At 41.3% G+C, this 576,716-nt stretch overlaps 3 protein-coding genes and 2 long non-coding RNA genes across 15 annotated transcripts; 2 read left to right on the forward strand and 3 right to left on the reverse strand.

The window, feature by feature from the left end:
• Positions 1-24,051: 24,051 nt before the first annotated feature.
• On the reverse strand, positions 24,052-95,846 carry vrk1 (VRK serine/threonine kinase 1). Of its 10 annotated transcripts, XR_011351089.1 has the most exons (15): positions 95,761-95,843; positions 90,371-90,536; positions 86,413-86,572; positions 82,752-82,807; positions 77,746-77,815; positions 70,995-71,082; positions 62,303-62,411; positions 58,261-58,353; positions 52,993-53,125; positions 43,599-43,719; positions 40,666-40,724; positions 39,045-39,223; positions 27,706-27,799; positions 27,380-27,488; positions 24,052-24,399 (listed from the first exon to the last, which is right to left on the reverse strand). XR_011351089.1 is itself a non-coding variant. In XM_069916157.1 (14 exons), the coding sequence occupies exons 1-14, from the start codon at positions 95,826-95,828 to the stop codon at positions 27,454-27,456; spliced, it is 1,431 nt and encodes a 476-aa protein (XP_069772258.1). In that variant the 5' UTR covers positions 95,829-95,843; the 3' UTR covers positions 26,705-27,453. The 10 variants fall into 10 exon arrangements, 8 of the variants coding, with proteins under 8 accessions (XP_069772258.1, XP_069772259.1, XP_069772261.1 ...); XM_069916157.1 differs by lacking the exon at positions 24,052-24,399 and having other exon boundaries at positions 26,705-27,488; XM_069916158.1 differs by lacking the exons at positions 24,052-24,399; positions 95,761-95,843 and adding an exon at positions 93,528-93,607 and having other exon boundaries at positions 26,705-27,488.
• On the forward strand, positions 43,911-62,093 carry LOC138753304 (uncharacterized). Its single transcript, XR_011351092.1, has 3 exons — positions 43,911-44,122; positions 51,039-51,135; positions 61,913-62,093. It is a non-coding gene; the product is annotated as an uncharacterized lncRNA (long non-coding RNA).
• Positions 95,847-120,902: 25,056 nt separating the features above from the next.
• LOC138753305 (protein phosphatase 1 regulatory subunit 37) lies at positions 120,903-368,026 on the forward strand. The gene is made up of 11 exons (XM_069916166.1): positions 120,903-121,115; positions 147,193-147,290; positions 182,805-182,850; positions 188,904-189,004; positions 201,923-202,042; positions 203,459-203,609; positions 209,297-209,452; positions 212,176-212,288; positions 262,108-262,249; positions 264,544-264,710; positions 366,192-368,026. Exons 1-11 carry the CDS (start codon positions 120,911-120,913, stop codon positions 366,306-366,308), a joined length of 1,416 nt encoding a protein of 471 aa, XP_069772267.1. The 5' UTR covers positions 120,903-120,910; the 3' UTR covers positions 366,309-368,026.
• LOC138753306 (uncharacterized) lies at positions 188,802-269,918 on the reverse strand. Of its 2 annotated transcripts, none has more exons than XR_011351095.1 (7): positions 269,717-269,918; positions 264,469-264,696; positions 262,123-262,231; positions 241,830-241,890; positions 238,649-238,692; positions 201,388-201,473; positions 188,802-189,134 (listed from the first exon to the last, which is right to left on the reverse strand). It is a non-coding gene; the product is annotated as an uncharacterized lncRNA (long non-coding RNA). The 2 variants fall into 2 exon arrangements; XR_011351094.1 differs by having other exon boundaries at positions 269,235-269,918.
• Positions 368,027-466,510: 98,484 nt separating the features above from the next.
• Positions 466,511-503,484, reverse strand: sel1l (SEL1L adaptor subunit of SYVN1 ubiquitin ligase). The gene is made up of 21 exons (XM_069916167.1): positions 503,323-503,484; positions 489,340-489,374; positions 486,936-487,098; positions 484,408-484,566; positions 482,971-483,076; positions 480,972-481,134; positions 478,694-478,747; positions 478,552-478,611; positions 478,263-478,344; positions 476,634-476,788; positions 476,344-476,400; positions 475,926-475,994; positions 475,767-475,844; positions 474,432-474,494; positions 473,958-474,045; positions 472,963-473,111; positions 472,040-472,205; positions 471,093-471,167; positions 470,066-470,238; positions 469,032-469,160; positions 466,511-468,013 (listed from the first exon to the last, which is right to left on the reverse strand). The coding sequence occupies exons 1-21, from the start codon at positions 503,396-503,398 to the stop codon at positions 467,846-467,848; spliced, it is 2,268 nt and encodes a 755-aa protein (XP_069772268.1). The 5' UTR covers positions 503,399-503,484; the 3' UTR covers positions 466,511-467,845.
• Between the last annotated feature and the right edge of the window lie 73,232 nt (positions 503,485-576,716).

The raw sequence follows: 576,716 nt of genomic DNA on the forward strand, positions 1-576,716 counted from the left end.
ACTGGCGCAGGCTGCAACAATTCAGAGCTACGCAAGGTTAGAATTGTTAAAACTGCAATAATTAAAGAACGCATGCCAGAGGCATTCAGCGAGATTCTGCTGTGACTGTACAGGGTGCCAGTGAGGCTGTACCTGGAGCACTGCGTGCATTTCTGGCCTCCATCATCACAGAAGGATATACTGATTTGGAGATGATGCAGAGGAGGTCCAGCAGATTGACTCTGGAAATGAGGGGATTAGTTTATGAGGAGAGACCGAGTAGCCCGAGACAATACCCATTGGACTAAAAACTCAGAAATGCTGGAGGAACTCAGCCAGTCTGCAGTGGGTGCTGACACCAGGTCCGTGGCTTGCTGACCCACAGAATTCTTACACCAGAACGTGCCTTGCCGACCTGTTGAGTGTTTACACCAACCAGGCCCGTCTCTTGCTGATCTTAAAAAATAAGAAAGTGCAACAGGAGATTGGTAGTACAATTGACGATATCTAGCATATATGCGTGTGTAACAGTACAATTTTTAGGGTAATATTTAGGTCAACTATCACACACATGCTACTTTTGACCACAGTAAGCAGCTGCATCATTTAGGGTGCAGGGAGCCTAGATGGGTGGGACCTGGAGGTAAGCCCGCATTCAGGGTGTCGGGTGCTCGGATTGGCAGGTGATAGGGGCCTAAAATAGGGCAGCCGACTTTTAACATAACATAACAATTTACAGCACGGAAACAGGCCATTAGGCCCTTCTAGTCCGCACCGAACCAAACACCACTCTCTAGTCCCACCTCCCTGCACAATGCCCATAACCCTCCATCTTCTTCTCATCCATAGACCTGTCCAACCTTTTCTTAAATAATACAATTGACTCCGCCGCCACTATTTCTCCCGGAAGATCATTCCACACGGCTACCACTCTCTGAGTAAAGAAGTTCCCCCTCATGTTACCTCTAAACCTCTGCCCCTTAATTCTTAACTCATGTCCTCTTGTTTTAATCTTTCCTCCTCTTAACGGAAATAGTCTATCCACATCCACTCTGTCTATCCCTTTCATAATCTTAAATACTTCTATCAAATCCCCTCTCAACCTTCTACGCTCCAAAGAATAAAGACCTAATCTGTCCAATCTCTCCCTATACTCTAGAATATAACGTAACAATTACAGCACGGAAACAGGCCATTAGGCCCTTCTAGTCCGCACCGAACCAAACGCCCCTCTCTCGTCCTACCTCCCTGCACAATGCCCATAACCCTCCATCTTCTTCTCATCCATATACCTGTCCAACCTTTTCTTAAATAATACAATTGACTCCGCTGCCACTATTTCTCCCGGAAGCTCATTCCACACGGCTACCACTCTCTGAGTAAAGAAGTTCCCCCTCATGTTACCTCTAAACCTCTGCCCCTTAATTCTTAACTCATGTCCTCTTGTTTTAATCTTTCCTCCTCTTAACGGTTGATGCACACTATCAACTATTACTCACGTTCTTGGATGCAGAACAGGATTGTTCTGGAATAGATTTATTTTCCGTGAGTATGGGCCATTGCGCCAGTTCATTTAAGAAGGTGTCTTGGACTAAGTCTTCCAAACCTTTGCATCATGTACTCTCACAGATAGTTATAGCATTGGAGGAAGCCATGCCCCCAGTTTTAAACCTTGCTGGCCATGTCTCCAACACCCTTTCAACTGCAAATCTCCACACGGATTGAAATACCGAAAATGTTTTCTCACCTCCCTTATGATCATTTTATCAATGAACTTAAGTCAATGTCCTGTTGCTAATAATCACTCGATTGAAATCGATCAATTTTGTTCAATTAATTCTTATACAGCTCACCTAAATCACCCTTCCCTTGTTCCAGAGGAAATGAGTGGCCTGTTTGGAAAATTCAGAAGGCTTACATGATGGTCAATCCCACCTCATTGTTCACTGGTCACGAGTTAACTGTCCAGGATGATTGCCGATTTTCCACTAATTAGAATATCAAGACAGTTTATCAACTATAGTTTGGCATTTAACACCATCATCCTCTCAATGCTGATCAGCAAACTCCAAGACCTGGGACTCAACACCCAAAGATGTAATTGGATCATGGATTTGCTCACCTCCAGACTACAATCAGCGAAAATTGGTAAGAATATCTCTATCTGTACTGGAACACCACAAGGCTGTGTTCTTAGCTCCCTGCTCTACTCACTTTAGACTACGACTGGGTGGCCCGATATGACAATAACAACCATCTACAAATTTGCCAACGATACTGCAGTAGTGGGTTGTAGAAAGGATGGGAATGGGTCAGGATACAGGATGGAGATTGAAAACTTGGCAGAATCATGCACCATTAATAACCTTGCACTCAAAACTAAGGAGCTGATTAGTGACTTCAGGAAAGGAAAGCCAGAGGTGTACAATCCAGTGATCATTGGGGGATCAGAGGAGGAGAGGGGGAGCATATTTAAGTTCTTGGGAGTCACTATCTCAGAAGATCTTTCCTCGACCCAACACGCCAATGGCATCGTGAAGAAAGTATGTCAGTACCTCTAATTCCTCAGGAGTTTGCAGAGATTTGGGATGACATCAGAAACCCTGGCAAATTTCTAGAGGTGTGGTGGAAAGCGTGCTGACTGGCTGCGTTACGGTCTGGTACGGGAACACCAATACCCGAGCGTAAAGCCCTCCAAAACAGTGGACAGAGCCCAGGACATTACAGGCAAAACCATCCCCAATATGAAGTACATCTATAGGGAATGCTGTGGATAGAGGGTAGCAGCAATCATCAAAGACCCACACCACCCAGCACACACTCTGTTCTCGCTGCTGTCATCAAGAGGTGTAAGTGCCACAAGACTTGCACCACCAGGTTCAGGAACAGCTGCTACCCCTCCACCATCAGACTCCTCAACAACAAACTCAATCAGGGACTCATTTAAGGAACTCTTACCTGTGCACTTTATTGATTTCTTTGCTCTCTCTGTACTGCACAGTTTGTTTACATTTATTATGTTTACAATTCTTTTGATTGTTTATGTGTTCACGCTATGTGCATTTTTTGTGTACTACCAATTAGTCATAATTCTTGCATGTCCACAGGAAAAAGAATCTCAGGGTTGTATGTGATGTCATGCATGCACTCGGATAATAAATATGAAATCTAATTGGAAAATTTAGTCAAATAAGACACAGATGTATCTGTTGTGGAAAATGGAAGCGGTGGAGAATGATAGGATTTCAGAGTCTGGTCGAGCTAAACTTTGAAACAGCTAAGTGGAGCTTTATGTGAAAATTGCCCAGTTCTTCTTCCAAAATTAGGAACAAATGTACAGTATATTTTGTTCAGTAGTTGTACAACCCTATTGTTCTTTCACAAAATAACGCAACTACTGGACAGCTGAAAAAGAAACTGAAAAATTCTGGAAACAATCAGTGGAATAGGCAGTGTTGATGAAGAAAGAAAGTCAATGCTTCAAGTCATTGAATTCTCATTGGAGTAATCGTCATAAAGAGTGCAATTAATGAACAAATGCCGTACTGCATCACAAGTCAAAGACATGAGCCTCAGTGGGACTCGAGATGGCCTTGTCTTCTGTCAGAGCTCAAATGAGAAGCACCGTCAACAAAAAGGATGGAAGACCCCGACTTCAGATGCCCGTGCTTGGAGTTCTGGTGACCTCGTATCAGCATGCAAAAGCTGTGGACTTCTTGCCAGAAGTCTTTTTTTGCCAGAAGTCTTTTTTTTTGCAATACTTTGTTGACTAGACTAACATTCACTAGTCTTTACAGAATTCAGATGTAAAAGCACAAAGGAAATCCATTTGGATAGCAGTAATAGAAAGCACCACAAATGGTAGAAAACTCTGCAAAGGAGCATATCACATATGTTCGGGAAAGTCTCTTGGAATAGTTGGACAGTGCTCAGAGCGAATTTCGTATTTCAGGGAACTGTAAGCCATCCCTCATGGGTACAATGCTATAATTGGAAGTGTAAAAAAAAACCATCTCACGGTATAAATGCCCCTTACTTCATTGAACACACATGTGTAAAGAAACTCTAAGAATCAACAACTGGTTTAATGAAAATGTCTGAAATGCCCTGTGCATACCGTCGTCGAGAGATTGCTTTCTGCATATCATATATAGTCCCCAATCTGTTCATTGACTCCATTAATCCTCCATGTAGTTAATTTCCTTTGCAGCTTTTGAAGTATCCATACTTTCTATTATTACTGCTATCCCAAATGGATTTTCTTTGTGCTTTTCTGCCTGAATTTTGTCAAGACTAGTGAATCTTAGTCCAGTCAACAAAGTATTGCAAAAAATAATCATTTGCAATACTTGGTTTATTCAGAACATAAATTGTGAATTAAAAATGTTCTGAATAAACTAAGTATTGCAAATGATCTTTTTTTGCTGGAGAAATGGTTCAGCTGTTTTTAAAAGGTTAAACTCACTGCTTGCTTTCTGGATGACATGCTTGTGTTGCTTATTTGCTGCTTCAGACGAGTATCAGCGAGTTCCCCTGGGGTCTGAATGCATCAATCCATAGATCATCCATCCCTTTGCTTCCATCTCAGGCTGTATTTAGTTCTCTCAAAAAATGCACATTTTATAAGCAACAAAAGGATCAATCCAACAGCTCCTCAAGATCTGCAGTGCTATGATAAAAAATTGCCACTTCACAGGGAAAATACAAGATAACGTTCTCACTTTTATTGTTATTTAAAATATACTTCAGAAATATTCTGCCATAACGTAAAATTTAAAATATTCAACATTCATATTGATAGGGTAAAGTTTGTGATAAATTCTGCACAATACATTTTAGGAATGCTCTTTGGTTTCGAGTCCATTTGGATATTTACTAGTTTTGAGCACAGATGAACAAGTTCAGTGCTGACTATTCAACATGGTGACATTCACTCTGTATATACATTAACAGTGAATGTAAACCTGAAAGTAGGTAGACAATGGAGAGTGTAGGTACCCGAAATGGGAGCATTAAAAAAATGTGGAAAAACTCACTGGAATGAGCAGCATTCAATGAGAATTGACAGCATTTCGGGCCAGAACCCTTCATCAAGACTGATTTCTTCTCAATGGAGATTGGAGAATGCATTCTGTGGTTGACCTTGGCGACTGAAGGTTAAATCTGTCAGTTGATGCTCCGGATTACTGCTATTTTCCCGGCAGTGGACAGAAAGAGCCTCTGAACGGTTGCTCAACTTTCTTGATCATTCCAGTCTTCTGGTAACAAGTGGTTCCCTTAGTTATGGAATTGGAGCTGAATTCTAAAAGTTCCACCTCGATAAAGTCTAACTCATCCAAAATTTCTGCTCCCCTCCCCAACTTGGATCATGCATATGGAAAGCTTCCAACCCTGGTACGATTGAAAAATTTGCAACCTTGTTTTTAATAATCAGTAATATATTCCATCTCTAAAATACTCTCAGCTTTCAAAGCTCTCTGACCTTCCAGCTCTGGAAATAGGTTGCCCTTTGTTTCTCAGCATTTATGACATTTCTTACAGTTTACTAAGCTAATTACTGAGATCAAGAGTTCCCTGCCTCAATGTTTTTTTTCTTATCTGTCTCTCCTTCCACGAGAAGCTTTGAACAAGCCACTTCATATTTTGGTGTCATTTTGTGACACTCCCATAAAATGCCTTGGCATATTTGCTGCATTAGAATGTGTGAAGGCAGCTTGCCCGTGTATATTGGACCAGATCAGTGATGGCATGACACCTTCAGGAAAGAATTGGTATCAAGGAATTACTACAGAGATCAGCCATGATTGTATTGAATGGCAGAGCAGGCTCGATGGGCCATTTTTGGCCTACTCCTGTTCCTACTTCATATGAAATGGCAAGAAAATAAACAAAATTATACATTTTTGTTATGTCTTCATTACATCCATCTTTAACGTCACTTTACAGTGGCAGAGGGGAAATCAAACTGCTTGATAAATATCTAATCACCCACAGTAAAAGAGGTCCAGATAATTTTCCACATTTATACTTTATGGGAGAAAACGGCTCGGAAAACATAATCAGAGCATTTCAATTGCGAATTAAAATAGTTCAATGAATGAATAATTTTGAAAAATTTCGGAGGTGTTACTTGAGGCGGACTCCACTGTTACAACTTAAAAAAAAAATCAGGCTGCGTAAAGAGACACTTCGCACTTAATAGCTGTTTCATGAATAAACTGGAAAAAAATTGAGCCTGTCATTTTTGGACATGGTCTAGAAATGTTCGCACGGTCCCTGGAGGATTTAATTATAGTAACTTCGCAGTCAGTCCAATTTGATTGAACCAAAAAGGTCACTCAGCACAGTCCATTTCTGTTAAAGAGTAAAGAGTGACTGAACCTCGGTGCTCCATTTATCCTCCGCTCTCTGCCACCAAGAGATAAAACAATATAAAGTGATGTATCTGACAAGAGGGAGCCGGATTCCAGCATATGAGAATGTACTCAATGTTATCAGACTCAAGGTCACACAATTTTTCACCCTGCTTTCGAATTGCACTATCAAGATGTAATTTCATCAATATTCTTCCCAGTAAATTACCTCCGTCGACAGAACACTGCATAACTGCTTTTCTAAGTCTTCAATCCAACCAAATGGTTCGTGCACAACACATGGCTAGACTTCTGACAGAAGAAAAAAAAGAGATGATTCAGTCAACATGTCATTCAAGCAATAATAAATGAGAAACCATGGCTGATAAGCATGCATTCAATCAATAAAAAAATTCTATTAAACCATCCACAGATGATCAGAACTAAACACGGCCCAGGAAGTATATAAAAAACAGTGGACAGAGCAACACAACAGTCAAGCAGACTGTTTTAGAAACAGAGTAAATTACTGTGCTGCTCTACCTGACAAAGACAGTAACATACTGAGAATGAAGCTATTGCCTAATGGTGACATAATAGACAAACCCTGTATACAAGGGATTCTGGGCTTTTCCTGTTTGCATTGCAACATTCCAGTCATTCTTTACCTTTGAAATGTAGATTATTACCATTGCACTGCAATTTAATGCTAAAAAAATATCTGAAGCAACTAAACTCCAATCAGGAGTTCAGTGAACAAGAGACAGAAATTTATTTATGATGTATATAATAAACTGAGTCAAATAAGTTGTATTGTAGCAACATGCTACACAACTGCCAGTGTGTGCCTTGGCATCTAATGAGATCTATTATTTGACTTGGCCTTTCAAGATGGGTTTCTAAATTTCAGGAGCTGGTTCTTTCTTTCCAAGTCTCTTTCTTTGGCTTGGCTTCGCGGACGAAGATTTATGGAGCGGGTAAATGTCCACGTCAGCTGCAGGCTCGTTTGTGGCTGACACGTCCGATGCGGGACAGGCAGACACAGTTGCCGCGGTTGCAAGGGAAAATTGGTTGGTTGGGGTTGGGTGTTGGGTTTTTCCTCCTTTGTCTTTTGTCAGTGAGGTGGGCTCTGCGGTCTTCTTCAAAGGAGGTTGCTGCCCGCCAAACTGTGAGGCGCCAAGATGCACGGTTGGAGGCGATATCAGCCCACTGGCGGTGGTCAATGTGGCAGGCACCAAGAGATTTCTTTAGGCAGTCCTTGTACCTCTTCTTTGGTGCACCTCTGTCACGGTGGCCAGTGGAGAGCTCGCCATATAACACGATCTTGGGAAGGCGATGGTCCTCCATTCTGGAGACGTGACCTACCCAGCGCAGTTGGATCTTCAGCAGCGTGGATTCAATGCTGTCGGCCTCTGCCATCTCAAGTACTTCGATGTAAGGGATGAAGTCGCTCCAATGAATGCTGACGATGGAGTGGAGACAACGCTGGTGGAAGCGTTCTAGGAGCCGTAGGTGATGCCGGTAGAGGACCCATGATTCGGAGCCGAACAGGAGTGTGGGTATGACAACGGCTCTGTATACGCTTATCTTTGTGAGGTTTTTCAGTTGTTGTTTTTCCAGACTCTTTTGTGTAGTCTTCCAAAGGCGCTATTTGCCTTGGCAAGTCTGTTGTCTATCTCGTTGTCGATCCTTGCATCCGATGAAATGATGCAGCTGAGATAGGTAAAATGGTTGACCGTTTTGAGTTTTGTGTGCCCGATGGAGATGTGGGGGGGTAGTCATGGTGGGGAGCTGGCTGATGGAGGACCTCAGTTTTCTTCAGGCTGACTTCCAGGCCAAACATTTAGGCAGTTTCCGCAAAACAGAACGTCAAGCGCTGAAGAGCTGGCTCTGAATGGGCAACTAAAGCGGCATCGTCTGCAAAGAGTAGTTCACGGACAAGTTGCTCTTGTGTCTTGGTGTGAGCTTGCAGGTGCCTCAGATTGAAGAGACTACCATCCATGCGGTACCGGATGTAAACGGCGTCTTCATTGTTGAGGTCTTTCATGGCTTGGTTCAGCATCATGCTGAAGAAGATTGAAAAGAGGGTTCGTGCGAGAACGCAGCCTTGCTTCACGCCATTGTTAATGGAGAGAGGCTACATAATCAGCGTACCAGAATCACGCCTCACCTATTCCAGGCTCACACAGCTGTTAGATGGATATTCAAGGTATTCTGTTAATGTGTTCCAGCCCCCCTTCCAACCATGTCGAATCTCACTAGAACCACCCCCTTCAAAGATGGACAATGTGCAACCCAGCGTTGGAACCAATTCCTGCTCTGAGTTTGGAGATGGAATTGGCACAACTCCAGGATGGAAGAGGGTCACCTTTGAATAGAGAAGCGGAGGAATTTCTTTAGCGAGAGGGTGGCAAATCTGTGGAATTTATTGCCACAGGCAGTTGTGGAGGCCAAGTCTTTTGGTGCATTTAATGCAGAGATTGATAGGTTCTTGATTAGCCAGGTTATGATCAAAGGTTATGGTGAGAAGGCCAGGCAGAGGGGCCAAGTGGGAAAATGATTCACCTCCTATGTCTTGTGATAAAATGAAAACCGCGGAGTAAACTCCATGCATGAAATTGCCAAGGTTTCTGTGCCAGAGAAGACTGGCCTTAGTAAAAACTTATTGTTTAAAATCTCACTCCAGCAGGGCGTGGTACCCACCTGTTTCAAACAAGTATCAATCATAAAAGTGCCCAAAAGGAGTGCAGTAACCTGCCTGAATGACTATTGGCCAGTGATGAAGTGCTTTGAAAAACTGGTGTTGAAACACAGTCTGAGCGGTGACGTGGATACGTTCCAGTTTATCTACCGCATAGCAAAGGTCTAAGGCAGATCTCTCTCACTGGATCTATACGATGCCCTGGAACACCACTGTGTAATTGGATCATGGAATTCCTCACCTCCAGACTACTATCAGTGAGGATCGGCAAGAACATCTCCTCTACAATCTCCATCAGTAGCGGAGAACCACAGGGCTGCTCTACTCACTTTAGACCTACGACTGTGTGGCTTGGTATGACATTAGGCAGTTTCATGCAAGGCCTCCACCTGGAGGACGGCTATAAGCGCAGAGGGAAAACATAAACTTGCCTTTCATAGAGCAGTCCTACAAGGCTACACGTTGAGCGCCCTCTGGAGCCGAGGTGACTGGTGCAGTTGTATCCCCCGTCATAAATACGCAGCAGTGCATCGCCGTCTTCCCTACCCATAATCCCCCATGCAGCTGGATCCGCTGTAATTCGCAGAACTGTTCTAGCTGCGTGGGGGGTTATGGGTAGGGAAGATGGTCATTTCTCTGCCACTCTCCAAAGCCCGGAGAGGCCAGCGGGGCTGTCACAGCCCGTACCAGCTGCCCCCTGACGGCCTCTGCCCTGATGGTTCCTACCGGCAGCCCCTGCCTTGACGGCCCCCCTCCACCCCCGACCTGCCAACTCCCGCCAGCCTGAGGGGACGTGGAAAGAAAGGGGTGAGTGGGTGGGAGGAGTGGGGAGATGGGTCGCTAGCTGATGGCATCATCACAATTTCGTCAGCCTGCCCCTAACTAGCCGCTTGCAGTGGCTGTACCTTCATTTGAGGCGGTGGAGTGCAGCCCTCTGCCGATTATCTTTCTTTGAGAGGGACTGCAGTCGCCACCTTGGAGCCGGCCACGGCGCATTCCTAGAGGTAAGTCTCCCGATGCAAGGGCAGAGAATCTCCGCCTTTACAGTTGGGCTTTTTTTTACTGCATGAAAAGGCCTAACAACAAAAACTACGAATTTGATGATGATACCAGTCAAGGGTTGTATAAAGAAAAAACAAAGAGTCAGCATACTGAAGGAAGACTGAAAACTTAGTTGAATGGTGCATCAACCTTGTACTCAATGTCACCAACACTAAGGAGCTGATTGTTGACTTCAGGAAGGGAAAGCCAGAGGTATATAATCCAGTGATTATTGGGGGTTCAGAGGTGGAGAGGGTGAACAAATTTAAGTTTTTGTGTGTCATTATCTCAGAGGATCTTTCCTGGACCAAAAACATCAAAGTCATCCTATTTCCTTCGGAGCTTGTGGAGGTTTGGTTATGACACCAGAAACCCTGAAGTGTAACCATTCCCTTTATAATTGCTTGAGAACATGTTTTGACTTGTTAATGAATAAGTCTGTTCCAATAGCATTGAGATTTCCACTGTTTATTTGCACTATAAACGGCAAACTATACTTAATACAATTAATAAACGGACAATAAGATATTAATACATTCAAAAGTACACAGTCAAAGAAAAGTGTCTGTATTCTTGATTCTAACAGCACAAAAGCAAATTCAAAACTGTTAGGAATTAAAGTACCTTTAAAGAAATTGCTCGAGACAAAAATTGAGAACAAAGAACATTTATTACTACAACAATGCAAAGTTGGGTGCTTCCCCTTACCCTGGGAATACACACACACACTGGGGCTCACCCAACTTTTATACAGTTGATTTCAGTGTAGGAATACCCTCCCCCTTACATTCTTCTGCCTCCTGCTGGAGAGGTTTGGCATTAGGCAATCCTGCCTGCCTACGTGCAATTTCAGTATACTTGGAGAACCAGGGGGGGGTATCCTGTCGGTGTCCCTTCATGTCATTGTCCTTATTCACACCTTCCTGATTCTCGGGGCTACAGTCTCTTGATATGCAGAGTTGACTCATTCTATCTAGGGTTGGCTAATTTCATATGTATAAATCTGTGTATGGTTAGCTAATTAGAAATGTATGACTTGGTACTTCTGTCCAGGGCTAGGAGACCCTTATCTGATCCAGACTACCTCAACTTCCTACATTCTATTGTACCTTACCATTCCTTATCTTAGTCCTATGGTCTTGTCACAAAGACTAGAAGATTCTTATGTTAATCGTGCTGACTCTGCTTTCCTGCATCCTAAGCCCCAAGCTTATCCTGTTTGAACTGGTTACAGCCATTTTACTGATGAACTTTAGTTTCTTCCATGTTCATAATTTTAGGTCAATTTTCCCATCTCTCACAATCCTCACTTTTCTTTTAGATCAGTAATACTGATCTTTCACCATGATCAGTGTTACTGATCTTTGGTTACTAGTGTCAGTGTGACTGATCCCCCCCCCCCCCCCCCTCCTCACTTTTCTTTTAGATCAGTAACACTGATCTTTCAAGTGTAAGGTGTAGTTTTACCCAGCTGGTCAATAACCGAATTGTAATGTCTGTGTAAAGTCTTTAGGTAGGGGAGCACCATGAAGGTCAGGGTAGCGAGTCCAGCTGCTTATTAGGGTTGCGAGTATCAGGCTCCAGTTCTCAGTAAAGAGTCTAGTCCAGCCCACACGTTGAAACATTGAAGCAGTGTCTTTGAACCACCCGACTTTTGTAAGCGTTGTCCTGACAAAGTCTGTGAGAGACGCTGCCTTCAGCAGCGAACGAGTAGCAGTCTGTGAGAGACGCTGCCTTCAGCAGCGAACGAGTAGTCAGGCGGTTCCGTTGAATTGCGGCTAGTATCTGATGTCCTCTTCAGCCCCGAACCCTAGGGCCACCGATCTCCGAAGGCTGTTTGGAGCCTGATATTAAAGTGTCAAGCAGCTCACGTTGTTGGAAACTGGTGCTCCCCTTCACGGGGTGATGAAAAGAGACCAAGCTGGGGGGGGATTGTTTCTTGTGATTTAACTGTGTGTTGCAGCTTGTCTGCTAACATTAGCATATGTATCATTGAACTTGTGAGTTGCAGCCTGTCTGTGTACATTAGCATATGTATTAACTCTCTCTCTCTGTTACATGTACAATCCTGACTACCATTCTGTCTGTCTTTGTCCCACCATGTCCTTTGTGCTATCGCTTCAAAACTCCTGTCTTTAATACCTGTGTAGGCTATGATACAAATTAGATGTACTCCACTAAAGCTGTTTAATTCCCCTGGTCCGTATTGGGATCCCTTATATCCCATTATGACTATACATTAAATCTATGCCCTGTCTACATTCTAAAGGAGCACAATTGTAACCTCTGCTGCCCCTATTCCAGGGGGACTTAAAACATTAACGAACAATATTCCAAAGAAATTAGTAAACAACAATGAACAATACATGTAAAGCTCATTAAAAACAGCATTAAAATACAATAAGAACTGAATAAAGCACAATAAATGTAAAGCTCATTGAAAACTGCAATAAAATACAATAAGAACTGAATAAAACACAATAAATGTAAAGCTCATTGAAAACTGCAATAAAATACAATAAGAACTGAATAAAACCACAATAAATGTCAAGCTCATTGAAAACTGCAATAAAATACAACAATAACTGAATAATCAAAAGACAAGTAAAATACAACAATAACTGAATAAACCATTAAAGAAACGAAAAAAAATGTTAAATTACGGCACTTTGTAACAATCTGACTTTCCTTTGTGTTAGTGTAAAAATTGTAAAATGAAACACAAACCATATTTGCATGGGTTTTGAATATGTTAGACCTTATTAAAATGCAGTTGGAGCTGCTTGTCTGTATGGGGCACAACCCTCCAATTTGTTAGAGTGAGTACATAACAGACATTGCAGCACAAGAGCCCCTGCAAGAGAACTTGAAACATATTCAACCTTTAGTTCTGCCTTAAGTAAAATGCCTTGTGCCACAGCTCACAGGAGCTGGCCTTATTTAAAACAGTCTGTAAAACAGGCACCAAAAAAAAGTTAAAAGATGTTCTTATGAAGATTGCACACACAATAATTTAAGTACAGGCTAGTTTCTATTATATTCCACTTAAAAGTTCTGCTGCATGAATCCTGGAGCTTGTGGAGTCATTATTGAATCAAGAAATATTGGTACCATGCCAATCTCATTCTAACATGCCAATTTCTCCAGTCCTTAAGTCAAGATGTACTGAATAGCATCTGGTACAAGATCTGTGAGTTCTTAATGATATTATTATTCTTATGCACCCAATTGTTCTGAACTATGCCACCAATTTAAATCATATTCCACCTATTGCAGTACTCACACAGCACCATAGACCAGTTCGCAGGTTTATTTCTCCATTAAGCTGAATCCACTCGCGCAGGGTTTACCTCCGTGATCATTTACAATGTAACTTCCGCACTACCGGATTTAAATATAAACCTGATGAATGGGGAAAGTTATCATGAATTAAATAACAGCGGCAATACAGAGAAATTGTGCTGAGGCATTAATTTCACTCCGGAGGAAAATGCACCAGAGAAATGAATGATTAAACTTATAGGAATCCCCATAGGAATCCCCAGAGGTATCTTTATTCTCCAGAGGTGGGTGATCTTTAAACTCACGGACCTTGACTGCTGAATGTGTAGAAGAAATACCTCTAACTGCAAGACAAGAGCCTGAAGCCTCAATTTCAAGTGCCACAGTGCACTTAAAGGGACATGCACACTCCCCCTTCAACTGGCTGATCCAGCCACTTTACACATCAGATCCTTTCTTTATCTCACATACACTTAAAGTTAAGATGTATAGAACTCACCCTATTTGCGCAAACATTTCTCCCTGCAAATGTTATAACATCACTCAACTCTCAGGTACTCCCTGTGCACAATCACATTTGAATACAATTTATTTCATAAATTGGAATTAACTGGTAGTTAAATTCGCTAATTCTACAGTATTGAAAAACGATCATTTATGACATTTAATTTTTAGCATGAATTTTAATCAATATTGGTCAGTGACTGAAGTGGGAAGTCGTGATTTATGAAATTATCTCTGGTCTCTACTCTCCCACTCCCGACGCTTCTCCCAACATTCAGGAGCTGGCACACAGTCCCTGCCTTTTCCATGTTACTCATCTACTATTACTTTAACTGCTTGCATCAAAATGTTAGCCTTTGCTTTCTGCTTATCCTCAGATGTCTGGACAAATGCTTTTTGTGTGATCTGTAGAAGCCGGGTTATTCCCTGCTCATGCCAATTTTCTGTCTTTTGTAATTTTCTCCTAATGTCTGGGGCTGAGTTGGTAACAAAACCTGTTAGTACCAATTGTTCCCCTGCTGGGGATTCTATGTCGAGACCCCCATATTGTATATATATTTGGTCCCAAAAATTGGTCTAACTGTTCAGCACATCCCTGGGGATCTTCTATCAGGGAGGTCAGTTCTTTCTTAAAGTTACACACTTCAGTACTGGTCAGGGGCACATTTACGAAACCGAGACCCTCTCTCATGGGAACTTCCCGCAGTGGTCTCATCCAATTGGTTTCTGGCTTATTAGGTCTGGGTTCCTGCTCCCTGGGAAATGAATCAAAGGGTTCTGCCCTTTCTTCCTGAAGAGTCTCACGCTGTTCTGAATTAAAGTTACCTCTCTCTCCTGCCAACAGAGGTGGTAATCGAGTGCTTTGTGAGCAAGTTATCATACCACTCCTGCTCTCTTCTCTCTTCTCTAGTGGTGGGGGAGGTGGGGAAGGTGCAGAAGGGTAGGTCATAGGAGGGGAAGGAAAGATAGGAGCCGGCATAGGAGGAACATAGGGTGCAGGGAGGGAATGTAACACATCCCAACCCTGTGATTCAGGGACAAGAGGTTCCTCCTCTCTCTTATCCCTGGATTCTTTCTCATTCAAAACCAGCTGTTCAATGGATCCCTTGAGCCAGCAGGCTGCATATTCCCTGCTCTCAACATTGTCTGGCTGGTTTTGATAGAGCCATAAGTTCAAAGCTTCACACATCCATTCATCCTCGGATCCGAATTTTGGCCAGTACACGGAGCTCCCTTTAACCGGGTATCCCACCCATTCATTACAACAATACCTGACCGTCGTCAGTTTGTCTTTACCGCGGGTCTTTCCTGTGCCCCACTCAGATAACATCATCCCAAGCGGGCTGTACGTAGCTATCTGGTGGTCACGTCCTGTGTCAGGACTCTCATCTCTACTGCCCGCTATTCCCATACTTAGGAACAAGTAAAATACTCTTACCGAGTTCTGGCAGTACTGCTCTAGCGCGCGTCCTTCCGCCGTTTGTTCTCAATGCCTCTTCTCGGATATCACTCGCTTCTTCCACTGACCAGCCACCCGTCGCCCGTGAGTCCAGCTGAATCAGCCGGGGTGCACCTACTCTCGTCGTCGGGGTACTCTGTCAGTGGAGGGAGTGTGATCCCGGACGAGCCCCCATTTGTTAGGAATTAAAGTACCTTTAAAGAAATTGCTCGAGACAAAAATTGAGAACAAAGAACATTTATTACTACAACAATGCAAAGTTGGGTGCTTCCCCTTACCCTGGGAATACACACACACACTGGGGCTCACCCAACTTTTATACAGTTGATTTCAGTGTAGGAATACCCTCCCCCTTACATTCTTCTGCCTCCTGCTGGAGAGGTTTGGCATTAGGCAATCCTGCCTGCCTACGTGCAATTTCAGTATACTTGGAGAACCAGGGGGGGGTATCCTGTCGGTGTCCCTTCATGTCATTGTCCTTATTCACACCTTCCTGATTCTCGGGGCTACAGTCTCTTGATATGCAGAGTTGACTCATTCTATCTAGGGTTGGCTAATTTCATATGTATAAATCTGTGTATGGTTAGCTAATTAGAAATGTATGACTTGGTACTTCTGTCCAGGGCTAGGAGACCCTTATCTGATCCAGACTACCTCAACTTCCTACATTCTATTGTACCTTACCATTCCTTATCTTAGTCCTATGGTCTTGTCACAAAGACTAGAAGATTCTTATGTTAATCGTGCTGACTCTGCTTTCCTGCATCCTAAGCCCCAAGCTTATCCTGTTTGAACTGGTTACAGCCATTTTACTGATGAACTTTAGTTTCTTCCATGTTCATAATTTTAGGTCAATTTTCCCATCTCTCACAAAACCAACTTTTTTGTTTATCTAAGATGGTTCAAAGTGCAGGTTTTTAACCTTGACTGTAAGGCTGTACTATAGAAACACTCAATTCAACAAACTTCGTGCAGACTGTTAGAAATTTAAAAAAATAGTTCAAGACGTCTTAAGTCATTTTAACCCTTACTCCTGGCAAACCTCTGCAGATGTGTGCTGAATGGCTGCATCACGGTCTGGTTTGGGGGCACCAAATACGCCTGAGAGCAAAGCCCTCCAAAAAGTAGCGAACACCTCCCCACTATCGAGAACATCTACAGAGAACACTGCCGTTGGAGAGCAGCAGCAATCATCAAGGATCCACAGCACCCAGCACATGCTCTGTTCTCGCTGCTGCCATCAGGAAAGAGGTCTAGATGCCATAAGACTTGCACCACCAGGTTCAGGAACAGCTGCTGCCCCTCCACCATCAGACTCAACAACAACCTCAATCAGGGACTCATTTAAGGACTCTGACTTGTGTACACTATTGACTTTTTAAGAATTCTCTCTGTATTGCAGTTGGTTTGTTTACATTTGCTGTCTGTTTACAGTTTTTTGCTTACATGTATACACTGAGCACAGTTTCCCCCCCCCCCCCCCATTACCAATAAGTGGTAATTCTACCTGGCCCGCAGTAAAAGAATCTCAGGGTAGTATGTGACGTTACTATTGCATTTGACAATAAATCTGAAACCTGATTCTGAATCACTGGAAGATTATTGAGAATAAAATGGACAGGACTTGTCTTTAGGCCGAGTTCAGTTTGCAAGGAGTGTGCAAATGCAGAAACTTCATTGTGGCAGCAGCCAGTGAAACATCACATCTCCAAATTCAGCTGCGGAGCAGCGCATCCTAACACTGCAACATCTGACCAACTGCATTTAACTACCCATCCACCAGTCGCCTGAAGAGCTGCTGTAATGCCTGCTAACAAATTATTGCAAGCCCCATTAGCTACACCGTTATTCTGACAGCAAGTTATAGCCCACAAAAGTACCTTTTTTATTATTTTACAATGTAACTGAATATACTCCTGACTAAAAATTTATGGTTTAAAATTGTTCACATTTCCTGTGTAATTTTTCTGTCATACCTCTATGCTTTAAGCTGTGCCTGTTTATAATTCAAAGGTATAAAAATATAAATGATGCATGGAAGGGGTACAAGCAGCAGATAACATTGTCCCTCACGCATTTTGTACCATCCAGATCAATGTTTCATCCACTTTCCCCCCTGAATGCCAAAGGATCTATCAGTGGCCTTAAATTTATTTAAAGAATGAGCATCTGCAGCACCCTTGAGGTATGGAATTTGAAAGATAAACAATGCCCTAATCATCTTGGTTTCAAATAGCTGACTCTTTATCTGGAGAAACTGCCCAGTAAATCTAGATTCCTCACCAAAAACAAACAATCTTTCGTAATTGTGTGCATGCAGGTGCAAACTCACCCACACCCCCACCCCCAAACCAGGAATGTGATTGCCCACACTTTGAATTTGGCTGCTTCATGGACAACCCGTCTTCTTTAAACAGATCGCGAGGCTTTTTTAAAAAACAAACAGATAGAGAATGTACAATCACCACTGCAATACAGACAGTAGTAAAACACAAAGGTCTGCGGACACTGTGATAAAAACACAAAGCTGGAGAAACTCAGCAGGTCAAACAGTGTACTTTAAATAGAAAAGACAAGAACATAACCAATGCTTCAGGCTTGAGCCCTTCATGAAGGTCTGGACAAAATGTGAGCAGGTGCCTGCCTATATTTTGTCCACGCTTTGATGAAGGGCTCAAGCCTGAAACGTTGGTTATGTAGCAATACAGTCACACACACTCTAGGCAGGTGCTGAACAGCTGCAGCAGTGTTCCTTAAATAGAAAGTTAGCTTCCAACTTTAAAAAAAAGTAATAACTTACCATGGACCAGAAGTAAGAGCTTCTGTGCTGTTTTCTTCCATGTACAACAGATGCAATCTGCTTAAGATCAGAAGCCTCAGACATTATTGAATGCAGCTCAGAACACAACACAAACTTCCATCCCCCTCCATGGACTCCATCCGCATTTCCCATTGTCTAGAAAAAGTAACAAACGCATTGGAGGACCCACCATACCCTGCACGCACTCTCTTCTCCTTCCTCCCATCAGAGAAATCGAAAGAGTGAGAAAGCACACACCAACAAGTTTTAAGACCGATTAGTCAGGCTCCTGAATAAATTCCACGTGTTATAATGCTGCCCTTGCTCCTAAATGACCATTCTTCTTATTGCAATCCTATATTCTCATTGTGCTGCATGAAGGTTAGAGATAGCCTGTCAGTTTGCTCGCAGAAGAACTCATCTCACTTTATTAGTTATTTTGAGATAAATAAACTTAGGATATAAAAGCCTGAGTACAAAGACTTGAATTTATAAACGAACACAAATTAATCTGATCCAAGTGTGGCAACTCCTCGATTTATGAAAGGGTTGCATCCCTGAAAGGTGTGTTGTTTAGCAAAATGATGTCAACTGAAGATCGGCTGAAATGCAGCCCGAGTATGGAGGTGTAATTATTCCTGCAGGTGGAGATGGGTGTGCTGTTTGTTCAAGTTTTTTTTTAAAAAGTACATCAGAATGTATCCCCAAGAGCCAATGGTGCAACAGTACAAAAAAATGCATTTATTGAGGAAAGCCTGTGGTGAATAATGAGAAAATTCTATTAATAGATTCTTTCATATAAAGTATTTGGAAAAAAGGCAATGTTATGAAACAAGCAATTACTTTTAAAACATGGAGTCAATTTTTATTTGAGCAGTGATGCAAAAGTAGTGTAATCAGCTGCTTGCTTTACATGGTTTGAATCTTAGAATGGGTACATTCACTTTGTTGCCCATTTCATGCTACACCAAAGGTCAATTACACCTTAAATCATAGAACACTACAGCACAGGACATTCGATGTTGTGCCGACCCTTTACAAAAAAAGTACTAAACCCTCCCTAATCCATAACCCTCTATTTTTCTTCCATCCATGTGCCCATCTTGGAGTCTTTTAAATGCAGCCAATGTTTCAGCCTCCACAATCATCCCTGGCCAGGCATTCCAGAAACCCACAACTGTGTTCAAAAAAATAACTTACCCCTGATGTCTCCCCTAAACTTCCTTCCCTTCACTTTGTACAGAAGTCCTCTGGTGTTTGCTATTCATGCCCTGAGAAACAGGCGCTGGCTGTCTACCCAATCTATGCCTCTCATAATCTTGTAGATCTTGTTAGTCTCCGTTTAACCACATTAAAATAAAATATAATTGATACGTATCGATGAGCTGTAGCTTTTAACTTTTGCAGTTGCTCTCTTGCAGTTTTCTCTCTTGGGGATCAGCCAATCAGCAATTAAATTTGACTTTTTTTAAAAAATACTTGACATTGGACTTTTAGCTGACTTTTTCCCCCCAAGGCTGAACAACCCACCATCTGTCAAAGGCTGTTCCATTGCAAGCGCTCTCAGGCCAAATTTTATACCGCGTGGTCAGAGCTGGCAGGGAGACAGCAATTCTGTTTAATTAGGGACTCAGAAACCTATTATTTGATCCCTATCTAGCAGATGGCAGACTGCTATTCCATTCCCCTCTTTTAGCACAATCTGGTCAGTCAAGATGGGAAATGAGATACTCATCACACCACCTTTAACTCCGGCCAAATGGCTTACATTTCTGGTATTCATTAGGTCGATCGGATTGTGCAATAGAACGGTTTCATCTTTGCATCTATTGAGACATGGAATTACATGAGCAACACAAGGATTTTAAGCAAGTGCTCTCAATGGAAATATTATGATTTTTTTTGCCTTTTGTACCTTCATCAATCCAGCATTGTTATCTGCTGCCCTTAAAGCAACAGTTGTAATGACAGTACCCTTGTCGTCAAAAATCACAAGATCAAATCCATAGAGTAACTATCCTCCTTGATGTGTTTAAAAATAAACTGAAAAAAAAAACACGAAGTGCATGTATACGAAAGTAAAATTAGATCCTGAGAACTAATTTGAAAACTTGAGACACTTATCTGGCAAGTTCAGTCCAAAGACAACTTGGTAGTGATTATCTAAAAGGTGGAAAATTTGGCAAGTAGTTAATGAAATTCCCAACAGAAGTTGAACCAGTTTTTAAAAAAAAAAGTATTCTAATTAATGTAGTGCGAGAGCAAAATAGTACATTTAAACAAAATCAATTACATTAGCAACAGAAATTTGCCTTTCAAGCCCCAAGCCCTCTCAATTAATAAAAATGAACTTACAAAATGTGAACATCACTGATAAGGCCAGGCTTTATTACCCGTCTTTAACTGTGCAAGTTTGAATTATCTTCGTCTTTTTTGTGAAGATAATTCCAGTGATCTTCCAGAATTCCATGATTTAGATACAGTGGAGTAGTGGTATATTTTCAGAGCCAGGTAAGGTGCTTTTGCCATCAAGGCAAAGGTCAAGGATTGGGATATTCTTCTTTGGCTTGGCTTCGCAGACGAAGATTTATGGAGGGGTAATGTCCACGTCAGCTGTAGGCTCGTTGGTGGCTGACAAGTCCGATGCGGGACAGGCAGGCATGGTTGCAGCGGTTGCAAGGGAAAATTGGTGGGTTGGGTTTTTCCTCCTTTGTCTTTTGTCAGTGAGGTGGGCTCTGCGGTCTTCTTCAAAGGAGGTTGCTGCCCGCCGAACTGTGAGGCGCCAAGATGCATGGTTGGAGGCGAGATCAGCCCACTGGCAGTGGTCAATGTGGCAGGCACCAAGAGATTTCTTTAGGCAGTCCTTGTACCTCTTCTTTGGTGCACCTCTGTCACGGTGGCCAGTGGACATTATAGCTTTGCTAAGTAACTGCAGTGCATTTTGTAGATGGTACAACACATAAACTGAGTGCAATGTTCCGTGTGGCAGAAAAGGAGGCAAATAAGCAAAGCCCAGATTCTCTAGAAAGTTGTGTGCCCCATAAATATATTTGCAGCTGCAATTCTCCAACCAATTAAAAAGGTTCTAACTTGCACCACTGGGGTTTATCATCTCCACACAAGAAATATATTTTAACTGTAATCTCTCGATATTTAATGACAATCCTCCTTCTCCCGCTCCCACCCACTTTCTTCCTCTCATCTTTCTGAAGAGCCCAGAGGACTCCTAAATCCAGCAGAAATAGATATTCACCAAGACAAATGGTTACTTAAACAAAAGCTGCTTTTAATCATCTTTAAACATGAAAACAGAATCAAACTTTATCTTATTACTATTAACTTACTTAACCCCCTTCTTATTTAAAGCACACATGTATGCAAAGTTCTTTAATTCACAGTCCAATCTCACTTTTCATTCCTCCAAGTTCAGTGTGCACAGAATTTAACATTTATGAAGTTCACCAGGCTTTGGTGCTTGAAAGGTGAAGGTTCAGGAAGGTTCTTGTCAGTTTTCAGAGAGATTTGTTGTTTGCTGGACATTCTTCTAATCAGCTACGTCAGTGTCTTGCCGAAGAAACTTGCCACATCAGTGTTTTCCTGATGATAACCTTTTTAAGGTCACCACAGAATTACTTTTTGTTTCTCTCATTTCAAGTGAAACATTAGGCAGCCAGTCCTCTCCTCTTGTATGGACCACAAGGGCTTTGACCAGGCTGAACTAAGAACTCACAACCCATTTTCAAGATGGGTTTTTCCCCCCCTCAAGCTTGCTAGCTTGCCCTTTTCCAGTCCCAGCTGCTGCTCAGAGACATTCAGAGAAAAACCTGTTTGACTCTCTGCTTGCAAAATCACATGACCCTCTCAGAACAGCAAACTGCACACAGCCAGCCTGGGGCTCTGAACCTAATCTCCGCATTCTTCCATCAGTTTCTTTTCAAAACAACAATTCATTATAGTGAAGTCTCTTGGGCACATTTAAAAGGTTTTTGCAAAGGTGCTCGGAGCCGGGCCTATCTGGCTTGAGCAGATCTCCAATATTTTAAATGAGATCTATTTTGAAGTGTTTGTATGCGACCTACACTAAAAACCTGCCACAATGCATCTCCTTTAAAACATTACCATATACAATATAAAATACAACAATCTATCACACTTTTTCTCCTCCCTCTATCCATCCCTTCTGCCTTCTTTCTCTCAATACTCTCAAGCCTACCTCTGCCTCTAAAACTCCCGACCTCCTTGCTTCTCCCACAATAGTCTCTTCCTTCCTCCACCTGACCACACAACCGCTATCTACTTCTTCCCAGCCCCACTTCATTGCAGCAACATTGCCTAATCTTGAATGGCAACAAGGTTTTGATATATGTAGGAATAGTCTACTTCGAGAAATTCCAAATGGGACTGAGCGTGGGAATACTTGTCAATAATTACACCAACACTTTTTTCAAGACTCACTTTTGAGGTTGAAATGATGTCTGCACCAAAGTCAAAAGCAATGGTGCAGCTGGTAGACCTGGGTTAAATCCTGACCCCAGTACTGTGTGGAGCTTGCCCTCGTGCATTTCTTCCAGATGTGCGAGTTGGTTGGTTAACTGATCACTGCAAATTGCTCCACAATGTGGAGGTGAGTGGTTGAAAATGGAAGGAAAGAGGGGAGAAACAAGTCAATATAGGGAGAATAAAATGAGATTAGCATGGAACACTGCAAGGGGGGGTGGATTGATGAATGTTTAGTGGGAGAGTCTAGGACAAGAGGGCACAACTTCAGGACTGAAGGGTGTCTGCTTAGAAGAGATGCAGAACTTCTCCAAGCCTGCGGAATTGGTTGCCACAGGCAGTTATGAAGAGCAAGTCACTGGATATATTTAAGGCAGAGTTGATAAGTATTTGATTAGCCAGGACATCAAAGGTAATGGGAAGAAGGCTGAGCAGTGAATCAGAGTGGAAAAATGGATCAGCACATGATTAAATGGCAGGGTAGACTCAATGGGTTAAATAGACCATTTCTGCTCCTGTATCTTATAGTCTTTATGGTTGGCATGGACACTGGGCCAAAAGGCCCATTTCTATATTGACAGCTAGGATATTGTGTCTTGTCCCATGAATTGCTACTGTGTTATCTTTAGGTTGGAATGATTGATCAAAACTCAGCCAAAATCCATCAAACAGCACTAAAGAGAAAAGAGTAAATTCCAAGGAATCAACATTTCCAATGACCTGACTGGAGACATCATTTGGTCAAGAAACAACACCACTTGCTTTATTTTCAAATGCTCCTCTTGTCCTTTCATAAGTGCATGACCAAAAGCATACTCAGTGCATCTCAGCGTGGTGCAGGAGCCACATTGTTCAAGATCAGGAAAAAAAAAAGCAAAAGATAGTGAATGTAGCTCAGAACATCCATCCCCTCTGTGGACTCCATCTACACATCCCTCTGAAAGGCAGCCAATATATTGAAAGAACCATCACATCTCAGACACACCATCTTCTCCAACTGGAGAGGGCTCAAATGCATGACAACATGCACCAACAGGCTCAAAGTCAGTTTGTTCCCCAAAGCCATCGGGTTCAACGAATCCCACAATGCTAACATGCTGCCCTTGTTTGATGCTAATAGTCATTTCTCATTCATTGGAATTCCATGCACTGTAAATTGTTCTCTTTACATTGTTGTATGAATGTTAGAGAAAACTTATTATTGCTCACAGAAGAATGTTTTGCATGGTACAAGGTAACAATGTGACAAATATGAAAGAAAGGCACAACCTCAGTCTCAAGAGTGTTATCAACTCTTATTTCCATGACTCCTTGATGCTGCTGTCAAATGCTATATTGATGTCAAGGACAGTCATTCTTGTGTCAAAAGCCACGTGGTCCTGGTGAAATCCAAGCAAAGCATCAGCAAATTAAAGCAAATTAAGCAAAATAATAGTCCTGTTGACAACACCATTTTACTGATGACTGAGAGTAGACTGACGTAAAATTAACCAAAAGGGATTTGTCCTTCTGCCTGTGAACATACCTGGACATTATCCATTGTGAGGTAGGTGTATTGTATCTGCAATGGAATGCCTTGGTTTAGTTGCATCACAGCTGTGTTGATGTCTGATCTTAGAGTTTTTGCAATATAAAATTTTTTTTGGTGAAAGAGGGAATCAAATTAGCTCCGTCTGGCTATCAAAAGAGCTGCAGATGCTGTGATTGAAATAAAACAGCTGGGCTATTCAGCTTCTATAGGAGACAAGGTCAGCCTTGTATCTTCGGCCCTGAGCCCTTCTTCCTGGGGGGGAAATCAGAAAAGGCAGAAGTAGGATATATTAGAACAATGTGGGAGGAATCCAGACCAACAAAAGGCGTTAAATGGATGTGATGAGGGACGAGGTAGAATTTATCATGTCTACATGAAAGGAGACGGGATGGAGACGACGGGGAAAGCAGAGGGTGGTTTTAATGCCATCTGGTTGGAGGGAACCCAGATGTAAGATGAGGCGTTGTTCCTCCAATTTACGGGTAGTCTCAGTCTGACAGTAAATGAGACCATGGACAGACATATTGGCAAAGGAATGGGATGGAGAATTTAAATGAGTGGCCACTGGGAGATCCACGTTATTGCGGCAGACAGAGCCACGGTGCTCGACAAAGTTCAACCAAGGTATCGACAATCTACAACAGAGATGGAATGTGAATGATTTAAAGAGAAAACTAATAGCCCACTAATGAAACTAATTTTCCAAATTGATCAGATGAAATCACTGGGAGGTTTAATATATTTTAATTATTTTGTTCCAAAAAAGTACCCGAGGGAGACCGGTTCATTATATGTATTTATATATGGAGTTTATTGCATTACTGATTATATTTGCCTTCAAATGCATTGCCTGCAGTATCCAAATTCTGACTAAGCAAAGGACAACCACAGGACGTTCTAACTAAACTGGCTTCAAAAAATAGGACATTTACAGGTTAAACTCCATCACATCTTCACTCCATGAGTACTGGCACATCTGGAGATTAAAATAGCTGGTCAGTCAAATTGCATGTTTTAAATATGCACAAACTATTTTATTATACTGTAGACTAAGCAAAATGCACTGAGCTTATTAAAAAATCATAACTCATTCACATCTGTTTATGAAAAGGTTTGCAAGATTTTGTGCAAGTTTTAATCCCCTTTTCCCCCATCCTGGAAGCAGGGAAATAATGCGACAGGCCTGGCAAAAGTTTGTTGCAGTTGTGATTCACCAGTTTTTAAAATCTCAACTCACTTTGTCATCCTTGCTTGAAAGAGTTGGCAACCTTTTTTTTATATAAAAGTGTCTAGTTGAACTACTGAAGATCGATTTACAAAACTTTGTACCAACTTGTGTTAAAGTGGGATTTAAATAGGCTAAATTTGGCTAGCATGGATGTGATGGGTCAAATGGCAGCCTCCTGGGCCAAAAAATCAAGGTAACGACTGAAGGTTACCGAGAAGAGAACAAGATTTTCATCTGTGCTATCTGAAACAATGTTGTAACTTACACAAGAAAGCTTTATACGTGGGTCCTTCCAAAAAAGATATGGCGTTTAGGTATTCATCTTGAATTTTCCACTGTCAGCTATTTCTTCACTGAGAGACCCAGAGCTAAGTGCAGATGCTGGAAGCTGAAGCTTAACTAGACAACTTTATGCAGGAACTCAGCAGGTCAAAGCAGTATCAGTTGGAAGGGGGGGGGGGGGGGGGGGGGGGAATAAGAAAAGAGAAAAAACTAATCCTCGACATTTCAATACAAAAACCCTTCATCGAGCTTTGATAAAGGGTTTCAGCTGAAACATCGACCACTCTTTTCTCCCCACTTTGACCTGCTGAGTTCCTCCCATTAGAATGTGTTCATCAAAATTAGAAGGCTTGGTGAAATCCAGGTGTATATGACAGAGAGAGGTCGATAGAGATCCTGTTTAGAATGCATCTCCTGTGATAATATACAAAACATTATAGAAATGGTATTGGCATTCCATCTCCATTTCAGAGAGTGCACAGCATTTCCTCCAGGACCAGTTAAGACCAGATCCACATTCACAGCTCCATTCAGAAATATCTAGTTATTCATACTTCTGTTTCTAAATAATACACCCCCAAAGTGTCAAGGTAGACAGGTTACAATCAAGTATCCCAAGGTTAATATAGCTGTGAATTGGACTAGTCTAAATATACTGGAAATAATTACCACCCATTAATTTCTAGATACGGGAGAGCAGTGTTTAAAAAATATTAGCAATTTTGAAAGGCAGCTTTTCAGCTGTCTGTACTGATGTGGTACAAAGAGACAACGTTAATACTTGGGCTTACTTGCCATCTGCAAACAATGAATATTGCATAAAGACCTCCTCTCACTATTACAAGCCATTTTGGCGTGTAACTGCCAGGTTAACAACAAACTGCATCTCTATATATTTTGTGCTGAGACCCTTAGTATTAACAATGCAATCCATGTTGATGCCACAGCTGTAACTAAGAACTTAAGATGATGTGCAATGCAAGAAAATAAGCACAAGTGGAAAAAAAATCAAGTAAATTCAGTACATAATATAGTACATGGAGAAGGTTTTCATGGAAAATACTTTATTTTGTTGGGAACATATAACCAGTTAGTTTTGCAATAAACTTTAAAATTATGCTGTTCTTTCAAATGATCAAAAAAAAGTGCTGAGAAATTTGTGTCAAGCAAGCACAATTTTTTTTACAAAATTGTTAAGGTCTTGAATATTAAGTCTAAAATAGTAAGCGTCATTCTCTCCAGGTTAAAAGCAAAAGGGAACACAAATTCTTCTGGACATATACCCTGGTATTTGTGACATCACATACATAGCGTGGCAAGTCACGAGCATGTGACCATACAGCGCAAAGCATAAAATCCCCACACTCTCTGCTAGTTCAACAAGTCAGCCTTCCTCTTTCCCCTCAAAAGAGGGCATAACATTTCTCATAGCTTCCTGCCAGCTTACATGCTGTAACTTCATGATATTGCATTAATCATTAACTGAAGTAGCATAAAAACGCATTGTGTGAAAAACCAAAATTTCATTGTGTAATTTTTTTAAATTTTTACAACATAAAAAAAGCACAACGTATAAAATCCAGCATGAAAATGATAGGATTCCATTCTTTTTTTTAAACAATGAAAACAAAGTCCAGTGACTTCATTCAAAATTAGATTTGAACAAAACACAAGTAGCTAATAATAATAATAATCAAAAGGGTTTCTTTTTCTGCAAATTACCATTTATTGAGGTTTTTTTTTGCGTGGACTTGTCTTTACAAGCGGAGAAGTCAGAGTGCCTGTTTCCACTGTCACTACTTGAAATTCTTTTTTGTTGTTCGTTTCTTGGCTTAAAACACAAATATATTACACCATCATTAAGCAAATATACTTCAAGAAGAACAGTGTTTTACAGCTATGAAGAATCTTAGTTTATTAAATTAAAGCAATACCCTATTTGTTAATCGCACCACCCACTGACAAAAAGCCATTTTAGCTTTGAAGACGCACACTGTAGTTCTTTATGTGAAGTGGGATATGAGAGCGTATTTATAAAGGGTTCTTACCATTTGATGTTCTTTTTGGTTTCTTTTTGCTCTCCAACTCTGAACCCGAGTCATTGCCCTCAGAATCATCCTTTGGCTTAGAAATACGGCGTTTCTTTAAAAGAAGTGAAAAGGCATTGGTGAGTTCAATTACATTCAAGAATATTTTGGTCATCCTTAAAAGCAACCACTTATAGTTTAAAAGAATAGACCAAACAGCTTTAAAGACTGGGCAACTCCCAATCCTGGATTTTTTAAAGTAGGAAACCGGTTTTAATTTTGGATGGCACAACATGCGCTTGCAGAGTTGGTTTTAAGACTATTACAAACTCAGATTTTGACAAATTCATGCGATTTAAGGTTCCAAAGTTGTCCACAGTACACTGATTTGACAGTTCAACTCAACAGACAGTGAAGGTGGTTTCACAGCAAATTCCCAAAAGGATATTAACTGATAAGAGGAGCAATGGACAGAGATTTGAAGAGAATTTTTTTTTTTCTAGCTCTACACAAAGAAAGGTGTCGTGGATGCAGGCATTTAATCTACATTTTGAAGATTATATAGTACCCTGAAAGGTGCTGCAAAGGTATAGGATGGTAAGATTGCCTTCACAGACAGGGCACGGAGTACAAGAGTTGGATGTTATGCCACAACTATTCAAGATGTTACTGAGACTGCACCTGGAACATCGTGTGTCATTCTGAGTTCAGAGATGATTCACAAGGATGTGGTCAGAAGGGAGAGCTCGACTTTCAAGGAGAGACTGAATTGTTTAGGATTGGTTTTTCCTGGAGCAAAGTCAGCAAACCATGAACAGCTCAGATAAAGTGGACATCAGTCTTTTCTGAGTGCAACGGAGTCAAAAACTACAAAATATAGTTTTACGGTGAGAGGGGTGATGTGGAAAGGAAATATGAGGGGGAAGGTTTTTTTTTTTATTATATACAATTACAATATTTAAGAGACATTTAGCTTGGGAAGGTTTGGAGGAATATTGCCAAATGCAGGCTAACGGGACTAGGTCAGGAAGTTACCTAGGTCAGCATGGACAAGTTGAGCCAAAGGATCTATCTTCATGCTGTAAAAGTCTACAACTCTATGATCCTGTTGAAAGGTTGGAACATGTAGCCTCACTGGCCTCCTTGTTCCCATCTACTTGGTGTCATGAGCTCTGTTTCAACACCTAAGTGGGAACACATTAACCAATCACAAGCCCATTCAGCAGCAGGAAGCTTGGCCAATCTTCATTGGCTAGGCTTCATCAACATGCCACATGCTGACTTTCCAACCAAAAATCTGACAGGGATAGGAAGAGCAAAGATGTTTAAAAAAAATTCAGTAGGAAGCTGACACCAGGCACTCATGGGAACCATGCCAGACCAGTGCCCCAGGAGCACAAGGCAAGCAGGGCCCAACATTTTCTCTGGTGGCTTTCCTGGACCACTTGCCTCAATCGGATTTTCATTTAAAGTATAATTTTTAAACTTGTCCTTTAAATACTAAACAAAATGCAAAATTAAAAACATTTACTCATTTGAGATTAAAAAAAACTGAAATGAAAATACTTAAAAGATAATTGAGACGCTAATTCTACTAATCATCATATCTAAGTATTTTAAGTATTTTCTGTCTTGAATATTCAAATCGTCAGATTTAAAACATTACAGCCAGGAAGTTTGTGAAATAATGATGATGCTTTGGGAGAATTAAAAACTCTGTCCTTCTAAACAATGCACAGCATTTTCAGAGCATTTTACAGCAAGATTTGTTCGTAAATACTGATGTGCTTTGTCAATTGAATTAATTATCTTTTAATCCAGTTAAGGCCATCAATGAACATCAAGAGCAATGCCATTACCATCAAAATCTGGACATAAAGTTATACCAGCTCTAGATCTTTATAAGTAGAACACTATCCCCTAAGAAAGGGAACTACTGAACATGATAAACATTCTCCCTCGTTCCAATACAATTTGCAATCAGCCACATCACGGATATTTATTAAATCCATTTCAAGCAAAAGGAAATGTTTGCTGCAGTAACAATTTTGCTGCATTTTACTATGCAGGCGAAAAATGCATTGCGATAAATACAAAAATATATTTCCTTTAGAAAGTCTAAAGAAGCCTACTGCACAAAGAAACAGAATTTTCAAGATGGGATAAGAAAATGTCTTACATTGTTTGTATATATTTACTGGAGTCTTAAAATAAAATATTAAAGATTGAACTCTAGGTAATATGAACTATACTGATTTCTAATTGAAAAATCAAAAAGTGAAGCTGGAAACACTCAGCAGGTTCAACAATGAAAGGTTATATTTCAGGTGAACACTGGGAAAAGAAAAAAGTTGTTTTATATTTGCAGAGAAAAATGGGAGGAGGAAGGGGTGGATAACTCTAATAGAGTGAGGCCAGGCTTGGCATAGGGATAAATTGTACTCAGGATACCCCAGATGGTCAGCTATATGGGGATAGACAGAAAGACTAAGCTGCTATAGAATGAAGTGTAGTTCATGACCAAGTACGGTTGTGTTAATAGAAAGAGAAAAAGACCAAGCCAAAATTACAAGCATTCAGCCCAGTTCTGATTTAAGGAAATTGAATTAACACGTAGAATTTGATATTGATGCTGCAATGTCCCAAACAGAAAATGAGATGCTGTTCCTCAGGCATATATTTGGCCTTATTGGAGGAGTGAACAAGGCCCATAATCAGACAGATCAGAGAGGTACAATCAAAGCTCAGGCTTGTATGCACTTTAATTCTCTACTCCAATTTGCATTTTGCTTCTCTACTTCTTTGGCTCGGCTTCGCGGACGAAGATTTATGGAGGGGTATGTCCACGTCTGCTGCTGGCTTGTTGGTGACTGACAAGTCCGATGCGGGACAGGCAGGCACGGTTGCAGCAGTTGCAAGGGAAAATTGGTGGGTTGGGTGTTGGGTTTTTCCTCCTTTGTCTTTTGTCAGTGAGGTGGGCTCTGCGGTCTTCTTCAAAGGAGGTTGCTGCCGGCCGAACTGTGAGGCGCCAAGATGCATGGTTGGAGGCGATATCAGCCCACTGGCGGTGGTCAATGTGGCAGGCACCAAGAGATTTCTTTAAGCAGTCCTTGTACCTCTGACTGCTACAAGAGGTACAAGCTTCTCTCCTACTGGATGCTAGGAAGATATGACATCACACCTTTAACATTTGCATGGAAAATACTAAGGGGGAGGGAAATGATTGCTGAAGAAAGAGCGCACCAGGGATTTACATAGAAAGGGCCTTTTGAAATGCTGAAACAGAAAAGGAAGGCATGTGGGGTCAGTGAAATTGTCCTGAATGTGAAGGAAATACAATTTCTCCACCAGACACATCTTTCCTTTCCCATTCAACATTCTGAAGATCCTACCCTTCCAATAAATGAGAATAGTCCTCCATTTACACAGATCCGAGTGCATTTTTCAAGAGAAACATCAAAAGCTAAAATTTATCAAACATTTTATCAAACAGAATTATCTGTAGAGAGCTTTTATCTGAAACTATATTCAGAATTCATTATAAAGTAAATCAAGCACCTGGCCGAAACTTGGTGTAAACAGGAATAGCCATCTTCAGCAAAAGCAGAGAACAAGTGGAAGAACAATTTGAAATATCAGCATCTCTGGCTGTAGAAATACTGTTCTGGATTTTGAATGATGCATTTAATAGAGGCTTTTTTTTTGCTTCTGCTATACTTGGAAGGACTTGACACAATCCTGAAGAAAAATATCTCTTCTCTGCAATCTAACCTAGTTAAACATACAAACTTTTAAGCATTGTGTTGAATTACCAACATTCTGATACACTAGCTTGATGAAAGAATACTATTAAAGACCATCTTCAATTGCCCTGATCTGTTGAATTTTTCCAGCAAATCCTGATTTTATTTAGGATTTATAGTTAAGTTTATTTTGCAAGATCATGGACTCGTTATTGAGTAGTGTCAATAAAGGCACATTAGCTTCCGTTCCTTGATGACAGCAAGGGGACTTCATAATATTCTTTATTTGCTGGAAGGTGCTTTGGAATCTCCTTTATAAAGTCATAGAACATGACTTTGTGGGCCCAGTGGCCCACAATACTGTGCAAACTCATGTAAGCCGATGTCACAATTCCCTAAATCACACTCAAAATCCTCTATTTTTCTTTAAATGTTCCAGTGCACCAGCCTCCACTGCCATTTCTGGCAATGCATTCCAGGCATCCACCACTTTAAAAAAAAAACTCACATGCAAGTCAAAAAATTGGACTTTGTTTATTGCAAGAATAACTGGAAAAAAGTTTAATTTCATGGGCATGTAACAGAGATAAAGGAAAAAACTATTGTTACTGAAATGAACAGCAATTTCAAACAGTGGTCAAGTCAATTACGTCTGAAGTATGAATGCTTATTATCCCAAGACCAGCAAATATTGAGACTAAATTTTAGCCCCTCATCTGGAAGCTGACTATGTGATTCATCTGCAATCAAAGTTATAGTCCATTCAAGGAATCTTACAAATACTGCGGACAACCGATGCAATATTTACATCACTCTACAGCTGTTTGAAACTCATATTTTAATTCAACATACCAACTCTCGTGCTTTCACAGAAAGATGGCCCAATTCCATTATTACCAAGAGAAACACATTAAGTTATAAAAATCATGAAATTCGCATGTTTGACCTAACATCCAATTTAATGCTGCAGTTGATAGTCAATACCAAATTCTTGAAAAATGAGCGACTTGTTCTGTTCAATTTTTTTTTAATTAGACATATAGCAAGCACGGTAACAGGCTCTTCAGGCCCAAGATTTCACGCTGCCCAAATTGACACACAAACCTGCACATTTTGGAAGGGCGTGGGGAAGCTGGAGCACCTGGAGGAAACCCACACGGACAAGAGGAGAGCATACAAATTCCTTACCAACAGCGTCGGATTTAAGCACTGGTCACTGACGCTGTAATAGAATTGTGCTCACACTGCTGGGCGGTTTAAAATAAATATGCTGGAGAGATTTGGCCATTTATCACCTGGTGCTCATAGCAGTATGCACAAAGCTGCTTGGAAATGAGAAGCTTAATTTTCCAGCCTAGCCAACTACGAAAACTGAGTTTATGACCAATTCTTATCCCTTAGTGTGGTCTTCCTTGCACTCAAAAAGCATCTCATCCTAAACATCCCTGGAAATCTTCTCCAATGTCTCCAACTTTCTAAATAAACTGTTGAACACATCTTGAATGCCTAACTGAAAGCTCAAAGGCAACAGGACCGGAAACTGAAGTTTTAATTCCTGAAAGCCAGCAGATGGCTTCCTGACGTGCACGAATAGAAAACAAAATTTGAGATTTAGAATGTTAAATTCCCTTCTTATTTAAATCCTTTCATGGTTCTCTCCCTTCCTCCTTCAGTAGCCCTCCAACTTTATGATGGCACCTGACTTCAAAATCTTGTTCCTTGGACAACGAAAGCTCCAGCCACTGGAATTAAGCAATTTTCATTCTCTCAGCTTGTTTAATTCCCATCCGATACAAGCCTTAAAACATCAAATGAACCAACCCATTACTATTCTTGCCTTCTTCATCCTCACTCAGCATCAATTGTTATGGTATACACCTCTGAGAAACACTTCATGCTATTTCCTATATTTAATAGTACGACATTCAGAATAAACCAGCCTCGAGTACATCATAAAATTGTGATTTAATCACCACTGTTGGAAAACTATAATGGATGTGTCTTGGAGATACAGAATATAATTTATATAAAAACTGAATTCATATCATTTTTATAATTTATTTCAAAACAGCATGTTCAGCAATGCATTTCAAGTAATCAACAAATATTTAGTAACTGCCTGTAAGATAATAATTACTACTCATTTTAAGATAAAAAAATACCATAGAAACCATAATATGCAAAACACACATCTGAAGCAATGTCAATGCTTGTAGACACAGCCCAGACTGGAGTTTAATTTGCTGACGAGCATTATTACAAAATAATAAACATATGAATGTCAAGCGCAAATATATGCACATTTGAAATGTCTCCCTGTGTAAAATATTCTCAGGCATCAGAATAATTGCTCTCCAGAAGAAAAATCATATAAGTTTCCCATTTTAAGAACAGTTTTATATTTGCTTCAACAGCTTTGGACAGCAGCCGAGATAAGCAGACAATAGAGGGGATAAAATTGAGAATTAAACTGCAGTTAGTCAAATGCTATGGCAGGTCTTTGTTTAGCTAATTGTTTTCCCCATAGCCAAATGGCAAGCTTAGTCAAGGAATCAATGCAGAGAACACTGTTGGTATTGCCTGGCTCAGGACAAGAATACTGCTAATTCTCCTCCTCGTTTCAACCAATTTTTGAGATTCTACAATTCCATTTAAAGCCTTGGACCCTTTCCACGGCGTAGTGTATGATATTTTATCATTTTGTAATAACTCTAAGCAAATTTTTTTTTAAGTGGTTAGCAACAATTGGCTTAGACTCTAATCACTGTATTTATTTTCACATGCTGATTGCTGCTTAATACATTTCATTTCTGATGATGTAACATGCTTTCCAAGAGCTCAGGGGAAAAAATAAGGTTTTGTGCGGCCATTAGTGAAATTTGGCTTTTTTTCTCCTCCTTCCCCTTTAGAGAGCTTTATGGCACTGCTTTGTACACCACCACCTTGGCCAATAGCTGCTAGATGTAATCAACAGGCCACAATGGCTCATTGCTGGAATGGCTCGATTTACATTGAAAATGTAACAGCAGGTTGCTAAGAGTTTTCTTTTGGATGCACAGTAATAAATCAACAGCTACAATTCTTAGCTACCAATGAGTACCGCGCATCTTTTCCCTTCATCTCTGCCTCATCATTACCATCTGAACCCTGCTGCGCTGAACAGATTGGTTTGATAATTACACACAATAACTGCAGTGGGCACATAACCCTCAGCTGGCACAGGGCAGATCCTGAGCGGCAAGTTCCATATGTAAACTGCACTGATTAAGTGCATGAGGTACACCCTCCCCTGCCTGTCTGCAGCTCTGATTAGCAGCATTCAAGCATTTACATTACCATATGTCAAAAATCACGAGGTAGTGGGTCAGTAAAGAGTTACAAACATTTCAAAGCACCATTTAATCGATTGTTCTGTCCTACTTTAGAAATATTACAGTCATAATGCAGTCCTGGACTCAAAAAAAATGTACAATCTCAAGAGGTAAACCTTTAATCAGGATTTCACACCACTTTGGAGATTCTCATTTTCACTTGGTTGTCATGTTCTCTTCATTCTGGTGGAACTGTTACGACATGTCAGCAGGTCATTGCACCCCACTCAAATGGGCATCTATCAGTTTCATCCAAAGTAGCCAGTGCTGTGACAGATGAGTTACAAGCAGAACCTCCACCTTACTCAATGTACTTTTCAGAAGTTACATGAAAGCTTTCAGAAAAAGAAACTAGTTGATTTTTTTTCCTCCCCTGCACAAGCTGTCATCCACCAAAAGTGACAAAATTATATGTCTCTTTTCCTCAAGAATCCTAAACTTTTCATGCAAGACTCAATATTCAAGCATTGGGGCTTAAGGAACTCTACCAGGTTTTTTTTTTATTAAAAAGCAGATCCTTGCTGAGGCTGCCTTCACCAGGACCTCGACAATCTCTCTCCAAGGTCCACGTGGCATGCTCTGTCATGTCAATATCTTCTGTTCTGCATCATTAAACTTCCTGAAGTACATACAGCAATGCTGGAGAAGTCCCATTAAGGGCAGTAATCACGTTGGCTGGTTTGAGATGGATACGTAGTGCACTATTTACATTTAAAAGCAGTGTCCGTCACTTTAAAATCAATGCAATTTTCAAAAGTCAGCAACTATTGCAATGGAAATAGTAATTCAATTATTCATCATCGAACTTTTCTTGGGCTAAAAATGTTACACTTGCGAGCCAACCAACTGCATGCAGTTGTTCATTCTGCACTGTCAACCAGAAGTATAATGTATACTCCAGGGGGTCACTTTGTTTTTAGTAGTAGTCTTTTTTTTTTAAATATTTTATTTTCAATTTTCCAAGACTCCCACAAATCCAAAAACAATCTTTCTCAACAATGATGTACTTCATTCAGAATCCATTCTTCCCCCTGCCCACCCCTCACCCTTTCCTCCCATACTACAAGGAAAAGATCATGTAAATTAAACAAACACAAAGAACGAAAAATCTATGGAGTCACAGACTTTTAAAGGAACCAAATATAACCCCAAAGTAAAATGAGAAAGATATGAAACAAGAGCATGTCATCTGTGCCACGACCCACTTCATTTATTATCTCAATCGTTCCACTATTAGTATGGATTTTCTTTCTTTTCTTCTATTTAGGAGTATAACTTTATCTGCATCCCTAAATGTTGTAGATAAGGTGACCCATACCCTAATGAATGTGTCATATTTTCTCCATAAATTGCATGTTATTTTCTCAAGGGAAATACAACTCCATCTCAATATTCCATCGGGTAATGTTTAGCTGGGAGTCTGACTTTCACACGACTGCTATACACTTCCTGGCTACCAACAAGGCGATCTTCAATCTTGCCACTGCAAGTTCAATCTCCACTGCAAGCTTCTTGCAGTCCAGGCTAGTACTCTTAAGAACAATTTGACTTCAATTTTGTATTGTTGGGCACATAGAAGAGAGAGACTGCGACTCAATTGAAATTAGATATCATCTGCAGCAAAAAACAGAAAGCAACAAATGAATGTCCCAGTTTTATAAAGAAATTCCATCACATTAAAGCATAAATGTGTTGCCCCCAAATTCTTTTTAAGAAGCACAAATTTCCAGCTCTACAATACGCAAGCATCACTTTTCCACACTTGGCTACTTTCCACTGCAACCATTAGTTGATCAATAAACAAATCATGGTTGTGCACATTGTTATTGTTAAATTCATGAAGATTCTAGAATGTTACCTTTAAGAGTTCAGCAAGTGTTTCACTTGGTTTTGCCCTCTTTGTTTGGTTCATATATCTCTACCAGTTGTCACAAGGGAAATGTCTATAAAGAAGGTCAGATTGCAAATGCCACTTGAAAATAGTCTACTACTGGCCCTTTATCCCCACGACTGTCAATGTGATCATCTGTTGTAACTATATACTGCAAAATAGTGCATTCAAAGGATAGGCAAAATTAAGCCTGTTCATTTTAATATTGCTCAGTTCTCTTGACCAGATAAAGTGGGTGACAGGTTGATATTTCTATATAGAAGAATGAAGGTAAAGACAATTTGAGGAAATACCTTTAGAAATTGCAATAAGTTTACAATTCAAAACACTAAATGTAAGGATAGAGGAAACTAAATCTGGGCTACCAAAGGAAACAATAGTAATTTGCAGTAAAATAATGTGCAGGTCAATGGGGAAAAGAATGAGGGAATAGAACTGATTCAATTGGTCTAGAAATAGCTAACATAGACAATGAGTAATCTTGCATCTTTAAGCATGACCAGGAACAAAATGCATCACTTGCTACTGTTGTCAATTTGGTATTAATACACCACTTCCGTGATCTTACAGAAAGCGATCTGGTTAAATAAATGATAAAATAATTCATACTTTAACTGCAAGTTGATTTCAAATACATTGCCAGTTTATTTTGTGTAGAAGGTCCAACTGGCTTGGAGTGGTCAAAATAGCTCTTTCACCACGCAAAACCATTAAACCAGATTACAATTATGGCATAGAAATAGGCCAACTTAGCTCTTCTAATCCATGCTGGAAGCTTTCTCCCACCTAACCCCATCGACCTACATTCAACCCGTAATCCTCCATCCCTTTAAATCCTAATATCGAGCCTGCCTTCACCACTTCATCTGGAAGCTCGTTCCATGCACCCCACCACTCGTAGTAAAGAAGTCCCCCATCATGTTTCCTTTAAACTTTTGCCCCATAACTCTCAACTCGCGTCCTCTCATTTGCATCTCTCCCTTTCTTAATGAAACTATCTATACCCCTAATAATTTTAAATACCTCAATCAAATCCCTTCTCAACCTTCTCTTCTTCTTTGGCTTGGCTTCGCGGACGAAGATTTATGGAGGGGGTAAAAGTCCACGTCAGCTGCAGGCTCGTTTGTGGCTGACAAGTCCGATGCGGGACAGGCAGACACGGTTGCAGCGGCTGCAGGGGAAAATTGGTTGGTTGGGGTTGGGTTTTTCCTCCTTTGCCTTTTGTCAACCTTCTACTCTCCAAATAAAGACCTAACTTATTTAACCTTTCCCTATAACTTAGGCCCTGTAACCCTGGCAACATTTTAGTAAATCTTCTCTGCTCGCTCTCTCCAATTTGTTGACAGCTTTCCTTTTCTTTGGTGACCAAAACAGTACACAATACTCCAAGTTTGGCCTCAACAATGCCTTGTATAATTTTAACATAACATCACAACTCCTATACTCAATGCTCTGATTTATAAAGGCCAACATACCATAATCTTTCTTCACCACCCTACCCACATGTGACTTAACCTTCAGGGAACTATGTATCATTATTCCTAGATCCCTCTGTTCTGAACAATTTGATTCATGCCCATTATGAAAAACAATAAGTTTTATTTATTCTAAAAACTCCAACAAGAGAATTATTTATACATACCAAAGTCAATCTGAGTCACCGTTTTATACTCGTTTCAATTAGTTTATAACAGGACGAGACTGAAGCCTAACATCCTCCCAATATTGCAAAAGGGATTAAAAAAAAGCTTCAGCTCAACTTAAGAATGGGTTCCATAACACCAAGTAGAATCAAAGAAATAATTTCAAAATTAAGAGCTTAGAGAGAACACAAGCTGTTTCTGACTGGTTTTCCTTCAGTTGAACAAGAATGCGGAGTTTTTTCCTCAACAAGGTAAAGGTTTCATTATCGTCGTGTAATACTACATTTAGAATGTAAAATTCATGAAATTCCTCAACTTTTGCCTACTGTAAGGCAGAGAGAGTTGCCACTTGTCCAATGCCCCTCACAGAAACCTACAGCACCAGGTGTTCCTACGCAGTCTCCCCTACAAGTATTGACCAGGCCTGAGTCTGCTTAGCTTCCAAGATAAATTTCAGGCAAATTCAAGGCTCGACTGTGAATGAGTTTTTAACTATTATTCTCTTGCACTCAGTCTAACATGTAACCTCACCAATGTTGGAAATAGTCACACTCCATTGGCCCATTACTTTCATCGTTTTAAAAGCTTGTACATTTGCACCCCATAATCTGCATTACAGAAAAACTAATTTCTGTAAATCACTATTTTTCCTTCTGAATGGGATAAGGAAAAATAAAGGTCATTAATGAAATTGAGAGAACATAAATCGTACCCGTGCCTTGGATGTTGATGGAGCATCACCATTGGATGTTGTTCCTAAAACTAAAATACCATCATCTACACAGCCAATGGATTTAAGTCCTTGATTGAGGATTTCTCTTAGTCGCTGGTACCGGGGTCTTTCTTTGTACCCAAGCGATATCACATCTTCAAAATATTTTGATAATTCAACTGTATAAAAGAAAAAATTTCAGTCAGCAAAAAATCATTTGAGGTCAGTGGTGTGAAATGTTAAATTTGTTTCTCTCATATTTTTCATCATGTTCTTTCTTATTTAAAAAAAAGTCTCCTTGGAAAAGTGCTCATATGCCAAGATAGATTAATGACAAGGAGTTTATTGTCAATATTCATACTTGTTGCGAAACACAACTTTAAAAAAAAACTACAGTAGTATACTTAACTGAATTAAAGAGTGAAATAATTTAAAAAAACAATATTCACAGCTATCCTCGTGGAAACTAGTGTAGAAGTCCTCCTTTTGAAACTTGCCCTCCACCAGATATCATAGCTCATGTTTAAAGAGGGTGGCATGGTTGGCAGAGTGGTTAGTGCAATGCCTTTACAGCGCCAGTGATCAGGACCTGGCTTCAAATCCCACACTAGCTGCAAAAGGCTTGTTCCTCTTCCCTCTGTCTGCATGGGTTTTCCCCAAGGGCTCCGTTTTCCTCTCACCCTTTGAAATGTACTTGGGGTGCAAATTGGGCGGAATGGACTTATGGGCCGAAATGGCCTGTTACCGTGGTGTATTTCTAAATTTTTTTAAAATTAAATTTAGAAATAGTTGTGTATAAACTCAAAACAAATATTTCATTTTTGTAGGCCATTCCCATACGATACCAATTAAAGTTTCAATGGCTAAAACAGACTTCAGGGCTTCACTGATAAATAATAAAATCCAATGTATCACTGGATTGGATTTAGATCAAGGCATGTTCTTGCTTTATTTTTCTTTTAAAAAAAGTGTACTGGCCTAATTGTTAAGCGCCTAACAAAAATATGTTGAAATCATTGCGGCCTTTTTTTCCCCTTTAATCTTGCAAAATGATTGTACAAAACTAACTTATAAAAATAGGGGAAACACAAGAACTGCAGATATTGGAATCCTCAGCAATGAGGATCTGGAGAGATTCTATAGGGCAAGTAGCATCCATGGAGAAAAATGGACTCAATAATTTGAGTAGGAACCTTTTTTGAGACTATAGTGAAAAAGAGGGAAGTACCAAATAAAAAGGCCAAGAGATTAAAGAATACAAGATAAATGAAAAGTTGGTGTGGATAGACAGCAAGAGGAAGAGGCCATGGTAGAGGGGAGGGGAGCATAAGAAGTGGGAACAGGTTTAAAAAAAGATGAAAGCAGTGGAAACTAATAGGAGTGGGGGAATAAACAAATATAATTTGATAAAGAAGCCCAAGAGAGATAACTATGCTAGTTCCACCATCAAGGCTGACCCAAATTAATAAAATTCAAAAGAAAAATTTGGAATAGAATTTAAGACATAAAATTTTACTAATTATTCACAATTAAATTGAGCCGTCTCCTTAACCATTTTTCCTATCTTCAATATCCTTATAAGAAATAAGGAAACCTTGCATGGAAATTTAGAATTTCCCACCTGGCTTATTTTTGTAAGGAAAGCATTTCTCCATCAAACTTGGCAAGTTTTCTCTGTATCTGCAATGGAGAGAAAGAAAAAAAAATCAGAAAGACTTGATTTCACTGTCAATTATAACCAATGGGATTTGGGCATTGAAAGGAATAGAGCAAAAATCTTTATTTATTTTTGAATCACACAAAAAAATTGCAAAGCTAGAAATCTAAAATGAAAACCAAAAAAATGTTGCAAACAGTCCATTTCCTGCCTTTCAACCAACTCTATCCACGACTTGCTTATTACCCTCCCCACCTCACATTTTAGCAGTGCATAACCTCTTCTGCAAGTATTTCCTGAACCCTTCTGAAAGCTCAAAATCATCATCTTGACTGGTTCTCATCCATCTATAAATAGCACGGTTTCCCTTTTCATCTTTGAACCATATAGTCTCATCTGATTATCCTGCCGGCTTTCTTGCCTGTGAACTCTATCCAGGAACATTAAGTCCATGACCCCGATTCCCCCTTAAAACAATGTTTCAGGGTTAGGCAAAGTCTCATCCAATTATCTGTTCCTTCTTTACTAGTTTCATAGGTTTAAGTACAGTCACTCAGACCTAGTCTTTTTGTCTGCCCTTTGACAGCTCTGCCTTTTAAACTATCATCTACCTTCCATTTCTAGCTCTATATTCTCTCTTCTGAACTGAGGCGTTTTCTTTTGCAGTCAAGCAATTTTTATCCCTCCCTGAACGTTCCACTATATTGATCCTTGCCATTTTGATTTCACCTTCCATTTCCAACGAATACCTCAAGAAACTTCTGAAGACTTCAATACTAAAACACCTCTCAAATCATGCATTTATCTGTATGAACCTCCACTTACTGTATTTGCATGGAAGGAAAATGTAAGAATGGGGTTTAGGGAGTTTACCTTTGTTTTAAGAAAACCAAAATCAAAAACACTTTCCCGATTCATCACCAGAACCCTTTGTCTTTAATTCAAGGAGTAATCTCCTGTCCTCGTAATCATATTTTCAGTTTCAACTATTTCTAATGACAAAGGTTCTTGTGCTTCAATAATCAAGGAAAATACTCCTTCCACAGTTTCTAATCCATAGTCTAATGAACACAGTTTCCCCATCCTCAGAGTCAAGCACCACAAAATAGATTATTTGTGCCCATACAGGTCCACCATTGCCTCATTACATTTTATAGTCCAAGGCTCTTGTATCTTCTTTGCAACAGCAATTTAAGTTTTAAAGTATTCGTCCAAATGCTGTGTAGGTCTACATCTCACTGGTCCTCAGGCAATACATTCTAATTTTCATCCATCTTCTGAGTGGCGGGGGGAAAAAAAATACCAATCTTCCACAAGACCCTCAAACATCTCACCTACTCTGAATGGGAAAATGTCTCAGTATGCCTATTAATTGGGTTCAACTTAGGCAGTTCTCCATCTCCCATTGACTACTTGTAATGCTGAACCCCAAAGTAATTGCCCTTACAATTTCTATGCTCCATCTGGTCTCTTTTGAAGAGACCCCAATACCAGCTACCCACATGAAAATTTTATAGTTCTGAAAAAATAAGATGCCAGTCCTTCTCAGCTTTCAACTTCACCTCTGTGATATCAACAATATAATTTCCATAGGTTTAAGGCATTGGTGAGGCCAAGTTTGGAATATTGTGTGCAGTTCTAGTCTCCAAATTATAGTAAGGTTATCAATAAGGTAGAGAGGGTGCAGAGATTTACTAAAATGCTGCCTGGATTGCAGTATCTAGAATACGGAGAAAGATTGAGTAGTCTGGGTCTTTATTCATTGGAATGTAGAAGGTTGAGAGGGGATTGGATGGAGGTATATAAAATTATGAGGGGAATAGATTGAGTAGATGTGAATAGGTTCTTCTCCTTGAGGGTAGGGGAGATTGGAACGAGGGGTCACAAGTTAAGGGTTAGGGGGCAAAACTTGAGAAGTAACATCGAGGAAGCTTCTTCACTCAGAGAGTGGTGGCTGAGTGGAATGACCTTCTGGAAGAGGTGGTTGCGGCAGGGTCAATTCTGTCATTTAAGAGGAGATTGGATGTGAGGGGGTTGGAGGGTTATGGGGAGGGAGCAGGTGGGGGGACGAGTGGAGTTTCACTTAAATCAGTGTGGACGAGAAGGGCCGAGATGGCCTGTTTCCTCCCTGTAATTGCTGTCTGGTTATCACTGCCTTCAATTCATCAGCTTCGCTTGTCAGATCCCTTGCATCAAGTGCAATCCAGTTTATCATTCCTCTCATCTGCCTGGAGACATGACCTTTATCTTATATTTATTGTTTCCACAACCCCCTACTGTACTTCTATCTACCAATACAAATTGAGGCCCATCCTTCAGCACAACATATTGGACCCATTCCAGTTCACATGCAACTCATTCAACTCACATCTTCCGCTGAAAAATCTAAAGTCCTCTCTGCAAATTTCTTAAGCCAAACATTTACTCATCTCCTGATCCTCAACCTCGCTAGCAAACAGCCAGCTACATTTAGGAACTGCTTTGAAGAGGTACCCAAACCTATGTGCATGCTAGTTTTGGTGTAATGTGTCATATTAAAATATGACACAAGCTTCTCGGACTTGGTTTAGGGGCAGCACTTTGCCTTTAAGTCGGGAATTTGCAAGTTGTCACTTTGAATTGAATACTTAATTCTGGCCAATGCTCTTTCACAGCAGTGGGTATGGTGGTCTGTTAGACATGAAATTTATTGAAGCTGTTACAACATCAAATTTGCTCACTGATAGTCTGACGTTATTCACGATGGGACAGAATTGAACAGACCATTACAGCAATTAATTCATAGTTTAATTCAGGCTAGTTAATAGACAGCTGTTCCATCACGTCTAAAAGGAGAGGGGCAGGATAATCTTTCTTGTGAATTACATTATGAACAATGCATGCATCCATATTCTTACTTGAGTTTTTCATCTCTGACATAGTTTGCATCCTTTAGATTGTCATTCCAGGGCAATTTCCCTCTAAGCCACTGTAACATGCAATATCCCAGGTTTTCCAGGTCACCACGTCTGGAAGCAGCTGAGGGGAAGGAATATTAAATGTATTAAAACGCAATTTATATTTGAAATAAAAAGATTAAAATCCATGCACAAAAAAAACAGGCAAATTCAAAATTGCCAAAATGTATTTCATTTATTATGACAATTGACAACTGTGACATCACTACAAATAGAGAAAATATGTAATTCAATTGAAAAAAATTACAGATAAATTTGGGAAGAATATGTAGCATCTGATGCAGAGGAGTAAATAACTTCCGTAATCAGCCATGTCAATTGTGCTACATTATTCATTTAGATTGTGTCACTAATAGATGTTAATTAGAGGTCAGGTATTTTGCCAAAAGATGGAAGGGCAAAAGTAGTTTAACCTGCTGTCTTAAAGGATGACCAAATTGGAGCAGAAAGATGCAGGATACAAGGTCAGATACTCAGTACTAAATCATAATTTCCAAGTATAAAAATGGTGGTAAAATATACTATTGTATTATAATAATCCAGGCAGTAATTTCACTGATTACTGAAATGACAATTCGGACTAATGACCATTAATTCAAGAAAAAAAGACTTTTTTTTTGGTAAAACAAAAAACTCAATTGAAATACTTTGGACTTTGCATTCGTGCTATCAAAGCCCAATGATCCACATCAAAAATAGAAATCTGATTAAAGTACATTAGTGGAGAATTGGGTCTCTGCAGATCGACCAAGAGCTGCTACTCAGTGGGACAAGTTTAAACACTAATAATAGAAATTATTACAAGCATCATGTCATTTTAATCACACATGCAAAAAGGCAGCTGATGCATTCAGTTTGTAGAAAACAGAAACGCTGGAGGAACTCAGCAAGTCTCAGAGCCTATAGGAGGGAAAGATCATCACCAATGTTTCGGGCCTGGGCCCTTTGTCAGGAGAGCTGTAAATCAGGCAGATGCCAATAAAGCACATGCCAATTGGTAAGGGGTTGAAGTGAAAGCTGAGAAGCAATAGGGAGAGGGGGCAGAGGGCAAAGAAAGATAGCGCTCTGAAAGAAGGGAAGGTGGTAGGGAGCTGAAGGAAGTGCAATAGTCTCGAACAGTGGAATAGTCTAAAGCCCAAGGGCTTTCAACCTGAAGTATTAGGTCAACAAGATAATGCGCGACCTGCTGGGTTTCTCCAGTATTTGTGTGTACTGCAACATGTTAACCCTGTTTCTGGTTGTACAAACACAGCCTGGCTTGCCAACTGTTTCCAGCTTTTATTTTGCACATTTTCATTTCAGATTTTTCAGTATCTCCAATTTCTCAGGATACAAAGAAATACCTCGACACATTTAAAGTGGATACGATCTTGGAATCAATCACAAATGTGGCTAGACAGCTAGAAAATGCAATGTTTAGAATACAAGACGTGGGAGGAATTGGCCTTATGGCTCCTGCTCAGAGTTCCAATGACTATCCTTGGGTCTTTACCTGTCTATTTGAACTTGACATGTTCAATGATTTAACCTCTACAATTCCCTGCAGCAGAGAATTCCAGAAACTCAACTTTCAGAAGAAATTCTTCTCATCTCATTCTTAAAGGGAAATATCCCTTACTTTTAATTTTGTTTCCCCTTGATCTGGATTCCCCATAAGAGGCAAGATCCTTTTAGTATCATTTAAAATAGATTTTATAGTATTTTTCTCTGCATTTACGTAATCCAATAGAGGCATTCAAACATAATATAGTTGACAATGCCTAACAAACAGAAGTGCTAATGTTGTCAACAGAAATAGTGTAAATTCTTTAATCCAAGTCAATCAGCTGAGAAGAGATTAACTACTTCTATCGTTCACTCAGTTGCCTCAAAACAGTCTAATGGAGAGTTCAAATGAAAGGAATAGGGTTCTTTAAAGTTGGATCACTGCTGAGGACCATTTTAGAAATAATCTAACTGACTGAAATCAATTTCATCCTGATCATTTTTCTTCTAAAAGTGATTTAAATCTCTATTATAATAATCTATGGTGCTTCCTAACCAGAGGCAATACCCAAAAGGCCACTGGGTCAATTTGAAAATATGATATTCTCCTTTAAATTAATCAGTAGATACAGGAGTTTTAACTCTTTGGAAGAATATAGTGGGACTTTTAAATGAACAAGAAAACTGGTTATACTTTGAAGAGATGAATTTCTAAAAATAACAGTACGTAGAAATACCATGTTGGTAATACAATTTGGATTAGGAGTCTACTTGAAATATTATTTTACAAGACACACAAGCTGCATGAATCTAATGCTGCATTAACCAAAGCACACACATCTTCACATGATTAAAATGGCCAAAAGAGTAATTTTCCAGTCCATATAAAGACATGGGTAATTTGTTCCTTTTCAGTATAAACTAAAGGTTATAGTTTAATGCGATAAAGAGTTTAGTTAACTTGCTCACTAATGACTGAAATCAAACCTTGCGTGATAATGTTAAAGACTCCTACCAAGCTGTAGCAAAGGGCCAATTATTAATCAGCAGAATGTCATGTGAATGAGATTATCTTTAGATAAATTACAAGTTAGTTAAGGGTCACACAGCCTCTGGTGCAAGGTCGTTCTAGCATCTGACTAAATTCATTACAGTGACATTTACTCTCAGTGCGCAATTCACACTGCACGTTACAAATTATTCTACTAGTCAACTCTAGATAAATGCACATCTGGTCCAAACAACAAATTTTAATATTTCTTATTCAATCCTAGGATATAATTCTATAAAAAAAACACTTCAAATTCAATCTTGCTTTTCTAATATGGTATTGATTATACACTCATTCCCTTGAAGTTAAAGAAACAAAAACTATTTTACTTTGAATTGATAAGAACATGTCATTTTGATAAATATGAATGTGCAGAATGTTGAATTTGAACATGTCAAATATGAATGGTGATAATTTGAAACAAACCCCTATAATGCAATATCTCTACCATCTTCAGTGAATCTGTTGCTCGTGTATAATGAGCAATGAGGATATTAAAGTTGCGTTTTGTCCAAAAGCAGCAGCCAAAAAAACAGTCTTGTCCAGACCAGCACAAGTCAAAACTAGAGAACAGATTGCAGCCATTTTTGGAATTAACAGGATCTTGCAGTTAGGACTCTTTCCTCACACTTTTCATCATGTTCACAGCGACACAAGGATCCAAAAGCAAAAAGAGTCCGTTGCACACAAAAAATGCCAATAAATTGAAAAAAAAATTCAGCAAGAGGGGACACAAGATTAAAAATGAAATCCTTCAACTATTTTGTCAACGAAAGAAAGGGCTGCCCTACTTTCTTGTGTGGCTTTGCAATAAGACTAAATAATTTATCAAAGTGCCAGATAAATTAGATATGGACCTCAACAGAATGACAAATGCTTTCAAGGTTATCATATCACTTCGTGTTTTCATATATAATATCAAGATTTCAAACCTTAAAAGATTGAATCAATTTTGATGAATCTGACATACCTACTTTTACAAATCCAGCCTTTTAAAAATGGAACACAGATTCAATACAGAAGGGTGCACAATTATCTAAATGATGCAACACATTGAAGGGAAAGGAGGGGTGAAAAAGATTATTAACCCAATTCACAAGTTTCAAAAAAATTTTTCCCAATCATCCACAACTTCAAAAATATGTCCCAGTTCCTTAACCACCATTCCATTCAGTATTTGGGCTACTGCTAAAGGCATTGACTGCATACAGGTAACAGGAACAAATCACCTGATGGCACACTGCCCTCTAGCATTCTTTCAATGAATGCCATCATTTTACTTGACACAGAGGGCATCACACGAGATTCCTTCTGTCTTTGTTTGACATCACAATTCAGTCATTGTTCCTGAACAATAATCAAAATCCAGATAATTGCCCATTTTTCTCAATACCATGATTAGAGCAAAAGACTCATTAAAAAAAAAATAAGGGAATCAATTGCACCCCGAGGATTGATGCTGACCTTTGGTACTGACTGCATTGGGTTCATACCTCCCTGTGACCGGATGGGTTTTACCCTCACCCCTCGGGGTTACAAATTGAAATTAAATTTTGACACACCACGGTAAATCGGTGCGGACTAGAAGGGCCGATATGGCCCGTTTCCGTACTGTAATTGTTATATGGTTAATTCAAGAATAAACAGATTTTCATGTTAACAATCCAGTCCTTTACCACCACATCTTCAGGTGACAGCACCTGGTCAACTTTCAGGAACAGCTGTGGTCTCCTTTAAATTTCAATGTAATTGAAAAATCACTTGCATACATTTTTTATTCTCTTTAGCAACCCGCTGATACAAGTACAACTTGCTTCTATAACAGGGGTTGCCGTTACACAGCAGTTACGAGCGTGACTTGTTCCATGAGGTCCAAGTTATGTGGCACAAATTTCAATAGTCTTGCTTGTGCCCTTTTCCCTTCACATGCTCCCTTGTAGCCTGCTCCCTTCATCTGCTGATTATAGTAGTCCAGTTTCCAGATCCTGCTTTTCCTTCTTAAATTACCAGTTTATAATTCCAAACATGATTTTCTTCAGAAATTTCTTCTGAGTTCCACATATCTGAATTCAGAGCACCGTGGACGCTGAAACAGTGAGACGTGGATGTTGGAATAATGAGAGAGTAACCAATTTGGGGCAGCAAAGTTGAAGATCTTTTAACATCACGGAATAATTTAAAAAAAGAAAATTTAATATTACACCAATTTTTCTTCAGTTTGCTGTGAGTCGCCATTAGTATTGCCTAGTGCCCCTTACAGTAAGGGAAAGAGAAGCAAGAGTTACAGATTGTACATTGATTCACCTCCAGCAGCCAGAGGCTCCAGTCCATCCATTGACATCCCGAGCTCCAGATTCACAACTCCGATTCGATCAAGAAGCCAACAGTGCTTGAGGCCTTTTAGAAGCCCTTCTTTCTCTCAGCATCCTCTCAAATCCCAGTTTGATACCTGGCTCCCATGAGCCAATCTCCAGAAGTCTGTATTGGTCCTTTGACCACATCGCCAGCAGCCTGTGGGGGTCTTTCAGCTGCTGAGCTCCTTGGTGGTCCGCTGCCATAGTCACCAACTTGTAGAGTCAAATCTTATGCTTTTCCATGGGTTTTCCAATGCATTGAAGTTGCTTATAAGAGTTTTCCTTTGAACATCATGCCTCTGGAATAAGAAACATAGGAAGTAGGAACAGGAGTAGAGTAGGCCAAAAATGACCCATCGAGCCTGCTCCGCCATTCAATAAGATCATGGCTGATCTAATTTATGACCTAACTCCACCTACCCGCCTTCTCCCCATATTTCCCAATTCTTCTATCATGTAAAAATTTATCTAACCGAATTTTAAATATGTTTAATGAGGCAGCCTCAACCACTTCGCTGGATAGAGAATTCCAAACATTCACTACTCTCTGGGAAAAGCTATTTTTCCTCATCTCTGTCCTAAATCTACTCCCCTGAATCTTGAGACTGTCCTCTCGTTTTAGTTTCCCCGGCCAGCTCAAAAAACCTTCCTACATCTATCCTATCCATACCCTTCATAATCCTATATGTTTCTATAAGATCTCCTCTCATTCTTCTGAACTCGAGCGAATACAATCCTAGACAATTTAATCTTTCATCATAAGTCAACCCCTTCATCCCAGGGATCAACCTAGTAAACCTCCTCTGAACTGTCTCCAAAGCCAGTATATCTTTCCTCAAATATGGAGACCAGAACTGGACACAGTACTCCAGGTGTGGTCTCACCAGTACCTTATACAGTTGCAACATTACCTCCCTACTCCTGAATTCAATTCCTCTAGCGATGAAGGCCAACATTCCATTTGCCTTCTTAATAACCTGCTGCACCTGCAACCTAACTTTTTGCGATTCATGAACAAGCCCTCCCAAGTCCCTCTGCACAACAGCATGCTGTAGTTTTTCACCCTTTAAGTGATATTCAGCTCTTCTATTTTTCTTGCCAAAGTGGATAACCTCACACTTACTAACATTGTACTCCATCTGCCGGACCTTTGCCCACTCATCCAGCTTAACTATATGCCTCTGCAGACTCTCCACATCCTCATTACAATTTGCTCTTCCACTCAATTTGGTGTCCTCCGCAAACTTGGCTACACCACATTTTGTCCCCTCCTCCAGGTCATCAATGTAAATGATGAACAGTTGTGGGCCTAACACCGACCCCTGCGGCACCCCACTTACCACTCTCTGCCAACCAGAAAAACTCCCACTTATCCCGACTCTCTGCCTCCTGTCAGACTTCTTTGTCATCTCCTGCATATGAACACATTTGATTCACCAAGTCCAAACTTTTATTTTTTTTAAATCTCATTGTGTATACCACAGGGTTGCTAAATTCTAATTTGGTGTTTGAGAGATGATTTGATGTTTCGTCCAGATAACTGTAATCCTGGCCACGGTGCCTGGAAGGTGATAATATGGAGACGCATGGAAAGGCTGGGTGGTACCAGGTGATTAGTAGCATTCCTCAAACAATTTTAGTATGTCACAGAAATATGTGATTCTTTGAGAAAAGGTCCACAAGCTTTTTCTTTTCTTACTTGAATCATGATTGTAACATCCTACCTTATCCCTCTCCTGTGTTTTCCTAATCATTGCAAGTTAATGCAACTGAAAAGGAACATGAAACATTATAGCACAGTACAGACCCTTCAGCCCACAATGTTGTGGTGATCTATATAAACCTACTCAACTAACTAAACCTTCCCTACCTCACACTCATAAGTCTCCATATACCTTGCATCCATGTGCCTGTCTGAGAGTTTTTTTTAAATACCCCTATTGTATCAGCCTCCATAACCATCCCTACCAATATATTCCAGGCACCCACTACATTGTTAAAAAAAAAACTTAACCTGACATCTCCCCTAAACTTTCACCTTGTTCAGATGTCCTCTGGTGTTTGCGAGGAAGTAAAAGTTTGTGAGAAATTGGTATGAAGAGTAATGTAATTGTCTGGTGAAACTTCATATATAAAGCAGAGAGAGAGGGGAAAAAAACAGAATGAGGGATAGAACATTGCGCAAACAAAAACTAGAACCAATGCAGGTCACTTAGCCTCCAGTTTAGTCCATCATTTACAGTTAGAGTGGATCCAATTCGAACTCCATACAGTCAACTACCTCCAGCAACCTTGCATTAACTTGCTCATCGTAAAACTGTACCGATAATGAGTATTGAGTATTGCCTTGTACATTTTACAACGTACCAACATTCTTACTTGCTGCAGGTGACCAGGTACTTTGGAAAAAAAAACTACAAAAAAATAATTACAATAGAGCACAATTGAATTTAAAAAATAATTTTTTTTTAAATATTCACTATCCTCTAGAGCAAAAAAAAGTGACTACAATAGTGATCTTTCTGTGGTGTCAGAACAGTCACCAATTCATGTAACAAGCCAAGATTCAAGAGCCTGATTGCTGTTGGTAAGAAACTGTTCTTGTACTTGACGTGCTTGTCCTCGAGCTTCTTATCACTGCTACCTTTGGGCAGAGGGTTGAAAGGTTTCACCAGAGTGATGGGGCTTCACTGCTACCTTTGGGCAGAGGGTTGAAAGGTTTCACCAGAGTGATGGGGCTTCACTGCTACCTTTGGGCAGAGGGTTGAAAGGTTTCACCAGAGTGATGGGGCTTCACTGCTACCTTTGGGCAGAGGGTTGAAAGGTTTCACCAGAGTGATGGGGCTTCACTGCTACCTTTGGGCAGAGGGTTGAAAGGTTTCACCAGAGTGATGGGGCTTCTTTATGAGGTAAAACAAAGGATTCTGTTTACACTGTGGTTGTGAAAAAACACACAAGTGCTGGAGAAACTCAGCAGGTCAAACAGTGGCTTTATGTAGCAAAAGTGAAGATACATCACCAACGTTTTGGGCTTGAGCCCTTCATCGGGCTTCTTTATGGCGTTGGACGGGAGGTGGGAGCCGGCGTTGGACGGGAGGTGGGAGCCGGCGTTGGACGGGAGGTGGGAGCCGGCGTTGGACGGGAGGTGGGAGCCGGCGTTGGACGGGAGGTGGGAGCCGGCGTTGGACGGGAGGTGGGAGCCGGCGTTGGACGGGAGGTGGGAGCCGGCGTTGGACGGGAGGTGGGAGCCGGCGTTGGACGGGAGGTGGGAGCCGGCGTTGGACGGGAGGTGGGAGCCGGCGTTGGACGGGAGGTGGGAGCCGGCGTTGGACGGGAGGTGGGAGCCGGCGTTGGACGGGAGGTGGGAGCCGGCGTTGGACGGGAGGTGGGAGCCGGCGTTGGACGGGAGGTGGGAGCCGGCGTTGGACGGGAGGTGGGAGCCGGCGTTGGACGGGAGGTGGGAGCCGGCGTTGGACGGGAGGTGGGAGCCGGCGTTGGGTTTGGATGTGTTGCAAAAAGTGGAACCATCAACATCAACCTCTTATTGGTCAAGATACAGTGAAGGATGGCATTAAAAGGTGGGCTTCATGTTGAGAGTAGTTGCATAACTGCCTCCAGAAGAATCTATTTATTGCCATGAACAAGTCACATTTGTTGTTTTATTGCAGCATCACAGTACAACCATTCATATAAACCTGACAAAAATAAATAAAAATAGTGCCAAAGTCAAAGAAAGGCAGTGTCTTTGGTTTAATGATCCTTCAGGAAAATGATGGCAGCAGGGAAGAAGCTGTCCTTTGCCAATAAGTGATCATCTTCAGGCTCCTGTTGTTTTTAACCCCTGATGATAGCAGAGTGAAGAGGGGGGCATGGTCAGGGTGGTGGGGTCCTTGAAGATAGAGGCTGCTTTCTTAAGAGACCGCCTGTTGTAGATATCCTCGATGGCGCAAAGTCTGTTGTCCTTAAGGTCACAGGCCAAGTCAACAACCCTCTGGAGTTTTCTCTTGTCCTGAGAATTGGCACCTCCGTATCAGACAGTGAAAACTGAAAGCTTTAAGAAGGCCATCTGCCAAGGTATAATTTGCAGTATTCATGCCATGGAGAACATCTCTACTCAACTGATATTCGAGCTATTCAATTTCATTTTTCCATGATCCTATTATCAAATACTTACCCTCAGAGTTTGAATTATTGCACAGAATTCAAACTAGAAGTGCCACAGTATCCAAAAGCCATGAGAAATTTGGACAAAGTTAAAATTGTCCCTTTGAGGAAACAAAGTCACTGTAATCAGATAGTAGTTGTGAACATTTAGATGGGGAAGATGATATCCAACTATTTCCATAATAAAAGTTTATAAAAACTAGTTCAAAAAGACAAAACACAGTATTATAACATGATTAACAAAACAGCCACCGAACAATAATATGCTCCCCACACTTACCTACACCTTTATGTGCATCAATACTTGTGAACTCAAGAGTACCATCATGGCACCTCTTTGGATCTTCCTTGTATTCTTTATGTACTCCATCTGGACAATATCTATAGGCAAGGCCATAATCAACTAAATATACCTAGGAAAATTAAAATTATAATGCAAAAATCAGAACTGTGTGTGACAAAAATCATCCAATTTAACCATTCACAACCTGCTTTCATAGATAATCACAGCTTCCTCATGTCTGGTCAAAATAGTGGCAAACACAACAGGATTCACAATACAGATTTTTTTTATATAAAAGCAATTCAGCTTGAGCCTTTTCAAGCTACCTAACTGCAAGGACCTCATCCTCACCTCCAAAATATTTTCTTTTCAGTTTACATTTGCATGGTACTAAGTGGACTTGCCTCCATTATAACCACACACCTGCATTCCAAACCTCGTTATTAAAGTCACAGCCTCAACATCATTCTCAATGAGCAATGCACTTTGCACTCCAGGTCACTTTGCTTCTTGCCCTCCTTTGAGAATTAAACACTATTATTGGCTTGACTCATTCTTACGACTAAATTATACCATCTCGAATTTCTCAGCATTAAATATCATGTTACCTTTCTGCCCATTACATTTTGCCAAGCTATTTCTCAAGCCCCATGACTATTCTCCTAGACTTTCAACATGCTACCAAGTTTTGCGTCAACTTCTTTTCTTTGGCTTGGCTTCGGGGACGAAGATTTATGGAGGGGGTAAACTACAAATTGGGAAACTGTACACAACACATCCAAGACATTAACATGCATGAAAAGCAGCAGGAATTGCACTGTACTCCTCCCTCCAGGCTGAATTATAACCATTCATTATTGAACTTCGTTTCCCACTGCTGAGTCCATTTTTTTTGTGCACAGCCTTTTAATTCAATGGCATTCAAACTTGATCCAAACCTATCATGTAGCATTTTATCAGACAGATTTCCATTTCTGCCTTGAACAAATACATGCTGGAATTTTTTTTGCAATTTTCTTTAATTCAGTCCAATTATTTCTGAAGTAATTTTCCCCCCATCACTGAGTGACAGGTGTTTACTTACTGGGGCTGCCTTCACTTTTTTTGAATAAAGATACAAAAATCTGAGGCCCTCTTCCTGAATCTACAAGATGTTTAGAAGATTATGGTTTTGGCATCTTTAAATTACTTCCTTTCTTCTTCCCTCAGCAACTTCAAACACATCAGGTCTGAACCAGATGATTGTTAACATGAAGCACAGTGAATGCTTTAAGTATAATTCATAAGATTTTAGCCCAACCTGATTCTCAACCTTGTACCGACATCCTAGTAGCATTTATTCCCTGGTAAAATATGCATTTGAGTCCTGAAAACAACTTCAATTTGCTTCTCCTTCAGGGAGAAGGAAGTGGACATTTCAGAATCTTACCACTCCGAGGGGTGTTTGGAGATTTTGGAAAACAAAAAGGAAGAAAACACAAGCCGTTTTCTTATTTTCCTGGCTTCTATAAAGCTAATTGTTCCTTTCAATTTTGCAGGAGTAAATTCTCTTCCAAGGCAAACTCCAAATCCTTCAGGAAAATATGCAGTATGCAATGAGTTCTACTGGAAAACACCTTACTGCACAAGACAGAATAAAGCTCAACTGCATGTGTTGTAAAAGTTTAGGGATTTTAAAAAAAAAACAAGGTCCTTTCACCAGATGTTTACGCTGCTCTAGTAATGATCCAAAATGAGTGGTGGACTAGCCTCGCCAAACGAACCCAGCTCAGCGCGGACATTGGCGACTTCAGGGGTTTCTACGAGGCTCTAAAGGCTGTGTACGGCCCCTCACCCCAAGTCCAAGCCCGCTGCGCAGCTCAGACGGCAAAGTCCTCCTCAGCGACAAGATCTCCATCCTCAACCGATGGTCAGAACACTTCCAATCTCTTTTCAGTGCCAACCGCTCAGTCCAAGATTCCGCCCTGCTCCAGCTCCCTCAACAGCCCCTAAGGCTAGAGCTGGATGAGGTCTTCACCCTGGATGAGACATATAAGGCAATCGAACAACTGAAAAGTGGCAAAGCAGCAGGTATGGATGGAATCCCCCCAAAAGTCTGGAAGGCTGGCGGCAAAACTCTGCATGCCAAACTGCATGAGTTTTTCAAGCTTTGTTGGGACCAAGGAAAACTGCCTCAGGATCTTCGTGATGCCACCATCATCACCCTGTACAAAAACAAAGGCGAGAAATCAGACTGCTCAAACTACAGGGGAATCACGCTGCTCTCCATTACAGGCAAAATCTTCGCTAGGATTCTACTACATAGAATAATACCTAGTGTCGCCGAGAATATTCTCCCAGAATCACAGTGCGGCTTTCGCGCAAACAGAGGAACTACTGACATGGTCTTTGCCCTCAGACAGCTCCAAGAAAAGTGCAGAGAACAAAACAAAGGACTCTACATCACCTTTGTTGACCTCACCAAAGCCTTCGACACCGTGAGCAGGTAAGGGCTTTGGCAAATACTAGAGCGCATCGGATGTCCCCCAAAGTTCCTCAACATGATTATCCAACTGCACGAAAACCAACAAGGTCGGGTCAGATACAGCAATGAGCTCTCTGAACCCTTCTCCATTAACAATGGCGTGAAGCAAGGCTGTGTTCTCGCACCAACCCTCTTTTCAATCTTCTTCAGCATGATGCTGAACCAAGCCATGAAAGACCCCAACAATGAAGACGCTGTTTACATCCGGTACCGCACGGATGACAGTCTCTTCAATCTGAGGCGCCTGCAAGCTCACACCAAGACACAAGAGAAACTTGTCCGTGAACTACTCTTTGTAGACGATGCCGCTTTAGTAGCCAGCTCTTCAGCGCTTGACGTCCTGCTTTGCGGAAAATGCCAAAATGTTTGGCCTGGAAGTCAGCCTGAAGAAAACTGAGGTCCTCCATCAGCCAGCTCCCCACCATGACTACCAGCCCCCCCACATCTCCATCGGGCACACAAAACTCAAAACGGTCAACCAGTTTACCTATCTCGGCTGCACCATTTCATCAGATGCAAGGATCGACAATGAGATAGACAACAGACTCGCCAAGGCAAATAGCGCCTTTGGAAGACTACACAAAAGAGTCTGGAAAAACAACCAACTGAAAAACCTCACAAAGATAAGCGTATACAGAGCCGTTGTCATATCCACACTCCTGTTCGGCTCCGAATCATGGGTCCTCTACCGGCATCACCTACGGCTCCTAGAACGCTTCCACCAGCGTTGTCTCCGCTCCATCCTCAACATCCATTGGAGCGCTTTCATCCCTAACGTCGAAGTACTCGAGATGGCAGAGGTCGACAGCATCGAGTCCACGCTGCTGAAGATCCAGCTGCGCTGGGTGGGTCACGTCTCCAGAATGGAGGACCATCGCCTTCCCAAGATCGTGTTATATGGCGAGCTCTCCACTGGCCACCGTGACAGAGGTGCACCAAAGAAAAGGTACAAGAACTGCCTAAAGAAATCTCTTGGTGCCTGCCACATTGACCACCGCCAGTGGGCTGATATCGCCTCAAACCGTGCATCTTGGCGCCTCACAGTTTGGTGGGCAGCAACCTCCTTTGAAGAAGACCGCAGAGCCCACCTCACTGACAAAAGGCAAAGGAGGAAAAACCCAACACCCAACCCCAACCAACTAATTTTCCCCTGCAGCCACTGCAACCGTGTCTGCCTGTCCCGCATCGGACTTGTCAGCCACAAACGAGCCTGCAGCTGACGTGGACTTTTACCCCCTCCATTAATCTTCGTCCGCGAAGCCAAGCCAAAGAAGAATGCACTGAAATTATCTTGTTGCAGATGGATTATTCTGTACTCTTTTATAGTCTGTTTTTCTACGCTCCATCAGATGGATGTCACCCCAATATGTCCTAACAATCTCCTATTCACGTAATTGCTCGATTTTAAAATTCTCAATTTTTAATTCACTCATGCTCTTCCTTCCCCTAATCCTCTCCATCTCAACTTCCCTCCCCATTTTGGTCTTTTGAGAATCCCTGATTGTGACCACTCTGCCAACAGTAGCCACTTCTTTATTGCAAAGGTTCCAAACTCTGGAAATCCCTTCAAATCTTTCCACCTTTTCTCACATTGATCCTTAAACTATCCTTCCACATCAAGCTTTGGACACTTTCCGTAAAGATCATTAAGGCCTGGCATCAAATTTTGGATGGAGATAAAAATCAAAAATTTTTGATCAATATTTCTCCCATGAAATACCTTGGGCACTGCATCAAAGGAACTAAGAATAGCTTTTTTTTAAAAAAAATTAAGGGATGTGCACTTTGCAGGCTTGAACCAGTATTTAAATGGCTCGAGAAGATGATGACAGTACATCTCTTTGAACTGCTGCAGCCTTGAAGTGTGGGTATAGACAATCCTATTAGGGAGGGAATTCCAGGATATTGATCCAAAAAAATACAAGCTATTAAAAAGGCCAGTAAATCCAGAAACTCCCAGCTTTGTTTAGAAACTATATTTAATTAGAACTTCAATTTAGGCAATTTAAAAAGTTTATTTGAATTTCAATTTCAATGAGTGAAGTCCTTGGGGGGGAAGTTTCAATGGAGATTTACAAGGCATATTTTTTTTTTTAAGATGGTACTTTCCTCCAATGCATTGGCAGTGATGGCAGAAGGTAGTACAGCAGTGTGTATGAGGCATTTAGATAGGTACAGAACATGCAGGGTATGAAGGGAAATAGACTATGCTGAGATTGATGGGATTAATTTAAAATGGGATCATGGTTAGCATGTTCTGTACTGTTCTATAATGTCTTGGGTGCAAGAACAAGAGTGGAGAGCAGCTGCCCCTGCCCCTGGAAGTGGTAAAATTGATCAATGAGGTTCAGCAAGCAAGGCTGCCAAAGGCTGGAGTCCTCTTTTACATTAAAACGAAGCCATTTGATTATTGGTCAACATTTAAACACATAGGTCCTTTCCAAAACAAGAGATCAAGCAAAACAAGAAAGACCAGACACCAAATTTGCTGATGCTCATTTATAATTAAGACGAGTGAAAACATTTTAATTCCAAAGTCTGCAAACCCTTGGAATTTAGACAAGGAAGTTTCCATGCTGAGATTAATAATTTCTGAATCTTGAAATCAAGTGACAATGGGTAGCAAAACATATTAACCACAAATTGAAGAAACTAACTTGAAGATCCAAACCTTTTATCGACTTTTTGAATTCTCTATAAATAATTTATAATTGCTTTAAACAAAATGTAAAAGTAAAAACCTCATTAGGATTCTTGTAACTGAGAAGAAGATTGGAAGCTTTGATGTCCCCGTGCACATATTCATGGTCATGGATGTATTCTAGTATGTCAATCTATCAAAAAGAACAAGTGCAAGTTAAGCTAATTTAGCAAGGAGTCATCAGGATTTAGATCCTTCAGCAAGCGCTCTTACGTGGCAAAGTTTCATTCACAAAACAGCATTCAATGCACACATATATTCAAATAAGTATATTACTTGTGATCTTCTATCCTTCGATTTCCAATGAACTCCAAAAGTTGCACATTTAAACTCTATAGTGTGTGGGAATGCTTTTCAAATTAAAATAGAAACTAAGCATCAGCTCAAAAGACTGCAAATAAAGCTTTCCCACTTCGAAATCAGGTGGTTTATTTCAGTGCAGCTCCACAATCTACTCTCAAATCCAAAGCCTTGCCACAAGCTGAAATCTTGAAAACAATCGAAAGCAGAGAATACACTAGAAATACTGAATCTTTAATCTAATTTCCAATATGATCATACTTTTGTCAATGTGTTAATACTTTAAATATATCATTTCTGGGGACAATATTCTTCCATATTTAAAATCTCAATAAAAGATGCATGTTACTTGAATTCCTAACTTCTTCAAACATCAGCACACTGTTACATTGCTCAGGAAACAGGCGAATGATAGTTTTCTCAACTTTTGCATCAGATAATTCATCCTTGAAAAAGGCTTTGAAGCAGCAGGCAATGAGATTTTATAAAGAATTTACTGTTGGAGTTCACATGAACAGCCATTTCATATTTAGCCATTACTTTCAACACGATTTGTCATGCAATTGGACACAGATGGCCATCTGCAACACTTTCCTCATTTCCCTCAACTTTATCTCTGCCAACAATGAGGTGCATTTTGCTTTTACAGAAAACTCTTCAAGGATTAATTTAATCAGCAGTATGGTTATGGCTGCAATAATCTTGACCATACATTTAAAAAAATACATATTAGATTAGGTACCTTTGCTCATGCCGTTGTTTTTCTCAATATACATTTCCTATTTCAGCAAGATCTAATTTTAATCAAAAAATGTATGCAGTTTGTGTTAACGTCATTTTTGCCTGTGGGGTAAACTTCCATTTCACTGGCTGATGTGAACACACTGGTTCACAGTAATAATGATGGCGAATACAAATATGGTTCATAAAGCATTACCCATTTAAATTTGTACAATGAAAGAACTACACACTAGAGTTAATATATCAAATCCTCATCAATGAACAAGTGTTTTACAAGAGAAAAAAAGTAATGGCAACATCTACATGCCAAGAAAATCTTGATCGATTATAAACAAATAGAATGATTCACAAAAGCCATGCTCTGGTGATGGACTGAGTTCTGCTTTGCCCACATTACCCCAATACCCAACTCTTCCATTTTTGATCACATCACCAACCTTATACAGTATATACATCTCCTATTCACAGTAAGTGGTAGATGAGTGGGTCCTCTTTCTCTCCCCCCACCCCCCACAAAAAAATCAGGATCATTAACAATTTTTTAATCTCCTTATAACTTTCCTTCATCAACATCCCTGGAAGGTCTTAATTCATTAATCTCTATCTCAGATACACAGAGCAATTCAGCCTCTACAGTCCTCTCCAGTGGTGAATCCAGAGGATTCACCCTCTCAAAAAAGCTTCTTGTCATCCCAGACATCAACTGTCAATCCAATATTTTGACATGATTACCTCTGCTGCCAAATTGCACAAAAAAAAACTGAGATCGGCATTGGTTTCCATATTCAATAAGAAATAATTATGGCACTCATTATTGCCTGGAGTTTACTTTTTCACCATCTTCCGAACTCTTCACATATACATTCAGTTCTGCTATGTCCCCTTTCCTTCCACTTCAAAGGCATCTATTCCAAGTTTACAACCAATTCCATCTACACTTCATAAATCCATATTTAGGTGTTAAAAATATTGGACTTTGATAGATTTTTTTCCTGGAAATTGTATTTTCTGAACTACAAAACATGTCTGATATAATATGTCAAACCTCACTCAGTGAGGTCAGATTCCACTGTTACAAAGTAAATGTTCACAGAAAATTGTCCCAATTGCCATCGATTTTTTTTAAGTTTCCTCAAACAATTAGCCATTGAAGTGTGCTATTCTTTTCCTCTATGATTTCCCTTAATGTCTGAAACTATTGTGCAAAATAGCCATAGTTTATGACTACAGATGACAAATTATTGCAAAGCTATCTAACCATGTGCAACCAATGGTCACATGGAGAACGTGTTTACCACCTAGTTGGTTTTCTCTTTGCAGGTGCCTGCAAGCTCACACCAAGACACAAGAGCAACTTGTCCGTGAACTACTCTTTGCAGACGATGCCACTTTAGTTGCCCATTCAGAGCCAGCTCTTCAGCGCTTGACGTCCTGTTTTGCGGAAACTGCCAAAATGTTTGGCCTGGAAGTCAGCCTGAAGAAAACTGAGGTCCTCCATCAGCCCCCCCCCCCCCCCCCCCCCCCCCACATCTCCGTCAGGCACACTGTACTCAAAATGGTTTTCTCTTTCCTAACTGAAAGACCAATTGCTACACCCACTTCTGTTATCATTTCAACTAATGATCTCCAAGACTGTGTGGATTAGTGAATAATGAAATTATACAAGTGAAAATCATTTCAGCTGATATTCTGAGTGTATTTTTGGTGTTGAATGATCAAATAACTTGAACTTCAGGACTCCAGAAATTAAAATTTAGAACTCAAAACCAACACAAGATCCTTGTTCCTTAAATCAAAAAAGTACACTTGGGAAATAACTACTTTAAAAGCAGACAGCACAAATCATCACTACTGAGTGGGTAAATCATCAAACATCAAGGTGAAACTTTAAAATTCTTTCAATTGTAATAAATGTCTTAAAACAACTGAAAGGCAATTTCAGCACCCATCATCGTCTTTGTCCACTTTCAATCTGGTAAACCCTAGAGGGCTCGTGAGAATAAGAAACAAGACCAGATTGAAAAGACAATGATATGAATGGCTAATTACACTAAGTTTATAATAATTTAGATTGTTACAAATCCATTAATAGTCCGAATAACAATTCATCCAAATCAATTCACCAAGCCTGGGGAATCCAAGCTAATGCCCAGGAGCCACAGGTGGTACTTGAACCCTGGCCACACAGCCCATGAAGCGCCAGTGGAAGTTTATTTTTGCCATTACACATATTAATGTACAAGATGTCTTTAATTAGGCAAAATTAATTTTAAACTACAGTCTGCAACTTAGCTTGCAGGGAATGCTTTTATGCAAATTTAATTACCGCAAATTAGATTTTAATTTAGAATGTTGTTTGATGTTCTGTATTGCAATGATTCATACGAGGCCAGGAGGCTCCATAGATTGCAGCAAAGTGTTTCATGAATGTTCAGTATTCAATACATTTCCAGCCCAAAGATACAGTTTAAAAGTATTTCAAGCCCAAACTGCATGAGGTTACTCTATTCAAGAAATACTACAAAACCAACATAAAAATATAAAGTTTTGAATTCACTTAAACCGCAAACATTTAAAAATCATAATGTATACATAAAAATTAACTATCGTCAAAATTTATCCATAATCTTATACATTTCTTCATCTTGCAGATACATTTCTGAAGATTATGGGTGGTACTCAAAGATGAAATTGAGCACTGCAGCATCCATTTTACAGCAGAGGTTGACATCAGCACAGTCCAAGCATGAAATGGTACAAAAATGCAACAGTGGGATTGAGCATCTTTTGTTAAGTCACCACAGAAACAAATCAGATTGTGTTAATAAATGAATGAAGATTTTGACTTCACAACCTCTACAGGAAGACATTTTTATTCTGAGAAATATTGGCAGAGATTTGGGGCAGGCATATTAATTCATACTTTTCTCTAGCAACCATGGGACAGGTCAACATGTCACAACAAAAGCTTAGGAAGTTTTTTTTTTTAAAAATACAAAATTAACTAAATTGTTACCTCCAGATAAGGAACACAGACTTACCAATCGTAGACCTAACTGGAATACAAATTTCAGAGGGAAAATATTATGATTTTGCTCCAATATTTTCTGAAGGTCAGATCCAAATCGTTCCATAACCATAAATCTATAACTGAAGAATAAGAGTTTTTTTTTTAAGTCCTTCAACATTCCTTTAATATTCATATTCCAACAAAGCAAATTATTTGTAAGGGGGGGTGTATGTTGGCATTTAATCTAATTACTTCCTTGTTAGATTGCAACAAATTCTTAATGTCATACCATCTGTTTCAAAATTTCTCAAATGTGTATATTTGTCTGACATGTGAACAGAATAGAGTGAACCATGGTTTTTTTCCATTCTAGGAACTACAACCTCTGTCCTTTGAGTCTCCTCCAACCCAATGGCCCCTGCTGGGTCTTCACTATCCCCTCTGACCTCTCCCAGAGCCAGAATGCCCCATCATCCATCAGTAGAGGCCTTGCCTTCTTCCGCCTCTGCCACATCTTAAGGAGTTTTGCGCAAACTCTTCTTCTGCATCTCCAAGCCCTTCTACTTCAGCATGGACTCCCCATCACTTTGTCCACCTCAATCTTTCTTCCTGCTCTTGGACAATTCATCCTGGACTTCTTCCCTCTCTGGATCTTTTTATTTCTAAGTGCCGCTGAGACATCAACCATCTCAATTTCACCACTCAACTCTCCAATCCAATTTTACCCCCTCAGAATACAATGCCTTCTATTTTCCCATCACCAATCCAAACCTGAAGAAAATTATGCTATTGTAGCCCGATTTGTACCTTGCTGAAGTCAAACAACACCTCTCAAGAGCCCACCAATAAACATTAGGCCATTGTCTCCAACCCCATCATTGACCTCCACTTCCTTTCACTCTAATCTCTGGAGTTGGGGGGTGGGGAGGGGAAAAAAGAGAAGATGGAGAAGAAAAAAGCTTCTTGTGCACCTTCACTCCATCCGCTGCAACAGAAAGGACCTTCCAGTGGCCATCCACTTCAATTCCAAACCCCACTGGCACACTGACTTGTGTCCACTGCCAAGTTGAGGCCACTCAAATTGGAGGAGCAGAATCCAACTAGACAGCATCAATATTGAATTCTCCAATTTCTATTAATCCCCTCTCTCTCCATTCCTCCACCTACCCACCCCCTTCTATCAGAGAGCTATCTCTTTCAGAGCCTCCCCTTGTCAGCTCCCAGCTTCTTCCCTGTCCCCCTGCTCCTCCCCAACCTATCACCAGCTAGTCCATGCTTCTCCCCTTCCCACTCCCAGCCACCTTATTTGGTCAGTGGTCTGATTTTCAGCATTCCTGAAAAACCCAAGTCCAAAACATCAACTGCCTTTTACTTTCCATGGATGCTGTATGAGTTGTCTGGTATCTCCACATTCTTGTGTACTGCCTTTTATCCCCTGCATCTACAAACTTCTTTACTTCTCTTGGTGGTGCAGTGCTGACTTACCAACTGAAAAGAAATTTGCAAGCCATAAAATGAACGCACTTGTCTGCACTGCAAGTGTGCTGCAGCTAAATTTGGTAGAGCAGATGAAGGTGTCTAGGATCGGCACCTGATTCAGCATTAGGCAAAGGTGAAAAGATTAATTTGCTGCCAAAAATTACAGAAGGAGCAAGAAAATTTAGAGTGAATGTGTAACAAAGCAGGAGGATACAAAGTGATTTTTTTTTTAAATCAGCATTAATATTAATATAAAACAGGAGGAGCTTTGCAACCAATCTAAAGTTGCTGGTTTGGACCAATTTATAAATTCAGAATGACAGCTGACTTATATTAAAGATAGCGTGAAACAATTGGAAACATATGTTTTAATGACCTCCAATTCAATTAAAGCTTTCAGGTATATACAATATCCTGAGGACATTTTTTTTAATCTTATTTCAAAGTCACTTAATCCAATGTTTTTTAAATAGAACCTCGATTCATCAAAACTACACTGAAAATATTTTCCAGAGAAAGGTTGTCAAGGAAAAGTAACAAGACCATCTAAAAACAAATAATACTCCAGATTTCTGATGACATTTGTGGGAAGAGAAAGAGAGTTAATGCAATGTTTGTCAGAACCCTTTGTCAGAACTGAAAATGGAGATAAAAGCAACTTGTCAAGCTGCTGGAAGGGTGGGAAGGAGGAAGCCTTGCTGGAAGGGTGGGAAGGAGGAAGCCTTGCTGGAAGGGTGGGAAGGAGGAAGCCTTGCTGGAAGGGTGGGAAGGAGGAAGCCTTGCTGGAAGGGTGGGAAGGAGGAAGCCTTGCTGGAAGGGTGGGAAGGAGGAAGCCTTGCTGGAAGGGTGGGAAGGAGGAAGCCTTGCTGGAAGGGTGGGAAGGAGGAAGCCTTGCTGGAAGGGTGGGAAGGAGGAAGCCTTGCTGGAAGGGTGGGAAGGAGGAAGCCTTGCTGGAAGGGTGGGAAGGAGGAAGCCTTGCTGGAAGGGTGGGAAGGAGGAAGCCTTGCTGGAAGGGTGGGAAGGAGGAAGCCTTGCTGGAAGGGTGGGAAGGAGGAAGCCTTGCTGGAAGGGTGGGAAGGAGGAAGCCTTGCTGGAAGGGTGGGAAGGAGGAAGCCTTGCTGGAAGGGTGGGAAGGAGGAAGCCTTGCTGGAAGGGTGGGAAGGAGGAAGCCTTGCTGGAAGGGTGGGAAGGAGGAAGCCTTGCTGGAAGGGTGGGAAGGAGGAAGCCTTGCTGGAAGGGTGGGAAGGAGGAAGCCTTGCTGGAAGGGTGGGAAGGAGGAAGCCTTGCTGGAAGGGTGGGAAGGAGGAAGCCTTGCTGGAAGGGTGGGAAGGAGGAAGCCTTGCTGGAAGGGTGGGAAGGAGGAAGCCTTGCTGGAAGGGTGGGAAGGAGGAAGCCTTGCTGGAAGGGTGGGAAGGAGGAAGCCTTGCTGGAAGGGTGGGAAGGAGGAAGCCTTGCTGGAAGGGTGGGAAGGAGGAAGCCTTGCTGGAAGGGTGGGAAGGAGGAAGCCTTGCTGGAAGGGTGGGAAGGAGGAAGCCTTGCTGGAAGGGTGGGAAGGAGGAAGCCTTGCTGGAAGGGTGGGAAGGAGGAAGCCTTGCTGGAAGGGTGGGAAGGAGGAAGCCTTGCTGGAAGGGTGGGAAGGAGGAAGCCTTGCTGGAAGGGTGGGAAGGAGGAAGCCTTGCTGGAAGGGTGGGAAGGAGGAAGCCTTGCTGGAAGGGTGGGAAGGAGGAAGCCTTGCTGGAAGGGTGGGAAGGAGGAAGCCTTGCTGGAAGGGTGGGAAGGAGGAAGCCTTGCTGGAAGGGTGGGAAGGAGGAAGCCTTGCTGGAAGGGTGGGAAGGAGGAAGCCTTGCTGGAAGGGTGGGAAGGAGGAAGCCTTGCTGGAAGGGTGGGAAGGAGGAAGCCTTGCTGGAAGGGTGGGAAGGAGGAAGCCTTGCTGGAAGGGTGGGAAGGAGGAAGCCTTGCTGGAAGGGTGGGAAGGAGGAAGCCTTGCTGGAAGGGTGGGAAGGAGGAAGCCTTGCTGGAAGGGTGGGAAGGAGGAAGCCTTGCTGGAAGGGTGGGAAGGAGGAAGCCTTGCTGGAAGGGTGGGAAGGAGGAAGCCTTGCTGGAAGGGTGGGAAGGAGGAAGCCTTGCTGGAAGGGTGGGAAGGAGGAAGCCTTGCTGGAAGGGTGGGAAGGAGGAAGCCTTGCTGGAAGGGTGGGAAGGAGGAAGCCTTGCTGGAAGGGTGGGAAGGAGGAAGCCTTGCTGGAAGGGTGGGAAGGAGGAAGCCTTGCTGGAAGGGTGGGAAGGAGGAAGCCTTGCTGGAAGGGTGGGAAGGAGGAAGCCTTGCTGGAAGGGTGGGAAGGAGGAAGCCTTGCTGGAAGGGTGGGAAGGAGGAAGCCTTGCTGGAAGGGTGGGAAGGAGGAAGCCTTGCTGGAAGGGTGGGAAGGAGGAAGCCTTGCTGGAAGGGTGGGAAGGAGGAAGCCTTGCTGGAAGGGTGGGAAGGAGGAAGCCTTGCTGGAAGGGTGGGAAGGAGGAAGCCTTGCTGGAAGGGTGGGAAGGAGGAAGCCTTGCTGGAAGGGTGGGAAGGAGGAAGCCTTGCTGGAAGGGTGGGAAGGAGGAAGCCTTGCTGGAAGGGTGGGAAGGAGGAAGCCTTGCTGGAAGGGTGGGAAGGAGGAAGCCTTGCTGGAAGGGTGGGAAGGAGGAAGCCTTGCTGGAAGGGTGGGAAGGAGGAAGCCTTGCTGGAAGGGTGGGAAGGAGGAAGCCTTGCTGGAAGGGTGGGAAGGAGGAAGCCTTGCTGGAAGGGTGGGAAGGAGGAAGCCTTGCTGGAAGGGTGGGAAGGAGGAAGCCTTGCTGGAAGGGTGGGAAGGAGGAAGCCTTGCTGGAAGGGTGGGAAGGAGGAAGCCTTGCTGGAAGGGTGGGAAGGAGGAAGCCTTGCTGGAAGGGTGGGAAGGAGGAAGCCTTGCTGGAAGGGTGGGAAGGAGGAAGCCTTGCTGGAAGGGTGGGAAGGAGGAAGCCTTGCTGGAAGGGTGGGAAGGAGGAAGCCTTGCTGGAAGGGTGGGAAGGAGGAAGCCTTGCTGGAAGGGTGGGAAGGAGGAAGCCTTGCTGGAAGGGTGGGAAGGAGGAAGCCTTGCTGGAAGGGTGGGAAGGAGGAAGCCTTGCTGGAAGGGTGGGAAGGAGGAAGCCTTGCTGGAAGGGTGGGAAGGAGGAAGCCTTGCTGGAAGGGTGGGAAGGAGGAAGCCTTGCTGGAAGGGTGGGAAGGAGGAAGCCTTGCTGGAAGGGTGGGAAGGAGGAAGCCTTGCTGGAAGGGTGGGAAGGAGGAAGCCTTGCTGGAAGGGTGGGAAGGAGGAAGCCTTGCTGGAAGGGTGGGAAGGAGGAAGCCTTGCTGGAAGGGTGGGAAGGAGGAAGCCTTGCTGGAAGGGTGGGAAGGAGGAAGCCTTGCTGGAAGGGTGGGAAGGAGGAAGCCTTGCTGGAAGGGTGGGAAGGAGGAAGCCTTGCTGGAAGGGTGGGAAGGAGGAAGCCTTGCTGGAAGGGTGGGAAGGAGGAAGCCTTGCTGGAAGGGTGGGAAGGAGGAAGCCTTGCTGGAAGGGTGGGAAGGAGGAAGCCTTGCTGGAAGGGTGGGAAGGAGGAAGCCTTGCTGGAAGGGTGGGAAGGAGGAAGCCTTGCTGGAAGGGTGGGAAGGAGGAAGCCTTGCTGGAAGGGTGGGAAGGAGGAAGCCTTGCTGGAAGGGTGGGAAGGAGGAAGCCTTGCTGGAAGGGTGGGAAGGAGGAAGCCTTGCTGGAAGGGTGGGAAGGAGGAAGCCTTGCTGGAAGGGTGGGAAGGAGGAAGCCTTGCTGGAAGGGTGGGAAGGAGGAAGCCTTGCTGGAAGGGTGGGAAGGAGGAAGCCTTGCTGGAAGGGTGGGAAGGAGGAAGCCTTGCTGGAAGGGTGGGAAGGAGGAAGCCTTGCTGGAAGGGTGGGAAGGAGGAAGCCTTGCTGGAAGGGTGGGAAGGAGGAAGCCTTGCTGGAAGGGTGGGAAGGAGGAAGCCTTGCTGGAAGGGTGGGAAGGAGGAAGCCTTGCTGGAAGGGTGGGAAGGAGGAAGCCTTGCTGGAAGGGTGGGAAGGAGGAAGCCTTGCTGGAAGGGTGGGAAGGAGGAAGCCTTGCTGGAAGGGTGGGAAGGAGGAAGCCTTGCTGGAAGGGTGGGAAGGAGGAAGCCTTGCTGGAAGGGTGGGAAGGAGGAAGCCTTGCTGGAAGGGTGGGAAGGAGGAAGCCTTGCTGGAAGGGTGGGAAGGAGGAAGCCTTGCTGGAAGGGTGGGAAGGAGGAAGCCTTGCTGGAAGGGTGGGAAGGAGGAAGCCTTGCTGGAAGGGTGGGAAGGAGGAAGCCTTGCTGGAAGGGTGGGAAGGAGGAAGCCTTGCTGGAAGGGTGGGAAGGAGGAAGCCTTGCTGGAAGGGTGGGAAGGAGGAAGCCTTGCTGGAAGGGTGGGAAGGAGGAAGCCTTGCTGGAAGGGTGGGAAGGAGGAAGCCTTGCTGGAAGGGTGGGAAGGAGGAAGCCTTGCTGGAAGGGTGGGAAGGAGGAAGCCTTGCTGGAAGGGTGGGAAGGAGGAAGCCTTGCTGGAAGGGTGGGAAGGAGGAAGCCTTGCTGGAAGGGTGGGAAGGAGGAAGCCTTGCTGGAAGGGTGGGAAGGAGGAAGCCTTGCTGGAAGGGTGGGAAGGAGGAAGCCTTGCTGGAAGGGTGGGAAGGAGGAAGCCTTGCTGGAAGGGTGGGAAGGAGGAAGCCTTGCTGGAAGGGTGGGAAGGAGGAAGCCTTGCTGGAAGGGTGGGAAGGAGGAAGCCTTGCTGGAAGCGTGGGAAGGAGGAAGCCTTGCTGGAAGGGTGGGAAGGAGGAAGCCTTGTGAAACTGGCACGATTCTGGGGATATCTGGAAACATGGTAAGTTAATGGAAGCAGCTCGAGTAAGATTGCAGACAGAAAAAAACCTGGGCAACAGGAAGTGGAGGTTGTTAAGTACAAAGCCAGAAGACATATCCATCAGGTCAGGCTGGTCATGGGCTTAACTTAGAATAAAGAAAAACAAGTACAACGTGAGCCAATACAGTAAAACTCCCAGTATCTGGCACATATGGGGATTGGTAGATGCTAGATAACAGTATTTGTCAGATGCTGGATAAGTGTATTCGCATGTTGTGGGATTGCCGGACTGACCGCAAGAGGACACCAATTTTAATTTCCTTAATGTTTTTGCTGATTGATTGAGGCTGTCGATGGCTTGAATTCCAGATAACGGGGATTTTATTGTATTACAGATTGAGAGCTGCACAGTGTGATCAAGTTCTCAGATGTTGTAGAATTCAATACAGAGTCCAGAAGGTTGCAATGTGTCTAGCCTTAAAACAAAGTGCCCCAAAGCAGTGTTCATTATAGCCAAGGTCTTCAATAAAGCAAAGCTCAAGAGCGGGCTACCATAATTCAACCATCATCCATGCTTGCTTCCAACAGGAGGCTAGTGAGCCAGTGGTAAATGGAGTCCCTGTGCATGCCCATGAGCCTGCACAGACCGGTTGGTAGGTGTTTTCATAGACATCTCCGACCTCTCCCAATAGGCAGAAATATCGATTTCATTTAGGAAGGCCACGTTCATTTCAGTGGCGAAGGAAAAATGCAACTGGCTAAAGTGGGCAGCAGAGTTTGCATAGTGGATAGCACAATGCTATTACATAGCACCAGCAGTGTAGATTCAAACCCAGTCGCCGTTTAACGAGTTTTTACATTCTCCCGTGACCGGTGTTGGTTTCCTCCCACCTTCCAAAAGGTACAAGGTTGAATATATATTGGGTGTAATTGGGCAAATTTGGTTTAAATGGCCGGAATTGGCTTCTTTCATGTTGAAAGTAAATGAATAAATAAAATGAATCACTATTACCCAGTGATTCCGACTAGTGGCTTGGTTCCAGGACAACCTTTCCTTCAAATGCAGCAAGATTGGAGGTCTTGAAATTCCAGGAGACTCCCCTGTCTGCATCAACAGTGCTGAGGTGGATATTGCAGATAGCTTTTAGTTCCTGGTGGGTAAACATCTCCAATGACCTGCCCTGGCCCAATGTCGACACGATGGCTAAGAAACCATATTAATGCCTCTGATGCCTGAAGAAATTTGGCTTGTCATCTACATGCCTCATCAACTTTGACATGTGCACCATTGAAAAGATCGGGTCAAGATACCACTGCACAGTATGGGAACTACTCCACCCAAGACTGCAAGAAGCTGCAGAGTTGTGAACACAGCTCAGTCCAGAAGCCAAAACTCCCTCCATCAATTCTATCTGCACTTCCCACAGCCTTAGAAAAGCAGCCAAAATATTAAAAGGCTCATCACATCTTCTCCCTCCCCCAATTGGAAAGAAAATTCATTCATGAAATCACACATCATCAGGCTCAAGGAGTTTCCCATCAGAGTTCTGGACGAACTCGCATTTAAAAAGTGCTGTTATTTCTGCTAACTGATCTCTTTCCCCAAATCTGGACTGCTTTGATTGTTGTGCCATGTATAGGTTGATTTGCTGGATTAACAAAAATTAATTTTCTCATTATACACAACAGATTTGAACTTGAGAAGGAAAGTGAGTACTGCTCCTCAAGCTTGTGTAGCACCTCACTGTGATGTATAGTAAGCTACAGACTGATAGTTAAAAGTGGCCTGACACAGGAAGCTCAATTTCAGCCCCGACTGATCTATTTGCAGAAAACCTACATTCACACCAGGGGACAATACAGATTGCTCACTAACTGATCCATTCACTCATTAAACACATAATCTTGTTTATAGCTTATCGCCTTTGTCACCCATGTTTACCCTCTCCTCCCTCAAAACCCCGCAGCATGACAAGCTCCTTTTCAGCTCTAACCAAGGTCTCTGACCTGAATCACAGATGCTGCTCTTTTCACAGTTGTGGCCTGACCTGCTGAGTATTTCTGGCATTTTATTTTAAATTTCCAGCATTTTCAGGTTTTTTTAATTTAAAAAATAAAACAGCCAGGTTTTAACCTCTGTCCCCATATGACAAGCTAGGAGCCATCAATAATGCATCAAACTTAAATATTTTGCTTTGCCTGCAGCTAGATATGTATTTCCACCTCTGGCCTGAAAACTACAATTATGACAAAATTCAGTAAAAATCATTTAACAGCATTACCAGTCCTCCTCTTTTTGGTTAAATATTGATCCTTCACTTTTCTTTCTTCCCCTTTCAATAATCTGAGACAGCAAAATAATCTTTTGATAAGAATTAACATATACCTTTTTCCACCTTTATCATAGAGTCCTGACCCCCAGTACTTGGGTACACCAAGATAATTCAACTTTCGTGAGGACACCCAGCTTTGAACTGCAGGAAATAAGAAAATAACTTAGTTATCACAAGCAAAAGTTGCCCAGCAAGTCACGTAATACCTGTGGTCAGAAAAATAATTAGAATTCCAATGACCTTTCCTCAGAAATGGGAAAAACAAAGCAAGAAACAAGTTTAAAGTTCAAGAGAATGGGGGGAGGGGGGAAGAAAAAAGAGAGATAGGGGAGAAAGTAGAGAACAAAAACTATGTCGGTGTCAGAGTGGACCATGAAAGACTAAATGACTCAAAGTTATGGTGCCAACTTGTAGATGGTTGCAAAGGCTTGCTAACTGCAGCTGATTTGTCAGGTGAAGGTGTAAATGGATTGATTTAAATATGAGAGGGGGTTAAACAATAGGCCCTTTCATGCCAGGTCTCCACCTGGAAGATGGCTATAAGCGCAAAGGGAATACATAAACTCCTGTGTCGCATTCACGTTGAGCGGTACCTCATAGTGCCGTAGAGTTACAGTTCCAGCTGCGTGAGGGATTATGACAAGGGAAGATGGCCACTGTTCTGCCATACTTTGAGCTGCAGAGTGCCCCCCCCCCCCCCCAACAACTGTCACAGCCTGCACCAGCCAGCTCCTAACGGCCACCCCTGCCTTCGCCGTGAGGGGATCATAGGAGAGGGATGAATGGGTGATGGCATCATCACGACATCATCAGCCCACCCCTAACCAGCCGCTTGCAGCAGCTGTACATTCAGGTAGGCGGGGGAGTTCAGCTCTCTGCCAATTATCCTTCCACAAGAGGGATTGCAGTCAGCACCTTAGAGCCAGCCACAGTCTATTCATTGAGGTAAGTCTCCCAACATAAAGGCGAAGAATCTCCACCTTTACAGTCAGGGTTTTTCACTGCATGAAAGGGCCTAATGCCGAAACTATGAGATGTAAAATAATGCAGCTGTTGGAAATCTGAAGTGACAGAATGCTGGATAGATTTAGTTAGAATCAGTAATCTGGAATTAATGAATTCAGAAGAAAATGCAACATGATTAAATGCCTCCTTGAGCATTTGTTAGGCTTTGTAGAATACTAACAGGACAAAAGCAAATGCTTACTTGAGAGTGGGATGCAGAACTTGGTGCAACTAGAAGTGAGTAGGTAGGAGAAGGGAAGTGGATGCTTGATTGACCCAGGGAGTCAAAGAATGCTGAAGTGGAGGGAAAGCATCTCTGGTGGTGGTGGCATTACCTTGAAGGAGGAGGAAGTTGTACATTATTCATTGAATGTGTAAGCTGGCATGGTGGAAGGAAACCCTCTTTCCTCAGGGTGGTAATTATGGGAGTGGGGGGGTGGGAATGAGGGCAGTGGAGAAATGACATCGCAAACACTCAATTTTTCTCTCCATCACTCCTTTTCTGCAACTTAAAACAAATTTGATCTCTAACTTCTCCCAGTTTTAATGAATGGTCCAGGTGATACTTGCACTGGTATTCCAAGAATTGTTTTACATCCTCTATCATTGATTAAAATTCCATTTTTCATTAGAAATGATCATTTTTAAGCACACCTTTGAATATTAAAGGCAATTTTAGATTTAAAACAGGCACCATATCATTGCAAAGTTCAATTTTTTTTTGAAACACTGTTACATTTTTTTTTAAAGTTCATAAACATAACAATGATTGTTTAATTTCCCCCCCACCCAACCAAATTTGAACCATTTCATGAACTCAGCAAATCAAGCAGCATCAGTATGACAAAAAAAATGTTGGTTTCAGATCCGAGCCCTTCATCAAGTCTTAATGAAGGTCCTGTAGCCGCGTGCTATTCGAAGACACACACGGCTATAGCTCTGTCTTTTATCGGGGCTGAAGCCTGGCTTTTATAATGTTGTCATTCCTGCCGTTTGCCTCATCAGCTGACATCACTGCCTGCATAACAATAGCAGGTTTCCCATGCTTGGGCCCTCTCCTTGCATTATAATGCCTTCTTCCCTGTGTGCTATTCCCAAGCTGTGCAGCAGCGCGGACATTGGCGACTTCAGGGGTTTCTACGAGGCTCTAAAGGCTGTGTACGGCCCCTCACCCCAAGTCCAAATCCCGCTGCGCAGCTCAGACGGCAAAGTCCTCCTCAGCGACAAGATCTCCATCCTCAACCGATGGTCAGAACACTTCCAATCTCTTTTCAGTACCAACCGCTCAGTCCAAGATTCCGCCCTGCTCCAGCTCCCTCAACAGCCCCTAAGGCTAGAGCTGGATGAGGTTCCCACCCTGGATGAGACATATAAGGCAATCGAACAACTGAAAAGTGGCAAAGCAGCAGGTATGGATGGAATCCCCCCAGAAGTCTGGAAGGCTGGCGGCAAAACTCTGCATGCCAAACTGCATGAGTTTTTCAAGCTTTGTTGGGACCAAGGTAAACTGCCTCAGGATCTTCGTGATGCCACCATCATCACCCTGTACAAAAACAAAGGCGAGAAATCAGACTGCTCAAACTACAGGGGAATCACGTTGCTCTCCATTGCAGGCAAAATCTTCGCTAGGATTCTACTAAATAGAATAATACCTAGTGTCGCTGAGAATATTCTCCCAGAATCACAGTGCGGCTTTCGCGCAAACAGAGGAACCACTGACATGGTCTTTGCCCTCAGACAGCTCCAAGAAAAGTGCAGAGAACAAAACAAAGGACTCTACATCACCTTTGTTGACCTCACCAAAGCCTTCGACACCGTGAGCAGGAAAGGGCTTTGGCAAATACTAGAGCGCATCGGATGTCCCCCAAAGTTCCTCAACATGATTATCCAACTGCACGAAAACCAACAAGGTCGGGTCAGATACAGCAATGAGCTCTCTGAACCCTTCTCCATTAACAATGGCGTGAAGCAAGGCTGTGTTCTCGCACCAACCCTCTTTTCAATCTTCTTCAGCATGATGCTGAACCAAGCCATGAAAGACCCCAACAATGAAGACGCTGTTTACATCCGGTACCGCACGGATGGCAGTCTCTTCAATCTGAGGCGCCTGCAAGCTCACACCAAGACACAAGAGAAACTTGTCCGTGAACTACTCTTTGCAGATGATGCCGCTTTAGTTGCCCATTCAGAGCCAGCTCTTCAGCGCTTGACGTCCTGCTTTGCGGAAACTGCCAAAATGTTTGGCCTGGAAGTCAGCCTGAAGAAAACTGAGGTCCTCCATCAGCCAGCTCCCCACCATGACTACCAGCCCCCCCACATCTCCATCGGGCACACAAAACTCAAAACGGTCAACCAGTTTACCTATCTCGGCTGCACCATTTCATCAGATGCAAGGATCGACAATGAGATAGACAACAGACTCGCCAAGGCAAATAGCGCCTTTGGAAGACTACACAAAAGAGTCTGGAAAAACAACCAACTGAAAAACCTCACAAAGATAAGCGTATACAGAGCCGTTGTCATACCCACACTCCTGTTCGGCTCCGAATCATGGGTCCTCTACCGGCACCACCTACGGCTCCTAGAACGCTTCCACCAGCGTTGTCTCCGCTCCATCCTCAACATCCATTGGAGCGCTCACACCCCTAACGTCGAGGTACTCGAGATGGCAGAGGTCGACAGCATCGAGTCCACGCTGCTGAAGATCCAGCTGCGCTGGATGGGTCACGTCTCCAGAATGGAGGACCATCGCCTTCCCAAGATCGTATTATATGGCGAGCTCTCCACTGGCCACCGTGACAGAGGTGCACCAAAGAAAAGGTACAAGGACTGCCTAAAGAAATCTCTTGGTGCCTGCCACATTGACCACCGCCAGTGGGCTGATAACGCCTCAAACCGTGCATCTTGGCGCCTCACAGTTTGGCGGGCAGCAGCCTCCTTTGAAGAAGACCGCAGAGCCCACCTCACTGACAAAAGGCAAAGGAGGAAAAACCCAACACCCAACCCCAACCAACCAATTTTCCCTTGCAACCGCTGCAATCGTGTCTGCCTGTCCCGCATCGGACTGGTCAGCCACAAACGAGCCTGCAGCTGACGTGGACTTTTTACCCCCTCCATAAATCTTCGTCCACGAAGCCAAGCCAAAGAAAGAAGCAGAGGCCAGCACCATGTTGGGGATGTTGGCCCTTGCGCTGCCTTAGCTGTACGACCACCAGTTTGCTGCTGCATGGTCTGCTGGCTCCTGGTTGCACTCGCCACCCAGAGTGCTGGCCCAATTGCCACCGCGGCGTGCCGCTACAGTCCCAAGCCGAAACAGTGACCATTCCTTTTCTCCTCCTGATCCCACTTGCGCCACTGAGCCATGACATGGTATTTTGGTTCCAGCATCTGCAATCTTGCATCTCACGCACCGTTGCATGTTTATTTGCAAAATATGCACAAAAATTCCTATTTGATAAATTATAGTCAAAGTTTAATCTATAACTACCCCTTGAAAATGCCACATTTTGAAAGCACGCATTTTCTCCCTCAATAGCTATTTTTATTGTTCAAGAGATCTTGAATATAATACATATTAATTGAGTTATTTGATACTCATTTTGTTTAGCAGTGTTGGGCAACTTCTCCACACATCAGGTGATGAGCAAGTACTCCATTTATTTCTCCTGGTTATTTGTTTGCACTCTAAAGATCTATTTTACTCTGCTTTCTCTCACCTTTGATCCCACCAATTCAAGGTTTGTAATTTCACGTTACTATCACCTTCAGACCGATTAATAAGAGCAAAGGGAGGATTTCACCAAATCCTTCTCTTGCCCTGATAATCAGGAAATAAAAATTAACAGTCAAGCATCAAGCATCTGGGGACTAGCGAATGATCACTTTAGGGCATGATAAAACCTTAGAACTTGCATACATGTCAAAAAACATCTTAGTTGCTGCAGAATTAACTACAAGAAAGCGTTGCACATTCCATGCTGCCTCCTAAAGGGCTAATACTGTAAGTTTCAAATAATTATTTTAGGGAAGCAACCCAATAGAAGCTGAACTTGTACGTTTGCACAATCGTTAGCTTCTTAGCATTTACGACTGAAAATTGAATTGTATGATATTGTGGTATCAGTGAAAGTGCGATTTTACTAACAAATATCATCTTGTCAACCTTCAGTCACTTGGCTTGTTTGGGTTCAGCACCAGAGTTTTGGACGAGCACAAGTTTGTGGATACAATGCGAGGGAATGCCCATAAGAGAATTTGCAAGCTCCAGCTGTGGACAAGGGTATCAGCAGCGTTTGAGACCTGATAGAAATAAAGGAAATTGAGGTATTATTGGTGATGGCTCAGAGAGGTGGTCAAAACTAAAGGGTCAGGCTTTTGGTTCAGCCCCCCACAACTGCCAAAGAATGTTGTCAGTGGTAATGAAATGACATTTGTGGAAGGAATCAAAGCTGATGTCCTCAGTCTTCACAAACTATTGTAGGAAATTTCTGTTCATACAATACTAAATGTCAACCAAGTAATCTGACAATTGAGAGATTGCGGAGGGGTTGAGAGAGGTTGTGGTGTGCAGAATCCAGTCTTATGAAGTAGTTGGAAACTGATAACTTGTTTTTTGGATACCTCTCATCTTTATTTACTGTGAAGAACATGGAAGCTAGTTAATTTAGGGGAGGAATCAGTGAGGCTTCTGGAAGCTGGGGTTCGATCATCCAGATCAGAAGCTGCAAAGATAATACAGTGAATGAAGGAGGCAGGCTTAGATAGGAGGATAATCTATAAGGTCAGGTAGTGAGAAGTTGAGATGAAGGGCTCAAGCCCAAAACATCGGTTATGTATTTTTATCTTTCCCAATATAAAGGAGCTCTCCACTGGCCACCGAGACAGAGGTGCACCAAAGAAGAGGTACAAGGACTGCTTAAAGAAATCTCTTGGTGCCTGCCACATTGACCAACGCCAGTGAGCTGATCTCGCCTCCAACCGTGCATCTTGGCGCCTCAGTTCGGCGGGCAGCAACCTCCTTTGAAGAAGACCGCAGAGCCCACCTCACTGACAAAAGACAAAGGAGGAAAAACCCAACACCCAACCCCAACCCACCAATTTTCCCTTGCAACCATGCCTGCCTGTCCCGCATCGGACTTGTCAGTCCCCAACGAGCCTGCAGCAGACGTGGACACACCCCTCCATAAATCTTCATCCACGAAGCCAAGCCAAAGAAAGAAAGAATATAAAGGACACTGTTTGACCAGTTCAGGTTCTCCAGCATTGTGTTTTCATTTCAACCATGGTGTCTGCAGACTTTCATGTTTGACTCGAGAGAAGAGGTCGGCCTGGCTGAATGGAGAATGAAATTATAACAAAGAGTTGCCTGTTCCAGAGATTGAAGGCAACTTTGAGATGTTTTGCACCATCTGATGATCAGCCCCAAGCTCATTCATCTACAGTGAGTCACATTCCTTCTCCCCCGACACCCCCCCCCCCCCAAATTATTTCTTCACTCTTTATTGTTAAAAACACTTCCAAAATGTCTCTGTAATCCTCAATTTTACAACTTCAAATAACTCATTCTGAAGTGTGGCTGAGCTTTCAATTAATTGTCAACAGGACAAGCTCTGGAATTCCCTTTTTTAAACCTGCATGCTCTCTTCCCCTTCCATCATATTGCTTAATCCTTAAAATCCAGCTCTATCAATCACTGACAAGATGTTCCTAAAGTAGTTCAGTGTTAAAATTGACATAAAAATACTATAATAATGCACCACATTTCTTTGATTTTTCACACACACAGTATAATTAACTCACTTAGCTCTGGTTTTGCTGCTCTCATGTAGAACTTCAGCTCTGAAAACAATGGTCCATTGTCACTGGGTTCCTTGGATTGGAGGGGGGGGGGGAGAAAGGGAAAAAAGGCACACGGCTTATTTAATTGAGACACTAAGATTTTTTTTGGTAAAAACATCTACTTTCCTTAAATTTCAATACATTACTTGAATGCAGATATCATTGGTTCATGTAAATGTCGTGTCAAGATATTAAAGGCTCAACATTCAGCAGAAAATTCTAGGGCCTGAACTGGTGAAGTCATGTGTGATTCCTTTTGAAAAAGCTTTGATGGTATTACAAAGAAAGACAAATGCATTAGTCTTCCAGCAGAATTGCAAACTTGTACAATAAACTAATCATCACACGACCAACATATGTCTAAAGGCAGATTAAATGCACTGTTTAGGGCAGCAAGTAATTAAAAGAAAACATCAAGAACTAACAATCTCTACCCTGCTTTCACTAAAATAACTTCCACTTTCATTATCATTTGCCAACCAATCTGAACAAGACTACTTCAGGTATACTTCTTGGTTTTTGTGACGTGGAGACCAAGTTCAGGGGGTCAAAGATGTGACAAGCCTGAACACAGTCCAACCACAAACAAAGATCTTTATTTACATGCAATGGGGAAGTCACAACAGGGAATCACACTCACACTAAACACAACTCGTGTGCATCAGACGCAGCTAAACAACCAATATTTGCTACTCCTGATAGATCGTTACTAATCATGGTTCTCGGATACTTGATGCTTGACTGTTAATTTTTATTTCCTGATTATCAGGGCCAGAAAAGTGAGGACGAAATAAACAGTATCTGCTACCCCCTCACTCGCAGGCAAGGCAGCCCAATTAACAACAAAATGTAATTACACTGATAACAATGAATAAGTCACAACAGCCCTTCTCAGGTATGCAACAACAACTCCCAACCCTGTACCAGCACACACCTTCCAACTGGCTCGCCAGTGACACCCATGGAATGGAGCTAGGGTTCATTCCTAGGTGAAAAGAGAAAGAGCTGCTCCATGTGGTGGGCTTTATACTGCAGCTGGTTGGAAGGGCCAGCTCAGGTATGCCCAAATGAGGCAAGGTGCTCAAAAGAGCCATTCGCTAGGTGTCTGGGTGGACTTGGCCTCGATGGGTAGGCGAGGTGACTTCTGACTAGGCTCCCGTTGAAGATGTCACGAGTCCCTCACATGACAGTTCTGGATCCAAATCTACCATAAATCAGAATTTGATTAGGCAACCTTTTTTTTTAAAACTTTGGCAGAAATGACCTCCTCCTCTTATCAAAATGGATCTTAACTAGGATCTAAAGATGAAAGGACATCATACACTGCCAGGAATCTCACACTAAATGCCTGCCTATGTCCCAGATTATTTGGTAGTGATGTACATGGGGAGGGGTGAATTCCAAGTCTATCAGACACCAACGACTGTGCAAGATAAACCTGCAGTTACATATTCACTCAAAATAACAGAAAACACAGAATATGCTTATTGTTAATGGATCAGTTTAGGTACAAAAATAAATTAATTTGAAGTGTTATTTCAGCCATTACCTGTGATTGACCACATTTCAAATCCATCAAGATGCTTGTTTAATTAGACAAGCAAATTTTTACAAAATATTTTGCATATAATTTGGCACATCAGCTGTTGGATACTGCATTATAACTTCTTCCCAGACACAACTAATCAAACAGGCCAAAGCTATGGAGCAGCGCCGTTAATCAAAATTATTGTCTAAATGCTATTTCAACATGTTAGAAATCAATCCAGATGTTATCAGTGATGCCCAAGAGAAGCTTAATTAGATCAAATTAGCAACCGTCTTTTTCTCCCCCAATGAAAAATGGTTACAGCATTATAAAGTGTCAAAGGTAATATTAACATGCAGGAGAACGCTCTACCGTAATTGTTTAGATAACCATTTCAGTTCTCCTACCCACTATTAAATCTATTAATAATCTTAATCAGATTCTTAAAGGCACAACTAATTCTTCTAAACCACTGAAGCTGAGAAGGTGAGACACCAGCAGACCCAATGATTGCCTTTAACACATCAAATGTGCGTTTAAACGAACAGACTCTGCATTGATTTTAAAGTTTACATTCTTTTTTTTTAATTTTTTATTTTTCACACCATAAATCACATTAGCCATGATATACACTTTTTCTTTTTCACACATATACAGTGACTTTTTCTCCCCCCCCTCCCTCCTCCCAAGCCACCCCCCCACCCCCCTCCCTCTCATCCATTTTAGGTATACAATCTAGGTTGCATTAAACCAGTCAGACAATGTTGTCACTCAACAAAAATACACCAGAAATTCTACTGAGTCCATTCTTTTCTTTTCTTCTCCTTCCATCAACTTAGATAATGTTTGTCCCCGGTAGGTTTTCGCTATTGTATTTAATGTAAGGCTTTAACAGAGGTTGTGGGCACTATTCTTGGTGCTCACTTATTGCTGAGGAGCTAATAGCAAACCATACAATTAGCAGTCAAATCTGTACCAGCAGACATCCTGCCCACACTTCCCCTACTAAATGATCAACGTTAATATGTTAAGAGTACAGATAGACCCCGATTTACGAGGTTCTGACTTACAATATTACGATGATCAGAACCCGTTAAGTCAGGGTCTACTTGTATCAACATGGTTGCTTTTCCTTCTCTGAAGGAAAAGCCTCCGTCGAATCAGCGCACACAGATCGTTTCCCAATCGTCCTTTGTTGGTCCCAACACCTTTTTTGAAAAAGAAATTTGGAACATAGGTGCAGATTGGCGTTGCTGGGGAGGGAAAGAGAGAGAGACTGAAGGCAATCTGCACTTGTGTTCCAAATCACAACAGAGAATGCAAATTGATGCTGTTGCATCTCGTTACCAGGCACCATCTCAGCCTCCCGGAAGGAGCAGGGATGTCGGGTCAGCCTCCCGGCAGGAGGAGCGACTCACAAAGATACTTCTACAGATAGACCCCAACTTACGATAATTTTACCTTACGATGTGAGTCATGGAACCAAACCCCATCGCAAGGCGGGGTTTACCCGTGTACATTTCAACTGCAATTATACTGCAACTACAAAGACTTCAATGCATTCAATGTTTGTCACACTTGACAAACCAATGGTGATAACGATATATAAGGGCGATCACTTTACGTTGCTTGCACAACAGAAAAATAGCTCTTAAAAGTCCAAGAAAAATGGAAAGCACTTATATGGCAATACCAATGCAAGGTGCATAAGGGAGGAAGGGCACACCAGTAAACAAGGGGAGAGGGGGATGGCTCAGTGAATGCAGGGAAGGGGTGGAGAGCTGAAGGAAAGAAGTAGAGGGAAGGGGAAGAGGGAGAGCAGGGATTAGGTAAGCAGAAACAGGAGAGGTGAATATTAATGCCATTAGGTTGGAGAGTGCCCAGACAGAAAATTAGGTGTCGCTTCTCCAATTTATGGATGGTTTGGGTTTTGTCTCTACGAGGCAATGGATAGACATTTCCTAAAGAAAGAATGTATAGTCAGCCAGGAGAGCAAGAAAAGAGCACAGATAGTCAATACTAGAGATGTAGATCAGATATTCAGCAGGCAATAGGATGAGACAGGCAAAAGCCTTACAAAGATCTCAATGGGCAATGTTTAGTAATAGAACACACAGGGGGAAAGACACTCAGGTAGCACCCCACGATTGCAAATAATCTGGCTCAGTTTCACATCATAGTGTCCAGTCTATGTCGGGGACCAAAATGTAGTTGTGGGAAGTTTTGATCATTTAACATTTGAGAGAGTGGGTTTAAAAGGGCAAATGAGAATAAGAAGTTGGAGAGGGAGAGAGAAGTGTTATTAGTGTTTAAAAAAAACATGATCCATCCTTCAACAACATAGGAAAAAGATTGCCTATATTTAAAATGAAAGGGGGCCAAAGAAATATTACAAGAGAGCTAAATAAGAATTGAGGACAAGGTAGAGATTACGTCAAGTCTGAATAGAAGGACACGCAGGGATGCACTATGCGCATCACAACCGGCAGGATGCAAAACCCCTAGAGAACATGCAGAGGAGATTCAAAAGGACGTGGTCTGGGTTGGAACGTTTCAGTTATGAGGGGAGACTAGAGAAGCTGGCTCTGTTCTCCCTAGAACGAGAAGTTAAAAGATGTGACTGTGGTATATAAAATTGAGAGGTGCAGAGAGCATACACCACAGGAAACTTTTCCCAGATCAGAGGTAGACAAAAGACACTGATTTAGAACAAGGGGAAAAGAGACCTTTTTAACCTAGAGAATGTTACAGAACTACATGATCCTGTTGAAGGTGATAAGAATATAACAGCAAATGGAATAAATTCTAGAATATTAGGAGGCTGAGCTAATTCATTGAACAGTTGATGACAGTTTAAAAACTAAAGCAGATGAAGGATATTTAATTCAAGCTTGTGTGTTTTTCATTTACAGGTTTCAAAATTAAGTTATTGCAGAAAAAAGTCTAGTCCTGAAAGATTAGCCAGTGGAGGCCACCAGAGAAATGTGATGCAAATGTTGACAAATTTTATACAAATAGGTAAAATAGCATTATAACAAGTCCAGTTTTGTGATGAATCCACTGGTGAATGTTCTATTATCCATCATCTTCATTCAATTACACTTTTTTAACCGTTTATCTTACTTTCCTGTGTAACGTAAACCCAAATTACTGACATCTATGTCTCACTCCAGATTATAGCTTTCAATTGAGAATTGTACAAGTTATAAATCAAATTTGTCATTTTCAGACAACCTAAAACTAACCAGTTATTAAAGTATTCAAGTAACCAACATTTTCAGTACCATCTACAGTCCAGGTAACTCAAAACTACCTGGATTGTGATGGTTAACAAGTTGCAACTGTTCATTTAAAATGGAAGATATTAGCGTTAGCAGTAGAATTCAAGCAAATTTTTATAAAAATTTAACAGAGAATATCTAAATTTACTTTTACTTACCACTTTAATGACATACGAAGCATTAATCCCAACTGGTTTGGCTGAATTTTCATCAGCTAAAAGACAAAAATTAAAATACAAATCTAATGTCAGACAAGTATCATCTCTCCATACAACCATCAGAGAGTGTTTTCACCTGCCACTTACAATTAGGTACAGAAAGCATCTTTTTAATGGAAAAAAATAGATCCAGTTGGTCTTAGGTCATATGACTACGGCTGGGACGTTATTTCTGATATAAACTCAGGAATCTAACATTTGAGCCAAATTCCAAGAAGTTCGAAGTTCTAAACTGGGCAAACAATAGGAAGTTTAACAATATGTAGCATTAGCTACACAAAGTTCAGCAGTAACCTGACATCATGGGAATTTTCAAATGGAATGGACTGAATTTGGTCTCTTGCTCCTGTAAAGCCTTACATTAATTATCTAATGTCAATGAGCAAGCCGTGAAAGTGTGATATAAAAACAGAAATTCTATGCATGATCTATTAATATGATACAGGACTGACCAAAATAATTACTGAAGCATAGAATTCAAAACTCCAGGTTTACTTAAACAGATTTCTCCAGTGTAACTCAAACAATTTTAAAATATTTTTTCCTTATGATACAAGAAAATGGATCTTCATTAAACTCGTAGGGAATGCAATCGGATTTAATTTTTAAAAAATAAGCTACGATTTTGCCTTTGTGATCTAATAATACACCAATAATGTGTTGATTTACATTTGATCAGATACATCACAGGTTGGTGTGTCAATGTGTACATTCCTAAACGTGTCATTTCCAAAGAGAACCCTTTAAAACAGTCATTTTTCTGCTATTAACACAAGCTCAAAGTGAATTAATATAAAAAAAATATATATATATATGCAAGATACAGAAAAATGTCTGCAAAATAAAAAGAGCAAATTGAAAGCACAAAATATTAATGAATTTATTCAGAGCTATTTCAATGTAAATAATCAATAGCATTCTATCCAAATGATGTCAAAGATTTCATGGAACCAGTACACAAAGCTGTCCACAAAGAATACTAGCAGATGCAGTATAAATGACAACAGTTTAGAAAATATCAGGGTAAATCTTCCTGCTTTACAGGACCTTGAAGAACAGAACTCTGATTTGTCCTGCAAATTGGAGTACATAACTTTTTTTAAATCTAACATTACACATAGGTGAATGGAATTTGACAAAAATCACTGCACTGGCTCAAATTAAACTTAGTAATTATGTAAAGGGTGAAAAACTACAGCATGCTGTTTTGCAGAGGGACTTGGGAGTGCTTGTGCATGAATCGCTAAAAGTTAGGTTGCAGGTGCAGCAGGTTATTAAGAAGGCAAATGGAATGTTGGCCTTCATCGCTAGAGGAATTGAATTCAGGAGTAGGGAGGTAATGTTGCAACTGTATAAGGTACTGGTGAGACCGCACCTGGAGTACTGTGTCCAGTTCTGGTCTCCATATTTGAGGAAGGATATACTAGCTTTGGAGACGGTCCAGAGGAGGTTTACTAGGTTGATCCCTGGGATGAAGGGGTTGACTTATGATGAAAGATTAAATCGTCTAGGATTATATTCGCTCGAGTTCAGAAGAATGAGAGGAGATCTTATAGAAACATGTAGAATTATGAAGGGTGCGGATAGGATAGATGTAGGAAGGTTTTTTGAGCTGGCTGGGGAAACTAAAACGAGAGGACACAGACTCAAGATTCGGGGGAGTAGATTTAGGACAGAGATGAGGAAAAATAGTTTTTCCCAGAGAGTAGTGAATGTTTGGAATTCTCTAACCAGGGAAGTGGTTGAGGCTGCCTCATTAAACATATTTAAAATTCGGTTAGATAAATTTTTGCATGATAGAGGAATTAGGGGATATGGGGAGAAGGCAGGTAGGTGGAGTTAGGTCATAAATTAGATCAGCCATGATCGTATTGAATGGCGGAGCAGGCTCGATGGGCCATTTTTGGCCTACTCCTGTTCCTACTTCCTATGTTCCTATGTATAATCTAAACCCATGGACTTTCAAGAGTTCAATGATACATACATGTTTTTTTTCAGGCCTTGCACCAACACCAAACATCAGAAATACACTGAGAACTCAAACAGCACATAATTATTTGGTGAATTATTTTAACAAACAGTATTACTGGAATAAAGCACGGAAGTCTGCAGACACCGTGATTACAGCAAAAACACAAAAATGGTGAAGGAACTCAATAGGCCATATAGCATCCAAAGAAGGTAGTTATATAACCAATGTTTTAGGCCAGAGCCTCTCTACCAGATATGGATGCTTCATGACCTTCTAAGGAGGTTTCATGATCTGCTGTGTTCCTCCATCATTTTTCTGTTTTTACAGTATTACAGTATTTATTTCCCTTCTTAAACATGCATAGAGTGTTATAGTTCAAACAGTTCTCCAGTGTCCCATCCATAAAGGCCCACAGTAATGTTAATTTTCATTTCCAAGACACATCAATGAATGAAGCAAAAAGCATTCAGGAACAAACACATATCCCACAAAATATGCTTTAATAATATCTTGAGATAGTTGGTCACCATTCCAACCATGGTTAATTAGGATCACCAAGGTTCCACAAGGACATTGCCAGGATGGGAGTGAGTAACAAGGAGAGGGGTGACCTTCATGTAGTAAATCATGAAGGGCATAGATAAGGTGGAAGGTCAATGTTATATTCAGAAATGGAGAGTTCACTTGCTTAAAAGTAAACCAATCCATCCACACAATGGAAGGACTTCTTTCACAGCCACGTTACTTCTGCTTTTACATGACTAATTATCTTACAAGCCAAATACATTTTAAATTAGGAGCACAAGGCAAATTGGACAACTGACAGATCAAACTCATCCTTGCTTAATTTCATATGACTGAATAACATTTCAGATTAAAGGATGCAAAATCCATCCGTTTTTAAAAGTGCAAATTTCTCAAAAATAACTTTGAACTATGTCAATCCGATTCTTCCCAGCAACTCCTTCCCTTCCATTTCAATCTTAATTTCTCCATATTCAATTCTCTTCCTTCCCCTCCTCAAATTCCCTTAAATTTTCAACTACCATTCTCATATTTTCATAATTTCCTGTAGGGATTCAAACAAATTGACAAAAAAACCAGCAATACTCATTGGGCAGGAGAAAATAAAAGTGGATTAAAAACATCAACTCCAAGCTTTATAAGCAGGAATATCATGCATTCAGTCTCCAAAACTGTTCACATTTATTTGGAAACACCTGCATGCCCGAAATTAAGGAAAAGATAAGGAATGAAGGCATATGCCAACTTGCAACATTATTGCAGACTTATTATCTATGCCATAAAGATTAAAAACTGTACATTCCAGAAAAAAAACGTTGGCTAGCATATCCTTGCTCAGGAAGACAAAGTGAAATGTATACACCAACAAAAATAAAGTACTGATAGAATCCATGGCTTCACTGGCATAAGCAATAGAATCAACTACAGGAAAAACCTGAAGGTTGAAGTATTATTTCATCCGATTCACCAAAGTCACGTAACTATCATCCCCAAACTGGATTTTCTTGATCACTGAAATGATCTTCTATAATTAACAAATGCTAATGCACAATTAGTTTTCTGGCCATTGGATTATGACTTCTGCATCATTGTTCTTGTACTTACCAAGGTACAAGAGGCCAAATCCACCTTTTCCAATCGGGTTCCCAATTTTCCACTGCTTTTTTCCAGTGTCACTTACGACTTCTCCAGGCTTGAGCTCCTCTGCCATCTTTCTCTTGGGTGGAGCCCTTGCCCGGGCATTTGCAACACGCTTGGGAGGCATCTACAAATTCAGAAACAGACCACATGAAATGGACGCACTCCCAAACAAGTATATTCCAGAAAAGTAATCAATGCATTACCACTCAGAATAATTAGAGATGTGGAGAGTTAACACTGGAAAACACTTAATATGCAAGCCTTTTTAACAATACCTCAAGAATGATAAAAATGCAATTTTTTTGTCAATTATACATCAATTCTGGGCCAAGATGCAATTTATTTTACAGTACTTTCTTAAAACAGCCATGTCGATTGTCAACAGGCACAACATTAGCATCTTAGATCATATTTCTTGCTAATTACACCAACACAGAGAGGTTGGTCGACACTTCTTCCTCAAGCAGGAATCAAAGAAAAATGAACTTTTTAAGGAACTATGATGGGGAATTGATCCACAATGAAACAAAAAACCTTGCATTTATATATAAACTTCACCAGCCTCTGGTCACTTCAAAGGAAACACAACCAAACCATCTTTGAGGTATACGTTCACTGCTTAAACGTAAACCAATTTACACACATCAAGACCTAAAAAAAAAATAGCAAGTACGCTAGAAGAGAACTTACCAGGCAAACTAAAAATCAAACTGGAGATGCTGACAATTTGAAATAGAAACAAAGAAACATAGAAAATAGGTGTAGGAGTAGGCCATTTGGCCCTTCAAGCCTACACCACCATTCATTTTTATCATGGCTGATCTTCTACTCAGTACCTGCCTTCTCCCCATACCCCCTAATCCCCTTAGCCACAAGGGCCAGATCGAATTCCCTCTTAAATACAGATAAGGAACCTGCTTCAACTACTTCCTGTGGCAAAGAATTCCACAGATTCACCACTGAGAAAAAAACATTTTTCTCATCTCAGTCCTAAAAGTCTGATCCTTAATTGACACTATGTCATAATTATGCAGATGAAAAAGGAACTATTCAAGGAAAGACAGTTAGTTCCTTTGGTATTCTGACCAAGATTTAATCACAGCATTAGTATATAGCCCAGTTATTCGCTTCACCAAACATTTCCTTGAGCAAACTGACTACCATATCCCTGATCCTTAAACTATGACCTTTGGTTCTGGTTTTTTCCAACATCAGGAACGACCTTCCTGCATCTAGCCTGTCCAATCCTTTAAGAATTTTGTGTGTCTATAAGATCCCCCCCTCAATCTTCTAAATTCCAACGAGTATAAGACTCGAGTTGATCCAGCCTTTCTTCATATGCAAGTATCAATCTAGTGAACCTTCTTTGCACTCCCTCTACGGCAAGGATGTCTTTCCTCCGACAAGTAGTCCAAAACTGTACACAATTGTCTAGGTGTGGTCTCACCAAGGACCTGTACAGCTGCAGTAAAACCTCTCTACTCCTGTACTTGAATCCTCTTGCTATGAATGCCAACAAACCATTCACTTTCCTCACTGTCTGCTGTACCTGCATGCCCACTTTCAATGACTGGTGCACAGCAACAACCAGGTCTTGTTGCATCTCCCCTTTTTCCTAATCGGACACCATTTAGGTAATAATTTTCTCTCCTGTTCTTGCCACCAAAGTGGAAAACCTCATATTTATCCACATTATATTACATCTGCCATGCATTGGCCCATTTACTCAATTTGTCCAAGTCGCCCTGCATCCTCTTAGCATCTTCTACACAGCTAACCCTGCCACCCTGCTTTGTGTCGTCTGCAAACTTGGAGATGCTGCTTTCTATTCCCTCATCTAAGTCATTGATATATATTTTAAATAATTGTGGTCCTAGCATTGAGCCTTGCGGTACCCCACTAGTCACTGCCTGCCATTCAGAAAAGAACCCATTTATTCCTACTCTTTACTTCCTGTCTGTCAACCAAATCTCTAACAACCTCAATACCATACCTCCAATACCATGTGCTTTAAGTTTTTACACTATTCTCCTGTGCAGGACCTTATCAAAAGCCTTCTGAAAGTCCAGATATAACCACATCCACTGGTTCTCCCGGTTACAAGATCAAACCAGCAATGACAAAGAAGGCATATCACACAGGGGTAAAGATGAACAATTACTTTAACAAAAAATTCACCTTCAAACTTTAATTCAAAATCCCCCCTTTTATAACAATGCCCACTGGTTACTATGCAAATCTCTATAACAGTGTAAAACTAATAAACTTCCCAGCCTAAATATAACATATGTAATTAAAGGTTAAGTTATATTTCCAACCAGCCCACAGAAAAACTTAAGACACAAAACACACAAGACTCACAAAACTTTGATCTCATCCAAAGCAAGAATCATAAACAAAATTCAAAAATTCGTTGTCTTGAGTTGATTGCAGAGAGAGGAACCACTGACTTGGTCCGGATCCTTCTGGCTGCCTTTGGAATGTTCATCTTTATGAAATCCCAACATTCTAAACTGTCCTCCAGATCATGACTCATGCTCTGGGCCTCCTTCCACTCCACAGCACCACCCAGTGGTGGTTTATCATCCAAGTCTAAAATTTTTTAGATCATTTTCTGCACATGCTCAGTCTGTCTCCCACTCTCTCAGCAGCCCACCTTCACCTTGGCTCTCTCAAAGGCAAACTGACACTTTTTAACATAAAACCAAACACATAGGCCAATACACAACACAGAACTCTAACAGCACTCTACATCCTCAAAACATTCTATAAGATTCGTCAGACATGATTTTCCCTTCATAAAACCATGCTGACTCTGTCCGATGATATCAGTACTTTCCAAATGTGCTGCAATCGCATCTTTAATAACTAATCTAGCATTCTCCCCACTACCGATATCAGGCTGACTGGTCTATAATTTACCATTTTCTCTCTCCCTCCCTTCTTAAAAAGTAGGGTTACATTTTCCACCCTCCAATCCTCAGGAACTAATCCAGAATCAAAAGAGTTTTGAAAAATTATCACTAATGTATCTACTATTTCTTATGCTACTTCCTTAAGCACTCTGGGATGCAGACTATCCGGCCCTAGGGATTTATCTGCCTTTAATCCCTTCAGTTTACCTAACACAACCTCTCAATTTGCATTTATTTCCTTCAGTCCTTCCCTCACATTAAATCCTTGGTCCCCTACTATTTCTAGATTATTTATCTTTTCCTTAGTGAAGACAGAACTAAAGTAGTTATTCAATTGGTTTGCCAGGTCCTTGTCCCCCATGGACAATTCACCGGTTTCTGACTATAATGGACCCACATTTGTCTTAACTAATCTCTTTCTCTTTACATATCTATAAAAGCTTTTACAGTCATTCTTTATGTTCCCTGCAGCTTTCTCTCATAATTACTTTTACTTTTCCCATTTAATCCTTTTGTCCTCCTCTGTATTTCTCCCAGTCCTCAGGAATACTTTTTTCTGGCTAGTTTATATGCTGCTTCTTTGGATTTGATACTCTCCCTGATTTCACAGGCAATATTGTGGAAGCAGCCACAGTTAACATTTCAGATCAAAGACTCCTTCCACTCGTGTAATGATCTACTTTGTGGTATATTGTTGAATAAATGTTGTCCATTGAACAATTAAAACCTTCCTGCATTTTTCCCAAATGGCAATGCATGGTAGTGATAGCTCAGATTGTAGGACCATGTCTCTATATTAACAGGCTCAGACAATGCCAGTAAGCCATATCCACAATATTATAACCAAAGAAAAATCTTTATTGCATTAATTTTTTCTAATCAAAGATTAAAGTCATCAAATTCCTTTTGAATGAAATATTTGCCGAATTAACTAAGTAATTAAGGGTGCAAAATCATTATTATTAGAGCACTTAATGTATCAACCGAACTCCAATACGCGAACCCACCACGCAGGCGCCAACCGAAGACTCGCACATGCACAGAGGAATCAAGATGGCCGCGCCCAGCCTACAGACCCCAGGAGGCCGACTAACAAGGCAAGCATGGACCAGAATATGGATTCGCCAAGGTTGATCAGCAAATTCAGGAAGCTTTAAGTTGTTATTGTCAGATCTACAATGAAAAAAAAGATTTGATTAAAAAGCTTGCTTTAGGACTTCGGTAATCCACACACGGAGACAAAATTCCGACTAATATCCATTTCGTGACAAGACTGATCCATTGGTCCCAATTACGGTTTTGAAGCACCATTATCAGAAATGACTTTCTTCAATATTTTAAGCTTGGCCAATGTCCTGTTTCTTTAACTTGATTTAGATATGCAGTCCACGAGCTAGCGCCCCACCCCCAAATACACCAATTAGCCTTCAATCCCCATATGTTTCTGAAAGGTGGGAGGAACCATATTACCCGGAGAAAAGACCGACACACGGGGAGAAGGTACAAACTCGTTACAGACAGTGCCGGATTAGAAGCCGAGTTTCTGGCACTGTAGCAAAGTTGTGCTGACTGCTACACTAACCATCCCACCTCATGGAAATAAACATTCATATTTAACCACAGTTCCTCAATGAGCAAGTTAAATATAACCATCGCTTTTGCTTTCTCCAAATTCTGCAAATTTTAAGATGAAATTTATTTTTTTGAATTTTATAATGAAATGAAACCATTCAGCATTCACTGCACATCTCATCTTGCCAGCAAATCAAGTCTAAATTATTGAATCTGTCACGACCCAACATGACAAATGACTATTTTCCTTTCTTAATTCCAGCAATTCTTGCTTTAAAGTCAGAAGTTTCAAACTAACTGCAGAAACTTAAATAGTCCAGGCTGAATGGGGAATTCAGCATTGTTGCAGGTGCCTCCCTCACAATAAGGCCTTAAATTGACATTATGTCATAATTATGCAGATGAAAAAGGAACGATTCAAGGAAAGACAGTTAGTTCCTTCGGTATTCTGACCAAGATTTAATCACAGCATTAGTATATAGCCCAGTTACTCGCTTCACCAAACACTTCCTTGAGCAAACTGACTGCCATATTTGACATTGCCATAATGTCTGCACTTCAAAGTACAGTAATACCCATAGTATCTGACATCTATGGAGATTCGTAGATGCTGGATAAGTGTATTTTCTGGTTGCTTGAGACTTACTCTTACAATGCCCAACTAATATATCTGCATTAAGAATAAACAGTTCAAAAGACATACAATACAGTACTTATACTGAACTTCATTTGCATGAATATATAAATCTTAAAACATTTTACTTTCAGTCACATTCTTTGAAAACGTTTAACAATTGCCGCATGTGAAAGATCCTTCCCCACCTCTCCACGAAACCACCCAAAAGACGAACAATAACATTATAGATAATTAACCCCCCCCCCACCAACCAGGAATAAGGAGATATTTTAAGACAGTCACTTCAATTATGAGCAGCAACAACCCAACTCTTCATCCTGGTGACACCATTGCTGTTTTACACCTTATTCAAACTGCTGCTGCGAGCAAAGCACAAGCAAGGCACCCTGATGGCTGAATATATCCCATCTTTAAAGGTCTGTATTACTTCAGAGAACATTTAGTTTTACAATGTTGAACTTACGTATTTATTTGTTATCTATTACAAATCTCTTGGTGCCTGCCACATTGACCACCACCAGTGGGCTGATAACACCTCAAACCGTGCATCTTGGCGCCTCACAGTTTGGCGGGCGGCAACCTCCTTTGAAGAAGACCACAGAGCCCACCTCACTGACAAAAGGCAAAGGAGGAAAAACCCAACACCCAACCCCAACCAACCAATTTTCCCCTGCAACCGTGTCTGCCTGTCCCGCATCAGACTTGTCAGCCACAAACGAGCTTGCAGCTGACGTGGACTTTTTACCCCCTCCATAAATCTTCGTCCGTGAAGCCAAGCCAAAGAAGAAAGATTACAAGTATTTAATTCTATTAATTTATTTTCCTCCATTTTCTTTTCCCAGTTATTTGAATTTCAGATACCAGTGTTTTACTGTATTTAGTTTGAGGCATTGAGGTAATTAAAAAGCACAGCATAAATGTGTTTTTTTTTCCATCTTTTAGGTCTATCCTGTTGGTCAATGCATTATATTCACTAGATATTAAAAATACTTTTACGTCTACCTTCCTTCTTGTACCTCAAACAATTCACTAGATATTAAAAATACTTTTACATCTACCTTCCTTCTTGTACCTCAAATGAATGCCAAGGCTCAGTAGCAGCATTTTCCATCTCACTGTTGGAGTTCATGACTTCAAAGACTTGAACACAAAATTCTGGGTGACATACATCAGGTATGTCACCATCCTCCAAATGAGACATCAAATTCCCTGCCTACTTCAGTGGATGTAACATAATCCCATGGCACCATTTTGAAATAAAGCAGGGAGATTTAATGGCTTTGGGAAATATTTATTCCCCTCGATGTACATTTACACAAAGAGCTGACCTTGTCACAAATTCGTGGGAGCTCATTCACAAATTGTACCCTATATTGTAGCAGTGAATAAACTTGAAAGTAATCTTTGGTTTCAATGCACTTGTAGGGTGTCCTGAAAATTATTCAGGTGGCACCTCACAAATAAAAGTTAAGTTGAACCTTACCTAAAGGTTTTTTTTTTAATCTTGTTAATATATCAGCTAGAACAACAGTTCTTAGACAATATTGGAAGATGTTAATAGTAACAGAATTATATTAGTCAAATTATATCAACATACAAATTAGGATCAAACCATTCAGCCCCTCAAACTTGTGTTCATTTATTTAATGAGAACATGGCACATCTTGCTTTTCTCTCAAAATTCTTATTTCCTGCAAGCTCACCTCCCAAAAATGGCAGCCAACAACCCTGGTCTTTTAGTAGCTTAAGTCATTGTCTGGAGACTTTGGCATAGCATTTACACAAGATGCAGGAAGATAAAAGTTACAAAAGTCGAAAATCAAAATCCAAGTAACAAGATCACTTGTGCACTTTTAGAGTTCATGAAGTTATAAAAATTCAACTGCTTTTTCACCCTTGTAATATCATGTAACTAAAGTTAGACGACACATCATTACTTCAAATTGCACAGTTACATTGGGTTTTTTCTTGTCATCCCAAGTCCAAAAATTTCATTTGACCTGTGTGACAGTTCAACATACTTGGTCCAAATTTCACACAGGGTACTCACTGCACATGAACTGACATCACAACAGTGATGTCATAATGTTTATGATGTGTTGCACTTTTGTCTTCAAATCACAAATTAGGATAAAAATTCAGTTACAATAATAATGTCACAGATTTTGCAATTGACAATTATTCAGGAAGGAGACAATCCAAGATTTCAAGTTGGATTTTTTTTTAATTAAACCATTAGGGAAAACCAAAGCACACACACTATTATTTCCACTAGATCACCTGTGCTTCATTAGTTCTCCAATGAGCTCTCCAGCTGCAATCACCAAGGATCCACACTCCCCTCCACGACATGGTCAGGAAAGAGGTTGAGGTGCCTCTAGACTCATTCTACCAGGTTCAGGAACAGTCACTGCCCCTCTACCATCAGACTCCAACAAACTCAGAGACTCATTTAAGGACTCTCTCATTGCACATCATTTCACATTGAATATTTATTTTCTGTACTGCAGTTTGTTTATATTTCTCTCTTTTGAAAATGCAATTTTTATTAAGCAAGTAAAAATTATGCCTGGACTGCAAGAACAAGAATTTTCAGATTGATTGTATGCGATGGCATGCATGAATTTTGATAATAAATCAATTTGTAAGCATACCACAGAATCAGAATTTTACAACCTAGAAGACCATTCGTTATTTTTCCTTGATGACTCTTTGAAGCAGCTTTTCAATTTCTTTATCTTCTGCTTTCATCCTATTGCCTGAGAAATCCCCCCCCCCCCAAAAAAGATCCACCAATTTTGAATTTTACTAATGAAGCTTTCAACAGCTCCATCCAGTCCATAAGTATGACCAAGAAACTCCATTCATCTTTAAAAAAAATTACTCTTGGGTCAAATATTACTGATCATTTTCAACTTTCCACATTACTTTCTCTCAGTTAATTTTTTATTTTCACTTTTCATACTTCTAGCTTTCCACAGCATCCGGTGATCATCGGTTTATTGAAAATTCAATTTAAAACTATCCAAAATATGTCCCGAGTTGCAAAAAGAAATCACATTCACCATAAATGGAGATCTTAACAGGAGTTCCTTAAATTAAAGCAATGTGATTTAAGCTCCTCTGGACATGATGTGCAAAGTGTGACTGCAGCAAGCAGCTGGGCCCATGTTCCAACCCTCACTTCCTCCACTCTGCAGGAGGGGAGGGGAGACCAGGAGAGATCACATTAAATGCAACTACAACCACAAACCTAGGATTTGTTGTTGGTGTGGGAACATTTCAGTGCATCTGTACATGGCAGTTAATAATCATACTGGTCCAAAACCCTGTCTGCACCCCCCCCCCCCTCCACCAGTCCCCCCCCCTCCACCAGTCCCCCCCCCTCCACCAGTCCCCCCCCTCCACCAGTCCCCCCCCTCCACCAGTCCCCCCCCTCCACCAGTCCCCCCCTCCACCAGTCCCCCCCTCCACCAGTCCCCCCCCTCCACCAGTCCCCCCCCTCCACCAGTCCCCCCCCTCCACCAGTCCCCCCCCTCCACCAGTCCCCCCCCTCCACCAGTCCCCCCCCTCCACCAGTCCCCCCCCTCCACCAGTCCCCCCCTCCACCAGTCCCCCCCTCCACCAGTCCCCCCCCTCCACCAGTCCCCCCCCTCCACCAGTCCCCCCCCTCCACCAGTCCCCCCCCTCCACCAGTCCCCCCCCTCCACCAGTCCCCCCCCTCCACCAGTCCCCCCCCTCCACCAGTCCCCCCCTCCACCAGTCCCCCCCCTCCACCAGTCCCCCCCCTCCACCAGTCCCCCCCCTCCACCAGTCCCCCCCCTCCACCAGTCCCCCCCCTCCACCAGTCCCCCCCCTCCACCAGTCCCCCCCTCCACCAGTCCCCCCCCTCCACCAGTCCCCCCCCTCCACCAGTCCCCCCCCCTCCACCAGTCCCCCCCCCTCCACCAGCCCCCCCCCTCCACCAGCCCCCCCCCTCCACCAGTCCCCCCCCCTCCACCAGCCCCCCCCTCCACCAGCCCCCCCCCCTCCACCAGTCCCCCCCCCTCCACCACCCCCCCCCTCCACCAGCCCCAGCCCGATTGACGCCGGCGGAACTGCCTGACAAACCCCGCTCACCGAACGGCGGCCGGGAATTTGCGCCCCCGCATCGACCACCCCCACAACACAGACCCCTCTCCAGCTCACCTCCTCTTCGTCCAAATTTTGGCGCACAAACTCCGACCAACAAACCGAGCACTATCCGCGCTTCTCATTGGCCAGCTGCGCTTGAGTAACAGCGCTTTCCATTGCTCTCATGTGACTCCGCCCAGGAGCCGAGGGAGGAGGGGGCGGGACCAGCGACAACTGTCAATCAATTCATCTGCCAGGTCCCTGCTGGGTCCAGAATTGCAAATAACAGCAAAGAGTCCCTGAAAATGCTCAACAAATCCATGAAAAGTTGCTGAAAGAGAAAAAAAAGAAAAGCGAGCTAATAGTTCCAATATTTGTATGGCAATTGCAACACGTTTAAAAGTATTATTTTTATGGAGGGGTAAATGTCCACGTCAGCTGCAGGCTCATTGGTGATTGACGAGTCCGATGCGGGACAGGCAGACACAGTTGCAGCGGTTGCAGGGGAAAATTGGTGGGTTGGGTTTTTCCTCCTTTGTCTTTTTTCAGTGAGGTGGGCTCTGCGGTCTTCTTCAAAGGAGGTTGCTGCCCGCCGAACTGTGAGGCGCCAAGATGCACGGTTTGAGGCGATATCAGCCCACTGGCGGTGGTCAATGGGGCAGGCACCAGGTGCTTTTTTTACGCAGTCCTTGTACCTCTTCTTTGGTGTACCTCTGTCACAATGGCCAGTATTATTAAAGAGTATTATTACTGAAATATAATTATGCTAGATCACTTAAGAAGAAGCCTTCCTCTTCTCTGATTAATCTTGCAGGAGTAAGTTCACCAGGGCTTCAAGATTGGAGGAGAGAGGAGAGGTTTAGGGATGGAATTATAGATTGGCTAACGATAGACAAATGTCAGCATATTAGAGATCTATTGAGAGCGCCCTGGACTGCTGGATCACAGCGCAGTGTGGGTGCTGCAGAGAAATGGATCGGACGGTCAATCCACAGGGCCAGCGTTGTCCCCGCTCCATCCTCAACATTCATTGGAGCGCCTTCATCCCTAACGTCGAAGTACTCGAAATGCCAGAGGCTGACAGCATTGAATCCACGCTGCTGAAGATCCCGCTGCGCTGGGTGGTCACGTCTCCAGAATGGAGGACCATCGCCTTCCCAAGATCGTGTTATATGGCGAGCTCTCCACTGGCCACCGTGACAGAGGTGCACCAAAGGAGAGGTACAAGGACTGCCTAAAGAAATCTCTTGGTGCCTGCCACATTGACCACCGCCAGTGGGCTGATATCGCCTCAAACCGTGCATCTTGGCGCCTCACAGCTCGGCGGGCAGCAACCTCCTTTGAAGAAGACCGCAGAGCCCACCTCACTGACAAAAGACAAAGGAGGAAAAACCCAACACCCAACCCCAACCCACCAATTTTATCCTGCAACCGCTGCAACCGTGTCTGCCTGCCCCGCATCGGACTTGTCAGCCACAAACGAGCCTGCAGCTGACGTGGACATTTACCCCCCTCCATATATCTTCGTCCGTGAAGCCAAGCCAAAGAAGAAGAAAAAGAAGAGTGGCAGAGAAGATCACTAGGGTCTCCCTCTCCCACTCCCCACCCCCTCCCATCCCGGGATCGTTATCTGAAGAAATTGTGCAAAATCATTGAGGACCCCTTCCAACCCACACACACAGCATCTTTCAGATGCTCCCATCAGGAAAGCGATACAGGAGGATCAGACCCAGCACCACTAGGCTGAGGAACAGTTTCTTACCACGGGCAGTGAGATTGCTGAACGACCAAAGGAACGGTTCACACCAACCATCCGAGACTCGCACAGATACAAAACAATATTAATTTATTTATTTGTATGTACTGTCTCAATACTTATCCTGCAAATGCATTGGTTGTCTGTATGTGCTTTATGTCTGGTTCAGTGGTGCAATGTTAATTTTTGAGGAGCCGGAGCTCAGCAAAAACGGCGACAAGGAGGTGCTGGAGCCGCCCCATGAGGTGGCTCCAGTGAGCTCCAGCAGCCCTGGTCTGGTTCTGTGTTCGCATCATTGGAATCGAGGACAGGAGAACGCTATTTCGTCAGGTTGCCCTTGGCAATCAGGTGACAATAAACTTGACTTGGCTTGAAAATGAGTAACAAAAAACAGAGAAAGCTGGAAATTCAAGTGGACAATGAATGGCTGGAGCAACTCAGCTGAACCCTGGATCAGACCTGAAATGCTGAGTGACCATTTCTACCTATTGATGCTGTCCGACCTGCTGAATTCCTCCACCCATTCTTTGTCTCTTCTACATATTTACGTTACACAATGTATGTGATATCTTTATCATTATTATCACTCGATGAGTGGTGAAAGTTTAATTTCCAATATGGAAATTAGTAAAAGAGGTAAACATTAAATTACCACAATATTTTAAATGTTTACATTTTAATTTTATTTAAATGTAGACACATAGCACAGTTAATAGGCCCTTTCAGGCCACACGCCTATACCACCAAATTACACCAAATTGACCTAAACCCTCGGTATGATTTGAAGGGTGGGAGGAAACTGGAGCTCCCAGAGGAAAACCTCAGCAGATTTGGGGAGAACGTACAAACTCCTGACAGACAATGTGGAACTCAAACCCAATTGCAGGTCAATGACACTGTAACAGCATTGCGCTAATCACTACACAAACCATGCAGCTCTCCAAGATAGAAGAAAGATATAAAATATTGATATATAAATATTCGCAGAAGTTGTTAGTACAAAAAAATGGATGTTTCAATAGTGTAGATTGATCTTTAGTTGATCCCAGACTAGTTACAATTAAAGGTTAAATCATCAAAATCTGTAGACTCTGTGGTTGAAGTAAAACACAAAATGGTGGAGAAGCTCAACAGGTCAAACAGGGTCTTTTATGTAGCAGAGTTAAAAAATACTTAACCGACGTTTCGGGCTTGAGCCCTTCATCAAGGTACGGGAGAATACTGGCAGGCATCCAAACAAAAAGGTGGGTGGGGGAAAGGGGTTAACAAAGGCAGAAGATGAAAGATGGAGAAAGGAGAGAGGGAGAGCAGCAATGAGAGAGAAGCGGGATGGCTGGGTGGGGAAGGGGGAAAGGAGGGGAGAACTGGAAAGACAGGAATGGGGAGGGGAATAAAAGGTGAGCAAGTTAAGGAGAAAGCAGAGGTCAATATTAATGCCATCTGGCTGGAGAGTGCCCAGATGGAAAATAAGGTGTTGTTCCTCCAAACTGCAAGTGCTCAGAGTGGGTTAGTCATAAGGCCATGGACAGACATCTGAATCTGGGAGTGTGACTCAGATTTGAAATCGTTGGCTACTGGAAGGTTGCTGTTGTTGCGGACTGAGAGGAGGTGCTCATGAAGCAATCTCCCACTCTGCAGCCCCTTTCACACTGGATAACCAATAAATTGGCTGTTCAATTAACAGGTTAAAGAAGCCGTTTTTGCTGTTCACACTGGACCACAGTTAACCTGTTCTCTGCGTCCTTTCACACTCAGACCAGGCAAACCCGGGGTGGATCGACTATCCTCCACTGGAGATGCATTGAGCCCTCCTAGAATTCCACGTGGCAGAGAAACCGCTCCAAAATGCTCCGTGCATACAGCCCTTTCATTATGCCAAAGTACACTGGGACATCGGGGCTTTAAAGGAAAAGGCAGTTAGTTCCTTGCCTACCAGTGGTCACTCTCTCTCTCCCTTCCCTCTGTCTCTCACAGACATATCTATCTATCTATCTATCTATCTATCTATCCTTAATTGATGTATGTTCCCACTTCATTGTGTGTGTGTGTGTGTGTGTGTGTGTGTGTGTTTTCTGATACTGAGGTAGGTGTATATAGGTCGGCACAACAACATGGATTGTACATAAGACTTAATTATGTTTTAATTAGGCATAATTAATTTTGTTTAAATACAAGATCATAATAAATTGATCAGGATTTAGTAAATTGAATACAAAGTTTATATACCTTCTTTTTAATCTTTTGTTTCCTTCACATTTCTGTATGCACGTATGTACGTCATCAATGCGCCAATTTGACCTAGGATAGTCCATGTTTCCTTCACACTGGGCTAATTGGCACACAGGCATCTGATCGCCCCGAGGATGATACGCCCTACCTAGGTAGTCTGTCCCTAGGGTGATCTGATGTCTGCGTGCTGATTCACAAGAATTCACACTGACACATTAATCGGTAGATTGGCAGTTAATTACTGTGTGTAGTGGACGTCGAAAGAACCAAAGACTTGTTGATCCAAACCTAGGCTTTTATTAACTAAAAGACTGGAGCATATCCCAAGTAGGTCGACCAGTCCAGAATGACCTGGTCTAGCTAGGAGCAATCCTTTAAGACCTGCCAGTAGGTGTGTCTACACTCTCAGCCAATCACAGTCATCCTACACTACCATCTGTACCTATGTACATATACACATTGGTGATAGAATCTGTACAATCACACTGGGAAAGAGTGAAAAGGGCTTGTGACCGGTCTCTCAGATGTAGAGAAGGCCTGATGATATACAAATCAAGTGTTGCTTCACTTGAAAGGTCTGCTTGGGGCCGCAGACCGTGGTGAGGGAAGAGGTGTGGGAGCAAATGTTGCACCTCATGCGGCCAGAGGGAAAGGTGCTGGGGTGGGGTGGGGGGTGCAATAGGTGGGAGGAAGAAGTGCATGAGGGTGTCACAGAGGAGCAGTTGCTGCGGAAATGTGACTGGTGGTAGGATCCTGCATTAAGCTGGAAATTCCAGTGGATAATGTATTGGATGCAGAGGTTAGTAGGGTGGTAGGTAAGGATGAGGGGGGCCAGGACAGATGAGACAGAAATGGAGGAGATGCAGGTAAGGGCTGAGTTGATGGTGGTGGAGGGGAAGCCACGTTGGTGGAAGAAGGCAGACATTTCAGAAGCTCTGGACTGGAAGACCGCATCTTGGGAACAGATGCAGCAGAGACAGAGAAATTGAGAGAAGGGAATGGAATCTTTGCAGGGGACAGGGTGTGAGGAAGTGCAGTCAAGGCAGCTGTGTGAGTTTGAGGCTTTGTAGTATATGTCAGTGGAAAGCTTGTCTCCCAAGATGGAGACAGATATGTTTTTTTAACACAGCCGTTGTGTTCCAGGAAATTTTTCCCATTTTCCAGAATGCAGTCTGTGTAAAAAGAACTGAATGGGAATAAGGGACTCATTCCCATTCCTAGATTTTACCTCCTTGGATCGTAGCTATTTTCATAGATCCCCTGCAGACTAAACTGAACTGCAGGCGATCCATAAACAATGAATAGGAGCTCACTGACAATGTTGCCACTGTGGCGCTGTACATCGCACGTATGCTTTACGTCACGGTTCATGTCGATGCAGTGACGTCGTACATCCCATCTCTTTACATACCTTACTTTTGGTATTCTGTCTAAATTCTCAGACAGATATGGATATTTGAAATTTTGGTCATTCCTGTGTGAACGGCCACTGAGAGAAGATAGGGAGACACTTCCAAACTGAAAAATTACATAAGGTCTATGTAAAAAACATAAGAGAGATAGAGGAAGGGGAGAGTGTTATCGGAGGTGGACCAGGAGGAACAACTTATTTTCTGCCTGGGCACTCTCCAGCCAGGTGGCATTTTCATTGACCTTTCTGCTTTTTGCTAAATTTGCTCGTATCTTTCCCCTCCCCCTTTCCTGTCTTTCCAGTTCTCCCCTCCCTTCCCCCTTACCCACCCAGCCATCCCTCCTCCTGCTCATTTCTGCTGTCCTCTCCCTCTTTTCTCTACCTATCATCTCCTACCTTTGCCACCCCTCCCCTACCATTTTGTTTGGACGCCTGCCGGTGTTCTCTCATCCCTTAAGCCTGGAACGACAGTTCTGTATTTTTATCTTTTCTACATAAAGGACACAGTTTGACCTGCTGAGCTTCTCAAGCAGTTTATGTTTTCACAATTACAGTTAAGGCCAGAGTTAGCGTAGTTCAGAAAGTTTAGCTGCCCGATAGCTGTTGGATAAATATTGTTCTTAAACCTGCAGGTGCTGGACTTCAAGTTTCTGTACCTTCTGTCTGAAGGAAGCAGCAGCAAAAAAAAAAGGCTAAAACGAGATTCTGACCGAATGTTAGGATTCCTTTCTGATGTTAGCTTCCTTCATGAGGCAGCATCTCACATAGATGTCTCCAATGTTTGGAAGATTTCTGCACATAATGGATTTGATTAACTTTGCCACTTTGTGCAACCTTACGTGTTCATGGGCCCTTGATTTACAGGTTCCCAGTTGGCTACTGGGAGGTCGCTGTCGTTGCAGACAGAGAGGAGATGCTCAGCTAAACAATCTCCCAATCTGCAGCCGTTTTCACACTGGATAACCAGTAAATTGGCTGTTCAATGAACTGGTTAAAGAAATCATTTTTGCTCGACCACTGTTAACTGGTTCTCTGTGTCCTTTCACCACTCACTCGCCCTGGGGAGAGGGTCACCTATCCTCCACCGGAGTCGCTTCGAGTCATGGCGAACCTTCCCTCCCAGTCAATATACTTTCCACAGTACACCTAGAGAAGTTGATAGAATATTCAACAACAAACTAAATCTCTTCAGACTTCTCAGAAAGTAGGAGTTGCTGTGCCTTCTTCACTTGCTTTGATGTACAGACAGACCCCAGGTTGAAAACACCTGATTCACGAACAACTCATATTTACATACTGAGAAGCCAACCAGAAGTAGAAAGCTGTGAACTTCCGGGTTTGAACGTGGTTATGCATAGAATACTCTTGCGCGATGCCGCAGTCACCCAGCAGTGAGTGAAGGAGGGATGGAGGGGGAGAGCGAGCGAGTGAGCGAGCATGCAAGAGGGAGGTCTGGTGAGGCAAGGGAGGGGTGAGCGAGCAAGTGAAAGAGCAGGAGGGAAGGGGTGCGAGAGAAGGAGCCAAGTGCGGATCAGAAGGAACAAAGATGCTGGAGGGCCATGGGGTCGGGCTCCGAGGCACTGCCATCGCCAAGCATCATGAGAGAGTAGCCATCTCTCCATCATCTTCTCCTATGTTAACTTTAAATCATGATCTTATGAAATTCAGATTCAGATTTACATTTATTGTCAGAGTACATACATGACACCACATACAACCCTGAGATGCCTTTTCCCTGTGGTGGGAGCAAATTACCATTAATTGGTAATTCAAAAATTGAACTGTATACAGTGTAAACATCTGAACAAATAAAATAACTGTGAAGAGATAACAAATGCAAACAAACTGACTATTCAATGTAGAGAGAACAAAAGAAAATCAATGAAGTGCACAAGTACGAGTCCTTAAATGAGTCTCTGACTGAGTTTGTCATTGAGGAGTCTGACAGTGGAGGGTAGCAACTGTTCCTGAACCTGGTGGTGTGAGTCTTGTGGCACCTTGTGATAGTACAGATCTATCACCAATGTATATAGTGTATATAGCTACAATATCTAGACTGTGCTTACAGCGATTGGCTGAGAGCTAAGCCATGCCTACTGTCTGGGCCTTAAAGGGTTGTGTCCCTAGCCAGGTCGGATCATTCCGGACTGGTTGGCCACCTGTGAAGAGCTCCTGTCTTTTGCTAATAAAAGCCTTGGTTTGGATCAACGTCTTTGATTCTTTCGACGAGCTCTACACACCTATACCTCTTTCCTGATGGCAGTAGTGAGAACAGAGCATGTGCTGGGTGGTGTGGGTCTTTGATGATTGCTGTTGCCCTCCAAAGGCAGCGTTGTGGGTCAAGTTTTGCCTGTGATGTCCTGGGCTGTGTCCACTACCTTTAGGAAGGCTTTATGCTCAGGAGTTTGACTGTATGTAGTTACTTTTTTGTTATGTACTGTGTTGTTGTGTTTAAGATGTTTTAGTGTACAGGTACACGATCCATTATCCAGAACCCTTGGGGGACAGTATGTTCCGAATTTCGGATTTTTTCAGATTTCGGAAAGCCCACCTGGATTGTGCTGCCATATCCACCCCCACCCCCCTTCCAGTCGCATGGCTGTCTCCCCCAACCGCCTGTCCTTTGGCCGCCTCCCCCAAGTGCCGGGCACCTCTCTCCCCACTTACCGGATTTTGGAGCTTTCCAGATTTTAGAAGTCTGGATAAAGGATCGTGTACCTGTATTGGGAAGTGTTTTATATGTATATAAAGGTAAATATACTATATACTAAGATAATCATTTGACTAACTGACGCTAATTAAGGACTGTATGTACCCATTCTGACTGACAAGGCAGTGGAAGCCATTTTTAACCCAGGGACTGCCTGTACTGTCTCCAAGATTGACCTTTCAATATGTAAAATCCCAGTAACTAACCCTCTCGTTCCAATTTCGATGCTTATCTTATTCCAAATATTAATTAAATGATCCCCAGAGATGTTGACACCCAGGATTTTGAAGTTCTTGGCCCTATCCACTACTGAGCCCTCAGGAGGGAGATGAATCAGCTTGTTAAATGGTGTAACAACAACAACCTTGTGCTCAAAGTTAGCAAAGCCAAGGAGATGATTGTGAACTTCAGAAGGAAGTCAGGGGAACATGGCACAATCCTTGTCGAGGGCTCAATAGTGGATAGGGTCAAGAACTTCAAAATCCTGGGTGTCAACATCTCTGGGGACCATTTAATTAATATTTGGAATAAGATAAGCATCGATATTGGAACGAGGAGGGTTGTTTTGCCCTAAAATGCCTTTGATACAGAATCGATGTATTCCATTTTCAATGGATAATCAATTTTTAAAGATTTGGTCTTGGAAAGGAATTAGATATCGAGAAGATTGTTATGAAGGAAGGAACTTAATGTCATTTGAACAATTTAAAAATAATGGGATACAAAATAACACGTGTTTCTGTTATTATCAATTAAGGACTTATTTAAGAGATAAATTGGGTCCACCAATGTTATTACTGAAATGTGGAGATGTGGAAATGCTGATTAGCAATAGACATATAAAGAAATTTATTTCAGCTATACACACTTTATTGCAGAAGGGGACTCCCAAGCAGGGGATCCATAGATCCAGACAGTGATGGAAGATAGATTTAAATATTAACATTGGCGAGCAAAATTGGTCAGTTATGTTGAAAAACAAAATAAATGTTAGATTAGTTCAATATAATTTTTTACATCAATTATTTCTCAAGCCACAGAAGTTAAATAGATTGAAATCAGAGTTATCAGACCAGTAATTTAGATGTTGCTGTGAGGCTGAAGAACACACAGGCTATTGGTGACTCAAGTCGAGGAGCACACATAGGATGCAAGCTGCTGCTGAGTGCAGTCAAAGGACTCGCACTGGGCTGCGGACTATTGGAGACTGGCTGAAGGGGTACCAGCCATTGGAACCGAGATGTAAGAGAGTGGAGTAGGTGCCAGAATCTTTCAGATCATATCAAGGGTTTGCATCTGGAGCTCGAGTTGCTGATGTTTTGGATTGAAGGCTGTGTGACTGCAAAGGCTGCCGGATCCCTGGAGGCGAAGCCACGGACACTCAATGACAACGGGGGGACACTCTTTTACCTCTCTTTCTCTGGCCGTAAGGGGCGCTGGACTATTTCCGCTGATGGCAAATCTTCATCCATCTTATGGTAGACTAAGGAAATTTTGGGTCGTATCACATTTTATATTTTGATACATGATAATAGAATAATCTTGAATCTTGAGCCAAACTGAGATCTTGGCAATTTGTCAGTTTTGATGCAATTACAGAAACAGGAAGAGATTTATAAATTTTAAATTTAGACAAACAGCATGCAGTAACAGACCCTTTCAGCCATGAGCCTGTGCCACTCAATTACCAGTGCACCCAAATGACCTACAACCCTCAATACGTATTGAACGGTAGGAGGAAAGCGGAGCCCCCAATGAAAACATACGAAGACACAAGGAGAACGTACAAATTCCTTACAGAACTCGAACCCCGGTCCCGGTTGCTGGTGTCGCAACAGCGTGGCACTCACCGCTGTATTAACTGTAAAAAGATGAAGCCAGAGAGATGTTTAGATGGCACTTTCCCAAGAGTAATGAAAACAAATATTTGTAGATGCTGGAAATCTGAAACAAAAAGAAGAAACACTCAGCAACTCAGACAGCTTTGACCCACAAGTTAAGTCATTTCTCATCTCATAGACCAGGGGTTCCCAACCTTTTTGTTCCTCTGTACCTCTTGGGCATTTTTATAAGTTCCCGTGTAACCCTAAAAATTAAGGATTTAAAAAAACACAACATTGTGCAATCTGACTGCAGATTACACCACGTGTATTGTACAGTAGTGGTTATTCTCTCAGACCCAATGTACCCCCTGAAAAGTGCAAATGTACCACTGGGGGTACATGTACCCCAGGTTGGGAAACCCTGTCATCGATGCTGCCTGACCTGCTGAGTGTTTCCAGCATGTTCTGATTTTTTTTTCTTATTTATTCTAATATCCTCGGAATTTAAATTGGGTTTCACAACACTGAATGGCAAGATAACACTGAATAGTTTTGATACATGCAAAAATCTGAAAATTAAAATCTATCTTGTATATCACATTCCTCTGTGTATCACCCACATGCAGTAAAGGCGCACATGGGATCTGAAAAAATAAATATCTTAATGATACTTGAACACTCACTGCAAAATTATTTGCTTTAGTAGTTGGTAGTAATTTCAGTTTTAGGTCAACTCTCATTGTCGCCCTGTGAAATTAAAATAAGCATGGTATTATGTATAAAATTTTTCTTCAATTTATTTCTCCTCCTATCTTGGACCCCAAGGTGTTGGTAAAGTGCAAATGACTTGTTCCTGTTGCTGTGACTTTGAAGGAGTCGCAAGGAGACCAAAACTGTGGCTTCAACAAGCACAAGGAGATCTTCAGAGTGAGATCTGGTGAAAGAATCATCTGTAGAATCTCTCACTTCTTTGAGTCCCTTCGAATTCAAAGCCTATCAAGATTTTTATCATCGATACTTCTAAAAAAATATGAGTAGCTGATTCAATTACATAGTTTAGTTCAATTTCCTGAGTGTAGATGAACGGTTCCATAGAGTTATGTATTTACAAAGGAAACCCAACTGAACTGACAAGATTCAAAAGCCTGGAGCCTCCATGTCAATGCCATTACGAAGAAGGCTTGCCACCGGCTATACTTTGTAAAGAGTTTGAAGAGATTATGGATGTCACCAAAGACTCTTGAAAACTTCTACAAGTGTACCGTGGAGAGCATTCTAGCTGGCTCCATCACTGTCTGGTGCAGGGGTGCCAATGCTCAGGACAAGAAAAAACTCCAAAAGGTTGTCAACTCAGCCTGCGACATCACAAGCACTAGTTTTCACTCCATCAAGAGGCAGTGTCTTAAGAATGTAGCCTCTATCCATAAAGGCCCCGACCACTCAGACCATGCCCTCTCTGTTACCATTGGAGAAACGGTACAAGAACCTGAAGATGAGCACTCAGAGGCACAAAGACAATTCCTTCCAACTCTGCCATCTGATTCCTGATTGAACAATGGACCACAGACACTGCCGTACTTTGAATTTTTCTTATTCTTTCACTATTTTTATTTATTTTGCTGCCACAAAATGACGAATGTCGTGACATGTTCATGACAATAAATTCTGATTTTGATTCTGAAGATTCAAACACCTTTGTTGGGACAAAATACATTACATAGATGGTTTAAAAGCTTTTGAGCTCAAAAGTATGGACATTCAAACAATATTATTTTTATTACGGTATTGTGGGAGGGATGATTCTCTTCCTCATTTGAAGATTGTTTCCTATAATAGTTGCTACTTTATCTTACACTTTATACTTTCTGACTATGGCTGCCTCTCCATAACGCTTGAATTAAGCAAGCCCATGAACCTTGGTGGTCTAGGTACTGGTACAGAACATCAAAGCAGAGCACAGACATGCCTTTACTAGAGAGACCAAATGTTGTTTAACCTGTTACTGTTGCAGATAAATGAGTGCTAAACTGAATCCATTAATGTCCTTAGTTCCTACCAGCAAAGAAATCGGAAAGAAAGATATATAAAATACACATTTAATAGATTAATATTATAATCCTTAAAAAAAAAAGATAGATTCACAGGTCAATAGTTTTGGATAAAATTTCAGGGTCCTATTCACACTGGGAATCAATCTATAAAATTCAGTGCCATGGTCAATCATTCAACATGACTAGAATGGTCGATATAGAGCAGGGGTGTCAAACTCAAATTCACGGAGGGCCAAAATTAAAAACTTGGACTAAGTCGAGGGCCGAACTAAATATTTATTGAAAATTTTCAACAACATCTGCATGTTTTCTCTTCTTTCAACATACGTAATGTTAAACTTTTTCTTATTAAAATAAATGTTTAATAATAGTTTGGGATAAACTCTTTCATTGTCATTGTCATTGTCATTGGCCCATTTCCTTTGGAGCTCTGAAACCGTGCACATGACGAGTCAATGAGGGATGATTAAAGCAGTGGTCTTCAAACTTTTTGTTTCCACCCACAGACCACCTTAAGCAATCCCTTACTAATCACAGAGCACCAATGGCACAGGGACGCGAGTGGAAAGAAAAAGGTTGAGAACTGTTGTATTGTGGTAACTCCACATCTGATTAGGTTCATTGTTAGGCAAGTGGTCAGAGAAGGACCATCCCCCCACCCCAAGAAAGGCTTAAATCACAGAAACAAAATAAGCTTTCGTCTCACTGCTCCCAATCTTACACACAGTCCTGATGTGGAATGTGGGGTCGCAGCTCCACGTTCACCCGAGTTCAGGTGCTGTCTGTGTGGAGTTTGTACGCTCTCCCCTTGTCTTGGACCAACAGGTCAGTCACCCGAACCCCCCGTTGAAGCTCCGGCGTCCGGGGCGGTGGAGGAATTGGCTGAGAAGAGCGTGTTGCTCCCAACCCCCTCCCATGGTTGGAGAGGGATTAAACTGCAATCTCACGGCGCCGGGCTCGTCTCCAACAAAAGGAGCGGGAGGCAGGGTCCGTCACGCACGGAGCGAGGGGGAAGGCATCGCCAACGAGACGTTCGGTCAGGCGTCGCCGCTGAAGCGCAGACCCAGCGAGGATGGTCCCCAACTCCAGCCGCGTGTGTGTGTCCGGGAGCCGGGCGGGCTGAGTGCGGCGCTCCGATCCCCGGGATTCGGGACTCTAAGATCCCTCCACACCTCCGGCATCTTCATTTTCACCTTCAGTGTGCATGCACTATACTGGCGCGGCGGCCAGCGGGCCAACTCTAATATATATTTAATATGATCTTGCGGGCCAAATATAATTATATCGCGGGCCAAATTTGGCCCGCGGGCCAGAGTTTGACATGTGTGATATAGAGTGATTGACTATGTTGTTTGCATTAATTTTTATTCAAGAATGTGTGGTGAAACCACTATTGAACGCATTTGTTATATGTAAATGACATGACCTTTCTTGGTTGACCCTGCTCTCACTGGCTGGTTCGTAACTCCTCCTCTATCTTCCCCATTAAGGCTGTCATGCCATAAGCCTGCCCCTATGGAAAATATACTATTCATTATGTATTCATTAATCCATTACAATGTAACAATTTACTATGTACTTCAACTACACCGTTTATGGGAAATATTAATGTAATTAAGTAATAGCCACAGTATGCAGAAAAGTTGACTGATTATTCGATGTGTAGAATTTGCTGACTCCAAAGTCTGCTAACTTTAAAATACAAAGAGGGAAAATATTTTCATCCCCAAGGTTACACAAAACTGCTAACTTTAAAGCGCAAGTCTAGAGAGAAAACATTAAGGTCATACATGGGAGTAACAGGAGATCAGATAGGAGAAATTAGACAGCACGAGGTAGGGGGAACCAGAGCGGCGAAACAGGCCGGTTACAAGATAAGTGTAGCGCAAGGGGAAGTGATAAGAGGTCCATGACCGTGAACCAAACCCAAGATGAACTAATTGGTGCAAAACATCAATCAAAGTCGAACATTGATAAGTAACTGAAAATCTGTATTAAAAAAGGGCAGCGTCTCATAGCAACAGGCATTTCAGAGTCCAAGCTTTGATTTGTCTTAGCTTTTGTTTGCAAGTAAAGGCTTAAAGTTTTCTGAGGAATTCTCCGCGTTTCCTGACTCATTTTTGGGCATCAAATAAAAACACAATATCCTCAGTTAAATTCCAGGTCAGTGTATGCGAACAATACACAATACACTGTCCATATCTTGCAAATAAAAGGCTTCAGTTTTGATTAATTCAGTCTTTGTGCAATTGATTGTGCATCACCCTGTAATTTCCCCCAATGAAATACATTCAAACAGAATATGAACCTACAATATACACAATAAGAGCACAAGTAGGATATTGGAGTTGCAAGCCGGTACCACCATTTTATAAAATAATGGATGATCTGAGTGTAACCTCAACTCTGTGTTCCTGTTTGCTTCTGGTATAGATAGGATGCAGAGCTGGGCAGAAAAGTGGCAGATAGATTTCATTCCAAATAAGTGTGAGGTAGAGCATTTTGGAAGGTCTAACCAGAAGGCTGAGTAGAGGGTCAATGGTCGGTTACTTAAGAGTACGGATGAACAGCGGGACCTTGGGGTGAAAATCCATACATCCCTCCAAGCTACACAGATTGATAGGATAGTTAAGAAGGCCTATGAGATGCTGGGATTCAATAATAGGGGTATTGAATTCAGGAGTTATGTTACAACTCCAGAAATCTTTTGTATGATCACAAAGTATATTGTTCAGTTCCGGTCACCTCATTATAGGAAGGATGTGGAAGCGATGGAGAGGGTGCAGAGGAGATTTACCAGGATGTTGTCTGAATTGGGAAACAAGTCTGATGAGGCAAGGTTTTATTTGTTTTACTTTGGAGGGCAGAAGGACTTGATAGCAGTCTACAAGATTATGAGATACATAGAAAGGGTGGACAGCCAGCACCTGTTTCATCTGGTTGGATCAGCAAACACCAGAGGACATATGTACAAAATGAAGAGAGAGAAGTCTAGGGGAGACATCAGGGCTAAGTTTTTTACACAGAGAGTAGTGGGAGCCTGGAATGCCTTGCTGGGGATAGTGGTGGAAGCTGAAACATTGGTGTATTTAAGAGTCTCTTAGACGGACACGTGGATGAAAGATAAAAAATAGAGGGTTATGGGTTTGGGAGAGTTTAGTACTTTTTTTGGCAGGGGAATATATGGGTCGGCACAACATCAAGGGCCCAAGGGCCTGTACTGTGCTGTATGCTCACAACCTCGCTTATCAATTATTCAGTTTAAAATACTCAAAAACACCCTTTGAGGAAGAGAATTCCAAAAACGTTTAACCTGTAAATAAACAAAAATAATTTAATCTCTATCCTCAATGTTTTTAAAGAGGTACCCAGTGCAAAAGGAAGCATAATTTCCCTTTTACAAAACCACATTGGCTTTTTTTCTAACTCTTTTTATTCTTAGTTCCCTGCAGTAACAACTTTATTACCAGCTTCTAGCATGTTCCCTGACAGGTGCTAAGCTAAACTGGTCAGTGATTTCCTACTTTTGATCTCCCTTCCCTTTTGAATAATGAGTCATTTTAGAAGTTCAGTGAACCCCATATACCAGCAACAATAGAAATACACCAAAGCAAGGGTTCCTTAAACAAAATTAGTTTAATTCTCTGAGTATAGAACAAGATCAACGCTTAACTGACAACACAAAGTTATTTACACAATCCCTCCCCCCAACCTAATCTAAACGGAAGTGTGTGTAATGTGTTTTCAAGAAAGTCCTTTTTACTGGCCAATCTTCCACTTTCTACATTTCCAAGGCTACCGTTTCCAGTAATCTTCAATCCTGCACACAGAATCAAACAGTCGTTACATTCAAGCGAACTTCTTTACTGCTTTACCAGGCAGGAAAGTTGTGGAGGGTTAGAGAGAGATGGTTGTGGCTTGGACACCCAAACAGGTGTGTCTTCCGGAAGAAACTTGTCTTCTTTCCAGGTTCTGCTCACAGAGTTCTTCTCCTCTTGGCCACACCAGGAAGACGAGCCACCACTCCTGATTTTCCAGAGGGTACTGTCAGAAATAAAACTTCTCACACATGAGTCTCTTTAAAACTGATGACACGACAAGCTTTATTTACAAGTCTGCAGAGTTGGACTCAACTGGTTTCTCACCAGTTAAGCCCCGATACATACAGTGCATTGATTTTTATACCCTTATTATTTGCCCTTCCCCTTCTTATTAATACTGTTTTAATTGGTTAGTATTACAAAAACATTCTAAGTATAACTGCATTATTAATTATCACGTTCGTTACGTACGCTGTGAACTCTACATTCACTAAATTCTGTTTCTCACACTTCTTATCAATCCTTTGTCTCCTGCATGTCTCTTACTATGACCATGAAAAGATAGGTTTAAAAAAACATATTCAGCAGATCCTTCTGTCCTTGACTGCTAGTAAACTCTCTGTCCGTTCTGGCTTCCCTGTTTATGATTAATCATCACATTTTAATTTAAGTCTTTTTAACCTAAACTCTCTGTATAACAATCCACCCCTTTCTCTCTTTAAAATGTGTTGAATATATGTATAGATATGAATGGGGATTCTAAGCTAGGGAAGAGAAATGTTTTATGATACATTAATCTCACGCTGAAATAAAAGTCTTACAGGGTCTCCCATTCCCCCTGGTTGCATAGCTTGTTCGACCATGGAAATCACCAGGCTGCGTAGACAGGGAATAATACAGGGTAAAATAAGTAGGAGGAATAAAATACCTCCGATGACCCACAAGAAGGTACGCCACCAGGTTCCTCCAAACCATTTGTCCATCCAATTAAATTGTGGGAAAGGATGCCAGGTTTGAACCGGTACATGGGACAATGTACGAATATTATCAGCGATTTTACGAACGGCTTTTCCATTATCATCAATCTGTAAGCAGCAGTTAGTCAAATTAAGCTTGCCACATACACCTCCTTCCGTGGCTAGGAGATAGTCTAGGGCTAGACGGTTCTGATATATAGCAGAGCGCATTTGACCTTGCTGGGATGCAAGTAATTGCAGGGCTATAGCTGTTTGATTTGTAACAATTTCAAGGACTGCTTGTAAGCGAATTATACGATTTAACATATATATAGGAGTACGATAACCCCAGGATCCATCTTGAGCCCATGTAGCGGGACCATAATATTGAATTATGCGCTCTGGAGGCCAATCATCTCTCCATTCTCCCAAATGTACCGTGGTAGAGCGGGGTTGACGATGTAATGTATCAAAGACCTTCACGCCTAATTTATGACCGTGATCGTGGGGTAGAAGGAAAAATTCTGGGCGGATTATTCCTAGGAAACAAGTTCCACTCCACTGTGAGGGAAGACGAGTATAAGCTTTATTACCACATACCCAGAATAATCCATTTGGGGATACTCCATACCCCCTTTCCCAAACTCTTTTAAGAACGGGATTTGATTGGTATGGTCCTGTGATGGTGGAAGTGGTACAATTCCAAAACTGAATACTGCTATTAGACAGGGGTAGGCAATTAGTTTTAAAAACAGTGGATAAGAACCAAGTCTGAGGTTTAGGAAACCAAGTGAAAACACCAGGCGAAATGCGAATCCATACAGCCTTGAAGGGACTTTCTCCTACTGGGTATTTGCCGGCTCGTGAGAGACAATAAAAACCAGATGGGACGTTAGAGAGAGACCAGGTTTCTCTTGATCTCGTTCGGTTAGTTGTCCAAATCCGGGAAATCATGGTCAATGAATTGAGGGGTTCTCCCCACCAAGGCCATTGTTCTGACATCCGTGGACCCCCGCAGACCCAACAATTGGTTACATTAAAAGTTCCTGCAATTTTAGTTGCCAGATCTACAAAAAGGTTATCTCCCCCAATTGCATTACCGAAACTTACATGGTTATTTGGATGGACTCGAACTAAGTCCGGCTGTCTTAAAGGGACAGGCAATTTTAAGTGTGGAGTGTAACTTTTCATTGGAACAGTACATTGGTGTATGCAAAACCAGAGTCCATCAGGGCATGGTGGGCTTGAGTCACCTTTCCAACCGTTAAGAGGGAAAGGAGTGGTATTAGGAATCTGTATATAATGACCCATATTATTTCCTTCTTTTTCCACACAAGGGGTATATGGATGTTGGGTGGTATTTTCTGCCCAGCATTTCTCAGGAACTGAGGTATGGGAAATGAAATTACCTTCCTTTCTTCCCCAAATGTGGTCCTGAAACAGGACCACTGTATCTCTGCATTTCTTACATTTCACACCTGATAAAGACATAGGCAAACTAAGAAAAATCAAAGAACATAACAATAACATTGTGAATTAAGTCTTTTTGCGAAATCGTAAGGTAAGAGGTTTTTCTCCAGGAACACAAGTCCAATCTGAGTTCGTATCAGGGTCCTGAGGCGCCTCTACAGGTCCCTTAAATCTGGATGCGTGTGTCCACCCCTTCTCTCTTGTTCGTGCTGCAGCTTCTGTAGTTAAGAGAACTTGGTATGGACCTTCCCACTGGGGCTGGAGTTTTTCAGTCTTCCAGGTCTTGATGAGAATCCAGTCTCCTGGTTCCACTTTGTGTAAAGAAAAGTCTAGAGGCGGTGTTTGTGCCAATAGTCCTCTCTTTCGTAAATCTGTAAGAGAGCGTGACAGTGCCTGTAAATAGTTCCTAACAAATATATCCCCTTCCCCCAAGGTGGGACACCCCTCAACTGTACTCCAGAAGGGAAGCCCAAACATCATTTCATAAGGGGACAGCCCTACATCTTTTCGTGGGGCAGTACGAATTCTCAATAAGGCCAGGGGCAGACACTTTATCCAAGGCATTTTAGTTTCCACCATTAACTTTGTCAATTGGATTTTTAGTGTTCCATTCATACGTTCAACCTTCCCTGAGCTTTGTGGATGCCAAGGGGTATGTAATTTCCAAGAGACCTGTAATGCATTACAAATCAATTGCTGGATTTTTGAAGAAAAATGTGGACCCCTGTCTGAGTCTATAGAATCCATTATACCATATCTGGGAATTATCTGCTCTAGGAGGAGGCGAGCTACTGTAGAGGCTGTAGTATTTATTGTTGGGAAGGCTTCTACCCATCGGGTAAAGTGATCTATTATCACCAACAGATATTTCCATCTTTGAACTTGAGGTAACTCTGTGAAGTCGATCTGGATACGTTGAAAAGGGCGTATGGCTAATGGTTGACCTCCCATGGTCCCTGTCCTCATTATCTTCTTATTAATTTTTGTGCATAGGTAACAATTTTGCACCTCTTGTTGGGCCAAGGTGTAGATTCCCTTACACACATATTCTCGAAGCACTGTGTCACATAAGGCTTGGGTGCCCCAGTGGCTCTGATGATGCAGGTGTTTTAAAATATTGCGAGTTATTTCTTTATTTAGAACCATTCTTCCATCTGGTGTTTTCCATGTTCCATCAGGTAACTGGCTTGCGCCCAGCTGATCCATGTTCTTTTCTTCCTTAGCAGTGAAAATGGGAGCTGTCTTTATGCCTTGCCTTATTGGGATTAAAGTCAGCAAACGGACTTCTTGTTGCATGGCTGCTCTTTTGGCTTCTTCATCAGCCAGTCTGTTTCCAATTGCTGTCGGGTTATCTCCCCTTTGATCGCTTGGTATGTAGACCACTGCTATTTCTTGGGGTAATGTTAAGGCTTCTAAAGTCAGAGTAATCATCTGTTCGTGTACCAATTCCTTTCCTCTTGATGTAATTAGACCACGCTCCTTCCAGATCTTACCAAAGGTATGCACTACCCCGTATGCGTATTTGGAATCTGTGTAAATCGTTCCAATTTTCTTTGCCAGTATTCTGAGGGCTCTCTGCAAGGCATATAGTTCACAGGATTGTGCTGACCAGCTTCCGGGTAGTCTCGTGGATTCTACTACTTTCCAAGTATTTCCTTCTATTATAGCATACCCATTTCTTCTCATTCCGTCAACACATCTGGCGGAGCCGTCAATGTAGAATTCATATCCTTCTCCCAGCGGAGTATCGCAAAGGTCTTCTCGGGTCTTGGTCTGAAGATCTGTCAACTCGACACAGTCATGTTCCACCTCTTTCTCTGTTTCACTGCCGTATAAAAACTGAGCTGGGTTGCAGCTATTAATTTTTGCAAACTGTAAATCTTCTCCAACCATTAAAATGGTTTCATACTTTAATATGCGAGAATCAGTCAGCCATCGATGGGCAGTTTGTGTTAATAAAACACTCACAGAATGGGAGGTGTACACAGTCATCTTTCCTCCAAAAGTAAGTTTACGTGCTTCCTCTACCAACAGAGCAGCAGCCGCTACTCCCTGGATACACGTCGGCCATCCGCGAGACACTGGGTCCATCATTTTGGAAAGGAAAGCCACTGGGTGTCGCTGACCGCCTTTTTCCTGTGTTAAAACTCCCACAGCTGTTCCTTGGTTATGAGTGACAAATAGCTGGAAGGGCTGTTTTAAAGAGGGCAGAGTGAGTACTGGGGCTCGTGTTAGGCGATGTTTCAAGTCCTCGAACCATCCCTCCTCCTCCTGGGTCCATTTCAATGGATAGTCATTTTCATTTGTCAGTTTATCATACATAAACTTCACCAAAGCTGAGTAGTCCTCTATCCATAATCTACAGTATCCTAAGAGTCCCAGGAATTGTCTTATTTCCTTCTTATTACGGGGTAAAGGCATTCTAGTGATTCCCGCAATTCGTTCAGGGGTAATCCGTTTCTGTCCTTTACTTATCTGGTGTCCCAGATATATCACAGTTTTCTCAACAAACTGTAACTTGTTCCTGGACACCCGTAGACCCTTTTTCCCCAGATAATTCAAGAGTCTAATGGTCTCTCCCCTCATTTCTTGTTCCTTGGGTCCTGATAATAGTAAATCATCCACATACTGCATTAGTTGGGAATCATCAGATTGTGGATAGTCCATCAGGATTTGTTCTAGCATTTGTCCAAACAGGTTTGGAGATTCAGTGAACCCTTGGGGCAATACAGTCCACCGAAACTGTCTCCGTCTACCTGTCCATGGATTTTCCCATTCAAACGCAAACATATCTCTACTTTCCTCTTCTAACGGACAAGTCCAGAAGGCATCCTTCAAGTCGATAACACTAAACCACTCATGGTCTGGGGGAATCCGACTCATAATAGTATAGGGATTAGGCACCACTGGGTGGCGGGTCTGAACAATAGCATTCAAACTTCTTAGATCCTGAACTAGGCGATAGGATCCATCTGACTTTTTTACTGGGAGTATAGGGGTGTTATAAGGTGACATGCATTCTTCTAATAGTCCGTCTCGTATTAAAGTCTCAATTACCGGCTGTAGCCCTTTTCTCCCTTCCAAAGAAATAGGATACTGACGTTTCCTTACCGGCTGATGACCTGGTATTAATGTGACATGTAAAGGTGGGATGTCCAGACCTCCTCGATTTCCCTCCTTATACCAGACTCTCTCGTCAATCTGCCGTTCATCCTCTTCCTTTAAAGCGCAGAGGTGGACTCGCACTTCTCCGTCCACAGGGAGAGCACCCAAACCTAGGAGAGCCTGTAAGTCCCTTCCTAGGAGGTTAAATCCAGCCGAAGGTAATAACAAGAGGTCTTGTACCCCTTCTCTTTCTTCCAGTTTCACTGTTACTTGGGGAATTATTGATACCATTCTGGGAGCCCCTTCTATCCCAGAAATTGTCAAATTACTTTTTATAGGCTCAGTTCCGATTGGCACAGTTATTACACTACTTCGTTCCGCTCCTGTGTCCACCATAAACACCACCTCTTCTCCCTTGGGACCAATTTTTAGTTTTACCAGGGGTTCCCTCTTATATTTGGTCCCTAACATTTGGAACCCCTGACACCCCTAATCTTCTTCCATAAGTTCGAGGGCACGCAATTCCCTCTTGTATCGGGGGCATTCCCTCTTAAAGTGTCCTTCCTCATTGCAGTAATAGCACTTAACGAACCTCCGGGGTCTTCCCTCTCTTGGATATTTTGGATTGTTTAGAGGAAGGTTTTGTTTTCTTTCCCCTCTGGATTCAGCATTCATCTGTCGGATAGTCTGTACCATAACCTTTGTCGCCTTCTTTTGATCTTCTTCTTCTCTCTGCACATATACTTTTTGTGCCTTTTTTAACAGTTCACTTAGGGGTTTTTCACTCCAGTCCTCCTCCTTTTCTAGTTTCTTTCTAATGTCTTGCCATGATTTGGAAACAAATTCAATTCGAATAAGCTGTTCACCCATTGGTGTACTAGGGTCCACACCAGCATACTGTTGGACATTCTTTCTCACCCTCTCCAAAAAATCAGTAGGGGACTCGTCTTTCCCCTGGTGGTTCCCAAATGCCTTGGTAAAATTGTGACCCTTTGGCACAGCCTCCCGTATCCCTTTAATTGTCCATTCTCTATATTGTCTCATACTTGCCAATCCCTCGGGTGTTCGTTTGTCCCACCTGGGTTCATTTAAGGGATATTTTTGTTCATGGGGTCTAGGGTCCCCAGGTTGTTCATATTCCCACATGAGGAGGGCAGCCCGTCGAATCATCTGCCTCTCCTGGGGTGAAAATAATGTTCCCATTATTGCCTGCATCTCTTCCCACGTATATGTGTTTGGTCCCAAGAATTGGTCAAGCTGTTCAGCCAGTCCTATAGGATCTTCCAATAACTTTTTCATTTCTTTCTTAAATCCCCGCACCTCTGTACTAGTTAGGGGAACATTCACATATCCCGTTCCCCCTCCCGGTCCTCCCATAGGAACTTCTCTCAGGGGATTTAGGTTTATTGAAAACTTTGATGGTCCTGGACCAGTCTGGGATCTTGTCCAGGGTCGGTTTACCGGTGGAAGTTTAGGGTCCGACTCCCTTAATTCATCCTTTTTTTCCCGGCCCCCTTCGGGGCAATCAGATTCATCACCTTTCCCCTCCGGTAATAAGCTTTCCTCGGGCGCAGTAGGCACCGGGCGAATATAAGGAGGGGGAAGGTTGTCCAGAGGTTCCCATTTCTTTTCTCCTGCTACCCTCAATTTAAAACATTCTGTTAAGGATCCTGGCCAGGGAACCCAACAAAATGCATATGCTGACTCTTCTTGATTCACCTTTGGTCTCGAATTTACATATATGTTTAATGCTTGTCTAACCCAATCCTCATCAGATCCAAATTTCGGCCACCAGACCGAGGAACCTTTAATAGGTTGTTTTGACCAAAGGAGACAATATTGGACCATCTTTTTCTTGTTTTTGTCCCGATATCTTTTACTATCCCAATTTTCAAACATTCTCCCCAAAGGGCTGTCAAGGGGTACTCCCAGGAATTGTCCTGAATTTTCAGACGAGCCCTTAGATTTTGATCCTCCCATTTTCCCACCTAGATCTGTTTATCGTTGCTGAGGACCCTCTCGTTCTGGACCCTACTCCCTTCCTCTCAGACGCCTCGTCGGAGGTGCTGTCCCTCCTTCGGTTACCGCTGAGGTTTTCCTGGGGTTGACCCCTCTCTTCTCGGCACTTCGTCGGAGGTGCTGTCCCTCCTTCGGTTACCGCCGAGGTTTCCCTGGGGTCTATCCTAGAGTCCCGCGACAGGGTCCTCACACCACGACAAAAGATCTATACTTAATCTATTCCGTTAGGTTTTTATCCAAACAGGTGTATCCCGTTACACCTGTTACCCAATCCCCACACCACAATCGTAAGTCGTCACTTACCAGTGTCTTCCCGGGGATTGAACCGTCACCCTTCTCCTCTCCGTCTTGTCGTGTCACCCTGTCCGGATACCACTCGCTCAAGCCGCCCGAAGCGACGAGCAAGGGACTAGGAGCCGCTGAACTCAGCGGGGTGCACCGCCTCCAATGTCCCCCTTCTCGCCTCCCCTCACGGCCAGAGTGTAGATCCCGGACGAGCCCCCATTTGTCAGAAATAAAACTTCTCACACATGAGTCTCTTTAAAACTGATGACACGACAAGCTTTATTTACAAGTCTGCAGAGTTGGACTCAACTGGTTTCTCACCAGTTAAGCCCCGATACATACAGTGCATTGATTTTTATACCCTTATTATTTGCCCTTCCCCTTCTTATTAATACTGTTTTAATTGGTTAGTATTACAAAAACATTCTAAGTATAACTGCATTATTAATTATCACGTTCGTTACGTACGCTGTGAACTCTACATTCACTAAATTCTATTTCTCACACTTCTTATCAATCCTTTGTCTCCTGCATGTCTCTCACTATGACCATGAAAAGATAGGTTTAAAAAAACATATTCAGCAGATCCTTCTGTCCTTGACTGCTAGTAAACTCTCTGTCCGTTCTGGCTTCCCTGTTTATGATTAATCATCACATTTTAATTTAAGTCTTTTTAACCTAAACTCTCTATATAACAGGTACCATATTAGAACTCTACCCAGTCGTGAAAAAGGAGCCTTTTCAGCAGACTCTTCTTCTGTCCAGCCTTTTCTCAGACTTGTCCCCTGCTAACTACCTTCTCTCTCCTCTTCCCTGCCCCTCCTGATGTTCCAGGCACTGTTATTTTTTGTTTGGTTTCAGTTTGCTAATGTTACAATTTCCAGGCTTTACAAAAAACACATGGCCCCAACTCTCTACAAATGTTTCAGTTTCTGGGATGTGCTTGCACATGTTGCTAAAGCCCAGAACCTTCTGCTTGCACCAGCCCTCGGAACTTTGCAAGGCATTGTTCTGCCTGTAAAATGCATACAACCTAACTGCTAACCTAATTCTAATCCCTTTTATAAGCATATATTTAATGAACCCATTGCGTCACAGTCACATGTGCTGTTTTCCTGCCTAATGGCACTGTAGGGCACTACCAGTTACCACAAAGACTAGGCAGAGGGAACAATGGGCTTTAATGTATAGAAGTACCTTGCTGGCCTGGATCCCAGGATAGGAATGGTGGGAAGGGAGAGGTTGCTCAACCTTTATGGCCCAGGACCATGGGGTAGGAGTCATAGGGTATGTCATCAGTGGGTGGGCCAGCTCCATATATACAGTAGTCAATCATAACTATGTTCAATGGAAGAGACGCATCACCGCAGGCACCTTATCCAAATCTTGAGAATTTTGGAAGATCGTCTATTTCATGCCACTTCTATTGAGACCTTTGGATAAATTTCCACAAAATAAAGGAGGGATTCTGTACCTTCAAAAGGAAGTAGAATCACTTGCTTTAGAGGGATGTTAAATTATTTAACAGCAGTAAGGATATCATGTGGATAGTTCTGTGAAACTCGAGAATACAGCCTGTGAACAACAAAATGAGCACAACAGAGAATGTCTACACTGGAGCGCTGCAAGCCCCTGCACCTTTTAACAGTATAGGTGTCAAGGTTGACAGCTATGGACAGCAGGAGATAAGTCCAAATAGTAGGTGGAAAATTAAATCAAAAAAACGAGTTTCTTTCCCTTTGGAGGAGCAGATAGTCTCAGGGTCAGCAGAGCCCTGGAATCCATGGAAAGCTGGTAAGTGCAGCTCATTATCAATCGAAGTTTAAACATTCTTTCCTAAAACAGTCCTGATTATAGAAAAAGGAAATGTAATCCTCAACAACTTGCATTTTGCTAGTATATGTTATGTACCTGAGACACTTCGAAAGATCATCATTTTAAAATTGTTAACCATTCAGAATGGTTTATTGAATTCAGATTCTAGCTCTTCATGTCCAACTGGAGAAGCGAATGCAAGCTAACATTCTAGTGTAGTACTGAAGAAGTCCTGCACTGCTGAAGATGTTACCCAATGGTCGAGATGTTGAACCCCTAACTCGGGCGCCCTCTAAGATCCCATGACTTCTTGTAATGTACAGCCTTCTTCTTGCAAACCTGTCTGTATCTGGAAACTTGCTGGGCATAAATGATATCCACAACCAAAGACCAAGAGCACTAATTATCTGAGAAGCAGTTTCAGAGGGTGACCATGGAAAGTTTTATGCAATTGAACATTCTTTACCGATATTAGAAATGTATTCAAGAAAATAACGATTTTTTTTAAATGAAGCTTAAATCAACACTCCAAATTGCAAAAAATGTTGAAATCAAGACCCAGTCCAGTGTTTGTTCAATCTGAAATGTTAAACAGTTAATTAATTGAAAATTCATTATTTTCTTTTGTTTTAATTTTCAATTTTTTGAATTTTACAAAAAAAAGTTCAGTTCAATAAATGAAAAAATATATTTAAAAACCTGTAGCAATGTTAATTTAATACACTCATCAGTTTGATTGCTTTGGACATTTGGGATAGAACAGCTATTGTGATTACTTATCAGATAACATTTGAGAATTATACACCAAACACAAGTCAGAAAAAATAATATATAGTCATTCAGAAATGACATAATTACATTTCTGTTAAGTAACCTCTGTCACTAATGTTTAGCTTTTGGTTTTATGGTTGGTTTCATGCAAAAAATTATCACCTGCTTCAGAAACAACTAAATATTTCCTGCCAATAAATGACCTTTCTAAGCCTATGAGTTATTTGCCCTGATAAGAGTCTGAAGTGCAGCTTCTTTAATATTATCCTCAATTAATATGCTAGTATTTTAGATTAAATATATACCTTGGGGACCCATGCTATTTACTGTTGTACAATGGATAGCCAATTCAATATATTACAACCAACATCTAAGCCTCCTAATTGTAGTCAGCTTGCCCATCTCAGACAACACTGTAATTAGTTGTTCAATAGTTATTCAAGCCCATGGCATATGTACTAATTGTTTTGTAGCAGTCACCATAAGAGTTTGAGTTGGAATGCTTAGCTATCCCTGTCAACTCCAAAATCTCTGTCTCATCATGCAAACAACAAAGGACAGCTGTGGCAGGGCCTAAATGATGTCATCAGTGGGCGGGCCAGCTCCATATATACAGTAGTCAATCATAACTATGTTCAATGGAGGAGACACATCACCGCAGGCACCTTACCCAAATCTTGAGAATTTTGGAAGATCGTCTATTTCATGCCACTTCTATTGAGACCTTTGGATGAATTTCCACAAAATAAAGGAGGGATTCTGTACCTTCAAAAGGAAGTAGAATCACTTGCTTTAGAGGGATGTTAAATTATTTAACAGTAGTAAGGATATCATGTGGATAGTTCTGTGAAACTCGAGAATACAGTGCAGTAGGAGACAGCAAAGCTTAACTTCTAGATGAGCTCAATGCCTTCCATGCCTGATTTAATTTGACCACCGGTACAAGGAAGAACCCCTGTGTACCCCCACGTTCCATGATGATCCTCTAGTGTCAGTGTCCGAGATGAAGTGCAGGCTGCCTTCTGGAGAATGAATCCAAGGAAAGCATCCAGTCCGGATGGAATACCTGGCCAACCAACTGGCTAGTGTATTCATGGATATCTTCATTCTCTTACTCTAACAGGGCATGGTACTCACCTGTTTCAAACAGGTTTCAATTGTACCAGAACCCAGGAGGAGTGATGTAACCTGCCTGAATGGGACTCACACCCACCATGATGAAATGTTTTGAGATGCTGGTGTTGATGCGTATCAGAGTGAGACACGAAAGTTTGCAGATGCTGCGATTGTAATAAAAACATACCAAAATGCTGAAGGAACTCAGCCGATCTTTTCAGCGTCCATAGGAGACTAAGATTGTAATAAAAACATACCAAAATGCTGCTGGAGGAACTCAGCCGATCTTTTCAGCGTCCATAGGAGACTAAGATTGTAATGAAAACATACCAAAATGCTGGAGGAACTCAGGCAGTCTTTTCAGCGTCCATAGGAGACTAAAATTGTAATGAAAACATGCCAAAATGCTGGAGGAACTCAGCCGGTCTTTTCAGCGTCCATAGGAGACAAAGATTGTAATGAAAACATACCAAAATGCTGGAGGAACTCAGCCGGTCTTTTCAGCGACCATAGGAGACAAAGATTGTAATAAAAACATACCAAAATGCTGGAGGAATTCAGCCGGTCTTTTCAGTGACCATAGGAGACAAAGATTGTAATAAAAACATACCAAAATGCTGGAGGAACTCAGCCGGTCTTTTCAGTGACCATAGGACAAATATTTTAATAAAAACATACCAAAATGCTGGAGGAATTCAGCCGGTCTTTTCAGCGACCATAGGAGACAAAGATTGTAATAAAAACATACCAAAATGCTGGAGGAACTCAGCCGATCTTGTCAGTATCCATAGGAGACTAAGATATATCACGATTTTTCGGGCCCGAGCCCTTCTTCAAGGAATGAGCAGAATGAGCCAGAAGCAGAAAGTCTCAGAATTAAGACAAAATTTGTGGGGGAGGGAAATCCAGACCAGCAAAAGGTGTTAATTGGATATGATAAGGGACGAAGTAAGAATTTATCATGTTTATGAGAAAGGAGACGGAAGGGAGAGACAGAGGAAGAAGTGATGGGGGGGGGGGGGGGGTGGACGGTGGGTGCGGCTTTAACAAAAGCCTGAGAAGTCAATATTAATGTCATCTGGTTGGAGGTTTCCTGGACGGAAGGTGAGGTGTTGTTCCTCCGATTTGCAGGTGATCTCAGTCTAGGCATTGCATGGATAGACATGTCAACAAGGGAATGGGATGGGGAACTGAAATAAGTGGCCACTAAGAGATTCACACTATTGCGGTGGACAGAGGTGAGGTGCTCAACAAAGCGATCTCCCTGTCTGCGTCCAGTCTGATGTAGGGGATGTACCATAGGAGATGCTCCACTTGCTCCCACACTTCCTCCTTCAGTATCATTAGAACCTTCTGTGACTCCCTTGTCCACTCCTCATGCCCCACAAATCTTCCCCTTGTGAGAACAGCAGATATTCCACTTGTGCCCACACCTCCTCCCTCACCATCATTCGGGACCCCAAACAGTCCTTCCAACATTTCACTTGTGAATCTGCAGGGGTCATCTACTGCATCCAGTGCTCTCGCTGTGGTTCCTCTACATTGGAGAGACTGGGTGCAGATTGGGAGATCACTTTGTTGAGCACCTCACCTCTGTCCACTGCAATAGTGTGGATCTCCCAGTGGCCACCCATTTCAATTCCCCATCCCATTCCCTTGTTGACATGTCCATCTGTAGTCTCACGTACTGCCAGACTGCAATCACCTGTAAATTGGAGGAACAACACCTCATCTTCCACTGGGCACCCGCCAACCAGATGACCTTAATATCAACTTCTCTAGTTTTCGTTAAATGTCCCCTCCCCCCCCCCCCCACTTCTTCCTCCACCACCTTCCCGCAGCTCTGTCTCTCCCTTAGATCTCCCTTCACACAAACATGATAAATTCTTACCTTCTCCCTTATCATATACAATTAACGCCTTTTGTTGGTCTGGAGTCCTTCCCCAGCCGGCACTGTCTGAATTCTGAGACTTCCTGAGACTTCCTGTTTCTTGCTCATTCTGCTTCTTCCTGGGTGAAGGGCTTAGCCCTGAAATGTCAGCAATATATCTTTGTCTCTAAGGATGCTGAGAAAACCGGCTGTTCCTCCAGCATTTCGGTGGTTTTTTATTTGAAGCATATCAGCTCTTGTCTGAGCAGTGACATGGATCTGTTCCAATTTGCTGACCTCAGCAACAGATGTAGCTGGAGTGTTCTCTGGCATTTTCAATCCTTCATTGCTGCAAGTCAAAGGTTTCCACCTGCTTTAAAAGGACATTAATCATACCAGTGGCCAAGAAGAGAAGAATGAGCTGCATCAATGACTATCACTCAGTACCACTCACATCTACTGTGATGCAATACTTTGAGAGGTTGGTCAAAGCCAGAATTAGTTTGTACCCAAGTAAAGGTCTGGCCCCACTGCAATTTGCCTATTGCCACAGTCATTCCACAGCAGTTGCAATCTCACTGGCTCTCCACTCGGCCCTAGATCACCTAGACAACAGCAGCATGTACAGGAGGCTGCTTTTCATCGATTACAGCCCAGCTTTCAAACCATCAACCCCTGAAGTATTGGTCAGCAAGCTTCAAATCGTGGGCCTGCACCTTCCCCTGCAACTGGATCCTTGACTTCCTCATCAGAAGATCACAATCTCTGAGAATTGGTTGAAAAACATCTCCTCATTGATGATCAGCATAGATGCGCCTCAAAGATGCATGCTTAGCCCACTGCTCTACCCACTCTAGACCCATTGACTGTGTCGCTAAGCACAATTCAAATGTCAACTACATCTTTGCCATTGACACCACAGTCATCAGGAGAACCTTGTACTCAATGTCACCAAAACTAAAAATCTGATTATTGACTTAAGGAAGGGAAAGCCAGAGGTATACAATCCAGTGATCATTGGGAGATCAAAGGTTGACAAGGTGAGAAAATTTAAGTTCTTGGGAGTCACTATCTCAGAGCAAATTTTCTGGACTCAACACACTAATGGCATCATGAAGAAAGCACGTCAGTGCCTTTACTTCTTCAGGAGTTTGCGTAGGTTTGGTATGAGATCAGAAACCCTTGTAAATTTCTACAAATGTATAGTGGAAAGTTTACTGACCGGCTGCATCACAGTCTGGTATGGAGACGCCAATACCCCCAAGTGGAAAGCTCTGCAAAAGGTAATGGACACAGCCAGGACATCACAGATGCACACTCCCCATCACCATCAAGAACATCTACATGAAGCATTGCTGTTGGAAAGCAGCAGTAATCATCCTGGGTCTACACCACCCAGCACATGCTCTGTTCTCACAGCTACCACCAGGAAAGAGGCATAGTTGCCAAAGGACTCGCATCAGGTTCAGAAACAGCTGCTACCACTCCACTGTCAGACTCCTCAACAACAAACTCAATCTGAAACTTGTGTAAGGACTCTTACTTTTGCACTTTATTCATTTATTTTCTCTTGGTATTACACAGTCAGTTTGTTTACATTTCTTTATTTGTTTACACGTACATGAATCTTCTTGAGTACAGTGTTTTGCACTATCTAATAAGTGGTAATTCGGCCTCACCTGCAGGAAAAAAAAGAATCTCATGATTATAGGTGATGCTGTAGCATCTGCTATGGCAGTGCTATGGAATCAAGAGATGAAGGTGAACCAGTAACTGACTTTATTGTTTGAATTCCTCACGCTGCGTGCAGGGAAACACCTGCTTCCGGTGACGTGGGTGCTGGTTTCCGGAAGTGACATCAGCGTGCTGTGGCATCACTCCCTGACTGGTGATGCGCCACCTGGAAGTGGCGATGTCCCCTGGGCAAAACGTGTCATTAACCGTGGGTTTCTCCTCAGGGGTGAAGGGGAGCCATGCCATTTTGAGTCGGCCGACTGGAGTGGTGATTCGGCCTGTCTAACCGCACGGTTGCTCGGCCTGCTACAATGCCATATTTGTAATCTGACAATAAATCGGAATTTTGAGAATTACAGACAGCAATGAGTAGTCGTACAGGAGAACAACCGTGCACTCAACATTAACAAAACTAAGGAAGTAATTGTGGACATCAGGATGGGGAAACCAGGAGAATACCAACCAGTCCTCCTCGGGGGGAGCGGGGGGGATCAGCAGTGGAAGGTATAAAAAAACTTCAACCTCCTGAGTCTCAACATCTTTGAAGATCTACTGGGGTCTTCATGTTGATGCAATCATGATGAAGGCCCACCAGTGACTATACTTTGTTAGGTATTTGAGGGCATTTGATATGTCACCAAAAACTCTTGCAAATACCATAGAGAACATTCTGAATAGTTGCATCACTTTCTGGTATGGAGGTGCCAATGCACAGGATAGGAAAATGCTGCAGAGTTGTGAACTCGAATAGTGACATCAAGGCCAACAGTCTTCACTAAATTTCGGACATCGAAAAGAGGTGGTGTTTTAAGAAGGCAGCCTTTAGCTTCGAGTACCCTCACCTGCCAGGACGTGCCCTCTTCTGACTGCTATCAGGAAGGTGGCACAGGAGCCTGAAGAAACTCACTCCATGATACAAAAACAGCTTCTTCCCCTCTGCCATCAGATTTCTGAATGGACAATGAACCTCAATTCTTCTCTTCCTTTTCCACTAATTTCTTTAAAATGTAATTTTGAGCAATTTGTGCACCAATAACGTTGCCGCAAAACAATAAATTTCACGACACATGTTTGTGACAATAAATTCTCATTATGATTCTGAAAATATCTTAAACAAATCTTTCCAGAACCTTACCCATTTGTGTGTTGAAAATCTGTATTGTGTGTTACTGCCAATAATGTTCAAGAGAAGCTAACCTACGACATGAGATAAAGACATTCAGCAGGGAAGCCTAAACTACTTGAGGACCTGAGGGGATTTTCAGATATTCTGGGAAGTAGAATGGGGTGGGGGAGGGGGGGGATAGGCTATTTGAGAAGAAGGGGTAGTGCATGAAATGAAACACCACCGAAGCTCAAAGAGATATTTCAAATATAGGAATGGTTACAGAACTGAAACCTAGAGTTCAGACAGAAGAGTGCATTCTTCTTTTAAAACAAACATTCAATTTCATATTTTTTGTTAGAAATCTAGACCCAAAAATTTCCATTGAGAACCCAGGACTTTTACACAAAATATTCGCTTCTATCACTGACTGTGAGGAATTTTCCAGCTCCTGCACAAGTCTGAGCAAACGTGGAAGTCCAGAATTCACGCAGCTGTGATTGTCGCTGTGTCCTCGAGATGATCTTATCATGATGGGCTTTACATTTCCACACATTCCAGCTGTTCATTGAATTTGTCCCATGTCAGACCTGACACAGGCTGAGAGATTCCATTCATATTAATGGAGAAGAATAGTGCAAGGCAGAGAAGGATGTGAGAGGTAATTTGATTTTTAAAAAATGTCATTGTGTCGATTTAAATATATTTCAATGGTTTACGATTTTTCCAGTATTTTGTTTTATTTTGATACATATTTTGGCTATATTTTTAAAAAAAAGAATGTAAAAACACATTTATTGTAATGACCTTTGTTTCATTGTAAATGTTACAAACATTCGAACTGTTTGATTGTTTTATGAACTGGTTCAGCCTGGGATGTGGCTTCACCAGTTGTCAAAGCATTTTATGAACCGACAATCAACAAGCACTTTGCTGGTCAGCTCTTGTTGATCAAATTGAAGACAGCTTTTTTTAAAGAAGTTTGTTATTGCGAACCTACATAGGTTTATGGGCTGGGAAGCCAATAGGGGCAAGCTTGCAGCAGCTTTGCAGAAATTTTAGTCCTTTATCACAGATCAGAACCACGTTATATTTCTCAGCTCACTTAAGTGAGGAATTAGCAGAGAAGGTCTCTGCTATCTTGCGATCTTTCTTTGGCTTGGCTTCGCGGACGAAGATTTATGGAGGGGGTAAAAAGTCCACGTCAGCTGCAGGCTCGTTTGTGGCTGACAAGTCCGATGCGGGACAGGCAGACACGATTGCAGCGGTTGCAAGGGAAAATTGGTGGGTTGGGGTTGGGTGTTGGGTTTTTCCTCCTTTGCCTTTTGTCAGTGAGGTGGACTCTGCGGTCTTCTTCAAAGGAGGTTGCTGCCCGCCAAACTGTGAGGCGCCAAGATGCACGGTTTGAGGCGTTATCAGCCCACTGGCGGTGGTCAATGTGGCAGGCACTTACCATATTGCATGCTGCCTGTTTGTCTTTGACAACTACAGTTTAGGTTCTGCAACTAGCAAGGATTCTCATTTGTATATGTTATATATTACTGATTTGTAAATATGTATATATCCCTATACACTTTGAACGGATCTGCTTCTGGCCATGTTCAAGCCTTCTTCATAGGTCAGCACAACTTATTGGGCTGAATAGCCCACACTTTCCTCTACTGTTCTACCTTCTGTGTTCTCAATATACAAGCCACGCTTCCAAGTGACGGCAGTCAAAGGTACCCTGATTTTCCATTGATGATGGCCATTTTTTCACCCAAGATTTGGGCAGATTCCTAAACTTATCTCATACAGAAAGGATTGGTTGTTTTGATAAAAAATGAAAAGAAGTAATTCCACAGCTTTGTAGACCTTTGGAATTCTCCACATCAGTCATGAATTCTCAGTTGTTGAGTACATTCAAAGGTGAGATGGGTAGATTTGTGAACCTTGAAGGGAGACAGGGAAGAGGTGGGCGTGTGAATCTGAGATATTCCATGAGCCTTGATGGTATTGAATGGCAGAATCGGCTTGAGTGTCCTCTTTCCATTTCTAAGTCCTTACGCCAATACCTGGGATACCTCAACAAACCTCCACCACAAAACAAGTCCACAGCTATTGTGTACATCTCATCTTATAATATAATTCAAACTTGGAAAGTCAAAGTTCCTGATTAAGTCGCAGATGTTTTCTTCATAGCCCAAGGGAACATAATACAAATAAAATCACACCATCATTACACATCTAAATGCTAGTTCCAAAAAACTGTGTACCCATTGTGACAAGCAATGAATTATTTTCGTACAGCTAAATAAATTATATATATCCCATTAGAAGAACTTTAATTGTTTTTATTGTCAACTAACAACATATATTGACAGAATGTAAGCCTTACCTTTAGTAGTTATTTGCTTTACAAAACATAATTACCAAGTATTTAGACATATGGCAAAACAGTCATACGAGCTGTTGAAAAGCCACACTCCACTACACCGCCATGTAACACTGAAAAATTATGAAACACAATGATTTGAAAATGAAAATCTATCTTTTTGCATCAAGTTCTTCTGAGTATCACCAATATACACTAAACTCTCACTTGGGACATGATAAATAAATATGATAATGATGCTTGAATATTCGAAGAAAGTTTCTTTGCTTCGGCAGTTTGCAACAATTTAAGTTTTAGGTTCAAGTAAAGCAAAATAATTGGGGAAACTGCCACAATTGATTCAAAATCCACCCAAAGGATTTTGAATAAATTGAGAGGCATAGTGAGTTCACTAATTGTCCCTTTAGCTGCTACACCCTTCCAAAAAGTCAACACACTCAACGATCTCTGTTGGTTGCATGTTTCATTATTATGGAGGTGTCAGAGGTGAGTTTTTTTTTTGCTCAGAGTGGTGGGCACCTGGAATGCATTGCCCGGGGTGGTGATTGAGACTGGTAGAGTGGGGAAATTCAAAGGACCCTTAGATAAGCACGTGGATATGGGGCAAAAAAAGAGGGTTATGGGTGTAAGGCAGGGAAAAATTAAATTGGTGTGGAGTAAGTTTACATTGTGGGTTGAAGGGCCTAAATTAAACGTAAAGGTTCCATTATTGTCACGGAATACAAAATTTAGAATGTAGGATGCATGAAATTCTTTAATGCTGTCTGCCGTAAGGAAGGCAGAGAGTCGCCACTTTTTCCAGCGCACCTCACAGAAGTGAAGCCCCAGCGAGGATCAAACACGTGACCCCAGGATTATAAGACCAGCGCTCTAACCACTGAGCTATACATTATTTTCAGCTATTCCTTGCTTTCTGCTTTTGTCTTGGAGCAAAATATTCCTTCAAGGAGAGATGACCCTCAGCTATCTTTCACTGGTGGTTGTTTCTCATTACTGAGCCAAGATCGTAAGTTCCTGCAAGATATGAAAGTTGAGCAAGAACATGCCTTTCTCTTACCTCCGTGTATTTATTTCCAGAATGCGTCACTGGGTTGCCATCTTTTTTATTTTTTTATTTTTCACACTATGAACCATACTGACCAAAATACATACAGACATCTTTCTCTTGAATATACACAGTGTCATTTTCTCCCCTTTTCCCCCCCTCCCTTCCCTCCCTCCCTCCCCATTCATTCAACATTCAATCTATATGATACATTAAACCCATTAAACAACTTCGTCACATAATAAAAATAAACAAGAAATTTGTGTCTTCTACTTTTACATACTGGGTCAGTTCATTTCATTGTCTTCTCCTTCTGTCATTTTAGGTGATGGAGGTCCGTGGTAGAATTTCTCTATTGTGTTCCATGTATGGTTCCCATATTTGTTCGAATACTGTGATGTTATTTCTTAAATTATATGTTATTTTTTTCCAATGGAATACATTTATTCATTTCCATGTACCATTTCTGTATTCTCAGGTTATCTTCTAATTTCCATGTTGACATAATACATTTTTTTGCTACAGCTAAGGCTATCATAATAAATCTTTTTTGTGCTCCATCCAAATCGAGTCCAAGTTCTTTATTTCTTATATTACGTAGAAGGAAGATCTCTGGATTTTTTGGTAGGTTGCTTTTTGTGATTTTATTTAATACATGATTTAGATCTTCCCAAAACTTTTCCACTTTCTCACATGCCCAAATTACATGTTCCCGTTTCATTCTTACAGCGAAAACATCTATCTGATATTGTTGGGTCCCATTTATTTAACTTTTGGGGTGTGGTGTATAGCCTGTGTAACCAATTATATTATCTCATGCGTAACCTCATGTATATTGTATTTCTCATAGTTCCGGAGCATAGCTTTTCCCATGTTTCATTCTTTATCTTTATGTTTAGATCTTGTTCCCATTTTTGTTTAGGTTTACAGCTTGTTTCCTCATTCTCCCTTTCTTGCAGTTTGATGTACATGTTTGTTATAATTTTTTAAATTATCATTGTGTCTGTAATCACATATTCAAAATTGCTTCCTGTTATCAGCCCACATTCAAGGGAGAGTTAGGAAAACGGAATATAAAGCTAGATTGTTATCGGATAACTCACACCTATTATTGGCAATAGAGCTGGAGGACATCCCACCGAGAACGTATAGATGGAGATTAAACTCCATGCTACTTAAAAGACAGGATTTTAGAGAATTCATTGAGCGACAAATTAAAATATACTTTGAAATAAATACGGAATCAGTGAAAGATAAGTTTATACTATGGGACGCAATGAAAGCGTTCATCAGAGGGCAGATAATAAATTATGTAACTAAGATGAAGAAGGACTACAATCGGGAAATAGAACAGCTGGAAAGGGAAATAGCAAGTACAGAAAAAAAATTAGCAATAAGGGAAGATACAACTAAAAGAAGAGAATTGGCAGATAAAAAAATAAAATATGAAACACTACAAACACATAAGGTGGAGATGAATATAATGAAGTTAAAACAGAAGTATTATGAGCTAGGAGAAAAAAAAACACACAAAATACTAGTGTGGCAGCTTAAGACAGAACAAATTAAAAGAACAGTATTAGCATCAAGGAAAAAGGACAAACAAATTACATATAACTCAACGGAGAGCAACGAAAACTTCAGGGAATTCTACAAGCAACTATATCAAACTGAAAACGAAGGGAAAGAAGACAAAATAGATGAATTTCTAACTAAAATTGAACTACCAAAATTGCAAACAGAGGAGCAAAATAAATTAATAAAACCATTTGAAATAGAAGAAATACAGGAGATATTAAAAAAACTACCGAACAATAAAACGCCAGGAGAGGATAGACTCCCAATAGAATTCTATAAAACATTTAAAGACTTATTAATTCCTCCTCTCCTGGAAGTAATGAACCAGATTGAAAAAACACAAAACATTTCAGATTCATGTAAAACAGCAATAATTACAGTAATACCAAAGATGGGGAAAGATCCACTAACACCAGCATCGTATAGACCAATATCTCTACTTAACACAGATTATAAGATAATGGCTAAACTATTAGCAAACAGATTGGCTGACTGTGTACCAAAAATAGTAAAACTAGATCAAACTGGATTTATTAAAAAAAGACAAACAACGGACAATATCTGTAAATTCATTAACTTAATCCATGCAGTACAAGGAAACAAGACACCAACAGTGGCAGTTGCTTTAGACGCAGAGAAAGCCTTTGACAGAGTAGAATGGAATTATTTATTCAAAGTACTACAGAAATTCAACTTACCAGAGAAATATATTAATTGGATTAAAGCATTATATAAGGGACCATTGGTGAAGGTGACAGTAAATGGATATATATCAAACCAATTTAAATTAAGCAGATCAACAAGGCAGGGATGTCCACTATCTTCCTCACTGTTTGCGTTAGCTATAGAACCACTGGCAGAACTGATAAGAACAGAAAATAAAATAAGAGGGATAAAAATAAGAGAAGGAATATAAAATCAGTCTATTTTCAGATGATGTCATAGTATACTTAACAGAACCAGAAATATCAATAAAAGAATTACATAAGAAATTGAAGGAATATGGAGAAGTATTGGGGTGCAAGATCAACGCAAATAAAAGTGAAGCAATGGCAATGAATAATGCAGATTTCACAAAGTTTAAGAAAGAATCACCATTTAAATGGCAAACACAAGCAATTCAATAGCTAAGTATACAACTAGATAATAATCTCGGCCATCTATATAAACTAAATTATCAGCCATTAATGAAAAAATTACAAGACGACTTAGAGCACTGGAAAGACTAACCACTAACACTGATAGGAAGGGTAAACTATTAAAATGAACATCTTCCCAAGGATACAATACCTATTTCAATCATTACCAATTCACCTAACAGAGAAATTCTTCAAGGAGCTAAAGAAAATAATAAGGAAATTCTTATGGAAAGGTGGGAAACCGAGGATAGCACTAGATAAATTAACAGAATGGTACAAACAAGGGGGCTTACAGCTACCAAACTTTAAGAATTATTATAGAGCAGCACAATTAAGATACATATCAAATTTTTATCAAACAGGTGCAACATAGGAATTCATCAGTATTGCCCCATCTCCTCAACATTTGGAAGAAGATTCATGTAGAAAGGAATAAAATAAATTATCAACTACCAAAATTAATATTGACACAAAATCAACTAATCCCTTTCATAATAGATAACCTTTCCTTTAGAGAATGGGAGAGAAAAGAGATCAAAAGAATAGAAAATTGTTTTTCGTGAAATAAATTATTATCTTTTGAACAAATGAAGGACAAATATAGTATAATTCATCATACAATGTTTGCATACCACCAACTGAAAACCTACTTGAAGGACAAATTGGGAAACAGTCTGAGGTTACCAGAAGGAAGCAATTTTGAATATGTGATTACTGGGTTGCCATCTTGAGTAAGATGGTTGTCAATTTTAACCTGACCATCATAGGGCCATTCAGCAAGGAAAAGCCCATTCAACTCACCATGTCCATGTCAATCGTCAAGTACATAGCGATACTAATCCCATTTCCTCACACCTTATCTGTGGCCCTGTATTTATTGGCAATTCAAATACTTGTATAGATACTAATTAAATGTTGTCAAATTACTGTATCTACCAATCATTCGTGGAGGTCCAAATTCGTGGTGCCATCACCAGGTGTAGACAGCAGTAGCCAGGTTCATGACACTGTGGGTGGTGCTGCTGTCCAAGAGGGCAGGTAAAAGAGTGGTAGGGCAATAGTCACAGGGGATTCCATTGTAAGGGGAATAGATAGGAGTTTCTATGGCCGCAAACGAGACTCCTGGATGGTGTGTTGCCTCCCTGGTGCAAGGGTCAAAGATGTCTCGGAGCAGCTGCAGGACATTCTGAAAGGGGAGGGAGAACAGCTAGCTGCCATGGTCCATATCGGTATGAATGACATCGGAAAAAAAAAGGATGAGGTCCTACAAGATGAATTTAGGGATTTAGGAAGTAAATTGAGGAATAGGACCTCAAAGGTAACAATCTCTGGATTGTTACCCGTGCCATGAGCTAGTCAGAGTAGGAACAACAAGACAGCTAGAATGAATTTGTGGCTTGAAAGGTGGTGTAGGAGGGAAGGTTTCAGATTCTTGGAACATTGGGCAGATGGGACTGGAACAGACAGGACGGTCTGCATCTGAGCAGGGTCAGGACCAATGTTCTTGGGCGTTTGTTTGCTAGCACTTTTGGGGAAGGTTTAAACTAATGTGACAGGGGAATGGAACCAAGTCCAGAGAGTCAGAGGAGTGTAAATTGAGAATAGAAGCAAAGGGTAGCAAGGTGAAAAGCATTAATGGTAGGCAAGTAAAAGCAGGTGAAAAATCAAAAAGAGCTATTTATTTACAAATTGGTAAAAGGGATAAGAGTGTAAAGAAAGACTGGAGGCTTCGAGTCTCAATGCAAGGAGAATTGAAGGTGGAGATAGCTATTAATAACTATGCTATGGTTGGGATCACAGAGACGTGGCTTCAGGGGGAACATGACTGGGAGCTCAACATTCAGAGTTACTTGACATTCAGGAGGGATAGACGGAATGGAAAAGAAGGTGGAGTAGCCCTGTTGGTTAGGGAAGAGGTGAATGCCATAAAAAGGAAGGACATCAGTGTAGAGGATGTGGAATCCATATGGGTAGAGCTGTGAAACATGAAGGGGCAGAAGACGCTAGTGGGAGTAGTATACAGGTCACCTAACAGTAGCAGTGAGGTTAGTGCAGGAGTCATGAAGGAAATTGGTAATGCATGCAACAAAGGGATGGCAGTTTAAGGGGTGACTTTAATCTACATGTAGATTGGGTGAACCAAATTGGAATGTATGTGGGATTGTTTTCTAAATCAGCATGTTGAGGAACCGACGAGGGAACGAGTCATTCTAGACGGGGTATTGAGTAATGGAGAAGGGTTAATTAGCAATCTTGTGGTGAGGAACCCCTTGGTGACCACAATAGGGTGGAATTCTTCATTCGGATGGATTGTGACAGAGTTGATACGGATACAAAGTTTTCGAACTTGAAGAGGGGTAACTTTGATGGTATGAGATGTAAATTGGCTAAAATAGATTGGCAAATGGTACTTAAAGTACTAATGGTAGAAATGCAACTGGCAATCGTTAAAGGATGCCCCCCAAAGTTCCTCAACATGGTTATCTAACTGCACGAAAACCAACAAGGTCGGGTCAGATACAGCAAAGAGCTCTCTGAACCCTTCTCCATTAACAATGGCGTGAAGCAAGGCTGTGTTCTCGCACCAACCCTCTTTTCACTCTTCTTCAGCATGATGCTGATCCAAGCCATGAAAGACCTCAACAATGAAGACGCTGTTTACATCCGGTACCGCACGGATGGCAGTCTCTTCAATCTGAGGTGCCTGCAAGCTCACACCAAGACACAAGAGAAACTTGTCCGTGAACTACTCTTTGCAGACGATGCCGCTTTAGTTGCCCATTCAGAGCCAGCTCTTCAGCGCTTGACGTCCTGTTTTGCGGAAACTGCCAAAATGTTTGGCCTGGAAGTCAGCCTGAAGAAAACTGAGGACCTCCATCAGCCAGCTCCCCACCATGACTACCAGCCCCCCCACATCTCCATCGGGCACACAAAACTCAAAACGGTCAACCAGTTTACCTATCTCGGCTGCACCATTTCATCAGATGCAAGGATCGACAACGAGATAGACAACAGACTCGCCAAGGCAAATAGCACCTTTGGAAGTCTACACAAAAGAGTCTGGAAAAACAACCAACTGAAAAACCTCACAAAGATAAGCGTATACAGAGCCGTTGTCATACCCACACTCCTGTTCGGATCCGAATCATGGGTCCTCTACCGGCATCACCTACGGCTCCTAGAACGCTTTCATCAGCGTTGTCTCTGCTCCATCCTCAACATTCATTGGAGCGACTCCATCCCTAACATCGAAGTACCCAAGATGGCAGAGGCCGACAGCATCGAATCCACGCTGTTGAAGATCCAACTGCGCTGGGTAGGTCACGTCTCCAGAATGGAGGACCATCGCCTTCCCAAGATCGTGTTATATGGCGAGCTCTTCACTGGCCATCGTGTCAGAGGTGCACCAAAGAAGAGGTACAAGGACTGCCTAAAGAAATCTCTTGTTGCCTGCCACATTGACCACCGCCAGTGGGCTGATATCGCCTTAAACTGTGCATCTTGGTGCCTCACAGTTCGGCGGGCAGCAACGTCCTTTGAAGAAGACCACAGAGCCCACCTCACTGACAAAAGACAAAGGAGGAAAAACACAACACCCAACCCCAACCAACCAATTTTCCCTTGCAACCGCTGCAACCGTGTCTGCCTGTCCCGCATTGGACTTGTCAGCCACAAACGAGCCTGCAGCTGACGTGGACGTTTACCCCCTCCATAAATCTTCATCCGTGAAGCCAAGCCAAAGAGAATTAGCAATCTTGTTGTGAGGAACCCCTTGGTGACCACAATAGGGTGGAATTCTTCATTAGGATGGATTGTGACAGAGTTGATACGGATACAAAGGTTTCGAACTTGAAGAGGGGTAACTTTGATGGTATGAGATGTGAATTGGCTAACATAGATTGGCAAATGGTACTTAAAGTACTAACGGTAGAAATGCAACTGGCAATCGTTAAAGGATAGCTTGGAGCAAGTGCAGAAAATGTACATCCCAGTTTGTACAAAGAATAAATCTAGGAGGGTAGTGCATCCGTGGCTAACAAGGAAGATCCGAGAGAGTGTCAAATCCAAAGAAGGAGCTTGCAAATTAGCAATAAAGAATAATATCCCTGATGATTGGGAGAAATTCAGAGTTCTGCAGAGGAGGACAAAAGGATTAATTAGGAAAGTTTAAAGGGATAATGAGAGGAAGCTGGCAGGGATCATAAAAAATGACTGTAAAAGCTTTTATAGATTGGTTAAGAGAAAGAGGATAGTTAAGACAAAGGTGGGTCCGTTGTGGACAGAAACAGGTGAGATGATCATGGGGAACAAGGGTATGGCAGACTGTTAAAATGACTATTTTAGGAAGACATAACTAATGTATAGGAAATTATTGAGGATCGGGGATCTATTGTGATGGAGGGACTAAAGGAAATAATTGTAAGTCGAGAAGTTGTATTAGTTAAATTGCAGGGATTAAAGGCGGATAAATACCCGGGGCCAGATAGTCTGCATCCGAGAGTGCTGAAGGAAGTAGCCCAGGAAATAACGGATGTGTTGGTGATGATATTTCAAACTTCTCTGGATACTAGATTAGTTCCTGAGGATTGGAGGGTGACCAATATAATCCCACTCTTTAAGAAGGGAGGGAGAGAGAAATCGGGAAACTACAGACCAGTTAACCTGACATCGGTAGTAGGGAAGGTGCTAGAATCGGTTATTAAAGATGCAATTGCAGTAAATTTGGAAAGTAATGGTATCATTGCACAGAGACAGCATGGTTTTGTGAAGGGGAAATTATGTCTGATGAATCTAATAGAGTTTTTTGAGGATGTAACCAGTAGAGTGGATAGGGGAGAACCAGTGGATGTGATATATCTGGACTTTAGTAAGGTGTTTGATAAGGTTCCGCACAGAAGACTAGTGTATAAACTTAAAGAGCACAGTATAGGAGGTATGGTATTAAGGTGGATAGAGAATTGGTTGAGGGACAGGAAGCAAAGAGTAGGAAAAAATGGGTTCTTTTCAGAATGGCAGCCAGTGACTGGTAGGGCCGCAGGGCTCAGTACTGGGGCCGCAGTTGTTTACGATATATATCAACGACTTAGATGTGGGAATAGATAGCAGTATCTCAAAATTTGCAGACGATACGAAGTTGGGTGGCAGGGTTAGCTGTGTGGAGGATGCTAGGAAAGTACAGGGTGATTTGGACAAGTTAGGTGAGTGGGCTAGGACATGGCAGATGTGGATAATGTGGATAAATGCAAGGTTATCCACTTTGGAGGTAAGACCAGGAAAGAGGATTATTATTTAAATGGTATCTGTTTAGGAAAAGGGGAGATGCAGCGAGACTTGGGTGTTGCTGTGCATCAGTCATTGAAAGTGGGCATGCAGATCCAGCAGGCGGGGAGGAAGGCAAAGGGTATGTTGGCGTTCATTTGAGTACAGGAGTAGAAAGATCCTGCTGCAGCTGTACAGGGCCTTAGTGAGACCACACCTGGAGTACTGCATGCAGTTTTGGTTGCCTTATCAGAGGAAGGATAACCTTGCCTAGGAGGGGATGCAGAGAAGTTTCACTAGGCTGACACTGGGGATGGAGGGGCTCGCATATGAAGAAAGGTTGGATAGGCTAGGCTTGTATTCTCTGGAATTTAGAAGATTGAGGGGGGATCTTATAGAAATATAAAATTCTTAAGGGTTTGGACAGACTAGACGCAGGAAGGTTGTTTCCAATGCTGGGAAAAACCAGAACCTGGGGCATAGATTAAGAATAAGGGGGAAGTTTTTTAGGACTGAGATGAGGAAAAATTTCTTCTCTCAGAGAGTGGTAAATGTGTGGAATTCATTGCCACAGGACGTAGTTGAGGCCAGTTCCCTGTCAATATTTAAGTGTAGGTTAGATTTGGCCCTTGTGACCAAGGTGATTAGGGGGTATGGGGAGAAGGCAGGAACCGGGTACTGATCAGCCATGATCATAATGAATGGCGGTGTCTGTTTGAAGGGCCAAATGGCCTACTGCTATATCTATTTTCTATTATTCTATGTTTCTAAGCACCCTTTGGATTAAAACAGGTTTTCCTCCAATCCCCTCTCACCGTCTTACTTATTCTCATGTGTTTTCTCTTTATTCATAGATATACTGTGTGGTAAGCCACCGTTTGCATATAATTGTCCCCTTGGGCACACCCATTGGCTGATGGTACCTGTGGCCCCTCCCATAGGCTCCTAGATAAAGGTGACTGTCCCACAACTCCCTCCTCAGTGCAGGACAGTCAAGCAGTCTGGATGTGCCTTTGTTCCTCAGTGAATAAAAGCCTTTTGATTTTTCAACAACAGTCATTCGAATAATTGATGGTGCATCAATTTTATTCACTGAAAGGTGTTTTTTTTACAATGGAGCAGATCCTGAAGCCAGAAAAACTGGAAATCGACCCTCAATCACCTGAGGCATCCACCAACTTTGAACGCTGGCTATACTGCTTTGTAGCATTCCTGCAAGCATCTTCTGATCGTCTGATCAGAGATAGATAAACTGCGGGTACTGCACTCTCGGTTTCGCACCCTGGTGTACTCCTGTGGTGCGCTGTTAGACAGAATCAGACACACACAAGGTAAAGATTGAACAACAGTCTTTAATCCACAAAGACTTCCACAGAGCCAGGCTGGCTGTGGCTGCAGCAACTCAGTGTGAGGCCTCTGGAGGCAGGCGAAAGGCTTATATCCCGGAGGGTGATTGACACCCGACCGGGTGGGGCTTGATCCATTCAGGCCGACTGATTGGCAGCCGGCCAGGTGTTGTCCTGTCCCCTTACACTCCTGCAGGTACAGATGTTGCCCCCTGTGGTAGGCCGGTGGTGTACCACCACAACTCCATGATCAGGGATGCCACTTTGTACTAGAAAGCCATGGACATACTCAAAGGACAGTACTTGCAGAAGATCAATGTTGTCTACGCCAGACCTCCTAGTGACCCACAAACAGTGAACCTGAGAGTTCAATGCCGAGTACCTTTGGGCCCTGCGATCCCTCAGCAGGGCTTGTGAATGTAAGGCCCGAGACTGCTGCGGAATACATTGTGGGGATCAGCCATGATCATAATGAATGGCGGTGTATGCTTGACTTTTGGTCTAAGGGAGCTCAGTCGGCGCAGAGCAGTCGAGCTGGCAAGTATGTTGGAGGTGGCTCTCAAGGACATGGAGGCCTTCTCGACTGACAACATGGCGACCTTTTGGCTACCCCGGGTGCTGCCATCTTGGGCCCTCCCTCCACTCTGCAAATGACCCAAATGACCCAACCACGACACCTCCCACTGCTTTTGCCCTGCCCCGTCGGCAACTCGACCACAACTGACTACTGCACTCCACAAGCCCTCCACAACCCTCCAGTGTACACAACCAGCCCCCTCGCTGCTTACCAGGCACAACCTGCAGGTTCTTCAACCTCACCCTGTCGCCAGTAAAAATAGACGGTTCGGTGCCGGGGACAGGGCCTTCATCCGAGCAGAGGAACAGCGCTTACTCAAGGAAGGGATCATTGAACTCACAACCAGCCCTTGGAAAGCACAGGTAGTACTGAATGGGGAAAAGAACAGGATGTTCTGAAACAAAATGAATGAAGGGAAAATAAAATAGAATGTCGACAGCTATACTCCATGATGAAAAGTGGAAGAGAAATTCTGTTCTCCATTGCTGACTTGGTTCATTGACTTTGATTAGTAGTAAGAATGTTCCATTCTGCACGATGCGAGGAGCATACACAGATTTAAGACACAGAAACTTGACATAAATAGTATGGAAGTTAAATAATTCAGAAAGTTAATCAAGAACCAATTGTCTTAATTTATTCATTTATAAACCTTTGCATTTATTAATTTAGTGATGCGCTCGAATTAAAACACAAATCAATGTATTAATTGATAAATATGCATATTTGTAAATTAATTTTGAGATTAAAGCAATTCCCACTACATCCCATTCCCATTATAATCTTTCAGTTTATAAGCCTGTCTTTGTGGTAAGACTACTGGAGCTTAGCCCTTATTTCTCATATCACATTTTTACACAACATCATGGAACATTTCCTGTGGCATCGTAATGTGAAAAATGTTTGACTCCCAAACCACAAGGCTTTCTTCCAGTAGTTACAGAAACCTGTCTAGAACAGGACTTGAAGTTTCATTTCCTTCAATAACTCATGCAGAAGTTCCTGAAGATAGAAACATAGCACTCCCGTTTAAAACTGTTTCCTGGCAACAACAGGCATGAATTATTAAAGAAAAGGAACAGTATCATGTTTATGGACTAAAGGGAACTTCCAACGACATCATTCTATTTACATGGTACATCTCAGTTTTCTCATAAAATGTATTTCTAAATTAAATGTATAATTAAGGTTGTGGTCCCCTTGTGAGTGCGTAATGCACTATAATGAGAGGAATTACTCCAATGCTGGGGTTTACTATAACTTCCCTTGATAGGATTGTTAATGTAACAATATAATCAGGGTATGTTATAAAAGTAATGAACTAATTAGTCTGGAGCAGTAATCTGCTTCACCAGAGATTTGCAATACTCTTCTCTCTCCCATATTGATACCAAGAGGAATAGTAAATATGTACACTGTATGGCAACATGTGGCATTGATACTTTCTCTTGGCTTGTTTTGCACAGAAATACTTCACAGTTAATCCACACAAGATATATTTTAACAGAAAATCTTGGCGTTACCATGTTAATTGCACCTTTAACCACATACTTTGTTTTTAATCGTGGGAATTTACAATATTTATGTTGAAAATGCCATCAAAATGTAATCATTCCTGCTAAATGTTATCAAGTCGAAATGGAAAAAGACACACAATGCTGTCATCAAACTATTCTATTAAAATTTCCAGAAACTTGACATAAAATGGAGTTTGTTGTATTCAGCAATGCTGCATCTGTAATTCTTCACAAAAGTCCATATAGGAGTCATATGTTGAGCTAATGTGTGTCTACTGACTTTCTTTAACCCATTCAGGTGATAACATTACCCTGCTTATAATAGCCATTGCCAAAAAAGCTCTCAACTACTAAAAAAAACATAATCTCATAGACCTCTATTAAGTCACTCTCTCAGCCTTCTTCCCTCCAAAGAGAAAAGCCGTAACTTTGCTAACCTTGCCTCTTAGGACTTATTTTCCAATTCAGGCCACATCCTGGTGAATCTTCTATGCACCCTCTATGTAAAGCTTCCACATCCTTGCTGTAATGAGGTGATCAGAACTGAACACAATATCCCAAGTGTGATCTCACCAGAGTTTTATAGAACTGCGACATTATCTCATGACTCCTGAACTCAATCACATGAAAAGCCTTTTTAACTATCCAATCAACCTGTGCAGCAACCTTGAGAGATTTGAACCCCAAGGTCCCTTTTTTTTACCACACTGTTAAGTATCCACCCATTCACCATATTTTCTGCCTTCAGGTTTGATGTTACATAATGGAATCACCTCATATTTATCTGCCACTTTTCCACCCAACTCTGCATCCTGTCTTATATCCTGTTGAAACCTTCAACAACCTACAACACTATCCACAACTCCTCCAATCTTTGTATCATCCGAAAACCTGCTGACCAATCACTCTACATTTTCAGCTAGGTCACTTACAAAAATCATAAAGAGCAGGGGTCCAAGAACAGACGAATGTGGAACTCCACAAGTCACTGACCTCCAAGCAGAATACTTTCTATTCACTATTACTCTCTGCTTTTTATAGGCAAGCCTATTCTGAATCCACACCGCCATGTCTCATGATTTCCTGAATAAGTCACAGAGAGCATACTGACCTTGTCAAATGCTTTATTGAAATCCATGTACATCGCCCTACCTTTATCATTTTCATTTGTCACCTCCCCCCAAAAAAACCTCAATTTTACTCATGAAGCACAATCTTCCCCTCACAAAGCCATTTGTTAGGTCTGCTTTGTTCATGAATGAGTGAGTCAAACACCAGACTGAGTCGAAATCAAGGTTCTTTATTGCCGGTTTGTAACACTTGCAACTAACAGTGTTAGTTGGAGAAGGCGCATTCTGCCGTTATCAGCAAGTGGTGTTTTTTTTATACCTTAGGATACGTAGTTAGTAAATTATCATACCATGACATTGTCCAATGAATAAACTGTTGCTATCCTTCTCTGCTAGCTTGCTGCACATCAATTTGTCATTACCACTCTTATCTTGAGAGTACAAGGTCACAACTGCATCTTGTTACGGCCCAGCACTGGGTGACTCCTTCTACATTCCCAGCTCATGATGTTTTTACCTAACACTATCCCTGAGAAGACTGCACTAAAATGCTTCCTAAATCCTGTTCTTAAGAATCCCCTCCAACAGTTTTCTCTCCATTGATGTAAGATTCACTGGTCTCTAATTCTCAGAATTCTCCCCATTACTTTTTTTTAAGAAAGGGAACTACATTTGCCATTCTCCAATCCATTGGCACCTCCTCTGTGGCCAGGGTTGGTTGGAAGGCGGACATCCGCAGGCATTGCCCCCCCTCCCCAAGCGAGGTGCCTCGCCCCCCCATACAGTCATGGCTATCGCTCACCTTCAGACCCACCCCCACCTGCATCATTAGCGCACGTCAAGCATCACTAGCGTCTAGCTTGTAACACTTGACCCAGTAAAAGCAGTGCTTTCATCTGGTACATCAGAGGGATGGAGGATCCACCAACCCCTCCCCCCTATAATGTACTATCATTCATTTTGGCACTGAGCCTGTCTGTGGCCAAGGAGGATGCAAAGATCACAGCCAATTCCTCAGCTATCTCTACCCTCCATTCCTATAGCAACCTGAGGTATTTTTCATCTGGTTCCAGGGACTTATCCATCCTAATGTTTTTACATTTTTCTTTTCGAGGCAGTCTCATTCTGTTTGAGATCAACAAATGCAAACCAAGGCAGAACCATGATCAATGAGATTAGCCAATGCCGCCATGGGAGAGTCAAATCTAGATTTCAGAAATCCAAAAGGAATGTGTATTTGTAAATTTAAGAAGCATCCATCAAGTTCTTGAGTCATCTCAGCACAGGAGGCCATGGATCAAATGCAAGAAGATGGAATTAACCTGCTGGTGGGACTCAGCAGGTCAGACAGCATTTATGGAGCGAAATGGACGGTCAACATTTCAGATCGGGTCCCCTTTTTCGAGTCAGAGAAGGATTTTGACCTGAAAGTTGATTGTCTATTTTGCTCCATGAATGCTGCCTGGCGTGTTGTGTCCTACCAACACGTCTTTGCTCAACGCACCAGAATCTTCAGTTCTTGTGTTTCTCTTGGGATTACTGATCAGTGTGAATGTTGTACATGGAAATGCCTGTCTCTATGCTGTATTACTCGATTATTTTCCAGCTTAATTACAGTTAGCCCCTTTAACAGCCGCCAAAAAAATATACTTATTTGCTTGAAATACTTAGAAGATCTAGCCTTTTTATTGGAACTGGAAAAGATTAGAAAAGAAAGACATTTTAAGTTGCAAAGGAAGCTGAGAGGGAAGAAAGGAAAATAACGGCCTGTCATCCAGTGAAATGCAGGAAATATTGCACTAGTAGATGGCAAAAGCAGAGGGACAAATTAGAATATTCCTACTTCCACCTCATTAATTATTTTCTTTAATCTTAAATTCTAATGTTCCTTTAAGATTTTCTAATTTTAATAAAACACTATTTCTCTCAGCACTGATGTTATCTGCCCGATTGACAATTTTTTCACCATTTATTGTTTTTGTTTACACAGCTATTTTAATTTTTAAAATATATATATATATGGAACTGTGCAGCACAGGAACAGGCCTTCTCGCCTCCAAAGTCTGTGCCAACCATGATGCCAATTTCAACTAATCCCATCTGTCTGCACATGGTCTATATCCCTCAGTTCCCCGCCTGTTCATGTGTCTGTTTAAATGCCTCGTAAATGTCGGTTCACCTATTGTATCTGCTTCCAGCTCCTCCTCTGGCAGTGCATTCCAGGCACCCACCATCCTCTGTGTCAAAAACCTGCCTTGCAAATCTTTAAATGTTCCCCATTTCACCTTAAATCTAAGCCCTCTAGTATTTGATATTTCATCCTCTAAATTATCCACCTTATCTATGCCTTTGTACTTCTTTCATTTCCCCACTGAGCCTTCTCTACTGTTTTTTTCCCCCAATAATATTTATTCACAATAAATTATTAACAAAAAAGAAAACCACTTAATGTCTTTTCACACCAATGGTGTCAATCATATCTATACATTCCCATCAATGTTTATTTGTTCTCTAAATCAGTTGTTATTAACCTTTTTCTTTCCACTCACATGCGATCAGTGCTGTGTGATTAGTAAGGGATTGCTTAAGGTGGTATGTGAGTGGGAAGGGAAGGATGAGAATCACTGCTCCAGTTCCATTGTTACTGAAATATTTTGCTTGTGAAAAATTGTCATTGGCCCATTTCCTTTGGAGTTACGAAACCGTGCACATAACGAGTCAATTAGATAATCACTGAGCTCCTATGGCAAAGGGAATACTTAAAATGGAATGTCGCTTCTCCCCCTTCTCAGTGTCAGCCCCTCTATGCTTGGTTATAGGAGGATGCTAGTCTGTGGTCCTTCACCACAGTGCCCTCACGTTGTCTGCACCAAGCTTCGATGTGCCCCTCAGTACAAATTCCTGCAGCCTGGAATGTGCTATTGAGCAGCATTCCCTCCCCGACATCTCCATGTGCTGAAAGTCCAACAGGTTTCGGGGAGACCAAAGTGCGACTTTCACTGAGTTGATGGTCTTCCAGCAGTTCAGGATGTCTGACTCTGACGGTGTCTCGGAACAGCCCGTAGATCAGAGAGTCTTCTGTCATGCTGTGCTGTGGATGAACTGTGACAAGGACCTTTGCATCCTTCTCCACACACTCTTGCAAATCTGCATTCAGCAACAAAGAGGTGGGCGACTGTCTCTCTTATACTTCGTGTTTGTGCAACTTCTTATCACAAGTACCCTCTAATCCAGGCAACATCCTGGTGAACTCCACTGCACCCTCTTCAAAACCACCACACCTAAAACGTGGCCATCAGAACTGCAAGTAATTTCAGTTTAATTTTTTTGAAGCTCATTGTCTTAAATATTAATACTGTTGGAGAAGAATTTGATGCATACTTCCAGAGAGGAAATAATATTAATTAAGCTTGGTTGATCAATGCAAACCAATATTAATCCAGATTGAAGTGAACATGTTTCATTGTTGACATAATGAGATGCAGTCAGGTCAACCACACCCAGTTGTTGACCAAAGAACCAGCAAGTTCTTAATCTCATTTTTTTTTGCTATAGATGCCTGTGTTACCGTGGAAGAGATCATCTCATCTTATAAGCTAAGCTGCAAGAAGCTTGGTGTGCAGCCTATTCACAAACTGCTGACACAACTTCAGGTAACTTCCCACAAACTGCTCCATTGATGCATCAGGTATCATGAACCGTGTCGAGAGAGAGAGGTCAGCAGGAGTCACTTTCCCCATTTTATGATTAGGTTTAAGCTGCTGCTTTTGAACTTTGAAGAGCGTTAGATGATTATTTTGTCTTCTTGAGCTTGGTCTGTGAACTCTGAAGTCCAGGATTGTTTTGATCCTTTCAAACGCATAGTCCTTCAATCTGAGTGCCACTGATGACAGATTGTTGCGCCCAGATCTTTACTCTCATAGTTAATTGGACCCATTTGTCTCCACTGACAACCCAATGACTTATCTCCCCCATTTCTCAGAGCTTTCCTTCTCTATGTATCCAACAATAATTTTTAAAGCTTTAAAGTTTAGACATACAGCACGGTAACAGGCCCTTCTGGCCTACGAGCTTGTGCCACCCAATTACACCTAATTGATCTATAACCCTCATACGTTTTGAGGAGAGGGAGGAAACCGGAGCACCTAGAGGAAACTGACACAGACACGTGGAGACCATACAAACTCCTTACAGCCAGTGCTGGATTTGAACGTGGGTCACTGGAGCTGTAATAGCGTTGTGCTAACTGCTACGTTAACCATGCCACCCTTATTTTATTTTGTCTCAACAGAAATTGACTAATGTATTTTCACCTCCTTGTCTACAACAGGCCAACTTTCTCAATCAACCAGGTGATTTTGAACATCCTGCATTTTGTGACTATGCAGGTGACTAATTAATGGAATGAAACATTCCTGGTTCCACCAATTCTCCTGATTTGAATGTGTGAATGGTACTACAGCAGGACAGGTCCAATCATTAACCATCTTGTGTCCAAGATCATTGTCTTTATGGGTGGATGATCTCTGAAAGGGAATGTACCCATATTTGTCTGCCATTTCCTTTGTTATAGAGCTGGCCCTTCTTTAATGACCATTGACTTCATGACATTCTGTGATCGGTTGTTTCCCATAATATCACGAGCAAATCATTTTGGAATCCTTCACACTCACTCACGTGGCTCAGAGGACCATTTATGCCTGTGCCTCAGAACCATGCTCTGCCTGACACTATTTTACATTTCCCTGCAACTGGTAATCCCAGGGCCAACAAATGAAGAACTTGAATCTAAATTATTTCATCAACCATTTCAAATGAAATAATCCCACCACACCTGAAGTAAAAAGGTTTGAAAATTGCAACTCTTTGCCTGAACATCAGAAACATTAATTTTCTTTGATCTGTGATTCCACATGCAAAATTTGTAAGACCTAAAAAGTCTCCGAAGGCATTAGATTAAAGAAATGTAAGGAGTAAAACATGAATGTCTGCAGACACTGTGATTGAAATAAAAAGCACAATGCTGGAGAAACTCAGCAGGTCAAACAAAGAAACATAGAAAATAAGTGTAGGATTCGGCCATTTGGCCCTTCAAACCTACACTGCCATTCATTTAGATCATGGCTGATCATCTATTCAGTACCTGCCTTCTCCCCATACCCCCAATCCCCTTAGCCACATGGGCCAAATCTAACTCCCTCTTAAATATAGATAAGGAGCTGGCTTCAACTACTTCCTGTGGCAAAGAATTCCACAGATTCACCACTCTCTGAGAGAATTTTATTTTCTCATCTCAGTCCTAAATGACTTCCCCCTTATCCTTAAACAGTGACCCCTCATTCTGGTTTTCCCCAATATCGGGAACAACATTCCTACATCTAGCCTGTTCAATCTCTTAAGAATTTTGTGTGTCTAAAAGATTCCCCCCCCCCCACATTTTCTAAATTCCAATGCGTCTAAGACTAGTCCATCCAGCCTTTCTTCATATGTAAGCCATCCCATCCCTGGGATCAATCCAGTGAACCTTCTTTGCACTCCCTCTATGGCAAGTAATCCAAAACTGTACACAATTGTCTAGGTGTGGTCTCACCAAGGCCCTGTACAGCTGCAGTAGAACCTCTCTGCCCCTATACTCAAATCCTCTTGCTATGAATGCCAACATACCATTCACTTTCCTTACTGCCTGCTGTACCTGCAAGCCTATTTTCAATGACTGGTGCACAGCAACTCCCAGGTCTCAATGGATCTCTCCTTTTCCTAATCGGACACCATTTAGGTAATAATTTTCTCTCCTGTTCTTACCACCAAAGTGGATAACCTCGTATTTATCCACATTATATTACATCTGCCATGAATTGGCCCACTTATTCAATTTGTCAAAGTCGCCCTGCATCCTTTAGCATCTTCTACACAGCTAACCCTGCCACCCCGCTTTGTGTCATCTGCAAACTTGGAGATGCTGCTTTCTATTCCCTCATCTAAGTCATTGATATATATTTTAAATAACTGTGGTCCTAGCACCGAGCCTTGCAGTACTCCATTAGTCACTGCCTGCCATTCTGAAAAGAACCCATTTAATCCTACTCTTTGCTTCCTGTCTGTCAACCAAATCTCTATCCACCTCAGTACCATACCTCCTATACCGTGTGCTTTAAGTTTGTACACTAATCTCTTGTGTGGGACCTTATCAAAAGCCTTCTGAAAGTCCAGATATAACCATATCCACTGGTTCTCTCTTATCCACTCTACTAGTGAAATCCTTAAAACATTCTATAAGATTCGTCAAACATGATTTTCCCTTCATAAAACCATCCTGACTCTGTCCGATGATATCAGTACTTTCCAAATGTGCTGCAATCGCATCTTTAATAACTGACTCTAGCATTTTCCCCACTACCAATATCAGGCTGACTGGTCTATAATTTTCCGTTTTCTCTCTCCCTCCCTTTTTAAAAAGTGGGATTATGTCTTCCACCCTCTAATCCTCAGGAACTAATCCAGAATTGAAAGAGTTTTGAAAAATGATCACAAATGTATCCACTATTTCTTGGGTTACTTCCTTAAGCACTCTGGGATGCAGACTATCTGGCCCTGGGGATTTATCTGCCTTTAATCCCTTCAATTTACCTAACACAACCTCTCAACATATTTCCTTCAGTCCTTCCCTCACATTAGATCTTCAGTCCCCTACTATTTTCTGAAGATTATTTATGTTTTTCTTAGAACAATATACATAACCAACATTTTGGGCTTGGCCCTTCATCAAGGTATGAGCAAAATATATGCAGGTTCCCGAACAAAATGGCAGGGGAAGGGGCAGGGGGAGGAGCACAGACCCAAAGGCAGGGTGAATAATGGAGGGAGGACACACCAGCAAATAGGGGAAAGGAGGATGGCTCTGTGAAAGGAGAGGGAAGGTTGAGGTGTTCTGAAGGAAAGAAGACAGAGGGATGGTGAAGAGAGGGAGAATGGGAGTAGGCTACCAGAATTCAGAGAAGTCAATGTTAATGCCATCTGGTTGGAGAGTGCCCAGAAGGAGTGTTAGGTGTTGTTCCTCCAATTTACAGGTGGTCTTGGTTTGACAGTACATGAGGCCATGGACAGACGTCAGAGTGGGAGTGAGGCACGGAATTAAAATGGATGGCCACTGAAAAATTGATGCAGGCTGAGCAAAGGTGCTCATCGAAGCAATCTCCCAGTCTGCATCCACTCTCTCTGATGTAGAGCGGGCCACAATGGGACTCCCTCAGATTCATGTGAAGTGTGGCTTCTCTTAGAAGGACTATTTGGTGCTCTGAATGGTGGTGATGAAGGAGGTATTGGAGCAAGTGCGGCACTTCCTGCAGCTGCAGGGGAAGCTGCCAATGGGGTAATTAGTGGGAAAGCATGTGTTGACGAGGGAGTCACTGAGGGAGCGGGCTCTATGGAAGGCAGCGAGGGGAGGAGAGGGGAAGATGTGTCCGGTGGTCGGATCGTGTTTTAGGTGACGGAAATTGCGGAGGATAATGTGCTGGATGTGGAGGTTGTTGGGTGGTAGGTGAGGACAAGGGCAGATGAACAGGAAATGCAGAAGATGCGTGTAAGAGCTGTGTTGATGGTGGTGGAAGGGAAGACTCATTTTTGCAAGATTGAAAGATGTCCAAGGATTTCCCAATGCTCTTATTAAAATCTTGTTTTTTAACAAGATTTTAATAAGTTATTAGTAAGCTCACTGAATCTGGTCAGGCTTGAAAAGAATTATAAGTATTTGGTTCAAATCAGACTGGTCAGACCAGTTCAATAACTCACATATTATAGCAAGTGTTTTGCTTTGTTTTCAGCGCAGAGAAGAATATATGCCCAGAGTTCTCAGGGCAGTATGTACAGCATTGGAATAATAAGAGATGAAAATCATTGTTAGGCTTGGGGCTTAAGTTCAGTTCAGTTTAACATGTTCACGTTCATTTTTAGTTTACATGCTATTTTCATCGAACATTTCTTGGTCTATGATCAGTTATTCATCAACTGCACCAGTGCAGACTCATGCCCTGCCTTTATTCCCACTCCTCAACTTGATCACAAATACATCTAATCTTTGACAATGCCTAGACCTGCCTGGTTGAACTGGTTTATATTAACTATCTCAGATAATGTCAACATAGGGACAAAAAGAAGGGCTCAGGCCCGAAATGTGAGCATTACAATATATCTTCACGTGCTATGGACGCTGCAAGACCAGCTGAGTTCTTCCAGCATTACTACATGTGTTTTAACTACAATCACAGTGTCTGCAGACTATCATGTTTCACTCAACGTGATATACAGCCAATCAGCTATTTCTGAGACTCCGCACAAGAATAAATGTACTCTTTCTTGCCAATTATAAAAGAATTCAGACAATAAAGCAATAAACTAACAATTGTTGATTAGCTCGAATTATAGTTAACAGCAGGTATAATTAAACATTGAGCATGCAAATAATTAAACGTCAATAGAAATAATATAAAGGAATTAAAAGATCAGGCTTACAACACAATAATTTAGCTAACTACTTGCTGATTTTAAGCATGAGAAATAGTGACGGAGATTGATATTAATCAGTAAAATTGATTTAAGATTAACTTTCTTAAATGGTCTTCAAGTTAACAGCATTAGATCATATCAGTTCTTTGTTTTAATTGTGCATCCTTCTGGTTGACAGTTCGAAAACATACGCAATCTCTTCATCGCGAATAGCTTCTTTTGCCTTACTCTGGAAGGAAAGTGTTAGCCCAATGTGCTTTGCAGCCTTCCTGGATCTCTGCTCCTGGGAAAACTCACTTCAACACTGGTAGCTGGAGATGGCTTAGCTAATTTAAATTCCTTGATCTCTGGAAAATGTGTACTTCTAAGTGGAAGTGGTGTACTTACATCCGCTTGAATCTGTTGCTGGAACCTTATAATCTTGCGTAATTTCTTTCCCTTACTGCATTTGAAGCGCAATTTACAATGTTACCCTACTGTGTGTTAAAAGAACAATCTACCACAGAAATTACTAAAACTAACTTGGAACTTAAGACAAAACCAAGGTCTGAAAAGTAAAAGTTAAGAACTGCATTTTAGCTTTAAAAGTTATTTTGTGTATCTTTCCATTCCTGAAGAAATAACCCATTCTATTCACCAGTCTGTGTGATAACGGAACAAAGTTATTTTTTTAAAATCCATTTCATGGAGTGTGAGCTTCCCAGGCAAGCCCAGAATTGAGTGCCTATTCTGAACTTCGTTTGAGTAGGTGTGGCAAGGACCTCTCTTGAACTTCTGCTGACCATCTGTGTGGTTGGGGAGAGAGTACCCGCACAAGGATGCACTGCAGTTCTTGAGCAATGTGACCTGGCCTTGATGGTTCAAGAACACATATGTGGGGACTCCAAATCCATATCCTTCTATTGCAAGCCAGGAACTTCACCAACTTTGCAGTATCTGATCATCTAAATTATTTTCATACACAATGTTCATTAATATGAATGAACACAATCTGGCGGAGGTACTCAGTGGGCCAGAGGGAGAAATAAATGTTCAGCATTTTAGGCTGAAACCCTTTATCGAGGCACACACGATAAAGTTTCATCTGGTAAAGAATTTTGACCCAACATGTCCACCATTCCTTTTCTCCCACTGCTGCTGTTTGACCCACTGAATTTCTCCAGCAGAACATGTTTAGCTTCAGTTTCCAGCATCTTCAATCTCCAGTTCACTGACATGGGATTGAATATTATGAGTGGCTGGTTCTAGATTTTTTTCTTTATTTTCCTTTTAATTTTCAATCAACATGAAGTTACAAAACAAACTAAATCAAAGAAACATCACCGATATATACAATAAAATACCAAAAGTGAACTACATGCTGATGTACAAAGAAAGAAGAATCAACACATAATCACAATTATCAAATTCTGCACTATTGTTTATAAATGCAAAATTACACACGGTGCCGATCCTTAAAAGTAGGAAACATTAAAAAAAGAAAAGAGAAAAAAAAGAGAAAGCCCCCTCTTCCTACAAAGGTAAAGGAAAAAGAGAAAGGGGTTAATTGTCCCATATGATGTGACAAAATCATCTGTTTTTTCATAAAACATTACGTGATTCATCCAGAGATTACTCCCTCCCTTAAGGGATAAATGTGTTGACATAGACATCGCTAGTGTCATAGTGGAGATGGTGGCACTGGAGACCGGAGGGGGGATCATCAAAGGTTAATCCCCTCCCACGGTGTATTTTAAATAAGGGTTCCATATTCTTAAAAACGTTGTTACAATTTCTGAGGTTATAAGTAATTTTCTCCAGGGGAACACAACTAGGCATTTTTGACTTCCAGCAGGTCAGGCTCAGTTGGAAATCAGATTTCCAAGTAATGACTGTACATTTCCTGGTCACCGCCGAAGCAAGTCTAACAAGTTTCAATTGATATTTTGACAGCCTCATTTTAGGTCTTAAATCTGATAATTTCCCCAATAAAAAAAAACAATTCTGGCCCCTGAGGGTATCGAATTCCGGTAATTCGTTCCAGGAGATTTCCCAAATCTTCCCAGAAGGATCCCACCTTAGGGCATGACCAGGTCAAATGCAAAAAGGTCCCTATATCTTGACCGCATCGAAAACATAAATTGGATAATCCAGATTTCAATTTATTTAATTTTTGCGGAGTAAGATACAGCGGATACAAAAAATTATATTGCACCAGCCTATACCTTACATTGATTGTATTGCTCATGCTGTCCCAACACAGGTCAGACCAGCAAAATGAACCAACTTCTATACCTAAGTTTCTTACATCAGTCTGCTATCTCTCTACAAATTTGCTCCTCCAATTCTCTCTGACTATTGCGTGGTCTATAATACAACCCTCTCAGTGTGTTCACACCTTTCCTGTTTCTCAGCTCCACCCATATGGCGTCTGTAGACGAGCCCTCTGGCTATCCTGTCTAAGCACAGCTGTTGCATTTTCCCTGACTATCAAACCTACTCTTCCGCCTTCCATCCCTCCCTCTATCATGTCTGAATCAACAGAACCCCAAAACAATGAGCTTCCAGTCCTGTGCCTCCTGCAACCAAGTTTCACTTTTAGCAATAATGTCATAATCCCACATGCCAATCCATGTCCTAACTTATCTGCCTTCTGACAATATTCCTGGAATACACACACACACACACACACACACACACACACACACACACACACACACACACACACACACACACACACGTAAACACACAGACACACAGACACACACGTAAACACACACACACGCACACGTAAACACACACACACGCACACATTAACACACACACACACGTAAACACACACACGTAAACACACACACACGCACACGTAAACACACACACACTCACACACACACACATGTAAACACACACACTCACACACACACACGTAAACACACACACTCACACACACACACGTAAACACACACACTCACACACACACGTAAACACACACACACACACAAACTCACACACACACACACACACGTTAACACACACACACACTCACACATACACACACACACGCGCGCACACACACACACACACACACACACACACACACACACACACACACACACACACACACACACACACACACACACACACACACACACACACACACACACACACACACACACACTCTGGTGATGCTAAGAAGCCAAAATGGAACACATAAATTCTTCCATGGGCTAGCCATTTCCCCAAATTTCAGGGGTGTTCTATTCTTTCAAGGAGACATCACTAAGTCAAAGGTATTCCCTAATAATGCTGTCCTGAACTCCCAGAGGGCATACCATGAATGGATGCAGCTCACTTAATGCAGGAACTCTGGCGACGTTGAGAAGTCCTGTTATGGTCTTTCAAATTTGAAACAACTGTGAAAAATGATGGAAAAACCAAAACTATATAGAAACAGTTTATTTTAAGCTATTAGTATATTCTAAGACTGTGTATATCATGTCAACTTCATCCCTAATTGTTCCTGAACTAGTAAGGATCAAGAACATTCGATTCATATATAGATCAGTCTGGATAAGGTCAACAGATTCCCCCCCCACCCCCCCAAGGAACATTAGCAAACCAAAGGATGGGGGAAGAGGTGAATGACAATCTGGAACTTAACTAGCCAACCTTAAAGAGTCAAATGTTCTCTTTAAATTCCAGATTTTTAATTAATTACTTGAATTTAAAACCCACAGCTGCCATTTTGGGACATGAACTCACGCCTCCACAGTAATGATCCAGTCCTTTGACTTCGTCCAGGAATTTAAATACTAAATTACCATAATCTACTGCCAACAGCTAAATTGTGACCAGCGCATGGCTCCACAAACAGGATTGGTGGTTAGAGGGTTCTGGGTCCTCCCTGTGTTGATCTCATTGGAAGATTGATTAGCTTCAGATCCAGTTTTGGATCACTTGCCAACAAAACAGCCCTCCAGACCTGACTGACGTGATGACATATTCTCCTTGCTTTGCATCCATGGCAGTCTGGCATAATCATTCGTGCATGCTATGGGCACCATGTTGGAACTCAAAGAGTCCTGACAACCACCAAGAGGCAGATAACATTAAGCCCAGTTTCAACCTCAGTACCATCAATATCTCAGTGATCTCTCTTTATTTAGATTGACTTGAAAGCTCCAATAAGATGTTATAACCTTTTGTCTTGACCCTGTGTCAAGAGTGCTACCTCTGAGCCAAAGTGATGCACACTGCACACAGATTTAAATTAAAGAATTATTATTAATTCTGGCAGTGTGAAAATGCACAATACGCTTACCAATTAGAATATATTTTTAATGCCATGATATGCAGAATGGTGTTTTGCATACCAATTCATGCCAGCAGAAAAATAACATTGAGCTCAGTAATTTTAATTCCTAGAAATACCTTTTAAGCTGCTGGCATGAAAGAGAATTCAGGTTGGAATGGGTGGCCAGGTTTTCACACATCTATTACCAGGAAAATGTGTTTCAGGCAGTTTTATTTGTTCTCTTTGTGAGAGCTCTACACCTGTGTTCAGGTTTAATGGAAGATCTAAGCCAACAGCAGTTTTCTCACTCCACGTTCTAATCAGTGCATTACTCAATGTATCAAGAAATGTTCACACTGTATTATATTATCTTGGAAGTGCTAATGAGGGAACCAGGCAATAACAGACTAAGCACAAGTAGTTAAAGAGTGAGATCTTCAGGGAGATAAAAAAATAGTGGATAATGTAATAAGCGAAATGAGAAACAGTAAAGCTGCTGGGAGAGACAGTATTTCAAATGAAATTATACAGATTGCAGATTGAAGAGAAGTATTAACACCTTGTTTAATGAGATAATCAGGGATGAAGTACTCACAGTGGAATTGAATATAAGTCACCTCCTTTTCTTACTCAAGTTTTCTCCACTTTTTTCACCCTGCACTTTGAGTTGGTCCTTTCTTCAGTATTAATGATTAAAGCATAGATTCGGACGGGGCGTGGGTCTTATTTTAGTGGGGGGCAGGAATATTTTGGTAAATAATTAAAAAGTTAATTTGAAAAAAAATAAACTCATTATGTTGGTGTGAAAGATGTGATTTGGCAATATTGTGAGTACAACACAATTGTGGTAACTTCCAAATAAAATCACTTTATTCTGTTTATTTTCATAATGAGTCTCTTTGCTCTTCCGATGTTTCTCCATTGTTTCTCTTATTTTAACTGTTCTTATCCTTGGTTAACATTATAATTATATATTTTTTCTGACTGGTCTTATTATCATCCATTCCAAATTATCTCAGTGGCGACAAGAACTCCAAATTCATCAATTCTGTCCAGACCCCCTTTACTTTTTCTGTTCAGTAATGAGTGAGACTTGTATCTATTTGTATCTTTGTGCATAAGTGCATTGATGGGGGGGTCTGCCCCAGGCACCAGACTGAGTGGGACGCCAAAATCAGAAAGAAAACAGGGACTCCAGAAAGTAAAGCACGAGGCTAGCTAGTGCAGTTTTGATGCATTATCTGTGAGAAAAAAAGTGTTAGAAACCGCGCTAGAGTTGTTTTTCATTTTTTTAGGGTCAGTATTCTTCCTTTGATTCGATCATTACTTTTATTACATTTTTCAATTTTAAGACATAATAAAATATCGATTAATCTGTTTCAGGAAGCTTGCGCTGTTCTATATTGAAAATGAGTAGACCAAGCAAGGAAACGTTTCGTCAATATTCAGTGGAGTTCTTGAAGTTTGGGTTTATATCTGCTGTACATGATGAACACGCACCTTTTTGCCTATTATGCCAACGGACTTTGACAAATGAATCAATGAAAGCAGACTGTCTCGAAGTTCATTTGAGGGTTAAAAAAAAATCCTAACCATGTCAATTTGAAATTGGAATATTTTAAATCACTGAAAGAGAAGTTTGAAAATAGATCGAAAATCACTTAATTATTCGCTGCGCAAACTACAGCCCTGAATCATACCATTGAAGCTAGCTATGAAATTTCTCCACTGATAACAAAACATGGGAAGAATCATACCATTGGGGAGGAACTGATTAAACCTGCAATATCATTATTTCTTCTGCAAAAGGAAGACAAAGATGTCCGAGCAAGGCCATTGAGTAATAGTATTGTCTGCAACAGAATAGATGACATGGGTCAAGATGTTGAAAAGTAACTTATTGAGAAGTCGAAATCACAAAAGTTTTCAATACAACTGGATGAAGCTACCGTATGGGACAGTGAGGCTTTGTTATTGGACTACGTGAGATATATTGATCAGGAAGAGTTTGAAGAAGAGATGTTGTTTTGTCAATCATTACAGGCAACCATTACTGCAGTTGATATCTACAGCAAGCTCAAAAATTATTTGGATGAAAATGAAATACCAAAAGGAAACATTGCATTTTGTGCTGCAGATGGTACACCTTCTATGATGGGTATAAAAAAACAGAATGTTTAAAATGAATGAAAGATGAAAATTCAAACATGTTGGTTGTGCATAGTGTTATCTAACGAGAAAAAACTTTGTTGCCAAGAAAGGATCCCCTGCTTTATGCAAGATACTGGGTTCTATGATCGTGTATCGATGCAATCAAAGCTAATGCCAAATGTGAACATTTGTTTAAGTAGTTTGCGTTGATAAGAAGGCAGAACATGTGAGATTATTGCTTCACATTGAAGTACGGTGGTTGTCAAAGGGAAACTGCTTCGAAGGTTTATGGAACTGTTTGATCTCCTCAGCGAGTTTTTGAAGGACAAGCATGAAATGAAGTTCTTGCTAACAACAGATGGCAAAGTTCATGTGAGTTTACTTGACAGACATTTTTGAGAAAATAAGTACATTGAACAAGCAACTCCAAGTAGCAAATATGATGCTCGTTGATGCAGAAACAAAGATATTTGGATTCATGACATTTTAGAATTATGCCAAAGGAATATTTCTGCAAGAAATTTCAGTCAATTCTATTGGTTGAATAAGTGTGAGGTAACCAATGTTGACCATTTGAAAATGTTGGTTACCAACTTCAATGTTAGATTTTGTGATTTAAAGGCAATGGATTTTCCCTCTTAGTTAACTCAGCTATTGCTGGTGGACTTATCTGAAGTTCCAATGCAATACCAAGGGGAGTTATCTGAATTGCAACATGATGAATCTGTGAAAACGCTGCTCCAAGTGAAAGGAACCATGATGTAGCTGTCTAACGAGATCGAAAAGGAACCATGATGTAGCTGTCTAACGAGATCGAAAAGAAATTCCCAAACTCGACCTCTTTAGCAAGGGAACTATTGATACATTTTCCATTGTCTTATTTAGTAGAATGTGGCTTCAGTGCTGTTAGTTATTTGTTACAAGCGAAGAGAACCCACCTAGAAATTACAAAATGTGGAGATTCAAGGTTGAAACTAACAAAATTAGTCCCTCGTATCAAAAAATTCTGCAGCCAGTGTCAGGGGCAAGGTTCCCACTGAAGTGACGACAATTGTTGAATGTGTGTTTGAGATGGTTGACATATTGAAGTAGTAGTTGAATATCCCTTAATTGCATTGAAAAAAGCTTGCAGTAAATGATTTAATTAAAACTTCTTTTGAATATTATAACTTTTTTCTGATAATGATGGGGTGTACGTTTTTTTTAATTTATAGAGGGTGCTCAGGCAAAAAAGGCTGAGAACCACTGAATTAAGGTGACAAGTCAAATTTATTGTCATCTGATTTAGTTTATTTATGTAGCACATTTAAAACAACTCATGTTGACCAAAGTGCTGTACAGATCGTAAATTATATCTTAACTTAAGCAGCTACTTAAAGTGCAGAATAAACCAGGCACTTGAGGTTCATAATTGTACATACAACACGGTAACCGTCAACAATTACTTCCAAATGCTTGCGAGTGAAAATACAACTTCAGCCTGGATTTGAAAGAGTTAACGGAAGGGGCTGGTTTGATGAGGGAGGAATATTATTCCACAGTTTGGGGGCTGCAATAACAAAGGCACAATTTCCCTTGAGTTTGCAATTTGAGCACAGAACAACCAAGTGCCCTAAACTGGCCGATCTGAGGGGACTTGAAGTGGAGTAGGGCGTTAGGAGATCGGTGACGTAGGAGAGGGGATAGTCCATTAATGGGTTTGCAAACAAACTGGAGAACTTTAAAATCTATTCTGAGCCATACTGGCAGCCAGTGAAGGGAGGTCAGAATAGTGGTGATATGGTCCCTCTTCTTGGCTCCTGCCAGGAGTCTTGCTGCAGCACTCTGAACCAGTTGTAGACGGGATAATGACGACTGACTAATTCCCATATATAGAGAGTTGGAGTAGTCTAAACGGGAGAAAATGAAGGCATGGATAACTTTCTCAATGTCTTTCAATGACAGGAATGATTTGTTTTTGGCATTAGTGTGAAGCTGGAAAAAGCTAGCTTGACTTGTTTGTCAAACTTGAAGGTGGAATCAAATATCACATCAAGGGATTTGACATGTGGTTTGATGAAGGTGGATAAGTTACCTGGGGCATTGGAGACAATTTTGGTGGAGTTGGTGGGGCCATATAGGATGATCTCAGATTTGACTTCATTTTGCTACAGGAAGGTTTGACCCATCCAGCACTTTATGTCCTCCAGACAGTCACTGAGGCTGGTTATCTTGGTTTGATCATTGGGCTTCAGGGGGAGATAGAGCTGAGTAGCTGAGTATCATCAGTATAGCAGTAGAAGGAGATGCTGTGTTTTTGGATGATATGGCCAAGGGGAAGCATGTATAAGGAGAAGAGAATGGGGCCCAGAATAGACCCTTGTGGGATCCTGCAGGAAAGGGAGGCAGATGAGGATGAAAATTTACCGATGTTGACTAAAAAGTCCTATCACTGTGCTAAGATTTAAACCAGTTCAGGGCTGTGCCATCAACACAGATGCTCTGCCGGAGGTGATCTATTAAAATAGTGTGATCCACAGTATTGAATGTTGCGCTAAGTTCCAGGATAATTATCATGGTGGAACTCCCTGAGTCAGTGGCGAGGAGCAGGTAATTGTATACCCTTAGTAAGGCCAGCTCTGTGCTATGATGGGCCTTAACCTGACTAGAATCTTTTGGATATGTTGTTTTTATGTAGGTAGAGCCACAATTGGCAGAGAACAACTTTTTCACAGACCATTGACAGGAATGGAAGTCTAGAAATAGGTCTGTAATTTTTGGGTATGGTGGAGTCTTGGTTGGGTTTTTGTCAGGAGGGGCTGTGCTTGAATCAAACTGGAACTGTTAATAACAGAGAGGATGCTAGGACTGGCTGTATCGAAAACATCCCTCAGGAGGGGAGTAGGGATCATGTCGAGGGGGGCAGGTTGTTGGCTTCATGGTGAACACAATCTTTCGAAGGGTGGATAGTGTGATTGGGCTGAAACAGTCCAGGTTGGAGGAACAGATCTGTGGTACAGTTAGATTGTGGGTGGAGGGGGAATGTTGGTCCTGAGGTTCTTGACTTTGTTTATCAAGAATTTTAAAGATTCTTCACATTTGGTAAGGGATGAATCAGAGTTGGTATTAGGTGTGGGACCAATAATTGAGTTGATGGTATTGAACAAGACCTTTGGATTTTGGGAGTTGTTGGAAATTATATTTTGATTTTCGGCCTTTACTGTTTCTTGGTATATGTGCAGGTGGTTTTTCAGAATTACGAGGGAAATTTGTAGTTTGTCTCACTTCCACTTGCCTTTGGCTTATCCTACACTACCTAGCCAGGGCTTTGGTGGTATTACTGAGCCAAGGTGCCGTCTTGAGCTTAGGTTTTTTATCTCCTTGAGTGGGGCTACAGTGCTTAGGATAGAAGAACAGGTGGTATTAAACAGGGGCAAACATTCCTGTGTGTTGAGGTGAGGAGGGAGCACCTTCATGGTGCTAGAACTTGAGGCTGCTATAAGGGCCTCTGACATACTTTTCATGGTTTGCGAGATAATGTAGTAGGAGTAGCATATAGGAAGACTAGATTTGTTTGGGGAGTGAGACAGGCCTAGGTCAAAACTAACTGCTGTTTGGTCCGACACACAGGTATCAATTAATATCAGGGGCTATTGATTGATAAATTGGATGACAGGACTGGGTTAGGTGTATGTCCTAGCTTATAAATGGGTCGTGTTGGAAGCAGTTACAAGTTAGGAAAACACAACTAGGTGCATGAATTCGCTTACAAGAGGCTTGGTTGGACAACACACGTGAATATTGAAATCACTGAGAAATCAGAACTAAATCATAGTTGGACATGGTGCTTTAAAGGAAGTCTGCAAACTGACTGATAAAATCCTTATGTATTTTAGTGGGCAATATAGCAGAACAATTAAAAAGGAGTTAACTATACCTATTTTAATGAGTTGGACTTCGAAGGAGGAAAACTAACCAGAATTCAATAAACACCATTTGTATTGCTTTTTGAACACAACCCAAGTTCAACACAATGAAACAGCATTGTCCAGGCATCGGTGCAAAATGTGACATAACACACATACAGAAAAACAATAAATATATGCAGGACAAGTATTTCATCTATAGAAATAAACAAATGAACATTCTTTCGTGAATACAAAAGTCTCTGATGGTTAGTGTGAGCAATTCCTTTGGTCGTTCAGGATTCTCACTGTCTGTAGGAAGAAGCTGTTCCTCAGCCTGGTGGTGCTGGCTCCTGTATCTCTCTCCCTATGGGAGCAGCTGAAAAATGTTGTGTGCAAGTTGGAAGAGGTCCTCAATGATTTTGCATGCCCTCTTCAGACAACGATCCTAGCAGATCATTTCATTGGGAGTTGGGGAGGGGGAGGGAGAGTTCAGTGATCCTCTCTGCCTCAAGGTTCATGAAGGTGTCGAGTAAATTAATTTTTGTAGTTGCTTAGCAAAAACTAAATAACTTTAAATTCAGAAACACGTCTCCAATTTCCATGCACGCAAGAACAATACATTTATTCTATTGTGTTGAGAACAATTCAAATGCACTTGGGATTTTCTTTGAGGTTGAAGCATACAGGATTGTCCCAGACTTCAATGAAAATGAATTAAAACAGAAAATGCTGCCAACTCTCAGCAGAGATGACTCATCAGGTCAGACCCTTCATCAGAACTGGGAAAGAGAGAAAGCACATTATTTTTAAGTGGTTCGACTGCTTTTGTCTGAAGTTAACTTCTCTAAATAGCATAGAACATAGAAAGCATAGAAAGCACAGTACAAGACCTTTGGCCCACAGTGTTGTGCTGGCCTAATAATCGACTCTAACAACAGCCTAGAAATTTCCCTGCAACATAACCCTCCATATTTCTCCATTCCATGTACCTATCTAATATTCTCTTGTATTAATTATGGGATGTGCAACCTTGCACTCAACCAAGGAGACGATTGTGGACTTCAGGATGAAATCAGGAGAACACGAGTCAGTCCTCATCGAGGGGTCAGCAGTGGGAGAAGGCCAGGAACTTTAAATTGCTGGGTGTCATCATCTCTGAGGATCTGTCCAAGATGTTGATGCTATCATGTAGAAGGGCTATACTTTGTATGTCACTAAAGACTCTTGGAAATGCCTACACGTGTACCATGGAGAGCATTCTGGTTGGTTGAATCACTGTCTGATATGGAAGTGCCAATGCTCAGGACAGGAATAAACTCTAGAGTATTGTTAACTCAGGCTGCAGCATCACTGGTACCAGATGTCACTCCATTGAGGACATCTATAAGAAGAAAGCAGCCTCTACCCCAGGCCATGCCTCTTCACTCTGCTACCATTATAAAAAAAAGTACAGGAGCCTGAAGATGAGCACCCAGTGGCACAAGGACAGCTTTTTCCCCTCTGCCATCAGATTCCTGAATGAACAATGAACCATAGACACTACTTTACTTGACATGATCTTAACAATAAATTCTGATTCTTGAAATCTTTTGTTTGACTTGAATGGTGACACTCCTCATTTGATAATAAGTGTCTTTAGTACTCCCTTATTCAGTGCCTGAGGGCAAAGACCATTTGCCCTCAGACAGCTCCAAGAAAAGTGCAGAGAACAAAACAAAGGACTCTACATCACCTTTGTTGACCTCACCAAAGCCTTCGACACCGTGAGCAGGAAAGGGCTTTGGCAAATACTAGAGCGCATCGGATGTCCCCCAAAGTTCCTCAACATGATTATCCAACTGCACGAAAACCAACAAGGTCGGGTCAGATACAGCAATGAGCTCTCTGAACCCTTCTCTATTAACAATGGCGTGAAGCAAGGCTGTGTTCTCGCACCAACCCTCTTTTCAATCTTCTTCAGCATGATGCTGAACCAAGCCATGAAAGACCCCAAAAATGAAGACGCTGTTTACATCCGGTACCGCACGGATGGCAGTCTCTTCAATCTGAGGCGCCTGCAAGCTCACACCAAGACACAAGAGAAACTTGTCCGTGAACTACTCTTTGCAGACGATGCCGCTTTAGTTGCCCATTCAGAGCCAGCTCTTCAGCGCTTGACGTCCTGCTTTGCGGAAACTGCCAAAGTGTTTGGCCTGGAAGTCAGCCTGAAGAAAACTGAGGTCCTCCATCAGCCAGCTCCCCACCATGACTACCAGCCCCCCCCACATCTCCATTGGGCACACAAAACTCAAAACGGTCAACCAGTTTACCTATCTCGGCTGCACCATTTCATTAGATGCAAGGATCGACAATGAGATAGACAACAGACTCGCCAAGGCAAATAGCGCCTTTGGAAGACTACACAAAAGAGTCTGGAAAAACAACCAACTGAAAAACCTCACAAAGATAAGCGTATACAGAGCCGTTGTCATACCCACACTCCTGTTCGGCTCTGAATCATGAGTCCTCTACCGGCATCACCTACGGCTCCTAGAACTCTTCCACCAGCGTTGTCTCCGCTCCATCCTCAACATCCATTGGAGCGCTTTCATCCCTAACGTCGAAGTACTCGAGATGGCAGAGGTCGACAGCATCGAGTCCACGCTGCTGAAGATCCAGCTGCGCTGGGTGGGTCACGTCTCCAGAATAGAGGACCATCGCCTTCCCAAGATCGTGTTATATGGCGAGCTCTCCACTGGCCACCGTGACAGAGGTGCACCAAAGAAAAGGTACAAGGACTGCCTAAAGAAATCTCTTGGTGCCTGCCACATTGACCACCGCCAGTGGGCTGATATCGCCTCAAACTGTGCATCTTGGCGCCTCACAGTTTGGCGGGCAGCAACCTCCTTTGAAGAAGACCGCAGAGCCCACCTCACTGACAAAAGGCAAAGGAGGAAAAACCCAACACCCAACCCCAACCAACCAATTTTCCCCTGCAGCCGCTGCAACCGTGTCTGCCTGTCCCGCATCGGACTTGTCAGCCACAAACGAGCCTGCAGCTGACGTGGACTTTTACCCCCTCCATAAATCTTCGTCTGCGAAGCCAAGCCAAAGATTCAGTGCCTGCAGAGAACCCAACTTTATTAGCAACCTATCCCTTATTCAGTGCCTGAAGAGAACCCAACTTTATTAGCAACCTATCGCTTATTCAGTGCCTGCAGAGAACCCAACTTTATTAGCAACCTATCCACATGAAATTCTTTTGAACGGTCATTTTCTCTCCACAGATGCTGCCTGCACCGCTGAGTTTTTCCAGAATCTTCTGTCTTTATTTAATTGTGAGTGATGTTATGCTTAGGTGCAATCACTCCCTGTATTTGTTTTCTGACTTGAGATTGGCCAAAATGATTTGACTGCAGAGAACATTTATACATAGTTCATTTACTTCAACCCCAAATTGTCCAAAATCAGATAAATTTTGTATAATTTTCAGGGCAATGAGAAAATGTGCAAGTATGATTTTGTGCTCTATTTTCTTCAAGTTCCTTGAAATGCCATCCCCAGGTTTATCTGAGAATCTATCATAGATTACTCCTCATCCAGATCCAAATGCAGACACAATTGCCTTCCACATAAATGTACTTCTAAGGGACACAATAAAGAAATTTGCTAAAGATGTCAAATTTGCCCAGCAGCTGATGGTGAGGGAAAAATCTTTCAGCTGAAGGAAGCTGTTGAAGGTCCAGGCTATTGTGCAAAAAAGTGACTTGTGGAATTTAATCTGGAGATCTGTGATTCTGTGCATTTGGGGAGCTGCATTAAGTCAGGGAATAAGGCACAACAAATGATGAATTCTGATATAGGGGAAAAACTGCAGTTACTTGGTTCTGCCACTATATTAGAGACAGCATGGCTGAGCTTTTCTCAATTACAATGTAAGCAGTTGACTGCTGTCATTCAGCCTATAATGAATGAGTTGGCTCAAAGGATAAGTTCAGAATTGAATACAGTTAAAGTACATGTAGAAGCATCTTGTGAAGATTTTTTAAAAATTCAGTCTGCTTTTTTGGAATGTCAGCAACAAGTGGCTTCTAATACAGAAAAAGTGTTGAAGGTTGAAAAGTCCGTTATAGAATTGCGAGAACGTGAGAAGGAATTAGAGAGGAAAATAGACTATTTGGAGAATCAAAGTAGAAGGAATAATGTGAAAATTGTTGGTTTGCCAGAAGGTATGGAAGATCAAGATCCTCTTCATTTTTTTACAGATTGGATCCCACCAGTACTAGGACAAGAATTTTTTTCTGAAGGCTTGGTATTGGAAAGGGCTCATAGAATTTAAGGAGATCATCTTTACCTGGTCAACCACCAAGACCTGTAATAATTCGATGTTTGAATTATTTGGATAGAGAAGTAATACTTCGACTGGCGGTGCAAAATGCGAGACAACGACAAACTCCGTTACTGATTCAGAATAGCAGTTTTTTTCTATCCTGATTTGAGTCAAGAGGTTATTCAACGTCGATGTCGATTTAATCCAGTTAAATAAGTTTTGTGGCGTAAAGGTTATAAGTCTACTTTTTGCTATCTGGCAGTGTTGAAGGTGTTTCATGGAGACTATCAACCTCGGTTTTTTGAGGATGATCAAGAAACAATGATTTTTGCTGATCCATTTCCAGATATAAAAGGACAAAGACATAGTCCACCATTATCTCCTAAAGAAATATCTAGTTGTTTTGGAAACTAAAGAAATGGTAGAAATGGGAAAACCGGGAATGGAAAGATTCCAACTTCTTTTGAAATGGGATCTCCGAGTTTGGAACCTCTTGGATGAATAGCAGAATCTTCTTATTCATATTTTACTTTTTACGTTATTATGATATTTTGAGATTTTTTTTGTTTGGCTGGGGAGGAAGAGATTTGTTCTAGGTTCTATTAGTCATCATTCTATTAGTGATCCACACCCAAATTTTGTTTAGGGATTACTACTTTTTGGTAGTATTTTGTTTGTGGGGGTGGGTGGGGGGTGGGGGGTTGTTAGTTTTTTTCTTTTTTTTTCATTTTATCTCGTTTTTATTTTGTGATTTTTTTTCTCCTATTGGAGGGCCTATATACGATGATTTGAGTTTTTATATAAAGATATTATTGGTCTTTAGTAATATTAGTAGATATGTTAAAGTTGAGGTTTGCTACTTCTAATGTTCGAGGTTTATACAGTTCGATTAAACGTAACGATGAGGGACAGCTATGGTATTGATAAGAATTCTTTGTTTCTTTATTTTTAAATTTGATCTTTGGTAAAATGTGTGTTTGGTAGTGATATGATTTTACCTGAAATGACTAAATTTGAGACTTTTCTTATGAAGGTACCAGAGAAGGGTTATATTTCATTTATGTATTAAATGTTATAGGATGGTATGGATAAAAAGGGTTGGGATAAATCCAAATCTGTATAAGACTAAAATACTTTTAGATCTGATAGTATCTTTATTGGGCAGTTTGCAACCCCTGAAAGGTTTAGGATTAGATAAATCTAAACTTGCTTTTGTATATTTAGCATTATTTGTAGAGAAAAAATGTATTGTTAGTATGTGGAAAGATACAAATATGATAGATATTAATAGATGGCATAATGAGAGGATATATTGTTTAATAATGGAAAAAATTACATATGTTTCGTGTGATAACTATAACTTTTTATTAGTAAGTGGTTGTTATATTCAGTATATTTACATTTTGATTTATGTTGATTAGATTTTAATATGTCTGTTTAATTTTTCCTTACTATATTTTTTCTTTATGACTCTCCTTAGGAGAGCTGGCTGAAGGGGGGGAGGGGGGGGGGTTTCTCCCTTTTTTCATTTTTTCTTTTTTTTCTATAAAATATAACGTTCATGTTTTTGGTTTATTGTTGTATATGTTATTTACTATCTGTATTTTGAACGAATAAGTAAAGTTTAAAAAAAAAGATATAGGGGAAAAGTGGGACCTTGCAATGTGAGTCTACTGATTCTCAAATGTAGCAGGACAGGTAATTAAAGCATTAAAAAAAAGTACAAGGGATGCTTCCCTTTATTAGCTGATTCACAGAATATAAAGTGAAAGATATTTTGCTCAAATTCAATCTAATTAGACCACTTCGAGGACAGCTTATTGTTCAATAAGATCATGGTTGATGTGGCTGTGGACACAACTCCACCTACCTGCCTTTTCTCCATTAGCCTTAATTCTCTGAGTCTGCACTTGCCCTTGATCCTATGGACCCCAATGCCTTGAACCAATCTCCTTTGTGGGACCTTGTCCAATAGCTTATTAAATTCCAATTAAATGTGATAGTACAGACCTATCACCAATGTATATAGTTACAGTATCTAGAGTGTAATGACTGTGCTTACAGCGATTGGCTGAGAGCTTAGCCACGCCTACTGTCTGGGCCTTAAAGGGTTGTGTCCCTAGCCAGGTCGGATCATTCCGGACTGGTCGGCCACCTGTGAAGAGCTCCTGTCTTTTGCTAATAAAAGCCTTGTTTTGGATCAACAAGTCTTTGGTTCTTTCGATGAGCTCTACACACAGCTAATGCCTTCCCTTGTTGAGACACTTCAAAGAGGCAAGATCTGTAGTTGACAAAGCCTCAGATTAATTTCTGCTTTTCCAAGCAATTCCTTATCGTCTCCCTCAGAATATCTTCCAGTATTCTCTTAGCACGATGGTTGGACTATTGTTTCCATGCTTTACCCAGGTGCCCTTCTTGAAAAGGGACCATGCATGATGTCCTCCAGTCAACTGGTACCTCAATTGTGCCCAATGAAAATTAAAAGTCTCAATCAGTGCCCTAAAAATATCTTTCTTTGCCTTCTGTAGCATCCTGGGATAAATCATAAATCCTATCCTCTTCTGATGAGTTACTCATCTAGAGGCCCACATGTGCATTGACTACCTCTTCTTCATGTTTGGAGACTTACACTGCATTAGGCTTTCACCTTCCCCTTCATTACATCCCCCAACAAAGTCTGTTTCCTTTGGGAAAACCAATGAAAAACATTCTGTTGGGACCTTAGCTGTATGCTCAAGCTCTAGGCCCAGATTGTGCCAGTATTTCCTAATAGGCCTTTCCTTTCTTATTCCTCTGTCTCCTTTCCTCCAGATCCCCAATCACCTCTCCATTCAGAGAATTACCTCCTCCCCTTTTAACTCCTTAGCATTTTTCTCTTCTGACTGTCTGCACATTTCCAACTCTGACCTCTTAGCTGTCAACCTGTGCTCTTCCCCGTTCTCCTCTCCTCCCCTCACCATTTTATTTAGATGCCTTGAAGAAAGGATCAGGCCCAAAACATTGGTGACCCTGTGGTTCCTATAGACACTTCGTGACCTGCTGAGTTTCTCCAGAGCAGTAGTGACATGCCTGCATGTGGACGCTCCCAATTTGTATCTTTTGCTAAGTCACCCCTTATGTTGCTGGTCGATGTGGAAGCCAGATCGTGAAAGGTTGGTCATCACATTTGAAAGGTGTGAAATGTGTACTAGTGATTTACAGGTCTGTGAACCCCTGCTGAAATGTGGCATTAGGTTGTGTATCTCTATTTTGACCAGTATGTGTCTGATGGACCAAATGGTTTTCTCCTATGATGTAAATTTTCCATGATTCTATTATCTTTGTTGTTTGATGACTTGTCTGAATTTTAGTCCTGGATGATTCATAATTTCTTCCATTGACCAATATGATCTCCCTCTGTCCGGCTGATGGTTCCGATTTAGTGAACGCTTTCTGTTTGAGCATTCTTTTAACTTAAAACTTCATTTCAGAGATGGTTTGATTTTTCATTGCTAAAGTACCTCTGCAGCATCAACTGATTCCATCAGCTGCAGTCATTGTTAAGTTATTGAGCCAAGAGGCCTGGACTATTGACCTGGAGACACAGGTTCAAAGGACTGGTGTTCAAATGATTAAATAAGTTGAGAATTGATATTATTGGTAATGAGATGCAAAGAACGAACTGATGGAGGAACACAATGGGTCAGGCAGCGCCTGTGGAGAGAAATGGACAGTTGACATTTCGGGTCAAGATCCATCATCTGAACTGAGAGAGAAGAGGGGAGCCAGCCAGGATATAGAGGTGAGGGGGAAGGGTGGGGCATGAGCTGGCAAGCAATAGGTAGAACTAGGTTATTGTCAGACAAGCCCATCTGTTTCAGAATCTCTGCCATTTTAACCAGCTTACCAGACAGGCAATTCAAACGTCAGAAAGGGACAAGTATAAAATGACAGCCTTGCCAGCAATTACAAAACCGCGAATGATTCCATAATTAAAAAGCAAATCTCTAACATTCTTCCTTCACATCTTCTTCACTTTGGGCAGCTCTAATTTGTCCAAGACTGCCGCATAGATGCTCCCCTGCTGTGATACTCGATAAACCATCATCTTGTCCTTAGCAATCAATGATGGTTTGCCCACTCTCCAAGATTTTAAACCATGGAAATGTATTGACTGCAGCTCTGAGTGGCAGTGCAAACCAGCGGGCCACCACACGATGGGGCAGAAGGGGTTAGAGTTAAGATTAGCGCAATATTATTATAAGCACAAACGACCTAGGTTTGAATCCGGTGCCATCTATCAGGAGTTTGCATGTTCTCTCTGTGACCTGTTTGGGTTTTCTCTGGGTGCTCCAGTTTCTTCCCACTTTCCAAAACATCTAGGGTGCTAGGTTAATTGGGTATAATTGGGTGGCACGGGTTTCATGGGCTGGAAGGGCCTTCTACAGTGCTGTGGTGTTAAAATTATCTGAAGATTATATATACAGTACTCCTGTTTTTTTTTGCCTTTACAACCTTCCCACAAGCTCTCTATTACTGTGATTCCGGCCCTTGTTTCTTTCTATGCTTTTGTTCCGGGCTCTTGTTTCTTTCCATGCTTTTATTCCGGGCCTTGTTTCTTTCCATGCTTTTGCTTCTTCCTCTTATCTTCTTTGCCACATATGTTTTTTTACACAGCCGCTGCGTTCCTGGAAATGATTTCCAATTTCCCGGGACGCAGACTGTGTAAAAAGATTGGAAGAAGAATAACGACTCATTTCCGATCAAACGTTTTACCTCCTCGACCTCTAGTTATTTTCACAGATTGCCTGCAGTCTAAACTGAACTGCAGGCAATCTGTGAACAACGGGCTAATGAATAGGACGTCCAGCCTTCTTAAATACTGCACTTTGGGTATTCTGTCTAAACTCGAGGTGTGATATGGATATTTGGAGTTTTGGTCGTTCCTGTGTGAACGGCCATCCCTGGAAGGTAGGGAGACACTTCAGAATGGAAAATTCATGTGAGTTCTATGTAAAAAAATAGATAACAAAATCTTCATATCCCTAAATTTCATGACTTCTCTGACTCTGTCTCAGTACCTTTTCTCCTTTGCTCACAAAGATTCAAAAGAATCACCAGCAATTTAGACTGATAAAGTTACTCCATTTAGCAAGACCTTAAGTTGTACAAAGGAGCATTTCTTTACTGTGACATTCTCTGGAGCGTGAGACAGCCTATCGCGACCCCTGTGGTGAAACATCGTATCGGCCACATACAGCCTAGTTGGTGCATTTTGCTTACCCTCAGGCCCAAACCGTCTGTAATATTTCTTTACCTCCTACGGACGTTGCGAGACTGGTTGAGTTCCTCTAGCACCTCTGGTGCTTTTACTGCAATCACAGTGTTTGCAGGCCTTCTGTGTTTTACTCTTAACAAATATGCTACCATCCATACCAAGAGAAGCTAACTTGCTAAGAATTTCCAGCAATTATTGTTTCGACATCTGCAGTTTTTTTTTACATTTTCACCAACTATTCCACATTTGTTGATGGCTGCCACAAATCAAGTATTTCAATCAAACTTCGGTCACTTGTATTAATTTTACTTATCCTGGCTCAGTACTTGTTCCATGCAATAGTGTACAATTGTACACTACTGCAAACTGACATCGGCTCATTCTTTAATTGATACAAGCACCGCACAAATGGAAGCTGTCGTTGAGCTTCCCGCACAAACCTCCAGTTGTAAATGAATGTACAAGTTTACGCTATTAAACCTCTGCAAACCTCACAATTTTTTTTTGTCCATGGATGAATTTCCTTTAAAGAATTAACTGAATCTCAAAGCAATCCCCAAATTCTACCCCTCCTGCCCTCCCAATCTAAAACGAACAAAGTGAGAGGTACAAGTTTACCTAGGACACTCCCCCATCCTTATATAGGAATACAAAATAATTAATCTCATCAAGATTGTAAAACTTTGCTGCACATTTTCTTATTCTTCTGAAAGACTTCCCCTCCCGCTGCTGACCTGTCTAATAGCAATAAGCTCTCACTATCTAATTTAGCTAACATTGGGAACATAAATTCATTTTTAAAAAATTGCCATCTAAAAGCATTAATTACTTTGTAATGGATGAAGGATAAGTACACAGACAGAACATATAAACACTAAACTAATATGCGTTAAGCACCTCTCAAAGCTCGAGAAACTATTGGCAGGGTTACAAAAACCACACTAAAAAGCCTTAGTTGTTTGTGTAAGGAATTGGTTCAAGCAAATACAGGACTAGTTAAGGTAGAGCTGTATTGCATCAAATTGATATGTACTCCTGAATGTTCTAAAGAGAGACATCTGCCCACTTTTCTTTGTCTCTATTTACCACGTATGTAGGTACTCAATTTAATGATTCAGAATTACCAGAGGTAGCAAGGGAGCAGATAGTTTATTCAAATTTCCTGAATGTAACATCATTAGGTTCCACACATATATTTCTAGAAGATGACTAACACGAGTTCTTAAAGCAAATGATATATGGTTTAAAAGGAGACCGAAGAATGCAGTAGAGTTCTCCCAGGAAAAGAAAAAAATAGTTTCTCTCTTTTCTCTCTGCATTGTGCGATAGAGGTGTCGAGTGCTTAATGGCACATTTCCCAGGACACCTTTGATTGTTTATTTGATTGTCACGTGCACTGAGAAATGATGAAAAACTTTGTTTTGCAAGCTATCCAGGCAAGTCAACCTGTACATATAGAGTAGACAGTGCAAGAATAAAAACCAAAGTGCAGTGTATTGTGTCACATAGAACAAAAGTGCTTACTGGAAGGGCTATTATTCAGCCTTGATGATGAGTGCTTGCAAAACTTACCTCAGCAAGGGTGAGCTTTGTGCAAGCGATTTTTATCCTCATCCATCATTCTGAAAATCACTCATTTAGGAGTCACAGCCTTAACAAAGTGTTCACATGCACCAACCATGTCTTGATCGATAGTGCGCAGGTTTCATAAAACTTGTGCATTCCTAGATGCAATTATGAATTACATGGTGTGCAAAATTTAATTACAGTAAAACCCTATGCATCTGCCACCTTTGGTAGATGCTGGATGAGTAAATTTTCCGGTGGCATCAGATTGTGCAATGCATGATTGGCAAACTAACAGCAAGGCGGGGCAGTTTTAAACTTCTGTATGTTTTACCTATTTCTTTTTTGCAATATCTTTGCCAGTTGCTTGAGGCCTGCTGGTGCTTGAATTCCAGATAACTTAAATTGCATTAAAATAGATCAAAGACTCATCACTACAATAATTTTTATTTCTCGTAGTTTCTTATGTTATTGAAGGAAGGCATACAGGTCATCAAATCTTTGGTGGACCCAAAGGGATTTTCATCAGTCTTGTTCTCCAATTTATTTCCCTGTGACTGATTTTCTTTCAAATGCTCATCGAATTCTCTTCCAAACTCTGATTTTTCTACCACTCACCTACACTAGGGACAATGCATGGTGGACAATCAATCTTCCAACTCGCAGGTCTTTGTGACGTGGGTAGAAATTGGAGCGCAAAGTTGGTCAAAGTTCAAGAACTTGGGATTCAAGATCCTTTGGAAATTAGGTTGAAAATTGGCTCAGTGATCAGAGGAAGAAGGTAGTGTTGGAGGGTGGCTTTACTGACTGGAAGTTTGTACCACAGAGATCAGTGCAGGGACCTTTGACGGACCATCGCCTTCCCAAGATCGTGTTATATGGCAAGCTCTCCACTGGCCACCGTGACAGAGGTGCACCAAAGAAGAGGTACAAGGACTGCCTAAAGAAATCTCTTGGTACCTGCCACATTGACAACTGCCAGTGGGCTGATATCGCCTCAAACCGTGCATCTTGGCGCCTCACAGTTCGGCGGGCAGCAACCTCCTTTGAAGAAGACCGCAGAGCCCACCTCACTGACAAAAGACAAAGGAGGAAAAACCCAACACCCAACCCCAACCCACCAATTTTCCCCTGCAACCGCTGCAACCGTGTCTGCCTGTCCCGCATCGGACTTGTCAGCCACAATCGATCCTGCAGCTGACGTGGACTTTTACCCCCCTCCATAAATCTTCGTCCGCGAAGCCAAGCCAAAGAAAAAGAAAGAATTAACTTGGATATGAGTATCTGTGGTCTAATAAGTAGGTTTGATGACAACATAAAGATTGATGGAGTTGTATTTCATGAGGATGGTTGCCAAAGGACACACGGGGACAAAGATCAGCTGGAAAGCTGGACAGAGCAGAAGTAGATGGAATTCAATCCAGGGGCAATGCACCTCAGATCACCTTATACTGGTAGGATCTGTACAGTAAATAGCAGAGACCTGAGAAACATTTCAATCATTAAAACAGGTGGTAACCATGAAAATGTCAGCCACCTTGGTTTTCCAAAATTCCCACTTGATCCCATTCCTTGAATTAATGCTTCCTGTGACTTCCTTTGCCGCTTCAATATATTAATTTATTCTACATCACTTGGCGCCTCACAGATGTGGTCATCTGCATTTCCACCAGAGCTACAGATTATAGCTTCTATCCATTTTATTATTGGAGATTATACTATATCTAGAACGAGTGTTGTGTTTGCTTGGAGTAATTGGAGTGTATTTTACGTGAAATATTTTGTGGAAGTTATGTTGAAGTACTGCACCAATTGTGAGATTCCTTTTTTGGTGGACAACACTGACAATACACACAGTCATTCAAACTTTAGCTTGTGAGGAATGGGAGGGAAGTAAATAACTTACAAAGCTGTATTTGAGAAGGAGGAACATTACAGATGAAACATAACATAATGCGGTAGGAATAAGAGGAAATGGCATATTTTACTCATAAATCAATCATGTCATATGACACGTCTCTTTCATGCTCTTATATTCAGAAGAACCTGCACAGCATTGTACATGTATCACAAAGTGTTTACTTGGAGGTACATTAAGCAATAAGGGAAGAACAATAGCATGGGCTCTTTCTCCACAATAGCATTAGTAAAGCCTTCCCGTAATTATATTGATGAAGTCATGATTGAAGACCCTTGTACACAGTTTTGGTGTCAAAACCTTCCTCTGTGGGAAATGAAAAAGATTTTTTTGACTTATTCCTGGGTAGGAAAAATTAACTGCTGAGAAGAGATTGAGCATATTGGATGTTCAATTTACCGGAGTTGAACAGAATGGAAGAGATTTCACTGTACAGAACATGTAACATTCATAATGAGCTTGACAAGATAAGAACCCAGAGAACATTTGCCTTGTCTGAGGAGACTGGATCTAGGAATAATAGTTTCCAAGCAAAATGATCACACAAGTCTGAGAGAAAAAAAAACCCTCTCCATTCAAACATTTTTGACTCTCTGGAATTCTTTGCCACGTGAAACTATGAATGGTTGAGTAGGTTTAACATTTGATAACAATCTTTTTCAGAAGATTTGCTTCCTGAAAAAAATATTGGGAATTATGATAGACAACTTCAAACTGAACGCAAAGATAATTTCAGATTTACTGTTTCACTTAGGAAGTTGGAGAAACATTAAATTCACTTTTATTGAATTTAGCATGTTTAATCACAAAGTGATGCTGACATATTGCATTAGTTCGACTGACCTAAAAATGTTTTGCCATTGATTTTTATTTATACTCAGCACCTGATCCCTCTCGTGTCAGTATCCAACAATATTTGGCCAGCATTGATAGATTCCAGCTACCCTGACACTGCTTTTCCATGGTTGCAATGTCCTGGTGAAACCTTTCGCCATTTTCATCATTGAATCCACCAAGACATTGACAGATATTTCTGCTGTTTTGACAATAAATGTTGTTGTTAAGTACACTCACTGTGCTATTACCTGAAGAGCATGTCCACCAGCATGCGTGCAGTCTATAATCAACGTAATGCTCAGCATCTGAACATGTGAGCTGCTTTTATAGCCAGCCTGCATCTATCTTGACTAAGCATGCCCAGGCCTAAGACAATATTTGCATAGCAGCTGCACTGAGTGCATGCCCAGGCATGCTTAAACTGACCAAAACAGCTGGCCTTATGTGCAATATACTAGTCGACTTAAAATATGACAGGAAATTACAAAAATAGGTTATATCTAAAATTAAACATTATGTGACAGGAAAATTTTAAGGTGATTTTCATGATCAGCAGGGGAAAATCCATAAAATACATCCAAAAGTGTTCAGGGAGCAAAATCTTAATTACCCAGTGTAATAATAAAGTTTTTGTGACTGGCATAATGCAAAGACGTGAAATTGATGTTGAAAATCAGACACAATATTGAATGGCAGAGTAAATTTTAAGGAACAAATGACTTATTTCTATTTCAATTTCTTTTGCCACAATCTAGAGCCAGGCAATGTAATTGTCACTGGATTAGTAATCCAGAAGTATGGCAAATTATCGTGATCCATACCAGTAAACCTGAATTAAAAGGATTACAATTAGTGCGAGGATTCTCTGATTGAAAATCTTACCTGGCTCACTAATGGTTTGAATCCAAAACCATAACAATGTGGGTCATGATGTGGCCAAGAAACTTTTCATTCAAAGGTTTTTTCTACAGACAACAAATTAATATACATTTCTGTGAATGAAAAAAAGAATCTAAGACCCATTTAAAGAATCTCCAAATATCTTGTAGCACTGCATTAATTGAAGGCATACAATTATAGGAAATGCTCTTTTGAAAAATAAAATAAAATATTTGGGATTTTGAAATAACCTCAGCTATTATTATAAGTAAATGGATCTTTATATAAACACTCACCACTTCTTTTAACTTGGCATTCAGTATTGCAATATGACCAGCAGTAGGGACCACTGCTAGGGAATTAAACATCAATTGATTGTTAGATTTGGCTCAGCTTGAAATAAACTTATGAAAATAGTCATGAAAAATCCTATTTTGGAACAGCTGAAGTTTAACCATGAAATGTATCAGCTGTGAATTTAATTTACATTTAAATTTAAGTCACAACATTAATAATTGTGTATAAAGGAGACTGATTTGATAATGCTGTTTTAATGTCATAACTATGGAAGCCATTTTCATTTGGGATTGGGTACAAATTTATAAATGAAAATTTTATTAAATTTTCTATTCTCCTGTAGTCATTTAAGGAGTAGTCAGTTGCAAGCTAACAGTTAATTTGAATATAAATTACTTCATGATACTAGAAATGGCTGATATATTTTGTGACAGATTGTTGGACTCTAAATGCAGAGGGTTTGCACTTGATTGTCATCCTTGACTGACGCTCAACCACAGCTAGCTTCATGGTGTGAAATTTGTCACTTAGCGATCAAGTTAGCAGACGGAATATTGTGAGATTTTGTGGGGCTCTGTGTTTGTGTAGGTCTGTGCGTTTGTGTGTGTGTGTGTGTGTGTGCACGTATGCATGAGTGTGTGTGTGTGTGTCTGTCTGTCTGTGTTGGTGGGATGTATGAGAGATAATTCAAAACCATCAAACTCAATCTTGCTCAACCAAAAAATGTCTCTGATGTACAATATGTCCAGTGGTCCTGATGGTAAAATAATAGTGAGGAATCTAAATTGGAAATTAATGAATAAAACTGTTGGATGAGGTGAAAGCCCTTGGAAATTTTGTGTAGAGTTTTAAAAGGTAATGACACATGACTATAGATTCATCTTCACAAGACTTAACAGAAATCTACTCCACTAAGGTGTTCCCGATTTAGTGTAAGGTTTTGCATACAACAGTAAAGTTGTAGAAATATTATGATGGCCATTTAAAAATTTTGTGTACGTTTTAATTTTGTAATGATAAATTAAGTTGCTAATTTTGGCTCTGCTCTTTGTAGACACTGCAGGTTTAATTGCTAATTGTTAACAATGAATATATTTGCATAATAATAAGCTTCAAATTTACATCTTCAATGTGTTTCTTTCAAAGGATACATGATAAAAAGGTCATGTTGTTTAAATAATTCATGCATTATTGCAATAAAGGAGCTATTACTGTATGTGCCTGCATATATATTGACTTTTGAAGCAGAAATATTCAACCCTGTGGAGAAATTAATTTTTACAGCTTATAGCATGCTGGCATGCATTTTACTGACTAAATCATTACTTTCTATATGAGATTTCTTTGAGGCCTACTCTCATAAGCAAGTTTAAGGATTCATTGTCATTCTGATCTGGCAACAGAGTCAATGGTGACCACATCAAGAAAGCTGTAACATCAAGCCATTTTAAAGCAAGTCTCTATCAAGTTCCTGATGGACGTGAATCCAATGTGCAGCACCGTCCTGGTTTCGGCACTTCATTCATCAATCTAAAGTCTAGGCTGCCAGAGAGTAGAGACTGAGAAGAATAGAGGTGTCACCCTGCTACAGAGTGGGGACATTTATGAGGTCATAATTAACATCAGTCAACCTTATTAGAGATTTATATTATGTGACTGGAACCTATTCATTAGAAATGAACAAAATCCTGGGTTTCCAACTGATGTCCCTACAAATGATTTTCTCTGCGAATGTAGGCAACCACTGATCCCTTTCTGGTCCACAATTTGAACGCTGCAAATGCAATCCTAATTCGAGACTTCAGACGTGGAAAATCATCCATCAGAAACATAGATCTTTGCGAAATGTGTGAGATGTGGAAGTAGTAGGTCGCTGTGTGCTTCTCAACAGGTGGTTGATTGGTGTAATAAGACTTAGTGTCTAACTTAACTTGAGTCAAATAGAAAGAAAATTGAGGACCAGCTTTTTAAATCCAACTTGTACTTTTATTCATTGAGACATATATTCCATTAAGCAATAGAATTCGACATTTTTGGTGGCGGGGGGGGGGGGGGGGGGGAAGAAGCTGTCACTAATACTTCAGCAAAATTTGTCAGTGCTTTATCATTCCCTGTTCATACTTCAATATGTACTTCAGCAGAAAGGAAATGTCAGATGGGTTTTCTCAGTGTCAACTTAGATAGGAATTATCCTAAAGGGAATACTGCTTCAGTTTAATTGATAGCATTGTGGGTTCCTTTACATGTTTTGACATCATTAGTACCATTGTAAAAATGCTTGCATTGACATAGTAAACACCTTCTATCAGAAAATATGCAAAGAATGCAAAAAATGTCACCAATGCACTTTGATTAAAAACCTTCCACGCATAGGAGGATGGGATGGTAAGGCTGAGAACTATTGGAATGGATCAGACTGCTGCTTAGCCATTGGCCCCACTGCAAGCTGCTTGTGAGCTATCGCCCAAGGCTAGCACATCCAGGGGTTCGACGCCTGCGCACTGCAATGCAGAAATCAGGAACATGGTTGAAGTCAGGTGGGAGTGAAAATCTGACCTTCAGTTCTGCCACTGGATTTAAATTTGCCCTTTACAAGCAATAATTCCCTTGAATGGAGTCTTTGGCTCAGACTGAAAAGTTAGGAGCAGGCCAATGGTCCCTTCTTTTTTTTACCTGAATTTTAAATTTTTTAGATTTTAAATTTAGACAGACAGCATGATAACGGGCCCTTTCGGCCCCACGAGCCTGAGCTGCCCAATTACACTGAATTAACCTACAACCCCCACTATGTTTTGGAGGAAACTGGAGCCCCCCCAGGAAAACCCATGCAGACATGGGGAGATAGTATAAACTCCTTATAGACAGCGCGGGATTCAAATGCCGGTCCCGATTGCTGGGGCTGTAACAGCTAACTGTGCCAAATTTATTTAGTCTTAATTTCCTGAACATAGAACCTAACACAGTATATTACAGGAAGAGGCCTTTGAGCCCACAATGGCTGTGCTGAACGTGATGCTAAAGTAGATTAAACCTCTGCTGATCCATATATTTCCATTCCCTACATATTCATGTGTCTACCTCGTAACCTCTCAAATACTACTTCCATATCTGCTACTATCAATACTCCTGATAGCCTGTTCCAGGCATTTCTCTCATCTTTAAACTCTCCCCTCTTCGCCATAAATGGACGTCTTCTAGTATGTGACATTGTCATCCTTAGAATAAGATTCTGACTCTCCACCCTTTCATAATTTTGTAAACTTCTATCCACGCTCCAGAGAAAACAGCCCAAGTTTATCTGATCTCTCCTATTATCCAGGCAGCATCTCCTCTGTAATTTTTCAAAATCTATACATGTTTCAGCATTTTCTTATTTGTTGAGTAATTTCTTTTTCTAATGACTCAAAACCCTCAGAACTTATTTTTTAAAAAGTATCTGAAGGTCAAAATCATTTAAAATATATACAAAGACAGCCACCACGTGGCTGCATGGTCAACAAGAAGACAGTGGGAGATTTTATGAGGACATAGATAATCCGGAGATGTGGGCAGATAGGTGACGGATAGTGTGCAGTGATATGTTCAGGCACGCAACCAAATGGGGTCTAAATGGTAGGACAGAAAACCAGGCTGATGATGTGTGTAAATCTCTGAATGTAGCAGGGAGTGTATGAAAGCTGGCGCTGCAGAATATTGTATCCTGGACTTCATAAATAGAAGCACTGAATACAAAACCAAGGAAGTTATATGAGACTTTATGAACACTGGTTAGGCCACATGCTAAGCATGTTCTATCTAATTCAAATCACGACTATTGAAATACCTCGAAAAGATAAAAAAATAAATTTCACTCAAACTCGAGTAGTGTCATATTTACTGGATTTTGTGGATGAGCTGTTTCAGGTTTGAGGACAGTCTGGAGATCTGAAGTTGTTTTTGAGCAAAAACCATGTTTTGCTTTTTTAAATTTTTTTATTTTTCACACTATGAACCATATTAATCAAAATACACACAAACATTTCCCTCTTAAATATACACAGTGTCATTTTCTCCCTTTTTTCTCCCCTCCCTTCCCTCCCTCCATCCCACCCCCTCCAAACCCATTAAATGTTCAACATATACAATACAATAAACCCATTAAACAATGTCGTCACACAATGAAAATAAACAAGAAAATTGTGTCATCTACTTTTACATACTGGATCATGTCATTTTGTCTTCTTATCATTCTATCATTTTAAGGGGTGGAGTTCTGAGGCAAATCCTCTCTGTTATGTTCCATGTATGGTTCCCAAATTTGTTCAAATAATGTGACTTTATTTTTTAAATTATATGTTATTTTTTTCAATGGAATACATTTATTCATTTCCATGTACCATTGCTGTATTCTCAGGCTCTCTTCTGATTTCCAAGTTGACATTATGCAATCTTTTGCTCCAACTAAGGCTATCATAATAAATCTTTTTTGTGCTTCATCCAGTTTGAGACCAAATTCTTATATTACTTAGAAGAAAGATCTCTGGATTTTTTGATATGTTGCTTTCTGTGATTTTATTTAATACCTGGTTTAGATCTTCCCAAAACTGTTCCACTTTCTCACATGCCCAAATTGCATGTCCTGTTGTTCCCGTTTCCTTCTTACAGCGAAAACATCTGTCTGATAATGTTGGATCCCATTTATTTAATGAGCAAAAAACACATTGAGGGAAGAATCGCTAGAAGTAACCAAAATATCGGAGGGGCTAGCTAAGGTGAAGAGAGCAAAAATAATTTAAGGGCCAGAGGACAAAGCAGTTTCCTCTGTGAAGATGCAAAAGTGTGGATGATACAAATTCAACTGCGGTTCAAAAAGGAATTGAATGAATATTCGCATTTCTAGAGTAAGTACTGAGTAATGCACAGAATAAATTGGGACAGAAATGCATCCTAATAAAAGCATCGGAAAACTGAAAAAGTGAACAGATATTCTGAGGCAAAGGAGAAAATAAATGGATATCATAGATTACTAGAAAGGAGTTTTCCAGCCAAACCAGTTAATATCAGTATATGACATCAAAGATCATGAGGACCATTTATATTTTTAAGTATAAATTCAATTTTCTACCATCACTATCAGATTTATAAGTGTTCTCAACATTTTCAGATTTTATTTCTGATTTTTAGCAGCTCACCTGAAATAAAGTTGATTGCACAATCTCTGTTAAAGACCTCATGTCAAGATTGCATTGATTAGAGTTTGCATTTTATAACATATACACAAGATATGACTATATCTCCCGTTTCATCTCCAGGAAATCACAGAGACACATCACAGGATGAAATGTTTAGATCTGCAGGGTAAGTTTTTCTGCATTACCTTCTTCGTCTCCACAGGTACAAAGCAGTATTTTACAACCTGAACATCCCTCTGAGTTATATCTGCACTTTAACCAGATTTGAGGTAGCAAATGGGAAATAGTTTATTTCAGGCCACTCCACCAGAAACCTGTTGAAAATAAAAGCTGAACCTGACATTTTTCACAGGAAAACTATCAATCTTCTTAAAAGCTTGTGTTAATGGGATCACAGGGGTTTCAACAACAGTGCCATAATGAATAATTGCTACTGTACAAGTGCTGGAGGACCTCCATAAGTGCATGTCCCTCAGGTGGACAACTGATTTAAGAGGTCATTTTAAATTAAGGTAAATGATACTTTTCTAGTAGATCAATTTCCTTTCTACTTTGGAGATTCAGTCACCATATTGTTTCTGGTGACCAACCTAACATATTAATATTATATCTCTCTCTATAGATACTGCCTAGCCCATTGAGAGTTTCCAGATTTTTTCTATATTTTAAATTGCCAGCATTTGGGCTTTCATTTGCTTTATGATTTCAGTTCTGCTCGATATTCAATTCTGGTCATAGTAGTGCTTTGGACTGAAAACACTGATCTTTCAAATGACTAGCCTCTCATAGAGTCACAGAGAAATAATCCCATTAACCCATCTAGTCTGTACCAACCATCCATTTTACACCATTTTTAAAAATGCTGATCTATTTTATTCAACCGACATTCATAGCAACTTCCCCGTAGATTTTACCACTCATCCGTACACTGGAAGCAGTCTACATTGGCCAATTAACCTGCTCACCTGCTCATCTTTGAGGATATGGGTGGAAATCGGAGTAGTCAGATGACTAAGGAGACTGCAAGTTCTCTCCATTATTATTACAAGTAAGATAAGTAAGAGGAAAGATTAGAAGTACTTTGTTACATTTGACACAAACTTTAACTTGAAGTTGACCTCACATTTACAACTGTAGTCTTCCTCCCAAAAAACTGTGAAATACTACATTTGCCATAGAAAAGGTGCAGTGAGGATTCATTAGATTTGTAGCTGATAGGTCAGGTTAGATTGAATGTATTTTTAAACATCAGATACTCAACCGAATCTCCTGAATGTTTCCTTTCTTGCAATGTTTATACACAGATTAGTGTATAATCTTCCTTGGGTGCTCAAACCCATTTACCAAGAAGGCCTCAGTTCAGAATTCTGTGCTTCCACCACATACCTACCCATGATTGTTAAGGAAACGTGTCCTCTGCCATTTGCTGGCACCCAGCTTGAAAAGCCAGAACTGGGCAAATCCAGACTCAAACATCTCAATACATCATTCGTTCTTCATATGTGCTCTGGATTTGCACTTTTGCTGCTACATCCAGGATTTTTACGTCTTTGATGTCAATTTTTGCCTTTGGAATGAAGAAAGACTAAAGCAGTACTATATAAAACTTTATTGCATGTAAATTTCTGATGAAATGGAGAAATATGTTCTAATGCAAGCATTCTAAATCAAATGCTCAAAAATGTTCAAGAATTAAATCAAATCTAAGTAAGCTCAATTGAGTCAAAAAATGTGAATTACTTTTAATGTACCAATTCGACGCATTGTAAAGGAGTTGCTTAAACTGTGCCAGATCTAATCTGTGTATAAACATTGCAAGGAAGGAAACATTCAGGAGATTTAGTTGAGAGTTCCATCATCTGATGTTTAAAAATACATTCATTCTAACCTGACCTATCAGCCACAAATCTAATGAATCCTCACTGCACCTTTTCTATGGCAAATGTAGTATTTCACAGTTTTTTGGGAGGAAGACTACAGTTGTAAATGTGTGGTCAAGTTCAAGTTAAAGTTTGTGTCAAACTTAACAAGGTACAGGGAGAGAGTTTGTTTTGTGAGCAGCCCAACTGGTCAAACCATGCACAGTACAGCAGTGAAAACATAGTAAAGAAGGCAGAATTATGACGTTATCAAGAGAGACCAGTCAGGAGAGAGCAAAAGCAACTATTTTATCAATGGGAGGTTCATTTAGGAGCCCTCATGAAACACCTACATAGTTTCAACAAGAGATCCCTACTCTTCCCCTTGCAATAAAGCACATTCATTGTTGCTTGCTAAACCTGCATGTGATCTCTCCATGCCTTGAGCACAGTGTCTTCCAGCTCTCCTTGATCATCAACACTTTGCATCTATTGTTATTTATATTTAAAAATCCTACAATTTTTTTTGATTCTACACAAAAGTGAATGACCTCACATTTTTTTCCAATCTACAGCTGGATATTGAAGCAAGCAAGAATATAACCATTGGACCATAGAACACTGCAACACAGAGAAAGACACTTTAGCCCATCTAGACCATGCCAAACTAATTTTCTACCCAGTCCTACTGACCCCCAGACTATAGGCCTCCATACCCCCTCCCATCCAGGTACAGTACCTCTGCACATTTTTCCTAGATGTCAAAATTGAGCCCGCATTCACCACTTCAGCTGTCAGTTCTCTCCACCCATTCACCATTCTCTGCATTGAAGAATTTCCCTCTTAAGTTCCTCATAATATGTGATTTTATAGGGTTTTCTAAAAAAAAGTATGGTAGCATGATAAAGAAAATGCTATTTAATTTATGAGGTTATTAATTTAAAATTGAAATATTGAAAGAAGTGGGAAAAATGTTCAAAAAATAACTGCAGATGATGAAAATCTGAAACAAAAACAGAAAAAGGGAAACGTTTTAGGATGCAAACCATTCATTAGAAGATTGTGAGGTATACAATCAAAACATCGATGTATGGGGACAAGTACTTTGGCTCAATTCATCCATTCCAGCTAAGGTGCTCATTTGCCTGTATTTGACCCATATCCTTCGAAACCTTTCCCATGTATGTACCCTCCTAACTATTTTAAATGTTGTCATACTTATCTATTGTTCTGGTGGCTCATTCCATATGCTCACCACCCCTCTGTGTAAAAAAAAAGTTGTCTCTCAACTCCCTTTTATATCTTTTTCCTCTTACATTAAACTCATGCCCTCTAGTTTTAGACTCCCCTAACCTGCAAAAAAAAGACCTGCCAGTTCAGAGATTTAGTCGTGAAACGATTGGCCATATCTTCAGATTTTCTGTTTAATTCTCAGGATCTCATGTTTGTCTTCTATTTTACATTATGTGCAGTAGAGAGGAGAAGCCCAAGTCCAAGCCTGGGATGAAGCAGATAACTATTTATCCTTGCTCTTTAAGATTTTATAAACCACTGTAAGGTCCCTAATAAGCCTCCTGCACTCTGGAAGAAAGGTTCCAACCTATCTAGCCTCTTCTTATAACTTAGGTCCTTCTGTCCCCAGTCACATTCGCATGATTCTGTGCAACTCAACGTATCTCTCCGTGGCTGAGTTACCAGAACAGCACACAATATCCAAGTGCAGTTTCATCAACGCCCTCCACATTTTTAACATGATGACCCTGCTCCTGCCTAATGAAGGCATGCGTGCTAAATGCCTTCTTTCTCCCACTTTCTATCTCTCCCTACCTGTAGCACTAGGTTTTTCTGTTCTACAAAGCTACCCACAATGCTACAATTTGCTCTCTACCCTGGCATAGTTTAACCTACCAAAGTGAAACACCTCACACCTGCCAAAGTTAAATGCCAAAGACCATTCTTTGGCCCTCATTCTCTGTTCATTTAGATTAGGGGTGGCCAGACTTTTAATTTTTAATTTAAACATACAGCACCATAACAGGCCATTTCGGCCCACGAATCCTTGCCACCCCATTAACCCACACTCTTGGAATGTACTCATGGGTCAAAATGGCCTGTTACAGTGCTGTATGTCTAAATTAAAAATTAAAAGGTTGGCCACCCATGATCTAGATCTTGTTATAATCTCAAATAAACTTTTCAACTAACCGCTGTATCCACATCTGTAAATTTGCTAATCGTGCAAAATTACATTTTTGTAAAAATACACAGAAATGCTGGAGGAATACAGCCAGTCTCGCGGTATCCAGAGGGGGCAAAGATATATTAGCGAAGTTTCAAGTTTGAATCCTTCAAGGTATAAGTAAAAAGCCTGAAGGTGTCTGAATGAAGACTGGAAGAGAAAGGGGGAAGAATGTGGAACAAACAAAAAAAATAAATAAATTTTTAAATGTGATGAGAAAATGTGAGAATTGATTTTTGCTTTGGAAAGGAGACTGAGTGAAGGAGAGAGAGAAACTGGAGGAAAGAAGACAGGGGACAAAGATTGAGGGATGGATGGGGGGGCGGTTAATGGATACCAAAGAAGTCGATGTTAATGTTATCCAGTTAGATGGTGCCCAGCACTGTTCCCTCTAAGCTGTCCGTGTGTGTTTTGTAACCAGAAAATTAATGTATGCACAAAAGGTTAGTTACCTAATATAATGTAGTAATTAATAATTATACTTATTCAAAATAATCTTAACTAAATACATTATTTTGTAGAGTGCAATCATACTTGTTTTATATTAAGATACGCCGATACAGTTTTATCACCCATGGGAAATTGACTGTACCAAAATTACATTTGCACAATCATTCAATGTGCACATACTTTTGTCACAGGAAAAGAAAATGCACAACATAACATTTTTGTTCACACTAAAATTTAGAGGGAATGCAGGTGCCCAGATGGAAGATTTGGTGCTGTTCCTCCAGCTTGCATATGGTCTAAGTCATGGACAGACATGCCAGCAAGGGAAAGGGATTAGGAATTGAAATGGATGGTCACTGGGAGATCATTTTTGTCCAAGTCAGTAAAATAGATGATGATAGTGGGCCAAGCGCCAATCCGTGAGACACACCACTGGTCTCAGGGAATCAATTGGATAACAACCCTCCACTACCATTCACTGAGTTCCACCACCAAGTTAATTGATCAACTCACCTATGATCCCATGCAACCTAAACTTCCTGATCAACCTACCATGTTAAACCTCACCTTGTCAATATCTACTATCCTATTCCTGTCATCTCTCCAAAAAATCTGAATCAAGATCATGAGACACTATTTCCTACACACACGGTCAAGCTGACCATCTCTAATCAATCCTGACCATCTCTAATCAATCCTTGTCTTTACAAATGCTCGGAGATCCTATTTCTAAGAATCCCCTCCAGGAAGTTACCCAGAACAGATGTTCAGCTCAATGGCCTGTGATTTCCAGGCTTGCCTTTGCAGCTCCTCTTATATAAAGTCACAAAACTGGCCACCCTCCAGTTTTCTGGCACCTCACCCACGGTTAATGAAGATATAAACTTCCCTGTAGGTCCCCAGGAATTTCTTCCTCCCTGGCTTCCACAATCTCTGAGGATACATTTGGTTAGATCCCTGGAACTTATTTACATTTATTTAAAAATTTAAATTTGGACATACCATGTGGTAACAGGACCTTTCAACCTATGAGTCGATGTCCAATTAACTTGCAACTCCGATATGTTTTGAATGGTGGGAGCAGCTGGAAGAAACACATGGAAGAGATGGGGAAAGAGTACAAAATCCTTATAGACAGTGCCGGATTTGATCTCTAGTTGCCGGGGCTGTAACAGTGTTCCACTAACCACTACACAACTGTGCCTCCCCGTTGTTTGTATGAAGACCTCCATTCAACACCTCCTCTTCTGTAATATAAACTCTCTTCAAGATGTCAGTTCCCTGACATTCATGTCTTTTGCCATAGTCAATAAAGACCCATTTAGATCTCTGGATTGATGATCCTTTGATTTATCCATGGCACCACAGTAACCCAAATTCATCGACAATGGCTCAACGTTTTCCTTTTGTCAGTCGAGACTAAGTTTGAATATAGCCAAGGTAAAGAGATGATTTTCACCCTTTGCAAAGTAAATTGGCTGAGCAAACTTATGAATCATTTTGTTGTGCACATATTGCTGTCTCAGCTACTGTTAATTTGCTATTCTAGAGAAGCCTCAAGAAGTAAGATTGGGTGTCTCAGAGGTGTTTATTTTGAATTAAATTCACAGCATTTTGTAGAAGCCCTCCATTCATGTTTCTAATATGACTCAACATGTTTTTTTTCCCCAGGGGAAATGTTAGACTATGAGAGCTGTGAGGCCCTTGAAGAAATCTTCAAGCGGATACAATTCAAGACGATTAATTTGGAGTGGACCAAGATGGACGAAGACGTAAGGGTATCAATTAGCCAATCCATAGTAGGGAATGAAATGGATATACCATACTGCCGTAGGTGCCATTGCTTTAATGTCGGGTGTGAATTCTTCCTTCTTGTACAGTTACAGGCAGATTGCATTCATCCTGTAAATCAACATTATAATTAAGGGACAAACCAGGCTGTGTGTTCCCCACCCCCCCACCCCCAGGGCAATATGCTTGCAAAGGACTTCAGCCCACTCAACGTGTTGAGGAATAATTTTGGCTTCAGCCTCATCAGCTATCTTTTTGTTAGAATTCCAGGCAAATGCCTCCCTTGAACTATCCTCCTCTGCTCTTGTGGGCTCCTAGCAATGTGCTCAATGAATCTTAGAAGTGGGGGTGGGGTGACGTTCCTGGGAATATCCTCATCTATTCTTAAATGCTCATGGCAACATCCTCTCCTGCTTCTACAGATTTGTGGCAGTGTCCTTCCCTGCTGCCATGGGCTTCTGTAATCTCCTCCCCTCCTCCTGTGGACTCTTGGCAATATCCTCTCCTGCCATTGTGATTTACAGCAAGTCCTTGTTCAGTTTAGAGAATTAGGTGCCTGATAGGCTCTATCAATAACTCAAAAGCTGTAGAGTGAGGAACAATAGGGCTTTATTATACTTTAGACGTAGCTGGCCAGATTCCAAGCGCTCAATTGAGGACAGGGAGAGGGAGGTTTACCTTTATTCCAGGGTCACAAGGGGAGGAGTTACCAGGGAGCGAGTCGTCAGTGGGGGATGGGTAGCTGCAGTTACCACATTCACCCCCTCTTTTAAAACAAAACCCCCCCGCTGGGTTAAAAGTCCTAGAGGCTCAGCCGATCTGGTGGTCTCCTTTGCCTCTATGACCGGTGCAGTTCCACCAGTAGTATAATGGTTGGCTTCAGTCTGAGGCTGGGGAGGGAGGGCTGGCTCTGTAGGAGGTGGGGCTTGGTTGTATGTGGGGGCAGTCGTGGTGGACGGAACAGCTGGACTAGGGTCCGGGGTGTATGGCGTAGTGGGTGGGGGTGGGTCGCTGACTTGCACCTGATGGGGGCAGTATAGGTGTAGGTAGAACCTGGGTTGAAGGGGGTGGGGAGTGGGCAAGGGTCTCCAGATGCACCAGGTCTCGGATGGGGACAGTGTCCTCATGGCCATCCAGGTACAACATGTAGGCATACCGAGGGTGGGCGCACAGGAGTTGTACGTCTTTGACTAACGGGTTGGACTTGTGACCCCTGGCATGCTTCCATAGGAGGACGGGTCCCGAGGATGAGAACAGTGTGGTTCCGTCGCCGACTTCCTGGGGAAGGAAAACATGCGTTTGTGTGTGGTTGCATTGGTAGCAGTGCATAATAGAGAGCGGATGGCATAGAATGGGACACTGCCAGGCCTTTTGATTTAAGAGCCAGGAGGACAGCTTTCCAAACTGTGGTGTTTTCTCTCTCCATCTGGCTGATCCCCTGGGGGGTTGTAACTGGTCGTACTACTAGTGGCAATGCCTCTAGCCAATAGGTACTGCAGCAGTTCATCACTCATAAAAGAGGACCCCTGATCACTTTGGGTACCCAAAGCGGGTAAATATGCTGTGGATCACCTTTATGACGGTGCCTGAGGTCATGTTGGGACAGGGATGGCAAAAGGGAACCTGGAGTACTCGTCAATGACATTCAGGAAGTATACATTTCTGTTGGACAAAGCCAGGGGCCCTTTGAAATTGATGCTTAGTCATTCAAAGGGACATGTGGCCTTTATGAGGTGCAACTGGTCAGGCCAGAAGAACTGTGGCTGTGGTTGGCATTCCGCACAGACCCAACAGTGTCTGGTCAACGACCTGACATCCTCAGTGGAATAGGGAAGGTTCCTGGCTTTCACGAAGTGGAACAATCTCGTGACTCCAGGGTAGCCAAGGTCTTTGTGGACAGACTGGATGTGTGCTGGTGCACGTCGCCCGGGATAGGGCATTTGGGGGGGGGGGGTTGTTGAGCTTGCCTGGCCAGTAAAGGATGTCTTAGTTGTAGGTGAAGAGCTCAATTCACCACCTCAGGAATTTGTCATCTTGGATCTTACCCCTCAATTTGGTATTGAAAATGGATTCAATGGCTCGTTGGTCCATTATCAGGCTAAATTTCTTCCTGGCCAGGTAATGACGCCAGTGGTGTACCGCCTCAACAATGGCCTGCTCCTCCTTCTCGACAGAGGAGAGCTGTATCTCATGACTGTGAAGGGTACGAGAAAAAAAAAGATAACTGACCTGCATGCCTGGTTGAGAGTGGCAGCCAGCGCAAAGTCGGAGGTATCGCTTTCCACCTGAAACAGGATGGATTTGTCTACGGCATCCATCGTGGCTTTGGCAATGTCTCCCTTGATCTGGGTGAAGGTTGCCCGGGTGTCTGCCGATGAGGGGAAGGTTGTGGATGTTACCAGGGGCTAGGCTTTATTGGTATAGTTGGGCACCCATTGGGCGTAATAGGATATGAACCCCAGGCACCTTTTTAGCACCTTGAGGTTGGGTAGGATAGGGAGTTCTATAAAGGAATGCATGTGGTTGGGGTTGGGGGGCAAGGCGAGGAGGGCCAGGTGAGTAGTGCTAAACGCACACTTGTCCTCGTTGTAGGTCAAATTGAGGGACATGGCAGTGTGGAGGAATTTGGAAAGATTTGCATCGTGGTCCTGCTGGTCATGGCCACAGATGGTGACATTGGGGAACATAGCCGCCAGTTTGTACTTGTTCACCATCCGATCCATTTCTCTCTGAAATACAGAGACACCATTAGTGAATCCAAAGGGTATGCGGAGGAAGTGGTAGAGCCTGCCATCCACTTCAAATGTGGTATACTGCTGGACTCCTGGTCGTAGGGGGAGTTTATGTCATTGGTGGAGAACACCCTGTACTGGGCAATCTTGTTGACCATGTCAGCGATCCAGGGAAGGTGGAATGCATCCAGCTGCATGAAGCGGTTGATCGTTTGGCTACAGTCGATCACCATATGGGGTTTACTTCCGCCTCTGACCACTATGACTTGGGCTCTCTGTGGGCTGGAGCTGTGCACTATGACTGCCTTTGCCAGAAGTCGCTGCATCTCAGACTTTATGAATGCCTTGTCCTCAGCGCTGTAGTATCTGGTCTTAGTTGCTATGGGCTTACACTCTGGGGTCAGGTTCTCAAACAGCGATGGTGTGGGTATGCAGAGGGTAGAGAGATCACAGGCAGGGGCTGGCTATGGGGAGCCCGTAAGCTGGGGGTTGTATTCAGTGATGGGTGGTTGGGGACCTCCGACCACCATCGTGACATTCCTGAACTAGCTTTGGAAGTCCCGCCCCAGAAGGATCGGTGGGCAGAGCTGAGGCATTAACAGTAAATTGTCATAACGTTTACCAAACATTGTTAACAAGGCAACAGAATACCCATGGATCTCAGCAGATTGATCCTTTGCGGCCATTGATATCGTTCTGCTCATTTGTCTGACGGGGAGAGAATTTGTCCACGATGCATGCCATGGACAAATCCATCCTGTTTCAGGTGGAAAGCGATACCTCTGACTTTGCGCTGGCTGCCAATCTCAACCAGGCATGCAGGTCAGTTATCTTTTTTTTCTAGTACCCTTCACAGTCAGCAGTGTCCGAGTGGATGAAGCTTTCAGTGCTTCCACTGTCGAACAGGCAGTTAGTTCATTTCCCATTTACCTCAATCTCCATCATTGAGAGGGTGATCGGATGTGGGCTACCCCGACCCAAGATGATGTGTGCTAGTACAGGGTTGCTGCCGCTATTAGAGGGGGAGCTGGTTCAGTAAGATGGTGGCCCCCATGTTTACCATGCTGTCACACCGGGAGAGGTGAATGAAGAAGGCAGAAGTGACATCGTCCACGATGGTGGAAGGAGAGTCAGGTAAGATAGTGACCACCCAGGTCGCGCATGCGGTTGAGCCGTTTGAGACCAGAAGTGATGTCATCACTGCGGGAGGAAGTGAAGTCGGGTTTGATGGCTGACCCCCCCGGGGTGTGCAAATGGCGCTGCTCGGTAGGGAAGGCTTTGACTTGCACAGTTTCTCGTAGTCTTCTTCCTTCTCGCATCCCAAACAGATGGCTTCTCTCGCCAGGCAGTGTCACTGGGGGTACTTCCGCTGGGTGCAGAAGTAACACATCGGGTGCTCGGCTGTGTCAGCGGCTGTAGCAATGGGGTTGGGGCCGCCCTGTACTGAGGCGGAGAGTGTTGCCAAGCCCCAAAATGGCTGCTCCCACAGCCTGGAGGTGGAGGGTCCGTTGCCGGCAATGATGGATTCAGTGTTGTGGTGGCTGAGTCTAAAGTCTTAGCGAGCTGGAGGGCTCTCTACAAAAACAGCCTGTCTTCCTCTTGCAGTCGCTGGTAGATATTGGACCTCAACCCAGCCACGCAGGCTTCCTGGATTAGCTCTTTCACATACTGTTCTGCCAATACCAGGGCAGGGATATGGCTTCTGCATTCTTGCCCTAGATCATGGAGGATCCAAATGAAATAGTCCAGAGTTTCAGCAGGTTGCTGTCTTCTGAAGGCCAGGAGGTACCGTGAGTAGACTTCGTTGGGGAGCTCGGTTGTGGCTGCAGAGTAAGTCGTGCAGCCCCTGATCATCAAGGATGCACAGCAGCCAACCCTCTCTCGCAGTAACTTAAGTTTCTTCTCGTCAAAGTCCACAAGGTCTTCAGAAGCTACCAGGAAGTCTGTGAATCTTCGTACAGCTCTGAGGCTCCGGGTATCTATGAGTCAAGGTCTAGTCACTGGCAGATGTAATCAGACCTCACCCCAGCCATGCAGGCATCCCGGATCAGCTCCTCCACATGCGGGGCAGAGATATTGCCTCTGCATTCTTGCCCGAGATTTGTGCAGGACCCGAACAAAATCGTCCAGAGTCCCATCGGGTTGCTGTTTTCTCAAGACTAGGAGGTACCAGTGGGAGGATGGGCCAGCTACATATCCATCAACAGTTACATGTTCATATCACCACAGTGCCATTACAAGGGCCCAACTGAGAATGTTGCTCACCTCAATAATTGTTGCTGAATCTGAAAGCAGCTTCGAAAAAAAAAAACTCGGGTCTTGCATTATACTCTAAAGGATGTGGTGATCCCATCTTCAATCCTGCTCATCCGCTGGCAGGATAAATCCGGAATTTATGGGCTCTTTCCATGAGAAATGCTGAACATGATGGGTACCATAGCATCTCTGCCAAAATCTGTCCACATCAAAACCAAATAGAAGCAATTTCTTAATTCAAGTTCATTTCTTAATTCACCGACCTCCTTCAACATGGATGAAAACACATCACATTGCAGGAAAGATTGTACAATACAACCAGTACTCACATGTTTTCAAGTTCAATTGGTCTGGTGGTTTCCCTGTTTGATGTGACGCTGCTCGGTTTGTGCTTTTTCACCATTCAGCACTTAAATTCTGGTTCTGGGCAAATGGTCATCTGGTTCACATGACGGCAATTCGTGATGATACAACATCACATGACCTTCATTCAGATGAACCACTCATTGCTAGAGGGATTGAACTTAGGAGCATGGTGGTTCTGCTGCAACTGTACAAGGTACTGGCGAGGCCGCATCTGGAGAACTGCTTACAATTCTGGTCTCCTTTCTTGAAGAAGACTTTGAACGTGGTGCAGAGGAAGTTCACCAACCTGATTCCAGAGATGAGTTAGCCTTTGAGGAGAGGTTGAGTCATCTGGAACTGTACTGGGTTGGGGGGGTGGGGGGTGCCATTTAGAAGAATGAGGGGATCTTATTGAAACGCATAAAATTATGAAAGGCATAGATAAGATAGAAGTAGGTAAGTTGTTTCCATTGGTGGGGGAGATTAGAACTAGGGAACAGAGCCTCAAGATTTAGGACGGAGAAAAGGAGGAACTGCTTTTCCCAGAGGTTGGTGAATCTATAGAATTTGCAGCCATTTGAAACAGTGGAAGCTACCTCAATAAATATATTTAAGACAAGGCTGGATAGATTTTCACATAGTCGGGGAATAAAGAGATATGGGGAAAAGGCAGGTAGGTGGAGCTAAGCCTATCATCAGATCAGCCATGATCTCATTAAATGGTGGAGCTTGTTCAATGGGACAGATGGCCTACTCCTATTTCAGTCATTCTTATGAAATGTGTTCAGAACTCTTAATGATGTGGCCCAACTAGTCTTCTACAGCTACAGCTACAGGATGAGCAACCTCAAAATGGTGCTCATGTCTTCTGCCTCATTTGTTTAGAACACACAGTAGCTGTGCTCTCAATTTATCAGATCAAAGTACGCCCTTCAGTAACTTGGCAAGTGTCTATCATGCGTGATGCACTTCAGCATGAAATTAAAAACATAGAACTTTTGCATCAATTTTACTTTGTGTCCATTTAATTTTCATTTTTACTTTGTCCCTTCAAGATCAAAGGACGTCCAATTAGAAAAGAGACATGGAGGAATTTCTTCAGGCAGAGGGTGGTGAATCTATGGAGTTTGTTGCCACAGGATGATGTGGAGGCCAGGTCATAGGGTGTATTTAAGGCAGAGACTGATAGGTTCTTGATTAGCCAGGACATCAAAGGTTACAGGGAGAAGTGCGGGCAGTGGGGCTAAGTGGGGAAATGGATCAGCTCATGGTTGAATGGTGGGGTAGACTCAATTAGCTGAATAGCTATGTTGTTTAGTTTTATGGTTTTTCAATCCATCTTTCATGGTCTGAATGGACCTCTCTGCCAATTTCTTTGGGTTGGATGGATTAGTGTGCACATGCTTGAACCCAAAATATTAATTACCCTTTACTCCTTTGGTATGCTACATGAACTTCTGAGTTTCTCTAGCACCTTTGGGTAGTGCACTTGACCACAGCAGAGGCAGATTTTCTCATTTAACATACATAGGCTTGATCCATTTTCTTGGACAAACTTGCCAAATTCACTGCCAGTGATATTTCTTTCTTTATCTGTCACAAGTAGTTCAGAGTCATGCCGCTCAGAATGAGGCCCTTTATCCCACCACATCCATTCTGATTCTAGAGCACCCATCCATACTTCAGCTAATTCTGGAAGCCATGTTTGTCAACTCCAGAGGTGTGGCTTAAATTAATGAAGGATATACAGAAACAGTTTCTCTCCACTTGGAATGTGCATTTACTAAGATCTTTTTACCCCATAACTGGATTTGCATAATAATCCACATTCATCCTTTATCATAGTTTCGGAGTTATCATAGTTGTTGAGCCACGACCAGGAGTTGAGAGGAGCTACTCGGGCAGTCTAGCAATGTTCTTGACATTGTTGCCATTCGTTCATCATGTCAGCCCAGTTGTCTATTCCTAACCATCCAACAAAACTCAAATAGATGGCTTAATGCAAACTACACCAGAGTGACCTTCACGTAACTGCTTCAGTAGAAGATGCTTTTCCTGCTGCCGGAGCTTCAGAAGGTCTGTGAATAAGGCTCACACCATCACATACAACTCCTCCCCTCCATTGACTCCACCTACAACTCTCACTTCCTTGGGAAATAAGCCAACGTATTAAAAGGCTCATCCCACCCTGGCCACGCTCTCTTGACCTTGCCCACGTCAGGAACAAGATTCACAAAGTGATCAGGCACTGCTAGATCCAAGGATAGTTTCTTCTGGACTGCTCAAACAACTTCAGGATAATAAAATTATGTTGGCTTTGCTCCATACCCCAATTGACCTCTCTCTGTAATCCTTCATTTTGTCTTGTTGCGTGAGTATGAGATGCCCAACTGGTTGGCTTGCAAAACAACCTCAATCATTGCATTTTGGTACATGTGATTTTAAAAAAACTTGAACTTGGATATCCACTGTGGATTCTCAAGGTACCACAGAGTTTTGAATTCCTAACTTGCACCTTCCCCCTTTATAAAATGCCATCCAGTCACCTTCCTGTTCTCCATTGTATCTTGGCTGATGCATCTGTACTCCTGCGAGGGGCTCAAGTCATGGTAGCAAGCTTTTGAGTTGTGGCAGGAGTACTTTTCATGGATCCCAAGAATGACACAATCTCATTCAGGCTTGCTGCTTCATACAAAGAAACACTAAGTGCGAATAGGCTCAATGCAGCCACATACAGACTCTACTGTCCACTCTTGTACTTTAGAACATAATTATGAGTATTAATTAATTATGCCCATTTCTGTAGTTTGGCTGGAGCCAAGAAAGATATCCTCTTGGCTTCACCAAATATACCCTGAGGAGGTTTATGGTCCATAAAATTCATAAAACTTTGATCATTTAGTGATCTGAGGAACTATGTCATTCAATAAGCATTTGTCCAGTGTGACTCTCATTTATCAGCTTTGGAATGGGATTTAGATGCAAAACCAACTGTGCAATGCGGCAAACATACCACAGGAGCTTGAGTAGATTTGATATGATTTGGCAAGATTCTTGCAAATTTCTACAGACATACCGTGGAGAACCTTCTGGCTGGTTGCATCATTGATTGGTATGGAGGTTCCAGTGCACAGGACACAAAAAGACCACAGAGAGTTGCGAACTCAGCCCATCCATCATGGGCATCAGTCTTCACTCCATTAAGGTCTCCATTAAGAGGCGGTGTCTCAAGAAAAGAGCCTCCATCATCAAGGACCCTCACCACCCAGGCCATGGCCTCTTCATATTGTTACCATCAAGAAGGAGCCTGAAGACAGACACCAAATATCACAAGAACAGCTTCTTCCCCTCCACCATCGGATTTCTGAATGGACAATGAACCACAGGCACTACCTCACTTTTTTTTTCCTCTTCCTTTGCACTAATTTATTTATTTTTGTACGCAGTGTATTTATGGAAAAACAATTTTGAGCAATAATACCCCTACTGCCAAACAACAAATATTATGCCACATGTTCCTGACAATATAATCTAATTCTGATCCTGATTCTCAGAGATGTGAGATGATGGATTGCAGGATGGTAGCATCTTGTTGCCTGGTAATGAACAAAAAAGTTGCAGACTCGTCAGGAACTGCTTCTGTTTTTAAAAAAATTTTGTTTTTCCTTGTCCACTTGCAAATATGATGCACCAACTCCTGTTGAGGTTTAAACTTTTTTTTTATAGAGGCCAAGTATGGTCCAAAGTAGTTACAATGTCCTGAGCAGGCCTTCACCTCTGTCAGGCTGGTTGGAATGGGAGATAGTCAGAGCAGTTTAACTTTCCCCCTCAGCAGGGATGAGTCCTTCAATCTATATCTAACAAATACATCATAAAATGTCAATACAATATAATCTGTTTGATTAAAATGTGGGGTATCGTTTTGAATTTTAACACATATCCATATATTCTCTATAATTTTAGATGTGAAATTTCAATATTAATAAAAATATTGAGAAAGAAAGAAAGAATAAATAAGGTGGATTACATCTGAGGTAGCAAAGCACCATTTTTATAATGCATGTGTAATCCTGCTTCTTGGAATCTGTAAAGTATTCTTTCAAGATTTTCCAAGTGCTCCTGCTACCCTGATAACATCTTGGTAGCTCTATGTCAGCTGGCACATTTTGGAGCAACCCATGAAACTATCTGCTCACCTGGAACTGATGCTATGCAAAATGGAAGCTTGTTGCATTGAAACGCCCTGCTTGGAGTAATCACGGAGTGTGGCCTTGAACTTTTGTTCGTCTCGGTGTGCAGGTGATATGATAAGGTTCATGAGGATCTGTCCTTCTCAAGTCAAGTCCATTGTTATCTGATTGCACCAAGTACAACCCGGTGGAACAGTGTTCTCCATCCTCGGGGCAAAACACATAGACAGACGATCAGACACAACTCTTGGCTGAACAGACAAATTCTCCATCAGAATATTGAGGGGTATCTCTCTGTCTTTGGTTCCCCACACTTCCTCGTGGTGCCATCTGTCTTCACTGCGGGAACAAGTGGAGCAGCCCACTCGGAGAATTCAACCCATTGCATGACACCTGCTTCCTCTGGTCTCTTCAGCTCTTTCCAAAACATTCTTCACACATTCAGGTATGAGCTGCGCATTGTAGAATGGAAGTGCGGCACCTCCTCCAAGCGTCTTTGATTTCGTATCTTGACTATTTCTACATTCATCGCAAAACACCTCAGAATACCTGTCAAATGAGGGTGACACAGATAATTTCTTCATGCTTTTAAACTTTCCCTAATCAACTTTTACCTTTGATGGATTGTTCCAGCTTACTAAATTGGAGCCTTGCCCTGGAATGATTGCAAGTGGGAACTTTGCTTCACTGTCACTGCTTCTCACCCAAACCTCACACATCCCAGTCACCTTGATCCTTTCCTTAGTGTAGGTACTAAGAAAGGGAAATGACTCCTTACATCTCACTGCACCATCTGCCAATTTCACTCAAATTCCTGCTCACACACCACCGAGACGGTAGCACCAGTGCCATGTGCCATTGACACCCTCTTTTCTTCAGTATATCCTGACGTTTGGAAAGGTTTAGTAGAATTCTGATGAAGTGAACAGAGCATGTGATTCTTGACCTGGCGTATGCATAATCACATCTTCCACCATCCTTTTCAATCGGCTTTGCGTTGATCATCCGCTTGACTTTGTCATGGCATTGCATTTTGTTCAAGCAAGCTGTTGACAAAGTAAGCTTGATAGAACAGACTCCTTGCATCCGCACTCATTAGCTCGATTTCACACACTGTCACAATAACATCTCCTTCCAGGTTGGTTCCTCTCTTTCCTAAAGATCAGCGGAACTCGACCCATTCTCAACCACATTCTGGGCCTTCGCTGAAAATCTGTTTTTGCTTGAATGCTACTTGGAGAATATCAAAAACTTGCTTCAATTCAGTCTTTTTTTCTCTCACTGGCAGCTCTTCTTGGAGGTCACACGTATTGCACAATGTTTGTAATCATGTAACACCTTCACACACAAGTACAAATCTTGCTGATTTTGCCTTTTGATGACTGTACTTGCAGTTTTTTTAGCAATCTGTCTCTGATCTGTGTTGCACCTGACTACTGAGTCCAGTTACTAAATTCCCACTGTTGGCCCACAGGGAGTAAGGTTGGGGCACCCTAGTGATTCACCTATTTTAACGGACTCTTCAGACAGTTTGTCTCCTGATTTGGCTGAAGGGAGTGAAAGTTCTATTAATGTACATCTTCATATCTGTGAGCAAAGTGGCATCTTTTTCTTTACATTACCAAGAAATTATTCCATTTTTGACCTGCCTCTTCACTTTTGTAAATATTCAAATAACTTTTGGAAGTATCTAGGGATTATGATCGTTTTGAATAGCATCATTAAATGCAAGCACAAAAATCCTGAATCCAGCGAATCAGTTTTTTTCTTATTCCTGACGAAGGGACCAGGCCCGATACTTTGGCTACATTTTTTTTCAAATGTATGCTAGGTGACCTGCTGAGTTTCTCCAACATTTTTTGTGCATTGCACTTGGCCCCAGCATCTGCAGATTTTTCTTAGAGTATAGGGAGAGATTGGACAGATTAGGTCTTTATTCTTTGGAGCGTAGAAGGTTGAGAGGGGATTTGATAGAAGTATTTAAGATTATGAAAGGGATAGACAGAGTGGATGTGGATAGACTATTTCCATTAAGAGGAGGAAAGATTAAAACAAGAGGACATGAGTTAAGAATTAAAGGGCAGAGGTTTAGAGGTAACATGAGGGGGAACTTCTTTACTCAGAGAGTGGTAGACGTGTGGAATGAGCTTCCGGGAGAAATAGTGGCGGCGGAGTCAATTGTATTATTTAAGAAAAGGTTGGACAGGTCTATGGATGAGAAGAAGATGGAGGGTTATGGGCATTGTGCAGGGAGGTGGGACTAGAGAGGGGTGTTTGGTTCGGTGCGGACTAGAAGGGCCTAATGGCCTGTTTCCGTGCTGTAAATTGTTATGTTATTAAGTGAACCAGGGAAATATAGCTTGGTGTCTATGAACCATTCAGCTCCACAGCTGCGGAGAAAAATTAATATGAAAAATTCACACAAGGAACATCAAGTTTACCCTGTGTAATTATCCTGGTTCATCTTCTTTCATCATCTGTCACCACTTGGTATTACAGAACTATTCTGCTCAAGTGGAAAACCATTTGCTGGCCACCAAGCTTTAATGCAGTCGCAGCTCAGAAATAAGCCCTTCACCTCTCCATGTCAATGCCAAACATCAGGCCAATCTATACTACTTCCACTTTGCCAGCATTAATTCTTATATCCCTTGGTGCCTTGCACATTAACTGCCCATATGCATCTTAAATGTAGTTACATACAGGAAAACCCCTGGTATCCGGCACCTATGGGGATTGGTAGATGTCAGTTAAGTAAGTTTGCCGGTTACTTGAGATTGCATGTTGCATGGATTAGCAAACTGACTGCTAGCACCAATTTTAAACTCAAGTGTTGCTCACCAACTTATTTTCCGCATTTTTCTTGCCAGTCGCTTGAGGCCGCTGGCTGCTTGAATTCCAGATAACGGGGGTTTTAATGCATACGCCTGAGTGCGAAGCCAGACAAAAATCAAAGAAAGTTGAACAATAGTATAACAGTGTCCTCCAGCCACCACCCCCCCCCCCCCCCACCCCCCCAGCAAGGCATTTCAGGCACCAACCATTCTGTGTACCTCTGGCATCTCCCCTTAACTGTCCTCCACTCAACTTAAACTGATGCCTTCTGGTTTTTGCTATTATCAACTCAAGAAAGCGGTGCTGGCCATCCAACCTATCGATTGGCCCTTGTTTTATATACCTCTATGAAGTATCCTTCGCCACTCAAAAGAGAACTCAAAGGTCCGTGCTATTAAGCAATGGCGTTACACTCCCTACCACAGGGGAAAAAAAAACACATTCAAGTTTATATATTCCCACAAAGAAAAGAGCAGTCAAGCAGATGAAAGGTATTTAGCCATCTAAACGATTGTCTAATCTGTCTTTAACTTGATATCAGGGGGCTTCTGCGTTGTTTAATATGATGGAGTATTATGACTCAACATTCTGCCTCAGCATTTCTTTCACCAAGAATATTGGAAGAAGGGGCTGGAAGGCCGCAGCACAGCTGATTCAGAAGGTAATAGTGCCATGTATTACTGCTAATTTGTGATGCAGTTGAAATACATGAACCTCAGTAAAATCACTAGTATCCTACTCCTAAGGGGATTGCAGATGCCGGATATGCAAATTTTCTGATTGGCTGAGACACACTTTTACAATGCCTAACTAATATACCAAAATCACTACTGTCTGTGAGAAGTTTGTACGTTCTCCCCGAGACTGCGTGCACTTCCTTCGGGTGCTCTAGTTTCCTTCAACGTTTCAAAGACGGACAAGTCAGTTGGTCAATTGGTCACATGGATGTACAGGTATACCCTGCTTTACGAAAGTAGAGCCTTCCTTTTGTAAGCTGAAATGGCGTAAAGCGAAGACCCATTTACTACTATTGAAGGCTATTTTCATAAAAGCGGAGGCCCATTCAAATTTATTTCAGAAAGCGAACACAGATTTCTTCTTAAAAGCAAATTTGCATAAGGTGTGCATTCTTAAAGTGGGATATACCTGTATTTGGGTGACATGGGCTCATGAAAGGCCTACTCTCTCAGCTGCAGTCCTTGCTGGATCCACTATAGAAGAAATCTGTACAGGTGAGGCAGTGGAGGCTACAAATGGTGACTGGGACTCCAGTGTTAGCTTTGGAGTCACCACTTCCCCCCTCCCCCCTCCCCCCCCTCCCCCCCCTCCCCCCCTCCCCCCCGGTCCAATCCCACCAACTACATTGCCCTTTTAGCTTGCCATGGTCTTGGTCTCAGAGACATTTACATGGATTTAAATAATTAAATTATTAAATCAGAGATCATTGTAAAACAAATAACAAATTTAGTTACAAATGCATTATTAATTTAAAGCATAAATATAAAATGCGATAAAGAAAATCAGGTAATCTAAACGAACCCTTTAAAGGAAAATCAATGGCCCAGGGGGTCACCACTTAAGCACGGTTGAGGGAGCAGATGCAATATATTATTGGTAACCTTGCACTCCAGATATCAAGACTGATAGTCTGGAGATATGATCTTAAATCCCACATTCATGATTAGCACATTAAAACACAGCTAATTAAATCAAAACCTCAAATAAAAAGCTTGTATTACAAATCATGAATATCAAACTCCAGCTAGTTTATTAATATTCTTGACGAGTAAAAAAGTCTGTCATTTCCTCCTGATCTGAACTAACAGTGTATCTTTAGCCACTCTTGCCCAACCACCCACAGGAATGTCTAAGCAAATCACTCGGTTCAAGAACAATTAGGGACAGGCAATAAATGCTGTCCATTAAATGATGCCGACATCCTGAAAGTGAATGAAAGAAGGTTCTCAGTAATGCCAACTTGCTAGATCTCTGACAATCATAACACGATAAATAGATTTTAAAAAAAAATCTGTGTGTTTTGCTCCCGTGATAGAAACAGTCTGTTTGACTTCCTCAGAGCAGCAGCTTGCAGGAGTTCAAGGCATCTGGAATCCCAATGATGGAGCGACCTGCTTCCTGTGTGGCTCGCGGACTGAAGCTGAACTATCACCTGAGGGTGTTGCGTCTGGATAGAGCCAGGCTGAGTGGCCGCCCACTGATGCTGTTAGGTACGCTTGCATTTCATTTTGCAAGGTCCTGTGAGATCGGGCGATTTTGATCTGTTGCTAAAATAAAGGGGGTTAACCTGAGGATGGGATTGGGATACAGCTTGAATTGAAGGTTATTCTCAAGACAAGCCTTTGATGTGGCAGTTCCTGATATTGATGGTGAGCACAAAATTAACCAATCCTACAATATGACTTGGGGGAGGACGCTGAGATGGGAAGATATTTCACAGATATAGGGATATAAATCAAAGCTGCAACTAAAGATTAACTTTTTGCATTTTTATCATTAAAAATCAAACTCTTTGAATTCCAAATCAAATCATAAAACAAATGGCTTTGTAAGATGTTAGGAGTAAGTTGAACATTAAGGAGTATAATTAACGTCGGCAGAGAGCAATTTAATGCAGGCATGTAAAAATTATTGTGGTATTTTACTGCAATTGTTCCTTTTGGTAATGTGTCCATGAAAAGCATGAAAAAAAAGATGATGTGATCATATTATGCAAGAACTAAAATCCTAGCCAAGGGTCAGTTGGTAGCATTTATGAGGGATTATATGATATTTGATTTTGTATATAGATATGCTTTTGAAGGAGATAGATTATGGGGTTTTAGTGTGTTGGTCACAAGCAACTACAAACCCTTCACTAAACAGACCTCATTTAAAATGTTAGAGCTTTGCTGAGAGTGAGTCATGCAGGCACCAAGAGCCTTTGCAAAGACAATAAAACAAGGAGACTGCTTTGCTAAAGAATTTCAAAAGCAGGTGTAAATAGATTATTGTTTCGAAAGCACAAGATGAATGTACTCAGAAGTTTGGGTCCAGTGCTGCAACCTGTCTGGATGCAGTTTGCTGTTCTAAGAAGGTCATGTGGTTTTGCAAGCAGAGAGAAAGAGAAGATCAAACAGGCTTTCTCTGAGTGAGAGAAAGAGAGAGAGAGAGAGAGAGAGAGAGAGAGAGAGAGAGAAAGAGAGAAAGAGAGAAAGAGAGAGGGAGAGAGAAAGAGAGAGAAAGAGAGAGAAAGAGAGAGAAAGAGAGAGGGAGAGAGAAAGAGAGAAAGAGAGAGGGAGAAAGAGAGAAAGAGAAAGAGAGAGAAAGAGAGAGAGAGAGAAAGAGAGAGGGAGAGAGAAAGAGAGAAAGAGAGAGCGAGAAAGAGAGAGAGAGAAAGAGAGAGAGAGAGAGAAAGAAAGAGAGAGAGAGAGAGAGGAGAGAGAGAGAGAGAGAGAGAGAGAGAGAGAGAACTGGTTTCTCTAGTCATGGCAAGTTGGCAGCTTGTTGAAACCCCATTTTGAAGATAGGTTGTGAGTTCTGAGTTCAGCCTGTTGAAAACCTTTGTGGTCCATACAAGAGGAAATGGCAGGCTAGAGTGTTTCACCTGAAATAAAGATGGGGGGAAGGAACTCTGTGGTGACTTGCAGAAGAAGAGGTTATCATTTGGAAAACCCTGATGGGGCAAGTTTCTTCAGCAAGACACTGAAGTGGCTGATCAGAGGGAATCAGTTTGTGTGTGTCCAATGAGCAATAAATCTCTCTCTGAAACAGTTAAGAACCTTCCTGAGTGGTAACCATTTATTGTTCAAGCACCAAAGCCTGGTGAACATTATAAGTGTTAAATTCTGTGCACAGTATAAGAATTGCCTGATACCGGTGAATTTGAAGGAGTGAAAAGTGAGATTGGACTGTGAATCAAAGAACTTTTCTGAACTTATACACATTACATACATGTGTGCTTAGAATTAGAAAGGGGTTGTTAGGTTAAGTTAATAGTAATAAGTTAAAGTTTGATCCTGTTTTTATGTTTAAAAAAAATTAAAAATGACTTTTGTTTAAGTAACCATTTGTCTTGGTAAATTTCTATTGCTGCTGGGCCCGAAACACATTCACTTCTCATTCCAAAAGTTCACCTATTCAAGAACATAAAGATCAGAACTGACACTTCAGAGAAGCAATGAGAGTATGCTACATTGTAGAAGGAGGCCACTTTCAGACACGATTCTAATTTGATGCTCTTTCTGACTTCCCAACGTTATCATTAAAATATTTCAAGGAAGTGCAAGGGTGTCCTGGGATCTTGGCCAATATTTATCCCTCAATTAATGTCAGAAAGGTAGACTCAGGTGGACTGCAAACCAGGCTACAACTGCACCTATATCAGTACTACAGTACAGGTCGAGCGAGCATCCCTTATCCGAAATGCTTGGGACCAGATGCTTTTTTTCAGTTTTTGTGATTTTTTTTTGATTTTGTAAGAATTGAACTAAGCAGCGCAGTAGCATCAGTGGAATATCTGCATGAGCGGTTAAATAACACATGACAACAGGCTTTTTGAGCCCTAATATGACGCTACAAGTGTAAAATTCACATGAAATAATGTTTAGTACTTACTAAAAAAAAATTGATCTCTGCTTACAAAAGAGGACCACCTCCCCACCGCTGCTGCCACCGGTCCCTGGTACCTCCCCACTGCCGCTGCCATTCCCGACTACTGTCCTCACTCCTGCCCGGGAGCCCGAGGCGGCTTCTTCGATGCGGATGGCATCATGCCCAATGTTGAGAATGGAGTCACCATCGCCGACTCCAGTTGCAGCCGACGCTGAAGACTTGGACCCAGCTCCATTTGGTATCTTCCCAGTCAGAAGCAAAGTTTTTTTTTACTGTTATTGTAACCAAACTTGTGCCAACAGAGTGTCAGAGCCTCACGTGGTAAAGTCAGGTGTTGATTTTTTTTCTACTTGAGACGTCATGTCAGCACTAATTTTTTTTTTGATTTTTGGATCTTCTCGGTTTTCAGATCTTTGGATATTCAACCTGTACTACGTCAATATTACATTACTACCTCAATGTGTCACAGAATTACATGACTACATCAGCATAACAATGTTTTATCAGCATGTTACAGAATTATGTTAGTGCAGTAAAACCCCTCTTATCTGGAATTCAAGCAACTGAAAAAAAAAGCATGGAAAATAAATAGGTAAATAATATGGATGTTTGAAATTGCTGTTTGAAATTGTTTGAAATTGCCTTGCTGTTGGTTTGTCAATTACTCCACACACAATCTCAAGCACCCAGAAAATTCACTTATCTGACATCTACTAATCCCCATAGATGCCGGATAACAGGGGCTTTAATGTATTAGTATTATTGTGTTACATCTTCTTTCTTTTCTTTGGCTTGGCTTTGCGGACGAAGATTTATGGAGGGGGTAAATGTCCACGTCTGCTGCAGGCTCGTTTGTTGCTGACAAGTCCGATGCGGGACAGGCAGACACGGTTGCAGCGGCTGCAGGGGAAAATTAGTGGGTTGGGGTTGGGTGTTGGGTTTTTCCTCCTTTGTCTTTTGTCAGTGAGGTGGGCTCTGCGGTCTTCTTCAAAGGAGGTTGCTGCCCGCCGAACTGTGAGGCGCCAAGATGCACGGTTGGAGGCGAGATCAGCCCACTGGCGGTGGTCAATGTGGCAGGCATCAAGAGATTTCTTTAAGCAGTCCTTGTACCTCTTCTTGTACCTCTTCTTTGACTTTGGTGTCTTGGTGGCCAGTGGAGAGCTCGCCATAGAACACGATCTTGGGAAGGCAATGTTACATCAGTGTTACAGAGTTACCTCAGCCTGTTACAGTATTACAGAACTACGTCAGTATAACAATATTAAATGAGTGTTACAGTATTACAACAGTGTGACAGTGTTACATCAGCATTTCGGTATTCCGCACTAGCAAATTGAAATGCAGAGCAGAGAGAAGGTCATTGGAGATCCATTGAGACTGTTTGTATTCCAGAACTTTCTGAGCAAAGATGTTGGATCACGTGGGATTCAAGGTGAGCTGGCCAACTATATTCACCTAGCTTGGAGGGAAAGGTAGGAAGGTAGCAGTGAAGGGTAGCTTTTCCATCTGTGACTAATGCTGTGCTGCAAGGATTAGTGCTGGGTTCACTGTTGTTTGTTCTCGATATTAAAGATTTAGAAGACAGTGAGGATAAACATGATAGAAAATTTGCAGGTGAGTCCAAAATTGGTTATATTGTAGACAGTGAGGGAGGATGTCGAAGTTTACAACAGGGAACAACTGGGCAGATGGGCCAAGGAGTGGCAAATGAAAATTGGTTGAACTTGCACAGTGAATGATAGAAGAGTGTTGTAGAACAGAGAGTGAGAGAGACCAAGGAGTACAGTTGCATAGTTCCATGGAAGTGATGACTCAGATGGGCAGAGTTGTGAAGAAGAAGTATTTAGAAGGTGCGTGTGATAGGCAGTGCAGCATGAGGGGTGGTCACAGACTCCGGCGGTGGGGGGGGAGGAGCAGCGGACCAGCGCAGGGCACAAGAATCAGGGAGAACATCCTCCCACCCTCTCCCATTGAGGAGAAGCATGGGAGATGACCCTAGAGAGAAAGTGACCACAGTAGCGGACCAGTGAGGGGCTCAGCAGCTGAAGGACATGAGCTATGGGGGGTGGGCAACTTGCAGTCATAGGGCTCACAAAGGCTGCAGGCAGCTGGAGATTGGCTCATGAACCAGGATTCTGAAGGACCTCTCTTTTGCATCTCTTTCTCTCATTGTTTAGAGGCATAGGGGAATGATCATGGCGACTCTACTTGCCTTAAGGCAGACAAAAGTTGAAGTATGTAAAATCTATTGCATTTTTGTTTGACAATAAAATGAACCTTGAACTTTGAACCTTGCATGCTTGCCTTCATTGCATGGTAAAAGTTAGAACATGATAAGACCAAGACCACACCAGGGGTACTGTGTGAAGATCTGGTCACCCATTTACAGAAGGAATGTCATTAAGTTAGAAGCATGCAGAAGAGACTGGGACTTTGGGATCTGACTTATAGGGAGAGGCTGAATTCTTATTCCCTGGAGCTTTCGACGCTAAGGGGTGATTTTATAGCAATATTTAAATTCATGAGAGGCATGGATAAAATGAATGCTCACAGTCTTTGTTCCCAGGGGAGATTATTTGAGAACAAGAAAGCATAGGTTTGAGAGCGAAGAGATTTAGGAAGGACCTAAGAGGTAATTTGTATGTGGATAAGCTGTCAGAAGAAGCTAACATTTAAGAGACATTTGGACAGATACAGTATATATGGATCAGATGGATTTAGAAGGATGAGAATAAAAGGCAGATAAATAGCACAGAATGCCAATTTATTCAGCATGGATGAGTTGGGTCAAAGAGCCTGTTCAATGCTGTATCACATTATGACTGTGTATTTCACAGCAGGTCCATCATCAGTATGCCAGCCAAGAGTAGACCCAATCATCTGAATTGGTTTTTTTGGCCTTCATTACAAATATAAATTAGCATTTTGTTTATTTCTCTGTAGTTTTACACATTCAATCAATTCATAATAACTTTGTGTGTTTAATATTTCTTAGATTTAAAAAATCAAAGCTCTCACGGGCTCTCAGGGTGGTGCTGGATGAAGTGCATTGGGTTCCATTGTCTAGAAGCTTTGATGTCATTCATGGGACAAATGAAGAAGCAAGGCCATGCTTGAGCGCACATGGGCACAAGCTGATTCAATCACAACCCAGCAATTGCTTTAGCACTTAGTACATTGATATTGGCAGGAGTTTGCTGTTTGCCGCACTTCTTACATTGCAAGAATGTCTGTTGACTTTTTTGAGATCTATACACATGTTTTCTGCAGCTTAATCTGTTGTTTTCCATGTGATCTCTCACAGTTTCTGCCCTGAAGATGAACCAAATGCTTCAGGAGCTTTACTTGGCAGACAATAACCTGAACAGTGTTCAAGACTCCATGTACCTGCGAGATCTGTTGGAGGTGAATAGTGCCATACAGTTGTTAGACCTCAAAAACAACTGTATCTTCAATACAGGTAAATACTAATGGTGCTAAACAGGAATGCCTGGGGTTGACTGCAATATGCAAAAGGGCTGGGGAAATTCAGCAGGTTGCGCAGCATCAATAGGAAGTGAAGGGTGACCAATGTTAGGAGGCTGAGCTTTTCATTAACATATGAGAAAACAGGGAGGCTCCTGAACAAAGATGTAGATGGAGGTGGGGAGGAGAGAAGAGGAGATTAGAGGAGAGGATGGAGGGAGGAAGAGGCAGGGGGAGGAGTACAGACTAAGAGGTAAGAGGACATAGTTGGGTACTGGTGGGAGGGCAAATAGAGCATAGAACATTACAGCACAGCATAGGCCCTTCAGCCCACAATGTTGTGCTGACCCATATATATATGCCAAATCCTCCCTACTTCATAACCCTCCATTTTTCTTTTATCCATGTCCCTTAAATAGCCATGTTGTTCCAGCCTCCACCACCATCCCTGACAATCCATTCCAGGCCCCCACAACTCTCTGTATTTAAAAAAAATTACCCCTGATGTCTCCCCTAAACATTTCTCTCTTTGCTTTGTACAGATGTCCTCTGGTGTTTGCTACTCCTGCCTTGGGGAAACGGTGCTAGCTCAAGCAACCTTATCTCTGCTCCAAAGGGAAAAGTCCTAGTTCTGCCTCATAAGATTTATTTTCCAATCCAGGCAACATCCTGGTAAATCTGTTCTGCATTCTCTCCACATCTTTCCTGCAATGAGGTGACCAGAAGACAATATTCTTAGTGTGGTCTCACCAGAGATTTATGGAGTAGGAAAAAGCTGACAAGTGAAAAGGACAGAAGGTAGTTTATCTGAATGGAGAGAGAGGGAAGGGCATGGGAAAGTGGAGGAAAGGAAGAGGGATGGGGAAAGATACCAGTGGTTCGTTCTCAATTAATCATAAAAACACAGAATTGTTAAAACATACAGTTGTGAAGAGTCGTGCAGCACAGAAACAGGGTGGTATAACTTAGCTCATCATGCATCTACCTACTCTAATCCCATTTACCTACATTGAAGCCATAATCTTCTATGCTCCAGTGAATCAAGTACTTGTTCAAATACTTCTTAAGCATCTGCCTCCACCATCTCTTCAGGCTCTAGACTCCAATCATCCTCTGTGTGAAGATTTCCCCTTCTTACCTCCACATCTCATTTAAGCCTCTTTCATCTTACCTTGGACGTCCAGCAATGAGGGGACAGACAATCCCTATATGCCCCCTTCTTAATTTTGTACACCGCTATCAGATCTGCCTCCTTCTCTCCAAGCAAAATAAACTCAGCCTGATCAGTCTCTCCTAATAACTGACGGATGAGCCCTTTCTCACTTTCTCAACTTTTTCCTTGATACACCTTTTTGTTGAACTTTCATGTTTGAATGGAATTTTTGGCCAAAGTCACTGCATCATATAAAGTGGCCATCCAACTTCCAACTGTTGGGAATGTCTGGAATGAGGCGGACCTTACAGACCATAAATAATATAAAAATTCATGGTGTTTTTTCACAGGGTAGGTCATTGATTTAAAGGGACCTGAGGTGTATCTTCTTGATAGTTATATATGATATGAGAATTTATTGTCATATACAAAAGTACAATGTACAGATAAACCATAATTCCAGCTTGCTTCAATCTCTGTGGGCTAATAGAATAAGCTGGCCAAAGAAGTGGTAGAGTCAGGGGCTATTATTTAAAAGATATTTGGACAGGATCGTGGATATGAAATGTTCAGAAGGATATGGGCTGAATGCAGGCAAATGAGACTCCCTTGGTCAGCAGGGACATGTTGGGCTGAAAGGCCTGTTTCCATGCTGTAAAAGTCTTTGATTATATCTTACATGTTATAACCATTATTGTAAAGAAATAAAATGCATGAGATATTACAGGTGTCTGCAGGCAAAATAAATAAATAATCAGAAATCTGATGTGGGAACCAGTTGAATAGGAATATTTTGGTGCATTTTTGCACCTCAAAAGTACGCTCACTGCTGTGATGGCCATGTGAAGCACTAAGGTTAAGAAATTACTCTTCTTAATTTGGTGGTGTGGCAGTGCGACCACAACAGTACATCAATGAGCACATTTCCTGATATGGATTACAAATATTGCAGTGATTAATCAATACATGAACCCCGATCTAACTCCCTGAGTGATGTGCTAAGGTGCCAACTTGTCTTACTTGCTTAAATTGCTAGAGTGTTGCCATAGATCAACAACTTTTTGAGTTAGTGATGAAAATCCTACCACTGGAAGTCAGTTCTTTCCTTCTCTTTGCGCTCTTGTGTGCTTTCTTGTGATTGGTTACTTTCTTCATTTTCCAGTGGGTTGCAATTTTGCTACGCATTATTTGTGGCACATTAGTTAATGAGCTTGTGTTAGGCTCCAGGGAGCAATATGTGCCTGCAGTGCTTTGTATCTCAAATTCTGGTGAGAACTTGTCACAGATCCCTTATTTGAAGTAGGATTAATAAAGCTAAACACTTGTCACAAATACATCTGATAAATGGAAATGAGATTAAGTTTCAAATCACAAGGACAAACATCTCCTGAAAGAAGAGGTATCCAGCACTCCCTTGGTCAGTTACCCAAAAAATCAAAGTAAACCCCATTGAGTTTTCGGTGACATCTGTCTCTGCAACCACATGATAATATTTCAATGGATCAGAACATGTCATGCAAGTAATGAGTAATGTACAAGGGTTAACAAGTCAAATCTCTTTCTAGGATTGGAGGACATCTGTGAAGGACTTAAAAGGCAGAAGCAAGGACTGAAAACGCTTATACTTTGGAACAACAAACTGACTCACAAGGGAATGATTCCCTTAGCTGCCATTCTAGTAAGTTAACTGAGTCAACAACAACAATAATATTGCAGTATGTAGAACATATATTGTAGGCTTGTTCATTTGTTGTGGCATACATTTTTAAATTTCAGTTTTGACCAGTGGTTCTCAACCTTTTTCTTTCCACTCACATACCACTTTAAGTATATGGCGAGCTCTCCACTGGCCATCGTGTCAGAGGTGCACCAAAGAAGAGGTACAAGGACTGCCTAAAGAAATCTCTTGGTGCCTGCCACATTGACCACCGCCAGTGGGCTGATATCGCCTCAAACCGTGCATCTTGGCACCTCACAGTTCGGCGGGCAGCAACCTCCTTTGAAGAAGACCGCAGAGCCCACCTCACTGACAAAAGACAAAGGAGGAAAAACCCAACACCCAACCCCAACCAACCAATTTTCCCCTGCAACCGCTGCAGCCGTGTCTGCCTGTCCCGCATCGGACTTGTCAGCCACAAACGAGCCTTCAGCTGACGTGGACATTTACCCCTCCATAAATCTTCATCCGCGAAGCCAAGCCAAAGAAATGCCATCGGTGCTCTGTGATTAAGGTGGTATATAAGTGGGAAAAAAAGTTTGAAAACCACTGTTTTAATCCTACCTAATTGACTTGTTATGTGCTCGGTTTCATAACTCCAAAGGAAATGGCCCAATGACAATTTTTCTCAAGTAAAATATTTCAGGAACAATTGGATCTAGAACAGTGATACTCAACCATCTCTTCCCTCTCACATACCACCTTAAGCACTCCCTTACTAATCACAGAGCACTGATGGCATAGGGATTACTTAAAGTGGTAAGTGAGTGGAAAGAAAAAGGTTGTGAACCACTGCTTTAGAGGATCATCCTGCTTGGGTAGAAATGGAATTGAATTTTTCTAAAAACAAAGCTATGTTGGCAGTTTTCGGTTCTTCTTCACCCTTTTCATGATCAAAACTGACAGATAATCTGATAATGAGACATAGATTAAGGATATGGGCACAATTTAGAAAATCCTTTGGTTTTAAAATTTCCCTATCCAGCCCTATAATTAAGAATAATCTATTTTCAACCTTCCATGTTGGATGTAGGTTTTAGAGAGTAGGCCAGAATAGGTATAAAAATTTTTAGAGATTTGTATATTTGAGACAAGTTTGCTTCATTTGAACAATTAACAGTTAAATTTAATCTTTAATGCTTTTTTTAATATATTTACAAATCAGGCATTTTTCTCAGTCCAAGCTTCCTAATTTTCCACGAGTTCCCTTTTGATATGAAGTTTCATCATGGTGGATTGATAGCAACCATTTATGATAACCTGATGGATTTAATAGTGGGTTCAGGGAATGCAGTCAGGAGTGAATGGAAAGAGATTTGAACATATCAACTTCAGATGAAGATTGACCTGATTAACAATAACTTATTTTGTGCTCAATATTGTTTATTGCAATTTAAAGTGATATATAGAATACATTTGTCTAAAGTCAATCTATCTCATTTTGATTCTGAGATGGATCCATTATGTGACAGATGCAGAATTTATGAAGCATCTCTGATCCAAATGCTTTGGGATTGTCCAAAATGGAAAGATTTTAGGGAATTATTATTTTCAAAATGGTATCAGAGATTCTCAGGATCAAATTAGATCCTTCCCCTTGTCTTGCATTGTTTGGTTATTCGCAACAGGAAAATATTTCCTTGAATCTATTTCAAAAAAGAGTTGTAGCTTTCTTTTCACCTCTTGCCAGACAAGTAATTTTGATTAATTGGAAAGATAATTTACCACCTACTCATATGCTTTGGATACAGAATATTATGTCTTGCTTCAGTCTAGAGAAAATTAGTTATAATATTAAAGCAAGTATGATTGAATTTGACAAAAATATTGGGCCCATTCATGGTCTACTATCATAACTTGATGACATAGGCTTGTGTGCTCTGGTGGGTTACTTGCTCATTGTGCGGTGGCCAACACTCTGCTTAAATTTGGGCTGATGACCATATTTAGTGGGAGGGGTAGAATTAATATGGAGGCGGTGTGGAGTTTTCTTTGCTATTTTTTTTTTACTTCTTTCTTTATTATATTCTATTGATTTCTGTTTTATTTTTCTATCTTTCTTTACATTTAGAAGGGGTTAGTTTAATTAGTTATCTAACTAGGAATTTATTTCAATAATATATTAACTACCTTTATCGTATTAAGCCAAATGAATTTCTACTATGTATCATTATTGTATACAATATAATGTACAAATTGGTAATGATTCATGTTCTGTTTTTTTTATTGTATTAAGATTTAAGATTATTGCTTGTTCAATACCTGGCATGTAATATTTCTCTCTTCCAATAATAATATATTAAAAAGAAAAGAAAAAAAAATCTATGCACACATTCCAAATGAATCTTCTCCCATGTTCCTCTCTTCCAATAAAAATATATTAAAAAGAAGAGAAAAAAAAATCTATGCACACATTCCAAATGAATCTTCTCCCATGCTCCTCTCTTCCAATAAAAATATATTAAAAAGAAAAGAAAAAAAATCTATGCACACATTCCAAATGAATCTTCTCCCATGCTCTTCTTGAAATCTGAGTAAATAATCTCACAATAGAATCATGGAATAATATTATCACTACCTTTATCCTATTGAGCCTATGGAGGATCTTGTGGAGTATTCTAATCAGTTTTAATTCCTTGCTCTTTAACTATAGTTCTACAATTTAATTTTTAACTGACAAGTATGCACCCAGAAGCCAAAATGTACAGATAGTGGGTCTCTGAAATAAAACAGAAAACTAATAAAATATTCTGCTTGACATTGAGGTTTATAGAGGTGTTTGATCTGAATCTAATTTTCTTCCTTTCTCCACAAATATTTACGGTACATATGCATGTAGAAGTCAAATTTTGTGGACCAATTTTTCGGGTAATATTTAGGGGGAGTTGACTATGACAAGCATCCTACCTTTGACCACGGTAAATACCTGCGTTGTTCAAGGTGATGGGAGCTCAGATGGGTGGGCGGGCGGCCGGGGCTGGGTGGTGTCTGCTTCCAGGGTGTTAAGAACTCGGATGGGCAGGTGGCAGCCAGGGCCGACGTGAGAGTCTATGGTCAGGGCGACGGGAATTCAGATGGGCAGGCAGCCAGGGCCTCAGCGAGAGTTTGCGGTCGGGGCATTGGGAACTCTGGTAGGTGGGTGGCTGGAACCAAAAATATTGGCGGGGGGAGTGGACTTTCACGTGATATGTGAAAATTACTGATTTTTGGCCAAAAATAGGAGCGGGGTGGTCAACTTTTACATGGTACCGACTATTACCTGCATTTATATGGTACCTAATTCGACTTTGAATGCAACATTTAAACTAGTACATAATTGAATTTTTTTTAAAATTACTTTCAAATTACCTTTATGATTTCATGTAACAGACTGACATGCACAATATACAGAGAAGATTTGGAAGAATTCAGACATTTAGGGAAGATTTGGAAAAATGTTAAGACAAGTGATCAATTATGATTTTGCAAAGACAATGTCCTTGGAGCCTTTTGAAAGTGGAAAAGATAAACAAAAAAGAAGGAAAATTCAAGGAAATACCTCCTGAAACTTCATAACCTAACAGTGGAGAGGAAGATGTGTGAAGAGATTAAGGGGACATCGACATTCAAGAATTCAGACTTAGAGAAACAGAAGTCATGAGCTGGGAGAGGGAAAAATGGATCTGAGATTAGAGCAAGACCATGATGAGATCAATCAATGTTTTAGGAACAGTAGATAACAGACATTTTTATGGTGAAACCCTACATTAAAGCCGACTCAAGTTAAAAAAAAAAGGCTATTTTACCTTTCACAGTGAAGACCTATAATGCAGATTCCACAGTGTCTTTATGGACAGCAGAGTCTGGAGCCGTTTCCAGTGCCGAGAGAGGCAGGGCGAGTGGTGCACTAGCGCCGCCTGCCACCGTGATGTCAAAAATATGCGCCGGGAAGTGAAAGCTCCGAGTTTGCAGATGGGTCCAGCATTGCGTGTTTTTGCTCCATTGGCCTGTTGAGTTTCTCCAGCATTATGTGTTTTCACTTTAAAAATCCCCCTTGGGTTGTGGGCTGACAACGTCATCAGCCCTCCCCTTTGCAGCCGCGTTCCTTTTAGGGAGGAGGTGGAGCGACTACACTCCACCTTTAAGTGTACCCCCTTAGGTGGATGGAAGCTAGAGCGTATTCCAGCAGTCCATCTGCCTTCAGACCTTTAATGGAGGTAAGTGCAGCGACGCTCCATCTCCATCTTTACATTCACCATTTTTTTTTCCTCTATAAAGGGCCTATGAGAATGAGATTTAAGAGTTAAGTGGTGAAGTCTGAGCAAGTAGCAAGCATAATATTCTGAGAAAGAGCCATGGAGCAACAAAGACAGAGAAACATGGGAACAAGGAAAGTAGGAGCAGGAGAGCTTTCAGCCCTTCAAAACTGCTGCACAAGTCAATGTAGTCATGGCTGATTATACAGTTTCTCTCCATGTCTCTGGATCCATTTGGTCATGAGGGCCACATTCAACTCTCTTTTAAATATTTCGGATGAACAACTTTCTGTGGTAGTGAGCCTTCACTGTCATGAAATTTCTGCTGCCTGATGTTCAGTACAAGCCAAATAATCAGTTAAGAGTAATTGAAAGTTGTATTGAAGAACCCAATTTTTTATAGTGCTGGCATTGTGACCATTGAAATTGCAAATTCCCTTTATACATTATAATTGAAACACTATATTAGATTTTTTACAAGAACTGAGAGTGAGTAATCTGGCAGCCTTCCAGATTCAAATACCACTTTGAGAATACTAATTTTATTTTGGTGATTACAGTGATCTGACCAGGCTTCTTCACTAGATATAGTGGCTTTGGAGACAGTCTAAAGGACCGATTCCTGGGATGACGGGATTGTCCTAATTTGACAGTGCCACCAGTTTTCATCTGTCTTCCTTGGGGTTTAAAAGAAGGCTTGTGATCTTATTCGATAATGTCAGATCCCAAAGGGGCTTTGGTGGGGTAGATGTTGAGATGCTTTCACTCATGAGAGAGTCATGAACATGGAGGTATAGCCACAAAATATCATTTAAAACTTGTCTATCATGGGTATCTTTTAGAGGGTAGTAAGTCTCTAGAATGCATGCCCCAAAGGTCGTAGATGCCAGATCACTAGATACACTTGAAGTGGAGATAGATGAACATTTGAAAGATATAGGAAGTGAGACTTATGGAAACAGGCACAGGAGAGGCCAGCATAGATCAGCAACAATGATACTGACTGTAAAAACACAAAATTCTGGAGAACCTCATGTGGTGAAACCACTATTGTACTTATGCGAATATGTAAATGACATCACCTTTACTGTTTGACCCTCCTCTCACTGGGTGGCTTGTGACTCCTCCCCTTTCTCCCCCATCAAGGCTGTCCTGCCACAAGCCTGCCCAGAGTTCGAGTCCGGGTCAGTGTGAGCGAGCAACACAAGGGATGCTGTCCATCTCTTGCTTATAAAAGCCTTCAGTTCTGATAACTTCATTCTTTGTGCAATTGATTGTGCATCAGCTCAGCAAGTCAAATGGTGTCCTTAATGAGGCAGAGGTAAGGACAAATAACTGATGTTTTGGATTCGAGCCTCTAAACCCTCTATGCCTTCTCTACAGTGGAAAGAACGGTTGTAGATTAGGAGATCACTTCGCTGAGCACCCCCTCTCCATGCACAACCACAGAGACCGTCCAGTAGCCAACCATTTCAATTCCAAGTCACACTCCCACACTCACATGTCTGTCCCTGGCCTTGTGTACTATCCCACCCAGACCACCCGCAAATTGGAGGAACAGCACCTTATTTTCTGTCTGGGCACTCTCCAGCCAGAGTTTTCTGCTTTCTACTAAACCTGCTCACCTCCCCCTTTCCTGTCTTTTTTTTCAGTTATCCCCCTCTTCCCTCTCACCCATCCAGCCATCCCTTCTCCCCCTCATTGCTGCTGTCCTCCTTCCTTTCTCTACCTATCGTCTCTTTTCCTTCCCCCCCCCTTTCTGCCCCCGCCCCACTATTTTGTTCAGACAATTGTTGGCATTTTCTCATATCTTGATGAAGGGGTCAAGCCCGAGATGTTGGTTATGTATCTCTGCCTTTGCTACATAAAGGACACTACTTTACCTGCTGAGCTTCTCCAGCATTTTGTGTTTTTACTTCAACAACGGTGTCTACAGAATTTTATGATTTACATTACTGAATGGCAGAATAGGCGTGAGAGGCCTAGAGGCTTCAAGGCCTGCTCTGATTTTCTTGCTTCTTTATGATTTCCCCATCTTTGCTATTACAAAGTCAAACTTTTACTTAAAAAAACCCACAGCTTTTTACATTTCTTTCGGATTAGTGATCTTTGTGACAAGGTTAACAACAAAATATATCCTCCCAGGCTTAAACAGTAAACTCTACAGGCGCTATGATTGTAGTGCAATACACAACAGTGCTGGAGAGACTCAGCAGGTCACACAGCCTCTACAGGAAACAAAGGAATATATGTTTTGGGCCTGAGCCCTTTGTCAAGGTTGTCTTAAGTGACAGAGTATATAGATATGTTTATGGGAAATAACTTGGGAAAGGTTTGGTAGAGTAGGTCAGATACAAACACTTTAAAACAAATCTTATTTAAAATACTGGAGCTCTGCTATTGCTAGACATGTCAGGGCCTCAGAGCCTTTGCAAGAGCTTTGGAGAGTGCCCAAGAGACTTCACTAATGGATTGTTGTTTATTAAAAGACAACAGGTGAAAGAGATTGTCGGAGCCGCTTCTGTCTGGAGCTGAACTTGTTGTTCTAAGAGGGTCATGTGGTTTTGCAAGCAGAGAGGGTCAAACAGGCTTTCTCTCAGAGAGAGATCAGTTCTACAGTGTTACAGTCAGCAACAGCAGCTGGGACTGGAAAAGGACAAGCTGGCAAGCTTGTGGAAAACCCACGTGGAAGACGGGTTGTAGGTGCTTGATTCAGCCTCGTCAAGACCCTTGTGGTTCTTGCAAGAGGAGAGGACTGGCTGTCTAATGTTTCACTTGGAATAAGAGAAACAAAAAGGAACTCTGGGGTGACCTGAAAGAAAGAGGTTATCATTTGGAGAACCCTGATGGGGCATGTTTCAAGACACTGAAGTGGCTGATGGAAGTACATGTGGATGTCTCTCTTAAAACCAACAAGAACCTTCCTGAGTGGTAACATAGGAACATAGGAAGTAGGAACAGGAGTAGGCCAAAAGTGGCCCATCGGGCCTGCTCCGCCATTCAATACGATCATGGCTGATCTAATTTATGGCCGAACTCCACCTACCTGCCTTGTCCCCATATCCCCTAATTCCTCTATCATGTAAAAATTTATCTAACCGAATTTTAAATAGGTTTAATGAGGCAGCCTCAACCACTTCCCTGGTTAGAGAATTCCAAACATTCACTACTCTCTGGGAAAAACTATTTTTCCTCATCTCTGTCCTAAATCTACTGCCCCAAATCTTGAGACTGTGTCCTCTCGTTTTAGTTTCCCCGGCCAGCTCAAAAAACCCTCCTACATCTATCCTATCCATACCCTTCATAATCCTATATGTTTCTATAAGATCTCCTCTCATTCTTCTGAACTCGAGCGAATACAATCCTAGATGATTTAATCTTTCATCATAAGTCAACCCCTTCATCCCAGGGATCAACCTAGTAAACCTCCTCTGGACCGTCTCCAAAGCCAGTATATCCTTCCTCAAATATGGAGACCAGAACTGGACACAGTACTCCAGGTGCGGTCTCACCAGTACCTTATACAGTTGCAACATTACCTCCCTACTCCTGAATTCAATTCCTCTAGCGATGAAGGCCAACATTCCATTTGCCTTCTTAATAACCTGCTGCACCTGCAACCTAACTTTTTGCGATTCATGCACAAGCCCTCCCAAGTCCCTCTGCACAATAGCATGCTGTAGTTTTTCACCCTTTAAATAATATTCAGCTTTTTTTTTCTTGCCAAAGTGGATAACCTCACACTTACTAACATTGTACTCCATCTACCAGACCTTTGCCCACTCATCCAGCTTAACTATATCCCTCTGCAGACTCTACACATCCTCATTACAATTTGCTCTTCCACTCAATTTGGTGTCATCCGCAAACTTGGCTACATCACATTTTGTCCCCTCCTCCAAGTCATCAATGTAAATGATGAACAGTTGTGGGCCGAACACTGACCCCTGCGGCACCCCACTTACCACTCTCTGCCAACCTGAAAAACTCCCATTTATCCCAACTCTCTGCCTCCTGTCAGACAACCAATTTTCAATCCAGGCCAATATACTTCCCCGGACTCCACTTTCCATTTATCTTTCAAGCACCAAAGCCTGCTGAACTTTATAAGTGTTAACTTTTGTGCACAGTATAAGAATTGCCTGCAACCAGTGAACTTGGAGGAATGAGGAGTGAGATTGGACTGTGAATCAAATAATTTTTCTGAACTTACACACACATTACATACACGTGCGCTTAGAATTAGAAGGGGGTTAAGTTAGGTTAGTTAAGTCAATAGTGATAAGTTAAAGTGTGATTCTGTTTTCATGTTTAAAGATAATTAAAAGGAACTTTTGTTTAAGTAACCATTTCTCTTGGTGAATATCTATTGCTGCTGGGTTTATGGGTCCTCTGGGCTCATAATACTTACCACGATCATTTTGATCTTCTGGAACATTTTATGTGACAAGTTGCTGACACAATGGGAAGGGGATTGTGGTCTCTGGGCATCCTGAGGCTTAAACTGACTAAATGCTCATTAGCCAAGCAGATTGAAGGGTTGCAACATGAAAACTGAACAGACTGTGGACGAGTTTAATGTTACTTTGGACATTAAGCAGAGATGAAAAGATTCAAATAAAAGTTGGGTACAGAGAGAGAGAAAGTGAGAGATAGAGGAAAACAAAAAGGAGAATAAAATATAAGTATTTTAATCCCCCCCCAAAAAAACTTGAAGGTAGTTGGCATGGTAATTATAATGGTTAATTTTCAGTGATTGGGAGTAGTGACAACTTGTGTTTTTAAAACGGTTCTTACACTTGCAGTGAGTTCATCTGACTTAACTTTCTCCGGTGAGCAACTCTATCTGCAGAACAGGTGCAAAAGCTTATTGGTGTTCAATGCACTTCAGTAGGAGGGTGGAATGGAAGGGACAGTGAAACTTGCAGAGTTTTAATGTCCAGGTTTAATCACACAGTCAGCTTTGCCTGAAACTACTGGGGCATTTGCACACTAAATAATGGTGTTCACCATTGGTTTTGACAACGACCTTTGGTTCAGTAATTCAGAAAAGTGGCTGAAACAAAAATCCAAACAATTCATCTTTGATTATTATTGATACATTCCAAACCCTCCGAAAAGAATAAGTTCTCCTTTCTCATAATTCTGCAAAATAACTGAACATGGTATGCTGTATTTGTCAACTTGCGAATTTCTCCTCTTTTAATTAAATATTCCTCTGTTCTTTTCTATTGCTTTTGGCTGTCTGCTAGTTAAATTCATTGTGTAACATTTCAATGCCATTCCACTCCCAATCTAACTAGTATCAAAAGCAATAGAAAGTTAGGAAGAATAAAGTACAATTAAATGACAATATGCTCATTCTTTGAATATCTTGCACCAAATTCTTTGAATTTCCTTTATGAATAATTGGATGAATGTCGATTTTGCCGATGCTATTTCTGTGAATTTTAGATACGAGTTTGATCTTCCCATTTGTTCCAGCCTGATTGATTAATCACACAACCTGCTTGTCTGTGAAGAAAAAGCCTCTGGTTCTGACCTCATGCAATTAAGCACTAAGTACTGTAATTTGGGTGATATCGCCAATGCCAGAAAGTAGCTCATCAACGATATATTGGAAGAACCCCCTGCTGCGGCTCGACATTCATGTAGAATCTCTGACAGTATCCGCTTCCCAGCTAAAAATATTCATTGATAAGGTAAAAACGACCATGTAATCTGACAATGCATAAGGTAGAAGGGAGACAGAATAAAGACCCAGGACTGATTCTTTTTAACATTAAATTGCAAGGCATGCACATAGAAACACAAAATAAGAGCAGCCCTCTTCCGTACGGGTGCCATTTCCCTGTGAAGATTTTGATTAAATAATACATGCCTCATATAAAAGCGTCAAAGGCCAACCTTGTACTATGTGATTAGGAGAGATAAGCAGACATTCTTAAAGCTGTGATTATTGTAATTAGCTCAAAGTGTCAATTGAGTTCAAACGATGACACTTGTAAAGTGTTACTAAGGCATTTATTATCCTTATAAACAGTTATGCCTCCTGTTTCCAGTGCAAAAAAACAGACAAGGTTCTTCGTATTATTAAACAATCCTTTTTAAAGCATGGAGCTATTTATTTCATACATTTTTTTTAAATTCTAATAACATTCCTTCAATTTTAATGGGGGTTGAAAGGGCACCCCCCAAACTGTTCACCTCCTTTAGCATAGCTGTGGTGAGATGAACTTTAATATCTCACTGACGTGTGTGAAATTTAGAAACATTTTAACCAAAATTAAAATGTAAAAAAGGCAAAAGTCAGAAAAAGGTAAAAGACAATGGAAATTTTGTAAGTTCCTCACACCTGAGTACGCAAGAAAGAAAGAATTATTTGGATTAATATAATACTTCAGGCCATTTTGTCAAGGTCTCCAAGCACTTCACACAACTGAAGAGATTTCTTGATTGGTAAATTAACATTTTGTTTTAGTTGTCACATCATTATTTTTTTTTTCTCTGGGAATAAGAAAAGAGCTTGAACGTCTATTTAAATGTCCAGCGGTATGGAAAATAAATCTTGCAGGATATGTGCTCTCTATAATAGAGCAATGATCTATTTTAATGATAATTTGGGGTCTATGGTGCAGAGTCCCAGAGGCAATATTCCTTTGATCAAGAACAGATCATTGACAATGTCAAGGCTATTCCTTTTAAAGTACTCAGCATCATTTATATTGATTTTAATTTTTCTTCCCTTCAGGCAGCTTCAGTTTTTCACTGGTACAGTTACGGTAAATGGGAAAACTGAGCAGAAGTTGCTGGAACTATTCAACAGATCAGGCAGAAGGCCATTTCATGCCAGGCCTCTGCCTTGAGTCCGGCTGCAGGAATGCATGGAAAACTAAGAACTTACTTTTCAGACAGCAGCCCTAAAAGGTCGCTCCAGCATCCCATTCATATCCAGAGGCGCCTTGTAGTGCCCTCTGGATCCAATGGAGGTAAGGCGACAGGTGCCGTAGCGCCACCTGCCATCAATACGCAGCAGAACAATGGCCATCTTCCCTACCCATAATCCCCTAGGCAGCTGGAACCGCGCTGTGGCTTTTAGCTGCAGAGAGCTGAAGTGGCCAGGTGTGGCTGTCCCAGCCCGCACTGGCCAGCCCCTCACGGCTCCTGCTACCCCCACGGCCCCCCCCCCCCGGACAGGTCCCGCTGCCCCGCCACCCCTGACTTGGAGGGGGGAGGGGTGAGTGGGGAGATGGGTCGGGGGCGGACGGCATCATCAGCCCGCCCCTAAACAGCGGCTTAGCCTGCCTGTGCATTCAGATTGATCGGTGGAACGCTGCTCTCCGCCGATTAACCCTCTCCGAGAGGGGTTGGATTTTGCAGCTCAGAGACGGCCGCAGCACATTCAGAGAGATACGTGGTTATGTGTTTTGGCAGAAGTTTTCTGCCATTACATTTGGAGTTTTTCACTTATCTGAAAGAGCCTACAGAGAGAAGCAGAGCTCAATATTTTTAGGTGAATGATTTTCTGCTGCTTCCATTGATAAGTCTCCAAGTCATTTCTTTCACTCTTGTCCGATTGAAACATGGACATAATTGGAGTAGGTAATCAACACCTTCTGCCCACAACACCTTTTAATGAAACCTGTAGAGCTCGTCGAAAGAATCAAAGACTTGTTGATCCAAACCAAGGCTTTTATTAGCAAAAGACCGGAGCTCTTCACAGGTGGCCGACCAGTCCGGAATGATCCGACCTGGCTAGGGCCCAGACAGTAGGCGTGGCTTAGCTCTCAGCCAATCACAGTAAGCACAGTCATTACACTCTAGATACTATAACTATATACATTGGTGATAGGTCTGTACTATCACAAAACCATAGCTCACCCTTTAACAGTGCACTACACAAAAGTCCTGGAGAAACTCAGCTGGTCACATAACATCTATAGGAAGTAAAGGGTAACCTTTTCTGTTTGAGCAAAGAAAGTTGAGAGGTGACTTAATAGAGGTCTACAAGATTAGGAGTGGCATATATGTTTTTTTACATAGAATTCATGGTTTTTTGCCGTTCAAAATTTTCCCCTACCTTCCAGAGTGGCCGTTCACACACAAACGTCCTCAACTTGAAATCTCCGTTTCCTTACGTGAGTTTACACTGAATTGCGCAAGTGAGGTAAGAGGCGGGACTTGGAAATAAGTGCTATTCATTAGCCCATTGTTGTGAGCCACCTGCAATTCAGTTTAGACCGCAGGCAGTCCGCAATAATGTGTAGAGGTGAGGAAGGTAAATTTTAGGAATGGGTATGAGTCACTCATGCCATTCCGATCTTCTTACACAGACTGCATTCTGAGACTTTGGAAATAATTTTCCGGAATGCAGTGGCTGTGTAAAAAATGTAACAGACGAGGCAAAGAAAGTCAGCACCTTTTTCCCAGAGCAGGAATGGAAAGCAGCAGAGGACAAAATGATGGGAGGGAAGTTTAGGGGAGACATCAAGGGTAGGTTTTTTAACACAGCGACTTGTGGGTGCCTGGAATGCTTTGCCAAAGGTAATAGTGGAGGCTGGAACAATTGGGGCATTTAAAAAACTCTTAGGCAGTCACATGAATGGAAGAAAAATAGTGTTATCAGGTAGGAAGGGTTTTGTTTTTTGATTGGTAGGTTCATATATATGGGTGGGCCGAGGGCCTATACGATTCTGTAATATTCTATGTTATGTTTTGGGCCTGAGCCTTACATCAAGGTATGAGCAAAATCAAAAGCGTAGAAATGTAAGGGGAACTCAGCAGGTCCCATAGCATGCATTGGAGATAAATATATATAACTGATGTTTCGGGCTTCAAGGTTTGAATAAAAACCAGGCAGATGCCTGAATTAAAAGCCTGGGAAGAAGGAAAGAAAATGCAAGCAGGTGCCTGAACAAAAAAGGTGGTGGGGGAGTAGGAGAGGATGGAGGAAGGGCTGGGGGAGGAGTACAGGCTGACTGGTAAGAGGACATAGGGGATTAAGGTGGTAAAAGTAAAAATAGCTAAGAAGTGATGGGGAGGGAAGGAGGGATAACTCTTAGAATGGAGAGGGAAAGGCAGGGGGTGGAGAGCTGGAGGAAATAAGACATAGGAATATGGGAAGGGAGGGACTTGTAGAAGGGAGAGACTTGTAGGAGGGCTTTAACAAAAGCCCTTCATTAATGTTCATGCTGTCTTGTTGGAGAGTGCCCAGACTGGAATATTTGGTGTTGCTCCTCCATTTTGTGGGGGGGGGGGGGGGCTTAGTCAATGTCACTTTTCTTTTCTAACTTCAAATCCCTCGATTCCTTTAATGGGTAGAAAATTCCAAAGAAACCTTATTCTCATTAAGAAAAACCTTCTCATTTCTATCCTGAATGGTACAGAGGGGAAAAATCCTTTTTATTTTAAGGCAGTGAGGCTTTGTTTTAGCATCTCAGCCATGAGGAACAAGGACCCTTAAATACCTTTCTATACACTTAAGTGTAGTATAGAGCGCGTCGAAAGAGCCAAAGACTTGTTGATCCAAACCAAGGCTTTTATTAACTAAAAGACTGGAGCATATCACAAGTAGGTCGACCAGTCCAGAATGACCTGGTCTGGCTAGGAGCAATCCTTTAAGACCTGCCAGTAGGTGTGGCTACACTCTCAGCCAATCACAGTCATCCTACACTACCATCTGTACCTATACACATTGGTGATAGAATCTGTACTCTCAAATGTAGTAGGTTTTTTTTTAATGCCTTTGACTTAGTTCATCTCTGATAACATTCAATTCTATTTTTAAAGCAACTTTAATACAGAATTATAAAACAATATGATGAGATACAAGGCTATTTGACCAAAAACTCGGGCAAAGGGATAAGTTTCAAGAAGAAACATAAAATCAGAATACAGGTAAGGAGGGGAGGAGGTGTAGGAATATGGTGTCAAAGGCTTCACTGCTGAAGGCGTCACAGGTGGATCAATTAAATGTCATGTGATCAGAATGAGTGGAAATATGTTGCAGGAGGAAGGGATGTTGGTGATGTGAAGGGGCTAGCTGGATGATAACTGAAAACTTTTAAAAGGGAATTTTGAAATTGGGGAATTTAAAAAATATTAACGGACATGGATTAGTGAAGAAAAGTGCCAGCGAGAGAAAATGTGAGGACAATATTCATCTTATTGAATAATTAAGCTACTGTGAGCCCACAGAAACGTACAAAATTAGGTTTGGCAAAATTCCTCCAAGGCGTCCGAAAGAGCTTTGTACAATAATTATATTTTAGAGCTGTATATTTTTGATGCGCACATCATTTCATTGCAGGAGATTGGGAATAGTTTGCCATGAGAGGCAATTGATTGACAAGCCAGTGCATCTTTTAAAGGAATATCCTCTCCTTCAATCACATGTGCAGTGTTCGGGGCAGATCTAACAGCCCAACGAGAGGCTTGTTGGGTGCCAAACCTTCCCAACTGTGTGAAGCAATCACATCCTTGAAGTCAGAGCTCCAATTTCAGGTGACACAGAGTGAATGGGCAAGTGATGATTTGGGATTAATTTCAGCATTTTCTGACCAAAACAGGTTGATTGAGGTTTTATGCATGAATATTAACTATGAATTAGGAGGCAAATTAAAAGCCAGTTTCTGTCGAGCTAATCTGCTCTATACTCAGTCTAAACTTTTATGAGTTAACAAACTGAATACCACTGAATGTTGATGATGGGGGATTCAGTGATGGTAATACCACTGAATGTTGATGATGGGGGATTCAGTGATGGTAATACCACTGAATGTTGATGATGGGGATTCAGTGATGGTTATACCACTGAATGTTGATGATGGGGGATTCAGTGATGGTAATACCACTGAATGTTGATGATGGGGATTCAGTGATGGTAATACCACTGAATGTAGATGATGGGGATTCAGTGATGGTAATACCACTGAATGTTGATGATGGGGGATTCAGTGATGGTTATACCACTGAATGTTGATGATGGGGGATTCAGTGATGGTAATACCACTGAATGTAGATGATGGGGATTCAGTGATGGTAATACCACTGAATGTAGATGATGGGGATTCAGTGATGGTAATACCACTGAATGTAGATGATGGGGATTCAGTGATGGTAATACCACTGAATGTTGATGATGGGGATTCAGTGATGGTAATACCACTGAATGTTGATGATGGGGATTCAGTGATGGTTATACCACTGAATGTTGATGATGGGGGATTCAGTGATGGTAATACCACTGAATGTTGATGATGGGGATTCAGTGATGGTAATACCACTGAATGTTGATGATGGGGATTCAGTGATGGTTATACCACTGAATGTTGATGATGGGGGATTCAGTGATGGTAATACCACTGAATGTTGATGATGGGGATTCAGTGATGGTAATACCACTGAATGTAGATGATGGGGATTCAGTGATGGTAATACCACTGAATGTTGATGATGGGGGATTCAGTGATGGTTATACCACTGAATGTTGATGATGGGGGATTCAGTGATGGTAATACCACTGAATGTAGATGATGGGGATTCAGTGATGGTAATACCACTGAATGTAGATGATGGGGATTCAGTGATGGTAATACCACTGAATGTAGATGATGGGGATTCAGTGATGGTAATACCACTGAATGTTGATGATGGGGATTCAGTGATGGTAATACCACTGAATGTTGATGATGGGGATTCAGTGATGGTTATACCACTGAATGTTGATGATGGGGGATTCAGTGATGGTAATACCACTGAATGTTGATGATGGGGATTCAGTGATGGTAATACCACTGAATGTTGATGATGGGGATTCAGTGATGGTAATACCACTGAATGTAGATGATGGGGATTCAGTGATGGTAATACCACTGAATGTTGATGATGGGGGATTCAGTGATGGTAATACCACTGAATGTTGATGATGGGGATTCAGTGATGGTTATACCACTGAATGTTGATGATGGGGGATTCAGTGATGGTAATACCACTGAATGTTGATGATGGGGATTCAGTGATGGTAATACCACTGAATGTAGATGATGGGGATTCAGTGATGGTAATACCACTGAATGTTGATGATGGGGGATTCAGTGATGGTTATACCACTGAATGTTGATGATGGGGGATTCAGTGATGGTAATACCACTGAATGTAGATGATGGGGATTCAGTGATGGTAATACCACTGAATGTAGATGATGGGGATTCAGTGATGGTAATACCACTGAATGTAGATGATGGGGATTCAGTGATGGTAATACCACTGAATGTTGATGATGGGGATTCAGTGATGGTAATACCACTGAATGTTGATGATGGGGATTCAGTGATGGTAATACCACTGAATGTTGATGATGGGGATTCAGTGATGGTAATACCACTGAATGTAGATGATGGGGATTCAGTGATGGTAATACCACTGAATGTTGATGATGGGGATTCAGTGATGGTTATACCACTGAATGTAGATGATGGGGATTCAGTGATGGTAATACCACTGAATGTTGATGATGGGGATTCAGTGATGGTTATACCACTGAATGTAGATGATGGGGATTCAGTGATGGTAATACCACTGAATGTTGATGATGGGGGATTCAGTGATGGTAATACCACTGAATGTTGATGATGGGGATTCAGTGATGGTAATACCACTGAATGTTGATGATGGGGGATTCAGTGATGGTAATACCACTGAATGTAGATGATGGGGATTCAGTGATGGTAATACCACTGAATGTTGATGATGGGGGATTCAGTGATGGTAATACCACTGAATGTTGATGATGGGGATTCAGTGATGGTAATACCACTGAATGTTGATGATGGGGGATTCAGTGATGGTTATACCACTGAATGTTGATGATGGGGGATTCAGTGATGGTAATACCACTGAATGTAGATGATGGGGATTCAGTGATGGTAATACCACTGAATGTTGATGATGGGGGATTCAGTGATGGTAATACCACTGAATGTTGATGATGGGGATTCAGTGATGGTAATACCACTGAATGTTGATGATGGGGATTCAGTGATGGTAATACCACTGAATGTTGATGATGGGGGATTCAGTGATGGTAATACCACTGAATGTAGATGATGGGGATTCAGTGACGGTAATACCACTGAATGTTGATGATGGGGGATTCAGTGATGGTAATAGCACTGAATGTTGATGATGGGGATTCAGTGATGGTAATACCACTGAATGTTGATGATGGGGATTCAGTGATGGTAATACCACTGAATGCTGATGATGGGGATTCAGTGATGGTAATACCACTGATGGTGGTGATGTAGAGTCCTTTGTTTTGTTCTCTACACTTACATCACCTTTGTTGACCTCACCAAAGCCTTCGACACCGTGAGCAGGAAAGGGCTTTGGCAAATACTAGAGCGCATCGGATGTCCCCCAAAGTTCCTCAACATGATTATCCAACTGCACGAAAACCAACAAGGTCGGGTCAGATACAGCAATGAGCTCTCTGAACCCTTCTCCATTAACAATGGCGTGAAGCAAGGCTGTGTTCTCGCACCAACCCTCTTTTCAATCTTCTTCAGCATGATGCTGAACCAAGCCATGAAAGACCCCAACAATGAAGACGCTGTTTACATCCGGTACCGCACGGATGGCAGTCTCTTCAATCTGAGGCGCCTGCAAGCTCACACCAAGACACAAGAGAAACTTGTCCGTGAACTACTCTTTGCAGATGATGCCGCTTTAGTTGCCCATTCAGAGCCAGCTCTTCAGCTCTTGACGTCCTGCTTTGCGGAAACTGCCAAAATGTTTGGCCTGGAAGTCAGCCTGAAGAAAACTGAGGTCCTCCATCAGCCAGCTCCCCACCATGACTACCAGCCCCCCCACATCTCCATCGGGCACACAAAACTCAAAACGGTCAACCAGTTTACCTATCTCGGCTGCACCATTTCATCAGATGCAAGGATCGACAATGAGATAGACAACAGACTCGCCAAGGCAAATAGCGCCTTTGGAAGACTACACAAAAGAGTCTGGAAAAACAACCAACTGAAAAACCTCACAAAGATAAGCGTATACAGAGCCGTTGTCATACCCACACTCCTGTTCGGCTCCGAAACATGGGTCCTCTACCGGCACCACCTACGGCTCCTAGAACGCTTCCACCAGCGTTGTCTCCGCTCCATCCTCAACATCCATTGGAGCGCTCACACCCCTAACGTCGAGGTACTCGAGATGGCAGAGGTCGACAGCATCGAGTCCACGCTGCTGAAGATCCAGCTGCGCTGGATGGGTCACGTCTCCAGAATGGAGGACCATCGCCTTCCCAAGATCGTATTATATGGCGAGCTCTCCACTGGCCACCGTGACAGAGGTGCACCAAAGAAAAGGTACAAGGACTGCCTAAAGAAATCTCTTGGTGCCTGCCACATTGACCACCGCCAGTGGGCTGATAACGCCTCAAACCGTGCATCTTGGCGCCTCACAGTTTGGCGGGCAGCAGCCTCCTTTGAAGAAGACCGCAGAGCCCACCTCACTGACAAAAGGCAAAGGAGGAAAAACCCAACACCCAACCCCAACCAACCAATTTTCCCTTGCAACCGCTGCAATCGTGTCTGCCTGTCCCGCATCGGACTGGTCAGCCACAAACGAGCCTGCAGCTGACGTGGACTTTTTACCCCCTCCATAAATCTTCGTCCGCGAAGCCAAGCCAAAGAATACCACTGAATGTTGATGATGGGGATTCAGTGATGGTAATACCACTGAATGTTGATGATGGGGATTCAGTGATGGTAATACCACTGAATGTTGATGATGGGGATTCAGTGATGGTAATACCACTGAATGAATGTTGATAATGGGTAACTCTTTGGTTCTCAAAAGCTCAACTCTTTTATCTCATGAAGTGTAACCAAAACTTTTTTTTCTATATTACATAGTTTTTTTTACATTTTGCTCTTTATATATCTATAAAATCTTTTCTTGAGTACAGTTTTTTTATTGCACTACCTGGCCTACAGGTAAAATAATCTTAGGGATGTATCTTTTGTACTCTGACAATAAATCCAAACTTGGAGAAGGAGAATGGAGATGCAAGGAGAAGTGGAATCAGGAGGAGAAACAATAGTTCTGACCTCATAAGTGCAGCAGGATGACGTGTGCTGGGGAGCGGGGTGGGGGTGGGGGTGGGGGGGTGGGGGAGAGCGGAATCCCTTTTTGGCACTGTTAGGACTGCCCCAAACACAGCCCATTAGTTATAAGAGAAAGATCCCAGTTGGAAAATCTTAACCTTCCTTGATGCTTCTTGGGATTTCAGACTGAGTTCTATCCCCAAGTATATTCAAAAGAGATACTGATTTTTGTTCCCTTCATTATTAAGGGATAAGGAATTAATGAGGGAAAACACCAGAGAGAAAAAGTTCAGGTGTAATCTCACTGAATATTGGAGCAGACATCTAGATTCAATGACTTGTTCCAGCTTTGATTTCTTGTTTTTATACAAGGACGAGCATTTAGCTGTGAATGAGATTTGATCCAGGGTGCCACATGAAAGACACTTGACAGCACAATGCTACCTTTCTTCCCCACCTGTTCTATCATATTTGTAAGGGTGCCTGACTGTTTTATGTTAATTTGGAAACATCTCTTTGACTCCATAGATCGGAATTGCAAGAGCGTTCCAATTTAATTTTAACAATTCAGCAAAGTAGAAGATCCTTCTGGCCTATGAAGCCAGTGCAGCCCAATTACACTCAACTAACCTACCAATCCCATTCGGTTTGGACAGTTGGAGGAACCAGATCACCCAGAGGAAATCCACATGGATTATGGAGAGAACATACAAAGAAGTCAGCGTTGGGTTTGAAAACTCAGGACACTGCCACTGTTATAGAATTGCTCTAACAGCAGCATTTTCCTTATTGTTCAAATTTTTGGAGTAAAAAAAAATTGACATACAGCATGGTAACAGGCCCCTCTGGCCCGTAACACTGCTGCTCAAATACCCAAATTAATCTAAAACCCCCATACATTTTAAAAAGTGGGAGGAAACCAAAGCACCCAGAGGAAACCTACTAGACACAGAGGGAACATACAAACTCCCTACAGTTTCTTTTTCATTCATCCGGAAGGCTGTGGTTCAAGGAGTAATAGCCCTGGCGTAGCACTATTCCTATGTGGGCTTTGCAATAGAACATTTTTGTTTTATCAATCACTAACCCACCAAGGTCCCAAGATATTCATCTTGGTTTCAAATAGTATCCCACACATATCTGGACTCCACGTCCGTGATACAGGCAGCACAGACCATCGATGCCAGAACTCTTACATCTCTATTTAACGTGCCAAAGTAAACCAATCTGAGTGTATACTGTCTGTGAAATTTGGGACTGGGAATTTGCTGTATATAGGTCGATAATCATTGAAATGATTATCCATTCCATAAGCTCTTCCAACATTAGGCTTCCCACCATTCCTTTTTATGACCCTTAATTCACTCGCGTCATGACCTCAACTCCCCCAACCTGATTGGGTCCCTGCCCTCCAATAGCTGTGAGTGATTAGATTAATGCTTTATTCTACCCTGATAGAAGTCTATGGTTTTTGTCACCTACCTACAGGAAAGATGTCAACAGCAAAAAAGTGCATAGTGATAACTTGGAAATGGAAGCAATGGTACATAGAAATGAACAAGTGTATTTATGCTTTATTTGAACAAATTTGGGAAACGTGCATAGAGTATATTAGAAGCTGCCAATTTCAGTCCTCCATCTCTTGACATAATAAGTTACAATTATAAAAAAATAATTAAATATGAAATATTGGATGACTATTTATTTTTCTTTTCTCTTTTTTTTCTGTTCTTCTATTGTTCTTTTAATTTCTTTTTCCTTTTTCTTTCATTTCTTGCTTTAAGTTATAGGGGGTGGGGAGGGTGGGGGGAAGAGGGGAAAATGAAAATGTCACTGTGTATATTTTAATGCTGAATATTTGTACATATTGTTACTAACGTGGTTCGCTGTGAAGTATTAAATAAAAAAAAAAAAATAAGATTGAAATAGAGCAGTGAATCGATTAGGTCTTTATTCCCTGCAGTGTCGGAGAATTGGGGGGGGAGGTAGATTTGATAGAGGCATAGTTCGGGAAAATGTATGCAGAATTTTTTACGTTTGAGGTTGGGTGAGATAAGAATAAGTGGACATTGGTGAAAGGTGAAAGGTGAAATATTTAAAGGCAATATTAGGGGGAATTGCTTCACTCGAAGGGTGGTGAGAGCATGGAATAAACTGCCCAGCAATGATGATGGATTCAAGTTTGATGCCAACATAAAAATAGTGATAGGATAGGTGCATGGACGGGAGGAGTATTGATGGCTATAGTCTGAATGCAGATTGATGGGACCTGGCAGAAAAATAGTTTGGCCTGGACTAGATGGGCAAAAGTTCCCCACAGGAGGTTAGGAAAAAAGGTGGAGGCATTAGGTATAAATAAGGAGGTAGTGAAATGGATTCAGCAATGGTTGGATGGGAGGTGTCAGAGAGTAGTGGTAGAAAATTGTTTGTCCAATTGGAGGCCGGTGACTAGTGGAGTTCCTCAGGGATCGGTCCTGGGTCCACTATTGTTTGTTATATATATTAACGATCTGGAAGTAGGGGTGGAGAATTGGATAAGCATGTTTGCGGATGATACAAAGATCGGTGGTGTTGTGGACAGTGAGGTAGATTACCGTAGATTAAAAGGTGATTTAGGAAGGCTGGAGGTGTGGGCTGAGAAATGGCTGATGGAATTTAATACAGATAAGTGTGAGGTGTTACATTTTGGAAAGGCATATCTAAATAGGTCATATACATTAAATGGTAGGCTTTTGAGATGTGCAGAGCAACAAAGGGATTTAGGAGTTCTGGTAAATAGTACCCTCAAGGCTGATACTCAGGTAGATGGTGTGGTGAAGAAGGCATTTGGAATGTTGGCCTTCATAAATCGGAGTATTGAATTCAAGAGTAGGGAGGTTATGATGAAATTGTACAAGACATTGGTGAGGCCAAATTTGGAGTACTGCGTACTGTTTTGGTCTCCAAATTATAGGAAAGATATAAACAAAATAGAGAGAGTGCAGAGAAGGTTCACGAGAATGTTGACAGGATTTCAGGGTCTGAGTTACAGGGAAAGGTTGTGCAGACTGGGGCTTTTTTCTCTGGAGCATAGAAGATTGAGGGGGGACTTGATAGAGGTGTTTAAGATTTTAAAAGGGACAGACAGAGTAAATGTGGATAGGCTTTTTAAATTAAGAGTGGGGGAGATTCAAACGAGAGGGCATGGTTTAAGATTGAAGGGGGAAAATTATAAGGGGAAATTTCTTTACGCAAAGGGTGGTAGGGATGTGGAATGAGCTTCCGACAGACGTGGTCGAGGCGGGATCATTGGTTACATTTAAGGAAAGACTGGATAGTTGCATGGATAGGAGAGGACTGGAGGGGTATGGACTGGGTGCTGGTCAGTGGGTCTAGGAGGGTGGGGATTTGCTACGGCATGGACTAGTAGGGCCGAACTGGCCTGTTCTGTGCTGTAAGTGTTTATATGGTTATATGGTTATAAGGGCCTGTTCCTGTGCCATAGTGCTCTAGGTGTCTATGCATTGGAAATGATTTAAACTCTCTTTTTGAAAAAAAAACATGCAAGATAAGAAAGGAAATTAAACAGATATAGAAGAGGTGCTGGAAGAAAGCTTCGGAGCTTATTCACTGCTGACCTGAGAATAAACTGCTGGATTTCACAACAAAATGGGTGCTTGTGAGAGCTTTGCTCTGGGACTGAAATACAAGAACCTCCAGTCACTTTTCCTCAAATATGCATGTTGTTAAACAAGAACATCTGCAGACACTGGGGTCAAGTGCAGTGCACAAAAGTGCTGGAGAAACTCAGCAGGTCACCCAGCATCCATGGGAAATAAAAAGCGACCATTCCTGACAAAGGGTTCAAGCCCGAGCCGTTGGTCACTTTTTTTTTTACTCCTATGGGTCCTGCTGAATTACTCCAGCACTTCACTGTGTTGCCCTTAGAGCATGTGTATTTTTTCCACGTGAATTCAGTTTGCTATTAAAAAAAAGGATCTTTTTTGTCTTATAATGTATTTTCAATTTATTGGTTGAGGGTTGTAAGAGAAATGGAAAAAAAATCATCCTATTCTAATTCAAAAATTGTCCATCTCCTTTGATTTCTCCCTTTCATTTTGATCTCAGTTGAATAAGACATTGAAATGCTCACTTTACCTCCTGCTTTTGTATCCGCCTGACAACTGCTGAGTGCCCTGGTTCGTATGCAGGTCTGAGAGGAATGTGTTTTATTTTCAATCTCGTCACAGGTGTAGAGCTTTTTACAACTTCAAATGAAAGGCCTCCAGGGGTGACATTTACCTATATTTAACTTTGTATCAATGTGTTTCCTTGTTTGTATAAATAGCACACTAACAACATTCTGCGAATGAAGATCACATGCAGCAGATGTGCTCAATTAAGAGTTTATGAGAATTTATTTAACAAATAAGTCAAATAATGAGCAAAAGGGGATCAAGCATTGTTTTCCATCAGCTGGAATATGGCACATTATTACTTTAATGGAAGCCCCTTCTGAAAGCTTTTCTTTTCTTATTTGCCATAAGAATTTGCAATTAGCTCCTGATGGCATGTTGCTGAAGAAATTCTACCCCAGAATGTCTGCAGTTTTGTACATGATTTTACAAACCTTACCAGACCCACTTAACGAAAACTTGTTTCAAGATGTCTGTTACGAGCCCAGAGGACCCCAAAACCCAGCAGCAATAGATATTCACCAAATGGTTACTTAAACAAAAGTTGCTTTTAATTATCTTTATACATTAAAATAGAATCGCACTTTAACTTATCATTATTGACTTAACTAATCTAACTTAGCCCCCTTCTAATTCTAAGTGCACGTGTGTGCAATGTGTGTGTAAGTTCTTTGGTTGATAGTCTAATCTCAGTTCTCATTGCTCCAAGTTCACTGGTTGCAGGAAATTCTTATACTGTACACTGAATTTAACGTTTATAAAATTCACCAGACTTTGGTGCTTGAAAGGTAAATGGTTACCGCTCAGGAAGGTTCTTGTCGGTTGTCAGAGAGAGATTTTGTACATTTACTTCCATCAGCCACTTCAGCGTCTTGCCCCCTCAGGGTTCTCTAGGTGATAACCTCTTTCTTTCAGGTCACCACAGAGTTCCTTTTGGTCTCTCTTATTTCAAGTGAAACATTAGACAGCCTGTCTTCTCCTCTTGCAGGAATAACAAGGGCTTTGACCAGGCTGATAAAAGAACTCACAACCCATCTTCCAAATGGGGTTTTCCACAAGCTTGCCAGCTTGTCCTGTTCCAGTCCCACCTGCTGTTGCTAGCTGTAGCACTGTAGAACTGATCTCTGTCTCTCACTCTCTCTCTCTCTCCCTCTCTCAAACACACACACACACACACACACACACACACACACACACACACACACACACACACACACACACACACACACACACACACACACACACACACACACACACACTCGCACAGAAAGAATGCCTGTTTGACTCTCTCTGCTTGCAAAACCACATGACCCTCTTAGAACAGCAAATTCAGCTCCAGACAGAAACAGGTCTGACAAGCTCATCCATCTATTGCCTTTTAGTAAACAACAATCCATTACTGAAGTCTTTTGAACACTCTACAAAGCTCTTGTAAAGCCTCTGAGGCCCCAACATGTCTAGCATTAGCAAGCTCAAGTATTTTAAATAAGATCATTTTTAAAGTGTTTGCATGTGACCTACACTAACAAATCTTGCCCCAATTTATCTCCCAAAAGCATATCTATATTCTGTCACAATGACATTCTGACCTGCAGCCCATTAAATGATAGTGAGATTAACCGAATTTTGCTTAATATAAAGTAGGGCTACATTGTTAGTGTAGCAGTTAGCGCAACACTGTTAAAGTGTCAGCGACTAGGACTGGGGTTCAAATCCCATGCTGTCTGTAAGGAGATTGTACGTTTTCTCCCTGTCTGCGTGGATTTTCCCTGGGTCTCCAGTTTCCTCCCACCGGTCAAAACATACTGGAAGTTTGTCAGTAAATTGGGTATACTTGGGCAGCAATCAAAGATCCTGTTAAATTTTAAATTGAATCTCCTCACCATGAGAGCCCTTAACACGTTACATATGATGAGCTTTCTGCGTTTATTGGATGGCATGTCATTCTGGTTATTTTAAACTTCAAAATTGGATGGAAACTGGATCACCCAGAGAAAGCCCATGTAGACACAGGGAGAAAGGACAAAATTCTTATGGACAGCACTGTATTCAAACCCAAGTTGCTGGCATTGTAACAGCCTTGCACTGACTGCTACACTAATCCTGCCATGTTGCAATGGTAGTTCTGGAGAGCCACCAGATCCTTGCAAAATTTGACAGTTACATGGTCAGAGCCAACGCCCTGACCTGCAGTCATGCATTTCCAATTCTGACTCAATCAGATTTACAGTGGGGAAGGAAACCATTGTTTCCAAACTGCAACAAAAGTATTGTAACGAAAATAAAAGAACATTGATCTTGTTAATGGAAAAAAAAATGGTAACAGAGGTCATAAAATTTATGGAATAGAGAGGTATAGAGAAAATGGTTCTTTTGTGAGGAAAAATCAAAGATATGAGATAGTCAGAAAAATATCAAATTGGAAAACTTAGGATAAACCCCTTTCCCCAGAGAGGACCCAGGGACAACATTGTGAGTTACATTGTGAAAAAAAAACAATATTTTGTTATTGGTATTGTGTCCCATCATGTACTAGGTTTCCTGGTGAAAGAAAATTAAAGAGACCAGTAAGAAAATAACAGAAGTCACCTTTTTGTCTATCGGTCTTTGTTTTTCTTTCACTAGATAATTTTGAAACAAGTAAACCCCATGTGAGTTTCTGTACAATATGTGAAAAAGTTTGAGTATGCTCTCCCCTTTAATGACCAAAATCTCTGTGCAGTTTTCTTTATCCGAATGAAATGTTTGCAGGATTTGAATTTGATGAACTTTTACAATGCCATTAAGTGCCTTACCTTTGAGTCTTCAGTGGCCATTGATCACGCCACAACCAGTATACCTTAAACAATTTTAATGAAAAAAAAAGGTAAACTAGGTTAAATGCTATTAAATCCTAGTCAGTAGCTCAATAGTAAAATGAATTCATTAAAAAATTGATTTCTTGATATTTTGATATTTTCACATCTTCAGTTACAGGAAATGCTTTTCTATTGAGCAAATCACTTAAAGCAAGAACAGCCAGATCAGTTATGTGTTAGTAAATGTTTTTTTTTGCTGAATTAGAAAATTGCCTATTTGGTTGAATATCCAAATCAAAGTATGGAATCAGAACCCTCTCCTACTTGATTTTAAATTTCTGGTTGAGATTTTTGCTTGAGATCTTCTGATCCAGGATCAAGAGTGTGGCCAACTGTGGAAAATTGGTAAACACCACCAAGAGACAAGGGCTTCTGTTCAGCAGCCAGAATCATCTACCTGCTGTGCATGGCTGAAGTGATCAGTTCCACCTCCGCCAACCGGATTTGTTCTTTCTTATATGATTTGACCTTGCGCAGTACTTTTTAAAAACCTGGTTATGCATAAGTTATTTCTTTCAGTGTCTCCTTAATCAAGGAAGGATTACCTAAGATACAGACTAAACTCTCAGGCTTCTTTACATTTCCAGTGGAGTCAGAATCATGAAAGGATTTCAGACTATAGATTGCAAATTTCCTTGAGAGGAATTGGACTAAAGCAAAGCTTGCTGTGGAACATTCCTTCCATGTTTCAAAAGGTGCAGTGGGATCTTTTACAGCCTCTTTCCACTTTTGTCTCGGCTCAGCAGAGTGTACAGTTTATGCTGTGGTTATTGTGGTGGACAACAAGTTTTCAGGGCAGCTCTGGTGCAGATTGTTCTCACAACAGATCGAAATTGGGTAACTTTACTCCTTTTCTGGACCTCCAAAGAGAAAAATAGTGTTCTTGGAAACATGACTTGCAGCCATAGAACCATATCTCCAACAAATTATTATTTTGGTGAAGGAAACACAGCTAAGGATGTTAGCTTTCAGTCCATTCAAGAGACTGTTTCCATGCAACCAAAGAAAGGTACAAAGACTTATGGGATGAGATATGAGATCTTTATATTTTTATTACAAAACCTTAGACAGCAATGAGCATTTTGAATGATGTGTGTGTGTGTGTGTGTGTGTGTTTCTCTGTCTGTCTCTTACTCTCTCTCTCTCAGGGAAGGGAATGTTGAAATCCACCACTACCAAAAAGCTATGTTGACAGGATTAGGAAAATTACGTTATAGTCATAGACAGACCCAACAGCTGCAGATAGGTCTCAAAAGAAAACCTTGCATTTATATTGCAAATTTCACATCCTGTAGCTCTTCACTGTGTCAAGTATGTTCTTTTTAACCCCACTTGCCTTGCATGTAAATGCAGAGCAAAGTCCATCAAATAGCAATTAGGTTACCAGATAATCAATTTGTGCACTGATGCCTAATGGAAAAATACTGATGTTACAGCTAATACAAGAAAACGGAGCAGCATTTTGTCCTTCAGGAAGTTTAACTACACTGGACAGGAAGATTTTGTTTCCCGAACACTTTTGGGTGTATTTTATGGATTTTGGGGTGTTGATCACGCAAAACAACTTAAAATTTTCCTGTCAAGTAATGTTTCTTTTTTTTTAGATACAATCTATTTTTGTGATTTCCCATCGTATTTTAAGTCTACTTCAAGCGAACAAAACTATGGAGTATAACACTGAAAATTTCTTTTCTGCAATTCATACTTGGACTTCGTCCCTGCTGATCTTGGTGCAGTCAGTGACCAAGATGGTGAGAGGCTTCACCACAATGCATCAATGCTGACTGACTTTTGTGGGACACTGACACAAGAGGCATCAGATGCTGAGTGCAAATGAAAATCAGCGGCAAAACATTTTTAGGTCAGTCGAACTAACGCAATGTGTCAGCATCACGATGCGATTCAACGTGCTAAATTCAATAAAAGTTAATTTAATTTTTCTCCAATTTCCTATGTGATGGAGAACATCTGAAATTATCATTGTGTTCAGCTTGAAGTTGTAGATCATAATCTCCAATTATTTTTTGCAGAAAGCAAACCTTTTGAAAAAAACTTGTCATCCAGTGCTATCAACTCAATAGATGCAATAATACTTATTAGGCCAGAAAGTGCACAAAACAAATCATGAAACAAATCCTCGCTATTTTTCAAAAAGGTGCCCTAGGATCTTTTTATGTCCTCTTGATCAGGCTGATGAAGCTTCTGTTTAACTTCAGCTGAAAAGTGACATCCTAGCGGAGCTGCACCGATGCATTAATAATGTGCTTGTGCCTTGGGAATGGGGCTACAATTTTCTAACTCAGGCAACCAAAAGGGCGACTGAAGAATGAAAGAGAACATTGTATCAATACTTCAACAGGTCCTGGGCTGATAATCTGTAGATTAGTAGCACAGGAGCCTCATGAAGGTTTTACATCCACAACGGCAGCTCAACATTCTGTATTTCAAGCACCTACCGGTTATTTTAAATTTGCTATTTCTTCTCTTTATGTTTAATTAAATGGGCTCTCTTTATAGCAGAGGGAATGGTTTAATGAGCCAGCACCCCAGGCAAATGAATACCCCTGCTGATGCCAAAGACTACTAAAACTGCTCCCAGGATACAACAGCAGGATGCAAGGCTTTAAGTGTTTAAGGGGAGGGGGTTGGGGGTGGGGGGGGTGGGGGGGAGTTGTATGACAAAAATGAAACTCCATCTCATTCAATGGAAGATCCCATAAAATCCAAATACTTGCACAAGCACATGGATCATATAAATATACTGCATGGTGACATTTAGAATTGATAAGTATTTATCCACTTATTCTTCTGAGTTTATCTGCAAATTTTGCCACACCGGCCCTGCCTTCTGAAGTTAGTCACTGAAAATGGGCTGTAAATCTGAGCGGATCATTGCTCATGAAAGCAAAATATTCCACATGTACCAGTTTAATGCAAATTAAATGTCTGTAATTAGTTCTGGAGTGGTAATTTAGTGCACAAAAATAATTATTCAAAACCTGTTTTTTCCAATTAATGCCCAACACTGGAAAGTCTAGTTTACCCTTAACCCCTCCCTAAAGAAAACAAAAACACTGTGCTAATATATTATTATATCATCTAAACAAATTTAAATCACCAGGTTATAAAGTAGATGTCGCAAAATCTGTTTCACCAGAAGTGTTTTTCTCCAAGATTCCCTATGAAGGAAAGACAAAGCAGATAATAAGGTGATCCGAGGGCTTTAGTCAGATACTTCAATTAGTGACTTTCCATTGGTTTATAGAATCCAGAAGGATTTTCCAAGGTTTTTCTTGAAATTGAGCAATGGGATATTTGCTTCCCCAGAAATGAGTGAGATTATTTTACAAGGTTGAATCTTCCTGTTATAATGATATAATACCATCTTTTTAAAAATTCCAACGTAAAGGTTGTTGATTTTGAAGTTCCATCACACAATGTAAACATTTATATATGCTTTTTGCTTTCATGAATCAGATCTATAAAGGAATCCCTAGACCAGTGGTTATCAACCTTTTTCTTTCCAATCACATAATGCCATCGGTGCTCTGTGATTAGTAAGGGATGGCTTAAGGTGATATATGAATGGGAAGGGAAGGTTGAGAATCACTGCTCTAGACCCAATTGTTACTGAAATATTTTGCTTGAGAAAAATTGTCATTGGCCCGTTTCCTTTGGGGTTATAAAACCGTGCATAGAATGAGTCCATTGGGTACGATTAAAACAGTGGCTTTCAAACTTTTTCTTTCCACCCGCAATCCCTTACTAATCCCAGATCCCTGATGGCACAGGGAATACTTAAAGTGATAAGAGAGTGAAAGAAAAGGGTTGAGAACCACTGCCCAAGACTTTACACGTAGTTCACAAAGTCTTTGATTTTCCTTCCAATCCTTCCATACATTAAACCTGCTAATGAGGTGAAATATGTTACATCTGTAATTTTTATCCACACATTCATGATCCATGGATGTTATGGATCTCTCAGTCAGAAGAACATGTGAGCTGGTTTGTCTTGAGCTTGAAAGAGACTTACACGAACAAGTCTTCAACTGTGGAATCCAGTGCTTGCAACCTGCATCAGTTACGTCCTCTTTAAATTAAGATATAGAATATGCCATTTTACCCCTAAAGCTAACTCCATCATTTAATAGGATCCACTCACCAGTCCTGTCTCCCCACCATAAATTTGTATCACTCTTCTTATCCAGAATCCATCTTCTCTGTATAAAAGTATTGAATGAATTCTTCTACTACTCTTTCAGGAAGAGAATTTGAAAGGAACCTTTGAGGAAAGATTTTATTTCACCTCATCTTGTCTTAAAATTAGACCATCCTTCACTTTTAAAGAGTTAGATCTATTTCCAGATTTGCCCAAAAGGGAGCAGTCTTTCTGCCGACACCCTGTCAATACTCATATCGGATTATATTTATTTCAATCTAGGCGACTCTCATTCCAGATGAAACAAATGTAGCTTATCCAAGCTTTCTGCATAAGACATCCCTAGTCATATGAGGCATTAGTCTAATAAATTATCTTTACACTACTTCCAACATATCATGTTTCCTTCTATAAGGAAACCAATACCATATAAAGTACTCTAGACGTGGTCATGCAAAAGCCCCATATAACTGATCCATAGCCTCCTTACTTCTATATTCTATTCCTTTTCCAATTAATGATGACATTCTTTTAGTTTTCCTAATTACATGCTATATTTGCACACTAACCTTTTACGAAGAATGCTGGAGGACATCCAGGCCCTCTTAATCTCATAGATCTACAATTTACATAATATCCTTTTCTTATTATTCATGGCAAAATGGACTATTTCATATTTCACAACATTAAACACAATTTTCTAGATCTTTGCCCAGTTACCTAACACATCTAGATCCTTTGGTAGCCTCTTGATGTCCTTTTCACACCTTCTTTTGTGTCATCAGCAAAGTTAGCAACCTTACCTTTGATGCATTCATCCAAATAATTTATATACACTGGTTCATTGTACGAAATTGACACCCCACCACTGCATACCATTTATTACGTCTTGCGAACCAGAAACAAAAAGATCCATTTATACCTGCTTTCTCTTTCCTGTTAGCCAGCCAATTTTTTTTAATCCTCAGCAATATATTTCCTCCTACAGCAGGTGTGTCTAATTTCCACAATAATTTTTAATACACCTTCTCAACTGTCTTCTCATAACTTCAGAATTGTTTATCCACCAGTTCGTCTTTATTCACAGAGCTTGCTATTTCTTCAAAGAATTCCAATAAATTTGTCAAACATTATTTCCCCTTCACATAATATTGTTGACTTTGATTAATTTTGGGGGGGGGTACAGTTAGCTGAGAAGTTAGCATGATGCTATTACAATGCCAGGGACCCAGGTTCGATTCTGATGCTACCTGTAAAGAGTTTGCATGTTCTCCCTGTGCCTGCATGGGTTTTCTCTGGGAGCTTCAGTTTCCTCCCATCAGGGTCGGCGCCAATACGAGTGTTTGAGAGGGGCATGACTGGGGTGAGCACAATGAAATGCTCATAAACTCACTCAGCGGGGCGAGGGGGGGGTGCGGGTGGATGCTGGCACCTCCCCCCCACCCCCCGCCGACAAAAGTTATAGTCTTCCATCTCTCCGACATAGCAGACAAAAGCACTGCTTTTATTGCTGGGAGAGTCACTAGCAGGCATCAGGCTAGACACTAATGAAGCTTGAAGCACACGAATGATGGGGGTGGGGCAGGTCTGATGGCAAGCAATGGTTGAGAGTATATGGGAAGCACAGCACCTCGCTTGGGTAGGGAGGCAATGCCCGTGGATGACCCCCTTGGCACTGTCCCACATGTATAGGTTAATAGGTTAATTTGGTCAGCATGGGCTCGTGGGCCAGAAGAGCCTGTTACTGTGCTGTATGTCTAAATTTTTTAATTTGAATTTCTCAAAGTTCCATGCCTTAATGTCTATAAAAATAGCTTTGAATATTTTCCTTGCAAAGGATGTAATCTAACTGGCCTGTAGTTTCTTGCTTTCTGTCTCTTTTCCTTTTTAAATAAAGGAGTCACATTTGATATTTTGCAATCCATTAAAATAGACACAGAACATGGAGCAGTGGAGCACATGAACATGTACTTTGGTTCTCAATGATTGCACCAAACATGATGCCAAATTAAATTCAAACCCTCCTTCTTGCACATGATCCATCCCCTGCATATTCATTTGTCTATCTAGAAGCCTCTTAAATGTCACTTCTTCCATCATGACCCCCGCCTGGCCTATAAAAATCTTGCACAGAAAATGGATTAAAAAAAAAGAAAAGCAAGGCTTCAATGAGCTCACTTTCTTTCAACAGCTAAGCATTGTGTGGTGATATGTAATTACACCACTAGGTCACCAGGGGTCATCCCGGTGAACTTGTATATAAAGCAGTCCAGTGCTACAGTCTTGCCTTCCAGGTTCGTCTTGCAGAGAGACAAGATCTCTTAGTGTACATATTAGTTTATTAAAGCTGTCTTATACTCGCACTGCTGGTGTGGTTATTCTCAGAACATTGTGGTCTGACAATGTGTCAGCCCACAGCTCCAACAATCTCCTCAGTACCACTGACTAAGTGATTGCATTTGCCCGTGTCCCTCCCTCCCTTCCAATCCTCTAAACTCTATCTCTTTGTATTTGTAACCCAACCATGAAGACTGATGCAAAATGCTGGCTAATATCTATTTTTTTCCAAACATTACTTCTGGAGTCACACTTTTTAAAGAATCAACATGATCTTTGAACATAGAACATAGAACAATACATCACAGTACAGGATCTTCAGGCCCTGAAGATGTGCCGACCCATATTTTCCTTCCAAAATAAAAGTTCTAAACTCTCCCTACCCATAACCCTCTATTTTCTTTTCCTCCATATGAATGCTTAAGAGTTTCTTAATTGCTCCCAATGTTTCAGCCTCTCCCACCATTCCCAGCACCCACTACTCTCTGTGTAAAAAACGTACCCCTGATGTCTCCTCTAAACTTCCCTCCTTTAACTTTGTACCATATGTCCTCTGATGTTTGCTGATCCTGCCAGCTGTCCACCTTATCTATACCTCTCATAACCCTGTAGACCAGTGATTCTCAACCTTTTTCTTTCCATGCACATACCACCTATACCATAGGTGCTCTGTGATTAGTAAGGGATTGCTTAAGGTGGTATGTGTGTGTGGTGAATCTCTGCTAAGCTGCCTGTCTCCCCTCTGGCAAGCCTTGCTGTACTAACATTGGCTGTTCATTATCTCTACCATTAAAGACACTCCCCTTGGGTATAACTGTTTATGCACCCATTGTCTTTCATTATTGTACCATAAGTTTCTGCTAATAAAAGCCATGAATATTGTTTGACTGCATTGCCTTTGTCTACTTCATCAAATGGCACTATAATTCATGGAAATAAAAAATTTGAAAACCACTGTTTTAATCATACCTAATTGACTCGTTATGTGCAGGGTTTCATAACTCCAAAGGAAATGGGCCAATGACAATTTTTCTCTATCAAAATATTTCAGCAACAATTGGGACTAGAGCAGTGATTCTCAACCTTCCCTTCCCACTCACATACCACCTTAAACAATCCCTTACTAATCACAGAGCACTTATGGCATAGGGATTATTTAAAGTGGTATGTGAGTGGAAAGAAAATGGTTGAGAACCACTGTTGTAGACCTCTATTAAGTCTCCTCTCATCTCATTGTTCTATGGTCCAAAGTGAAAAGTCCCAGCTCTGCTAAACTTGCCTTATAAGACTTGTTTCCCAATCCAGGCAGCATCCTAGTAAATCCCCTCTGCACCCTCTCCAAAGCTTCCACAATTTTCCTATAATGAGGTGACCAGAACTGAACACAATATGTGTGGTCTTAGCAAAGATTTGTAGAGTTTAAACATGACCTCTCTACTCCTGAATTCAATCCCCCATTAATGAATCCCAGCATCCCATAGGCCTTCTTAACTATCCTATCAACTTTAGCGGCAACATCGATTGATGTATGGATTTCGACACCAAGGTCTCGCTATTCATCCACACTCTTAAGTAATTGGCCATTAACCCTGTACTCAGCCTTCTGGTTAGTCCTTTGATAATCCATCACCTCACCCTTATCTGGATTGAAATCCATCTGCCATTTTTCTGCCCAACTCTGTATCCTGTCTATAATTCCCTTTTAACCTTCAACAACCATCAGCTCCATCCACAGCTTGTCCAACCTTCATGACATCCACAAATTTTATCCGGGTAATTTATAAAAATCGCCAAGAGCAAGGGTCCCAAAACAGATCTTTGTGGCACTACTACTCTCTGCTTTCTTCTTACAAGCCAATTTTTTATCCATACAGACAAGGTTCCACTGATCTTGCGCCTCATGACTTTCCGGATGAGTTTCTCATGGGGGACCTTGTCAAATGCCTTGCTAAAATCTATGTAGACCACATCTACCTCCCTACCCTCATTAATTTTTTGTTACCTCCTCAAAAAAATTAATTAGACTCGTGAGGCACGACCTTCCCTTCACAAAACCATTCTGACTATTCTTGAGTAGACTATACTTCTCCAAATGCTCATAGATCCTATCCTTAAGAATCCTCTCCATTAGTTTGCACACCACTGACGTAAGATTCACCCATCTATAATTCCCAGGATTCTCCCCATGACCTTTTTTAAACAAGGGGACTACATTTGCCATTCTCCAATCCTCCGGCATCTCCCCTGCAGCCAAAGCGGATTCTGCCTCAGTTATCTCTTCCCACTGCAGCCTGGAGTATTTCACATCTGACCCGGGGACTTATCAATCTTGATGTTTTTAAGAAGATTCAACCCTTCCACTTCCTTAATCTCCACATTGTCCAGCACATATGACTATTCAATTTCGACCTCACCTTGAATACTGACACAAAGTATTCATTTAGGACCTCCCCAACCTCTTCTGTCTCCAGCCATATGTGCCTCCTTTATCATTTTGCAGCCCCATCTTCATTCTCATCATCCTTCTGCTCTTCACATACGCCTAGAGCACCTTTGGGTTCTCCTTAATGCTACATGTTAATGCCCTCTCATATCTCCTTCAAGCTCTCCGAAGTCCTTTCTTAAAGCTTCTTCCTGGATACCATATACTTCTCATGAGCCCTTCCTGTTTCTTGGTTCCTAGATCTAATGTATGTTTCTTTCTTCCTCATGACTTGTTGCCTGCCTGTTTCGTCAGCCATGGTTCCCTTTTCCTAGCACCTTTTCCTTGTTCCAGTAGGACAAGTGTATCTTGAAACCTGCATAAGTGGTCCCAAAAATTCCTCCACATTCCTTTTGTGCTTTCACCCTTAAACATCTGTTTCCAATTTATTCTTGCTAGTTCCTGCCTCATCCCTTCATAATTCGCCCTTTCCCAGTTAAGCACTTTTCCAGTTTGACTGATTGCGTCCTTTTCCATAGCTATGTTGAAGCTAAGGGAGTTGTGGTCACTCTCAACAAAATGCTACCCCACCAAGAAGTCCACCATCTGACCAGGTTCATTCCCCTAGAAACAGATCCAATATGACTTCTCATCTAGTGGGTCGGACCACACACTGTGTCTGGAATCCTTCTTGTCCACACCTGGCAAATTCAGCCCCATCTATCCCTCTTACAATCAGTAGGTACCAGTCAATATTAGGGAAGTTGAAATCACCCATAACTACAGCCCTGTATTTCCCGCACCATTCCAAATCAATATAAAGTCTGCAGTTTAGCGAATTTGGTTAACTCTTTTAAAATATGCGTGGGAAGTTTTGCAATCTTTTTTTAAAATATTTCTGGACAGTTTTTATTTTTCCCTTGTTCAATTTTTGATTTTTATATTCTGAGCAATTTTTTGATCTGAGGCCCGTCTGCCAAACTTCTTGAAATGTGCTGCTTTTTTTTAGTATTAAACAGTATTAAATTTGATTTGATACCATGTGACGCTAAAAATCGTATCCTCACTTCGGAGATTTCCTTTCTTGTTGGAACGTGTCTTTTCTATGTATTCTGAATGCCTGCACTGAATCTAGACTGATCCCTTAAACCTGATTAAGCAGCTCACTTGAGCCAGCTCTGTTTTAATGCACTTACAATTTTCCTCATATGTTTAAAGATGTCATTAAGATGAGTTCTGAACTTCTGAACCCACCAGTAGGTCCACCACGCATCGCACTCCCCACCCTAAAAATCCTCCACCCTGCACAACTTCTGGGACCACGGTGTACTGAGGTAAAGAGAAGGGCCAATGTTCTTCCTTTGTTCAACACCATCATTACCAATAATCCAATGATCATCACACTTAGCTTGTCAGATATGTCTGTGCACAAAATTACTGCCATATCCAAGGGTGAAAAATTCCAAAAGTCATCTAGCAATGGCTTTAGTGCATCCTGAAGTCATGAAAAGCAATATATAATTGAATGTTTTCTCCTTTAGGTCAGACAGTTCAAGCGGTAATGGATCTAGCAAGCCCCAGTTAGGTATAAATTAATACCATCAGTATCAAACTGAACAATAAAGAAATTATTTCTTTCAGATGCCATGCTACTCACATATAACATGCAGTATTGAGTCCAAGAACATCTTGTCAGCATTACTGACCTAACTGGCTGATGTCAATTGAGTCGGAAGGATTGGCTCCAGAAAGTTTGGAAGAGAAAATCCAGTCCAGCTCATTATCCTATTGTCCCCAAAATAATAATCACATGTGGAGGGGCAAAATTCACCTCTTCCCCACCCATAATCATTCACCCCCCCCAACTCTCATTGTGGATTCTTTTCCAGGAAAAGTACCCTTTCGGGTGAGGTTAGGGCACCTGTGATGGAAAGGGGTAAGAACTTAGAGAGGTAGGAAATAAAGTTGGAACTGTAAAATGATTATTTTCTGTCCTAAGGATGATAACGGGTAGAATTTATATTAAATGAGTGAATGCCTTCATTAAATTGACAGGTGTTCATTTGAGATAGGTTCACCATTTGTTCTCACTAATTTACCTCACAATGTATTTTCAAGTCTTTCAACTGAGTCTTTGATTGATCTTTGGTTATTTTTTTCATTAAAAATAGTTGTGAGGTCACAAGGGAAGTGGCTGGATGGGGGAAGGGGGCGTGGGGGAAGGGGGCGTGGGGGAAGGGGACGTGGGGGAAGGGGGCGTGGGGGAAGGGGCGTGGGGGAAGGGGGCGTGGGGGAAGGGGGCGTAGGGGAAGGGGGCGTGGGGGAAGGGGGCGTGGGCAAGGGATGTGTGTGGTGGGGGTTGGTGGATGATACTGGGTCTGACATTACCAAGTGGTGAATGGTGTAAGCAGAGAGAGAGAGCTGCAGTGTGCTCAGGGTAGGCTGATTTTATTGTTAGAAACCGAATTGTTTTGCTGGTGTTGAGACGTTAATAATTGGAGTCTCCTGTAGTGCGCTCTTTACCTGATGTTGCATCATTTATAAGCTTGTTTGTGAAGTGGTGTTTCCTAGTCCAAGGTACAGAATGAATTCATCTTCCAGCAAAATGGACTTACAAAGCACGCAGATCAGCAAAAAGGCTTCTAAGGGATTTTCTCATAGAATTTCTGGTCAAGGTGATCCTTCCTTCCCAGCTGCAAAGCTGCCAGAATTTGGATATTTTCTACTTAGATTAAAGCTTTGCACTATTCATTCTCAGGCCTGCTTACTGATGCTGTCCTTGAGCTTTCTGGTCACTCCTGCAGTCCTTGAGTTCTCTATTGTAATAAACTTTCTGACAAATAATTAATCATGTGCTTGTCCATATGCATGCAGCCATCATTTTGGGCTCCAGCCCCTGCTCTGCTCTCAAGATTTGCCCAGCTAGTTTACTGCTGGTTAACCAGCATGATAGTAATTGGTGATGTAAAAGCAAACTTCATTCCACATCTCAATAGGAGGGGTACATGTACCTGCTTGCTACTTACCCATATCTTGAAGAAGGGCTTAGGCCAGAAACGTCGGTAATGTGTCTTTACTTTTTATGAATGCTGCGAGTCCTGTTGACTTCCTCCAGCACATTCAATGCTTTTTTTTGCACCTCATTATACTATGCTCCCACTCTGGAAGCTTTGAGGACCTCCCCCCCCACCCCCCTTTCTCTCTCTCTCTCTCTCTCTCTCTCTCTCTCTCTCTCTCTCTCTCTCTCTCTCTCTCTCTTTCTCTCTCTCTTGCAACAAGACAATTGCATTTGCTCTTTTTCAATTTTCCACTACCTTTAATAACACAATGACTTTAAAAAAGATCAACCTAAGTCTTTTATCACCATAAAAATTCACTTCAAAAACCAATGGGTCCTGATGACTTATTTGGATTTTTTCCTGTTAGTTTTGCTGAAATCTTGTCTCTAATTATTGAGATTGATATAATTTCTACTGGAAACTGATCTATCTGTTATCTTTAGGATATTTGATAATCCAAGAACTGAAGTACCAATTTAACACAGTGGTTCTCAACCTTTTTCTTTCCACTCACACACCACTTTAAGTATTTCCTATGCTATAGGTGCTCTGTGCTTAGTAAAGGATTGTTTAAGGTGGCATGTGGGTGGAAAGAAAAAGTTTGAAAACTGTAATGATAATGATCATATTTGCATGGCCACTAGCAAGGCCTTGATTATAGTTACTGTTTTATTAATCTAGGCTGCCAGCAGGGGGATGTCACATGACATGCAGGATCTGTAATGGAGGCTTGCGGCTTCGTGACCTGCCTCATGGTGCTGTTTAGAACAATTTTAAAGTAAAAGAAAATCCTTTTCCTTCATCCATGTGTTGTCTAAGAGCTCGCACATACAAATACAAGATGAAACATGGAGTCAGAAGTGGGATGAAGGAAATTTAAAGGAAATACTTTAAACGGTAAAATCTAAAGTCTGCAACTGATCAGTGAAGAGAAGCGATCAAAGAGAGAAATGGAAGGATTACATCCACCAACAAAACTTCAGTAGGAACCATGTGCAACAAAGCAAGATTCATGCAGTAGATGAAAGGGAGATAGAGGAATTCTATGTAGATGTGGTGACTGAAAACAAGAAAGAAAACAGAGACTAGATGTTGAGATTAAATGTGAAAAAGATATACATTTCAGTTAAATTGGATACTGGAGTACAAATTAAGATTTTAAGAAAATTAGACCCACACCAAAGATGTATGAAACAAAATTGAAGGTGACAGGATATTCAGATACCGATGCATGGTCAAAATGAAACACAAGGATAAAGAGCACATCCTGGCATTCATCGAGGTACCAAAGGATGTACAGGCCATACTAGGTTTAACAGTCTGTGAGAAAGTGATCCTGGTAAAAAGAGTCCTCATTGTGGAAAGCGAAGGAGAGACAGTCTATGATGAACTCATGAAAGAGTACAATGACCTATTTCAGGGTCAAGGCTGCTTTCCAGGAAAAACACAAGATCAGAGTGGATAAACGTGTGCCACCGATAATACGTCCATGCAGAAAAGTTCTATTTGTGCTTCAAAATCAACTAAAGGCAGAGTTGGACAGGAAGGAAAGCCTGAACGTGATTCAGAAGACAAATGAGCCAACGGAGTGGGCGAGTTCACTCATTGTTGTGGACAAAAATAATGGAAAGGTTGGAATTTGCCTGGATCAAAGAGATCTAAACAGAGCAATAAAGAGAGAACACTTTAACTTCCAACACATGATTAAGTCATGCCATGGTTTGCAAAAGCAAAGTTTTTTCAGCAAGTTAGATGCATCATCAGGATTTTGGCGGTTAAAGTTGGATAAAGCAAGTTCAAGACTGTGCATGTTCAATATTTCATTTGGCAGATACAGATTCCTAAGGTGACCATTCAGAATTGCCTCAGCTCCTGAAGTGGATCACAAAACTACCCATATGGTCTATGAGCACCTGGACAGAGTTGATACCTCAATGGATGACATCGTAGTATAGGGAACTACAAGAATGGAGCATGATGAGAATCAAAGGAAAGTGCGAGAAGCAACAAGGAAAGCAAACCTGAAGCTCAATAGAGAAAAATTCCAGCTCGGGGTGACAGAACTAACATTTGTAGGAGATATTATTGGCAGGGAGGGCATCAGACCAGATCTCAGAAAGATGTCTGCCCTTGGGAACATGCCAAGACCACAATGCAAAAAGGATGTACAGAGGTTTAATGGAATGGTCAACTATATGGGTAAATTCATATCCAACCTCTCAGAAAAGATGGCTCCATTGAGAAGACTAACAGAAAGAACATTGAATGGGAGTGGGATTGTGAGCACGAAAAGCCATGGAGCGAACTAAAGAAACTACTCACAGAGGAACCATATAACCATATAACCATTTATGGAGTGGAAACAGGCCACATTGGCCTTCCGAGTCCGCACTGGTTCACTGATTTTGTGCGCCCTCTTCAGGCATTAGTCCTGGTAGATCTTCATCAAAATTCAATTATCATGTTATAAAGTGCAATATTACACAAAATTCACTTCATTCAGACATAAAACAGAGATACATTAGCAGAAAGTTAAATGAAATGCTTCTTTCAGTCATGGGTCAGGTCTGTATATGATTCTGGCACACAGTATTGATGCTGCCTGATCACTGTCTTCTGAAGTGATTTTGTAACCTGCAAGGTGGCATCAAACCTTCTCAAAACATTTGGGGACCAGTTCTGAGGTTTTACGACCCAGTGAGACCCATCAAGTTATCATCAGACGCATCACATAGTGGGCTCGGTGCAGTTCTTCTGCAAAAATATGATGACTGGCAACCCATTGCGTATGCATCACGCTCAGTGACAGACGCAGAGACACGATACGCTCAAGTTGAAAAGGAGCTGCCCAGCATCACATACACCTGTGAAACATTTCATCTGTTTGTGTCAGGACAAGCAATCAGGGTAGAGACTGACCATGGCCCTTGATGGCATTGTTCCAAAATCCATTAAATGTATGTCCACTTAGAATACAAAGAATGATGATTAGGCTGCAACGCCATACACTGAATGTGGCGTACACTCCGGGTAAGCTAATGTATAGAGTAGACACGTTGTCTAGAGCTGTTGACATGAGAGAGCCTGCAAACACCAAAATGGATGAAGACGCGAATGCCTTCATGGATATAATCATAAGTGCACTGCCCATATCAGATGCAAAAATGGAGCTCATAAAGTCAGAGACAAACAAAGATGAAACACTGAGGCAGCTGAGAAAAAATCATCTTGGATGGATGGCCCAATGTGAAGCAGGACTGCCCACCTGACGTTTCAGAGTAGTGGAACTGCAGGGCGGAACTATCAGTGGTCGAAGACATCATCTACAAGGAAGTAAAATCCTTATCCCAAAGATTTTGAGAAAAGGGATGCTAAAAAGAATTCGTGGAGGACATCTCAGAATCGATAAGTGTAAGAAAAAAAACATGAGAGGTGATGTACTGGCCAAAAGTCAGCAATGATATAACAAATGAAATGTCAAATTGTACAATATGCAGGAAATAGCAACAAATAATCCTGCAGAACCACTGAAGCCACACCCAGCACCATACAGACCTTACAAGAAGGTAGGTGCTGACCTATTCAAATGTCAAGAGAAGGACTATCTTGTAGTCACAGACTATTACTCCCTGTATCCACTGGTGTGTAGACTGAACACCACCTCTGCAGATCTGTAATAACAGGTATGAAAGTCGTATTCTCCAGACATGGCAAGCGATTTCTTCACAGATAATGGACGCCAGTTTTGCATTTTAAAGTTCCGACAGTTTGCCACAGACCACGTCAAATCCTCATTTTCCACAGTCCAATGGTCTAGTGGAAAAATCGGTACAGACAGTGAAAAGACTGATGAACAAGGCAAAAAACAGTGGAACAGACTTCTACCAGAGCATGTTAGTATACCGCACAATGCCGCTTGAATGTGGTATGTCACCAGCACAACTCCTAATGGGACATAGGCTAAAATCAAACCTACCCATTTAGGAGAAACTCCTAAAAACAAAAGGGTGGGGGGGGGGGTGGGAAGTGAGGAAGTTCAAAGTACAATAGGAAATAAAGCAAAAGTATTACTTTGACAGAGGTACAAAAAACCTACCGGAACTCTACACTGGTGACCTACTAAGGCTAAAAGACTAAACAAACTTATGGACTCAGAAGGGAACTGTCCTTACTGAAGTCCAGCCAAGATCATACACCATTCAGATTGATGAAGGTGCTGTTCTGTGAAGAAATCGTTGAGATCTTCAAATGGGAGCAGATGGAAAGACAGATACTATTGAACAACCTGAGTGCATATCTGAGAAGACATCGTCTGAGGCAACAACTCAGATTCAAGGACAATCAATCAGGAGATCGTCAAGACACATGAATCCTCCTAAGAGACTCATTGAGCAAATTTAAAGATTCCTATTATAGAATGAAGTAGTGCTATCTTATTGACTCTTCAAGTTTTAGTGTATATAAATGTGAACACATAAAACAAGTTTAAAAAATGTTAACAATATTGATAATAATGAAAATGTAAGTTCTTGGTGTTAAAGTTAAAAATGGAGAGTTATACAAAGTATATGTTGATTAAAAGTATGTTTTAAGAAAGGGAGATGTAATGATAATGATCATGTTTTCATGGCCACTAGCAAGGCCTTGATTATAGTTACTGTTTGATTAGACTTGGGTGCCAGCAGGGGGATAACACATAGCATGCAGGATCTGTAATGGAGGCTTATAGCCTCATGGCATGCCTTCTTGGAGCTGTTTACAACAACTTTAAAGTAAGAACCTTTTCTTTCATCCATATGCTGTCTAAGAACTCACACATATGAATACAAGATTAAACAAAACCACTGTTTTAATCGTACCTAATTGACTCATTATGTGCACGGTTTCATCTTCTTTCTTTGGCTTGGCTTTGCGGATGAAGATTTATGGAGGGGTAATATCCACATCAGCTGCAGGCTTGTTTGTGGCTGACAAGTCCGATGCAGGACAGGCAGACACTTGTGGCGGTTGCAAGGGAAAGTTGGTTGGTTGGGGTTGGGTGTTGGGCTTTTCCTCCTTTGCCTTTTGTCAGAGAGGTGGGCTCTGTGGTCTTCTTCAAAGGAGGTTGCTGTCGGCCGAACTGTGAGGCGCCAAGATGCATGGTTTGAGGTGATATCAGCCCACTGGCGGTGGTCAATGTGGCAGGCACCAAGAGATTTCTTTAGGCAGTCATTGTACCTCTTCTTTGGTGCACCTCTGTCACGGTGGCCAGTGGTGAGCTCGCCATATAACACGATCTTGGGAAGGCGATGGTCCTCCATTCTGGAGACGTGACCTACCCAGCACAGTTGGACCTTCAGCAGCATGGATTCGATGCTGTCGGCCTCTGCCATCTCGAGTACTTCGATGTTAGGGATGAAGTCGCTCAAATGAATGTTGAGGATGGAGCGGAGACAACGCTGGTGGAAGCGTTCTAGGAGCCGTAGGTGATGCCGGTAGAGGACCCATGATTCGGAGCCGAACAGGAGTGTGGGTATGACAACGGCTCTGTATACGCTAATTTCAGTTGGTTGTTTTTCCAGACTCTTTTGTGTAGTCTTCCAAAGGCGCTATTTGCCTAGGCGAGTCTGTTGTCTCTCTCATTGTCGATCCTTGAATCCGATGAAATGGTGCAGCCATTAACAATGGCATGAAGCAAGACTGCGTTCTCGCACCAACCCTCTTTTCAATCTTCTTCAGCATGATGCTGAAACAAACCACGAAGGACCTCAACAATGAAGACGCTGTTTACATCCGGTACCGCACGGATGGCAGTCTCTTCAATCTGAGGCGCCTGCAAGCTCACACCAAGAGCAACTTGTCCGTGAACTACTCTTTGCAGACGATGCCGCTTTAGTTGCCCATTCAGAGCCAGCTGTTCAGCGCTTGACGTCCTGTTTTGCGGAAACTGCCAAAATGTTTGGCCTGGAAGTCAGCCTGAAGAAAACTGAGGTCCTCTATCAGCCAGCTCTCCACCATGACCACCAGCCCCCCCACATCTCCATCGGGCACACAAAACTCAAAACGGTCAATCAGTTTACAGTTTCAGAACTCCAAAGAAAGTGGGCAATGATAATTTTTTTCAAGCAAAGTATTTCAGTAACAACTGGGTCTCGAGCAGAGGGTTTTCAACTTTCTCTTCCCACTCACATACCACCTTAAGCAATCCCTTACCAATCACAGAGCACCGATGGCATAGGGATTACTTAAAGTAGTATGTGAGTGGAAAAAAAATGGTTGAGAACCACTGAGTTTAACATACCTATCATTTCTTGGTCTCTGTTAATAATTTCCCAGTCTCATCCTCTGGGGTGGGGGGGGGGGGTCCGCCCTTATTTTGCCTCTCAACTTCCTTATATATTTCCATAGAAACACTTGCTTTTCAATTTGACATTTCTTTCCCCTCCTTGTCAAGTTTTGCCGCTGGTTCCTGTAAGATTCCCAGACCTTTGGTCCACCACTAGTATTTGCCACTTTGTATGCTCTAATCTTTGATTTAACACTTTCTTGACCCCCATTGTTAACTCTGGAAAGTTTATCATTCTCAATTGCAATAGATTTCTTTCTACTGAGCATTATGAACCAGCTGTTTAAATATCTGCCCGTGCTCACCCACTGGGTAATTTCTTGTCTCCCAAAAATTATGCTCAATGCTTCCTCACTTGAAGAAGAGCTCAGGCCCAAAATGTTGACTGACTTTTGCTTTCCATAGACGCTGCACAACCTGCCGAGTTTCTCCAGCACTTTTGTGTATGGCACCTGACCTCAGTTGGAACATCAATTCTGCTCCCTTGGTGTGAGGCCTGTGGAATTGAAAGCAATTGTGCGTTCTGTACCAGGAGGTAATAGCTGCAAGATGAGCATCCTAACTCCTCAGGGAGGTGCAATCACAAGAAGGTCTCAGAAGCTTCTCTGAATCAGTGTCTAAGACCCTTACACTGGGCAACAAATTTTTCAAAAGGTTTGCTTCCTGAAAAAAAAATTGGAGATTATGATAGACAACTTCAAGCTGAGAACAAAGATAATTTCAGATGTGCTCTATCACATAGGAAATCGGAGAAGCATTAAATGAACTTTTATTGAATTTAGCATGTTTAATGATGCGGACATATTGCATTAGTTCAACTAACCTAAAAACGTTTTGCCACAGATTTTCCTTTGTATTCAGCATCTGATGCCTCTCGTGTCAATGCGCAACAATAGTCGGCCAGCATGGATGGATTCCAGTTGCCCTGATACCACTTTTCCATGGTCACAGTGTCCTGGTGAAACCTTTCACCGTATTCGTCACTGACTGCATTGAGATCAGCAGGGAAGAAGTCCAAGTACAAATGCAGAAAATGAATTTTCAATGATGTATTCCACTTCATGGTTTTCTATACTTGAAGGATGTGGTCAATCAGCTGGATAATTCACAAAAATAAATTGTATCTAAAAAGATGGTGCATGACAGAAAAACTTGAAGGCAATTTTTGTGATCACCAGTCCACTATCCATAAAATGCAACCAGAAAGTGTGCAGGAAGCAAAAGTTTCATTGTCCTGTGTTATGATACAAAAGTTGGTGTTTGATTTGCTTAAGTGAAGCTTCACCCTGTCCAGATTAATTCCAACTCGTCCATTCCAGGAACAGCTCATGTAGTGGCTGCAGGAGTTGAAAAGGAAACATTTACAATAATTCAACAAACCAAGAGAGTTGCTTGGTGCCAGTCTGATAACAATAGCATTCACTTTGCTCGGAGTTGGACGTGTGCCTTGTGTGTCAGATTTCAGACATTGTCAGAGTACATACAGGGCATCACATACAACTCTTTAGATTCCTTTTTTTGCGGGTGAGGCAAAATTACCGCTTATTAGCAGTGCAAAAAAAAAACTGAACACAGCGTATACATGTAAACAAACTGCGCAATACAGAGAGAATACTAAATCAGTAAGATGCGCAAGTGTCAACTCATCTGTGCTGAAACTGACACTTTGTTAGCTTCATTCTGGTTTGTTTTCACTGAAGGACAGAAAAACGGAAGGTTGTCTGATGCTTTGAATTTGGACTTGCTGAAACCATGAGGCAGGCAGCATAGTCCTGCCATACAAAATCTGGTCCATTTTATTTTGGAAAATCACTGGGGCTTTGAATATCTATAAGCTTAGCAATGATAAATCTGTAGCCAAATAGACTTCAAATTCTGGATCCAAATTCTGCTGCTGATGTTCGAATAAAATATCCAGTTTATGAAAGAACTGCTTTTTAATGCCCTGAGTTTGTGTTGCTTTACACTTCATTACATTGACTTTTCGTGCACTATTTTTATTTATTGTTGTAAGGTGATTGATATGAATGTTTGCACAGTGATTATGCTGCAACCAAACAATGAATTTCCTGATTTGTTAAATAGAATTAAATTTGATTCTGATTCTGATGTTCCTGAGTTCTCAGGTCTCTGAAGTAGTCTCTTGAGTGTTTTCCTCTTCCCACTCATATTTCTGAACTCAACGGGCCGGTAACTAATGCTGTCCCTAATATCTCTGGTTGGCTCTCAGTTCCCTGGTTTGTTTACTGGCACAATCCCTGACTTTTCTGATCTGCCACTCATATAGTTCCTGTTCTCTATTTAACCTGTTCAGTATTAACAATACTTGAGATCTCTGGTCTGATCCATAGAACATTCTTCTTTTTGGCTTGGCTTCGCGGACGAAGATTTATGGAGGGGTAAATGTCCACGTCAGCTGCAGGCTCGTTTGTGGCTGACAAGTCCGATGCGGGACAGGCAGACACGGTTGCAGCGGTTGCAGGGGAAAATTGGTTGGTTGGGGTTGGGTGTTGGGTTTTTCCTCCTTTGTCTTTTGTCAGTGAGGTGGGCTCTGCGGTCTTCTTCAAAGGAGAACATTACAGCGTGGAAAAAGGCCCTTCAGACCATCTAGTCTATGCCAAACTATTATTCTTCTAGTCCCATTGAACTGCACCCGAACCATTGCCCTCCATACCCCTCCCATCTATGCACCTATCCAATTTCTTTAATGCGATGTCAAAATCGAGCCCACATTCACCACTTCAACTGGCAGCTCATGCCATGTTCTCACCACATTCTGCATGAAGAACATACCTCCCTCATCACCTGAATTCTACCAATGGGAGCCATTACTTTCACAGTTCATCCCACATTTAAGATAGTGGCGTAGACTAGGTCTGCTGCGGCATCTCACTCAGTTACATTCGCTGCAATGTAATATAGACGTGGAGCTCTCCTTTCCATTGGTTCTATGAAGTTGGACGTTGGATTGCAATGAGTCGTGCATTGCAGAGGAGAGCGCCGAACAGGAGCTGATTCATGTGGATGCTGCGGATTCGTGAAGGACTCGATTAAGGAAGAAAAGGGAGCTCCAGATGTGGCCTAGTTAAGGGGTCGAGCCGCGTGTGTCATGGCAGAGCCAGCAGTTTTCAGACTTCTTCGGGTCATCACTGGCTGAGGTTCCTGCTGTTGAAAGACAAGGACTGAAGGTGGAGCAGCAGAGCCAGCGAGGCGTCCGGTGCGACAGGGAGCTGTGGAGCCATGGCAGAATGGAAGGACTCCGAGGTGCTTTACCCTGGTCCTTGTGGCAACTATAGATGTCTGGAGGTTGCTTTGTCTAGACCTCGGGGTGGCCATTGCCAAAATTCGGGAAGCTCCCTGACTGTGTCTGTGCAGTTTACACTCTCCCTAATGCCAGTGGGGAGTTGTTGAATCTGACGTGATGGAGGCATGTGCAATCCACAGAGGCTTTTGAGATTAGGGGAAGAGTTCTTTGCCATATGAATGGCAGATATTTTAACATCTGTTGCAACCTGACTTGCTGTATTATGTCTAAACTCTGGACAATGACAATAAATGGGACCTCATCTCATCTCTCATTTACTAAGCCATAATGCAAATCATCCTTTTCAGCATGGTCCATTCTATGCACTGGGTTCCCAGTGCTCTGTAAGACACAAGGTCTGGTTGCTGCAGTATCCCATCAGATGGAGTGGCCCATGAAACAGTATTCAAATGTCACTGATGCTCAAGAAAGCTAAACAAACCATCTCCCTGTGCTTTCCATTTCATTCAAGATGGGCAATACTTGTATTTTACATACTGGGCCCTCTACAATGTTTGGGACAAAGACACTTTTCTTTTCCTTTATTTGCTCCTGGTTTTAAGCAATTCACATGTAATTAAACTCCAGATTCCAGATTTATATACATTTTGGTTGGACCATGTAGAAATTACAGCCATTTTTTTTTATCCATAGTCCCCTCATTTCAGGGCACCATAATGTTTGGAACATTGGGCTTCTCAGGTGTTTGTGAGTACTCAGGTATGTTTAATTGCTTCATTGGTGCAGGAATATAATAACTAGGCTTAGTTCTAAGCTTTTGATCACCTTTTGGAGTCAGTAATTGCCATTTTTAAACATGAGGACTAGAGTTGTGTCAATGAAAGTCAAAGAAGTCATTAGGAGGATGAAAAACAAGAATAAAACAAAAAGAGTCAACGCCCAATCTTTAGTCTAACTAAAATCAACAGTTTGGAACATCATTAAGAAGAAAGAATGTACTGATGAGCTCAGTAATTGCAAGGGGACTGGTATTTCAAGGATGACCTCCACTGCTGATGTCCGAAGAATCCTCATCATAATGAAGAAAAATCCCCAAACGTATGTCTGACAGATCAGAAACACTCATCAGGAGGCAGGTGTGATTATGTCATGACTATGGTCCGCAGAAGACATCAGGAACAGAAATGCAGAGGCTACTCTGCAAGATACAAACCATGGCAAAGGTGGTATGCTTTGGATCTGATGCCTCCGAACATTGCTCTTGCCATCACTCTGATACAGGTTAATCTTAGTCTCATCTGTCCACAAGACCTTTTTCCAGAATCCTACAGGCTTTTTTAAATAGTTCTTGGCAACTGTAATCTGGCCATCTTTTCTGTAATCTCCCTCACAACCCCACTCTTCTGCTTTCTCCACTTAACCTTTGAAACCCTGACTATTCAGATACCTATCAATCTCCTCCTAAGTCACCAAACAACTTGGCCTCCACAGCTGCCCATGGTAGCCAATTCCAGATGTTCACCACTCTCTGGGTAAAGAAATTCTGCCACACCTCTCTTTTGAATGGACACCCTGCAATCCTGAAGTTGTGGCCTCTTGTCCTTGACTCCCCTACCATGGGAAACAACTTTGTCACATTTGCTCTGCTCAAGCTTTTCACCATTTGAAATGCTTCTATGAGGTCCCCCCCCCCCCCCTCATTCTTCTAAACTCTGAGGGGTACAGTCCAAGAGTTGTCAACATTCCTCATTTGCTGATGCCCTTGGATGTAGTTTTATCATGCTTGAGTTATAACATGATATTTCTTTTTTGCATTGTTTCCCTGTTAGCCAAATTTAACTTACCTGGAAACACTGAACCTAGGCCGTAATCGACTCAGCGATGAAGGAGTCCAGAGTCTTAAGGAAGGATTGATAGCTAATCAATCAGTTACACGGCTGGGATTGGCATCAACTGCAATAACATGTGAAGGTAACATTTCAAAATACTATGTTAACTCCTTTCCTCTTGCTGTAATTTTGAACCCAAGCATATTTAGGATTGGTATTAGAATGGGAGTATTGGATTTTAGCAAAACTTTTGATAAGGTTCTACATGAAAGGTTAGTAAGGAAGATTCAGTCACTAGGGATTAATAGAGAAATAGTAAGATGGGTTCAGAGGTGGCTGGAGGAGAGACAGCAGAGGGTCATGGTGGACAACTGTCAGTCAGGATGGAAGCCTGTTACGAGCGGAATACCTCAAGCATCGGTGCTAAGTCCCCTGTTGTTCATAATTTATATTAATGATTTGGATGATGGGGTGGTTAACTGGGTAAGTAAATATGCAGATGATATGAAAATAGTGGGAGTGGTGGATAGTGAGGAAGGTTCTCAGGGGTTATAGAGGGATTTGGTTTGTCTGGAGAGTTGGGCTGAAAGATGGCAGATGGAATTTAATGTAGAGAAGTGTGAGGTGCTTCATTTCGGTAAGAAAATCAAAATAGGACATATGTAGTAAAGGGGAGGACATTGGGGAATGCACAAGAACAAAGAGACCTTGGATTTATGGTGTAGCATTCCTTGAAGATGGATTCCCATGTTGACAGGATGGTTAAGAAGGCATTTGGTATGCTAATCTTCATAAATCATAGGAGCTAGGAAGTGATGCTGCAACTGTTTAAGGCGTTGGTGAGGCCAGGTTTGGAGTGTTGTGTTCAGTTCTGGTCTCCAAATTATAGGAAGGATATTGTTAAGGTGGAGAGGGTGCAGAGAAGATTTACAAGGTTTTTGTCTGGCTTAAAATACCTGGAGTACAGAGAAAGATTGAAGAGGTTAGTACTTTATTCATTGGAACGTGGACAGTTGAGAGGGGATTTGATAGAGGTGTTTTTTTTAAATTATGAAGGGAATAGATAGACTAGATGCAAGTATACCCTTCCCCTTGAGAGCAGAGGAGGTTGAAACAAGAGGACACAAGATGAGGGTAAGGGGGAAAAATTTTAGGAGAAACATTAGAGGATGCTTCTTCACTTAGAAAGTGGTGGCTGATGGAATAATCTTCCAAAGGAAATAGTTGAGGTAGAGTCAATTCTTTCATTTAAGAGGAGGCTGGATATATACATGGATAAGAAGGGGTTAGAGGCTTAAGGGTGGAGAATAGGCGGGGGCAGCTAGCGGAGTTGTTTGAGTGAATTGGCATGGACTTGCAGGGCAGAGATGACCTGTTTCCATGCCATAAACTGTTTTATGGTTATATGGTTATCTCATCTTAACGGGTTCAGAAGCTGAGCAGACTGTGGAATATTAAGAGTTTGGACCAAGATACCAGGTGAAGAACATAGATTATTACCTTTCAATACAGGTCCTTCTGCCCATGATGTTGTGCCAAACTATGTAAACCTGCTCTACACCAGTCTGATTTTTCCCTAACTTACATCCATAACCCTCTATTTTCCTTATATCTATGTGCCCAACCCTATTTTGATTGTCTCTATTGAATCCAGCTTCCTTCACCATCCGCAGCAATGCATTTCAGTCACCCACTATTCTCTGTGTAAAAATCTTATTTCTGACATGTCCCCTAAACTTAAGATGATGTCCTCTGGTATTTACTGTTGTCATCCTGGGAAAAAGGTGCTGGCTCTTCACGATGTCTGAGCCCCTTATAATCTTATAGTCCTCTATTAACTTACCTCTCATCCTTCATTGTTTCAAAGAGAAAAGTCCTAGCTCTGTCAACTTTGCTTTATATGGCATGCTTTCTAATCCAGGAAACAACTTGCTCTTTAAAGTTTTCACATCCTTCCTGTAATGAGGCGACCAGAACAGAATACCATAGGTGCTCTGTGATTAGTAAGGAATTGCTTAAGGTAGTATGTGAGTGGAAAGAAAAAGTTTGTAAACCGCAGTTTTAATCCACCTAATTGACTCATTATGTGCATGGTTTCATAGCTCCAAAGGAAATGTGCCAATGACAATTTTTCTCAAGCAAAATATTTCAGTAAAAATTGGATCTCAAGCAGTGATTCTCAACCTTCCCTTCCCACTCACATCCCACCTTAAGCAATTCCTTACTAATCACAGAGCACCGATGGCATAGGGAATTACTTAAGGAGGTATGTGAGTGGAAAGAGAAAGGCCAAGATCCACTGGTGTAGGAGATAATGCTTGGGGTGAAGTGTGGGTGTTATAATCAAGCGGATTGATTTACCTGGAGAATGTTGGCCATCTTGAGAGTGCTTACATCTCAGCCATTCCAACTAATTTAATTTTAATTAATCCTTAGGTGCTATAGCTGCAGCCGAATTCATAGCCGAGAGCACTAGAATCCTCAGGCTGGATCTTCGAAGAAATAGAATAGGAACTGGAGGTCTGATGGCCCTCACTCTGGCAACGAAACTAAATCATTCATTGGTCCAAATGGATTTGGAAAAGGGACCTGTCGTTGAGAAAGTAAGTAGATATGGGTCAGTCAACAAGTAAATTTTGGATCTGAATTACTCCAACATTAAATTTTCTAAATGAATTGATGCTACCCTGAATCAAGATTTATTCCAGGGCAAGGTAGGGGTGGTGCAATTTAATGATAAACACAGTGTGAACAAAGAGGTGGCTCAAGGGACATTGGTAAAATGGTTGGTTGAAATGCGACATGATACATTTTAGAAGAGTTTCTTTTCCTTTTACATGCTTTGTTTTTGGCCGATTACATTCCTGCAAACTGGCTCCTGGTTGGGTGCCATTCATGCAATTTTAGGCTCATTCCCCAGTATATTTTGTTTATCTTTTCATTAGCTCTGAGCATCAAGCAAGCTTGTACCCTAACTGGGAAATGTTGGTCCTTGTCTCTTCTAGATAAAGTTATGGACTCACCAGTATAAATATTAGAGTTTGGATTGTATTTTTTCACGTGTTGAGATTCAGTGATTTGTTTTGCTTGATAGTCAAATCTACCTATACTTAAGTACAACAGATAGTCCAAAATAACTGGAGAGGCTAATGTTGCAGAGAAAAAAAAGTCCAATTAAAATAGTGTCATAGCATAGCCTCCTTTTACTAATGAGATGTTGCTAACAACAGTGGGGAAGTAAGTGGTGGTGTGCTTTGAAACTCTTCTGTCCAACATAAGTGAGGAGAAGAGAGTATTAACAACATGGGATGGTTATTTTAATAGGTTGGCTGCTTTCCTGAGGCAGCAGGTTGTAGATGGAGTCATTCGAAGGGAGGTTGGTTTGAATGATGCACTAAGCTGATTTCATAACTCTCCCCAGTTTCTCATAATTTTGGACAGATCATTTTGTGTCTCAAATTGTAATGCATGGGGACGCAATGCTTTCTATGGTCTAAAAACTAGTAAGAGTAATTGAGGACAGGAACAATTTATTTAGACTTCGATGGAAGTAGATACTTTGGCGTGCCTTCTTGGGCATGACATCAAAGTGGTTGGATCAGGACAGAATTTTGGAAATAGTTGCACTTAAAAGCATTAAGCTCCCCCCATCTCCACCTCAATACCATTGATAATGGTCAGAGGCTTGTGCCGTATCCCATTTGCTAAACTCAATGAACAGCCTGTAATGAAATGGATTGTATAGATTGTACATAGTCTTTGGCCCGCCCCCTGATGACACTCTCTCTTGGACTCCTCCCCTGGGACCTAGGCCATAAAGGTCGGGCCACGTCTCCCTTCCCTGCATTTCCCTAGCTTGGATCTGGGCCAGCTCAAGTCTTCTGTACGATAAAGCCTATCTTTGTACTTGTGGTTAGTGGGGCAACTGATAATGCCCATCACAGCCAATTTGTTTTGCTGACATTGAGGGAGAGGTTGCAGTCCTGACACTGTGTTATTAGAGTCTCTGTCTTCTCCCTGTACACCTTCTCATTATTGTTTGAGATGCAACTTACAGAAGTGCTATGGTATTGTGTGGCTAAACATTCTTCCATTCATCTATAAACTCATAGATGACAACACTATCCTAGGGAAGACCTCCAATTTGAGGAGACTGAATTGTAAAAGGGAGATAGAGGAACTAGTGGCTTGGTGCTAGGGCAACTGCCTCAACATCAGCAAGACAAAGGAGCTAGTTATCATCTTCCAGACGAGTGGTGGAGCACATTCCACTGTCTGCAACAATGACGATGAAGGGGAGATAGTAGACAGCTTTAAGTTCTTGAGTGTTTCCAACGACCTGTCCTGCTCCAATCACATCGGCGTGTTAGCCAAGAAAGTGTAGCAGAACCTCCATTTATACAGTAAGCTGAGGAAATGTGGCAGGTCTCAAGAGTCTCTAAACATGAAATTTCCTGTCAGATGCATCACTGCATCAAGAACTTCTAAACATGAAATTTCCTGTCAGATGCATCACTGCATCATTTGCTCTGCCTTGGATCAGAAAATAAAACTACAGAGAGTTGAGAACGTAGTTCAGACCATAGCGCAAATCCCCCTCCCCTTTATAGACTCCAGCTATGCTTCCTGCTTCCTTGATAAAAGCAGTCAACATATTAAAGACTCTTCTTCCCCCTACCCCTGGCTACACTCATGTCTACCTCCTCCTGAGGGAAGAAGATTCACAAGTATGAGATCAAGCACTGCCTGATTGAAGGACAATTTCTTTCCAATCGTTACCAGATTTCAGAATGAACTTCATGCTAGTTAATAATTTGCTGTACAATGTATAGATTGACTAGGTGGATTGCATGGAAACTATATTTTTTTTATTGGACCTTCATGCAATAACAACAAACTTGAAATTGAACTTCTGAAAGCAGATGGAAATTTTAGATTGTGGAGTGTTAAATATGTCCCTGAATATTTCCGCCAGCTGGTCCACACAGGTTCTTAGGAAGTAACTAGGGACTTGATGCGGGCCACGGGTTCATTCTCAGGAAGGCTGATGTGATGTTTGCGTCAGTAACCATGGTTACATGTGAGCCTGAGGCTGTCATGGCGGGTGACATTGACACATTGAACTTCTGTTCAAAGATTACATTGTAGGAGGTGCATTGTTGTCAGAGATTCTGGATGACACCGCAGTCCGAGCAACACCAGGATGACTTGAAATATTAGAATGATTTCACTGCAACTGCGAAATATTTTTCATTTTATTTTTAAGATCTGAAACATTTTGATTTGTTAATAAAATAAATCTACACACCAATTTAGGAATCAGGTTTATTTTCATGAATATGTATTACAAAATTTGTTCTTTTGCTGCAGCGGTATTGTGCACTACAGGTGCAAAAATGGCTATAAATCACATTTCCTTAAATACACTATTGAAAAATAATTAGTCCAAAAGAAGAAAAAAAAGTGAGGTCGTGTCTGTGGTTCATTGCCCATTCAGATTCGGATGGCAGAAGGGAAGAGGCTGTTGGTGCAACAGTGGGCGTTTGTCTTCAGGATCCTGATGGCAGCAGTGAGAAGGGGGCATGGCCTGGGTGGTCCTGGACAGTGAGGGTCCTTGATGATGGAGGGTGGCTTTCTTGAGACACCGCCTCTAAAAGATGTGCTTAATGGTGTGAAAACTAATGCCCTTGATGGTGCTAACTGTTTTCAACCCTCTGCAGCCTTTTTCTGTCCTGTGCATCGGCACCTCCATGGGAAGTCAATAACGATGTACTGTTATTTTATACATGTTTCCAAGAAAGTAGGGAAGGAAGTTAGAAGCTCCTTAACTAGATGATGTTGGAACGTAGATTGCTTGGGCACAGCCAATAGCTGAGTTACAGACCATGATATCTTTCAAGGATAAGTTAATAGTAATATTTAAAAAGCCAGAGCGAAAGTGAGAAAGCAGACTGGTGAGATTACCTCTGTATTACTTTAGCAATATACAAGCACAGGCATAAATACATTCATTGGACTACTTTGGTGGTATTACTTTGTATGTTTCTCTTTCTTGTCAACAGCATGTTTGTTGTTAAATAATATCATCACTACGTGTTTAACCAAAGTGGAAGAGAAATATACTTTACCTTATTTAAAAATTAACATGGATAAATACATAATCTAATTAATTACTTGAGAACAGAGGTATATGTTGCTATTATCCATTTCTTTGGCTTGGCTTCGCGGACGAAGATTTATGGAGGGGGTAAAAAGTCCACGTCAGCTGCAGGCTCGTTTGTGGCTGACCAGTCCGATGCGGGACAGGCAGACACGATTGCAGCGGTTGCAAGGGAAAATTGGTTGGTTGGGGTTGGGTGTTGGGTTTTTCCTCCTTTGCCTTTTGTCAGTGAGGTGGGCTCTGCGGTCTTCTTCAAAGGAGGCTGCTGCCCGCCAAACTGTGAGGCGCCAAGATGCACGGTTTGAGGCGTTATCAGCCCACTGGCGGTGGTCAATGTGGCAGGCACCAAGAGATTTCTTTAGGCAGTCCTTGTACCTTTTCTTTGGTGCACCTCTGTCACGGTGGCCAGTGGAGAGCTCGCCATATAATACGATCTTGGGAAGGCGATGGTCCTCCATTCTGGAGACGTGACCCATCCAGCGCAGCTGGATCTTCAGCAGCGTGGACTCGATGCTGTCGACCTCTGCCATCTCGAGTACCTCGACGTTAGGGGTGTGAGCGCTCCAATGGATGTTGAGGATGGAGCGGAGACAACGCTGGTGGAAGCGTTCTAGGAGCCGTAGGTTCTAGGAGCCATCAGATGCAAGGATCGACAATGAGATAGACAACAGACTCGCCAAGGCAAATAGCGCCTTTGGAAGACTACACAAAAGAGTCTGGAAAAACAACCAACTGTAAAACCTCACAAAGATAAGCGTATACAGAGCCGTTGTCATACCCACACTCCTGTTCGGCTCCGAATCATGGGTCCTCTACCGGCATTATCCATTTAGCAGTACATTAACTGGTATAAGAGAGGGAAAATAATCAGATTATTTTGCGGAAGTGGATTGTTATTCCTACATGTTCAAACTGGTATTACTGATTGTACCGAGCTTTCTGAAAAAGATAGACGTTCTCTACTAACCTTCATTGAACCAAGGCCACAGAACGATGGTGTTGTTTCAGAATGCCTGGAACAGTGTTGGCACATTTTCTCAGAAGTGCCCTTCGCTGTTGACTTTCTGGGCGACAAATCTCTGTCGAAGGACCAACTAGACTGTGCAGCACGTCTCAAGATGAGAAGGGCAAGCCACTATGCCACCAGGCTGACAGAATAGTAGACTGTTCATCTTATGGGTGAGGTGCCCTCTCCTCTGAAGGCTGGCTTTAGTTATAGGGTGCACCACTTCACTCTTGTGAACAAGAGGAAATTCTCAGCAGCTTCACTTGAAAAAGGTTGTGAAAAGGGAAAAATAAATATGAAAGCAGAATTTCTCTGTTCTGCCTGGTAGAAAAATGCCATTTTCAACATATGTCCCATGCCCAAAGCGATTTCTGTTTTTATCTTTTGGGAGATAACGTAATCCCTTTCATTGTGTTATCTATATTACAAGCACAGCCGCATACCTTATTATGTCAACTAAGGTTGCTAAATATTTGCCTGCAAAATTTGGCCTGTACTATATTTTCTTCTTCAGACTTGCACAGCTGTATGTAGTCCTCGGGAGAGGCCATGTCCCAAAGCTATCATTACACATGTTTTCATTTGCAGTAGCTTCTCACAGCTGTACTCTATGTCTTAATGAACGCACCAGTCGACCACCACTGTCCTCTCTGTTAAACAGAGAGAAAAATAACTTATTGAATTTAAGTAATTACAGTTCTCCACTTGCTGTTGCCAAGCAACCTAAACTCTGAACAATTAGATTTGTTGCCCTCCCCAAAGACTGCTGGGATATTACCAGCAGTTAAGCAACAAGCTGACCCAATAAAGAAAGCCCCAGGTGAATTCCTCAGATCAAAATAAAAGGAAAGGCCAGCTTTGTTTTATTATAATTATGCAATAGTTTAATTAGCCAGGCACAAAATTATTTCTTTACAGATCCAGAAGGATACTGTTAACCAGTATTTAAGTCATGTTTGATCAGTTAAGTATTTCTTTGGAGGTTCACACTGTACTCTAACAATGTACAGGTATACAAAACTAGAGCATTCCATAAGCCGAAATGGCGTAAAGCGAAGACCCATTCACTACTACTGAAGACTATTTTTGTAAAAGCAAAAACCCATTCAAATTTCTTTCGGATAGCAAACACCATCAATTTTCATAAAATGAGTTATTCATAAAGTGGGGTATACCTGTATAAGGTACTGGACAGGTCAGTAATTGCACTTTTGTCTGAGCATGAGCCAAATCACAAGGTTAATTTTAAACCAGGTCGTTTGAACCTGAGCCTTCATCCCAATGAATCTACCAACTCTGAAAGATTTAGATATCTTTTGTAAACTTTACTACTCTAGCAATGCATCCTTAAACTCTGTAGCTGTGCCCAATGAGACCTTCCAAGCTCTTTTATTAACATGCAATAAACAGGGACCACTCAGTAGCCAACCATTTCAGTTCCATGCCCCACTCCCGTGCCGGCATGTCTGACAATAGCCAAATTGAGCCCATTAGAGCCTAATATTGTGTCTCGGTACTCCCCAACCAGATGGCATTAGCATTGACTTCTGTGGTTTCCGTTAGACATCTCCACTGTCTTTCTCTCTTTTTCCCTATCCCTCTGTCTCCTTTCCTCCAGTTCCCTACCCCTTTCCATCTCTATTCAGAGAGCTATCCTGCTATCACTTCCCAGCTATCTTCTTTTCTCCCTTCCCACCCATATCCCCCATGGGATCTTGCTTATGGGCCTCTGAGACCACCCCCATCCCCCCCCCCCCCACCATTTTATTCTCGCACCTATCTGCTTTTTGCCGATACTTTGATGAAGGTCTCAGGCCCGGAACATTGGTTGGTTATGTATCCTTGCCATAGAGACCACTGTGTAACCTGCTGAGTTTCTCCAACAATCACAGCATCTGCAGACTTTCTTTAACTCTTTTATCAACACATTGAAAGGGAGGTATGATCATCTAACAGTGAAGCAGTCAAAGTTTTACTTGAATTTTGGAGTTTACAGGTAATTTATCAGCCATAGATTTAAATCACTGAAGATTTGTTTTATGACTTCATTAGGATACCTGAAAATTACTCTTTTCTGGATTATCTTCAAGGTAAACTAATTGGGTATTTAAACTCATTCTCATCTGGATTGTCATCTAAATAAACTATTTGGGTGTTTTTTTCTTCTTCATCTTCTTCTCCTTCTTCCTCTTGTTTTATTTATTCTACATTATTCAATTCCCCCACCTCTTCTTCACATTTAAGTTTATTGTCACATTACGCATGGTCCATTCAGAGGGATTCTTCCACCTGCAGTCGAACAAGTCAACTTTAGCCTGCACAGTATAAAGTAGGAGAGCAAGAGCACTATTTTGGAGTAAAGTGTTACAGTGAAAAACTTTAATGAGTACGTGGCAAGCACTGACCATTGTAATGCTCTTTTTCATCTTCTCAGAACTCTATCTCTAACACAAGGAGAATTCTTTTTGAATTTGGCTGCCCTTAAGAATTCCAGGTTTGTTACAAGCTGTGATGCTTATTAACAGGCCCATGGGAAATCCAATCCTGGTACAGAGTGGAATCAAAATTTCAACAAGAACATCTGGAATGCTGAGGTCATGTACAATACTCGAATGTGCTGGAGAAAATGCCGTCTTGGCACTCTCCAACCAGATGGCATGAACATCAACCTCCAATTTCTACTACTCCTCATGTCTCTCTCTTTCTCTATCTCTCTGTCTCCTTTCCTCCAACATCTCACCCCTTCCCTTCCTTCTAACAGAAAGCGACTCTTCTTTGTCCTCTTCCCTCTCTCCCTATCCCTTCTTCTCCCATCCTCCCCATCTTCTCCTGTCCTCTCCACTATCCCACCTTTTTATTAAGCCACCTACCTGCTTTTGTTTCTTATTCCTGATGAAGTATTCAGGTCCGAAACATTGGCTACTTTTCACTTCCCATGGATGGCCTACATTCGTGTATCGAACAGAATGGAAACAAGCAAGGCTTTAACACCACACCAACGCTCTCCTCAGTCCTGTGTTCAACTGAAGGATCTTTGACCTTTGTTTCTCTTTCTGCCTACTGCTGGATGTTTCCAGAATTTTCTGTTTTGATTTGAATTGTTCAACATTGATAGATTTTTTGGGTTTTATTTATTTCATCCTCTCTTCTCCCTGCTCTATTGCCTCCAACAAACTTTCCATTGGGCTGCAGTTAGTTCACAGAATGATATGAACAAGAAACTGTTCAATCTTTGTTCTCTCCATTCCAGCAGAAAGAAAATCTGAAGTTCAGTCATCAATTTTCAAATGTTGATGACAACTGCGTATTCTGGAGGATGATCCCAATATCATTCTTGACTCCTTTACTGAACTATACAAGAGGAAAGGCCTTAGTCTAAGCCCATGGCAATGGGCCCATCGCAAAACACTTTTTACTAGCAATCATGTTCCATGGAAAATGTAGCTCACAATTCCTATTAAGGGGACAAAGAGACGTCAATACATTTAAATTAAATTTTTTACATTTAAATCCGATGTACAACATGGATACAGACCGTTCTAGCCCACGAGTCCATGCCACCCTGTTGTAGGAAGGTCACACCAGTCTATGTTACATTCATGGTGTCTCCCCTTAATCTTTCAGACATCACGCTTCCATATTGTGTTTTAATTCACTTTAATACTTCTAAATTATTTTGATATTCACTTTAATGCCACAATCATCCTACATCCCCCATATGTTTTTGAAGGATGGGAGGAAATCCGAGCACCCCCGGGAAAACCCTTGCAGACACGGGCAGAACGTACAAGCTCCTTACAGATGGCGCTAAATTTGAACCCGGCGTTGCCAGCACTGTAATAGCATTGTGCTAACCAGTACACTAACTGTGCCAAGCTCTTGGTTGGCTACTTGGTGTAAAAACCTACAGAAATTCTGAAAGAGCTCAGCTGGTGTCACAGCGTCGAGAGGAGGTAAAGATATATACGGATGCTTCGGGCATCTAGTCAGAATAATCTTTCATCTTTTAAATTACAAAAACATCACATCCAATGGAAGTATTGAAATCTAGCCACCGGAAGTAGTAATTTATGTTACTGTATCTATGCTTGGGAAAGAAACACAAAATAAATTGTTAAGCGCATTATGTCTTTGCCCTACAATTTATCTTTTAGCAGCCCTTTAAACAAAGCATTACTGAATTCCAGGCAAATGATTGATACTTTAGCTGTTAACATCCACCTTGGCTCAGTCAAGAAGTTTTGCACTCAAGCTACCCTCCAGGACATAAGCACATAATTGAGCCTGAGTCATCGGTGGATTATGGGGGGGGGCTAATTGTGGGGGAGGGCAGGAATAATTGTGGGGGACAGCTGCACTTTTGTATCTGCTGTATGCACTGCTAAGATGTGGGGAGCATTAACCATCCCCCTCCACAAGATAGAGTCTAGCTAGGAACTCAAGGTCTGGTCATAGAAACTGTACGACAATAACCTTCTTAGGAAAGACGAGAAATGGGTATCACTCAAAACCTTCACCCTTCATGACTGTACTCTTTCAGCATTCTCATTAACTGCCTCAGCTATTCAACAATAAAAGGAAACCTCTTCCAAGGTGGACGTTTAATTTTTTTTATACCTCCTTGCCAGCTGTTTTCCTGTTATCCAGATTTAATATGCAATTGCAAGCATTTGCATATTAAAGGACTAATTAGCTCCTGAGAGCATGTGTGTGAGAATGGTAATAATTAGTACAATGGTCACCTGGGACCCATCTCTGGTGCATTCTTTGCAGAATCCTATGTCTTGTGCTGCTCTCTTGGAGTTAGTATTGACCATGTGCAGTTTGTAGTTGCCTTTGTTCCCAGACGCTGAGGGGCTGTACTGCCTATGACTCCATTCTTGTACTTTTCCTCTCTTTGAAGTGTTTTGTCTGATCTCAATGAATGCCCGACATTAAGCCAGATGCTAAAACTCTGACGTGCTATTACAGCAAGTGAAAAGAAAATCAGAAATGCCACTTTTTGCTACATGCACCATTCTAAATATTCTCTGGCATCTGAGAAAGATTAGGTTTGAATGAATTCCCTGAATTGTATCCTTATGACACACTAATGCTTGGAATCTTGGTTGGAGTGAGTTTTAGCAAAAACAGTGCCCAGGAATAAAAATTACTGGAGAAAGGAGTTTTGATTGGCATATGTTAGGGAGAACATTGTGTTGTGATGAAAGGTGATCAACCCAAACATTATCCCTGATTCTTTCACCTCAACTGCTGCCTGACTTGTTGAGTATTTCTAGAATTTTCTCCTTTTTTAAAATTTCAGATTACCAACAGTTGAAAATTTTCCTTTGGTGTTGTGTCATATTTTTCTTAACGGGTCCTAAACTAAATGTGCATGAACAAATGGAAATCTATTCAGCCCTTGTGTTCATTCAGAAGTCTTTCAGTCCTTCATGAAATGTGCGTCATTCTCTTAGCTGGTTGATATCGCAGATGCATTGTTTACTGCAGTTATGTAGACCATAGAGACAACACGCTGATTGCTCAGTGCACCAACACTTAGTTAATAGTAGACAAAGGGAATAGAAAGGGCCTTTTAACCATTCCTGTGGTAGTGATGTTACCGGTGGGGGACGATTTGTGAATAGGGGTTCACAGGATTAAAACACGCAAGTCTGCAGACACCGTGATTGAAGTTAATGCTGGAGAAACTCAGCAAAGATAAAGATGCAAAATCAACGGTTCAGTCTTGAGCCCTTTGTCAAGGAACCTTGATGGGTTTTAATAGGGGTTCACGGGCTTAGTTCTAATTCATTGAACAAAGAAAGATTGGAGGGTCTCAGCTTGTCAGGCAACATCCATGGAGAGAAATGGTCAGTCAGCGATTGGGTTGGGACCTGTTATCGAGATTAACAGGTAAAGAGGGGAGCTTAGGAGGGACCAAAAAGTTTTAGAGTACTGGACAGAAGAAGATGGGGAGGCAGGTTGGGGAGGAGACAACAGAAGGTGAGGGGATAGTGAAGGCAATGATGAAGATTTCTCTGGTTATAATTCATCCATACCCATAGCTCCCCATAACTTCTGTTACTCCTGCCAGAAAGGTGTTCCTGGACAGGGAAAGAGTTTAAGTCTTACTTGTGAGAAGCTTGTCAGCACTCGAGTGTCACGTGTAGATGAGGTACTGATGCATGGTGACATTAATACAATCATTCAAGGTTCAACTTATTATAATAGTAATAAAACTGTGTCATATTATATAACATTCCTTTTTGCTTGCTGCAAGGCAGGCAGATTTGCCACCAGCAGGAATTGCCTAAACACCTTTTAGAGTTCTTACAGTTAGACTCATAGTCAGAATTGCGGTCAGAGAGAAAGAGAGAGAACCAACAAAAGAGAGCCCCCCAGAGTCACCGAGTCCGTAGATTCACCTCCAGCACTTTTGCAGCCCCTGCAGCCACACAGAGTCCAGTCCAAACCATTGGCAACCCAAGCTGCAGATCCAAACCTCCAACACAGTCAGGAACCCTTCAGTGCCCTCGGCACCTCCTCGCATTCTGGGTCCAATATCAAGCGCCCCTCTAGCTAGTTTGACCCAGTCTCCAGCAGCCCACAGCTTCCACGGGTTCCTCACCTCCAGTCGCCAGCTGCAGAGTCCTCACTGGTCCGCCACCATGGCCACCATCCTCCTCCGCTTCTCCCTCTCTGATGGTGCATGATCCTCCTGTCCTCTGGTGACCCTTCTCCAGTCCTCTACTCCCCCGATTAATAGGCAGCGCCATCTTGGCTGCAGACTCATGGTCGTGGAATTTCAACTAAAGCCTCCGTGAGCTCCCTCAGCAGGCTGCTCAAAGCTCTTTCGGAGCTGATGACAGTGGACCCTGCCTCTCCGCTCCCTCACTCCCCGTGGGTCCGCACCAGTGGCAGCACTGCCTCTACAGTGGCTCCGTCAGTGCCGCCATCTTAGATGGCACTTGCAACAGCGAAAGTTGTGTAATAAAAAGAAGGGAGTAGCCCTGGAACAAACAAAAAGAAATAAACTTCTAAAGTATTTCCACACCTCTAGGTCATCAAGTCCAGTACACGTAAGTACTGGAGGAATTCAGCAGCTTACGCAGCCATGAAAGGCAGTAGTCAGTTGACATTTAATGCCTTGAGCCCTTCTACTGGAGTAAAAGAGCGAATTACCAAGATACAATAAAAAACGTTGTTTTGCGTGCTATCCAGGCAAGTCACCTCTACATAACGCAGCAGTAAGTACAGGAATAAAAACACCATGGTACAATAAAACAAAACTATAAGGTATAACGTAAAAGGGAAGCATACAGTTAAATTGTGCAAGGCTTCATCTTCGTCTGCCGAAGGCACCTTTCCTTCACTTTGCTGCTGTTGGAGAGTAAACTGATTGGGCGGTAATTAGCTGGTTGATTTTTCTTTTTTTTTTGTGAGCCACAGCTTCCTGGGCAACTTTCCACCCTGTCAGGTAGATGCAAGTGCAGGAACTACACTGGAACGACTTACCTGGAAATACGAGCATAAGCTTCAGCCGGATTGTTGCCTGCTGCATCTGATCTTCTCAGTCATTTCCTTTTATCCTACGAAGTGAATTGAATGAGCCTGAAGGCTGGCTTCTGTGAGGGGAGGGGGTGGGGGTGAGTTTAGTGGGGGGACTTCTTCAGCCATGTCTTTATTAGGAGTAGGGAGACATATTTGGAACTCCCCTTCCTCCGCTTGGCTGTTTATTTGGTCGCCACAATTGTTGATATGATATGTTGATACATCAGAGTTTTGATCTGATCCATTGGTTGTGGGACACTTAGCTCCGCCTATAACACGCGGCATTTTTCTGCTTATATGCCAGCTTCATGTGGATGGCAACCATAGTTTCACATGATTGTACTCCAATTGAACTAGGAATGATGCCCAGGCTTGAGTGAAAAAATAAAACTGATTTTACATAAATTATTTAATAAATAAATATATAGGTGAATGAATAAATGAATAAATAGATAAATAGACAGACACATAAATAGACTGACAGACAAGTAAATACATAAATAAGCAGTTAAATAAATAAATAAAGATAGAGATTGATAAATTGATTGATTAAAAAAAAAGCCTGGACTACACATTTAAACGCTAGAGGCGCAGAGAGAGTCCGCTTAACGCATAGCATCTCCTCACTTGTCAGGAAGGCACAACAGCGATGGGGCTTCCTTAGAAGACTGAAGCAAATAAGGCGAGCGACAACCATTCCATTAACTTTCTACAGGAGTATCCTGGCCGGCTCGTCACAGTGTGATGTGATTGCTGACAAACATCGGATTGGAAGCCAATCCACATGGTCATAAAAGTCCAGAGAGGATCACTTGAGGCCTCCCTCCCCTCTTCCAATGTGATTTACCGGGATTGTTTAAAGAGGGCCACGCAAAATCTGTGAAGGCCCCTACCACCCCAGACACAGCATCTTCTCTCAAGAGGTTCTGCTGGTGTGCCACAAAGACGAGGTGAATAACAGCATGCAATGACAGTTGCTCTCAAGATTAAAAGAAGTCACTGGAGGCAGTGAATGCTGCTCAGCATAAACCTCTCTCCTCTCCATGGGCTCCATCTACATCACCTGCTGCCAAGGAAAGACAGCCAACATAGTGAAGGATCCATCACACCCGGGGCACATTCTTTCTTCCTCTTCCCAGTGTGGAGAAGGTTCAAGAGGTTAGAAATTGCACAGCCACAGGCTTAAAAATAGAAGCATCCTTGCAACTATCAGGCTTCTGAATGAACCCCATAATAGTAATCTCACACTGCACTTGCTTTGCAGCAATTGATTTTTTTTCCCATTGCAACGCTGTACTATCCAATTGTTCTCTTGCCCTTCCACTTTATATGGTTGCCTGTCTGTTAAAGTTCACCTTTTAGACTGTTCCTGGAAGAACACTCCTACCTGTACCAGGTGTAACATGTCAAGTAAACTTAAATGTAAAAATCTTTCGCCTGTAGTTTGATAAAGATGAGGCTGTTGCATAAGTTGGATAACTCCCTTCCTGTGACTGATGCAGGCAGGTATCTCTGTCCTCTGAGAACCAGCCAGCTCAGTCAGTACTGCAAAATACCATTAAAACAGACAGTACAGTTATAGTTATTGGGCACGTAAAGAAAGTGCCTGGAAATGTTGGGAGTTCCAATAGAGAAAGCCTTCACAGCCAATCAAATCGTTACCAGCCGACAGCCGAGCTAACCCCATCAGTCCCCTATCTTTGTGCATCTGTACTCCAACAACTTACATTTCCATCAACTCCACTGCCATTCCTTTCCCTCTTAACTGGACTGAGGGGTAATTTACATCATCCAGTTAACTTACCAGATGTGCGAAGTAACCAGAGCACCCAATGGAAACCCACGTTCCCAGGCAGAACGTGGAAACTTCACAGCAAAAGAACTGGAGGTCAAGACTGAAGCCAGGTTGTGGAGCAGCATCATGCCTCTTTAAGTCCCTCCAAGTAAACTTCAGGTTTTTCTTATTGCTCCCACTTCGTATGCGAGCTGCCAGGCGGATAACACTTTCCAGTGCCATGGGGATTTTTCTGCTCGGGGCATGTGATGGGAATTAAAGCTGCAGTGTCCAATGTATGTTAAGTAAATACTGGATGAGTTCAATAAAAGGTTAATTGCCTTTCAGGATGTGGCTGAGAACCTTGACTTTGAACGTGGAAAGGTTAATTAATCATCTAAAACTTTCTGTTCCTGTAGAGTTTTGCTGGATTTTTTAAAAAAAAGATTGCCAGAAGCTTTGCCTAGAAAAAAGTTATATAAATAGAGAGCAAAATGTGATGCTGTAGTGTGGCACAGAGAATGATGCTCACATGACAAGAATTGCCTACACATTTACTGTTTTTACACTAAATTCACCTCCTCCTGTGCATCAACATGGGTTGCCTTGCAGTAAATTTAATATTACAGCTGATGATCTGAGGGTGACGCAAAGTGTTTCACAACCAAATGAGTACATTTGTGGTCACAGTTGAAATGGAGGAAACTTGGCAATAAATAATTACAGAACAACCTGGTAAAATCAACCATCAAGGTTAAAATAGATGATCAGCCTCTTGATGTTAATCTGTTATAACCATGTACTTGAGCAAATTGTTAAGTCAAACTAAGTTTACACTCCTTTTAGTTAGATCAAGGGATTCTTTAAGATTTAGATTTTAGATTTAGACATACATCATCACAGAAACAGGCCATTTTGTCCGATGAGCTCGTGCTGCCCATTTACACCCAATTGACCTATAACCCGGATTAGTTTTTGTGATGTGCTGCGGGGCAGCAAGCAAACACAAAACACGGGGAGTCTGTACTATGGGCTTTAATCAGCTCAAACTCTGTACTCACCAGTTTTAGTATCTTTGCTGGCTCCACGTGTGCCTGACTGTCCTTTGCTGGCTCCACGTGTCCGACTAACCCCAGGAGGGGCCGGCTCGAGTCTATATACAGGCCAGTGATTGACAGCCGGCCACCCTCCGAGGCTGCCTACCTGCAGGTACAGTGGTTTCCCCCTGTAGTAGGCTGGTAGGAGTGTGGCCAGTGTTGTGGTTGTATCACCACTGTTTCGAACAGTGGGAGGAAACCAGACCTGGCGAGAACGTACAAACCTCTTAAAGACAGCACGGGTTTTGAACTGCAGTCCTGGTCACTGGCGCTGTAACAGCGTTGCACTGTCACATTAACTGTGCTGCACTTACTGAGAGAGCAGTCGATACCCCATTTTAACCTCGTTAGAGTTGTGGAGTCTCTGAATTAAATGGCACCAATTGATCCATACCGACCAAGTTGTCTGCCTGAGCTCTTTCAATCCGGCTCAATACTAAACGTTTTCTATCTAAGCAGTTGTCTATATTAGTTTTAAACATTACAATTGTCCTAGTCTCTGCCATTTCCAGTTTGTTCTATATCACTACCATCATGTGGATAAAGTTACTTCTCAATCCCCCTTAAATGTTGTTCTCCCACTTTGATTGATGCCCGCTACATTTAGATTCCTCAACAATGGGGAAAAGACTGTGACTAATTACCCCTCATGATTTTCATTTTGTCAGTAAGGTTACACCTTAGCTTCCAGGGTCTCATCTTATCCAAATGCAATTTAAACTCACCAGTTCTGCTAACATCCCTGTAAATCCTTTTGCACCTTTTCCAGCTTAACGCCATTCTTCCGAAAGCAGGGAAGCCAGAACTGCGTACAATACTCCAAGCATGGACTCACCAATATCTTTTACCACTGAGATATGACATCCAAACTCTTGTACTCAGTGTCCTGACCAATGAAGGCATGCATTCTACACGTCTTCCACCACTTCCAGTGAACTATGTACCTGTACTCCTCGATCTGGCTGTTCTACAATACTATCCAGGGGCTTACCATTTGTAAGTCCTGCCCTATTTAACTTCCCAAGTGCAAAACTTAGCTCTTATCTGAGTTAGTTTTAAATATTAAAATGGTATCTAAAACAAAAATTCCACGACGCAGCCCTTCCGGTCCAGGTAACACGTGCGGCCCAATTACATCCAATTAATTCACAACCCCGTAGATTTTGGAAGGAAGGAGGAAACTGGATCACTCAGAGAAAACCCATGAAAGGTCACCGGGAGAATGGACTAACTCTTTACAGACGTTGCCGGATTCGAACCTGGGTCACTGGTGCTGTAATAGCGCCGCGCTAACTGTGATGACCTTTTTGGATTGAGTAAAATTCAAAAGACAAATAAAGTATAGGAGTATGGCCAATGCGGAGGCAAAAACTCTGAAGAAAATTGATGAAAAATCACCTTAACAGAATCAAGAGATTTACTTTAAAAGAGTTGTAGTATTACGAGGTGCCTTTAGGTGGTGATATTGATCCTTGGCAACAAATGAATTGAGCACTGCCACCAAATGGCACCCAGAATTACTGCAGCTGACATACTCATTGTTTATTACAGCTATTTGTATTCATACCCATGAATTTCCTCACTCTTCTTGGAATATTAAACATTACAAAATGTACAGCTTGGGTCTACAGCAATCAGAGCACATTGATATCAATGCTTAATATTAAATTGATTGCATTACTGATTTAATGGATCACCATAAATTCGAAACAGCAGATTTAAGTGCATTGACGCTCTCATATAATATTGCAAAATAATTGTGAAACAGTGGATTTAGATCTTTATATTTATTTGATTCAAAGCAAATCAACAGAGACTTCCATTGCATTATTATTTCAATCATGGGAATGTGTAAACAAATCTAGAATCAGTTTCTCAAATCCCTTTTCAAGGGGATTTATTTATGTATAAATTTACGTGGCATGATAATGGATATCTGAGTGTATTAATATTTGAGCGGATTTTCACTAATCCTTTTTGGGTTGATGGAGTTGAAGGCTTTTGTAAGGTTGGAAAGGCTTGTGGATCGTTTTAGGCCACTGTTTACATGTTTCTTGGATTTATCATAGCACGTAGAACATAGACCGTAGATCATGGAGCAAAGAACATACAGTAAAAACACAAAGTTGGGGAAACTTAGTGGGTCAAACAGTATACTTCATTTAGCAAAGATAAGGATACATCACCAGTATTTCAGCTTTGAGCCTTTCATTGGTGAAGGGCTTGAGCTTGAAACGTTGGTTATGTATCTTTACCTTTGTGATATAAAGTACACTGTTTGACCCACTAAGTTTCCACAGAGCAGGAACACACCCTTAGGTCCATGTGTCCGTCATGAACATGATTCCCAACCTAAACTAAAACTTTGCTGCTTGCTGATTATGCATCTTTCTTAATTCCCTGCATATGCAAGTGTTTATCTAGAAACCTCTTAAAAAACATTGGATGTGTCCGCCCGATTACCCCTGGCAGCCCATTCCAGGCACCTACCAAACTTACCCTGAACATCTCTTTTAAACTCTTACCATCCCACACCATCTGGAACGCAGATACTTCAGGATGTCACATTTTTACCTTGGGGAAAGGGTTCTGACTGACAACCCTATCGATGCTGCTCATAACTTTATGAAATTTCATCAGGTCACCAGCTAGCCTCCAAAGTTACAGAGAAAACAACCAAGAACAGTAACATCCCCGTCATCAGGAATTCATGCAATCGGCCAGCCTCAAGCAAGCAGCAAATAAACTGCAGAAAATAAAAGGGTAAAAAATACAGAGTTTAAAATTAGTGCCCCCTAATGGTCATTTTGCCAATCACACAACATGTAATCTCAAGCAACTGGCAAACTCACTTATCCGGAATCTACCGATTCCCATAGGTGTTGGATACCAAGGTTTTTAACTGTAGATCCAACATTTCTCTGCAGTTCATATCTTTTAATCCTGGTAAATCTCTTCTATACTCTTGCAAAATCTTTCCTGAAATGGGGCAACTGGAATTGTGCACTGTGTTCCATATGCATCTCTCTCTTATAGTATCTTTCTCTTATACACAATGCCCCAAACAATGAAGACAAGCATGCCCTATGCCTTATATGCCATCCTATGTCCTTGCATGGCCACTTTCAAGGAGCCATGGAGCTGGACCCTGAGATCCCACTGCAAACAATGAAGACCCTGAGATCCCACTGCAAACAATGACCCTGAGATCCCACTGCAAACAATGAAGACCCTGAGATCCCACTGCAACTCAGAGTGAAGATCATGCCCATCTTCTTATAAAACATATAAATTGGTCGATCAGTTCATAAAGGTTCCTAGGAAACATTTCCAGTTGTCTGACTCTCCCTTATCTCTATTTATTGGTACACCTACAGCCAAGGCTTATCTCACACATGGCCATCAACTCCCCTTTGGGTTTTATTGCTGTTAATTTATACTAAAAGATAATTTACAGTGGGCATTTAACCTAACAGCTCATCTTAGGGATGTGGGAGGAAACTGGAGGACCCAGAGGAATCCCGGCTTTCACAGAAACAATGACCCCTAAGGATTTACAAGTGCTTCACTTGGGACACATGTTTGGGACCCCTTGTATGTGTTTGCACTTACACCTCCTCCCTCACCACTATTCTCTCTGTCTCCATCTTGGAAGACAAACGATCTATAGGCATCTACAAAAAAATAACTCTCACAGCCAACTCAGTAACATCTCTTTGTATCTTTTCTTCTGTGAGTATTCTCTTCCTTGTCTCAATTCCTCCATCTCTATTGCATCTGCTCCCATGGAGAGGCTTTCCAATCCAGGACATCCGAGATGTCCTTCTGTATAAAAAAATGGCTGCCCCTCTACTGCCATTAACTCAGCCCTTCTATTTCCCTCACATCTCCCCAGGCTGCTTATCACTGCTAGATGCAACCACCAACCCAGAGGTTCCCCTCTTCCTTACCTACCATCCCATGAGCCTCCACATCTAAAACATTGTTCTCTGCAAGAACAGGAGCCCACCACTAATGTCACCCCCCCTCCCCCCTCCTCCCTCCATAGGAACCGCTCCCTCTGCAATTCCCTCATTAACTCATCCATTCTCATGAATTGCCCCTTTGAAACATAGTCCTGTGACTGCAAGAAGTGTTAAGGTTTCACTGACACCTCTTCCCTTACCATTATTCAAGGGGGATCCCTTCCCACCATGCCAGCGACTGCTCCATCTACATACAAGGGACAATTAACTGACCAACTCGTACATCTTTAGGACAAAGAAGGAAACTGCAGCACCCAGAGGAAACCCAGATAGTTACTTGGAGAACATATTCATCACCATAAGTCAGCATTAGACCTGCATCATTGAAGTGGCTTTATTAGCTGCAGCATGGCATTAGCTTCTTTTTGTTTATCCCCACTCAGAAAGAAGTTTGGCTATTGGAATTCATAGGAGTGGTGGAGATGCAATCAATCCCATCTTAGAAAGGGGAGTAGGCCAAGATCTAGAGAGGCCATGGGGAAAGAGCATGAGAATGGAGGGATTACCATTGATTCCAATGATCCCTTCTCCATTCTATGGTATTATGACTCTTTGAAATCAGGTGTCTCAAAAACATTGAGATGTGATGGGGAACAATCAATCAAGCGTGCATATATCTGATGTTACCTCCACGTCATGGAGAGCGTGGTTAATGGTCCATGATAACTTGAGTTGACACTTTAATTTGCTTTGTCCCAATTATTGTAAATGAGGCATTTGGACTGAAGTATTTGCAAGGCTGTGCTAGTTTATCAAATATTGATGCGCTATTCGATGCCAAGTTCTCTCCTACCCTCCACTCAATTTCCTCGATTAATCTCCCAACTGTGCTTACAAGCCAATGGAGCTTCTCGTAAGATATAAAATATTCTAGAGCAAGGATTGAAATCACAAGGCTCATGTGGTTATCAGCTACAAGGTGAATCGACAAAAATTCTTTTAACATCTCATACATGTGTAAATGTGAGAAATGATCCCTCATACAGTGAAGGCAATTGGTATTAGGTTCTGTTCTTTCTGTCTAAATATCGTAAGATGTTGTTTTTCTATCTCCTTGGCGTGCTTCACATCGGCAAATTAAATAACAACTGCAGGACCCTACTTAATGCCATCAGTAATCCAAATGTTCAGTTAATATGCGTTCCTGACAGCTTTGTTGTATATTATGTACAAGGCTGGCAATAACTTCCAAGCAAGACTGCAAAACAAACAAAAGGACAATAGGCAGTTAACTGAGAATGTCCCGCATCGGACTGGTCAGCCACAAACGAGCCTGCAGCTGACGTGGACTTTTTACCCCCTCCATAAATCTTCGTCCGCGAAGCCAAGCCAAAGAAGAGAAAGAAGACAATACTGTAATTCAGCTGGGTGAAACAATGGTGTCATAAACCATACGCAGTTTAGGGTTGAGTTTTTCTTTGGTTTTTCCTTGCTTTGCGGCTCTTGCCCTTCCCTCAAAATGCCTTTTCTTGTTCAGCTTCGGACATGGTAGAGACGTGGAAGATGCCAGTCTCCTTATGCTGAGTAAACCTGGAGATGCAAGTGAAATGTAGATTTTTGCAGCAGGTCACAAGAGCAGAATTACTTGCATTTCCCCGATCCGCAACTGGCACGTGGAGTCTGAGGTGGAAGTTACTGTCAGTGATTCACCCCTTCACCCCTTCATGGACAGACTGCGTTATTTGAATTAATCTTTCCCACAATTGAGGGAAATCAGTGAAATTTCTGAACTTGTTCTGTTGAAACATGCCTGGAAAGTGTTATGTTCAGTTGCATGAGGTTTAAGTGAGCTTTCATGGTCTCCTAAGCCATATTTGATACCATGAAAGCTCTATAGACCAAAAAAAAAGAAAATTTTAGAAAGGGGATTTGTAATTCTCTCTCACAAAACATTTCATAATTTAGGCATGCAACATGGTAACAGGGCCTTCCAGCACACAAGCCTACGCTGCCCAAATGCTCCAATTAACCTCCAAGCCCACATTTTTTGGAAGGGTTGGAGGAAACTGGAGAGCACGGACGAAACCCGCACAGACATGCAGAAAACTCTTTACAGGCAGCGCCAGATTCGAACCCTGGTCATTGGCTCTGTAATAGCAATTAATATGCAATTATACTCCTTCATTGTTTTCTGAAGCTTATTTACAATATTTTAGCACTTGCCTATATCATTTGGGTTAAATATTTAGTACTTAATAGACTTTTAAGAATGTTAATTGCAAATGTTACCTCTAATTTTTAAGGATTCTTAATTTGCACATTATTTATTACAAACTATCTATTTTTTTTCTGTATTGCAGTCAGTTTGTTTACATTTCTCTCTTTCGTGTGCATCTTTTGCTGGAAGTTACCAATAAGTAGAAATTCTGACCGACGTGCAGGGAAAGGACTCTCAGGATTGTATGTGATGCCATGTATGTACTCTGACAAGAGATCCGAATATTTATACAGTATTTGAACTTTGCTATGTTTTTGAATATTCTTCAATGCCATTGGCTGGTTGGCCAGTCACCACAGCAAACTGACCACTGCTGTCTGAAATAGGTCATTTTTCTTGGCCACAGGACCACTGTGTTTTTGTTTGAGCTTTATTGAGATCAGTGGTGAATATTGGTTCATCTTGACCCCAAATTCTTTCATGCCATTCTTTGAACCATTCTCTTCTGTCCCAAGTTTTCTTTTCAGTGTGTGTTTTTTTAAAAAAATGAAAAGTTTCTACTGAAGACTGAATTGTTGTGATTTGGAGTACTTCGTCTGAAAGCAAGATGGAGATGGAAAAATTCTCTGAGGAGAATTTGGTAAAATAATTTGATAATGTTGCGGAGATGGACAGAGCTCAATGGTGAGGCGGAACTAAATAGCTCGTTCATTTTCAAACAGCCAGTACAGATACAATGGGCTGAATAGCCTTCTTCAAAGCTGAATCATTCCAGTTACTTTTCTTGGATAAGACAGATAGAGGGAAACTGTTCAATTGGTGGTAAAACAATAAAACCACTGGCAAAGCATGAAAATATTTGACGAAACAGAATGGGCATGGGGAATGTGTCATCAGCGATGAGCAATAGAATCTGGAATATGCGTGTTGGGGTTTGTTAGAGGGGAGGTGAGTCAGTAAAGGCAGATTTAATCATGTTCAAATAGGGGCTGTGTTAGAATTTGAAAGAAAAACATCCAGTGTGCTAGGTGGAGAGAGATGGAGGGAGAGGAAGGGTGACTCAGTGCATTGTTCTTGCACAAAGAGGGCCCAACTTAGTCCAAATGGACTTCTGTGCTCCAGATTTTATGAAATTCTCTGATTCTTGAAAAAAAAAACAATATTTTGCATTGAAAACAGAGATTTGGAATTAATTCACAGCCAGTGATTCAAGTGAGTATGAAAATCAAATAAATCTGCAAATGCTGGAAATCTAAAATTAAAAAAAAAACACTCAGCAGATCAGGCAGCGTCTGTGGAAAGGGAAACAAATAACGTTTCCAACTTGGGAGACTTCATCAGAACATCTGTCAAAGAATTTCAAAGCTGAAATGTCAAGTTCCATATGTTATGTTTCTTTTATTATAATAAAGAATCTTGGGTTCTTCTAAAACAACTATACTTTAATCATGACTGTGTGGAGGCACCTATCTTGAATCCCCCAAGCTGCAACAAACCAATCTCTGACTCCATCTAGTGGTCAGGAGAATCACAAGAACTCTATCACTACATCCACTTTCCTTGAGGTGTTTAATCTAATAACATGACACACTAATACAGTATTCATTTCAATTTAAAGTTCAACACAAATGTAAACACAGCATAACATTTTTAAGAGTGCTGTTCTTTTTCTCTCAGGGACTTTGATAATGCACATGGATATTTTTAACTCAGGTGCATGTGTCGGCTCTGCAGGTCAACTACACTTATGTTTCCATTCAACGTCTTTGACGTCTCTGTTCTTGTTTGTGTCTGCGGAGTATGGAAGTGTGGTGTGTAGTCTATGTCCCATCAGAAGCTCAAGTGTTCAAGTGGAAAAGCCACTGTCTGGTTCTGAGCAACTGTATAACTATGTGAACTTTCTCTGCTTTACCATTTGACTGTGGATGCAAAGGACTTGATGACATGTTGAAAATAATACTTTTCTTCAATGTTCTGGAATTCTATACAACTGTAGCATGGCCCATTGCCACTGTAGACAATTTGAGGAACCATATACATGGCTGTGGAATTTCACGTGTCCATAGACCAAACCTAGATACTCAGATGTCATCTTCATTCTTGATGCACATAAGACTTGCCTCTAATCTTCTCCCACAGCCTGAAGTGAAGCATTCATAGATATTTTCATCCTTCTAGAGGGTCACAGAATGTCAAAAGCACTGGTTATGTAGTTAGACTAGTCTTTAGTCATCCCCATTCTTGCTTGTGGTTGGCTGTTGTAACAAGCCCAAAACCCAGCAGCAATAGATATTCACCAAGACAAATGGTTACTTAAACAGAAGTTGCTTTCAATTATCTTTAAACATGAAAATAGAATCACACTTTAACTTATTACTATTGACTTCACTAACGTAACTTAACCCCCTTCTAATTCTAAGCGCGAGTGTATGTAATGCGTGTGTAAGTTCAGAAAAGTTCTTTGGTTCACAGTCCAATCTCATTTCTCATTCCTCCAAGTTCACTGGTTGCAGGGAATTCTTAGACTGTGCACAGAATTTAACATTTATAAAGTTCACCAGGCTTTGGTGCTTAAATGGTTACTGCTCAGGAAGGATCTTGTCAGTTTTCAGAGAGAGATTTGTTATTCCAGGACAGCCACAACTGATTTACTTCTATCAGCTACCTCAGTGTCTTGCTAATGACACTTTCCCCCTCAGGGTTCTCCAGATGATAACCTCTTTCTTTCCAGTCATCACAGAGTTCCTTTTTGTTTCTCTTCTTCCAAGTGAAACATTAGACAACCAGTCCTCTCCTCTTGCATGAACCACAAGGGCTTTGACTAGGCTGAACTTAGTACTCACAACCCATCTTCCAAATGGGTTTTCCACAAGCTTGCCAGCTTGTCCTGTTCCAGTCCCAGCTGCTGCTGCTGACTGTAACACTGTAGAACTGATCTCTGAGTTTCTCTCTCTCTCTCTCACACACACACAGAAAGCCTGTTTGACTCTCTCTACTTGCAAAACCACATGACTTTCTTAGAACAGCAAATACTCCTGCAGACTGTCTGTGGCTCCGACTAGCTCTTTCATCTGTTGCTTTTTGTAAACAACTATCCATTAGTGAAGTCTCTTGGGCTCTCCAAAGCTTTTGAAAAGGCTCTGAGTCCCCAACATGTCCAGCATTTGCAGAGCTCCAGTATTTTTTAAAAAAAGATCTGTTTTAAAGTGTTTGTATGTGACCTACACTAACAAACTCTGCCCCAATTTATCTTCCAAAAACATATCTATATTCTGTCATACTATCCATCTGAATTCACATTTGTCCCGTAACCACTTTCTTAGGTATATTGTTTTGGGAGACAGGCTTGGTATGGATTTACCAATGAAATTGATCATTCCCAGCACTCTCAATAAACCTTTTTTTTTGTCAATGAGTCTGGGCTTCTCTAAAATTGCTTTCATCTGGTTCTTGTCTGGCTACACACCTGTCTCTGACAGTTTATCTCCCAGAAAGATGATTTCCTTCACACTGAACTGATATTTTTCTCTGTTTAACTTTAATCCATATTCTAGATGTTGTAGCACTTTGATGGACCTCTTGTTGGATTGCTCCTGTGGGGATCCCCATAGGATCATGTCATCCATGTACCCACATACCCCATTTATGCCTTCTATAATGTGCTCCATTGTCCTGTGGAACATTTCCAGAGCTGAGAAAATTCCAAAAGGCATCCTCAGACAGGAGTTTCAGCCAAACAGTGTATTAAATGTACAGTATTTTGTGTTATCTTCATGCAGTTTTATTTGCCAGAAGCCCTTAGTGAAAAACGTTGCACTGGCCATTTCACTTAAAATTTCGTCCCTGGTTGAATTTTGATAATGTTCCCTTTTTATATTGGAATTCAAGTCTTTTGGGCCCATGCACACACATAGGTCACCATTCATTTTTTTCATACACCATTGATTTTACCCATTCTGTGGGCTCCTCCATTTTCTTTATGATCTCTAATGACATAATTCGGTCACGATCCTGCTTCAGCCTTTCTTTTAGTGGCACTAGAACCTGCCTTGGGGCATGCACTACTGGCTGTGTGTTCTCCTTCAACTGAATCTTATAGGTGAATGGTAGAACTCCAATCCCCTTCAAGATGTCTGGAAATTGATCCAGTATTTAATTTACACTATTCCGTGTGGTATACCCTCTTGACTAGGCTTATGCTTTCATATGCTTTGTCACCAAGCAGTGAATAATGTCCATCTGGGTCTACTGTGAACCTTAGGTGGGGCTCTTTATCTTTAACATTCACCTTGAGTTTACCTGTTGTGTCCATTGTGGGCTTTGAGCTGTACAGGATTTGCATGGATGTACGGGTTTATCTTCATTGCCCCGATGTGATGCTCACAGATCAAATTGACTGTGACCCCTCTGTCCAGCTTGAAACAAATATTTGTTCCATTTGTATGTAATGACATAGTTCAATTGTCTGCTTGACTCTGTTCACGCTTGGCTGTTCTGTGTCTGATGGCTTATAATCTTCCTGCACTACCATGCCCATGAAAAGTGTATGACTGAGCGCAGGTTATTCTATAATGTGTGCAATGTGCACGCTTTCACTTCTGTTTTGTTTCCCTTTGGAAAAAGCTTTGTTTTGCATGGTGATTCTGCCCTTTGAAATTATTACAGACTTTTCCATAGGCGGAGTTTCAGTGCATGTTGAATGCCACATCATTTGCACTTGAATGTCTCTCCATCCTTTCGTTGCATCCTGTATCTCATTTTTTTGTTTATGTGTGTGGACACACACTGTGGCAATGGCTACGCCTTTGTTTTCAATGGCTTTAGCACCCTCACCCAATTTAGGCTTGGAAAGATGGCATGCAGAACTTCGTAGTTGTATACCAATAGAGAAAATTACATAATCTGTGATATAAATGTCATGTTTTTCTGAAAATATTGAACCCGTAATTACAAAATTCACTTCTTGATCACCTCCAATAGACAAAATGTTTTATTTTCTTGGCAGTCTCTGGATATTCTTTCTTTTCTTTTCATTCTTTTCTTTTTAAGGGTGGGGGGGGATGGGTGGGAGGGAGGATGGATTGTGGGGGGAGTGGGATGATATATACCACATGTATTATTTCTTTTGAAATAATTTAGAACTGAATGTAATGTAACTATTATTGTGGTTTAAAAATTTATAAATTAAGTATTCAAAAAAAATTCTGAATGCAATTTGATTATGGATCATTGAATCTTGCAGGGATCCATAATTGCTTGTTCTTGCTTTTAATTTCAAGTCCATAAAAAATATCAAATCTCTCTCCCTGCATCTGCATATGTGAGCAAAACATGTACCTCTCAAATGTTTAATTTTTCTTTGGTGAACAGTGTTCATCAAACATCTCAATAACCTTGTCGAACTTGCCCTGGTCTTCTGCTTTGGCAAAAACGAATGTATTGAAAATCTCTAGTGCTTGAGGTCCCACTACCTTAAGTGGCAGTCCGTGCACCAGGTTTATAGAGTCCAATGGCTTGCAGATACAGCTTGAATCTTTGTTTAAACAGCCTCCATTCATGGTCAACATTTGCAGTCCAATTTACAACATCAGGAACCTTTGCACTTTCCATTTCTCTGCTGCTATCAACAAATTCTCACTTCTGATACTATGTGATGTTTCTTTTATTGTAATAAAGGAACAAGTTCTTTTAAACCAACTATACTTTATTAGCTATAGAAGTCATGACCATGTGGAGGCATCCATCTTGAATCCGAATGAGCTGCAACAAACTAGTCTCTGACTCCTCCTAGTGGTCAGGAGTAGCATTATCACTTTATCACTACACCATTGATGGTGCCTTACCTGATTAAACTGAGGTCGATATCAGAAACCTTGAGAGTACAAGTTCTGTGTTTCACAAACTTGAAGGTTAATATTAAGTTTAGGTTGCTGTCCCAAAGCATATCCAACTGTCTGCATGCATTTGCTGATTGCTCATTGGCTGATATTGCCAGTGTTAACATAAACATAAGCGTGTTCACCCTGAAGGAATGATTACATCATAATTTCAACATGGCAGCATTCAATTGTCAATTATCACACATTTTTTGTGCTGTAAATTTTAATATGTGAAATTAAGAAGAGGTGGTAACATGTAAGAAATAGGTTTTTAGCGAGTTTCGTGTGAAGGAAGTGCAGATCAGGCATCCCAGAGTTGTGCCTTTATCTTCAGCCTGAGCTCTGTTCAGTCTGCAGTTCTAAACTGGAAGGGAAGCATTGCTGAATGTAACCTTTACTATGGTCTGTTATGTTGCTGTTAACAGACAGAAGGACTGAGATAACAGCCTGAACATTGTGTGAAGAAAATTCAAGCAATTTATCACCACCAATAAACATACTCAACCTGTGTGGCTTTTTTTAAAATATAAACAGTACTTTCTAAAAATTGGATTCAAGTGTCACAGTGGACAGCAGTCACACAAACAATTTGTGTGATTTACATTGTGATAATTGCTGCTTGTTATGTCGAACCAAGTGCTTCGTATGTGGGTACGAGTCTTCACTCTCACATCATTTTGGTGCCACCATGCGAGAAGACACTTTACACTTTCAGCTTCCTTCGCACTCCCAGTTCCTCTTGCTAGCTCATTCAAGATGCTGCTTGTCTCTCCATCCCCTCCTCCCCCTGCCCCCAGCTCCTCGCCACCAGGAAGGAAGCTGTAGACTTTCTCTCCCATTCTCTCCCACTTGCCAGTTTACACAGACATGCTAAATTCTCACCTAGTCCCTCAGTTTACACCTTTTGATGGTCCGGATTCCTCCCCCCATTGTTTGAATTCTGAGACTTTCTGATATATCCTGTTTCTGTCTTTTCTGTTTTTCCCTTGAAGAAGGGCCCAGGTCTGAAATGTCAGGGACACATCTTTGTCTCCTTTAGATGCTGAAAGGACCAGTTGAGTTCCTCCAGTACACCGATATGTTTACTACAATCACAGTATCTGCAGCCCACCATGTTTCACTCAGCATGGGCCCTGCAGGCTCCGCTTCCCTCACGCCACGTAAAAAGCTGCAGACACCCTTCTTCAGTGTGACCCCCATGCTGGCTCTTTCTCCCTTGTGACACTTAATTAAGGACCTTGTTTGCTGTTCTTCCTTCATCAAGCTGAATTGCTCGTATTATGGAGAGGGTACGCTGCTTCCTAATGTCAGTGTAAGCCCATCTGCAGAAACACAGAACACAGAACACAGGAACAGGCCCTTCAGCCCATGTGTTTTGTTGCAAACATGATGCTCAAATTAAACTAATACTCTGTTGCCCATGTCATGGATACTCATGGGTCTCTCACGAAACCTCTTAAATATGATTTAAAAGGTTCAAAGGCTCAAAGGTTTAGGGTCCTTTGATTGTCACATTAAAAATGTAGATGATATACAGTCAAAGCCCTGGGGTATCTGGCACCTAATGGTGATTGGTAGATGCCAAGTAAGTGAATTTTACAGTTGCTTAAGACTGTGTGTTGCGTGATTGGTGAATTAACGGTGAGGTGTGCCAAATTTAAACTTCCATATTTTTAAATTACTGATGCTTTCTGATTTGTTTTTTTTCAGGTAACATGGGTTTTAATGTACTGAAACTTGTGTCTGCCGACAAAGAGTTGCCATGCGCATCCTAACAATAGGATAAAGAGAGGCAAAAGACAGTCTCTTCGGAGACACTGAGTGTCAGTGGATTTTTCCCCTGCACTCCTGCAGCCTCTGCAGGTGCACAGACTCCAGTTCAAACCCGAGCTCCAGATCTAAAGCTCCGACACGATCAGGAAGCGTTCAGCGCGCAAGGCCCTTTGCAGGCCCTTCTTCCTCTCGGCGCCCTCTTGAATCCTGGTTCGGATGCCTGATTCCCATGAGTCAGTCTCCAATAAAGTGCTGCCTGAGTGGGCCCTTTTATCACAAGTTGCCAACCTCCCACAGCCTGAGTGGGTCCTTCAACTGCTGAGCCCCTCGCTGTCCTGCTGCCGTGGTCACCATCCTATTTTGTCATCCCCTATGCTTCTTCTTTTCAACAGGGGTGATGGTGTCCTCTCCATTTTCTGGTACACTGCACCGGTCTGTTGCTCCCCTAGAATCTGCACCCCTCATGGTAGCACAGGTGCCGCCATCCTGGGCACAGATCCCGTGGTTGCAGGACTTTTAAATAAAAACACATTTGGCTCTTTTGACAGGTCATTTAAAGCTGGTATTTAGCATCACGGCCAGATGGTAGGACCCTGCGGACAATTGCTGAGACTCCTCTCCTTGCTCTCATGGTTCTAGACTAGTGGCAGTGTTGCCGTTACAACAGCTGCAGTAGCATTGCCATGTTTGTGCTTCTACATTCCCCCTGGAAACCTGTTCCAGGCACCTATCACTCCAGATCCACCCACAAAGGAGATATGGGAGTCAGATCTCTCCTCAGCCTCCAACGGACAATCAAAAATATCCAAGTATCTCCATGGATTACTTCCAGGTATTCTGGTTTCCTCTCACATCCCATGTGCGTCAATAGGTCGATTTGCCATTGTCTCTTGCCTCTGATGTGGGTGGGGGGGCTGGTGGAATTTGGGGTGGCATTAGGAGGAATGTGAGGATTGCTCCATGAGCCAGTGTAGACGCGAAGAGCCGAATGGCCTCTTACTGAGTTATGAGGAATCATGGAAGGTGCAGAATATGACAGCATTCAGTGAGACCTTAGTTGTTGAAGCATTGGCCCTTAGTGAAATGCTGAAAAACTGTATAGCCATATAACCACTTACAGCACAGAACAGACCAGTTCGGCCCTACTAGTCCATGCCGTAACAAATCCCCACCCTCCTAGTCCCACTGACCAGCACCCGGTCCATACCCCTCTAGTCCCCTCCTATCCATGTAACGATCCAGTCTTTCCTTAAATGTAACCAATGATCCCGCCTCGACCACGTCTGCTGGAAGCTCATTCCACATCCCTACCACCCTTTGCGTAAATAAATTTCCTCTCATGTTCCCCTTATAATTTGCCCCCTTCAATCTTAAACCATGTTCTCTCATTTGAATCTCCCCCTTTCTTAATTGAAAAAGCCTATCCACGTTTACTGTCTGTCCCTTTTAAAATCTTAAACACCTCTATCAAGTCCCCTCTCAATCTTCTACGCTCCAGAGAAAAAAGCCCCATTCTGCACAACCTTTCCCTGTAACTCAGACCCTGAAATCCTGTCAACATTCTCGTGAACCTTCTCTGCAGAGAAGAGATGTTTATTTTTTTCTTAATACTCTTATTAAATACTCATTCCTTAACCGTGCAGTTTATCAGAGCTCGTACTAGAACAGTATTACATTTCATCTGTTATCCTGGGTGATGCAGAATGTGTACCTATTATATTCCACGTTAAATCCTTAAGGATAGACCTCATCATAAAGATGATTGTACAATTGTATTTGGAAATATTTAAGATAAATGAATGAAAATTGGACTTTTGCCCAAAAGGGATTGTAATGCAAACTGATTGAGCTGAAGAATTCTGTGGATACTTATCCACTCATGATTTTTTGTTTTAGGATTCCATCTTGGGACAGGTAGAGACCATTTATATCTTAGAAACAAGATGCAGTGAGAAATACTCGCATATTTCCAAAGTTTCAGTCAGAGGATTGAAGATGATTAAGTAAGAATGTGACATTCAAACACACTCTGTATCTAATTGAGTGCTTTAGGCAGCCATGCCCTGTCATTATTGCTATCTGGGCATTTGCTACATGCACAGATTGTGTTGTGCAGTCCTGTGGGGTTTTCAGCTAATGGGCATTGGCCATTACATATGGCCTTGGACAGACTTAGGGGAGGGGATAGTGGTGTGGCTGGGGCACAGAGTTGCTGACAGCACTTGGGGCTACAGTAATTGCTGTCATAACGCTTGCCACACACCTGATGTCTACCTGTGGGCAGTGATCCCAGCAAAGGGAATTGTGGGATTGCTGTTTGTCCTTGACTAAGCACCTCACAGCTGTGCATTTTGTACATTTCTTGTTTCGATCTGCAGGCAAAGAGGCTGGTTACCAAGACCACAGTGACAGCAATATTATTCTCATGGATGTTCATATTTGTGTGAACAAAATGTCTTCCTACTGCTCATGCAAAAGCCAATATGCTTCCGCTATGTCCACACAAGCCTCAGATCCATGAATGATTTTTAAATAGTACGCTGCCACTCCCCTTGAGTGCCTGTTAATATGTTACTGATTTTTACTCAGACACGTTACCTGCAAAGTAACAAGAGGGATCTCATTGTTGCATCTTTTATACTAACAAATTGAAACAGAATTGGAATCAGGTTCATTGTCATGAACATGTGTCACAAATATGTAGGTTTGCAGCAGTATTGTGCACTGCAGGTGAAAAATTGTTATACACTGGGTGGCATGGTTAGTGTAGTGGTTAGTTTGATGCTATTATGGCACCAAGTGACCTGGGTTCGAATCCCGCGCTGTCTGTAAGGAGTTTGCACGTTATCCCCTTGTCGGTGTGAATTTCCTCTGGGTGCTCCAGTTTCCTCTTACGTTCCAAAGACGTACAGGATTAGTAGGTTAATGGGTCACATGAGAGTATTTGCACAGTGTGTGCTCGTGGGCCAGAAGGGCCTGTTACTGTGCGGTGGCTCTAAATTAAATCTTTTATCTTTAGTTGAAACAGAATTGGAATCAGGTTCATTGTCATGAACATGTGTCACAAATATGTAGGTTTGCAGCAGTATTGTGCACTGCAGGTGAAAAATTGTTATACACTGGGTGGCATGGTTAGTGTAGTGGTTAGTTTGATGCTATTATGGCACCAAGTGACCTGGGTTCGAATCCCGCGCTGTCTGTAAGGAGTTTGCACGTTATCCCCTTGTCGGTGTGAATTTCCTCTGGGTGCTCCAGTTTCCTCTTACGTTCCAAAGACGTACAGGATTAGTAGGTTAATGGGTCACATGAGAGTATTTGCACAGTGTGTGCTCGTGGGCCAGAAGGGCCTGTTACTGTGCGGTGGCTCTAAATTAAATCTTTTATCTTTAGTTGAAACAGAATTGGAATCAGGTTCATTGTCATGAACATGTGTCACAAATATGTAGGTTTGCAGCAGTATTGTGCACTGCAGGTGAAAAATTGTTATACACTGGGTGGCATGGTTAGTGTAGTGGTTAGTTTGATGCTATTATGGCACCAAGTGACCTGGGTTCGAATCCCGCGCTGTCTGTAAGGAGTTTGCACGTTATCCCCTTGTCGGTGTGAATTTCCTCTGGGTGCTCCAGTTTCCTCTTACGTTCCAAAGACGTACAGGATTAGTAGGTTAATGGGTCACATGAGAGTATTTGCGCAGTGTGTGCTCGTGGGCCAGAAGGGCCTGTTACTGTGCGGTGGCTCTAAATTAAATCTTTTATCTTTAATTGAAACAGAATTGGAATCAGGTTCATTGTCATGAACATGTGTCACAAATATGTAGGTTTGCAGCAGTATTGTGCACTGCAGGTGAAAAATTGTTATACACTGAGTGGCATGGTTAGTGTAGTGGTTAGTTTGATGCTATTATGGCACCAAGTGACCTGGGTTCGAATCCCGCGCTGTCTGTAAGGAGTTTGCACGTTATCCCCTTGTCGGTGTGAATTTCCTCTGGGTGCTCCAGTTTCCTCTTACGTTCCAAAGACGTACAGCATTAATGGGTCACATGAGAGTATTTGCGCAGTGTGTGCTCGTGGGCCAGAAGGGCCTGTTACTGTGCGGTGGCTCTAAATTAAATCTTTTATCTTTAATTGAAATATAAGAACACCTTAAAATTTCAATTTACTGCACATTAAAAGCATCAACGACATTATGGTGTGAGCATTTACTCCAATTTGTATCGTTGATTTTCGGGCTTTGACCATTGAGCCATCAATTTAACTCTTCACTGATTAATTTTTAGTTAAAGCAATATTGTGCAAAGTCTCAAATTCTCATAAACTGGTATTATATGTCAGTTGTGAGATAAATTTCTGATTTCATGGGGTTTCACCAGCTGGGAATACATATTAGAATTTTCGCTGGCTGTCCGAATTCACAATATGTACCCTCTGTGGGAGAAGGAAGATCCGCCAAATTATAAAAATGCTTCTCTAGTGCCTGATGTTAGAAAACAAACTCCACAAGTTCACTCAGAAAATACATGGTTCTTTTTCACTCTGATCTGCCTTGGTATTTGAGTGCCTCTATCTCATTTTCTTTTAACTGCCATACCTTTAGTTGCATGGCTTTCAACATTCGTCACTGCTAAGACCCTGAATATTTGCAACAGGAGACAAAGTTACCTGCAATTTTTTTTTAATATCGCATTCATGGCTGATGAATGGGCTGCAGATTTAGTGGTGAGCTTTCCATTAGTTGGAGCCTTCAAGGTCACAAGGGTTTCGGAGTAACTTTGGTTAGAAATGTACTCTAATTTCTGTGTGGATCTCTTAGTGGCCGCCCACTTCAATTCCCTATCCCATTCCCTTCAGGACATGTTTCTCCATGGTCTCATGCACTGCCAGGCTAAAGCCTGGAGCAACAACACCTCATCTTCCAACCGAATGGTGTTGACATCAACTTCTCTGCTTTCTGTTAACAACCCCCCCCCCCCAACCAGCTTCATCCCCCTGTCACCTTTCCTCTAGTTCTGTCTGCCTCTCTCTCTCTCCCCTTTTTCCAACCATCTCCATTCACAGAGCTAAAATAATTTGTCACCTTTCAAATTATCCATTTAACACATTTTGTCCTTTGGTCTGGACTCCTCCTCCTCCAATTCTTCCCTCTTTGTCTCCCCAGTCTTTGAGTCTCCTCTTTTTGCTTATATTTTGAAAAAGGGCTCAGGATGAAAAGTCAACTATATTTCCTTACCTCCTGTGGAGACGCATCCTTTGTTTTCTGACAAATCCCTCATGATAATGACACTCAGCTAAAACTGGGAGTTTGATCGACAGTCCAAAACAATTTTGAAAAGATATAAGCCTTAAAGTAAATTGTTGCATTCACTTCCTGCTGTAATTTCACCGTTCATAATCCAGCAACTGCATTAAGCGATTTGCAGGGATCTTGCAACTTTATCACAGTACATTGGAAGCAGAAGAAACATAGAAAACCATCTGAAAATTAGACCCCAGGTACAATGCCTTGCAAGGAATCACAGATCTCCGACTTGACACCTTGTATTATTCTACCTTCATTTTTAATTAAACTGAAAAGAAATTGTTGCTTCTTTTTCACGCTTCATGAGTGGATGTCATTCTTATTAGCTGCACACATATCAAGACAAGCAACTTGCATTCATGCAACATCTTTAATGGAATTCCAATCCCTGAGTATAAAAGTCTAGCATCCTAAACAGCAAGGCACTTCAAAAATATATAATTGAAAGTGCTTGAGTGTGGACCAGCATTCTGAAAAGTGCAATATAAAAAGTCAATCCTTTTAGCGAAACAATTTACAGTGAACGGCAATGTAGTTTTTATTTAAGTAGACTAATAATCCAGAGAATTGCACTATTAGTCTGGAAGCACAAGTTCAAATTCCATCTCAGCAACTTCAGTTAATGAAATTAATCAGGAAATTAATGAGGACCATGTAACAAAATAATGTTCTGATGTCTATTAGGGATGCTTATCTGGTTGGTCTGTCAGTGAATTCATATTCACAGTCAGGTGGTTGACTCAAGAAGATGGGGAGAACATCCACCATTTGAGAAGGAGAAGCAGAGGAAATGACCCAGCACGCCGGTGGCGATGGTGACGGGCCAGTGAGGAGCTCTGCGGCTGAGGATCACATAGACTGCAGGCTGCTGGTGACTTGCGGTCGAAGGACTGACGCCAGGCTGCAGACGGCTGGAGAGTGGCCTGAGACGGCGTATCAGGTATCGGAATCGGGATGCAAGGCAGGAAGCCTTGTCAGAGGCCTGGGTGCTGAAGGCTTCCCGGTGATCGTGTCGGAGGTTTGGATCTTGAGTTCAGGTTGCGGGTGGATCGAACAGGAGTCTGTGCGGCTGAAGGGGCCGCAGGAGCACCAGTGGAAAATCCATGGACATCCAGTATCTCTTGCTTCTCTTTCTCAGATTTTAAGCGGTGCCGGGCAATTTCTGCTGATGACGAACTTGTCAGGAAGGCGCACCAGTGACTGCACTTCCTGAGAAGACTGAAGCGGGCAAAGCTACCGGCCACCATTAAGTCAATCTCCTAAAGGAGCTCTATTGAGAATGTTCTGGCCAGCTGCATCACAATGTGGTCCATTTGCTGCAGAGAAATGGACTGGAAGCCAGGAGCATAAGAGTGGCCGAGAGGATCACTGGCATTTCTCGTCCCCCTCATTGACATGATCTACCTGGATCGTTGTCCGAAGAGGGCACGGAAAATAATTGAAGGCCTTCCACCTCGCACACAGCATCCTTCAGTTGCTCCCGTAGGAAAAGAGATACAGGAGTATCAGAGCCAGCACCACCAGGTTGAGGAACAGATTCTTCCCATGGGCAGTGAGAATGCTGAACAACCGAAGGGAATGCTCACACTAAGCATCTGAGACTCACATATTCATGAAACATTTTTTAATTAATTTGCTTGTATAGATCATGCACACCATCTTAAGTAATCTCTATGCCATCATTGCTCTGTGATTATTAAGGGATTGCTGAAAGTGGTATGTGAAACCACTGCTTTAATGGTACCTAGTGGACTCGTTATGTGCATGGTTTCATAACTCCAAAGGAAATGGACCAATGACCATTTTTCTCAAGCAAAATATTTTAGTAACAATTAGGTCTAGAGCAGTGGTTCTCAACCTTCCCCCACATTCACATACCATTTTAAGTAATTCTTTACTAATCACAGAGCACCTATGCATAGGGATGACTTAAGGTGGTATATGAGTGGAAAGAAAAAGTTTGAAAACCACTGGTAAGAAGAAGACTTGTCCTGCATATCTAGTGTTTGTCTGCATGTGTGTCATGTCCAGTTGTATGTCCACATGTTTCATTTATTTTTATTTGGACGTACAGCACGGTAACAAGCCTTTTCAGCCCATGAGTTAATATCATCCAATTTACACCCAATTAACCCACACCCCCGGTTCATTTCAAACGGTGGGAGGAAACCAGAGCTTCCAGGGAAAACCCATGCAGACATGGGGAGAATGTACAAACTCCTTCCGAACCCCAGTCTTGGTCAATGGTGCTGAAAAGGCGTTGCGCTAACTGCTACGCCAAACATGCCATTTGCTCCGAAGACCAGAGAACACTGTTTCATCGGTTGTACAATCAGGTGACATTAAATTTGACTCAGGTTCATTTCTTCCAAAAGTAATTGGTCTCTTATTATAATTATAATTCTCCATGTTTAGCAACATCGTCAAAAAATTCCTCTGCACATTTTCCAAATCTTCCTCTCACTTAATCTGGATATTTATATATATATATATATATATATATATATATATATATATATCATTGTTCATTAATCTGGAGCAAACTCCTGAAGGGGTCCACTTCTCTTCTTATGTCGCAGTGTTTAGAAAAGTACCATTGCTTCACCGGCAATCCCCTTACTTTGTGAACTAATAAAAAAATTCTTCATTACCACAATCCAGTTGCTCAGTGAGGAGCTCAGGATCTTAATAGAATGAACACTGGGATTGAATATCATAAATATGATTCATTCATTGTGTTCTGGCAACATTTGCCCAGAATGATGTTGCACCGAGTACCGACCTGCACACAATGGGCAATGACTCATTTTAAGAGGGTGTGTGGTAATTGAGGTCATAAGAAACCAATATAATTGAGACAGAAAATATTGGAAAGCTGCGGGAATATCTGAAATTATTAAAAACAAAAATGCAGGTTTTAATGATTTCACAGCAGTAAATGTTTTGACAAATTTTACAAACTGCTCCAGAACTTGCTGTTTAGAATTTTGAGCTGTTACATACTTTTAATTGAGTGAATAATGCAAACCCGAATCCCATTCTCACTGAAACAATCCCCACTGCCTGCAGACTATTTTACTTCAGCGTCTTCACAATAAGTGTGTCTGTGAAATGAGTAGGAACTGAAACATAAAATATGTTTCCTAGTCAGTGCATTTCTTTTTGTTACTGTAATGCTGGATCTTCAAGTTCAAATAACATAAAATTCTTCTCTATCCTGCCTTCAAGGATTTGTTTTGTCTATTTATTTTTTGATTTACGCAAAGCCCAGCAAGTTAGATTTGGGAATGTGAAATATAGCACTCCATATTGTACATGCAAAATAATAGAGGGTGCAATGAATTACAAGGCAGTTATTCAATCAACCCATACTGATATTGTTGAGAGGTTTATGACCAGTCTGTGGTCTATCGAATTTCTGCATTTGATTCACTAGCTATGCTTTTACACAAAAATATCCTCTGCTTAATATTCGGTATATTTACATATGTCCAGTACCTAAGAATAATCCAAAAAGCATCGAATGTAATAAAATCAATAAAATCTGGTTAAAGATATTGTATAAATTGCATGCCCTGTGGTCATTATAGATGATAATACATGCTCTTTACTAATGAGAAGGTGGATACTGTAATTGTGCAGAGATATTTGAAGTTTGCTTTTTGATGGTTACAACGAAGTAAGTGAACACTGTTCTGAAGCAATAGGTTTCCCAGATTTTTATGATGTCAGTGTCGGGCTGCCGTTTCCCCTCATTAGAGTCTCTTCCATGAGCTATCATTGTTTGCTGAAATCAATCCACGAGGTGGCTTTGCAGAGACTGTACCCTGCTGTGCGACGCAGTGCAGTAACCGGGATTGTCACGCCGATCCTGGCTGCATTTGCGGCCATGGAGGGAAGCTAATTGGATTTGTTGTCACCTCTGAAGCTGCCAGGAGCACATGTCTAGTTGGGTTACAGATGAAGACATCACCGATACAGGCTTGGGGACGTTTCAGCTGCTCCCAGTGTTGCTAATGGAGTGGTGTTGATTTACTGTTTGAGCGAAAGCAGCACAAGCAAGCTGTTCATAGGATCTATTCCAAATAAAAGAAAAAGGATTAATGTGATACAGTTACTTACTGCTGAGCTGATGGTGTCCAGTGTCGGAAATCCCCACTCACACTAACTTGACAAGTTCGAAGTTGGTACCAATTTGTACATAAAAGGAAGAATCTGACTTTTCATCATGGTACTTGCACCATTTCCTTGTACAGTATCTGTAAAACTCGGGTTTAGGCCTGGTGAGAATTACAGTTATTTCACACTTTAAAATGGGCAGTACATACCCATATCGCTGATGTAACTCTCAAGGCTGCCATGGGCTTAATTTGCTTTGAATTGATCAGAATAAAGAAGATTCCCCAAAGAGTTAATGAAGAAAGGGAGGTTGTTAATTTGATTAACAGCTGTTGTTCTCATGGTTTTCATGTCATTTTATCAGTTAATAGGTCTTGGCCAGCTTAAAGTGGAAGCTCTATGTACACATTCTACTTCTGTACTTTTATAGTCAAACTGGTCGTCCTTGTTGAATATTGAGCACTTTGTGCTCTTGGCAATATCCAATGGACCAGTTGCAGGCTACTTTTTGACTTTGTCCAAATCCCTGAGTGACCCCAGGTTACTTTTCAGCTTGAATATTTCTGAAACCCCTTGAGTGGACCCCAATACCATTTGCTGTACTGGAGTTCATATTATGATTGAGTCAAGATTCAAGAGTATTTTATTGTCATGCCAAAAAGTAGATAATGTAATATTACACAAAATTTCCTTTTGGCAGACAAATGCTCGCAGAAATTGCCCGGCATCCTTTACACAATCTGAGAAAGACAAGAAAAAGAGGGTTCCCCCTCCCCCCCCCCCCCCCCCCCAGAGTCACTGAGTTTCCACGGATTCGCTTCCAGCACTCCTGTAAGTCAGCAGCCATGCAGACTTCAGTCCAAACCATCGGCAATCCGCACTCCAGGTACACAATCAGGAAGCCTCCACCGCCTTTGACACCCTCTCGCATCTTGGTTCCGCTACCACTTCAGCCAGTCTTCAGTTAGTCTCCAGCAGTCCACAGCCTGGAGCGATTCCCTTACATTCATGTTTTAAAATGTTCTTCCATTCTTAAAGTTTCTTTGGTTTTCAACTCATCTCTGCAGTGCAATCACCAGATCAGAGAGTTGTGATCAGATTCCATCCCAGAGACCAAGACCAAATCTTTTACCTGCACACCGCCACTGCTGTGAGATGGCATCTCTTCGTGGAAGTCCAACAGAGCTGTTGGTATGTGCTAAACCCAGCAGCAGTATCCTCTGTGATTTATGGGATTCAATGGGTGGTGGGAACTTCAGCAGAATTCCCACTTCTCCAGTTGAGTAATTTGCCTCAGAAAGTCCCATGTCAAATCATTCACATAGAGAAGATCCTTTGAAACTGATGAGAAGAAACAATTGCCAGAAGAACAGTAAATAGACATTTCCACCTCAGTGTTTTTAATCTTCTTATAAAGCGTGTTTTATGATTTCATCACATTTTTATTTTTGTTAACAGTTCATGTTTCTGAAAGTAACTGTCAACTTCAGTGTTATAATTGTACATTGATAACTGTTATCAGAAAGGCCTTTAATTGAAACATCAACCCTGACTCTTTTTCCACAGATTGGTACCTCACCTGCTGAGTGTTTTCAGAAATTTGTCTTTTTTTATTTCAGATCGTGATAACGAGTTTATTGTCATCTACTGTATGCTACAATGTGTCAAAATGTTCACTTTTTGCAGCCAAATAGATACTTTATTAAAATAGAGACAAATGTATACATAAATTAAACTAAGAGACAATATTACAAAAGTAGATAGATAATAGATATTCACATTTATCAATTTTCAATTAAAAAATGTGTTCTTGTGATGTCAAAGTAGTTTCCGATGAGTTCAACAAGGGGGAGGTTCAAGAGTCTGATAACTGTTCTTGAACCTACAGCTGCTGGTCTTCAGATTTTCTCTTGTCCTTGGTTTCATTTTATTTTTAGTTTCAGTGATAGCTCTAACAGCTTCTGAGAGGAGTGACAGGATGTCGTTGTCTGATGAAACCATTCTGTGAGTGCATCTGGTTGTTCATGCAGAGAAAGGCCCTATGCTGTCCTGGACCACATTGATGAACTGGGAACTGACTTCTCAATATAAGAACATAGAAATTTACAATATGGGCCTTATCCTAATCTAACAACTGCTTTGAAATTCCCAACTGCATAACTCACCAATTTCGTCAGTTTCATGTACCTGTTTAATAGTCTCTCAAAAGATCCTATTTAACCTCCCTCCAACACCACAGCACATTCCATACACCCACCACTCTCTGCAAGAAAAACTTAACTCTTACATCCTCCCCCTGCACTGACTTCCATGCACCTTAAAGCGATATCTCATCATGTTAACTATTTCAGCCACTGGCCATCTACATGATCAATGCCTCTCATCATCTTATACACCTCTGTCAGGACACCCTTCATCCTCTGTTGTTCCAAGAATGGGGCTGGGACGACACTGAAGAAACATTGTGATCAAAGATAGCAGTTGAGGGCCAGCAGAAGACTTGTCTTTATATAGAGGCAGACAAAGAATTCCACCATACTTTTCCAAAAGGTCAGGTAAGACAAATGGGACAAGCTCAGATGGTCAACTTGTTTGGCATACACTAGTTTGGCAGAAGGGCCAGTTTCTATGCTGTAGTAAATGGTAAAAAAAAACCATTGGGAGATTTCAAAAATATTAAAGGGCATTTCTCCAGCCTTCTGGCAAAAAAAAACAATCATCCCATAGGCAGAGCTGCTTGAACAAGTTATCTTTCTAAGAATGAGATAAGGCTGGGTTTTAGGAGCTTGCTTGGTGTAAATGGGCAGCGATGACACCTGCATGACAATCATGCCTACCCTATAAAAGTACTTCTTTTGGCTGTAAAACATAATTTAATGTACAGCCTTCCTTTAGATTAGGCTGCTTTCCTAATGGAACTGAGCTGCCTCACCATGTGACCTTCTGTGAAAGGTCTCATGTAATTATTTTTTCACCTATATTTATTTTGTCATATGCTGGCTAGATTCCTACACTTTCCCTGAATTATTTAGGTTTCCGAGGTTCTAATTTTATCAAATCAGAGAATGGTTTACAGCAATGAAAGGAAGCCATTCAACCCATCACATCCATACGAGCTCTGATTTGGTCCAATTCAGTTCATCCCATTAACCCAATGAGTAATTCCCTTTTGGAACCTTATATAGGTCCTGTAGTGAGCGTCGAAAGAACCAAAGACATGTTGATCCAAACCAAGGTTTTTATTAACTAAAAGACTTGAGCATATCTCAAGTCGGTCGACCAGTCCAGAATGACCTGGTCTGGCTAGGAGCAATCCTTTAAGAGCTTCCAGTAGGTGTGGCTACACTCTCAGCCAATCACAGTCATCTGTACACAAGAACATATACACATTGGTGATAGAATCTGTACTATCATGGCTCCTCATGAACGCTGCCATTGAATCTGCCTTCACTATGACCTGGGAAGCCCATTCCAGGACCATGTTGCTTTAATTTATTTTAATGTGCCGTGCTGTATTGATAACTGGCAGAGAAACAATATCATTATCACATGTGAAAACATCCCAACATAGACATCTATGGGAGAGAGGGAAGTCATTTTGTTATTTTCATCCAAAGAAGGGCTATTTGACTACACCAACTGCCCAATTGTTGATTCATTGTGTTTCAAATTCCTTTGAAGTATTTGAGTTTTTTTTTAAATATGATGAAGTTTCTGTCTCTTATGGACATTCACCCAATGTACTTAGGATAGTTACAAAGGCCTATGGTATGCTGGGCTTCATTAGTCGGGGGATTGAGCTCTATAAATCTCTGGTGAGACCACACTTAGAATATTGTGTTCCATTCTGTTCACCTCATTACAGAAAGGATGTGTAAGCTATGGAAAGGGCCCAGAGGAGATGCACTAGAATGTTGGCTGGATTGAAAAAATATGTCTTATGAGGCAAGGTTTGCAGAGCTTTTCTTTTTGGAGTGAAGAAGGATGAGAAGTGACTTAATAGCGTTCTATAAAATTGTTAGAGGCACGGATGAGGTAGACAGTGGACATCTGCACAAAGTGAAGGGAAGAAGATTTTCAGGGAAACGTCAGGGGTAAGTTTATTATACAGAGAATCGTGGGTGCCCGGAATTCATTGCCAGGGGTGGTAGTGGAGTTTGGAACAATAGAGACTTTTAAGGGACTCTTAGACAGCACATGAATGAAAGTAAAATAGAGGGTTATGAGGTGGAGTGGGTTTAGACCAGCACTATATCATGCGCCAAGGGGCCTGGACCTTGCTGTAATGTTCTACATTCTACGCTTTCTAAACCCCTCCCCCCCACCATTCCTTAGAAGAAGATAATCTCCACTCTCATCTTTTGTAGATTTGCCTGAGTTCTTCCATTTAAAACTGTTCCACATGCTGTTCCCTTTAAGCTGTGTGCATGTGTGCATGCACAGCCGTTTTGCAACCAGCACACAAAATATGATTTGCCTTGAATGGGCAGAGTATCAATCTCACTGTGATAACATCATGGGTGACAGGGGGCATGTTTCCACCAATGCCTTTCAGAGATTGGAGCTTTAGGGGAAAATCAACCATCTTTGTTATCAATTCTCAGTAAAAGCCAAGAGCAAATCATGTGCACGTTTGGAAAGAGATGATCATCTTTGTTACAATCATGTCCTGCACACTACATTTCTCAGCTTCTCTCTTCACGATTATAAAATTGACTGGGGCTTCTTTTATAACCATCACTTGTCCTCTGCATTCAATGAACCATGCTCGGCCCCACCCGATATTCTAACTAGACAGCAGTAACCTTGACTTCTCCAGTTTCTGTTATGCCCCACCCCTGAATCTCTCTCTTTCCCTATCCCTTTGTCTACTTTCCTCCATCTCTCAATTCCCTTCTCTTCCCTCAGCATTCAGAGAGATATCCCCTCCCATTATCACTTCTCAGCTTTCTTCTCCTTCCTCCCTCCTTTCCTCTCCTCCCTCCCCCACCTTTTTATTCGGCTGGTTACCTGCCTTTGGCTCACATGAAGGTCTCAGGAACCAAATGTCGGTCACCCTTTACTTCCAATGGATGCAGCGTGACTTGTCAAGTTTCTCCAGCACTCTTGTGTATGTACTGCAATCCTAGCGTCTGCAGACTTTCCTGTTTAACTCTAATTTTGTTGTATTCGTTTGTACACTAAACAGCCCTCTTCATGTATATTTTGGTCAATATCTTTATTTTGGAATTCTCAGGAGAAATAGCATTAAACATAGGGTGTGTTTACGGCTTAAAAAAAGGGTGGCCCAAATCTTAAGAGACAAATACAATTATGAATGGAAAAGATATGATAGAAGTAGTTTCCAATGGCAGATGAAATGAAAACTTAGGACATTGTTTCAAGAGTCAGGGAATAGATTTAAGACAGAGATAAAGAGAAATAGCTTCTCCAAGAGAAGTGAATCTATAGAATTCTCCGCCCAAGGAAGCAGTGGAGGCTGCCTCATTAAATGTATTTAAACACAGATTTATTTTTGAATAATGAAGTAACTAAGTATTAAGTGGAACTGAGTCTGGGGACAGATCGAGTGGACAGGATAATGGAGAAAGCTTGATGGGCCAGATGGTCAACTCCTGTTCCTATTTCCTATGCTCTTAAGATAACTAGACAACAAAATAATCTGCCAAAATTAGGCAAATAGCCCAATATGAAGGGGTGGGATGATTGGGAGGGGGGAGGGAGAGAGGCATGGTGAGAGTGAGGATCACAGGCTAGCAGATGAGTGGTGAATATAAGTAAGAGGGGGGGAAGAAAAGAAAAGAGCTAAGAGGTGAGGGGGAGGAGGCAGAGAGGTAAGAAAGATGCTCTCTGAAAGGAGAAAGAAAGAGGTGGGGAGCTGGAGGAAGGAAAGTATGGGAAACATAGAAACATAGAAACATAGAAGATAGGAGCAGGAGTAGGTCATTCGACCCTTCGAGCCTGCTCCGCCATTCAACGAGATCATGGCTGATCTTAAAGTTCAGTACCTCGTCCCCGCCTTCTCTCCGTTACCTTTAATACCCTTATACTGAAGAAATATATCTATTTCCCTCTTAAATATATTTAATGAACCTGCCTCTACTGGCCTCTGTGGCAATGAATTCCACAGATTCACCACCCTCTGGGTCAAGAAATTCCTCCTCATCTCGGTCCTAAATGGTTTGCCTATTATCCTCAAACCATGGCCCCGGGTTCTGGATTTTCCCATCCTTGGAAACATCCCATCTGCATCCATTCTGTCCAATCCTGCCAGAATTTTATATGTCTCTATGAGATCCCTCTCAATCTTCTAAACTCCAGCGAGTACAATCCCAATTTGCGCAATCTTTCCTCATAAGTCATTCCTGCCATTCCAGGTATCAGCCTGGTGAATCGCCTCTGCACTCCCTCCATTGCAAGAACATCCTTCCTTAGATAAGGTGACCAAAACTGCACACAATACTCCAGGTGGGGTCTCATCAAGGCCCTGTACAGCTGCAGTAAGGTATCCTTGTTCCTATACTCAAACCCTCTTGATATGAAGGCCAACATACCATTTGCCTTTTTAACCGCCTGCTGTACCTGCATGCTCGCCTTCAGAGACTGGTGTACAAGTACCCCTAGGTCTCTCTGCACTTCCCCATCTCTTAATCTATTGCCATTCAAATAGTAATCTGCCTTCCGGTTTGTATTACCAAAGTGGATAACCTCACATTTATCCAGATTGTAGTGCATTTGCAATGTATCTGCCCAGTCCCTCAATTTATCCAAATCACACTTGAGCTTCCTGACCCCCTCTTCCGTGTACACAACCCCTCCTAGCTTAGTGTCATCTGCAAATTTGGAGATATTACATCCAATCTCCTCATCCAGATCATTAATGTAAATTGTGAACAGCTGGGGTCCCAGTACAGATCCCTGTGGCACCCCACTGGTCACCGCCTGCCACTCAGAAAACAAGCCATTTATCCCAACTCTCTGTCTTCTACCTGCCAGCCAGTTCTCAATCCACATCAATACTTTTCCCACAATCTCATGAGCCTTGATTTTGGAAGCCATTCGTTTATGCGGGACCTTATCGAAAGCCTTTTAGAAGTCCAGGTACACCACATCCACTGGCTCTCCCCCATCTATTTTACCTGTCACCATCTCAAAGAATTCCAATAGATTTGTCAAGCACGATTTACCTTTTGTAAATCCATGTTGACTCCGTCCGATCCCTTCTCTGCTAGTGATATGCTCCGCTATTACATCCTTAATAATGGATTCCATCATTTTGCCCACTACTGATGTAAGGCTCACTGGCCTATAATTCACTGCTTTTTCTCTACCCGCCTTTTTAAATAGTGGGGTAACATTAGCTACCCTCCAATCCAAAAGAGAAGGAAAAGGAATAAAAGGTTAGTGAGAGAATAAGGGGAGGAGGTACTTTCAATTGAGGAATTCAATATTGATGCCATCTGGTTGGGCACTGCCGAGATGGAATTTAAAGTGCTGTCCCTCCAATTGACATGTGGCATCAACCTGGAGTATGTGGTGTGTTGAAATATTGGGGAATGTTTTTGGGAGATAAATTGGTAAAATTAGAGTAGGTTACATACATACACACACTTTAAAACAGATCTTATTTGAAATACTGAAGAATTCATATTCAGTGACTTTACAGAAACTATGGAGAATGCTATGCACATTTCACAAGTAGGTGCTAACTGAAATGACATCATGAATTAATGGAGTGTTGTTTTTAAAGCAACAAGTAGGAGACACACTGGCTATTCATAGCTCTTTGAAAGAGTTTTGACGGAGTTCACAGAAAGATCACTCCTGGGTTCTTGTTTACCTAAAACAACAGATTGACCAAGAAGACTAACTCCTATTGTTTGCTGGAGAAGGAAGGGGTTTTTCAAGTGAGAGAGTGAAGGACATATGGCTGGCAGTTGGAATATCAGTGAGAGAGAGAGAGAGAGAGAGAGAGAGAGAGAGAGAGAGAGAGAGAGAGAGAGAGAGAGAGTGAACAGTATCAACCAGGTGAACCTTGTTGGAACTGAAACAGAAGCTCCAAAGCGGTGGATGGCTGGATGTGTGCTATCTGTCTGATGTTTCTCTAGGAATAAGAGAAACAGAAAGGAACTCTGTGACAGCCTGAAAGAAAGAGGTTATCATCTGGAGAACCCTGATTGGGCAAGTTTCATCAGCAAGACATTGAGGTGACTAATGGTGGTACCTCAGTTGTGGAAATCCTGGAACAACACATCTCTCTCTGCAAACCCTACGAGAACCTTCCTGAGCAGTAAACATTTACCTTGCGAGCACCAAAGCCCGGTGAACTTTATACATGTTAAATCCTGTGCACAGTATAAGAATTGCCTGCAACCAGTGAACTTGGAAGAATGAGACGTGAGATTGAACTGTGAACCAAAGAACTTTTCTTAAATTTACACACACATTAGATACACGTGCGCTTAGAATTAGAAGGGAGTTAAGTTGGGTTAGTTAAGTTAATAGTGATAAGTTAAAGTTTGATCTTGTTTTCAAGTTTAAAGATAATTAAAAACAGTTTTTGTTTAAGTAATTACTTGTCGTGGTGAATATCTATTGCTGCTGGGTTTTGGGGTCCTTTGGGCTCATAACAGTGGGGCAACAGATAGAAAGGTCAGTGTGGTAATAGAATGTGGAATTGAAGTGTCTGGGCACTGGGAGGTCTTTGTCACTGCAACAGACAGAGTGAATGAAATGATTCCCCCATCTCAGTCCAATCTCCTTAATGTAGAGGAGGTTACAGGGACTAAATAATATAGTTTTACAGGGTGCGCAGGAGTGTAAGCCACATGCACAAATCTTTGAAATAGTAGGACATGTTGAGAGAGATTAGTAAAGTGGGAGAGGTCTTGTTTGTGGTTCAAGCATGAGGAATTGCAGCTATGAGGTGAGAAGGAGAAGCATTATTATCACCTTTCCCAATTTACGTTAACTTCCTACACTATTTTACCTGAAGCAATGTCCGGTTGTAATTTTGAAATGATGGGCACAGGTTACAAAGGAAATGATGGGCAAACCTTATTTCATGCAAAAGAGCTGTGATGTCACGGAACTTGCCACCTGTAAGAAGCAGAGATAATTGAGACTTTCAAAATGGAATTGGTAGTGTGAGAAGAAATCATTTTTTCAGGTCCATATTAAAGAATTGGAGAATAGGACTTAATGTAGTACTTGAAACAGCTGGAACAGGCATGATGGGCCAAACGATCTCTCTCGATGTCATTATGATTTAATGATTTTGATTCCGGTTAGTATTTTCCAAAGAGAGGAGAAAATCTGAGTTTGACATTTAATAGAATTTGAAATTTCTTAGAATAAAACTAATTCAAATGGAATAAAATTTGCTCTTTTGTAGATTGAAATGTCTATTATTGTTGGAGAACAGGGGAAGCTGAGTCTGTCAGACCTGATAGTCAATGTGAGCCAATTATTACTGGTGCATGAAATCCAGCAACATTTGTTTGCTATTAATATGATCTCATTACAGAAAATGCATATTTCTTACAATTGACATGTTAATGGACTTGTTCTATAAATCTGAAATACTAGAGAAGACTCCCCAAAACAACATCAGCAGAGAAATTAATCGAGAGTAAATGAAAGATTAATGTCCAAGCATCATGTTAGTAGAACCAATGCACTACAAACAGTGGTGTACGTTGGTTATATCCTCTGCCTGTGAAGAGATTCTTCAAACATCTGGGTTGAATTTCAATTTAAATAAATAGTTGATGACTTCAGCCATGTTTCTGTGCAAGCAACTACCTTTTTGGAAGATTTTGTTGAAATCAATTGATGCTTTAGTCAAGGTAGATCAAGAGTTTAAATCGATCATCCACAAATCTCAGTGATCAAAGAGAAAAAAATAGGGGAGTAGAAAATACGCAGCATAACATAGTCCAAATTGATGGTCCAAGGTCTGCTATGGGTATGGGTTTGGTTTGGTTTGGGTATGGTTGAAAATAAATTGGACCTGAAAGTTGGTTGACCCAGATCTTAGGCAGTGGATATCCACAGCTGAAACTAAGGCCTCCATGTGAAAACAGGCCTAGCTTCAATCTCTCCTGTGACCGAGAATATAGATGTGTTTTGGGGAGATAAATTTGGAACGGTTTGTTAGAGTAGGTCACATACAAACACTTTAAACAGATCTTATTTAAAATATTGGAGCTCTGCCCCATGCTAGACATATTGGCTCCACAGCTTTTGCCAGTGCTTTGAAGAGTGCTCAAAAGACTTCACTAATTGATTGTTATTTACAAAAGGCAACAGATGAAATATCTTGTTGGAGCTGCATAATGTCTAGAGATGTTCTAAGAGGGTCATGTGGTTTTGCAAGCAGAGAGAGTCAAACAGGCTTTCTATGAGAGAGAGAGGGGGGGCACAGAGATCACTTCTAAAGTGTTACAGCCAGTAACAGTAGCTAGGACTGCAAGCTGGCAAGCTTGTGGAAAGCCCTATTTGAAAGACGGCCTGGTTCAAGCCCTTGTGGTTCATGCAAGAGGAGAGGACTGGCTGACTAATGTTTCACTTAGAATAAGAGAAACAAAAAGGAACTCTGTGGTAACATGAAAGAAAGAGGTGATCATCTGGAGAACCCTGAGGGGACATGTTTCATTAGCAAGACACTGGAGTGGCTGATGGACGTACATCAGTTGTGGATGTCCTGGAATATCAAATCTCTCTCTGAAAACCGACAAGAACCTTCCCGAGCGGTAACGATTTACCTTTCAAATACCAAAGCCTGGTGAACTTTATGAATGTTAAATTCTGTGCACAGTACAAGAATTGCCTGCAACCAGTGAACTTGGAGGAATGAGAAGTGAGATTGGACTGTGAATCAAATAACTTTTCTGAACTTGCACACACATTACATACACGTACGCTTAGAATTAGAAGGGAATTCAATTAAGTTAGTCAATAGTGATGTTAAAGTTTGATTCTATTTTCATGAATAAAGATAATTAAAAGCAACTTTTGTTTATGTACCCATTTGTCTTGGTGAATATCTATTGCTGCTGGGTTTTGGGGTCCTCTGGGCTCGTAACACTCCCCAAACCAGAGGATTGCAATCCAGCCACATTATAGTTATTCTTCTCTGTGCACTCTCTGGCACAATCACGTCCTTCCTGCAATTTAGTTTTGTTTTAAATCTCTCTGATTTAGACTTGGCTGTGTTTGGGAACTTCCACAAATGATGTGAATATTTGATGGTGAAAAAAGAAATTTGTTGACTTCAGGAACAGGACTCGGCCTTCTGATTATTAGATGTGATACAAAGGTGGATTAAGACTTCTGAGTGGAGAAATGCTTTGTAATCTTTTTGCTTTTGGTGTGTGGCAATTCACAGACCAATAGAGAAGAGCAAGGAGCTAGGTAACTCCTAACCCATTTATTATTGGAGCAGTACGTTGCACAGACTGAAGTTTGTGGATGTGGAACACGAGTGCTCATTCAATGTAGCAATTCAATTTGAAGTTAATGCCTATCCAATAAGAGCAATGGGAGGCAGTGCTGCAGAGGTTGAAGTATGCAGGAGTAAATGATTGAAGTGAAACCACAAGGCTGGAGAAACTCGGCTTTTACTTGAAGTATGCAAAAAAAAATTTTAAAGTATGCAGGTTCCTGCTTTATTCTTAGTTTAAAAGATATACATGGCCCTTTGTCTTCAGAGGAAATCTTGATCAAAGATAATTTTAACCTAAACTAACCAATATGAAATCAATGGAGAAGATAGGAGGGTAGGCATATAAGAGGAGAACTGATATGAAACTAGTTTAATTGAAGATCAATTTTGCACCCTCTGCAATTATGCTGTCCTCTCAAATTAATAATGAAGTGCCTTGGTTCTGACATGATCTGGACAGTTTTCCCAGCTGCAGATTAGACTAAATTTGCTCTAGTACGGTTGAGTTCAGGAGAACTAAAAGAGTAATTTATTAAATGATAATTTTATTTCTGGTCTCTATTAGACTCTAGTTTTCCTGTATAATGACTGAGATGAACTGTATGCCTCCTTTGCACATTTAACCCGGGTGAGACTTGTTGAAGTTTTAGTCAATTGTTCATTTCAATATATTTCCTTAATGCTTCATTCAAGACTCATTTATTAATCTGTCTTGCATAATCTCTATGTGGGGCGCTGTTAGACAGAATTAGACACACACAAGGTAAAGACTGAACAACAGACTTTAATCCACAAAGACTTCCACAGAGCCAGGTTGGCTGTGGCTGCAGCAACTCAGTGTGAGTCCTCGGGAGGCCAGCGCAGGCTTATATACCGGAGATTGGCAGCTGGCCAGGTGTTGTCCTGTCCCCTTACACTCCTGCAGATACAGAGGTTGCCCCCTGCAGTAGGTTGGTGGTGTACCACTGTACTCTAGCATCTAACACAACAGATTTAACCGTTGCGAAGCCTCAAATGTGAAACTTTGATAAAACTGGACAAACAATTTTTTTTAGAAGGTTTTCTTCCTGAAAACAAATTGGCAATTATGATAAAGAGCTTCAAGTTAAACACTCAGATAATTTCAGATTTGCTCTATCATGTAGGAATTTGGAGAAATATTAAATTAACTCTTATTGAATTTAAATCACATTTAAATCACATAATGATGCTGAATCATTGCGTTTTCCTGCTGATTTTTGTACTCAGCATCTGATGCCTCTCATGCCAGTGCCCAACAATAGATGGCCAGCATTGATGGATTCCAGTTGCACTGATACCACTTTACTGTGATTGCTTTGTCCTGGTGGAACCTTTCACCATGTGCGTCACTGACGCATATTATGGGTCTTGCATACCACGGGAAGTGAGTGCACTAGAGAGACCACTATCCAGTGGTCTGTCACAGAAAGAGGGTGAGGGGTTTGGAGGTGGGATATGTGTCTCCGCACCCTGCTTCCCCACGCTCCCATCACGTTTGTCCTGGCAATTCCAGTCCCATGCAACACGTGGCTCATAAACAGTGAAACCGTGCTGCAGGCACTCACACACACAACCAATCTGCTGAAATATCACTCTTTAATGAAGAAATAACCATTATACACCTTGATGACATCGCTCTGCATCTGATGAAGGTGGGAAATCACAACAAAACTTTTGCTGAGGTTCAATGTGACAGAAGTGCCCAATCTCCAAATGGACAGCCCTCTGCTAAAATGAAAACAGGTGAAAAACCACTGTCATGTAGAAAATAAAATTGGAGCAAACGGGGACAATTTCTGGGCAATTAAATTGTGATAAAATGAAAAATCATAAAAAATCAAAAATATTTGGCACATAATTTAGATGCTAGTTCCAGGGATGGGCAACCTTTTTAATTTAGACATACAGGATGGTAAAAACATAGGAACATCGGAAGTAGGAACAGGAGTAGAGTAGGCCAAAAATGACCCATCGAGCCTGCTCCGCCATTCAATAAGATCATGGCTGATCTAATTTATGACCTAACTCCACCTACCTGCCTTCTCCCCACATCCCCTAATTCCTCTATCATGTAAAAATTTACATTTTGGCCCATGATTACATACTGGAGGTGTAGACTAATTGGGTAGCATGGACTTGTAGGCTGTGCTGTAAACTAAAAGTCTGCCCATTGTAAGGTAAAACATCATGAGATGGGAATGTGTAGGGAGTTACCCTGTACAGGGCAGTAACAAGAAGGGGAGGTGTCCTTGTACTCCTGTTAGGTAAAACATCATGAGATGGGAATGTACAGGGCTGTAACAAGATGTAAATGCATCCTTGTACTTACAAGATAAGAGAGACATTGATGGATTGAGAGGCAGGAAGCTAGCAGGGAAAGGATAGCAACAGTTTTAGTCATTGGACAAGTAATGATATGATGATGTTCTAAGCACATATCCAAGGGTATAAAAAATCACCATTTTGCTGATAACGGCAGAATGCATTCTCCGACTAACTTTGTTAGTCGCAAGTGTTACAATCCGGTAATAAAGAACAAAGAACCCTGATTTCGACTCAGCCTGGTGTTTGTCTCACTCATTCATGAACAAAGCAGACCTAACACCACCCCTGCTTCAATCCCTCTCAGTTCTCAGCTCTTTTTCTGAGGCCTTGTGTATTCTGTCTCTTCAAGTGATCAGGTCAGTGCTTGTCTCTGCCAGACGGTTAAGCAATGACTTCTCTCTCATCACCTTCCCAATTCAATGAATTCTATATTAAAAGTAGAAAGTGCTGTAGGTACCTGTGGGGAGGGAAACTGTGTTAAATCTCAGGACAGTTATCGCCATAATCATACAGCATAGGAACAGGGCTTTTGCCCCAAGGACTTCATAGCAACCATCAAAGTTCAGATTTATTGTCAGAGTACATGCATGACATCACAGACAACCCTGAGATTCTTTTTTTTCCTGCAGGCCAGGTAGAATTACCTATCACCAGTAATTGTCAACTGTACTTATAGAAAGAAAGAAATGAAAGCAAAAGAAAGAAATACCATGAAGTCACTGTGGAAATACAGAAATATAAATATTCAGCAATAAATAATAATAAGCCAAGTATGAGTCCTTAAATGAGTCCCTGAAGGAGTCTGTTGTTTAGGAGTTCGATAGTTGGGGGGTAGCAACAATAGACAAAAGGTGCAGGAGTAGGCAATTTGGCCCTTCGAACCAGCACCACCATTCGCTGCGATCATGGCTGATCATCAACCATCCATTCCTGCCTTCTCCCCATATCCCTTGATTCCGCTATCTTTAAGAGTTCCATCTGACTCTTTCTTGAAAGCATCCAGAAAATTGGCCTCTGCTGCCTTCTGAGGCAGAGTATTCCACAAATCCACAACTCTCCGGGCGATTCATGAACCTGAAGATGAGAGTCCTGTGCTTCTCGAGGACAGCAGTGAGAACTATGTCCTGGATTTCATGGAACCTTGGTGATTGCTGCTGCTCTCCCCCGGAGGCGTTCCATGTAGATACTTTTGTTGGTGGGGAGAATACTGTCTGTGATGTACTGGGCTGCGTCCACTACCTTTGGCAGGACTTTCCACTTAGAGGGATCAGTGGCCCCAAACCAATTATGATGCAGCCTTTCCATGACACACCTGTAGAAGTTTGCCAAGGTTTCCAATGCCGTACTCTTCACGTACTCTTGAGGAAGTGCAGGCACTGAAGTGCTTTCTTCACAATGGCATTAATATGAAGGGTCCAGGAGCAGGGCCTCCAAGGTAGTGACCCCCAGGAATACAAAGTTCTCATTTCCACCAATCTTATTCTCTTCAAAAATCTAATCAGAAATTGGGATAGTGGGGTGCAGGGCGTGGGGCAATTTCAAGAGCTTTGTCTCCTATCAAAAGCTTTTGCTAATATAAACATGTTTAGACATTTTTTAACAATTAACTGATCAAATTTGAAATAAATATGAGAAAGCAATATTGAAAAGTTAGAGAAATAAAGCATATAAACCATAAACATAATTAAAACACTAAAGTTAAATGATGAAAGCAGCCATTTCTCATCTCCCTTGCTTCCTAATCTGCTGGTCTAGAACTCCCAAAGAGATCAATGGGGTCTCAGTTCCTGCACCAGGTGAATGTAGCGACAGAGGGGAGGAACAGATGCAGCGCCATCTGTCACTCAGTAAGTCTCGGAATTCCACGTTCAGCACCACACACACAAAATTCTGAGACCCATGGATGCTTGACCAGCTGAACACTTCGGAGCTGCCAGCTCCAGCCAGTAAGATATCTTTTGTCTTCCTTCTTTAAAAAGAAATCAGACACATATACAGTATAGTTTAAGTAACTCCTGGGTTACTTAACTCTGACTAATTAGACCGGTGGTTCTCAAACTTTTTCTTTCCACTCACATACCACCTTAAGTAATCTCTTGTTAATCATAGAGCACCTTTGGCATAGGGAATACTTAAGGTGGTGTGTGAGTGGAAAGAAAAAGTTTGAACACCACTGAATTAGACCAAGGATATCCTGTTTGCAACAGGATCTAGATGTATTGGGAAGGAGGGCCAAGGAGTGGCAACTGGAACTTTACATCGACATGGGTGAGGAGTTGCATCTTGATGAGTCAAATCAGGGTAGGAGTTGCACAGTAAATGGCAGGATCCTGGAGAGTGTTGCAGAACAGGGCAACCTAGGAGCACAGGTGCTTAATTCCATGAAAGTGGAAATTCAAGCAGATGGGGTGGTGAAGAATGTGATTAGCACACTTGGCTGGGGTACTGAGAACAAATATTAGGACCTCATGATACACCTGTACAAGGCACTGGCGAGACCACACGTTGAGTGCTGTGCGCAGTTCAGGTCTTCAAGGTATAGGAAAGATTTCCAAAGTTTGTGGTTAGTATAGCAGTCAGCACGGCACTGTTACACCACCAGCGAGCGGGGTTTGAATCCACTGCTGTCTGCAAGGAGACAGTTCTCCCTGTGACTGCATGGGTTTTACCTGGATGATCCCGTTTCTTCCCACCCTCCGAAACATATGGGATTATACGTTAAATACCTTTAACAATAAGCTATTTCCCAGCCTGGCAGTCCTGATTTTTAAGTTACTTAACTTGGTTTGTAACATTATTCAATTATGATTGAATAATATTCAGTCAAATGCATTCAAACTTACTTGGGACCTGTCAATAACATTTTTTTTAAGAAAACTAAAAGAATTAAATCAGTTAAAAGTAAACAAGTCAAGTTTATTGTCACTGATTGCACAAGACCAACCCGACACAATAGCGTTCTCTGGTCCTCGGTGCAAAACACGCAGACACACAACCAGACATAGCACATATGCAGACAAACAATGCATATACGGGACAAAAATTCATCTATACAAATAAAGAAATAAACAATATATTGTTTCGTAAATATGAGAGTCTCCAGTAATTAGTATGAGCAGTTCCTTTAATCATTCAGCGTTCTCACTGCCTGTGGGAAGAAGCTGTTCCTCAGCCTGGTGGTGCTGGCTTTGATACTCTTACAACTCTTTCCCGACAGGAGCAGCTGAAAGATGCTGTGTGCAGGTGGAATGGGTCCTCAATAATTTTACTCACCCTCTTCAGACAACAATCCCAGTAGATCAGGTCGATGTTGGGGAGGGAGACTCTAGTAATCCTTGAACTGTCATTGAATTGACAATTCTGACAGGGTCTCACTAGCCATCAAATTCATTCATTCAGTTCAGTGGGCTACCAGGGCAGAGAACTACCATGTACTGCTTTGGATCATACAGGAAGCTGGGACCCATGTCCCAGAGAGTACCTGCACCCAGAATGAGTTCATGATAAGGTTCAGAGAAATGAAAACTGGAGGACAGGGTTTGAGGGTAAGAGGGGAGTGTAGAACAAGCATCCACCTGAATTGGAAACACAGGCTCAATTTTGGCATTCAAAGAAATATTAGCCAGGTACATGGAAGGGAGGGATATAACCTGGGTAAAGGTCAGTGGGACTAGGCAGAATAATAGATTGGCTTATACTAGAAGGGCTAAAGGGCCTGTTTCTGTGCTGTTATGTTCTATGGTTCTATGTACCAGTGTTACCCATGGAAGCATATTGAATGGAAGAAACAGCAGAACATAGAGCATAAGGGATTAGTGACCCCAGGCACAGAAGGTCTATCCCAAACATTGTGCAACTTCTCTGAACTAGAGCCTCAGACTAAATACGAAAGAATTAAACAATCATTAGGGATCAAAATGAAGCGGTAAAATCATTCCACCACCACCAATTGGACAGGTCAGCATTTGAACATCAAAGTGTTTCTACTAATACTTTACACTTTTTAATATAATATTTAATATAATATATTATATTATATTATATATTATATTATATAATATATTATATAATTACATAATATAATTTAATATAGTATTTTAAAATAATATTATTTAATTTAATTATTTTAAAATTATTAGTTCTTGCAAAGGTTGTACCTCCATTAACTTTTCCCCATTTATATTTTAAACTGGCTGTTTCATCTTTTTTTTTCATTTTTATGAACTTCTTTATACAACCAGATCTTTCACAAAGAAATCTCAGAAGTGATAATAACTAAATAATAATTTGTGAAATGGATCACTGTCAATTTATGAAAAATATTGCTAGTTGATTGATTCTAGTATTCTATTGAAACATCTCTTCAGGTTAAAGAGTAAAGCATTGGAACAAGTGCAGATTTTTATATGGCACAAACAGTAGCTCTCACGGCCTGCGTCTCTGGTTTTGCAATTAGGAATGAACAAAGTATTATTATTGATAAATCTGACCACTGCGGTAGTTATGTTGATATCTTTCACTGAACTCATGTAATGTTATAGATGGAGACTTCTCTTTCCACCAGCCGCAAAACTTACATTTTAATCATAGGTTTACCACAGTCATGTCACGCATTTTAACCATCCACCTGGTCGGCATGCGTGGATGAGGCTGGTACGTTTACAATGAAATCCAGATTCTTGAAGCTCTGGGAGGGCCACAGCATTTTGTCAAAACGATCGCATGGCATATTTGGTGAAAAACTGAAGGGCGCCCCAACTCGACCAACTTCTGCAGAATGCTTCATCACAGGTTAAAGAGTGGCAAGAGCAGAGGGGTTTGTGGAGCTTGTCAGATTACTATTGATGCAGTTGTGAAAAGGTTAGGTAAGATTTTAAAAGTGCACCTGAGGGTGAAAGAAGGTCGTCTCTCTGAAATACTTTAACATCACTGTTACTGCAGAATTTATTTCCTTTAATTTCGTTGGATGTTCCCTGTGTGAAAGTAAATGCTCTCTCTGCAAATCCTGCTACATTGTGCAATTAGATTCTCGCTTCTCCGCCTTTATTCGAAGAAGACCAGTTACCTCTATTTGCTCCTTTTCTAACACTGCCTAGCTAAATCACACATTTTGGTTCTGGCTAGAAAGTTACCTTTAATTTAGTGACCTACAACAGCAGTCAAGGATGGTGAGGGGTGACCAATAATGTTAGCTGCTTTGCAGAAGTTGAACAGCTTCAATATCTTGACAGAGGATAAGGGGGTGACCTGATGGAGTTGGATAAGATGATGAAAGGTATTGATCATATGGATGGATTGAAGCATGAAATGGCCTGAAGTGGCAAACACCAGGGGGCATGATTTTAAGGTGGTTGGCGGTAAGTACTGGGAGAGATATAAAAGGTAGGTCCTTCACACAGAGAGTGATGGGTGCCGGCAATGGTGGTTGAAGGAAGGTACAATAGGATCTTTTAAGAGATAATTAGATTGATACAGGGAACTGAGAAAAATGGAGGGTTATGTAGTTGGAAAATTCTAGGCATTTGGTAGAGCAGGTTAATAGGTTGGCAAGGCACTGTGGGCTGAAAGGACCATACTGTGCTGTAGATTTCTATATTTTATGTCCATTGGGAGAAATGGCCCTGTAGTCAAAGAGTAAACAGCTTCAGGATCTTAGCAATAGATATCTCCAGTGAATTGACCTGGGACAAACACATTGATGCAATGGTCAAGAAAGCGCAGCATCGCCTCTTCATTTTCAAGTGACTTAAGGAAATTTGGCATGTCCCCCGGACCTTGAATAACTTCTACAGGTGCACCATCAGAAGCTAACTTACTGGGTACATCATACTATGATACAGAAGCTGCTCTACTGAAGAAGCTGCAGGAGGTTGTGAATGCAGTTAACAAACTTCTCTCCCCTCCGTGGATGCCATCTACATTGCCCACAGCCTAGGAAAGGCAGCCAACATACCAAAGGACCCTTCCTACCCAGGATGTACTTTCTTCTCCCACCTTCCATTGGGGAGAAGTGTTAGAGGGTGAAATCATGAACAAACAGGCTTAAATCATACAGATGATGATAGGTTTACTGTTAGATAAATTGTACGATGTACATGTGCATTAAAATTCTTACTTACTGCAGCTGAGCATGTACCTTTTTAAAACAAAAATAGCAGTTGTAAAATTTATATTCACACCTGGAAGTGACATTTGGTTGTAGTGCTTCGCTCCCAGAAATGCAAGTGTTCATTGAGGACACTCATCTCCCTGTAAGAACTCTGCTGGATTCTCCTCCTGTCTGGAAAGATTCTGGCATGAACCCGTTCTTTGCCAGAAGTTCCCTGTACTGGAGGAAGTTCGCAGTGTCACCCTCTCCATGCTGCTTCTCGAATCAGAGCTACGAAGAGAGGCACAATTAGCATTGGAATGCTTGACCTTGAATGTCAGCTCTTCCTGAAACCAAGTAGCATTACACCTGGGAATCTATGACCAATGAATTTTACAATAATTTTTACAGCCTTTAAAAAAAATGTACTCATATACAGTGGAAGTCCAAAATCCGAATGCCAGAAATCTGGATCACCCAAGAATCTGGACTTCCCAGAAACTCAAACATTTTATTTAAATTTAGCGACTTTTACATGTGCCTGCATGCATAAGCACCACAGATATACAGTGACACCAAGCGATCACTTTATTTTTCTTTCAAACTTCCAGTTTTGTTTAATGAAGCATGTTGCATTTACTAATGATTTACCTTTTCATCTCTTCTTGATTCCTCCTTAAATATGAATTTTAAAATATTGCCTGAGAATACGGAAAATTCGAATATCGGGACCGACCCAATCCCCTAGCAGTCCGGATTTTCAGATTTCTACTATAATGGAGTCCTAAATAACATTCTAGACGAGAGTTAATATTTCAGCTCAATGCCTTTTAATCAGAATAGATGAAAAAAATCTTTCATCTTAAGCATCTTCAGTTTCTACCTGGGCCTGCTGAACTTGTCCTGTATTTCCTGTTTTATGTCATTTTGTTAGATCCTCTCGTAATATATTGTGACTTCTGTATTGTAAGACCCTATGACTATAATATCACACCATGTACAGACCTATCACCAATGTATATAGTTATAGTATCTAGAGTGTAATGACTGTGCTTACAGCGATTGGCTGAGAGCTAAGTCACGCCTACTGTCTGGGCCTTAAAGGGTTGTGTCCCTAGCCAGGTCGGATCATTCCGGACTGGTTGGCCACCGTGAAGAGTTCCTGTCTTTTGCTAATAAAAGCCTTGGTTTGGATCAACAAGTCTTTGGTTCTTTCGACGAGCTCTACAACCATAGAGTAAAATCCCTGGCATCTGGCACCTATAGTGATTGCGGATGCCGGATATAGAAATTTTCTGGTTGCCTCATTACACTTGCATTAAGAATAATCAGTTTAAAATACAAACGGCAGTGCAAAATGTAATGTAATTTGAAAAAAAAATGAGTATTGAAGTCCTTAATTATATAAAGCTCACTTTGATCAGATAATTTCCCCCAATGTACAAAATTTAAATTTAAATTCGAACCCTGGTCACTGGCACTGTTTTAGCATCATAATTAACCCCACCCTCCCCCAAGCTTACAGATAAAGCCTAGTTAATACAACAATATGCTAATAAAGATAAATATTCTTAAAGAATATCCATTAATTCGGGAGAGTCACCCCAGAGATGAGTGACATCGGCCAACTCTTCATTTTGCGTGCCGCCATTTTATTCAAATGCAACTTTATCGAAACTTTATTCAAACAGCGGCTGTGACCGGGGGACGACCAGGGCGCTCTGCTGGCTGGATGTTTGTCCCCATCTTCACCAAGGGACATTTCCTGTTACAATTTTAAGCTTTGTATTTATTTTAATTTTATTTATTTCCTCAATGGTTTTGCTGTTTGTTTGAGATGCCGATGGCTTGAAGGAAAGATACTGGAGATTTTACAGTATCCTGTTTAAGCTGGAGTTCCTTAAAGTGCAAGAAATGAAGCATGTAGAAGATTTAGCTGTGGCAATTACACAGGCAGATGAATTTTACGTAGTCTCTAGTATTCTGGATTCAGAAATCTATGCAATTAGTCACTATTGGTTTAATTATTCTCTTTCTGAATCCATCTCATTTGTGAAAGGAACAGGAATCATGTTAATGAGGTTTGACTGTATGTCATCTGCAATCAGGCCCAAGTCCAGTGTACACATGCAATAATGTCCCCCGATTACTGACTCCTGCTCTTATTTAAACCCCTATTGGTGTCTGCCCAGAACAAGCTGTCACATCACAGCTTTGCCTGAGCCTCCCTCCCATCATTACTGCAGCTGTAGCTGAATTTATCTTCTCCACCGCGTAATAGGCCAAATCGACCCTTCCCCATAGCATCTTATTCGGAAAGCTTTGTCCCAGGGGCAGGCAGCCCTGGTGATAGGCAATAATTACCTGGCCCAGGTTCATTCCTACACCAGCTGGTCAGGGAGATGCACTGCTAACACCAGGCCTCCCTCCGCTGTCTGCCATTTCCAGTTAACTGGACAACTCAATCCATGGCAGATACAACTGGTGAAGGGATTGAACTGATAACAGTGTGAAAAAATTAGCTATCAATTGAACATAACCAGGAGATGGATGGGGGGGGGGTGGTGGGTTAGAAGAAAGACACCTTCACTTTTTGCATCACAAATTTGTCATCTGGGGAAACATACGCATGCTGATATTGTAAAGGATTTTTCTCTCTAATAAAATAAATTCCACATTAACAAAGCTGTTCACGCAGTCCCTGAGTCTGCATGAAGGAGCTTTAACTAAACTAAGGCTCAAGAGCAATAGTTCGGAAAGCTTGGCCATGTCAGTCAAGAGCGCACTGTTTTAAAAGGAAGCATTGCTGAATGCTGGCAAAGTGCAGCATGTCCCTCCCCACCTCTGTGCTCTCAGCACCTTCTGCTTTTATTGGGCATTTCCATCTTTTGTGTGTCTGCCACTTCCCCAGCTTTGACGAGCACTTCCTTTAAGCAGGCATTGTGTTTTCATTGCATGGTTCCTGCAAATTGAAAGTTAACACTTAAAGCAATGCAGGTCTGACAATCCTGAACTGGACAATTTGCTTGATCTCCAAAGTCCTTCAAAGGAGCTGGCTGCTCGCAGATAAATCCCCGTTTTAATGCTGTGCACTGGACTGCAAGAGGGGTGGGGATGGAATTAGAATACTGGTGGAGCGCTCAGCAACTCCGACTGCCCTTTGACCTTAACAAGCTGGACTCCCTGATGCACCAGGTCGTGATGCGGCCTCACAGCTCCAGGGAACCAGAATTGAAGCTGGCCTTTGATGCTCATATGCTGAGTTTGCACAAACTCCCTGTGATTGCATAGGTTGCCTCCGGAGATTCCTGTTTTCTCCCTGATCCCAAAGACATTCATGTGCGTTAATTGGGTCTTGCAAACTTTCTCTCAGATTAATGTCAAAAAGCCTCAAAGTGGAGTTGATGGATGTGTGTGAGAGAGGATGGATGCCTCGTGAAGTTGTAGTAAGGAGAGAGGGAGGAGATTGCTTCCTTGAGTGCCGGGATGGATCTAATGGGCTGAATGACTTATTTCTGTGTACTGTAGGTGTGTCATCAGAAGATCCTTTTAATTCTGGGATGCTTTGGGCCGCACCAAAAGCAAGTGAGAAAGTAGGCTTCAACTTAGACCAAGTCACATCAAATATTTCAGCTGCAGTTCATGAAAACATGGAGAAACTCAGCAGGTCACACAGCACCAATAGGAAGTAAAGGATAACTGATGTTTCAGGCCTGAGCCCTTTGCCAAAGTATGAGCAAAAGCAGGCACTTGTCTGAATAAAAATGTATTTTTTTTTCTGCTACCTCTTTCCTTTTCTTGTGGCAACGATGCTCTCAATGATTTTGCGCACCCTCTTCAGACAACAATCTTGGTAAATCATGTCATGGCGGGAGAGGGGAGACTCCAATAATCCTCTCTACCATACTTATGGTCCTGTGGATTGACCTCTGATCCATTTCTCTGCAGCAAGCGAACCACACTGTAATGTAGCCGGCCCGGACACTCTCGATAGATCTCCTCCACAAGGTTGACATAATGGTGGCTGGTAGTCTTGCCTGCTTCAGTCTTCTCAGAAAGTGCAGTCAGTGTTGTGTCTTCCTGACAAATGAAGAGATGTTTAGGAGAGAATGTAGAAACTTTATGAGATACCTTGACATGATGGAGAAAAAGAAACAATTTCTCCTAAATGGGCTGTCATTCATAGATGGGCAAACTAACAGTGAGATGCAACAATTTTAAACCAAAGTATTTTTAACCTATCTTTTTTATTTGTTTAGCCATATAGCACAGTAATAGGCCATTTCAGCCCATGAGCCCATGCTGCCCAATTACACCCAATTGATCTACAACCCCCCGGAACATTTTGAATGGTGGGAGAAAACCAGAGCCCCTGGAGAAAACCTACGCAGGCATGGGAAGAATGTACAAACGCCTTAGAGTGTGCCTGGGATTCGAACCCTAGTCCCAATTGATGGTGCTCTAACAGCGTTGTGCTAACCACTACCCGCATTTTTTTATTCTTATTTGTTTTAATTTTTATTTGTTTTCTTTGATTTTTTTTTGCCAGTTGCTTGAGGCTGCTGGTTGTTTGAGTTCTGGATACCAGGGGTTTTACTGTATTGAAGAAAGAGATTGAAAGATTTTTGGTGGATTGAGATTATGGGGTCTGTGTGGGAGTGTACTGAGGTAATAGATCGTTCAGTGTTTTAAGACACAAAACCTTAAGATATAGGAGCAGAATTAGACCAATGGGCAGTACGGTTGGCATAGCGGTTAGCGCAATGCTGATACAGGGCCAGCGATTGGGACTTGGGTTTGAATCCCATGGACCATCATCAATAATCACAAAAGACTGAAACTGATTGGCTTTTATTAACTATAGACTGGAACAGCCATTCAACCTCATCAACTGATCAAGGCAGAGTGAAATGGGAAGCATGCAAAGGGCTATGGGTAGGACCAGTCTCGGTAGGCGTGTACAGCTGTAATTGGCCAATCATAGTATAACAGTGGTTTATCACACTTCTGCTGTCTGTAAAAAAAAATTACTCTCTCCCTGTGTCTGCTTGGGCTTCCTCTGAGGGCTCCAGTTTCCTCCCACTGTTAAAATGCACCGGGGGGTTGTATGTCATTTGGTTGTAATTGGGTGCCATGGGCTCGAGGGCCCATGCTGCAGATCTAAAAAAAATTGTCTCATGATCACGGTTAATGAATTTTTCAACTTAACCCTATTTTTCTACCTTCTCCTCATAAAGTTGGTCTCCAAAGCCAATAAATTCCATAGATTCACCACCTTCTGGATGCATAAATTTCTCGTCATCTCTGTTCTAAAAGAATATCTGTTTATTCTGAGGCGGTGCCCTCTATGTCTAGAGTCTCCCACTACTGGGAACGTCTTCCCCACATCCACTCTATCTGGTTCTTTCAATATTAGTTAGGTTTCAATGAAATCTCCCCCTCTCAATGTTCTAAACTGCGGTGAGTACAGGCCGAGAGCCGGCAGACGCTTTAGTATGTTAACCATCTTGTCCCTGGAGTCATTCTTGTAAACCTCTTCTGGACCCTCTCCAAATCCCACCATATCCTGCCTTAGCTACTCAAAATGTGGTCTGATCATTGAATTTTATAAAGCTGCAATATTACATCCTCTTAAAAAATATTCCAGAACTCTTGAAATGAACGCTAACATTGTCTTGATTTTTGTTGAATCGCAGGGCAGTGAGGAGCTGAATGACCTCTTCCTGCTTCTTTTCTTCTGCTGAATTGTCCATTGTTCCCCCCCCTCCCCCCCCAGGAGAGATGGGCTGGGAAATCTATTAAGCCCTTTCCATTTTGTTCGCGTCTCGAGCAAAATACTGTGTGAAGAATGTGACTTCCCAGTTCCCTGCAGCTAAGGTGTAGCATGTATCTGAATAAAGTCATCTGGCTTATATTGCTTGACAAGGACTGGCAGATGTCATTATTGGTAAAACAAAGGAAGGAGAGAAACCTTATGAAATTCCAAGTCGTGCTTTGTATATGAATAAAATAATCTGTAAACTGTTTCCCTTAGCTCACCCAAGGGTTCCATCAATGTCTTGAACTGACGGTTTTCATTTGAGACTTCACAGTGAAGCAATACGGTACTCACCACAGACAAACGCTTCAGATAAAGGAGCTCAGGGGCAGCAGAGAGTTGAGAATTTTCTGCTAAATGACAGAGGCTAGGTTAGTGAGAGGGTAAAGCACCCTTTCAAATTCAAGTCCAAGTTTATTATCATCTGGTTGACGAAACAGCATCTCTCCAGATCATGGTGCACACACAAAAACACACAATACACAGTACATAAAGATTTCAGATTTCAGAATTCAGATTTATTGTACATACATGACATCACATACAACCCTGAGATTCTTTCTCCCGCGAACTAAGAAGAATGTAGTTCCAAAAAATAATGTATACAAGGTACACATGTAAATAAATAAACAAATATAAGCAACTGACTTTCCCCCACCATACAGTGTCCCCACTCCCCCCCACCGTACAGTGTCCACACTTCCACCCCACGGCACGGTGTCCCCACTCCCCCCCCCCCCCCACCGTACAGTGTCCCCACTCGCCCGCACTGTACAGAGAGGAGAAATAACAACAAACAATAAAAGTGTAAATATAAGGGTCCTTAAATGAGTTTATCATTGAGGAGTCTGATGGTGGAGGGGAAGCAGCTGTTCCTGAACCTGGTGGTGTGAGTCTTGTGGCACCTAGACCTCTTTCCTGATGGTAGCAGCGAGAACAGAGTGTGCGTGGGGTGGGGAGGATCCATGACGATTGTTGCTGCTCTCCAACAGCAGTGTTCCCCGTAGATGATCTTGATGGCGAGAAAGGTTTTGCCTGAGATGCCCTGGACTGTGTCTACAAACTTTGGCAGAACACATGAATAATCAAAATAAATATCTGTATAAATATTTGGGATGATTGTCACAGTTTCAGGATACTGTTCATCAGTCTCACAGCTTGTGCAGTGAAACTATTCCCCAGCCTGGCAGTTCTGCTTTTGAGTGAAACATGAAAGTCTGCAGATGCTGCGATTGTAGTAAAAATACAAAAATGCTGGAGGAGCTCAGCAGGTCTCGGGGCATCCATAGGAGGTAAAGCTATATTACCAACATTTCTAGCCTAGGCCCTGCCTCAAGGTGTGAGCAAAAAGCAAAAAGCTGGCAGGGAGCCTACATTAGACAGCTGGTGATAAAGGAGGATTAGGAGGGGAGGAATACAGATAATAGGTGTTAACCGGACAGAAGAGTTCTGATTTTGACACTCCTGAACTACCTTCTTGATGGTAGTGGGTTGAAGATGCTATGCGCTAGTCTTCTATAATTCCTTGAGCCTTATTTTGACATCACTCCCAGTAAATGTCATCTATAGAAGTAAGGGAGACCCCACTGACCCTGTTGGCCTTTTCACTCAGCTTTTCAATATACTCACTCTGTTTGTGGCACCAGGAAACGTCCATTATCTTTTCCTTTGCTTGAAATCACAGTTCCTGCACCTTCTGGTGGTGATAAGCCAATTCACTGAGTCCATGAAGAGAGGGAAGGGAGACGTTTCGCTTCGTTCATCTGTATCTGGCACTTTATGGAGAGAAGGAGAAGAATGAGCTGTTACCTCATCGGAACTATTTGTTACTCATTCTTACTTCTGCACCTTTCATTGCTTACCTTCAATCAAAAACAACTTCTTCTCTTCCACCATCAGATTTCTGAATGGACAATGAACCAAAGATGCTAACTAACTTTTTCTCTTCCTTTTGAACTAATTTATTATTTTTAAAAAAATATATAATTTATAGCGAATTTCACTCCTGTGAACGCTGCTGCAAAACAATGAATTTCGCGTCTCATCATGACAGTAAATTCTGATTTTGATTCTTCTTGAGTGACTTGGTACAGTGGAGAGGATTTGAGTTCATATTAAATTTAAATGTTTAAATTTAGAGATCCAGTATGGTAACAGGTCCTTTGCCCCCATCCCCACCCCACCAGCCCATGCCGCCCAACGACACCCAATTGACCTAAAACCCCTGTATGTTTTGAACGGTGAGAGGAACCGGAGCACCGGGAAGAAACCCATGCAGACACGGGGCAAACGTACAGACTCCCTGGTCGCTGGCACTGTAAGAGTGCTGCCCCTTATTCTCTGAATTTTTGTCTGCCCCATACAAAGTTTGAGCTTGCACCCTCACACTGTAATTGACTCACACAGCACAGTCTGAGCTGAGTTGGAGAGATGCAGTAACAAGCACTTTGGCCGACTGAGTCCAGCCTAAACATTGCAAGACACTGATTCCAGTAAAAACACAATGCTGGAGAAACTCAGCATGTCAAACAGTGTACATTACACCGTAAAGGTAAAGATACATAACCAATATTTTGGCATTGAATCCTTCATCAAGGTACTTCATCAAGGTATCTTCTGACAATTACTGCAAGACGCCGATGCCATGTTGGTTCTCCCCACCTTTCCCTCAAATGTCCCCAAATTCTACTGTTCCATAGTATACTTCAGGCAATTTACAGAAGCCAGTTAACTGACCAACCTTCAATTTTTTGGGGATGTAGGAGAAAATCCATGTGGTCACAGGGGGAAATGTGCAAAGAGAGCTCTTTGAAGTCGACCAAAATTTAGTTCCTGTTTTTCCCTCTCTGGTTCTCTGAGATTTCAATCTTGTAGTTATTTACCCATTTCCCTGCCTCTGTGGTCTCACTGCCCATAGGAAAAGAGAGGAAAAAATACATCCCACTCCCTCCACTCCCACCCCCCAGCACATCTCTCTTCAGATTCAGCATGGTGTGGACAGGTGTTTATTCTTGCAGTAAGATCTGCACGTTGTTTGGAATTCACTTGGAGTAAGTTTGTCTGAGTAAATAAGGAAGGTCAAGCTAAATCAAGTTTATTGTCATCTGATTGTACAAGTACAACCTGACAAAAGTGTGTTCTCTGATCCTCGATGTAAAACATGCTGACACACAACCAGACATGACACACACACAGACACACAAACATACATACAGGACAAGTATTCAGAAATACACATAAATAAATAACTATTGTTTCATGGATATGAGAGTCTTGAATTGAACAGTGTGAGCAGTTCCTTCGGTCATTCGTTGATCTCACTGACAGTAGGAAGAAGCTGTTTCTCAGCACACTCTTTCCCGACAGGAGCAGCTGAAAAATGCTGTGTGTTAGGTGAAAGGGCGTCCGAAGAGGACATTTGAGTGCGCTCTCTTCGGACAGTGATCCCGCTAGATCTTATCAATGGGGGGGGGGGGTGGGGGGGAGTGGGGGGGGGTGGGGGGGAGTGGAAACTCCAGTAATCCTCTTTGCCACCCTTATGGTCCTGCGGATTGCTGTGCTGAAGGTAAAATCAAGATAATTTGCAATGACATGTAGTGTAAATGAGGAGAGAAGTGATTTTTCAACTCTCAGTCTAATGAAATGTTGGGAACTGGGCTGTTCCTCTGGTGACCATTCACTGCACAAGGAGCAGCCCAATTATTATTTAAATGCAGTTTTTAAGACCATGTAAAATCCAGATATTTTCATGTCGCTCTTAAGCCAAATCTTTCACATTCAGTTTCACTATCTTTAAAAATAAGTAACTCAGTTTATAGCCACACAATAAAAAAAGAAAATCACACTTGATAGAATTGCTAATAGAAACACTGCTGTCTGATTACTGAGCAGAAAAGAAGTCCAATCCCTTCATTTTAAAGCCATCACTGACATCTAGAGGTAAATGAAAGAAGTTCAGGGCATTCTTAACCCTTTCACAACTGCCTTGACGATCTGGCTCCATGAACTTAAAAAAAGTTTATTCCTGGGCTGGCAGCAACTTAAAAAAAAATAGAAAATTGCCCTTGAATTTGACGTCACTCAAGCGGAGAAGGATTTCACATAATCATTTCTAAGCATCTCAGATTGTACCTCACATAGAAATACCGTTGTGGTTTCAGAATCAGAATCAGAAATTATTTTCTTGAATATGTCACAAAATCTGTTGTTTTGCAGCAACATCAAAACATTTATATAAATCATCTTACATAAAAATAGTGTAAGGAAAAGATAAAGACAAAGTAAGATAGTGTCTATGGTTCATTGTTCATTCAGGAATCTAAGGCAGAGGGGAAGAAGCTACTGAGTTCTGATCTTCAGGCTCCTGTACTTTTTTTCCTGATGGTAGCAGAGAGAAGAGGGCATGACCTGGATGGTGGGGGGTCCTTGAGGATAGAACCTACTTTCTTAAGACTCTGCCTCTTGCAGATGTCCTCAATGGAGTGAAGACTGATGCCCAAGGCTAAGTTAGCAATCCTCTGGAGTTTTTTCTTGTCCGGAGCATTGGCACCTCAGTACCAGGCAGTGATGCAACCCTCCATGGTACACCTATTGATGTTTCCGAGAGTCTACGGTGACAGACCGAATCTCCTCAAACTCCTTACAAAGTATAGTCATTGGTGAGCCTTCTTCGTGATTGCATCAATAAGGAGGCTCCAAGACAGATCCTCAGAGAAGTTCCCATATACTTGTGTTCCAACATCATTTGGAATTGCACTGCCTGGTGTGCAGTGCACTTGAGGACAAGTAAAAGAACGTGATTGATTCCTCTCCTCCTGCTGAGTTGTGCAGGAGTGCAAAGAAACCTCCAACCTGGAGAATTTTAATGAATTGAAGAGAAGTAGCAGATTAATAAACTCCCACTTGTTCAGGAAGTTTTACCTTTTACACTAATCCAGGTTGGTACTACAGTGAGGGAGTGTCCCTGTTATCAATCGTCTCGGATGAGACTTTTAACCAAGATCTACCTTCTCATTCACAGAGTTTTACAGCACTGAAGCAGGCCTTTCAGCCCAACTTGTCCATGCTGATTTAATTGCCTATCCAAACTAGTCCCACTTACCTATGTTTGCTCTATATCCCTCTGAACCTTCCCAATCCTCGTTCCTGTCTAAATGATTTTAATTCTACCCGCTTCTTACATCCTCCAGTGGCTCATTCCACATGCCCACCACCCTCTGTGCGAAGAAAGTGCTCCTCAGGTCCCTTTTAATCTTCCATTTCTTGACTTTGATCTACGCCCTTTGGATTTAGATTCACCTACCCTGGGAATAAAACCAATGACTTTTCACCTTATCAATGTCCTCATGCTTTTATAAACATCCATAATATCTCGCCATCAGCCTCTTACAATCCAGGGATAAAGGTCCCAGCCTATTCAGTCTCTCCTTATATTTCAAGCCTGTCAGCCTTAATAACAATCTTGTGAATCTTTTCTACACATTTTCCAGCTCGGATTCTGGGTGACCAGAACATCACACAATGCTCTGTGCAGTCTCACCAGGGTCTTGCACAATTGTTACATAGCATTTATGCTCCTGCACTCAATGCCCTTCTCTCTTAGATAGATATAGATGATCCAACATTTTTCACGCAGAGCAGAAGGCACTCTGTCAGGCAGTCTGGCCAATACTTGTCCCTCAGCCACCAACACCAAACACTTATCTATTACGATGCTGTTGTGGGAAACTGTTGTACACAAATGGGCACTTGAGTTTCCTATTATAAGACCATGACAGAAGAGTGCTATTCAGCCCATCGAAGCTGCCCCACCATTTAACCATGAGTTGATCCATTTCCCCTCAGCTCCACTTTCCAGCCTTTTCCCCATAACCTGTAATGAATCACCTATCAATCTCCATCTTAAGTACACCCAATAAATGACCTGGCCTTCACAACCACCTGTGGCAACAAATTTCAGAGTTTTACCACCCTCCAGCTGAAGAAATTCCTCCACATCTCTGTTCAAAGTGGACACCCTTCAAACGTGAATTTGTGTCCTCTTGTCCTAATGTAGTGGTTTTCAAACCTTTTCTTTCCACTCACATATTTCCTGAAGTAATCCCTATGCCAGAGGTGCTCTGTGATTAGTAAGAGATTGCTTAAGGTGGTATGTGAGTGGAAATAAAAAGTTTGAAAACCACTGTTTTAATCATACTTCATTGACTCGTTATGTGTACGGTTTCATAACTCCAAAGGAAATGGGCCAATGACAATTTTTCTCAAGCAAAATATTTCAGTAACAATTGGGTCTAGAGCAGTGATTGTCAACCTTCCCTTCCCACCCACATTACACCTTAAGCAATCCTTTACTAATCACAGAGCACCTGCAGCATAGGGAATACTTAAGGTGGTATGCGACTGGAAAGAAAGAGTTTGAAAACCGCTGTCCTGGAGGTTCTCAACCTTTTTCAGTCTAAGGAACACCTGGCTTCCAGCCTAACCTTGCCATGGTCCACTAGTAGCAATGACTGAGCAATATTTCCGCCATCCACGTGGATCACCCTCACGGGCCCGGATACTAGCCCTCTGGAGCTCCCAATGCCACAGCTGCCAACCCAAGCTCTAGCTTTGGCAGCCCCACATGCCTCGCTTCCTTCGAGCAATATTTTTAAGTCAAAGGAAGCTCTTCATTTAATTTAAAGTATTTTGTTTAACATTTTTAAGAGACCCACATGGAAACATGCTGAGGCCCAACACTGGTTGAGAACCATTGGTCCCTTTTAATCTGTCCATGCCATTCAACATTCAAAATGTTTCAATGAGATCCCCCTTGTTCTCCTAAATTCCTTCGAATACAGGTGAAGAGCTGTCAAGTACTCCTCAATGATAACCCTTTCATTCCCGGAATCATCCTTGTGAACCTTCTTTGAACTCTCTCCAAATCTGCACATCTTAAATGAGGAACCCAAAACTGCTCACAATACTCCCAAGGTCTAGCTGCCAGCCCAGAGATTAGGGGGAGACCAGGTGTTAGTACTAGGGCCTATTCCTTTCTGCAACATAGTGTTCACATCCATCTGAAACACCAAGGAGCTTTGCTCATATTCATGCAACTGTTGAACTTTTCTAATGGGCTAAATTGATAAAATTGGATCTTATTTGGTTGATAAATGGTCCTGTGGCGATTGGTCATGGGCGAACCCCCTATCACAATTCATTCCCCTCATTATTGCAGGGCTGTACCTCAGTAACATACCTATGGGTATCTAAATCTGGGCCTTCCAATCGAGAACGACACAACTATTGTTCCCTTTGTATCAAGCTATGGCAGAATTGGAACTACTCCAATTAGACTGCTTTCAACGCCTAGCAATGCTTTCTTTGCGAAGCTGATGTCACAAACTCCATCGAGCTGAGAATATCCTGTGTTTTGAGTCCTTTGTGGCGCATTTTGCATCCTCACTTCTGCCTGCTTTCACACATTCACTGCCCAAAAAGATGGTGGCAACGGATTCAACAGTAACTTCGGAAAATGCATCATCTCAAGGGCAACCTGGGGAAGGACTTGGTCACTGGCACAGCAGGAATCCTGCCCTCTTACTGAGCTGGGGACCTCCAGAATTCAGTGCAATTGTTCGTTGGGTTAATAATGGCACCAATGTTGAGAATAGAACTGAACAGGAATGAATTTTCTCTTAATCATAATTATGGGAAAAGCATTGAAATGTAGAATCCAATAAAATAGGAGCAGGTAATTTAACCCTTCAAACCTGACCCACCATTCAACACAATCGTGGCTGATCATCCAAAATCAGAATCCTAGTTGAGCCTTCTCTCCAGATCTCTTGATCTTTCTTGTCCTTAGAATAATATTGAACTGCTTCTTGAATATATTTGATGGCTTGGCTTCTACTGCTTTCTGTGGTGGAGAATGCCACAGGTTTCGCCACCCTCCTTTCTGCTGACCACTTATCGTTCAGCTCTAATGCAGGTGCTAGATTTCCTCTGCAATCAACAGGACCACCTTTCTGGCATCTAATCTGCCCGATCCTGTTGAAAACATTCAGAAGAATCCCAGTGTTAGGCCTAATGTGGAGATCATCCAGCCTCAATGTTAGTCTCTGGCCTCTTCCAATTTTCAGCCCTTTTCCAATAGTTCTGGCAGAAACTTTAAATTGAAAAGTTGACTTCACTTTTCAAGGATAAGCACAGAATGTTTCAGTCCCTGAAAAGCAAAATAAATATGAAGGCGCTGAAAATCTGAAACGACAACAGAAAATACACAGCAGGTCAGGCAGCATCTGCGAAAGCTTAAACAACTTCATTTTTTAAAAGTGGATGACATTTTAACAGTAAACAAAATTGAACAGGACATGATGAAGTAAAAACACAATGCTGGAGAAACTCAGCAGGTCAGACAGGGCTATATTTTATATAGCAAAAATAAAGATACATAACTGATGTTTCGGGCTTGAGCCATTAATCAAGGTATATGCAAAATGTAGGCAGGGGCCCGAACATGATGGTGGTGATGGATTATTAGAAATATTGTTGATAATGATTTGGTAGTCAGTGTGGTAACTTGTGGGCCATGATTTAAAGAAGAAACAAGCTCTTCCTCAGTGGATGGGAACCAATGTAAATGTAAATTCCAAGTGGTCAAAATGGGTACCAACCTCAGTCCGTTTGCCAGTGAGAGGTTTGGTGACTATACAGTATTATACATTGTACAGTCAAACTACACAACAACACCTAGACTTCATATCACTCGCACTGTGTTACACACAGTAAAAATCTTAACTGTGCATTTGATGGTGACGTTATTTCATCATTTCACGGAAATTCCTTTTTCCTCTCATTATTCTCCCTCACCTTCTCTGCTACTTTGGATTAACTACTTTTATCTCTCTCAGTTCTGATGAAGGATCTTCGACCTGAACCATTGACTGCTTCACATGCCACAGATGCTTCCCAACCTGCTGGACTTTTCCAGCATTTTCTATTTTTATTTTAGATTCTCAGCATTTTTTTATCAATAGAACATGGAAACGGGAGAAGCCATTTAATATACTGCTCCACATTCAATGATGTCACAGTGTTTAAGACTTCCTCCTTTCTTATTCTGAATCTGAGATGGACTGAAATACCATGGTAAAAACAGAAATGCTGGAGGGACTCAGCCGGTCTCGCAGCGTCCATAGGAGGTAAAGATATATTACCAATGTTTCAGGCCTGTGCCCTTCCTCAAAGTATGGGAAGAAGCGGGCAGTGCTTGAAGAAGTAACACAGTGTCAAACCAAACCAAAAGATGAGGAACTCAGCAGACCAGGCAGAATCTGTGGAGGGAAATGGACAACCAATATTTCGGACCAAGACCCTTTGACAAACTGTTGACTCTCGGTTTCCCTCCACAGATGCCTGCTGATCCATTCAGTTCCTCCAGCAACTCAATTTGATTTTTTTCCCCCAAATTCCAGCATCTTGCTTCTACCATGCCAGCTATCAGGACCAGGGTTCGGGTCCGCGCTGTCTGAAAGGAGTTTGTATGTTCTTCCTGTGTTTGCGTGGGTTTCCTCCAGGTCCTCTGGTTTCCTCCCGCTGTTCAAAAAGTACCTGGGATGTAGGTTAATTGGGTGTCATTGGGTGGCATGGGCTCATGGGCCGTATGTCTAAATTAAATTCTCCTGATTCAAAAAACACTCCATGGCCCTTCAAAGCCCAACTTCCTGTGTGATTGGGAAATGCCAAAAATAGACATAGATGCCTGGAGCACGGAATTGTCTGTCAACCCATAGTTTTGAGGGAAAGTGAAGACCATGATAAGATATGGGGAGCAAAACAAAAAAGTCTGCAGATGCTGTGATTGTAGTTAATACACAAAAGTGCTTAAGAAACTCAACATTTCCTGCAACATCCCTAACAGGCCCAAAACTTTTGTTATATATCTTTTCCTCTTTTGGAAGCTGCGGACCCACTGAGCTTCTCCAGTAATCTTGTATACTATATTAACTCGGATATACGGAGGGAGTGTGGGGGTAGTTTTGATCTGTGATCTCATCGAGGAATAGATCATGGCAGAGGTGATGGACAATACGAGCTGTTTCAAAATTGGGAGGTCATTTTTCATTCTCGCCCCACTGTTCAATTTTCTTTTAAATGTAAAATGCTGCAAATGCTTAAGTTACTTATTTGTTCCTGAGCCTCCCCTCACAGACAATTTATGTTCTCAAGATGGTCAAAGAAAGGGGGAGGTTGCAAAGTGATGGTGAGGGCTACATTTCACAATGGAGTGAATGAGAAGAAGGGGGAGGGATGCTGAGTAGGGTCAGCTTAATACTAACAAGGTCTGGATCATAATGATGTTCATGACCATTGACTTGGTCCTGTTGCAGGACAGGAGAACGGGAGTGGTGTGCCCTATATTTCGGGAAGTGTGATCAAAATAAATATAACATCAGAGTGGAAAGGGAGTTGATGAGGAAGCCATTGCAATGTGGTTTCAGATTCCTCAAAACATAATGTTAAATCCTCCCTTCTCATCTGCTTTTTATTGGTTGTTCTTCGGACCAGCAGAGTTTAGACAAGCTTTTCCACACAAACATAAATGGCTCCTGTCTCCTGAGTGAAAAATATTTATGCTACTTTGGACCCAGATGGGCAAAAGCGACTGCACCTCTGTGCCCACACGCAGAATGTGATATCCAAGTCCCTGAGCACCGGCGGCAAATGAAGCTGCCGCATTGGAGAGAAGCCCCTGGTTTGATCTCTATTAGGCTCAGTAGCCTGGCAAACAAAGAGAACCCTTGCCCGTGGCACGGTGCCAGTAGCGACCGTTGCCTGGAGCACAGGCAGCTGCCTGCATGGCTAACGTAGTCTGAACTGCAATCTCTGGCCATAGGAAATCCTCTTCAAACTCTTCTTTCTCTTCAGCCAGACAAGAAAAGACTCGCTAACCATTCTCTTCCCTGAAATATATCTAGGCGAAAAGTCCCTTGCAAAAAAAAAAATAGTCCTGGGTCTCTCCAGAGCAGGGACAAATTATTTTGTTCTGCAGGTGAAAGGGTTATCTTACTTCTTCCAAACGCATTAGCAGTCATGATATGTAGAATTATGCGCGCGTAATGACAGCAAGGGAACATCAAATGTAATCCATTAGTCGGAGAAAACATCAGGGCACACTGAGGACATGATGTGACATTATATAAAATTGTACTGTTTTTTTTGATTATGCAAGAGAGTGACTTTAGTCAGGGATTAGGATAGAACCATAAAGCTCGAGTGGTTAATGGTTGGTAGCTAAATCCTAAAAAAAAATTAACCATAGTAATAGCTTTTCATCTTATGCTATCAATTTAATTTTTTATATATAACTTCTATTACAGTCTTGGTTGCATGAAAACAGCATTTAATGATGGGCAGAAATGAAATGGTATTGATTGAACATTGTGAGGAACTCATTGCCTTGTCACTGTTGAAGGATAATCCTGCCCCTTAATTAAAGGGGAAGGTGTAACAAAAAGATGCCTGTTCTTTCAGGGTGAGGCTTATTGAACCCGCTTTTGTTCGAGAGAGAAGATGAGACTTTGTGAAGGGAATTTATTATTAGATCCTATGTTAAATTCGCAAAATCATAATCATTAACTATTCTTCTAAAATTATAATCGAATAACATACCATTGTAAAGAGCCGCACGGTATTAAAAAAAGAGAGAGGTCTGCTGGAGACTGGCTCAGACTGGCTGGAGGGGGGCCAGGTATCAGAACCGGGACTTGAGGGGGTGCCACGGGCGCTGCAGGGTTCCTAACTGTTTCGGAGGTTCGGATCTGGAGCTCGGATTGCCAATGATTTGGACTGGACTCTGTATGGCTGTGAGGGCTGCGGGAGCACTCTACGGGCGAACCTACGGAAGCTCGGTGACTCTCTTTTGCTTCTCTCTCTCTCTCTTTCTCTCTCTCTCTCTCTCTCTCTCTCTGACTGTATGACAGACTGTAAGTCTGACTGCAAGAACTGTAAGAGGTGCTTAGGCAACTCCTGCCAGTGGTGAATCTGTCTGCCTTGCAGCAAGCAAAAAAAAATTTCATGTAATATGAAGCTGTTTTATTACTGTGATAATACATTTCATCTTAAATCTTGAATCTTGAAGAGCAAACAATTCCTTTCAAGAAGTTTGCAGAGAACTGTTACCAGCTAGTTTATAGCGCTGATAACTGAACGTTCCAATCATTTTATAATTTAACTCCGAAAGAAATGTCAATTTATTACATTCCTGGCCCTTATTTTCTCAGGCAATATCTTGAGGTCAAGGATGGCTTACGTCACTCTGGTTTTGTGGGTTTTGAGGTGTCTGAAGAGGTCTATATGGGTACCGCATACCCTGCCAGAGAAGTGGAAGGAGTGCCAGGTGGGGGAGGGTTGGCAGTTTGAGAGGTGATATGCCCCGCCTGTCATTTTGGTGGCCCCCAGTGCGTTCCTCACCCACAGTCACAAGATATTCAATGCCATTCTGAATGCTCTCATGCTACTTCGAATGGTTATGGGACAGAGTTTCTCAGAAGTCAGTGGGGAATTTGAGCACGGGAGGTAATCTCTTCCCTTGATAGCTTGGAATATAATGTTGAGTGTGTGAATGGCATGGCGGGCCTGTAGAGCATAGAACATGTCTGCACTGTACAGGTTCTTCCACCCATGATGTTAAAATCTTTTTAAAAATCGACACCCTCCCTAGCTGATAACCCTTTATTTTTCTTTCATCCATGTGCCTAAGAGTCTCTTAAATTCCCCTATTGTTCCAGCTTCCACCACCACCACCCTGGCAAGGCATTCTCAGCACCCACAGCTCACAGTGTAAAAAAATACCGCTGATGTCACCCCTAAACTTTCCTCCCTTCACTTTCTACAGAAGTCCTCTGTTATTTGCTGCGACTCCCACCCGAGGAAAAAGATGCTGACTGCCTACCGTATCTATGCCTCTCTATTAAGTCACTGTTCATTGCTGCTGACTGAGAACAACCAGGACCTCTGAGGATGTTGCCCTGGAAAAGGACATTGACATGAGTTTGCTTAACTTTCCAGAGGATTTTGCAAAGACTGGAGTGATGGTCTTTTACCACTGGCTTATAATGCCTGCTGGAGGTAGTCCAGGCCTCAGATACAATTAGGTGCAATGATTACTGCTGCCCAGTAGACCAGGAACTTGATGCCAGGTCTACTGTCTTGAAATACCCTTTTTATCAGTTGGCCAAGGAATGTGCTGCATGGTGGTGGTAAATTTTATTATCGTCATTTGCCTTTGCTCTGAGGTGTGGAAGGTTTTCAGGGGGTCGCTGAATTGTGGAACAGTTTGGACAAGAAGGAATTGTGAGGAGTTTGAGAAGATTCGTTATGTCATTGAAGACTCTCCACAGGTGTACTGTGGAGAGCATTCTGGCTGTTTGCACCATTGTCTGGTACGGGGTTGGGGGGGGGGGACGGGCGGGGGGACCAACGCTCAGGACAAGAAAATCCTCCAGATGGTTGTTAATTTGGCCCGCGACATCACAGCCACCAGTCTGCACTCCATCAAGGACATCCACAAGAGGCGGTATCTTAAGAAAGCATCCTCAAGGATCCCCAAGCCCTCTTCACTCTGCTACCATCGGAAAAAAGGTACAAGAGCCTGAGATGAGAGCTTAGTGGCACAAGGACAACTTCTATCCCTCTGCCATCAGTTTTCTGAATCAATCACAGAGACTGCCTTTTTTAAAAACTTATTTTTGTAAGGTAGTTTATATAAATGTTTGCTCTGTGATGTTGCCACAAATCAACCAATTTTGAAACATGTTCATGACAATAAATTCTGATTTTGAGGACATTGGTCTTTAGAAGAGGGATGTGAGGTCCAAACTCCCATATGCTTCAGTTAAACGAGTCAGCAATGGCTTGAGTCCCCTTGGATCAACCTGTTCTTCTTGGCTTCCCAAACAATTCAATTATTATCCTGTTAAAAAAAAAACACAGGCAGAAAAATCATGCACTTATATAGTGCCCAGGATTCAATTTTCAGCCAACGTGACTCTTTTGAAGTGAATTTGGTGCCATACAGCAGGGAGAGTCACCTGGTGGAGGAGCCCGATACTGCTGGTGCTGCAGTCTGTTGGGCCCAAGAGGAGTTGGGTCCGCAGTATGCGCTTACAGACCCCCGCTGCTTCCACCGAGCCAAAGACAAAACAGAATGAGAAACAGTGGGAAGAAAGAAAGGCAGGAAAGGCAAGCAGAGTGGGGAGGGGTGGAGGTGGGTGAGAACATCCATGCAAAATAGGGCACATACCTGAAGAAGCAGAAATGCATCACAGGAGGAAAACAAGCTGATGCAGACGGGATATGGTTTGTAAGAAAATAATTGTCAGGTTGTAGAAAAGCAGTGATATGTTGGGTTGTGCATCAAAATAACCAGCATAAAACATGGATGTTTAATGTAAAGGATTTCATCTAATGCTCAGCCAGTCACTTTTTTTTAGCTTTGTGCCTAGTTTCAAAATCCTAAAAGACATTGTGCTCAATCAGGAGATAATGCAGCACTCCCACTTACCCTCTGAGAGGGCCTTCCCAAAAGTGTCAAGGGTCAAGGTGGATATTCAGGGAAAATCCTTGTACTGTTAGTGTCGTAGAGTATCAGACTCATATAGCAGATGACAAGCCCATCAGCCCAACTCATTGGTGCTGACCAAATTGGACTTGTCATTATAAGTCCTGTCTTTCCTATCTCTATATTTGTCCAAAATCTTTAGAACCTTACGATTGTACACACTTCTATAGTTTCTTCTTCCTCACTTCAGGTCGAGACCACCCTCTGAGTGATAAAGTTGCCCCTCAGGTCCCTTCTAAAATCTTTGCCCTCTCACATTCCTTGGGCTCCGACAATATTGCCTTGGCTCTCATCCCGGGCCTTATTTCTGGATCCTTTGTCTTGGTCATGGACACAGCGCCTCATGTACATCTCCAAGTGCAGTTCAAACGTGATGAGGATTTCTGCCCCCGTCACTCTCAGCTGCTGAACTTCTCACCTGATTTTTTGATTCTGATGGAGAGGGAAGTAGATCTTTCTTTTCTATTCTGTCTCAACCTTTCATAAATTAGTACCCTGCAATTGAAATTTCTGTTCATCTTGCTTGTTCCACAGCCTATTTAATAGTTCCTTGTCGCCATTTGTAAGTTTGATACGACAGGTATGTCCCAAGGATGGTGGAGGTGTGGGGCTTATTGCTGGAGAGGTGATGAAGGCAGAAGTCCCACCCCCTACCCAATATATTTCAAAAGTGTCCAGATGAATATTTGATGTGCTCCAACGTTTAAAGACCAAAAAGGTAAGAGACAGCACATTGGGTTGAATGGCCTCCTTCTACATTGTAAATAACAAATGTTAACGCTGCTACATCAATGATCCTGACCTCTGATGCTGCCTGTATAGAGATACGGTACAGAAACAAGCTATTTGGCCCATCTAGCCTGTGCCAAATTATTATTCCACCTTGTCTCATTGACCTGCTCCGGATGATAGCCCTCCATTTTCTCTATGACTTTGTCAGATTCCACCAATCCTCTGGTTTCCTCCTCTAACCAAGGCATCATGGTTTGGTCAATTGGTCCCTTTAAATGAATCAATTATTCTTAGTGATGGTAGATGGGAAATGAACGAGAAAGAAAGTTGAAGGCGAACAGGGCAGACAGGAGTCAGTGGGTTGAGCAGGATTGATGGGAGAAAAATTTTTGATGATAGAACGTTGTCCCTTCATTTTCTTCCAACGATGCTGCTCAACCCACTGTGTTCCTCCAGCAAGCTGTCTTTAGCTTGAGAAAGAAAATGGATTGAAATATAAGAGAGAAATAGGCGGCACGGTTAAGTACAGCAGTGAGCGTGACTCGATTACAGCCCAGTAACCTGGGTTCGAATTCACCACTATCTGTAAGGAGTTTGTTCATTCTTCCCATGATCTGCTCCCATTTCCTCCCACCCTCCAAAACGTGCAGGATGAGAGGTTAATTGGGTGGCATGGGTTTCAATGGCTGGAATCAGCTTCTACCACGTTTGTAAATAAAATAATTTTAAAATGTAAAGTATAAGTTGCAGGAGATCAGGTGGCAGGGAAAGGGAAGCGCAGTGAATGGCATGTGGAATTGGTGATTGATCTGCTGAGAGTACCGTGGATCTGATGGACAGAATAGGAGTAAATCAGATTCTATGATAGGCAGAGCACTTCCACAGATGCAATTCCAGTCAAATAGGTCCTTCAATCTTAATCTTAGTGATCCAGAGACTGAGGAAGTCAAAGACAATTGGCCATGAGAAGTTCCACCTGCATTCACATAAAATCGAACATTCCAGCAGTATGCAAATAGTGCATCACAGGTCCAATACAGTGATATTGCAAATACAAAAGGTCATAGAGTTGTTGAGCATGGAAGAAAAGCTCTTCAGCCTTTCTTATCTATGTTGACCAAGTTGTTCATCTAATCTAGTCTTCTTTGTCTGCATTTGGCCCATATTTTTTTCTGTCCAAATATCTTTTGAATGCCGTAATTCTACCCTCTTCAATCATTTGCTCTGGTAGTTCATTATGGTTACCCACCACCTTCTGTATAAAACAGTTTTCCCTCTGCTCCCAGTTAAACATCACCCTAAATCCACTCTTGATCGTTTTGGAATGTCCAATCATGGGGATTTTGTATACCTCTACGAGTTCACCCCTCAGTCTCCGACGCCCCAGGCAAATAAGTCTTCATTGATTAAGTCTCTCCTTGTAACTCAAGCCCTCCAGTCTTGGTAAAATTTCATGAATCTCTTTTTGCATGCTTTTCAGTTTTATTGACATCCTTCCTGTAGCAAGGTGACCAGAACAGTGTGCAGTATTCCCAGTGTGGCTTTACCAAGGTTTTCTGCACACACACACACACACACACACACACACACACACACACACACACACACACACACACACACACACACACACACACACACACACACACACACACACACACACACACACTATATAAATTTTTAAATTTAGACATACAACACCGTAACAGGCCAATTCAGCCCTACAGGTCCGTGCTGCCAAATTTACACCTCATTAACCTACAGCCCTGTATGTTTTTGAAGGGTGAGAGAAAACTGGAGTCCCCAGAGAAAATCCATGCAGGCACGGGGATAACGTACAGACTCCTTACAGACAGCAGGGGATTCAAACCCAGGTCCAGTCCCAATAGCTGATGCTGTACCTGAAGCTGCTGTACGAATGATGGCAATGTGCCAATTCCTTTACCGGCCTAACCCATGTTACCAATTTCAGAGAGCTCTATACAGTGAAACCCACAATATCCAATGTCTAATGGGAATTGGTAGATGCCGGATAAGTGAATTTTCTGGTTTCTTGAGATTGTGTGTTGCATGTTTGGTGAACTAACCAGAAGGTGGCAGCAATTTTATACTTTTGTATTTTTTACTTATTAATTTTCACGATTGCTTGAATTCTGGATAACGGGGATTTTACTGCACCAAGAGTCATTGTGTCATGCATCATAGAAATGATTCCCTCTGTCTACCGTATCCACGATGATCAAGGATCTCTCATCTACACACATCATATTTACTTACATTTAATCCTTGGCAATTTAAGTGCTTGTCAAATATTTCTTAAATGTTATGAGATCACCTGCCTCCACCACCTTTTCAGTCAGGGAGGAACAAGCGGCCTTGGTTTGTTTTCTTGCATGAATATTTCATTTAAATAGAACCATAGAACATTACAGCACAGAAACAGACTCCTTCTAGTCTGTGCCTAGTCCCTCTGACCTGCACCCCAACCATAGCTCTCTATAACTTTTCCATCTGCGAACCTGTCCAAATTCTTCTTAAATGTTAAAATTGAGTTTGCATTCACCACTTCAGTTCCACACTCCCACCACTCTCTGTGTGAAGATGTTCTCCCTCATGTTCCCCCTAAACTTTTCCCCTTTTATTCTTAACCCATGTCCTCTGGTTTGAAATCTCACCTACCCTCAGTGGAAAAAAAACACTCTCTACATTTACTCTGTCTATCCCCCTTCATACCTCTTTCAAATCTCCCCTCACTCTTCCACGGTCCCGGGAATAAAGTCCTAACCTGTTTAATTTTTTTCCTGTAACTCAGTTCCTGAAGTCTGGTCAACATCCTAGTAAATTTTCCCTGCACTCTTTCTATCTTATTGATATCTTCATGTAGTTAGGTGACTGTATTTATTTCATATTTTGTTTACCCATGTAATCCAAATGTTGAATATCATTTTACAACATGTGGTGAGTGGGAATGGAAGTTCAACAACACCTTTCTCCCATGATCTGCTCCCATTTCCTCCCACCCTCCAAAACGTGCAGGATGAGAGGTTAATTGGATGGCATGGGTGTCAATGGCTGGAATCAGCTTCTACCACGTTTGTAAATAAAATAATTTTAAAATGTAAAGTATAAGTTGCAGGATAACAGGTGGCAGGGAAAGGGAAGTGCAGTGAATGGCATGTGGAATTGGTGATTGATCTGCTGAGAGTACCGTGGATCTGATGGACAGAATAGGAGTAAATCAGATTCTATGATAGGCAGAGCACATCCACAGATGCAATTCCAGTCAAATAGGTCCTTCAATCTTAATCTTAGTGATCCAGAGACTGAGATCCGGTTGTTGGACCTTCAGTCGCCCCCCCATCCCCCCCCCCCATTTAAATCACATAATCTGTAGTGGTTACTTGACTAAAACACAACCCTATGGGCTTATAATTACTCCGTAAAATGCACAAAATTAAAGAGCTGGTGTCGGAAATGGTGACCATGAGGTCAAAACTGTATGTGCCAGGATCACTCATTATTGGTGGACGGAGAAAATAAGTTAATATTTTAGGTTGATAAGCCTTTATCAGAACGGCAGAAAAAAAGGGGAAGATGGAGAGGAAATATCTATATTAGGGTGGGGATAATACTTGTTCATTGTTTTTGGAGACAACAGATTGGAGAGAACAGAGCAGTTCTTTACTTTTCCAACCGCTAACTCTGGTCAATCTTGATCTCTGTCATGGAGATTCCCTCTCCACCTCTCCCTATATGTGCGGTCTTGCACTTTTCTAGTTTTGATGAAAGGTCCAAACACAAACTCTGTTTTTCTCTCTCCTCATATGTGACTGACCTGTTGAGGGTTTCCAGCGCCTTTTTCTTTTGTGTGGCTTGGAATGGTTTGATTATTGAAATTCTGCAAACTTTACACATTTAGGCCTGTTTATGTGACTCTAGACCCACACCAATACCTGCAGACATCCCTAAACAGTAATAGTCAAGGCAAGGAGGGATGGGCAACAAACATGACTGGAAGTCACATCCCAAGAAGGGAAGGGAGAAAAAAATAGTTACCTCCATCTAATTCCCCTGACCAAAGTCAGAAAGGGAAACTTAACTCAGTTTTTTTGTCATCTTGATGTACATTGGTTAACAGGGCAAAGATTGGATAGCCAATCGATTCCCAGCACTGATCACTTCAGCTGTTTGGAGGTGTGTGAAGCAGAATGACTTAAGGTGTGGTGGGCGGAGGGGGCTATTGATTGAATTTGTGCTGTACTTTTGTGTTTCCCAATGCTTTCATTATATAATCTTTCTTGAGTAACCTGAAGGAAGAAAAAACTGACTAGTGTCAGCAACACGAAAGAAGTAAAACATAAAAGTCACCAGGTCAAAGTCCACTCGATATGGCAAAATTAAAGATACATAATCAACGTTTCAGGTCCGAGCCCTTCATCTTCAAAGTTTGTCCAGCAACACAAGGCCTTCACACTTTCTAAGTGTGAAGAGGCACTTGTTGGCATTAATAATTGAAAAGATTTTAAAAAAAGAGTGAGCTGTCAACTTTTATTAAACCCTCAGCAGATGGCTTAATTTCATTTTTTTTAAGATTCAAAGCATGTTCCCCACTTGCCACTGCCAGTGAACTCATTTTTTTTTGGCTGTGCAGTCAAGCTGCAGGTGATGTCATTAAGCTATGGTCGCAGTTGGAAGCAGCTTGAGGTGTCCCTGGAAACACGCGGTTGCCCCAAATGGCCAGCAGGACCACACGGAGTCCTTAAAATGATTAGTTCAGAGCAAGCTGGGACTGTCTGCAAAGTACTTATTAGCCAAGGATCTTCATAGACCCTGGGCAGGACTAAACTGATGATTTGGCAACAGATAGGGCATGCTGTGACTCAACTTATGTGACAGCCACTAAATTAACTGGACTGCAGTAAATGATAAGCAGCGATCTACAGTTTATCCAGCGTTTAGTATTTATTGTGGTTTGTTCTCACATCGCATACTCGTAGATATTGATGAACGAGTTAATTTTGCTGGGCAAGAGGTTCAAGTCCATGGTTGAGGTCTGAAGCACTTCATTAAGAAGCCTTTGCTTCTCTTGTGCATTGCCACACGTCTAATAGCTTCAGATAACTAGTATGCAAACACTGGCTTTGAAATCCGACCTCCATTTCACAAATGATTTGGACGGTCACTGGTTATGAAGAACATAATTAAAGGTTCACAACCTATGTAAAATATTTGGGTTCCTTTCGCAGGGGGAAAAATGAAAGTTAAAAACTGAGAATTATCACCTTTCACGCAAAACACCGCTTTTGCTTTTAATGAAATCTTCCGAGATTTATTCCTTAGTATATGCCAGCCATTTCACTTGAAGCAAAGGTAGCAGGTAGCAGTGGCTAGCAATTGCTTTTCTTTCATACACTGACTGAGGAAAGATGAATGTTGGGCAAGAGAATGTTGGTTATAGTTATGCTCTAGAAATTTGGCCTCAATAAATAACAATAAATGTACTTGTAAAGGCAACACTTCTGAAAATAATTCTATTGATTTGTGTAGAATAAAATGATATGATGATCTGGTATATTTCATTCAATCAACCAAGAATTAATTTCAAGAGTCATTGGAACTTTAATATTCATTTGGAGAGACAGATGCAGTCTCAGTTTAATGTCTTCATTTGAAGGACATCATCTTCAATAACACAATGCAACAGGTGTTATGTGCTCAAGTGCTCCACGGAGGGACTCGAACCCGTGACCTCCTAGCTCAGAGGTAAGAGTGCCCCCAGCTGAGCCAAGCTGATACTTATCATAGTCAAAGCTGTTGCAATGTCACAATAACAACGCCAATCAGTGTCAATCTGTAGTGGTGAAATGAGCCAAGGCCAGTCAATTCATGGGGAGAGATTGAGAAGATAGAATTGGACAAGGAAGAGAAGAACAGATATTAGAATCACATCGATATGATGCAACAGGGGTTTGAATCTGGTGCTGTCAGTAAAGGAGTTTGCGTGGATTTCCTCCGGATGCTCCCACCTTTCAGAAACTTACTGGGGTTGTAGGTTAATTGGGTGCAATTGGGAGGCACGGGCTCAAAGGTCGAAAGGGCCTATTACTGAGCTGTATGTCTAAATTATCTTTAAAGTGAAGTAAAATTACAGACAGCACTGCTTGAAATAATTAACCTGGATTGAATGAGGTTGACATTATATGAGATAATAATAGAAGCAACAATTGCAGTTGGGGCCATATAAAAAATTGAACAGAAATTGATTCTGCTGGGACTCCAGTCCATTTGAAGGTGAGCCATTGTTGGAGGGGTTAAAGAGCAGGGTTAATAATCCCTCCAATGGACAACATGATGCAGATACATTGGGCCGATGGTTTATTTCCAAACTGTTACTTTTATGCTGTCTCAATGCAATTGAAAAGTACCTGCCCCTGGGATTCCCATCAATACCATCCATTCCATCCATGAATGTCATTCTGTCAACTCTGGGATCTATTAAAACTCTGAAAAATCCTCCAAAATCCAAGCAAGCAGATAAAAATCAGTCATTTTCAACTCATACGTTGAAAAGCACACCTTCAAAGAAGTTTTGTTGCTCTTTCATAAGGATGTGGGCATCACTGGCAAGGCCACTCCTCAAGGTTCATCCCTATTTGGCCTTGAGAAAGTGGTGGTGATGCGCTCTCTTGAGATAAAGATTGCCTCTGTGCAGATAAAGTAAGGTTTTCGAAGACTCAATGCTCACAAGCCTGGAGGACTGAAAAAACCCTTCCAAATCAAGCATGTGTGTGATGTTGGGAGAATCTGTCACGCAATGCCTGCTCTTGTCCTTCAAGAGTGACCTAGTATTCTACTTGGCAGTGTCCTAAAGTTAAACCTTTTTTGTTAGAAATGGGTAAATTATTGGAAAGAATAATGGGGATTAAATTCCCACAGGATCCAATGTTCATTTTATTGGGTGATAGTAAGAATATTGAACCTAAGTTGAAATTGTATATGCATCAAAAAAGTTTGTTCAAATTGCTTTAGCAATAGCGAGAAAATGTATTGCCATAACTTGGAAGTCTGATACAGATTTTAGTTTAGAAAGGTGACATACTGAAGTCCAGTACTGTATACCACTTTAGAAAATTACTTATAAATTTAAGAGACAAATATTATATAATTTGGAAGATATGGAGCCCTTATTTACAAAATATGGGTGTTAATATTTAAATGAAGCTCTGATGTTCCCTTCTTCTTAAGATCTCAGTATACTATAAGAGACATTAAATTAATAGACGCCTGCCCCTGTTGAGGGGCTCTTGTCCCTTTCTTTCTTTTTTCTTCTTGTAGGAAGGTAGGGGGGGGAGGAGTGGTATATAGGGGATGTATTTTTTATTTCTTTTTTATATACCACATGTATTTGTATTGTTTTGAATGATCTTTATGTGTTTAATTGTGCAGTTTTAAACTAATAAATGCATGCTTTTAAAAAGAGCGGCATAGTTTGTGCATTAAAGAATCAGAGTCAAAGAGTACAGAAACAAGCCCTTCAGACCACCTTGTCCACACTGACTTACAAGTATCCACCTGTAATAATCCAATTTATAGATTCAAAGAGTCATTCAACAGAGGAGAGGGAAAATATCTATATGTCCATCCTAAAGAAAATGGAGGAATAAGACCCTAGTAACAACACAACACATACACACAAAAAAAAAACCCAGAGCCCTTTTGGACCTAAACGTTTTCTTGTGATTGGCAATAAGTTGTTTTCCAGGTACACCCTGTGCACAAAACCTTGCTGGAAACTACGGCCATTTGTTGATTAATTAGGTTTTCTTTTCAGGGAACATATTTTCTCCATGACGCAGCTTTGAAAATTATACTGTGCAAAAACAATCAGCATAAACATTGTGGAACAGCAGTAGTTTAACGTACCTCAACTCAGCATGGTTCAGAGTTTGAATGTAAATAGTCAATTTTTTTCACAGCTTGTAGTGTATTAATTGGTTTGGATTCTCAAAATTGTTGTTATATGTTCACTAAATGCTGCATACTGAAAAAGAAATTAAAATGAAATTAAGATGAAGCAAAATTATGGGGAGGACTGAGACATGCAAATACTTTAAAACACTGTTTTTTTCTCAGGAAACAATCTAGGAATATTGCCTCAGGTATAAACTGCTTTCAGTAAGAGATGTTGAATGCCTTAAATGAAATAGCTCTGGACTCTTTAGATCCTTTCCCCTCTAAGTACTAGAGTTTATCATTCAAAATCCAAACTACACACATACCCAGCAGCTGCCTTTCTCTCTCATTTGCAAGAGAGGGTCGTGCCAATCAACTGGAATTGAACTCCAGGTGAGACAGAGTCTCACATTCACTTCCACCATCCATAAGTAGATCTTTCAGGTGAAGTAGAGCTGCTTTGTTCAGCACCTGCAGTCTGTCCACCAGTGCCGATTAGAATCTCGTTGGCTAGCCATTTTAATTCCTCTCGCTGTTCCCACAGAGACCTGTCTGTCCTTGGCTGTGAATATTCTGTTGCTAAGTTCAAGCTTAAAAAGAGATCAATGGATATTTGGAAATTAAGTGAATCAAGGAAAGTGGGGACGTTCCTCAAATCAAAGCTGAGCAATGATTTTAATGAGTGGTGGAGAGGTTTGGAGCACTTAAAGACCACCACTGACCCTTATTTGGTGGATTATATTCCATGCCATAGTGTAGTTCCTTGAAAGAAATAATAACCACATACCCATATAACAATTTACAGTTCTGAAATTGACCATATCAGCCTTCTAGTCTGCACCGATTTACGTGAAACTCCACTAGTTTCACCTACCCACTCCCTGCCCATAAGCCTCCAACCCCCTCATATCCATGAACTCACCTCGCCTCCTCTTAAATGACAGAATTGACCCTGCCACAACTACTTCTTCCGGAAGATCATTCCACTCAACCACCACTCTCTGAGTGAAGAAGCATCCTCTTATATTACTTCTAAAGTTTTGCCCCCTAACCCTTAACTTATGACCCCTTGTTCCAATCTCCCCTACCCTCAGGGGAAAAGGCCTATTCACATCTACTCTATCTATTCCCTTCATAATTTTAAATACCTCTATAAAATCCCCCTCTCAACCTTTTACGCTCCAACGAATAAAGTCCCGGTCTACTCAATCTTTCTCCATATTCAAGATACTGTAGTCCAGGCAACATTTTTAAAATCCCTTTTTGCACTCCCTCTACCTTATTGATATCCTTACTGTAATTTGGAGACCAGAACTACACACAATACTCCAAACTTGGCCTCACCAATGCCTTAAACAGTCTCAACAGCACCTCCCAGCTCCTATATTCTATGCTATGATTGACCTTATTAATAAGCACCTTATTAACCATCATGGAACATGGAAGCTGATTTATTTGATGAAAACTAGGTTTCTCATACTGAAAGTTAATAAATTAAATCATTAAAATTATTTTCCTCCAAATATTTTTGCAATAACTTTCATTTTTTTTAAAAGTTTGGATATTCAGAAAAAGAAGTTCATTTTGGACATTTCCTCACTGAGATGGAATTTCCAGGAACGAAACATTAAAAGTCTGCAGACACTGCAGGACCTCAGCCAGTCTCACAGAGTCCTTACCTCCCACGGATGCTGCGAGAATGGTCAAGTTCCTCCAACATTTCTGGGAATTTCTAGGAGATATGGGAATTCCTTTGGAGATGTAAAAATCTACAGATGCTGGAATCTAGAGTGAAAAAAAAACCTACTAGAATCGGATTGAGCAGCAATGGAGGGGAAAGGAACTGTCAACGATACATGTCGAGACTTTGTCTCAAGACAAATGTTTCCTACAAGTGCCTGCTCATTCTGCTGAATGCCTCCGACCGTATTTTTTTGCTAGGAATTTCTTTCCTCTGTTTCACCCCCTTCTTGTTTTTTGCTTAGATAAGAAATACACATTTTTAAAAAAATATTAATTTTGCAAAATGAACAAGGTAAAATGCAGACTTGTTACATTAGGTGATTGAGGGCTTTCAGAATCAGTGGGACGTGTTTCATTCCCTCATCTGATACACTGTTGGGCACAGTTGCTTCAATTTTTTTTCACTCTTCCTTGACAGACTTAAAAGCTTACTGTGATCTTTCTGATTCTGTTAGAACTCTGCTGTTCTGTTTGAGATAAATTGGTTAATGGGTGATTTTAGATGACGTACAAAGAGAATTTCATGTGAGTGCAATAACCAGTACATGACTAGATTAAATTAAATCCCTTTGTAGCATAGCTCGATTTATATGGAAAATAGTGGTTAAAAAGTCATGTTTTGATAATAAATCTCAATGTCTGATATCAGCAAGGATTAAAATTATTAAGAAGTCAGCCACCATCCAATGAAAGACTCAAAAGTAAATTTGGCAGTTACCGCCAAGCTATTACAGTGCCAGTTACCCAGGTTCAGATCCAGCGCTGTCTGTCAGGAGTTTGTACGTTCTCCGTGTGTCTGCGTGTGCCCCCCCCCCCCTGCTTTCCTCCCACCCTCTAAAATTGTATGGGATTTGTAGGTTAATTGGTGCATTTGGGCAGTTCGGGCCGGAAGAGCCTGTTACCAAGCTGTATGTCTAAATGTTTACATTTTAAATTGCAGTGAGGGAGCAAATCAACAATCACTTTGGGCTGTGATGTGACAAGTGCTCTCTGCTGTTTTGGAGTAGATGTATAGTAACCAGTGATGTAGCACTTGGTGTAAGGGATTAAAGCAGAATAAAAGGTGACTAAGGTACAATGCATTGAATATGGTTTCAAACTTCCTGCGTTGTGCTTAAAAGAAAAGAGAATGCTATCTTTCCAAAAAGATAAATATACTGTTTTTAAAAAATATATATTTTGTTCAAATTTTTCTCCATACATGCAGTCAAAATTAATATAATAGTATAGATTACAAAGTGGGGAAAAAAACCTAAAATTACATACATGATAGTATATAATTCCACCCCCCAACTCCCTCCTTCAAAATAGTTGATATAAAGATAAAAATATCGTTATATAAAGTGAAAGGAAAGAAAGAATCTTTCAGGATTGCACAGAGAGATGCCATTTAACACACATATTTAAACAAAACCCTTTGATACAATTCAGAGGAGATTCTCACAGGTCCAGAGACACAGGAAGCACCACGTTATAAATTTAAACCAAATGTTGGAGTATACGGGTGCCAAATTTGTAAAAACATAGCACATTTATTTCTCAAATTATATGCAATTTTTTTCCAAAGGAAGACAACCTTGAATTTCTGCATTCCATCTTGTCATACCCAAATGTGTGAGAAGTATATTGTTAGTCAAACTGAAGGACAGCATTTCCTAAAATGTGATGAAATTCTGGCTTTACTGACTCCCAGATATTTTATATACCATTGCTAAAGTATTCCACGCACAGCAATGCATTCCATTTTCACTTCACAGAAATCCTTCTCCATCCCATCAGTGACATGATGTTATGGAAGGTGGGATATGGTGTGACAGAGTTTATAGAGGTGTTTGGGAGATAAATTGGGAAAGGTTTGTTAGAGCAGGTCACACACAAACACTTTAAAGCAGAATTTTTGCAGGAGCTTTTGCAAGAGTTCTCAGAGACTTCAATAATGGAGTGTTATTTGCAAAAGGAAACATGTAAAAACATGCAGTTGCAGCTTTATCTGGTAAAGAGAATTTACTGTCTAGAAGGTCATGCGATCTTTGCAGGCAGGAGAAAAAAAAGGAGGCTTTGTTCTCACAGATGGAGGGAGCGAGAGAGAGAGAGAGAGAGAGAGAGAGAGAGACAGACAGACAGAGACAGAGAGAGAGACAGACAGACAGACAGACAGATAGACAGACAGACAGACATTAGTTCCAGAGGGACAAACTGGCAAGTTTTGGAAGATGACCTAGTCAAAGGAGAGGACTGGCTGTCTGGTGTTTCCCTTGGAATAAAAGAAACAGAAAAAGAACTCTGTGATGACCTGAAAGAAAGAGGTTATCATCTGGAGAGCCCTGAAGGGGGCAAGTTTCATCAGAAAGACACTGAAGTGGCTGATTAAAGAGGAATCAGTTGTGGATGTCATGGAACAAGAAAAACTCTCTCTGAAAACCAACACGAACCCTCCTGAGTGGTAACCATTTGGTGTTAAGCACCAAACTCTGGTGAACTTTATTAATGTTAACTTTGGTGCATAGTACAAGAATTGCCTGCAACCAGTGAGATTCGACTGTGAACCAAGGAACTTTTCTGAACTTCCACACACTTTATACACACACGTTCACTTAGAATTAGAAGGGGGTTAAGTAGGTTAAGTGAGTCAATAGAGATAAGTTAAAGTTTGATTCCATTTTCATGTTCAAAGATAATTAAAAACAACTTTTGTTTAAGTAACCCTTTCTCATGGTGCATATCTATTGCTGCTGGGTTTTGGGTCCTTTGGACTCATAACAACCATCACATCTTGTCGTCCAGGTGACTTCAGGCAGCAACAAGTTTGCCGACGACAGCCAATTCTACCCCACTAGTTCTCAAGGTGGGTGCTGATGGAAAAAAAACCCAGCAAATGAAAGGCTCAGGCCCAAAATATTGACTGGCTTTGACATTCTCTGGATGCCCCATGACTTTTGTGGATTTGTGTACTGCTACCGATGGTAAACACGCATTGTAAAAGGTGTAACTCAACACAGCAGTATTACGTGACACGGTTAGTGCTATGCAGTTTCTGTGCCAGTGATCTGGGTTCGAATCCTGGACTATCTACAAGGGATTTATATCTTCTCCCTGTGTCTGCGTTGGTTATCTCGGCTGGTCTGGTTTCCTCCCATGTTCTAAACTACATTTGGGGTTAATCAGTTGATCATGGGGTTGTACATGAGTGGCACAGGCTCATGGGCTGGAAGGATCTGTTGCCATGCCACATCTCCAAATTAAAATTAAAACTTTTTCCAGCAGTTGTTACAACTAAGCAGCTGCTTCAAATGAGCATTAAAAGTTTAACCATGTGGTTTTCTGATGGAACTACATGCAGAGAGAATGAGGAATAGGTTCCTTTCCCTGAAAGACATCGAACCATTGAACTTACTGGGCACAGGCCATTTTCTGCAATGATCACTGTCCAAAACCCACCAGCCTCTGCTTGCCCCATGACTGTGTTAACCTTTTACAGCCAAGCAGCCTTTAATGCAACACTGGCCTCACTGTCTTGGTTATTCCATAAAGTGCTATGAGCAACTGATATGGCATGGAAGGTGGAATTGTAGGCATCTCACCTCGAAGACTGCCTTTTCACTATTGACCCATGTCTTGGATGATCAGACATATAGAAACCATTGAATAAAATACATTATAAAACTCAATACAATATTGTAAAGTATGAGCACAAATTTAATTGACATAAATTTAAATCAATTAATGTTAATTCAAATAAAACTGAAAATATAAAACACCTACCTTAGCTTAACCTTTGAGTGAATGCTGGGAATTCCATTTATCTGCATAGGCCCTTGTTCAAAGCACCAGTAATGGCAATCATAAAGCTGAGGGGCCAGATATGAAATGTGTTCAGACTCTCAACTCAGGATGATGTGGGTGGGGGAAGGGGCAGAGGCAGTGAGAGTGCAGATAAGCTTGCATATTACATTTATTTGTCACTTTATACCCTGTAAAGTGACAGGATTTTTTCTGTGAGCAGTCTAACCAGACAACTCTAACATTCATACAGCTGTACAAAGTAAGAGGACAAGAGCACAATTGCAGAGTATAGAGTTATGAGTCGTTCAGGAGCCTGATGGCTGTGAGGAAAATCTGTCTTTAAGTTTGTGGGTGCTTGATTTCTTGAGTCTTCCCTCTGATAGGAGGAGGAAGAAAAGAGAGTGATGAGTACTTCAGAATGTTGGTTGCCTTTTCCCAGTCCGTGGGGCAGCAGGAGAATTGCATCATGTTCTTTCCTTTCTGCAGCTTCTCCCAAGCTTGAGTATCGCTTCTCCCATTACAAACTGGAGTTCCTTGGAGTTCACTTAACTAGTGGCCTATCATGGACCCACAGCATCTCCTCACTTATCAAGAAGGCGCAACAGTGATTGCTCTTCCCGAAAAGATTGAAGGGGCAAGGCTACTGACCACCATCCCGTCAGCTTTCTATAGGAGCTCTATTGAAAGCATCCTAGCTGGCTGCATCACAGTGTGGTACAGTTGCTGCAGAGAAATAATTCACAGGGCCACCAGAGCAGCAGGGAGGATCACTTGAGTCTCCCAATCGACGTAAAGTGTCTAAAGTGGGCGCACATAATCATTGAGGAGCCATTCCACCCCACACATGGCATCTTTCAGCTGTTCCCATTGGGAAAGAGATACAGGAGGATCAGAGCCAGCCCCACCAGGTTGAGGAACAGCTTCCTCCCACACACAGTGAGACGGCTGAACGACCAAAGGAACTGCTCGGTCTCACCACCCGAGACTCTAATATTTTGGAAGCACAATCTATTTATTTATTTATTTATTTTATCTAGAAATACTTGTCTTACATATGTATCGTTTGTCAGTATATGTGTTATGCCTGTTCATGTGTCTGCATGTTTGGCACCGAGGGCCAGAGAACGCTGTTACGTCGGGTTGTACTTGTGCAATATGATAACAATAAACTTGACTTAACTTGTCAGTGTGATGCAGGCCTGCCCTGACATAGTCACCTAACATCCATGCAGTACTCATGGGATTCGGGCCTGTTCTCATGGCATGAGAGGTCAATTCATCCATACCTTAGACAATACCACCGGCTGGACATTCTTTGCAAATCCATCTGCCAGTGGTGTAACTGAACTGGAGGTAACAATGAAATCTCCTATGTCAAAGCATTGACCATTCTTTTCTCCCTGTGACGCTGCTGACTTTCTCTAGCAGATTGGTTTTGCTCCAGATTGTAGTCTCTTGTGAGTCCAACTAAATGGGCACGTTAAGGAAGTCATCACCTATTTGGAGAAAGTTACAAGCTTTCATTCTTTTATTTCTAGTTCTTCTGGCGAAATACAAGGAGAAGTAATTTTATCTTCATAAGCTTCCCTTTGGGAAATACGATCAGGCTTCGTTGAAGGTTCCTGACTTCAATATCACATCATCAAACAAGTTTGCCAATAATTTGGTTCATTAACGTCCCTTGAGATTTTATTAGAAAGTAAATAAAATTTCTCCCTTTTATCTAAAAATATGAGATGAAACTTTTTTCTGCAGTTCGTTGGTTAATAACAAATCCACACCCTCATAAATCATACACCACATAATAACAATTCATGTGATTCCTTTAATGGGACTTCATTATTGAATTGGACTGGAATTCCAAAATTTTGTCCTTCAGGAGGATAAATTAAACCCTGCAAGTATTCTTTCAAAAAGCCCACATTAGTTTGTGGGGAATGATACAATTATCTTGCTAAATTTTCCAGTGATATAAAGTTCAGCTCCAAGTGAATCTTTACAGAGCGTTGGTCAAGGATTTAGACTAAGTTTGCAGTCATCTTCCTTTTCCCTTCGAAAAACAGAAAAGAGGCTGATGCTCCTTTAAATCACAAGGTGTACACCATTCCCCACCACCTACTGGATCACGTTGGGACAAAAAACAGGAGGGCAAGAACAAGAAGGAAACAGAGAACTGCAATGCATTTTCCCCAACTAATGTTTCTGGATAAGCTGATTGCAAGCCAAATTAAAATCACTGCATCTTATGAAAAGAAAATTAATAGGAAGTGTGGATTAAAAAAATGAAAAAAAAGGTGCTTGTTTGAGGCATAGCAGATTGACTGAGGCGTTGGAAGGTCTGCTTTTCCTCTATGCACACTGTAGCTGCCTTGGCACACTGTCGAGGAGCTGGCTGCGCTCAGCTGGTGGCGTTATTCTTGGCTGTAAAAGCAGTGCTTGCCCTCTGTCACTCACAGGGAGCAATTCTGTTGAACTGTCTCATCCTGACATTTTCATCATCAATCTCTTCATTAGCAGGCTGGCTACAGACAGAGAGCACAAGCAGGCGGCAGCCCTTTGTCACATCTCAAGGAAGTACCAGTTTTACAGACCTCTTTTACTTTGGGCTGCTGCAGGGGCTAGAGTTTGGGTCCAGGTTGCGAGGATCAGGGGCAATATTGTGATGGAAGCCTATCTTTCTGGTGTAACTGGAGGAACAGGCAAGATCAACTATCTGAGTGCCTTTCGAAAAGCTTTGTTGGATAAACAAACCTAATCTCTACCATTTACTTTTCCTCATGCTGTCACACAGATATACAGTCAGTACATTTTTTTTTAACCTGCATCAGTCTTTAAGTTAAGTGGCAATAATTCACTTCTATCAAACGAACTCTGTCAGAAATAAATGTCACAAGAATATTATATTGGTCCAATTTTTCCGGTTTACTTTAAGCTAAATGAAGTTTGCCAACAGCTGAGCAATATAATATTCTGGTGATACACCTCTGACAAAGTCCTTCTGTCATACAGTAGGTGAAATATTACCACTTAAGCTTAAGTTTGGAATGGGAGGAAATAGATCGACGTTACTTAGAGTATTTCCAATGTCCGGTGTTCCTCGATTTCACGCAAGCTGCGGAAGTGTGGATTCAAAACACCATAGAAGATGTGATGGCCTCTTGGTTGTTAATGGAGGGGGAAGGGTCAGGTGGGAACAGTTTCCTCTTTCCCTCCAAGCTATCAGAATCTCAGTAAAAAGCTTGAGCCATTTTAAGTCCCCAGTTCCATCATCTGCTCCAATAATGATTGTAAACATAATGGCTCTCGTGACAAATGGAACATTCTCAGCACAGTGGCTCATCAGTCCAACAACATGAGTTCAATTCAACCTTCCGTGCTGTCTTTGTGGAGTTTGTATGTTCCCTCTGTGGTTACACATTTTAAGCTCCTCCTCCCAAGTGCTCCATTTTCCACCAACATCCCAAGGAAGATCAGGTTGTTGGACTGATTGGCCCTTAGTATGCCAGTGTGTGGTACAATCTAGAAGGGAGGAGACAAGTATGGTGGAAATGTGGGGTAAAAAGATTTCAGGTCAGCACAGTTAATGTAGCAGTTAACACAACACTATTACAGAGATAGTGACCTGGGTTCAAATCCGTTGCTGTCTGTAAGGAGTTTGCATGTTCTCCCTGTGTCTGTGTGGGTTTCCACCACCCTTCTAAAGCATACTGGAGTTGCAGGGCGGCATTGGCCCATGGGCCGGAAGGGTCTGCTACAATACTGTATGTCTCAATTTGAAAATTAATGGGAGAATGACTTTTGTTGTGAGAGCTGACATTGACTTGAAGGGCTGAATGGAAATAAGTAATGCAGATTTAGCCTATTCTCAATACCTTCATCCACGCATCATCCTCCCCCACACACTGCCCACACTTACAGCACCTTCCTCCAACCACTTCCCACACTCACAGCACCATCCCCCACAACACCCTCCCCGCTCGCAACACCCTCCGCCGCTCGCAACACCCTCCCGCACACAATAATCTCCCCCATTCGCAAAACGGTGCCCTACTCACAACACTGCTTCCTATTGCCAAAACCCTCTGACACTGTCAACACTCTCTGAAACTCACAACACTCTTCATGACTACACACTTTTTCCTTCTCTGAAACCCCTCTCCTACTCACGAGAAACTTCAGTGCATCATTGCTTCTGGAGAGAGGGAATGAAAAGGATGAAGTCTTAAAGGCAACACTTGTACATTTGGTTTTATTTTCTTTGACATGCAATAATACACCAGTGAGATAGAAACGGATCAATAACTCTAGAGAAGACCTCATCTGTAAGATTATGTAATTATGTTCCTAGACTCCGCTCGCAGTCAAGGGTATCAATCCATGGAAATGTAGATTAGAAAATTGAGTGTAGTATTTGGTATTCCTCAATGGTTTACTTGTAAATTATAAGCTTATGTGTAACATAAAATCATCAAACCTATTGACAAAACACAGTTTTACAATTTCTTTACTCGTACCTTCTAAAATAGATATCCTTCACCCTCATGACTTTTACAAAGATGAGAATTTTAAATTTTTATTATTTTCTTAAAGGCAACTCCGAGACGATGAGTGTTAGCTCCTTAATATTTAATCAGACCTCTCTGTGAGATACTGAAACCAACATTGGCTCGCTGGGAGACACTCACTGGGGGAAATTTTCATTCATTTATATTCAAGCTGCACGAAACTCAGAATTGCTCACTCATCTAATTTTTCGATACCAGATATTTCTGCAAAATCACTTTTTTTCAGAAGCAAGGTGATTTAAAGCAGGTTACATCTCAGCTTTTCTTACTTCGGAACATTCACCATATGTTGCATTTTGATTCACAATGAATGCAAAATGTCATAACCCTATTGTCGATTGCCAAGGTCTCTGTGAAAGCATTTCCTCTGCAAGTGTTGGTAAACAAGAGAAGGTCATTAAAGAGATGGCAGTGTAAGGAAAATAAATCTAAATTCCGTGGAATATAGATAGAAAGCATTCTGAACCTTTGTACATGTTTGAAATTACATCTAAAAACACATTCTTCTCATCTGTTATAGAGCTCACAATAAGCACATTTGACTAAGATGTTAGGCAATCAAGCAAGGGAAGTAGATTTTAGGGAGGTGAATGGTATTTTGGTGAAAGGATAGATTTATCATCACATTTCTCAATTTGAGATGTTTGCATTGGTAAGAAAGTGGATTCACAGATTTGCCTTAAATTTAAAAAAAAAATAACCTAAATTGTATCGCAGAGAATGACTTCAAAATGCAGAGGAATTGGCTGGAAGCAAGGTGGTCGTTAGATGCAATGGGTTGCAAAAGCAAAATCTTTTCAAAGTTTGGAAGTCTGAGGGAGTTGTGGAATCAGTCTTAGAGGGAGATGGAGTGGCTACACTAAGGAGGATAATAATGAGCTTGCTGAAACACATGGAGAGCTTCGGGACATATGGAAAATTAAATCTGCGTGACTTTGCACTGGTGCAGACATTAATTCTATCCTAAATCAGACTGCTAATTTTCCAAAGCTAACTTGTTTTGCAAATAATCATTCAAAGATTTCAATACTTTCGACCAATGGTTCTCAACCTTTTTCTTTCCACTCACATACCACTTTAAGTATTCCCTGTGCCATCGGTGCTCTGTGATTAGGAAGGGATTGCTTAAGGTGGTATGTGGGTGGAAAGAAAAAGGTTGACTAATGGACTCGTTCTGTGCATGGTTTCCTAACACCAAAGGAAATGGACCAATGACAATTTTTCTCGAGCAGAATATTTCAGTACAATGCAGTGATTCTGAATCTTCCCTTCCCACTCACATACCACCTTAAGCAATCCCCTGAGTAAGTAATCCCGATGGCATAGGGATTACTTAAAATGGTATGTGAGTGGAAAGACAAAGCTTGAGAACCACTGTCCTAGACAATTTAATAATAATCCATTCTATTCACTTATCAAGTCATGTTTAATCTGTCCCATTCTACAATCTACCCAAGGTTCAAGGTTCCTTTTATTGTCACATAATGATGCATTAAAAATGTAACATACATGATATACTTTAACTTTTGCCTACCATAAGGCAGATAAAGAGTGACTATGACCATTCCCCAGGGCCCCTTACAGTACAAGAGAAAGAGAAGCAAGAGTCCCTTTAGAGGCACTGTGTCCATGGATTCACCTTCAATCCCTGCAGCCTCTGTAGCCACACAGACTTCTCTTTGAATCATCTGCAACCCAAACTCCAGATCAGGAGTTCTCCACCTTTCTCTTTTCACTCACGTAATCCCTACGCCATCAGTGGTCTGTGGATGGAAAAAAAAAGTTTGAAAACCACTGGTTTAATCGTACTTAATTGACTCGTTATGTGCACGGTTTCCTAACTCCAATGGAAATGGGCCAATGACAATTTTTTCTCAAGCAAAATATTTCAGTAACAATTGGGCCTGGAGCAGTGATTACCAACCTTCCCTTCTCACTGATATACCACCTTAAGCAATCTCTTACTAATCCCGATGGCTGAGGGGTTATTTAAAATGGTATGTGAGTGGAAAGAAAAAGGTTGTGAACCACTGATCCTGATCCAAATCTCTGACATGATCACTTCAGCGTCAAAGGCCCTTCGGGAACCCTTCTGTCCCCTAGACTCTCTCGAATACCGGTTTGGATTCTAGGTTCCCATGTTCAATCTCCTAAAAGTAATAGCGAAATCATATGGGAGGCACGGTTTGCGTAAAGGATGGCATAATGCTATTATGGTGCCAGCAACCCGGTTTCAAATTAGCACTGTCTGTAAGGAGTTTGTATGATCTCCCCATGTCTGTGTGGGTTTCCTCTGGTTGCTCCAGTTTCCTTCCACCATCCAAGATGTAGATTAATTTGGGTGTAATTGAGCCCCATGGGTTTGAATGGCAGGAATCAGCTTCTACTATGCTCTTAAATAAAATTTAAAAACTTAAAATATACTCAGTCTGTCCCATTCTACTCTGAAATGTTCCCATCCAGAATGTACAGTCTCTTTCAATCTACCCCATTTTATTTTCAATGTTAATAATGTTCAACCTTCACCATTCTGCACCAAAGCTATGTTTGAACTGCTCCATTATTACTTGTCCCCAGCCATGTTCAATCAGCATTATTTACTCTACCCAAATCCTATACAATTTCTGTTCCATTCAATACTTTCCCTGTTCATGACACATCTAGCCTCTTCAATACTCTTATCTATAACGTACGATTCACCCCATTCAATTAAATACCTAAATCAAGATGAATCAATCTCATTATAGACTTAAATCGCATTCATTTTTTACATTTCTCAAAAATGTTCACCATGGCTGGTTCAATATTCTAACCAATAACTTTCAACCTATACTCAGATCAAAACTTGTTCAATCTGCCCTATTCCAGCTTAAACCATTTCATTCTATACTCAAGTCATATTTCATCAGCCCATGCTATCCTCAAATTACATTCAATTAACCCTGTTCTACAATACACCAAAAATATTTCAATCTGCCCTATTCTATACTCTACTGAACTTGTGTTTAATGTGTCTCATTTTATTCTATTCCTAGGTCTTGTTGTTCTATCTGAATTGTGCAATATTTCATGGTGTACTCCAAACTATGTTCAGTTGGCTCCATTCTATAATTTCCAAAATTATACTCAATCTAGCACATGCCAAACTGTTCCCAAAAGACAATTAATCTTTGCCGTTTTAACCACACCATGTTCAAATCGCCAGATACTCCACTTACCATTTTGCAACCTCGTCCAGTCTAGATGTTAACTAAGATTGGAATCAATCCATATATGCTTCGCAAGCAATATTCAAGCTGCCCTATTCTATACTCAAGCCATATTTGCCTTTACAGCACCAGCGATCAGGGCTGGACCACGGTTCGAATCCCGCGCTGTCTGTAAGGAGCTTGTACGCTCTCCCCGTTTTCTCCAGGGGGGCTCCGATATCCTCCCACTGTTCAAAATCGTAGGGTAATGGGGTGTAAATTGGGTGGCACGGACCCGCGGGCCGGAATGGCCTGCTATCGTGCTGTATGTCGGAATAAATAAATAAATAAATGGGTGCCTGCACAATTCTGCCCTTCACCCAAACCATGTGCAGCCTTGATTTCTATCCAAAAGGAAAGCTTTTCCATATTCTTCTTTGGCACTATTTAGTTGCAAGGAAATCTCCATGATATTCCTCTTTTCTCCCCTTTCCCTTTATCCAGCACCAATAACAGGACACATTGCACCTCAGGTTGTATTAATCGTTATGCAAATCCCATCATATTGCTGCATCTAGTTATGTTTAGCTAATTGGGTCATTTTCATGCTAAAAGAAAGCTTCACGGATAAAACAATATGTAACAGAGAAAGGCTGTCAGCTTCAATCTTCCTCACTTGTGCACATGCAATCTGTTCTCCCACTGTGTACTGGAAGACAAAAAAAAAGCAATAAATACTACGGAGTGGTCGCATCACTTCTGGTGCAAGACTGAACTAATAGACAGCATCCACATCAAGGTGAGATGATGACCGAAACAACAGCACTGCCCTGAATGATGTAATGAAAACTCAAAGCCAAGTCATCCCGAGGTGCTTTTGGTTATGTCTCAGCGTTCAATGATGGTCACCTGCCCCCACTCTCAACTGGCGACTCACAGCCTTTTCCTTTGCAGAATCCAAACATACATAGTTCTTTTTTTCTCTCCTTCCTTTACAGGAAGATTGGCTGATAGAAACTCAGAAACAACTGCTGCTTACAATTGCAGAGCACTGCAAGAGGAACTCGATTGGGAAACGTACAAAACCGGGAGAGAAGAGGGACGAGGCCATGTGAATGGATCAAATAATAAAAATTCAAACAGGAGATGGTCTCACACAAAACAGCTTTTTCCGGACTGCGGTGGAGGAAGGATTACAAACACTATTCATGAAGAAGTAGCAACACAGAAACAAATTCAAGGTTCCTTTATTGTCAAGTAATAAAACAGGTGTAATATTATGCAATATTAACATAACTCTGGTCTAAGGGAGGCAGAACTTCAGCGTTAGCAGAAATTGCCTGGAGCCCCTTACACTCAGAGAAAGAGAACCAAATATGAGCTCCCCCAGAGTTACTGAGTGTCCATAGATTCGCCTCAAGTGCTCCCGTAGCCTCTGCAGTCACATAGACTTCAGTCCAAACCATTGGCAACCGGAGTTCCAGATCTAAATCTCTGACATGATTAGGAAGACTTCAGCGTGCAGGGCACCCTCTTGCATCCCGGTTCCAATACCTAGTGCCTCCTTCAGCCAGGTATCAGTCTCCAGCTGTCCGCAGCCCGATGTTAATCCTTTGACAAACACCTAAGATTTTTACCAGGGAACACGAGCTCACGTATACATTCCAGATGTAAACACCGGAAATAAAGACAATGTGTATGTAACTAAAGTGATTGCCCATCTCAAACAGACATTTAACCATATAACCATACAACCACTTACAGCACAGAACAGGCCAGTTCGGCCCTGCTAGTCCATGCCGTAACAAATCCCCACCCTCCTAGTCCCACTGACCAGCACCCGGTCCATACCCCTCCAGTCCTCTCCTCTCCATGTAACGATCCAGTCTTTCCTTAAATGTAACCAATGATCCCGCCTCAACCACGTCTGCCACATCCCTACCACCCTTTGCGTAAAGAAATTTCCCCTCATGTTCCCCTTATAATTTCCCCCTTCAATCTTAAACCATGCCCTCTAGTTTGAATCTCCCCCACTCTTAATTGAAAAAACCTATCCACGTTTACTCTGTCTGTCCCTTTTAAAATCTTAAACACCTCTATCAAGTCCCCTCTCAATCTTCTATGCTCCAGAGAAAAAAGCCCCAGTCTGCACAACCTTCCCCTGTAACTCAAACCTTAAAATCCTGTCAACATTCTCGTGAACCTTCTCTGTACTCTCTCTATTTTGTTTATATCTTTAATTGTTTTTTTTTTATCTAGCTGCTGCGTTCCATTAAATTATTGGCATTTTCCCGGAACGCATGCCATGTAAAAACGTTGGAACGAGAATGGCGCCCTCATTCCCATTCCGACCTTTTACCTCCTAGAGCCCTAGTAAATTTCCCGGAACACACGTAGTCTAAAGTGAACTGCAGCCATTCTGTGAACAACAGGCAAATGAATAGCACCTATCACTGACACACGTTGCAAATCCCGCCTCTTTGATTACTGCAATTCTGGTGTGCTGTCTAAACTTGCGTAAGGAAACGGAGATATTATGTTTTAGTCGTTTGCGTGTCAAGGACCAATGCCGAGATGTCAGACATTCTTCGGTCCGGTAAAATCATGCAAATTCTATCTAAAAATATAACTATTTATGAATATCCACCAAATTACATTGCAGCAGAACCCTGTTAGATTGGTAAATGAGTATGACTCTCGGAAAATACCGCACACTAACACAGCACAAAAAAACAAAAACCTATTTAACTAGGGTGTCACTGGACATTGATAGGTGCACCGGCATTTTTCAAACAATGATGCCCTAAAGTGCTTTACCGCTTAATCACAACTCTGTAACTTGTGAGTTATACAGAGAAGCATATATGTGAAATAAAGCTGGTATCCAATCAATGCATTCTGAGAATCCTCAATTTATTGCTTGAATGAAATAGCTCTCCAGATCCATCAGTGGGGAGATCAAAATTAAATCAATACTGCTTCCCTCATGGTCATATTAACTATCATACAGCCACACTCATTTGTGAAGCAAATTAAGAGTGCTGCAAGCAAAATATTGCAAATGCTGCAAATCTGAAAGAAGAAGCCGAAATGTTCGAAGCACTCAAGACAGGGAGCATCAATGGAGAGAGAAATAAAGAGTCGTTGAACTCTTGCTCCTCTCTTCACGAGCGCTGCCCAATTTGCTTGGCATCCCAAGCACTTGCTCCACTAACCTAAGAAACCGTGCCTCCCTTCAGAATCCTTGGGAATTTATACCAGAGCACCCCTAAGTGATGCTGTATCTGCATTGAAATGATAGCACTGACTGTGGCTTGGATGATTGAACTCCAATAAAACCCCTGGTTGTATCATGCAACCGGCCAAAAGAAAATCAAGGGAAAGTCAATTTTAAAAATTAAAATGAATAAGAATAAGATAATAGGTAAAAATACAGAAGTTTAAAATTACAAGAGTAAATGATCTCTGAAGTAACACATGAACGTTTGGTGAAGATGGGAACAAGTATTCATCCAGTGGAGGGCTTTGGTTGGACTTTGTTTGTAGCAGCTGTTTGAATAAAGTTGTGTGAAAGAGCGATGGTTCATGCCACTCACCGTTGAAATGGCTCTTAACATGTCTCCCTATCTCTGCTTATTAAGAGTCACCCAGGTCGGATGCTTTATCTATAAACTTAGGGGAAGTGGGTTATCAACTATAATGTTTCTCTTTCGGGCGGCTCAGAGGAAGTGGAGGAACCTGCAGATGCAGTGACGGTTAAATGTTTTCAAAGAATGTGTCTGAAAATAAAGTAAACTGCTTTAAGGTTTCTATATTCATGCAAGTAAAGTTGTTCAGTATAAGTACAGTCTAGTATTTGGATTTTAAAGCTGTTTTTCTTAATCTGGTTGTATTAGCTAGGCATTGTAAGAGTAAACCTCAAGCAACTTATCTGGCATCTACCATCTCCCTTAGGGCCGGATACCAGGGGGTTCACTGTATTACCTTAAGCCTTGAATTTAAGATTGAGGCCAATGCTTCAATTTCGTACTGAGGGAAACCTACTCAGCTGAAGGTGCCTGCCCTCACAAGTTTTAATTTAAGAGATCAGAAATTTCACAGATCAATTTCATGTTTATTGTCACATGCATTGATAGAGGTTGTATTTTGAGCAGACGAGTTAGACATCTCATACATAGTACCACTGGGAAGACACGGAGAGAGTTTAATTTGGATGGGGTGGAGGCCATATAATTTTAATATACCGAGGCTGATTCAGGAGTCTGATAACGATGGTAAAGAAACCTCCCTTGTATCTGGTGGTACGTTACCCCATATTTATGTATCTTCTTCCTGCTTGGAGGGTTAGAGAGAGTGGGATGATTTTTTTCAATGTGTTGGCATCTTTCCCAAGGCAGCCGGGAGTTACAGATGGAGTCAGTGGAAGGGAGAGGGCTAGCTATGGCACTAACAAAAAATATAATGTCATTTTATTTAAATTTATTTACATTTAACATACAGCATGGGAGTAGGCCCTTTCGACCCACGAGTCTGTGCCACCTCATTACATTCAATTGACCTATAACCCGGGTGCGCTTTTTGAACGATGGGAGGAAACCGGAGCACCTGGAGGAAACCCATGCAGACACGGGGAGAGCATACAAACTACTTCCAGACAGCACGGCATTTGAACCTTGGTCGCTGGTGCCGTAACGGTGTTGCACTAAACTGATGCGCTCACCATGTCACCCGATTTGAATATTTGATCTTAATGCTGTCTATGGAAACTTGCTGGGCCTGTATTGTTATGGCAACTACTGACTCTGTAGCAGTAGTTCACTGGCTGTAAAGTAAGTTGGGATGGACAGAGGCCATGATAGGTTAGATAGAAATCTAATCTTTTTGATATTTTTTCCAAAAGCCATAAAATGCCATCAAAGACTAAGAAAAATTAAGATTCCAGAAAAGGAGCCCAATAAAGAATTTTCGGCAGACCAGGGCAATTCACAGAGTTCTAATATCACTGGTGGGGCCAGTCAATACATTATAAATTTTCTCTCCAGTCCAACCATACTCCGGCTCCAATTCCATCCCAATTTCTGCTTTGCCAGATCCTCACAAGGACAGATGCCCTGCACCTGCTCTCAAAGTCCAGATCACACTTTGCTACATGTCCAACTTACTCCAAATACAGAATGCCGAACAGGACAGGAACAGGCCCTTTATCTTACCACGTCTGCACAGAATATGGACAAATTAAACCAAGCCAAGTCTCTTCTGTCCGCACATGATCTGCATTCCTCCATAATCATGTGACTGTCAAAATGTCACTTAAACACCACATTCCTGTCTGCTTCCACAGTCCTCCTGTCAGACCATTCTAGGACTTCACAACTCCAATTTTGCCCCATGTATCTCCTTTAAACTTTCCACCTCTTGCCTTACACGCACTTGATGTTTTCATCCCGGGAAAAGATTCTGAATTTCTACCTCTCATAATTCTATAAACTTCTATCGGGTCACCCGTCAGTGTCTGGCGCTGCAGAGGAAACAAACCAAGTTTGTCCAGCCTCCCCTGATAAGTCATACTCTCTAATCCAGGCAGCATCCTGGTAAGTCACCACAGTACCATTTGCAAGTGTCCTCACCTTCCTACAATGGGGTGACTAGAATCCATCTCTTTTAAAAGCTACATCCTAGTCTTACCTCCTTTGGTCAAGGTATCTCCTACTCACTTTACCTCCACCTCTCCTGAAGGTCGTTCACTTGTTTTTTTTTCCAGCAAGTCTTCCTATTGGACCCACTGTCAGCATCTCCCTCAATAAGGCGCAGCCCAGCAGAAAGCCAGTGTTGGAATATGTTGTTCACAAGATGACAGAGCTATACACCAAAGAGGAGACATTTCTTTGGAGTGAAACACAAAAGTTTGCAGACCCTGTGATTGCAGTAAAAACACAAAAATGCTGGAAAAACTCGGTAGGTCTTGCGAGGGGGCGGGCAGGGGCAGGGGGAGACCGGCAGTGTGAGTCGGGCGGGTGAGGGGGGAGACTGCAGTATGAGTCGGGTGGGTGAGGGGGGATGGGGGTGAGAGGGAGAGATGACAGCACAATTTGGGTGGGCTTAAATCTGGCTTTCTGAAATCCGGAAAAATCCGAAATTCGGAACCCACTGTCCCCCAAGGGTTCCGGATAAAGGATCATGTACATGTAATAACTGACGTTTCAGACCTGAGCCCTTCTTTGAGTTGATACCTTGTCCCCCCCTGTCTCCTTTCTTCTAATTCTGCCTGTCTGTCTGTCTTTCTCTCTCTTCCCTTTTCCCTCTGTCTCCTTTCACAGAGCCAAGATCAATTCTCACCTTTTTTCTTAGCATATCCAATTAACAGCTTTTGTCAGTTGTTCTGGACTCCTCCCCCTCCCATTCTTCATCCTTTATCTCCCCAGACTTTAATTCAGATGCCTGTCTCAATTCCCAAGTATCACTGGATATTTGCTATCTATAACACTAAAATATACCTGAAAGTAATATTAATGGAACTCACTGTGGGACACAGTTTTCATTTTATTTTCAACTCCAATCACCTTAGTTAATGTGTTTTTTTTTATCATTGTTGTTCAGTTGGCCTCACTTGTGAGAAATGTTGAAATGTCATGTCAAGTCACGCATTCAAAATAATTCCCATTGAACTTTCATTTGAAACTCATAGCACTTATGGTATGATTTGGAAGGTATGTTATGAATCATTTGCACAATGTTATTTGTTTTATTTGCACGACTTGTAATGATGGGTTCACTCTGCATTGGAATAGGTGGCTGCTGTTTGACAATGGAATTACATAGCAGGTTGCAAACGGTTCGCACAATGCTTTGCGAAGGGATTATACAGTGTACAAGTGTGCAGCATAGATTCGCACAGTGCATCAAAATGATTTTGCAGAGTGCATTGGAATGGTTTTTTTTTTCTACAGTGTTAACACAATTGATCTCGTTTTGCATTGTGTGTTCCACTGTATTTGTTCAGTACAATTCACTGGAGATTGCATTACAATTTTATTGGATTTCTATGGTTGGGGTGCTTCATCGAAGTCCTATGGTTATTTCATTAGATCTGTATATTGCTTGTCATTGCATTTTCATGGAACATTTAATTGAATGTGGACAGGGACATTTCATTGGATTTTCCCGATGATTTGTACTGCAACTGTATGATCCATTTCCTTGAAAGTGGTTTAAGCACCACCTCTGTTTACATTTGCAAGATGTATTTTATGACATTGTACTGGGTTATTTACTGGATGCATTTCTGTGGATTTGTGTTCTTCAGCCCATGAAGTGTGTAAATTTGGATTTATCTGGCATCATGCAATGAAACGAGAATATAATGTTTCAGAGACTGGGAACAAAGAGAGGCAGGAGGGAGTCCACAGTTCAGGCAGCATCCATGCAGAGATGTGTCAGTCAACGTTTCGGGTTGGGACTCTTTATTGAGACTAAAGTTGGGGATGGTGTTCAGCATCAATCAAGGATCCCAGCGCAACTCCTTGCATGTTACAGCCCCATGTTTTTGTGCAATTGTGGTTTCTTTCTGCGCTGTATCATCACTGCATGTTAAAACACTCATATTGGGGAGGACATTGCTCCGCTTAATTCATGCTCAATGGCTACATGACATCATGTCATATTTAAACTTAGAGATGATTAGATGCTCAATTTCCAATTTCTGGTTTAAATGTTCAAACACTGTGGGGAACTTTAATGAATTATTTTCAGAATCAATGAGTTAATATGAATGCAGAGTGTTAATTAAAATTCTGATAAGGAATTCTTGTTTTACTTTCTTTGCTAAACAGCTTTGAATTTTTGGTAGTGAGTTTAGATTTTCTTTTTATAGTAAAATATTATGGCATTATAATTTATTTGATTGAGAATGTGGGGTACCTTGGTTGAAATTGTATGATCTAAGTGTAATGTTTCATTTTTTTATTTTTATGTTCTCTTTATTTTTCAATGTGGATGTCAATTTCAATAAAAAATATTGCAAAAGTAAAATACTTATATTGGCAGTAAAGTCTTTGTGAGTTGATGAAAGATTCTACCATTAATGCAAGCTTTTTCATCATTTTTTTTTCCTGGATTCCTCATCCCATGAGTATACATAATAGTCTGCCCTATGGTATTTGTACAGTGTGTCATACAAAGTCAATACGTTGTGACAGTGGATTTACTGGAATTTGTCATTAAACTTGTAAGTTATATAATAATAATTTTCTGTAATGCATTTTACCATCACTACATTGTTAGTTGCATCCAGATTTCATTTGATTTATTCATCCTGTTTCATTGGATTTGTATATTGTAGCATGCGCGCTACCGCGAAGGGTGGAAAGAACGACACACACCCAAAAAGTCGAAGTCGAAGGCTGGTTTATTGCACTGGTAACTGTTTATATTCTCTAAACCCCCCCCCCCCCGCCCCCACTGACAACAGGAGTGACGACACAGCAGTGCTAGCCTCGGATTGGTCAGCGTTCCCACCGCTGCTCGTGGTTTCCCACCGTGCAGGTTGTCACCTGGGGTGAAGGTCATTAGCCCCCATGGGGTCTGCATGGCCATCTTGTGTACTGGGTCATATCCCGTTTAGCAGGCCAATTCATTTAATATGGAAGATAGAGCAGTACAACACAGGAACAAAATGAACATGAAGCACGTGATCCATACTCCTCAATTTTCTGCTTCTTCTTTTGTTTTTAAAATATTTTTTATTGAGTTTAACATAATAATCCATATACAAGTTATTAATATAGTGAAGCAATATGATAACATATCCATAACATAAATTTAAAGTAAATACACAATACGATAAATTTCAAATTTCATCACTAATTGTTAAATGTGATTGTTTATTAAAATGACTACACATAAAAATAAGTTGAATAATATTGTAATAAACCTCATTATACCTTAATATAGTGTCCAAAATAAGATATATAATCTAGGATAATCAGGATTACATTCTCTGCCTAAATAAAAGACCTGCTTAAACAAACCCTACTATCAGATCTCCATCCACCACTGTACCTTCAGCCAGCTCTAGTCCCTTACTACTCAGTGGATAGAAAATACCCTCACTTCACCTTTGAACTTTCCTCCCTCTCATCGTAAATTTATATCTTCTAGTATTTTGGACTGCCTATCCCATCTCTGCCTTTCACAATTTTATAAACTTCTATTGGGTCTGTCCTTAGTCACTGACCCTGCAGAGAAAACACCCCCAAGTTTCTCCAATATCTCATAACCTCTAATCCAAGCAACATCCTAGTAAATTTCTTCTGCATCCGTTCCAAACCCTCCACATCCTTTCTGTAATTGGGTGAGCAGAATAACACACAATGTTCCAAGTGGAGATGAACAAAAATTTTAAAACTAGTGTTTGATTTTGATAATTCAAATTGCATGATGCTTTGCATGAGGCTTCGATACTGTAGGCTCATATATGTGCAGTCTGTTTTATGGGTTATTTTATTAATAAGATTTCTATCATTAGGACAGCACGGTTGGCGTAGCGGTTAGCGCAACGCTATTTCAGCACCAGCGACCCCGGTTTGAATCCGGTGCTGTCTGTAAGCTTGTACGTTTTCCCTGTATCTGCCTGGGTTTCCTCCAGGTGCCCCAGTTCCCTCCCACCCTTCAAAATGTACGTGGATTATGAGATAATTTGGACGATGTGGACTTGTGGGTGGCAAGGGCCTGTTGGTATGCTGTATATCTAAATTTAAAAATAAAAATACATGAACATTGCGTTCCTCAAATTGCTCACACATGTATCACTTGATTGAAATGTGGATTTTGTGTGAGATGTTTCACTGGGTTTATATGGAGCGTTTTATGGGATTTGTATGGTGCATTTAGTTAGAATTGTATGCTGCATTTGATTAGATTTGCATGGTGTCTTTTGTATAATGTCTTTTATAGATGAATACATTGCATATGATCGGATCTGAACATTGCAATTTGCTCATGGTGCCTTAAATTCTGTTGGGTCTTCTAGGCATATTTGGTGCAGTAAAACCCCGAATTTTGTGACTTGTTCATGCCAATAAATTCTGATTCTGATTTGTGTGGTTTATTACTTGGGTTATGCACAGTAATTTCTCATGGATTTATTTAGTGCATTTTGTTTTTTTCCTCTCAGTTATGATGGATCTGCGCTGCACATTGAACTAATGCAATTGCTGCTTCTCATTTGAAGTTTTAAAGCTCTATGAGAATTCCACCGGTGTTTCTCCTTTGCCGCTCCCCCCGCCCCACCACCTCAGAAAAACCTCATAAACATCTGGAAACAATGTTTACCAGAACATTTGTCCAGCCTTCCGGTGTTTTATATCAGGAAACCAGTAAATTCCCTATAAGATTCCAGGGATCACCTTTGCAGGGAGAGTTCCATTGAATGTGAGGATCATGTTACTATTAAAAATACAATGCTGGAGAAAGTCAGCAGGTCAAACAGTGTACTTTATAGAGCAAAGATAAAGATACAGAACCACTGTTTCAGGCTTGAGCCCTTTGTCAAGGAAATGTTAGTCATGTAATCTTTATCTTTGCTCTATAAAGTACACTGATAATTTTCGCCGGCATTGTGTTTTTACTTCAATCACGATGTCTGAAGACTTTTGTGTTTACTCCCATTGCTTTTCACATCCACTCTAAAGAGATTTAATTAAGAATAGGAGCAAGAGAGGGGCATCTGGCTTTCAGTAGGTCTTTGGCTGAGACTGGTTGACTTAAAATATAATTGTTCTCTCGGTACCCAAAACTCTCAACAATCAGGTCCTTTGATAAGACTTTCACAATCTCAGTGTAAAGAGATTCCCTCACCCAGGCAGAAGCCTATTCTCCTGAATCTCTGCAGCTATGGCCAGTGGAAGCAACTGTCCATCACGTTAGGTGAATAAACTCTTTAAAAAAAATATTTTATTGATATTTATTCAATAAAAATGAAAATACAATTATGATATGTGCTAAAGAACTTGTAAAATAAGTTAAAATAATGATCATATGTAGAAATTCAGAAGTACCAATAGTACAAGCATAATGATATAATAGAACCTAACAAAAAAAAAATTCTAAACCCCTTCCCAGGTTGACATTTAAAAAATTCAAGTGGCAAAATTCAAGCACCGTGGCTAAAATTCCAAATCAACACTAATTCTTAATGTTATTTTTATGTCTCTTGAGTTACTTGAGAGACTGCTTAAATAATTTTCATTAACAGAAAAGACTTTACTTACTGATGCCTTCCACCATCTAAGGAAAACTGTTCACACACTCTCATATACATATACATACGCCTCAGAATGGAGCACTACAGTGAGAAAGGTGTATTCTTACAGTTACAAAATAGTTCACATGACCCCGACTACATAACAGTTATGAGAGTAGACCATAAACGAGTTCCATATCATTCGGAATTTGCTATTTGAATCAATAACAGCATATCTAATTTTTTTTTGGAAGTTTAAACAGGACATAAAATCCCTTAACCATTTTGCACATTTAGGTGAAACAGTGTCTTCATTTAATCAAAATTGCATATCTGGCTATTAACAAAGAAAAGTATAAAATGCAACAATGAATTGAAGTATATATAACATCATCGCCGCAAAGTATTTTCAAAAAGAGCTATTAAAGGGCTAGGATCCAATTTTCATTTACAAATAAACAATAAGAGTTTGAAAAACTTCCTTCTAATTTTTTTTCTAAGCTAGGGCAGGACCAGAACGTGAGATTTAAAGAGGTATCATCTGAATAAACTCTTTTCCATCTTCTCCACCTGCCAATGCCCCTTCACAAGCACTTTGCATCCTCCTCAAGCCAATTTGTAACACAATGTTGATCAGTTTTTGAATGCAAGTGGGGGATGAATATTTGTTAGGAAACTCCTCTGCATCTCCGTCCTCACGATCCTGTGGAACCCTGTTTCCACATCAAGATAGGGGCTCAGCTTAATGTCTCAATGGAGAGGCAGAGGTTCCAGTATAGAAGCTTCTGGGCTGGATTATCATCCTGAAGTTGTGTGGAGACATCTCTGGAACAAGAATGAACCCTCAGTTTGTGACTCTCAGGAAGAAGTGAAACCACTGAATCCAAATTGTTGCACCACATTAACATGCTGTGCCTTGCTTTTGTGTAGCGTGTAGTGTGGCATCCAAGTTCTATTTATTGCAATGTTTGCATGGAGCATTACTTTGAATTGGCATATTGTGCCCTAATTGGATTAGCATGCTGTGTTATAATGTATTAATGTGGTGTGTTGTGGTGGGATTAAACAAAGATTTTGCTGGTTCTGTATGTCAGTAGATTGTTAATGAATTTATATATCATTTTACATGATGTATTACTTGCATATTGTATTGCGAAGAAATTTGCATGGTGTTTCGTTATACATTAAGAGTGAAGGTCTGAAAATATGTAGCTCAATTGCACATGGTGTGCTGGGAAGATTCACTGTTTGATCTTCACACAAAGCCTCTGCAGATTGTTGAACTTATAATGTAACAATGTTACATCTGACTTCCGTTTCATTAGTCCTGAGCAGCGTTTGAATTTCTTCGTGTTGCAGGTTGGGGTTTGTAACGCTGTTTCCCAGGGTGCTTCGTGGAATTTAAAGACTCCGTGCACATTATGAAGGTCGCGGTTCCATTATTGTCACATAATACTACGTTTAGAATTTAATGTACACAAAATTCTTGAACTTTTGTCCACCGTAAGGCCGACAGAGAGTCCAGCGCCCCTCACAGAAACCTACAGCACCTGGTGTTCCTCGGTGGTCTCCCCTCCAAGTACTGGCCGGGCCTGAGCCTGCTTAGCTTCCGAGATCAGACAATCCCAGGCGCATTCAGGCTATTAGGTGCTTTATTTATTTTGAATTTATATTTATTATTTATTTTCTGTATTACACAGTCAATTTGTTAACATTTATTTCTTTGATTACATTTCTCTCTGTTTTCGTAAGAGTACCTTTTCTTTTTGCACTGCCGATAAGGAGAAATACTGCCTAGCCCACTGGAAAGAAAGTCTTAGGGTTGTATGCGATGTCATGCATGTACTCTAACAATAAATCTGAACTTTAAGCTTTGATTTCTAGCCAAATGACAAATTCTATAGAACCATAGAACATTGCAGCTCAGAAAACAGGCCCTGGAATGGGGACACCAACACCCCCAAGCCTAAAGCCCTGCAAAAGGTAGTGGGCACATGCCAGGACGTCACAGGCAAAACCCTCCCCATCATCGAGAACATCTGCAGGGAGCACTGGCGCAGGAGAGCAGCAGCGATCATCAGGGATCCACGCCACCCAGTTCTCTCTGCTGCCGTCAGGAAAGAAGAGGTTTAGATACGACAAGACCTGCACCACCAGGTTCAGGAACAGCTGCTGCCCCTCCTCCATCAGACTCCTCAATGACAAACTCCATCAGAGACTCTTTATTGGACTCTTCTTGATTTCGTTTTTCCTCTCTGTGTATTGCACAGTCAGTTACTTTATAAGTTCTTTAGTTCATGGTTTTGCACTACCAATCAGTAGAAATTCTTCTTCATTCGCAGGAGAAAGAATCTTCTTCCTCTGAGGTGGAGAATCCCTGCTGAAAGCTTGCTTGCCAGATCTAACCTGATACAACAGCAGCAGTTTCCCCACCAATAACACCAGCAATTCTCGCTTCTCGTAAATAACTTTGCAGAAAGCATTACTGCTGCAAACAAAAATGAACACAGCTGCATAAAATGGTGCCCCATTATTTAAAATGTTGCAAATTAAGAGCTTAAAGCACAATAATTCTGCAGCCACTCTTGCCCCCAAACCATATCCAATCATGTCATAAGTTGTTGAAATATTTATTCCTACCATTTGAGGTCACTCTCACATTATCATTTCATACAGGAGAGACTCTGCCACCATGTGGTGCCTGTCGGTAATGCTCCTGGTACCCCTGCTGCTGTGAAACCAGTTGCAGCATCGACACAAAGAGTTTAGTGAAGAGTTTATTACCTTGAGGGAGGGCCCAGGCCTGAAGCGTTGGTAATATAACTTTACCTCCTATGGATGCTGCGAGACCTGCTGAGTTCCTCCAGCTTTTTCCTGCAATCGCAGCGTCTGAAGACTTGCGTGTTTCACTCCAATTTATTTATTTCCCTTCTTTTATTATTAGTCGGAGAATGACAACAGGCAACGAGTGGTGAGTAGCTAACAATTACTCTACATAATGCAGATTCAAACCAGTAAATAAAATACGTCCAGTGAATTCATGAGTCCCCTGCACAGAAGACCCAAGGTACAACATCCACTCAATTCCTGCATCTGTGAGATGGCCAGAACAGCCCGGAGCTTCAGTAAGAATTAAAGTCAGGACTGTTGCCCTTATCTCACTCTGTCTCTCCCTTTTTGCCCTCACCCATCCATAGAGAATGGCGCACGAGCTTTTATTTCACCCGCCCTCATGCCCTGTGTTTGACAGCATTTGGAATCGCCATTGCAATGGCAATAGGAGCTTGACGGACGGCCTGGACCAGCTGGGCTGAAGGGTCTGTCTCCTGTGATGCAGCTGGCTATAACTCACGGAGAATCACCTCAACAACATCTCTTCAGTAGCTCATAAAAAGAACATCGTGAAAACCAGAAGAAATATTTATCCTTATTCTCCTAAATTGACTCTCCTATTGCAGTATTTGAGTCAGATATATATTGTTTTGCATGTGCCGTTTCTGTTCAGAAACCCAAATCAAGGCCAAACAAATAGATATCCTTGGGATTTTATATAGTGCCTTGGCCTTTATTATTTGATATACGATCAAATAATGAGACATGCCATCCTTAATAAATGTTCACATGAGATCCATAACCTCGAATAAATGTGAAGAGAACAACCTATTAATTAGTTCTGATGCACGGTTTCAACCTTGATGCTGATTTCACTCCATATCTGCGTCCTGACTCATTGAGTTCCTCCAACAGTTCTTGCGACCCATCGCGGACACACAACATCTCCTCGCTTATGAGGAAGGCGACTGCACTCTCTGAGAATCGGGCAAGGCTACCGGCCACCATTATGCCAACCTTCGACAGGAAGCTCTATCAAGAGCGTCCTGGTCGAGTGCATCACTGTGTGGTACGGTTGCTGCAGGGTCGCTGCCAAGAGACCGAAATGACCCCCACGCCCAACTGCTTGTGGCCACCATCCCCCCTCCACAGCACTAGCATCCAGCATCACAAGTGTCTAGCGTCATTAGTTCCCATGCAATATAAGCAGCGCTTTTGCCTGCTAAAGTTGGAGGTTTGGGTAGGCGCCACCACCCCTCCCCCACGCTGAGTGAGTTTTCAAGCATCAGATTGTGCCCCATTAAGACTTGTTCTGACACTGACCTTGGGTTGTGGAGAGAAATGGATCGGAGGCCAATCCACAGGACCAAGAGAGTGGCAGAGAGGATCACAGTCGTCTACCTCCTTCCCCCCTCCCCACCCCTCACCCCCACCATCGACGTGATTTACCGGAAACGCTGTCTGAAGAGGGAGCGCAAAATCGTTGAAGACCTCTTCCAACCCGAGCACACCTATGTTCAACTGCTCCTGTTGGGAAAGAGATGCAGGAGGATCGGAGCCACCACCACCAGACTGAGGAACAGTTTCTTCTCACGGGCAGCGAGACGGGTGCATGATCGAAGGAACGGCTCACACTTAACCATCCGAGACCCTCATATTCATGAAACAAAATCAAATTATTTGTTTATATACATACCACAGTAGTCTTTCACATGCATTGTTTGTCTGTATGTGTTATGTCTGGTTGCATGTCTGTGTGTTTTGGACCGAGGACGGAGGACACTGTTTCATCGGGTTGTACTTGTACGATCAGATGGCAATAAAGTTGACTTGAGTTGCCTTTAGCTCCAAATTCATCAGCTGCTTGTTTCCCTCGTCAGTAACACGGTCATTTACTGACACCTGCTGGCCATGAGTGAACACTGCAATTTAAGCATCGAATCACAGCTGAGGCCACTATTTTCACCACATAGCTCAAAGTCAAAATAATCCCAGAATCTTCGAAGAATTTCACCTTGCCCTTTAACCTCAGTTTGATGGATCCTAGGAATGATTGGCTCAAATCGCAGCCAGTCCTGAAAAGATTAAAAATAAATAAATGCAAACAATGTGGACGATTACCAATCTCACACACGCCGCACCAATCTCCGAGGTCAATAGATTAGGGGGATAGCTGCATATTCAGTGACAGGAAGCATTGTTCCCTTATTCTCCATCTCTAATTTCTGGTGAGAAGTTGGGGTGCGCCACTTTCTTGAATGGCTGTAGTCCTGGCGGGGGCATTTTCCTTCTGCTGTAAGGCAGAATTAATGAGCTGAGGATTGTTGGCGAATCTGATAGCAGCAGGACGGTGGGGGGGGGGAGTGGGGGGGGATATGTGTAAACTCCTTATAAGCAGTAACAGATTCCAAATTGTCCGACTGATGGCGGCAGGAAAGAAACATTGAATTGTAGGTTAAATTAAAAGGCTGAAGCCAATTTAATCTACCCTGTATACTCCAAGTTTTTTTATACTTTTGCTAACAGGACAATTTGGAACTTAATGAAGATTTTTCTTTTTAAAAATAAGTATTATATATATTGCGTGCTCAGCCCACTCTTGTTCACTCTACTGACTTCAACACCAGATCCAAGCTCCAACAAAGTCATTGAGTTTGCAGATGACACGAGAGCAGTCGGCCTCATCAGCTGCAACGAGGAATGGCGCAATAGAGAAGAGGTGGAAAATCTCGTGAACTGGTGTGAGAGTATCAACCTGAGTCTCAACAGGGACGGGACAAAGTAGTTGATTGTGGACTTCAGGAGGTGACCACCCTCCATTACACATTAATAGCTCAGTAATGGAGGGAGTAGAGACTGTCAAGGTCCTTGGAGTCCACTTCAGGCGTGACTTCCCCAGAGTTACCGAGAGTCCCTGGATTCACCTCTAGTGCTTCTCCAGCCTCTACAGCCACACAAGGGCAGCACGGTTGGCGACGCGGTTAGCGCTTACCCACTTACCAGGAAGTTGCAACAGTGATTGCATTTACTAAGATGTCTGAGGCAGGCAAGGCTACCAGACACATTCCAGCCACCTTTCTCTCAACTTCCAACAAAATTTCTATCTGGTTGGCTGAATCACTCTGTGATGCAGTTGCTGTAGAGCTTTGGATAGGAGGTCAATCCACAGGCAGAGAGGATCACTGGAATCTCTGTCCTTCCCATTGACATGATCTACTGGGATCATGGACTGAAGAGTGTGTACAAAATCATTAAGGTCCACTTCCAGCTGCTCCCATCAGGATAGAGAGACAGAAGTATCAGAGCTCGCACCACCAGGCTGAGAAACAGCTTCTTCCCACGGGCAGTGAGAATGCTGAACGACTATTGAACTGCAATAAAAATTCCCTGCAAGTCTATTATTTATAAATAATGTTTACTTTAATATATGTGTAATGTTTGCTCTGCTGTTGGTTCAGACTCAGGGAGAGAGGAGAGCAGAAACACAATGTTCCCCTCTGGGGTCCTACCACCCACTCCTACTGTCATTGGTTCCATACAAGTTTTGAATGGTCTGGGCCCAATATAGCAGTGCCTGCATTCAGCAATGACCTCTAGGTGTTGCAGACTCTAGGGGAGCAGCAGACAGGCGTAGGGCATCAGTAACAGGGAGGTCTGCCCCCCCCCCCCCCACCGTTGAGAAGGAGAAACAGAGATGAGACTAAGGATTGAGTACCAGCGAGGGGCTCTGTGGCTGAAAGATACATACAGGTGGCAAGGTGTTGAGAAACCCATTGGGCTGCTGGTGACTTGAGGTCAAAGGACTTGAACCAGACTGTGGGCTGATGGAGTGTGAGAACCAGATATTTGAGAGGGTTCCTGAAGGACCCTGGGTGCTAAAGGCCAACTCATTGTGTCAGAGGTTTGGATCTGGGCTTGGGTTGCCGATGGTTTGAACTAAACTGTGGTCTTAAATATAGGCATACAGCACAGTAACAGGCAATTTCGTCCCACAAGTCCCTGCCGCCCAACTTACACCCCTGCCCCCTGGTATGTTTTAAATGGTGGGAGGAAACCGGAGCCCCTGGAGAAAACCCTCGCAGACAAAGGGACAATGTACAAATTCCTTACAGACAGCGCGGGATTCGAACCCCGGGCCAGTCCCGAATGCAGGTGCCATAAAAGCGTTGCGCTGACCACGTCGCCAACCATGCTGCCCTTGTGTGGCTGTACAGGCTGGAGAAGCACTAGAGGTGAATCCAGGGACGCTCGGTGACTCTGGGGAGACACTATTTTGCTTCTCTCTCTCTGGCCCTAATGGGCACCAGGAAACGTTAATGTTAACGGCAATTCTTTGTCTTATGGCAGACTAAAGGCCATTTCAAGTAATGTTACATTTCTGTTTCATTACATGACAATAAATAGTAGCTGACATGTATATAGTTTCTGTGTATGTGTATCATTTGTCTGTATGTGTCTTATGTCTGAGTATGTGTTGGCACTGCATTTTGCACCATGGATTGGAGAACACTGTTTTGTGGGGTTGTACTATTACAATAGGATGATGAACTTGATTTGCAAAGCACAAAAGTGCTGGAGAGACTCAGAAGGCCACACAACATCTAGGTACCTTGACGAAGGGCTCAGGCCTGAAACGTTGGTTATCCTTTACTTCCTATAAATTCTACGTGACCTGCCGAGTTTCTGCTGCACTTTTGTGTATTGCCCTACAATCACAGCATCTGCAGACTATCCTGTTTTACAAGACTATTTCATTTGCCCTCTTTGTGAGACATTGTCGATTCGATGTGATCTTGGCTACCTCAGGATAAATAAAGGGCAAATTCTTTTGCTCCCTCTCGGGCTGAGACCTCAGGGTAGTGGTTTGCACATCGACGAGGTATGGCTCCTGATTTAAGCAGGCCAGCTTTTTTAATTTTTTTAAAAAAATTTTTCACACTATGAACCATATTAATCAAAATACACACAAACATTTCACTCTTGAATATACACGGTGGCATTTTCTCCCCTTTATCCCCTCCTCCCTTCCCTCCCCCCTCCCTTCCCTCCCCCTTTCCCAACTCCCTCCAAACCCATTAAACATTCAACATATACAATACAATAAACCCATTAAACAATGAAAATAAACAAGAAAATTGTGTCATCTACTTTTACACACTGGGTCAGTTCATTTCGTCTTCTTCTCATTCTATCATTTTAGGGGGTGGAGGTCCGAGGCAAACCCTCTCTGTTGTGTTCCATGTTCTGTTCCCAAATTTGTTCAAATAATGTGACTTTATTTTTTAAATAATATGTTATTTTTTCCAATGGAATACATTTATTCATTTCTATGTACCATTGTATTCTCAGGCCTTCTTCCGATTTCCAAGTTGATATTATACATTTTTTTGCTACTGCTAAGGCTATAATAATAAATATTTTTTGCGCTTCATCCAGTTTGAGGCCTAATTCTTATATTATTTAGAAGAAAGATATCTGGATTTTTTTGGTATGTTGCTTTTTGTGATTTTATTTAATACCTGATTTAAATCTTCCCAAAACGTTCTCACTTTCTCACATGCTTCTTAAATGGTGAAACACGAAAGTCTGGAAAAGCTGTGATTGTAGTAAAAACACTGAAGTGCTGGATGAGGGATCTCAGCAGGTCGTCCGTAGGAGGTAAAGATGTATAATGGACGTTTTGAAGAAGGAGGTCAGGCCTGCAATGTCGGTTATATATTTTTACCTCTTATGGATGCAGAGAGATCTATGTAGCGAGATCAATAACCACAAGCAGACTTGAAGCAGGAGATTAAAGGTTTAGATAACCTGAAATGCCAGGCGTGTCTTCACAAATTTGCAAATCTAAATAGGTCATAGGCTATTGAGATGTGCAGAGCAACAAAGGGATTTAGGAGTTGTGGTAAATAGTACCCTCAAGGCTGATACTCGGGTAGATGGTGTGGTGAAGAAGGCATTTGGAATGTTGGCCTTCATAAATCGGAGTATTGAATTCAAGAGTAGGGAGGTTATGATGAAATTGTACAAGACATTGGTGAGGCCAAATTTGGAGTACTGTGTACAGTTTTGGTCACCAAATTATAGGAAAGATATAAACAAAATAGAGAGAGTGCAGAGAAGGTTCACAAGAATGTTGACAGGATTTCAAGGTTTGAGTTACAGGGAAAGGTTGTGCAGACTGGGACTTTTTTCTCTGGAGCATAGAAGGTTGAGAGGGGACTTGATAGAGGTGTTTAAGATTTTAAAAGGGAGAGACAGAGTAAACGTGGATAGGGTTTTTCAATTAAGAGTGGGGGAGATTCAAACTAGAGGGCATGGTTTAAGATTGAAGGGGGAAAATTATCAGGGGAACATGAGGGGAAATTTCTTTATGCAAAGGGTGGTACGGATGTGGAATGAGCTTCCGACAGATGTGGTCGAGGCGGGATCATTGGTTACATTTAAGGAAAGACTGGACAGTTACATGGAGAGGAGAGGACTGGAGGGGTATGGACCGGGTGCTGGTCAGTGGGACTAGGAGGGTGGGAATTTGTTACGGCATGGACTAGTAGGGCCGAACTGGCCTGTTTTGAGATGTAAGTGGTTATATGGTTATATGGTTATATGGTTACATGCTGCTGGCCCAGATCCAAACCTGGTATGGAGGGAGGAGTCTAGGGCTATCAGCTTTTATTAGGAATCTTACGGGGAGGAGTCACAGGGTTGGAGGTGCAGTGAGGTCAGCTCCTCCACTACCGTGTTTCACCACAATCTGCTGCGTTCATCCAGCTTTGACAGCTTTGAAGTAGACATGTGAGCAGTACTCCCCCCCCCCCCCCCCACCACTCTGTTCTCTTGGTTGCATTCAGTTAATTCCAGCTTTTTCCAACTCCAGATTATGAAGCAGGAGCATTCCCAATTTTCTTTTCTTCAACAAACTCAGAATTAGTTTAATTAGTTTCAGACCTTTCTAATGCTTTATATAGTTCTCATTCCAGCTAAAGCATTTTCCAACAGATAGAAAGATTAATATCAAGGACATACTATCATATAAAACATAGGAAAATATAATTGCTTGTTCACTGATGTTTTTCTTTTGAAATGATTAGATATTTTTAGTTCAACTCTGGGTGAAATATTAGTCTTCAGATGAATAGAAATAAAAAAACACAAGAAGCAGGGCCCTTCAAATTTGGTGCCATTCAATATGAGTATAGTTGAACAGCTCACGTTTAGAGCGGCATGGTGGCATAGTGGTTAGCGGAATGCCTTTACAGCTCCAGCGATCAAAACTGGGGCTCGAATCCCACACGGTCTGTAAGGAGTTTGTATGTTCTCCCTGTGTTTGCATGGGTTTTCCCAGCAGACTCAGGTTTCCTCCCACCATTCAAAACGTTCTAGGGTGCAGGTTAATTGGGTGTAAATTTGGCGGTACAGACTTGTGGGCCTAAATTGCCTGTTACCGTACTGTGTGTTTAAAATTTAAATTTAAAGTTTATATCATCATATCATCTAACTACATATACAACACACATACCCACGCAATGCACAGCACATAATAATCACCTATTTGAAAGAATGATATAAATTAAAATAAATATATATTTTACAAAATACTGTTCATCTATTTCCCAGCCTGACCGTCCTGATTTTAATGTTCCTATCCCTCCTTCTTGATGGTAGTGGGTCTAAGACTCTGTGTGCTGGATGGAAAGGCTCCTCGAGTTCTCGATAATTCTTTAAACTCTATTTAAGTCACGCTTCCAATGAATGTCATCAATAGAGGAAAGGGTGACTCCAGCTATCTTCTGGACCATGTTGACCTGTAGCCTACAGGTTATCCTTGGGCAAGGTGTAGTACTTGTTTAGCCTCCCAGTCAGGGCCACATGAAGCCATAGATTGCAGATGATGGATGGTTCTACAAACTGGAATTTATGGTTGTAAAACTAAAAACGCTGGGCAGATGAATCTGCTGATCAATGGCCAAAGTTATCTGTCCAGTATGCAATGGGAAACCACTTCAGTATTTTTCTCTTGTAGAGTCACGAACTCAACATCGACTGCGGTCTCAGCTCAAAGATGGAGCCTTCACCGAAGGAGAACAGAGGAGGCAGCATCTATAATTCAGGATCAGAGATCGTGATGGGTGAAGAGACATGATCGTCCACACCAAACAGCAAGGCACCTGAATTATGATGATGTGTTGACCACCGGTCTGATGTTTTGCAGCTACGATACCCCACGATAGCACACTTTCAGTTAGGCTCCTGTAAAATGCTGTCAAGATGAGGGCTGGTGGGTGAGTTAATACCTCTTCAATGTAGCCCCCTCAAATCTTCATCTTTCAAATGTTTAATGTGCCTTCTCTTTTAATGTCTCCAGTGATCTCGTCTTGATGACTCTCCAGGTAGAGAATTCCAGAGGTTCGTGGCTCTTTGAAAGAAGGGAATGATGAGTCACAGCTATTCCAAGACAAATCTTCGCCGTGGATGGTCACTTTGCCTTGATGGAGAAGCTTATGTGGTCCTGAGATCCCAAACGTGATGCCATATGGAGCTATGCTCCTGGTGGTAAGGTCAAGTGTGAGGACCCCAACAAAGAACAATCCAACCAAGTCCTCAACGGTGTATCAGGCGTACCGTAGTTACTCAATGGCTGTGAAGGGGGACGAAGGCTGCAACGAATACATCATCTCCCAATTGCTGTGGTTGGTCTTCGTCATAGTAGTTGGTTGATTTGTGAAGCACCGTGTGCTTCTTCAAGTGAAACATCAAATACGCATTAAACAAATACACGCAGAGGCATCTTCATTTTGTGGATCGTCCTTGACGACGAGCAATATCCACAACGATGGACAAGAGGAAGCCCTGCATTGAAGTCAAACTTGCTGCACACCTCAAACTTGTGACTGTTAATTAAACATCCTTGATAACCAAATCCAACATGGCTTTTAAAAAAAACTGGATTTTTAATGGAATATTAAACCTCACCTTCAACAGCAAAACACTTAGCCTTCTTAAACTGTAGTGACCTATTACCACAGATTAATTCTCTCCTGGTAACTTATGTGGTTTTTTTAAAAGGTTGCTTTCAAGGATCTTTTTTGATATAATGTGCAGTAAGTACACATAAATGGCCCTTGATACAAAGAGTGAAATGTTTTCATGTAAATGGATAAACCCCACAATTCATCGGAAATAAGCACAGCATTTTTCAAACAAATAATTTTAGGAGGACTTTGACAGATTGATGGCATTATATTTGATTTAATTTAAAATGCAAATGAATACATAAAAGCTGAAGTCAAGTGCGCATTTCACACAAGTGGAGCATTTGATTAATTCATTTTAAAAAATGTCACTGTTTCAAAATTCAAGCATTTTATACCAAAGAGAAGCAAATGTTTCCATTGGCATGGTTGAAAAATTAAATGATATCTGTTTTTTTCTGTCACAAAGTTTACCCCCTTACTATATTTATTTAAGGGTGAGGTCCACTTGTACGTCTTCTTTTCTTTGTCTTGGCTTCGCGGACGAAGATTAATGGAGGGGTAATGTCCACGTCAGCTGCAGGCTCGTTTGTGGCTGACAAGTCCGATGCGGGACAGGCAGACACGGTTGCAGCGGTTGCAGGGGAAAATTGGTTGGTTGGGGTTGGGTGTTGGGTTTTTCCTCCTTTGTCTTTTGTCAGTGAGGTGGGCTCTGTGGTCTTCTTCAAAGGAGGTTGCTGCCCGCCGAACTGTGAGGCGCCAAGATGCACATTTTGAGGCGATATCAGCCCACTGGTGGTGGTTAATGTGGCAGGCACCAAGAGATTTCTTTAGGCAGTCCTTGTACCTCTTCTTTGGTGCACCTCTGTCTCGGTGGCCAGTGGAGAGCTCGCCATATAACACGATCTTGGGAAGGCGATGGTCCTCCAGTCTGGAGATGTGACCTACCCAGCGCAGTTGGATCTTCAGCAGCGTGGATTTGATGCTGTCGGCCTCTGCCATCTTGAGTTCTTCGATCTTGGTGATGAAGTCGCTCCAATGAATGTTGAGGATGGAGCGGAGACAACGGCGGTGGAAGTGTTCTAGGAGCCGTAGGTGATGCTGGTAGAGGACCCATGATTCGGAGCCGAACAGGAGTGTGGGTATGACAATGGCTCTGTATACGCTAATCCTGTCCAGTCTGGGTCTGCAGTATTAACCAGTTTCCAGATGTAACAAAGAAGGAGGAAGGTTTTGGAGGCGGTCCAGAGAAGGTTCACCAGGTTGATCCCAGAGGTAAGGATATGAGGTAAGGATAGGTTAGCCTATGAGGGGAGATTGAGTCATCTGGGACTGTACTCACTGGAATTTAGAAGAATAAGAGGGGATCTTATTGAAATGTATAAAATTACGAAAGGTACAGATAAGAGAGAGGTAGGTAAGTTGTTTCCAAAGGTGGGGGAAACTAGAACTAGGGGACATAACCTCAAGATTCAGGCCAGTAGATGAGGAGGAACTGCATATCCCAAAGGATGGAGTTTGCTGCCTATTGAAGCAGTAGAGGTTACCTCACTAAATATATTTAAGACTAGTTTGGATAGATTTTAACATGGCTGGGGAATTAAAGGTTATGGTACAAAGTGGAGGTGAGCCTATCATCATATCAGCTATTGTCTCATTGGGTGGTGGAGCAGGCTCAACCAGCTGAATGGGCTCCCCCTGATCTATTTCTTATGCTGATTCAATCTATCGAAGTTGCACAAGAAGTTATTTTAATGCAAGCTTTTTGTAACTGGTTAAAGTCATAGACAATGACCCAAAGCTTCCATTGAAGTATGTGAATATGTTTAGTGAGCAGTGGGGTCAGGGGGAAATAATTATTTCACTGCTATATTCTGTAATGGTCCCTTGAGAGGGAAGCATAAGCATCCTTAATGTCACGGAGTAAAGACACATGCAATTGTACATTACATCAGTGTGCGTTCTAGATGCCATACATGTATAAGTGTGAATTATACCATGTCACAAATGGTTCTTTGGAGATTACCGAAAGGCATAGACATGGGTTGGTTCTCCTCTCAGAAACCCCGGAAAGATCTGGAAGGTATCTGCAGGATACTTGAGAAAGAATTGGGGTCTTCAGTCTAAAGGACTCACTCTTTCAATGAGAAACAACACATGCAATGGGCACGATGGCCACCTTGTCGACTGCTAGGTTTTATGACAATATGGTTGTCTGATCCCGGGGACATGAGCAAAGTGCAGCACCAGGAGAAACAAGGTGAACTGAACGGAGGACTCCTCCACAGATCCAATGGAAAGTGTTGGAATCTAGGGGTTAAAACAGTATGAAATAAATGATTAATTAATAAGTGTATATTTACTGCATGGTTCAGGGAAAAAGGAATGTGATTAAGAGGCAATCACAGTATGGAGCAAAGTTGGCTGAGCAAAATTGTCTGCTCCAAAATACAGGGAGAGGAAATGCATAAAACGATTTAGGAGGAATGCTCAAACTGAAGGAGGTGGTGAGTAGCACAGGAGACACAGGCCAGACCAGAACAAAGAATGGCCTGCAAGAAACAAAGGGAATGGAAAACTAGTCTAGGAGGAAGATTAAGGCATGAGGAGGTGTTAAAGAGAACAGCAGAAATTGGCCAGACAAGAACAGAATGGTGATTAGAAATATCTGGGGATGAATTAATTTCTGATCAACACAACAGGATAGTCTGGCCTGGAGGATTAAGATGGGAGTGCTACACCCCAGATATCTGCAAAACAGGAGATGACTTGTGATAACCCTTATGCAAAAAGATCTAGCAAAGGAAGACAACTTTTGTTCTGTATGATAATGAAATCTAGCAAAGGAAGCCAACTTTTGTTCTGTATGATAAGGTTGACCTATATAAACTGAACCAACTGGACAATAGGGGTCAGTCTTGGGGAGTAGCTCACTGTGCAGGTGACCTATGAACTAATGAGTGACCCAGAGTTCTGTTAAGTTTTATTCTTGTGCTGTGTAATAAATTGACTGTTGAACCGAATACCTTCTCCTATCACTTCATTCAAAGAACGCGCTGGACTCAGACTACACATAGACTAAATTAAGAGTAAGGTAAAGCCAGAGTCCGACAAAAGACAAGCATTCTCGTTTAGACTTGGATTTGGTTTTATTCACTTTTTAAAAATTAACAGTTCTTCTCTTTCAACCCAGATTCAATCCATAATTTGGAAATATCAACATCATACTTAGAACATTGAAAAGTGCAGGACTGGAATCACCTTTTCCCAGGGAAGACATAGCAAACACCAAAGGACATCTTTACGAAGTGAAAGGAGGAACATTTAGAGGAGACCCCAGGGGTATTTTTTTTAACTCAGAGAGTTATGGGTACTTGGAAAGCCTTGCCAGGGGTGATCATGGAGGAACAACCAGAACAATTCAGAGTCCTTTAGACAGGCATATGGGTGAAAGAAAAATGGAGAGTTATGAGGTAGGGAGGGTTTAGGTTTATTTTTTGGTAGATATATATGGGTTGGCACAACATTGTGGACCAAAGGGCCTGTACTGTGCTGCAGAATTCTACTTTCCATGAAGTCTCAACCATCATGGTGGCACTGGTCTTGATGCCAATCAGACCAATCTCATCTGCCTGCTCCTGTATTCTTTTATTCATTGCCTGATCTTTTGTATAAATGCTTCTTAAACATTGCTATCATATCTCGTCTCACCTCTCACTGACAGTGCATTTCAGAAACCTACCACATTCAAATATGGAGCCCATACTGTAATGGATTATAAATATTTGGGATTTTGGTGAGATTAGTGGGTTACATACATACACACATTTTAAAACAGATCTTATTTGTAAGATTGAAGAATTCTTATTCAATAACATTGCAGGATCTCTGGGGAATGTGATGCACTTTTCACAAGTAGGTGCTAATTGAACTGATGTCATAAAATGAAATACCATTGTTTTGGAGGAGACTTTCCTCTGCAAAGTATTCACAGAAAGGTCACTCCTGGGTCTTGTTTATCTACGACATCAGCTTGACCAAGAAGAAGAACTCCTGTGGTTTGCTGGATAAGGTGGGGGTTTTGCAAGTGAGAGAGTCACATGGGCTTTCTGGAAGTCTCAGTTGGAGAGAGAGAGAGAGAGAGAGAGAGAAGTTAACAAGTCCTCTCAACTAGTGGGTGTGACACTAAAGGAGCTGAACAGTGCAAGCCAGAAAGCTGGTTAGAAACACAAAGTTCCAGAGCAGTGGATGGCTGGAAGTGCTATCTGTCCGATGCTTCTCTTGGAATAAGAGGAACAGAACAGAATTCTGTAGTGGCCTGAAAAAAAAGAGGTTACCATCTGGATAACTCTGATAGGGCAAGTTTTATCAGTGAGACATTGAGGTGACTAATGGTAATACCTCAGTTGTGGAAATCCTGGAACAACAAATCTCTCTCTGCAAACCCTACAAGAACCTTCCTGAGTGGTAAACATTTACCTTTCGAGCACCAAAGCCTGGTGAACTTTATACATGTAAATTTTGTGCACAGTATAAGAATTGCCTGCATCCAGAGAACTTGGAAGAAGGAGAAGTGAGATTGAACTGTTAACCAAAGAACTTTTCTTAAATTTACACACACATTACATACACGTGTGCTTAGAATTAGAAGGGGGTTAATTTGGGTTAGTTACGTATAGAGATAAGTTAAAGTTTGATTGTGTCTTCATGTTTAAAGTTGATTAAAAATAACTTTTGTTTTAAAAACCACTTGTCTTGGTGAATGTCTATTGGTGCTGGGTTTTAGGGTCCTTTGGGCTCGTAACTATACATATATAAGAGAGGTACTGTGGGTTTGTCTTGCCTCACCACTCCCTACAACCTCGACAGTTATTACAGATAATATTTGATAGTTAAGTCCTTTGTGTTCTCTGACCTGCCTTAATACAATTCACTACCATTATTCTTTTTTTTTTATCTACTTTCTTCTTTAGTATGTTATTATATGTTATTAACATGCTGCCTGTCCCGCATTGGACTTGTCAGCCACAAACGAGCCTGCAGCTGACGTGGACATTTACCCCTCCATAAATCTTCGTCTGCGAAGCCAAGCCAAAAGAAGAAGTAATGAAGGACTTTTTTGGGGGGCTGGGGTTAGGGAAGGTCTTAGTTTTAAGGGGAGGGGGTATATTTCAGTTTTGTAGTCAGTAACAACTTGTATTAAAATGATGGATGTATGTGGGTTATGTATGCAAACTTTAAAATAAAGTATTAAAATATAAGAAACCTACCACACTCTGTGGAAGAAAAATCTCAAAATTCTCATTTAATTCATCCACCTCTTACGTTCGAACTATGACCTCTAATATTTGAGATTTGAGACTCTGACAGGGTAGTTAGGCTCTCATGCTAAGGTTACCCCTTAGCTTCCAAACCTCTGGAGAAAACAATCCACGTTTGTTCAAACTCTCCTTCTAGTCTCCAATCCAAGCAACATCCTGGTGAACCTCTTGCATAATTCTCCACGTCTTTCCTTTCACACCAGAACTGCACATAACATTCCGCATGTGGCGCAACTAAAGGTACATACAGTTGCAACATGACTTCCCAACATCTTTGGCCGATGAAGTCACATGTGATGTATGCCTTCATTACCATGCAATCCACTTGCGTTGCCACTTTCAGGGAGCTGTGGTCTTGGAACTCAAGATGCCTCAATATATCAACACTCCAAATTGTCTATCTATTTTCACTTTCTTCCTGCATTTGGACCAACTGAAGAGAACCTCCCACTTGTCCAGAGTAAACTCCATCTGCCATTCCTCTGTCCAAATTCCCAACTGATCTATATCCAGATGTATCCTTTGAGAAATTTTCTCATAATCCATGACTCCACCACATTTTGTGTCATCTGCAAACTAACCACATAGACTCCCTACGCTTTTATCGATCAATTAAGTATATCACTAATCAAGTTGTTACTGACTACAAAACTGAAATATCACTAATCAATCAGCATTGATTCTTGTTGAATGCCACTGGCCACAGAACTTGCCGGGGCAACACTTCTCCACCACTAGCCTCATCTTCTAAGAAATTTTGTACCCAACTTACTATATCATTGTGGATCTCTTGTAATTTAATCTTCTGGGCCAGCCTACTATGAAGGACTTTCTCTAATTCTTTGCTAAAGTCCATATAGACATCCGCTAACTCCCCTCACTAATCACCTCTTCAGAAAACTCACTCAGACTTTTGAGACAGGGCCTTTACTGTGCAAAGGCATGTTAAAGTCAAATCAAGTTTATTGTCATCTCTCCACTCTCTCCACTACAGATGTATAATGGAGGGTGGTCATTCCTGTCACCAATGTCTGAGTGGGTTTTCCTCCTTCCCTCCAAAAATGTAGAGGGTTTGTACATTAATTGGCATATTTGGGCTCATGGACTGGAAGGGCCTATTATCATGCTCTATGTCTGAATCTATAAAATTTATAAATTTAATTTTATCTTGGTTTGTGTCTGCCATTCTTCATAAACAAAGGAATAACATTGACAATTCTCAACTTCTGGGACTACACCTGTGCTAGCAAGGATATCAGGATCTCAGTCAGGCTCCTGTAATCCCGTCCCTTGCCTTCCTCAGTAAACTGGGATAGAGTCCATCTGGCCCTGCGAATATGTCCAACTTGGTGTTTTTCAAGAGACCCAATACTTCCTCCTTGTTAATAACAACATGTCCATGAATGTCACCATGTCTCTCCTTGATCTCACCATCCTTGTAGAATGTCTAAGTCAGTGGTTCTCAACCTTTTTCTTTCCACTCACAAACCAATTTATCTACTCCCTCTGCCATCGATGCTCTGTGATTAGTAAGGTGGTATGTGGGTGGAAAGAAAAAGTTTGTAAACCATTATTTTACTTGTACCTAATTGACTAGTTATGTGAACGGTTTCATAACTCCAATGGTAATTTTTCTCAAGCAAAATATTTCAGTAACAATTGGGTCTAGAGCAGTGCTTCTCAACCTTCCCTTCCCACTCACATACCACCTTAAGCAATCCCTTACTCATCACAGAGCACTCAAAGTGGTATGTGAATGGAAAGAAAAAGGCTGAGAATCACTGCTCCAAATCAAAGTTCAAAGTTCAGATTTATTGTCAGACATGACATCACATCCAATCCTGAGATTCTTGTCCCTGAGGGCCAGGCAGAATGACCACTTATTGGTCACGTTGAGGGGTCTGATGGTGGAGGAGCGGCAGCTGTTCCTGAAACTGGTGGCGCGTGTCTTGTGGCACCCATGCCCCTTTCCTGCAGGGATCAGTGAGAACAGAGCATGTGATGGGTGGTGTGGGTCCTTGATGATTGTTGCTGCTCCCCGACATCAGCATTCCCTGTCGATGTCCCCTGTAGAATCTCTTCCTCTGGTTGCAGGTATAGATCCCCTTATTTGCCCTTGACTGGAGCTAAACTTCACCGAGCAACCCTCTTTTTGTATAAACTGCCTTGGTTATTCAATTACAACCTATCCCCTTAACTGCTCTTTTTGGAATTAAAGAAGTTGTTTATCTATTCAATATAAAGACTGATTCTCCTACATTATTGTAGAATGTTATGTCTTTCTTAAATCAAAGGTCGTACTTCAGATACAACTACTAAATTTGAAGAAGCACAGAAACCATTTATTGATGACTTTCATGGGATATAACTGGCGTTATTCTGTGAATTAACTCTTCCTTTCCAGACCTAATATAATTCTTGCCATTTTTGTTATCTGTGGACCAGAGCTATGTTTTAAATGATTCGACAGATCCTTGGGATAGGCTGATCCATTGTTTTTCTTTAGTAGACTAGTTGGTTTTTAAAAAAAATTATATTAAAATTATTTCTTTATCTGTTTTCTTTGTTAGGAGAATTATTTCTAATAGGCCACGTTTTCACTCTTTGGAACTTACACTATGTAGACAGGGACACATCATTTTAATTGTGTAATTTCTATTCTCCTTATGCTGTGTATATTGTGAAATGTTAATAAAAAGATTGAAAAAGAAAGAAAATGCCTTGGGATTCTCTTTAATCCCATGCCAAGAAAATGTCATGGTCCCTTTCAGGCCTTCTTTCTTGCTTCTTTTGTATTCCTCAAGGACTTTGTTCAATTTCAGATTCCTGAACCTTTCATGCACGACTTTATTTTTCTTTTGACAAATCTTAATCACCATAGCATCCAAGGTTGTCAAACTTGGCACCCTTGTCTTGATAGTTACACAGAAGAGAGCTGGTAAAACTCACAAGGAATCTGTAGAAAGTAACAAAAAAAAGTGCCATCAGTCTTTCAGGTCCCAGTCCCTGTTCAGGGGTACCGAAAATCAGGTCGACCAATGTCTGAATAAAATAAGTAAGGTTGGGGGGTGGGGGGTGGGGGAAAGAAAGGAGGAGAGGAGAGCAGGGAGGAAGGGGCAGAGGGGGAAGGAGCACTGGCTAGTAGGTGTTATAGGCAGATACAGGTGGGAGAGTAGAAAAGAAAGAACCTGAGAAGGGATGAGGGCAGAGAGGGAGCTGAAGGAAGGGAGACATAGGGATGAGGGAAAGAGAGGCCAGGTTGTGTGTGTGGGGAGGTGAACAGAAATTGGAGATTTCATTCACTTTCATTCTTATGAGAACATGCTGGTCCTGACTTGAAGCAAAGAGCCTTTAAAGGGCTCTTACATGTCAGCTGTGGATTTACCCTCAACAAGTTGCTTCCAATCTACTTTCCCCAGTTCCTGCCCATTACCCACACCTTCCTTCCTCCACTTCCTTAGCCTCTTCCTCCTTCATTTCTCCATTGCAGCTTTCTAAGCTCTCCATCACTTCTCAGCTCATTCCTCTTCCACCACTTCCCCTACCTTTGTCCACTCATCACCTGCTCCCCTGAGCTCCTCCCTCTCCCCCTCCTCCTCCGCCAACCCTTGCTGACTTTCGGGATACTTGAAGAAGGGCTCAGGCCTGAATTGTTGGCCACCCACAACTTTCCATGGGCCTGCTGAGTTCCTCCAATACTTTTCTGTACTGTACTACTTCCCTAATCTAGCATTTCACCAAGTAGCACACTTATCCATAACCATCTCCAAACATATTTTAAAATCTCTGTTTATTTGCCCTTATTATAATATTGAGGGTATGAAGGATGCCAAATTAAAGCAATTTCTTTCTTTAATGATTCTAGAATTTTGATATTTAAGAGAAAATTGGATAGTATATGGCTAGGAGGGGTATGGAGGATTATGGTCTGGGTGCAAGTCAGTGCGACTTAACAGAATAATAGTTCAGAATCAACCAGATGGGCCCAATGGCCTGATTCTGTGTTCTATAGTTCCATGGTTCTTGCAGCTGTTTAAATTTTAAATTTTAATTTTGACATAATGTGGTTACAGGCCATTTCGGCTCACAGGCCTGTGTAGCTCAATTACACCCAATTAACCTACAATCCCCAGCATGTTTTGAATGGTGGGACAAAACTGGAGACCCAGGGAAAGCCCACACAGACGCGGAATGCACAAAATCCTTATAGACAGCATGGGATTTGAACCCCAGTCCTGATTGCTGGCGCTATGCAGGCGTTGCCCTAACTACTACGCCAACTTTGGCGCCCTTTTCTATTCTATTCCCAGCTGTTCCTATTACATTATTATTTAATTGTAACAAATTATATTAACTTAGCACATTCTCTTCCCTTGATCTGCTCCAAAGCTTCTTGCAGCCAAGGAATCCAATCAATGTCAAACCACTGCTGTTTTGTGGTCAAACATGCAAACGTCCCAGTTGTACTGGTTATGAGCCAGATATCAATAGAACCATAGAACAATACAGCAGAGAAAAAGGCCATTCAGCAATTCTAGTCTATGCTGAACTATTATTCTCCCTAGTCCCCTGACATGCACCCTAACCATAGCCCTCCATACTCTTCCAATCAATGTACCTGTCCAAATTCTTCTTTAAAACTAAAATTGAGCCCACATTCACCACTTCAGCCAGTAGTTAATCCATGCTCCCACCACTCTCTGTGTGAAGAAGTTCCCCCTAATGTTCCGTCTATATCTTTCCCCTTTTACCCTTGTTACAAGCCCAGAGGACCTATAAACCCAGCAGCAATAGATATTCACCAAGACAAATGGTCACTTAAACAAAAGTTGTTTTAATTATCTTTAAACATGAAAATAGAATCACACTTTAACTTATCACTATTGACATAACTAACCTAACTTAATCTCCTTCTAATTTTAAGAGCACGTGTATGTAATGTGTGTGTGTAAGTTCAGAAAAGTTCTTTGATTCACAGTCCAATCTCACGTCTCATTCCTCCAAGTTCACTGGTTGCAGGCAATTCTTATACTATGCACAGAATTTAACATTTATAGAGTTCTCCAGGCTTTGGTGCTTGAAAGGTAAATGGTTAGCACTCAGGAAGGTTCTTGTCGGCTTTCAGAGAGAGAGTTGAGGGACACTCACAACTGATTCCTTTTTAATCAGCCACTTCGGTGTCTTGCCGAAGAAACTTGCCCCCTCAGGGTTCTCCAGATGATAACCTCTTTCTTTCAGGTCACCAGAGAGTTCCTTTTTGTTTCTCTTATTTCAAGTGAAATATTAGACAGCCAGTCCTCTACTCTTGCATGAACCATAAGGGCCTTGATCAGGCACTCACAAACCATCTTCCAAATGCTGTTTCCACAAGCTTGCCAGCTTGTCCTGTTCCAGTCCCAGCTGCTGCTGCTAGCTGTAACACTGTAGAAGTGATCTCTCTCTCTCTCTCTCTCTTCTCTCTCTCTTTCTCTCTCTCTCTTTCTCTCTCAGAGAGAAAGCCTGTTTGACTCTCTATGCTTGGAAAACCACATTACCCTCTTAAAACAGCAAGTTCCCCTCCAGACAATCTATGGATCAGACAAGTTATTTAATCTGTTGCCTTTTTGTAAACAACAGTCCATGAGTGAAGTCTCTTGGGCACTCTCCAAAGCCTTTGCAAAGTCTGTTGCCCCGACATGTCGAGCATGAGCAGAGCTCCAGTATTTTAAATAATATCTGTTTTAAAGTGTTTGTATGTGACCTACACTAAAATCATGCCCCCAATTTATCTCCCCAAACCATATCTATATTCTGTCACACCCTTAACCCATGTCCTCTGGTTTGTATCTTACCTACCCTCAGTGTAAGAAGCCGACCTACATTTACTCTGTCTATCCCCCTCATAATTTTAAATACCTCTATCAAATCTCCCCTCATTTTTCTACACTCCAGGAAATAAAGTCCTAACCTATTTAACTTTTGCCTAGTTCCTGAAGACCTAGTAAGTTTTCTCTGCATTCCACTCTTTCAATCTTATTGATACCTTTCCTGTAGTCAATGCAACCTGTGAATTTGCTAGACTTGGGCCAATGCGCTCAGGGAAGACATTCTAATGATTCAAGTTAGCGTGTCGTGTCTATTGGTGTGACATCTCTGTGCCAATAATGCACATTCTGCTTCTAATCCAGAATCTGCCAGAACTGTAACAGGTCCATGGTATCTATTCCAGGGCACCAACTTTGACACATGGGGAATTTATCTTGTTGCGCTTTTGCCGTGTGGAATGATCCGGGAGAAATAGTGGCGGCGGAGTCAATTGTATTATTTAAGAAAAGGTTGGACAGGTATATGGATGAGAAGAAGATGGAGGGTTATGGGCATTGTGCAGGGAGGTGGGACTAGAAAGGGGTGTTTGGTTCGGTGCGGACTAGAAGGGCCTAATGGCCTGTTTCCGTGCTGTAAAATTGTTATGTTATGTTATGTTATGTTAATTGTTTGTTGTCACTTGTTCAGAGATAGAGTGAAAAATTTAGTCATGTACCATACAGGTTGCTTCGAAAAGTTGGTATTCAGCTAGATTCTTCTAAAATACTTGTCTCAATTCCAGTCGCCATGAAACTCTCGGACCTGGTTCTCTAATATCTTTTGGTGAAGGAACTCTGGCGCTCTTTCTCAGCAGATCCAGGGGCGACTCTTTAACAAACAAGGTGATGGACTCCAAGCTCTTTACCAATCCAAGAGAAGTCAGGGGAGATCTCCAATGGCCTCCACATCCTGTGAATGCACAAATTAAGAATTTGATACTCAGTCTGAATGAAATTGGAGAAAAATAAATAGATTCACCCCTGATGGAAAGAATCACTGGGTCTCCAAATAACATCCGGATGGCACTGCTAGACATCACAACTGTCTTCCATCATGGGTGCCCAGCCTTGACTTGGTATCGAGATCGACTGAGAGATTTGCTCTTCCAGCAGGGACCCTCAGCAGTTACCATGCAGATAACTACTAATTGATTTAGAGATGACAGGCCTTTCTGGTTCACGAGCCTGCGATGCCCAAATACAATCCTGCACTAACTGTGATGCCCCAGATAGGAATGGGAGAAATAGCACATGGCCTTAATTACAAATGTTACAAATAACATCAGTTGCAGGACAGTGGCAGACTCAGTGGGGTTTAGTGGAAGAAACCTTTGCAGATGGTGTACATCAGGAGAAGGAAACAATGGCTCATCTCCTGAAGTGCTTTGCAGAAACACAACATATTCTACAGGACTTGGCTACGTTGATTCTAGAAATGTGTGCCTATGCTTCCCTCTGGCCATGGAGCATACAGAAGCATTGGACTGGAACCATAATGATGTCTCAATGTATTATAGAACTCGAAGTTCAGTTAAATAATTCAGTAAAGCAGGTTATCAAGGTGTTTGGGGTGCAAGATTTGGATATTGTTTGGCATTGTAGGTAGTCAAACTTACAGAATGAAGCTTCTTACTGTATTTCGTCACAGGTACCAATACAACCATTCATTCATTTAATTCTTAAATGTTTATTCAGACCAAAGAAAAGAAAATAATGTAAATACAAATATTACAAACAATGTAACATTTAAAAAGTTTGATGAAATGACTGGAGATTACAGTATATGATACAAAACTTTGTAAAGTATCTATGATCTCTGCTCTTGGTATCTTATATAGATTTAAACCTTGACCATACCTTTGTCATCCACTCTCATTTACTTCTCAATGGTGAGAATTGCAACTCACTCCAACAATTTTGACCATTTTCTTTGCGAGTTGTCTCTTCGGTTTACGCATTACTCACTCTTTACATGACTTGGACACAATTCACCCCCTGCATCCACTCGGAATGTGGTACAGTTCTCTCTGCAAATGCTAACATTTGTCCTGACCTCTGCTCATTTCACAAATGCAAAAAAACACAAGCCACGATCATTTAATTGACACAATCGTCCCTTCCCTTTGGGTGGCATCATTTTTATCCTGCTGCCAGACCATTAACTGTTAGGTGCAGAAATGTTTAATGTTTGACCAGCAACATGACAAAAACTCATTGTTGGGGAAAGGTCAGTTGAGCAACATTGTGATCTTCTGATGATCAGTTTCTGGGGGACAGAACCGGACTCTTTTAACTCTTCCCTGATGTGTTTTAGTTATGGAGGTGAATCTTTCAATTAATGACTGAATAAATATGTTTATTAGTGTGCTTTTTGTTGTTAGGATGTTGATAATTTCTTGAATAATATTCATTTTTTTCTTAAATGTGATCCAGAGAGTACTCAGACAGCCTTTTACCATCCAGGACAAGGCAATCCACATGATTGGCACTCCAGTCACCACAGTGACAGGGGCAGCTGTGTGCACAAGCTGAAGAATGCCTTGTGCTTCCTCTCCTCAGGTTTTTCAGGATTCTTTCCCAAAATCATTACTTCTGCTATCAGTCTGTGGAACAACATACTGTCATGGAAATATATTGCTGCTTCTCCATCATTGGTGGGTCTTAATCTAGAAAATCTAACAGTACCTACAACCAAACAGCGTTATGGGAGTGCCTTCACACTAACAGTCTTGTGGAATGTCAGTGAGAGAAACCTGTCGACTGGCACATTCCAAGCTGCAGAAGTGTGTGCCGGGGGGATGCACTTCTGAGGCTTGGTGCTGCCTATGTGATGGCGATGTGGGGAAGGACCACAGTGTAGTCATCCCATTGCTGGTTCAGGATCAAGTGGAAGTCCCTCAAACAACAGTGGGGGGAGGGGGGAAGGAACAAGGTGCCACAGAGGTGGCAATGGTGTATTTAGAGAACAATGTACATCGATGGGAATGTATAGCTATGATTGACACTGTAGGTGTGAAAAGACTGAATGGTTTTCTTTTTCATAAATAATTTATTGTGAATAAAATCTATTTTTGATTTTAAAAAAAGCATTGTGGAATTACAATGTGAACTCCCTTCACTCTAACAGCATTGTGGAAGCAGGTCAAAATCATAGCTCATCATCAAACCTCAGGACAATTAAAGGTTAGCAAAACTTGCTGACTTTACGAGAGATGCTCATTTCCCAAAAAAAGAAAAGCATCTTACTTGAAGGACATGCTAAAAATCAAACTTATTTCAGGTTTGACCATGGTGAATGTGTTGGGTTTGAGGATATGTGTCTGGATTAGATCATAAACATGGGAATGCTATAACCAAAGTACTGAGAACCCAGACTGTAGCTTGCAAATTAGTAGGATGTAAATTAAGTCGGATGAACTGCTTCTAATTTATAGCATTATCTGAAATGTTATGATCCTCATGGGTGTAATGTTTAAAATATCTCATGCCATGGGACCATTTGCGATTTGCAAATAAATCAGATATCAATCAGATGGCATTGTTTATGGACACATTTATTTTCAAAGGAGCAGGTGCAAAGTCACAAGGGACCAGTGATCTTTCAGAGATGCAGGAACATCCCTCTATAGTACTTATCAAGCCCATAGCATCAGTGTTCTGTGATTCATACCTTTGCGAGGTCCTGCCAACTGCATCCCTGTCACCGTTTCGGAAGAAGCCATTTGTTTGAATGCCAGGCATCAGAACCAACTTCATTACCATGTGCATCAGGAGCCAATCTTACTTGTACGACCACACAAACATGGAAACCGTCCTGCACTATTCCACTGCCATGTTTTTGAGGGGTGCTTGTCTATTTTGATCTCAGTAATTTTAACTTCTGTGCTTCAGTCACCAATTTGAGTTGAGTCTAGCCCTACATGTGCCGTTATTTTTTTTTAAAGTGCAGCAAGCACAAGCCAGGAAACTAGAGGACTGAAACAAGAAAGTCTATAGATGCTGTGATTGTGGTAAATACACAAAAATGCTGGAGATATAGGTCCCACAGTATCCTTTGGAGTCAACGAGGTAAAGCCAACGTTTTGGCCCTGAGCCCTTTGTCAATATCAGTGAGCTTGCTGTTACAGGTTGGAGGATCGCTGGAGGGGATTCTGAGGGTTAGGATCTCCCAGGATTTGGATAGGCAGGGATTGATTGGAGGTCATCAGCATTGCTTTGTGTGTGGCAGATCATGTTTCTCAGGGCAAGTCAAGTTTATTGTCTGATTGTTCAAGTACAACCCAACGAAATAGTGTTCTTCAGACCTTGATGCAAAACAGACACACCACCAGACATAGCACACATACAGACAAACAATACATATGCAGGTCAAGTATTCATAAATAAATAAACAAGTATTGATTCAGGAATATGAGAGCTTTCGATGGTTAGTGCGAGCAGTTCCTTTGGTCGTTCAGCGTTCTCACTGCCACGAGAAGAAGCTGTTCCTCAGTCTGAGGCTGCCTGCTCTCATACTCCAGTATCTCTTTACTGACGAAAGCAACTTAAAGATGCTGTATGTGGGGTGGATGGGGTCCTCAAAGGTTTTGTGCACCCTTTTCACACTACGATGCTGGTAGATCACATTGCTGGGGGTGAGGGTGAAGACATGGATGAGGGAGTCTCCAGTTATCCTCCCTGCCACTCATGGTCTTGTGGATTCCAAGTCTCTTGACTCTGTTAGAGCTTTTTGAAGAGATTGCCATGAGGATTGATAAGGGCAAGGCAGTAGACATTGCACATATGGACTTCAGCAAGACCTTTTACCAAGTTTCAAATTGCGGGGGGCGGGGAGACACCTGGAAGGGTATTTCACTGGGAGCTCATATGAGCCGAAGGACTTGTACTGTAAAGTTCTATATTCAAGAAGTTGAGAGTTCATGTTCCGTTTTATAGAGCCTCACTCAGATTTTAGCTGAAATTCACAATGTCATAGGAAGGATGTGATCACACTGGAGAAGTAGAAAACGAGATTCAGCAGGAGACACACAAGAGACTACAGAGGCTGGAATCTGGAGCACCCAAACAATCAACAGGAAGAACTCAGAGGGTTGAAAGTATCAATGGGAGAAAAAGAACAGCTGATGTTTTGGGCAGAAGCCAGTTATGAAGAGAGACTAGAGAAGCTAGGTCTGTCTCCCTGCAACGGAGAAGGTTAAGAGAAGATATGAATGGTATATATAAAATTATGAGGGCTGCAGGAAACTTTATATCAGAGGTGGGCAAAATGAGAGGGCATAAATGTTGGGTAAAAGTGAGCAATTTGGAAAAGATGTGAGGGGGATACCAGAATGTGTGGTATGCATTGGCTGAAGCTGTGTCACTCTCAGTGTTCAAGAAATGTCTTGATCAGCCATTGCTAACGGTGGGACCTCATTTAAGGGGGGGGGCACAGACTGAAATCATAAAATAATATTTTTGTTTATTTTAAGTAGTCGGTAGGAGAGAAGTACAGAAGAAACCAAATAAACGCGATTGGTTCACAGGGAAAGGGCCCCATAAAATTTGAGCTGAGTGCTAAGGTGGCCATAGCCAAAAATGGGTGGTTTAGATGAATACTTGAAATACTTAGACATCGAGGCTGTGGACCAAGTGCTGGGATTTGGGATTAATACGTAAGGGCACCCACTGGTCATTAGTCAGCATAGACAAGTTGGGCTGAATGCCCGCCTTTATGCTATTCGATTCCGTTTCTCTGTGTCATTTATCAAGGTGAATTTATTGCAGTTGATATTTAAGGATCTATTATTGAGATGGAGAGAGCATTCAAAATTCCAAGTTGCCAGCAGACTTGGGAGTGCTCGTGCAGGATACCCTGAAGTTTAACCAGCTTGAACCAGTGGTGAAGAAGGTGAATGCAATGTTGGCATTCATTTTGAGAGGAATAGCATCTGAGAGCAGGGATGTAATGCTGAGGCTCTTATAAAGCACAGGTGAGACCTCACTTGGAGTATTGTGTATAGTTTTAGCCACTTAATTGAGAAAAGACGTGCTGACATTGGAGAGGGTTCAGAGAAGACTTACTAGAACAATACCAGCAATGAAAGGGTTTAGCATATGAGAAATGATTGTCTATTCTTGGAGTATAGAAGGATGGGGGGGGGGGGGGAGGGGGATCTTGAGTCAGAGTGGGTTGTGAATTTATGGAATTTGTTGCCACAGGCAGCTGTACAAGCAAGGTGGTTGGGTGTATTTAAGGTAGAGATCAATAGGTCAATTGTTAAGGGGAGAAAGCCAGGGAGTGGGGCTGTGAGGGAGGATGGATCAGCTCAGGATTAAAATGGCAGAGCAGACATGATTGGCCAGTGGACCTACTTCTGCTCTTATATCTTGTGATCTTGTCCCACACCTGCCTTGTTGGCAACCTCAGAACTGAAGTCATCCTTGATCCTGAGGAAGAAAGAAGAATGAATTGCCGGGTAAAGCACTAAAGCCTGCAGATGCTGTGATTGAAGTAAAAACACAATGCTGGGGAAACTCAGTGTACTTTACATCGCAAAGATACATAACCAACATTTCAGGCAATTGATGAATGGCTCAAGACCTAAACAGTTATGTATCGTTATTATATAAAGAATGAATTGGCAGCTGAATACTTGTAATTTTATAACAATATTTTTTTAAACAAATGACTGATAGAAATAAATTGGAGATTACTGTTCAGAACAGTATGACAAGAATGCTCATTTGATATTCTCTCTCTGCTGTTTCTATTGTGTCATTAACCTGTTCGTTTTATATCTACATTTCTTGGACTGTACTTGTTGGAGTACAGAAGGATGAGGGAGACATTTCAAGCACTGGATAGCCTGGGCAGAGGAGCAGCAGCAAAGGTTGTTTCCCAGGGTAGGGGAGTCTAGGAAAACTACAGGATAAAAGGGCATCAATTTAATACAGAGATGCGAAAAAAAATGTCTTCAGCCGGAAAGTTGCAAGTCTGTGGCACTTGTTGCTTTAGACGGCCGTGGAAGCGAGATCGATGGGTATATTTAAAGAAGAGATTGACAAGTTTTTGATTAGTCAGGGCATCAAAGGTTACAGGGAGAAAGCTGGGGAGTGGGTGGATGGATCAGCTCATGACAGAATGGCAGAGCATATTCGATGGGCCTCTATCTCGTGATAAATATCTACTGTTAAAGTAACAGACACAACTCATTAATGCTTGACCCTCCTTCTCACAAGCAATAATATCCAGCTCATGCTTTTTTTAAAAATATGAAAAGAAAATGCAAACCAGGTTAATGATACAATAAAAGAGGGAATGACAGGTTAATGGATTTATCAAACTTCAGCTTCAAGAGTTTTGTTACAATTACTTACAATTCAGTCTCTTGCTGCTACATGATTTATTTTTAATTTTTAATTATGCTCTGCTCAGCTTTGCCTCCCCACCAACATGCACCTTCTTCAACTCCTATATCCCACCTTCCTTAACATAGGACGGAGAAGGATTTCTGTGCAATGAAAATGGAACGCATTGCTGTGCGTGGAATATTTTAGCAATGCCTTTGCCATGTTTTTAGTTCATCTGTTGATTGGGTGCATCAATGAAGAGGTGGAAATAAAAAGTAGGTTGGTAAGCAGCAAAAAAACTGATAGAATTGTTTTCTATTTTAATTTCTAATATCCAACACAAGAAAATGATCGCCTGCAACAAATAGCTCACAACCTGTCTTACTAGAAAAACACAAGCAATGTGTTTGTGGGGTTCCAATTTAAATGCAAAGTGGGCAATGCTTCTTATTGACCAAAGTAAATTGGATTATTACTCGTTAGGTCTTTGCTTACATCTGGAAGGAAATTCCTGTCATTTTGAAGAGAGAGGCTTCTGTCAGTCTGTGCTCGACATAACTCCCAAACTCACCGCTAATTCTGCAAACAGCAGCCACACTTCTTTTACACGGAATTGAATCCTTTACACACATTATTTAAAATGTGGTTATACAAAATTCAACAAAGACACAATATTCAAACTGAACAAATTGGGATATTAAATCAAGCTGCCCTGACATCGAACGTTCTTTTAGAAGGACAAAATGTCGAGGGTCTTGTTAGAAAAATTAACTTGGAAATATGAATTGGGAAGTTTACAACTTCCAAATTAAAAAAAAATTATTATAAAGCGGCACAAAGAAAGAGTGAAACCAACGTGGATTAAGATAGAGATGGATAAAATAGGGGAGATAATACCTGAAGATGTTATATATGAATGGGATACGAGATTAATAACCGGAGATAGGGATACTCCAATGTTGAAACATTTCATTAATATATGAAATAAGGTAAATGTTGAAATGGGAATGAGGAATGCGCAAAATGGCATTGATTCAAAATAGACATTGCATTTACAATGAATAGTCGACTTTTCAATAGTTGGTCTACCAAAGGAATTAAGAGAATAGTGGACTGTTTTGAAGGGGGAGGTTTAATGAATTTGATCAACTGAAAAATAAATAGGGGATATAAAATAATACAATATTTTGTTATTATCAAATAAGGGCATATTTATGGGATAAATTGGGTCCAACAATGTTATTGCCTGAAAGAAGTGAAATAGAAAGTTTGATTTGTAATAAATCTATTACGAAGTTTATTTCAGCTCTATATACATTATTGCAAAAAGGAATACGAAAACAAGGAATCCATAGATCTAGTCAGAAGATCGGAAACTGATTTAAATACAGTATTAGTATTGGAGAAAAAAATTGGTTAGAATTGTGTCCAACACAATAAATGTCAGATATAGATTGGTTCAATATAATTTTTTTACATCAATTATATCTTATCTCACAGAAATTAAATAGACTGAAATCTATTTTATCAGATAAATGTTTCAGGTGTAATCAAGAGATAGGCACTTTTTTACACTATTTTTGACCAAATTTTTAGAATGGGTTCCTAAAGTTAAATTTCCTTGAGATCAATGCTTTACTTATTAGTTAATATATCAGAGATAAGGCCAAAACAGAAACTTAATACGTTTCAAAATGAATTTGTGAAAATTGCACTAGTAGTTGCAAGAAAATATATAGTGGTGACATGGAAATCAGATTCGCATTCGGCAATGGACAGATGGTAGCTGAAATATATAGTTATATACCTCTTGATAAAATTACATATAATTTAGAAGTAAATGATATTTTTTTAAAATTTGGTGCCCATATTTACACATTGTAGGCATTAGTTTATGAAAGGTATCACTTGAACTTCAGAGAACCTTATCAACTCCTTGAAATTAGTATATGATTCTTTTTTTTCTTTGGCTTGGCTTCGCGGACGAAGATTTATGGAGGGGGTAAAAAGTCCACGTCAGCTGCAGGCTCGTTTGTGGCTGACCAGTCCGATGCAGGACAGGCAAAGGCAAAGGTTGACTGAATAGATTGAAATTTTAGTAACCAGGTGTGTTTCTTTCTTTTTTTTCTCTCTTTTTTTTAAATCTTTCTTTCTGTTTTCTGATGTTTGTGGTTATTAATTGGGTGGAAGGGGTTGGGGGTTACATAACATCATGTATTATCGATTTGAGATGTATGAGAGATACTTTTCCGTATTTGGATATTAATGCATGTATGGAAATTTAAATAAAACATTCCAAACAAAAAAACTGCTCTTTCGTTGCACCAAGTTGTCTAAACCTCCACATCCAAACCTTTGAAAGGTTGGTATTGAAGCATATCAGCTTTTGTTTGAGTGGTGACATGGACATATTCCAATTCATCTATCATAGAAACAGATCTAATGCAGTTGCCATCTCATTGGCTCTACATAAAGCCTGGAAAAATCTGGACAGTAAAGATGCACTCATCAGGATGTTCTTTATCGAGTACAGTTTGGCATTGAACACCATCACCCGCTCAAAACTGATCAGCAAACTCCAAGACCTGGGACTCAATACCCTGCTGTGTAATTGGATCCTGGATTTCCTCTCCTCCATAATCTTCATCAGTACCAGAGCACCACAGGGCTGTGCTGTTAGCCCCTCTGCTCCACTCAATTTACATTGACGACTGCGTGGCTCAGTACGACAATATCACCATCTCCAAATTTGCCGATGATACCACGGTGGTGGGTTGTATAAAAAAAGGCGATGAGTCCGCATACGGGATGGAGATTGAAAAATTGGCAGAATGGTACAGCAATACAACCTTGTACTCAATTTCACCAAAATCAAGAAGCTGATTGTTGACTTCAGGAAGGGAAAACCAAAGGTATATGATCCAGTAATCACTGAGGGGGTTCAGAGGTGAAGAGGGTGAGTGAATTTATGCTCTTGGGAGTCACTATCTTGGAAGAACTTTCCTAGATCCTGAATGGCATTGTGAAGAATGGAGGTCAATGCTTCTACTTCCTCAAGAGTTTGCCAAGGATTGGTATGACATCAGAAACTCTGACAAATGTCTACAATTATGTGGTGGAAAGTCTGCTGACCAGCTGCATCATGGTCTGGTATTGGGGACATCATACCACTGAGTGTAAAACCCTCCAAATGATAGTGGACACAGCCTGGACATCACAGGCAAAACTCTCCCCACCATCAAGAACATCTACAAGGAACACTGCCATCGGCGAGCAGCAGCAATCATCAAGGATCCACACCACCCAGCACACGCTCTGCTCTTGCTGCAACCATCATTGAAGAGGTACAGATGCCACAAGACTCGCACCTCCAGGTTCTGGAACAGTTGCTACCCCTCCACCATCAGACTCCTCAACCACAAACTCAATCAGGGACTCATTTACGGACTCTTGCACTTTATCGATTTTTAAAAATTCTCTATTGCACAGTTGGTTAACATTTTGTTACCGGTTTACATTTCTTTATTTGTTTACATATTTGTTTGCACTACCAGTAGGTAGTAATTCTGCTTTGCCTGCAGGAAAAAAAAGCATCTCAGGGTTGTATGTGATGTCATGTACTGGACGTACACTGGCAATAACTCTGATACTACGACTAGTCATCCCTCTCTACTCATTACAGCCACCTGGACTTAGCGTTGAGGATAACAACTTCAGATGAAGAGCCATTCCACCATCTGCATTTTATATATTCAGCCTTCACCCATTTTCCATTTCAGTTATTTTGTTTCTCTCAAGTACAGTTCCTCTTTAGTCATTCACTAAATCAATTGCCATCCTTTTTTCCCCTCTCCCCTTCCAATAAGATCCCTTCTCATTCTTCTGAATTCCAGGTGTTTCAATCTACCCTCCACCTGGTGAAATCTGGTGATTGGATCTAGCCCAGCATATTCCGGTGAGACAAGATTTGGGAATATTGGATGACAAAGGATAATGAAGATTTGACCAGGTTAAAAAAAAAGAAAAGCAGGCATGGGCCAACTGGAATTGAGGAGTACAAAATGTGCAGGAGAAAGCAGAAAGAAATTAGGAGGGAAAAAAATGGTCCCATGACATCTCCTTGCCAAATTAGATTAAGGAGATACCAGCCAAAGAAAGAGCCCAGGACCAAAACAGTGGTTGGTGTGTGAAACCCAAGCTCAGATTGCTCTCCCATTCTGAGTGTGATGCTGGGGAATTAGGGGATATGGGGAGAAGGCAGGTAGGTGGAGTTAGGTCATAAATTAGATCAGCCATGATCGCATTGAATGGCAGAGCAGGATCGATGGGCCATTTTTGTTCTGTTCCTACTTCCTATGTTCCTATGTTTATGATCTTTATATTGTTAATGGCCTGCTTTACTTATGTCTGATTATTGGAGATATATGAAAATTGATTGAAATAATTAAAAATGTTGACATGATTGAAGCTCAAATGATCAAAGAATTGTTAGTTATCAACATAAATGTGCATAGACAAACTAAAGCAGAGAGTGGTTGGTGACTCCATTCACGTGAATGGGACTGCACAAAATGTAGAGGTGGCTCGTGCTCTGGAGTACCAGGTACAAAATGAATACAGAATGCTTATGGGCTACATGGAAAATTTGGGTGGAGCGCGAGGTCAAACACATCCACACCCAACAGAACATTGTGACCTTACCCTGCTGGAATGCACGATGAGTGTGGTACTGTGATTCCTCTCCCTCCTCTACAGAATCACCTGTTTGGTATTGGCCCAATTCAGTCTGATAGAAGAATAAATGCCAAGTATTTTTTTTGGACATCTGTTAAGGTGGGGTAGGGAGCAACTCTTTCTGAAGATAATCTACCCTCAATCTAATTGTATCTACCAATTATGTAGTTCTGACACGTAGAAAGGATTCAAGAAATATTTAAATAAAAATAACCAACTTGAACATTAAATAGCCCAAATCTTCAATATATAATGAATTACAAACTTCAAAAAGTATGTTGTTGTGTAAATAAATCCTTGACCTATAGAACTGAAAAAAATGACCATGGTTTCAGCTGAGAATGCATCTCACATTACATAAAACTATCTATAACGATTGGAAGTGGCACAGATTGCAGCTTTGACTGAAGAATTCATGTTATTGATTTACACATATATTATCCATTTCAGAAATGCTGCATTTAATGCAGTACACATTGAGCATAAATCCATACAAGAGCGATGATGAAATACTATCTAATATTTCTTGGAGAATGTGAGTGGAATCCATTACAATGTAAAGTGAGAACTTGTTCTTAATTTTTGAAAATAAGGGAAGAATGACCATAAATTTGCTTCTAAGAAACCTTTCAATGCACTTTATTATTTTATAATAATTTTATAATTATTCCACTTTTAAGAATTTTATCCCAATGTCAGAGAAGTTTAGCAGGGAGCAGAGACAAAGCAATGCCCCGAAAGGTCCTCCTGCTCAGTCCTAAGGTCGACGGCTCCATGCAGCCTTCATGCAGCCTGATAAAGGAGTCAACTCCATTTTATTTAAAATTCTGCGACCACGGGGTCTGGGCCCAATATAGCAGTGCCTGTGTTTGACAGCGGCTACAAAGGGTTGCAGACTCTGGTCTAGCAGCAGACTGGAGCAGGGCACCAGTAATAGAGAGAAAATGTGCAGGAGAAAGCAGAAAGAAAAGCAGAGGAGATGACGCTAAGGATGGTGAACATAGTAGCGGACCAGCGAGGGGCTCTGCAGCTGCAAGACGCACACAAGCAGCGAGCTGTTGGTGACTTGCGGGTGAGGAAGTCTCTGAGCTGCGGGAGACTAGCTTATAAGAACCAGGCATTTGAACTGGGATTCAAGAGGGTGCTGAGGGCAAGGACTCCCGAAGGGCCCTGGCCTTTGAAAGCTTCCCTGCCATGTCAGAAACTTGGATCTGGGCTCAGGACGTCGATAGTTTGGACTGAACTGGAGTGTCGTACGGCCGCAGAGGGTGCAGGAGTCCACAGACACACAATCCATGGATTCACGAAGGGAATTCACTTTCCTTTCTCTATCTCTGACTGTAAGGGGAGCTGGGCATGGCGAATCTATAGCCCCTTTCACACTTGCAAGTGATCCCAGGAATTAACCGCCAATCAGCCTTTGAAATGTCCCGTGTGAAAGCAAAGTCTGCCGTAAGGCAAGTTTTGTGCAATATTGCATTTTTGTTTTATTAGACAACAATATATAGCTTCTGATATGATCAAACACATGGAAAACACTGATCATAAACAAATTGGTAAAGTCAAAGATTTAGCAACTGTGCAATAATAAGGATTAATACAGGGAAGTCTGTAGACAGCCAGAAGAAGAGTTGATCAAACTTTTTTGTCTTCTGTGTGAAAGGTATCATTTTTTTCTTGCTTTAGAGGGATTCATATTCCTTTGAGGTGACTTTCTATCTATTCAAATCCAGATGCAACAATTTTTTTTTAAAGAGTTCCCACAGCATTTAGCTAGGGAGATATCTTCAAACTCATCCTGGTCACCATAAAATGCCTCATTTCTTTGGCAATTAATAGTACGAATCAGATGTTGCTTATGCTCATATCCTATCATCCTCAAGGCTCCCAGAGGACCTCTCTTCCATTTTTTTTCCTGCGAGGCCAGCTGAGTTCCTCCAACATTTGTGTTTTCACAAGAGTGTCTGCAGACTTACATGTTCTCTCCCTTTTCCCCTTTCATAGAGCCAAAAAAAAAAATCAATTCTCACTTGGTTATATGTGGATTGTGGAGGACCACATGGCCTCCCTGTCTGCAAAATTGTGGATGGCATAGGATCATGCGACATCCCTGTCTGAAATCTATTGGGAAGTCACATCACCTGCCAATCAAGTTTGGACTCCAGCCACCCATTAGCGCACACCTTACTGTTTGCTCATTTAAACAATTCAGCGTCATTACTGGCCAGCCTCCCAGCTCACAAGAGAATAAAGTGTCGACGCATTACACATTTCTTTCTCTCTGCCTTTTGCTCCAAGCTCCATACATTGCTCCATGCTAGGTCACTACTGTGGACATAGCTGGAAGAGTCTCAGGTCAAGTGTGCATGACACTGAATTGGGCCATGGTTCTACAGTAGATCAATGCTTCCAGAGACCTCCACCCCGAGGTCAGTTTAAAAGGTCACCTGTGAGAAAGAATTTCCTCGTTATTTCCATCTTTAAAAGGCCACCCCTTGTTTATGCATGTCACCTCAAAAATCAGGGTCGTCTTATAGGCTGCACCAGCAACATCTTTCCCCCCTCCATATCCTATCCTCATCGTACCAGCTCCAACTTGAATGTCCTGGTTAGGCCCTAGGCACACTCTACCCCCTTGATCATGCTGACAAGCCGGCTCACCTCCACGCCAACAGCAGAGCAAAAAGAAAAGGGTATTGCCCATTCAGCAGGGCAAACCTGCACCTGTCCAACCAAGTGTCAGTACTTCCCCCGTGGGGGCCTGGACTTTAAACGGCCTGTTACAGGTGCCGACAGCGGTTTATTTTAAAATATGCTCATAAAATTAACACCTTTACAGGGTAATTTATTAGTAAAATGTTGTGACAGCATCATTCCACTAGTCAGTGGTAAGTCCGAGACTTGGGGTCATCCTGTACAAAGGAATAGCTCAAAACCTACATTTTAGGTGGAAGATCTGGAGTCTCCCTATACATTGGCATATACAGTATTTTTTTTTAATTCAATTCACAATGCATAGAGCCATTTGTTGCTGGTTTGAAGAGACTAATAGGACCTGGTGTTGCATATGTATTTAAATTCAAAGCATATTACTCAGCAACAAAAACAATTCTCCTAATATCAAGCTATGGATAATGATCTGATACAAAGATCCAGAATCAGAATTTATTGTCACGAACAAGTCACGAAATTCGTTGAGTTTCATAGTGTAAACATTTATATAAACCTTACAATAAATTTAAAGGAAGCAAAAATAACCTCACAATCTTAAATTATAGAGAATCCAAAATGTTATCTTGATTAAATTATAATCACAGAAAGATTGAAAAGATGATCAAATTACTTTAAAGATCTATTATTAAGAATCATTTATTGTTATGCCATAAAGACAGTGCAATATTACACGGAAGTTGCTTTCATCTCCCATAAGGCTGATATATCCGCCATCGGCAGAAATTGCCTAAAGGACTCCTTACAGACAGAGAAAGAGAAACAAAAGAGAGAGTCTCAAGTGTCCATGAGTTGGGCTCCCGTCCTGCCATAGTCCATATCAGCAGCCTGAGCTCCAGATCTGAACCTCCGACACCATCTTTAAAACTTGGCACCTTCTCACATCCCGGTTCTGATGCCTGGGAGCCCCTCAACTAGTCTCGAGCCAGTCTCCAGCAGTGAAGGGCCAGGTGAGAATCGCTCGAATTCTGTCTGCTTGGGTTCCTTCACCTCGAATGACCTCCCGCCTATGTGTTCTTCAACCTCAATCACAGAGTTTGTAACTAAAATCCACTGCCGACTCCATCAACAGGCCATTTAAAGCCTGAATGGAGCTGACAGCAGAGGGACTGTGCAGTTGGACCCTGCGGGGAAGCGCTACATCTCCGCTCTGTGGGTCCGCACTATCGGCAGCTGCCGTCACAGCAGCAGCGCTCCTATCTTCTTTTTCCATTATTTTATTGGTTTTGAAATATGCAAAATACATATGGATTTAATAATAAAGCAAATTAATATCAAGTTGAAAGTATTAAATAACAACGAACAGGGTACTGAATGGAAAAAAGGAAAAGGAAATAAACATATATTCCTTAACTAAAAATTAACTTCCACCCTATTGAGGGCTGCTGGCTTAATTAAGGAGTCCACCACTAATAATAACCATGGGATCATTTAAAAAAAAACAAAGATAATTAATCCTTGAAAGTAATTGAGAAAAGGACCCCAAAGAGAAAGAACGTTAAAATCCATTGCAGTAGTAGAACACCTAATTTTTTTTTTCTAGAGACAGACGTGCCATCACATCCGACAGCCGTTGGGTATGAGTGGGAGGGGAAGCATCTCTCCATCTCAGCAAAATGGCCCTTCTAGCAATGAGGGAAGCAAAAGCCACTCCAGGGGATTGTGAGAAATTCAGTATTGAATCTATTGGCCCCACTCACTCCAAAAAGAGCAATGGAAGGGCTAGGAGTCGTTAATATTAAGAACTAAGGTGTGAAATACCCCTTGGCAGAAATTAAGAGAGAGAAGGACATAGCCAAAACATATGATACAAAGTACCTTCCCCTGTTCTTCGTTTAGAGGAAATATTAGGATAAAATGTAGCTAGCTCAACCTTGGAAAGTGTGCTCAATGGGCTACTTTAAATGGAATTAATGAATGCCTAGCACAGAGAGAAGATGAGTGAACACATTTCAAATAGAATCCTGTGTAGTTTTGGCAAATGGTCATTGAAAGTCTTGTTCCCATATTAATTACCACCCAGGGAACTATCTCTAGATCTTAAAAGTTGTTCATAAAGGGCATTAAGCAATTATATATTTCGTAAATAAGATGTAGATCCTGAGGAAGCTTCAATGTTAAAGAATTTAAAAAGTTCCCAATCTGTAAATTAACAGATAAAGTAATGTTTAATAGTTAATTGTTCAAAAGCTGCAAAATTTTGGTCAATATATAGATCTAGAAAAGATTGGATACCCAAGCTTAGCCACTGATTATAATTAATATCTTGGACCAAAGGTAAAATAAAAGGAGTTATGTAGAACAGGGATAATCAATAAAAGCCTATGGTAACCAAAATGTTTTCTAAATTGAAAGCATATTCTCAAAGTGAGTCTGATGACCAAATGATCAGTTAACTTGGAAGCCAAAAAAAAGGCAAGGGTGCTCCACATAGCGAAAGGAGAGAATATCTTTTAGTAGACTTAATCTCGAGGTCAATCTACCTGAAGCACCTTAATTCATTATGATGAATCCAAAAAGTAATATATCTAATACTTGCTTTCCCATAATAAATTCGGTAATGCCTAGCCTCCATTTTTTTTTGTTTATTTTGAAGGAAAAAGTTTTTCAGGCAGGAGCACTCGTTTTTCCAAACAAAAGAAGAGATAAGAGAATATAATGAATCAAAAGACGATTTGGGAATAAATTTTGATAAATTAACATATCCAATTAAAGTCATGGAAAGAGATAAGAACTTCTTAACATAATTCGGTAAATAAGAAAATTTACCTTAAACAAATTATTAAACCTTTTAGATTGTTAAAATTATAGTTCTCCTCTGTTGCTGGAGTCCAATAATGTTGTCTAGCCATCATAGGAAACTAACCGCCTTTCGCAATCTCCTAAACTAATATGTGTTCTTATATTTTTACATTCTGGTTAAAGGGATCTTTTTCCTCATTTCATTCTCCCAATCAAGTTAATAATATTAAAGTCATTCATAACAACCCATTCATAACATTCCCATTCTTGAAGTCCATTAAGATAATCCTGTGACCCAATATAAGAGTCTCCCAGCCCAACAAAATCCATTTCAAATTGGAAGGTGCAATATTAATGCTTTGGACTCAGTGACCCAGTTTTCAGGGATGACCAATCAATGCACATACTCCGTGTCCCCGTTTTCAGGGATGACCAACAAGTGCAAATACATAACCAACATAAACTGCTTAAGATTTGGATTCGTTATAATAATTTCGATTTCATCATCTTGTGGTAATAAATATAATGAAGTCAAATTCTCTCGCAAAAAGGCCTTTAGTTGATCATATCCAAATATTGTACTATTTTGTATTCCATAAGTAGTTTTCAATTGATCAAATGTCTACCTTGATAGCAACTTTAATCCTTTCTTTGACCAGTCAATAAAATTCTTATTCTCCAACAGAAAAGGCATAATTGTGCTTTGATTTTCAATGAGGCATGTTGATAAGAATAGACTTTCTGATTTTAATGAGAATGATAGGCTGTATCCTTTATTACACACTGTGCTTATTAAAAATAGATATGCTGAATATATTCTGAACTAAAACATTTTTACAACCAGCTCAGTTGTTACCATTAGTTCCTAAAATACACTTGCAAATGGAGTGAGTCATTTTCAACCATTTACCCCTCATAATCATAGAGCAGAGTATTTGTGCTTGTTGTGAGCATTTGTTTCTTGGCAGGTAATTGTATCGGAAATGCACCTTTGACTTGCATGAAGCTGATCAAGACTTGAAGCAGAAATGCAGAATGATCATTCAGTGGCTGTATAAATGATCTCTTCAGTGGAAATCTGGGGCACCATTCCTTTGGGTATAAATGTAAGGGTGTTCCTGTGAAGAGGGAAAATAAAGCACTCTCACTTATATTACATGTAAATTCTTGGTGACATTTCACAGAAATAGAAGAATTTGCTGAACAATGCACATTGGAAAGAGTATCGGAAGGTGCAGAACACAGGTGATCAGAACACCTTTCGTTGTCTCAGGTTCAACTACGAAGGAAGATTATATAAACCATGATGACACAAAACACAGCAAATGGTGGAATCTAGAGTTTTTAGTGACCCAAGCAACATATATGGACAGTCACTCCTTACTGCCTGAGTTCCTCCAATAGTTTGTTTTGCCATTAATGCTCTGTCTCTGTTTCCAGAAATACGAAAGGTGAAAGAACAATTTGATTTAAAGCATTAAGAGCTTGAAAGGGATTGGCAAAATAGATTTGGATAAAGTTTATTTTATTAATGGGAGTTCTCAGCCTTAGGTCCAAGCCAAATAGGGAAGAGAACGTTAGAAGTCTGGATGATTCTTCCACAAAAAGCAACAATTATTCAATTACTAATGACGATCTAAAGTTGATCATTTATTTTTTTTTAAACCAGAGAAGGGAGTTTGCAGAGTTTGCAAACATGGCCATGCGGCTAGAGCTGCTGTAACAGTAGTGCTGACGCTGGTGCAGATCTGCTGAGAGTGGAGGCACAGTACTCATGCGGGGTCCAAACGCCCAGTCCAACTGCCATTTGCTCTGAACAGATTTTAAACATACTGTGAATGGAGTTGACGGTGCTTTTATTTAAAAATTCCCCGGCCGCTTGGTCTGCGGCCAAGATGTCAGCGCCTATGATTCGCAGCAACCACGAGGTGTTGCAGACTCCAGGAAAGCAAGGGACCGGCACAGGGCATCAGAACACGGGTAGACCAACCCTTCCTTGAGGAGATGACCCATAGGACAGCGACCACAGTGGTGGACCAAGTGGTTCTGAAGATGAAGAAACACCAAGGCAGCAGGCTCTTGGTGACTTGAGGCAAGGAACCCATGCAGGCTGTGGGTCAAGGGACTCGTGCCAGCTTGCAGACTGCAGGAGATTTGAGGTATTGGAGCTGGATGTGAAAGGATGCAAAGGGCACGAAAGGGTTCCCGATCGTGCCGGAGGTTTAGATCTGGAGCTCGGGCTGCTGATGGTTGGGACTGGATTCTGTGTGGCTGTGGGGGCTGCAGAAGCGCTGAAGGTCAATCTCACTGAGTGGTCCATAAGTACACTGAGTGGTCCCTCTTGCTTCTCTTTCTCTGACGTAAGATTTCTGCCCATGGCAAATCTGTCTGCCTTATAGCTGACAGAAACAACTTTTGGGTAATATACACTCTCTTCATTACATGACAATAAATTAAATCTTGTGTTGAGGAATGTGTAAAAACTATCGTGAGATAAACTTAGTTCAAATACAGATCTCTATGAATCTCGCATGAAACGAGTTGGAAAGGCTAAATGGGCTATTTTAATCCAATGAAATAGTTAGAAATTAATTAACAGTGAATTTATGATCTTTCTCAATTGGCTGAAAGTTTTTTTTTCAGCGAAGTACAAAACATTGACATGCTGTGCGATAGAATTTTATTTGAAAACGGATTGCTAAATTACATCATCCACTCTGTATGTACGCACATCTTTGGTAGCACAGTTCATTCTTCCATCCATATAAACGTCATGAAGCTGGAAAGGTTGCAAAGAAGATTCATGAGGAAATTACCAGGGTTAGAAGGTTTGAGTGATAAGAACTGATACATTTTCTTTACTGGAGCGCAAGAGGTTGCAGAGCGACCTTAGAGAGATACATAAAACCCCAAGGGCATAGACCAGGCTGATAGGTACAGTCTTTTTACATGAGTAGGGGAGTCGAAAATGAGAGGGCATAGATTTGAGGTGAAGATGGGGAGAAAACAGAGAGGCAATTTTTTTCCACCAAGTGTGGTGGATATATGGAATGAGCTGCCAGTGGACTCTGTTGAGGATGGTGAGATGATAACATTTAAAAGTCATTTGGATAGGTGCATGGATAAGGACCAAGCTGGAGAAAGTCAGCAGGTAAAACAATGTACTTTATATTGCAAAGATAAAGATACTCAACCAATGTTTCGGGCTGGTACCCTTCATCAAGGAATGAATAAAATGTAGGCAGGTATGAGAAAATGTTGGGAAATGCCTGAACCAAGTGCAATATAAAGTACACTGTTTGACTGCTGGGTTTCTCCAGCAATGTATTTTTACTTCAATCACAGTGTCGGCAGACTTTCCTGCTTTACATAGGGATAAGGAAGGTTTAGAGGGATGTAGGCCTAACACAAAGAAATGGAATGATAAATAACATGGTTGGCTTAAACGAGATGAGCCAAGGGGCCTGTTTCCATTTGGTACAACTCTCTGAATCCATGCAGGTTGCTGCTCAGTGCAGCAATGGTGGTGATTGACATCATCAGCTATATTCTCACAAGTACATGTTCTTAAAAATGGACGTGGGACTCAAATGCAGGGAGAATTCCAAGTGAAGTTAGAAACAGAATCAGGTACAGGCTAGCTATGGCAGGGCTTGCAGCCCACTACATCCTCCAAGGTGAAGCCTAACATCATAAATGGTTGTGATGCTTCACTCCCCAATGGGATGATCACCTTTTATGCTCACTTTGTAAAGGAGAATACAACTGTATGAATGAGAATCCCTGCAGAAGCTGGTGACCCTACAATATCTGTCCCAGAGGCCAATGTCAGAACATCTTTCAAGAGGGTAAACCCATGAAAAATGTCAGGCCCTGATGACATATCTGGCATGGTACTGAAAATCTGTGCTAATCAACTAGCTGGAGTCTTCATGGACATTTTTGATCTCTCGTTGCAACAGTTGAAGGTTCCCACCTGCTTCAAAGGGCCATCAATCATACTTCTGCCACTGCAGCTCAGCTTCCAACACCATCGACCCATCAGTACTGGTCAGCAAGCTTCAAAACCTAGGCCTCTGCACCTCCTTTGACTTCCTTATCAGAAAAGTACCGCCAGTGCAGATTGGTAACAGGGTCTCCTCCTCACTGACAATCAACACAGGCATACCATATAGATGCTTGTGTAGCCCACTACTCTACTCTCTTGACACCAGGGGTAGACAGACTTTCTTAACAAAGGACCACATACGATAAACTTCAAGGCATGAAAAAAATATTGCGCATTTTATTCTTACATGCACATTTTGTTACAAAATGTAAATATTAAGAAATACATATATGTAATAATATTTATTCATGTATGTAGTTTTTAAACTGCTAATTTGTATTAGTTTCAGTCATCAAAATGTACACAACATACAATATGTACTTTTGTAATAGTCAAATTTTGTGGACCAATTTTTAGGGTAAAATTTAGGGTCGACTATCACATTCATGCAGATTTTGACCATGATTAGTGCCTGACTCTTGAGGCGTTGGGAGCTTCGGTGGGCAGGCGGCCAGGGCAGCCAGAGTTCCAGCAGATGTCGAGAGCTCTGGTGGGCAGCCAGAGTATCGGGATCTCTGGCGGGCGAGAGAGTTGGGAGCTCTGGTGGGTTGGTTGACCTGGATCACACTTACACTCCACTAATTCCACTACCCGCAACACAGCCACATGCACCATTATCACACGATCGCAAGCCACGCCAACTAACAGTGCACAGCCAACATATTCATATTAAAGAGCCACTTGTGGCTCATGAGTCAGGGTTTGGCCAACCCTGCTCCACACCTATGACTATGTGGCTAACCACAATTCAAATACCATCTACAAATTTGCCAATGACACCACAGATGTACAGGAGGAAATAGATCAGATACTTGAGTGATTTCAAAACAACAAACTTGCACTCATGTTAACAAAACTAAAGAACTGATTGTGGACTTCAAGAAGGGGAAAATTAGGAGAACATGAACCTCCTAATCCCTCACTTAAGGATCGGCAGTGGAGAGGATAAAGAACTTCAAATTCATGGGTGTCAACATCTCTGAAGATCTATCCTACAGCCAGGATTTCAATGCAATCACCAAGAAACTCATGAATATTGAGCATGATTGTTAAGTTGCTCATCGTAATCTTCTGCATACCTTTGATGGACAAATGAGCTTTAATGATTTGGAACCCAAGTTAATTCCTGCCTTCTGACCTTCATGTTGAAACTAAACCAGGAGAGGAACAAAACTCACAAATGAATAGTGCAACAATTTAAGTTCCATCAGCATCTCGCGTTAGAGATAACCAGATGCTCTTGGACATCTCAATCAGTCCCTTCAGTTTTTAACCACAAATGCACTGTGTGCACATGAATGTAACCACCCACCTCCCTTGTCCACCCCTCATATACCCAAGCCTAGCTGCTCAGTAATAAGCTAACATTGGAGAAGATTTACATTTGGGTGGAATGATATCATGGACAGAAAAAAACCCTGTTTTCTGGAATTCAAGCAATCAACAGCTCAAGCAATTTGCAAAAGAAAATTGGAGAAAATAGGTAAAATATACAAAAATTTAAAATTAGCAAACCTTGCCATTAGTTCACCAACTACACAACACAATCTCAAACACTGGGAAGATTCACTTATCTGGCATTTACCAATCCCCATGTGTTGTGAGTGAGGGAACAGATTTGATGGGTCTCAGAAGCAAGGGACTCTGAACACAGTCTGACAGTAAATAAATTTATTTACAGTAAATGGGCTTGGGACGATTGCAACAGGGATAAGGCATGGACGTACACACACAAAAATGAACTTGCGTACACAGTGCTGCAATCAAGGAAAAGAAGCAATATGATACCTGCCATCCCTCAACTCAGTGCAGGCATGGCTCTATGCTACTTGTGACACTAACTAAGATGCTCCCAAACCTTTAGTAGTGCATACCTTACCAAACAATTTCTTCCATGCCATTCCATGGAGTGAAGCAGGGTTGTCCTTCGGCGATGACCAAAGGAGATAAAGGCAAGAGCCTTTATGGTACTGAATAGCTTGGGAGACAGGCATACTTTTATCACAAAGGGATGGAAAGCTGAAGAAGATTATCTGACAGGATCATAAATCTTCAGAGTCACGACAGAGAGGGAAGAAGTTTGGCTCAAGATTGATGGATTTCAGGAGTCACACATTATGGAAAGAGGCAGGAAAATGGATTTGAAGTCAGGATGAGTCATTTTTGTACAATGACAAAACAGGGTTGAGGGGCCATATGATATATTCCTGCTTTTATTATGTCATTATATTCTTTTGAAATTTACTGGAATTAATGATCAGCATGGCCTTATGATCGAGTGCCAGAAATCCATTTCATGGGTACTTAAAGATTATACATGCCAAAAAAAATGGCATAACTTTCAATCTTAAAGTCACTGCTCTCATATGACCTCCCAATATCTACATCTTTTTATTTCTTTCCATTAAAATCTTCAAAATCCATCCCCTATTAAAGACCCAAAACTCTTCACAATCTTCAGAGACACAGAGATTTAAGAGATAAAAGGAGATTAGTCAGACTAAATCCTCGCTGGGCAAAAAAAAATCATCTTGATATTCCCATATCTTCGCCCACAGCCTTGTAGCTTGAAGAACTTCAATCACCCTGAGACTTTTAGATTTCTGTCGACACCACTTTTTTTTGGACATTAAAACACCAAACAATACCATTTGTTGGGTTAAAAGATCTTATCACACTTCTGCAAGTTAACCTGCTTAATCATAGGTTTACCAGGGAATAGATCTAGCCTTTTCATTCAAACATGGCCCCTCTTCCTAAAAGAGCTGCAACCTAATCAGTCTCTTGTGTTTTCCAAATTTCTCTGGCTATATTCTCGTGAATCTCCTCTACATCCTCTCTAGTATCGTCATGTCACCATGGTGGTGTGAAGACTGGAGATGTATGCCACACTCCAGCTGTGATTTAACTATTTCATACAGTTCCAGTAGGGTCTCCCTGCTCTTACATTCTATGTCTCAGCCATTTGGAGCCCAAATCCCACATGAAAGGTGTTCTTTGGTTTTACTTACATTTTTAAAGCATTTTTTAAGCGAGTCATAACAATATTTCATGGTATCAATGATCGCTGGATATTCCATGATGAGGTTTATGGGTATAATGTACAGATGTACCTAAATTATTACTCACTGCAGCCAAACAAGTATTTGAAAAGAAAAAAAATAATTGAATTACATTAAAAGAGACAAAAAATATTCACAGTTGTCCTTGTGCAAAAAAATGTGACTTGTAGAGGAGCAAGTTGTTCCTCTAGGATTAGTGCACCAATGGGAAGTGCAAGAGTCTGACAGTTGGGAAGAAACTATTCTTGAACCAAGAAGTGCTGGTTTTCAGCTTCTCTACCTTCTACCTGAAGGTAGCAGTGAGAAGAGGTTCTGACCAGGGTGTCCGGGGCCTTTTATGATGTTGGTCGTCTTCTTGAGGCAATGCCTAACATGGACTTCTCCAATGACTGAGAGGTTAAGGCCCGTGATTATTTGCTTCCTTCTGCATTTCTGCATTTCCAAAACCAGACCGGGATGCAGCCAGTCAGCATATGTTCCACAATACGCCTGTCGATGTTTAATCAAGTATATGATGACATGCCAAATCTTTCCAGATTCCTTAGAATAGGGGTTTTCAAACTTTTTCTTTCCACCTACTTACCACTTTAAGCAAGTTCTCCAATACCAGGAACTTGTAGGTATTAACCATCTCCACTGCTGTTCCAAATTTATACATGGCCCTTCATTAAAATCCCTAATAGGTCCCTTGGTCATGTTGACACAGAACAAGCTGGTTGTTTTGTTAACCCCACCACATTGCTCGAAATAAAAATCTAGAGGCACTGGAAATTGGAGAGGATCGAGTCTGGATGAAAATTAAATTGCTGGAAGGAGTCAGGGGTTGGGGGCGGGGGGGAGGTGGGGAAGGCATGGTTGCAATTTCAGATCAAAAACCAGCGTCAGGAATTCAATACTTCAGAGCTGTGACATCACAACTGTGCCTGTTAAACGAGTTTCATTGTGATGCCTTTCCTCTTTCCACAATATTGGTGCGAGATCTATTAAATGGAAGTAAGAGAGCATGGGTCTTAACTATTGGCAGCAGGAATGGCCAATCATTTATGGTATTCAGTTTTGAGGTCCCGTTAATTGACATGTAATAATACACAAAATGAAATATCCATGACAGGCTTCAACTTTTCTCTGTCATAAAGGCAAACAAAGAGTCATTGTAAGCATTGCCCACTGCCCCAAACAATCATCAGATCAAAAAGTTCATTCAGAGACATTGAGTGTCCGTGTATTTGCCTCCAGCAGTCCCTCAGCCTCTGCAACGGCACAGACTCTGGTTCAATCCATGGGCAATGCGAGTTCCAGATCCAAACCTCAAATAGAATCAGGAAGGTTTCAGCGCCCGAGGCCATTGGGGTGGCCTTCTTGAATCCCAGTTTTGATACATGGTTCCCATGAGCCAGTCATCAACAGCCTGCAGCGGCCCATCGACCAGAAGCCGCCAGTGGTCCACAGTCTGTGTGGGTCCTTCTGCCGCTGAGCTCCTCGCTGGTCTGCTATCAGGGTCACCTTCACTGTAAGGTCACCTCAATAGAATCAGGAAGGTTTCAGCGCCCGAGGCCATTGGGGTGGCCTTCTTGAATCCCAGTTTTGATACATGGTTCCCATGAGCCAGTCATCAACAGCCTGCAGCGGCCCATTGACCAGAAGCCGCCAGTGGTCCACAGTCTGTGTGGGTCCTTCTGCCGCTGAGCTCCTCGCTGGTCTGCTACCAGGGTCACCTTCACTGTAAGGTCACCTCAATAGAATCAGAAAGGTTTCAGCGCCCGAGGCCATTGGGGTGGCCTTCTTGAATCCCAGTTTTGATACATGGTTCCCATGAGCCAGTCATCAACAGCCTGCAGGGGCCCATCGACCAGAAGCAGCCAGTGGTCCACAGTCTGTGTGGGTCCTTCTGCCGCTGAGCCCCTCGCTGGTCCGCTACCGTGGTCACCTTCACTGTAAGGTCACCTCCCTTCTCAATTAAAGTGTTCTCATCAGTTGACATTTTAGCTACTGGAAGAGTTATAGACTTGAATTCTGCCGCATTTCTCATAGCTTCTGGATCCGTTACAACCAATTAAGCAACTTTGAAAGGTGTTCATTGTTGAAATGTGGTAAACTAATTGATGAATGATAGTTTTGTGTGTTCAAACATCGACACAATAAAATGCATTTGCTTAACTATAATGATTATGAGATGTGCCTTACATTTCCACAGGCAGCATGCAATAATTACATTTAAATTGTGGAAGAATGAAACTTTAAGAGGCTGTGTTATTTATCATTTCTCTGAGAATGACATCTGAACTCATAATTGAAAATGACTGCGTTGGACTCTCCAGGGATGATGGATTCTCTTATCCATTGTCAATTAAATCTGTTACACACACAGTTATCAGTCAGAAATAATTAATTTCATCAGATGTGGGTGCGTATTAAAGAGACCACACGCCAGCAGTGATCTGAAACCACAGCTGTGTTTCAATGCTGAAGGCAAAAACAAGTTTTTCTTGATGACTGCTTTAGAGGATCGAATTCCAGCAGCATTTTTATTTGCAGTTCACCCTTCAATTGCTAATAAACAAATTCATTGTCGGAGTCACTAACCTGAAACTCTTTGTTAATTCCATGCAATTCCTTTAATTGGTGCAGTTAGCACCAGTGTTTTTTTTTAAATGGACAAAATATCCTGTACCAACGATAACTATACACAAATAGTTTTGTTGTTATTGTGCAAGGAATGAATCCAGTTTAATGCTTGACCTAATTGATAGCAGAGTCAGAGGGCACAGAGACAGGCTTTTTGGACTAGAATGTTCACATCAACCAACTACCTCATTTACAACCATGAGGTCCAATAGCCACCTCTTGATTTGATCGCTTGTCCAGCTAGCTAGTAAAAGTTATGAGAGTGCCTGCCTTCTCAGGCATTGCATGCCAGATTGCAACTAGCATCTGAGTGAAAGAACAATTCTCAGATCCTCCCTGACTCTTCTACTGTTCACCATAAGCCTCTCCCCTCATGTTTTAGATGTCACTTTCATGCGGAAAGGTTTCTCACTATCCGCCCGAGCTGCAATTGCTGGGATCTGAAATGAAAAGAGGAAAAGAGGAAAGCCAGTCATTCCGTAAAGTTGCAAAATACCAAGATGGAAGAGAAGATGTTGTTCCTCATGTTTGCTTCATTGTGCTTTGTGAGGACAGGCTACAGGCAGACAGAATGGGTGAGGGGATTGAGAATTAAAGTGGCATTGAACAAAAAGCTTCCAATCAGTGCTGCAGGGCGAAAACAGATGCTCCACAAAATGGCCACCTGACCAGCATTTGGTTTCTCCAGTGTACAGGAGGCTACATTGTGAACACTAAATGCACTGCAGTAGAATGGAAGAGGCGCAAGTGTGGTAAACCACTGCATATAATTGTCTGTTCAGGAACACCCATTGGCTGACTGTACCTGTGGCCTCTCCCACAAACTCCTGGATAAAGGTGAATGTTTCACAGCCCCCTCCTCAGCGCAGGATAGTCGAGCATTATGATTGTTTGTTCTTCATTGAATAAAAACCTATTGATTTCTCAACAACAGTCTTTTGTGTAATTGATGGTGCATCAGCAAGCAAGTTGCTGCTTCACGTGGAATGATTGGGTCGCTGGAAAGAAAGGCATCACATCTCCTCTGATTGGAAGGAACAGAGATCACGGCATCAGAACAGTCGAGAGAGACAATCTGGCAGATGAGATCAAAGCCAGCCCATTACCGTGTGGCCCCTGGAGAAAAAGTAGGGACTAACTGACCCGTTGACATGAGATGTAAAAATGAAAAGTGCACAGAAATGCGTTATCAAAACAGCCAACATTTTTTCCTCAAAAGAGGTTTGTTCTTTCTAATCGGAGTTGTGATTCGTACATCAGCATTAAATAAATAAATAAATAAATTCCTTTATTATTCCTCCCACCCTTCAAATCGTATTGGGGGTTATAGTTCAATTGGGTATAGTGGAGTGGCACGGACTCATGAGCCAAAAGGGCCTATTACTGTGCTGTCTGTCTTTCTTTTTCAATATTTTATTTTAATTTTTGTAAGAAAAATCCCACAGTGCATTAAATTAATAAAAGATTATACATATAAAAGCATGCACGTGGTATATCCACCCTCCCTCCCCACCACCCCCAACACCCCAAAGAAAAAAAAAGAATCATCAATAAATATATTAATTCTTATTTGCTGCCATGGACCAAGACCATCTAGGATAGGCTAGATTTTTAAGGCTACTTGTTATAAATATGCACTCCATATTTTCAAAAAGGAATGATGTTTATCACATAAATCATGTTTTTTTTTTCAAGAGGGATACACCCCCAAATCTGTATCATGTAATGGCTACACATTTTCTCACAACAGCCAACGCCAGTCATAAAAAAAGGTCTAAATTTAAAAACTTGCCTTCATTTACTGGGGCATAGACTATAACAGCAGAGAATTGATGAAGCAAGGGCAGCCCTAAACTTTTTAGCTGTTTACCTGGAAGGCAGATTCTACTTTTAGTTTGGCTCCTGTTGTAGTTTAATGATCTTGATAAAGAAATTCTGGAAAATAATTGTACAAGAGGAAAATATATATCAGCTTGTGCACTTGCCAAAATAGAAGATTACGTCATGTACAAACATGACATCAATTCAATTTATCAAAAATGTGTGCAAAATTCACTCTATGACTCTACGATAAATGAGAATTGGAATTTATTATCACCTAATAACCACATTTTAATTATTTTTAAGCCCTTCCAGATCATGAGCCCATGCCACCCAAATACACCAATTAACATGGACCCCATGTTTTATTTTGAAGGTGAGGGGGAGGAAACTGGAGCCCCCAGAGAAAACCCACACAGGTCACAGGGAGAACATACAAACTCCTAAGAGACAGTGCCAGATTTGAACCCGGGTCACCAGCATTGAAATGGTGCCACATGAATTGTGCCGCCCTCCACTAATGTACAGGATTGATTAAAATCTGGATATATTATGACCAAGGATATGCATAAGAGAAAGTGGTGGAATATCTTGTGGTGATTAGATCGATAATCCTCTGGATTATGAGAGAAACAGAGATCCGTAAACTACGTAAAATTCAATGCCTCAAAGGCATAACTTGATGGAGTTATTGAGAGATGCAGACAGTACTTCAGCCTACATCTTAATTAATGAGCTAAATGAAAACCTTGAAGAAATAATGTTTTATCCTAGGGATGTCCAAGGAGTCCAGATCCTGAGCATGCAGAAGAGATTTGGTTTAATTTGACATTATGTTCAGAAGATATTGTGGATCATGGGTCCTGCTTCTGTGCTATATATGCCTCACAGGGGGAAAGGTAACAGCAAATCTTACAGGAAAGCATAATTGTTGGAAAAGGTAAGTGGGATTACTTCCACTAAAGTTAGACCAGGAGTTTAGAAGCTCAAATAAAGAGAGCAGGACTTATTTTTGGTAGTTTATAGCTTTGCTTGGACAAAACAGAGTTTTGTCTCTGAAGGAAAGTGGGAATTAATCAAAATTTTTTTTTCGACATGGACTGATTTGGAATTGACAGCCTGATCTAATCAGTTAACTTCATAAAAATTGCACAATCATTAACATTTTTTCAGCAAAAGTCAACATAATAAGTGGGATGTAACCCATTTTCAACTTCGGAATCATTTATTAATCTGTTTCCTGCCATTCTCTGTTAGAATTGAATACTGTTTATACGGAACCAGTTACATGATTTGGAAGACAGAACTAGAACGTGTCGGAACTAATCAAATTACTTGGAAGATTGGCTCAAAAACATCAGTTTCTCATAATTACACACGAGAATATAGAAAAATAAGTTGAGGTGTTGGAGTATAACTAACGACAATTACATATGTGTTCGTGTTTCTTGCGAAGAAATTGATAGCGAACATTTAGACTGGGAATAAAGAAGTGGGATATTATCATTTTTCTCTGACAGAGTTGTCACTGAATCTTCACAGCATGGTGTGAAGTCGTGCTAACAAAATAAGCCGCTGAAGTTTTTTTTTAAAAGAACTATCTCCCTTCTTGTCTGATACAACTTGTATTTTTTTTCAACACTGTGAGTCCAAATTTTTAGATGAGGCCAATATTTCTCCATTTAAATTTATTCACCCTTCATTGAAAGATTCTTGTCATTACTGCTCATTTGGGATTAAAATGGAAAGTGAAACCTTTATTTTTAAGAAAGTTGTACTTCAAAGCATATTTAGTTTAAAACACAGTAATGAAGATGTGTCTTAGACTTTTATGCTCACAAATGCAAATACTTATTTCAAAACAGCTCAAAATGTAACCATTGAGACAAAAAGAATTGTGTCCAATCGAAGTGGCAGTAAAACCCCCGGATTCAAGGAACCAGCAAAAAAAAAGGAAAATAAATAAAGACACAAATTAAAATAAATAAATAGAATTATAAAAGAATTATAAATTACTGATGAAACAAACCTTTGGGTGAAGATGGGAGCAAATATTCAGCCAGTGGAGTGCCTTGGTCATGCTTTGTTCATAACAGCTGTTTAATTAGCATTGTATTTAATTAAAATGGCATCACCCGGAACGACAAGCTGGTTGATGCAGCTCACCATTGAGGTGACGCTTTTAAGGTATCTCCTTATCCCTGCCTAGTAGGGGTCTTTATCAGTATATTATCTGTAAACTTGGGGGAAGGGGGGTTTTAAACATCATCTTTCAGTTGGCTCAGTGTTGGGGGAGGAACCTGCAGTTGCAGTAATGGGGGAGGACAAAAAATAAAGTAAAATTCTTTAAGGTTTATATATTCATGCAAGTGAAGTTTGTTCAGTGCAGGTACAGTATAGTATTTGTCTTTTTTAATTGATACCCTTAATCCGGGTGTATTAGGCATTGTAAGCATGAGTCTCAAGCAACAATAAAATTCGCTTATCTGGCATCTACCAATCCTCAAAGAGCCAGACACCAGGGGTTTTATTTTACACTGATTTTAGTATCTCTTACATCACCTTAAACCTTGAAATTCACACACGTCGCTTTTTGAGCACTGAAACTTAATTATGAAAATTATTACTGGCATGTAAGAGAGTGGAATATCTAACAGTTATGTCATTATTCAATCCAAAGGAAGGCTGTGAAGGAGAAACTGGCCATGGATCACGAGGATTCTCTAAGACTGGAGGCAACGGGGAGAAAAGGTTTCATGAAGATTTGAAATCAGTGCCTGCCTAAGGCACCATGGCTTGATGTTTGATGATGGAGTCAGAATCCAGAGAAGAATAAGGTCTTGATTAGTTGCCATTCAAGATTGGAGTAAGTTAAGTAAGCAATAACAGTAATGCCCTTCTCAGCCTGATGAGGCTGGAGATCAGCCTTTAGTGCTAAGAGTTAAGAACAGGGTAGGTTAGAGTGGGGAAAGTAGAGGAAGACAACACCGCACCAATAATGAAGAAATCTTGCATGAGAGGGGGAGGTCCCATTGGGGCAAAATCTCTAAAGATGTGAAAGAGGGGTCCTATGGACTTCAGACTATGAAAATGAGCAGTGCTGAAGAAGATCTCAGGATCATATCAAATGACGTTCAGAGAGACAGGAGCCCAGCTTTTGCCCCGGATGGTCATTTCAAGTAACAGCAATCTAGAGACTTGATCATACGATCTCGAGTTTGAAATTCTCTTAAGTACAAAATGTATGGGTTTATAGTCTAATTGCAGCACAGATCTCCATGACCAGAAATGGCTTCTACATTGTTATGAATAAATTAAAAACAAATTATACACGATCCAATAATCTTAAATTCTGAAGATAATTAAGGAAAGGACCCCATAAATTTATAAAATTAAGATTAATAACATTAGTATAGCATCTAATTCCCCCCCCCCCCCACCGAGTCAACCATGCCATCACATCAGATAACCATTGAGTATGTGTAGGAGGGGCAGCATCCTTCCATCTCATAAGTATAGCTCTTCTGGCAATAAGAGAAAAGGATTGTAGCCCAGAAAATTTAAATCATCTGACTTACTTATCCCTAATAGGGAAAGAAAAGGATTAGGAGCCAAATTAATATTAAGAACATAAGACAAGGTACAGAAGATTCTTTCCCAATAATTGAAAAGTGAGGAACATGACGAAACACATGAAATAATGTACCTTCTTCAATCTTACATCTACCACATTTTGACAAGAAATTAGAATAAAATTTAGCCAATTTAAATTTGGAAAAGTCAGCTTGATGTACTACTTTAAATTGCAATAATGAATGTTGGGCACATAAAGAAGATGAATTAATGAATTTCAAGAGAGAATCTTATGTAGCATCAGAACATTCTTATTGAAAATTTTGTTCTCATCATTTCTTAGTCTTGACAAGGGAATTACAATGAGACACCAATAATAACTCAGAACTGATATCAACCTTTTAGTAATTGGTTTAAGATAATAAATCTTCTCTATTTATCTTTAATTCCAAATCTTGAGGGAGTTTTAATACCAAGGAATTTAAAAAACATATTAACTGTAAATATCTTAAAAAATTATGTTTAGTTATTTTAAATTTAGAAGTTAATAATTTTAAAGAGGCCACAATTTGGTCAATAAAAGAATCTAGGAGAGATTGGATACCAAACTCTGATCATTGACAAAAACCAAAATCTTGCATAATAAGGTTACAAAATAATCAGTTAAAAGAATTCATTAATAAAATTCAATGGCATTCAAAATATTTTCTAAATAGAAACTAAATCCTCAGCATATGTTTAACAACAAAATTATCAGTTAATTTAGAAGCAGAAAAGGGTAATGGAGCTCTAACTATCATAATAAGGGAACATTTCTTGGTAGAATCAATTTCCAAATTAATCCAACTAGCAACATCCTATCTATTTTTATGATGAATCCAAAAATTGGACAAACTTCACTTACATCAATATACAAATCTTAAAGCATTTTACTTTATTTTCCATCACATCCTTCGAATACATTTAATCTTTGTTGCATGTGCAGGTTTCCACCCCCCTCCCCCACCCACCCACCCACCTTCACTGAGCTGGCAAAAAGGCAAATATTAACATTATAGATAATTAACCTCACCCAAGTTTACAGGTAACACCTCTGACTGGGGAAAATCTTACTGAGCAATGATTAGGAGACACTTTAAGAGAGTTGCCCCAACAGCGAGCAGCATTACCATCTTTTCACCCTGGGCAACGCCATTGCTGTTTCATACAACTTTATTCAAACAACTTCTACTATCAAAGCTCAACCAAGGCACCCTGCTAGCTGAATATTTGCTCCCATCTTCACCAAAGGACTATGTGTTATGTGACAGATTATGTTGTGTTTGTATTTAATATTGATACGTTTTTTGGAGATAAATTGGGGCAGGTTTTTCCAAATAGATCTCATTTAAAATACTGGAGCTCTGCTCAAGCCAGACAGGACAGCTCCTGTGGGCCTTCGCAAGATCATTAGAGAATGTCCAAGAGACTTCACTAATGGACTGTTGTTTTGAAAAGCAACAGATGAAAGAGATTGGAGGTGTAGTTCAGAGCCGCAGGCTGTTTGGGAGTGCAGCTTGCTGTTCTAAAAGGGTCATGTGGTTTTTGCAAGCAGAGAGAGTCAAACAGGCTTTTTCTCAGAGAGAGTGAGCAAAAGCGAGAGAATTCAGATCTGCAGTATGACAGTGATTCATGCAAGAAGAGAGGACTGGTAGCCTAATGTTTCACTTGAAATAAGAAAACCAAAAGGAACTCTGTGGCAACCTGAAAGAAAGAGGTTATCATCTGGAAAACCCTGATGGGGAAAGTTTCTTAGGCAAGACACTGATGTGACTGATTAAAATGGATCAGTTTGTGTCGAGGAACAACAAATCTCTTTGAAAACAAACAAGAACCTTCCTGAGCGGTAACCATTCACCTTTCAAGCACCAAAGCCTGGTGAACTTTATACATGTTAAATTCTGGGCACAGTATAAGAATTGCCTGGAACCAGTGAACTTGGAGGAAGGAGAAGTGAGATTGGACTGTGAACCAAACAACTTTTCTGAACTTATATACACATTACATACATGTGTGCTTAGAATTTGAAAGGGGCTAAGTTAATAGTGATAAGTTTTTATGTTTAAAGGTAATTAAAAGCAACTTTTGTTTAAGTAATCATATGTCTTGGTGACTATCTATTGCTGCTGGGTTTTGGGGTCCTCTGGACTCATACCAGGTACTTCAGAGATCATTTACAATTTTAAACTTGCATATTTTTAAACTATTTGTATTATTTTATTCTTATTTATTTTTATTTTAATTTTTAAAAATTTTCCTTGATGTTTTGCCAGCTGCTTGAGGCTTCCAGCTGGTCACAGGATACAAGAGCAGAAGTAGGCCAATCGTCCATTTAATCATGAGCTAATCCTCATCACTCAGCCCCAGTTGCCGATCTTCTCCCTATAACCCTTGATGCCCTGACTCCAAATACCTGTCAATTTCTGCTATAAATACACCCACCGACCTCACTTCCATTGCTGCCTGTGGCAAAAAGTTCTACAGACTCGTGCAGCATGCTGAGTACTCTTCTCCATGGCTGTGAATCCTGGGTCACATACAGAAAGCAAGAACACTGCCTTCACACATTCCATTTCCGCTGCCTCAGATCCATTCTGGGCTACTCATGGTGCGACAGAGTCACAAACGTCCAAGTCCCAAAGAAGACTGGAAGTACGGACCTCTACTCAATCATCCACACTCGCCCCCTGCGGTGGGCTGGCCGCATTGTCCGTATGGAGGACGGCTGATTGCCCAAAGATGTCCTCTACCGTGGGGTACCGGATGCTCTTCGCCCTGTTGGCCGCCCAGATCTTCCTTACAAAGACATAATCAAGCGCAATCTCCAGTCATTCCATATCAACTATACTGACTGGGAGGACCTCACAAGAAGAAAAAAAAATCACACTGCATGGCATTCTGCGATTCGCAGTGGCACATCACAATGTGCCAACAAATACAAAAATTTCTGTGAGGGCAGAAGAGCTACAAGGCCCCGTATTCATCTGCGCTCGCAAAGGACGGGCCACGATGATAACGATCCTGAAATTGTAGCCACTTTCTCGAGCCTCACCTACTACGGAAAACAACTTTGTCACATCTACTCTGTCCAGACCTTTCAGCATTCAAAATGTTTCTATAAGATCCCCCCTCATTCTTCTGTACTCCATCAAGTACAGTCCAAGAGCAAACAAAGACTTCCCTAATGTTAATCCTTTCATTCCTGGTATTATTCTAGAAAATCTTATCTGAATCCTCTCCAATGCTAGCACATCCTTTCTCAAATAAGACCCCAAAACTGTACCCAATACTTCAAGTGAGGTCTCACCAGTGCCCTATAGAGTCTCAACATTATATCCCTATTCTTCTATGCTACTCCTCTAGAAATGAATGCCATCATTTCATTCGCTTTCTTCACTGGCAACTCAATCAAGTGGTTAGCCTTTAGGAAATCTTGCATGAGGACTCCGGGGGGGGGGGGGGGGCACAGTTGAACACTTAAACTCACTCAGCAGGGGGGGAGGTTTGCTAGTGGATGCCAGTACCTACTTACCTGATAAACATTAACGTCCTCCGTCCCTCCAATGTAGCAGCCAAAAGCACTGCTTTTATTGTGTGGGGAGTCATTAGCGTGCATCAAGCTAGACATGAGTGACGCTTGACGCACGCTAGTGATGGGACCAGGGGAGGGTCTGGCGGTGAGTGATGGCTGTAAGCCCGCGAATACCGCCCCCACCCCCACTTTGCACATTGTATTTCATCTGTCACCTCATTGCCCATTCTCCTAATCTATCCAAGGCTGTCTGCAGCTTTTTCATGTCCTCAGCACCACTAAATCTACCACCTATTTTGGGGTAATCCATAAATTTAGTCACAAAGCTGTTTACTCCATTGCCCAAATCATTTATAAACGTAAAAGAAGTGGCCCCAACACAGGCCCCTGTTTCTTTTGGCTTGGCTTCGTGGACGAAGATTTATGGAGGGGGTAAATGTCCACGTCAGCTGCAGGCTCGTTTGTGGCTGACAAGTCCGATGCGGGACAGGCAGACACGGTTGCAGCGGTTGCAGGGGAAAATTTGTTGGTTGGGGTTGGGTGTTGGGTTTTTCCTCCTTTGTCTTTGGTCAGTGAGGTGGGCTCTGCGGTCTTCTTCAAAGGAGGTTGCTGCCCGCTGAACTGTGAGGCGCCAAGATGCATGGTTTGAGGCGATATCAGCCCACTGGCGGTGGTCAATGTGGCAGGCACCAAGAGATTTCTTTAGGCAGTCCTTGTACCTCTCCTTTGGTGCACCTCTGTCACAGTGGCAAGTGGAGAGCTTGCCATATAGCATGATCTTGGGAAGGCGATGGTCCTCCATTCTGGAGACGTGACCTACCCAGCGCAGTTGGATCTTCAGCAGCGTAGATTCGATGCTGTCGGCCTCTGCCATCTCGAGTACTTCGATGTTAGGGATGAAGTCGCTCCAATGAATGTTGAGGATGGAGCGGAGACAACGCTGGTGGAAGCGTTCTAGGAGCCGTAGGTGATGCCGGTAGAGGACCCATGATTCGGAGCCGAACAGGAGCATGGGTATGACAACGGCTCTGTATACGCTAATCTTTGTGAGGTTTTTCAGTTGGTTTTTTTTCCAGACTCTTTTGTGTAGTCTTCCAAAGGCGCTATTTGCCTTGGCGAGTCTGTTGTCTATCTCGTTGTCGATCCTTGCATCCAATGAAATGGTGCAGCCGAGATAGGTAAACTGGTTGACCGTTTTGAGTTTTATGTGCCCGATGGAGATGTGGGGGGCTGGTAGTCATGGTGGGGAGCTGGCTGATGGAGGACCTCAGTTTTCTTCAGGCTGACTTCAAGGCCAAACATTTTGGCAGTTTCCGCAAAACAGGACGTCAAGCGTTGAAGAGCTGGCTCTGAATGGGCAAATAAAGAAGCATCGTCTGCAAAGAGTAGTTCACGGACAAGTTTCTCTTGTGTCTTGGTGTGAGCTTGCAGGCGCCTCAGATTGAAGAGACTGCCATCCGTGCGGTACCGGATGTAAACAGCGTCTTCATTGTTGAGGTCTTTCATGGCTTGGTTCAGCATCATGCTGAAGAAGATTGCAAAGAGGGTTGGTGCGAGAACGCAGCCTTGCTTCACGCCATTGTTAATGGAGAAGGGTTCAGAGAGCTCATTGCTGTATCTGACCCGACCTTGTTGGTTTTCGTGCAGTTGGATAACCATGTTGAGGAACTTTGGGGGGCATCTGATGCGCTCTAGTATTTGCCAAAGCCCTTTCCTGCTCACGGTGTCGAAGGCTTTGGTGAGGTCAGCAAAGGTGATGTAGAGTCCTTTGTTTTGTTCTCTGCAACCATTTATTGCCTATTAACCAATGCTTTACCCATGTTTTACCAATGCTTTATCCTTCCTGTTCTCATCTTGTTAAACACCCTCATATGTGGCACCCTGATGAAGGCCTTTTGAAAGTTCAAGTACACAACCTCCACTGCTTCACCCCTGAAGCACAGTATAGGCTCGTCAGGTACAATTTTCCTTTAAGGAAATCATGTGGACTTGGACTTATCTTGTGATGTTCCTCTAGGTACTTCATAATCTCATCTTTTGACAATTGGATTCTAACATCTTTTCAACCACTGACATCAGACCAATAGGTTTATAGTTTTATTTCTGCTGCTTCTTTCCTTTCTTAAACCTCAGAGTGACATTCACGATTCTCCAGTCCTCAGGAACCAGGCCAGAATCCATCGATTCCTGGAAGATCATTAGCAAAGCCTCCACAATCTCTGGAGCAGGCTCCTTCAGAACTCTAGGGTGAATTCCATCTGGTCCAGGAGACTTATCTACCCTTTAGACCATTTAGCTTCCCAAGTATTTTCTCTAGCTGCTTGAATTCCAGATACAGTACCAGGGTTTTTTTTTACCGTAATTGTATGTGTGGCTTCCAAATCTCTGGAGCAGGCTCCTTCAGAACTCTAGGGTGAATTCCATCTGGTCCAGGAGACTTATCTACCCTTTAGACCATTTAGCTTCCCAAGTATTTTCTCTAGCTGCTTGAATTCCAGATACAGTACCAGGGTTTTTTTTTTACCATAATTGTATGTGTTGCTTCCAAATCTGTGTTACCTTCAGTAACCCCATCACTTGCTATGCAGAAATAACAGTGCTTCTGTAAGCTTGTGCCAATTGCTTCAGTTTTCTGAAATTTAAAATTTAAATGGTGTCAGATTCCACAACTCTTTGGATTGTATCTTAGAACCGCACCATAGACTGGCTCCCACAAGAGTAAATATAGACTGCATTATGAAATTGCTCAACAACATCGATTAGATCCTATGAGTAATGTGGCTATTGGAAATTAATTATGTGCTTAACCTCCAGAACTGGCCTATTGTACGAAATATTGCAACTTTAATGGCCAACTTGCTAATTATTTCATTGCAGCAGATAATGGAGAGCAGAGCACATCATTACCATAAAATTATTCTGTCTCTCCAAATGAAATAAAGTAGATTTTTTTTAAAAAATCGGATTTAGTCTGACAAAGTGATTTAATACCTTGGCATATTTCAGACAACAAGCATAGAAACCACAATTAACAGTGTCATAAAATAACATGGTTACATCCTATTTTCAAAGCTTTGCCTTTCTTTCATAATTCATACAGTTAAAAATACTGAGTGTCATATTCAAGCTGCATAAATGTAAAACAAATCGTACCACGTCCTTGTAATGGTCACACAAATCATTTACACCAATGAAGATGGTGACTAATTTCCAATCCTGGGTGAAGTTGATGCCCTAAGTTTTAGTAAAATACAACTTAATTTTTTTTTGCAATTTTTTTTTCTGTACTGTGATCAAAAACAATCAAGTTCTGATGTTAGGCAATCATGCCTTTTACCTCTTCTTCACTGGATGCCAACAGGCTGATATAATGGTTTATTGGCAGATTTCTAAATTATAATTTTTCACTTTCGGAATAACCAATGACAGTCACTTTATACTCTGCAAGCAATACACAAAAGTGTTGGAGAAACTCAGTAGGTCACGCAGATTCCATATAGCCTTCACTTTCTATGGGCGCTGTGTAACCTGCTGAGTTTCTCCAGCACATCATGTGTTGCACTTGACCTCAGCATTTGCAGATCTGCATGCTCTTTCTTTGTTACTTTTGCAATGGCAGTAAAACCAAGAAGATGACTGTGGACTTCAGGAGGAAGCAATGGAAACATGACCCAGTCCTCATCAAGGGCTCAGTAATGGAGAGGGTCAACATCTCAGAGGATCTGTCCTGGAGCCTCCATGTTGACGCAATCACAAAGAAGGCTTGCCCGTGGCTATACTTTCGGAGGTGTCTGAAGAGGTTCGATATTGCACCGAAGACTCTTGTAAACTTCTACAGGTGTACCGTGGAGAGCAGCCTGGTTGGTTGCATCACTGCCTGGTATGGAGGCGCCAACTCTTAGCCCAAGAATAAACTCCAGAGGATTGTTAACTCTGCCTGCGACATCACAGGCACCAGACTCCATTCAGGACATCTACATGAGGTGGTGTCTTAAAAAAAAAGTAGCCTCTATCTTCAAAGACCCACCACAACCAAGGCTATGCCTTTTTCACTCTGCTACCATCAGGGAAAAGGTATAGGAGCCTAAAGATGAGAGCTCAGCGGCACAAGGATAGCTTCTTCCCCGCTGCCATCAGATTCCTGAATAATCAATGAAACCAAGATACAGCCTTACATTTTTGTACAGTTATTTTTTTTTAAATCTAGTGATATGTCAAAAGATGGTTATAACATGAATGTTTGCCCTATGACACTGCCACAAAACACCAAATTTAATGACTTGCTCATGACAATAAATCCTGATTCAGAATAATCTTGATTGTAAAATCTCAGTCCTCTTGTAAATTTTAGTATAAATTTTACATTTATCAATTGGCCTTAACCATTTGCTTATTTCATGAAATTTATGTACATGAAATTGCGATTATGGGATATCTTACACTTGAATTTCATTTTAAAAATCCAAATCCAAAAGCTGAATTTAAGTTTTCCATTTCAACAACAAACACAGGACATTGCTGACTGCTTTGCTCATTTCCAGGAGATCACAAACTTCGAAAATGCTTCCAAGAATAAACATGAATTTGTTCAACACAAAAACTGGCCCCAAGGCAGATCTTTTTTTTTTGGTCATGAATCCCATTTGCCTACATTAGGATTATATTCTTCTATTTCTTGCCTATTTAAGTATCTGCTAGATGCCTTTTCAATGCAGTAATTGCATTTGAATCCAACACCTCCCTTCATCCCAGAGGTCAACCATTCTCTGCATTAAAAAAAAATGAACCGTCTGATCCTTCCTCTCACCTTAAACCAGTTTTTCTTTAAAAATCCTGCAATAGGTAAACGGTTTTGACCATTTACTACATCTTAACTTCCTATATATTTTTTTTTCTCTCAGTTTACAGCACAACCTCCTTTGCTCCATAAGATCACAAGATCAGTTAATCAAAGCTGGATTTTGATGCCCACAAGGGCTCAAGCCCAAAACATTGGTTATGTGTCCTTATCTTTGCTCTACAAAATGTACTGTTTAACCTGCTGAGTTTCTCCAGTATTCTGGTTATTATTTTTCTGTAAAACAACACCTTGGGATCTTTTACATTCATCTGAGGGACAGGCATGCCTCAAGTTTGATACTTCACCCAGCAATTTCTCCGTACTATGCTAATTAAAGGTCTGTGCTCAAGTCTACAGAATGGGACCAAACCCTCAGCCTTCGCAATCTTCCGACTCAAAGACAACTGTGCTTCCAGAGAGATCAGCAAAGTTCACATTGTTTGGAGATTGTTCCAAATGACATCTGCAACCCTTCCCAGTCTGCACTGTTTTTGATGAGTCTGGGTCTGCCCCCTCCCAATTCCACCCTTTGCAACATGACCCTCAAACATCATTACTTTATTCTTTGGACTTTTCCTTTATCCTCTAGCATAGTTTTCACTTTAATCTGTATCCTTAAAAATCAGTCCCATCACCTCCTTTATCTGTTCATCCAATTGTTAACCACCAACAAATCAAACATTGTGTAATATTGAGTTTTTTTTTCCTGAATAATAGAAGCTGCCATAGAAGTACTAACTTGTATAGTTTCTTCCATATTCCCAATTCGTCCCTAACTACTTTCAATATCTGTTGATATGCACACAGGTTATCTGCAAGCTCAAAGGAATGGACGATGGTTTCAACAGTGAATGGGTGAGGCAGCTACAAAACCAGCTGAGATTCTCGAGACCAGCCGCCGTGAACATAGTTCCCATTTTTCTGTTACTTATGGTGAGTTAACTCCAGTCACTGCAAAGTTGAATCCCACCCGCTTTAGTGTTAGCGCCATAAGGTAGATGGTTTTCCATTTTGAGCAACCAGTGATATCGGGACTGAACAGTTTTAAGATAACCAACAAAAAAAAAACATGTCACATAAAGCAAAGATAAAAATAAAATATTGCAAATGGTCTCTGGTTAGTGGCGTGAAACACCTTTACATATAAATAAAAGGACATTGTACACTCTCAATTAATTTCATTGCACTGATGTTAATATAATGTACTTTGGAACCAGAAATAAATTTGGTGTTGCACAATAAAAGAAATTGGGAGGAGTATTTAAACAAGGCTCCAATATCAAATATATTAATTAGCACTTTGAGTACAACATCACTAAGTCTATTTCTAAGTACATCTTGTTCTCTTATCACTATATTTTCTTTCCATTCCTGTTGTCTCATTTGGCTTTGACCCAGGGATCTGATTAAGCATCTTAAAAGCTTTTTTCAAGTTGCAAAGTTTTTCCTTCGAACGTACTTGGAATAATAATGACAGTACTGAACAGCCACCAATACAAAAGAGAAAATCAAAAAGTTTGATCAATGTTTTTGCATCTACAATGAAGAAAACCCCAACTTGATGTGCTTAACATTGTGTCCCATTTTCTTTGCACTTTCTCCAACTCAATACCACCCACCAATCATTTCTTCCCCACACCCCTCCTTTCTGCATTTCACAGGAGCCACTCACTTTACAAGTCCTTGCCCCCTTCCCACCACTTTCTGGCTCACAGCACCTTTCCCTGTGGCTGGAGGAATCACCAACTCATTTGTCTCTTCTCTTGCTACTATCCAGGCAACCAACTACAATGAGGTCTCCTCTATATTGTAGAAATCAAGTGCAGGTTGGTCTGTAGGCTTCCAATTGCTTGGCATTTTAATTCACCATCCCAGTCATACTTCAACCTCTCTGTTTATGGCCATCGACACCGTTTCAATGTGGCCCAACGTGAACTCGAAGAACAATATCTCATTTGTTTTCTGTTCATATTGCAGCCTGTGGGCCTCAATATTGAATCATCAGTTAACTGGCACTTTCTTTCTGTCAGTGCGATTGCCATTTCTCGTCCTATTTTAAAATCTTTAATTAGTATATTTGGGTCTGTTCAGCATGTTCTATGACACAGCGTCGTTCAGACATTTGCAACACATTGCACACAGAAATGACCTTAACTCTGCAATGAATAGAGTTCGTTAACTCACCCTATTACAGACATTGCAGCCCACAAAAAAAAACACTGGAAAACTCAGCAGATCATGCAGTTTCTCCAGCACTTTATGACTTGCTGAGCTTCTCCAGCACCTTTTATTGTGTGTATGGCACTAAGCCCCACCATCTTGCATACCTATTAAAGATATTCCTTTGCTCCCCTTATTTGGCTACATTGAACAACTTGCTTTCTCAGTTCTGACAAAGGGTCTTTGAACTGAGCTATTGTCTCTTCCCACAGTCGCTGCTTGACTGACAGCTCTCCTAACATTTCTATTTTTGCTTCACTTTATATTTAATGATTTTTACAAATTTTAACGATATAGCACAATAGAAGACCTTTCCAGCACATGGAACCTGTGCTGCGTAATTATACTCAATGAATCTACCAACCCCATACATTGGCAGGCGGGAGGCAATAGGAAATCCCACGCAGGTCACAGGGACAACGTACAAACTCTTTATAGACAGCGGTGGATTTGAATCCGAGTCGCTTAGCAGTGAAATAGTGTTGCACTAATCGCTGCGCTAACCAAGTCACCCAATTTCTCCCTGATCACCTCAGTTTAATACACCTCCAAGAGATGCATCTGTGTTCCAATGGCAACTGTAACACATCTGCAGCATCTGCACCAATTGCAGTCAGAGAGAAAAGAAAATAAGGTTATTTGTTGTTTTATATGCAAATTTATAGTCAATACTGCATTCTTCCACATGGTAACCATGAGTTCGCAATAATAAGTCTTACAAAATCAGCCTAAAACAGAAGAGGCAGAATAATGATGGAAAATGCTATTCGTGAAATAGAAAGCTCTTCATCAGACCGAAGACCACAGATGTGGCTGTATCCCATAATTAAGGTGACTCACTGTCATGGTGAGAACAGGCTCAGAGTGCTCAAGAAGAAATAAGAACCATAGATAGATAGTAAAGAGTGAAGCATGATGGGAGGTTTGTCCTTTGCCTGGAACCCATTCAGACAGGGAGAATATAGAGACCAAACCACCATGACTTTCTGTAATGCTAATTATAAGGCAGATTGGAGAGCGGTCCAGCAAAGAGTTTATTTGTTGGCCTCAGAGAGACGCATCGTAAAATCCCACTGTTTACAAGAGGCAAGAGTTTGGACAAAGGTTGGGGGAAGGAGAGCCTTGCGAATTTTAACGATATAGCACAATAGAAGACCTTTCCAGCACATGGAACCTGTGCTGCGTAATTACCAACCCCATACATTGGCCAATGAAGCTTTCTTAAATGCTGCAAAAATTTATAAATGAAATAAGTAACTGAACAAAATTAGTAAAGATAAAGGGTGGTACAGTTAGCACAATGTTATTACAGTGCCAACGTTTGGGTTTGAATCTGGTGCTCTCTTTAAGGAGCTTGTACATTCTCCGTGTCCACGTGTGTTTCCTCTGGGTGCTCCAGTTTCCTCCCCCCCCCCCCTTAAAATGCACAGGGCTTGTTGGTTAATTGGTATACTTGGGCAGCATGGACTCCTGGTCCAGAAAAGCTGCATTTCTAAATTAAAATTAAATTATATTAAAATTAAAAGTTTGTTTTGTGTTCAGATCAAGGGTCAAATTATAATAAAAATTATTTTAAAAAGATAATTTACTTTTCTCATTCTCAATTTTGAGAACTCCTATTCCAATCCTCTGTCAGTTCAATCTGTCATAGAGAAACACATGTCAGTAGAGAAGTTCAGGGGTGAGACTGGAGTGGGGTTGGGACAAGACTTTCCATGTACCTGGCAAAAAGGCAAGATTTGTAGAAAATGGGAGGAGTCAAAAAAGTTGTCATGGGGAAGAATTGTTGAGCTGACAATGGCCAGGAAGACTCCATGTGTCAGCCATCCATGGGGAGTCTAGCCATGGAGCATAGTGGTGTTCAGATGTGGTATTGCTTAGGACATTCCACAATTAAGGTGAATCACCACATGTTCATGGCTTACTTATGTAGGAGTAACTGAGCACCTGGGTGCTAAGCTAGCCTGATTCAGCCCACTAAATAAATCAGAGAGAAAGTTGAGTTACAATTTCTTCAAGTGTTTAACATTTCCATCTTTTTAGTCAGTGCCTCAGGGATCAAGGACACCTTGCTTAGAATTTAAATCTGTTGGTTCTGACATAACTGATGAAGTCAGTGTAAAAACTGCAGTCTCTACTTAGATGAGTCAGGCAATGAATGATGGCACAGAGAGGTGGATGGTTTTATGAGGTAATGTTTTCCTTTTACCATTTTTGTTGGGTGTCAGAGGACTCCCATTACATGGACTAGAAGTATTGCTCCACTTTGAGAAGTCTTAGGCCCGGGATTCCCAAACATCACAGAGGATGTTGCATTTTATTGGCTGATTTTCATCTAAATGACTGATAATTTATTTCCAGGATAGTGTATGCAATAGGATGTCCATTTTGGGCATCTGATGTTGATCTTACAAATATTATGGCTTTTTCAGTGTAGAGGAGTGAATGTAACTGGGAACTTTGTTCCACATTGGTTCGCTTATCCTAAATGTGAATGGCCTCAGCTCATTGCATCATCTTTTTCAATGATAATATTGTACAGGTTTTCAATAAAGTTAAACTATTTTCTTTTTTAAACAATGACATATCTTGGTATAATACCCAGTATAGTTTTCCTCCTCGATGTTGCTTTTTCACAACAACACATCAGTCCGTTTGGTGACAATGGGATCAAAGTGCTTCAAAATGACACAGTCAGGGGAGTCATGTGATGGAGTAGTGGCCAGTCGGGAAAACCAGCCCTCTCCAGGAAAATAGAAAAAAAGTCAGGAAAAAGCAAAGCATAACAGAAATAAAGTACAAGAAATAGAAGATAAAGATACAGAGAAGAGAAAGAAGATGGCTTCCAATAAGGAGAAAGTAAGAATAGCTGGAAAAAAAGTAGAAAAGTCACCGGAGAAGAAGGAAGAAGGCCTTACCTGCAGGAAGGAACAGGACGCTGTGGTGACGAGGAGCTCCCAACCCTCGAGGTCAGTACCTGCCCTGCAGAGTCGAGACCCACCAGCTGGTGCACTACAAAAATGGCTCTCAACACAAGTGCGCAATCAGAGGAGAAAGAGGACACCGGCGGGAGGGGGGTTCAGCAGAGGAGCGGGCTATCACAGACTGAGCAGCTGAGAGACGCCCGACACCAGGGCTCTCAGCTGGAGGATAAGGAAGACAGCAGAAGAGGGTGCGATGAAACAGACGTGGAAGACGGACGGAGGAAAGATCGACAAAAAGACCAATGCCAAGAAGCACATCAGACGAGCAGCCCAAAAGGGAAGGAACAGCAACAAGAGGCCCAGCAAGAAGAGGCCTGACAAAGAGATCCAAGCAGCTCATCAGGAGAAGATACAAACACAGAAGAAAAGGAAGAAGAAGACCAAGATCTTCATAGAGAAATAGAAGGTAAAACTGATGGTCAAAGAGAAATAAAAGGTAAAAGTGATGAACAGTATATAGGTAAAGTCTTTTTTGAAGAACAAATGAGATCACTAAAAGAATGGTTGTCATTAGAGATTAATGTAATTAAAAGGAAAATGAAAAGAACAGAAGATAAAATGCAAAGTTTAGAAGTGGTAATGACAGAAATAGGGAAAAGAGTAGAGAATGTGGAAGAGCGGGAAACGGCTGTAGAAATGGAAGCAAATGACTTAAGAGAAAAATTGGAAGAAAGTGACAAAATAATTAAAGAGACACAAGAGTTGTTATCTCAGAAAATTGATATGTTGGAAAATTATAGTAGGCGAAACAACATAAAAATAGTGGGCCTGAAGGAGGGTGAGGAAGGCACAAAAATGAAGGAATTTTTAACAGGATGGATCCCAAAGGTCCTAGGAATGACAGAAATGAAGGAAGAAATGGAAATAGAAAGGGCTCACAGAGCATTAGCTCTGAAACCACAGAGACATCAAAAACCAAGATCCATCTTAGTAAAATTTTTGAGATAGACGACAAGAGAAAATATACTGGAATGGGCAAGGAATAAAATCAGAGAAGATAATAAACCATTGGAATACAAGGGTAAAAAAAAATTTTTACCCAGACATAAGTTTTGAACTCTTAAAGAGGAGGAAGGAATTTAATACAGCAAAATCAACTTTATGGAAAAAAGGTTACAAATTCATAATAAGACATCCAGCCGTGCTTAAAATATTTATACCCGGGGAGCAAAACAGACTGTTCTCGGATCCAGAGAAAGCGCAAGAATTTGCAGAACGTTTGCAGGACAGGAGAAGAGATGAAGAGATGTAACAAGAATGAAGAATGGTGATAAAGTATACATAAAGATGTAAAAACAATGTATATGTAAAGAACTAAAGAGAAGGGAAGGAAGGGAGTAAGGGGGTAAAAAAAAAAGGAGAGAGCTTTGTGAAATTAATTAAGAAAAGTGTTTTCTGGAGAGGGCTGGGTGGAGGAGGAATAACCATCACTGCAAAATCAGTTGACGCTGCGAACAAGATCGCAACCCAAATGAAAAGGGGAGTCGTGGTTGCCCGGCAAGGGGTATGCAGCAACTCAGAAATGGGGGGAGCTTTGGGGCTAAGGTATTAGTGGATATGGGAACTGCGGGGGTACTTTGTCTTAAATGTGTTGTCGTATATTAAATGTAATAAGAGAAAACTAAGAGATGAAAATGGGGAAAAGGGGGATGGAGGTGGCGAAGAGGTGGAAAAGAGATGTATGCAAGAACGTTTTGGGACAACTTGAAAAATGGAAGAGAGCATGAGTATACAGCAATGGTACATGGAAATGTACATATAAATAACATATAATTTAAAAAATAAAGTCACATTATTTGAACAAATTTGGGAACCGTACATGGAACATAACAGAGAGGGCTTGGCTGCGACTTCCATCCCCCAAAATGAGAATGAAAATGATAAGACAAAATGACTGGATTCAGTGTGTAATGAATAGATGACGCATTTTTCTTGTTTGTTTTCCTTTCTGTGAAAATATTGTTTTATGGTTTTATTGTATTGTATATGTTGAATATTTATGGGTATTGGAGGGGGGTGGGTAGAGGGAAGGGAGGGAAGGGTGGGAAAGGGGAGAAAAGACCACTGTGTAAATTTAATGAGATACATTTGTATATATTTTGGTTGATATGGTTCATAGTGTGAAAAATAAAAAAATATAAAAAAAATGACACAGTCAATACACATTAAAAATGCAATTAACGTTAACATTGACAGTTCTCTCTGCAAGTGCCAATTAACCTTCAACACAAACTAGTTCATGATAGAGGAGCACTTTTGGAAAGAAACTTCAGTACCATCGTCTTGCAGCAGAATTTTCAAAATGCAAAATGATTCAAAAACATGCTGCAAACGCTCAGTACATCAGGCAGCGTCATTGGACAGAGGGTGGAAAATCTCAGGAATCCCCTACCCAGGAGGATTGTGAAGCCTCGATCAATAGGGGTAGTTTTTAAAAAAGTGGATTTTTTGACAGATGAGGGAATCGAGTTCAATGGGGAACTGGCACAGAAGAAGTGATGGCTCCTTGGGAAGATCAACCACAATCACGTCGAACGGCAGGGAAGGTTTGAGGAACTGATAGCCCTGCCCCCTTTTTCTTAGATACTAAATAGAGTTATCATTTTCAGGTTGATGACATGTGTTACTTAAACAGCATCTGCTGATCCTCTAACATTGTGGTGGTACACCATCAGCCTACTGCAGGGGGCAACCTCTGTGCCTGTAGGAGTGTCAGGGGACAGGACAACACCTGCCGGCTGCCAATCAGTCGGCCTGAATGGATCAAGCCCCACCCGGTCACGTGTCAATCACCCTCCGGTATATAAGCCTGCGCCGGCCTCTCGAGGCTTCACACTGAGTTGCTGCAGTCACAGCCAGCCTGGCTCTGTGGAGGTTTTTGTGGATTAAAGCCTGTTATTCAGTCTTTACCTTGTGTGTATCTGATTCTGTCTAACAGTGCTCCACAAACATGTGAGAGAATGAGAGCAAAAGACATTTGGGAACAGCAGCACATCTGCATAAAGATACCTAATGTGGAAATTTTAAATTCAAACATATAGCATGGTAACAGGTCCTTTTGGCCCACGCCACCGAATTACACTCAATTGATCTACAAGTCCCAGTAGATTTTGAACTGTCGAATGAAACTGGAGCCCCTGAGGGAAAAAAAAACCCATGCAGATACAGGGAGAACTTACAAACTCCTTACAGGCAGCACAGGATTTGAACCCCAGTCCCAATTGCAGGAGCTGCAACGGCATGGCGTTAGCCCTGTCACCTTATACGCCACATCGCTGCTGCATAAGTTCCTGGAACTGCACAAAAAGAGAATAAGTTTCATCACCTGCATTGCCATGGTTGAAAAAGTCAACTCACTGCCATTAAGGCATACTGTGATCAATTTTAAAAAAAATACTGGCCTTGTTAGCAATGCCAATACCCAACAAAGGAATAAAAAATCCTCCCCTTCACTGATAGAAATACACAGCGGATCTGGTCCTATCATTTACTGAGCTGAGAGTTTCCTTGCGGTGCTTTGTTTTGAGGGCAAGAACAAGCTGCTCCAGGTAAACTGAAAGTTCCTCATCACTGCAATGTGCTACCTTTAAACAACAGCTATCATACATCAACCAATTCTCCCTTTTACTCTTTATATTAAAGTTAGATGCAGCTATGCTTTAAATTCTTGACAGACAGTGAACCACGTGAATCCTATACCCAATAGCTTTTGCACACGGGTTGGTGTGATCTTTGCATAAATTTGATACCGTCATCAAAAGCACAAATCAGTCAAATGACAGTGTCCCTATCTCATGACCGTGCTGTAACTTGTTTCGTTGTCTTGTCACATGCTGGTAAATATCCTCAATCTTCCAGGTGTCCTCTTTGATTTTAAAGGCCTCGTTTATAATCATTAAAACCACTTTGCCCCACAGGTTGTACAGATGTTCCAAGAACACATGAGGCAATTAGGTCTGTCTGTCCTGTCTCACTGCTTCTCAACAGTTATTTCTCTCGCCCTCCCCCTCCCTCCCCATTACACATTAGCAACTGTTCAACTGTTCCATGCATTGTAACTTACTGTCGGAGTCTCCCAGCGGCGATGCGACTATTTTAATATCTGCTTGCTTTAAAGTGTGAACTGAAATGAGAATGGGGAGAAAAAAAATGTCCGTATGGGATAGCAAATACAATTTTTAAAAAATAGATACAATTAATTTCTATTTAGAAATAAACTTTTATTCCAAAGTGCCACACCTGATTTGCACAAATTCATCGTTAGTTTAGTATTCCTTCTACCCAGCATTGTATTTCAAAACCCAATCGGTTAGAGCTCAGTGGGTGGACCAGCATCAGTGGGAGAAAAGGGATTGTCAGAAAGTTTAGGCCAGAAACCTTTGCAAAGAGCCTTGAAGAAGGATTCCAGTCCAAATCGGTGACAATTCTTTTACACCCGCTCCTTAAAGCCATAAGATATAGAAGTAGGCCATTCAGCCCATCAAGCCTGCTTCACCATTCCATCATGTGCTGATCCATTCCCCCACTCAGCCATATTCCTTTGTCTTTTCCCCGTAACATTTGATACTCTGGCTATTCAGATACCTCACAATCTCTGCCTTAAATACACGCAAAGACCTGGGCAAATTCCAAAGGTTCGCTCATGCTGCCTGACCCATTAAGTTCCTCCATCTGACCATTTTATGCTGCAGATTCCACCCTGCTCAGTCTCTTATGTGTCCTCATTGAATCATTTAATCTTGAAGCACAATGTTTCACTTCAAAACTTCTTCTTCTTCTTCTTTGGCTTGGCTTCGCGGACGAGGACTTATGGAGGGGGTAAATGTCCACGTCAGCTGCAGGCTCGTTTGTGGCTGACAAGTCCGATGCGGGACAGGCAGACACGGTTGCAGCGGTTGCAGGGGAAAATTGGTGGGTTGGGGTTGGGTGTTGGGTTTTTCCTCCTTTGCCTTTTGTCAGTGAGGTGGGCTCTGCGGTCTTCTTCAAAGGAGGTTGCTGCCCGCCAAACTGTGAGGCGCCAAGATGCATGGTTTGAGGTGATATCAGCCCACTGGCGGTGGTCAATGTGGCAGGCACCAAGAGATTTCTTTAGGCAGTCCTTGTACCTTTTCTTTGGTGCACCTCTGTCACAGTGGCCAGTGGAGAGCTTGCCATATAACACGATCTTGGGTACATAAGTTTATTCTGCTTTTCAACATCATAGTCTTTTCTTCCTCAGGAGTTTGTGGAGATTTGGCATGACATTGGAAACCCCAGCAAATTTCTACAGATGGGTGGTGGAAAGTGTGGTGACCGGCTGCACCACGGTCTGAATATAGGGGCACCAATACCTCTGAGCATAATGCCCTGCAAAAGGTAATGGACACAGCCCAGGACATCACAGGCAAAACCCTCCCCACTATCGAGAACATCCACAGGGAACACTGCAGTCGGAGAGCAACCATAATCATCAAGGATCCACATCACCCAACATTTGCTCTGTTCTCGCTGCTACTATCAGGCAAGAGATTTGGGTGCTATAAGACTCACACCACCAGGTCCAGGAAAAGTTGCAACCTCTCTACCATCAAACTCCTCAATTTAAGGACTCTTGCTCTTGTCTGATTTTGTTTTCTCTCTGCATTGCAGTTTCTTAACTTGTTTACGTTGAGTACACTTTTTTTTCCCCCATTACCAAGTCATAATTCTGCAGGAAAAAAAAATGTCAGGGTTGGATGTAATGACATGTTTGTACTCTGACAACAAATCTGAATCTGAGATTTTATTTCGGCTTGAGAAATTCTGTATTATTTTGCTACTAAATAAATGCCTTGTTGGCTTTGCAATGACAAAAATGTGAAAAGCAAGAGTCATTTGAAGGCAAATTTAATTTGTGACATTTCCAATTTAAATAGAAACATAGAAACATAGAAGATAGGAGCAGGAGCAGGTCATTCGACCCTTCGAGCCTGCTCCGCCATTCAACGAGATCATGGCTGATCTTAAAGTTCAGTACCCCATCCCCGCCTTCTCTCCGTAACCTTTAATACCATTATACTGAAGAAATAGATCTAATTCCCTCTTAAATATGTTTAATGAACCTGCCTCCACTGCCCTCTGTGGCAATGACTTTACCCTCTGGGTCAAGAAATTCCTCCTCATCTTGGTCCTAAATGGCCTATTATCCTCAAACCATGGCCCCGGGTTCTGGATTTTCCCATCATTGGAAACATCCCATCTGCATCCACTCTGTCCAGTCCTGCCAGAATTTTATATGTCTCTATGAGATCCCCTCTCAATCTTCTAAACTCCAGCGAGTACAATCCCAATCTGCGCAATCTTTCCTCATAAGTCATTCCTGCCATTCCAGGTATCAGCCTGGTGAATTGCCTCTGCACTCCCTCCATTGCAAGAACATCCTTCTTTAGATAAGGTGACCAAAACTGCACACAATACTCCAGGTGTGGTCTCACCAAGGCCCTGTACAGCTGCAGTAAGGTATCCTTGTTCCTATACTCTAACCCTCTTGATATGAAGGCCAACATACTATTTGCCTTTTTAACCGCCTGCTAACCTGCATGCTCGCCTTCAGAGATTGGTGTACAACTACCCCTAGCTCTCTCTGCACTTCCCCATCTCTCAATCTATTGCTATTCAAATAGTAATCTGCCCTCCGGTTTGTATTACCAAAGTGGATAACCTCACATTTATCCACATTGTAGTGCATTTGCCATGTATCTGCCCAGTTCCTCAATTTATCCAAATCACACTGGAGCTTCCTGACCCCCTCTTCCATGCACACAACCCCTCCTAGCTTAGTGTCATCTGCAAATTTGGAGATATTACATCCAATCCCCTCATCCAGATCATTAATGTAAATTGTGAACAGCTGGGGTCCCAGTACAGATCCCTGTGGCACCCCACTGGTCACCGCCTGCCACTCAGAAAACGAGCCATTTATCCCAACTCTCTGTCTTCTACCTGCCAGCCAGTTCTCAATCCACATCAATACTTTGCCCCCAATCCCATGAGCCTTGACTTTGGAAGCCAGTCGTTTATGTGGGACCTTATCGAAGGCCTTTTGGAAGTCCAGGTACACCACATCCACTGGCTCTCCCCCATCTATTTTACCTGTCACCATCTCAAAGAATTCCAATAGATTTGTCAAGCACGATTTACCTTTTGTAAATCCATGTTGACTCCGTCCGATCCCTTCTCTGCTAGTCATATGCTCCGCTATTACATCCTTAATAATGGATTCCATCATTTTGCCCACTACTGATGTAAGGCTCACCGGCCTATAATTCCCCGCTTTTTCTCTAGCCCCCTTTTTAAATAGTGGGGTAACATTAGCTACCCTCCAATCCATGGGTACTGATCCTGAGTCTATCGAGTTCTGGAAAATAATTCTTAAAGCATCTGCTATCTGAATGGCCACTTCCTTGAGTACCCTAGGATGTAGATTATCAGGCCCTTGGGATTTATCTGCCTTCAATCCCATCAATTTCCCCAAGACCATGTCCTTAGAGATACTGGATTCATAAGAATACAAGAACCAGGAGCAGGTAGAGATTACATATCTCCTTGTGCCCAGGGACGGTGCTAGGAATTGTGGGGCCCTATTAGAAAATTGATAGCGGGGCCTCTACTCTACAAAAGTCAAAATTGATGTTTTATATTTTGTGTAGTATGCCAGTCTTAGCCAAAAAGCATTAAATGCTTGATATACTAAATATTGAAAGACAATATGGAAAGTTTTAACTTTTTAATACAAGACAATTACGGACAAACTGTTTATGCAGGTCTTTTAGAAACTGATTTTTATGGCTTTTTTTATTTGCGAAATCTTTCAAAATAATTTCAAAGTCAATGGTTTTAGTAAGGTCATTTTCTATAGATAGCATCGCCAAATTGTTTAGTCTCTCTTGTGAAATTGTTGACCATAAGTATATTTTAATCAGTTTTAGTTTGAAAAACTTCTTTCGCCCGATGCGACTGTTATGGCCATTGTTAAGTAAATCCTCAAAGCAATAAAAACATTAGGAAATGCTGTGAATCGATTGTTTACTACCAGGTATTCAAACAGAGCTTGAGGCTTAATGACACTGAAGGGAAGAAAAGTTTTCAGATCTTCAAGTCCTTCGGCCAACAGATAACCATCCACGTCTTTAGTGGTTTCAGTAACTACCCCTCCATCAGTGCTCTGTTTTAGTATGGTGTCAGTTAAAGCTGCTTCAAGGTCTGCTGCATGTTTCCTTACTTACGCCTTTTGTGATCTTTGAAAGTTATTTAAAATTCCAAATAATTTTACATGGCTTTTGAGCTGCTTAAATCTAGACCCTAAAGATTGGATAGCTTTGTCTAGGACTAAGCTGAAGCACTGAACTCTGTATGCTTCTTTTGGATCATCTAAAGCTTGATCTTTTGCCTCACATGAAAACATTCTCTTCCTTCTACGTAGTTTTTTTTCTTGAAATTGTCTAAACTTCAATGGTACTTCAACAGCTTCAGCCAATTCATTGGCGCCTATTAGAACATCATTAAAACCGCCCTCTCTTTAAATTCTTAGTCATGATAATAGTTTTTCAAATGACTCCATGCCTTCATCAATGTCCTTTGTTTCACCTTGTAGTTCCTTGCTTACACAGTTAACTTTAAAAACTACTTCATGCCAAAATATCAAAGAAAGTAAACATTTGTAGTCTTTTATCAACTTCTGCTTTTACCTTGGGCTCACCTGTTATCTCTGATATTTCCACAAGTGCATCATATACTTCTCCAACCTGATAACGAATAGCTTTAACACTATCAATCCAACACTCCCACCTTGTGTCACTCAAGGGTTTCACTGATAACCCGGGTACACGTTGGTTAAAAACTGCCCACCTCTTTGTTGATGTAGAGAACAATATGTAGATCCTTTGCAATATCCCAAAAAATGTTATAGCATCTGGACAACACTTGGCTACATCTCCGAGTAAAAGGTTATAATTGTGACATGCACAGGGTACAAAGAAAGCTCTTGAGTTATCCTTCAAGTCGTGCTTGTACTCCAGATGTGTGATCTTTCATGTTGCTACCGTTGTCATAGCCTTGGCCTTTCACTTCTAAATTTAATTCCTTCAGTGTGTTCAATAATGTTTTATGTAAATCTTCTCCTGTGCTACTTTCAACCCACAAAAACTTTATGAAATGTTCATAAACACCTGAAGGAGCCAAGTTACCATCAGACACATACCTGATCGTTAGAGACATTTAATCTTGGTGACTCATATCAGGTGTGCAGTCGAAAATGATGGCGTAGTACTTAGCTGCTTTTACGCGTTTCAGTATCTCATTCAAAAAAACTGTAGCCATAATGTCTAGTAGTTCATTCTGAGTATCTTTTCCTAAATAGTGATTATGAATTTCGTCGGTTTTGATTTTTTGCGAATGTTCTTCAAGAACAGGGTCAAACTTTCCAAACAGCTTGACAAGACCTAAAAAGTTTCCATTGTGTACATCTTTGTCTGGCAACGGTATAGTTCCAGTATGAGAAATCCTGTGGCTGAGAAAATCAATTGCAGCTGTACCAAATTGGCATTTTGCAGGATTGACTGAAAGGCCAAAATCCTGTAATCTAGCAAACAGGAGATCAAGGTGTCGTTTATGCGATTCCTCATTGGGGCTTGCTATAAGGATGTCATCCAAATATACGAAGGTTCCTTTTAAGTCCCTAGTGACAACTTCCATCAATCTGGGCTGCGTTCTTCAGTCCAACTGCATTCTGATAAATTCAAAGAGACCAAAGTGGGGGTCATAATAGCCATTTTTGGAACATCCTCAGGGTGAACTGGAATCTGATAGTATCCCTTTATGAAATCTACTTTGGAAAATATAGTAGCATTAGCTAACCGTTCTGAGAAATCCTGAATATGAGGGATTGGATAGCAGTCAGGGATGGTTATATCGTTCAACTGCCTGTAGTCCCCACATGGTCGCCAACCACCGCAGCTTTTAGGCACCATGTGAAGGGGTGAAGCCCATGGACCTTTGGACCTGCATACCACCCCTAATTCCTCCATTACTGGAAATTCTGCTCTTGGAATTGTAAGCTTGTCTTTTGGAAGTCTACCAGCCCTAGCATAAACAGGTGGACCAGTTGTATCAATATAATTATATACACCATCCCAAAAATTAGTCATCAAGACATATGCATTCTGCTGAATCGCCTGAACTCTTACCAGTTTGGAAAGAACGATGCATTCTTTTAAGGGAAAAACTTTGGAAGTTAGCCATGTTTATCAGACGGAATTTATGTATATCAACCAGGAGACCATGCTCTCTCAAAAAATCTGTGCCTAAAAGGGGAAAACCTACTGAGACCACCATGCATTTCCAGTACAATATCACTGAACCCATATGTATCGTGACCTTCCTCATTCCGGAAGTAGGAATCGTGGTACCATTAACTGCTGAATGTGGTGGAGTACGTGCACCTTGTGCCAACTCTAACTGTGTCGGGGGAACAATACTGAACTCAGCCCCCGTATCTATCAAGTAATCCACCCCCAAAGTCACGTCATGTAAATAAAGTAGACCTTGTTCTGTGCCAACTGGCGAGGCCACTAACTGCGGTTGGCAGGTCCATTTCCCTGACGTGGTGGACCTGGGTAATCGCAAGGACTCTTACATCTATAGGCAGAGTGACCCCATCGATGATGATAAAAACAGTATCCAGAACTTTTGTTTCCTTGATCAGGACGTGGTCGCTGTAATGCTGCACATGTCAGTGGTCTTGGCGTTTTGGGAGGGAGCCTCGGACAACTCAGCCGCACAGATGGGATGCCCATGCATTCTGTTAGCCTGTGGAAGGCCATAAGGTCGGTCGGCTTCTCTTGCTACCAAATGCGGCTCTGAAAAACTCATGTGGGCCACTCCCACAGCCACATGCTCTGGTAATTTCGATTAAAAACAGTGCCTCGAAAAGAAAGTAATCTGTATGGCCTGCGACTTGTGATACCAGCTCTTACATCAACTGGGATGCACTATGGTCCCCCAGTTCTTGCATATTCAAAATCCTTTAAGCCCGTTCATGACGAGAAAGCTCAAATGTTTCCAGCAAAATAATTCCGGAATTTAGTGTACTTCTGGTCCACTGGCAGGTTATTGATGAATGAACTCACCTTTGCTGTGGTCACAGTGTCTAATGCACTCACAACATGCCAATATCTCGTGTCCTTAGATGTAACGTTTCGAAGCACAAATTGTGCTTCGGCCAGCTGCAGCCAGCTACGTGGCTGATCTGACCAGAATGGAGGCAGGTGAACTGCTACAGCATTAATCACCACTGTTGCTGCGGTCAGCGAGGCTGTGTCAACCTCCACCTTCAAAGTCGTCGGTTGCTTGTCCATGTCAGACATGTGGGACTCAGTGTAGCTGAGGCCCGTCGGGGTCACCAAAATATGTAGTGGCCTATCTGATGGCACTACCTTACGCAAGTGGCAATAAATGACACAGTACAGTCAGGAATCAATACCTTTATTGTGCTTAACCACAGTTTTTATGGTTCCCTCTGCGCCTTCTGGGATGCAGTGGTGACGTCGCTTTCCAGTCTCGGGTGTCGGGTGCCATGAAAAGTACGGGCTCTTATTTGCGTGCTCTTCCCAATTGCTGGTGCCTGGCTTGTAACTGGAGGACTGGGACATTGTTGGAGGCTATGTGTTCTGGTAATGCACTTGCTAAACTGCTGTGGCTGTGCGCGATTCTGTTGTACGCGTGGGGCTCCCGCTACAATATATTATTCAGTTTACACAGATCCCTGGGGAAAGAGAATTTCAAACAATCACCAGCTCCAAGAGGTGTTTCCCCTCACCTCCATCCAGAATGCATTATTCCAAATTCCCCAAGGGCAGCATCCCGTCAGTAATTAACCTCAAACCCCCTTGAGAATCTTTTAACATTCTGTATTCTTCCAAACTCCATTGACCTGCTTAATTATTCCTTATGAGATAACCCTTTTCATCCCAAGAATCGCCCAAGTGAACTTTCTCTGAACTGATTCTAATACACATTTTATTAATATATAAAAGGGAGCTCAAAACAGTCCCTAGTACTCCAAGTGTTACATACATACTTGCTAACTATGTTTCATGCACAGGAAACCAAGTCACTTTGTTTATGGTTACAATAAGATACTTTTATTCTTCTGAACTCCAGAGTCTACAGGGTCCAACAGGTTTAAATTTTACACCCAGTTAATCTCTTCATCTTCGGAGTCAACCAAATGAACCTTCTCTGAACATCCCCCTCCCCAATTCTAATACTGCTCGGCATAACGACATGGGTCTATGGACTCTTTATATACTATAATGCCAATCTGGTGCAGTGAAACCCCGATTTTACACAAATTCAACTATAACATGACGAGTCATTGGACTCATTGGGCAGGAGCAGGGACATCCATATATTAACTACAAAGAATAGTGGTGCGAGACTATCCTTGGCTCAGTGCCCACTTGAACTTGTCCAGGGGAAATTACCATGACGAGTCATCAGTTTTCTGGTTTGAGTCGATTGATGGCGTGCACACACCCAAAATATTAGTCATCAGTCTGAAGTTAGTCAGTTCGATGCCACATGTACCATTTGTGAACAGGCATGTGACCAGATGGGCTAGCTCAGAAGATGGGACACCTCCATTTCTTCAAACAATTATCTGAACAATGGGTTGTGAATTCAACTGCAAGGGCACTCAAAAAACTCATTAGGTGGCTGGCAGGAGTGGAAACGATGTATAAAGCTGTCACTTCACGCTCCATAACTGCCTCAAGATATTCTTTTCACCTAATCGGCTTCCCTCTGCTTTGAGGAATTTGTAGATATATTCCAGCCCCATGAGTTGTAAATTTACATCTTTGAGCAAAACAATTGTTCCAATCAAACTAAGTGGCTGTGGGAATCTCGAGGCACTTTCAAGCAGGAAAAGCAGCCGACTGAAAGACAGAGGTTCTTCGCCCTTACGGCTAAAGATACACCTTTTTCTGCCGATTCCGACCCTTCTCAAGATAATTGGCAGAGCGCTGCACTTTGCCGCCTGACCTGAATGTACAGCAGCTGCAAGCGGCTGGGTGGTGACACTATCAGCTGTGACCCATCACCCCATCCATGACCTCCTCAAGGCAGGGGCAGCACATGTAAGCCTGTGACTGCCTCATCAGGCCACCTCGGCCTTGGGGTGCCACTCTGCAACTCAAAACAAGGCAGAGCAATGACCGTCTTCCCTATCTATAATCCCCATGCAGTGGAACCACCGAGAAGACGGCCATTGGTCTGCTGTGTATTTATGACAGGTGGCATTATGGGACCTCCATCGACTGCGGAGGGCTCTACGAGACGCCTCTCAATACGAATGTGTCACTGGAGCAGCCTTTTAGGACTGCAGTCTGAAAGTTTTCAATCTGCTTTTGTAGCTCGTCTCCAGGCAGAGGCCTGACATGCGTGTACAGTGAAACCCTGATTTAGCATGACCATTTGAAATTTTATGTTCCCAATGGTGTTATTAAGGGTTTCACTACTTTTGAAATCAAACTATTCCTTCCTGTTTTATCATGGTTACATCATGTTACATCATGGTTGTTTCTTATTGGAACATTTATTGCATAAATATATTTGTCACTTGCCTGATTATAGAGGTTGTTGTTCATGTAAGGACAAATAGGAATTAAAACAAAATCTCCCGCAGCCCTAAACCCATTCAAAGAAAATCCATTTACTTTTAGTTCTCCACAATAACCAAATGTTTTACTACAAATGTTTCTGCCAAACTGCAGTGCAAAAAATCTCAAACCTGAATTTTTCTTGTGTCATTATGGACATTTTTTTGACAAGTTTTAAATTCTTGACAGCTTTGTTGAATGGTTGAAATAATTTGGTACCTTTTTTTAATTGCCATTTCTTTTGTCTCACTTCCAAAGATGCAGGGCCTCAAGCATTTTCATATTAATATTCACAAGGGCAAGCCAAAAACACACTGTAAACTAAATTAAAATACACTTGAATGACAGTGTAACAGGGCTGCCTTCAGCATAACAATGAAGGGCCTTTCTTTCAACAATATAAATGCCACTTGACAAGGGCCAATGGATAATGATCCAATTTATTGATGCATTGTCCATGGTAGAAGGTCCAATCTTTGTAAGGTTTTCTTTTAAATACCTCTAAAATTAAAATATCAGTTAAATTGCACTAAAAAAATGAGCAAAATCATTTAACATAGTAACAAATATAAATGGAATTTTGTTCATCATAGCTCAACTTTTGATTTGGTGCATATAATTGTCGACACATTTTCAATGAGAATTCATTGTTTCTCTTCAGGCAGTATGAAAGAAATATTCAGGTAAATGTCTTTGCAGCACATTTTGTGGAGCAGAATGGAGTCACAATATCACGCAATGTGAAAACAGACTCGTGGACTGTGAAGTCTGCTTTAAATCTGATCAAAGAGAAACTGAAGTCACTCAGGAGCATCCATGGGGAGAAATTGTCCGTCATTATATGGATCAGGAATTATGCTGAGACCAAAGCGGGAAGGGAAATAGAAAAAATAGAAGAGGCTGGAGAGGGCACAAAATACACTAGTCAACTGATCGCAGAGATGGAGAGAAACAAGTAGGAGACTAATGCTTTGGGACAATTTATTTTTAAAAAACGAAAAAAACTATGCATACATTTACAAAAAATATTTTCACATCTTTAGTGTGATATCCATACATATTCGATGTACATTATTATATTCCCTCTATTTAGCCATTGGCACCTCTGTGGCACCTTGACATTACAGCCCCCTCCATTGCTTGAGGGACTTCCCCTTGGTTTCAGCCCCTCAATACCCAATAATGGAAAAACTCTAGTTAGCACAAGTAGAACAGGGCACTATGAGCAGAAATTGCAAGTGCCCTGGCTGAGACTTTTGACTCGTCATTAAGTACAGATGAAGTGATAAATGTTGTGTGCATATAGGAAGAGCTGCAGGGTAAAGCCAAGGAGATACAGGCCAGTAAGCCAAACATCTGTGGTTGGTATGTTGGTAAAGTATTTGAAAGGTATAATTTACTCAGATGGACAACAGGTGATTAAGGACAGTCAGCACATTTTGTAAGTGGGAGGTCACATCTCAGTGTTTTTGAGGTTGTGAGTGAGAAGGTTGATGAGGGCAGATCAGTGGATGTTGTAATATATAGGATTTCAGTAAAGTTCCACACAGGAGGCTGCTCTGGAAGGTTAGGGTGCCCAGATTTAAGACAGATTGGATGGAAAATTGGTTTCATGGAAGAAAGCAGAGGGTGACAGTGGAAGGCTGTATAAAATGGGGCTTTTTTTCCCCTGGAGTATAGTTGCTAAGGGGATGAGTTTGTATACCTCTAAGAGGCTTAAATAAGTCCCAGTGTAGGGAGGCCTAAAACTACTGGGCAAAGATTTAAAAAATGTGAGGAAAGATTTAGAGGACTTGAAGGGCAACCTTTTCCCCATAGAGGGAAATAAACTGTCAGAGGAAGTGAAGTTGGGTACAAGCACTTGTAAAGTACATGGATAGAAAAGTTTGAGTGATTATGGACCAAATGCAGACAAATGGGACCAACTCGGGTAGGCAACTTGACATGGACACGTTGGGCCGAAAGGCTGGTTTTCATGCAGAATTCCATGATTCTACAGAGCTTATTATTTGCAAATAATAAAACCAGTTAGATGAAAAAAGGACAACATGCTGATGTAATTCTGTAATCTGCTCGAATTAACAATGTCATGAAACATGGCAGTTTGATTATTTTCAGTTGTTATGGCAATATAAATCAGCTCCAAGCACATTTGCATTGGTAATGCAATCTAAATTTTATGATGTTTTGATTTGATCATTTGTACCCAACAATGTCACACTTCATTGAATGTTAGATTAGATTTTGTAGCTATTTCCAGCTCGGTTAAACAAAGGGAAAGATTGTAGACCTGTAGAAGTGAGTGTCTGGTGCATCGAAGAAAATACAGAGTGCAGTACAAGCCCCAAAATCCAAACTGCTTGGGGATTGGATTGTTCCGGATTTTCCAGGTTCTTGGCAGTAATTCAAATTTGAGGAATAGCGATGAACAGATAAATTGATATTTTTCATACAAAATACAAACAACAAATATTTATTCATTCATTTCTGCATCTTGTGGGACTTGTACAAGTATATAAAAGCTCATTAATTTAAAATGTTTGTGTTAGAAAAGTCTGGATTTTGGGGTGATCTGGATTTCTGGACTTTTACTGTACCATACAAATCAAAAAACAAATTCCTTCATGATGCATTCAATATAGAAATATAATTGTATGAACTGAGTGCTAACCTTTAATGACTACTTACGCCAGGTCTGAACTATGAAATAGAATCTTTAACTGCATGTTTGTAACCTTCCCAGCATTGAGATTAACAGGGTAAAAATTGAGTATGCTGCTGCTCGTCACGGTGCAGGAAGCAAAAGGAAGTTGGTGACCATGAACACTTCTTACATACCACATGAACAATACAGATTGAGAGAAGCAGTGCTGTCTTGTTGTCTTGGGTAAACTTGTACCTCTCACTTTGTTCATTTTAGATTGGTCACAGTGTTTGAGCTACCGAAAGAAAATAGACACACACCAAGAGCAGTGCATTTTATCCAAGTCTTTATTACTAAATCTGAAGCTGAATTCACACTACAATATGCAAGCCATTCCCAATTATACTTATCAACGCCTGGACTGGTCCCAACTGCCGAAATGAGGCAATAACTGCACACTTGTAGTAGGTTGTCGGGGCGCCAGTAGCAGCTTCTCTACCTCCCTCGACCGGGACGTTAGCTGGACTCTTGAAATTCTTCTTCTTGCTGAGAGATGTAGCTACCTCTTCCAGAGTCTCTCCCTTCAGCAGTGGGACCATGGCTCATATCACCCCAAAAGTTGTTTACCTCAAACCCTATCTCTTTGAACAAATGGTTTAATTATCTTCAAGGTCTCCTGACAGTCTATGACCAACAAATGTAAACTGCTCTGGGCCTCATAAGTGTAAATTAGATAAGGTCTTCCTATTCAACTGGCATCCTGGGCCCCATGGTGGAATTTAGATGTGTCTACTAAATATGCATCCTGGGCCTCAGTGTAAACCAGGCAAGTTCTAAAAAGAACAGGCAAGTTCTCAGCCTTGCAGTAAAAGACAGTTTAAATCTTCCATTACACTTGTCCATCGTTCACCGTCAGTGAAAGGGAGCAGCAGTCGTCAGCAATTCTTAAAATGCTATGAAAGATTTCCACTTCCAACAATCTACTGACTGAGGAGCGGAGAAGCAATTATTTGGATAAATGAATATTATTTAATCCTTGGAAATTGCTAGTTTCTTTCACAGTACAAGCTAGGCCAAACAAACTCAGGTGGGGGTCATAATACAGCATCCCACAAAAATAGGGAAGAGAAACCTTAAATCCATTCTCAACATTACTCCAACATTTTGCTCTCACCTCTACCTGCGTCTATTCTAAAAATGGAGATGCCTATGCATTTCTTACTTGTCAGGGGAGAAAACCTTCAGCTTTCATCTGATCCTTGAAGCATGTGCCATCTTCCTTAGCTCCAGATTATTAAACTTTCAAGTGTTCTTGGATCATCTGTTCCTGCTGGATGGGTCTAACTTGTACATCAATAAGTATCTCAGGAAAAACTTGAGATTCAAGGTATAATTTAACATCTATAGTTTCAACATCTTTAAACCTTTTGCACACTTTGTATTTTAGTAAACTCCAGAAGACGATTCTGATTCTGAAATCAAACAAAATTTTAAATATGCAAGAAAAGTTCATTAGCTTAGGCAGCATCTGTAAAGAAAGGAACAGTTGGTATTTTGGGTCAATAAATCGTCATTGGAACTGGGAAAGTAAGCAAAATTAGGTCATCTTAAAATTGCAGAGGTGGAGAGTGAACAAGAGTGTGAGAGATGAATAAAACGATTATAAAAGTATGAGAGATGAAGAAAGCTAGTATGGATATATGTGTAATGAATAAAGCCAGTATGAATAGGATAAGGGTAGATAATAGAATGGAATGTAGGAAGTAAAGTTAATCTGAATAAGATAAGGGTCTTCTAGCCTTAGACAGAATTAGCAAGTTCTGCATATAAGAGTTAGTAAGCCCTGAGGGTTGGGAAGGTGTGAATAAGGACAATGACATGATAGGACACAGACCGAATACCCCCTGGCCCTCCAAGTTCACAGAAACAGCACGTAGGCAGACAGGATTGCCCAATGCCAAACTCATCCAGGAGGCAGAAGAATGTAAGGGGAAGGGTACTTCTATACTGAAATAAACTGTATAAAAGTTGGGTGAGCCCCAGTGTAAGGGGAAGCACCCAACTTTGCAATGTTGTATAATAAATGTTCTTTGTTCTCAATTTTTGTCTCGAGCAATTTCAGTGAAGGTACTTCTGTTTCTCACAAGAGGAATCAGGAGATCAAGATTGTCTAGGTAATTGGATTGCTTCCAATGCTATGGCGGATAGAGAAATGTGGACAGTTGGAGGAAAAAAAAACGAAAGAACATGGTGTTAAAATGGTGAGTTGCAGAACACAGCAATTGCCAGAAATGTAGACATGAACGCTAAGGAATTTTGTTTTTAAATAAAAGTGATGCTTTCGGCATTTGGAGTTAATCAAGCACAAATGCCATTGCAAATTCTATCCAAGGTAAGCACAAGAGTTACATCCAATAGTTACACATGCCAATTCCCATTTGCACCTTAGTTCTAATTTAATATGTTAGAATATATTCAGTGGCATGTCATTGTACAATGTCAAACAATATTAACACCACTGCCCTCAATTCTTCATACTTGCCTAATATTCTCTCAAGGTGCTCCCTTAAAGTCTATTTCTGGACAAATTTTTTTCAGCTTTCAGGTTTTGTCTGATAATGTTCCTAAAGTTCATTGGCATTTTTATATAGTACCTTTCAGGCAAGAGCACAGATGATAGCATCTGGGGCAAATTGGTATCAAAATTTGAGAAATGTAGCTACCTCTTCCAGAGTCAAGGTATCAAGCAGGATCAGTGGGGGGGGGGGTGGGGGGAGGGCTGGCGATAAAAGAATGTCAACATCAATTTTGATGCATCAAGTTCTTATATCCAGATCACATTATGTGGCTAAGAGGGCTAAACATGTGGCCATGCCCTTTTGGTGGTAGGGATCGTTAGATGCTGCAAGAATAGGCTGTCCATTTGCCATGCATTTTGTAAATGGCAAATACTGAAACCAGTATACCCAAGACACAGGAGTAGAAATAGTCTATTAAAGCCCAGAGTCTGCTCAGCCATTCAGTCATGAGCTGATTTTCTCACTCAGGCCCACTGCCTGATTTCTTCCCCACAACCTTTGATGCCTTAAAAACACCCAAATGACTTGGCCTCCACATCCCTCTGGCTAAAGAAATCCTCTGCATTTGTTCTAAGTAGATGGCCTTCAATCCTGAAGTTGTATCCTCTTGTCCTCCACTATGGGAAACAGCTTTTCAATATTCAAAATATTTCAGAGATTCCCCCTCATTTTCTCAAATTCCAACAAGTAGTCAAATACTCCTACGATAGCACCCTCATTCCCAGAATCAATACATTTTACATTGCAGAAATTAATATTTTGCAGTGCCCTTTACCTGAGGAGGACATGGAGGGAGAAGGGAGAGTGAGATGGGTCACAGGCTGATGGTGTCATCCCTTAATCAGCTGCTTGCAGTGGCTGTACATTCATGAGGTCTGCTGATTATCCTTCCTTGAGAGGTTTCTAAGGTTAGCGCCTCAACCCACCACAGCGCATTCAAGAAGCCAAGTCTCCCAATGCAAGGGCATTGCCCTTACAGTTGGGTTTTTTCATTGAATGAAAGGGTGATGTAGCTGTATCTGTGGGGAGAACATCCTCCTATACACCAAACTTGGGTGTACATGAAAAGGCCTCAGGATGCTCAGTCTGATAGGCTCTCAAATGTTAAGTAGGTGACCAATGCAATTGGTTTTCAGGTCAATGGTAACATGTAGAACAGCAAATGTGTAGCTCTCTAATGATGTAATTTAATATCAGATGCAAGGGGTTAGAGATGTTTTGGCTGGAGACAGTGATTGCCTGGTAATAGTGCTGCAATTGTTTCTGATTTATCAGCTTGTGCCCAATTGTTATTTGGACTTGTTCCATTTGAAGATGACTGAAGATAGAAGTGAATGAAGCACAATCTCCAATTGTTCTCATAGTGGAAGATCACTGAAGTAAGTGAAAATATTTGGGGCGAGGAACCAGACAATGGATACTTGCAGTGACGTGCTGATTGGAATGATTACCTCCAATAGTCACAATTCTGTGTTGGGTTCAGATCCAACCGCAGGAGTATCTTCCACTTTGATATACATCGACTTCTTCTACAAAGGGAAATCACTTCATCTTTAGTTCTGCCATTAACCAAGAACCTGATAAGGTCAGGAGCTAAGTGGACCTGGCAAAATCCGAACAAGGTAATGAGTAGATTGGTGAGTATATGTTCAAATGTTCCAAAGCACTCAATACTGCTTAATTCCTGTCACTAACTAATTTTACCTACCTTCACCTCTCAATCAAATCTTCTCGGTTCAAGTGCACATTGGCGAATTCAATTTCCTCTTTATATTGAGAACCTGATAGAAGAGCTATCCTACTCCTTGCTCAGTTAATTTCAGCCTCCAATATCCAGTTGAGTGTATTTAATGAAAATAACAAGTCTATGGCTACTTAGGGACACATTTTATTAAAACAAGCTTAAATACAGTTTGTTGACTAATTGGGCTGCAATTCACAAAAGGTTATATTAAAAAAGTTTGTACATCTTATTAACATCTTTAAACAATTTTACAACAGCAGTTCCTTATTGCATTTACAATATAGTACATTTACAACATAGCTACGTATCCCAATTTTAAAAGGGAACACATGCTTTGAAAGCTCAACTGTTTGTCCAAGAACAAAAGTGCAATCTTTTTTGACCATTTACCCTAGAGATCAGTTTACCAAATTTCAACTAGACTGTACGCAGGCTTCCTGGAAGTTGCTGACTTTAAGTTGGATCTTTCTCTTCCCTCTCCCCACTCCAGCAGCTCCCCCTCTTAAAGTGGAGCAAAGCCACAATTTGATTTTTTGTTCTACAAATTGTATTGTTCAAATCCATCATTAAAGTTCAATATTGCCTCACTAAGCTATCATCCAAGACCATTGCAACTGTTATTTACCAAACATAATTGTAGTACTTAATTTCTATTGCCATTGGCATTGTCCAAAAACAAATTAGTCTCAGGTTTGGCTCTGCACATTTTCATAGATACTCCTAAAAACCAAAAAAAATCACCACACTGCAATGAAATGGCTCACTCAAGTTTTTTTTAATAAAAATCCTGTCTTGCAAAATGATCAAATCTACAGAAAATAAATACCGTAAGAATCCCATTTCCAGTGGTGAAACCAAAACAATGGAATCACTCATGGGGGGAAAAAATCTTAACCAAATCTGCAACACACTGATTAGAAATTTGTTCCCAGATTTGCAGTAAATTTAACCCATAAATAATTATATCATGCATTTGCTTTCACTGTTCGCAGGGTTTTGGAAGTGAACCAAAAATCACCATTTGACAAAGCAGGAAAGCTCCACAGGGAGCTGTTGGAAACCATCTTTTGAAAGCTTAGCAAACGATCAACAAATTTTAACAACCGACGTGCAGGATTAGATCCACTGCAATGTTCATTAGATAGTTATATACTTGTGTATAATACAAGAGTAATTTTTGCAGGATTTCCTTTGCATGTCCTCATGGAAAATAAATTAGTTTCAACTCAAAATTGGTGAACTTAATACCATCTATTGGAAAGTAAAATTAATAACATTTAATTCTGAAAGACAAGCTCTGAATATTTTTGTAAAACTATTCTTCAGGCACTGACCTAAATAGTTTAAAAACCCAGTAAGCCCAAAAACAGGCCATTTTATTACAAAAATGTGCACTTCATAAAAGTTGAAGATCCAACTTTTTTCTTTCATTGTTGGTGATAAGGGAGGGAAAACCAAGATTGCTATGGTTGCTCACGTTGAGGTTCTGGGGCTCGTAGGCGAGGTTGTTGTTGCCTTTGTCTATATGCGATCACAGTTCCCAATAGCAGAGCAAGTATGGTCATAAGATAAAGATCCCACTCCGGGCCAAGTAATGCATCCAGGTCTATCTGCATCCACATCTCTCGGAACTGAAACAAGAAATGAACACATACAAAATAGAAAATTATGACTGATATTGAAATAGCCAACAGGAGCTCTGACCACTTGTTCCAAGGTTTTCAAAATTTTTATTTTGTTTTAAGATAGCTTTAAAAGCAACGTCTACTCCAAAACTTCAAATTTTGCAGAATCATCTCAGTTGGTATAGCTATCCAGATGGGATATCCCTTTTGTTGGGTTTCTTAAAATGAAGTGCACAACTTAAGCAGTTACATTTATTTGATTCCATCCAATTGCAATTAAAGATGCCACATTAGCCAAACAGTGAGCAATATTTAATCCTTGAGACTTGGTCTTGTAATGCTGTTGAAAGTCTACAGCTAAATATGGCACAGTGTACAAGACAGAACACTTGGTGAAAATTCAAGTTTACAAACTTCCTAGCCTGACATAAGTAGGGCAATGAAACAAACATTGCAGTGCAGTTCAAAGCAATGATCCTCAGCAACATTGAAGAATTTTGTATTCTTTTGAATCACTGCTCAGTATTCCGTAAATTATCCACAGAGTACTAAAACAACCAAGAAAACAAGAGGATTTTGGCGGAGGTCAATGCAGCAGAGTTTTTAAGCTGATAGAAAGATTTGAGTAAAAGATAGCCTACTCAAGTTTAATTGGACTGCTACAAAACCTGGCTTGCTGAAAGGATTCCTTCAGTACCAGAAATAGTTTTGTTTAACATCCAAGTCATGGAAGGGTGTACATGTGCAACTTTCAGTGACTGGCATCATGCAAGGTGCCTGACTTAAGACCACAAATGAGACAATTTTTTTTAAACTATTTATTTGAAGAATCATTATCAGTAATACAAAATACATTCCATTAAAACATTTATATGAATGAACATATAAAAATAAAAAAAAACAAAACGAGCCAAATTTGACCAACAAGACATTATACTGAAGTTTGTTAACAAGGTCATTCCCAATTTCAAGGATTCTGTACATATCATTAACAGACTTTAAAAAAAATCCTTTGTTTACTTACTTTGGTTTCACTCAGATAATCCATTGAGTAGATCATTCCGAGTTTACAAAGAGCCAGGAATACAGGAACTTGGGCATCCGGACTGGTCTCTGCAGCCATATCATAGAACCGTTTTGCAAGATAGATATCCTCAAGTTTAAAAAAAATATATATTAAAGGTCTTGATGTATAACCAACTCCTGAAAGAATTAGTCCAACATTTTTCCACCAGTACAATGCACATTTCAGGTTCATTGTCAGAATACATAAACATCACAAATAACCCGGAGATTCTTTTTCCTGTGGGCCAGGCAGAATTACTTTTTGGAGGTGCAAAATAAAAACTGTACACAACGTACACATGTGAACAAAAAATAACAAACTGACTGCAATACGGAGAAAAAAAAAATCAAAGTGCAGAGAGTCCTTAAACCAGTTTCTGATTGATGTCTAATGATGGAGGGGTAGAGTATTGCAATCATATGCAATACTCTTTCTACACAATTGCTCAATACAGCAAAAGTAATTAGGACTTCGAGATAGAAATCTGATCAATGCTGGAAAGATTGCACTTCTTCAAACAGTGTCCTCAGGATTTCAAAAATATCAGGAATAATTTAAACCATCATGGACACTGCAATTTACACAGATGTCAGGGGACAAGTCAGTGCCAAGATGTTGACACCTTAAAGGCAAATGTATTTGGCATCTAGTCTGTCACACATACTCAACCCACTGAACTTTCTCTGCAGCACCTCCGAATACAACCTTTAAATGAAGCTAAAACTAGACAGTACAAGAATATGCCATCCATGAAAAAAAATGCTTCCAAAATATGGGACAATACATTTTGTACTCAAAGAATAAGACAATTGTACCTTTTATCTATAGACAAGATTCAGATTACAGTATTTGTGACACACGAGCCACTGCCATTAATACTAACAGCATTCAATACAAATATAGTCCAAAGCCATGTCAAAGGTTGACACTCAAAAGATAGCTTCCTCCAACTTAACACATGGTAAATGCAAGTATCAGCTTTAAACTCTTACCTGCTTAATGCCCAAACCTTTTTCATGCATATAGCCCAAGTTAAACATGGCCTGCGCACTGTGCTGCTGTTCAGAGGCAAGTCTATAATGAATTACTGCAGTTTCATAATCAATGTCTGTGCCATAACCATAGAAATGATAATCTCCAAGCTTGATTCTTGCAACTGTATAACCTAAAACAAAATAAATGTTTAAGTCTCTAGAGAACAGCAATTTTCAGCTGTCCCCAACCCATGAGGACTGGAAGCTTCTCAAGTCAGGAAAGTAACAAGATGCTCTGGCTGACATTTGAGCATATTCTTGAAGATTGTAAGAATCTCTGCATTTCTAAATGAAGTTCAATTTTCCATTTATCTAACTCACTGAAACACTTGGATCTTGGCCTTATTCTGATTGCTTTCAAATCTGAGCTTTCATAATTTTTGAACATAATAGTAGCTAAATTAAAACTAGTATATCAGCCATTTAATAGGTGCATACATTTAAAAAATATTGGTCAAGTTTATTGTTACAAAGGAGTGCTATTTTGAAAAAAATAATCAAAAATAGTTTGAACTGGCCATTTGCACATTAAAAGGGAGAAAATGTGATATGAAAAAATTCCTTCTGATAGTATACTTCCAGCAACAAAACTAAATTGAAATAACTGCAGTCAAATTGTGATAAAAAAACAATTTGTGGAATTAATCACTTGCACAATATTTAGTCTGGAAGATTTTTTTTTAAGCAAAAGATTGGAATTCAGCATGCAATAACATTTAATTCCAAGATGGTTTTTTTTTAATGCACAACTTTGCAGAAAAGGTTCTCTAGGCGTAGGAATTCACTTGGATGGCAGTTTGTATTGCGATGAGTATTGGATATTGCCCTTCCATTCTGAAGTGCAAACTCCAAATCGGAACAACTTAAAATTATAGGCTAAACAACAGGGTTCTTCCTCTCGCTCAGATTTCAGAAATCAAACTCCAGCTCGGCTGACCATATGACGGTGCACAGCCATTACTCTTTACTCATCTCAAAAGCTCACCTTGTGCTGCTGCTCTATTCCAGTGCAGTAGCGCTCGTGGATAAGTCTCATTTTCTCCAAAAATTTTAGCTTCCTCTGCAGTAATGAGAATACAAGTAGATTCCATTATTGAACGCCAAGATCTCGTACGAAAAAAAATTAACCCACCAAAATGTCACTACATAAATTTTATTTCAGACAATCATGCAACTTTATGCATAGAGTGAAAATGCTTTACAAATCTTCAATATGTAGTACAATATTTAATAGCTCAGTTTTTTTGCCCAAAATGTGATATTTGAACTAATTTAGACATTTGCATGAATATTTTATCAAATGCACGCTGCTTCCTATCAGCTAGCAGTGCCACCACCAGGAATTTTGTAACATAGCAACATAAGCCTTCAGAATTAAATCCAATTTGGTTTGAACTAATGTGTAGATTGAAGGGTAAAAAAAATCTTGCAAGGATATTGCCTGGATTAGAAAGCTTCAGTTCAAGGAGAGATTGAGTAGACAGTCAGATTCATCTGAATGGGAAATAATACAGGTATGCCACATTATCTCCCATGGTGTCTAAAATTGGGAGATCATGTTCAATGAGAGGGAAGTTAAAAGGGGTCAGAGGGGCACATTTTTTCACAAAGTAGTTGGGACCTGGATGTGGTGGAGGATGCAGGAACAAGATTGAAGAAACGTGCACAGATACTTGAATGAGCAGGACTAGAGGGGTATGAAATTCAGGCAAGTAGGATTAGTGCAGACTGGCAAAATGGTCAGCATGGATAGAGGGGGCTGAATGGCCTATTTCCATGCTCTACAACTCAACAGAAACTAGAATATTAAAGCAAAAGTAATTTTTAATTCATCTGCTTCACCTATTGAGAGGCACATTTTCATATTTAAACAATGAAAAGTGTTTTAAGATAGGAAAGATGACAAAGGCAGCTGAAATCCTTGGTTCTCACTTTGATCGAGAATGAATGCAGCATTGCTCTGGGCCACTTCATAGCCTTGTTCAGCCAACAACAAGTACTGTACCAATGCAGAATCAGTGTCACCCTCCTTATAGCTATTATACGCGGACATCAGGCGCTCTGACCAACGACCTCGCTCACAGACATTTTTGAACAACTGCAAAAGATAAAGTGATTCAAATTTGAAAAGGCAAAGTTTAAAATATACTGCAGGAAGAAATTTGATACATGGTTCTCTATAAAAAGGCCAACTGAACTTAGATTCTTAAGGTTAAGTTCAAGAGTTTTATGAGCAAGTCTAACAATGGCTCTCCAACTGATATTGCAAATAATGCAACTGCCTATAGCTTTGTTTCTTGTATGCCATTCATTGGAAATCAGCATTCACTGCCTTGCTTCAATAGTCAAGGTGGTCTAAGAAAGCAATGCCTGACGTTAAGTCAAGTTTATCGTCATCTGATTGCAAATGTATAACTGACAAAACAGCATTCATAGTATTAATAAAAATTGAAGACTAAAAAGGATTTATAAACAATAGAAATTTTCCAAAGTTGCAGGATCAGTCGATCAACAATGATAATGCAAGTTTATAAATGGCTTAAATGAGAGCATCCAAATGCCAACGATTTACTTCTGAACCACTTGCCATTACTTTTTCACGTGACAAGTTTAATTAAACAAAGCAGAACCAGTGTATGATCATTAATCTCCACTTGTATGCAAAGGCATTTCAAGATTCAAAACAGCAAATGTTGGAAAATGGTAGCAAAATGGTGGGAAGGTCAGGTATCATCTGGAGACCATTTTAATATTGCAGGGTTGCTGAACTTTTCAGAACCTTGAAATGCTCAAAGCTGATAGGCATGAGATGTTCAAACATTAACTGCTTCAAAGAGTACAGTGCAGATTCTTACCTCAACAGCCGTATGACAAGATCGAATTACACCACTGCCTACTGCATGCATCTGAGCCAAGTTATAAAAAGCCAGTATGTGTCCAGCTTGTGATGCGAGGTTAAAATACTTCAAGGCTTGTTTATAATCTCTCTTCACACCAACACCATCTATAAAACAAACTTTAGTGACAAAACCCCGAAGAAGCAAACTTGCATTGAAACTGGGATCAAATGCACCTCATTAGTAAAAGAATTTATGATTGTTATCAATGATCCCGTTTAGTTTTTACCCAACTACCTTCAGAGTTGAATGCACAATTACCTATAGCCGAGCTATCACCCCCCACTGCTTTGGTATGGTAATGATAAATTTAATCCCCATACATGTTAAAATTCAAGTCAAAAAGGCACTGAAAATTAATAGCTTTTCTAGGAGCTAGTGAAGTAGCATTTTTTTTTTAAAAACTACTTTCCCCAATAACTTTAATACAGCAAAACTCCTGGTTATAGGACACCCATGAGTATTAGTAGATGCTCGGCAAATGAATTTTCTGGTTGCTTGAGATGGTGTTGCATGGTTGGTGAACTAACAGCAAGGCATGTCAATTTTAAACTTCCATGTATTTTACTTATTTATTTTCCGCAGTTTTTCTGCTGGTTGCTCGTCTTCCAGATAATAGGGGGTTTTAGTGTACACTGATCTTAGGATCAGAGCATACCTCAGTTTGTGCAACTTAATCCAGACATATTCAAAACTTGAAGTGGACAAAACAACTGTTCACAATTGATCAACCAAAACATTTTCTAAAGCAGAAATTCAACTACTGAAATTTGGAGGGGGGAAAGAAAATCAAAATTGTGTAAAGTTCGAGACATTCAAGTTTTCAACTAAATTTAAAATTTGATTTTAGTCTTGTTCAAAACTATTTGACTAGCAGCTGAATATTAGTTATCAAATGGATCAGCATATTTTTGGAAATATCAGTAAATAGTGTACATGCAGTAATGGCTTACTGTAATACATGGATCCCAGCTGCAGTTGTCCATCCACCCAACCCTGTTCAGCAGCTTTCTGAAAGTATTTCAGTGCCAATTCATGATTCTATTGAAAGGGGAGGAAAAACAAAAACTTGGGACCTCATTCACTTCATGGAGAGGACTTTAATGACAAAACTATCAAATCTACTTTATCAGCAATCACAAGATTTTGGCTTTCACCTCCAGTAAAATTAAAAATTCTGCATGCACAATCTTCTAATCTAGTTCCAATTTGATTAAGTATTTGTTGACGAGGTGACTGAAACACTATGCATCTTACACAAATGAAAAGTCCAAGGTAATGAAGGTGTGAATGACCAGAGTTTTACAAATGTATAAAATTAGGAATATTTTAACTCCCTAAACACTGCAACAACAGCAGCCAACATTGTATCATTTTGACCAAGACTATTATTTATTCCAATCATGGATGTAATCAGTAATACATACCACTGGGACACCCTTTCCATACAAATATGCCATCCCTAGTCCACTCTGTCCAACAGGATTCCCCTGAAAAATAATTTTTAAATAAAGTCTTCAGTCTAAACAAGTAAATAACTATGAGCAAAAACAAATTTCATGACAACTCAAATACCTTGGACTACAGAAGTTCAAACATGCAAATATTCAGAAAAAATTGCTAAAGCATGGACAGCTATGACTAGTTTCTGGATAAGACAAAAGTCTGCAGATGCCGTGAATTAAGTAAAATCTGGAGAAACTCAACAAACAACCTTCATTATGTAGCAAAGATAAAGATTCATAATCAACAGTTTAGGTTTAAGCCCTTGAAGGTATGAGCAAAATGTAGGCAGGTGCCTGAATAAAATGGCAGCATGGGAAGGGGAGGAGCACAGGCCAACAGGCTGGGGATAATAGGTGGGAAGGGACACAAAACAGAGGGGAAGGGGAACAACTGAATGAAGGGTTAGAGAGTTGGAGGAAAGGAGACAAAGGTATAGGAAAGAGGGAGGATGGGGAGTGGTCTCGCAGAAACCATAGAAGTTAATGTAATGGCATCCTGTTGGAGAGTGCCCACACGGAATATTAGATGTTGTTCCTCCAATTTCTGGGTGGCTTCGATTTGTCAGTGCACGAGGCCATTGTCAGAAGTGTTTGCGTGGAAGTGAGGTCCAGAATTGAAATGACTGGCACAGGTTAATCCAGAATTGATTTTCCATCTTTGATTTTACTAGTTTTTGGATACCAGTTGTATACTTTAACGAGTCACCAGTCAAGTTCAGTGAGAAAGGAGTTTCCAAATTCCTATTCAATACAGTACTTTCATGCAAATTCATAGCATTGCATTAATGAAAAAAAGCCATGGTACACCAAATGCAATAAACTTAATGTTAAGATGCATCAATTTTACAAAATTAATTCGACTGCACTTGGAGTATTACATGCAGCTTTGGTCAGTACACTAGAGAATATAGTGGTGTTGTAGAGGTTCACCAGGATGCTGCTCGGACTGGAGGACTTTAGTTATGGGGAGAGATCAGATAGGGTGGACTCATTTCCCTACTTTGCATGTTCGTAAGCAAAACTATTTTGTTGTGCAAAGTTCAGCAGAATGACAATCTGAACAGCAACTGAGAAGAAGCCTTGTTCTCACACTGATCCCACACCAAAACTATGCTTTGACAATGGCAGTACTGATATCTGGAGAACATTCCTCATTTTTCATCTCAACAGGAAAACTAGTATTTATCCATTAGGTTAAATAGTCAGCTTTGAAAGTAACCTCAGCATGAAAAACAAAATTGTTTAAGGGCTACTTACCATGTCTGCTGATTTTTTGAAGTAATGAAAAGCAGTGTCATTGTTCTGGAGCACAGCACTACTGCCCTCTGAATACATCTATAAAAGAAATCAGTTCAACTTTAAAGAGTGCAATTATACTCCATTTCGTTTGTATGAAAGATTTCATTTGGTGCTTACTTTTCCAAGAAAAGCCATTGCATGAGCATTTCCAGTGGCTGCTGCCTGATTGAAGTACTCAAAGGCCCTCTATACACAAAGAAATAAATGTCACTTACATAACGGAACAGATTTTCCAACCAATTTAGAGAAGTACACTTCTATTATGAAGCAAAATGAATTACATCAGGCCTGGAACATCAAGTGCTTTCGGAGGCCACGCAGAAATGGTGGTCTACAACTTCTTACAACTCTCTTAAGACAGTTGAGACCCACAGCATTTTGAGATCAGAGCACATCCGGTTGTTACTTTAACAATATTTGCTCATAACGACACAAACTTTAAAGTATGCACTGCCGAAACAGTAACCAAATGCAGCTGAAACCAACACTCCTTGGAATACTCAATACAAGAATTCTAAACACATTTTTTCTGTACCTGATAATTTTGTTCTACACCTCGTCCTCCATGCAAATGTAATTGACCAAGTCCGACCTTAAAGAGATAAAATTTTTATTTAAAACTTGCAGACATCTAACTTCAAACTCCATAGTATTTGGTTTTCAGATTTTTAAAATAATGCTTCAGATGCATTATACAAATGTACATCAATGTTGTATGCCAAAGCTGTTAAGAAGCTTGTATCAGAATCCACCCAAAATAGATTCATCTTGGCGAATAGTAATAAAATTTTTTTAGGATCTTACTAAGCCAGACTATGACAGCACCTGTGCTTGGACATCTCCTTTTTCAGCCAAGAATTGGTAATATTGGATTAAATCATCTTCCAGCATTCCACTGCTAACTCCAGAATTCTCAGCTTCATCAATAAGACGAATTCTCTGAATAACATTACCACCAGTCAAAGATACATCACTGGCAACTAAAGGAAAAATTAAAAGTTGATGAGGTACATTTACTTTGAAGCTTTACTTCAAAGACATTCAATTTCCTGTAGAGAAACCAGGAACTGTAGGAAAACATGTTGTATTACTCATTGTATCACCCATTATATGCAAATTACGAAAGAACTACAAATTTTGTAAATCGAAAAAAAAGTTTTGGAAATTGTCAGCTTCAGCAACATCCAAGAGAAACAGTTGATGTATCAAGTCAAAAACCTTAAGACTCAAAACATTACCCATTTCTCCCTTTGTAGATGCTGACCTGACCTTTTGTGTATTTCCAGCATTTTTTTTTAAACGAGTTCATGGTATCAAAGTCACGTTCACCTAATGGAACTGCAACATTAAAACAACTGCTGCATTTATCATATATACTTGATTACAAATACTGTAGAAGATTGGAGAAATTTCTATTGCAATTTCAGGGATCACCATTAAGATAAAAGTTGGAACAGCAAGATTAGATTGAATAGGTAGATAAATAAGGGACAGAAAGGCATGCAAAAAGTTGCTCGCAGAGGAGTTAACAGTTCAAATGACCCAATTTTGTAACTTGCATGATCGACTTCCATTTGACAACATGCCCAGAATATTGATATTTTTCTATTGGTGCAGTACCTAAAGTAGAGAAGGCCTGCAGGTGAGAGGGAGGAGGGATATTTAATTCAGGATCCAAAACTCCCAACACAGGGAGCATACTCACTTACCTGATGAGCAAAATACATAGCTAGCCCCATATCAACCAGTGTTGACAGATTAGTCATGTTTTACTGGCTCCACATGGTTTACTGTGTTAATAGTGGAGGTCCTAAATCACCACTTCACCTGAATACCAATATAAACAAGATGCAGGCAAAGCTGGTAAAATGGAGCCCCATGGCCAAAATTCTTCTCTGCAGAAATGAAATAATTTAACAGATTCAGTACATACCAAGATTGACAATAGAAATGGCCAAAAATCTATTGCAGCGCAAGAACAGGAGGCAAGCTAGTTCTGCTACATTATTACCTTATGCTGTCATTTTATGCTTTGTTAGTAAAAGGTTTGCTTAAAGTTAACAATGGACATAGAATCACTTACTAATTAGAACCATAGACCATTAGAGCACAGAAACAGGCCCCTTTGGCCCTTCTAGTCTATGTCAAACCATTGTTCTGCCTCTTCCAATGAGCTACACCCAGTCTACAGCCTCCTTTTGGTTGGGTTTCAAACCTTTGCTATCTTTTGAAGGACAAAATGTTGCCCAAGTTTTGCATCATTTATACCTTTCCCTCGCATGGATTTCCAAACTAAAAGTTGCTCATCTGTTGAATTCTCTTCATTTTATTTAAAAAAAAAGGATGGTGGGGGTTCACCTTTGCTTTCTATATTCCAGGCATTTCATCTTTTGTTTTAATTGTCTGCAGGAAGAACATGTAAACGAAGCATTCAAGGTTAATTTGCTTGCTTACCATAATTTGCCACCGACTTGTAATGAGTTAATGCAGATTCACAGCTCTGAGGGACTCCTATGCCAGCCCAATATCTGTAACCCTGAAAAATTGAATGTAAAATAGACCCATCCATTAAAAGTTCAAAACTTGCAAAACAAGATCCATACAAATCCATAATTTGCACAAAGTAATTATTCTGCTTGCCTATTAGATGTCAAAAATAAATGTTATAAACATTAACTCAATCATATTGGATAAAACGAAAAACCAATTATTCTTCAAGGTTTTATAACATGGGATTACTTACCAAAATCATGCGTGATAACAGGTTTCCTCCAAGTGCTCCAAAGGTGTAAAATACCAATGCCTTGAAATAGAAAAGACAATTTTTAAGCATAATAAAAAATTAATTCAATAGTTAGCCAAATTTATAAAAAAAAATTAAATACCTTAGCTTGACTTGAATGGACACCCACGCCTGATGCAAAAAGGAATCCAAGTGCCTAAAAAGAGAAGGCTGTCAGGGCAGAGCAAAATATTTCACAATCTTACCAACATGCATCTTTCTTTTCACAACTTTTGATTTTGCTTAGATTTTGGCTGATGCCTCAACTCCAGAGACAAGGGTTCAACTTCAACCAGTGGTGGACAGCACTTCTATAAGATGGTTTATTAATCTCATGTAGCAAAGTGACCACAAGTAGTTGGCCAAGTAGCTGCAGAGATGGAAAAGGAAATCATGCAACTGGCTAAATTTTCCCCTCTTCTGTGGTACTGAGCGAATCAAAATTGTCAAAGGGATCATTTGCACAGCAGCTGAACATGAATGACAATGGCAAGGCAAGTTAGGGATTGCTTAAAAAGAGGATTAATCACAAGTGGGTCAAGCATTCATTGGGAAACTGATCCCACACCAAAACTATGCTTTGACAAGCCAGGAAAGAAATTTACTGGATTCCCTGTGGGTAGAAAATGAAGTTGGTAGATTCAATGGGCACACACTTTTCCTCAATTCAAATCAACCATTAATATTGGCTAAAAACAAAACTGCTTGAGAAACTCCATGGTCAGGCAACAATTTTTTGGATTAAGACCCTTTATTTAGGACAGTTCCTCAGGCAGTTTTTTGCTCCAGATTTCAGCACCTGCAGTCCCACATTTCCAATACTGACCAACCTCAGCTGAAAAATTGATCTGTATCAATCAACTCAAAGAGGATTGATTTAAAAACCTAACAGTCCATTTCTATATTAACTTTGCCTTTAGATATCCTGAGTGGAAATCTAGATCATTTAATTTTAACTATATACAGACATCACCTTCAATTTTTAAAAAAAATTACAGATACAAGAGTAGGAGTAGGCCATGTGGTCATGAAGCCAGCTCCACCATTCAACAAGACAATGGCTGATCTGACTGTGGACTCCACTCTAATTTCCTGCTCCCCCTCTCCCAAAATAACCCTCAATTCCCCTACAAAGTTCTGTCTTAAATATTTTTAATGAGGCACCCTCTATTGCTTCCTGCAGATAATTCAAGATTCACTATCAAGGGAAAATCGGTTTCTCCCATGTCCATCCTAAATCTACTCATCCTGAGTCTTGAGGCTATGTTCTAGATCTGGCTTTACCTACCAGTGGAAACAACAGTCCTACATCTCTCTAATTTTGTTTCTATAAAATCATCTTTCTTCAGAATTCCACCAATTATAGTCCAAGCAACTCAACTGTTCCTCACAATCCATCCTCCTCATCTGAAATCCACCTGGTGAATTTCCTCTGCACCACTTCCAAAGCTAGTACATCTTTTCACAAGGAGACCAGAACTGCATGCAATACTCCAGATGCAGTCTCACCAGTACCCTGAATAGTTGCAGTGGAATCTCCCTGCACTTATATTGAATCCCTGTAGCAATGAAGGCCAACATTCCATTTGCCTATTGATAACCTGTTTTACATAACTTTGTGATTCAAACTGAAGCACTCACAAGGCTCTCCACACAAAAGCATGTCATAATCTTTCACTATTTCATCTACTACTTTGCTTTCCAAAATGGATGACCCTGCATTTATCAGCATTGTACTCCATCTACCAGACACTTGCCCACTCACTTAACCAATTTACATTTCTTCATCCCCTGCATCATTTGCTTGTCCACTCAATTGCATGTCACATGTAATTAAAAAAAACACTTCCAAATCATGTACATTGTGAACAGATGCAGGCCCAGCAACAAACCCTGCATCCCTTTGCTCACCACTTAACCAGAGAACTACTCATTTATCACAACTTTCTGCCTTCTATCAATTAACCAATCCTCTACCCCCACTCCCATGCATCTTAACCTTATTGATGTCTTTTATGTGACACCTTCTCAAAATCCAAGAATACAACATTCACCCGTTTCTTCTACCCACTGTGCAAGTTAAATCCTCGTAACTTCAGTAAATTTGTCAAACAGAGCCCATCCTGGTTCGGCCTGATGGAATAACATCCATCCAAAAGCTGTGTAATTTCTTAACGATAGCTTCAAACATTTTTCTGATTAAGCTAACTATCCCAAGTATCTGCCATTTCCCCCCAACATGGTGTAAAAGTTGTCTCTCAAAACATGCAAAAGACCAGCATTACCACCACTGTTGGTTTTCAGTCAAGCCACTCAGCCTGTGGCTGCTCTAAAGTGCAGAAAGTTGATGAATAAAGATTGTGTAGTTAAAGCACACCTACTGTTTGACCTTTTGGCGAACCCCGTCCTGCAAGTATCTCAAAGAAACTCTTTGCAGTTCCGACATCTATCTTCATGTAATCGCCCAATAGCATGGCATAGCCCACCTTCTCCATGGCCTTTACGTTTCCCATTTCAGCTGCTTTCAAAAGGATTTGGTAACCTCTAAAGTAAAAGTGAAATAGAAAAGTCCTGACAGCTAAACATTATAATCAAAGTCAGGATACTGATACTTAAATAGGAATTGCACAGAACTTAGTGAATAGACCAACACCCAAATGTTACACCAATTTAATCTTTCCCCAAAACAATTTGTTGTCTCCCTCCAGCACTCACTATTATCCCCATGAAGATAGCAAATTTATGGTGAAGTCAACAGCAAATTCTCAATGGCCCCCAAATTCAAGAACAATTTATTTATCAGCAACATGACACTCAATCCTAATCAAAGGTGGGTCCCATGCTAACCTCATCACCCTCTGGATTATTGAGAGTAAAAGTCTCTAGTCGATCAATCCATGAATGGGTGCAAGGGCTCTAGAATGGAAGATCAAATGAAGCTGTCTATGGCATGAGGCACATTTCCAACTCCTATAAATACAGCATTCAGATGTGGAAGTCAAAGATATACAGAATATAGAAAGGCTGAGAGGTGTCAGCGCATTATAGAAACTGCCTGCAAGCCAGAACTTGAACTCAGGCAATTTCTAGTGTTGGATCAAGTTCCAAAGACTCACAAAGACAGGGCAATGCCCAGTCCAAAAAGTGTGTTCAATGTGTCAATTATCAGTTAGATAGTCAAACATAACTGGAACACCAATTCCACCCAGAGGGCATGCAAATCCTCCATTTTGCTGCCATGTTACTGGAGGTAGGCAGGACACAGCAAATATACAACTTCAAGCTTAAATGCTCTCACAGAGGTTGGGGTATTCAACTTGAATAAGCAAATTTGGATTAAAGTATATTTCAGTATGTCCTTTCAGGTGGGATGAACACCCCAATGTAAAGCTGCATATTCTCTCCCCCCCTCCCCCCCCCAAACACCAATGTGGCTAAAGACAGTCACCTGAATGTTACAAAAGCGCCTCTGAGGCGCTGACATCAACCCTTCTCGGGGAGGAATAATCGGTGGAGTGCCAGGCTCCGCCGAGGCAACTGAACCATCAGCCGGCGACCTAACTCCCCACTGTCTGACAGACCCTGTCCTACTGGGGAGGGGATGTCACCGAGGGTCACTGCGGCAGGGGACATCGGGGGCAAGGGCAGCCAATGCGGCTGTCACAGCCCGGCTGGCCGCTCCTGCACTGGGGTTGCTCTCTGCAGCTCAAAATGTGGCATAGTAATGGTGGTCTTCCCTACCCATAATGCCCCATGCAGCTGGAACTGTGTGGGAAACAGAGCGGTTCCACTTGTGTGGGGATTATGGGCAGCGAAGACGGCCATTGCTATGCCGCACATTTATGACAGGCGGTGCTACGGCACCAGTTGCCCCGCCTCCATCATATCCAGATGCGCTCCAAGGCACCTCTGGATATGAATAAGCCCTTTCAGGTGGGCCAGACAACACTGCAGCAGCTTTTTAGGGCTGCCACCTGAAAAGTGAGTCTGCAGCTTAAGATCTGCTCCTGCTGCTGCCCTCAAGGAGGGCCCATCTGAAAAGGCCTAGTGATAGTGCCTTTATCTAGATTCTAGCTCATCATACCTCTTGGAAAAGAAGTCTAACATCATGATTCCATCTAGTTTATGTTTGACTCTTCTTTGGCTTGGTTTCCTGGACGAAGATTTATGGAGGGGTAATGTCCACGTCAGCAGCAGGCTGACTATCAATGGTTGAACAACAACCTACAGGGACGATTACAATATCTCTAAATATAAAACAATGGCCGCAACAACTTAGTTCAATGGGCACTAGAAATATCAGCATTGATGCTGGTTCACATCCAATAAAAGCCACCTGATCACAGTTAAGTAATTAGAAATTAAAGTCACTACACTCACTCTTTCTTTTGGTTCTTCTTACTTGTACTATTTATCATTCTCATTCCTGTGTGATAAACTTCCTCTGCTTCCTGTGCCAACTTTCTTTGTCTGGCTTCTTCATCAGCTGGAAAATAAATCAGAATGAATGAATGAAGGTCCAACAAGATTTTAATTTCAAGAATAGCAATAACTCAGTCTTCTTTGCTTTCTCCAAATCAAAAAGTGACAAAAGCAAATTCTTTATCCCGAGGAACTGATTTGCACAAGGTTTCTTATCTACTGTCAGGAACAAAAACATCCAAAGTTGTTTGGAAAAAAAATTCTCCGAACAGATGATCAAGCATGGTTTAAAGAAAAAAAAAATCAGGTACAATATACAAATTACACTAAATTCATGGACATTAAATCAAGCTGCACCTGCATGGTCAATGCATACTTTAAAAAGACTTGTGTCAAGCCAATGATATCTATAACAAAACTGTAGATTGCTGCAAGACAATAGAACTGTTCAATCCAAAAATGTAGACTAAATTGTCCCATGGAATAAATGGCAAAATGCCACAGCAAGTTTCACCATAATCAAAAAGCTTGAGCCAGACCGTTTCAGTTATTAGGTTTTATCCTGTTCACGGAACTAAATCAAAAACAACACAGTAGCATCATCCACTCCTGCCCAGGAAACCTGCTCTCCTTGATGACACCAGGACAGAGGATTCTTCTGACTGTTTGCAACTGGGGAAACAGCGACATGGAGTTTGTAAGCCATGTACAGCAGCGGGTAAAGAAAAAATGGAAAGAGGGGAGGGAGCTACTTGAAACTAGGACAATTTGCATTCTAATTTCTCCCAACTTCTCCCCACGTGCTGCCTGACCCGCCTACTTCTTCCAGTCACTCACTGATGGCTCGAGACTCTAGCCTGCTTCTGTGCCGACATCTTTCCATCAGGTTCTGAGTTCTGTTGTTACCAAACTGGTGCTAACAGAGCATCAGAACCTCACGTAGGCAAGTTGTGTGATAAAATTATTTTTCAACTTGAGACATGCTGGTGCCACAAGTTTGGTTAATGCAACATTTTGGTTAACAGAACTTTGGATAAGGGAGAAAGCACTATTTTATACAGTTACTAACACTATCCACCATTTAGTAAACTATATTGAAAAATTAGCTTTATATGGATTTACAGTCATGAAAAATTACATGCTGCACTCAAGAGTAATTTAACTGGAGGTGGAGGGGGTAGATTTTTTATAATTACGCTGACTTTCACACAAACCCAGAGACCAATCAACACTGGTTTGTCACAAGTTATTTTGTTTGAATCCATTTTTACCACAACGTGGAAGTCAACAATTTGCTGAAATCCCTGCAATACAGTTCAAAACTTGAAGCACTTTCAACAATCAGTGAAGATTTTCACTTTATGTCAATTGTACAGTGGGAAAAGCAGCACTCACTTTCACAAAATCCCCATTTCCTGTCCTGATTATAGTTGTAGGTTGTTGCACACCAAAACCTGTCATCATCTCTTCCATCAGTTGTACATCTCAGGTATTTTCGGTCCATAAACAGGAAGGGAAACACACAAGGCTCACCATCAGCTGTCCCACCAATTGCTATGGAATTAAAATGAGATACTTTGATTTACTGTAATCAAAAAAACATTTAAGGAATACACAGAATTGCTTTGCATGTCAGACTGCACAGACAACAGTTAGGTATGTTATTGATCTTAAGTTTGCCTCTCATACGCTTCCTGACCCAAGTGAATCCAACATTTTGTTTTTAATTCAGGTTTCCAGTATCCATGAGAGTTTTACATGCCACCATTTGACACAAGTGATTTTCAACTCAAAAAAATTATTCAACTTCTAAATCCCAGAATGTGAAATACCACAAGATATTGTAAATGAGAGATGCTGAGAAACAAAAGTTTATCAATCCCAGAGAAAAACATGAGGGACAAGGTCAACTTAGAAATGTATCTGCCTTTAAAAAATGTGCAGGTTATTTCAGAGTGTCCAAGATTTTCAGAAAGATTGCCTGGCCATCAAACCCTTGCACCATGAAGATTATCCAATAATTAAAAAAAGAATCACACATTATGCACACTCTTGACACTTAATTTAAGGTTTGAGACATCTTAATCTAGACAAAAATTGAAACCCAAAATACAAAATTCACCCTGTAAATCTTCAAAGATTAACACCAGAGATGGAAAAGGTACAAACAAATTAAAACTGGAGTTTAAAACTTCAAAAATCTCAATGTTCATTCTATGTCCAAAATGCTGGCAGATGGCTAATTGTACTACTTGCCAGATTAAAATATATTAATTTTCAACATTTGTCAAAGTCTAACTGACCAAGTGATTAAATTAAGCATTTAACATCAAGATTCAGCCTTCCCCTCAAACCTTTGCATTGAGCACAGAAACTTTCCCATTGCATACGTGGCATAACACTAATCATTGAGACAGAGAACTAAACACCTGCTTAAGATACTGCTAATCTAGAACTATTGTGGCATGCAAACAGATATGACCAAATCTTATTTTTAGATGAGTTTCTGATCGAGTCAAAAAGTTATGTCTCTTCACCGCAAATTTTAGTTTGGCAAAGATAACCACAAGTTATAGAAGGCTATAAGCTACAGTAGGGCTAAAAACATTCACATGGTTTTGTTATAATCAGCTAGTTCAATCATACTCAACATCACAAGCCCACATTTTAAATGACAAAATTTCAGTATTTAGGACTGTATTGTTCAAATTAACCTGCATTGATAAATGAAAATTAAATTTGAGCAGAAAATAGCATGCAATATTTTTTTTTTAAATTTAGAGCCATTTATATCGGCACATGATTGTTAATACAAGACTATTTACTCAATTCAATAAGTTACTCATTCCAGACAGAATTTTAAGGTAGAAAACCAAAAGTTAATGTGATTTTCAATATCACTAGCTTTTCCAACATTCATCTCTCAAGCCAACTAGTTCCATTAAGCAAATAACTGCAAATTGGCAGTGAGGATAGTTAAGGAAGGGTTACAGATGATTAATATTAAGCAGGGAATGACATTGGCTATGACCAGGAACAATGTAAAATGACAAGTCACCCCCATGGACTAAAAAAGAGAATCCTTGGGTTTCTAGCATAAGCCAAGATAGGAAAGAGTCTTCTGCTTAATAGTCAAGTAGCTCTCAACCATCCAGTCAAGTTTTGTTTTAGTTAAAAAAACAATGCTGGAGAAACTCACCAGGTCAAACAGTTACTTTATATAGCAAAGGTAAAATACATAACCAACATTTCAAACGAGCCCTTCATTAAGGTATTTTTACTTCAACCACTGTTTAAGTCCTATTTTAGACTTTGCAGAAGTTCTTTCAAATTAACTAGCACTAAGCTATTAGTGAACAGTGAACATCCAGCTGAATCTGTCATACAAATTTAGTTGCATGGCAGTTCCAAGTTTATGCCATGGAATTCAAAACAGACCCAGGCTTTCAAGCAATATGACACAAGCCCTCCAAAATGGATTTTGACTTAAATTTCAAATTATTCCATGTAATAGCACCAATAACACTATTGTGCCAGTGCCATTGTTATACAAAACTCCCTCCCTTCTGTATTTAGAAATACAGAATTCAAGCAATGACACACAATTTACCACCAAAGCACCATTATACATGGTCCAATTATTCAAATATCATAGGCAAGCCAACTACTTTCATGTGACACAAGTGTATAGCTTCATGAATAACAAATATTCATTACCCACAATCTCCACTTCCTTAAAGCCCATTGTGAAGCTAAGGTGTACTTAAGAATATGCTGTTGCAATTGGTTCCACACCAGTATCCAAGATGGCAATGCAGAGGGGAAAAAATTGATTAGATTCACAATTGCTCTGGTCAGTTCCTATAAAACAATGACTAAGTTCACTTAAAAGTTAGCAAAAATAGATGATTTTTGAACCTTACCTTTTTGAACATTTTTGTCTGTGTTTACACTCTCATCATCTGATGCAGAGTTCTGTTTGTCAGCTTTACTTTCCTCAAAGTCTTCTATAGAGTCTATGATCTGCCCAGCAACAACTCTTGTTCCTGCTGGCTGATCCCCAATTTGTTTACTCTGTTGATCTGACTGTAAGGGAACATGCAAATGTAGAATTTAAAAATCAGTTTTTTTTTTAAAAGGAAAAATGGCTACAAGTGGAACTATATTATCTAAAAAAAAATAACATGCATCTCTCAGTAGAGGTGAAAGAAAATATTAAATGGAGATTCCAGATAGAAAATAGCATTCAAGAAACAGGCATTAAAGTTTATCCAAAATGAGCTGAAAAATATTCACACATATGCACTTAGAATTGCAAACAATTGAGAAATTATAATGAGGCAATAATGCTATCTCCTCAAAACCCACCAAATCCAGTGGAAGGATAAGGGAAGTCATGTCAGCACTCCCTCGGAGGTCCACATTCCCATCATCAGGAGGCCACTTGCATTGCTAGCTTTGGCTGGCATGTTGTTCACATACTTGACACCAGAGTCCCAAAATAATATTGTAAGCTGTCAAACAGATTACTTGCTCGTCAGAAAATTACAAATGCTCTCAAAGCTTTCAGCAACATCCATACCAGCTCCTGAGAATCCACAGTCAAAGATTTAAAGTGGCAGAGGAGCTTTTAGGATGGCACAGAGAAACTTGAAGGAGCACACCAGGAGTTCATACACTTGTGTAATACTGCAAAAAGAGTGCACCACTTAAAAAAATACCTGTAGTCACCATCCTGATCTCTTAGGCATCTCTGCGCTAACTAGGGTGAGGAGTCAAAATAGCTTCAATCAGAATCTATAGACCAGTAAACACACAGTGCTGGAGAAACTCAGCAGGTCCTTTATTAGAGCGAAGGTTTTAAAAAAAAATTAACATTTCAGGCTGGAGGCTTTCAAGGTATGGAAAAATGTCAGAAGGCATCCAAGCAAATACAGGTGACAGGTGGAGAAGAGGGGACATCAGCAATCAAGGGGAGGAGGGATAGCTAGGTGAAGGGAGGGAGGGAGAATTGGAAAGGTGATGGTAAGGAGGGAGGGGGAAGAGGACAGCTGTTTAGCAGAACCCAGAAAAGTCGATGTTAATGCAATCTGGTTGGAGTTCTCAGATGGAAAATAAAGTGTTCCTCCAATTTGCGGGTGGTCTTGGTGATAGAACACACGAGGCCATGGACAGACTTGAGTATGGAAGTGTGACATAGAACTGAACTGGTTGCTCCATCCGCTCGTGACAAAGACCTTCCAGTAGCCAACCAGTTCAGTTGTGTTGCACTCCCATGCTCATGTTTATCCATGGTCTTGTGCTTGATCACCAAGGCCACCTGCAAATTGGAAGAACACCACCTGATTTTTCATCTGGGCACTCTCCAACTAGATAGCATTAACAGACTTTTCCAGGTTCTGTTAACCTGCTCTCCTCTTCCCCCCTCTCTCCTTCCCTTCACCTAGTGTTAGGTCTGCTTTGTTCATGAATGAGTGAGTCAGACACCAGACTGAGTCGAAATCAAGGTTCTTTGTTCTTTATTACCGGATTGTAACACTTGCAACTAACAGTGTTAGTTGGAGAAGGCGCATTCTGCCGTTATCAGCAAGTGGTGTTTTTTTTATACCTCAGGATACGTACTTAGTAAATTATCATACCATTACATTGTCCAATGAATAAACTGTTGCTACCCTTCTCTGTTAGTCTGCTGCACATCATTCTTGTTAGTGCAAAGCTTATCTTGAGTGGACAAGGTCACATCTGCATTCTGTTACTCCTTAGTACTGGGTGACTCCTTCTCCGGTCCCATCTCATGATGTTTTTACCTTGCACTAGCCATCCCTCCTCCCCTGGATCGCTGCTGTCCACTCCCTCCTTTCACCTCTTGCCTTTGCGACCACACCTCCCCCTTTACTCTTGCTTGGATGCCTGCCAACACTTTTCTCTTCCTTGATATTAGGCTCAAGTCACCTGAAATGTCAGTTACCTTTGCTGTAAAAAAAAAGACACTTTGACCAGCTGAGTTTCTCCAGTATTGTGTTTTTACTTCAACTACAGTGCCTACAGATTTGTGTTATACATCTATAGAAGCAGTCTGCAAGTCAGTCATGATCCTTTCAGAGGGACCACTGATAACATTCAATATACCACATAGTATTCTAGCAGAATTTGCCTAGCAGACAGCTAACTTCCAATTGTTTGCAAATTCTCTCCCACTTTTTCCTTCACTAAAAGGTCCATTTAAGCATTACCATTTTCTCTCTGCACCAGGTATTCCTCATGACCACAAGACATATTGATCAAGCTCTGTGGCTTCCTAACCTGGTATGATAGATGAAAGCTTACCTTGGACTCCAGTGACTCATCAATTTCTTGGACATCTGGAAAAAAAGCAGATATAAACTGCCATTAGGGAGTAAAAAAATGTAAGGTAACTAACTGGCAGTTACTATTGCTTAACAAGCAAATTTACAAAGAACAATGAATTGACTAGCAATATTGACACAAGCCTAGGTTAAACTACATTTGCTTATATGTAGCATAGACATTTCTACTGATCGATCAATAAATCCATCCAAAAACTCAAAAAGAATACCTCTAGAAAGTTAAATTATGGTAAAACCCTACTAATTCTAATTGCAATTGTTCAGATTGCCACAATATAGTGGGATAAAAACTCAATCCAATTGTATTTATGAAAATCTAGAAACATTTTGAACTTCCTCTGCAATTTGAAATTTTAATTTCAGATTTCCTAACATTTGAGGCAATTCAGTCCAACAGGCTAATTGTGGAACACAGCACAACTCCAATTATCCAGTGGTCAGGACCAGGCCTCTTTCAGATAAAGTATATTTTTGCATAACTGGTCTTTTTTTCTTAAAAAAAGAGCCCATTAGCAACATCAAATTGCTTATAACCATGTTTAAGCAACAAAGGAAGGTTTATTTTAAGTATCAAGTTAAAAAAAGTGAACAAAAGACAAATCCAACTTCAAAAACTCCATTCTACTCAGATATTTTTCAAAAATTCCAAATCATTTTTCAACCTGTGATGTCAGTTCGGTGCTAATCTTTATTTTGGATAACTGAGGATTTCTGATTGCTTCAGATATCTTAATTTATCCAAATCAATCAGAAATCCTCAATTATCCCCCCCCAAAAAATTTCAGAGCCGAACAGAAGTCCAAAAAAAATTCCGATAACTGAGAATTTCAGATAAATGGAGTAACTAAATTTTGCCCACATTCACAGACTCCTTCCATGCTAAATAATGAACAGTTATGAAACACTACTCAATGATACATCTTTGAGATTTGGGAGGAAACCAGAAACATAACCAAACATACATGAGCCAAGGGAAAATGCAAAGTCCACAGACACCACTCGAAGTTTTGGTCTATACTTTGGAGATGTAGTTTGTGCATTTAAAAAAAAACTTAATTATAAATGTGTACAAGACACTATTGACTTTAATGACATAACTTGACCACCCTATGTTAACTGAGAGACAAGTAAAAGTCTTTAAAGGGTATGATGGCATGGTATGGAGAGCAGTCATTTCCACTTAATAGAACTCAATCTACCAATAGTACAAGTTTAAAAAAAACAGGAGAAAAATGACAAGCATTTCAGATTCAAAAGATGGCTTACACTAGATAAGACTTCAAGTTTGTGAAAACACCAGTAAAATCAGCTGGACAAAGGATCAGAATTTTTATTCAGAGCAGAACAGAGGACAAGGAATTCTCTCCATGGTGGGGTGGGGAGGAAAAGTGCATCTCGATATTCCCCATACATCATACTGTATGTTTTCAAGACTTATTAATGCCTCAAAACCATTAAATTACTTGTACACATTTCTACTTGAATTAAAATGTTCTCAAATGTATAGATCAAAACTGCAGGTGGTCTTTGCATTTTCTCAGTGATTGTGTGGGTTTTCTCCCAAATACATCTTTGTTAGTCAGAAGGGACACGAATGGATTAATGGGCCAAATCCAGTTTATTTTAACTGAAGCATTACATACTACAGGTAACCATCAAGGAATATTAAATTAAATTGAAAATCAACCACTTCACAAAAATAAAAAAAATTCTCTACAAAGTACTTCACACGTTATCTTTACTTCAATCCCATGATTTTTAAGTACACAAAGCTCAGCCATCGTGTAAACATTGGGCAACAAATATGGTGTTCCTTCTGGAACAAGGCCAACATTTCACAATGTTATTAACAGTTAAAACAAGAAACTTGCCAATAACTGGTCTGTTAATGTTAAAACTACATTTCTTAGCTGACTGCAGTTCACCATTAACCAAAAAGTGATTTGAGTTCTTATGTGGTTGTGCAAAAAAAAAGTTATTTTGATTATTAAAAATTCAATCTAGGGCACCACAGACCTGGGTTCAAATCTAGCCCCTGTTTGAAAATAGTTTGTATGTTTTATCCATGGTTTCCTCCCACCTTTCAAAATGTACAAGGATTTAGATTAATTGGAGTATTTGGGCAGCATGGGTTAGAAGGCCCTGTTACTATGTTGGATGTCCAAAATTTAAAAATAAATCAACTTTAGCTCCAAATACATGAACACATTTTTACCATGAACAATTAGTTGCTTATGGCTGGCATAATTTCCTAGCAAGAAAACAAAAATATACACGATAGCCATGAATTACAAATTCCACTATCTCCTTGAAGCAGAATAAAGGGCAGGCTTCTGGAGAGCAAAGTGGGTAAGATTCCATCTGACAACTTAATGGTTTGATCTTTTAGATATATCAGAGCAGCCATCATCTAGAGTACCACATTAAGCTAAAACAGCAAAAGTATTACTGTCAGCAATAGGATTTGTTGCATTCAACGGCAAAAGTCCCTTGAATGAGGCTAAATGCACCTTACATCTAACTAATCACACACATCGGAGCAAAGATGGAGACTAATTTTAATAGACATTGCAGGTAACCAGCCATTTTCTTTTTATCACCAGCAGTTTTAAATATCAATTAAATTTAATCTGAATTCAAATTCATTAGAACTAATTAAATGTCTCATCATAAACATTTAAAGGCCATTGACAGCTGCATGCTGATCAATTGGGACAACTGAATGCAGACTTTAGATCAATTCCACAAGCCAGTAAAAGACTGCGGCTCGGTACGATGAGAACATAATTTACAAATTCGCTGACGATACCATGGTAGTGGGTTGCACAAGCTGTGACAAGTCAGCACAGGAGCGAGATTGAAAACTTGGCAGAATGGGACACCGACAACAAACTCACACTCAATGTCACTAAAACCAAGAAGCTGATTAATGACTTCCAGAAGGAGAAAACCAGAGGTGTTCAATCCAGTGATCACTCAGGGAAAATCAGAGGTGGAGAGGGCAAGCAAATTAAGTTCTTGGGAGCCACTATCTCTGGTTGCTGATCATTTAGACTGGAGTCTGTTGGCCACAGGAACACTGGAGGCAAATCCTCCAACACTGACTCGGGAGGAAGTCTTGGTTCTCTTTGACTGCAAGATGCACCTGGCAATTTCTGCTGATGGCAAATCAATCTGTCTTATGCAAACTTTGATGCACAACTGAGACCTAGAACCTCTAAGCAATAGGAATACCATCAAAGCACGGACACAAAGTTCTCTTCAAAATAAAATGTGATTTCTTGCTCCTCATTAGTGCCTCCAAATCATTCAGTATTAAGTATGCTACTATAATTAACACCAGCATCATACAGACCAATATCTCTACTTAACTCAATTACAAGATAATAGCGAAATTGTTAGCAAACAGATTGGCCGATTTGGTACCAAAAGTAGTAAAACAAGATCAAACTGGATTTATTAAGAAAAGGCAAACAGTGGATAATGTCTGTAAATTTATTAATCTAATTCATGCAGTTCAAGGAAATAAGAAACCAACAGTGGCTGTTGCTTTAGATGCAGAAAAAGCCTTTGACAGAGTAGAGTAGAGCTACTTAAAGTATTACAGAAGTTCAATCTATCAGAAAAATATAGAAATTGGATTCTTCTTTGGCTTGGCTTCGCGACGAAGATTTATGGAGGGGGTAAAAAGTCCACGTCAGCTGCAGGCTCGTTTGTGGCTGACCAGTCCGATGCGGGACAGGCAGACACGATTGCAGCGGTTGCAAGGGAAAATTGGTTGGTTGGGGTTGGGTGTTGGGTTTTTCCTCCTTTGCCTTTTGTCAGTGAGGTGGGCTCTGCGGTCTTCTTCAAAGGAGGCTGCTGCCCGCCAAACTGTGAGGCGCCAAGATGCACGGTTTGAGGCGTTATCAGCCCACTGGCGGTGGTCAATGTGGCAGGCACCAAGAGATTTCTTTAGGCAGTCCTTGTACCTTTTCTTTGGTGCACCTCTGTCACGGTGGCCAGTGGAGAGCTCGCCATATAATACGATCTTGGGAAGGCGATGGTCCTCCATTCTGGAGACGTGACCCATCCAGCGCAGCTGGATCTTCAGCAGCGTGGACTCGATGCTGTCGACCTCTGCCATCTCGAGTACCTCGACGTTAGGGGTGTGAGCGCTCCAATGGATGTTGAGGATGGAGCGGAGACAACGCTGGTGGAAGCGTTCTAGGAGCCGTAGGTGGTGCCGGTAGAGGACCCATGATTCGGAGCCGAACAGGAGTGTGGGTATGACAACGGCTCTGTATACGCTTATCTTTGTGAGGTTTTTCAGTTGGTTGTTTTTCCAGACTCTTTTGTGTAGTCTTCCAAAGGCACTATTTGCCTTGGCGAGTCTGTTGTCTATCTCATTGTCGATCCTTGCATCTGATGAAATGGTGCAGCCGAGATAGGTAAACTGGTTGACCGTTTTGAGTTTTGTGTGCCCGATGGAGATGTGGGGGGGCTGGTAGTCATGGTGGGGAGCTGGCTGATGGAGGACCTCAGTTTTCTTCAGGCTGACTTCCAGGCCAAACATTTTGGCAGTTTCCGCAAAGCAGGACGTCAAGCTCACAGCTCAGAAATTGGATTAAAGCATTGTATAATGGACCGTTGGCGAAGGTAGCAGTAAATGGATATGTATCGAATCAAATATGTATCCCTGTCAACTAGACAGGGATGTCCATTATCCCCCTCATTGTTCGCCTTAGCAATAGAACCTTTGGCAGAACTGATAAGAATAGAAAATAATATAAGAGGGATAAAAATAAAGGAGTATAAAATCAGCTTATATGCAGATGACATCATAGAATACCTAACAGAACCAGAGATATCAATGAAAGAATTACATAAGAAATTGAAGATTTATCGGGGTACAAGATCAACGCATATAAAAGTGAAGTGATGGCAATGAGTAACGCGGATTATACAGAATTTAAAAAAGAATCACCATTTAAATGGCAAACAAGCAATCCGATACCTAGGTATCAGGTTAGATATTAACTTAAGCCACTTGCACAAACTAAATTATCAGCCACTAACAAATAAATTGCAGGAAGACTTGGAACAATGGAAATAATTACCACTAATGTTGATAGGGAGGATAAACTGCATTAAAATGAACGTGTTCCCAAGGATACAATGCTTATTTCAAACGTTAAAAAAAATTCTGTTAAGGGAATTGGGAATGAACTAAAGAAAATAATAAGGAAATTCTTGTGGAAAGGGAGGAAACCGAGGGTCGCATTAGATAAATTAACAGAGAGGTATAACCAAGGTGGTTTGCCACCTTGAAATTATTATAGAGGCGCACAATTAAGGTATTTTCAGATTTTTACGAGACAAGGGAAAAACCAGACTAGACTAAGATAGAACTAGATAAAATAGGGGACAAGGTACCGGAACATATACTTTATAAGTGGGATGAAAAGCTGGTGCAATATAAAAGCTCATCAGTATTGCAAGATTTACTTAATACATGGAAGAAGATCCACTTAGAAAGGAAAAAAAATTAACAAACACCAAAATTATTATTGGCACAAAATCCACTAATCTCTTTTACAATAGATAACCTCTTCTTTAAAGAATGGGATAGAAAAGGAATCAAAAGAATAGAAAATTGTTTTTTGGGAAATAATTCATTAACATTTGAACAGTTGAAGTATAAATATGGAATAACTTATGCACAATGTTTGCATATCATCAAATGAAAGCTTATTTAAAGGATAAATTGGGAAACAGATTGAGATTACCTGAAGGAAGCAGCTTTGAATATGTGATTACAGACACAATGATAATTAAAAAGATTTATAACCAACATGTACATTAAGCTGCAAGATAAAGAAAATGATAAAATAAGCTATAAAGCTAAACAGAAGTGGAAAAAGGATTTAAACAGATTAAAAAATGAAGTCTGGAACTATGAAGAATACAATAAACACAAGGTTACGCATGATACAGTATAATTGGTTACACAGGGTATATATCACTCCTCAAAAGTTAAAAGAATAGGATTTAACATTATCGGATAGATGTGTTCGCTATAAGAAGGAAATGGGAACAACAGTACATGCAATTTGGGCATGTACGAAAGTGAATACGTTTTGGGAAGAACTAAATCAGATATTAAATAACATTACAAAAAATACACAGATCTTTCTTTTAAGTAAAACAAGTAAAAAAAAAATTAGGCCTCAAATTGGATAAAGTGCAAAAAAAAAATCATGATAGATGTAGTAAAAAAATGTATAATGTCAACTTGGAAAATGGAAGAGAGCATGAGAATACACCAATGGTACATGGAAATGAATACATATATTCCATTGGAAAAAAATAACATACAATTTAAAAAATAATCACATTGTTTGAACAAATTTGGGAACCATACACGGAACATAACAGAGAGAGCTTGCCTCGGACCTCTTATCACCTAAAATGAAAATAAGACAAAATGACTAGATTCAGTGTGTAACAAATAGATGGCACATTTTTCTTGTTTATTTTCCTTTGTGTGAAGATATTGTTTTATGGTTTTATTGTATTGTACATGTTGAATGGAGACGTGACCTACCCAGCGCAGTTGGATCTTCAGCAGCGTGGATTCGATTCTGTCAGCCTCTGCCATCTCGAGTACCTCGACGTTGGTGATGAAGTCGCTCCAATGAATGTTGAGGCTGGAGCGGAGACAACGCTGGTGAAAGAGTTCTAGGAGCCGTAGGTGATGCCAGAAGAGGACCCACGATTCGGAGCCGAACAGGAATGTGGGTACGACAACAGCTGTCCACGCTAATCTTTGTGAGGTTTTTCAGTTGGTGGTTTTTCCAGACTCTTTTGTGTAGTCTTCCAAAGGCACTATTTGCCTTGGCGAGTCTGTTGTCTATCTCGTTGTCGATCCTTGCATCCGATGAAATGGTGCAGCCGAGATAGGTCACATCTCCAAAATGGAGGACCATCGCCTTCCAAAGATCATGTTATATGGCGAGCTCTCCTCTGACCACCGAGACAGAGGTGCACCAAAGAAGAGGTACAAGGACTGCCTAAAGAAATCTCTTGGTGCCTGCCACATTGACCACCGCCAGTGGGCTGATACCGCCTCAAACCGTGCATCTTGGTGCCTCTCAGTTCGGCAGGCAGCAACGTCCTTTGAAGAAGACCGCAGAGCCCACCTCACTGACAAAAGACAAAGGAGGAAAAACCCAACCCCTACCAACCAATTTTCCCTTGCAACCGTGTCGGCCTATCCCGCATCAGACTTGTCAGCCACAAACGAGCCTGCAGCTGGACATTACCCCTCCATTAATCTTCGTCCGTGAAGCCAAGCCCAAGATATGTTGAATATTTATGGGTTTTGGAGAAAGGTGGGAAGAGGGTAGGGAGGGAAAGGGGAAAAAAGCCACTGTATAAATTTAATGAGAAACATTTGTACATATTTTGGTTGATATGGTTCAGTGGGGAAAATAAAAAAATTATAAAAAAGTATGCTACTATAATATTCTGTAATCAAAGCTAAAACACCATTCCTAAAATTATGGATCAAGTCAAGTCATCTTTATATGTCGTTCATACCATGCTCACATAATAAAGATGAGAGAGCATTTCTCCAGGATCAGAGCACATTTACATAAATGCAGGTTAAGATAGAAGTTAAACAAATTAAATATTAAGACGTACACTCTAAGAGTCCCCGGTACGAAGGTACTCTCTGCACATGTTCTGCGAGTTCAGGAGTCTGATGACCAGGTGAAAAAAACTGTTGCCAATCTGGACGTATGGGCCCTAGTGCTGAAGTACCTTCTACCAGATGGCAGAAGGGTGAACTGTTTACTTGAGGGGTGTGTTGAGTACTTCACAATGTATATTGCCTTTCACCTGCATTGAGTGTTGTGGTTATCCCTCATGGTTGGAAGAAAGCATCTAATGATCTTTTCCACTGACTTCACTATTCTCAGCAGGGTCTTGTGATCAGAGAAGGTACAGCTACCAAACCAGGAAGTGATACAATTGCACAGGACGCTCTCAATACATCTTCTGTAGAATGAAACGAGGATTTTTGGGGGGTGGGGGGCAGTGGTGGGAGATGAACTTTCCCCAGTCTTTGCAGGAAGTAGGTTTCTTGGCTATGATGTTGGTGTTTCGGGACTAGGGTAAGATTCTCCGCCAAGCAACTTGATACTCTTGACAAACTCAATAGTGGAGCCATCAGCAGAGGGAGGTCCTGGACCCACCTGAATTTGACAACCATCCCTTGCTTTTTTTAAAAAAAAAACATTGATACAAGTTGTTGGCTCTGCACCAGACTATTAGTGGCTGCACCTCATCTCTGTACATTGGCTCGTCATTCTTACTAATCATGTTGCCAGCAAACTTGATGAGGTTCAAGCTGTGTTTAGCTGCATTCATGGGCCAACAGATGGAATGGAGTACAAGGAAGGAAGTTCTACCTAAAAATATAATTACTTGAATCTAATTTCTAATAGCTGTTTTTCCAGATGTGATTTAACAAAAATTATTTGGTCATATTAATTTTATTAAAATGAAATATTTTGTCCCGATTTGGTACAAAAATCTGTACCAATTTTTGTTCCCAAATTATTTTTCGATTCACTTGATTCAGTTATATCGTGTTATATATGGAATGGTAGACACCCTATTCTACACAAAGTTTTCTTACAGGGATGGTGGTATGCCTCGACCTAACTTTATATTTGATTACTGGGCAGTCAATATACAATGTCTTTCTTGCATTTGGTCACATTTTCAGAATTATACTGACCATTGTGGGCATCTATGGACCCGAATTCCCCCAAAATTTCTAATTTTGCTTCTTGACTCTTCACTTCCATTTTTTCAATTAAGTTGAACAATAATCCCACTGTTAAGCACGATGAGAATTTGGACACAGATTAGAAAACATTATACACTTCATAATTTTTCTCTCAAGTCTTATTTAATCACCTTTTTCAACTTCTCTGCAGGTATTCGAAGTTTTAAAGATCTTTTCATTGACGGCTACTTTGCATCATTTAATCATCTTTGTTAAGTTTAACTTGCCTGACTCATTCTTTTTCCCCCAGTTATTTCTAAGTCTGGCATTTTCTTCAATCTCAAATTTCTGGGATAAAAGTTGAAATGTGAAAAAGATTTAGGACATAAAATAGCTGAAGAAGCCGGATGGAAATTTGTCAGAATAGTATTCGGAAATTAATTAATGCTAGACTAGCGAAGATTAATTATAATTTTATTCATCAGCTATATTTAATGCCAGAGAAATTAAAAAAAAATTGGTCTTAGTAAGTTGGATTCTTGTTTTCGATGTGATCAGACGGCCAATACTATTTTGCATACTGTTTGGCTTTGTGATCGATTGCAACAGTTTTGGAAAGGTATTCAATCTGTTTTTAACAGTTTATATAATATCCATCTTGTATTAGATCCCGATATATTTTTATTAGGGAACATGCAATCATTAATTGATTTAGGTTTAGAGGATTATCAGATTTCCTTTATCTATTTAGCTTTAGTCGTGGCTAAGAAATGTACAGCACTCACTTGGAAAGATAAATATATACTAACTTTAGATAAGTGGTATTTGGAGATGAAATTTTGTTTGACTATGGAAAGGATATCTTTTTCAATTCAGGATAAGATGTCTTTTTATAAGTTAAAGTGGACTCCGTTTGCTAATTATATGCATTTAAGTTTGATTTAAATATATGTTTAAGCGTGATATTTTAGTATTGATAATTTTTTTTGTTAGAATTTTTTTTAGGTTAAGTTTTATCTCTTTTTTTGTAAGTGGGCATTTTTTTTCCCCATATATAATATTGTTAATTTTATTAACTCTTCACTCTTTATTTTGGGGGAGGGAGGGTTGGACTAATTTTAAGTTAGATTACTAATATTGTGTTACAATCAACTGGGGGGGGTTATTTTGTGTAGTTTTCTGATGTAATATTGTAATCATACCATTTTAATTTTTTTTAAATTTTTCTTTAAATGTAATTCTCTATTGTATTCATGTTATAAAATTTTAAATAAAGTCTTCAAAAAAAATCTCAAATTTCTGATTTCTCCAAAGTATCTGAAACAAATTTAGTTGATGAGATTTTTAAGTTTTCAGCCCCTTCGTGAAGGTTTAATATGCATCATTTATGAGAAGCTATTACATTTAAAACAGGCCTCATTATTTAAAATCAAATGCCTGGGAACAGGACCTAAATTTGACTATATCAGATGAAGATTGGGATGTTATTTTTAAGATGGTTACTAGCTCTTCACTTGTCATTGTTTATTGCAATTGAAAGTAGCACATAGAGTGCACATGTTTAAGGCTAAATTGTCTTGCTTATATTCTGAAACAAGTTCTTTTGATAGGTACAAGAGAGAAGCTTCCTTAATTCATATGTTCTGGACATATTGTAGTCTTGAAAAGTACTGGAGATAATTTTTTCTCACCCCATCTTTAATTTTTAAGATATAATTAGCACCAAATCCTTTGATTGCTCACTTTGGAACAACTGCAAACAATGGTGTTCTTTTGTCTTCAGTTAAGAGTCACTCTTTCTCTTTTGACAAGACATGCAATTTTGCTTAAATGAAAGGATGTTGCCCTGCCCACTCATGTTCAATGGCTGGGGTCATGTCCTGTCTGAACATGGAAAAGATTTGATATTCAGTTAATAATTCAGGTACAAGATTTCAGATGCTGTGGGGGGTCATTCATGACTGAATTTCCCACTTAATTTTTCAACACAATTTGACTGACCTACCTCTTTAATTCCTTTGCTTTTATTTTAATACAAAGCACATATAAATCATAGAGGTAAGGGAAAGGGTTGTGATTTCCTTTCCCCTCTTTTCCCTTTTGTTTGAATACAACATACTACCCAGACTATGATTTATGGATGTGTTTTTCAATTTATATATTGTCTTGATGCACTAATTGCTTAAAAGCCATGTATAACACTTCATAATGGATTTTCATTTCATTTTAAAATTTGTATTGCTTAAAACTAATTCATTTAACAAGTAAAACCCATATCCAGACATGGATCCATGAGAAGCATAGCTGAGGATTTCAACTAAAGGTGTTGAATTAAAACAAATTCTCAAATGTCTCAGGAATAAGAACTTACTACAAATATCCATCTGCTTCACCATTGACACAATTTAGCCAATACGACTTGATGCTTATTTGGCTCCTCAGTTTAGAAGCAAAAGATATGGAAAATAAATGCTGACACACATGTATCTCATCCCATCTCATGCATGGTAGCCATAAACTTAAAAACCATCCTAATTTACAGATAACTACTCTTCCTTCACAATCAAGCATAATACTCAACTTGAATGGGCAGATGATCTTTTACAGATTATTAATCTTAATATTTCCAAAGTTCCAAATTCAAATGTAAACTGCTAAAGGGCAATAGCACCAGAGAGAACCCCCCCCCCCTCCCACCACCTTGTTGAGAAGGAGAACCATGGAAGATGACCCTACAAGAAGGCGACTACTGCAGTGGATGAGCAAGGGGCCAGGAGCTGAAGGACCCAAACAGGCTGCAGGCAGTTGTCGAACCCACTGCTGGTGACTGGGCTCATGGGAACCAGATATTGGAACCAGAATCTGACAGCACAGAGGGCAAAGGCTCCTAAAAAGCCTCAAAGGCTGAAGACTTCCTGATCATGTTATAGAGATTTGGACTTGGAGCTCGGGTGGCTGACTGGTCTGTGTGGCTACAAAGGCTGAGAGAGCACTGAAGGTGAATCCAGTGTCTGAAAGGGACTCTTTCTCCTATTGCTAGGGTGTCAGGCAATGCACCTGGAGATTCATTGTTTGCCTTACAGGAGACAAAAATTGAAATACAACTCCAATTATCCAAAAATCAGATTATCCAAAATTGTCAGTTATCAGAAAATTTTTTGACTCGGGAGTGACATCTGTTCAGCTCAGAAATCTTTCTTGGAAATTGAAGATTTCAGAGAAGAAAAAACAGAAATTCTCATTTATACAAAAAATTTTGAAGCCAAAATTACATAATCTCACCTCTGAAATAATTCAGATAACAGAAGATATTCAAAACAAATCAGAAAATCCTCAGTTACCCAAATTTTTTCCCCCAGATCACATTGAGTAGAATTGAATTTTTGGTACTGGATTTTTATTTAGGTTGGGTTTTTTTGGTGAGAATTAAACATTATTTCACACTTAAAATCCTTCCCTTGTTTGTTGTTTAAACACTGTTACAAGTGATTTGTTGTTGCTACTGAGTTATTTTTTTTTTAAAAAATGACCAGTTATCTGAAAATATCATTCATCCAAAGTAGTCAAGTCCTGACCACTTTGGATAATCAGATTTGTATGGTATTATATACAAGGTGCACCTTAACTTACGATGGGGTTATGTTCTGGCAAACCCATCATAGATTTAAAAAAAAACATGTCAAAAATACCGCACCTACCACTTTTTATAATTAAATTTTGAATACCTTTATTCCACACTGAAAAAAAAACAATGAATTACACAACTGAAAGCTTGAAGGAAGTTTGAATTAACTAAATTTAATTACTGGATGGTGAATCCAAAATTGAAAGTACAGATTCAAACCATTGTAACTTCAAAAAAAATCACATCAGACCATTGTAAGTAGGAAGAAAACAGAATACAGTTATTTTACAGGGGTAACCTCTGTACCATCACAAATCCAGAAAAAACATCTAGTGCCAACATCAAGCAACCTAGAGCAGCCATTCACCCCTTTTTGACTCTTATCCCCTTCGGACTTTGCTCAAAGCTTTTGGGCCCCTTCCCTGTAAATTTTTGGCATCTTCCATATTTCATTCCTACCGACTACATGTTTTAAAAAAAATATTGATCTTACACAAGGTAAAGAAAAGGCTGTCATTTAAATGTGTTATGGCCCCCAGGAGGGCTGAAGGACCTCCATGAGGAATAGCAGGTCTAGAGTCTCCGAAAAAGAGGCAAAACAAGAAACTTTAGCCCAGTTATCATGCCAAGAGCTTTACACCACAAATGCCCTTCAGTCTAATGTGCAATTCTAACCAGGGTCTAACTAAGCTAGCCCCAAACATTTCCTAATTATGAAGCTGTCTGAATGCCTACTCACGTGGCAATCGTACCCACCTCCACCAGCTCGTATGCCCCTCAAATTTCTTACAAATCTTTCCCTTCTCAAATCTACAACTGAGATTGGAGAAAGATCGGAGATTGGGAGAGACTAACCACCATTTAAAACTTTCGTAAGGCTCCCCACCACCCAGCTTCCTACACAGCAGGAGAATAACCCTAACCTGTCAGCTTCTCCTCATGATCCAAACCTGCCCGTCCTGGTCCACAGACCAGCTGAATGACATCCCTCTCCATCTGGGCAATCAGAAGTGCACACAATACACCAAAATGCAGGGCAAACTCCTTTTCCACCACTGTCTATACAGACTTATCCCAGCAGCTGGGGCACATCCAGTGAACAGTATTACTATGCAAACTGCAATGCTTGACATTTTATGCAAAATATGCATAACACTCCAAGGCCCAGCCACCAAGCTTTGAGCCAATGAAGTGTGATAGGGGGCCAGGAGGCTAAAATGAGCCAATAGGTTGCTGCTTCCACCACGCCACTGCCTTTCGAGGAGTCTCCGACTCCCCTCCCCCCCCCCCTCCCCCTCCCCCACTCCCCCTCCCCCTCTCCCTCTCCCTCTCCCCCTCTCCCCCTCCCCCTCCCCCTCTCCCCCTCCCCCTCCCTTCCCTTCCCCCTCCCTCCCTCCCTCCCTCCGGCCACAGCTCCGGCTGCCGATGCGCAGCGAGGAAGAGAAGGCGCTTCTGCTGCACCGGGCCTAGCGCCAGGCCCGGGCTGGCGATTAAATCAACCGCTTCCCTCCCTCCCCTCCCCTCCCGCGCTCACTCACCCCCTAAAACCGGCCTCAGCCTCGACACCAGGAGCAGCAGCCAGATGCAGAGCTCGCCCGCTCGGTTCCCGGTCATCTCCCGCGTCCACCCGGCCTCTTCGCTCTTCCCCGCCGCTCAAACTTCCTCCGCCATGAGCCCGTTTTTTGAGGGGGGCTCTCCTTTTTAAAGCCTTTCCATGCGCCGTCATCGGCGGCGCCGACCAATCAGAGGCTCCCACACAGCCCCGGCGTCGAGGAAGCGGCGGCACGCCACGTGTCCTTATCGCGTCGGCGCGGTGGGGGGGGGGGGGGGGGGCCAATGAGATCCGACGAGCCGCCGCTCTCGAGCGGCTCGTGGACGAGTCTGCGCGCGGGGGGGGGGGACAAGGGTGGGAAAGCAGCAGAGGGAGGTCACGTCAGCTTCATGGGGCAAGGGAGAGTCGAGACAGTGCGCATGCGTATTGAAATGCTGACAATGGTTGTCAATTAACATTGATGTTGACCAGTCTCCACACAAAGGGGAAAATATCAAAGTCCTTACTTATTGTCAGAGTGGAAGTAAGTCCATACTTATTGTCAGAGTGCATACATGACCGTCAAGTTTCGTCATCCTCTTGCTCTCTGGTCCTCGGTGCAAAACACGCAGACACGCAACCAGACATAACACACAGACATACAGACAGACGATACATAGGCAGGGCAGGTATTCTTTTATATAATAAATATTGTTTCGTGAAAACGAGAGACTTGGATGGTTACCGCGAGCAGTTCCTTCGGTCGTTCAGCATTCTCATTGCCCGTGCGAAGAAGCTGTTCCTCAGCCTGGTGGTGCTGGCTCTGATACTCCTGTATCTCTCAGGACAAAAAAATAAACTCCAGAGGGTTGTTAAATCGCCTGCGGCACCGGACATCTGCACGAGACGGTGTCTTAAGAAAGCTGCCTCTATCCGCAAAGAGCCTCACGCCCCTCTTCCACCGGGGAAAAAGGCACAGGAGCCTTTCGACAACCACTCAAAGGCACAAGAATAGCTTCTTCCTTGCTGCCATCAGATTTCTGAATAATCAGTGAATCGAAGACTTTTCGTGCATTATTATTTTAATATTTTTATTTATAGTAATGTTGTAAGACAGTTATGCTTTGCACCATGATGCTGCTGGAAAAGATTGAATTTCATTCTGATTCGCTTTCTCAATGGGAGCAGGTGAAAGATGCTGTGTGAAGGATGCAAAGGGGTCCTGAATGATTTTGCCTGCCCTCTTCAGAAAAGGATCCCAGTTAAAATTCAAAATGTTGTGACTGCCCCTGCAAGGAGGTACACTGTCAAATATATTGAGAATTATAGATTCTTTTGAATTTATATGCATCTAATGTTAATGATGAAAAATTTATTCTAGAAACCTTTCTTAATTTAGCAGATGCACATGAAAATGTTTTAATAGGAGGAGGTTTTAATTTTTGACTGTATCCTTTTTTTTAAACCATTTAACAGTTTATGGCATGGAAACAGGCCATCTCAGCCCTTCAAGTCCACGCCGGTTCACTCAAACAACTCCGCTACATCCACCCGCCTATTCTTCACCCATAACCCTCCAACTCCCCTCTTATCCATGTATATATCCAGCCTCCTATGGCATAGGGAATACTTAAAGTGATATGTGAGTTGGAAGAAAAAGATTGGGAATCACTGCTCTATGCTATGATTTATGAAGGCTACATACCAAATGCCTTCTTAACCACCCTGTCAACATGGGAATCCACCTTCAGGGAATGCTGCATCATAACTCCAAGAAATCTTTGTTCTATTCCCCAGTGTCCTCCCCTTTACCACATGTGTCCTATTTTTATTATATTTTCTGAAAAGAAGCACCTCACATTTCTCTACATTAAATTCCATCTGCCATCTTTCAGCCCATTCTTCCAGACAAACCAAATCCCTCTAATCCCTGAGAACCTTCCTTGCTATCTACTAGAAAAGTTACAAGAGCTAAAGCAGCAAAGACTACTTAGGTATTAATGAGAAATTTGAATTTAATAGATGCATGGAGAAGAATTCATTTTTGTGAAAAGGATTATTGTTTTTATTCAAGTAGACAATTCTAGAATTTAGTTATTTTTTAACCAGAACAGATGCAAGGTAGGATTTTAGAAGTGAGAGTTTTTTTCATTCACCATTATTAATGACAATTGTAATTCCTGATAAAGAGAAATTGGTTCATAGATGGAGACTGAATCCATTATTACTAAAACGAATGGATTTTGTGATTTTATTAGAAGACAAATTCAGATATTTTGTGTACAAATTTGAACTCTGTGAATGATAAGTTTGTAATATCGGATGCTTTGAAAACATATTTGAGAGGGCAAATTATGTTTTACTTCAAAAATCAAAAAGGAGTAAATGAAAGAGATAGATCAATTAGAAAAAAAAGAAATAATGGTTTTGGAAAAGGATCTTCAATGGAGAGATTCTGAAGATAAAAGTAGACAACCAATTAACAAAAACTTCAATATAATACATTACAACCTACAGAACAAGGAAAGCAATTACTGTACAAGAAGAAAACAGAGATATTATGAATTAGGTGAACAAATCACATGAAGTACTTGCATGGCAACTAAAAGTGGAGCAGGGTTCGAGAATGATTAATGTAATTAAGAATGATTCCAATGTTATAAATGTCAAGAAATAAATGAATCTTTTAAGAATTTTTATTCTAAACTATATAGGTCAGAATCTTTAAAGAATGATAATAAAATAGATTTTTTTTAACCTCAAGTAAGTTTAAATATGAGGGAACGGACAAAACTGAGTGCACAACTCACACAGGTAGAGGTGAAGGAGGCAATAAATTTGTTACAAACTAATAAATCTCCAAGAGACAATGGCTTTCTGTCTGAATTTTGCAAAATAATTAAAGATTTATTAATTCCTATTTTCATGTAAATGTTAGATCAGGCATCAATTACACATACTTTCCCAGAAACATTTTCAATGGCAATAATTACTGTGATACCAAAAGAAGATAGAGACATTTAAAACCATTTTATAGACCAATTTCATTATTAAATGTATATTATAAGATTATTGCCAAAATTTTGGGAAATAGAATGTCTGAATTATTACCTAAATTAATAAATATGTATCAAACAGGCTTTGTAGGAAAAAAAGAGCTAATTGGCTGATAATGTAGCTAGATTAATAAATATACATTTAGCACAAAAAAAGATACTTAAGTGTTGGAGTGGCTCTAGATGCAGGAAACAAAAAGCATTTGATAGATTGATGTGGGACATTTTGTTTAAGGTGTTGGATAAATTTGGATTTGGACAGACTTTTATAAATTGGATTAAAGCATTATATAATGACCCTAAAGCTAAACTAGTGACTAACAGTTAAATATCTGTTCTAATCTAATTGACCAGATCTAGTAGACAAGGATGTCCCTTATATCCAGCTTTGTTCATATTAGCTATCGAGCCACTTGCAGAGGCAATTAGGAGAAATTTGGAAATTAAGGGATTTAGGGTTGGTCAAGAAGAGCGTAAAATTAGTTTATTTGCAATGAAGTTCTAATATATTGGACAGAACCTTGCAAAAATTACATTTTAATTTGGAAGAATATGGAAAGATTTCTGGTTATAAAATAACAAGATAAAAGTGAAAATATGCCTCTTATGGAAGGAGATTATACCCAATGTCAAAGAAATACTCAATTCGTATGGATAGTAATTAAAAATATATAAATTGAATTATTTACCATTGCTTAAAAAAGTTGAAGAAGATTTTTTTAAATGTATGATTTTACCTTAAACATTAGAAGGAAGAATTAATTGTGTTAAGATTAATATATTCCCAAGAATATAATATATTTTTCAAACTTTATCTATACTACTACCTCAAAAGATTTTTTTTCTTGTCAGGGAATTTGTTTGGGAAGGTAAAATGTGAAGAGTATCTATGTGAAAGTATGAATTAGGAGGCCTAAAGGTTCTTAATTTTAAGAATTACTATCTAGTGGCTCAAATGAGATTTGTTTAACTTTTTTTTGAAGGAGAAGAAAATCCAGTGTGTGTTGAAATAGAATTGGATGAAATAGTAGTGAGATCAGCAGAGGAATTCATAAATCAATGGGATTCAAAATTAATGGCCGGTGTTAAAGAAACACCATTCTGGAAGCACTTGATTAATGTTTGGAATAAGATAAATGATGAAATTGTAACAAAAGGAGGTATATCACTTAAAAAGCCTCAGATTCAAAATTGTCTTGTATCTTTTTCAAAGGATAACCAATTTTTAAAAACTTGGTTTCATAAAGGCATTAAAAATATTGAAGACTGTTATGAATGAGGCCAATTGATGTCACTTTAACAATTAAGGAATAAATATGGAATAATTAGTAACACTCTATTCTGTTATTTTCAACCGATGGGATATTTAAGGGAAAAGTTAAATCCATCTCTGTTATCTACTTATCGTGAGGTGGAAACTTTCATTAGGAGGGTAAATATTAAGAAATTTACTTCTACAATGTATCTTTTATTACATACAGGAACTCCTAAACATGGAGTTCATGTCCAGACAGAGGTGGGAGTTGGATTTGAATATTATAATTGATGAGCAAAGATGATCAGATTTCGGTTGAGACTTTATGACAAATACTATTACCGTAAGATATAGTTCAATATATATTTTTTACATCAGTTATACCTTACACCACAAAAATTGAACGAATGAAATCAGATTTATTAGATTAATATTTTAGGTGTGATGTGGAGATAAGAACTTTCTTGGATTCAACTTGGTCATGTCCCAAGGTAAGACCTTTCTGGGTGGACTTGGGGAATTTTTTAGAACAGGCACTGTACTTTCACAAAATACAGATTTTTTAAATGGGGAATATAGAAGGAACAAGACCTGAGTTAAAACTATCAATATGCCAATTGAAATTTGTTAAAAACATGACTTGTTCATGACGATAAATTCTGATTCTGATTTTCTTCACACAAAGGGTAGTGAGTGGATGAAATGAACTGCCCGAGGAAGTGGTCGAAGCGGGTACAATTGTAACGTTCATAAGTGATTAAGACAGGTACGTGGAAAGGAAATGTTTAGAGTGATAAGGCTAAAGACATGCAGAAATGCTGGAGGAACTCAGCCGGTCTGTCAACCTCCATAGGAGGTAAAAATATATTACTGATGTTTCAGGCCTGAGTCTTTCGTCAAGTTATAAGCAAAAAGCAGACAGGCATCAGAATTAAAGACTGAGAGGGGGAGGAGTCCAGATCAACAGACAAAAAATGTTGATTGGATAAGATAAAGAGGAAAGGGGAGAATTTAATTTGGCTCTGTGAAAGAAGACAGAGAGAAAGGGAAGAGAGAGGCAAAGAAGTGACGTGGAAATCAGATTCAAACTTGACTGTGGGAAGATGGAATGCAGAATTCAAAGTTATATTCCCTTGGAGAATATTACATTTAATTTAAAAAATAAACATGGTACATTTTTGTAAATTTGTTTCCCATATATGTAGTAGTGTTCTTCCTGCTCCTTGAGACTTGTCTTAATCTTCTCTAAATTAATTGTATAGAAATTCTGGTGCAATCCTGTATGTTGGATAGTGATCTCTGAGCGATTCATGAAGATTTTTCTTTTTTTTTAATATTACTATACATTATATTTTTCTTATATATAAACTTCTTTGGGGGTGGGTGGGTTTGGGGGAGGATGTAGGGTGGGGAAGGGGAGGGATTATAGCCATCATAATTATCATTGCAATCTTCTTAAATTTGCATTATATATTCTTTCTTCTTTGGCTTGGCTTCGCGGATGAAGATTTATGGAGGGGGTAAATGTTCACGTCAGCTGCAGGCTCGTTTGTGGCTGACAAGTCCGATGCGGGACAGGCAGACACGGTTGCAGCGGTTGCAGGGGAAAATTGGTTGGTTGGGGTTGGATGTTGGGTTTTTCCTCCTTTGCCTTTTGTCAGTGAGGTGGGCTCTGCGGTCTTCTTCAAAGGAGGTTGCTGCCTGCCGAACTGTGAGGCGCCAAGATGCACGGTTTGAGGTGGTATCAGCCCACTGGCGGTGGTCAATGTGGCAGGCACCAAGAGATTTCTTTCAGCAGTCCTTGTACCTTTTCTTTGGTGCACCTCTGTCACGGTGCCCAGTGGAGAGCTCGCCATATAACACGATCTTGGGAAGGCGATGGTCCTCCATTCTGGAGACGTGACCCACCCAGCGCAGCTGGATCTTCAACAGCATGGACTCGATGCTGTCGGCCTCGGCCATCTCGAGTACTTCGACGTTAGGGATGAAAGCGCTCCAGTGAATGTTGAGGATGGAGCAGAGACAACGCTGGTGGAAGCGTTCTAGGAGCTGTAGGTGATACCGGTAGAGGACCCATGATTCAGAGAAAACTGAGGTCCTCCATCAGCCAGCTCCCCACCATGACTACCAGCCCCCCCACATCTCCATCGGGCACACAAAACTCAAAACGGTCAACCAGTTTACCTATCTCGGCTGCACCATTTCATCGGATGCAAGGATCGACAACGAGATAGACAACAGACTCGCCAAGGCAAATAGAGCCTTTGGAAGACTACACAAAAGAGTCTGGAAAGTATATATTAATTCTTTATTAAAAATTCAAGAAAAAGAAAATGATCCTGGTAGATCATGGTGGGGGTGGGGGGTGGGTGAAGAGAGATTCTAATGATCCTCTCTGCCATTCTTGCGGCTCTGTGGACTGACCTCTGCAGCAACCCTACCACACTTCGATGCAGCTGGCCAGGGCACTCTCGATAGAGCTCCGAGGGAAGGTTAACATTAGGGTGGTCAGTAGGTTTTCCCGCTTCATTGTTCTTAGGAAGTGCAGTCACCGTGGCACCTTCCTGGCAAATGAGGATATGTTGTGTGTCCACAATAGGTCGCTAGTTAATTGAATTCCAAGGAACTTGGTGCTCACCACTCTATCCACTACAGAGTTGATGCTGCATAGTGGAGTGTGTTTGTTCCTGATATCTACGATCATCTCCTTTGTCTTATCCGTGTTGAAACTCAGGTTAGTATTCTCATCCCTTATCACGACTTATTGTTGTTGCCAATGAGGCCAACTACAGTTGTATCATCCTCAAAGGAGACAGGGCTCAGGCCCGAAACTTTGATTATGTATCTTTAGTTATATAAAGTACACTCTTTGACCTGCTGGGGTTCTCCAGCATTGTTTTGCTTCAATCATGGTGTCTGCAGACCTTAATGTTTTACATCTGAGATTTTTTTTATGAACATGTCTCAACACAAAGGGGAATATATCAAAGTTCATACTTATTGTCAGAGTACAAGGATTCAGCACACAAACATGCTGGAGAAATTCTTCAGGTCACACAGCATCCATAGGAAATGAAGGCCTGGGCCTTTCATCAGGGATGCTGGGTGACCTGCTGAATTTCTCCAGCACGTTTCTGCACTGCACTCAACCCCAACATCTGCAGACTTTCTTGTTTAACTCAGAAAATTTTGACAGAGATAGGAATATGATTTTTCCTTCTCAAGAAATCTTAGAGGTCATTGGCATGGAAATGCCATTTTGGCCACTCTGACCAAGCTTGTCCTATTTCCCTCTATATTGTCCAAACCCTGTTGCATTCCCTTGCTGACATGCCTGTCCATGGTCTCATGCACTGCCAGACTGAAATCATCTGCAACACTTCACCTTCCGTCTGGGCACCCTCCAACCAGATGGCATTAACATTTGACTTCCCCAGTTTCTGTTAAACCTCCATCTTCATTTTCTTGTCTCTTTTGATCTAGTTCTGTCTGCCCCTCTCTTCCCTTTCTCTCTGTCATAGAAGATAGGAGCAGGAGTAGGTCATTCGACCCTTCGAGCCTGCTCCGCCATTCAACGAGATCATGGCTGATCTTAAAGTACAGTACCCCGTCCCCGCCTTCTCTCCATAACCTTTAATACCCTTATACTGAAGAAATAGATCTAATTCCCTCTTAAATAGATTTAATGAACCTGCCTCTACTGGCCTCTGTGGCAATGAATTCCACAGATTCACCACCTTCTGGGTCAAGAAATTCCTCCTCATCTCGGTCCTAAATGGTTTGCCTATTATCCTCAAACCATGGCCCCGGGTTCTAGATTTTCCCATCCTTGGAAACATCCCATCTACATCCATTCTGTCCAGTCCTGCCAGAATTTTATTGGTCTCTATGAGATCCCCTCTCAATCTTCTAAACTCCAGCGAGTAGATTGAGAGGGGATCTCATAGAGACCTATAAAATTCTGTCTTCTTTCACAGAGCCAAATTAAATTCTCTCCATTCCTCTTTATCTTATCCAATCAACATTTTTTTGTCTGTTGGTCTGGACTCCTCCCCCCCTCAGTCTTTAATTCTGATGCCTGTCTGCTTTTTGCTTATACCTTGATGAAAGACTCAGGCCTGAAACATCAGTAATATATTTTTATCTCCTATGGAGGTTGACAGACCGGCTGAGTTCCTCCAGCATTTCTGCATGTCTTTAGCCTTATCACTCTAAACATTTCCTTTCCACGTACCTGTCTTAATCACTTATGAATGTTACAATTGTACCCGCTTCGACCACTTCCTCGGGCAGTTCATTTCATCCACTCACTACCCTTTGTGTGAAGAAAATCAGAATCAGAATTTATCGTCATGAACAAGTCATGTTTTGCAAACATCTTACAACATTATTATTAAAAAAAAATAATAGGGCACGAAAAGTAAGGCAGTGTCTGGTTCATTGATTATTCAGGAATCTTAAGGCAGTGGGGAAGAAGCTGCCCTTGTGCCAATGGATGATCGTCTTTAGGCTCTTGTACCTTTTTGCCGATGGTAGCAGAGTGAAAAGAGCATGACCTGTGTGGCGAGGATAGAAGCTGCTTTTTTAAGACACCTCCTAGATGTCCTCGATGCAGTTAAGTTTGGTGCCTGTGATGTCACTGGCTGAGTTAACAGCACACTAGAGTTTATTCTTGTCCTGAGTGTTGGCGCCTCCATACCAGGCAGTGATTCAACCAGCCAGAATGCTCTCCACGGTACACCTGTAGAAATTTACGAGAGTCTTCGGTGACATACCGAATCTCCTCAGACACTTCACGAAGTATAGCTGCTGGCAAGCCTTCTTTGTGATTGCATCAACATGGAGGCCCCAGGACAGATCTTTGGAGATGTTGACCCTCTCCACTGCTGAGCCCTCGATGAGGACTGGGTCATGTTCCCCTGACTTCCTTCTGAGGTCCACAATCATCTCCTCGATTTTACTGACATTGAGTGGAAGGTTGTTGTCATTATACTATTCAATGAGCTGATCTATCTCCCTCCTGTCCGCTTCCTCATTGCAGTTTGTGATTCTGCCGACAACTGTGGTGTCATTGGCCAACCTGGCCACATAGGTGCATAATGAGTAGAGCAGCGGGCTAAGCATGCATCCTTGGGATGAGCTTATGTTGATAATTAGTGAAGTGGAGACATTGTTTCCAATTTGTACTGACTGTGGTCTTCCGATAAGAAAGTCAAGGATCCAGATGCAGAGGGGAGTGCAGAGGCTTAGAGTTTGTAGCTTCTTGAGCAGCACTGAGGGAATAAAGGTACTAAAGGCCAAACTGTAGTCGATGAAGAGCAGCTGTATGTATGAATTGCTGTTTTCGAGGTGACCTGGAGCTGAGTGGGGAGACAGTGATATTTCATCTGCTGTGACGTTGGGCAAATTGTCACGCGTCCAGATCTTTGCTTAAGTATGTGTTAATTCTCTCCATGAGCAGCCTCTCAAAGCATATCATCACAGTAGAAGTTAGTGCTTCTGGGCACAGGAAAGATATGAGGGTGTCCCTTAGGTCCCTTTTAAATCTTTTCCCTCTCACCTTAAATCTATGCCCTACTCAGGAGAATACGGTTCTGACTATTTTCCTTCATATCTTTCCTGTGTGCAATATTCAATATGTGGTCTCACCAATAAAGTAATTCTATCAATTATTGCATCAAATTCATTGCATGTAGGAAAATCCGAAAGTACTTGATGCTGGAATATTGAAGCATGAATCTTTTGTGTTTAAGGTCATACCTTTCCTCTTTTCTGATAGGTTAAGCTTTCAGTCAAAAAGCTTTCAATGTATCCAGCATGGATATCCTCTCTTATTTAAGCAACCTAAGAGCAGAAAATAATGGTTGCAAAGACTAATACTATAGTAAAGCACAGGAAGGAAAATAAGGGAGCAAAGTATTGATATTCCAGTCAGGATATTTTAAAGCAAATTACAATTCGCACATTATTTCTTCAACTAAAGCAGAGATAAGTGTTATCAGTTGGCGCCAGACCAAGTATTAGTGGGGGCTTATGGTAACCGTGGGGAGCACAATTTGATGCTCGAAAACTCACTGGGTGGGATGGGAAGGGGGGAAATGCAGAAAGGGGGAACTTACCATGTTAAATGCGGCATTCTGGGGTCCATAGGCCTTGCGCTGCCATGTTTCTTCTTGCGTGCATGTGCAGTGGATTGAAGGACCAGGGCCACTAGTGTCACTTCGATCAGCGGGAGGGGGGAAGTGACGCTAGTGGGCTCAGTGCTCCAATTAATTGCACATATGCCAGCCAGCACTAGCGCATACGTGCAAGAAGAAACATGGCCATGCAAGGCCTATGGACCCCAAAACATCGCATTTAATGTGGTATGAGACCCTTTTCTGTCCATACATCTCCAAATTGAGGACAAATTAACGTCTGGCTTGAGGTGGTGCTGGACTAAGGACAGATTATTATCCAGCTTAAAACCTGATGTCTGGCCACCCTAGTGTGGGTGGTGGGGGGAGGTGCCAGTCACATACCTCGTTTGAGGGAGTAATGCCCGTGAATGGCCTCCCCCTTGGCGCTGACCCTAAATGCCATTCACGTTCATGACAAGATTAGATTTCAGATTCTTTATCAAAGTACATACATGATATCACAAAAAACCCTAAGATTCTGTTTCCTGAATTACCAGGTATTGGTCATGCAAAAAAAACTGTACACAACTTACATGTGCAAACAAACTGATTATGCCATACAGAAAGAAATAAAAACAATCAATAAAGTGCAAAGGTAAGTGCAAAGGTAAAGTCCCTGATTGAATTTGTTGTTGAGGAGTTCGATGGTGGGGGGATAGCAGTAAAGTGCAAAGGTAAGTGCAAAGGTAAGTGCAAAGGTAAATCAATAAAGTGCAAAGGTAAGTGCAAAGGTAAAGTCCCTGATTGAATTTGTTGTTGGGGAGTTCGATGGTGGGGGGATAGCAGTAAAGTGCAAAGGTAAGTGCAAAGGTAAGTGCAAAGGTAAATCAATAAAGTGCAAAGGTAAGTGCAAAGGTAAAGTCCCTGATTGAATTTGTTGTTGAGGAGTTCGATGGTGGGGGGATAGCAGCTGTTCCTAAGCCTGGCAGTGCGAGTCTTGTGGCAACTATACCTCTTTGCTGACGGTAGTAGCGAGAACAGAGCGTATGCTGGGTAGTGTTCATCCTTGATGATTGCTTCTGCTCTTCAATGGCAGCGATCCCTGTGGATAAAGCGTGCAAATGACAATGGAAAAATTAAAGCTACATGAGACTGAATTGCATCTGGATGGTTCATTTCCCAGCTATTGCATAAATTGGGCAAATGCTTTAAAACATGATGTGGTGACATGTATATACTGTTCTGTGCTGTTTTGTGTATAAGTGGCTTGCTCACCCACTGCTGACGACTCGATCCCCTGTAACCCCTCCCCCGTGACCTGGCCATAAAGGTCGACCTCCCTGCCCTCTTCCGTTCATTCGTGTGGTCGGGCCAGCTGAAATGTAATGTGTATTTGGAGTCATTGATAGGTTGTATCACATGACTGGTTGATTTTATGGCACTACTGGTCCAATAGATTTATATCAGTTTGCAGAATTCTTCATGCTCTTTAAACTGAATTAGCGGTTTGAAATCCAATCTTACCAGCTGAGGGCACTAAAGTACTAAAACAAGGAAGAACTGAGAAAGAATTCCAGGAAGAGCTCAGCGGATCAGACAGCATCTATGGGTGGAAATAGCCAGTTGATGCTTCGACTCTGAATCTTTATCAAGACTAAAATTAAAAAAAAAAATATTTATTTAAAGGGGGATGAAGCTGTGCCAGAGAAATGAACAGTCAGGTAGAGTGAAAGACCATTAGGAAAAGGGGGGGGGATGGAGAGATGGGGAGGAGGTTGGGGAATGTTAGCGAGAGAAAAGAAAATTGAGTTCAGGAGTAGGTAAAGAAGCAATGAAAACAGAGGAATGAAAATGGGATGGGGTTATCTAAAATTAGAAAACTCAATATCCATGTAATTAGATTTAAACTTGTTCAGGATGAATGTGATGTGTTGTTCCTCAAGTTTCCATTGAACCTCACTCCGAAAATGGATGAAGCTGTGGACAGACATGTAATTGGCAGAATGGACGGGAGTTAAAATGGTTAGCTATGGGAAGTTCAAAATTAGATCCATCAACAGATGTTGGGCGAAGCAGTCACCCACTGTTTCTTGTCACTTGCTGTCCTATCTCTAGGTTACTATTTTCGATCTTTGGATTCTGCCTGACCTGCTGAGTTTCTTTGTCTACTCAAGATTCCACCATCTGCAGCTTTTTGTTTCTCTCCTTGGAAAGGAATTTTGTCTTATCAGAATTCTGTGGACTTATATCTGGCTGTCCGGACAAATACAAATCCATTTAAAATACATCTTTATGACAGGGAAGTGTATGTACCAAGTGGATCCACACCTCCATGCAAGTTATAGCCAATACAGAGGGTTCCGACTCATAGATGTAAAGATAAGGAGTTTCAATAAAACATTGACAGCATAGTTAAAAATGGGCGGCATAGGGTTAGCGCACTGGTTAACGTAACGCTCTTCCAGTGTCAGCGACCCAGGTTCGAATCTGGTGCTTTCTGTCAGGAGTTTACACATTCTTCCTTTGTCTGTGAGGGTTTCCACTGGGCACTCCAGTTTCCTCCCACCCTTCTTAACCAATGGGGGGGGGGTTGTAGGTTAATTGGGATATTTGGGTGGCATGGGCTTGTGGGCCGGAAAGGCCTGTTACGGTGTTGTACGTCCAAATTATATATTTAAAAAAAATGTACTTTATTCAAGTGTTGATGACGGACTGCTTCTTGAATATTTTATGCCCAGGGAACAGTTATTCACACAACACCCTCCTTAACAGGATGACAACCTGAAAGCAGCAATTATTATTCACATTCATTTTGAAGACTGCCATTGTTTTCAAGTTTGCAAGTGTTTGCAAGTTTGTTCTTTTTAATGGAGGAAACAAAAGAGTAGAATCCAAGTGATTTTTTTTTTAGTGGACGTATAGAGACCCTTGACTAGGAATTGAGAATAAGTAGAGAGTGCATCGAAAATGGACAAGTCCAGTTTTAGGCAATTGAGCCCGTCAGTATGTTTTAGCCTCTGTATTGTATCAAATCGTCTACCAAACGGTATTCGTCTTTGTCTGGGACTTGAACTTCCATCCTTCCAGTCGACAGAAACAACCGGTAATACACATTCACTCCTGGAGGACTTTTGAGAAAGAATAAAGAAGAACTTGCACTCATAACAATGCAATCCCTATTGTCCCAAAACCTTTTACAGCATGATGAAAGCTTTCTCTGGTAAACTATTTCTATTGACCTGCCAGTGACTCATTTATGAAACTCAATGGAATTGTAACGATAGGATGAATGAAATAGAATATTTGATAATCTCATTCAAAATAAAATTTGCTTAGTTTTACCCACAAAGGCTCGATGCCAGTATCTGGGAGTAGGATAGTCCATTTTCTGGTTGTCAAGGACTTTTGCTTTATAAATTTCCTGATACTATGCATCCAGGCACCATGATTTTCAGCAGTGATATATTATTCATTAAAATGAGGTGGAAAATAAATCATACCATTCAAAAAAAATCTCCATTTACTATTTTAGAGTGTCCTCTGGGACTGTGCAATGTGAACCATATGATGATAACATTCAAGTTGACATGTTTCTGAAAACAGCAATGTGATAGTGGGCAAAAAAATCTTTTAGTGATTATGAGTTTCAGTAGAGGGTTGTATAAAAAGGGGCAATGAGTTAGCAAATGGAGATTGAAAACTTGGATAAATGGAGTACCAATAACCTCACACTCAATATCACCAAAACCAAGGAGCTGATTGTGACTTCAGGAATGGAAAACTCGAGGTGTATCTTTGGGGGATCAAAGGTGGAGAGGGTGAGCAAATTTAAGTTCTTGGGAGTCATTATCTCTGAGGATCTTTCCTGGATCCAACACATTAATGGCATCATGGAGAAAACACGTCAGGGCCTCTACTTCCTCTTTGGTATGATATTGGAAACCTTTTCTACACGTGACGGCAAGTGTGCTGACCAACTGCTTCACAGACTGGTATGGGAACATCAATACCCCTGGGGCTAAAGCCTTACAAAAGGTAGAGGACACAGCCCAGGACATCACAGGCAAAACCATCCCTGACATTGAGAACATCCACAGGGAACACTGCTGTTGAAGAGCTGCAGCAATGCTCAAGGATCCACATAGCCCAGGACATGCTCTGTTCTCACTGCTACCATCAGGAAAGAGGCATAAGTGCCACAAGGCTTGCACCACCAGGTTCAGGAACAGCTGCTATCCCTTCACCATCAGAGTCCTCAAAAACAGACTCATTTAAGGACTCTCAGGGCTATGGGCTTAGCCCACTCCTGTTCGTGCTTCTGACCCACGATCTAGCTCCAACAATGTCATCAAGTTTGCCTCATCAACAACAATGATGAGTGGCAGCTGCTCCACTTCCACCATCGGACTCCTCAATAGCAAACTCAATTAGAGACTCATTTAAGGACCCTTACTTGTGCATTTTATTGATTTTTATTTTGCTGTATTGCACAGTCAGCTTGTTTACCATTCTTTATTTGTTTACATATGTACAATGGGTACAGTTTTTTTGCACTCCCAGAAAGTGGTTATTCTGCCTCACCCACAGGAAAAAAAGAATCTCAGTGTTGCATGTGATGTCAAGTATTCTGACAATAAATCTGAAATTTGATATGAAATCTGAGTTAGGGATAAATAGTTGACCCACAATACGATAGACAACTCCCATCCCTTCCTCAAAGCAGTGCCATGGAATCTTTTCTCTTCTGCCAAGAGACTTGTGTCATTATCAAGAAGATTGCAATTCTGACAATGCAACCCCACATTTCTTCAGTGTTCCAGCAGTGCCAGGGTTTTAAGTTTTTTTCTCTCTCTGAAGTTACACAACTTACAACTTCTAATTGGGTCGCAAGAATGTTTTCCATTGAACCACTCACATAGAGCAGCGGAAAAAAGCAAAATAGAAGGATAGATCTAGGCTTACCAGAAGTTGTTTCCATTAAATGTAAGGGTCATGGAATAAAAAAGATTGGAGCTGTCAGATTTGGGAAAAGTTGATGTACTACCCTTAGGGAAGATCTGTAAATTTGCTGAATATGACACAACGTTCCTGTACCTTGCAGTTGAGTCAGAAGGTTTATTTGCAGATGGTATTTAAATTTTTGGCAGCTGGTCATTTATCATCGGAGCACTAATTAAATAAAAATGTATGTTTTCCAGCCCATTAATGCAGATTTAAGAATAAGCAGGTCAACTGAAGGACAAAATTTCATTCCCCCAATATATTGTAAAAAATCTCTCAAATTATTTCCATTGCTAGAAGTAAAACAGGAAAATGTGCCGACACTATGGTGAAAGAGAGAGTGAAGTGAGCCACTGAGCACCTTTGCAACAGTAACAGAGACCTCCCAGTAGCCACCCATTTCAGTTCTATGTCACACTCCCATACTCACATATCTGTCCATGGCCTTTATGCACTGCCCCACCAAGACCACCTGCAAATTAGAGGAGCAATACCTGATTTTCCACCTGGGCACTCTCCAACCAGATGTCATCAACATTAACTTTTCCAGTTTCTGCTAACCTGAGCTCCTCTTCCCCCTCCCCTTCCCTTCACCTTTCCAGTTCTCCTCCCTCCCCTTCCCTTCCCTTCACCTCACCTTAGATCTCTGCTGTCTCCTCCCTCCCTTCTCCACCTGTCACCTCCTGCCTTGCGATCACTCCTTCCCTCCAACTCTTTTGTTCAGATGCCTACTGACATTTTTCCATACCTTGATGAAGGGCTCAAGCCCAAAACATTGCTTATGTATTTTTACCTTTGCTATGTAAAGGACACTGCTTGATCTGCTGAGTTTCTCCACCTTTGCATTTTTACTCTTTCCATTGCTATTTTGGTGCAGTATTTTCTGATGATTACAGGGCTTTTGCAAGTTTATCAGGAATTACTGTTCCTTTTCAATTGACTTGGAAAGGCACAAAAAGCTGGTGAAGTATTTAAACATGTATCTGTTACACCAAAGTTAAATCAAAATTTTGTCCTGTGCTTATTTTAAGCAATGGACCATTTTTGGTTCTCCCCAAATCCTCATCGAATATTGTTCATTAGTTGCTTTATGATGTTGAGTTTTATATTTAGATTAATTTATTTTTATGGACAGTTTTATTTTAGATTGTTGGTGTTCTGTTAAATTTACATGAAGACTTCTTAATCAGATTACCCAGGTGTTACAATATCAAACCAGCAACCACAAAGAAGGCATATCACACAGGCGTAAAGATGAACAATTACTTTATTAACAAAAAATTCACCTTCAAACTTTAATTCAAAATCCCCTCTTTTATAACAATGCCCACTGGTTACTATGCAAATTTCTATAACAGTGTAAAACCAATAAATTCCCCAGCCTAAATATAACATATGTAATTAAAGTCTAAGCTACACTCCCAACCAGCCCACAGAAAAACTTAGACACAAAACAAACACAAAACACACAAGACTCTCAAAACTTCGATCTCAACTGTAGCAAAGATCATAAACAAAATTCAGTTTGTTTGGTAAACTGAAGCCAAAAGATCTTTGAGAGAGAGCACTAAATTCGAAATTGTCTTGTGTTACTTGCAGAGAGAGGAACCACTGGCTTGGTCCGGATCCTTCTGGCTGCCTTCGGAATGTTCATCCTTTTTGAAATCCCAACATTCTAAACTGTCCTCCAGTCCATGACTCATGCTCTGGGCCTCCTTCCACTCCACAGCACCACCCAGTGGTGGTTTATCGTCCATGTCCAGAAATTTTAAGATCATTTTCTGTGCATGTTCAGTCCGTCTCCCACTCTCTCAGCAGTCCATCTTCACCTTGGCTCTCTAAGGCAAACTGTCACTTTTCAACATAAAACCACCCAACACATAGGTCAATACACAACACAGAACTCTGTAACACTTCCCCTGCTAAAAAAAATTTGGTTCACAAGAACAGGTTTTTAACAATTAATGGAAGTATTGCATAAATAAAATAAAATAAACATTCCATTTTTTTACAGTAAGTATGTAATTAGATTAATATATTGACAAACAATCTGCTATTATGTTATCTGTCCCCTTTATGTGTGTAATAATTAAATCATACACTTGTATCATTAAGCTCCAGTTCAATAACCGTCTGTTCTAATTTTTCATTTTAGACAGAAAAACTAATGGATTATGATCAATATATATTATTGAACGTTTTTGAGCATTACAAATATACACATCAAAATGTTGCAATGCTAAAACAAGCACTAATAACTCCTTCTCAAAGGTTGAATAGTTTTGTTGATGGACATTAATCTTTTTTGAGAAGTACGAAATAGGATGTTTTACTCCATCACCATCCTTCTTCTGTAACAGTACAGCACCAATTGCTTCATCACTGGCATCCACGGCTAAAGAGAATGGCTTTTCAAAGTTAGGGGACACAAGTATAGGCTGATGGCATAAAATGGCCTTTAACTTCAGAAACGCTTCCTGGCATGACCAGATAAATTTTTCTTTCTTTCCAAGTAGTTTTGTTAATGGGAGTGCAATTTCTGCAAAGTTTTTACAAAATCTATGATAGTAGCCAATCATAGCTAGAAATCTCCGAAGAGTTTTCTTATTACCGGGGATAGGGAACACAGTGAGAGCCAATACTTTCACTCCAAATGGTGCCACCTGTCCCTGTCCTACCACAAAACCCAGATAAATGACAATGGCATGTCCAAACTCACTCTTGTGCAAATTCACTGTGAGGTGTGCTTCCACCAATCTCTGAAATAACTGCTGTAATTCAAGCATGTGTTCTTCCCATGTATCCGTGCCAATTACTAAATCATCGATATAGGCTCCTGTGTGCTCTAAACCCTGAATTACCGCATTAATCATTCTCTAAAATGTGCCAGGTGCATTTTTCATTCCAAAAGGCATAACATTATACTCATACAATCCTGAAGGTGTAACAAATGCAGAAATCTCCCTGCCTCTCTCTGTCAAAGGAACACACCAGTATCCTTTTAAGAGATCAATCTTTGTAAGAAACTTAGCCTTCCCCACCTTATCTATATAATCATCTATTCTGGGAATAGGGAATGCATCAGTCTTTGTCACCATGTTTACATTTCGATAATCTGTACAAAATCTAATTGAGTCATCTGGCTTTGGCACCAGAACACAGGGTGAACTCCAATTTGAACTTGATTTTTGGATGATGTAATTTTTGAGCATATAATCCACTTCTTGATCCAACAATATTCTCTTTTCCTGATTAACTCGGTAAGGATGCTGCTCAGCATCACCAACCTCCACCTCATGACAAGCCACAATAGTTCTTCTTGGAACATCTGGGACTATATCCTTAAATTTCATAAGTAATGTCTTCATTTCTCCCCTTTCTGATTTAACTTGGTTTCTATGTTTTGCAAAACTATGGAATTTTCCAGCCTGGGGCTTATCACTTTCTGTGCTCCATGACCTTCCACGAAACTTATCTCCTCCTTACTTTCCTCTATAACCAGAACATTGGTTGGAATCCTTGTCTCCTCCTCAGTCATTTTCTCAAAGTAAGGTTTAAGCATGTTCACGTGACAGACCTGTGTTTCTCTTCAATGATGAGGCATCTCAGTGATATAGGTGACCTGGTGAATTTTTGATTTCACCTTATATGGTCCTGAAAACTGAGCTCTCAAACGGTTTGACCTCATTGGAAATAAAACCAATACTTCGTCGCAGGTTTAATGTCCCTAATTTTTGCTTTTTGATCCCTGACTTCATGATCAAACACCAACTCAAATGGACTAAAGCCAAGAGACTCCTGAGTTGCCTCTCTAACAGCAAACAATAACAAATGGATTCTTTCATCCCAATCCTTTTTATTTTCCATGCAGTAAGCCCTCATCATATTTTTCACAGTTAAATTAAACCTTTCCAAGGACCCTTGACTTTCAGGATGATAGGCAGATGACACAATTTGATGGGCTCCCAATTCATACACCAACTGGTGAAATATTCCAGACATAAAATTGCTCCCTTGGTCCGATTGAATTTCCCTTTGTAGGCCAAACAGTGTGAAAAATGTTAGCATAGCCTTCACAATCATCTTTGCTTTAATGTTTCTCAGGAGAATAGCCTCTGGAAATCTTGAAGCCATGCACATGAGTGTTAACAAATATTCATTTCCTGTTTTGGTTTTTGGCAATGGGCCAACACAATCCACTATCACTTTTGAGAAGGGCTCCCCGAAAGCAGGGATGGGTTGTAAAGATACCACTTGTGGTCCTTGATTTGGCTTGCCCACTAGTTGACAAGTGTGACAGGTTCTATAAAAAGTTCACAATATCCTTTCTTAATTTCGGCCAATAAACCTGTTTCCTTATCTTTTCTACCATCTTTTCACTCCAAGTTGACCTCCTAAAGGTGTACTATGAGCGAACTTTAATATTTCATTCCTGTAAGTTTTGGGAATTACAACTTGTCTTATTACCACCCAGTTTTCACTGGCAGGTATCACTTGTGGTCTCCACTTTCTCATCAATATTCCATCTTGAACAAAGTAACCTACTGGCACAGTTTCAATTCCCTGGTTAGTCAGAATCTTATCTGACTAGGCGCAGGTGTACAAAGCTGCAAAGAGCAGTGGGAAACTGGAAGATTGGGAAAACTTTAAGAGACAACAAGGAGTTACAAAGCGAGTAATAAGAAATGGGAAAAAGGATTATGAAAGTAAAGTGGCACAAAATATAAAAACAGAAAGCAAAAAATTTTATAAATATATAAAACGGAAGAGGGTGGCCAGAGTTAACATAGGACCCTTGGAGGATGAGAAAGGAAAACTGGTAGGAAAAAATGAGGAAATGGCCGAGGCATTAAACAAATATTTTGTGTCAGTCTTCACGGTGGAAGAGCCCAAGTGCGGAGTTAAGGATGCGAATGTTGGGGAGGGCCTTGATAAAATAGTTGTTACAAAGTAAGTAGTGATGGAGAAACTAATGGGACTAAAGCCAGACAAATCACCTGGTCCTGATGATATGCATCCAAGGGTTCTGAAGGAAATGGCAGAAGTTATAGTTGATGCATTGGTGGTCATAGACCAAAATTCCTTGGATTCTAGGCAGGTCCCGGCAGACTGGAAGACAGCAAATGTCACGCCACTTTTTAAGAAGGGATGTAGGCAGAAGACTGGAAATGATCGGCCAATTAGCTTGATGTCTGTAGTTGGAAAAATGCTTGAAGCCGTCATTAAAGATGAAATAGTGAAACTTTTGGAACGTAAAGGTTCAATCATGCAGACACAGCATGGTTTTAGAAAGGGAAGATCTTGTTTGACAAACTTGTTAGGATTCTTTGAGGATATAATGGGTGCGGTGGATAGAGGGAAACAGGTTGATGTTGTATATTTGGATTTCCAGAAAGCGATTGATAAGGTGCCGCACAAGAGATTTATCAGTAAGTTACTGGAAAGTGGAGTCCGGGGAAGTATATTGGCCTGGATTGAAAGTTGGTTGTCTGACAGGAGGCAGAGAGTTGGGATAAATGGGAGTTTTTCAGGTTGGCAGAGAGTGGTAAGTGGGGTGCCACAGGGGTCAGTGTTAGGCCCACAACTGTTCATCATTTACATTGATGACTTGGAGGAGGAGACAAAATGTGATGTAGCCAAGTTTGCGGATGACACCAAATTGAGTGGAAGAGCAAATTGTAATGAGGATGTGGAGAGTCTGCAGAGGGATAGAGTTAAGCTGGATGAGTGGGCAAAGGTCTGGCAGATGGAGTACAATGTTAGTAAGTGTGAGGTTATCCACTTTGGCAAGAAAAATAGAAGAGCTGAATATCACTTAAAGGGTGAAAAACTAGAGCATGCTGTTGTGCAGAGGGACTTGGGAGGGCTTGTTCATGAATCGCAAAAAGTTAGGTTGCAGGTGCAGCAGGTTATTAAGAAGGCAAATGGAATGTTGGCCTACATCGCTAGAGGAATTGAATTCAGGAGTAGGGAGGTAATGTTGCAATTATATAAGGTACTGGTGAGACCGCACCTGGAGTACTGTGTCCAGTTCTGGTCTCCATATTTGAGGAAAGATATACTGACTTTGGAGACGGTCCAGGGGAGGTTTACTAGGTTGATCCCTGGGATGAAGGGGTTGACTTATGATGAAAGATTAAATTGTCTAGGATTGTATTCGCTCGAGTTCAGAAGAATGAGAGGAGATCTTATAGAAACATATAGGATTATGAAGGGTATGGATAGGATAGATGTAGGAAGGTTTTTTGAGCAGGCCGGGGTAACTAAAATGAGAGGACACAGTCTCAAGATTCGGGGGAGTAGATTTAGGACAGAGATGAGGAAAAATAGTTTTTCCCAGAGAGTAGTGAATGTTTGGAATTCTCTAGCCAGGGAAGTGGTTGAGGCTGCCTCATTAAACATATTTAAAATTCGGTTAGATAAATTTTTACATGATAGAGGAATTAGGGGATATGGGGAGAAGGCAGGTAGGTGGAGTTAGGTCATAAATTAGATCAGCCATGATCGTATTGAATGGCGGAGCAGGCTCGATGGGCCATTTTTGGCCTACTCCTGTCCTTATTCCTATGTTCCTATGTTATCCCAGCAAGATCAGGATCATGTTTTTGTCTGGCTATTAATTCTTCTCTTGACAACAGCAAAGCTGGATCCTTAGGTTTGTCCTCAATGAATGCCTCCACTACAGGATCATCACAGACTTTCTCTACCTCTAATTTTTTTCTAGATATGACTCTAGTAATGGCACACACAGGATAGATTTCCAAATCCTTTTCAGACTCATAAACCAATGGCTTAATTGTGAGTTTCACCAGAGGTATGACTTTACCCTCTGCTAAATCATTCCCTAACAAAAGAGAAACTCCATCCACTGGCAGACTTGATCTTATTCCTATCGTAACCGGGCCATTAACTAAGTCTGATTTCATCACTATTCTATGCAAAGGTATAGGCTCTGCTTCGCTACCAATGCCTTTAATCAAATTCACATCTCCAGTATTGGTCTCCTTACCAAAATTCAAAACGTTGCTTAATACATGCGATTGGGCTGCTCCAGTATCCTGCAGGATTTTAACTGGCACTTGACTGGATCCTTCTTTAACCAAAATGAAACCTTCATTCACGAATGGTTTAAAAATATCCCTAACTTTCTCACTCTGAACACAGGCGGTTGGTACCACCCCTTTCTCTTTCTTCCTTTTCAGTACAGGACAATTTGCTATTATGTGCCCTGGCTTCTTACAATAGTGGGAAATAACACTCAAAATCTTTTCCTTCACCCATTTCTCTTCCTCTCTTCCTTTAATCTCACTTCTAGATTTTCTTTCTACTCTACTTGGATTATCAGCAGTATTTCCTTTGAAATGTTTTCCCTGGTGTCCACTTAGGCTTGTGGGTTAAAGCATTTAACCAATTTAGCCAATTCTTGCCAAGTTTTTATGTTTTTCTTTGCCAAGTACACTTGAATATCATCAGGAACACAATTTTTAATCTCCTCAATCAGAATGATTTCCCTCAATAAATCAGTTATTTTCTACTTTCACTGCGGTGCACCACCGATCAAAACACACAATCTTCCTATAAGCAAAATCCAGGTAAGATTGGGTTGCTGCTTTTCTTAAACTCCTGAATGTCTGTCTATAAGCCTCTGGGACTAGTTCATAAGATTCGTAATCAGCTGCTTGTTGTACCGTGAGACACGAATACACCTGTTGGGCTTTCCCTTTAAGAACACTTTGTAGCAGGAGTGACCACTGGTCTGGTGGCCATTTTAAATTTACAGCTACTTTCTCAAAATGCTGAAAATACTGGTCTATTTCAGCTTCCTTAAATGGAGGAACTAACCTCACTTCTCCACTGACCAGAAACCTCTCTTCCTGACCAGCATGTGGGTTTTGGGCTTCTTCCTCTCTTTGTGTTAGGGTCAGCTTTAATTTAGCTAGTTCTAGCTCATGCTTTTGTTCTTTCTCTCTCTCCTCCCTTGCCAAAAGATCTTTGAGAGAGAGAGAGAGAGAGAGAGAGAGAGAGAGAGAGAGAGAGAGAGAGAGAGAGAGAGAGAGAGAGAGCACAAAGTTCAAAGTTGTCTTGTGTTGCTTGCAGAGAGAGGAACCACTGTCTTGGTCCGGATCCTTCTGGTTGCCTTTGGAATGTTCATCCATTTTGAAATCCCAACATACTAAACTGTCCTCCAGACCATAACTCATGCTCTGGGCCTTCTTCCACTCCACAGTGCCCCCATTGGTGGTTTGTCTTCCAAGTCCAGAAATTTCTAGATCATCTTCTGAACATGCCCGCTTCGTCTCCCACTTTCTCAGCAGTCCACCTTCACCTTGGCTCTTAAAGGCAAACTGTCACTTTTTAACATAAAACCACACAACACATAGGTCAATACACAACACAGGATTCTGTAACACAGGGAAAACAGTTCATCAATTGTTAATCTCATCAGTTCAGTCATAAAGAGAAGTTATGTACTATTTGTACCAAAGACCATTTGAAAATTTGAAAATTTCACACAGAAAAAACTGAACATGAGGCTATTGTGATAAACTACAAGGAAGTGATCTTGCAGCTAATTTGTGGTCATAAATTGTCTGTAACCTTTTTTTTATATAATTCTGCTGTAAGATTTCTGAATGGACAATGAACCATAGATACTACCTCACTTTCTTTCTTACTTATTTATTTATTGATCAAATGTAAAATGGTCCCATATCTTGACCATAAAGATAAATTGGATAATTAATCTTTATTGGATAATTATCCAACATAAATTGAATAATTCAGATTTTAATTTATTTAATTTTTGTGGAGTAAGATACAACGGATACAAAAAAATTATCCGCTGTAAGCCTATACCTTACATTAATTGTATTGCTTATTCTGTCCCAACATAGGTCAGACCAACAAAATGATCAACTTCTATACCCAAAATTTGATTCCCATTGCTGACTTGACTTATCTATCCCTTGATACTTCTTCAATCTTGCTGGACTCTCTGCCTCCACCACCCTTGATATTAAACCTCCCCTGGGTTTCTCCCTCCTCCAATGTACAGTTTGTGCAAGATTCCAGGCAACTGGTCCTGAATGTGAACGATGGTGAACTTTGATTAATGCCACAGTGGCAAAATATTGGAAACCTAAACACAAAAATTCTCGTCATGTTTGAAAGCAAAGGTTGAAGGTCCATCTATTTGCCTTTTAACAGAATGGGAGATCTGAAACTTTAATGACATTAACATTTAAGAAATAGGCTGAGTGCAAGCCATATGCACCCTTGAGGCCACTCTACCATTCAGTGAGTTTTTAGTTATCTGCAGTAAAATCTCCATCATCCAGAATTCAAGCTCCCGGAAAAAAAAAATCACAGAAAATAAACAGGTTAAAAAAAAAACAAAGTTTAAAATTGGTGCCCCCTAATGGTCAGTTCACAAATCATGCAACACACACTCAAGCAACTGGAAAATTCACTTACCTGGCATCTACCAATTTCCATAAGTGCCAGATACCAAGGGGGTTTTACTGTAATTGTCGCCTTCAGTTCTACCTGTTTGGCTTATTTGCATTGCAATTTCCTGTGCAGTCCAGCAACCTTTTATGGCGTTGAATGCAGAGACACAGCATCTGCAAAAAGCTAATCAGTTTAAAACATTCCAAAGATTGACAAACATCTGGGTAAAGAAATTCTCCATCATCAATTTTAAGTGAATATACCTTGCTCCTCAAATGCTGTCCCCTAGTTTCAGATTTATCCCCACCAGGGCAAACACCCTCACAACATTTATCAAAAAGTCCCTCAGGACCACACTGTATCTTCTTGTGTAATAGTTGATCCTGCGTAAAAGTCGACCCCTCCCCCATTCTGACCTAAAATTCCCATTTTTTTCTGTATATCGCTTGTAAAATTTGACCCCCCTCTTATTTTTGGCCCCAACTGCCCGCCAATCTGAGCTCCTGACACCCCAAACACTGACCTACCACCTGGTCTCAACCATCCAAGCTCCCAGTGGCTTGAATGTTGCAGGTACTTATCGCGGTCAAAAGTAGTATCTGTGTTTAACCCCACCTAAAAAAATTGGTCCCCAAAGCTCAACTAATACACAAGTATATATGGTAATCTCACAGATTACTGCTGTAAAATGAAAGCCAAGACCACAACAGTTCGATTACATCACGCAATCATATTAAGTATGGCAAAGTAAAAAAAAATCCAATTGCTGCTAAGTAGAAGCTGAAAATAAATTTAGCCAGGGCTGGGAATGCTCAGCAAGTCAGCCTATATGAGTGGAGAGAGAATTTTAACATTCATATTTAAGATCGATTTTCTTCCATCAGATCTGTCAGACCATTTTATAAATAGGTTTTAGAATAAAGTGAAGGATTTAGAGAAGCTTACCTCCAAGATACCAGTCTACCGTTGCTAAAGAAAATAAGAACAAAAATTAAATAAGAGCAGGGATACTACAATTGGTCACTCATGCTGGATCTTTATATTTTATCTCAGAGCTATTTTCCAGTACTTAATCCATTCCTCCTTTAATTCACCTTGCAACTAAAATTCTATCAATCTTCATTCTGAAAATACTCAGTGATTTAAAGCCTCCAGAGCCTCTTTGAGTTGAGAATTCCAAAAAAAAAATTCATTACAATCCAGTCAAAGAAAATTCTTCTTATCTCAGCAAATGAAAAAACAAACTCTGGTCTCTTGTGTCTTCTTTTTGCCTCACTCCTAAATATCCCAGCCACTTATGTCGAGACTGTAGCCCTTGATTCTTTTTGTATGCTTCAGTGAAATAACTCATTCTTTAATGAAAAATATGGACTGAGTCTGCTTAATCTCCTTGTGAAACAAACCTGCCATTCCAGGAACTAAATTGATAAACTTTCATTACACTCATTAAAATCAAAATCAGAATCAGGTTTATTGTCATGGGCATGTGTCACAAAATTTGTTCTTTTATGGTAGCATTACCTGTGCAAAAATTGCTATAAATTACACTTCCATAAATACACAATTTAAAAATCAATAAATAAATAAGTAAGAAAGTGAGGTAGTATCTATGGTTCATTGTCCATTCAGAAATCTTACAGCAGAAGGGAAGAAGCTGGTTTTGTAACATTAAATGTTCATCTTCAGGCTCCTATACATCCTTCCTGATAGTAGCAGTGAGAAGAGGTCATGGGTGGCAAGTGTCCTTGATGATAGAAGCTACTTTCTAGAGACACAATTCTTAGAGATGTTTTTAATGGAGTAAAGACTGATACCCATGATGGCACTCACTGAGTTCACAACCCTCTGTAGTCTTTTTCTGTCCTGTGCATCGCCACCTCCAGTGATTCAACCAGTCATAATGCTCTCCACAGTACACCTGTAGAAATTTGCAAGTCTTTGCTAATATACCAAATCTCCTCAAACGCCTCACGAAGTATAGCTGCAGATGAGCCTTCTTCATGATTGCATTAACATGGAGCTGCCAGGATAGGTCTTGAGAGTTGTTGACACCCAGGATTTTGAAGTTCTTAACCCTTTCCACTAGTGACCTCTAGATGTGACTGATTTCATTCTCCCGGATTTCCTTCTCCTGAAATCCACAATCAGTTCTTTAGTTTTGCTAACATTAAGTGCAAGGTTGTTGTTGTTACGGCACTCAACTAGCTGATCTATCTCCCTCCTGTACACTTCCTTATTGCCATCTGTGATCCTGCCAACAATCGTTAAGTCTGTAGATAGCATTTTGATGGTGCTTAGCCACACAGTCATGGGTGTAGAGAGAGCAGATCAGCAGGCGAAGTATGCATCCATGAGATGTGTTTATTGTCAGTGAGGAGGAGACAATCCACACTGTAAGGATCCAGTTGCAGAGGGAGGTGCAGAGGCCCAGGTTTTGAAGCTTGCTAACAAGTAGTGAGGGGATGATGGTGTTGAAAACTGAACTGTAATCGATTACTTTTTTCTAGATGATCCAGGACTGAGCGAGTGAGATTCCATCTGCTGTGAATGATGTGGCAGAAGGCAAATTGCATTGGGTCCAAGTCTTTACTGAGGTACATGTTAATTCTGACCATGTCCAACTTCTCAAAGCATTTAATTACTGTAGGTACGAGGGCTGCTGTGCAATAGTAATTGAGGCAACTCTGTTCTTCATGGGCACCTATATGATTTTTTTTCTCACAACTTTATTTATTCGTTCAACAAGGTTATTACATACAATAAAAAAAATACATATTGTGAACAATAAAATTTTTTATATAAAAAAGAAAAGAGAAAAAAAAAGAAGAACCCCCCCTCCCCCTCTCAACCAGCTCTCTTTAGGAGAGCCAAAAAGAAAAAAAAATATATTTACTAAAATCTAACCAAAGTAAATTTAAATGTAAATATTCTGAATATAAAGACCACTTATTAAGAAAAAAAAGAGTAATTATCATGTAAAACATATGTGATTTTTTTTCCATTACCAAACAAGTTTTCATCTCATTATGCCATCTATTAATATCAGTCACATTAACATTTTTCCATGTACTTGCTATACATTTTTTTTGCTACAGATAGAGCTAAATATACAAAAGCAATCTGAAATTTATCTAATCCCAAATCTTTCAAAGGCTTCAACTTACCCAACAAAAATATCGCTGGGTCTAAAAGTATTTTAATCTTATACAAATGTTCCAAAAACAAATGAATTGCTTTCCAAAAGGATTGTATATGTACACATAACGAAACAGCATGAAAAAAATGTTCTAACCGAATTATCACATCTAAAACAAGAGTCTGATTCACTAAAACCATATATTTTTTAAAACTTTTCAGGTGTTAAATACAATTGACCTAAAAAATTGTAATTAACCATTGCATAATGAACATTTATCAATCTAGTAACATTATCATGGCAAATATCTAACCAGTCATCCTCAGAAAAAGTAAGGTTAATATCCTTTTCCCATTTAATCTTAGATCTATCCCATCTCTTTTTTTCCACACTCTCCTGTAATGTTTCATACATCAATGAAATAGATCCCTTCTTTGGTACAATCACAAGAAAAGATTCAATTTTTTTCTTTTTCATTCAAATGTGTCTCTTGTAAAAAAGCAATATCAATTTTCATCTTTTTGATATATGCCAAAACTTTATTACACTTGATCGGGTTGTTTAATCCCTGAACATTAAAAGTAGAAAACTTCAAATTTGACATATCTAATACAATTACTAAATATAAAAAATAATCACAAAATTATCAATAACAAAGAAAAAAAATTATATATAGAACCCCCAAATTAAAATACATAGGCCCTCCAAGTAAAAATAATATTCGTTAATATGAAGAAGAAAAAAAACAACAAAAAAAACTCCAAAAACTACCAAAAGGTAGTAACTCCCTAAAAAAACCTAACCCTAACCCTAACCCTATCCCTAACCCTAACCCTAACCCTAACCCTAACCCTAACCCTAATGTGGATTACCCACTAGTGACTGATGACTAACAAAGAAATTAGTGCAATCCCTTCCTCCCCAGCCAGCTAATCAAAAATATTAACATATTACAAAAAAAAATTCAGCCTTGAGATTCCAGTCCAGAACGTGAACTCATTTCAAGAGTAGATGAACTCTTTCCATTCCCGTTCTTTCCATTTCTGCCATTTTTCCCATTTCCAAGACCATCAGATTTTCTTTTAGGAGATAATGATGGACTTCTTCTTTGTCCTCTGACATCTGGTAGCGAATTAGCAAAAACCATCGCCTCATGTTCATTCTCAAAGAATTGAGACTGATAGTTTCCATAAAACACTTTCAACACAGCAGGGTAACGAAAAGCAAATTTGTAACCTTTACGCCATAAAACGTCTTTAACTGGATTAAATTCACGTCAACGTCTGATAACATCTTGACTCAAATCAGGGTAGAAGAAAACTCTACTATTCTGAACCATCATTGGAGCTTGCCTTTGTCTTGGATTTTGAAATGCAAGTCGTAGAATTGTCTCTCTATCCAAACAGTTCAAATAGTGAACTGTCACAGCTCTTGGAGGTTGACCAGGTAAAGGTGTTCTTCTTAAAGCTCTATGTGCTCTTTCCAATACCAATCCATCAGGAAAAGACTCTTCCCCTAACATCTGGGGAATCCAATTTTTAAAAATTTTCGACAGGATCTTGACCTTCTCTACCTTCTGGTAAACCCACAATTTTCACGTTATTTCTTCTGCTTTGATTTTCCAAATAATCCATATTTTTTGTTAATTCTCTTTCCCGGGCTCCTAAATCTTTAACTGATTTTCCACCTTTATTATTGTTTCTGTATTGGATTGTACCTGTTGTTTACATTCAGAAAAGGAAGCTTCAATTTTTTTTAAAAATTTCCCAATTTTCTTTAGCTTCTGCCTTAACCACAGTTAAGTCTAAACTCATATCAGTATTCATTTGAACCAGCTGATTCAACTGACCAGTAATGATATCCAAATAAGAAGCAATACCTTCAAACATCGTGTAAACAGGTTGAGATGCAATTTGGAATGCAGGATCCGGTTCCACAATTTGTAACTCACTTTCTTCCAGCTCTTCTTCCATTTCCTGTATAGTGGTAGAGTAAGGTAAGCCCTCTTCTGGTTGTACTTCAAAAGGCAGCATTCTAATCGTTTTGCTGCGAGTTTGGACACCCAACAACGACCCCTCGACTTCCTCAGGAGGTCGTCGCTGTATCCCCCCGCAGACCATTTTTTAATAAAATTACGGAATCCTCCATAATTTGCAGCGCTACTCAAACCTCCAGTCATTATAAACTGTGTGTCTAACATCACAACTCTCTTCCTCTGCACTCCCATCTCTTCCAACAAGGTTGTTTTTTTGTGGCAAGCCTCCAGGCTCATGCCCAACTTCTCGGGAGCGTGCTCCTTCTTCCACAAAACGGGTCGAACCAACGCCATCTTGAGACTGGTGAGTGGCTGTTACTTTAACTTTTGTCCCCACTGGCGATCGCTGAAACTCGGGGATCACTGAAATCGAGTCTGAGGCTGTTTCAGGTTGTTTAGGCCCTAAATCTTCTGTACTCCGAAACTGTATTTTCTTTTGTAACTGAGACTTTTTTTTTACATTAGTAGCCATAATGGCTCACCAAAATATCAAACTAAAAATTAAAATTTTAAAATTAAAAATAAAGAGTTAAAAAACGGGTACTTAAAAGTCTGACCAGAGAGGGCAGGGATTACACGTCTAGTCTCTACGCCATCTCGCCACGCCCCCAGCACCTATATGATTGATGCCCTTTTGAAGCAGTGTGAGATTGAAAATGTCCATGAAGTATCTCGCTAGTTGGTTTGCACAGATTTTCAGTACCATGCCAGAAACGCCATCAGGGCCTGATGCCTTGCAAGCGTTCGCCCTCTTCTACAGGGATTCTCATTTGGTGCTGTTTAATTCTTTTCATATAGATTTTAAATGCATCCATCCTTTGGTGAAAAACTAGGACTGGATGCAATATTCCAGAATCAGGCCCACTAAGGCCTTTTATAATTGCACAAGACATCTCAATTCTTGTTCTCTAATTATCTTGCCTTAAAGGTCAACATATAATTTTGCGCTCATGATTGTTTACTTCACTGCATATTAATTCTCAGTGGTTCATGATCAAGGACACCCAGGTTCAGACACTTTTCAAACTCTCTCTGCATAAATACATACTACATTTTCTTCTGAAGTGCATGGCCTTGGTAATGTTTTCTTTTGATATTCTGTCTGCCATGTCTTTGCCCATTCACTTGTCCATGTATCCCTGTAACTGCTCTGTATCCTGTTTTCAGTCCACACTGTGAACCAGATTTGTGACATCATTCACAATCAGATCAAACAATTACATTTCTCTTGATTCTTTCAGCTGAACTTTTGATGTAGATTCAGAACCACTGATCCTCTGCAAACCTCTCATCATCTCTCCCTAACCTAAGAATAATTCCGGTTCTAACAAATATCCAAGTCACATCAAGGGCGGATTGGTAACATCATCTCCTCCTCGCTGACCATCAACAAAAGGGTACCCTAAGGCTGTATGCTTAATCTCTTGCTTTATTCCCTGTATACAGGGTACTTATGAATGCATAGTGAAGTTCAGCTCCAATGCAATCTATAAATTTGTTGACCGAATAACTGGGAATGATGAGTCAGAATACAGGAAGGAGATCCATCTAGTTGAGGGTGCCAGGACAACAATTTTGCTCTCAACATTACCAAAACCAGGGAGCTAATTGTTGATTTTAAGAAAGGGAAGCTGAGGGAATACACCTGTCAATATTGATAGCATGGAGGTGGAAAGGATTATTACCTTTAAATTCCACATCTCAAAAGATCTCTCCTGGAGCTAGCACATCAAGACAACTGTGAAGAAACATAATTAAAATCTCTACTTTCTGGGAAGTCTGAAGAGATATGGCATCTGTTGAATAATCAATCAAACTTCTACATTTGCATTGTACAGAGTATGATGACTGTTGACCTGGCTTAACTATTAAGCAAAATAAGCATGTGCTTAGGGCACCAAGGGAAGAGGGCATCACAGAGTTTTTTTCCAGTGTTGGATTTACCACAGTGCAGCTGAACAATGGCCCCACAAAAAGGGGGCCCCGACAATAAATGAAAAAAATATATACAGATTATATTTAATATAGTTGTGGGGTCTGGCCTGGAAGAAAACTGCATTTTTAATCTATTATTTCACATTCAGCACTTATTGAGTCTAATTGTCTTCTCAGTTAGACAATGGAAGGATCAAGGGGGAGCCATTGTTGGGGTGTGCTTAGAGCATCAGTTGACTTTAACCCATCCCTGGATGACTGGTTACACCACTGCATGGTTTGGTAACTCATCTGTCCAGGAACTCAAAAGGCCGCAGAAAGTAGGAAACATAAGCAGGTCCATCATAGGATCTAACCGCCCATGTATTGAAGACATTTATGTGTTTGAAGGCAGCCAACATCATAAAAGGTGCCCATCACCCAAATTACAACCTCTTCTCAATACTATCTTCTGACAGAAGGTACAGAAGCTTAAAGACCAGCACCTCTAGATTCAAGAACATGTTTTTCAAATAGCTATCTGCTGAACCTCCCCTTTGTTAGGTCTGCTTTGTTCGATAATGAGTGAGTCAGACACCAGACTGAGTCGAAATCAAGGTTCTTTATTACCGGATTGTAACACTTGCAACTAACAGTGTTAGTTGGAGAAGGCGCATTCTCCCGATATCAGCAAGTGGTGTTTTTTTATACCTCAGGACACGCACTTAGTAAATTATCATACCATTACATTGTCCAATGAATAAGCTGTTGCTACCCTTCTCTGTTAGTCTGCTGCACATCATCTTGTTATTGCCACACTTATCTTGAGCATACAAGGTCACACCTGCATCCTGTTACTCCTTAGTACTGGGTGACTCCTTCTCCGGTCCCAACTCATGATGTTTTTACCTTACACTTTGTAACAGTAGTCATGGATATCTCCAACACCACTGCACTATTGCAATGTCACTTTTTTCTTGCACTATGGTAATTGTGAATGTATATTATCTATTTGGCATTTGTATTTATGATCTCTTTCAATTGAATTTAATGATATGATTATAATTAGAATATAGTCCTAGAAGCCTACAGCACAGTACAGGATCATTGGTCCTCGATGTTGTGCTCGCCCATATATCCTAAGTACTAAACCTACCCTACCCTGTAACCCTCCATTTTACTTCATCCTGTCTAAGAGTCCTTCAAATGCCTCTAATGTTTCAGCCTTCACCACCATCCCTGGCAAGGGATTCCAGGCACTCACACCTCTCTGTGTAAAAAAAAACTTACCCCTGATGTCTCCCCTAAACTTACCTCCCATAACTTGGTGCATATGTCCCCTGGTATTGCCATTCCTGCCCTTGGAAACAGGCGCTAGGTGTCCACAGTACCTCTGCTTTTCATAATCTTGTAGACCTCTATTAAGCCTCCTCTCATCTTTCTATGCTCCAAAGAGAAAAGTCCAAGCTCTGCTATCCTTGCCATTTGACCAGTTTCATTACCCAGAACTAGATCTAGTATGGGCTCTCCTCTCATCGGCTGGTCTACATACTGTGTCAGGAATGCTTCTTGAACACACCTGAAATATTCAGCCCTATCTATCCCTCTTACAGTCAGGAGGTGCCAGTCAATATTAAGGAAGTTGAAATAACCCATAACTAAAACACTAAAATCTAACTGCTTATCTGCTCTTTGGCATCCCTTGGGATTTTGGGAGGTCTATAGTGTACTCCCAACACAGTGATAGCTTCCTTCCTAATTTTGACTTCCACCCACACTGACTCAGTGGACAATCCCTCTGCAGCATCCTCCCTTTCTATAGCCATGTGCTATTCCTGTCCAGTAATATGACTCCTCCCCCTTCTCTACCTCCCATCCTATTTCCAGTTATCTGCATCAGCCAATCCTGCCCATCCTCCAGTCAAGTTTCCATAATGGCCACAACATCATAGTTTCACATACTGATCCATGCAATAAGTTCATTCCCTTTATTCCTAAAACTCCTAGCATTGAAATAGACAAATTTCAACCCCTCTAACTGGCTACTTTTATGTTTTGTCCTCTGTTTATCCTTTATCACCAACTCAGAAGACATGGCTTCATGCTTTGTCCTTCTTCCCTAATCTCTGCACACTTACATTCTGAATTCCACCCCTCTACCAAACTAATTTAAACCCTCCCCAACAGCTATTGGTCCCCCTCCAGTTTAGGTACAGCCTGTCCTTTTTGTACTGGTTTGATCTTCCCCAGAAGAAATTCCAGTGATCCAGAAATCTGAACCCCTTCCCCCTGCACCAACTCTTCAGCTGGTCATTCATCTGCCACAACTTCTTGTTCATACCGTCTCTAGTGAATGGCATAGGCTGTAATCCTGAGATCACCATCCTTGAGGTCCTGTTTTTTAACTTTCCTAATTCCCTATATTCCCTCTCAGGACATCATCCCTACTCCTCTCTATGTCATCGGTCCCCACATGGACCACAACATCTGACTGATCGCCCTCCCCCTCCAGAATGCTCCAAACTCGATCAGAGACATTCCTGATCCTGGCACCTGGGAGGCAACATACGATCCAGGAGTCGCGAGATCGCCCACCAAACCTCCTATCTGCTCTCCTAACCAATGAGTCCCTAATTATCATACCTCTCCTCTTCTCCCCCTTTCTCTTCTAAGCTGAGGGGCCATCTCCAGTGCTAGAGATATGACTACCATGACTGGCTCCCAGAAGATCGTTCCCTCTAACAGTAGAGTATTTTTTTAAATGAACTACTTGTTTGGCTGCAGCCAATAAGAATTTTGGTGCATATGTATATTGTTCAATGTTTATGAAAGTCAACTCATTCTCTGTGCTCTAAACTTGTTTGTATGTCATTGTTCTCTACCTTATCTATTTTGCTATTTGTAACTTCAAAAGTATCAGTCTGCCAAATTATATAGGTTAATGTATATAAATTACAATTGATTTGACCCAATCTTATTATTTATTTTGAAAGAGACCTGTTAACATTAATTTCCCGATACTTGATGTCAGGCAAACTGCATTGTAGTTCCTTGTTTCTTCTTCAGTAGTTGAGTTATATTTTGCTGCTTTCCGATCTGTGGGAGCCATAACTTAAGAAGATATCTAAAATGTCGGAGTTGTTCATTTGGCCCCTTACGCCTATTGTACCAGGAAGAATTTCTCCTTAACGATAGTGCAAAAAAACTGTGTTCAATATATCACACCCCAAAAGTAAAAAAAAATGGGATCCAACATTATCAGACAGATGTTTTCACTGTAAGAAGGAAATGGGAACAACAGTACATGCAATTTGGGCATGTGAGAAAGTGGAAAAGTTTTGGGAAGATCTAAATCAGATATTAAATAAAATCACAAAAAAACAACATACCAAAAAATCCAGAGATCTTTCTTCTAAGTAATATAAGAAGTAAGGAATTAGGCTTCAAACTGGATGAGGCGCAAAAATGATTTATTATGATAGCCTTAGCTGTAGCAAAAAAATGTATAATGTCAACTTGGAAATCAGAAGAGAGCCTGAGAATACAGCAATGGTACATGGAAATGAATAAATGTATTCCATTGGAAAAAATAACATATAATAAAAAAAAATAAAGTCACATTATTTGAACAAATTTGGGAACCATACATGGAACATAACAGAGAGGACTTGCCTTGGACCTCCACACCCTAAAATGATAAGAAGACAAAATGACTTGATCCAGTATGTAAAAGTAGATGACACATTTTTCTTGTTTATTTTTCATTGTGTGATGACATTGTTTAATGGTTTTATTGTGTTGTATTTGTTGAAAGTTTATTGGTTTTGGAGGGGGGTGGGAAGGGGGGAGGGAAGGTAGGGGGGAAAAAAGGGGAGAAAATGCCATTGTGTATATTTAAGAGGGAAATGTTTGTATGTGTTTTGGTTGATATGGTTCACAGTGTGAAAAATTAAAAAAATATATTAAAAAAAAGAAAAGATACGTTTACAAAAGAGAGAAATGTAATCAAAGGAAGAAATGCAAATAGACTGTGTAATACAGAAAATAAATAATCAATGATAAATAATTTGCAATGTAAGATTCCTTAAAAGTGTATTTAATTGATTTTTGTTCAGGAACCTGGTGGTGGAAGGGTGGCAACTGTTCTCAAATCTGGTAGTACAGGTCTTGTGGCACCTATACCTCTTTCCCGAATGGCATCTATATTGAATTTATGTACAACTGAGGCTTGACAACCCTTTAAGATCAGCCATTCCCAACTGGGGCAACACCCCACCCCCACCCCCCATGAGCCACAGCACATTTAAGGGGGAATCACAGACTGAAATCATAATTTATTTAATGCAGTCAGTAGAAATGAAGTTCAGAAGAAACCAACTAACCGTGACTGCTTCACAGGGAAGGGGGCTCCTAAATTTTGAGCAGAGTACTAAGGGGGCCATAGCCAAAAAAAGTTTGTGAATGGCTGCTCTGGAGTAGTGAACTCTTAAAATTCACCATGTTCAAAATAAATAAATTTCTTCTCATCTGGGTCCTAAGTGGTACAAAAATCTAATTTGGAGATCCCACCACCTGATTCCTGACAGCTTAGCCAGGAAGCAGCTTAGATGTTAGGGCAATACTATTACTGTGCCAGCAACCTGGGTAGAATCCAGTGCTGTCTGTAAGTAATTTGTACATTATTTCTATATCAACGTGGGTTTCCTCCGGGTGCTCTGGTTTCCTCACACCCTTCAAAACATAATGGGGTTGTGGGTTAATTGGGTGTAATTGGGCAGCATGAGCTTGTGGACCTAAAGGACCTGTTACTGTTCCATATGTCTAACATGGTCAGCATCCACAGGCATTACCACCCCAAATGAGATGCTGCTCCCCCATATGGTTGTGGCAATAGCTATAAAAGGAGCACCCTCGTCTCCTATGTTGGAGGTGTGGATGGTGTAAAGACAGGTAGGTCCTAGCTAGCAACCCCCCCAATTGACAGGTATGTCCTGGCTAGCAACCCCTCCCTGCTGAACAATCCACCCCCCCTAGCAAGCTAACTCCCCCCTCTAATATTCGTCCTGGTGTCTACTCTAATGTCTCTCACATTTTGAAGTGCTATAGTGTTGGAGGTTCTCTCTGATGGATGTGATATTAAATTGAGGTGAGTCTATGGTATTATTTGATAAAGAAAGGTAGACTTTTCTCTGGCATGTTGGCCAATATTTATCTTTCCATGGAGATCACAACAGCAGGTAGCCGCAATGCAATTAGTGGGAGTTTGCAGTGAGCAATGTGTCTGTCCTACATCACTCCTCTGATTACACGTAAAGTATTTCATTAGTTGTACATCAACTTTGGATGTCTCGTCAATGCAAGGTGCTGTGCATATGCACATCTTTCTTTCACTTTGAAGGCAGATCAGGATGTGTTGCGTCAGAAGACTTGAACAGGTCAACCAGTATCAGTGGATGGAAAAATAAAAATTAATGTTTCAGGTTGAAAACCTCCTTGTATTTTCTGTTTGCAGTTCTCAGCTTTTTTAATTCAATCACTGCCTGGTTAGTTTCAACCAAAAAAGGATTAAAGCTTTTTAGCTCGTGAATCATTGGATTAACAAGGTGATGAATTTTACAATTAAACACACTGGATTCAAATTTATTTTTAACAGTATCAGGACTATTTAAATCGAATTTGAAAGCAAAATAAATGTAGAAACTCAGCAGGTCAAACAGTGAAATTCATAGAGCCAAGATAATGATCCATACCAACTTTTCAGCTTTGAGCCCTTCATCAAGGTATGAGCAAAATGTAGGAAGGCGGCCGAACAATATGGTAGGGGGAGAGTGGAGGGGCAGGATGAGGAGCATGGTCCCACATGCAGGAGGTAACTTAACATGGATTCATGTGCGCAAGGTCATTTTGACAAATCTTGTTGAATTTTTTTGAGGAGGTGACTAGGAATGTTGATGAGGGTAGAGCAGTAAATGTTGTCTATTTGGATTTCAGTAAGGCCTTGGATAAGGTTCCACATGGAAGGTTCGTAAGGAAGTGTGGTGATACGACCACCAGCCTACTGCAGGGGGCGATCTCTGTAGCTGCAGGAAGACTTAAGGGGCTGACTCCACCTGCCATGCTGTTAATCAGCTGACCTGAACAGACCACCTAAGGGCCTGACTCCACTTGGCCAGCTGTCAATCAGCTGACCTGGATATCAACCTGAGCTGACATCTCCTGAGCCAGTCACATGGAGCCACCAAGGCTTGAACTGGTGTCCAGACTTTTACTGGAATAAAGCCTGTTGTACAGTCTTTTGAATTTTGTGCTTGCTTGCTGCTACTTCAGTGTGCCACAGGAAGGTTCAGGTGTGTGGTGGTACACCACCAGCTTGCTGCAGGGGGCAACCTCTGTACCTGAAGGAGTATATGGGACAGGACAACACCTGGCCGGCTGTGAATCAGTCGGCCTGAATGGATCAAGCCCCACCCAGTCAGGTGTCAATCACCCTCCGGGATATAAGCCTGCGCTGGCCTCCCGAGTCCTCACTCAGAGATGCTGCAGCTACTGCCAGCCTGGCTCTGTGGAAGTCTTTGTGGATTAAAGCCTGTTGTAGTCTTTACCTTGTGTGTGTCTGATTCTGGCAAACAGCGCACCACAATTTAATTCAATAATTTTCCCACAGCTGCCATGGAAAAACTCCTCAGCGCAGGGAGCCTCGAAGTTGACCCATGCCACCCGGAAGCCCAGACACGCTTCGAGATCTGGCAGCACACGATTGAGGCAATCATCGAGGTGCATGCAGGTGGCATCCTGGACTTAGATTGGAAGAGGCTGGTTCTACTCTGGTCAAAGCTGGGTCCCCATGCCTTCAAGGCAACCAAAGGCTGCTCCACGTACAAGAGCACAATGGACACTCCCGAGAGCTTGTACAAGCCCCCTATGAATGCGGTCTGTGCAAGGTACCTTCTCAACACCTGAGCCCAGCAATCCGGGGAGACGGCTGAGTCTTACCTGGAACACCTGCAAGAGTTGGCCTGACCGTGTCTGGCTGAACCCGGGGTAGGCGCAGAGGAGGTCAAGAGGCTGATCTGGGACGCCTTCGTCCGAGGGCTATGCTCGAGGGCCATCCAACAGAAGCTGCTGGAAGATAGTATCTACGCCTTGACCAAGATAGTGGAAGTGATCCGAACCCTGGAAGCTGCAGCCCTGCACATCGAAGCCTTCGATTCCAGGTTCCCCCAGGCTCCCTCATGGCCCTCTCACACTGCAGATGAAGCCCCAGACCGAGCTGGGGAGGAGAACGTCACTGCGGCAGGAGCCAGGTGCCCCTGTAAGTACTGTGGGTCTTGGTGTGGGTCAGACTGACGATTGCACTGAAACTGCCCGGCTAGGAACCAGTACTGTTCCCGATGCGGCAAGAGAGGCCACTTTGCTAAAGTGTGCCTCTCAAAACCAGCCGGAAGCTCAACAGCTCTCTATGATCTCCCCACCTCCCCCGCAGACCCCTCCATGTGCACGTGCCGGGCGGCGCCATTGTCCCCGATACAACTTCCACCTTCCCCGACTCCAATGGTGCAGCATCCGCCAGCGATGATCGCAGCATATGCCCCGAGCACCCACACCAGCCCCTGCCCACACCAGCGCCGCGCGCCGAGAACTACAGCGACGTCACTTCTGGCTCATGGCGTGATGTCACTTCCGGCAGACATAATGATGTCATTGCTGCCAGCCACAACGATGCCATTTCCCCGGTACACCAAACACGACTGGGGAAGGAGGCCAGCCACGCAGCGGGCCCCCATGTGCCGCTGCCATCTTGGGCCAGGCAGATGCCTACACGGAGAGCCCCCGATGACAAGGAAAACAACATGGTCAACACAGGCAATGACCAGGCCACTCTACCGATGTTCCCCACGCCTTTGGATGCCATTGGCTGCCACATGCCTCACCCCACGACCGACATCGACATGGTCAAGATGGGCAATGACCGGGGCGCACTACTGATGTCCCCACACCTACGGACACCATAAATTGCCACACACATCCGGAGAGCGATGATTCCAACCCCAAGATGGTCCTGGCTGCCTCCACACTGACCAGGGACATCCCTCACAACCTCGGGCGCTCTATGATGGACATGCAAGTCAACGGGCAGGTAACAAAATGTCTGTTCGACAGTGACAGGACTGAGAGCATCATTCACCCGAGCGTGGCCCATTCCCTGAGATTAAAAGTCCACACCACCACCTGCTCGATCACCCTCGCCGCCAAGGATAAGACTGTTGGTACCCTCGGGCGCTGCTCGGCCAAAATAACTGTGGGAGGGGAGACTTACATGGGGTTCATGCTCCTGGTCATGTCCAAACTCTGCGCCCCAGTCCTCCTGGGCCTAGATCTCCAGTGCCACCTGCAGAGTGTCACCGTTGCTTTTGGGGGGCCCCAACCTCCACTCATGTTACACAGTACGCCAACCTACCAGCCCTGCCAACCTGCGGCCTCTCCACACTACACATCACCCCACCGGCGCTCTTCTCACATCTTATGCTAGGCTGCAAGCCGATCGCCGCCAGAAGTAGGCGCTATTGCGCCGCAGACAGAGACTTCATCAAGGCGGAGGTGCGGCGACTCCTGGCGGAAGATGTCATAGAGCCCAGTAACAGCTGTTTGAGAGCCCATGTCCTGATGGTCAAAGGGAGTAGGCCGAGGATGGTCGTAGATTACAGCCAGACTATTAACCGGTACACCCAACTGGATGCCTACCCCCTACCTAGGATCGCAGACATGGTCAACGAGATAGCCCGCTACCAGGGTTTCTCCACGATTGAACTGAATCCCCATCCACCCAAAGACCCAAAGGACAAGCCCTACACCGCCTTCGAGGCAGACAGGCACCTGTACCAGTTCCGCCGAGTTCCCTTTGGGGTCACGGATGGGGTCTCCATCTTCCAGCGGGAGATGGATCGCATGGTAGACTGGCACAAGCTAAAGGTGATGTTCCCATATCTGGATAACGTCACTATCTGCGGCTGTGATGAGCAGGACCATGGTGCTAACCTGGAAGAATTCCTCCAGACGGTCGGGGAGCTGAACCTCACTTACAACAAGGAGAAGTGTGTGTTTAGTACAACCTTCCTCGCCATCCTGGGGTACATCGTGGCCCATGGGGTTGTCGGCCCAGATCCAGAAAGGATGCGCCCATTAATGGAGCTACCTCTCCCCCCCATGCTAAAGGTCCTCCGCAGGTGCCTTGGCCTATTCTCCTATTACTCGCAGAGTGTCCTTCACTTCTCGGTGAAGGTCCGCCCACTGGCCCAAGCTAAAACATTTCCCCTCCCACCCGAGGCACAGGCAGCCTTCATCTGCATCAGGCAGGACAACGCGGATGCCACGATGCAGTCCATGGATGAGGACTCCCCCTTCCAGGTGGACAGGAAAGCCTCCGAGGTAGCCCTCGCTGCTACCCCCAACTAAGGGGGCGCCCTGTCGCTTTCTTCTCTAGGACTCTCCACGGCTCTGAGCTAGGGCATTCCGCCATTGAAAAGGAGGCCCAGGCAATTGTGGATGAGGTCCGCCACTGGAGCCACTACCTGGCTGGCAGGAGATTCACCCTCCTCACGGACCAGTGGGCCATGGCGTTCATGTTTAACACTACCCACAAGAGCAAGATCAAGAACGACAAGATCTTGCACTGGATAGTCGAGCTGAAAACCTACAGATATCCAGTACCGCCCCGGGAAGTTTAACTACTCTCCCGATGCCCTCTCTCAGACCTGCGTGTCTATACACGATGACAGGCTGCAGGCATTGCATCAGTCCCTCTGCCATCCGGGTGTCACCAGGTTGTATCACCTCATTAAGTCCCAGAACCTGCTGTATATCATTAGGGACGTCAGGGACATGACAGAGGCCTGCTGGGTCTGTGTGGAATGTAAACCTTGTTTCTTCCGCCTGCCCTAGGCCCATGTCGTAAAGGCCACTTGGCCCTTCAAGCATCTCGGCATGGACTTCAAAGGGCCCCTGCCTTCCATGAACCAAAATGTCTACTTCCTCAGGTTAGAGGACGAGTACTCATGCTTCCCTTTCACTATCCCTTGCCCGGACACCTCCACAGCCACCATCATCAGGGCCCTGAGGCAGATCTTCACCATGTTTGGCTACCCAGCTTTCATCCACAGCGACCGAGGGTCTAATTTCATGAGTGACGAGTTGCCCCAGTACCTGACGGCGAGGGGCATTGCGAATAGCCTCACGATGAGTTTGTGATAGTACAGATTCTATCACCAATGTGTATATGTACATATGTACAGATTGTATATCCTCAACATTCATTGGAGAGACATCATCTCCAACATCGAAGTACTCGAGATGGCAGAGGCCGACAGCATCGAATCCATGCTGCTGAAGATCAAACTGCGCTGGGTAGGTCACGTCTCCAGAATGGAGGACCATCGCCTTCCCAAGATTGTGTTATATGGTGAGCTCTCCACTGGCCACTGAGACAGAGGTGCACCAAAGAAGAGGTACAAGGACTGCTTAAAGAAATCTCTTGGTGCCTGCCAATTGACCACCACCAGTGGGCTGATATCGCCTCCAACCATGCATCTTGACGCCTCACAAACAGGGAGAGAGGGGGGATAGCTCTGTGAATAGAGAGGGAATGGGTGGAGAGCTGAGGAAAGAAGGCAAAAGGAAGGGGAAGGGAGGGAGAAAGGGGAGTGGACTAGCAGAAACCGAAGAAGTCGATGTTATTGTTATCTGGTCGGAGAGTGCCCTGATGGAATATTGGGTGTTGCTCCTCCAATTTACAGGTGGCCTTGTTTTGAAAGTACAATCTAGTAAAATATATGTGCCAATTTTAAAGTTCCAATATTTAACACAATCAAAAGGAAATTTTACTGAATCAATTGGAAAAGTATTATATTGCATAGATCTAGTTACTCTTTTTTGGCTTGGCGGACGAAGATTTATGGAGGGATATGTCCACGTCCACGTCTGCTGCAGGCTCGTTGGTGACTGACAAGTCCAATCTGGGACAGGCAGGCACAGTTGCAGCGGTTGCCAGGGAAAATTGATTGGTTGGGGTTGGGTGATGGGTTTTTCATCCTTTGTCTTTTGTCAGTGAGATGGGCTCTGCGGTCTTCTTCAAAGGAGGTTGCTGCCCGCTGAACTGTGAGTTCATCTGCAAGGCAGACTTTGCTGAGAGCAGCTATGTTGATGTCGAGTCTGAGGAGTTCATGTGCGATGAGCAGTTGGGAGAGGAGAGGAGAGGAGAGAGGAGAAGGACAGAGAAGAAACGAGTCGGGGCCAGGTAAGAAAACTTTTTAAAAAGTCTCTTACCGGGGCTTGCGGAGAGGAGTCGACGTCGGAGGCGGCCATTGGTCGGACGGGCCTACAGGAGAGCGTGTAGGGGTTAATTGGTAAAAGGCCAATAAATAAGAGGGACAGCGAGCGAGTGGCCCAGCGAGCGAGTGGCCCAGCGAGCGAGTGGCCCAGCGAGCGAGTGGCCCAGCGAGCGAGTGGCCCAGCGAGCGAGTGGCCCAGTGAAGGAATGGGACTTCCAGGCTTTGGCTCATCAGGCTTCGGCGAAAGCAGGCGGAGCAAAAGGTTGGCTGTTTTTATTAGCACTTCCTAGGTGAGTGCACTGTACATTAAAAAGCTGAGCCATGCCTATGGGGTTAGTGCTCTGCTCAAGTTGCCAGATGTGGGAGGCATGAGTGACCTCCACCCTCCCAAATGACCATATCTGTGCCAGGTGCAAAGAGGTGGGGTTCCTTAGGGGCCGAGTTGATGAACTGGAGCTCCAGCTTGATGACCTTAGGCTCGCTAGAGAGAGTGAGGAGGTAAGCGACAGGACCTTAAATCTTCCCACAGGACATACCTGCAGGGGATGTAATGAGACACAAGCATTAAAAAAATAAAATTAAAGAAATGGAGTTGCAGCTTGATGATCTGAGGCTTATCAGGGAGAGTGAAGAATTTATAGATACAAAACACTCAGGGAAGTGCTTACCCCAGGATTGGGGGGGGGGGGGTCAGGTAAGTGGACTTCTGTCAGGGGAGGGGGGAAAGTTGCTAGCTCTGTGGTGAGCACCCCAGTGGCTACTGCTCTTAGCAACAAATATAGTGTATTGGATGTAGTTGGGGAAGATAACCTGCCAGAGGTTGCACCAAGGGAACTGGTGGTACGGAAAGGAAGGAAGGGGAACAAGGTGGTCATTGGGGACTCCATCGTCAGGGGAACAGACAAAAGATTCTGCGAACCTGACAAGTGTTCCCATATGGTGTGTTGCCTCCCAGGCGCCAGGGTGCGAGACGTCTCGGATAGGGTTCAGAGTATCCTGGGGTGGGGAGGTGAACGGCCAGAAGTCCTGATACACGTGGGTACAAATGACATGGATAAGATGAAGGAGGAGAACCTGAAGAGGGACTACCGTGAGCTCGGAAGGAGGTTAAGAAGCAGAACCTCCAGGATTGTAATCTCGGGGCTGCTACCTGTGCTGTACATGGGTGGGGGCAAAAATAATAAAATCAGTAGGTTAAATGTGTGGCTGGAGGAATGGTGCAGAGTGCAGGGATTCAGGTTCATTGACCATTGGATCTCTTCTGGGGAAGACAAGACCTCTACAGGAGGGATGGTTTACACCTGAATGCAATGGGGGCCAATATACTGGCAGTTAGGTTTAAAAATGCTGTCAGATTTGATTTAAACTAATTTGGCAGGGGGAAGGGAACAGGACTGATAGGGAAGCAGATAGGAGAGTGAATATAGGGGTGGTTCCGTTAGACGGTGAAACAATAAGGAAAAAGGGAACTAAAAAGAATAGGAGAGTAGGGGTAAGTGCATCGAGAACAAAGGTGGAGGAAGAAAGGAGATATGGTATCAAGGTATTGTGTATGAATGCACGGAGTGTAAGGAATAAAATGGATGAGCTTGAGGCACAAATGGCAATGGGAGGTTATGATATTGTCGGAGTAACGGAGACATGGCTGCTGGAAGGGCAGGATTGGGAAATAAATGTTCCCGGGTACACGTCCTATAGAAAAGACAGAAAGTTAGGAAGAGGAGGTGGGGTAGCTCTGTTGGTAAGAAATGAAATTCAGGCGTTTGAAAGGAAAGACATTGAAACAGGTGGGGTAGAGTCTGTTTGGATAGAATTAAGAAATTGTAAAGGCATGAGGACCATAATAGGGGTCATTTACAGGCCTCCGAAACGTAGCTTAGATATCAGAAGAAGTATAAATCAGGAATTAAGAGTGGCATGTCAAAGTGGTAGCAATACAATAGTTATGGAGGACTTTAACATGAAGGTGGACTGGGATAATCAGACGGGGGCAGGAGCACAAGAGACTGAGTTTATTGAATGTCTACGAGATACTTTCTTGGAGCAGCTAGTGGAGGAACCTACCTTGGGGAAGTCAATTATGGACTTGGTGCTGTGCAGTGACGCAGAGTTAATAAGTGTCCTCGATGTAGGGGAGCCATTAGGGAATAGTGACCATGGTATGGTTACTTTTGAGCAACAATTAGAAAGGGAAAAAGAAAGGAAGTCGGAAGCATCTGTGCTGCAGTTAAATAAAGGGGATTATGCAGCTATGAGGGAGGAGCTAGCCAAAATAAAATGGAAAGATACACTAGCTGGGAGGACAACTGGGGAAAAATGGCAGGTATTTTTGGACATTTTTCACAGGTTTCAGGACAAATTTATTCCAAAGTGGAGGAAAGGCTCTAGGAGATGCAAATGGCAGCCGTGGCTAACTAATGAAATCAAGTGTAATATCAAATCCAAAGGGAGTAGGTATAGGATAGCGAAGCGGAGTGGGAAGTTAGAGGATTGGGAAACCTTCAAAGAGCATCAGAGGGTAACTAAAAAAGTCATAAGAGAGGGGAAAATGAAGTACGAGAGGAAATTAGCAAATAATATAATGGAGGATAGCAAAAGCTTTTTTAAATATGTGAAGAGGAAGAAATTGGTTCGGTCTAAAATTGGTCCATTAAGAATGGAAAAGGGTGAAATTATTACCGGAAACAAGGAGATGGCTGAGGAATTTAACAAATACTTTGCAACTGTCTTCACCAAGGAGGATATAGGTTATGGTCAGTTAGGGGGTAGTGGTCATGCAGTATCAAGAGACTTGGGGAACTTTCCTGGGGAAGTAGGGGATCTAATGGATATCCGGATCCAGAAACAGGAGGTTGTGAGTAAATTGTTGGGACTAAGGGCTGATAAATCCCCAGGGCCTGATGGGCTGCATCCCAGGGTGCTTAAAGAAGTTGCTATGGAAATTGTGGAAGCACTGGTCGACATTTTCCAAAGTTCCATAGATTCGGGGGAGGTCCCTGAGGATTGGAGAGTGGCTGATGTGGTGCCGATTTTTAAGAAGGGAGGGAGGGAGAAAACGGGAAATTATAGACCGGTCAGCCTGACGTCGGTGGTGGGGAAGATATTGGAGTCTATAATAAAAGGAGTAATAGCAGAACACTTAGGCAGAAATAATAGCATAAGGGCTAGTCAGCATGGATTCCTTAAGGGTGAGTCATGCTTGACTAACTTTCTGGAATTTTTCGAGGATGTGACAAAGAGGGTGGACTTGGGAGAGCCAGTATTTGTGGTGTATTTGGACTTCCAGAAGGCCTTTGATAAGGTACCGCACGGGAGACTAGTGGGCAAGATCAGGGAGCATGGTATTGGAGATAAGGTGCTGACATGGATAGGAAATTGGTTAAGAAATAGGAAACAAAGGGTTGGGGTAAGCGGGTCTTTTTCAGGATGGCAGGATGTGACGAGTGGAGTGCCGCAGGGATCGGTATTGGGTCCTCAGTTGTTTGTAATTTATGTAAATGATTTGGATGAGGGAATTATTAATAACTTGAGCAAATTTGCAGATGACACGAAACTGGGTGGCGGTGTGGGGTGTGAGGAGGATGTCAGGAAAATGCAGAGGGACTTGGACAGGTTGGGGGAGTGGGCTGCTGAATGGAAGATGACGTTCAATGTAAGCAAATGTGAGGTTATCCATTTTGGGGGCAATAATAGGAAAGCTGAGTATTATTTAAATGGAGACAAGCTAGGGAGTGGGGAGGAGCAAATGGATCTGGGAGTACTTGTTCACCGGTCACTGAAGACTAGCATGCAGGTTCAGAAAACTGTGAAGAAGGAAAATGGCATGTTGGCTTTCATAAAGAGGGGATTGGAGTATAGGAATAGAGACGCCCTTCTGCAGTTGTACAGGGCCCCGGTGACACCCCACCTGGAGTATTGCGTCCTGTTCTGGTCTCAAATTTTGAGGAAGGACATACTAGCTATAGAGGGTGTGCAGCGCAGATTTACTAGGTTAGTTCCAGGGATGGCGGGGTTGACATATGCTGAAAGGCTAGAAAAACTGGACGTATCCGATGGAGTTTAGAAGGATGGTGGGGGGGGGGACATGATTGAGGTATACAAAATCATCAGGGGGATAGACAGGGTGAAGTCGGATTACTTGTCCCAATGATGGGGGAGACAAGGACTAGAGGGCATAGTTTAAGAATACAGGGTAGGCCCTTTAAGACTGAGATGAGAAAACATTTTTTTACCCAGAGAAGTGTGAATCTGTGGAATGCTCTGCCACAGAGGGTGGTAGAGGCAGATTCGCTGTTATGTTCAAAAGAGAGTTAGATAAGACTCTAGTGGGCAAAGGAGTTAAGGGTTTTGGGGATAAGGCTTGAAAGGGGTACTGATGGTAGTGATCAGCCATGATCTGTAAAATGGCGGTGCTGGCTCGACGGGCCGAAGGGCCTACTCCAGCTCCTATTGTCTATTGTCTATTGACTGACGTTCAGGTCGATGGCTGTCAGCCTTGTCTAGCAAGGTTTTGATGTTCCAGCATGTTAGCTTGAGTTTGTGTGCATCTTCTGAGGGGGAGGACGTGGACCTGTCCTCGGGCCTGCGCAAAAGAGCTTTTAGGTGGAGTGCAATGTGCGCAGTACTTGCCCCACCCTTTACACCCATGGTTCGTGTGGCATGGCCAAGCAAGCTGGGGATGTGGCAGCGAGGTCCTTGGGTCGTAGGTTTTATATTGGAGTGACATTCTCCTATGCAGGTTGCTTAACCGGGCTGAAGAGGCCTGCCTCCCCTTTTAGGTCAAACCATTTCTGGAGATCTACGACCGCTGTCCACAGTTATGGAGTGGTGCGCCCTGGAATCGGCCTGCGTGCGTTTACTCCTGCCGCGGCCGAGTAAAGGGGATGCAGCATTGGTTGAGGATCAGAAAGAAAAGTTCTAGTAGAAAATTTTCTAAGACTGGAGAAAACTGTGCAATGGAGTTCACAGTTGTTAGTGTTTAGACTATTGGTTTTTGAGGAGTGTATTATACTCTGAAATACACTAAACAGTTCTCATTGACCGCTCCCGGCCCGGGGCTCGGCTGCCAATGGTCAGGCTGTGCCGGGGTTTGCCTGGCGACGACGGCCTGTGATCGGTGCTCGGGCAGCGGTGCGGGCAGACCCGGTCTCGGCTGGCTGTCTCTCCCCGCGATGCGGCCATTACCTCAGGCCTATTTATTCTTAAAGTAAAAGATAATACATTGCAATGCCACTAAATCCACGCTCTCTGCATCTTAAAGATTTGAGTGCCAGCATTAATAGAAATGTTTGATTTTTCTTGGTGTTGATGTAATCTGCTGGTATTGACTGAAGCCTTAACTCACACACACACTTCGGTTTAGTGGTCAACATTCTGCCAGCATGAACAACTGACCCCAAATGATCTTAGCTACCGTTTCACTCCTGAGACAGGTTACAAATATAGAGGAACTGGCCTGGACCTGATATTGAAGGCAAAGCAATTGGCCTAGTACTGTTAATGAAGACAAAGAAGCCAAGTCGGTGCTGTTAATGAAGATAAAAGAGTTGGCCCTGTGTAGTTGATGAATGCAGGAGAGTTGGCCTGAACCTATTAACAGAGGCAAACAAATTTTAAAGCTTTCTCGTAAGGAGTTTCAAAAGTACTTTCAATGCAATAACTAACTAAGCATTCATGAAAGTCCCAAGTGGTTACCTTCAATGTGATTGATTATGGTTTTTCACATTTATTCCGTTCGACTGGATATGTGCACAAGTGAGGATTATTGATGTTTATGGAAAGCTTAATTGAATGTAACATCAGTTGATGAAGATTATTGAGGAGGAAAAAAAATCACTTGGTTTTCAAAAACATCTGCTGCAAACATATTATGATGCCCTTAAATGCTCTTTCAGAGATGAATAATATTAATAAATATAAATACTTTGGTAATGTTACACATTCAGTCCTGTAAAGAACAGGGTCTTGTTACGGTTTAAAGTACTTCTGAAATTTCTATCTGACAACTGCATGTTCTTCAGTAAATTTACATATTATTCTTTTCCTCAACAAATGTTGCAAACATGACTCATGGTCATGCATAATTATTTGATTTTAAAATTTAACGTAAGTTTGTCACTGTATATTATGATAAGATTCAAACTGCATTTCTGTCACGTTCTATTTTTAATTGTCTCACATCATTAATGATGTTTACTTATTTGAAAAACTGTTTATTTTCATTCTGTTGATCATCTTCTGATAGGAAAGAAATTTAGCTGAGAGAAGTGAGAAATGAAATGTAATTGGATAGAATTAGTAACTTAGTATTAACTGAAAATAACAAAAAGACGTGCGTCCTTGCACACAGTCTCGCTTCCAAGCCATGCGTCCAACCCAGCCACTTGTCTCTCCTGCCATCTTGTGCAGCTTTTTACTCTTGCGCCATTCTTCCTCTTGCCTGTGGGCCTGTGCTCCTCCCCAGCCCCTCCCATCATCATTTAATTCAGGTGCCTGCCTGCTTTTTGCTCATACCTTGACGAAGGGCTCAGGCCTAAAAAGTTGGCTATGTATCTTTACGTCTCCTGAAACCCTCTGGGATCAGCTGAAAATGGCCATACTGCAATCCACCAAAGAGGTACTGGGCTTCTCTTCCAGGAAAAACAAGGACTGGTTTGACGAAAACAACCAGGAAATCCAGGAGCTGCTGGCAAAGAAGCCCACCAGGCTCACCTTGCAAAGCCGTCCTGGCCAGAGAAGAAACGAGCCTTCCGTCTCGCATGCAGCCACCTTCAGCGCAAACTCCGGGAGATCCAAAATGAGTGGTGGACTAGCCTTGCCAAACGAACCCAGCTTAGCGCCGACATTGGCGACTTCAGGGGTTTTTATGAGGCTCTAAAGGCTGTGTACGGCCCCTCACCCCAAGTCCAAAGCCCTCTGTGCAGCTCAGATGGCGAAGTCCTCCTCAGCGACAAGATCTCCATCCTCAACCGATGGTCAGGACACTTCCAATCCCTTTTCCGTGCCAACCGCTCAGTCCAAAAATCCGCCCTGTTCCAGCTCCCTCAACAACCCTTGAGTCTAGAGCTGGATGAGGTCCTTACCCGGGAAGAGACATATAAGGCAATTGAACAACTGAAAAGTGGCAAAGCAGCAGGTATGGATGGAATCCCCTCAGAGGTCTGTAAGGCTGGCAGCAAAGCTCTGCATACCAAACTGCATGAGTTTTTCATGCTCTGCTGGGACCAAGGAAAGCTGCCTCAGGACCTTCGTCATGCCATCATCATCACCCTGTACAAAAACAAATACGAGAAATCAGACTGCTCAAACTACAGGGGAATCACGCTGCTCTCCATTGCAGGCAAAATCTTCGCTAGGATTCTCCTTAATAGACTAATACCTAATGTCACCGAAAATGTCCTCCCAGAATTGCAGTGTGGCTTTTGCGCAAACAGAGGAACTACTGACATGATCTTTGCCCTCAGACAACTCCAAGAAAAGTGCAGAGAACAAAACAAAGGACTCTACATCACCTTTGTTGACCTCACCAAAGCCTTTGACACCGTGAGCAGGAAGGGGCTTTGGCAAATGCTGAAGCGCCTCTGATGCCCCCCCAAGTTCCTCAACATGGTTATCCAATTGCACGAAAACCAACAAGGTCGGGTCAGATACAGCAATGATCTCTCCGAACCCTTCTCCATTGGCAACAGCGTGAAGCAAGGCTGGGTCCTCGCACCAACCCTCTTTACTATCTTCTTCAGCATGATGCTGAAACAGGCCAATAAAGACCTCAACAATGAAGACGCTGTTTACATCCGGTACCGCACGGATGGCAGTCTCTTCAATCTGAGGCGCCTGCAAGCTCACACCAAGACACAAGAGCAACTTGTCCGTGAACTACTCTTTGCAGACAATGCTGCTTTAGTTGCCCATTCAGAGCCAGCTCTCCAGCGCATGATGTCCTGTTTTGCGGAAACTGCCAAAATGTTTGGCCTGGAAGTCAGCCTGAAGAAAACTGAGGTCCTCCATCAGCCAGCTCCCCACCATGATCACCAGCCCCCCCACATCTCCATCGGGCACACTGAACTCAAAACGGTCAACCACTTTACCTACCTCGGGTGCACCATTTCATCTGATGCAAGGATCGACAAAGAGATAGACAACAGACTCGCCAAGGCAAATAGCAGCTTTGGAAGACTACACAAAAGAGTCTGGAAAACAACCACCTGAAGAAACACACAAAGATCAGCGTGTACAGGGCCGTTGTCATACCCACGCTCCTGTTCGGCTCTGAATCCTGTGTCCTCTACTGGCATCACCTATGCCTCCTAGAACCCTTCCATCAGCGCTGTCTCCGCTCCATCCTCAACATTCATTGGAATGACTTCATCACCAACATCGAAGTACTCGAGCTGGCAGAGTGCGCAAGCATCGAATCCATGCTGCTGAAGACCCAATTGCGCTGGGTGTGTCACGTCTCCAGAATGGAGGACCATCGCCTTCCCAAGATCGTGTTCTATGGCAAGCTCTCCATTGGCCACCGAGACAGAGGTGCACCAAAGAAGAGGTACAAGGACTGCTTGAAGAAATCTCTTGGTGCCTGCCAATTGACCACCACCAGTGGGCTGATATCGCCTCTAACCATGCATCTTGGCACCTCACAGTTCGGCGGGCAGCAACCTCCTTTGAAGAAGACCGCAGAGCCCATCTCACTGACAAAAGACAAAGGAGGAAAAAACCCAACACCCAACCCCAACCAACCAATTATCCCTTGCAACCGCTGCAACCGTGTCTGCCTGTCCCGCATCGGACTTGTTAGTCACCAACGATGTAGACATACACCTCCATAAATCTTCGTCCGCTAAGCCAAGCCAAAGAAAAGAAATAACGAAAGTGCATGACTGGTTGGGTTTCTCTGGCATTTATGTGTAAATTGCAATAACAGCATCTACAGACTTGTTGTCAACAATTGTTTTATGTGCATGTACAAAAAGAACTGCATCTTTTAAAATGTAATTGTTTGCTTGAAATGGATATTGCCATCAAAAGAGAGGTTAAAGAATAGGAATGTGAAAGGAAAAGTGAAATTTTATGGAAAAGAAACTGTAAGATGGGGAAAATTCAGAGCAAAATTGTCGTGAATGTCTGCCAAGTTGCCTGTCTCCCCTCTGGGTAGCCTTGCTGTACTTTCATTGGTTGTGCATTATCTCTACTGTTAAGGACACTCCCCTTGGATATAACTGTTATGCACCTATTGTCTTTCATTATTGTACCACGAGTTTCTTCTAATAAAAGCCATGATTATTGTTTGATTATATCGTCTTTGTCTACTTCATCAACTGGCACTTCAATTTTATTAGCAGAAATGGATGGAGCCCTCAAGCCAGAGTGGCTGATAATCGACGAGTCTGCCCCAAGGGCCAGAGAAATTTTCAACCACTGGATTGCTTGTTTCGATTACTACATGGCTCGAAACAACGTGGTCGATGAGGCGATACAGTGGGGCCACCTGAACTCTCTGCTGGGTGAGGTCCCTTTTGCCGTAACTCAAGGAGCTACCACTCTGGCTATAGCCCGGGAACGTCTGACTGGTTACTATGCAGTGCCACGGAATGTGGTGCTTGCTCGACACCAGTTGCTGACTAGATGCCAGAATCCCGGGGAAAGTGATGCTGCTTGTGCACTGGCCCTCGACTTGCTGGCAAACGAATGTGATGCCAGGGCAGTCAATGTGCAACAACACCACAATGCCTTGAAGCTGGATGCTTTTGTCAACGGGCTTGACTCCAGAGGCTGCTGGAGATGGAGCCCTTAACCTACGACCGGGCAGTCACTCTAGCCAAAACACTGAGAAGTGCCATGTGGTCCAGTGAAATGCTAGAAACCAAAGAGTGCTAGAACCCCAAAGGAAAAAAAAGGGGAAAACTCCTGAAAAATGCAACTTCTGTGATAAGAGCTGGCACCCCAGACAGAAGAACCCGGTTTGATAATCAACAACAGGCTGAATGTTAAACACTATTTTTGACCAATCTGAAACTGAAGAATATAGACATAATTTGCTCAAACTTGTATTCCAAAGTTCAAAGTTTTGGATGTTCTTGTTGTTTTATATTTTTGTTTCTTACTGTCTTCAATACTATGGAATCCGTGTCCATCCAGCACAGTGGTCAGAACCATTAATTTGTTTCCAATCTCATATCGCTGACATGTGATGTAGCACAGCAATGCAATGCTGGTGGGGGGGGTTGGGGGGGGGTGATATCTGACATAATTGAAACTGCCAATTGAAGAGACTAGAAAAGAGACTGTAAGTCAGTTATTTTTCTTTAACATTGCACACAGCAGCTATTGTAAATCAATGAATTATTAAGTGAAATTGCATGTGAATGTATTAGCACTCAGATGAAAATAATTTCTTCCAAGAAAATTCTGAGTGTCACAAACTTTGCCACTGATGTTCTCAATGGACCTATAAATATTGCAGTGTGCGTTGCTGTCTCCAGCGAATCTGCTTTAGAAATGTAAAATAAATAAAAGGCCATCCAGCCTTGAGCCTGGTTCGCCATTCAATTACACTATGGGTGATCAACACATCAACTTGATTTATCTGTCATAGCTCTGTATTCCGTGTTTTCCATTCTGAAAAAAAAATCCATCTCAATCTTGAAATCTTAATTTGTTCTGGTAAACTTTGGCTCGGAGAAATGGAAAGGGTTTCAAATCAAATTCTGAATACATTTATCTACGAAAGTGCTTCCTGATTCCTTCATAAATAACCCAGCAGTAATTTTCACGTTTTCATGTTATCAGGTTCACTAATCAGAAGAAATAGTTTCTTCCTCTATACTCCACTGAATGCTTTTAATATTTTAAGTGCCTCTAACAGATGAGTGACCAGTCCTTGTTAAAGGCCTTTAGGTCGAAGCATTGACCATTCTTTTCTTCTCTCACTGATGCCACTCAATCCACTGAATTCCTCTGGCAGAGTGTGCTTAGCTTTAGATTCCAGCATCTGCTGCCTCCTGTGGGACTGTCAGTCCTTTACACTTGAGGGAGCACAACTGAGAACACAGCAGCTTGGATCTTACCACCAAACCATGAAAGGAGTGCTGGATGTGTTTGAGTAATACAAGAGAACAGTACTACAAATTAAAAAAAATGGTTGGGAGACAGTATCACAGACAGAATTATACTTGGCCTGGAATTAGATAAGTAAAGTTGCGGCATTGTTGGTGTAGCGGTTAGCACCATGCCTTTACAGCATCATCAATTGGGACCAGGGTTTCAAATCCTGCTGTCTGTAGGGAGTTTATACATTCTCTCTGTGTCTGCGTGGGTTTCCCTTGGGACTCTGGTTTCCTTCCACCTTTCAAAATGCATTGGAGGTGCAGGTTAATTGGGTGTAAATTTGGTGGCACAGATTCATGGCCTGAAATGGCTTGTTACGATTTTGTATGTCTAAAATTTAAGCATTAAAAAAAAAATATATATAAATCTGTTTTAATCCACTCTGATCAACAAAAAGCCAACTATGGGGTAACTCAGAAAAAATATAATTCCAAATACAAGTTGAACATTTGTTAATTGGTTACACATGATGTTCATGGCTTTGGATAGAATGGGAAATTAAAGTCGATTGAAAATGTTCAAGTCAAGTCAAGTTTATTGTCATCTGATTGCACAAGTACGATTGGACGAAACAGCATTCTCCAGTCCGCGGAGCAAAGCATGCAGACACATGACCAGTCATAACACATGTTCAGAGAAACAATGCTTATGCAGGACAAGTATTCATATATACAGATAAATAAATAAATATTGTTTCATAGCTATGCAACTCCTGGATGGTTAATGTGACCATTTCTTTTGGTCGTTCAGCATTCTCACTGCCCATGGGAAGAAACGGTTTCTCAGCCTGGTGGGTACTGGCTCTGCTACTCCTGTATCTCTTTCCTGATGGGAGCAGCTGAAAGATGCTGTGTGCTGGGTGGAAGGGGTCCTCAATGATTTTACGCATTCTCTTCGGCCAACAATCCCAGCAGATCACGACGATTGGGGGATGGTGACTCACGTGATCCTTTCTGCCATTCTTATGATCCTTGTGGATTGACTTCCAATCCATTTCTCCACAGCTATAGATGTTCTTGATGGTGAGGACAGTTTTGCCTGTGATGTACTGGGCTATGACCATTGCCTTCTGCAGGGCTTTCCTCTCAGAAGTATTGGTGTCCCGGTACCAGGCCATGATGCAGCTGGTCAACACCCTTCCTGCTGCGCATCATTGAAAGTTAACCAAGGTTTCCAATGACATACCAAACTTCTGCAAACTCCTGAGGAAGAGGAGGCTCTGACCTGCTTTCTTCATGATGGGATTAATATGAGGAAAGGTCCTCCAAGGTAGTGACACCCAGGAATTTAAATTTGCTCACCCTCTCCACTTCTGATCTCCCAATGATCACTGGTCGGTATACCGCTGGTTTTCCTTTCCTAAAGTCTACAATCAACTCCTTGGTCTTGGTGATATTGTGTGAGAGGTTGATGTTAGTCCACCATTTTATGGAGTCTTCAATCTCCCTCCCATATCCTGGCTCATCGTCCCTTTTTCTGCAGTCCACTATGGTGGTATTATCAGCAAATTTGTATGTGGCCTTATGTAACACGAAGCCACAAAGTCATAGCTGAAGAATGAGTAGAGCAAGGGGATAAATATACAACCCTATGGAACCCAGTGCTGATAGAGATTGTGCAGGAGATATTCTTGCCAGTCTACACACATTAGGATGAGGAGGTGAGGAAATTTCAGAATCCAATTGCAAAGTTGGGTATTGAGGCCCAGGTCTTGGAGTTTGCTGATTAATTTTGATTGGATGATGGGTCCTGAATGCTGAACTGTCATCGATAAAGAACATCCTGATGTCTGCATCTTTGCTGTCTAGGTGTTCCAGGGTTATGTGTTGAGCCAGCAAGATGGACTCTGCTGTAGACCTGTTGCTGCAGTGGACAAATTGGAACATATCCATGTCGCTACTCAGACAGGACGTGATATGCTTCCACAGCAGCCTCTCCAAACATTTCATTACTGTTGATGTGAGAGCCCCTGCTCGATAGTCATTTAGGTAGATTACCACATTCTTCTTGGGCACAGGTAAAATTGAAGCCTATTTGAAACAGGTGGGTACCACACACTGCTGGAATGAGATATTGAAAATATCCCTGAACACACTAGGCCAGTGGTTCTCAACCTTTTTCTTTCCACTCACATACCACTTTAAGTATTCCCTATGCCATAGATGCTCTGTGATTAGTAAGGGATTGCTTAAGGTGGTATGTGGGTGGAAAGAAAAAGTTTGAAAACCAATGTTTTAATCGTACCTAATTGACTCGTTATATGCACGGGTTCATAACTCCAAAGGAAATAGGCCAATGACAATTTTTCTCAAGCAACATATTTCAGTAGCAATTGGGTCTAGAGCAGTGATTCTCAACCTTCCCTTCCCACTTACATACCACCTTAAGCCATCCCTTACTAATCACAGAGCACCAATGGCACAGGGATTACTTGAATTGGTATGTGAGTGGAAAGAAAAAGGTTGAGTACCATTGAACTAGCTAGTTGGTCAGGACAGGTTTTTAGTTCTCAGCTGGGTACTCATTCCTGACTAGATGCTTTCCTTGGATTCACTTTCCTGAAGACGGTCCGCACATCATCTTTGGACACTGACAGTAGAGGATCATGAGTGGATGTAGGGGTGTGCAGTCTGCTGGAAGGACTCAGCTAAGGAGTCTGGGTAATGGGTTTTAATTCAAATTGTCAGCTATTCTTTTTCTCCCATTGTGGCACTTGGCCTGCTGAGTTCTTCCAGCAGATTGTGTTTGAAAAAATATAGGATTAGCATCTAACAGTCTAGATGATCTCTGGACTAACACTACCGAAGCTGGTGTAGTGAAGTTTGCTATTTTACTCTCAAACCCTAATAACATTGCATCCACCTTGATGACCTAACTCTTTGAGAAGCTTTTTCGCAATTTCATCACTTCTATAAAACTTCTTTACAAGGTGGAATATGAACAATTTTTTTAATCATTAATGTTGGAACATCACTCAACATACACATTAGATATGTTTTTCCTAAATTACAAAAACCTGCACCGAATGGGTTTCATCAGCTGCTTGTGAATCATGTGCAATCATGTTCCTAAGTGTTCTGTAATTAATCTAAATGTAAATTAATAAAAGGGCCACATCATTAGGAATATTCAGCTGGAGGGAGGTGGAGGTGGGGCAAACCCATTGACGCAATTTCATTTGAAAAAATGCCCTCATAAACTGGAAGGGTTTTCATTAAGCCATGTAAGACATTTAGATTCCTTTATGCTTGTCAAATGATTCATAACATTTGTCTAGTAGCTTTGAAGTTAATGTTATTTCATTGTTTTAATGTTTTTAATAACTTTTTTAGAGCCTTCATTACGCTCCCATCTGTTTCAAACTCAAAAACCCCATAATTCAAACTCCTATCTGGTGCATAAAACATGGAAACAGTATGGCAATTTTATAGTAGGAATTGCTCACACTGAATTGAATAAATGTATTTGTGGTAAACCGCTGTTTTACTATGATTGGCTACTGCCGGCTGAACACGACTCCCAAGTCCGATCCTACCCATAACCCCTTTCATGATTCCCATTCAGCCTACCATGATCAGTTGACGAGGTTGATGGCTCCAGTAATAGTTAATTATCAGTTTCACAGCCTCAGTGGTAATTAATGGTGCAGCAATATTTTCATTCTTTCCCGTTTTTATTCATGTTTCACTTCGGAGACCATTCAACCAATGGATCTATACTTGCTGACAGAGCAATCCTATTCCCCCACCCTTACTCACTTTCTGGTAATCCATTCTCCCTTACTCTCTCTCTCTCTTTCTTTTTAAATAAGAAAAAAAATTGATGCATAACAATGATACAACTGTAACATAGTAAGCAAACTCACTGTATCAGAAATGTTTTTACATCATGTAACACTATTAAATCAAAGGTAAAACAGAAAAGAGAATGAAAAAAATCATAAAAATATTTATTTTAATCCAATCCCCAAACCATTCCAAAGTTGCATGGCTAATGAAAAAAAGAATATACTACTAGTAAAAATAAAGAGAAACACAACTCCGCGAGATCAATGATTACTCAGTTATCATTACCTTCAAATGTTTGTAAAATCATTCAAAAAAGGAGCCCCAAAGATTTGAGAAATTTAAAGCACTTGTTGAACATCTAATTTTATCCAAACTACAATATAACATTAAATCATGTAACAATTAATTATGAATGGGTGGGACAACATCTTTCCATCTGATCAAAATAACACTTCTTGAAATAAGAGAGGCAAAGGTATGACATTGAGATAAAGTCAATTTCATTATCTTCTGTTCAACCATCCCAAGCAAGGCTATTATAAGGATCTGGTGTTAGATTTACATTAATAATTATTGATAATGTATGGAAGACTTCTTCCCAATATTTGAAAACCATATAACCATACAACAATGACAGCACAGAAACAGGCCACTTTGGCCCTTCTAGTCCGCATTGATCCAAGTACCCTACCTCCTCTAATCCCACTTACCAGCACTCTGCCCGTATCCCTCCATCCCCCTCCCATCCATGGACTTATCCAGCTCTTTCTTAAATAACAAAATTGACTCTGCCTCCACCACCTTTCTCGGAAGCCCATTCCACACAGTAACCACTCTCTGTGTAAAGAAGTTCCACCTCATGTTACTCCTAAGCCTTTGCCCGTCAACTCTCAACCCATGACTTCTTGATTCCATCTCTCCTACTCTCAATGGGAAAAAGCCTTTCCACATCAACTCTATCTATCCCTCTCATTATCTTAAACACCTCTATCAAATCCCCTCTCAGCCTTCTACGTTCCAAGGAATAAAGACCTAATTTGCTCAATCTCTCCTTGTATTCCAGATGCTAAAATCCAAGCAACATTTTTGTAAATCTTCTCTGCATTCTCTCTATCTTGTTAATATCCTTCCTATAAATCAGTGACCAGAACTGCACATGGTACTCTAAATTTGGCCTCACCAATGCCTTGTACAGTTTCATCATTACTTCCCAACTCCTTTATTCTATGCATGGATTTATATAGGCAAGCATACTAAAGGCCTTCTTCACCACCCTATCCGCATGCGCTCCTACCTTCAGGGAACAATGCACTGTTATTCCTAGATCTTTCTGCTCCACTGCATTCTTCAATGCCCTCCCATTTACCACATATGTCTTGCTTTGATTATTCTTTCCAAAATGAAGCACCTCACACTTATCAGCATTAAATACCATCTGCCATCTTACTGCCCACTCCTCTAAGCAGTTCAATTTCCTCTGCAATTTTTGAAACCCCTCTTCATCATCCATGAATTCCCCTATTTTAGTATCATCTGTATATTTACTAATCCAATTTACCGCCCCATCCTCCAGATCATTAATATATATGACAAACAGCATTGGTCCCAATACCGAACCCTGAGGTACACCGCTTGTCACGGGCCTCCATCCTGACAAACAATTATCTACTACTACTCTCTGGCACCTTCCTTCCAGCCACTGTTGAATTCATTTGACTATCTCCAAATTAATACCCAAGGACTTAGCCTTCCTAAGGAACTTCCCATGCAGAACCTTATCGAAGGCCTTACTGAAGTCCATATAGACAACATCCACTGCTCTACCCTTATCAACATTCCTAGTTACCTCTTCAAAAAATTCAACAAGATTGGTCAAACACGACCTTCCATGCACAAATCCGTGTTGAGTATCCCTGATCAGACCCTATCCCTCCATATACTTATATATACTATCTCTAAGAACGCTTTCCATCAATTTACCTATCACAGACGTCAAACTTACAGGCCACTAATTGCTAAGCTTGCTCCCTGATCCCTTTTGAAACAAAGGAACCACATGCACAACACGCCAATCCTCCGGCACTATATCCATTTCTAATGACATTTGAGAAATCAATGCCAGAGCCTCCGCTATTTCCTCACTAACTTCTCTCAAGGTCCTGGGGAAAATCCTGTCAGGACCTGGAGACTTATCCACCTTTATGTGTTTCAAAAGCTCCAGTACTACCTCTTTCTTAATCACTATAGTCTCCATATTTACCCCCTTTGCTTCCTTTACCTGGCACAGTTCAATATCCTTCTCCTCGTTAAATATTGAGAAAAAGAAATTGAACAAGACCTCCCCCATTTCTTTTGGCTCCAGACACATGTCCCTTCTGGTTCTCTATTGGACCAATTTTGTCTCTCACTTTACCTATGCTATTTACATATTTGTAGAAACTTGTTGGATTTATTTTCACCCTGCTTGCTATAGCCACCTCATACCTTCTTTTAGCTTTTCTAATTTCTTTCTTAAGATACTTTTTACATTCAATATAGTAATCTTTTTGTTCCCTGTTTCTTATATTTATTGTAGTAATCCCTCTTTTTTCGAACCAAGTTTCCAATATCCCTTGAGGACCATGGCTCTCTCAAACTTTTGACCTTACCTTTCAACCTAACGGGTATATAAAGATTTTGTACACTTAAAAATCTCTCCTTTAAAAGGCCTCCATTTCTCTATTACATCCTTCCCAGAAAACAAATTGTCCCAATCTACCCCTAGTAAATCCTTTCACATCTCCTCAAACCTAGATTTTCCCCACTCAAAAACCTCAACTCTGGGCTCAGACCTATTCTTTTCCATAATTACTTTGAAGCTAATGGCACTATGATCATTGGGTGAAACAAGACCAGAACATATGAATTAGTGAACTTCCTTCATTCCTGCATCTGTCACAATAAGAGCTAATATTTGGATAAATATGGGCTAATTTAACTTTTGACATATAAGCCATGTGCTTAGCTTTAAGTTGTAGTAGTGAGTGATGGGCACATAGAGATGATGTGTTAACCAATTTGAAAATAGAGTTCCAAGACCCTTCAGGAATTGAAAAATAGAGATCCTTCTCCTGTCTTTTTAATTTTATCCAATGAAACTTGCCTTGATTTCAGCAAAGCTTCACATACAAAAGATATTAAACTTTCTGAGATGGTTGTAGATTATAAATTGTTTCTATCCAATTCATAACAGGAGCTTGAAAGAGGTTTGATAATTGAGAATGGGGAAGTCCTAATCTGTAAGTATTTTAAAAAAAATGAGGATTTTGTAAATTAAATTTGGTAGAGAGATGCTCAAGTGTAGTCTATCTCTCTCTTACACAGACATCAACTCTGGCCTTTTCTCTGAACACCAATCTCCACTCAAAGCAATCTACAGCAGTCCAACAACCAGCATATCTTTGGGACATGGAAATACATGGGAGCAACTGGAGAAAGTCCACGCAAACATAGTTCAAGGTCCTCTTCACAGACAGAATGAGAATGCAGGATCAGACCTGGGACACTGAATTTGTGAGGCAGAAGGCTAACTTGCCAAGTCCCTGTATCATTCTTAAAAATGTGTGTGTGTGTGTGTGTGTGTGTGTGTGTGTGTGTGTGTGTGTGTGTGTGTGTGAGTGTGTGTGTGTGTGTGTGTGTGTGTGAGTGTGTGTGTGTGTGTGTGTGTGTGTGTGTGTGTGTGTGTGCGTGTGTGTGTTATTTAAATAGCTTGGACTATCTTCCATGGCCTATTATAGATGGCAGTAGGTCAAGAAGTTGACTCATGATTACTTTCCTGAAGTACAGGCAATAAATATATGTAATTACAATTAGAACCAAACCAAATGATTAGATTTTGCGAAGAGGATGCAACCTAAAACAAAAAAAAGCATGAAAATGCTACAGATGTTAAATAAAAGCAGAACATGCTGGAGATACTTCGTAGGTCAGGCAGTGTCCATGAAGAGACAGGGGTAATATTTCACATTTATGACCTCTCAGGTATTTTGGAAATAGTCAAACATTGTTTGGGCTTAACATGGATTCAAGCCTGCAATCAACATTTGCTTAAAAACTCCAAGGGGATCCTCAGAAAGTTTTACATTTAATATAACATAACATAACATATAACATAACATAACAATTACAGCACGGAAACAGGCCGTTAGGCCCTTCTAGTCCGCACCGAACCAAACACCCCTCTCTAGTCCCACCTCCCTGCACAATGCCCATGACCCTCCATCTTCTTCTCATCCATATACCTGTCCAACCTTTTCTTAAATAATACAATTGACTCCGCCGCCACTATTTCTCCCGGAAGCTCATTCCACACGGCTACCACTCTCTGAGAAAAGAAGTTCCCCCTCATGTTACCTCTAAAACTCTGCCCCTTAATTCTTAACTCATGTCCTCTTGTTTTAATCTTTCCTCCTCTTAACGGAAATAGTCTATCCACATCCACTCTGTCTATCCCTTTCATAATCTTAAATACTTCTATCAAATCCCCTCTCAACCTTCTACGCTCCAAAGAATAAAGACCTAATCTGTCCAATCTCTCCCTATACTCTAGAATATAACATAACAATTACAGCACGGAAACAGGCCATTAGGCCCTTCTAGTCCGCACCGAACCAAACACCCCTCTCTAGTCCCACCTCCCTTCACAATGCCCATAAACCTCCATCTTCTTCTCATCCATATACCTGTCCAACCTTTTCTTAAATAATAAAATTGACTCTGCCGCCACTATTTCTCCCGGAAGATCATTCCACACGGCTTATATTTCTAATTCTTGCACTATGCTGGGTCTGGTATTGTATCAGACACAGATCTGGTTCTGGCCCTGGATCAGACACAGATCTGGTTCTGGCCCTGGATCAGACACAGATCTGGTTCTGGCCCTGCATCAGACACAGATCTGGTTCTGGCCCTGTATCAGACACAGATCTGTTTCTGGCCCTGCATCAGACACAGATCTGGTTCTGGCCCTGTATCAGACACAGATCTGGTTCTGGCCCTGTATCAGACACAGATCTGGTTCTGGCCCTGTATCAGACACAGATCTGGTTCTGGCCCTGCATCAGACACAGATCTGGTTCTGGCCCTGTATCAGACACAGATCTGGTTCTGGCCCTGTATCAGACACAGATCTGGTTCTGGCCCTGTATCAGACACAGATCTGGTTCTGGCCCTGCATCAGACACAGATTTGGTTCTGGCCCTGTATCAGACACAGATCTGGTTCTGGCCCTGTATCAGACACAGATCTGGTTCTGGCCCTGTATCAGACACAGATCTGGTTCTGGCCCTGTATCAGACACAGATCTGGTTCTGGCCCTGCATCAGACACAGATCTGGTTCTGGCCCTGTATCAGACACAGATCTGGTTCTGGCCCTGTATCAGACACAGATCTGGTTCTGGCCCTGTATCAGACACAGATCTGGTTCTGGCCCTGCATCAGACACAGATCTGGTTCTGGCCCTGTATCAGACACAGATCTGGTTCTGGCCCTGTATCAGACACAGATCTGGTTCTGGCCCTGTATCAGACACAGATCTGGTTCTGGCCCTGCATCAGACACAGATCTGGTTCTGGCCCTGTATCAGACACAGATCTGGTTCTGGCCCTGTATCAGACACAGATCTGGTTCTGGCCCTGTATCAGACACAGATCTGGTTCTGGCCCTGTATCAGACACAGATCTGGTTCTGGCCCTGTATCAGACACAGATCTGGTTCTGGCCCTGTATCAGACACAGATCTGGTTCTGGCCCTGCATCAGACACAGATTTGGTTCTGGCCCTGTATCAGACACAGATCTGGTTCTGGCCCTGTATCAGACACAGATCTGGTTCTGGCCCTGTATCAGACACAGATCTGGTTCTGGCCCTGTATCAGACACAGATCTGGTTCTGGCCCTGCATCAGACACAGATCTGGTTCTGGCCCTGTATCAGACACAGATCTGGTTCTGGCCCTGTATCAGACACAGATCTGGTTCTGGCCCTGTATCAGACACAGATCTGGTTCTGGCCCTGCATCAGACACAGATCTGGTTCTGGCCCTGTATCAGACACAGATCTGGTTCTGGCCCTGTATCAGACACAGATCTGGTTCTGGCCCTGTATCAGACACAGATCTGGTTCTGGCCCTGCATCAGACACAGATCTGGTTCTGGCCCTGTATCAGACACAGATCTGGTTCTGGCCCTGTATCAGACACAGATCTGGTTCTGGCCCTGTATCAGACACAGATCTGGTTCTGGCCCTGCATCAGACGCAGATCTGGTTCTGGCCCTGTATCAGACGCAGATCTGGTTCTGGCTCTGCATCAGACGCAGATCTGGTTCTGGCCCTGCATCAGACAGAGATCTGGTTCTGGCCCTGTATCAGACACAGATCTGGTTCTGGCCCTGTATCAGACACAGATCTGGTTCTGGCCCTGTATCAGACACAGATCTGGTTTTGGCCCTGTATCAGACACAGATCTGGTTCTGGCCCTGCATCAGACACAGATCTGGTTCTGCATGTAATCAGGGAAACTGGCTCCTGGATCATGGCTCATCTCTTCACCCTGTCCATTTGGTGAAAAAACATTGCACGTAGAAGTGGGATGGTCATAAAAGTGGGATGGTCAAAGCATAGACTTTTATTATGTTAAATATCCTTTCAAAACTGCATTTGTGTTGCTATATGTAGAAATTGTAATATTTCCTCATTTATGGAAGTTCCTTGATTTTTTATAAGGCTATTTTTGATGGTACATTCTCTTTGAGATTTGATGGCACACAAAAGATGGAGTTGAAGTTCTCCATTGCTCACAATTATTCTTGTGTTGGGATCCTGAGCTCTCTGAATGATCATAAACTTTTTAAAAAACACATGCCCCCATTGTTACAATAAATTATTAACCTTTAATAATCAGAACACTCAACAACTGTCATGACACACGTCAACAAGATTAGAATTGTAGCCATCTGCTGTGTAATAATAATGTGAGTTGCCTTTACTAAGTGTTAGAAGTATCATATAACCATATAACCGTTTACAGCACGAAAACAGGCCATGTCGGCCCTTCAAGTCCATCTCTTAGGATTTTTTGTCAATTGAGAATTATACTTGTGTTTATATAGTAGAAATCATTGTTATGACTGGCCATTATGACTTTACACACAAACCAAGCAAGATTGGGAATTTCTCTTTTCATTTTGAAATGCTCTGGCATTGTTCAAGATAAAGTTGGAGATTACTAGGTTGACCAGGAGTCACAATATGTTCTAAATTTTTGCCTGCAGAGGGAAGCACCTTCCCCTGCACCATTCATTCTGATAATCATCTTTGGGAAGTGGTAAATGGGAAAACAACTGAAGTAATCCAAGTTATTGCATTCTCAGAAGGGATATCAGAACCCGAAGGAGAAGCCACCTGCTGTACTGTTGCTAAATAACTTCTTAGCTTTGTAATGTGATTTTATTTCACACCTTTTACCTTGCTGCCTCTTAGAAAGAAGCCATTTTGTCTGTTAAGTTCACTCTGGCTCGCAGAACATACCTATCAGTTCCATTTTTTCATTCTGTTGGTCTGAGCTACAATTCCCATTGCCAACTATTTCAATTCCCTTCACTGCTTCCACACAGACAGATCTGTCTTCAGCTTTATCCATTGCCAGGGTGAGGGTAAATGCAAATTTCAGGAACAATTGTCATTTTCTTCCTGGACAGCCGTAAACCCAGTTGCATTAACATTGGTTTTTCTAATTTTACACATCCCACATCTCTATTTAGTTCCACAGTTTCCATAACTTCTTTAAGTACTCCCATTCTTACTTTTCTCTGTAACCATTCCCAGTGGTCTATCTCTCCATCTACCTCTCTCCCTCTGTCTCTTCTACCTTCTGTCTAATACAGAGCCCTTCCCCAGCCTCTCCTCCATCTTTATCACACCTTAATAGACTTGATATCACTCCTACTTCTATCTCGATGAAGTGTCATGACCCAAATCATCGATCGACTATTTCTATGCAGGGATATTGCCTGACCTGCTAAGTTCCTTCAGCTTCTCATTGTTTGCTGAAGATTTGAGCATTTGCAGTTTAACCATTTCTCTGCAGTCCAATTTCCCTACTTAATTTCCTGTAATCTATTTTTTCTGACATGCCTCCCAATTCTTCTTCCAACCACCTGTACTTGGGGCAATACTCAGTAGACAATTAGCCTACCAATAATCCCTGCTTTTGGAAGGAATCCAGAGCACCAAGACAAAAACCCATGTAGTAACAGGGAGAAAGTGGCAACTCTGCATGCATGCATTGTCAGGCACAAAGGCAGGCTACTGGAACCGTGAAACATCAATACTAACTGTCATGGAGCTCCCCAAAATCACCAACTCTGGAAGTGAATAGGTTCCACTGGAGTATAAGAGTTAGATGCCACATTACAACATGTTGGTCAGACCTGGAATTTGTGTGCAGTTCTGGTGGCCTCAGTTGAGGAGGGACACCATTAAGCTGGAAAGTAATGCAAAATAGATTCACAACAATGTTTACAGGATAGAAGAACTTAAGTTATAAAAAGAGACAGGATTTTTTTTTAACCCATGGAGAACAATGGCCTCAAATCTTAGACTCTCCTTCTGTGAGGAAAAGACCATGATCTACAGTCCAACCTGAGAACAAGAATTTGCACCGGGAAATGTTTATATCTGTGAAAGAAAATAAACCTCCTCAATGTTTTTAACAGTTTTCAAAGTATAATTCTGACTTATAAATTCACTCATTTTAAAAAAATATACTTGGTGGACTTAGTTGGAACCAGTTGCTAAACTTGTGTACTGCTGTCAGTGAAGTTACTACAGCTATCAGAAGAAGCTGCTGTTTTCAATAACCTTGAATCCCTGTGCAACAAAGGGCCAATTAATTATTTCCATCTTTTAACCTTAATCATTCTTGCACAATGTAGATTAATCTTGGAAGTATGTATGGCCTACTTTATCATGCACTGTATTAAAGTGTACAATGAAAATGTCATCTCTCTGAGCAGTTTGGGAGTAAAGTGCGGTTCCATAATTTACTACATAATTTACTAAAGAATAAAAAAAATGATTAAATTTGCTCCTTTATTTTGGATTATGCATAGAGGAGGTTCAATTTACATTGATATTGAATTTGAATGGACTGAAACTGACAAATCTACTGCATAAATCCCAATACTGATGTTTGAATGATAACTTCATTAGCTTATGCAAAATTAAAGCATTTAAATTCACATTCCATTCTGAGGAATATTATTCATCAGATAAATATTTACAAATTCCTTCTGCAAAGAGTACAGATACTTAACCACAAACTGGCTAGAAGGAGGAAGACACTGCAAATGTGACTGCCCTCCCAAAATAGTTCATTCAGCTGTAAGATGCTTGTAACATCCTGGGTTCATGAAAGACCCTTCAGAAATGCAAAGATTTCTTCTTTATTGCTAATTTGGAATCACCTGGATTATTGCAGGCACTTTTACAAATGAACCAATTTTAGATAATGATGGGAGAGAGAAATAGCTGCTTAATTTAAAAAAAATGATCTTGTGGGTAGAAGACGTCAGTCTCCTGGTTTGAAAAATTCTCATCAGTATTTGCTGAGTGATTTACATGTCCTTTTTCAGGTGACTTAATAGAGGTATGTAAGATTATGCTGGGCTTAGAGAAGGTGGACAGCCTGCACCTTTTTCTTTCGGCAACAATTGGAAATACCAGAGGACCGGTTTAAGGTGAGTGGAGGAAAGTTTATGGGAGATGTCAGAGGTACGATTTTTACACAGGGAGTGGTGGGTGACTGAAATGTGTTGCCGTGGAAGTGGTGGAGGCTGGCACAGCATGGATATTTAAAGGACCCTTAGATAAGCACATAGAGCCATAGAACATTACAGCACAGAAGCAGGCCTCTTTGGCTCTTCTGGTCTCTACAAAACCATTTTTATGCCTTGTCCTACTGACCTGTACTCAGTCTTTCATACCTGTCCCATCCATGTACCTGTCCAAATTCATCTTAAATGTTAAAATTGAGCCAGCATTCACCATTTCAGCTGGCAGCTCGTTCCACACTCCCACCACACTCTATGTGAAGAAATTCCCCTTATAGTCCCCCTAAACCTTTCGATTTCACCCTTAACCCATGTCCTCTGGTTTATATCTCACCTACCCTCAGTGGAAAATGTCTATCTACATTTACTCTGTCTATCCCTGTAATGCGCGTTGAAAGAACCAAAGACTTGTTGATCCAAACCAAGGCTTTTATTAACTAAAAGACTGGAGCATATCACAAGTAGGTCGACCAGTCCAGAATGACCTGGTCTGTCTAGGATCAATCCTTTAAAACCTGCCAGTAGCTGTAGCTACACTCTCAGCCAATCACAGTCATTCCTACACTACTATCTGTACATATACACATTGGTGATAGAATCTGTGCTATCACAGTTCCCCCCCTCCCCGCCCCTCATAATTTTAAATAGCTCTCTCAAATCTCCCTTCATTCTTCTACATTCCAGGGAATAAAGTCATAACCTGTTCAACCTTTCCCTGTAACTCAATTCCTGAAGTCCGGGCAACATCCAAGGATGTAAGCAAAATAGAGGTAGAGAAAAAAACGGATTATTGTGGACTAAGTGTACATAGATTGGCACAACATCATAGGTCAACGGGCCTGTACTGTGCTGTGATGTTCTATGTTCAATATTTATCTTGAAATTCATCCCTGGTTTGCAGCCCTACACCAAGATCCAAAATCCACGTCTATTGAAGTGAATGAAATTCCAATTGGAGGCAGAGGAGAACAAGCTGACACAATTATGGAATGAAGTTCTTAGCATTTAAGTCTGATTTACTTTAAAAACAAATGAAATATACTCTAATAATTTTACTAACAGTGAAAGCTGTGAAGGTTAGAGGTGCTCTGGTAAGAAAGGGCCACTAGTGGTTTCCATAAAAGTCATCGAAGGTGCTGTGTAAAAAATGAAGCATAAAAGTCTGCAGACACTGTGATTATAGTTAAGACGCAGAAATGCTGAAGGTCTCGCAATGCCCACAGTAGGTAAAGATTTATAGCCAACCTTTCAGGCCTGAGCCCTTATTAGACCCTGAAGACCCCATCAAGGTGTAAATAGTGCCTCTATGTGTGTCATTAGAAGGCAGATAAAGGAATAAAGATCTTTGTGCATTTTTTGCACTTGACAATAAATGGAATCTTGAACCTTAACAATAGACCATCTGATCTTTCATTTTTCACTGCTTGAAGGACATTATTGCATTTAAAATCACTCCCACATTTCCGATGTTGTACAGAGATTAGACTTCAGAAGTGTTTCACGTTGAGATGCTTGAGGTTATGCAAGATATATATATATTGTTTAAAAATGTAACTTTCTTTTCAAAATCTCTAATTGTTCATTCTTTCAGTGAAAGAGAAGAAAAAAAATCTGCAAAAGTGCAGTGAAATAATGATGTGGTGTAAATTATGATATGTCATTTATAAAGAAATTCCCAGCCTATCCATTTGCTAGATTAGCTGCAATAGGTTCAAGATGTTTCATTTAGATTCTTTGGGAAACTTGCATTTTTTTGAAATATGTTCTAATTAAGTGAATATTTTAGCCAACTGAGGAATTTTTTAACCTACAGTTTACTATTACATGCCTTTGAGAGAAATATCGATTTTTCAAATGTCTGAAGGTTTATTCCCAACTTGCTCCTAAATGTACACTATAGCTACAATATTCACATAGTGATAATACGCTGGAATCTCAATATAATCATCATGTTTAATTATAAATTCTCCTCCTTAACAATAGGAATTTAAAAAATAATGAACTAGTATTATCTTTACTTATTTTCACAGCTTAAGGAGCTTTGTAAAAGATATCAGACAATAGATTGTTGAATCACATGGCTGAATATCTTACATTGGGTTTCCAGTCTGCCCTTATAATTGAGTTCATGTGAGAGAGAGCCTGGCTTTAGAATTCATAACACAAGTAAGTAAACATGAGGCCTCTTGCTTCTGACTGCTTTCCATTGATACCGTGCTTGTGTGAAGCTGTTGAGTAAAGATTATTCACAGCTATAAGGCCCCTATGAACTCAACAATGAGTTGAACAATTTCAGCCTCTATACAGTATCTCACTTTTCAGCTTTCACAGTTCATTCCCCTCTCTGCTGGTAACTTCAGATCACAATTTATCCTCACCTGTTTACACATTCTTCGAAAACATATTTTGTTCTTCATCATCCTCTTTCACCTTTCTCTATCAGCATTCAATTTTGTTCTGTTGCCACCTTTTTCTGGAACTCAATACTTATCTTTGAACTTTCTCCCACTCTGATGAAAGCTCAATGGGACTTGACCCCTTTTCCCACAGACCCGTTGTGTTCCACTACTGTCTGGTTTATTTCCCATGGTCAGGTGTCATTTCATCACTTTCTGACCAGGTGCATAGATTCACAGAGACTTCATCAGACCATAAAATATAGGAGCAGAATTAGGCTATTTTGTCTGTTGAGTCTGCTCTGCCATTCAAATCATGGATGATGTATTTTTCCTTTCAGTCCCATTCTCCTGCTTTTTACTCCATGATAAATCAAGAGCCTATCATTCTGCTTTAAATATACCCAATGATCCTAACCCTTCTAAGCAAATTACACATCTGCATTAGACCTTCTACTCATGTTCTATCTAAGCACATGTCCAAATGCCAAGGAAATCGAAAATGATTCTCTGGCTTAAGGTGGTGCTGAGAAATTTAACGATTGACCAATGTATTAGAGTTATTAAATCATAGTCCTCTACAACATCAAAACAGGGGCTTCAGCCCATTGTATCCATGCCGAACAAGAACATAGAACGTTACTTCACAGTACAGGGGTTTTGGCCCACATTGTAATGCTGACTCATTATATACCTACCCTCAAAAATACTAAACCTCATAACACAATTTTTCTTTCATCCATGTGCCTGTCTAAGCATCTCTTAAGTGCCCCTATTTTTCCAGCCTCCACCACCACTCCTGCAATGCATTCTAGGCACCCATAACCCATGCGTTAAAAAAAAACTCACCCGATATCTCCCTTAAACTTGCCTCGCTTCACTTTGTACAGAACAAGCTAGTCCCATTTTCTTGCACTCCATCCATATCCTCAAAGCCTTTTCTCTCTGTGTGACTGTCTAAATGTCTTTGAACATCTCAATTGTCCACTTATACCAATTTCATTGCATATGCCCACCAAGAAGGTTCGTCAATGTTTTGGGCCAGAACTCTTTAATAGGTCTCGATAAAGGATCCTGACCTTAAATACGGACCAAAAATGTGCAGGAGACTACACAAATCATTCTTTTTCTTCTAATGACCCTGTTTGACCTGTTAAGTTCTTCCACCAGAATTTATGTAACTGAAACACTGACCGACGATTTCTCTCCATGGATGTTACCTGGCCTATTGAGTCCAGCCAGCTTCTCATTGGTTGCTTGCAGCTTGGTTGAGGAATTGGAAAAGAAGAAATGATGTTCTGCGCAGTAAAAAAAAGTGCTGGAGAATCTCAGCTGGTTGTGCAGTGTAAGAGCACAATGCTGGAGAAACTCAGTAGGTCAGTATCCTTTGTATAGCCAAAATAAAAATACATAACCCACGTTTCAGGCTTGAACCCCACATCAAGGTTAGGAAAAATGTTGACAGGGGTCAGACTTTTTATTTCAGCACTACCTGGTGCACCAATCCCATGTGAGGCCCCTGCCTCTAACTTTCCATCCTGTCTGCTTTACACCAGCTTCTATACCAACATTCCTCAGTCCTGATGAAGAGTTTCAGCTCGAAACAACAACATTCTTTTCCTCCTACTGGTGATGCATCATGTGCTGAGTTCCTCTGGCAGATTGTTTGACTCCAGATACTAACATCTCCTGGCATGTAGATATTGTGAGAAAATTATCTGCGTGATTAAGCAATGTCAAGCTGGAAGAACTCAGTGGGACAGGAGGCATCTAAATGTAGAACTAGTCAATATTTTGGATCAAGGCCCTTTCTCGAGGCTGTGTGTTCTTTTATTTGAATATTTTATTTAAAGTCAACACATATATAACAATTAATGAAGTCATATGTCACATTATTATGAAACATTAATACATGTTGATTTAAAGAAAAAAAGGAAAAAAAGCTATAAAGAAAAATCCCTCCCTCTCAATCCCCAACCCCACTACCCCTACTAAAAAAAATCTAAATTACTGAAATATATAATAAACATCATTATATATTGAATTGGATGGCTTCAGAAGAGGCTCAAAGATCCAATAAAAACATTTCTCTCAAAAATATTATTTATTTTTAAGGGGAGTCTGAAGGATTCAAAGGAACTACTGATAATTTCAATCCCAATGTTGGAACATGCGGGCTCCAAATCTGTAAAAATACAGAATATTTACCCCTCAAATGATATGTGTTTTTTTTTCTCTAATGAAATATTGCTTTGAACCTCTGTCTTCCATCTTCCTAATGTCAATGAGACATCTGATTTCCAGGTAACAGCAATACACTTCCTTGCTATTACCAAGAGTAGTTTAACAAATTTCACTTGAAAAATCTGATAAAGATAATTTAGAAGTTATATTCTCAAAATTTCCCATCAACAATAACTCAGGGTTCAACAGAAAGACTCCACCTGTAACCTGTTTCAAAAACTTACTAATAGAAATCCAAAAAGGTTTAACTTTTGAGCAAGACCACGTAGAATGAAAAAAAGTTCCAATATCTTCAGCACATCTAAAACATTGATTCGATATATTCAATTTCTATGGCATAATATATAACTGATGTAAAAAATTATAATGAATTAATCTATATCTTATTTTAATTGTATTAGACATAATCTCTAGATAAATTTTGCCAAATTTGTTGATCTATTAATATATTTAAATCTTGTTCCCACCTTTCTCTTGACTTAAATAAACCTAATTTGGGTGTTTTTTTTCTTGTGATGTCATATATGGTATTGAAATAAAATTTTTAACCATTCCATCAACAACTAACTGTTCTCAATCTGTAGGATCTTTTAAAATTATATCTGATCCTAATTTTTCTCTTAAATAAGCTCTTAATTGAAAATAACAAGAGTGTGTTCATATGATTGTCCATTTGAGGTGTATTTGCCATGAAACTCATTGCCAGTCA

The sequence above is a fragment of the Narcine bancroftii genome, chromosome 2, assembly GCF_036971445.1.
Source record: "Narcine bancroftii isolate sNarBan1 chromosome 2, sNarBan1.hap1, whole genome shotgun sequence".
Lineage (NCBI taxonomy): Eukaryota > Metazoa > Chordata > Chondrichthyes > Torpediniformes > Narcinidae > Narcine > Narcine bancroftii.

Excerpts from the sequence above, each read along its gene's own strand:
- LOC138753305 (XM_069916166.1), top strand. The coding sequence starts at position 120,911 with ATGAGCACAACAGAGAATGTCTACACTGGAGCGCTGCAAGCCCCTGCA. Across the intron at positions 182,851-188,903 it reads GAAATGTTTAGATCTGCAGG|GGGAAATGTTAGACTATGAG; the intron begins GTAAGTTTTTCT and ends TTTTTTCCCCAG. Across the intron at positions 212,289-262,107 it reads TTCCCTTAGCTGCCATTCTA|CCAAATTTAACTTACCTGGA; the intron begins GTAAGTTAACTG and ends TTTCCCTGTTAG.
- vrk1 (XM_069916157.1), bottom strand. The coding sequence starts at position 95,828 with ATGAGAAGCGCGGATAGTGCTCGGTTTGTTGGTCGGAGTTTGTGCGCC. Across the intron at positions 53,126-58,260 it reads GTTACAAGAATCCTAATGAG|GTATATTTAGTTGATTATGG; the intron begins GTTTTTACTTTT and ends TAATTTTCCTAG. Across the intron at positions 43,720-52,992 it reads TGATGCACATAAAGGTGTAG|CTGCTTCCAGACGTGGTGAC; the intron begins GTAAGTGTGGGG and ends CCTTCCCCTCAG.
- sel1l (XM_069916167.1), bottom strand. The coding sequence starts at position 503,398 with ATGACCGGGAACCGAGCGGGCGAGCTCTGCATCTGGCTGCTGCTCCTG. Across the intron at positions 489,375-503,322 it reads GCTGAGGCCGGTTTTAGGGG|ATGTCCAAGAAATTGATGAG; the intron begins GTGAGTGAGCGC and ends CTTTTTTTCCAG. Across the intron at positions 471,168-472,039 it reads TGCATTCATTCTCGATCAAA|AGGAAGCTAAAATTTTTGGA; the intron begins GTGAGAACCAAG and ends TCATTACTGCAG.